We start from the raw sequence: 471,422 nt of genomic DNA, 5'->3' as shown, positions 1-471,422 counted from the left end.
TTTTTTTTCCCTAGGAAACAGACCCACACTCTCAGAAAGGGGAAGGACTGAGGGGAGGAGACTCATTTATCTGTGTTTCCTTTTCTCTCTCTGGCAGAAAGTTTAGGCAAAGATATTTTCCCTCATGAAATTTCAAAAGCAAATGTCACTCCCTCAGTTGAAAACTTTAACTGACTCTCTGTGCCTGTCCTATGTAATAAAGTCCAAATTACATGACCTAGTCCTTTACATTCTTTTCACAGTCTGATATGCCATGATTTTGCCTTCCACTCTTTTTTGGTGTGTGTGTGAAAATTTTTATTGTGGTAAAATATAATATATATATATATATATATATATATATATATATATATATATAAAACAAAAATGCTCATTTAAACAATTTTAAGTGTGCATTTCAGTGGCATTAATTGCATTCACAGTGTTGTCCATCTCTCACCACTATTGATTAATAAAACTTTTTCCATCACTCCAGAAAGAAATTCTGTAACCATTTTAAGCTATAAGTTCCATTCCCCCAGCCCCTGACCATCAATAATAATCTACTTTCTATTTCTATGAATCTGCCTATTCTAGATATTTCATATAAGTAAAATCTTATAATATTTGTCTTTTTGTGTCTGGCTCATTTCACTTAGTATCATGTTTTCAAGTCACCCATGTTGTAATAGGTATCGGTACTTCATTTCTTTTTGTGGCTGAATAATATTCTGTCATCTGTATGTACTACACTTTGTTTATTGCATTTATCTGTTGGTGGACACTGTGTTGTTTCCATCTTGGGCTATTGCGGAGAATGTTACAGTGGATATTGGTGTTGCCAGTGTGTGATTCAGTCCCTGTTTTCAATTCTTCTGTGTATACACATGGAAGCACAAATGCTGAGTCATATGGTTGACTGCAATTCTCACAGAGTACTATGCACCCAAGGAAAAGCCCCTCTTGAAAAGGGGTTATTTTAAAGTATTAAAATTCTTATATCAGATTTTCCAAACCACACAATATCTGGGTCATTAGGAGAAAGAGGAAAGGAGAAACATTGAGAAGAAGTTGAGTTAGAAGTCATACATAAACTGACATGTCAGAAATGATCAATTTGGGAAACTAAGTTTACCTGCACTACTAAATGACTCAAATATTTTAAATAGTGATTCAGAATATTAATTTTAATTATGAAGTGTCAGGTTTATTTACTTTAATTTTGTATGATTTCATCCTGTTTAATAGGAAACATCATAATGATGGTGTTTTTCAAACTGTGGGACCTAACCCCCATTAGTGAGTTATGAAATAAATTTGTTTGCTATGACTAGCATTTAAAAAAGAAAGAAAATAGAATTGAGTAGAAAATACAAAACTGCATTGCACGTAGTTAAGGGTAAACATTATTTTGTGAAACACTTGTTTCAGTTACGTGTGTGTTCTGTAAAATATTTCTTATTATGGGATGTGATCAGAAAAAAAAATAGTTTGAAGACACCGGTATAATGGAAAGTCTGGGCTTTGGAATTAGCTAGAACTTGGTTTGAATCTGGGCTCTGGGTGACTTCTGCCAGTTACGCGACTTCTCTTACAGCTCAATCCTCTCATCAAAAAAGGAGAGTAATAATATCTACTTCTGTTTTGTGTTTGCGAAAAGATCAGATTACTTAAGTAGAGTGCATAAAATGTAGCCAGTATTAACAAATATATAATTACTTCCAAATCTTCCCTCAAATAATGCTCTCTATGTAAAAATACTTCATTCACTAGAAGGAAGACAATATGTGTTATTGATGACTAGATCTGTTTATGCCATAGTCTACTCTGAAGGCACATCGCTCAGTCTGTTTCTGCAGTTTGGCTTAGGAAGGAGGCTTGAACACATAGTTCTTTCCCCTTCCTATTCTCAGATTGTACTTTTCTATACCATGCATTTTTGGCATTTTGTTATACATCTGTCATATATTTTCTAATTATTTCATAGTTCTCAGCTAGTATTACAAACTTTCAAATCTCTTCTATTGCTTAAAACAGTGCTGGATGAAGTTTTATTGAGCTTTTAAAGGTCCATAGCACACCTTTTGCAAAATATCTCTTATACAAGGGGAAGCAGATGTAATCCTGATTCCACCAGTATTTCTCACTCAATCTACTCCATGCTAAACAGGTCAGTTAGGCACTGTCATGTCTCTGGGTAGTACAAGTGGAAGGTGTGAACAGAAAAACCACTTGATGTGAGGACAGTCGAAAATGAGATCCCATTTCCCCCTCCCCACTCCTATTCCCAATCGGGGAGGAGGCATTTATAAGCCCCGAGGACCACGGCCCAGAAACCTGCCGGCGTCCTGAGCTGCAGAGGCTTTCCAGCACGCACGATCTCCCGCACTGAGAGTCCTTCTTCCCAGATGAATTCTCATAGTATCACAGACGCGCGCAGTCTCGATCGATACTGGATGGCAGACGTACTCCCACCGCCAAGTGTAGGCACGGGGCGGTGGATTTAGCCGCCCTGCCGCTCTGTCGCAGCTTCTCATCAGCTCGATACAAGCAGAGGACGTTAACCCGTTCCCCGGCTGACACCCAACCGATCGCCTCCCCGTCGCCCTTCCTCTCAGCTCCGCTACCGCAGAGCCGGGTCTTTTCCGTCAGACTCCCACCCGCGGGAGGCAGCAGGGTCCCGGGCCCGCAAGGAGGGCGCTGAGAGGTGGCCTCTCCGCCAGGCACCCCAGACGGCGCCTGGAGGCCGCTGAGGCAGGGAGTGCTGAGCTTCCTCACACTCTGCACCTTACCTTCTGGCGTCTTCGCCCGGTGGGCGGCAGGGAGGCGGCAGCTGCAGGCAGCAGCTAAGCCGGGCGCCGGGGCCCGCCCGCCGCCGCCCTCCTCCGGGCCCCCTGCGAGCCCAGCCCCGAGAAAGCCCCACCCCCCGCGCCCGCTCCCACTCCTGATTGGCTGGTCCGGGCCGAAGGCGACCCGGCGGTCCCCCGGCCCGCGTCTCAGCTATAAAGGCGGCGGACACATGCCTGCGGCGGCGAAGCTCGGGCAACAGCGGCGCTCGCCCGCTCTCAGACCCCGCGGCGCCCCCGTTACTCCTTGCCCCCGAGCGCTCCGACTCCACCATGCCTCGGGGCTTCCTGGTAAAGCGAACTAAACGGACAGGCGGCTCGTACCGAGTGCGCCTAGCAGAGCGGGTCTTCCCCCTGCTGGGGCCCCAGGGGGCGCCGCCCTTTCCCGAGGAGTCTTCCAGTGCCCCTCAGCCCGGTGCGGAGCGGGCGGGACCCCCAACTCTGGAGGAGGAAGCGGCCCGCGAACTGTCGGGGTCGTCCTGTCGGGCGGCTGGGGTGAGCCCAGGGGCGGGCGGGCGGGAAGGCGCGGAGTGGAGGGCGGATGGCCGGGAGGGTCCCGGGCCCAGCCCCAGCCCCACGAAGCCGACGGGCGCGGACCTGCGCCGGGCGTTCTTGGAGCGCTGCCTCAGCTCGCCGGTCTCCGCTGAGTCCTTCCCCGGGGGCACCGCCACCGTGGCCGCTTTCTCCTGCTCGGTGGCGCCAGCAGTAGCACCGACCTCGCGGGAGCAGTTCCTGCTGCCGCTCCGGGCACCGTTCCCGGACCCCGCGCTCCATCCGGACCCCGCGCCCCTCGCGGCCTCCCTGCACGGCCTGAAGCGGGCCACCGGCGGCGAGCGCTGCGCCAAGGCACCTCCGGCCTGCGCGTCTGGGCCCGCGGCCGCCGGGGTCAAGAAGCCAAAGGCCATGAGGAAGTTGAGCTTCGCCGATGAAGTCACCACGTCCCCTGTGCTGGGCCTGAAGATCAAGGAGGAGGAGCCCGGAGCGCCGTCCCGGGGCCTGGGGGGCAGCCGCACGCCGCTGGGGGAGTTCATCTGCCAGCTGTGCAAGGAGCAGTACGCGGACCCCTTCGCGCTGGCTCAGCACCGCTGCTCCCGCATCGTGCGCGTCGAGTACCGCTGTCCCGAGTGCGACAAGGTCTTCAGCTGCCCTGCGAACCTCGCCTCCCATCGCCGCTGGCACAAGCCGCGTCCCGCAGCGGCCAATGCCGCCACAGTCTCCTCAGCCGACGGGAAGCTGCCCCCTTCGTCGATCTCGTCCTCCCCGGATTCCGGGGCTGTTGCTGCACCTTTCCTGGCGGAGGGGAAGGAGAACAGCCGGGCAGAGAGAACTGCGGATCAGCACCCGCAGGCCGGGGACAGCTCCGGGGCGGAGCAGCACCGGGACAGCGCCCCATCACAAGGTCTCCAGGTGTTGTCCCGCCCCGAGCCTTCGCCGCCTCAGGTCCCTTATACGGCGGGGGTGTTGGGGCGCCGGGTGCCTGAGCCGGGCGGGGTCAGTGCTGCCGGGGGACCCGAGATCTTCGTGTGCCCATATTGCCACAAAAAGTTCCGTCGCCAAGCCTATCTGCGCAAGCACCTGGCCACTCACGAGGTGGGCTCGGCCCGCGCGCTTGCCCCGGGCTTTGGCTCCGAACGCGCCGCTGCACTCGCCTTCGCTTGCCCGCTGTGCGGGGCGCGCTTCCCGTCGGCGGACATCAGGGACAAGCACCGGCTGTGGCATGCGGTCCGCGAGGAGCTGCTCCTGCCCGCTCTGGCCGGGGCGCCCCCTGAAGCACCGGGCCCAGGAGGGGCGTCCGACGGGAGTGCTCAGCAAATTTTCTCGTGCAAGCACTGCCCGTCCACTTTTTTTAGCTCCCCGGGCCTGACCCGGCACATCAATAAGTGTCACCCCTCAGAAAGTCGGCAGGTACTGCTGCTGCAGATGCCACTGCGGCCGGGCTGTTGAGGGCGAAAGACGAAGAGGATCGTGAGGGTGGCCTTGGAGCAAACAGCTCATGGGAATTTCTGTGGGGCTTTCTTCAACTTGCAAGGTTACCCTTTTTCCTTCCTTTATTTTCTCTCCTAAAACTCCCAGTAGTCAACGTGCCGCCAGGGGAGCGGGCAGCGAAATGTAAAATCCCTCTCTAGAGCAGGTATGTATATGGTATAAACGTTCTCGGTCAAGAATGATCAGCTTTAAATCCTTCTCACTTTCCCCACGAAAATAGGATTCCCCCTGCTCCCACCAAACTCTGGAGACCCCAAAGAATCCTATATGACTTGTAATTCCTATGGAAAGTCGCAGTGAATGCGTGCATGTCTCTGTCTACAAAGGATTCTAGCTACCAAAAGTGGTAGTTTTTTTCTCTCTTCTTCCTCTTGTCATCGCAGGCGCCTGTGTAGTTTCTGTCTCAATAGGGTCAGATATCTTGCATTGTATATTCTGTGAATTAAAAGTTATGTGATTGGTGCCAAACTTACGTCGGGTGGGTGGGAAATACAAGACCTGTGTCTGTGGGCAGGAAATGTTAAGATGTTTGCGCGCTTTTGGGTGATATGAGAAATCTCCTTGTAAACTTTCCTTTTCTCAATTATTAAGTCCACTCTTAAGCTAGTGTTTGGAGGTGGGGAATAGCATCTCTTTACTGGAAGGAGTTGAGACACCCCCCAAATTCTCACCTCTAGCTCTCGTGTGCAGTATTCAGGAAGATACTTTAAATCTTTCTTTAAATAGCTTTTGGGAAACATAGAGCTCATTTCCTGAAGTTTGACTGTTTTAGTAAGGTTTCATCCAAATTAACGCTTCTGTTGTAATCATAATGTGTATTATATATGACACTATGTTCAGCTTAAGGAAGATGTTAATACTTCTAATCCGCTATGGAAATGAATGGCAATTCATTCAATATTTTCTTTTCAGCTGCTACCTGGTTTTGAATTTTTTTGTATTACCATAGTTAGCATACATTCTGTACCTATGCCCTAATAGCCAGTTTGGGACACTGGCTGAATATTGCTTGACAGATAGCCCATATTTGTAAGATGCTTACCACCAAATAAATGTACATAGCTGGTGCTTTGTTGTGTTCTGTGTTTGTCTTAAGAATCCCATTGAACACAGCCTATTTTCAAAAGCCACACTTATCTCCCCAAAGCCAGTATCCTGCTTTATAATCTTAGTGACCCATTTAGACAGAAGAAATTATATTTTGTAAATGAATGTAATGGTGCAGAAATAAAATGGGAAACTTTCCTTATATAGTATATATACTATGAAGTATGGCTGCATAGACTGAGCTCCAAAAGGCAAAGAATATGTACTATTCTTTAAATATTAAAGATACTTTACCACTCAAAAATGTCAACAGAAAATATATTTTAAATATTTTCTTCTTTTTCAAAAAGCTAGTGAATAGTTTATCTGAACATGAATAAAATGTTAACTGTGCTAATCAACTTCCGTATTTTTAAGTTGGTATTTTCACTCCATTTTGTTACATATCACCAAACCATTAGCTGTTTATTTTTTTAACAATGAAAGCACTATAGAAATGCGTAAATAGTTACTTTATCTTTTCTGCAATTCTTCACCTTGGTTGTGGGAAACTGTCTATATTGTTTAATCTTGTTCCCAGGGACTCTCTATCCATGTTTATCCTTTATATAAGCTTTCACGGGACTTTTTAAGTTTATTTTCTACATAGTTTCATAGGAATTTGTTTTTATTTATAAGGCGATCCAAAATTTAAGTGCACAGGAACTCTGAAAGCCTGCTATAGAAACTGTCTGTAAAAAGTTTTGTTCCTGAATGTATATTACCAAAAAAAGTAAAATTTAACAGGTCAAAGAAGCATGAGGGTGAGATAAATTGATGCTTTAACCAAGTGCATTGGGGGAAGTTTCTGGTGAGCCCTTATGAAGGTGAAAATTTTCCTGTAGTTTTAATGACTGTGGCAGGATCTCTGAGAAATAAGGTGGGGTATATCCTGAGAAGGGAATTAAAATTCATTTTTCATGATGAGCTAAGATAACCTAGGTTTATGCTTTATATCTCTCCATTAATCATACAGCCCTGCTTAAGTCTGAAAAAATATAAAAGACAAAATACAAAAAGACAAATCAACACTCATGGACACGAAATGATAAGAATACTTTTATTGTATTATTAAATACCATCTTTTTTCCACTGTTACAAATTTGTAGATACTACATGAATGATGATACATAATTTATATTTTATAGTTTGCCAGTATGATGTATTTACACATGCAGTTAGTACCAATGTCATGCTACATTTCCTTAGGAGATGCCCGTTCAAAACAAAAGGTGAGCAAAATGTGAGCAGCTTATCTACTGTAGGAAAATACTTCTGGAGGGTGGAATGTATACCAACCCGCACGTGCAAGTTCAGTATTAACAATATTAGATTAATTTAGACTCCTGGGTCATGTTCCCTTTTCTTTGACAATAATACACATAATTTAAGCCACACACTTATGTCAGAAAAGTTTTCTCCTTCTTTTCTTTTTTCCTACCCGCCCCACCCCATTCCTCCCTTTTTGGTACTTAAGAAAGAACACAGATATACCAGGATCCAGCAGCCAATAAGGGGCCACAATCTCAAAACAGAAATGGCATTTAAAACAGTGATACCATTTAAAAAGCAAAACATTAGAAAAATATTTGGAAGCTAAACATGAATCAAAGTTCAGCACAGTGATTTTTCTGGTTTTTAGATATGTCATGGCATCACCTGCACAGCCAAGAAATGAGACATTGCTTTGGGAAGAAAAAGTTAATGCTAAAATTATTTCAGCTGGAACTTGAGATACTAAAAGACCATTTATTTTAAGTGGTTTATTTTGATAACATAAATAATCCATACACATCCTGTGTATTAACAGATCTGCAACTATTGCTACAACTTTACAAATGCTTAAATTTAAAGATGTACATTTATTTAAAAAATTATATATTTACTGAGCCATGAAGTTGTAATGGGGCACGATAAATAAAATAATGAGACTATCTGTCCAATTATATTTCGTCTCAAAGTTAATTACGAAATTAAAAGTCAAACTACTTAGACATAATTATCTAGGGAAGGTAAAGGGTGTAGAATAAAACTCCCCACCCCCCCCGCCCCCCATACGGCAGCAGCTTGGAGTGTGGGGGGAAAACCAATCGAATAAACAACCTAAATCTAAAATACTAAGTTACAAGTTATTTAAATCCAGTGTTTTCTAAAATAAATGTTCAGGAAGGAACATGCATGTTGTTATGGCAAACACGAAGCCTGAAAGGGTTAACGCTATGTTCATGCTAAGGTGGCTACTGCTGAACACTGCTGGGCTGCTGTCTCCTTAGGATTTATTGGCTGAGCCAGAGGAACGACGCAGCTTCATGGACATGCGGCTTTTGCTAGTTCGAGGAGACATTGGTGAGGCCAGGTCAGCCCCGTCTACCTGCGTTGCTGTGGGAGTTTCACTGGGTAGAATCTCTGGGTAGGAGCCTGTGGGAAACAGCAAGAGCATTAGTGCAAGTCATCCAGCCACTCATCCTGTAAGAAATAACTTTTCTGCTACAGATCTGCAGCATGGATCCCAACCCTTAGTGAGGTCTTTTGAGAGGAAAGAGCAAGCCCCAAACTTGCTTGTTACGACAGTGATCTGGTGGCTCATGTCATCATATTAGCAAGAAAGCACCAATCATTATTTCCAGAGCCAGAACCAACCAGAGAGCTCCCCAGAAAAAGCAATGGGAAGCAAAATCTTTGGGACAGAAAGGACAGGGATCCAAAGCACGATTAGCATGCACGTTAAGGGCTTAAGAAGCAGGTGAGAAGGACCAATTCCTATCTCTAGGGTACAGGGTATAACCAAGAAAAGGGCCTTCATTGCTCAAACTTGAAAACAAAACAGCACCAAACGTTTCCAAAGAGGAACTTAGCAGTATGAGACCATTATACGTGCTAGGTAGTTAAATACGCTTTTAAGAAGGAGCCAGATAAATTCCCTGGAGAAGGAGGAGGACAAGAGCTCTCGTCTGAAAGTCAGTCAAAAAAGACAAACCGATCTCTCAAAGTGTCTCAACTTAGAATTGACAAGCAATGCTTTTGTTTTCTTAAACTTTCGCAGTTACACTCTCCAGTCATAGCAAGTAGATAACCAGTAGAATTAGTAAGATATAAAAATTTGAAAGAAACAAAACAAGTTGAAATTGGAAAATTCTTCATATCATTTATTTACAGAGTAGTTCTTCACCTCTGTACTTTACTTCTGAGTTATGATTCTCTAATTCACAGCAATACTACAGAACTTTGCACACTGTAGGCTCTCAAATATTTCATGAATAAGAAATTACATTAAAAATTAAAAACCGTTCAAAAAAACAAAAAGTCTGAAAATATAACAGAATAACAAAATTTTTAAAATTCTGTATATTTTGAGGCATTTTAATCCAGATTTCCTTGGTCTTATATACATAAGAATTATCTTTACGAGTGTCACAAACAAAGACATGTCACACAGGTTGCAGGCTTAAACTTACACAGCTCCTAACTCTGTAGGGAAACTTTTGGCATATTTGTTAGCCAGTGTAGCACCACACTGACACTTTGAGCTTGGGAATACTTATACAACTATTTCCATATAATGAAACATTTGGCTTAAACTGAAGTTATGAATATTTATAAGGAAACATAAAACTGTTCAATAAGGGGTACAGATCCTACTGAGATGTCTTAGGAAATTAAGAATGTATCTCTGTAGAACACTTAAAAGTTTTTAAGGCCAAATATAATACTTAAGAACAAACATATATTGTCAAGGAAAAAACATTTTATCACTAATCCTAATCCAGGTAAATTGCCCTCCTTTTCAAAGTAACTTCTCCAACATTCTCTTTTCTAATTGAAATGAGGTTGACCTTCAAAATACAAGAAGGACATATATTTCTGTCCACCTTTACTCTTCCTGAAGATCTGAGTTGGTTCATACTGGTCCCATACTGGAAAACCTAGAGGAGAATATGAATCCACGGACCTTTTTAGGGAAGCACTGCAGATGGATGGCAGAAGGAAGGTGAAGAGCAGTAGCTCATGCTTTGCTGGTAATGCATACTATTCCCGGCCAATCATGAGAGGCCTTCCCATGGCTGTTTACCTTGAGATGGCCAATGTTTTCTAGTGGAGGTTTTGGGAGGAAGAGAACTATCACTGCATTTCTTTCTTTGTTGTGAATGAAGAAATGGAGTAGCGAGCAGAAGTGAGAAAACAAAAGAGAAGATAGATAACAGATATGAGCGACAAAGTGCAGAATTTTACAGGTGTTAACAGAGGAGCAGAGAAGACAGTAATCAGGTTTTTATTATGAAATACGATTGGGCATGCAATGCATTAGGGTGATGAGGTTTCACAATGGACAAATGCTTTGTAAATTCAAATGTTATACTTACCCACTAACAAAACAAGTTCAAACAGGAGAAAAGAAAAGAAAAAAAAGTCTATGAGAGATTCTTTAAACATCTACCTTTTAAAGTGTTCACTGTACTGGTGGCATCACTCAGTCATAAAATCTCTAGGGCTGTACTGTCCAACATGGTAGCCACAGCCACATCACAGTTAATTAAATTAAAATTAAATACTATAATAAATGCAAAAAATTTATAAATAAATGCAAAAAATAAAATTAAATAAAAATTAAAAATTTGGCTCCTTGGTGCACTAGCCACATTTAAATTGTTTAGCAGTCACATGTGGTTAGTGGCAACCATACTGGACAGTGCAGATATAGAACATTTCCATCATCATAGAAAGTTTTATTACAGAACACTGCTTTAGAGTACGCCAAATTCAAAGAATATTTTCCTCAAAAACAGCAATTCCTCTATGTCTCCCTTACTGCCTTCAAGGTGAAACCCCCTTTCAGTCAACTGAGTCAAATCAGGCTTTTTAGTGTGTGTGGTATACAGCACCGCCTCATGTTTCAGCAAATGATGTTTGTGATAAATACTCAGCATACCCAACCTCTATGAATAATTTATGGTGGATAGATCTCAATTTTAGATTTAAAGAATAATGTGATACTTACACTTCATTTCACATCCTATTCTGCCTAAGTATTGATTTATATCACCTGAGTCATAAAGAATATTGATTTATTTATTTCTATTGATAATATATCCTCTCAAGTATAAAGTTTAAAAAGTATGGGCTCCTATGTTTTACATACAGTATCTATTAATAGCATTTTTACAGTACTCACACAGACTGTTGTCTGTATCTTGATGGAATAATAAATTGATTCATATATTGTACATTGATTACAATGAGCTATTATTACAAATAACATGATGAATATGACTTTGAGGATCTATAAAGATTGTAAAAGGGAACTCAATGCATTGTTATTTATTGTGGCTTTGATTATACTGGTTGCTGACAGGTATGACCACTTTAAAACTGCTAAAGTTACTGGACCTACTAAATATAGCCTTTAAAAATATGGTGACTTTGAAAGCAATTCTAATTAACATTGAACTAAGAGGCAGCATCATCTTAGAAAGAGCATGGGTTAGACAGACCCATGACAAGTTTGTCATGTTACTAGATGCTGGATATTGGGCAAACTAACCTGAGACAGTTTTCTTATTTGTAAAACAGAGACAATACTAGTTATTTTGCAAAGTTGTGGGGAATGAATGCCTACATATGCAAAGATCCTGGCACATAGCAGGTATACAATAAGTGTAGCTATATAATAAAACTACAATAAGAGCAAACATTAATAGACTTTAGATCAAAAAAGATGAGGATTAGAAAAGAAGGGATAGAAACTAGAAATATTTTTGAAGAAAATGACCACTTACAAAACATCAATTGTTAAAATGCGGAGAACACAACGTAACTGTTTAGTTTGGGGGAAAATAAAGAATATCCACTTTTATGTTAATATTCCTATAAAACATAACCTTACATTAAAGGACAGATTACCCAAATAATCTTACTGCTTTAATATTGTTAAAGGAGTTGATAAGTGATTAAGATTAGTGTGGATGCACCACTGAATGTCATAAAGTAACACACAATTTAAAATAAGATAGTACAGAAACACAGGCAAACATGAGGTTTCAAGATATTCAAGAACTACCATTATTGCAGACTTAGAACATATCAGTCTAAGCTTGTCATATTTTATCTCCTTACAAATGGGAAAACTGGGTTTAGGATAGATTAATTCATTTGAGTTCATGCAGATAAGAAATAGCAGAGCTAGAATTTAAATCCAGATCAGTCTGATTCCAAAGCCCATAGTTCTCCCACGGCAACCTTAAAACGATACTAAAAATAAATAAATAATAAAAAAATGATTTTTCAATGGGTGGAAAAGTAGAGCCTTCAAAATAAAAATTTTTAACAATTTCTAATTTGCAAATATGACAGGTTACTGGGCAATTTCTCTCCTCTCTCAATATCAAGAAGGGACTGAAAATATTTAGACTAAAGGAGTTAATTATAATACTTCGAGTACTCTGAAGTCAGACTCTGACTTTACCAGGTGACTGCTGGTAAGGTTTTTTGTTTTTGTCTCATAGAATTGCCATGAAAATTCAGTGAGAGAATGCATGTACAGTACTTAGCACACTGCCTGGCACTCAGTAATCGCTCAATTATTATTTTCATTACACAAATTTTACATCTGAATGAATGCTCTATATGAAAACTGAGCCTAGTAATTACTGTTATAAAAGGTTAATGGACTTTATTTAAGATTAATATTATTTGCTTCTTGGTCAACAACATACAAGCCAAATTTCTAAGTTTAAAATACTGAGAACACATTTGGCTGCTTATAATTTCAGGCTAACCTAGTGATAAATAAATATGATTATTTATTTTTAAAAACATTTGATTTTAAAAACACAGTAAACAAACTTATAGCTTATATGTTGAAGGAAACATTTTCTACTGGCACTTACAAATAATATTTAGGATATATATAAAATAACTATCTTCTGAAGAGCTACAATCTTTTCTTCCAGATCATTTCAAAGCCTGGGAAAAGGAGAAAAGTTTAATGGCTAAATTTTGATGATTCATTCCATTCAAAGATTCAAAGAGATGGGCCTGACAATCATAATACTATCTCATCTACATGTGGCATACAGATTTTGTGAATTAACAGCAAAACTGAGGTTAGAATTAAGGAAGATTAGACACTACTCTAGGTCTTCAAAATCACTCTGTTAGATTATCTCTTATTTTGATGGCATAGAAATATTTGAATCTTATTACTAATTTTTAGAAGATTAACTTAGGAACCTATACGTTTTCTAAAGGTAATTATACAAAGTGGTATGTATGTATACGTATATTTATGTATGTATACAGAGGACCCTTGAATGTAGGGGCTAGGGGCGCCAACCCTCTATATAATGTGCCTATAACTTATAGTCAGCCCTCCATACATGCAGTTCCTCCCTATAGGTGGTTCTGGTTCCTCTGTATCTATGGTTCCGCATCCACGGATTCAACCAATCTCAAATTGTGTAGTACTGTAATGTATACTGTTGAAAAAAAAATGCATGTTTAAGTAGACCTGTGCAGTTCAAACCCATGTTGTTCAAGGGTCAACTGTACATGTATATGCATATGTGTGTATATATATGTATATGTATATACATGTGCATATATAGAGGGAGTCAAATACCAATCACCCCTTTAATTTTTAAAGTATTGATACTAAAATCTCTAACTTAATTTGTAGAGGAAACAAATCCAAAGAGAGGTACGTACTAGCTCAACTAATAGAGTATTAGCAGTAATTCTAGATATGCTACATAATAGGCATTGAAAAATACTTATGGCTGATGATAGTAAAAAGACATAATACTGGAAAAAAACTGGGTGTATTTTATATATATATATATTTTTGTTGTTGTTGTTGTTGTTGCTATACATACATTTTCTCTGTTGCGGGCAGCACACACATTTGTGCTGGTCCTGAAGGCTCGCTGCGCTGTTCAGGGTGTCACCACCCCTTACTGTTGGCCGCTCTTAAGTGTGGTGTGCATAGACCAGGCTTCCTCCTCAACAGCTGTCTTTTCCCTTTTTCCAAAATTGCTGTGTCTGGCTCTGCACATTCCTTTTCCTCCTCTTCCCCCTTTTTTTTTTTTTAAATTAATTTTTATTGGAGTATAGTTGCTTTACAATGTTGTGTACGTTTCTACTGTACAGCAAAATGCATCAGCTATGCATGTACATATATCCCCCTATTTTTTGGATTTCCTTCCCATTTAGGTCACCACAGTGCATTAAGTAGAGTTCCCTGTGCTGTACAGTATACGTTCTCATTAGTTATCTATTTTATACATAGCATCAATAGTTTATATATGTCAATCCCAATCTCCCAATTCCTTCCACCCCGCCCCTTTCCCCCTTGGTATCCACACATTTGTTCTATGTGTGTATTTTTAATAAGAAAGATAACTTAATATTTACTGTGCACTTGTAGTAAAACAGGATCCTGTTTCTTCTTGTTGGCATTCTAGATTTTTCTTTTATTTAAAAAAAAAAAAGATTTGGAGGGGGAGGAAAAAAAACAACTTGATTTGAAAAGACAATGTGACATTAGGGAAAAATATCTAGATTTTGTACTGCCAATATAATCTGGCCAAGAAGAGGAGTAATTTCATTTTAAAGTTTAGAGTCGGAGGAGTGGTGTTCATGAATGTTAAAAAAGAAGGTCACAGTAAAACTTTTGATATTTTCCACACACCTGCCTGACAAAGATAAAGGGATTTTTTTTCCTGTAATTTTTTTTTTAAATAAAGGACATGAAAAATCTAATAATGTTTTAATGTAGTTATGGAAGATCAACAAAGTGTGACATCACGATATCTCCCTCAGTGACCTTAGGGATAAAAATAATTTCCCTTAAGTATCAGTCTACTGCCACAGACAGAGTCCATTTTGAGAAAATACAGTTATGAAATTTATGGATCAACTATGATATACCAAAAATGTTTTTCGTATCTATTTAAATACTAAAAATTATCTAGAAAAATCCCCATTGGAGTTCAATGTCATCACAGTTGATACATTACTGTTAACCAGGAAGTAGGTTTTAAATAAGCTTGAGCCAAGTTAAGTTTTAAGCCAAATTTAAAACAGTATTTTTCCGCTACTCCACTGAATAGTATTATATTATAGGTTTGGTTAGAAAGAATAGATTATATCCGTTATATGATTATTGTACTGGTATTCCTTTAAAATGTAATTTCAATTTATTGCATTAGTATTGATTAGTATTAGTTTATATGGATGGGGTATGCATGGGATATCTAAAGTTGATTCTCAATTGCGGTTGATTCTCGATTACAAGTTAAAAGGAAATGGGGGAAGAACAAAGAGTGTTTTGTTTGACACTTTGTCTTACCTTCAGATAAACAGAACTGATATTTAATGTTCTAAATCTCAATGGGGCAAATCAATTTTATCATCATGTTAAAAAGTAATAATGAACCTAAAAATCCTCACACTATTATGTAATTTTTGCAAACCATAAGTCAGGTCCATATGGCTATTACACGGCCTATTTCATGTCTTCTCTCTCAACTCTGACTTACAACTTTAAAGGGACTTCTACATTTATGGGTTGGTTTGTGACAGGAAAATCAAAATCTGAGATGACTGGGAATAAAAAATCATTCTTCAGATATCATAATGTTTTTGCTACTGTAAAGGAGTAAATATTTCCTTTTTATATTATTGTGCTGAATTGAAAACCACTGATAAAAATTTTTATCTTTTGTAACTATTAAAGTCTGCAAAAAACCCATAAAAATGTATTAAGTAATACTGGAAAAGTTATTTACAGTGTTTAAAAACACCTTTTAAAAAATTCAAGTGCATGTTTCTAACAGTTCCTAAAGGCAAAGACAATTTAAAAAAATTAACCAAAGAGCCTTGACTTGGCTGCTGTATCATTCTTTACCTAATGTCTCAGAAAGTGAGAATACTACTTACTTCCCATGTTATACATCTGGCCAAATGTGCAGGATAACATGCAACATATAAGAAGAACATTAAGAAGAGGAATATGAAGGACTCCAGCTAGTAAACAGCTACAACATGAAAACTGACAGCCTTTATAAATTTAAGGGGAAAAGTTAGTCTGAACGTGGCCTTATTATCAATATTTTTCATTTGTGAAATTTATGGCTCAACTCTATGTATGGTACACAAAAGTGTTATTCATGTCTATTTTAATAATGTCGGATATTTTATCAGATATTCTCTATTATTTAAAAATGAAATGTCCAGGTATACTTAACTAGTTTTTATTTTGTTGTTCATTGATTTATTTTTAGTATCTTTCTCTTACCATCTTTCTTATGCCGAGCTGAGTAATTTTAGATAGTGTCAACCCAGTCTAATATAATTTTCTCTTTGCTAGGTCTTTTATATAATTAATTGAAAGGGCTCCAAGTTTTTTTGTAAAATTATTTTTATAATGGCCAATTAAACGGTGACAGGAATGGAAGCTTTAATTTCATCGACTTTGAGAATTACAGTAATTTTTTTTGCAAGCAAATTAGGCCAGTAAAGGAGTACTGTGCCTCTTAAACTACTTAATATAAAGAAAACTTATACAATATGAAGAGAATCTGAAGGCTTATTATGATGAACTTCAAGTATATTGTATTCTCTTTTCCTGCTTCCCTTGAACATCATTAAAACAGTCATCTTTGTATTGCAGGTGCCTAGTATGGTGTGAGGCACACAACAGAATAACTATTTGATGAGTTAAGATACCCAATAACAATGCAACACATTACAAAATACAAAGACACACCATTTCAGTTCAGTAGTACTACATTTTCATGCTGAGAAACAAAAAGGTCAATACAACTAGGTGTAACTAACTTCAACCAAGGGTTCTATTATTAGTTATTTTTATCCCAGAACCAGTGTTAGTGTTTCATGCAGACCTAAGTTAGTAAGTATAATTCTGGAAGAAATTTAGTGACAATTTCTGAAATGTTTAGTATGAACCAGGGCAGTGTTAAGTTTGCTTATTAACTGAGTTACAAGCTTAGTGCTTGCTAATTTTTAAAAAAGGAAATGGGGGAAGAACAAAGGGTGTTTTGTTTGACACTTTGTCTTACCTTCAGATAAACAGAACTGATATTTAATGATCTAAAGAGGGAAAATAAAATAAATGAAACAATCATAAGGAGTGCAAAGTATTACAGAATAGGAAGGCCATGAGTAATTTATTTTCTTACTGATTTCTTCAAAATTAGTTAATTGTAAAAATGCAGTACCCTCTTATAATCTTTAAATATTACAAAATAATTTACTCTGCTAAGTACTTCTAAATCTAGACCAATTATTTTAACTTTATTTGTAAAATTAGAGATGATAAGGCAATATTCTTGGCCATAAAATTTGATCCTCTGAAGTTGAGAGTGCCTGCTCAACTTGTATTTCTTTTGCAGATACTTCAGTAACGATTCCGTGAAACACAATAGTTACTGCCCATTAGCTCAGATAAAATGTAGTGTCTGTGCTTTTATGAAGACTGTTGACTTTTAAAGGAACTGTATTTAGGTAAAAGAAAGTATCAATCAAATTTACAGGCCAAATATGAAAATAATGATGAAGAATATTTATATTTCAATGACTGGAAGTTTATTCAAGCAAGTTTTCCATGATTTTAAGAGTTTTTTAGAACAAAAGGGTATTGCATTTCAAGTTCCAATAATGAACAGTAACTAATACTTGCTTTTAATCTTACCGGCATCAGATGGTAAATGATGGTAGGGAGCTGGAGAAAAAACCTGTGCTGCAAAATCTTCAAATGTCGTTGGTTCTAAATGGTGCTGGACAATCGTTTGCAGATATCGCGCTCTCTCCTCATAGCTGATTTCCTTCAGTTAAGGATGAACGTAAATGCAGCATACATTGGGAAAGAACAGATCGCATCAAAAAGGGCTACTATCACTGCTAAGCCATTACTTCTTAATAAATATAATTATTCATTAACTATTCTTGCGTATCATTAAAAGTACGGCTTTTTAAAGAGAAAAAAATGTAGCTTTTAACATAAGTTTACTCTTCAGGATACCACTATACCTGGCAGCTTAACAGGAAGACATTTATTAGAAAATAATTAATAGTAAACTGTTGGAAGAAAGAAAGGTAACAGTTTACTTGGGAAAGGATTCAACTGCTATCAGGTCAGCCTAGGGCTCATCTTATCTTGTTAATCAGCTTCGATCTGCAGATGTACTCTGAAAAGCCATGCGATAAATATTATAATGCTTAAAATACTATGTCTGAAATTCTGTTTTTCATTTGTAATAATTTATTGTGAAAAATTCCTGCATATCATCTTTTTCTAAAATCCCTGCATTTTCCCAACAATTGTTCTCATTTTGAATGGAAGACTACTGTTGCTGTAATCCTCGAACTTAACTCCAGGCAGTTAAGATAAATACACAGTTGAATCTGTATGTCAGGAAAAAATACCTAGTCAATTATAACACTGAAACAAGCAGGAATATTTGCAGAGAGTCCACAGGACTCCTACATACTGTCTAACAAAGCATCTACAGGGCACTGACACTGACAGAAAAATACTGTACTTCCCTTTCACCACATTTTCTTCTCTGATATTATTGACAAGCAACCAGTACCTTGAAGTGTTGTTGCTTTTGAACAACCCACTCCAGGCTTCCTGTTTCAGCAGGCCTGATTGTGCTGTTAGCACAGAGAGGGCGAGAAAGAGAGAGAATATTTCTGTTGCTCACGAAAGCAACTATGGAAATGGCTGTCAAAATGTAGAGCAGCAGGCAGCAACATACAATTATCAGGAAAAACTCACATGCTGACTTCATGTCGTATAGTTCCTGAACTGAGAAATCAGTTAACCTTTCTTCTACAACTTTTAAAAGTTTTCCAGCTGTACTCAGTGTGCTATGTTGATAGGCTTTACCTAAGACATTTAACTAAGTGTAAAGGATAATAAAAATTTGCTTATTGGTTCTTCTTTATTCATTGAATTTTCCCCAAAACCTATTTTAATATTTTACCCTCAAAATTCACTATTCTCTCTCTTTTTAAAATTGCAATTCAATTGTTGTAGTCCTTTAGTTCCAGAGATTGTAGACCGAGTCTACAATCAAGACCAAGAAAAAATTTTGAGAGGAAGATAATTTAAAATGTTAAATCAGTGGGAGATACCATAGCCAGTTACATTTACAAAAGATTATTGATTGAGAAAAAAAAAGAGTTAAAGGTAAGTCTATATTCATTATGCACTTGACTTAGACTGTGATGTCTTTTGCCACCTAAATGACTTGAGTAACCTCTTCTTATACTACAATTTATTTTATGTATCAAATATTGAAATAATCTTAATTTCAGTTCCTGGCAATCCATTATTTTCAATTCTGGGGTTGAACTTCAAAAGAATTTTACTCCTGAAATGGGTAGCAACAGGACAAGATGCTATATTGAAAGGATTTTATGGAAGGATCATATAGACGTTTTTGAGTGTTAACACAGAAAAGTAATATAGCACACTTTTAAAAGAGGGTATATGGTTGTAAATGAAAGGGGATGAAACTGATGGTTCAATCTAAATAATACCACATATCTCACAACTTGTTGGAAAGTACTTTTTTCATTGGGGGAGATTCACAGCTGCCGAATTTTCTGCAGTTAATAGAGTCCTTTGATTCACAGCAGTGCCCCTTGTACAAAAAATACTGGCCTTTGTGTATTACCAGAAACTAATTTTCTATTTGGCTGAAAAGGGAAAAATGGGGTTATTGCTTCTCCCTCCTACAGAGCTTTTCATTATGCCTGATGCACTCAACTTCTAAGCTCTTCTGAGAAAAAAAATAACTGAAGAGGCAAGAGGTAGAAAAATGAGCTTGTTAGCACATTAGAAGTGAAGCATCTTGGTGGGCCCTAGAAATTCCCAGTGGTGTGTTAACTTATCACTCTGTGCATGCTGGCACTGATAGTCTCCCAATTGATCACTCTCTTTTCGCACCAAAGGTGCTGCCAGGAAGCAAAGGCTGAAGGCCCACAGGAGAACAGTCTGCTATCAAAACAAGCTGTTTTTAAAAGTCTGCTTGAATGGGTAAAATGCTTCATGAAAAGTAGGGTGGAGACACCTACCTGCTTCTAAAATGCTCTACTTTCAGAGGGCCTATAAATGAAATATTTTACTTTACCTTATTATATTTAGAGTTTACACAAAAATTAGGCAGAGAGAAAGCAAATTTAATATTTCTAAAGCAAGGAGATTATTAGAGCAAGAAATGAATATCTAGAGAAGATACATTTATTTTTTATTTAAAAAAAATTTTTTAACATCTTTATTAGAGTATAATTGCTTTACATCGTTGTGTTAGTTTCTGCTGTATAACAAAGTGAATCAGCTATACATATACATATATCCCCATATCCCCTCCCTCTTGTGTCTCCCTCCCACCCTCCCTCTCCCACCCCTCTAGGTGGTCACAAAGCACCAAGCTGATCTTCCTGTGCTATGCGGCTGCTTCCCACTAGCTATCTATTTTACATTTGGTAGTGTATATATATGTCAATGCCACTCTCTCATGTCGTCCCAGCTTACCTTTCCTCCTCCCTGTGTCCTCAAGTCCATTCTCTACGTCTGCATCTTTATTCCTGTCCTGCCCCTAGGTTCTTAAGGATACATTCTGAAGTGTAATTCTATTTCACTATACAAAAGGAGATTCATAAATCTCTGAAGAAACCCTAATATATAAAGCTATAGAAACTATAATTATCTAGACATAATGTATTCATTTTGTATAAAAACACGATGTATTTAATAAAACTGCAAAAAAATCATAATTGGAGAAAATGATGCTTTCTAAAACAATTTTTTAAAGTTGAAGTATAGGTGGCAGAGTGAAGGAAAACAATCATTAATGGTTGAATTTAAATGAAAAACTGCAACGGTTATCACAAATTAGGCAGTCCACTGTCTGAAGTTTCCTTCTGGGGGACTATTTTCAGAAAATACTGTTAGCTTAGTAAATTATTATAGACTACAGTAACTCACCTTCTAAAAGCTAAATATTCTAATTTTCCAAGTGTGATGTAGTCAAATAAATAAACAACAATATGAAAGCAACCCAATATACAGTACTTACATCTTTTCCCCTTTTACTTTGGAAAACATATATTAAGGAGATATAATGAACTCTAAGTACTTCAGCAATAGTCCTGAGTCCACAAACAAGGTTTTTTGCGATTGAGATGAGGATAAAGTTCCAAACAGTGATGTTAACATCTGCAATGGTAACCATAGTCCAAAGTAGTTAACTCCTATATCTGCTTATAATATGTTAGACACTTATTCCTTAAAAGGCAGCTCTCTAGGGAAGAGTTATTAGTACCTATAAATTGAGTGGCATACGCAAACTTGATGGCTAATAACAACAGGATAGCTCAAGCTATTTTCCTACTGTGATTGTGTGTTGCCACTGGCATTGAAATTAAAAAAATTGAAATGGGTGAAATCATAAAAAGGTGATGGTAAACTTACAAATTCAGAACAAAATTTAAAGTACAAGTCTAAGTTGAATTAAGACGGTTTTTGTTGCAAATCTAAAACAACCCAAGCCAAAACTAGAATAAAAAGCCATTTGATAAAGGAGACTTTTAGCTGGTAGGAATCTTTAATACAGAACTAGCCAATCAAAAGAAATAACACACAGGTGCTGCAATCACAGCAATATAATTATCCACTAATCCTCCTTCCTTCTACTTTCCTGTAAAAATAGAAATGGGGGGAAGGAATATTACCATTCTAAAAATAAGAAAAGGGAACTAAATGATTTTTATAGTATAAATAAATAGTTTAAACCCAATCTGTACTTCATTAATATGAAGTTAATATCAGTATTCAAGTAACTACTTTTGATTTTAAACTTATCATATGAAATAATAATGGCCCCCTGTCACTGTGTCAAGACCAGCTGTTATGAAACTAGGGTTCAGTTTCAGCCCACTCCTGGAAAGAGATGCATGAATTCTCTGTGCCACAGTTTCTCTGAATGTTAAATGGGGATCCCCCCACCTGCTCCTATTTATGTCATAGGGCTGATGAAGATAAAGGATATAAATATAAAGTAACCCAAAAGTCCCCCTACATCTGTGATGAAAATAGTTATTTTGACCTTTGACTCAAGTCTTTGTAAATAGCAGGTGCTGTCTCTACTAGGACAATTTTCAATATCAGTTTAAGAAATATACCTGTGTTCATGTGCAAGAACTCTGATAATCTTTCTTGTTTATGTTATGTACAAGAGGAACTTTTGACTTATTCTGGTAAGAGAAAACTCTGATTTCTCATGAGAAAAAACACAAAATGAAGAAAAGAGACTGCAGACAGTTAATTAGAAACACTTTTTTCAACTTGACTAATGTATAGGGAGAACAGATAAAAGGTAGATTTGGTTTTTAAAGAAGCAACAACCCTTCATTCGCCAAAATAATTTTCTTAATAATACAATGTAATTTTGAACTGCTTTTGCTGTCAGACAAGGCAAAACTTTCAGTTTTGTGATCATTAATTCCATGGCACGCCCAGGAGGCTGTATAAATACTTAGGTCCAATGTAATTTGTGACTGGTCTCAAAGAAATAGAAATTTGTGTGTGTGTAAGTATATGTACATGTGTACATGTATGTATATGTTTGTATATATGTATGTTGTACATAGCAAGAATCAATATAAAGTGTAATTTTTCACAAAAAGGAGTTACGAAAATTACAGACAGACGACAAAGGCATATCATTGCTTAATTAATTTCCTCTTAAATTCAGGTTTAATGTTTTCTTTCCTAAACAAGAAAAGAAAAAGCTACCGGCTCCTTTTTAAGTAAAGGCAAAGCAGGAAGTGTCTATACCTGTGCTCAATAGCATAGCCTCAGGGATTTAGGGCCCATTCTGAAATTCCTAATTCAGTAAGCACTTGCCCACACTCATATTAATGTGGTTTCTTTGCCGTTTTAGCAGTCAGGAATTTCATCTCCCTTCTCTGTATACAAAATTCCAAAAACAGTAATTGCAGGAAGAGAAAGAGTTTTACCTATTAAAAATTTCTTGCAAGTACTACTTACGATATTTACAAAGTTTGTAAGATGGTTGGTAGTTTGAAATTGGCTATGGTGGGAGTTTTCACATCATAGAACTCAAAAAAATGCCACAAATCGAGGCCTCCTCCTGCTCTCCAGAGCCAGTTGTTAAGCATCAAGTGTGCCTCATTCCTCACGCTTGTTCTCCTAATGAACTAGTGGGAGACTAATGTCTGAGGGCGGAGGCCATGCCTTTTTATCTTTATATCTCTAGCGCCTAGCACAGGGCCTAGCAGCACTCAATGATTGTTTATAAATTGTAGAATGAATGAATAAAGTTGGTTTGGTAGTTGATTAGGAGAGCCTATTATGCAGACAGCCCCCTTCCTCTAATCTCAGTTTGGCTCCCCAGAGACAAAGCCCTTTGGGGCAAATACAGTTGGGACTCTCCTAGGATTGAATTTGGAGAGAGAGTCTGGTTCCACCCCTACCCTTAATCTTGCTGACCTTCTCCAGAAGAAGAAAAAGTGAGTAAAGCACAATGTATACATATGTAAGGTGTAACATTAAAAGAAAACTGATATCAATTTCTTAAAAAATTATAATAATTGCCTACAGAAGAAATTCTGTAAATGTTGAAAGTCATTACAACTCATTACAATTTAGCATTGAAACAAACATTTTGCCCCATTGGTTGTGATAATTTTAGTTAGAATTAGAGGACGGATACAACAATGATCTACAAACATTAATGTCAGGAAACTTAGCAAAATCAGCAAAATGTTTATTCAGCAATAAGCCTTGCCTCGAAGGAGAATATAAAGATTCGCTCAGAAAAACAAAGCTGCTGACCGGTAGAGTTCGGACTAGAACCTTGGTCATTTAACAGTCCAGTGCTCTTTCTACAGACAATCTCAATGATCTGGATTTTAGATGGGAAAAAAAAAAGTATAAAAGGGATTTTAGTCAGCTCAAGGGCGGCCAACACAATGACTACTAGCTTAAGTTCTATGATTGATTGGCAATTTTTCAAAAATGTTTTATACTAGAATATCATATGTAGTATAGTAATCAAAATCCATGGCATGATCTAAAATAAAAAACAGAGAAAATAAAAAAACCACATTTGACTTTTTAGTTCTAAAAGGCCTTGAAGTATCTTCAAACATTCTGAGGCAGTATCATTACACAGGGTCTTGAAAACATAATGAAAAATAAGAATTTTATTGAGATATAGAATATGGGTAGATATATTTTGCAAGTACATCTGCAGGATCTAATAATAATTATCAGGAGTAAAGTGGCATACTTCCCTGAAATATACAGGGCAATTAAGTATCCCATGGACTAAAAGGCACCGCTCATTTATAAAAGTAAACTATATTGCTTACTTTATAAAGAAGATCTAGTAAATTAATTAATACTCCATTTCTTTCCTACAGTAGCTAATTTCTTTAAGAAACATGCAGTCTAGTTCATATGCAGTAAAAATAAAATTCCCCTAAATAAATAGCATGAATCTTGGAATTATTTGTACTATGTTATTAGAAATTCTGAAAATCTGCAACAGGTTATGACCAATTATTGTGTATGATTTTTATGATGCTTTATATTAATGAAATTCTTTAGTAGTTGATACTATCTACACTATGAAGGAAAAGCTGTGATTTGTCAGAGTAGACAAAGCTGGGCTTTAATCCATCCTTTTAAGCATGCTGCCAAGTCTATATTGTTTTCACTGCGTCTCAATTAGGAGACAGGCAGGACACCTGGTACTTCTTTATCTAAGTCCCATGGGCTGCCAGATGACTCAAAATCCATAACAGGTGCTAAGGCACTGTGAGGATAGTCCTATTATTGAAAGCTGGAGCTGTATAAAATTTGGACCATATATAATTGCTCATAAATCAGTCAATTACTAAATGAAAACATTAAGTAAAAAGTTGATAAGCCCAATTCTAACAAACTTCATGTAAATACATTTAAAAAGATTAACCTTAAATAAATAGGATTAAAAATTTAAACCTACCTAAAGGTTCTGAAAATCCTTCCTGATTTAATAATCTAATAATCATTGGCAGTTTCTAAAAAGGACTAACATGATTATCAAATATGTGTATCTATTACACTTTCATGAAAGTTGTATGAAACAAAACATCTAAAAGAAAAACTAAGTTACCTGGATTTCAAATTTAATGAAATTAAAATTTTGTGCTCTCCTTCTTGGTAAGATCTGCTTGAAAATATTACCATTAAGTAATAATGAGACTTTCATAGTCAACAGAGAACTGCTTCAAAATTACTAGTATTACAGTAAGAGTTTAAAAAATATTGGGGGGGAGACTAGGAACAATCACTGTGTTGTTCCTCTTAGGAACAAAAATTTCAGTACATTAAGTTGAGGAAATGAATGTCTGTGTTTGGACTAAATACTAAACTTGGGTTCTGTGAGAAGACTGCAAAAAGGGAAAAAATAACTAAGTGAAATTTTACAGTGTACAATTACTTAAGTGTTATCTCTACCTAAATGTGCACTAACTTAATTAAGATTTTGTTTAAATGCTATAATTATCAGGAGTACAAAACAAGTGATTTATTATCATGGTAGTAGTTACAAAGTACAGCAAACTGTCATTTAAGACAGTGTCATAGCATCTATGATAAACAGTATATTGGCTTAAACTAATGCACTATATGCCCCCAGGGAATAATAGGCTCAGAGACTGGACTTTAACATTAAAATCTACCCATTAATCTTGACTTAACTACAATCTATTCTGCAGTAAAAGGAAGAATGGGCATTCAATGAATTACTGTTTTTGAAATATTGCACTGGTGCCCATTTACTAAAATAATTTAAGGGGACATGAAGAGATGCAATACTAGTAAATCTTACAGACTGTTACTAATTTTATAAAACATGCATTTGATTTTCCCTCAGTTTAGCAAGAACACCCCATTTTTTAAAATCTATAGATTAAAAAATTTTTCTTAAAATATTTCTCCCTGATCCTTTGAAAGGACATGTTGCATAAATTACAATACTGCAGTATAATTTAGTCAACTTAAGTTCTGCTGAAAAAAAGAATCATCTATGGAAATATACTGTGGGGTCAGGATCCTGGGGGCTGAAAAAGCTTTAATTTTTTTTAAGTTGTAGATCATTGTTTCTTTGCATCAGAATCTCCAACTGCTTGATTAGACTGACCAGAAGAAATTGGAAAGGCCCAGAGTAGTGTTTATACAAATATCACAGCATACAATGCCTCACATAACAAAGAAACAACACTCACATTTAAAAAAGATATCCAAAATAGAATTCAAGGAGAGAAAGACAATTATGAGTGACTGAAATAGGCATTACCTATTGATTTAAATGATAAATCCAGTATTTAACCTTAAGATTTGCTTAGTGGATTATTTTAGCATTTGCGATTGTTATGCATAAAATTAATTTACATTTCTATATTAATATTGCTTATATGTATTCAGACGATATTTGGGAATTCTAAAAAACACAGCGTAAGCCAAATCTGTCTCTAACCTTATCTGATATATAAAATGTGCTGGTTTTAATCCACTTTCCCTTATTTTAAATTTCTATCAAGATTACAAAACATTACTTTCATTTCATTTAAAGGTAAAAATATCATGAAGCAAACCGACTTTTGCTCTGCTATAATCTGGTGGGCTGAAAATAGATAATGGCATGTTAACAAGGAATTACTACAGGTGGTTGCTTAAATATATTAATTTGCTTTCTTTTTGATAGTAGGTATGTGCTAAATAAAAGTCAACACCCTTATCAAAAGAATAAGTAAATGTAGAAACATCAGTTCTACAACAGCTATTTTTGCTTCTTCTCTTTTCTGAACAGCAATTAGTAAAGCAACCCCTTCCCCTCCTCCCTAGTGCCGTCAAGCTGTTCAGAGCAGTTTGCAACTCGACAATGGTACCATTGTGAATGCTCTCTGGGCTTCCTTCCCACAGAGAGTTAAATGGGCAGTTCCTGCTGCCCATGATTGGTGTCCAGTGAAATAATACTCAAGAGCCAGGTTTTATCAGCTTCACGCCAAAGAAGTGAAGCCAGGGAACCCAAGCCTTCATATCATACTGGACCATATGCCAACCCTGATGGCCCCAAAGGTTTATCACTAAGAATCAGGATCCATCATGTCCCTTGTGAAATTTCACTTCGCATACCTTATGTGAAATGCAAAGCTTCACTAAAAACCGAACCTTCTTTGCAATTGGCATGAACAGATGGACGGTAACAGTGGTTTGGCAAGCAAAAGTTAAGATTTAAATAGGCTATATTCTAGCGTTTGAGAGGAAAAGCAGTTACAAGAAAATGGGGAGATTTGTGATCCATAGTTTAATTTTAATTCCATTATTGAGTTATTAAAAATTCAATAGCAAAATCCCGTATATTTAGTAAAAGGAAAATAATAGATTAAAAGCACTGCAATTCCTATGTTAAACAAGGTTAGAGTAATTTCAGCTTTACATCCTTCATTCTTTGCTCTCTGAAATCCCCAAATAGCATCTGAAGCTACTGCTGTTTTTCTATTTAAATAAAGACTAGAATAAAACTTACACATTATGCAGTAGGTGTAGTTAATAATAATGTGAGCATACCAGTGCACCTTCATCACTAATATCAACAACATAGCGTTTAATAGAGAGAAAAAAAAATTCCTTTTCTAGCAAAGGTCAGAAGTTAATAAAGATGGAAGTAGAGGAACTTCAAGTTTTGTTGTTTTTAGGGAACAGTCAGACAATCACCTGATAGAGTTCTCCTATTTTCTTTCTGGTACACTATGATATAACCCAACTGTCCATAGATTGGCATATATGGACCATACTGTCACACTGGATTTGAGAAAACAGGTAAAATGGTGGTACTGGCTTTCTTTTCCTTTGCTATTTTTGCTGTGAAGCCAAGGTACTATCAGAACAGGATAAAAAAACTTCATTTGTCAACAACATGTAAAAGTATAACAGTATGTAAAAACACATTTTCTGAGCTCTTGCTACATGACAGACAGGCTGCTTAGTGCTTCATGTGGATAATCTCATTTAATCCTCACAACACTACTGAGTTTGGTACTCCTTTTACAGATTAAATAAAATTAGACATAAAGACAGTGACACACTTAATAAGTGGTTCTGGACTCTGAAGCCCAGGCTGATTACCCAACAGTCAGCCTCCACATTTTTAAATATAATTAATTTATAATTAAGGACTATAATTAAGGACAGTCTATACTTACCAATACTATCTTCTGAGGAAATGATCTACAAAAGACGGTAGATACATAAAGTTATGCAGTTTCTCAATAAACTCACTTTCTTCTAACATGAAATGGCAGCAATATTGATGGGCCTCCCTAAGAGGTTTCATAATGTTCTCTCGTAATGAATGGCAAACTGCATTAGTGGAGCCAATCAATTACATTTCGTTTTGGCTCTCATACTTTTGCAACAGGTTCTTTACATTTGAGTAGTAGAACTGCAGGGATAACAAACTGTGACTAATTGAAGAATGATCATTGACTTCTGGTAATTTGTCTGATAAAGTTAAACAGAAACCCAATTCTGGCATTTACGAAAAAGTCAAATCTAAACAGATTAGAAGAAATCAAATAATATTGGTTTGGAAGGAAAGAATATTAAATCTAGGAGGAAAGTGTTTTTTAAAGATACTATTTTATTTTATAACATCCCCCAAAATGTATATTTCACAATATTATATATGTATTACATATATATATACACACACATAAAGCCTCAAAATATAAATTACAAGAATTATAACAGACATGCTGCATTCCATCTACTCAAATCTCACCCTTTGAGGCCCAGATTTTCTATACATTCTTCCCTGATTTTCTTACTCCAGAGTAATGACTTTTTCCTTGGAACTCCCACAGCATCTTATCTACAACCCTACTGTGACACATTTTACCTTGTGTTATAATTTTTAGTGTACATATAATTATCTCCCCTATTAAATTATAAGATTATTGAAGAGATTACCATCTGATTTGTCTTTGCATTTCTCTCAAAATCTTTACCATTACCATTTAAGTGATCAATCAATATTTTTGATAGAAGAAAAACAGTACAGTTGCATCTTTTGACCTGGTGGTGGTAAAACTGTAATTATTCACCATATAGTATATTTAGGATTTATACTCTTTTTTCAAATTATATTTTGCAGTAAGAAAGGTTAAGAAGAAAAACTTAAGAAAATTAGGACATGGGATGTGGTTAATTTTATGTCAACTTGGCTAGGCCATGGTACCCAGTTTTTGGTCAAACACCAGCCTAGATGTTGCTGTGAAGGTATTTTTTAGATGTGAATACCATTTAAATCAGGAGAAAAGTATATCAGATTACTCTCCATAACGTGGGTGGGTCTCATCCAGTCAGTTGAAGACCTTAGGAGAAAAGATTGAGGTCCCCAAGGAAGGCAGGAATTCTATCTCCAGATGCCTTCTGACTCAGACTGCATCAACTCTACCCCAACTCCCACAGATTTCAGACTTGCCATACCCACAACCGTGCGAGCCAATTCCTTAAAATCAGTCTCTCTCTTTATGTACTTATGTATATACACACATCCTACTGATTGTTTCTCTGAGAACCTGAATACAACATGACTATATGCTGTAACTTCTGAAAATTTCTATGTATAATAAATCTCACATTAAAAAAGAAAGAGAAATAGTACATATTTGACAGCAACATATTTAACATTTATACATAGTCAAAATGTCCCTAGGATCAAAACAAATAATTACTTTAACATTTTTATTTAAGGAAAAGTCATGATAGCTAAGATCATGAAATTAATGCTTTGGAATTATTATTCCTAATACAAAAAAGCCAAAAACAAACAACAAAAAAAACCCAAACCCCACTAACACACACATACACTCTCTTTCAACAGGTAATTAATAAATAAATGATGACTAAGATCAACCTGAAATACCCCTCAGGTCCAATGGTTACTGAGAATGTGCCTACTCCTTCTCCCCAGTGATGCATTTCAGTTCTAACTGCATGATCAAACCAACAAATTGAGCTAGAGACAAAAAAAACCCAAAAAAAAAAACCCCCAAAAAACCTAGCTGACAAAATCAGAGGTTGCAAGAAAATGCTTTTCAAGTACAAGTAATGCAAGAAATGACAAGTGAAGTAAAGGAGAGGTTTCAAAGCTTGAAAGACAGTCATCAATACTGACAGATTACTGTAATTCTGGCTGCCAGCATGATCGATTTGGGCAGCATATGACAATCAATATTGTCCTCATTTAGTGAACAACATTAGATTCACAGATACAGAAGATGTTCCTAGGATAAAATTTAAGCTGTACTTAATGATCATAAATAGCACAGTTTATGCTGTGGAATCTTCGTGGGTACTTTTACTGGGCATAAAATAACTGACACAGCAGTACAATTATCCAAATATAATTGAGTTTATTACATATTCTTTTACTCCTTCATTTCTCTTATGAGGATTAAAATAGTAACTGATGGTTTTCAAAGCCTACTTCTATCTCAGTTTTTGTTGTAATTTCTTTTGTTTTATTGATCTGTTTTAGAGCGCATGATTTTTTTTTCCTTAATGGGAGCTTATCTGAATTTGTCAAAAATATACATTTAAAATTTTATTATATTTCTGAAATATGTATTTGTTATTTAAAATGAAAAGACATTTATATTTCAATATCTCAAAAACATCTAGTTGTAATTTATTGTATAAACTTTCATTTAAAAATCAAGTAATTGGGCTTCCCTTGTGGCACAGTGGTTAAGAATCCACCTGCCAATGCAGGGGACACGGGTTCAATCCCTGGTCTGGGACGATCCCACATGCTGCGGAGCAACTAAGCCCGTGCGCCACAACTACTGAGCCTGTGCTCTAGAGCCCACGAGCCACAACCACTGAAGTCCGCGTGCCTAGAGCTCATGATCCGCAACAGGAGAGGCCACCACAATGAGAAGCCCGCGCACTGCAAGGAAGAGTAGCCCCTGCTCACTGTGACAATGTGCAGCAATGAAGACCAAAAATAAAAAAACAAAAAAAATTTTAAAAATGAATAAAATCTATCTTTAAAAAAAAAAATCAAGTTATCTATCAGTACCTATATGAAGTTATTTCCTCCAACATTTAGAATTAATATACACCTTTGTGAATCTTTGTGAAAGATGACTACATGTTCTTCAGATTAGCAAAGGCTGAGTATCTCTATTATATACTTAAATAGTATGGGAAAATAACTTGTATATAGCTTCTAAATTCAAGCTTCTAAGTCAAGAAAAATTTGTTTGATCTGTCTGATTTAATATTTTTACTCTGATAGTTCCAGAAGTGGTTTTCCTGATAGAAGTTGCTCACATCTGCTGTGTAAATAAAGTGTTCACGTTTACTGTTTTCATCTGAAATTACCTCTCTTCATCTTAGAATTTTCTCCAATGTGCTATCTATTAACATCTCAGCAAGATTAACTATTAAGAGCTTCATGAAACAGGCCTAAAAATCCAATCCAATCAATTAACCAACCAACCAAACATAAAAACCCAATTAGGCAATTTCTTGCTGTTGGGTAGAGTTGTTCCATATTGACTGTAATCTTTACACATAACAGAATTAATCACTGCACAAAATAACGTGCCTTATTTCATTTACTAGGTGCATCCAAATTCATTATCTCATTTATTCTTCACAACAATTCCAAGATGGGTATTAGCATCTTTTTTACAGATGAAGAAAGTTAGGTTTAGAGATTCTGGGACTTGACTAGGATCACAAGGCGGACCTCGGGTGGCATGGACATATATACACTACCAAATGTAAAATAGATAGCTAGTGGGAAGCAGCCACATGGCACAGGGAGATCAGCTCGGTGCTTTGTGACCACCTAGATGGGTGGGATAGGGAGGGTAGGAGGGAGACACAAGAGGGAGGAGATATGGGGATATATGTATATGTATAGCTGATTCACTTTGTTATAAAGCAAAAACTAACACACCATTGTAAAGCAATTGTACTCCAATAAAGATGTTAAAAAAAAATCAATGTTTCTAACTGCAAATCCAGCTATTATACCTCTAGTGTAACATGCAAATCTGAACTAGTCCTTAAGAGTATGAATTTAGGCGCAGGTAAAAGAAATTAAGCTATAGCCTCACTTTTAATTGGTATACTTGAACTACTTGGTAAGGTGTGCATTTTACATGTTGCTTGTATATCAGGCCAGAAATAGTTTGTGTTAGTTCAATAAATTGAGTTCCTATTGACACAAGAGGCAAATAGAGTTTTGTATTACAATCTAATCTTGCTCTCATCACTTTCCCAAAAGATTTAAGGCATTCTTTCAACTGTGTTTTAAATGAAATGATGGAGAACACTAACCTCAGGATGAACATCAAGATCAGGGGAACTGTAAAGACGCATAGGTCAGAAAGAAGTCAATCTCAGTAGAGTTGACAATGCGGACAAAATTAGTTTACAGATAATAATCTGCATATTCCTTATAAGATTAGCTACCTTTATAGAGATATTCAGGATATAATAAACTGAATCCTTACATTTCATGACAATGACCACGTCAAATCTGAGTTTTCAACTCGAAGTAAGTGAAGATGTAACCGCTACAAAAAAGAAATGCTATATAAATGACATTAAGCTTAAGCAATGTAACATGCTATGATCCACCTATAATTCCATTCCACAGTATCAGAATATGTGAGAAATTACATAGAAATCAGATTGCTTAAGTCAATTTTCATTACAAGAAGAAAACGTATGTGGTAGACTTATGATAAATCCATTTCATGTGGAATAGGACATAGGATATTTTAAAAAGCCTTCCCTGTAAAGCTTAACATCTACAGTTTATTATGTAAAAGAAAAATAATTGAAATGTTTTGAATAATGTAGAAAAAGTATATGGAAACACAAATCCATTTTAGAAAGGAATATCAGAAAACAATTTAAATTTTAAAACTGTGTGCATATTTCGCCCCAGGCAGTGTTCTAAGAATTTTACACATATTGACTCATTCAGTTCTCATAACACTACAGGCTAGATATTATTATCATTCTCATTTTATGGATAAGGAAATTGAGGCTCAGAGAGGTTAAATAACTTGCCCAAGGCTGCATAGCTGATGAAGTGGTGACCAGCATTTGAGTCCAGGTAATCTGGCTCCAGAAGCCATGTTCTTAAACACTCCATGTCCTCTCATACTTCCATGACTCTGTTTATGTCATTCCTCTGCTTGGAATGCTCTTCTTAATCTCATCTACCTGATTAATTCATTCATCCTTCAAGATTGGTTCAATCCTTACATTTCTCAGAAGTGTTTCCTGATACCACCACTCCTTGCAGCTGACTGAGACGTATCTGAAGTATTGTTATAATAATTCCAGAACATCCTGTGCATAACTCTATTACAGCACAGATACTGAAAACAATATATTTCCTCAACTAGATTGAGTACTTTCCAATGACTGTTACGGTTATCTCTGCACATCCAGATTAGCAGAACGCCTAGTACATAATGGGGCTCTAATTAATTAACCAAAAGACAAGTACTGATTAAAAGCGTATAAAAGAAAATACATCATTCAAATATCATAACTGCTTAAACACTGGGGAGGAACTCCATCATCTATATATCAATAAACAAAAACTCAAAGGTCTTAACAACACATAAGAAGTAGTTACCTTGGAAAGTAGACATATATTAGAGTAGAAACCATACTGTTAAAAAGGATACAAGTTTTGATATAATGGAATCAGCGATTTCAGAGCACGGCTTGCATTTATAGCGGTTGCTCGAACCATAATGGGTAGGACCTTTCCATTCACAATAGCACCATCAAAAAGTGGACCAAAGAAGGGAACCTGATTGAGAAATTAGAACATAATTTTATACTCGAACTGGAAAAAGGTTGTAAATAAGAAACAGTTTGCATACAAAAGTCTTTCTGCTTCCTGTTTAGTTCTTCCTTCAGTAGAAATGCTATTCAAATTCAGTTCTTTTCCATGATGGGTCATTCATACTAGGACAATAAACAAACAAAAAATGCCAGTGGTCTACAGGGTTTCCATTAAAAGAATTATATGCTTCATATAACTGACTAAATAATTTATACTACCTGCCAATTTTCAAATTTTTGTAGCCGCAATTGTATACAAAGGTCCAACACTTGGAAATAATTTACTTTTCCCCCATTGAGTAAACACAGGAAGGACACACATTCTTACAGGCAGCAAGTTAGTTTTTTATTATTTTCATGTGATGCCAGCTTTACTACCAAACCTAAAACACTTTTATTATAATTTTACTACAGAATCTAAAACACTATTTTTAATTTTATTATATGGTTTATTAGAAAAAAAATCTGTCATTTTTATCAGATGACTGACAGTTTCAAAAGTATTCTGTTTGAATATGGCTGGTACAAATGGCAGCTGAAGGCAAAGACATGAGCTGTGGATAATACAGTAATTATTTTAGGCTTTGTAGCCACATATTGTCTCTGCTGTATATTCTTCTTCGATTTTTTAAAAGAGAAAAACCCATTAAAAATGTAACAAACATTCTTGGCTTGTGGGGTGTACAAAAACAACAGTAAATGGGAACTTCCACTCTGGCACTACCTAGCCTTCTTCCATTAGAATACAGTTTCTTTCTATTTTTCCTATTTTAGTGCCTTCTGAACTAGACTTAGACAATTCACATAGCTACCAGAGTCTGTGTCTCATCTCCCCCTCCATTTCCACGTTTTGATGCCTAGTCTAATTCTTCTGAAAGAGGGAAAGAAACTCACAAACCCATATAGAACTCAAAATATATTATTAAAACATAAGATAAGGAGTTCTTACCTCTGGTTTTTTCATTATCTGGATACTGAACATGTGATTTTTCATTGGGTATATTACAATAAGGACATCACCAAATTCGGTAGGAATAATTCCTCTCCTGTAGTCTCTAGTATGCTCTGACCAAACGATGTGTACTTCATCATTTCCTAAATGTCTCAACTGGAAAACCAAGAAAATAGTTCATAGTGCTCGAGAAAAGCCCTGTGAATACAGTCATACAGCTACTGACAACATACTATAAAAAGATTAAAGGGTAAAGAAGTTTTAAAAATATTTTTAAAACTTCATTTGATCATTTTTCATAACATGCGAAACACAAGCACTCAAAAGACATTAGGAGACACTGCAGAAGACCAGATAATTTTCAACTGTCTATATAGTCAATGGCAAACAGAGAAATTAGATAAAAAAGATTCGCATACAGACCAAACACTCTTCTTAACCAGCAACTGCACCAATTTTCCACTACCAAACCTTTTAAAAATTGTTTAAAAGAGTGTTTTAAAAAGTGATGGATTTAAGACTGTTCTTTTTTTCTGAGCGCTCTCTGGAAGTGTTAATGAGAAGTGAAAGGGTCTAAAGGAGGCAACAGAAAGAGAAGGAAAAGAAGTAAATCATAAATATCTACTGAGTAAGAGAAAGTTGATTACATTTGCTTTAACAAATTTATTTCCAGCTTTTCTTTGACTATGAAACTTCGCCTACGAAATTCTTTCAAGTAGACTTTGTGAGATTTGTTAGACTCTCTAAAGATCTTATTTAAATATTTATAGTGCTTACGAAGGTGTTTTTGGCATTTAGAGAGTTAACATTATGATGATTAATATTATAAAAAGCAAAGCATACAAAAGTTGGATTTCTATTAAGTTATTAGAAAAATTAACTTAATATCCATCAGTATTGAGTTTTCTTCATGTAGATTACTGTTTAAACATGTATTTTAATATATCAATACAATTTGGTTATCTTAGTACATTTATTGATTCTGCCACTGCAAACATTTGAGCCCATTTTTGGTGCATATCTCACATGGGCTTTTCTATTACTTTCAGATAACCTGACATATATTGTAGGCAGAAAAGTGTGGAAGAGAAAATTAGGATACGTGTCGCCAATATTCTTAGTAGGGGCTAACATATAGGCAATTTCTGTTTTTGAAATATTGGATTTATTTTGGCTTAATGACCACAAGGCAGGAAAACAATTAAATGTGTGATTTAAACAAACAAAGGAATTAACCTTCCAATTAATGAAAGGTTTTCTTCTGTCACCCTTTAACCCTGGAGTTCTTAATCTGGGTTCAAGGGATCTATGAATTTTTGCAAATTTTATTTGTGTATTTTTCTGAGAAGAAAGTCTATCATATAGGACTATATATTACAAAAAAAGCCTAGAACCAGTGTTCTAATGGCTCTTAAAAGTCCCCAACACCAATCTATCTAGAAAAGCCTAGGCATTATGAATGTCATTAAGTATTTGAAAACACGAGGTAAATCCCTGAACTTTAAAATTTATATTCTTAAGTAAGAAATGCCCCCTCTTCTTTGACAGATTATAAGATAGTGGCAGCTATTACTCTAAAGACAGTGCCCAGCTAAGTCTATAGACCAGAATCTATTATTTTAGAAATATAAAGATTTTTATTTTCTTTTAAGGAGGACTTTTTTTAGGTCTAAGTGGATTAAATAATTCTTTTTGGAAACCATAAATGTGCTTATTGCTCTAAATACATGATGATAGACCTCAAACATCAAAACAATGTTTATTTTAAGTTTTAATTATCATTATTTACAACACACACACACACCCTGAATGACATAAATGCAAGACTTGGGCTTTGTGACATTTTTAAAAACCAAAAAAGATTACACAACTCAGAAAAGCCATGGCTCTATAATTTCATTTTTTAATCAAAATACTTTAAAAATATCCTTCCTATACAGCCATCCCCGTGTGTCAGCTTCCCTAATAGGTTTATGTTAACTGAATACAAAAGAAATGTGAAATAAATTTAACCAGGAGGGATGATCCAATCTAATTTTGATACATTAATGTCATATGCTGTACATGTTACAACAGCAGCCAGATCTAATACTAAGCTCCAGGCTATACTGAGATTTCCAAATGGCAGATTGTTCTAAGTGATATCAAGTATAATTGAAGTAATAAACGATAGTAAAAGCTGAGCACACTGTCAGGAAGAATTTAAGTATTTACTTTTTAAAATTAAATGAGTTAGGTTAGGAAAGACAAGACAACTGAAATAATGCAGGTCTCAATTTACAGAAAATTCCTTTTATTTATCTGCTACATTAACCCTTGAACTCTTGCCAAACCTAGCTATAATTTCTAGTGCCCACTTATCTAAAGAAATGAGAGAAAAGGGCAACTGTAGTTTTATTTTATAATGAAAGCTTGTCTTCAAATATCTACCACAGAGTATTAAAAGTCTCTTATGGAAGTTTAACAGAAAAGAGTAATATATTTTTTCCAGGATGTTGTAATGCAGATATTTGTGGCATAGAACCATGCATATAAACAAAGTCATTTAAAACATGTTCAATCATTTTAAGGAAAAAGCTTCAAGAACATCCCTTATCATTTTTATCCAAATGCTAAAAAAGCAACTATTTTATGCTGTTACGTTGAGGCATGTTTTTGTATCTTTATGTCTTTAAACCCTGCTATAAAATAATTAAACAAATTGAGAAATTGCTAATCATTGCCATGTATCTTAGAATTTTTGAAGACTACTGAAAATATGAATTTTGAGTGGTTAACAGTTAATAGAAACTTCAGAAGTGTGTTTGACATTTGACATAAATACTTTATATAGTATTTGATGTTTTAAATTATTTTATCTATTCCTTATATTTTACAGACTTAAAGGGTTGTGTCTTATGTATACTCAGCAGGGTTTTTCCATACTCTGAAAACTCTCAAAGGAGTTCCTACCTGCATGTTTTTGTACCCAGATGCGAATCGCTTCTGAAATAGAGTATAAGAATTCTGTACATGGGATAGGTCTGTTAAAATGACTGGCAACGAAAGTACTCTTCCAAATTCACTTTGACTGCTGTTGAAGTCATTTTGGAATTCAAGGTATATAACATAAGCTGCAGATTATCATTATCAATTTATGAAGATAAAATAGTTTAATGAAATTCAACACATATAAAATTGAAGTCCTCAGTACATTATAGAATATTAGCACTGGAAGAGACATTAAAGCTCTAATTTCCCACACAATACAGGAACTCCCAGTGCAATATCCCTGACAAGTAATCCTGCCTCTGCTTGAATATTTCTAGGGTTGGGAAGTTTACAGATTCACAAATTAGCCCATTCATTTTAAAAGAGCTACAATCGTTAGAACCTACTTTACAGTAAGCCAAAATCTGCCTTCCCAAAGCTAGTTCTTCCAAAATAAGACTTATACCAAACAAACCCAATCTATATTTCACATATTATCTTTTCAAATATTTGAAGATTGGTCAAATATATAACTCAACTTTTCTTTTCTAGGTTAAAAGTGTTCCTCTTTTTATACTTTACAAACTTATTCATCCTGGATTATAATAATCCTGGATTATTACCTCAGTTTATTGATGTTTCTATTAAATTGTGGTGTCTGAAATAGAATATAATATCAATATATGCTATAATACAACCAGCCCACAGTGGGACTACTTCCTTTGTTCTGTTCACTCAATTATTTTCTGCATTTTTACAACACTGGCTCAAACGGAAGCTGTAGTCAATTCAAACCCTTAAGACTTTTTCTTACGAAGTTCTTTTCAGCGGGTACAACAGACTACTAGAACTAGAGAGGATTTCTAGTATGTATCCTTAATAAACTTTAACTTACCAGGTTCCGATTATCTTAAAGCCTATCAAGGCCTTTTGTTAGCATGATTCTTCTATTCAGTATGTTGGCTCTGCCTTTTCCAGATTTGGGTTATCCTTAAATTCAAATTCTTGTGTCTTTATTTAGATTTTGGATAAAAATGTCAAATGGGACAGGTTTGTGTAAGAGTCATTACAGATGTCCTTCCTGGTTAAATGAATATCCAACATTTATTAAATACTTACTATTTCTGAGTGCTTTGTGATAATTTATTTAATTTTCAAAACAATGCTACAAGATAAGTATAATTATTATTGACCTTATTTTTACAGGTGAGGAATTGAAGCTTTGTAACTTGCCTAAGGTCACGTAACTAATAAGTGGCAGAGCCAAGATTGAAACCCAAGCAGGCTAGTTTCAGAAACCATACTTTAACCACCTCCCTCTATTGCCTCTCATTATATAATTAATTTCTCTAGATATAATTACAGAACCAGTCACGAACATACTTATTGAACTATTATTAAGACCACATTTCTTCAACTTGTCCACAACAAACGACTTAGTTAAATGCTTTATACTGTCTATGGCCTTCCCTGATGTAGTAATCCTATTAAAACAAATTAAGTTACTTTGATGTGATTTGTTATGGTGAACTCATGGTAGCTCCTAGTGATCACTACTTCATTACCTAAGTGCTCACAAACCATCTGTTTAATAATCCTATTTTGCCAGGCACTGACATGGAGCTCATGAATGTTAGTAATTTTTGTGGTTGGTGGCCTGTTCCATGTCCTTTTATGAAAATCAGATGTTTGCCTATCTATGGCAGTGTTCTTATTTTCCATAATTATCAGTAGAGATTCCAGAGTCAATTCTAGATTTCCTCAGTGAAATATCATTCATTTGGAGTTAGAGACTAGACTTCATGTAATATAACTATATCATCTGTTTTACAAAATCAACTTACCCCCTTGACGTCCTCACTTCTGTTAAAAACACCTAAAAACTTAATTATAATTACTCAGAGTCAAAACCTGAAAGTCTTCAATTTCTGATTTCCTTACAGTATCTCTAACAAGCTCTTCATTAAAAAAAAAAAAAGTATTATGTTCTGTTTTTGTACTTTCCTTCCTATTTCCTCAACTGTTGCTCTAGATCAGATGCTAGTCATCCTACACAGCTGGACTAGTTCATGAGTTCTTAAAAGGCCTTCTCTCCTCCTTCCCTCTCTCCTTCCTATCTACCTCTTTCAAACAGCAAATATTGAGAGCTGACTAAACGCACTGCACAAGCTATTAAAGATACAACGGTGAGGAAAAACAGACATATTTTCTGCTCTCACATAGCTTTAAGTCCAGTGGAGAGAGAGTAAAATAAACTAAGCAATTAATGAATAATTAACAGTAGAGATTATGCTCTAAACATACCTCTCTGAATGCAAATAACAAAGACAACTGATCTATAATGGCACTTGAAGAATGCATAGAAGTTAGTTAGGTTAGGCAGTTACTTCACGAGACAGTGGTATACATGTAGAAATTGAAACTGAGTTGATACTCACTGCCCCAAGTCCTCATTCTTTGCCCCTCACCTTCCAGACACTCACATAGCAAAACATAAACTATCATATACTCCTCAGTCATGTGAAAAAACATACTCTCATACATTTTCACAATTCACTTGCTGTCTGGATCATTCATTCTTAGTAATTAGGAAAAGCTTCTTGAAGTAATAGGCACGGCATCTAGTACAAAATACTTTAGCAGAGTGGGCACTCAATAAATATGCTATTAAAAAGATAATGTCACAGTACTTACTTAGCAAATTGTTTTCTATCATTACATAGTGCACAGCATAAAAATACAATTATCTGCAATTATGGCTTTATTTAAATATGCCACTTTGATGGTGACACGTGCTATACAAATATAAAATAGGGTAATGTGATAGTGTTACTGGATAGAGAGGGCTTCTTTAGCTAGGATGGTCTGGAAAGGTCTCTCTGAGGAACTGTCATGTGAGTCTGAGAATAGAACAATGAGGATGAAAAAGTCTGATAATGTGACGAAAGAACATTTCAAATGGAAAAAAAAGGTAAGTGCACAGCCCCTGAGATGGGAATGAGCTTGACATGATGGCAGGTTAGAATGACAGCCAGTGAGGCCAGATTGTGGTAAGTGAAAAGGAAAGTGACAGAAGATGAGATCAGAGAGGTAGGCAGGCAAGTGGCCAAATCCTGTAGGGCACTGAAGGCCATAGTAAGGAATTAGAATTTTATTCTGTATGCAATGAGAAGCCACTGCTATACCATCCAAATTAAACCATTCACAGTGCTGAGATAAATCTGCTCTGAACCATTTATACTTCCTTGTTTATCTTCATTTCTTGTCATCAGGAGTATATTTATAGAAATCGGGGTTAAAGGCAGAGTCTATTATATTAAAACAGAATTATTTTATGTAATGTGGCTAGATTTAGGAGTAAAACCATGTGTATAATTCCATAGCATTTATTAACTATTACATTAACTACACTTCTACTAAAACAATGAAAACATTTTTGTTATTATTCCTTAAGTTTGTTTTTCAATTCCTTTTCCAGACTATATTAGCATATAGTTCTTTGGAAAGTAAAGTATATTTTAATTGTATTTCTAGATAAAATAAAGAAAAATGGATTTAAATTTATAATCAGACTAAGCAGTTCGACAGAGCTCATTTATTTGCGAAACTATTGTAACCAAATTTCAAAACAAAAAACGAACTGCTGTCCAGTACACTAACAATATTTCAGAGGGAACTGACTTCTTTCCCCTCTTTTAGGGGGTCCAGGAAATGAAAGATAGGCTAGAGAGTCCAACTAAAAGTAGGTTACAATTATCTCAACTTGATCTTCATCAAACTCCTAAAAGGATGATTCAGCTACCTATGAAGCAGAGTATCAGCAAGTGGCTACAACAAGGAGACAGAGGAAATGAGACAAGCTCCTGTGAACACTTTATACCAATGCTTGCAGCACTTTTGATTTTTAGGGGTGAATAAACTCAGTTAAGTGGAAATTATTTTTAACCATTTTCTGTCAATCTTCCTCAGGTAGAGAGAATTTATAGAACAGATGGCTTGGACTGGAGTTATATCAGGATTTTTAATATGGTGGCGTAGTATTTCTAAGAGAGACTACTTTGTTAGACTGAAAGTTTGGTTAATTTGTTAAAAAAAAAGTATAGTCTATGTTGTAAAAATTCTGTCGCTACCATTTTGATCCTTGAAAAAGCCTTTCTTCACAAGAAATAAAATGCTAACACTTAAAGAGGTTCAAAGATATTTACCTCTCATTCTGAGAAAATAAAATGCTTAAAAATAATTTACAAAATCACATGATATTTTAAACATAAAGTGAAAACTAAAATTAGTTTCTATAAAACAGATATAAATGATTTTCTCCTATCAAGTTTAAAACAAAGAACCAGAGTCATACATAATTCTACCTTGCCAGAGGCACGGCTATTTCTTTAAACTGACTGTTGACTATCTAATTTAATTAGAGGTATTAAACTCCACGCTGAGGTCAACAAGCCTTACTTCCTTCAATATTACACTTCAACCAGTGCTCATTAATGTGTCTACTGAATGGATTAACACACCTAAAGATATATGTACAAAGGAAAGGGGGACAACCTAATGATATCCAATTGTTCATTTGTAACAGGACACATGTTCTAGGCCTCAACTTATTACCACTAATGTGGAATTTATTAAATTCAGGAGAAAAAATACCAATACAGAAAGTGATTTTTTTATTAAGGAAAACTGGTATAAGACAACTGGTTTCTATGATTAAGTTTAAGGATTTAACCTTTTATTGAAAAGAAATTGATACTGTAATAGAGATAAAATATAAGACTGTTACTTAGGAAAATCTTACATACTAGGACTCTGAAGAGCAGTAAGGGCAAGAATCACAGAGAATAGGGAAAAGGAAAACTCAGTATATAGAGAAATAAATGTTACTTTTTAAAAATTTCTATGAAAAGAAGGTTTAGAATAATTTATACTGAATTATGAGACTGGGTAAATTTTTCCTTTCTACTGAATTAAGTGAAATATTGCTTCAATTTAGCCCCAACCTTGATAAGAGTAGATTTTACTTAAAGTTACTTAAATTACTACTTGAGAAAATAAGAGAACTATACCTTCCAAAATGATACCACTTTATTACATATTGTTTACAATTTTGACAGGTTTTGTTTTTATCTGGTAGGTATTATACATGTGAAAGAAGTTATGTTTTGAAATTTTCTCACTATAACAAACAAATAAACCCTTTAAATTGCTCTATTTAAGTAAAAAAAAGCCTATCTAGCCAAGATAATTTTCTTCAATAAAACAGGTATAGTTACTTTGACAACTAATATAATAGCATGCTTGCATTATAAATTTTTAAAAAATTATAAACATATGCTTGCATTTTAAAAAGTTACATTATTTCTGGCATCTCAATACTAAACAATTGGAATACTATGCCATGTAATTGCCTGCAGTCCTTCTCTAATAATTTGAAAAAAACCCAAAAAACTAAATAATTGGAAAAAAATACTTGTACTATTCCACTTGGTAAATTGCTAAACAATTTTACATTTAGAATTAATTAGCTTAAAGGGGGGAAAAAAACCCACAAAATTTTCTTCTAGGGTGTTATGTCAGCAAAATGGTGGACCAAGCAAGCTCTTGTTTCTCCACAGAGACATTGAAAAAACATGATTATATACAGAAAACCCTGATTCCACAACAAAACCTGTTAGAACTAATACATGAATTCAGCAAAGTTGCACAATACAAAATTAACACACAAAAATCAGCTGCATTTTTAACAATGAACAATTCAAAAAGGAAATTATAAAAACAATTCCATTTATAATTGCATCAGAAAGAATAAAATTCTAAGGCATAAATTTAACTAAGGAGGAGAAAGGCATGTATGTTGAAAACTACAAAATATTGCTGAAAGAAATGAAAGACTACATAAATAAATGGAAAGATATCCCATGTTCATGGATTGGAAGGTTTAATATTATTAAAATGACAAAACTACTTAAAGTGATCCAAAGATTCAATGCAATCCTATCAAAATCCCAACACGGTTTTTCATAGAAATAGAAAAACCCATCTTAAAATTCATATGGAATCTCAAGAGACTCTGAATAGTAAAAGCAATCTTGAAAAAGAAGAATGAAGTTGTAGAACTCACATTACTTAATTTCAAAACTTACTACAAAGCTACAGTAATTAAAGCATTTAATTAAAGCAAAAGGACATTCAGACCAATGGAATAGAACAGGGAGCCCAGAAATAAAGCTTTGCATAGATGACCAATTGATTTTTGACAAGGATGCCAAGATCATTCAATAAAGGAATGTGTAGTCTTTTAAACAAATGGTGGTGGGACAAATGGATAGCCACGTGCAAAAGAATGAAGTCAGACTTTTATCTCATACTATACACAAAGAATAACTAAAAATGGATCCAAAACCTAAATGTAAAAGCTAAAACTATAATACTCTTAGACGAAAACATACGGGAAAATATTCACAACATTGGATTTAGCAATGATTTCTTGAACTGATACCAGAAGCAGAAGCAACAAAAGAAAACATAGATAAATTGAGCTCCATCAAAATAAAAACTTCTGTGCCTCAAAGGACACTATCAAGAGAGTGAAAAGACAACCCCAAAAATGGGAGAAAAATATTTGCTAGTCATATATCTGATAAGAGATTAACATCTAGAATATATAAAGAACTCCAACAACACAACAAGAAAATTACAAACAACCTAATTTAAAAAAATGGGTAAAAAAGCTGAACAGACATTTCTCCAAAGAAGATATACAAATGGCCAATAAGCACATGAAAAGATGCACATCATTAGTCATTAGGGAAATGCAAGTCAAAACCACAAAGCATAATACTTTGTGCCTATTAGGATAGCTAATAACAAGTGTTGGCAAGGATGTGGAAAAACTGGAACTCGTGCATTGCTGGGAGAAATGTCAAATGGCACAGTCACTGTGGAAAACAGTTTGACAGTTCCTTTAGAAAGCTCAACATATAATTTCCATATTACCCAGCAATTCAACTCATAGGTCTATACCTAAAAGAACTGAAGACAGGGATTCAAACAAATACCTGCAGGACAATGTTCATTGCAGCATTATTCACAACAGCTAAAAAGTGGAAACAACCCAGTGTCTATTGATAGATAAATGGATAGACAAAATGTATATATGTATCATGGGATACTATTCAGCCATAAAAATGATGAAATTCTGACATGCTTTAACATCAATGAAGCTTGAAAACATTATGCTAAGTGAAGTAAGACACAAAAGGACAAGTACTGTATGATTCCAACTTATATGAGGTATCCAGAACTGGAAAATTAAAAGAGAAAGAAAGAAAATTAGAGGTTACTAGGGGCTGGGTGGAGGGGTTAGTGGAGAGTTATTGTTAATGGATACAGAGTTTCTGTTTGGGAGAATAAAGTTCTGAGATTTCCAGTTTGAAGCCTGGCATGTAAGGAGATTATAAGTTATCACTCTGTCCTAACAACAAGTAAAAAGCTAAACAACTGAAAAATCAACTACAGTACTCTTCTTAGATCAGAGAATTGAGGTCATAGGGAAAACTGCTGCCCCAAAATTGGACAGACAGGCATATATGAAGAACAACAACTTAACAGAGCAGAAACCTCTGTAGGAACCAGTGCCAGAGTAGGAAAACCTGAAATGTAGTTGACAAACTGCCGGAGACTCAGTGTGAAGAAGAATGAGAGAATGAAAATGCATCAGAACCAGAGTCAGATATGGTAGGGATGTTGGAATTACAACTATGATTAATATGCTAAGGGAACTAATGGAAAAAGTTGTCAAAGTATGGATGGATGAACAGATGGATAATGTAAGCAGAGAGATGGACATTCTCAGAAAGAATCAAAAAGAAATGCTAGAGATAAAAAAAAAAATGTAAGTGAAATGAGGAAAGCCTCTGATGGGCTCATTAGTAAACTGGACATGGCTGAGGAAAGAATCTCTGAGCTTGAGGATATAACAATAGAAACTTCTAAAACTGAAAACCAAAGAGAAAAAGACCAAAAAAAAAAAACCATAACAGAGTATCCAAGAACTGTGGGACAACCACAAAAGTGTAACATTTATGTATAGAAGGAGAAGAAAGAGAGAAAGAAACAGAAGAAATATTTGAAGCAATAAGGATTGAGAATTGCCCCAAATTAATGTTAGACACCTAAAAACAGATCCAGGAAGCTCAGAGAACACTAAGCAGGATAAATGGCCCCCAAACTACAACCAGGCATATCACATGCAAACTTCAGAAAATCACAGATGAAAAAATCTTGAGAAAAGCCAGAGGGGGGAAAAACATTTTACCTATGGAGGAGCAAAGATAAGGATTACATGTGACTTCTCCTCAGAAATCATGCAAGCAAGAAGAGAGTGGAGTGAAATATTTAAGTGCTGAGAGAAAACTCTACTAATCTAGAATTCTGTACCCTGTGAAATTATCCTTCAAAAGTAAAGAAGAATAAAGACATTCTCAGACAAACAAAAATTGAGGGAATTTGCTGCCAGTAGACCCGCCTTACAAGAAATGCCTTTTCAGAGGGAAGGAAAACAATATAGGAAAGAAATTCAGATCTACATATAGAAAGGAAGAGCATCGGAGAATCAATAATTGAAGGCAAAATAAAAATTTAATTTTCTTATTCTTAATTAATCTAACACATAGCAGTTTGTTCAAGATTATAAATGGCAACAATGTATTTGATAATGTATGCTTATGTATACACATGGTTATGTATAAGTGAAATAAATGATAGCAATGACACAAGGGATAGGAGGGAAGAATTAGGCATACTGTGCTATTATAAGGTACTTGCAGTGAACCAGTATAGTATTATTTGAAAGTGGACTTAGATTAGTTGTAAATGTATAGTACAAACTCTAGGGCAAGAACTGGAAAAAAATTTAAATAGAAAAAAATATAAATGATATGCTAAGAAAGGAGAGAAGATGGAATCGTAAAATGCTCAATTATAAACACAAATGGCAGAAAAAAATGTAAAATAATCCAATTATATTAATGATCACTTTAAATGTCAATGGTCCAAATACACAGAGATTGTCAGAGCGGATCAAAAAAAACAAGCCCCAACTGTGTGGGGCTTGAAACCAACTTTACAAGAAACCAACTTTAAATATAAAGATACATATAGATTAAAAGTAAAGGGATGGAGAAAGATATACCATGATACCACTAATAAGAAAGCAGGAGTAGCTATACTAATTTTAGACAGAGCACACTTCAGAGCAAGGAAAGTTATCAGGGATAAAGAGTGGCATAATCTAATGATTAAGAGGTCAGTATTCCAAGAAGACGTAACCAATCCTTAAGGTGTATATGCCTAACAACAGAGTGCCAAAATATGTGACTCAAAAACTGATAGAACTGCAAGGAAAATAAAAGAATCCACTATTATAGTTGGAGACTTTAATACCCCTCTCAGAAAAGGAGAGATCCAAGCAGGCAGAAAATTGGTAAGGATATAGTTGAACTCAACAGCTCCATCAATCAACTGAATATAATTGACATTCATAGACTATTTCATTCAGCAATAGCAGATCACACATTCTTCCCAGACTCACATGGAACCTTCACCAGATAGACTACATCTGGGCCATAAAACACACCTTAACAAATTAAAAAAAATAGAAATCATATGATGTCTGCTCTCAGACCACGATGGAATTAAACTAGAAATCAATAACAAAAAGATAGCTGGTAAAGCCCAAAATACTTGGAAATTGAACAACACAGTTCTAAGTAACACATGGGTCAAAGAATTCTCATGAGAAAATAAAAAATATTTTGAACCAAGTGAAAATGAAAAAGTTCTGGAAATGGATACTTGTGATGGTTGTACAACACTGTAAATGTACTTTATACCAAAGAACTGTACATTTAAAAATGGTTAAAATGATAAATTTTGTTTTATATATATTTTTCCACAATAAAAAAATTTCTATACTTATAGATGAAATAAACTATTAGTGTTCAAGGTTTAATCCCTCAACATTCTCTAATAAATCCAGTACTTAAACATTTCACCATTTATGGGTATAATTTTAATTAGAACTCAACCATTTAACAATTCTTAAATGGTGTTATCTCCAAAATTAATTTTGCTATGATAATGGATTGTTAAACATCCATTTCAGACTCTTCTTAAATAATTAAGGACAGACCTTTGTGACTGTTGTGAAGGAAATAAGAAATCTTACTTACTTGAGATATTTCTACAAAGGCTGCAGGAATAAAATTTCAAGTACCTTTTAACCATCAGGTTTAATATACTGAAGTAAAAATATCCTGATATAAGTTTCATTTAAAAAAAATTTCAACAAAAAATGATATACTTTGTTCTGCTCTTATTTGCAATTGAAAATACTATTAATTTTAGACTCTTTTGAAAAGGAAATGAGGGTTTTCTTTTGCTCCGGGGTTTGAAAGTTGTATCCATGGAGCCATGAAAATGAGGATCACTGCCAAGTCCTAATGTTTAAAATAATTTATCTTTTTGCACTATACTCATAATTGCCTCTAATTTGAGTATGGCTTATTTTCATACAAATTTAAATTGAGGTGATGGAAGAAAGTGCTTAATTGAAGGTTTTTTTAAATTTTATTTTAACATCTTTATTGGAGTATAATTGCTTTACAATGGTGTGTTAGTTTCTGCTTTATAACAAAGTGAATCAGTTATACATATACATATGTTCCCATATCTCTTCCCTCTTGCGTCTCCCTCCCTCCCAACCTCCCTATCCCACCCCTCTAGGTGATCACAAAGCACCAAGCTGATCTCCCTGTGCTATGCGGCTGCTTCCCACTAGCTATCTATTTTACGTTTGGTAGTGTATATATGTCCATGCCACTCTCTCACTTTGTCACAGCTTACTCTTCCCCCTCCCCGTATCCTCAAGTCCATTCTCTAGTAGGTCTGTGTCTTTATTTCTGTCTTACCCCTAGGTTCTTCATGACCTTTTTTTTTTTTCCTTAGATTCCATATATATGTGTTAGCATACGGTATTTGTTTTTCTCTTTCTGACTTACTTCACTCTGTATGACAGACTCTAGGTCCATCCACCTCACTACAAATATCTCAATTTCATTTCTTTTTATGGCTGAGTAATATTCCATTGTATATATGTGCCACATCTTCTTTATCCATTCATCCGATGATGGACACTTAGGTTGCTTCCATGTCCTGGCTATTGTAAACAGAGCTGCAATGAACATTGTGGTACATGCCTCTTTTTGAATTATGGTTTTCTCAGGGTATATGCCCAGTAGTGGGATTGCTGGGTCGTATGGTAGTTCTATTTGTAGTTTTTTAAGGAACCTCCATACTGTTTTCCATAGTGGCTGTATCAATTGACATTCCCACCAACAGTGCAAGAGTGTTCCCTTTTCTCCACACCCTCTCCAGCATTTATTGTTTTTAGAGTTTTTGATGATGGCCATTCTGACCGGTGTGACATGATATCTCATTGTAGTTTGATTTGCATTTCTCTAATGATTAATGATGTTGAGCATTCTTTCATATGTTTGTTGGCAATCTGTATATCTTCTTTGGAGAAATGTCTATTTAGGTCTTCTGGCCATTTTTGGATTGGGTTGTTTGTTTTTTTGTTATTGAGCTGCATGAGCTGCTTGTAAATCTTGGAGATTAATCCTTTGTCAGTTGCTTCATTTGCAAATATTTTCTCCCATTCTGAGGGCTGTCTTTTCATCTTGTTTATGGTTTCCTTTGCTGTGCAAAAGCTTTTCAGTTTCATTAGGTCCCATTTGTTTATTTTTGTTTTTATTTCCATTTCTCTAGGAGGTGGGTCAAAAAGGATCTTGCTGTGATTTATGTCATAGAGTGTTCTGCCTATGTTTTCCTCTAAGAGTTTGATAGTGTCTGGCCTTACATTTAGGTCTTTAATCCATTTTGAGTTTATTTTTGTGTATGGTGTTAGGGAGTGTTCTAATTTCATTCTTTTACATGTACCTGTCCAGTTTTCCCAGCACCACTTATTGAAGAGGCTGTCTTTTCTCCACTGTATATTCTTGCCTCCTTTATCAAAGATAAGGTGACCATATGTGTGTAGGTTTATCTCTGGGCTTTCTATCCTGTTCCATTGATCTATATTTCTGTTTTTGTGCCAGTACCATTCTGTCTTGATTACTGTAGCTAATTGAAGTTTTAACGAAGTTTTACTCCAATCCAACTCTTCACCATTTTCTTGTCAGTATTCATGTCTCATTCTGTACTTCTAAAAACCACATGCCAAGATATTCTATATCAAATCTGTTACTAAATATACTTACTTTCCTACACATCAATTACCTCCACCTTTACTACACATTCCAATCTAATCAGCATCCATATATTAGTTGTTCTAACCATTACTCATTTAGTAGGCAATTTCTAACAGTATTCTAAAATGTAAACAAAAGGCATCAAGGGTACTGAATCAATCTTACAAAATATTTGAGAGGAATTCTGAAGTTCCTTTTCAAAAGAGTATAAGGATAACACTGTTTTCATAGGCTATTAATGAAGTGTGAAGAGATTCGATATCAGGCAACATGATAACAGAGTATCAAGTAAAATGATCTATGATATTAAGTTGGTTACATTCAGCAGTAGTTTTGAATAAATTGAGGAGTAGGAAGAAGAAGAGACGATAAAGAAATGTTGGACAAGGTTTCACTTTAAGAAAATGTTTCTCCCTAAAAAAATTAAACATGGATTGGACACACACAACTTTATTCTGCGGTATGTCTGTGTCACTAGAGTGATTTTTGAATGCTGGTGCTGGCTACAGCAAAATGGTGGTGTAGGTTTTAAAAGACATGGGCCATCAAAACCATTCCACTATATCTCTCATAAATATTCTAAGGCAGTAAAATCTATTTTAATGAATTAATGCTTATTTTATCTGCTATATTAGTTTTAGTTAAAATTTATGAGAGAGCACGTTATATTTTAAGTGATTTGTAATAATTTACATTTTAATTTTTTTCCTCTCCCTCAATCAATATAAACGTTATATCTCTCTGTGTGTGGGGTCTTGAATTATAATTTCACCAATCTGAACATACACAGAAGTTTTTCAATTTGTCAGATGCCCATTTTCTTGAAGGCAAATGCTTTGTTAAGACTATAACTTTCAATCATATCATTAAGGAAAACAGAGTTTACTCTGCAACAGTACTGTTTCTGAAGACACTACTGGGTGAAGAATGGAGTACTCAGAAATAGTTCTTGATCAATTAGATGACTTGCTTACATATTTTATGTATTACTAAGATTTTAACTCTGAGCACTTTTTTTCTTAGCACTTACTTTTTTGGTCAAAGAGTCATCAGAATCAGAAGGCATTCTTGTTGATACATGAAATATTACTTCAACTGTAGAGGTAGCAAAATATGGTGTGGTCAATCCAGTGCTTTTATTTCTTTGTAGTCCTCCCATGAAACCGCAATGGTTTGTAAGATTTACCTAGAAGCAATGAAAAGACACATAATATTAATTAACAAAACAAAACTAAAAACCTCACTATGGAAAAAGACTCAAATTTCTCACTTTGCAAAACACATGAGGAATGAAGTCTTCTGCATGTTATCAACTATGGCTTGACCCAGAATTATTAGTTAGAGCTATTCAATTCACACTGGTAGATTTTCTTAAGTATTTGAGGGTCCCTAATTAGCAGGAACTAATTAGCAAAGAAATCAATCCCTGTGCACTATGCATCTCTTGTTAGGTTACGAGGTGCTAAATGGTAACGGCTGTGGGAGACGCCTAGGGCAGAGAGTAGAAACCAAGTGGCAAAAATCAAGACTGGAAATGATTTAGGGATAAGTTAAAACAGTAATGTCACTTTGATAAAATGATTAATTGTGTCATATTTACTCATCGAAATTGGCTTCCTAATTATTAGTACCTATCATAGCTCAGAACAAAAATACAAAAATGTAGAACTTAACTACACTTCAAATGCATTAAAAAAACTACAAATTAATCTGTGCAAAGTCTTTTAAATCTCCTTTTTTCCTGATTATAAATATGATATATTTACTATCAGGGTCGTTGCACTGGATGATATCCCCTGGACTTGTTTGATGCACAGAAGCCAGCAACTTGTGTTCATTGTAGAAAACCAAAGAAATATTGAAAAGAAAAAACAAAATTTAAACACTGCTTGTATCACTCCATTCAGAGAAACCAGATATGCACCTGCTTGTAAAAAACAAAATATAAATATGTGAAAAAGTGGAAACCTATAAAAACAAATTTCTGCACCGTGTGAACTGAACACATCCCAACTATCAATATCAGTTACTAATGGCTGAATGTATGAATAACAAGTTAGTTTTTATGCCATTACTACAAGATTTCCTCAGTCATTTATATTTTAAATTTACTTTTTAACTCAGTAATACATTCATACAATTAAAAGTTCAAAAGATACAGCAAAATTTTTCCTTCCATATCTCTCATCTCTAGCTACTCAGTTCCACTCCAAGAAAGCAATTTAAGTATGCTTCCAAAAATGTTCTCTATATACAATTAAATTTTTAAAGGTATGTATGCACATATACACATGTATGTATGTACACATGTGCACACACAACATGGATACACAATGTTCTGCACCTTGCTTTTTTGCATTTAAAATACCTTGAAAAATACTCCTTATTAGTAAGTAAAGAGCCTTCTCATTTTTTTTTCATGGCTTCACAGAAGTCCCTTTTCTTGATGTACAATAATTTAACTAGCGCTCTACTTGATGGATATTTAGGCTTTCCCAATCTTTTGCTATCACAGTCAATGCTACGATGAATAACACTGAACACATGTCACGCTGCATTTGTGAAAGTAGATCTGTAGGACAGATAGTCAAAAGTGGAAATGTAAGTCAAAGGGCATGTGCACTTCTAATTTTGAAACCGACTACCAAATTGCTCTCCATAGATGGTACCAATAGTGCATGAGACTGCCTGTTTCCCTCATATGCTCTCAAATATATTATCAAACTTTATGACCTTTGCTAATCTGTTAGGTTAAAAAATGGTATCTTAGTATACATTTTTGTTCTGTTTTGTTTTAGTGAGAAAGTTATTTACTTTCAGGTCAATTCTCTGATTATGTAAAGGAGAAAATCTCAGTTTAGTGCTCCTTTGCTATAAATAATTCTGTAACAGTTGCAGATCTCTATTTTTTAATTAAATGTTTTATCTGGAGGTAATTATAGATTTACACAAAGTTTAAAGAAATAATAGAGATCCTATGTAACCTTTACCCAGATTCCCCAATGCAAATTCATATTATAACCAGGATACTGATATTGACATGATTCAGAGACAACATTTTCATCACCACAAGGATTCCGTGTTGCCCTGTTACATGAGCAACACTCACTTCCGTCCTACCCTACCCTCCTTTTTAACCCCTGGCAATCACTAACCTGTTCTTTACTACTAAAACTGTCATTCCAAGAATGTTATATAAGTGGAATTATATGGCATGTAACCTTTCCAAGCATTTGGAGATTTTGCCATTATCTTTCTGTTCATGATTTCAAGTTTGATCCTACTGTATACGGAGAAAACACTGTATGATTTCAATGCTTTTAAACTTGCTGAAGTTTGTTTTAATGGCCCATATATGGCCTATCTTGGTATATGTTCCATGGGCACTTGAAAATAATATGTATTATGGTATTGGTGGGTGGAGTGTTCTATAAATGGCAATTAGATCCTGTTGGTTGGTGGTGGTGTTGAGTCCTTCTATATACTTGCTGATTTTCTGTCTACTTCTCTCAGTTGTTGAGAGGGGGGTGAAATCTCCATTTATAATTGTGAATTTGTCTATTTCTTCTTTCAGTTCTATCAGCTTTGCTTCACATATTTTGCAGTTCTGTTGTTTGCTGCACACACATTTAGGATTGTTAAGTCTTCTTAGTGGACTGACCCTTTTATCACTGTTATATAATGTCCCCCCATCTCTGGTAGTTTTCTTGCTCTGAAGCCTACCTTATGTAATATTAATTCAGCCACTCTGGCGTTCCTTTGATTAAGGTTTGCACAATATAATTTTTTCTATCCATTTACTTTCTACCAGCCTATATTGTTATATTTGAAGTGAGTTTCTTTTACAAAGCACATAGGTGAGTCACGTTTTTTAATCCACTCTGCCATTTTTATTTTTTTATAATTATTTATTTATTTATTTTTGGCTATGTTGGGTCTTCGTTGCTGTGTGCGGGCTTTCTCTAGTTGCGGCGAGCGGGGGCTACTCTTCGTTGCGGTACGTGGGCTTCTCATTGCGGTGGCTTCTCCTGCTGTGGAGCACGGGCTCTAGGTGCACGGGCTTCAGTAGTTGTGGCTTGCGGGCTCCAGAGCACAGGCTCAGTAGTTGTGGCGTATGGGCTTAGTTGCTCCGTGGCATGTGGGATCTTCCTGGCCCAGGGCTCGAACCCGTGTCCCTTGCACTGGCAGGCGGATTCTTAACCACTGCGCCACTAGGGAAGCCCCACTCTGCCAATTTTTAATTGGTATATTTACATCATTCATAGTTCTTGTAATGACTGATACGTTAGAGCTTAAGCTCACCATTTTATTTTTTGTTTTCTGTTTATTTTCTTTGTTTTATTTTTCTTGCCCCCTGTGGGTTACTTGAACATATTCTAGAATTCCATTTTTATTTATCATTTTTTGAGTGTACTTTTGTTATATGTTTTTTACTGGTTGTTCTTGGTATTATACTATATGTACATACCTTATCACAGTCTACTGATGTTGTCATTTTACCAGTTTGAGTGAAATATAGAAACCCTACCTCACTTTATGTCCTTTTACCCTCCCTTGTTTGTAATATAATTGCCATGAATATTTTCATGGCATTACATTTATTTATTTATTTTTTTGCAGCATGCAGAATCTTAGTTCCCCAACCAAGGATCGAACCTGTGCCCCCGGTATTGGGAGCATGAAGTCTTAACCACTGGACTGCCAGGGAAGTCCCTGGCATTACATTTAGAAACACACCAGGTAGTAAAATAATTTTTGCATCAACCATCAAACATAATTAAGAAAACTCAAGAGGAGAAGTAAATTTAGTGTATTTACCCATATTTTTTCTTTCCATGCTCTTTCTTCCTGATGTTCCAAAGTTCCTGCTATCATTTCATTTCTGTTAACAGAACTTCTATCAGTGGTTCCTTTAGGGCACGTCTGCTGGCAACAAATTCTCTAAGTTTTCCTTCATCTGAGAATGTTGTGCTTCATTCCTTAGCTAACTACAGGATTCTGGGTTGACAGTTTTTTTCTTTTAACACTTGAAAAATATTATGTCACCTCCTCTGGCCACCACAGTTTCTGATGAGAAATTCACTATCATTCTAATTGTACCCATATAGATAGGTACAAGTTTCCTCTGGATACTTCTGAAATTTTTTTGCCTTTAGTTTTCAGAAGTTTAATTATGATGTGTCTTAGTATGGATCTCTTTCCATATATCCTATTTGGTTTTCACCAGGTTCTTCAATCTGTAGCTTTATTAGCTTTATTTCTCTTGCCAAATTTGGGAAGTTCTCAACATTATCTCTCAAAGTAGGTTTCAGACCCAACCTCTTTCTCCTCTCCTTCTGGGACTCACAATAACAGGAATGTTAGATTTTTTGTCATAGTCCCACAGGTCTGTTCATTGCTCTGTTCACCGTCTTTATGTCTATTCTCTCTCTGCTGTCCAGATTAACTTTTACTGTTCTAGGCTCCAATTTACTAATTCTTTCTGTGCCCTCATTTCCACCTGACTCTGTTGCTGGGCCAATCTACTGAGTTTTTTATTTCAGTTATTGTATTTTCAATTCTAAAATTTCCATTTATCTTGTATTTCTTTGCACAAACTTTCTATTTTTCATTTGTTTTAACTGTGTTCCTAATTGCTTGTTGAAGCATTTCTAATATAGTCACTTTAAAATCTTTGTCATCTTGGTGTTGGCATCTATTGCCTTCTTTTCATTCAGTTTGAGACCTTCCTGGTTCTTGGTATTATTTTTGGTTGAAGCCTGGACATTTTCATATTACAAGACCATGAATCTTATTTAAACCTTCTGTTTTAGTTGGCTGTTTTGCGACACAGCTCCAGAGAAGCGGGGGCTCTCAGCCTCATTACGGCCAGGTGGAGGTAGGAGTTCTGACTTCCTTTGTGGTAGCCACTGACACAGCAGTGGAGGTGGTCTCATTATCACTGGGTGATGGTGAAGGGCCTAATTCTCCACTAGACCTCCTCTGACTCCAGTGTAGAGGGGGAGGGGCACCTCATTATGCCTGGGTGGGTCCGAAATTCCATGTTCCTCATGTAGTCTCCACTGACACTGGTGTTAGACATGGATGGGGGACTTGTTACCAGTTGGCAGAGATGAAACTCTTAGCTTTCTGTTTGGTCTTTTCTGATACTATCTTACTCCAGGGTGATGTTCGGGATGCCTCATTATAGTCATTTATTTATTGACTGATTGATTGATTTTTGGCTGCGTTGGGTCTTCATTGCTGCACACGGGCTTTCTCTAGTTGCGGTGAGCGGGCTTCTCATTGCAGTGGCTTCTCTTGTTGCGGAGCATGGGCTCTAGGCGCGTGGGCTTCAGTAGTTGTGGCACGTGGGCTCAGTAGCTGTGGCTCGCAGGCTCTAGAGCACAGGCTCAGTAGTTGTGGTGCACAGGTTTAGTTGGTCCACGGCATGCGGAATCTTCCCAAACCAGGGCTCGAACCCGTGTCCCCTGCACTGGCAGGTGGATTCTTAACCACTGTGCCACCAGGGAATTCCCCTCATTATAGTCTTGTAAGGGTAGAAGTCTAGGCTTCCTAACCCACTTTTGTTGTCAGGGGTGGGGATGAGGGTCACAGTATTTTCTATGGTGTTTGGTTGGCGTAGAGCAGTTACTGTTTAAATGTTTTCTGTCTTTCCAGGTTGCTCCTTTCCTGATCCTTTGGTTAGAGTGGGCTTTTGTTGGGGTTTTTTTTGTCCTGCGCTTGTTGATATTTCTAGGTTGCTGGCTTCTTCAACTCCAAGTCCAAGATATATGAGGCAAAAAGAAAACCTGAGAACTCACCATCATGTCATTCCTTGGTCCTGAAGTCCTGTTGGTCTATCTTCTTTTCTCCACCTTTCAGAGTCTTCTTATGTTTGTTTTACATGTAATGTCCAGGGTTTTTGTTGTACTTAGTGTGAGGAATAGGGAGAGTGTATCTACTTGATCTTCCCAGAAGTGAGAGTTCCCATTGCACAACTTAGTAGACTTTAGTATATTCACAGATAAGTACAATCATCACTACAGTCAATTTTATAACATTTTCATCACTTAAAAAGAAACACTATATACCCTTTAGCTGTCACTATAATATTCCCTCATCCTTGCAACCAGACCTAAGCAACCAATAATGTGCTTTACATAGCTATATAATACCTCTTGTAGATATTTCATATAAATGGATACATGATGTTTGTGACTGGTTTCTTTCATTTACCATGTTTCTAAGGTACATCCACACTGTAGCACATGTCAGTACTTCACTCCTCTTTATGGCTAAATACCATTATGTGGATATACCGCATTATGTTTATCCATCTGAATAATGCTGCTATAAATATTCATGTAAAAGTTGTTGTGCAGACATACATTTTCATTCCCCTTGGGTATATACCTAAAAGTGGAACTTCTGGTCATATTCAATGATTTACTGTTTGATGAGCTGCCAGATCATTTTCCACAGTGGCTGCACCATTTCACATTCCTACTAGCAGTATATGAGGGTTCAGATTACTCTGAATCCTAGCCTACAGTTGTTATTACCTGACTTTTTGATTCTAGCCAACCTAATGGGTGTGAAGTGGTATCTCACTGTGATTTTGATTTCCATTTCTCTGATAATGATGTCGAACATTTTTTCATGTACTTACTGATCATCTGTGTATCTTCTTTGGAAAAATGTTTATTCCGATCCTTTGGCCATTTTTAAATTGGGTTGCCTTCTAATTATTGATTTGGATGAGTTCTTTGTATATTTTAGATACAAGTCCCTTATCACATATATGACTTGCAATTATTTTCTCCAATTCTGTGGGTTATCTTTTCACTTTGTTAGCGGTGTCCTTTGATGCACAAAAGTTTAAATTTTGATGAAGTCCAATTTATTTATTTTCCTTTGTTGCTCATGTTTTAGTGTCATATCTAAGAATACCTTTTGTTAGTTGTCTCAATAAAGCTGGAAAAAAAGAATCCACTGCCAAATTCAAGGTCATATAGATTTACCCCTATATTGTCTTCTAAGAATTTTACAATTTTAGCTCTTACATTTAGGTCTTTGATCCATTTTGAGTTAATTTTTGTATATAGTGTGAGGTAAGATTCCAACTTCATTCTTTTGCTTGCAGCTATCCAGCTACTCCAACACCATCTGTTGAAAGGACTTTCTCCACTGGATGGTCTTGGCACCCTTTTTGAAAATCAGTTGACAACAGACGTGTGGGTTTATTTCTGGAATCTCAATTCTATTTCATTAATTGATATATGTATCCTTAGTGCAAGTAACTCGCTGTTTGATGAGAGCTGCTTTGTACTAAGTTTTGAAATCAGGAAGTGTGAGTACTCCTAATTTGTTCTTTTTCAAATGTCCCTTGCTTTTACTAATACTTTTCTAGTTTGTTTTTTTAACAGGACATATATTTATAACATTTCTTTACACTTTCCAAACCACTTTCACATACATAATTTCAAATGAACTTCATATTATATATATGTTGGGTAAAAAAGCATACTGCTTTTGACAAATAAGCAAAAGGCCAAGAGAGCTCAAGTAACTCAGTGAAATAGCAGGTTAGATCAGCTATAAAAATACATATGGAATGCTAAAGGTTTATGCATTGGATACTGTGCAAGGACTGGGATTTAAAAAGAAAAACCAGGAAGATGAAAGAGCCTGCCCTCTAGGAACTTACAGTCTAGTGCAGTGGTCTTCAATAATTTTGCTCACGTACTCTCTACAAGAATATTGAGAAACTATGTATTAAATTGACAACTACGATGAAAATTGTCATCATAAGTTTAAGCTGTTACAAAAGATACAATTTCCAGTATACTGTATGTTATATCTATATACTTTAAATATATTTTCATCAAAATCTTAGAGCACAAATTTGGCTAATATATACAAAATGTCTGCTATTAATGACAAATCAATCAGCCACATCAAATTCACTTTCTGTTAGAACATGTCTGACTCATAATTTTACAATTTAAATAAACATACTAATACAAATCTCTATGACAAACACCTCACTTCTCAGTTATAATTCTAAGATAGACAGATTTGGTTCAGGAACTTCAACATGAGCTGGTTGCCGGGATGACATAAAGTACAGCACCTTTCAATATTTCCTGCTTTGCCATTAGAGACACTCTCTCTCAGGAACATGCCCTCTTGAATGAACTGTCCCTTTTTTGGTGCCAAACCTTCCAGGGCAATGTAGGATTCAGGTGAGTAACAGGTATGCCTTTCTTTTACAAAGACAAAGAACAGAAAAGGAGAGGCAAGAGACTGTAGAAGGGTTCTCAGGAATTAATTGTAGTAAAGTTGAGGATCTAGGAAACTTATCTCCTCAAAACTAACCTAGCCGACATGCCCCCTAGAATCCTTGGGATAGCCCTAGGATATTCATATCTTCGTTTGAAGATCACTAGTCCAGCGGTCGGTCACAACTGTGAGGAAAATCCAGATCTTTTAAGTCTATGAGTTTAGCACACTCTGACAATACAGTGAATGATAAAACAGTCAAAAATTTTCCAAGTCCCAACTGCCGCTGTCTTTGTAGATGAGATATAAGGCAGAAACAATATCAAACCCATTGTTATGTTGTTGAGTCTCCTAAAATAATGCTTCTAAAATAAGCTAGAAAGAAAAAGAAAACCACTCCTTCCAAATAGAAATAAAATGATATTTGTATAATTTAAAAACAATACCTCCCAACCAAGACCAGCTACAAAATCTTCATATGCTTGACTTCCTCCTGTATTGGTGAGAATGGAATGTTTGTCTTCTTGTCCTTCAGCAACATAAAATACTGCAATCTTGTGCGTCTCTCGGCTATAAAACAAAAGATTTCACCATTCACTTAATCATTAATTTATCTATTCATTCATCCAATAATTAACTTCTAAATATGTGGCAATAAAAAGATGAAAATCAATTAAACCTTATAATCTACTAAGGGAGACAAGTAAATATAAGTAAAAAATTATAAAAGTTACAAAATTGCACTCGGAACAGAAGAAAAGGATGATTACTTCTGACTGAGAAACAGAGAGAAACTTAAAGGAGAAGGTAATATTAAGCTGGGTGAAGGTAAGTAAGATTTGACAAATGAAGGAGAGAAAGTATCAGGAAAGACACACAGGTGTGAATGCACAAAGCATCTAAAGAGCTACCTGTTGTGCAATGTGGCTGAATCCCAGAGTTAAAGGGACTGTGTTTTAGAAATAAAATTAAGGAGGAGTACAGAGATGAGTGAGAAATGATCCATTTCTCCAAAGTACTTATAAGAAATGTATACACAAATATTATAAAACTGTATGGAGTAACTGACAAGTTCTTAGACATTTTAGTTTTAGTTCTCCCTAAAACTAAAAATGCTCATAAAAGCAAATTTCTTGTATGAAATTTGGCTTTCCAGGCTAACTAGAAAATAAACAATGACCCAAGCAAACAACAACTACCAACGTACTTTTGATTCAAAGACACAAAGTAGAAATTAAAAGAAATAGAGGAAGATGCTATGCAAACAGTAACCAAGAGGGCCAGCGTAGCTATATTAATATTAAACTTGTAAATAAAAATGTTATAGGTAGTTCACAGAGAGACATCCTGGGGTGGAGTGGGGGTTGGTTTGGGTAGGTGGGGTTCCTTTTTCCTTTCTGTGTATGTCATTAATCTGACAATTCTCACTCCTCCCCACTGGCCTGTCCCCATTCCTCGTATTTGTACAGTTCAAGCAATAAAGACACTCATTTCAGGAAAAAAAAAGTTATAAAAGGTAAAGATATATTTCATAATGTTAAAGGTCCTTATAACAGGAAGATATGAAAATTAAAAACATATGCACCCAACAACAGAGCTTCAAAATACATGAAGCAAAATCAGACAGAATTGAAGGCAGAAATAGCTATTTCTATAATCATAGCTGGAGACTTCAATACCTCACTTTCAATAATGGACAAACAACTAAGAGAATATCAACAAGGAAACAGAAGACTTGAATAATAGTATAAACATACCTAAACAGTAGCAGAAAAACACATTCTCCTCAAGCAAACCTGGAATATCTTTCAGGATAGACCATATGGTAGGCCACAGAACAAGCCTCAATACATTTGAAATAACTGAAACCATGCAAAGTATGTTTTCTAATCAAAATAGAATAAAATTAGAAATCAATAAAAGAAGAAAATTTACAAATATGTAGAAATGAAAAGATGTACTCCTAAATAAGTGATAAGTCAAAGAATAAATCTCAAGGGAAATTAGAAAAAAAAACTTAGAGATGAATGAAAATGAAAATATAATACAACAAAACTGATGGCATGCAGGTAAGGCAGGGCGCATTGGTAAATTTATGGATATAAATGCCTATATTAAAAAAAAGAAAAAGATCTCACATCAAAAACTAAACCTTCCACCTTAAGAAACTAGAAAAAGAAGAGCAACTAAACTCAAAGCAAGCAGAAAGAGGACAATAATAAAGACTAGTGTGGAAATAAATGAAACAGAACAGAAAAACAGGAGAAAAATTTTAAATTGGTTCTTTGAGATGTTAAAACAAAATCAACCTATAGCCAGAATGAGCAAGAAAAAAAAGACTCAATTTACTAAAATCAGGAATGAAAGGAGAGACATCACTACATACCTTATAGAAACAAAAAGGATTATTAAGGAATACTATCAACAATTGTATGCCCAAAATTAGATAATTAGATTAAATGGACAAATTCTTAGAAAGACACAAATTATTAAAACCAACTCAAGGGAAAATAGGATATCAGAATAGTTCAATAACAACTAAAGAAACTGAATTAGTAATCTGATTGAAAAGGAAGTAGTAAAACTACTTCCATTTGGAGATGAGATGATTCTGTGTATAGAAAACCCTAAGGAATCCACTAAAAAGTTATTAGAGCTAATAAATGACTTCAGAAAGGATTCAGGATATAATATCAACATACGAAAATCAACTGTATTTTTATAAACTAACATGAACAATCCAAAAACAAAATTAAGAAAGCTATTTCTTTTATAATAGCATCAAAAATAATAAAAATACTTAGGTATATATTTAACAAAAGTACACAACTTATACTCTGAAAGCTACATTGTTGAAAAAAATTGAAGATCTTAAAAAAAAAATCCCATATTCATGGACTGAAAAACTTAATATTGTTAAGATAATATTTCCCAAATTGATCTACAAATTTAATGCAAGTGCTACCAAAGTCCCAGCTCCCTTTTTTTGTAGAAATTGATAAGCTGATCCTAAAATTCACAGGAAAATGCAAAAAATCCCAAACAGCCAAAATAATCTTGAAAAAGAAGAACAAAGTCAGAGGACTCATAATTCCCAATTTTAAAACCTACTACAAAACTACAGCAGTCAATGGACTGTGGTACTACCACAGCAGAAACATATAGCTCTATATGGAATAGAATCTTGGGTCCTGAAATAAACCTTTATGTTTATCATCAATTGCTTTTTGCAACGGTACCAAGCCAATTCAATGGGGAAAAAAATAGTGTTTTCAGCAAACGGTGCTGAGGGAACTGGATATCTACAATGCAGTTGTAGATATCCAATGAAGTTGGATTCTTACCTCATACCATATACAGAAATTAAATTAAAAAGCATCATAGACCTAAAAATAAGGTCTAAAACTATGAAAGTCTCATAAAGAAGTTTACACAACTATAAAATGTCCGTGTAAAAGCTACATGAATGTTCACAGTAGCATTATTCATAACAGCCGGAAAGTGAAACTAATGCAAATGTCCATCAAGAGATGAATGGATAAACAAAATATAGGATATTCACACAATGGAATATTATTCAGGAATAAGAAGAAATGAAGTGCTGACACATCCTGCAACATGGATGAATTTTGAAAACACTGTGCTAAGAAGCCTGCCACAAAAGACCACATATGTTTGATTCCTATTATATGAAATATCCAGAATAGGCAAATCTATAGAGACAGAAAATAGATTAGTGTTGTCTAGAGATGGGGAGTAGGGGGTGATGTTTGGGGGTAATAGAGAGTGACTGGTAATGGGTATGAGGTTTCTTTTTGAAGGAAATATTCTAAAATTAGATTGCTGTGATAGTTGTCTGTGAATATACTAAAAATATGTACACACTTTAAATGAGTGAATTTTATGGTATGTGAATTACATCTCAATAAAGCTGTTAGAATTTAAGTTGGAAGTATGACCTACTATGTGTAAATTCTGATCCTGGCAGAAAGGGGACCTCTCAGTGTTCTCAATTTCCTAGGTAAAGGGCTATCAGCTAGAACTCATAAATCACAATTTATAAAATTGAGAAGAGTTGCATAGAAATGTTCACCTAATACTATATAAATCAAAAAGAGAAATACATGAGCCATACAGGAAAAATTAGAAAATAAATCTTTAAAATGCAAAAGTAAAAGTGAAATCACCTTTATATTATCTGTCCTTTTTAAAATTTGAAAAAGCAGAGTTTAGCTGCTCTTTTATATCAAATTTTAATTTTTCAGCATTCCTTCTTATTTTTCTACTTACTAACTACTTCTACTAAATGCTTGGTATATATTGATTGCCATTAGATTAGTATGTACCACAACAGTGAATGAGGTAAAAAGATTAGAAAAAATGAGATTACTGAACTTGCAGGCATAAATATTCTACAATATGTCCAGTACTGGCAAAATATTATGAGCTTACTACTGGAAAATTCAAAGTGAAATATGCTAAGTTATAAGCACTTCTGATTCCCTGTATATACATTGCAACAGAAATAATAATACAAATAATTTGGAGATTTGAAATTTAAAAATCTGATGGTTCAACAATGAGGAATAGGAATCAGTTAATCTAGTCAAAGAAAACAAAGGATCTACAAATGGTCTGGAGAGATAAGACTATAAAGAAAGTAACTTTTCATTTTCTTCCACCCTAATCCTCCAGACAAGTAATCAGGTTTGTTTCCAGGTTCTTGGCTTAAGAAGAAGCTCAAAGTTGCCTTACTGTCACATAATTAGAATGTATTTTTATCTGAACCCAATATGTTAGAAAAAGAAAGGAAACTTGTTTTCATTATTTAATTTGTTTAAAAAAGCAAAATAAATGTCATGTGTTCATGTGGTATACAATATCAAAAAGAAAACCTATGCTGTCTCAAGGAAGATGTCCTTCATATATTCCAGGTACATATGAGAATGGAAGTAGTTTAGCAGGAGCCAAGAAGTAGAAAAGCATAAGGTAATGTAAAGAAGCCATGAATAGCCAAGACTGGCTGGTATGGCCTGAGTTCTAGACTAAGGAGTCTGGTCAGGCACTGGGAAGTCACTAAGGAATAAAAAAAAATTTTACTTTAGAAAAATTATTCTCGTGGTGAATACTGTCTAGATGGTGAAGAGTTAGAAGATGAGAGAGTTGTTTTAACTCTCTCCAAAAGAAGTAATAAGGACATGAATCAAGAAGTTGGGAGCAGGAAAAGCAAAGAAGAGATAGAAGTGAGAAATAATAAGAAGAAAGAACTGACATAATGATAAATACTAAGGGCAAGGGAAAGGAAATGGTCAAGTGTGGGTGACACTGAAATGGTACTTCTAAATATAATCGAGAAGATTAGGAGGAGGATGTTACTTGGGAAAGAACTGATGACCTGCAAACAGAAGTAAGGAGGCAGGTGAAAAATTGTAATAAGCAGATACAAAATCATGACTGAGAATGAAGAGATAGGAGTACATGGACAGAAAAGAATGGGGTTGAGAAGATATGAGAGATATCCCAGTGAGAAGGAAAACTATGTTAGGGGAGAAGGCAGCAGAAAATGAGCCAGTGAAGACAAACTAGAAATAACTAGTTTAGCAGGAGCCAAGTAGAAAAATATTAGGTAATGTAAAGAAACCATAAATAGCCAAGACTGGCTGGTATGGCCTGAGTTCTAGACTAAAGAGTCTGGTCAGCCATTTGGAAGTCACTAAGGAATAAAATAAAAATTTTACTTTAGAAAGTTTTACTTTAGAACAAAGTAATTTAACATGACTTTAGAAGCCAGGGGAGAAAAACATTTTAAAGAGAGAACAGACAACAGTATTGAACTTTTAGGGGATATAATACTCAGAAGTTTTTAGGGCAGAAACTATTCTGTATTATATTGTAATGAGTATACACGTCATTATACATTTGTTAAAACTCATACAATGTACAACACCAAGAGTGAATCTAATATAAACTTCAGTTAATAATAATATATCAATATTGGCTCATCAATTTTAACAAATGTACCATACTGACACAAGATAAAAAAAATAGGGGTAACTATGTATAGGGGGAAAGAGGGTATGTAGGAATGCTCTGTATTTTGCAATTGATTATTTTGTAAATCTAAAACAGCTGTAATTTTTTTAAGTGCCTATTAAATTAATTAAATTTAATTAATTAGATAAATCAAGGAGGCTGGAGAGGATGGAGAAAACTTTAGACTTGATGGTCAGGATACTAACCTTCAAAAGGATAGTTTCAGTAGAGCAGTAGAGGTCTGAGGACACATGGTGAGCAAGACAGCAAAAGAGGTATGATTTGTGCCCCCAATGACTTTGGTACCATCTAGTACCAAAGATAAATTATTATGGGGAAGAATTAGGATATGAGAACTCAGAGACTAGTTAGAGGGTTTTAATTTTACAACTGTCTTGGAAAGAATATCTAAGAAATAATAATAATATTAATACAGTGTGATAAATACTATGACAGGAAAGTGTTATAGGGATCTGTGACAGCCCATGGAAGGATAGCCAAACACAGGGTGGAAGGAACTGGGGAGGAAGGTAAAGGGTTAGCAGTAGCTTAGGGAAAGGCTTTTCAGAAAAAAGGATGTTTAAGCTAAGACTAAAACAATGGACAGGATCTACACTCAGCAAAAAATTTAGAGCATAAGACTATTTCATTGTTAAATAATAAACAATAAAACTCAGACAGATAACATTCAATTCTAGAAGAAAAAGAACAATATAAAGCTTATAAACAAGAAATAACAGTAATTAAAGAGTTAAAAAACAGAACATAATAGAATATGATAAATGAGAAACTGTTTCTTTGAAAAGATTAAGTAGATTATTTGCATCCAAAAAAAAAAAAGCCCACTGTAATGGTGGTGCATAATTCATTTACAAATATAGCTTAAAAGTTAAAAAACGTTTTAAAAGAAACCATAATTACAATAATTTGTTATTTAATACACAATACAAAAAAGATGGAAATTGTAACACCAATAACCTAAAATGTGAGGGAAGAAGTAAAAGTATAAAGGTTCTGTATGCTGTATATAAAGCAAATATTAATAGAAAAGGAAATAAACAGCAATACAGTAATAGCTGGGGGTTTTAATATCCCACTCTCAATAATGGACAGATTATCCAGACAGAGACTCAAAAAGGAAACAGTGGATTTGAACAACACTATATACTCAAAAAGGAAACAGTGGATTTGAACAACACTATATACCTAACAGACATACACAGAACATTCTGTCCAACAGCAGCAGAATATACACTTTTCAAGTGCACACAGAACATTTTCTAGGATAGATAACGTGTTAGGATGCAAAACAAGTCTCAACAAATTCAAGAAGCTAGAAATTATATCAAGTATCTTTTCCAAACACTATGGAATTAAAGTAGAAATCAATAACAAGAGAAAAGCCAGAAAGTTCACAGACACATAGAAATTAAATGACACACTCCTGAACAACCAATGGATCAAAGAAGAAATCAAAAGGGAAATTTAAAAAATATCTTGAGACAAACAAAAATAGAAATACACACTGAAAGTATGAAATATAGCAAGTTCCAAGAGGGAAGTTTGTAATGATAAACACGTACATTAAGAAAAAGAAAGATCTCAAATAAACAGCTTAACTTTATACCTAAAGGAACTAGAAAAAGAAGAATAAACTAATCCCAAAGTTAACAGAAAAGGGGAAATAATAAAGATTAGAGCATAAATAAATAAAATAGAGAATAGGAAAACAGAAAATATGAAGCAAACCAACAGTTGGTTCTTTGAAAAGATAAACCAATTGAGAAATAAATGGTATTGGGAAAACTGGACATTCACGTGCAAAAGAATTAAACTGGACCCTTGTCTTACACCACTCACAAAAATTAACTTGAAATGGATTAAAGACTTAAATCTAAGACCTGAAACCATAAAACTCCTCAAATGAAAATAAAGGGTAAGCTCCTGGACATTGGTCTTGTCTATGATTTTATGGATATAACACCCAAAGCTCAAGCAACAAAAACAAAACAAAAACAAAAACAAAAATAAACAAGTGGGATTACATCAAACTAAAAAGCTGCACAGCAAAAGAAAGGATAAACAAAATGAAAAGGTAACCGACAGAGTGGAAGAAAATACTTGCAAATTACATTTCTGATAATATAAGAAACTCATTCAACTCAATTGCAATAAAACACTTATAATACAATTAAAAAATGGGCAAAGGACATGCATAGACATTTTTCTAAAAATGATATTCAAATGGCCAAGAGGTACATGAAAAAGTACTTAACATCACTAGTCATCAGGAAAATGGAAATGAAAAACCACACTGAAATATCACCTCATACACAGTAGAATGGCTATTATCAAAAAGACAAGCGATAAGTGTTGGAGGGGATGTGGAGAAAAGGGAACCCTCGTGCACTGTTGGTGGGAATGTAAACTGGTGCAGTCAACTCTGGAAAAAGTATGGAGGTTCCTCAAAAAATTAAAAATAGAACTACCACGTGATCTGGCAATCCCACTTCTGGGAATATATCCAAAGGAAATGAAAATACTAACTGGAAAAGATATCTGCACCCCTGTGTTCACAGCAGCATTATTTACAATAGCCAAGGTATGGAAACAATCTAAGTGCCCACAGATGGATGAATGGATTAGGAAAATGTGGTATTTACAACGGGATTCAACCATAAAAAAGAAGGAAATCCTGGCATTTGTGACAACATGGTTGAACCCTGAGGGCATTATGCTAAGAGAAATAAGTCAGACAGAGAAAGACAAATATTGCATGTTCTCACTTATATGTGAAATCTAAAAAATCTAGATTCACAGAAACTGAGATCAGATTGGGCGGAGGATGGGTAAAGGGGGTCAAAGGGTACAAATGTCCAGCTATAGGATGAAAAAGTTTGGGGGTGTAATGTACATTACAGTTACTATAGTTAACAATACTGTATTGTATATTTGAAAGTTGCTATGAATGCATTTTTACAGTTCTCACAACAAAAACTGTAGCTAAGTGAAGTGATGATGTAGTAACTAACATTGTTGTGGTAATCATTTTGCAATATATAAAAAATCATTATGTTTAAACCTTAAACTTACATGATGTTATATCTCAATTATATCTCAATACAGCTAGGGGTCAAAAAAACCTTTGAAGGGATGACATGGGAATACAGAAATTAATTATATATATTAAAAAAAAAGAAAAAGAAAAGCCCTACAAAACTGAGAAAAGGAATGTAGCAGAGAATTATGACACCATGTATGAATCTCTACTAAATATCTTTTGAAATCTCAGTGAAATTGAGTTTTGTAAAAAAAAAAAAAAAAAAAAAAAAAAGCCCTGAAATGGACCCAAGAGGTAAAAGAAAAACTGAAAAGACTAATAATGATGAAACAAATGGAAATAATTTGAAATTCTACTAATTCTTCCAAATTTTCAAATAGATAATATTCATTTTATGAAGCTGGCTGTAATGTTAATTCTGAAAACATTAGAACAGGCAAAAAATTAACTATAAAATATTCTAATAGATGAACCATGCCCTAATTAAAAATGAAATTCTAATAAATTTAACCCAACAGGAAGTCAAAGGACCCAGTAAGGTTTATCCCAAGAATGCAAGAATTATTTAATATTAGCAATCTAGTTAATATACATCAACTAGTTAAGAAAGCAAAAGCTGAATATAAAAAAATATAAAAACCTGAATAGGTGCTGAAAAGGATTCTGATAACATTTAACAACCTTTCATTATGAAATTTCCTAGAAAACAGGCTACTTTCTCAGAATGATAAAAATGATGTATTTCAAACTAACAACCAATATTTTACTTAAGTATGAAACAGAAGAGTCATTTCCATTAAAAGTAGAAAAGACAAGGATGGCCACTCCTCCTATAACTATTTAACACTGTAGTGCAAGTTTTAGTCAGTGCAATCAGACATGATGATATAAGAAAATAACGGCATAACTTTTCGAAAAGAGATGACTTGCAGAAAATGATTATATACCTAAGCAAATCCTAAGAGTGAGACAACTATAAAATGTTTAAAATCAACAAGAGAGGGACTTCCCTGGTGGCGCAGTGGTTAAGAATCTGCCTGCCGGAGATCAGCTCGGTGCTTTGTGACCACGTAGAGGGGTGGGATAGGGAGGATGTAAGGGAGATGCAAGAGGGAGGAGATATGGGGATATATGTATATGTATAGCTGATTCACTCTGTTATAAAGCAGAAACTAACACACCATTGTAATTATACTCCAATAAAGATGTTAAAAAAAGGGAAAAAAAGAAAAAAAGAAAAAAAAAGAAAAGAGAAATAAGACTTAAAATAAAATTGAAATAATAAAATTAGTATATTTAATCAAAAAAAAAAAAAAAAAGAATCTGCTTGTCAATGCAGGGGACACGGGTTCGAGCCCTGGTCCACGAAGCTCCCACATGCCATGGAGCAACTAAGCCCACGCGCCACAACTACTGAAGCCTGTGCTCCGCAACAAGAGAAGCCACCACAATGAGAAGCCCGCGCACCGCAAGGAAGAGTAGCCCCCGCTCGCCACAACTAGAGAAAGCCTGCACACAGCAACAAAGACCCAATACAGCCAAAAAAAAAAAAATAAATTTATTTAAAAAAAAAATCCACAAGAGAATTCATAAAAGTACTTGGATACAAAATATAACGGGGGGAAAGATTCTATTCAGAATAGCAACACAAAAGTAAAACACCCCTAAAGGTAATGTCTGGGTATCAGAATAAATAAAAAACACTCCATGATTGTGAAAGGGAAGAATGATGATAATAAATGTGTTTATTCTTCCCATAGGAAAGTTTTATTGCAAATCAAATCAAAATAGCAATGGGATTTTTTTTTCTGGAAAACAACAGCATAATTCTAATCAATAACATGTTTCTGGAAGAAAAAACAGGTGAGAACATGTAAGAAAAGAAGAATGTGTGTGGGTGGGGTGAGGAAGAAGACTGAGCCTATCAGATACTAAATTATAAAGCTACAATAAATTAAACAGTAACATCTCCACAAAATTGATAGACCAATCAATAGACATGAACAGATAGCTTTGCAACAGCATAATATTTGATAAAGACAATATCAAATCAATGGGAAAGATATGGATTATTTAACAAATTATAGAAATAGACTATTTTCCAACATTCAAGGTGGTTCCATTTCTCATTCCATAAATCAAAATGCATTCCAGAAGGAATAAAGAATTAAATATAAAATAATTACCACTCTAACCAAATACTTAAAAATCTAGAAGGAAATGTAACAATGTTTAATTGATTTCAAGACAGAACTCTCTAAGCACAGCAAACAATTGAAGAAATTTAAAAAAAAAGATTGAGAGATATAATTACTACAGAAAAATGGGTTGTTAAACAACCTGAAGTTGTTGAAAACTGAAAGCCAAACGACTAACTAGGAGAACTCCCACGATAAATACAAAAGTTAATCCTTAACACATACACATACGTAAAACAGCTCTTACAATGAAGAAAAATTCCTAAATAGAAAAACAGAAAAAGGACACTAAGAGAATTTAGAAATTTTTTACAAATATATGAAAAATATTAACTTCACTAGTAATTAAAAACTATAAATTAATGAGATACCATGATTTGCCCCTCAAATTATAAAGGTTAAGAAAATGTCATCAATATCTTTTGCTGGACAGGCTGAAGTTATACAGCGTTGGTAGGATTAGAAATCAGTGCTTAATGGAAAGCAATTTTATAATATATATGGCCTGAAATAAGTCCTTATGCTTTGACCTAATAATTCTATTTCTAGGAATCTATTCTAGGGCAAGAAATTAAAAACAACTCAAATGTCCAAAAATCATAGAACTTGGTGCCATAGAATTTTTTTTGAAGAATATCAAAATGGCTGAGAAAATGCTAATATAGCGTTTTCTAAAAGACATAACTTATTATACATTACTATGATTCCAGTTTTGTAAAACAAACAAAAATCATACATATGTCTATCAAAAAGAAAGACTGAAAATATATAAAGAAATGCTAACAAGTCTTATGAATAACAATAGTTTTATTTTTCTGTTTTATATTTTCTATAATAACCAAAGAAATTATATATTATTTAAAAAAATTATTCTGAGAAAAGCTGAAAACAACAAAAACCAGTTAGGAATGACAGGAAATGAATAAAAAATTATATTTTTCTATAAATTTGGTAGTAAAAGGCATGAAAGGGATGTACTATAGCTTGAAAGGATAGTAACTGAGGAAAGTTTTGTTTTGTTTTGTTTTAAAGGCAGATAACAAACATGCTTATGGTAAGAGAAGTAAGTAGAAATACAAGATAAAGAAGGGATAACTTTTTGAAGATCCTACAGCAGGCTGAGAAAGTAGGAAGCAGAAGTATAGAAAGAAAAAAAGGCTTTTCTGATGCGGAAAGCGAGCAAGAGAAGATGGCTCAATACAGAAAATTTTAAAAGACAAAGATGTAAGGCCTATTTGTTTTGATGTGGGAAAGGTCTGAATCATCTTCACTTTGCATTCCTGTAGAATAGTGATGGCAGGGTGAATGGCCTGTTACAAACTAGTTTCCCAATCTTCAGAATCACTGGATTTAATTAATGAACATATGTGACTAACCTGTGTTAAAATGTGAGTGTGTGGAGGAAGAAGAAAGGTTAAGAACTACTGTTCTAGCAGATTGTCTTTCACATAGGTCAAACCTTTGAACTGAATTCTTATGAGGTTAGAGGAGAGATGACCTTTTGACTATAATGCCGGGCTTGAGGAACAAAGAAGTGGTTTATAACAATTACTCTGAGAAGTAAAAGTGAACAAGGGATAAAAAATTTGCTAAACAGCAGAGATGGCATTGTTAAAGTAAAGGTGCATGAATATACAGTAACTCTATATCACACTGGTTTGATAATTTTCTCTAGTAATGTACTGCTGCCCAGGAGTAGAGAAAGCAGATGTTAGGAATGATTCTGATTAGAGAAATGGTTATGGAAATATATATATATATATATATATATATATATATATATATATATATATATAAACTTAAGCAGAAGAACAGTTTTGAGGGTGCAAGATAAGGCATTTTAAAAATGGTTGACAATATGTGAGTTTGCTGGACAGAAAGGTAAGCGGAATCAGAGCTGGGTGGACAAACTGACTGTGGGAACAGGAAAAGCAAAAAACTGAAGACAAAAGTATAAAACACCAGTCGAGTGTTTATTATTTATAAACAATCCAAAGATACCAAACATTTAAATGCAGCTGTACGTTTTTCTAAAAATGTTATTTCTAAGGTATATATAAATGAAAAACAGTTTCTGCTCAGAAAGTTATAATTCAACAATACAGTATTATTCACACATGAACAGAGAAATAGCTGACAGGTGCCAGAGATAAACCTGAAAATTTCCCAACAACTTACCACTGTCTTGAGTCCAAGTTCCTAAGTTCTCTAAGTAGTTTTTCATTTTTCTTCAGGAGATGAAAGCTCCTCCTAAATAGAGAGATTTATAAACATTTTCATCACGTTTGCAGTGAATGACATGACAGTCCCGGAAATACTTTCCAGTCTACTCATGCAACTCTTATACTTTTCTTGCCTTTTCATACTTCTAACACAAAGGAGAACAGACCCTAAAAAAAATGTAAAGAATATATGTCATTATTTCTACCCAGGCCCTCATATATTTCTGCTAGTGGATCATAATCTACTGGCCACTTAAATGTTTCCTTGCAGATGCTGTGAGTTTCCCAAACTCATATTCAGGAAAATGGATAAAAATACTTATAGGTTCCTTCTCAAGAGTTTCATAAAAATATGTGAGAAAATTGTTCCTCATGAGAAATAAAATATTCACAAAATCTAAATCATTACCAAATAAGGATGTGTAATCCAGATGGAATTTGTTTTTTTTCTTGTTTTACATTATATGTATTTTTTTACACTACAAAGCAGTGTGTAAATTTTACCAAATACATTATATAGGTGCTAAATTATGTATAAATTATATTCATGAAGTCAGTGCTTGCTGTGGTTAAATATAGCTTCCCATCTTTAATTTTTCTCAAGAGACAATGTATGGACCATTCTACAGCAAAAGAGAGTAGAATGAATTTATATTAGTGGCAATTACCTGTATGTGGACATACCATAAGGCAAATTGTTTTCCTGACATAACATGGCTTTCCCATAAGGCAGAGGATACGCCCTTCTAATAAATGGAAGGGTTTAAAACAAGTAAGATTATAAACACTAGGTAAGCAAGTAGAATTCCAATTCAGTGCTTCACATGCATTTGAATTACTTTAAGATTTATTCATCCAGTGATATCTGAGCTCCCCTTCTACTACAAACTGAACAAAAACAATACATTCAATAATGCTTCTTCTTCCACTTCCCTACAGCTTTTAGTGTCATCGAAATTTTAAAAATCAATTTTAAAGATAAATTTAAAAATATTTTTAATATTTAAAAATATTAATAATGCTTTACATTAGTGTACAATTTTAGTATTTTATATACATTATCTAATTTAATTCTTACCATTATGTGAGGTGGGAGTTATTTCCTCAATTTGCAGACTGTAACCCGAGGCTCAAAGTTTAAGTGACTCTAACCTGGATCTTCTGCTTTAAGTCTCATGCCTTTTCATTTAACTCCTACCTAACTTACTTCAAAACTCTGTGTGTGTATTGCAAGTTTTTAACGAGGTTTTGAAATATGCATAAGAGAAAACAAAATTAAAAAAAATGAAATCCAGATTCTTTTCTTGATTTGATGCTAAATCCTGAGTTAATTTCTCTGATATAAACAAGAAATGATCATATCGCTGTTTGTCTAAAAAAAAAGTTAGGCTTACATGACATAATAAGAAATATACATTTGGGCTGTGTCCCCAGTTCCTGACACAGAGGTCCTAAAACCCTTGTAATTTCCTGAGTGCTGGAGGTGACAGGAGAGTCTTACACAGACCTCCTAAAACCTTTGGAATTTCCTGGGTAATAAGAGCATCTTTTGTTCTAATAAGGTGACTCTTGGTGGTGTCCTGGATAACTTCAGGCTGGTGCCTCATCACCAGAAAGAGCAAGCCATGATTAGAATCTTGAAACTTTCGGCCCCACATCTGGGGAGAGAGAGGAACTGGAGACTGAGTTAATAATCAATCATGCCTACATGATAAGACCTCCATGAAAATCCCTAAATTATGGGATTTGGAGAGCCTCCAGGTTGGTGAACACATTCAATGTGCTGGGAGGGTGGCACACTGCAACTCCACAGGGACAGAAATTTCCAAACCTGGAATCCTTCCAGACTTTACCTTATGTACCTCTTCATCTGGCTGTTCATCTGTATCCTTTAACTATCCTTTGTAATAAACTGATAAATATAAGTAAATGTTTTACGAATCATTATAGTTAATTTTCAAACCCAAGAAGGGGGTTGTAGGAACCCCTGATTTACAGCCAGTTGCCCAGAAGTATGGGTGACCCAGACCTGCAATTCATGTCTAAAGTGGGGGGCAGTCTTGTTGGTCTGAGCCCTTAACTTGTCTGTGCTAACTCCAGGTATTGTTGAAACTGCTTGGTGTGAAAAACTCACACATTTGGTGTTAGAAGTGTTATAAGAAAAAACAGTTTTTCCTATTAGCTTACATGAAGGTTGGAAAAAACAAGATTTTTTTCAATTATATGAGCTATGAGTTCTAAGTCAGATAGTTATACTAGTCATTATGAAAATGTTAAAGTTAATTTATTACATTAAGTTATCTTTTTATTCCCTTGAAACCTGACTCTGACTCAGTAGACTCAAAAAAAAAAAAAAAAAGAAAATCTGCCCACCGGTCAAAGAACTAATTGGTAAGTTAAAATTTAGCGAGGGAAAGAACAGAGACTAAAATGCTGATCATAAGATGAATAAGACTAATATTTTTTTTAAAAATGAAAAGTTTCTCCTTTATTCTTACCTTTTGTCCCAGGAATTCATTCCCAATATACTAAGAAGCAATCTGCAATAATAAAATGCTGACTGAGGTTTCTGAGGTGTTGGTTCATCTTGCTCCACAGCTTTCATGTTTAAGTCATTAAAGTGTTTCTCAACAAATTCTTTTTCCTCTGTATGCTGCTTAAGGATAGCGTTAATAACATCATTTTCCTGTTTTTCAGAAATGCACACAGGCTGTGGAGCAGGAATATTAAGTGAGACTCCAGTTCTCTGTAAGCATTCAGGACTAGTTACACCTAAATACTGCAAAAGCTCGTCAAGAACATCTTCTTCATCTCTTATTGTATCCCAAGTTGGTACAGTTTCTCTAAATCTTCTTCTAAACTGGAGGGAAACCCCATCTTTAACTGTTATATCTTCTAAGCATTCATGAGCTGTAGAAGGCTCTTCTGGCTTCTCTTGGTGAGACAATGAAAGTACAAGAGATGTAGGTTCTGACAAACCACTTACAAGAGGTGGTCCATACAGGATGGCAGAATCCCATGAATATTTTCCAGAAAGATCACGTACTATAATCCTGACATTTGAATTGGCTGATGCAAGGCCAGCAGATAAACCTCCTCCAGGTATACTCTCTTCAGATCTGATCTGGATACAGGACACTAAGGTTGTATTGTTCAACACAAAGAACTGAATATTTGGACTCTCAAAGAGTTCAGGAGAAAGTTCAGTGCTTTCACTGTAATGATTGTCGTGATTTTCACACACCTGACTTGTTAACATAGCAGGACCACCACTCATTGGATAATGGCCCAAGTGATTTACCAGATGTGTAATAACAGTGCGGGCAGCTATAGAGATTAATCCTTGTTGCATTTGAGTTTTCACTAGAAATAAAAAATATAATAAGTGAGTGGGAATACTGCTGCTTCCTAGGAAGTCATATAAGAATGAAACATTAGACAACAAATGGGGATTCCATCACATTATCAAAATCACATTCAAATATTTGAGTAAATATTAATATTTTCAATTTAGAGTATGTACTACAAGAATGATAGCAAAGAAGAAGAAAACTGTTCTTTGATGAAGTTTTGTTCATTTTTATAAAAAAGCCCTTTTTGAAATTTTTGCTTATGGATTCATAATTTAAACTGAGGCTCTTAAATGTACATCATACCTTCAAAGAAGGTTCAAAAGTGTTATAAATCACTTGAAATCACTTAGCACCCAGATTAAAAAGTCAATGAAATCCAACTGATAAGTTTCTTATATTATGAGGAGATTCAGAAACATAGTTTGCAGCATGCCTTAAACGTCATTTAATTATGGCTTTTATGGATGATGTAAAAGTGTCAGAAAAAAGTGATCTTTCACTAAACTTTAGGAGTCAGGATCAATTTAAACAGTGAGTCAGTGTAGCCAGCATATGCCGAGGAAACTTTATTTTAAAGGAAAAAATATTTTATGGCCTGCTTATTTTTCTAAGGCATTAAAGAGATCAGGAGCATATCTATATGAGTAACTTAAAAAACAAACAAACAAACATAGGAAATGGTAAAAAGAGAAAACTCAAAGAATATAGTAGTAAGAGGCCTGAAGAGGCAAGGTGCCTAATGTCAGGACCTGAAGGAGGAGGAAAAAGGAGGGGAGGGTGGAAGGAAAACAAAGAATACAGAAAGAGAGTAAAGGGAGAAAGGAGGAAGTGGAGATAGACAATAACTTGTCCAAGCCCACTAGCCAAAGACTGCCAGTGTGATTCTATAGAGGGTTGATGTGGAAGCCAGTTATGTAATGAGTGGTGTCAGGAAGTGGGGACAACTGGGTTAACTTGATACTTTTTATCTAGGAGGTGGGAGGAGAGTTATCATTAGTAAAGACATACTAATCATGCATGTTAGAAGAGGACGTTCAGTTGTGTGTTTGTGTGTGTGTTGATAGTGTTCTTGTCTGTCTTATACACAAGGTTACAGAATAATCATGTCTCTGTATTGTTCTACCACAGTGATATTGTCTGAGCATTGTTTATGTTCTGAAAGTTAATCATTTGGGAATACTATGGCCTAGCTACCAGAATAAATATAGATTTGAAAATGTCCTGATGATCAAAGTATTACCTACATAAAATAAATTCCTTAATTTTGAGTGTACTTTGTGAGGAATTTCAGTAACTATATAGAATTGTGTAACCACCAACACAATCAATATACAGTAAAATTCTCACATCAAAGGAAGATAAATTTTATTTTATGTAAATTATACCTCAATAAACTCAACTTTAAAAAGTTTATAAGGGAACTAGGTTGTGCACTGCTGATATGATTACTTAAAAAGAGGCAAGAAAGAAGAACAATGTTATATTTTCGAGGCTGTAGCCCTCAAGATTCAGAACCAACACCACTGGGTACAGGCAAAGAGTCAGGAACAAATCAGTTGCTATGCCATTAATACCAATAATATCTTCTCCATTATTCCAACTCTAAAAAAGAACAGTTTTCTGTGGACTTTGGTTGATTTTGAAATGTTACTGAGTGTCAAACTTCTAATCTTCCATAATCAAGTTTTATTTTACATACATGTATATATAAACATTTTTCAGTTTACTTAAAAAGTTCCAATTACATTGAGCTGTTCTTTGATGATAGTATGGCTAGCTCTGAAAATGAGCTATTCAACACTAGATAACAACACTGAATGATTAACCTTAATTCAATCCTACATTTTCAAGACCTATTATGGTAAAGTAAAAAGATATGCCACTGAATGATGAGAAACAGAGGGGTGATTTGAATCTAGTGCCTGCTTTTGCTTCTCTGATTATAGCTTAGATTTTAATGAGTGTTCACACTGTAAGAGGCCTTGCAGATAATCTAGCCAATACTTCTCATTTTGCACTTGAGGGTTCACAGAAGTTCACTGATTACACTTAAAAAATAAATTTAGATTTCAGAAGTAGGTAGAAGCATTTTCTTTCCTAAGCTGCTTCTCTAAATTCAGGATATATATATATTTATATAAAGGTACAGAAACCTCTCAATTTGTTAATTTGGCAGTTAGGTTTATGTAGATTTTTTTTTGAATCGTAAGCTACAGAACATACATATCTTTCTTCTATGTATCTCAGATATAAAGAAAACATATGAAATTCTCTAATGTAGAAATTCAAAATGAAATTCTAAAATAACCAGCCTTGTGAGAAAATGCAAAATGAAGATATCGATGCTTCTAAGGCTTTGTGTAACTAGCATTCATTTAAAAAAGTCTATTCAAGGTTGTCTTTTCATATTGTCAGATTAAACAAACCCTACAGCATTTGCAGCAAACCCGTAATTACTGATTATTATGGCATACAAAAGCAGCAAGACATAAAAAGCTGCTGCAATTCACCACACTGTAATAGAACATGCAGAGGAAGTTAATTTTGGCAAATGCTTTAAATATGAGCTTTGCATAATGTGTATAGGTGAAACTATAATTAAGACAGAATGAATTCTTTGGAGCCTCCTTTCACTCTGACCCTGCAAATGATGACTTTTTGCTAATAAGACTACTGCCATTTGACAAAAAGCCAACTTCACTACCTTGCTTTATTCTTTAGTAAATTTAATAATTACAGCTACTCCTGCCAATAATTCTCAAATCAGACTCGTTCAATCCAATACTGAGCTTATTAGGGACACTCTATGTTTAGAAATCTTTGGCCAAAAAAGTACTTGAAGATGATGAAGCATGCCTTAGACAAGGGCACAATGATTAGCCATTTCTGCCACATTAAAAAAACCCCACAGCATGTAGTCACTACAGACCACAGAATCACCTGCTGCTAGCTCACAGCTGTTCCTAAAAGGTTCTGCATTTATCTGGTCCTTAATTCCTTTAAGAAAGTCCAAAGGGAACAACTTTAATACATTTAGAGAATAGCACCCTACAGAGTATTTGGTATCAATATAAAGCTCATCTGTTTAAAACCTTTACACCTTTCCGTCTTTTACAGTGACTGTTAATGGCACAGTAAATTTGCATGAAATACATTAAAACTTCCCTTTACATAAGTAAACTATTTCACTGTTTAAGAAATACACTATCTTGCCCTGAATCAAACTTTATCATTTTACACCTTTAAAAATGCAAAAAGCAAAGAATATTTTCATATAACTTTGTCTTTAAGTAAAATAAACACTGTATTGTACTATGCCAAATCTAAAGAAATAATTATAAGTCACCTATATCAATTATTGTCTGAATTATTTTTCCTATATTCCTATTTCACTTGTATATATGTGTTCTAGACAAATTATCAGCTATTTGTGGTCAACCCAAAACCCTAGCCCTATTTCCTTGATGTGTAACTTTATATCTTCACTTGCATTCTATGTCTTCAATCCATTACCACGGCCACATCCTAAATGTTTTAATCATTTATAACTATTCTGCCTTTAAAAATCAAACTCTTCCTTGATAGTTTACTCTTTGACCACAACCTCCTAGTCTAGTGATTTCCCAATTTTGTTTTGTAGAGCCTGGGAGAGGGCTGTTGCAGATGAATGGGAGAGAAGTCAGCAGAATCCCTGCTGCAGCTCTACTTTAGGAAGTTTTACAAAGTGGACTTCCTTGTGAAATTTATTTGAAGAGCTTCCACTGCTTCAAAATTCATTTAATAAACCACTGTCCTAACATACTGATATGCTCAGTGGTTCTCAACCTTGGCTGCATATTAATCACCTGCAAGGTTTTAAAAATCCCAGCAATCCCAGATCAATATTATCAAAATCTCTGTGGATGGGACCAGACATCACTATTGTAATATGCAGCCAAGGCTGAGAATCACTGTTCTAATTTGTTATTAACAACCACATCTACTTTCTGACTCACTGCATCACCTCTACTTTCTTCCAGCTTATCACCCATTTCCTAGCATCAGTTCAATCCTTACCAACCCTAGATTCTATAACTAAACCATATATCAATATTCTGAAAGCCATTGTTCCCCTGTATATCTGGCCAGATCCACCTTACTGAATGTTGACTGGTGCAACCAAAACTTTGCAGTTTCCGTTTTCTACTGGGCCCTCAGTAACTTCTGTCAGTCCCCTTAATTTACTTCCACCTTCTTCTTTCTGGTCGCAGAAGAAGGGCTAATATTAACACCTAATCTTTCCAGCTCACCTCTCAGGAACTTCACTCTATTAATGATCCCCTTACTACCTTCCTTCTCAGCTTATCATTGAGTTTAACTCTGTCTTTAGAACTCCTTTAATCCTGAATAATCTTTTAACTTATCTATTGTTTTATCATTTTTCTTTGCTTTTTTAAAATAAAAAAGTCAAGCTTTTTAAAAGAGCACTTTTGACACATGGCTCTACTTCCTTAACTTCTGCTTGCTCTTCAACCCACAGCCATCCACTTCTGTCTCCTACTTTTCTGCTGAAACTAAAGTAGATATATTCGTCAGTCTTTTTGTACTTGATATCTCTATCATTTAATACCATTGGCCAGTCTTTAAAAAAATCTTTCTCTTCTCTTTGTTTCTGAGAAACTACTCTCTCCTGGTTTTCCTTCCTTTCCAACTTTTTCTTCTCAGAATACACACACCCATGTAAATACATATTCCTAACAAAGACCCCTCTGCTAAGACCTAGATCTGCACGTACAATCAATTGTCCACTAGATCTCTTCATATGAATATACAACAGGCACTCTAAGCTAAACCATTTCCAATACTGCCCTCCTGATTTTCCCTCCTAATCCTCTAAACTTTCTCATATTCTTAGTCTAGCTTAGGGAAAATATAACCAATTTAACCCTTTAGCAACTCTTGCTTGGCCTATTGCAACAGCATCATGATTGGTCTCTCTGATCCTGAGTTAACCACCCTAAAATCAATCTAACATACTAGAGATCAGCAAACTTTTTCTGCAAGGGGACAGAGAGTAAATTATCTTCAGCTTTATGGGCCATGCTATCTCTGTCCCAACTACTCAACACTACTATTACTACACAAAAGCAGCCATAATGACACATAAATGAAGAGCATGGATGTGTCTCAATAAAACTTTATTTATAGAAACAGGTGGCAGGCATGGGCCATAGTTTGCTGACTCCTGTAAAATACTACTGTCAAAGTGCTCTTAATACTAATTTTATCATGTATATCAGTGGGCCCCAACCTTTCTGGCACCAGGGACCAGTTTCATGAAAGACAACTTTCCCACGGATGGGGGGTGGGGTGGGGAGGGATGGTTCAGGCGGTAATGGGAGCGATGGGGAGCAGCAGATGAAGCTTCGCTTGCTCACCCGCCGCTCACCTCCTGCTGCGCAGCCTAGTTCCTAACAGGCCGCAGACCGGTACCAGTCTGTGGCCTGGGTGTTGGGGACCCCTGATGTATATCACCTCCTTAAAACCCTTCAGTAATTGCTGGGTTCCTCTGGGCTACCCCTGTATCTTGAATGTACTTTTGTTTTTATATGTACTCATATCATAAGGTTATTTGTTTACATCTTTCCCTTATATCAGAGAGTAAACTCTCTGAATGTAACAACAATGTGGTTAAAGAACTTATCAGAATAACTTAGAAGTATAAAGGGAATGTCATCACATACAATCTTAGGAATTGTGTATCTGAAGTTGTTTCTTAAACTAAAAATGAACTTAGCTATAACATACATGTCAAGGTAAACAATTACAAAGTAAGATATATTATCCTCCAGTATTTCTACCCAGGCCTCAAATCATACCTTGGGAGAACCCAAGCAACAATACTGTCCTGAAGAGAATGCATTTTACCTTCTGTTACTGGCTGGAGTTTAGAAGATCGTTCCGAATCAGGAGAGTGCAGAGGTTCAGGCTCTTTTAGGCTTTCCAAATGCATAAAAGGATCATAATCTACAGATGCCAAATCAGAGAGGCTTAATGGAAAATACCTTGGATTGCTAAAACACTGAGATCCATAAACACACCCATGTAATACCTGAAAATACAGGGGAAAAAACATACCAAGTTTTCCTTTTAAGTGAAAAGAAAGAAAGAAAGAAAAAGGAGAAAACAAGTCAACTGCTAATACAAGTACTTGACAAAAATTTTAAATATTTAAACACTTAGCTCTTCAATCAAGGTAAAATTTAATCTAAAAAAGAAGAAAGAGCAAAATTTAACTAATGATTCTCATATTCAACAAAGACTTCTTTCAAAATTTTGCAATGAAACAACAGTGTCTTGTAAGAAGTACTTTTTAATTATCCCTAGGTACCGTAAGATAAATCTATGTTCTTAGAAAATACCTAGCTCAGGGTTTCCCTGGTGGTGCAGTGGTTAAGAATCCGCCTGCCAATGCAGGAGACACGGGTTCGAACCCTGGTCCAGGAAGATCCCACATGCCACGGAGCAACTAAGCCCGTGCGCCACAACTACTGAGCCTGCACTCTAGAGCCTGCAAGCCACAAATACTGAGCCCATGTGCCACAACTACTGAAGTCCGCACGCCTAGAGCCCGTGCTCTGCAACAAGAGAAGTCACCACAATGAGAAGCCCACACACCGCAACTAAGAGTAGCCCCTGCTCGCCGCAACTAGAGAAAGCCCAAGCACAGCAACGAAGACCCATCGGAAGACCCAACGCAGTCAAAAATAAATAAATAAATAAATAAATTTATTAAAAATAAATACCTAGCTATAAAACAATGAAAATGTAATACTAAGAAATGTTATTTCTTTAGGTTTTAAAAACCCTTGGTTACCAAATAAATAATAACGCAAAGAAGTTTACCTTATAAATACAGTTGAGGACAGATTTTTCTATTTTATCATTTTCTGCTCCTGTAGCATGGACTGGTTGGAGCAGTGTCTTTAGAGGTAAGGCCATGATCCAGTCCAGAAGGCACAGAAGTAAGGACACCACCAACTGAAACAACAACAAAAAAGATCATTATTATTGTAAACTCATAAAATAAGAGCTTAATACTTAACAGAAATTCACCAACTTATCTTTTGTTTTCCAAAATGTATTTCAGGAACTATGAACTAAGTTTCACCATTAATATTTACCTAGACCTAAATGATTTTAAGATGTATATGAACATTACTGTGGGTTTCTCCCTTATATTTTAGGGCAAGCACAATGAAACCTTAAGCATAATAAAAACAGGAACGTTAAAATTATTATTATTATTTTTAAATTAATTAATTAATTTTTGGCCATGTTGGGTCTTCATTGCTGCACATGGGCTTTCTCTAGTTGCAGTGAGCAGGGGCTACTCTTCGTTGTGGTATGCGGGCTTCTCATTGCGGTGGCTTCTCTTGTTGTGGAGCACGGGCTCTAGGCGCGTGAGCGTCAGTAGTTGTGACTCGCGGGCTCTAGAGCACAGGCTCAGTAGTTGTGGCACACGGGCTTAGTTGCTCCACGGCACGTGGGATCTTCCCACACCAGGGATCGAACCCGTGTCCCCTGCATTGGTAGGCGGATTCTTAACCACTGCGTCACCAGGAAAGCCCCCAAATTATTTTTAAACAAACATAAAAACACTGAGCTTAAAAGACAACAGACATCAATTAGCTATTCTTATGTAATGCACAAGAAATGGAACACAAATGAAAGGCTTTAGTTCATATGTATTACAATCATTTCCACATTTCTTGTCTAATTTAACACCTCACTGAACAACCTGCCAGAAAGACTATCTTAACCACTTTCTGATACTGTTACTAATTACATTAAATGAATCTTTCTACTGGACACGTTTAAACTGATGGATGTTATAAACAAAACACTGTTATCCAAAATGTAGAGTAAAACAGCAGTATCTCTGTGGTCCATTTTATTGAATAAAGAATCACAATTAGTACCATAAAAGTGTCAATCAAGTAGCAATAAGAGATCCACTGATCTTTAGAATCAAAGACCAACTCTCCAACTCAAAGAGTAATGCTGGCCTAAATCTCCCAACACACCCTCCAAAAGAACAATAAAGAACAAAAAGAACCAATAAAATATCACAAAGCCCACATCCTCAAAAACAGAACATTCAAAATTCAATTATCTGTGAGTAGAAAATACACACAGCAAATCCAACAAGCTTTTACCCATTCTCCGACTGCAAGCTTTCATGAAGAGTGAGGGTCGTTTGGGTAAGCTGTAAAAGAGAGAAAGGAACTAGGTACAAACCAAAAAACCAAGCCCAAAAAGAAGGTCTACCCTAAGTGTGAGAATAATGAAAAACATGTACTGGTAGATAAGAGTACTGAGTAGAAGGAAAGTATTTAAAAGTACTGCAGGAAAGGTAATACTTTGGGGGAGAAAAATGTTAAAAGGGAGTGGAGAGACACCTTGTGGAAAACATAATGTGAAAAGAAAAATCAAAAGAGAAATTTAGGACCTTGCAAGATTTTTACAATTTTTTAAAACTGATGGTTCTGTAATTCTTCTCCCACCTTAGTGTCATCCAATAAAAACACTATACTTTGTTAAACTGCCAGAAGAGGGAGCTCTTGAAATAGGAATCTTATAAACCACCCCAAGCCACCAACCTTGTCCACAGAAATGCAGACACAGTCTTCATCTATACAAAACTACTATAAATAGAAAACAGAAAATGAGAATCTTAAGAAATTCAGCTGATGAAAATTCCTGCCCACCAAAACCAATAATGAAGCAGAAGAAAACTATAACACAACCTTCTAATCTAAATTAAATATTGTCAAATAAGCATTTAGGTATAGGCAACAAGGAAAATCCCATCTTAAATCAGGAATTTAAAAAACTAAGAAGAAATAGACCAAAAAGGGAAGAACTGATTCAAGTCAGGAAAGAAAACTAAAAATCGATAAAATGATATTAGAAATGAAGCCCAAGTTATAAGATGCCTAAGGAAAAATAAGTTTGAAAAAAATAAAAATAAAATTTAATAAGGGGCATTGAATAAAGAGAACAAAAGTGAGACAAAGAAAAAGGTAAAAAATGTCAGAGAGAAATGACTGAAATGGAAGACAGAAAAAGAATATCCTATTCACTTAAATGTGGAGTCCCCAAAATCTACATATTGACAAGGCCTACCAGATCCAGGACAAACTGACCTGCAATAATCAACTCTAATACATATCCTGGTAAAACTTGAAAAGTAAGACCTAAAAAAAGAAATATATGTGTGTGTGTGTGTGTGTGTGTGTGTGTGTGTGTGTGTGTGTGTATCTCCTTAGAGCCTCCAGGAAAAAAGATGAAGTAACTTACAAGGACAAGAGAATAAAAATGGCATCAGATTTCTCAAAAACAGTATACAAGCAAGGCAACAAAAAAAAAAAGAAAAACCTCAAGGAAAATAAGTGTGAACCAAGGATTCCATATCTAGCCAAGCTACTTTTCAAGTATCTTGTTGTTACAGAAAAAATTTTATATATGTAAGAGCTCAGGGAATTCTGCATTCCTGAGCCCATCTTGAAGAATAAAGATGAACTTCATTTAACCAAGAAGTTGACTGAGGAACTTCAGTAAAAAGTCTAACAGTGAGTATCTGATATATTTAGTTATGGATCTAAGATTTTTAAAAAATGTAGAGATGAGTGTAGAAGAATCATTTGTTATATGACATATGCTAAATGTTACGTGCAGACATAAAGGAACTAAAAATGAAGGTGAAGAGAGAGAAGTAACATAAGCTCACTTATTAACATATAGGCAACATATGGGAGATAAAGGATACCATTAAATAATCACAAACCATATAGTATAACAGGTTAAGAAAGCAAGGGAACAAAGACATTAAAAAAAGTATACATATAAAGGTAACTACAAGAAAAAAGTACAAAGTTTCCTGAATACCAAAAGAATTTTAAGAAGAACAAAGGAAATACATCATGCAGAGAACGAAACACAGAAAATATAATATGCATAATAATCATAAAATAAAATGACAGAGGTAAGATAAAAAATACAATATATCATAAAAATGGGTTTAACTTGCCTAATAAAAGAAAAAGATTTTCAATCTGGCTCACAAAGCAAGACCCAAGTATGTGTTGTATTCAAGAGATATAGTTAAACAAAAAGATTCAGAAAGGCTAAAACTAAGATGGAAAAAGGTACACGAGGTAAATTAGAATTCAAACCAAAAAGCATTAATGTTAAAGCTATAATTCAAAATGAAGATAAAACAGTTATGAATATCTATGTATAAAATAACAGTGACTACAAAGGAAAAACTACAGTAGATGCAAGGAAATATAGAAATATTAATAGAAGACTTTAACACACCACTCTCAGTACAAGACAGGTCAAGAAGACAAAATATAGTCCACATTAACAAAAGTTGAGATCTTCAAAAATGTTTATCAATAGTAAAATGATTTTGTCACCAAAAGAGTTTGAAAACTGCTAGTATAGAAAGTTAAGAAACAGAGCCAAGTAATTATGGGATTATTCACTAAGGGGCAAAGAGGAACTTTTTAATAAAGGGAACTCAGAAATCTGGTTATCCATTTAGAAAAACAAAAAAAATTAGATCCTTATCTCAAAACACAGAAAATAAACTTCAAATGGATGAGGGGTAAAAGTGTAAACAATGAAGCTGTGTAAGTACTAGAAGAAAACATGAAAAGGTTTTCTACCTATGGCTCAAAATCTAGATACCTAATGAAGTAAAAGATTGATAAATTGACTTACATAAAAAACTCCCTAATATGTAAACATCTGAGCAAAAAATACCAAAATATGACTGAAAATGTAAAAACATATGAATGGACAATTCACAAAAATAAAGTAAAAAAATTAGGCCATTAATAAATATGAGAAGATATTCAACTTCACTTATAAAAAGAGAAAGGTAAATGAAAACTACACTGAAATACTATTGTTCCCCTATCAAATTGGCAAAAATTTAAAAATATGTCATACTCTGTGGTTAAGCTCTGGGGAAACATACTCTCACAGTGTATGCTTGTGGGAATGCCAATATTTAACATAATTACATTATCTGTTTACCTTTTGACCCAGCAATTCCACTTCTAAGAATACACCCTGAAGACACATTCCAACAATGTAAAAATATACAGACATAAAGTTAGTCACTGCAGCATTGCTTGTAACTGCAAAATTCTGAAAATAATCTCTATGTCCATACATAGAAGAATGACTGGAATAAATTATGAAATTTATAAATTATGGTGCACTCCTTCAATGGAGTACTAATACTATACAGCTACAAAAAAGAACATGGAAGACCTCTATGAATTTATTTATTGTGAATTTCCAGAATATACTGTCAAGTGAAAAACCGAAAGTACCAATGAATATCTAGACTACTATACTTTTGTGTAACAAACAAGAAGAAAAAAGAAAATACAGATGTATCTGCTCCTCTGTACAAAAATAAACAAAGGATGGATAAACCACAGACAAATAAATAAATAAAAACAACAGGGATGGGGAAAAAAATCTCTAAAACGGAATATAAACAGCAACGTGCCTGTTAACAACTGCTTCTTTGTTTCATATAGTTCTATGGGAGTTGTGAACGCAAGCCCCTTTGGCTTTCAGAGCCAGGTGATTTGGGGACCTATCCTTGGGTGGCAGGCTTAAAAGGTGGGGTGCTAGACGTATGGGCTAAACCCTTCTCTCCTCAGAGAGAAGGTGGGAATTGGGGGCTTCCTCCTGACTGTACGGAGCTCTGCTAGGGTGGGGTTTATGGCAAGAGTGTGTTGCAGCCTTTCCTACCTATTTTTGATGTGGGTATTTTCTTAGTCACTTGATGTGTAGAGGTCACTTGACTAGTTTCTGGATTTCTCTCAGAGGGAATTGCTCCATGTGTAGCTGTATCTTCCACGGGTCCAAGGGAGGAGGAAAATTCAGCAGCCTTCTATGTCACTACGTTGGTGACCCCCCTCTCTGCCTGTTCTTTAACTGCTATCTTCAAGGTGTTATACTTTGCTAACACTTCTTACTCTATGGCTTCACCTTAAGTGATCTCATATATTCCCACAGTTTAACAGAACTCATGTGTTGACAATGCCAACAAGAAATCTCAGTGTTACCACTTCTTAATCATATTGTGTTGAAATATCAAGTATGTTTTATTACATATGCTCTGCCCATTATTTACAGAACTCTGCAGCTGTAATTATGTTTCTGGACCTATTCTCAGTTATTTTCAGGCATAAACAAAACCATAACAAGTAAAAAATTATAAATGGACAGAATATCCTCCCAGGTTCCTTACAACCCTAAAATTCAAAGACTTTATCAGATAACCATGAGTAACTTGAGATATAAACTAAAATGTGATTTAGTTACACTTAAATAATGGAAAGCTATATTTCAAATTATTTTAAACACAAGATTAATTAATGTTTCCCATGTAAATAGATATACCTTCACAGTTTTAAAATATAAGTATCTTACTAGATAACCACATATTAAATATTAAAAAATTTAAATTACCCTCTTATCCAGTTCATAAGATGAAGCTTCTGTACTTGGCAAAAGATGGGTAATAGTGGCTATTAGAATCTGTAGGAAATAAAGAAAATAGCTCAAAATATGTCAAACTAATGGTGCATCCTAAAACTTAAACAATAATGCTAAAGTGATACAAAATCTACTGCTGAAAGTTTATCCAAAATATATTAACATTGTTATTTCAAAGTAATTTTTAATAGGTCAGCTTTTCAAGTACACTTAACTATCAATCATTTACAATCCTAATGTACAGAACCAAAGTTATATATGCTCTGTTAACTATAAATGGATTTCTTAAAAATTCAAGTCATGAATCAATATGTATAAACATACAAATAATATATGTTCTGATAGAAAAATGAGAAGACATAGATAAGCAAAAAGATTTATAAAAACCATCTGTAATTTATCACTCAAGACATCTACTTTGCTCAACAAATTAGGTATAGAAGGGATGTATCTCAACATAATAAACACCATATATGACAAGCCCAAAGCTAACACCATACTCAAAAGATAAAAAGTTAATATCCTTTCCTCTAAAGTCAGGAACAAGATAAGGATGCTCACAACTGCCATTTCTATTCAACACAGTACTGGAAGTCCTACCACAGCAATTAGGCAAGAAAAAGAAAAGGCAACCAAATCTGAAAGGAAGAAGTAAAATTATTTCTGTTTGTACATGACATGATCTTATATATAGAAAATCCTAAAATTCCACCAAAAAAAAAAAAAAATGTTAGAACTCATAAATGAATTCAGTAAAGCTGCAGGATGCAAAATCAACATACAAAAATCAGCTGCATTTCTATACGCCAACAATAAACTATCACATAGCTTAAGAAAGCTATCCCATTTACAACAGCATCAAAATCAATAAAATACTTAGGAATAAATTTAACCAAGGATAAGACTTATATGCTGAAAACTAGAAAACACTAGTGAATGTAGCTGAAGACACAAATAAATAGAAAGATATTCCATGTCATAGATGGGGAAGAATTAATATTGTTCAATTGTTCACACTACCACAGTGGTCTACAGATTCAATGCAACTGAATGCAAAATTCCAGTGGTGTTTTTCTCAGGAATAGAAAAAAACTATCCTAAAATTTGAATGGAACCACAAAAAAAACCCAAAGAGCCAAAGCAATCTTGAGAAAGAAGCTGGAGGTGTCACACTTCCTGATTTCAAGCTTTATTATAAAGCTACAGTAATCAAAATATGGTACTGACAGTAAGGTACTGACATAAAAACAGGCACACAGACCAGTGCATTAGAATAAAGCCTAGACATAAACCCACATGTACAGTCAAGTAATCTTTGACAAGGGTCCAAGAACACACACACAATGTTGAGAAAACTGGATATCCATGTGCAAAAGAATGAGACTGGACCCCTATTTTATACCACTCATAACAATTAACTTGAAATGGATCAAAGGCTTAATATAAAGACCTGAAACCATAAAACTCCTAGAAGAAAACATAGGAAAAGGCTCCTTAACATGGGTCTTGGTAATGATATTTTTGGAAATCATACCTAAAGCAGAAGCAATAACAAAAATATAAACAAGTGGCACTACATAAACTAAAAGCTTCTGCACAGCAAATGAAACCATCAATAAAGTGAAAAGATAACTTACAGAATGGAAAAAAATATTTGCAAACCATATATCTGATTAGGCGTTAATATCCAAAATATACAAGGAACTTATACCCCCAATAGCAAAACTAACTAACTAACTAAATTTATAAATGGGCAAAGGATCTGAATAGACATTTTTCCAAAGACATACAAGTGGCCAACAGGAACATGAAAAGGTATTCAACATCGGTAATCATCAGGAAAATGCAAATCAAAACCACAATGAAATATCACCTCACATTTGTTAGGATGGCTATTTTTAAAAAGACAAGAGAGAACAGATGTTGGCGAGGATGTGGAAAAAAGGGAACCCTTATACACTATTGGTGGGAATGTAAACTGATACAGCCATTATGGAAAACAGTATGAAGGTTCCTCAAAAATTAAAAATAGAACTACCATATAATACCACTCCTGGGTATATATCAGAAGGAAATGAAATCAGTATCTCAAAGAGATACCTGCACACCCATGTTCACTGCAGTATTATTTACAATAGCCAAGATATGGAACAGCCCACATGCCTTTCGAAAGATGAACAGATAAAGAAACTGTGGTGTACATATATACACAATGGAATATTATTCAGCCACAGAAAAGAAGAAAATCCTGCCATTCATGACAACATGAAAGAACCTGGAGTGCATTACGCTAAGTGAAATAAGCCAGACAAAGACAAATATTGTATGGTATCACTTATATGTGGAAAAGTAAAAAAAGCTGATTTTATAGAAACAGAAGAGTGGTTGCCAGGGTCTGGGGTCTAGTGAACTGAGGAGATGTAGGTCAAAGGGTACAAATTTTCAGTTATAAAAATAATAAGTTCTGGGGCTTCACTGGTGGCGCAGTGGTTGAGAATCTGCCTGCCAATGCAGGGGACACGGGTTCGGGCCCTGGTCTGGGAAGATCCCACATGCCGCGGAGCAACTAGGCCCGTGAGCCACAACTGCTGAGCCTGCGCGTCTGGAGCCTGTGCTCCGCAACAAGAGAGGCCGCGATAATGAGAGGCCCGCGCACCGCGATGAAGAGTGGCCCCCACCTGCCGCAACTAGAGAAATCCCTCGCACAGAAACGAAGATCTAACACAGCCATAAATAAATTAATTAATTAATTAAAAAAAAAAAGTTCTGAGGATTTAATGTATAGTACAGTAACTACAGTTAATCGTACAGTACTGAATATCTTAAAGTTGCTAAGAGCAGACCTTAAGCATTCTCACCATAAAAAAATGTTAACAATGTGAGGTAATGGATATGTTAATTATCTTGATCTTGGTAACCCTTCTACAATATCAAATCATTATGTTATATACTTTAATATAATACAATTATATTTATCAATTATTCCCCAATAAAGTTGGGGGAAAATAAAGAAATTTACTCTCATCTTCCCAGATATTTCAGTATATATACTTGTAAATATATGCCTTTTTTTTAAAGAAAGATTTTATAATGTGGCTTTTTAAATTAACATATATTATACACTGAACAGAATATGAATAAAATTGATACAGAGAATATGAAATAAAAGACCTTATTAAAAGAAAGCAAACATTCTTATAGTGTTATCATTTACCCTGGAAATTTCTTGATCTCATTCAATTTTTTAATGTGCATGTTAAAAATGTATAGAGGTAAATTTATTGTATTTTTATTGTATGCTGTTAAATTTTTATAAATGATTGTTTCAAGTAGAAAAATTTCTCTAAACATAATTTATACCATAAAAGGCTTTACACACTAATAGAATCTAGTATATTAGATTAATATTTAATACTAGTAATAGCACTGGGCTTCTATTCCTAACTATGTAAGTAGGTAACCATTAGTGAAATGCTCTACTATTTTAGAATTTCATCTCTTCATTCAATTAGAGGTAAAGTATAACCATTTATCCATAGGCACTGGCCACTATAATGTACAGTGAAGCAATCTGCAAAAACTCTAAGAATTACTTAGATAAGTATTAATAATATACAAACTGACGAAGAAAATAAGGGAAAGGATTTGGAGGCCTTCAAATGAACAAAAAAAATATGCTTACTTAAAGAACACCTTAACTTTCAATAGAATAATCAATCTTAAAGGGTAAAATTTTCGAGTTTTAAAATTTCAAATGTTTTAATACTAATAGACATATATATGAACATTCACATTTACATCCAGTTATCATGTCCTGCATGATAATGATGGTAGCTGCTGCCAACATTTATTAAAATTTATGTCCCATCACTTTTATGGCAAAAAGTGCTCAGCGTGTTACATATATTTTCTTATTTAGTCTTCAGAGCAACTCTGTGAGGTAGGTATTTTTACCCCAAATGTAAAGATAAAGCAAGCCAGAATTTAGAGGACTGAGTAATTTGTTGATAGTTACAAAGTTAGTAAATGGCAGAGTCAGGGGTTAGTTAAACCAGGTCTAACCTTCAAACGCAACCTCTTAACCATAATACTATATTCAACTCAACAGATTATTTACCTAAGAGATTCTACATGCAAGTCATCCTAGGCATAAAAAATAATTTTAAAAAATGCCATTGTCTTAAAGAAGCTCAGAATTTTTTAAAAAAAATATTTATTATTTGGTTGCATCGGGTCTTAGTTGCGGCACGCAGGCTCCTTAGTTGCGGCTCACAGGCTCCTTAGTTGTGGCATGTGTGCTCTTTGGTTGTAGCAGGTGGGTTACTTAGTTGCAGCCTGCAGGCTCCATAGTTGTGGCATGTGAACTCTTAGTTGCGGCACGCATGTGGGATCTAGTTCCCTGACCAGGGATCAAACCTGGGCCCCCTGCATTGGGAGCATGGAATCTTATCCACTGCACCACCAGGGAAGTCCCAAGAAGCTTAGAATTTTTACACAAATATATTTAGTGCTAAAATAGGGCCTGGCGACATGGTTGAGTGGGAAAAGTCTAGACTTGAAATTTTACAGACTTGGGTTTGAACCCTGTTTCTACCCTGTTAGCTTATGACTTTATATAGTTGCTATCTCCTCAGTTCTCTCACCTTAAATAAAGGGAGGAGAGGAGGCAGGGATAACAGTCCACCTCAAATGACTTTTTACGAATTAAATGAGGTAACATATGAAAAGGTGACTAGTATAGTGACTGATACATGGTAGTATATAGCAATATTAATTACTATCTTTCCTAAAAATGTTATAAAAATATGAAGATAAGAAAGATAAATTCTGGTTGGAGAGAACAAGTAAGGATTCTTATTTTTTGAGGAGATGGTATTTAAACCAATCATTGAAAGATGGGGGGGGGGCAGGTAGAGAAAAGTAAAACATTTTAGGTAAGAAGAAGAGAGTGAGGGGTATGTTTAGGGGATAATAGCTGACTCAGGTGCCTAGACTACAGGGTATTTCATAAAAGGAATCGGTACATGATTCTGAAAAGATGGGTTGGGTCCTCATCTGGAGGCCTCGAATTAATTCCCAGCTAAAGAGTTTGGGTCTTACTTTATAGACAAAGGAAAACCACTCAGAGATTTTGTTTGTTTGTTTGTTCTTCAGGAAAGTGACATAAGAGTCATGTCAGTGTGAATGATGACTTGGAGGGGATGACCTCAGAAGCCAGGAAACCAGTTTAGAAGGTTATTATAGTATCTCAAGAAAGAAATAATTAAGGGCTGAAAAATGTCATGTATTGTAGGAAGCATAGAACACACAGAATTAAAAAAATAAAAAATAAAAATAAACCACTTCATAAATAACTGGCTGAAGAGGAAAGGAAAGGAATGAATCAAAATAATCTCCTGATTTTGGTAACTGGAGGGATGGTATGTTTTCTAACCTAAGACAGGGAATGAAGCCTAATATACATTATAAAGACAACAGCAATGATAAATTTACATGTAGCATTTAAAACCAACCACATAATCTCTTAACATAATATAGAAAGGGACTGTCATGAACTTTGATATCTCAAAAAAGTACCCTGAGTGGCCATTATTTAGCTATACAAAATTTAAAGAAAACTATTAAATAATTTTATATCTCAAGGTATCCAAATCTAAGGATCTTTAACAAGTCATAATAAGAAATAAATGAGAAATTACTTACTTGAATAATTTTCAAGGGAGAATCAGGCTGGTAAATCTGAAGTCTAGGTACATAATGAACCAGCATGTGAAGCATGTTACAAGCTACATGGGCTACTGTTTTATTTGTAAACTGTAATAATAATAAGAAAAAAACAAAAACAAAAAAGCACTGTTATAAAAAATTTCTTCCTGATATTATTCATCTCTGCATTAGCTGCTAAAAAATTTTAAATTGTATACATGTTTATTTTTGTCATTCTATATTTGTGTTTATTAAAATATTATTAGGAAGATAAATATACACCTGCAAAATAAAAAAATCATAACACATTCCAAAGATATAATTAACTTTATTTTTTCTTTGTAACGTTTGACTGTCCTCATTAAAGTTTTACTCCATTTTCTCTTACCTAGATTTCTGGAATGGCCTCTAAACTGCTAATCTTGTTATCCCATCTTTCCCCACTGCAATCTACTTACTATACTCAATACTTCCATATTATCTTCTGAAGAACTGTTCTGATGCTGACGTTCTCTATGCTTAAAAATCTTAGGTGACTCCCCAGTGGTATAAAGTCAAACTTTTTATGCTTATCTCTCTATGACCAAATCTCACCCACTCTTGAAGCCCTGACCACATACTTCCTCTTTCCAAAGTCTTCTCTGATACCTAAGTCAAAGTGACCTCTGCTTTCTCTGAACTCAATCAGCAGTTTATATGCACCACTCATTTAGTTCTCTCAGCTTTTTATATTTTATTACTTATTTTCATCTTTTTCAGCCATCATATTATTAATCTCTTCAATCTAGTATTTATATTTCTTTTTCATTCTGGTATTCCTCACTCTGCCTAGCAAAGCACCTCAAACATAGTATATACTCAGAAATATCCGTCAAATAAGTAATATTTGTACTTTGTGTGTTTAGAGTTCTATACAGATATTATAATACAAGTCTTAGGACAAAAAATAATATCACTCATCTTTTTACAAATAAAAAATATCCATTTATTCATTCAGACTCTCCAAATAATCAGGTTATTATTTCTGAGCAAATCTTATTCTGGCCACAAAGAGGGCATTTAACTTGAATGATAAAGCCAAAAATTGAATAGCTCAAGAATTCAGGAAGTAATAAAGATCGAAGGGTAGGTTACTAAAATACTGATTAAGAAATGATGAAAAGCCCTACAAATGTTGTTAAATGACTGGTTTCCTTTTTAGAAGTCATCCATATGTATCTTAAAGACAAAGCCAAATACATAAAATTTGAGATAAAATAGGTCATCACCAAGATATCCTAAAATCAAGAGTAGAACTATTCTTAAGGAAAAAGTCGGAATCAAAGAAATAATGTAATAATAAATTAATGAAAATATCTATTAAATGTTTTATTCTGTAAGGGCACAATATATAATTAACATTTAGAGAAAAATAATCATGCATTCTATACTATCTTAATATAGTCCACTAAATATTTATTTATTTATTTACTTACCTTTAAGGAAACACAAATTACATTCAGAGCTTCCTTAATTTGAGGATGATGAGACTCATGGACTAGTTCTTCACAAATCCAAATACCTAAACTGCAAAGTGCTACACATCTGCAGAAAAGGCAACCAATAATGATATAAATAAAAGTGGATGAGCGTTTAAATGAAATGACACCACCACCACAACCAAAACACCCACAACCAACCAACCCAGAGTGAACATGCACTGTTTAGGTGAATTAATCAATTTGTTACTCTGTTAATTAATCAATTTATTACTGTTAATTAATAAATTTGTTACTTAGGAAGATAAAGTGGAGGAAAGCACATCCCCCAAACTCTAAGCCTTATTTTTTTAAATTTAATTTAATTTTTATTTTATATTGGAGTATAGTTGATTTACAGTATTGTGTTTCAGGGTATACAACAAAGTGATTCAGTTATACATATACATACATCCATTCTTTTTCAGATTCTTTTCCCATATAGGTTATTACAGAATATTGAGTAGAGTTCCCTGTTCTAAGCCTTATTTTCAACTATAATTTATTACCAAGATCATAGGTGGGGATAACACACAGGATCTTTCTAACAAACCCATATTGATAAATTGATATTGTCATAAAGCTTCCCAAACAAATATGCAACATGCTTTCAAAAAGGAAAGAGTGGGGACTTCCCTGGTGGCACAGTGGTTAAGAATCCGCCTGCCAATGCAGGGGACACAGGTTTGAGTCCTGGTTCGGGAAGATCCCACATGCCGTGGAGCAACTAAGCCCGTGTGCCACAACTACTGAACCCGCGTGCCACAACTACTGAAGCCCGAGCACCTAGAGCCCATGCTCTGCAACAAGAGAAGCCACCACAATAAGAAGCCCATGCACCACAACCAAGAGTAGCCCCTGTTCGCCACAACTAGAAAAAGCCTGCGGGCAGCAACGAAGACCCGACGCAGACAAAAATAAACAAATGTTTTTGTTTTTTTTTAAAAAAAAGGAAAGTGTAATGTTATTGACTGATAGCAGCAGTCAATAAGATATTATTTTCATATCTTTTACATTTAACATAGCTAGCTACAAATTCTTTTTAAAACAAATTGGGACCACAAATAAAATTTATACACTTTATAAAGGAATTCCAACAGAAACAGAACTTGGAGAATCTTTGTTCTGTTTCCTAATGTCTTGTGAAACTTCAGTTCCCTACTTCAACTGAGTTTCAGCTTGAAGAAAGTAATCTGATGATCAGAATCAGTAAAAATTCTATTAGTGTGTTCATGTATAAGCTTCTGATGAAGCATACAATGTTTCTAAGTATTAAAAAAAAGTCAGCTCCTTCTAGTTTCCTGATATATCTTGCATGTCCTGATACTGATATTCTTAAATTAAATTCAGTAGAATGATAAATTTCAGAACAATTCAATGCAGAAATATTTTTCTTCCTGAACATAATGGATCAGAAGTTAAGTCCCTTCTTTCAGTCTATCAGTGTTAATGCTACTAATTTACTATCAAAACTATAGAAAGTCTTCTATGTGAGGTCTACAGCTTCCTTTCTTCTCTACTGTTGTCCACCCATCAATCTTATGTAACATTTATAGATCTAAATAACCAAGTGACAGGTTTAGCAGTGGAAGGAGCTGTAATCCTAAAATAACAATAAACTGTGAAGTGAAGCAAAGTTCTCCATAGATGCAGCTAACTAAAGCCACAGTAAAAGGCACAGACTGGGAGGACAAATGCTTAAGTTTTTGTTTTTTGGTTTTTGCTTTATAAAGGTTAAGATCAGTTTTTGTGTGTGCGTGTGTGTGTACGGTTTCCTACATTCTTCAAGATGTCAAAATAATCTAGATTATTCCCAGTATGGCTCAACTTTCTGCTACTAGTCAGATTCTGGGGTATAAGCTTCTAAGCTTATATGTTAGGGCAACATGCTGATTTAAATCAACCTTTTTGATAAAAGTTTAGTAACACAGACAAAATGCCACAGTTTTCACTTCTTAATGAGATATTTAAAAACAAAAACATTTTAAAATCTTATTATTTACATTCTATTTTTTAAAAATATCCTGATCAAATATTTATAAATAATAATATATACTATTTTCTTAGATATATTACTTTCTACAATGAAAATATTTTAATTCAATTTAACAAACATTCATTGGGTAACTAGTACCATATTTCAAGGTACTACATAAGAGACAGTGACAAATATAATCTGAAGGGAAAGCAAAATCTACTTAAATACAATTAAAAGAAATCATTTTGGACACAGAAGGTGAAGATACTGAAGAAGGTGACTAGGATTTTATTTTTTTACTGAAGGGAAGGTTCATATTTAAATAATGAAAAAAAGTATTTAATCATCCAAATAATTTAAATTTGTGACTTAGAATAGCTTTTGAGTATCTGAAACAATCTGGACTGCTAAATAATTCAGTTAACTTCTAAAATAAAAACTACAAACACAGAATAGCCATGTCAAGTCTTAAGAATATCTGACTTACCGTGCAGGACCAGAGGGCTCATCTCTTGCCGAGCTTAATACAGTTTTGATTATAAGTTCCTAAAATGAAGGAGAAATAGTAGCAATGACTAAGATTTTTCATTCATTTATTTAACAAATATTTATTAAATAGCCACCACGGACCCAGGCACTGTGTCAGGCACTAGGGATACAATAGCAAAATAAAACAGACATTTTTCGTTCTCATGTACATACTTTTAGTATATTCCAATGTTATTCATAAAATTAGATAAATAAATAAAACAATGGTATGGTCTGAATGTTTGTGCCCCCCCCCCCCAAATTCGTACGTTGCAATCCTAACCCCTGAAGATGATGGTACTAGGAGGTACTTAGGCCATGAGAGTGGGGCCTTTATGAATGGGATTAATGCTCTTATAAATAAGAGAGACTCCCACAGAGTTCCCTAAGCACCTTCTACTCTGTGAGGACACAGCAAGAAGGCACTGGCTATGAACCAGGAAGAGGGCCTTCACCAGAATGTGATTATGCTAGAGCCTTGATTTTGGACTTAGCCTCCAGAACTGTGAGAAATAAATTTCTGTCACTTATAAGCTACCCAGTCTGTAGTATTTTGTTATAGCAGACAAATGATTTTTGAAATTTATCACCAAATGTATATGTTCAAAAACTTTTTTCCTGATTAGAAGAGTGATAAAATGCTCACTATAAAGATAATTAAAGCAGATTTAATAGCTCAAAGGTATGAACAAAACTGTTCACGACTTTGAGAATTATCATTTAAAAGAAAGCTTCCTCTTCTTATGTGTGAGTTTTGGGATAAGTGCTAGTTAATAGTTAATATGGTTTTTAAAAATCATTCAATTATTCACTCATTAAGGATTTATCAGCTATATAGATTGTAAGCTCCTTAGAGGAGTAACATTCTACTTATCTTTGTGAATTTAGCACCTAGCCCAATGGCTAGCAATTAATAGGTACTTGGAAGCTACCTATTGTTTAAGCCCAAGAGCTTTCTATGTAATAGTTTTATTTTGGTTTTTTAAAAAAATCACTTCAGCCATTACTGCCTATACAATGGCCAGCAAAGGACAAGGCCACTCTGATCATACAAATCACATACAGTAGGCTAGGCTAAGCCCAAAGAAACTCAAAACGGCCTAAGCAAATTGAAACTCTTACCTATCTTTGACCTTCAGGATCTTCTGAAAATAGAAGAAACCAAAGCCATTACATCCCTGAAGACCAAAGGTCAATTTGTATAGTTTTAATTAAATATCATTATAAATTTGCATCGGCCCCTACAATTTTATGTTTAAGTGAAGTTCACTTGTTTAACAAATGTTTTCGGAGTATATTCTACATGCCAAGCAATGTGTTAAGCTCTGAGGATATAGCAGTAACTAAGACCTTGTGGTACTTATTTGTCTAAAGTATAAATCAGACACTGAAAAATAATTACAAGTGTGATTAAATGCTGCACAGAGAAATACAGGTGGTATGGGAAGTATATGCAAAACTGCTGACAAAAATTTGATTTAAAACATTTCTTTCAGAGAAAGCACAAGTTTAAAAAAAAATCATCAGCATGACTTCTGAGGAGACAGAATGCCCCTCTCTCGTCCCTTCTTTATTCTCTTTTCCCTTCTAATTCTAGGGCCAATTCAGGTCAAACAGAGACCATCTGGCAATTACTATAACAAGCACAACTTCTTAGGACTGTTAAACCTGTGGGAATTTATAATACATGGGCATTCAGTTAGAGACAGGTCTTGACTTAGTGACGGAATTATTCACTACCAGGCACATTGCTGGGTCCAGAGCACTAAGTGCCTTTATCCTAACTAGGAGACCTGATCACACCACTCCCCTCTACCTTGGTCTAAGAATTACTGAGTCCAGAGGACTAAGGATGCTGATCATGTCACACCTTCCCCTTCAAACAGAGGCTGACCTCTACAGAGGCACAAAACAACTTTTCACCGATTTTTTTTACTTGAAATTTTTAAAAAGGCTTGTAAACAACAATTAGGGTATGTCTACTCCTAATTAGACACTATCTTTTTTTTTTTTTTTTTTTAAAGATTTACTATCTGGGTAAGCAATTGTATAGACAGTTCAATTTTGCACCATCTCTTACTCAAGCCTGTTAATGCTTCAGGTACATGGGATCTCCACCCCAATTCCACAGTTTCCTATAGCAGAATAGAATATTCCATTACATTGTTTGATTCATCACCTTGGAAAACTGGGAGAAGGAGACAGTCAAATATGCAGGTCGAGTGCTATCTCAATCTTAGAAGCCTTACATTAGCAGCATAGTATATGGCTCATGGGATTTCAATAAATGTTCAGTGAGTGAATGAATGAATCCTAAGATAATGACATGTGAGTGGGTTCAATAATGAGAAAATGTTTCCAAAGTAATAGTTATTAAAAAAAAAGGTTACGTTCCTAATGGACATTCCAGCCTTTGTGTCTGAGGGGTACAGCTGGCTAAAGTTCTTCAACAATTGCGTGGATTTCGAGAGGAAAATGAAGAACACAAATTTTACTGAATATACTGCTATGATTATAAAGTCATTTAAACGCTAAAAATTAGCACCTAATTTCTTACCTTAACATCTGTAAATTGAGACACAGCAATATCAGGAATGTTGGGATGGAGAGCAGGCAGTTCACAATATAAGTTGGGAAAGCAAACCAAAGATCCAAGAAGAACTTGTGCTTCCACTCTTGGTGCCTATGTATCAGATTTTAAAAATCTTTAATTATCAGAAAAATTACTGTATTACCTAACCAGATTACACAGGGAAGTCAGAGTACAAGACAAAATTCAAAAAGGAAAGGGGAACACAAAAAGATTAGGTTTTCATCTATACTTTCCACATAAACTACTGTTATTCTCAATAAATGCAATGAACAAATAGTAGAGCTTTCTTTAAGAGCAGCTAATAAGCAGAAATGTGGGTACAGCTAATGAGTATGTAGACAGGAATACAGTTTTAGCTAACAGCATAAAATTACCCTAATTTTGAGGAAAAATATAAATACTTTCATTCTAAAGGCAACTCACACATCGTAACATATTGTTCTAATGAGCAGAAGACTCATGGTCTCTAGATTATATCCGTTACTATCTAAGGATGAATAAAGTAACTAAGGATGAAAATGGTCACTATATCTTCAAGACACCGGCATTAGTCTAGATATGTTTTATGATCTTATGCACATGATAAAAACACTACCTATACTACTTACTAAAAACAAAATTAGAAATTATGCTTGGACTGCAGATGAAGGTAACTTTTCATCTTTTTTCCTTAGCTGTATTAAGCCATTTCTGAAGTATCAGCACTGAACATTTCTTTTTTCTTCTGCCTTCTTGCATGCCCACCTAACATCAACATCCACCTACTGATAAATTGCTTTGTTTACTAAAATACCTAAAAATTGATTTATATGTTTAATAACACCTAACAAGAATGCTAAAACCAATCTATTAGAAATATAAAACTTCTTCTATTTCCATAAAACAAGAACCTATCTCCAAAGGATTTCCTTGTTAATAAATGTTATAACAGAGGTGATGGAGTAGTATTCTATTACGATTTTCAACAAAACAACTCATTTCCATATTAAAAAAATAATCTAGATTTACAGATACAAGGCCAGCAGCATAATGGGGTGGGGTAAGCTCACACCCACCATCCCGATTTAAAATCAATTTTACTATAAAAATGAAACTGAAAAAAAACCCCAATATTTAATGATAGAGATTAGCTAAGGGTTTTTCTTTAAAGTTGGATAAAAAAACTGGGAATACTCATTCAGGTATGTGGGGCATAATGGGAGGCAAAACTGGAATGGAACTGTAATTAAGAAAGGCAAAACCTAATCAAATTACTTTGAAATCTGCCTGGGGGCGGGGGGATTAACAAAAGGAAGATGATATGTGTGGGATCTAAAATGAAACTCCAAAGAGCAAGATTTAGACTGCGTATCTCCAACACCGTCCAGAGGAAAAGACTGCCCAAAACCTTACAGTGGAGATGTGTCAGATTTACTTCTTGTAATGATTTGGCTTCCTAGGCAGGCTTTCTCAATAGGTGTTCCTCATAAGAACCACAGAGAACAGAAAACAACTGTTTTTTAAAATTTCCCAAGGATGTTACATAAGTAGTATCCTTCTAGATAGGAGGAAGGTTTAGTCACATAAAATGGATGCCTAAGGACATCAGGACTGTAGGAAATGTGCCGACTACTCATCTGGAATAATCAGCTAACTGAAAAGTTATAGTTTTCATAGTAAATGCATAAAAAAATGGCATTGGTTTATGCATCAGGCTCCTCTGAGTTCTATCAGCTTTTGCCAGTATCCAAGAGATTGATAATCTGTGTACTCTGGTAATACTACAATAGCCTTGTAACTTGTTTAGCATCTTTAGTTTGTCTTCCATTTAATCTATCTCCAGTTTAATACACTTATTTAACATTAGCAAAGCACAGATTTAATCATCTCTCTCCCTACTTTAAAAAATTCAACTGTTTATCTAATATAAAATATAGCATTATAATCTGATCCCTGGCATTAATAGACCCTCCAAGATATAGTCTAAAGCAGTGCTTCTCAATCTTTACTGTCCATACCAATTATTTGGGATATAGTTAAAATGTATATTCTGTTTCAGTAGGTCTGGGATGAGGTCTGAGATTCTGCATGCCAAATGTTTCTGGTGTGCAGACCACATTTTGGGTAGCTGGGATCTAAAGTACCTTTCTGTTCTTTGTGTCCACTACTCTCTAGTTAGACTAACTAGCTTGTAAACAAAATGAATTATTTGTCATTCCTAGGACACAGCTTACTCATGCCTGTTTCCCTATGCCTGGAATACCTTCCCCCTTCTCCATTTTCACTCTTAAGAATACTACTAATCTTTCACGGACCTACTCAAATATCTTTTCCATGGAACCTCCTGATATCCCTTAAAAAAAAAGATCTCTCCTCTGTCTTAATTACCAAATAATTTTATTTTGTTTAACAAACACTTAAACTGCACATACAATGTGTCAAATAATGTTCCAACCATGTTACAAATATTAACTCAAATCCCCATAAAATAACCAGATGAGGAAGGTTACCTCCATTTTATAGATGAAGAAACTTAGACACAGAGAAATCAAGTAACTTGCACAAGATCTCACAGCTAATTAAGTGGCAGAGCTGGGATTTGAACCCATGCTTTTAACCACTATGCTAAGCTCCTCCTACTGGTACCTCTTTGTTGTCCTACATTCTATAGTTGTTAATATATTTTCCTATCTTCCCAGCAGCAGACTATATGTTCCCTGAGTACAATGTGCATCTCATTTATTCTATATCCTTCTATATTCCACCCAAAGGAACACTTTGTACACAAGGGGAAACAAAAGTTTAATAACCACAAAAGGGCTTAGCACCATGTTGAACACATACTAAGTGCTGAATATATATTTACAGATTCAATTAATAAATACCTATAACCATGATGCTGTGCCAGGCCCTGAAGATACCAAGATAAGTAAGACATGATCACTGTTCTCCAGGAACTAGGGAAACAGGGTTAATGACTAGCTATAAATATGGGTTGTTCTCTTATTTGCACATTTCCTCTAGGTGACTGTATCCAGTTTCATGGCTTTCAATAGCATCTGTAAGCTAATGTCTCCCAGCTTTCCATTTTTGGTCCAGACATCTCCTTTGAGGTCCTGACTTGTACATACAGTGGCCCTTCTGACATCTCATGGGTGTCTAACAGGCAGCTTCCTATGCCCCAAACAGAACTCCTTTTCATTCACTGTTGGTCTTTTGCAGCTTATAAATGAAATAACATATGTTAAACTGCTTTGCAAGTTATAAAGCACTAGTCAAGTATGACTGATTTTTCTTTCCCAAATACTTTTAGTTTTTCTCAGTAGACGTTCAATTATTTCTCATTTATACTTTGTTCCAGGGTGATCTTTCTAAAATACAAATGTGATCATGTCACTCTGCTTAAAATCTTTCAACGGCCACTCATTCTTTCCTTAGGATGAAATCTAACCTCTTGAGTACTAGAAACAGAGTTACTGCCTTCCTCCTTAGTTCACTTCTGCCACTTATATCTGAACATGTTCCAGTTATACTAAGTTACCTGGCATTGTCTCACAGCTCCAAACTGTATGAAAAATCCTCACATGCTGTTTTAGAGTTTACTCCTAGAGCATATTTCTAGGTTACCTCACCTATATTTCTTTCTTCTCTTTTGCTATATAGCTCATTGCCCATTTTCAAAATTTTCTTCCCTCCCTGTTTGTTTCTTTAGATTTCCTCAATTTTAAATTGTTTTGCTTATCAGATTTAACCCATTTTTGTAGCTCCTGGGTCAATTTATCAAATAATTTTAGTACTTTCTTACACTTCAGAATTGTTTACTTTTTTTTTTTTTAAAGTGGGAGAGACAATCAATTCTAATTAAATTACGTATCTTCCTGAACATCAGTTTGTTATATTTTATCAACAGTGGCTCTTCCTTTGTTGCTCTGTTAGCTGAATCTTGGTTAACCACAGTTTGTTATATTGTGAAGGACAGGAAATAAAAACTTACATTGAGAAAAGCTGAAGAAGCCACTCTACCAGCTGCTACAATAAAATCCATAATAAGCATTGTGGCACCAGGCAAACCAAGTGAAAAAAATTGAGGTGAGCAGTGCTTGATGATTGTATTGACAATATCCTTAGGAATAAAGAAAAGAGGAGAAGAAAAATATCACAAATGTAATCTTGGGTATCAGCTAGTCAATATCCTTAAAAATAGACAATGTATGAAATAATGAAACAGGTAATAACTATAACTGGTTGGCTAACTGGAAAGACTAATTTTAATTCTTCCAAAGAATCCATGCTTAGTACTATATTTTGTCACGGGAAAGTAAACTGAAAACACTTTTTTTTTTAACTGACATCAATACAGCATTTTTTTTTCACCCTAGAGAGCCAGTTAGAAGGGGCTCTGCTTCGGAGGGTTAAAAATAAGGCCCATGTCATCCGTTAGACTCACCTGGAGGGATTGTTAAACCACAGACTGGTGGGTTCTACCATCAGATTACTAACTGAGTAAGTCTGGGATGGGGTCTAAGAATTTACATTTCTGACAAGTTCCTGTATGATGCTAATGCTATTTATTAGCATCATTTTATTTTAGCAACAATTTTATTTCATCTGAAAGCAGCATTCTACTTTATTATTGGTTTGCAGAATAATAAGGTCCCCACTGAAGTTTCTATTCTCTTTTCATCAACACCTTCCCACCATCCCCCCCTTCCCAAGGCAACCTGGAAAGCAACAGCAAACTTTGCTGTGTTGGACCTTCCTTCACAAGGAAGGATACTCCAAATGGTCCCCTTGCCATGTGGAACTGAAGAAGCTGAGGATAAGCCCGGGCAAAAATGTGGTCCACTGACTGCTGAGTCAAAATACATTACAGCTTAGGACACAGACACCAGAAGCAAATATTTTGAAATAAATCTGAAAGCAAAGGTTAAAAATGTTGACAACAACATACACACTTAGCTTTCTTCTCATTTCTGTTTCTTGCTTTAAAGGTTTTCTTATTCTCTGCCCGAATATTTGTTGACTTGGGAACTGATGAAAGGACAGAGATGAAAAAAAACTTTTGTCTGTGACCTTACTCTTTGACTTATGTTCATTAAAATGATAAAACCGGAAAAAAATAAATAAATAAGGCCCATGTGTTGTAAAACTTAATTGCAGAGTAGTTCCTTCTGCCACCTATTTGCTTCCATGTTGATAACTCTGATGTCTGAAGTTGCATGACCTGTTATGTGGCAACTGGAGAAATTCTCTTTTTTAGAAAAATTGAAGTCCTTTGATGATAGACATCTAGCCTCAGAAATCCAGATGCAGGCATTTTTAAGGGAATATTCTCAACTTGGTTATTCATTCATTTTGCCCTTTGGAATTTACCATGAGGATGCAGTATAGCAGGCTGTATTACTCAATCCAATTTAAATGAAAGCTCTTTATCCAGTAACTAAGAATATCACTTTATTTGAGACATGTTTATAAGGTAGAAAACTATAATTATTTCAAATTAACACAAGAAGTTTTTTCACTTTTCAGAAAGATACATTATTATCATCTTTTAATATTAATTTAATGCTCCTGAAATGAACTGCAAGTGAAATTTAACTACGTTATGATTACAAACATTTACATTACTTTGACCAGCAACTTCCTATACTTTTCAGTTTTATGGCCAGGATCAAGACCCATGAAGAAATGTTCTAGAGACATATTTATGACTATCTAATGTAATGACTATATTGATGCAAATCAATATACTTGTCACTATGGTAATACAATTTATAAAAATAAGAAAATGTGATGTGCTGACTCTTAGAGTAGGAAAAAACCTCTGACTGCTGCATGACTAGCTGAGCAAATACATAAGTCCCAAGTGCCAGTTATCAAGTAACAATTACAAAATACCTAAGAATAAGTACATTAGGACATTAAAGGAAGATGTTGTCAGCGTAAGCAAAGGATGTTTTAATCTCTTCAAAAAGTGAACAGTTCGTATAACATTAGAAGAAAGATGCACTTAATAATCAAGTCAATCTCCCAACTACAATAGCTTGTTTTGAAACTATGTTTCAGAATAAATGAGGTTATAAATGGAATAAATCTGTAAATAAATTACAATATAAGGGAATGTTTTTAATTCTACACCTTGAAAGTCAAGAGTTAAACAGAATAAAGAATCAAAGATAAACTTATAAAGCGACTTGTTAGAAAGTACATATATTTACCTGATCAATATGAAGTAATCCACAGTGCATTATATTGTAGAAGTGTGTTAGGAAATCTCTATTTGGAGAAACATCTTGTCTTCTTTTCATTGTATTACAAATAAGTTTATAGGCGTGTAATTTACCTTGTTTATATTTATCAGTTAACATGGTTGCCTACAATTGAAAGATGTTGTTTTTAATACTCAAAACCAAATACTGTTTGTTAAATACTGAAACAATTGAATATAGCAAGCAATATATTTGTTTTCATTTATTTCTATGTTGGCCCATTTTCTTTAATGAACTAAATATCAGGATTACTGAAATTATTTTTATCATTAAAATGATACAGTGTAGGTGTGAATAACTTATACACTGTTTCACTTAGGAAAATGCACCAAACACATCAAATAATACTTAAAAGAATTAGTTCTTTAGAAGTACATAGCATATTCTATAACACAAAACTGAGGTTTACATTTCATTTAAATACAATAAAAACATAATTTACTACATTCATTTTTGTTTTAGCAATAAAAATGATGCAACCTAAATAATAATTTTGCTAGGCCCACTCTCCTCTCTATATAACCCCTAATGGCTAGTTAAAAATTAAGTGCTCTACAGGGAACTATATTCAATATCCTGTGATAAACCATAACGGAAAACAACATGAAAAAGTATGTATATATATGTATAACTGAAGCGCTTTGCTTGCTGTAGAGTAGAAATTAACACAACATTATAAATCAACTATACTTCAGTAAATTTTAACAAAAGCTAAAAAACACAAAAACACACAAAAAACAAAACTAAGCGCTCTAGAAGACTACACAATAGTCTTCTCTCTCTCTACTGTTTGAGACTGACCACATACTTATTTACTAAATGAAACTTTTTAATTAATATTTTATATATTAAGCTTACCTTGAAAAGCCAAGGTGTAAGAATTCTCAGTGGAGGAATTAAAACCGGTGGAGAAGGGGAGGTCAGGTTATCAGTTGAAATGCCAAGGTTATCTCTAATCTGTAATTTTCAAATAAAATGCAACAAACTTATGAAAAGTGTTCTCTTTCCCAGTTTGTTTTACCTTAAACTTGAGATCTAGTTCCTACCACTAACTATATATTTAAACATGGTTAAGGCATCAGTTCGTAGTGCGGGGGTGGATGTTATCTAAGGCTTTTTCTGTACTTCTTAATACTTTATTTTTCTTTCCTTCTCCCTTTTCATCTTTTTCTTTTTTACCTTAGCTAGATTCTGCCAAAGTTCACAGAGGTAATCAAAAACTTGAGCATGTATTTCAGGATCCATAATAGCGTTGACATCTCCCAAAATACCCAGCATTCTTCGCCACATTACAGTAGCAACATCAGCATGCCATCCTGTGAGAGTTCCCCCTGCCATCACACTACAGCATTCAGATGGAAATTCACTGATTTCTATAGAAAAAAATAATTCACTGGTGTCAGTAATTTTTCTAGAGAATTGATCACAAAAACACATAGGAGTCAAATTAATAATCTTAAATATCTACAAAAGTGAATAAAAGAAATGTTAAGATGCATCAGTGTTATTTTTTCCTGGTAAGGTCAAAACCTCGCTAGTTCATAATTCCTTATTTTGACAATAATTACTTATACAATAGTGCATCTATCTAGATTTAACTAAGGAGAAAATGATGCAGATACCAAATGGAGAAATTTACGTTTGACATAAAGATCATATTTATAAATACATACTCCCTCTTTTACCTAATAGCTACTTCAAGTTCCATCATCAAATTAACAGAAAATCTCAGGCTGAAGGCAGATCCTGTAGGAAGTCTTCCTAAGCTTATTTCTTTGTAATTAAACCTTCCGAAGAAATATATTTCTATATTTCACAATTAAGTCAGGCCTAGCATTAAAAGGGATATCACAATGGCATGAAAAAAATAATTTAAATATAATCTAAAATTTCCATAATTACATTTCTTTTGTTTATTAATATTGGCATGATATAGACATATAGGTAACCTAGGGTCTTAGTCTCATTTCTGTCACTAATTATGTGATATTGTACAAATTATTTAATAACCTCCCTAAAGCTACAGCTCCTCATCTGTAAAATAGATGGTTTAGGTAGGTATCACTATAGATCTCCTCCAGCTTAAAAAAGAAAAAAAAAAGCCATCATTCTATGCAATGTATATAATGGAAAAGGCAAAATCATTAGAAAGTCAGTAAAAACTTTTTCCTGCTTGATAATATCTCAGTGTACTGATAATTTACAAAGTCACACACAGTATATGTACATCCTTTACTCTTAATGTTTAACTTTTTTCTCTGCATGTAAAGTGTGCAATAACTGAGTATATTATTAAAAAGTTACTGGACAGTCTTTCACAATAATAAAAACAGGTTTCTGGTGTAAATTCACTAAAATAAAAATTTAAGAAAATACTACAGGGTTAACCATCACTGTTAACCTCTCCCTATTCTACAGAACCTTAATAATATAGTGATAACTCAACTGATTGGTAACTATGAAGGATATTATTGGAACAACTGAGGATAACTGACTATAGACTAAAATTGCAATGATGTATCAATGTTAAATATCCTGAACGTGGTCCTTATATTATGGTTATGCAGGAAATGTATACTTATTCTTAGGACATACTTGCTGAAGTGTTTAGGTGTAAAGGGTCTGATACTTGCAATTCACTCTTAAATGGCTCAGAAAAAAAAAAAGGGTTGTTTTAATGCGTGTGTGTGTGTGTGTATAGGTAGAGAGAAAGATAAAGTGGTAAAATATTAACAACTGGTGAATTTATCTGAAGGATTTATGGGTATTCATTTTACTAGTCTTGCAACTTTTCCATGAGTTTGAAATTTTTTCCAAATGTTGGGGAAAAAGCTGAAAATAAAAACCAAAAAACCAAAAAACTGCAGGCCAAGAGGAGGAAAGAAAAGGTCAGAAATAATCTACAAACCAGAAAATTAGGGCTATGTAATTGCAAGGTAATTGCATATTAAGAGAATGAGTACCTTAAAAGGGGGGGCAGGGTGGGGGGCAGAAGTCACACGGTTTTAAATTTCTTCCTTTGGCCAGAGAGTAAATGTGCTGCATTACCAATGAAAACTAGTATTTTATATTATTCATTATAAATATCTTATCAACTGTGTCCTTGACCAAATTTTCTGGCATATTTGCAAAATGACTTTTTATCCTGATGCTTATTATATGATGCAGAACTTAACAAAAATAACTTTTTATTAACTTGCAGTTTCTAAGGCTTCCTAGTCACTTTTAAACATTTACTTAAATATAAAAATACTTCATTTGGACTGCCTACTTTGATTCAGCAGGTTCTTCAGATAAAATATTAAGAATAACGATGCCAAATTATGTATTTCCTGCTTTAGGAAACGGTATCATAAATGATAATATAACATACAAAAATAATGTAACCACTAATACCAGGACTATAATCAACTATAATAAAATATCAAATAACAAAAAACAGAATGCAAATATCTTTCTTAAGGGCAAGAAAAAAAATGTTATACTAATTAATTTCCCAAAGACAGAAAAGTCCAAAAGACTTATAATAATATTTACATAACATATATAAAATAATCAAATTTAAGATGCCTTATTTAAGATCTCCTGACACTAATGCCCTGAAAGAAAAAAATGGCAAAGATCTAATTTCCAAATATTGCCTAGGTCATCTGGCGTCTGCAGAACAGAGTGGTGGAGCTTCTCATCGAGCTGTAGATCCTTCTGTTCCATGTGATCTATATTCAGTGTGGAAGGAGAAGGTGTCTGTGACCTGGATCCCAGAGCTGAATGGACTGGAGAGGCACTTTCTGAACCTGTAAATATAATTTCATAAAATTACCACAAAGAATATATTCAAAACCCTCCACCTAAGATGTAATGCTTAAAAGCCCAATAAAACACAAATTGAAAACATCAAAAGATAAATCAGGTTATAAACTGGCCAAAGAGGTCAATAAGATCATAATACTGTACAAGATTTCATAGCTAGCAGTCTCATTCCATGTCTACTATGGGACTAGTGTGGAATGAGAACTGGACATACCAATTAATAGGGGCCATCAGTGAGAGCAAGAATGCCTACTTCCATTCCTGGTCCAGCTACAGAAACTCTGGTACCCACTGCTACTTTATTTCACTTACTTCAGGCTTGAGGCAATTCAAGAGAAGAGAAACTTGCCCATTGCTATATGCCATTAACATTGCTAGCCTTGACATCTTTCATTTAAAAGCATATTTTTGAGAGTCAGCTATGGTTTTGCATATATTAGCATTTAATTCCTTTTTTATTGCTGAGTACCATTTCAATGAATACTGGATGAATGAATACATTACAATTTGATTATTCATTCACTGGTTAATGGATATTTGGACTATTTTCAATTTAGCTACTGTGAATAATGCTGTTATGAACTTTCACATACAAATGTTTGAAATAAATACCTAGGAATGGTCATATGGTAAATGTATGTTTAATTTTAAAAGATACTGCCGTATTTTTGCAGAGTGGCCCTACCATTTTGCATTCCCATTATAATAATGTAATGTATGATATTTCCAGTTGCTCCACACTCTCTTTAACACTGGTATTGTGTTTTTAACTTGAGCTGATTTATTATGTGTATAGTGGTACCTTACGGATTATTTATATTCCCTGATTACTAGTAATGTTGAGTATCTTTTCATCCAAATTTTCATCTAAGTTTATGTTTAAGAACAACTACAGTAAAAGGTGTTTATTGTAAAATAAGAATTCTTCTTTGAGTAGTAACTTAAATTCTGTAATGATCAGACTGTGGATCCAACCAAACTGGCTCCTATCTTCCACTCAGCCCTCATTCTGCAATGGGCAGGCTAAAGTTCTTACTTATCCTCTGGTAGAAAAGATGTGGAAAAGAAGAATGTGAAAACATAGGATGGGTTCCTGCCTGTTGAGTATTTCACTGGCCAAATTCCACCAGTTTGATTTGGCTGAAGAAATGTGCCTAATTCAGACATGCAGACATCACTGCTCCAGTCTTTCAAGTTCCAGCCAACCACAGGATGCAAAAACCACCCTATTGGGGCTTCCCTGGTGGCACAGTGGTTGAGAATCTGCCTGACAATGCAGGGGACACGGGTTCGAGCCCTGGTCTGGGAAGATCCCACATGCCGCGGAGCAACTGGGCCCGTGAGCCACAATTACTGAGCCTGCGCGTCTGGAGCCTGTGCTCCGCAACAAGAAAGGCCGCGATACTGAGAGGCCCGCGCACCGCGATGAAGAGTGGCCCCCGCTTGCCGCAACTAGAGAAAGCCCTCGCGCAGAAATGAAGACCCAACACAGTCAAAAATAAATTAGTTAATTAATTAAAAAAAAAAAAAACACCCCATTGATATTTCATCCATCATCCATCAAAGGGGCGTCAAACTGCAGTAGGAACCAGAGTGAATCTGGATAATACAGTGGAACTCTTGAAGTATGGGCCACAGGCTGCTCAGGCTGCCTCTGGTCACTGTACTGCTCTTGGAATAATGTGACCCTGCCTTTCACGACTCAATTTCTTGGACCCCACTTGTCATATTATTGTCAGGTTTGACCACACATAAAAAGTTGCTGAAAAGCATAATTTACTGTATTAATTTACTGTAATACAGAATATTAGTATATTGACAGACCTTATTTTAGGCAGTGTGCTTTATGTTTTCAATAATAAACAGTTTACCAAAGAAATCTACAAAAATCTAGGCTAACTCTGAAAATCAATGAAAAAGGTAAAGTGCAGTACCTCAACTTTTTTTGGTTATTTATTTAAAAATTGCTGCAGGAAATGCTCTGGTGCAAACACACACAAAATTTTGCGTACGGTATTAGGAGTTCATAGAGTTCCCTGAAGCTTATCCATGTGGACTCCAGGTCAAGAAACTCTTATATTAATGTTTTTTTCCCTCCATTGTTACATAAAGATGAGTGAAAAAAATAATACTTAAATAGTAATAAGTAATACATAAAATCTATCAAATACAAGTCTGAAAAGGTTCTTTGGTGGCTTAAAAAAAATGCATTTAAGGAATACACTCCCTTGAGTATCTTTACCAGTAACCGTTGCAACTTCAGTACAAAAAGCTTGTTGATTAAGACTGCTTGTTTCCGAATCGATGTGAAGTGTGGTTAGACTAGCCACTTCTTGCTCTTCAGCACTCTGATAATGGCCAGAACCTGAATCCACATCAGCAGAGGATGCATTCCCAGTATCAGCTCCAAAGCCAAAATCTATAGGAAGAAGAAATGCTAGTGTACAGAAGTTCCAATTACAAAACAAAAATATTTACAAAAGAGACACAGCTACTTCATCAAAATAATTAAATATGAACATTCCCCCCAAATTTATTCTATTTACATACCACTCAGGCAACGGTAAATAATGTTAACACTTTGAAGTTTATAATTAGAAACAAGTTTTTAAAGATCCTCATAGCCTATTATTAACAAAAATAATGATAAAAGGACAGAGACATACAATATATCATCACTATTCTTATCCCTGTTTTCTGATAGCTGGAAATATACTTAACTGCTTTTCAAGTTTTATAATCTCTAGAAGAGAGATATATATAATAAAAATGCCACATATGTGGTAAGAGTCATTTTTCTCTCAAATCATATTTCCAGTCCAAGATCAGAGTAGTATATAATCCATGACGGCAAGAAACATAATTCTCCAATGCATCTCCCAGCTCTTCACAAAGTTGGTTCCCAAGATTTTGACTTTCTTCTTTTAAATTTTGGTACCCTTCACTGATTGCCAAGTGTAATACAGAATTACAGCAGAAAAGCTATGTGGTAGTAATATAGCACCAAATAATATCACTGATGTCATTTTAACATGAAGCAATTATTCAAGTAAGGTTCTGGGTACCAGAGCATTGAACGTAACTGTACTGAACATACTGAAGCACTGACCATAACTAGATAGTGGTCCCCAAATACGACTGCATGAAATAGTCCAACTCATAACCATGACTGCCCTTTATTCTAATACCAAGTCCACCCTTTTTCCTGTCTATGTGTCTGGTCTTAAAATATCATTTGTTCTATGAAAGAACAGTGTTTTTTGTTTTTTAAATGCCTTTAGTTGGCAAAATAAAGAGGCCTCAACTTGAAGTGATTCCCTAAAAAGTCTTTTGGAGTTTCACTGAAAATGAAATCAAAATACGTATATGGGAACCCCTAAGTAATGTTAGAGAGGAATATGATGGTTACGTAAACTGTCAGTCAGTCTCGAACAGAAAACAAATCAACAAAAACCGTACTGCTCAAACAGAAAAAAGATACTTGCTGTCAAATTTTCGGCCATCATATTGGAAAGCGCTGAAAGAATCCGAATGACTGTCTGAGCTGATGAGATCACTGCTCCCTGCACTGGCAGGAGAAGTCCATTCTGAGGGCACACCTGGGTCATCAATAGGGCGCATTGGGTTCTGCTTGTTTAGAATATCAGGGAGGTCTTTGGGAATTTCGAGGCTACCTGGACTACTTCCTCTTCTTGTCATAGTCTAAAAATTCAAGAAACATTTTACCATTAAAAAAGTTTTTTTGAATTCTCATTAAGCATCTGAAATCTTTAATTTCCAAGACAATCATCACAATAAATGTTGAAATTTAGGGCATGAAGTAGGAGGGGGGGAAACACTAACTGAAGACTCTATGTAACTGTATGGAGCTGGATCCTGAACTACTGTTGGTCTGGCTAAAGCAAAGACCCAAATACCATTTGGTGCTGGGCCCGAGACCCTGAAGCCTCAAAAGGATCCATGGAGTGAATATTAAGATAAGATAGTAGGAAGAGCAAAGTATTCAAATGGAAAAAAAAGAGGCAAATGGAAGAGGGAATTCCCTGGCGGTCCAGTGGTTAGGACCCTGCACTTCCACTGCAGGGGGCATGGGTTTGATCCCTGGTGGGGGAACTAAGGGATTCCTGAAAGCTGTGCAGTGCAGCAAAAAAAAAAAAAGAAAAGAAAAGAAAAGAGAAAAAGAAACAAATGGAAGAGATAATGGAGGGAGGGAAGAATGACAGCAAGGATGTCATTCTATGATGATTACATATAATGATTCTATAACTTTTTTCCCACTCAAGGAAAAAAACTTAAAAAAAAAAAAAAAAGGAAAATGTAATGGAGCTACAGACTTTCACTAAAGTGACAAGTTGAAATCTAAATGGAATACTGTCCTTTAAAAAAAGCAATTCCACATATATTTATCTTTCCTTAACAATTAAGTATCATTAGGACTAAAACTGCTTCTATTTTCATTTTGCCTTAATTCTAATACTCAAGATAAAGATAACTTTAAAATCTATTCCAAAGTTATCTGTAATGATTAAGTAACTGATGTTAGTATGCTATCAAAATGGTGTGAGTTGGGCCAGAAGACCTCCATGGTTATCTTTCCTGCTGAGGGCTGGCAGCAGGCATCAGAGTACTCTAAGAGCAAAGATGAAAAACAGAGAAAGAACTAGGAAGGTAGTGGCTTATACCACAGGAGCTGAGCAAACAGGTATCCCAAATTTTCACCCTGGTCAAAACTAAAAGCCTGCTTGTTTTAGGTCTTTGAATAAAAAATACTATAAAAATATAATTTAAAAATCTTAATTCAAAAAAGGGTTAAATTTGGGGTGAGGGCTAATTTGAAAAAAATTTTCCACATGTATATCATATACATATCATATACATATATATACGTATACATATATATGTACATATCTTTTAGTTTCTCTACCCTCCTCTCTAAAATCAAATAAATAAAATAACACTTACTGAGGCATTACCACTTCGAAGTCGTTCTGCTATAAACTCATCCATCAGATCAGGAACATTAGCATTGCTGCTGCCAATATCACTACTAAGAGGGGGCAGTTTTGTGCTCATGTCCTCTTTATTGACTAAAAATAAATAAATAACTATATATAGTGAAGAAAGACTTAACTACATTTCCTAAATTTAAAACAAAAACAGCCAAAAAATTACCTATGCCATATCAATTATTTGCCAAACATGCATCTACGAAGAATTTCTCTCCTTTTAGATTTAATTTTAAGAATTAGTAAATTGATATTTACTTTATTTAACTAAGCAGATGTTAGTCAATCTTCAGTATAACCTTAAACAGCAAGAAAGCTTATAGATAAGCACTAGTTGAAGTTAGGTTAATATTGCCTATAAAGAAACTGGTATATTTTTCTTTCTTCCTGCCTCTGCTTCTATTTGGAGTCTTAATAATTTATAATTCCATTTTCCCCAAAGAATATTTGCAAGAAATATATCCCTTGAATTTAAGTTTAGATATTAATAAATTAAAATTCTATGATTTTGACATAATGTTGTTTCTATTCACTACAAATTTAATTTTATGCTTTAAGAAAAAAGAGATTTATTTTCACAAAGATTTTTCTGTTTAAAAAAACCCCCCACAATAGTTATTTTGATTCTTTTACGACTACATTATGGTTTACATTAACAAGAAAGTTTTAAACTTGGGAAACTAACTTACAGAAAATGATATTTACTTATTTCACTATTATGCTGTTGAAAAGGTGATTTCTCTGCAACCAAAGGATATCAACACTGTTTATATTCCTAATGAACTACAAAGCATTTCAGGTTAAGAAAATATACTGGTCAGGAAATCACTCTGAAACACCATTATCTTTATACTACTTGGCCAGGCTTTTTTAAGCTGTCAAATACTGCCCTCAAGTGGCATTAATGGCTCAGTGCAAGATGCAGCGTTCTGTTAATCATGCTAACAAAACCATGTTAAACAAATAAAATCAAAACCTACCTTACTGCTGAAAGTTAATTTTCTATAACTGTGAAGTTATTTTAAATTTGAATCAACATAAGAGAAAACAGTTACCATCATCTTGCTTTCTGTAATCTGTCCATAGAGGTTCCATATTTAAATCATGATTGGCTATCATGAAACCTTTATGCACATCTAAAATCTCAGAAAAAAGAAAGTAACGATAAGTGTTTTAAGGATATAACTTGCATTCTATACAAATGAATGCAAAACTAAAAAACCTACAGCTTGTTTGCAAATGGTGTAAATGAAAAGTAACTGAGTCCACTTTGAGGTTTAAGAAATAATTTCCTCTTCAATGACAGTTAACTAAAAATGTTGGTGTTGGTTGTAGGACCTTGATTTCCATTATGTTATATCATGTCACAGTAATCTACCAAGAAAAAGATAAAATCAAGTAAATCAGCAGTAAAAATAAATGAACCCAATTATATAGAGCTGGGGCCCTTTTAAATGTAAACCATTGGTGGGGGGCAGGGGAGAAAGTATTCCAACTCCTCGGTAAACTTAATTTCAAGGTTCATGTAGTACACACTCAGAAAAATATCTGATTTAGATAGCCTTTGGAAGGTCATTAAATTTTCCTGTATGTCCCTCTTTCCTATCTTGTTCAGCAGCAAAGAGGTTTAACTAAATGCTTTATAAGGGAAATTAGTAATTTAAATAAACATTTTATGCTGGGAAAAATACAGCTGGGGAAAGGCGCATGCATAACCAAACAGAGAAAGCAGTGACCATCCCAAAGCTTTTTGATTGCTTATAGCTTGCTTCAGTTGCATTAAGCCAAACTGGTGCTGTCTTTCTCCTTTTGCGCTCTGCACACTGTTAGTGCTCACCTGCAGCTTTCCTTCCAAAATAGCCCATTACATGACTGTACAGATCCCTCAGTGGAGCCTCTGGTGGCATTCTGTTCTGCCTCTGTGGGGAAACATTTGCCTTCGGCTTCGAAAGAGCATGTACAACAGTTTTATAAACGCCACCCAGGGAGCCCTGCTGTAGTCCTGCCTCATGACTTGACGACTTAATAGTACTACGACTACCTCCTAACTGATTACTAGCAATTCCTTCTTTTTGTAATATGGCGGTGGGGATCTCTGTAGATTCCTTAATTGTCTTGCTACTTACTGACGCCGTGTCTAGAGGCCTGTACACACCGGGTTTCACTAGCTCGGTGACACTGTTTGAGCTGGCGTGGGGGCTGCTGATGCTGCTATTGCTGCTGCTACTAAAGCCACTGAGCTTCCGCAGCCTCATCTTCCACGGAGCCTCTTTGCTTTCCAGAGGATTATAAAACTGAACTGACTCAGTAGATGGTCTAAAAGTAACGTGAACACTATTTCGTTTTTTAGAAGCAATTTTCATGATTTTGGCTCTATGAGTTACTGTTTCAGACAAGCTCCTTTTAGTTGGAGAAAGCTTGCTAGTGCTTGTAACATGAGGCATTCTGTGGTTAACAGGTGCTTTTAGAGTAGTTTTCTTGGCATGCAAAACATGTGGGACAATGATTTTTTCATTAATTTGCATACCCTTAACCTTTTCAGCTAGTGTTATATCTATACAGGCATCTAATTCTGTGGCCGTTTGTCTATACAGATGTTTCCTCTTTTCTTTATCACAAGGGCTACCCGAACTAGGTTCCGATGACTGTTTATCACTGTTTAGTTGTTTACATTTTTCAGAAGTTTTTGTTCTCATAAAGCTGTCTAACTGGTTGGGTGCACCGTTATTCATGAAGACAGCTGAGTTTGATTCTTTTTGAAACTGTATGTTTTCAGGAGTCCCAACAAAGGAGGTGGTATTTTCTGATTTACTTTCCTGGTCTATGTGTTCTAATTTATCTAAGGATGATCCTTCATCCCTATTTGCTGCAATAATCACTTCCTGTGAAGCTGCATCTTTACCTAACTCGTTTTTACTATGACTTTCCTGGTTTTCCTTAAAATATTCTTTCAGGGAGGAAAGAAGATCATCATCTCCTTCAAGGTCAATGTACTGGATTTGTTCAAAAGCTGAATCTGCAAGTTCTACTGGATCTATTAAGTGACAAAGATGGTCATATATGCTATCACCAACTTCCAGAGAAGACTCTCTACTATGAGTATCAGTGATGTGGCTTTCAGTGGATCTAGTTATTGAAGAAGCCTCTGTGGAACTCTGCAAGCTTGGTGCATGACGGGATGAACTGTCAATTACAGGAACTGCACCTTTGGCTCGTTCAACAGTGAATGGTTCCAAGATGTCAGAAGTGCTGCTACTTCGAGGCAATGGCTGCTCCTCACTCAAAGCACCAAAAACTTCATTTCCAGTGTCTTCGCTTTGTGAAAAATGTCTGACTCTAGTTGAACGAGGAAGTATTTGAGCATCATCAATATCTGTAAAAAAGAAAAATTACAGAGTAGGAACTATACGAATATGAAAAATAAGTATTAATTTCAACCATACCCTAAGCATATGCTTAAAAATAAAAATTTTTGAGATTTTTTGTAAGCTCAATGAAAGAAAATCTACTAAAAATACAAATCTGTTTTTAAATAATGATGTGCACAAGCCAATATAGCATGTAGTATAAATGAATTAGAAAACTACCAGAATACATTTTAATATGTTAACATGCATAGAAATAGACAGTGAGGTGATGAAACATTTGGAAGTGCAGTTAAAGATAGAGCTGTGCCAATAAATCAAGCAATTCAAGCTTGCTATTCAATTTTTTGTACTTATTTAAGTTCCAAGCAGAAAAAGTAGATCTTAACACAAAAAAGCTGATCTAAATATCCCATTGCAGAATCTTATAGGGTCTTATAAATTCCTGTTTCCTTCCTTACCAGGCAAGAGGCATCACCTTTTCTTCAAATCTTGCTTATCTATTTGATCACAGATTACACATGGAAATCTCCACCCTCTTCCTAAAGTTCTCTTTGTCAGGAAACTATTTATCTGTTCTACTGAGGTATTTTACTTTATTTAATTATAGTATTAAAATCTATTCATCCTATCAAATAAAACTAATACATTGCTAAAAAAAATTAATTGTACTTTTTCATTTCTGACACAAACACCATTAATCTACTAGGAAGAAACATTCTCTGCCTATCACTGGCCCATTCCATTAAATAACCATCAAACCCTAAAAACTGTACCTATGGCTTCTTACATTTCTTTTAAAGAATTACAAATTTTAGAGTCAAAATGGACATCATAGATTATTTAACTCTCTCACCGAGGAAACTGAGGCCCAAAGAGATGAAGCCACTCTCTCAAATTTGAGAAGCAGGTTTAGTGTTCAACGTCATTACATTGTTTTTACTGCCTCAAGTGCTAAGTATATGGTAAATCCTCAAAAATATTTACGAAATTGAAAATCGCAATATGAAATACTATTTAGCTGTAGAGATATATACAAATCACACATTTTAGAAGTAAAATACCATGTCTATGAATCTATCATGACCTTTAACATTACCTAGAAATAAACAAAAAAAATTTTTCAGAAGCCAGAAAAATATAATGAAAAAAGGACACAGAGTCAAAAAGTCAGATGCTGGGTACCCATTAGGCTTGTAATGCAAAGATTATAAATTACAGAACTATAACTGATCAAAATGAGAAGATTTAGATCCAGAGTAAAGCAGTTACTTGTCCAAGATCACAGATATACTTATTGATGGTGTTAGGTCTAAAACTTTGGTTTTCTTACTCCAGACTCTGACACCAGTTTTCTCATTTATAAAACGGGGATAGTAATTAAAAATATTCTCAGGATCCATGCAATGGATGAAAAGAGGCTAGTCCTTCTGCTATTTCACTCATATCCCTTTCTCTGTATGAGGTCCAAAAGGAGCCACCTTATACTAAATTCAGATCAAGAGAAGTTTGTAATATACTAAGACTGCACTATATTCCTGAAGATATACATTTGGACTCCCAATACGGGTCAAATACAAAATATCTCCTAAAGTTGAAACAATTTCTTGTTATCATTAAGTTGAGGAGAATACAACACTTTAAAAAAATGTTGGCTTTCTTCTTCACGCACTACACTTAGAATTCTTCTAAATGAAAAAGCAAGCATTTCCTCAGAAACTTTGTATTTATGCATTATACTCCAATTATTACTGTAGCAGATAAGTAATGCATATTTGTGTATCTTGACGAATGCTAAGTATTTTGGTTTATCTCCCATAATACGTCATAAGAACCTCTGCCTAGAGATCATATTCACATACTGGTAGAAGGAAAGCATGTCTTTTATATTAAAAATTAGTAGCTGCTAATTACTAAAATATGAAGCTAGTTCCTCAGGGGGAAAAAAACCTCTTAATCTGTAATACTAACATACCACTAGAAAATTTAAATAATTTCTAAAACGAGGTATAGAAAAAAGTGCCAAAATCCCTTTTACCAAAGTTAAATTCTATTCTCGGTTAATCATAAACACTAGCTATCAGTAATAATATTTTTATAGCTCCTGAATTCACAAAATCATTTATATTACTTTATGTAGAAACTGATGCCATTTAGAAGCTCGTTTTTTCTGAATTACCTAAAGGAAATGACAATGTCCTTTATGTAATTAAAAAAAACTTTTTTTGCCTATTTGGGCTATAATGGCAATGTACCTTCAAGGTAAGTTAAGAACTATAGAATATCTATGTTTCTGATTCTATTATTAGCAGAGGCTAGTAAAAATTCTACATCTTTTTATGACTAGATGTTCAATTTGTAGGTAATTCAAAGCAGTATGCACATCATTGAAGTCATATGAAAAGACTGAAAAGCAATAAACCAAGCCCAAATAATTAACTTTAATTTTAGACCACTAAAATTTAAAACACTAAACTATATTCTACTCTTATCCTTCTAATATTGTTTCCCTGACTCTTAAATTCTGGAAATAGACAAATGACCAATATTTTTTTTATAAGAAAATTGTACAGTTTTATTTGTTTGCAAACATGTTATATAATGCCGTGTTTAAGTTAGATTCAAACTTTTCTTGTGATGTACTTTTTAAAATATTAACACAAATTATTTCAACAACAACAAAAAATCTAATTTAGAATTATGCTAGAATCTGCTGGTTTTCTAGGTGGAAATGCTGTAAAAGGTTACTATCACATATTGATGATGAGAAGAAATAAATTCCTTGATTGTGCAAAGAACCTGCTTGTTTGATTAGAGATAGAAAATTCTCCTCCTGATTAGGCAGAATTTAGGAACAGGATGGGGCATGAGACATACCATCTTCTTTCTCCTGATACTCAGAAAATAGAAGCAGAGAGATCAAAATATTTTGCTCTACAGTGCTCAATTCAAATATTGAAGTATTGTTAATAACCTTAGCAGTCTACATAATATGGCCTAGACAGACTAGAATCTAACAGCATCAAATATGGCAAACAAATGAGCAGTTTTGAGAACTAACTGGAAGAAAGTGGGTTTGTAAACTTTATTTCAGGGTGAGACACCCACAGTACTTGATTAGAAAATAATAAGAAACAGTTGCAAAAGTCAGTTGCCCACCATGCCTATGTTCTTTTACATCCCTTCTATCACGAAAGTATTATTTCTGACAGTAAAAGCTAATTTGCTTAAGAATAATTATTGAGATTTCTGACTTCTCTTTGTTTATCAGGAAAATAAAGACTGAAAGACGGGGCTACCATATGTGTAAAACTACAGTCTAGTGTAGAAGAGAGGACAGGAAAAACGTGCCTGCCCAGACACCAGCACTACCTGCAGAGCTTTAAAAAATAAACTAAGATACTCCTACAACCCACAGGATATTATATCAAAACCTGAGACAGGAACCTGGGAAGAAACATTTGTTCAACATCAGATGAGTCTAATGTTAAGAACTAAAGTCACTGACAGTGTCAGTGCCCTTGAAATAGTCCCCAGAACTTAAGAAAAACTCTCCAACGATATTCAGCTATTCAACTAGTTTAGTCTATCTATATATAGCTATACCATATAGCATCACGTTCACAACAACGTAGGTTGAATGGTCATCTAACCAAGAATACTAGAGGAGAAAAAAGGGCTGGATAAAAATAGAGTACATTGAAAACTGACAGCCACTTCTTATTAAACGTAGTATGTTAAAATAAACAAACGTAAAAGGAATTAAAAGAAGTGCCTTTTTACCCCGTAAGTATTCAAGAGTATCAAGTAAATATTTTTCTGGAAAACTCTACTTCTAACCAAAAGCTAGAGTGATTGTCTATGGGTAGTTTCATTGTCTTATTGGTGAAACAGTTATAGAAACCTCAACTCCTGAGCTTAGATGACGCATCCAGGAAATATATTATTATGAGTTCAATTAAGCCTGCTCATAGCAGGCGGAGAGAGAAAACTATGAAGAACAATTTCTTCTTTTATGTAGTTCACTTTCCTTTTTAATTTTGAATTATATACCTCCTCTTGGTTTGAGAGAAATCTGTGATCTTAGGGATGGTGAAAGGGACTTTACCTGAAATAACATTATTAATAAAAATGCACCTTCCCTCACATAAGCCTATAGTCAATTAGAAAGTAAGAGGGTACAAAGATAGGTTGTTAAAAAAAAACCCAGCAACCTCACCAAAAGTGGCAACGTCAGGGAAATACTCCTAAGAAGAGTATAGGAAAGCACCCAAGAATGCACCATAACTTTCTCTGAGCTAGCACATTTTGCATAGTAAGCACAGTTGACCCTTTAACAACACGGCTTTGAGCTGTGCAGGTCCTCTTATTTGTGGATTTTTACCAGTAAATATGTACTACAGCACAACACTACGTGCAGTTGGTTGAATCTGCCCATGTGAAACCACAAAAATGGAGGGCCCACTGTAAAGTTATACATGGATTTTGGACAACATGAAAGGTCGGCACCCCTAACCCCTGCGTTGTTCAAGGGTCAACTGGATATTCAACACAAATTTGCTTCAGTCTAAAAGACAAGGCACTGTATGATCTTAGTCATACAAAAAATTTTTTTAAAAAGAAAAAAACTGATCTATGGTGATACAAATTACAAACTCTGTGTGTGTGTGTGTGTGTGTGAGAGAGAGTGACTGACTCGAAAGTGTCACTAGGGAATTTTGGGGGTAATGGAACCATTACACTTTGTCTGGGGTGAAAGATGATGGGAGGGTGTACAATTCTCAAAACTCACTGAACTGAACCCAGGAACTATGCATTTTATTATATGTTAATTAAGCCTTATTAAAGAGCAGACCATCCCAATACTGGAGATCAAGGACTTGAGGCAGAAGTGCAAAGCTGACCAGGTTTTGAGGCTTCTTAGAAATTGGGGCTTCACAGAATGGTTGCTTTATTTGGTTTAAAAGTGAGTTGAGTTCTTAGAATTCTATATGCTATTATAATCTAATATAAATACAAAGATTTATTAGAAAACAACTTTTAGATTATGTACTTTTCTCAATTACTGATGCCCCTGGCTTAAGTTCCATTACTATAGATGATGAAGAATGCATTATTCAAGATTTACCATATAGTTAGTCAAATAATGACATTATAAATATACATTACCGCGTCACTTAACCACCTGAGAAGAAAAAATCAAACATGAACAGAAAAAAAACTGACCGTTTACAACCCAAAATATTGGTCATTGGCACAGCACTAAACTTAGCACTTCCAGAATGAACTGCAAGGATAGCATTAGAGTTCAAATAACTCAAAATGTTGATTGCTCAACCACTTTCCCAATTTCCCACACCTCCCCCAAAGAAATTAACTTTGAAGAGTTTATTTGATTAAGCAAAATTTGAAAGCAGAAGGATTAAAAAGTGAAAAAGGTGGTGCAGAAATTAGCAGAGGTGGCACTACCTGAAAGCTCATCAGAAAGGGGAGTGAGAACAATATCAGGCAAGAAGGGTTTGGAAGTATGGATCAGAACAGGAGCACTTTTAGCACTGCGTATATAGGCCGATGGCAGAGCACATTCACCAATGGATCGGCTTCTCATGGCTTTAAAAAAGGAAAAGAAAGAAGTGGGGAAGGAAAAAAGAAGTGACTATAATGAAAGGCTTGTGTCACAGAAAAAGCAGCAACAGAGAAAACTAAAAGATACAAAGGAAGGAAATCTTAAATAAAACATTTCAGCACGGCAAATACTGGCAAGCTGTAAGAAAAGAAATCAGAGAACACATACGACATTTCCAATGTAAATTTTTTGGTGTAAAGCAGGAAAATGTTTTTTTTATTATTAGCAGTTACAATGGTATAGCATTAAAAACAGCAGACACTTTAATTAGCACTATGTTCTCAAAACCAAAGGTTGAAAAGTTCATCGAATGGAAACACTGAAAAGAACCAATATTAACAGTTCCAAGAAATTTTAGGTACCATATTTGGGCATTTCTCTGAGCCACTCTGAGGCAATTCTGAGCCATTCTTCTTAATGAAGCTGAATTCCAAGAACAAATTCTTTCTTTCATACTTTTTCCTAATAAAGTTTCAAAGTCACTCATAGGTCTTTTTTAGAGAATTTTATGTAATTCATAATCTAAAGAATTAAATCTCATGGTTAGTATTTGTTCCTGGTAAAAGAATGCTTGATCAAATCAGTACCTCCTATTTATATTAAAGTTAACAGTATAATTTTAAAATTTTAAGTAAAAACACAGAAAATAGAATTTGCAATCAGCATGAAGAATCGAGTTATTGAGAAAAATAAGTTTATGCTTATTCAAATCTTAAGCATATTATGTAAAAATTTAAAAGATTAAATTTTTAAAGACAAAAAACTTAAAAACTGGAATTTTTTTTAAAAAATTGCATTTGTAGTTGTATTTGGTAATTTCTTAAAAGTAACCAGTTCACAAAATTAAAGACAAATTCTGACACACTTAGAAATAATCAAGTTTATACTTCCCAAATATTTTTTAACTTAACTTTTAGTTTAGAGATTCTTGAATAAATGAAGGTATGTATGAATGGAGAATTTAAAAGAAACAATATTGCATAATAACCAGTGTAACAGTGACACTGATAAAAAAAAATACATATATTTGAATGTTACCATCAATTCAAAATCTTAGATTTTTCTGATTATTAGAAACAGCTGGCTCCTCGATGCCTAAATCCCTTAGGCTGTCACATAAGGCCTTTGCAATCCAGCTGCAATATCCACGGAAACTTCTCCTTCTGTTCTCCCATGTTGCTGCCACACAGAATTTTATACTGTTTCTTGCAGATTTCATGCTCTTTTTACAACAACATGGCCCTGAGAGTTCATAATATATTGGTCTTCTTTTCTTCTTGACACTCCTTCATACATAAAATGTCATATCATCTGTGATGCTTTTAAGACTCTCCCACATAATTAACTTACTAGCAATACAGCAATTACCAAAACAAACAAGAATTCCTTCTTTTACAAAGCTTACAATCTATTTTTAGTGGACTGTATGTTTATATGTCAGCCTCCTAACTTTTCAATGGCAAAAACTATATCTTCTTATCTTTATAACTCTGGTGCCTGGCACATATGAGTTCAATAAATCCTTACTGAATGAGTATCTGTATTTGGGCAGCACAGCATAATCATTTGAAAAAAAAAGTTTTCATTGTGAACATATAGAGGAGAAAACCAAAAAAAGTATTAACCAAAAACTAGATGTATGTCATAGAGTTATAACTGGAAAAGGATAATTAGAGAGTCCCTAATCCCCAAATTTATTAACGTTGGCAAAATAAAGGATTCTTTAAGAGCAGCTTTCAGGTAAATTTATGTGCAGCAAAACATGGAAGGTTGGAACATATTAAGAAAAGGCAACAACATGCCTTCAGTGTATGACTTTCTGTATAATGTATTAAAGATAAGTATATTTTAAAATTGAAACCATATACAAAATGTCAGAATCTGACCCTACTCGTGATTTCCTGCTAGCTTCTTCTCCCTCTCGTGAAAGTGACCGACAATTTTATAATCCAATTTGAAATAAAAGTTACGTTGACTTCAAGGTAATCATTTCTTAAAACTTATTAGAGCAAAGACAAACACATAGGTAAAACTTGAAGTGCTGCTTATCAACACAAAAGGTAAAATGCCACCTACAGTTATAATCAGATGTGATTTTTAGAGATATTACTTTTAAAACTAAGTTGAATCAAATTTTCGATTCCACAGATGAATTACAAGTTTCTTGATTTTTTTCCCTTGGGTTAGATAATTCCTTGGAGATTACAATTCCTTCTATTCCTTCTTTCCCACCACCAACCTGAAGGAAGAGCTTGGGCATTTCCCTTGGAACTTCTCCCATTATCACAATGGTGTAAGTTAGTGTTCTGATCCTGAATGAATTCTTCAGAAGTGCACCTCTCCATCTGCTACTATACTACAGGTCTTTATGCATACCTGGAAATCTGTCAAGTGCCTCACAGCTGGGCAACCTATGCTACAGAAAATGACTTAATGAATTAGCTCCTGGGATTTTGGGGATTTACTAATCTAAAGCTTAGATCAGAGAATCTCTGTAAAGCCACTGAAACTGGTCTAACTTCAGTTAATTACCCTACAATAGTCTCTAAGTGTTCAAGTGAAAGGAAGAGTCACACGACTCTCACTTTAAATCAAAAGCTAGAAATGATTAAGTTTAGCGAGGAAGGCATGTCAAAAGCCAAGACAGGCCGAAAGCTAGACTGCTTGCTCCAAACAGCCAAGCTGTGACTGCAAAAAAGGAAAAGTTCTTGAAGGAAGTTAACAGTGAAAAGGTGAATGATAGAAAGCAAAACAGCCGTATTGCTGACATGGAGAAAGTTTTAGTTGTCTGGAAAGAAGAGCAAACCAGCCACAAGATTCTCTCAAGCCAAATCCTAATCCAGAGCCAGGTCCTAACTCTCTTCAGTTCTAGGAAGGCTGAGAGAGGTGAGGAAGCTGCAGAAGAAAAGCATGAAGCTAGCAGAGTTGGTTCATGAGATTTAAGGAAAGAAGCCATCTTCATAACATAAAAGTGCAAGTGGAAGCAGCAAGTGGTGATGTAGAAGCTGCAGCAAGCTATCCAAAAGATCTAACTAAGATCATTAATGAATGTGGCTACACAACAGATTTTCAGTGTGGATGTAACAGCCTTCTATTGGAAGAAGATGCCATCGAGGACTTCCATAACTAGAGAGGAGGAGTCAATGCCTGGCTTCAAAGCTTCAAAGCTTCAAAGCACAGGCTGGCCCTCTTGTTAGGGCATAATGCACCTGGGGACTTCAAGTTCAAGCCAATGCTCATTTACCATTCTGAAAATCCTGGGGCCCTTAAGAATTACGCTAAATCTACTCTGTGCTCTACCAGTGGAACAACAAAGCCTGGATGACAGCACATCTGTTTGCAACATGGTTTACTGAATATTTTAAGCCCCACTGTCAAGACCTACTGCTCAGAAAAGATTCCTTTCAAAGTATTATTGCTCATTGACAATGCACCTGGTCACCCAAGAGCTCTGATGGAGATGTGCAATGAGATTCACATTGTTTTCATGTCTGCTAACACAACATCCATTCTACAGCCCATGGATCAAAGAATTATTTCAACTTTCAAGTCTTATTCTTTTTATTTTTTTTTTATTTTTATTTTATTTTTATTTTTTTTAAACATCTTTATTGAAGTATAATTGCCTTACAATGGTGTGTTAGCTTCTGCTTTATAACAAAGTGAATCAGTTATACATATACAATATGTTCCCATATCTCTTCCCTCTTGCATCTCCCTCCCTCCCACCCTCCCCATCCCACCCCTCTAGGTGGTCACAAAGCACCGAGCTGATCTCCCTGTGCTATGCGGCTGCTTCCCACTAGCTATCTATTTTACATATGGTAGTGTATATATGTCCATGACACTCTCTCACCCTGTCACATCTCACCCCACCCCCTCCCCATATCCTCAAGTCCATTCTCTAGTAGGTCTGTGTCTTTATTCCCGTCTTGCCACTAGGTTCTTCATGGCTTTTTTTCCCCTTAGATTCCGTATATATGTGTTAGCATACTGTATTTGTTTTTCTCTTTCTGACTTACTTCACTCTGTATGACAGACTCTAACTCCATCCACCTCATTACAAATACCTCCATTTCATTTCTTTTTATGGCTGAGTAATATTCCATTGTATATATGTGCCACATCTTCTTTATCCATTCATCTGTCGATGGACATTTAGGTTGCTTCCATGTCCTGGCTATTGTAAATAGAGCTGCAATGAACATTTTGGTACATGACTCTTTTTGAACTATGGTTTTCTCAGGGTATATGCCCAGTAGTGGGATTGCTGGATCGTATGGTAGTTCTATTTGTAGTTTTTTAAGGAACCTCCATACTGTTCTCCATAGTGGCTGTATCAATTTACATTCCCACCAACAGTGCAAGAGAGTTCCCTTTCCTCCACACCCTCTCCAGCATTTATTGTTTCTAGATTTTTTGATGATGGCCATTCTGACCGGTGTGAGATGATATCTCATTGTAGTTTTGATTTGCATTTCTCTAATGATTAATGATGTTGAGCATTCTTTCATGTGTCTGTAGGCCATCTGTATATCTTCTTTGGAGAAATGTCTATTTAGGTCTTCTGCCCATTTTTGGATAGGGTTGTTCGTTTTTTTGTTATTGAGCTGCATGAGCTGCTTGTAAATCTTGGAGATTAATCCTTTGTCAGTTGCTTCATTTGCAAATATTTTCTCCCATTCTGAGGGTTGTCTTTTGGTCTTGTTTATGGTTTCCTTTGCTGTGCAAAAGCTTTTAAGTTTCATTAGGTCCCATTTGTTTATTTGTGTTATTTCCATTTCTCTGGGAGCTGGGTCAAAAAGAATCTTGCTGTGATGTATGTCATAGAGTGTTCTGCCTATGTTTTCCTCTAAGAGTTTGATAGTGTCTGGTCTTACACTTAGGTCTTTAATCCATTTTGAGTTTATTTTTGTGCATGGTGTCAGGGAGTGTTCTAATTTCATACTTTTACATGTATCTGTCCAGTTTTCCCAGCACCACTTATTGAAGAGGCTGTCTTTTCTCCACTGTATATGCTTGCCTCCTTTATCAAAGATAAGGTGACCATATGTGCGTGGGTTTATCTCTGGGCTTTCTATCCTGTTCCATTGATCTATATTTCTGTTTTTGTGCCAGTACCAAACTGTCTTGATTACTGTAGCTTTGTAATATAGTCTGAAGTCAGGGAGCCTGATTCCCCCAGCTCCATTTTTCGTTCTCAAGATTGCTTTGGCTATTCGGGGTCTTTTGTGTTTCCATGCAAATTGTGAAATTTTTTGTTCTAGTTCTGTGAAAAATGCCAGTGGTAGTTTGATAGGGATTGCATTGAATCTGTAGATTGCTTTGGGTAGTAGAGTCATTTTCACAATGTTGATTCTTCCAATGCAGGAACATGGTATATCTTTCCATCTATTTGTATCATCTTTAATTTCTTTTATCAGTGTCTTATAATTTTCTGCATACAGGTCTTTTGTCTCCTTAGGTAGGTTTATTCCTAGATATTTTATTCTTTTTGTTGCAATGTTAAACGGGAGTGTTTTCTTAATTTCACTTTCAGATTTTTCGTCATTAGTGTATAGAAATGCAAGAGATTTCTGTGCATTAATTTTGTATCCTGCTACTTTACCAAATTCATTGATTAGCTCTAGGAGTTTTCTGGTAGCATCTTTAGGATTCTCTATGTATAGTATCATGTCATCTGCAAACAGTGACAGCTTTACTTCTTCTTTTCCGATTTGGATTCCTTTTATTTCTTTGTCTTCTCTGATTGCTGTGGCTAACACTTCCAAAACTATGTTGAATAATAGTGGTGAGAGTGGGCAACCTTGTTTTGTTCCTGATCTTAGTGGAAATGGTTTCAGTTTTTCACCATTGAGGACAATGTTGGCTGTGGGTTTGTCATATATGGCCTTTATTATGTTGAGGAAAGTTCCCTCTATGCCTACTTTCTGGATGGTTTTTATCATAAATGGGTGTTGAATTTTGTCGAAAGCTTTCTCTGCATCTATGGAGATGATCATATGGTTTTTCTCCTTCAATTTGTTAATATGGTGTATCACGCTGATTGATTTGCGTATGTTGAAGAATCCTTGCATTCCTGGGATAAACCCCACTTGATCATGGTGTATGATCCTTTTAATGTGCTGTTGGATTCTGTTTGCGAGTATTTTGTTGAGGATTTTTGCATCTATGTTCATCAGTGATATTGGCCTGTAGTTTTCTTTCTTTGTGACATCTTTGTCTGGTTTTGGTATCAGGGTGATGGTGGCCTCGTAGAATGAGTTTGGGAGTGTTCCTCCCTCTGCAATATTTTGGAAGAGTTTGAGAAGGATAGGTGTTAGCTCTTCTCTAAATGTTTGATAGAATTCACCTGTGAAGCCATCTGGTCCTGGGCTTTTATTTGTTGGAAGGTTTTTAATCACAGTTTCAATTTCAGTGCTTGTGATTGGTCTGTTCATATTTTCTATTTCTTCCTGGTTCAGTCTCGGCAGTTTGTGCATTTCTAAGAATCTGTCCATTTCTTCCAGGTTGTCCATTTTATTGGCGTAGAGTTGCTTGTAGTAATCTCTCATGATCTTTTGTATTTCTGCAGTGTCAGTGGTTACTTCTCCTTTTTCATTTCTAATTCTATTGATTTGAGTCTTCTCCCTTTTTCTCTTGATGAGTCTGGCTAATGGTTTATCAATTTTGTTTATCTTCTCAAAGAACCAGCTTTTAGTTTTATTGATTTTTGCTATTGTTTCCTTCATTTCTTTTTCATTTATTTCTGACCTGATCTTTATGATTTCTTTCCTTCTGCTAGCTTTGGGGTTTTTTTGTTCTTCTTTCTCTAATTGCTTTAGGTGCAAGGTTAGGTTGTTTATTCGAGATGTTTCCTGTTTCTTGAGGTAGGCTTGTATTGCTATAAACTTCCCTCTTAGCACTGCTTTTGCTGCGTCCCATAGGTTTTGGGTCGTCGTATCTCCATTGTCATTTGTTTCTAGGTATTTTTTGATTTCCCCTTTGATTTCTTCAGTGATCACTTCGTTATTAAGTAGTGTATTGTGTAGCATCCATGTGTTTGTATTTTTTACAGATCTTTTCCTGTAATTGATATCTAGTCTCATAGCATTGTGGTCGGAAAAGATACTTGATACGATTTAAATTTTCTTAAATTTACCAAGGCTTGATTTGTGACCCAAGATAAGATCTATCCTGGAGAATGTTCCATGTGCACTTGAGAAAAATGTGTAGTCTGTTGTTTTTGGGTGGAATGTCCTATAAATATCAATTAAGTCCATCTTGTTTAATGTATCATTTAAAGCTTGTGTTTCCTTATTTATTTTCATTTTGGATGATCTGTCCATTGGTGAAAGTGGGGTGTTAAAGTCCCCTACTATGATTGTGTTGCTGTCGATTTCCCCTTTTATGGCTATTAGTATTTGCCTTATGTATTGAGGTGCTCCTATGTTGGGTGCATAAATATTTACAATTGTTATACCTTCCTCTTGGATCGATCCCTTGATCATTATATAGTGTCCTTCTTTGTCTCTTATAATATTCTTTATTTTAAAGTCTATTTTGTCTGATATGAGAATTGCTACTCCAGCTTTCTTTTGATTTCCATTTGCATGGAATATCTTTTTCCATCCCCTCACTTTCAGTCTGTATGTGTCTCTAGGTCTGAAGTGGGTCTCTTGTAGACAACAGCATATATATGGGTCTTGTTTTTGTATCCATTCAGCCAGTCTGTGTCTTTTGGTGGGAGCATTTAATCCATTTACATTCAAGGTAGTTATCGATATGTATGTTCCTAGTCCCATTTTCTTAAATGTTTTGGGTTTGTTATTGTAGGTGTTTTCCTTCTCTTGTGTTTCTTGCCTAGAGAAGCTCCTTTAGCATTTGTTGTAAAGCTGGTTTGGTGGTGCTGAACTCTCTCAGCTTTTGCTTGTCTGTAAAGGTTTTAATTTCTCCATCACATCTGAATGAGATCCTTGCTGGGTAGAGTAACCTTGGTTGTAGGTTTTTCTCCTTCATCACTTTAAGTATATCCTTCCACTCCCTTCTGGCTTGCAGAGTTTCTGCTGAAAGATCAGATGTTAACCTTATGGGGATTCCCTTGTGTGTTATTTGTTGTTTTTCCCTTGCTGCTTTTAATATGTTTTCTTTATATTTAATTTTTGACAGTTTGATTAATATGTGTCTTGGCGTGTTTCTCCTTGGGTTTATCCTGTGTGGGACTCTCTGTGCTTCCTGGACTTGATTAACTATTTCCTTTCCCATATTAGGGAAGTTTTCAACTATAATCTCTTCAAATATTTTCTCAGTCCCTTTCTTTTTCTCTTCTTCTTCTGGGACCCCTATAATTCGAATGTTGGTGCGTTTAATGTTGTCCCAGAGGTCTCTGAGACTGTCCTCGTTCTTTTCATTCTTTTTTCTTTATCCTGCTCTGCAGTAGTTATTTCCACCATTTTATCTTCCAGGTCACTTATCCTTTCTTCTGCCTCAGTTATTCTGCTATTGATCCCATCTAGAGTATTGTTAATTTCATTTATTGTGTTTTTCATCGTTGCTTGGTTCCTCTTTAGTTCTTCTACGTTCTTGTTAAATGTTTCTTGCATTTTGTCTATTCTATTTCCAAGATTTTGGATCATCCTTACTATCATTATTCTGAATTCTTCTTCAGGTAGACTACCTATTTCCTCTTCATTTGTTAGGTCTGGTGTGTTTTGACCCTGCTCCTTCATCTGCTGTGTGTTTTTCTGTCGTCTCATTTTGCTTATCTTACTGTGTTTGGGGTCTCCTTTTCACAGGCTGCAGGTTCGTAGTTCCCGTTGTTTTTGGTATCTGTCCCCAGTGGGTAAGGTTGGTTCAGTGGGTTGTGTAGGCTTCCTGGTGGAGGGGACTATTGCCTGTGTTCTGGTGGATGAGGTTGAATCTTGTCTTTCTGGTGGGCATGTCCACGTCTGGTGGTGTGTTTTGGGGTGTCTGTGGCCTTATGATTTTAGGCAGCCTCCCTGCTAATGGATGGGGCTGTGTTCCTGTCTTGCTAGTTGTTTGGCATAGGGTGTCCAGCCCTGTAGCTTGCTGGTCGTTGAGTGAAGCTGGGTCTTGATGTTGAGATGGAGATCTCTGAGAGATTTTTGCCGTTTGGTATTACGTGGAGCTGGTAGGTCTCTTGTGGACCAGTGTCCTGAAGTTGGCTCTCCCACCTCAGAGGCACAGCCCTGATGCCTGGCTGGAGCACCAAGAGCCTTTCATCCACACAGCTCAGAATATAAGGGAGAAAAAAATAGAAAGATAAAAAGAGGATAAAATAAAATAAAATAAAGCTATTATAATAAAAAATAAGAAAAAAAATTATTAAGAGTAAATGTATTCAAAAAAAATTTTTTTTTAATTTTTAAAAATAGATTTATTAATTTTTTATAGTAAAAAATAAGAAAAAGATTTTTAAGAAAAAAATTTATTAAGAAAAAAATTTTAATTTTTTTAAAATAAAAAATATGAAAAAACTTATTAAAATTTTTTTTAATTTCTAAAAATAGAAAATACGGAAAAAATTATTAAGAAAGCATATATTTGGAAAAAGAAATTTTTTTAAGTAAAAAAAAAAAAAAAAAAAAAAAAAAATGGACGGACCTAACCCTAGGACTGATGGTGAAAGCAAAGCTATACAGACAAAATCTCACCCAGAAGCATACACATATACACTCACAAAAAAAGGAAAAGGGGAAATTAATATATCCTGCTCCTAAAGTCCACCTTTTGAATTTGGGATGATTCGTTGTCTATTCAGGTATTCAACAGATGCAGGCACATCAAGTTGTTTGTGGAGCTTTAATCTGCTGCTTCTGAGGCTGCTGGGGGAGATTTCCCTTTCTCTTCTTTGTTCGTACAGCTCCCAGCGTTCAGCTTTGGATTTGGACCCGCCTCTGCATGTACGTTGCCTGAGGGCGTCCGTTCCCCGCCCAGACAGAACGGGGTTAAAGGAGCAGCTGCTTCGGGGGCTCTGGCTCACTCAGGCTGGGGGAGGGAGCGGTACGGAGGAGGCGGGGCGAGCCTGCGGCATCAGAGGCGTCGTGACGTTGCAGCAGCCTGAGGCGCGCCGTGTGTTCTCCCGGGGAAGTTGTCCCCGTCCCCGGATCACGGGAGTCTGGCAGTGGCGAGCTGCACCGGCTCCCGGGAGGGGCGGTGTGGAGAGCGACCTGGGCTCACACACAGGCTTCTTGGTGGCGGCAGCAGCAGCCTTAGCGTTTCCTACCAGTCTCTGGGGTCCGCGCTGATGGCCGCGGCTCGCGCCCATCTCTGGGGTCCGCGCCCATCTCTGGGGTCCGCGCTGTTAGCCGCGGGTCACGCCCGCCTCTGGAGTTTGTCTAGGCGGCGCTCTGAATCCCCTCTCCTTGCGCGCCGCGAAACAAAGAGGCAAGAAAAAGTCTCTTGCCTCTTCGGCGGCTGCAGACCTCCTCTCCGGCTCCCTCCCGGCTCGCCGCGGCACGCCAACTCCTTCAGGCTGTGTTCACGCCGCCAACCCCAGTCCTCTCCCTGCGATCCGACCGAAGCCCGCACCTCAGCTCCCAGCCCCGCCTGCCCCAGCGGGTGAGCAGACAAGCCTCTCAGGCTGGTGAGCGCTGCTCGGCGCTGAGCCTCTGTGCGGGAATCTCTCCGTTTTTCCCTCTGCGCCCCTGTTGCTGTGGGATCCGCGCTGATAGCCGCGTGGCTCGCACCCGTCTCTGGATTTCGTTTAGGCAGCGCTCTGAATCCCCTCTCCTTGCGCGCCGCGAAACAAAGAGGCAAGAAAAAGTCTCTTGCCTCTTCGGCAGCTGCAGACTTTTTCCCGGACTCCCTCCCGGCTAGCACCAAAGCCCGAGCCTCAGCTCCCAGCCCCCGCCCGCCCCGGCGAGTGAGCAGACAAGCCTCTCGGGCTGGTGAGTGCTGGTTGGCGCCGAGCCTCTGTGCGGGAGTCTCTCTGCTTTGCCCTCCGCACCCCTGTGGCTGCGCTCTCCTCCGCGGCTCCGAAGCTTCCCCCCTCTGCCACCCGCAGTCTCTGCCCACAAAGGGGCTTCCTAGTGCCTGGAAACCTTTCCTCCTTCACGGCTCCCTCCCACTGGCGCAGGTCCCGTCCCTATTCTTTTGTCTCTGTTATTTCTTTTTTCTTTTACCCTACCCAAGTACGTGGGGAGTTTCTTGCCTTTTGGGAGGTCTGACGTTTTCTGCCAGCGTTCAGTGGGTGTTCTGTAGGAGCAGTTCCACGTGTAGATGTATTTCTACTGTATCTGTGGGAAGGAAGGTGATCTCCGCGTCTTACTCTTCCGCCATCTTGCCCCCTCCAAGTCTTATTCTTTAAGATACATTTCGTAAGGCTATAGCTGCTATAGATGGTGACTGCTCTGATGAATCTGGGCAAAGTATCGATACACTGAAAACCTTCTGGAAACAAGAAAACCATTCTAGATGCCATTAAGAACAATGTGATTCATGGGAAGAGGTCAAAATGTCAACATTAACAGGAGTTTGGAAGAAGTTAATTCCGATCCTCATGGATGACTTTAGTGGAGGAAGTAACTGCAAATGTGGTAGAAAGCACAACAGAACTAGCCTGAGGATGGGACTGAGATAAAACTCAGTCTCAAGATAAAACTTTGAAAAGGAGTTTCTTCTTATGAGTGAGCAAAGAAAGTGGTTTCTTGAGGTGGAATCTACTCCTGGTGAAGATGCTGTGAAGACTGTTGAAATGAGAACAAAGGATTTAGAATATTATGTAAGTTTAGTGGATAAAGCTGTGGCAGGGTTTGAGGGGACTGACTCCAATTCTGAAAGAAATTCTAGTGAGTAAAATGCGATAAAACATCATCGCATACTACAGAGAAATCGTTTGTGTAAGGAAGAGTCAACCAATGCTGCAAACTCCCTTAATGGTCTTACTTTAAGAAACTGTCACAGCCACCCCAACCTTCAGCAACCACCACCCTGATCAGTCAGCAGCCACCAGCAAAAAGACTATGAAGTGCTGAAGATTCAGACTCATGGTTACCATTTTTGGGCAATATTTTAAATTAAGGTATGTAACATTGTTTCTTTAGACATAATGCTACTGAACACTTAACAGACTGCAGTGTAGTGTAAACATAACCTTTATATGCACTGGGAAAACAAAAAATTCGTGTGACCCGCTTTATAGGGATATTTGCTTTATTGTGGTGGTCTGGAACCAAACCTGCACTATCTCCTGAGGTCTGCCTGTACACTTTAATTTTTAAAAAGCAGTTCCAGGTTTACGGGAAAATTGAGTGGCAAGTACAAAGAGTTCCAATATATCCCCTTCTTCTCCCACCGCCACCTCGAGTTTCCCCAAGTACTGACATCTTTCATTGGTATGGTACATTTTCTACAACTGATGAGCTAATACTGATACAGTGTCATTAACAAAATCCACAGTTTACATTAGGGATCACTCTTTGTGTTGTACATTCTATGGGCTTTTGACAAACGTATAACATGTATACACCATTACGGTATCATACAGAATACTTTCACTGCTCTAAAAACCCACTGTGCTCCACCTATTCGTCCCTTCTTGTTGCCCTGCTCCCCACCTCCACCTCTGGCAATCAGTAATCTTTTTATTGTCTCTTTAGTTTTCCCTTTTCCAGAATATCATATAGTTGGAATCATAGTGTATGTAACCTTTTCCGATTGGCTTCTTTCACTTAGCAATATGCATCCGGAGCTCCTCCATATTTTTTCCATGGCCTGATAGCTCACTTCTTATTTTCAAAGAATAATATTCCACTGTGTGGATGTACCACTGTTTGTTAATTCATTCACCTATTTAAGAATATCTTGGTTGATTCCAAGCTCTGGCATAAATTCCAAGTTTACGAATAAAGCTGCTTCAAATATTTGAGTGCCAATGTTTGTGTGGACATACGTTTTCAACTTACCTGGGTAAATGCCAAGGATTTGATTCTATGGTAAGAGTATGTTTAGTTTTCTAGGAAACTACCAAACTGTCTTCCAAAGTGGCTGTACCATTCCCACGAGCAATGAGAGTTACTGTTGCTCCATATCCTTGTCAGCATTTCATGTTGTCAGTGTTCTGGATTTCAGCCATTCTAATAGATATGTAGTGGTATCTCATTGTTTTAAGGGCAATTTAATTCCAAATCCTATAGATTAAACCTACAGACATATCTGCATGTAAGCACAAAGTATAGAAATATACATAACTATATTCTGTACCATTTTTAACAGCACAAAATTGGAAATAAACTAAAAGTCCATCTTCAGGATACAGGTTAAATTATGGTACTGACATGTAATGAAATCTGATGCAAGGAGTTCAACATTTTCTAGTATTAGTATTTTCCAACTTTATGCAGCTACCTTTCTAAACAAAATTTGTAATGCTTTAACTTTTTTTTTTAACATCTTTATTGGAGTATAATTGCTTTACAATGGTGTGTTAGTTTCTGCTTTATAACAAAGTGGATCAGCTATACATATACATATATCCCCATATCTCTCCCCACTTGCATCTCCCTCCGTCCCACCCTCCCTATCCCACCCCTCTAGGTGGTCACAAAGCACCGAGCTGATCTCCCTGTGCTATGCAGCTGCTTCCCACTAGCTATCGGTTTTACATTTGGTAGTGTATATACGCCCATGCCACTCTCTCTCTTTGTCCCAGCTTATCCTTCCCCCTCCGTGTCCTCAAGTCCATTCTCTAGTAGGTCAGCATGTTTATTCCTGTCCTACCCCTAGTTTCTTCATGACCATTTTTTTTTTTTAGATTCCATACGTATGTGTTAGCATACGGTATTTGTTTTTCTCTTTCTGACTTACTTCACTCTGTATGACAGACTCTAGGTCCATCCACCTCACTACAAATAACTCAATTTCGTTTCTTCTTATGGCTGAGTAATATTCCATTGTATATATGTGCCACATCTTCTTTATCCATTCATCTGTCGATGGACACTTAGGTTGCTTCCATGTCCTGGCTATTGTAAATAGAGCTGCAATGAACATTGTGGTACATGACTTTTTGAATTATGGTTTTCTCAGGGTATATGCCCAGTAGTGGGATTGCTGGGTCGTATGGCAGTTCTATTTTCAGTTTTTTAAGGAACCTCCATACTGTTCTCCACAGTGGCTGTATCAATTTACATTCCCACCAACAGTGCAAGAGGGTTCCCTTTTCTCCACACCCTCTCCAGAATTTATTGTTTGTAGATTTTTTGATGATGGCCATTCTGATCGGTGTGAGATGATATCTCATTGTAGTTTTGATTTGCATTTCTCTAATGATTAATGATGTTGAGCATTCTTTCATGTGTTTGTTGGCAATCTGTATGTCTTCTTTGGAGAAATGTCTATTTAGGTCTTCTGCCCATTTTTGGATCGGGTTGTTTTTTTGATAGTGAGATGTATGAGCTGCTTGTAAATTTTGGAGATTAATCCTTTGTCAGTTGCTTCATTTGCAAATATTTTCTCCCATTCTGAGGGTTGTCTTTTCGTCTTGTTTATGGTTTCCTTTGCTGTGGTAATGCTTTAACTTTTTATTTGATAGGTTAGTCCAATGAGCAAGCCAGGCAAGACTGTTTTAACATAGGTATCAGAAAGTAATCATAGTCAGCTATACTTTTAAGATGAGTATTTTACTCACACATGCTTTTATAAAGATTAGAAATACGCCAACATGTTAGCAATGATTTCTTCTCATTAGACACCTAATATGCTTTTGCGCTTCCTTAAACTTTACTTTCCACACTAAGCATAAATTACTTCCATAATCAGAAAAAAATATATATATGGAACTTTTTAAAAAGATTCTAGTTTTAAGTAAAATTTTAAAATTAAAAGAACAATTCCTTCTTAACCAATATAGAAATATTTTCTATAAATGTGACATTAACATAAAATGAAGAAAGGCATTTCAGATGTAATCAACATCTTCCCAAGAATTTCAAAATGTAATTCTATACCAAAATTAAATTATATTAATTTTTATCCATCAATATCCTTTTTCCTTGTATAATCTCTCATTCTTCTGGCTTGACATATACAATCAATATATTCTATGGTTATTTTATAGGCAGAAGACAATTGTGAAAATATTATTTTGAACAATTTTAAACATTTTTAATTCTTCTAAAATTTTTAATTTCCCTATTCTCTTTCTACTTTTGTTTCTTCCTTTAGAACTGTAATTCTCAACACTTCAGAACCCATCATTTCATAGAAGACATATCCTACAACAATGCTTTTCAATTTTTTAAAAATAGTAGTGTTTTTCACTGATTACCATCAAATATAGATATATTCCCACAGAAAATTCTCCTTCCACAGAATCACAGATTGCAAAGCCTGAAGTAACGTCAAGCAATTTTGTTTCAGGCATGTGAGATATTATCATACCCACTATACAGATGAAGTAAATAAAGCCTAGAAAGTTCAGCAAATTATTCAAGGTTATCTAACTATTTAGTGATGAAAGAGTGAAAAAAAAGATCAGGACAAAGTCCTTGTTTTTCCTTGCAGCACTCTTTCTACTACAATGAAGACCAAGTTATAAATCTCTGAGAGGAAAAGGAATAAGATGGTAACTAGGTCCACAGTATGCTGAGTGATCCTACATCCAGAAATTCTTCCCATCATAGAAATTTCTTCCATGCTTGTTAAAGGCAGCAAGGAACCTAACAATATACTCCACCTTGGCCTCAGCTGTCTACAAGTAGAGAGCATGAATTCCTCACTGGAAGTTTGTGAAGCCAATATAATTGTATAATTGTAGCACTGAAAATAAGCTACCTAATTTTCCATGTTTATGAGTATATTCACTTAGTAGAAACTATATCAATTAATACATGAGTTCTGTTAAGTGAATCAGAGTCCTACTTCTTCAATTCTGTAAAGTAATGGTTTAAAATTATTGATATCAACAGTAAAATAAACTACATAAAAACAATAATGTAAGATACATCTTAATAGCATAAAGCGATAACACAGCATGTCATCGGACTCCAAGTATTACTGAAAAAAATGTTTTCCTACAGAAATTTTTCATTTAACAACAAAAGCCAATGGATAAGAAAACGGTGTATTTATATACATTGTTACTAAGGACTATAAACGTATTGCCCCATACAATTCTCATGATTTTAAAGAGTACATACCAACAGTTTTTTGCCGTACTATACTCCTCGCCTTTTCCGTTCCTGGGGAACCAGTGGTTGTTGCACTTCTCTGTCTCATTGGGGCTTGGCCAGGCTGATCACGACTCCATCCTCTAGAAAATGACTTGTCAACTGAAACTTTCTGAAATTCATGTCCCACTCCTAGAAATGCAGATTTTCAATCTCAGTGTACTGTCACCATATCAATAATCTCTTCGAATTATGTGTGCCACTTTGCCTCAGACTCTTAGGTTTACTCATAAAGTAACTAGATAAAATGCTTGCGTACTATAAGGTTTTTCTGAACTTCATTTTCATGTTCCAAAACGGAGGCAGATTTTTAAAAATACAACATCAACAATAAACGATTATAAATCCTCTGCCACCCACTTGCTTCATATAGAAGTGAAACATTTGGACAGGCAAAAAAAGGACAGAAAACGAGCTAACCAAAATCCATCCTGTGGTGGAAGTTACTCTATCTCTACCTGCCAATAATAGCCACTTGGAAAATAAACAGTCCAGGAAAAAGTAGTTTGGTAACACACTCAGCACTCTGGAATATTGTTAAGTATGAAATGTGACTCAGATGTAATCTCTAGATAGCAACTAATTATTAAGAGTGAAAAATACTAGCAAACCCAGAATTATAAGGACATGTTTTTATGATATAATTACTATGTTACTGTCCCTCTCCAGCTTTTTAACATTAGGCAGGTATACAATCCACATTCAGGAAATGTTTGCTTTTGTTAAAACTAAGAAAATGCTTTTAAAAGAATTTCTCACACAATTCTTTTTAAATAGAGTAACATGAAATCACCTTCTATGTTTCAATAAAAAATTGTGTATGATAAAAAGGAAGAGTGTTTTATAAATCTCCATTTTGGTTAATTCTTAAAAATATAATATTTAAGATTCTGAATTATTTATGTAACTTTAGCTAGATATGTACAGAACAACATACAGAATACTTTATTTCTTATCAAAATTACTGTTGAATTTAAGGCTCTTCAAGAACAATTACAAGGTACCTACATGCTTCACTGTTGAAAATTTTTAACCTTCAGGGTAAATTAAGAGAATAATTAAGAGAAAATACAACTTTTATCTTCACACCTCTCCCTGGCTTGATTTTCCCAGACCAAATTATTTAAACAAATTTATATGGAGCACCTTTGTGAACAACTCTTACCTTTCCCTTTGTGCTTTTTTTGTTTCTGTTCACTCAGCTTATCCAATGGTAAATCACTGAGATCCAAACTATATAAATTTCTAGCTAAAACTTTAGTTAGTGTCTCCATAGTCAGTGACCATTCAGTGGCTAACTCTTCCCAATAGGTCAACGATGACAATACTGAGAGTAAGTCATCCCAAAGTTCTCGGGAGATGTACACATTTAGATTTGCTTTAATCCAGGCAACTATAAGAGTCTATAAAGACAAATAATCAGAAATAACAATGAAATATATTCAAAATCAATTATTAAAAAATTACACCAAAACAAGCAGAACTTTAAATCATATAATATCCATGATATCCTTTCTTGGTACATAATACTTATAAAAGTAATTCAAGCACTCATTAGTACCTACTATAAATTTCAACAACTGCCAATTCCCAACATTCTGGCATTAGGACAAGTTACCAAAACTGAAAAGAAATCTCCCTAAAGTTTAACTACCCTTCATGCTGCATTATGTTAATGTTAAATAAATGTTGTTTAAAAAGAGATAGAAGTCTCCACACTATTATGTGTTGAAATTATTGAGTAGTTAGTAGTTATTGAACTAAAACAACAAAACCTACATTCTCAAATTAAAGATGGGAATCACTAACTATACAATTTGAATATTCTAAAAAAAAAAAAAGTTACTAGAGATATATTTAACTTACTGAAATGTGTTTTTGAAAACTTATACGTAAACTGAAGGATAAAATTAAATTTCATTTTAAAGACACCAGAGGAATTAAAGGTGTTCTGTAACAAATCCAATCACAGAATAAAAAACTTATTCATAAAAGGGCAGAAATTACTGACCAGGCTGTACCCCTGAGACTTTGTGGATTTCTACCAAAGATATAATCCTCCTACTGAAGAAATAAGTCACAAAATAAAAGTTTTTCAAAAGTTTAACTCAACCAATTTTACTAAGGAATTCACATAAATTTATACATTAAATATAAAGATAAAAATGAGCAGAGTTTATGAAATTAAACAGTAATAACTAGTGGCCCTCCATTCTATTTTTAAACATTCAGAGTACAAAAAAGTTATTCCATGTAGCAAGCTAAAATTTTACCTTCCAATAGTGCCCACCATTGGGTTAGTTCTAACAGTGGCGGTGGGGGTGGAGAACTCATGAAGTCAAGAGGAGATTAGATAATAAATGTAGCTGGTTTCAAAGACTTATTCACTACCATCACAGAATTTTAGGTGAACTAGCATATCTGGGGAAAAAATAATCATTTGAATGGCTACACTAATGGCCAAGAATGAGAGCTGAGAGAGCTTTTATCCTTGACATTAAGAACCATTTTATCCATGTATTTGTATTTAATGTGTCATCTTTAAAAAATACTACTTTGCTTTCTATTTTCCAAATAATCCATGATACATTTAAAGTCAGTACTCTATCCTTAGGTTGGGAAACACAACATATAATTCCTACCACTGATACTTCAAATGAAGATGTGAAGAGATTAAAGTCTTCCAGAATAGCATGGTAAGAAAGAATCGTGATTTACTTCTTTTTCTTTACTACAGAACGACTTAAAGTCTTGTTTTTCTAACAAACCCAGAGACCTGGAAACTCATAATGCAAACAATCAAGCCATTATCATGAAGCCTTCTGGCAGCTTTTTGCAATCATACATAAGTGTACCACACAAGAGATAAATATAATCAGCTTGTTTTAACACTTTTTTCACAGACCTGATTGATATTTCCTCTACTCTATTAGGTTGTGAGTTTGTATGTATGGCAAATAGTCTATTTAGGTAAGCAACTTTTATTTGGCTCTACAAAAAATTATTTAATATGAAATGCTTTCTGATTTAAAGCTTTCTTCCCAGGTAGTAAGTTCAGGGCTCAATAAGTCTTAAGAAAAAATACATATCTATCCACCTATTTATCTATCTATTTATTTATTTTTATTGCCTGGAAAAGTGGTCCTGCAAGTCGACCTGCCAAAGTCATGTTTTTTTTCCCCTGGAACTGTAGAAAAGCTTGTGATGGCATCTTCAGTACAGACTCCGTGACTCTGAGCAACACAAGCAGCATCTGTTCCCTTAAAGTAAAAAAATTAATTAATGTTTCCTTTTTGCACATGTTTGCTTTTGGTTAATGAATAACTTTCAAATTAATATTTGTTATAAAAATGTTATTATCTTTCAATAACTCAAATACCAAATATCTTTCAAAATTTTAGAATTCTTTAAATATTAAAATATAAAATTCCATTTTATAAATCTATACCAGCCATTTTTAAGCCATTTCTCAGCCACAATACCCCTCACCAAATAAAAATGTATACAACAGCTGATGAATTGGGAGTGAGAATATGGAGACTGCTCCCATTCCTCCACCCCACAAATCAAATAGTGACCTTAGGGAGCTGTCTGAAGAACACTCATCTGTCTAAACAATACAATTCTACCTTGATACCTGTCCATCTCATCCATCTTTACAATATGGAGAACAACTGCATATCTAGAATTGTACCAGGTTCAATTTCAAAAATTACATGATATTTTAAGACTAACAGATCACAATGAGCCTGACAAGTAATTAAGAACCATCACTCTATTGCTTCTTTCCATCCTTTTTCGTTTGGCCATCTTTCAATTCTTTATCCTCTTTGTGAACTGCAAGTCAAGCCAACCCTATTATATTATCCTTATCTTGTCTCTTACTCTTAGATGCTTAATATTAAGACCATAAAACTACCTTATTTGCACCTGATAATTCAAAAACTGATGCAACCACATCCAAAAAAATAAAAGTCTGACAAGGGGATTTCAGTTGGGTGTATAGTCAGACTAACAACCCAAGTCTATCAAGCCTCCTCCTCTCTGGCTTATTTGCAGGCCCATTCTAGGCATAGCAATATGTGGGACAGTCCATGTGAGAAATGCGACAGAGGCAGCAAGAAATCCCAGATCTAATATCATGGTTTTTCTGGGAAGTAAGGGCAGAATTAAAAGTATCACTCAATGAAAAATATCCTGAATTTATTAACCAAACAAACGTATGCATTCAACTCATAAAAATCAGAGGTAACACGTTTGTAACCTTAGGCTTCTAGCTAGCTTCACTATATGAAATGAAAAGCCATTTAAAGTCAACCACATATTCAATAAAGAATAGGTTTTCCAAATAAATCTTTCTGATTTGTGGTCAAACCATAATTCACTCATATATTATTAGATAACTTTTTACTTTGTAATACAATAATGATTTTAATTCATAAAGTCTTATAAATTCGATGTAAATATGTGAGAAATCTTTCATAAATGCTATGACTTCATGGGAACTTATAAAATTTTTAAAAATTCTAAAATTGTGTTCCACATAGCAAGTCTCTCACTTTAACCTGGACCAACAGCATTGATTCAAAGCATATAAAAAGAAAAAATGGGGAAGGACTAACAAAAGAATGGTCAGTAGGACCACAGTTCAAATTTATGCTATGTGAACAATGATAAATTACTTAATCTCTTTGTGCCTAAGAATCACCATGTAAAATTATCTACCTCATAGGGTGCTACAAGGATTAAGAAAGAAAATAGATGTAAAAAGATTAAAAAGATACCTGACACAGAAAAAGTGCTCCAAATCAGTTAATAACTACTTCTAGATGTAACTATATCAATATTACGTTAATCAAAAGTTTTTTCAAAATAAAACCATTTTCCCATATGTAACAAAACACAAAGTAGGCATATTCTTTGACTAAGTACTCCCAGTTTTTCAGAATGACTCAAAAGAGGAAAATTGTATACATACAAGGATGTTCATTATCCTCCCCTCCTCCAACAACAAAATAAGTAACTACATATCCAGCAACAGGTGATTAGTTAAGAAAATTATGGTACATACATATGGCATAATACTATGTGACTGTGTGTGTGGTTTGGTGAACCAGATGTTCACCAAAGGGCAAACAATAATTACCTCTAGAGAGTGAGCTATTAGGCAACTTCTATTTTCTTTTTAAAACTTTTCTTTGTTTGAATTTTACAATGAACATGTATCATTTTTACAGAAACCGAAGAACTGCTCTTCTCATCTCTCTAAAAGGCCTCTTTTTTCATTCAATTAAACAAATATTTATAGAGTATGAATAATATATGATACTATGTTAAGAAATGTAGGAAATATAAAAACAAGACAACCAGTATATATACCTTTTAGGGCGTCTCAATTCAGTGAGGTAAATGGACATTTTACAAGTAATTTAGGAACTAAGACAATTTTGACAAGATCTACAACAGAGGTACAAATACAGAATGAAAGGAAGTGAGCTGAAAAAATAAGGCTATGTGGAAAAAGGAAGGTAGAATCTAAGGACAGTTATGGTAACAATAGGAAAAGATGACAGGAATCAGACACTCTAAAGAAAAGTTCAGACTGTGCTCGAGAGACAGCAATTTGATAAAGCTGGGAGGTAGTATCTCATTCTGCAGGGTGGAGTTTAGGCTTGAGAAAGGACTGGAAAAGTACTCAGGAGCCTGACTGTACACAGTCTTGAATGCCAGGTTGAGGAATCAGGCATTCATACATTCAATCATTTACTTATTCATTCATTCACACATATAAATTCATTTATTCATACATGCATGCCAGTATTCATTCCTGGGGGTGGCGGGCAGTGGGGGAGGCCATCACATGCCCACTTTAGAAAGATAAACAAAGGCATCTTGTGGCAGTTTGATCAAAGATGCTTGAGATAAAGTGAAGGAGACCACTGTGTCATCATGATTATTACATAAAATATTATATTTATTCACTCATTCATTCAATAATAGAAGCCTGTACAATATTGTTACAAGCCCTCTTCACAGGCACTATTCCTCTAGAATTTACTATGCTCATATACACAATAAAAAAAAAAAAAGATAAGTATTTTTTACCAAGTCTTTTTGTCCATTGATACTTGCACAACCATGAACCGATAAATGTTAAGAATTCGTTTACACATATCTGTGTGCTCATCCAGAAGATTTTTTATCTCATTTGCAGGTTCAAGAAGAAATATGTTTGAGGAGTTTATAATAAACACCTAAGATAAAAGAAATCATTAGTGATTCGTTACAGAATTTCAATGGGAAATTTCTTATTCAAAGGGAAAACAACTCAAGATGCTGATAACTAGGTGATCTACAACAAACTTAAAAGCATTAGACTGCAGGTTAATTCTAACCCTGCTTCTACCACCAGCTTGATATTGGAAATTTAAGCTCATTAAATCTATTTTTATGTTTATCTAGACAAATATAAAATTACAAGTAGGCACCCGAAAAAAATAAGCCAAGTGAAAAACAGCATATTTTAAAAGTGAGGGCGCTTTAATATAACAACCTGATTGTTGTCATAAAATGAAAAGAACAATAAAAATTAAAAATCGTTTAGGATAAAAGATGATACCTCAATCAAGATGGACTTTCTGAATGAGGTGTTCAAAACCATCTATTCTCTTTTTTCATGTTTATTGACTATGTGTGCATATCTGTTTTGGTAATAATAGACTGCATGAACAGACTGCATATTATAGTACTACTAATCAGGGCCCATCAATATGTATCTTTAATTAAATTCATTATAATCAAATCATTAATTGTATTTTGTTACTGAGGAGAAAGTTGTTATAATGGTGACAGGTATGCGCAAAGGTTTTCAAAGACACTTTGGAGGAACAGAACATTACGTCTATTGCGAATCTAGGACATTTACATTTTCTACACCCATAATTCTGATTTGAATCCCCTGGATGAACTCCATGGCAAAATACAGTTGTAAAATCATGTAAGAAAAGGACATTAAGCTAACTTTAAAATCGGGAAAAGAGCTGACTCTGTACGTCTAGCAACACTGACTAAGAAAAGCAAAAAAGAGGCACAAATAACATTAGAAATAAAATACGGACATACCTACATAGCCAGTAGAGAATTTTAAAATGATAGTTCAGTGAATAACTTTATGTCAATAAAATTGAAAATTTAATAAAATGGATTAGTTTTTAGATAAAACATAAATAGCCAAAACTGACTCAAGAAGAAATACAAAAGACGTATACATCAATACCATAAAAGAAAGTGAACTGGTAATCAAAGTATCCCTGATCCATCCCTAAACACCAGGCCTACACTGCTTTACAGGCAGAGTTTTGCCCAGCCTTCCCAGTAGATGATCCCTATTTTACACAAGCTGTTTCAGAGACAAATAAACTACCCAATTTATTTTTATAAGACTATAATCCAGTTATCAAAAACAGACAAGGATTACATAAGAAAAGTAAGGAAGAGACCAATAACACTTATGAACATATAGACAAAAATCTTCAAAAAACAGTAGCAATTCAAATTGATCAAAATATAATACTTTATGACCAAGTAGTTATTTACTCCAGAAATGTAAGGATGCCTTGACATTGGAAAAGTCTATTAATATACTATATCCTATCAACAGATTAAAATGGAAAAAAGTACGATCATCACAATGCATAAAGAAAAAGCATTTAGCACTTATTCATTATTTTTTTTAAATTTAGCAAACTAAGAAAAAAGGTAAAATTCCTTAATCTGAAAAAGAATATTTATCAAGAACTACAGCAAATGTTATAACAGCAATTGAACCTGAAAAGTTCTGCCTGAACCTGAGACATTTGGAAGTAGTGCCAAAAGCCAAGAACAAGACAAGGGTACTCAATATCACCTCATTGTCCCGGGAAACCCAGTAAGCAAAGGTGGCAGGGAGCAGAGAATGGATATAAATATGGGTGACTTAAAAAAGAAAAAGCAAAGCTCAACCATGTAGCAACATGGAAGAAAACCATTCCAAAGAAAAGGAAAAGCAAGTTTAAAGGACCGGTGAGAGCTGGCCTAGCATATCTGAGGAACAGCAAGAAGTACAGAGTGAAGTGAGGAAGGGGAAAAGCAGTGGGAGAGACGTTGAGAAACAGCCAGAGCATGTGAAGCAGAGCTTCTCACACTGCCAGTGGTGAGGGAACAGGTTTTCCCACCAATCTTACAGAACAATCCTATTATAAAATACAATTTAAAAAATGAATAGGTAAAAGGAAATGAAAAAAAGACTTTTCATCAGAATCAAGAGACATTAAATGACTTAGTTTCTAAACTCTCACTCTCAATTTTGTAAATACCTTGTGGACCAGCACTAGTCTGTGGGCCACACTCTGAGGAGCAATGATGTAAAGGCCTGATAGACCATTGGGAAGAACTTTGTTTTTATGCTTAGTGATCAGGAAAAGCCACCAGAGGGTTCAGAGCAGAAAAATAACATGATCTGACTTACATTTTACAGGATCCCTCTGGCTACTGTGTTGAGAATATACCAGGATGATGGATGGGCAAGACCAGAAGCAAGAATACTAATTAGAAATTTACTGCAATAATCCAGATGAAAGATTACTGAGGCTTGAACACAAGACGTAGTGAGTGCTGAATAGCAGTCAGATTCTGCATACATTCTGAAAGTTGACAGGATTTGTCGTCAAATTAGATATAAGATATAAAAGAAATATAGGAAATTAGATGGCCTGAGCAACTGAAAAACAGCTGCCATCAAATGAAGCAAGGAAAGCTGCAGGAAGAGCATGTTTGTTGAACAAGGTGAGAAGCCAAGTTTTAGACATGTCAAGTTTGAGATATCTATTAGATCTTCAAGTGAAGATGACAACTTGGCATTTGAATATTTGAGTTCAGGACTCATAGAGTTCAGATAAGAAGTCTCAGACTAGAGATAAAATGTAGAAGTTGCAGTATATAGATGACATTTAAAGCCATAGGAATGGATGAGATCAACAAGAGAGTAAGTTCACATAGAAAAGAGATCTGAGAGCTGATTCCTGGGCACTTCAACATGAAAAGTTGAGAGATATATTGAAAAATCAGTAAAAAAAAAAAAAGTCTGAGAAGAGGCCAGTGAGTTAGGAGAAACACAGGAGGGTATGCTACTCTGAAGGCCAGATGAAGAAGGGTTTCAACAGCGAGGGAATGATATACTCTGTAAAATACTCCAGACAACTCTAGTAAAATTAGGATTGAAAAACATCCATTCGATTTAACAATGGGGAGGTCACATGTGGCCTTGACAAAAATAGTATGGTTTAAAAAAATGAATGAATATAATGAACTAAAAATCAATAACACAAAGACAAACAATCCAAAAGAATAATGGAAAAAGCATATTAACAGGCAATTCATACATGAGAAAAGATGCTCAATTTCAGTAGTGATGAAGGAAAAGCAAATTGAAACAGGGAAACACAAACTAAAAAAAAAATGAGACAACATTTCACACACACAGGAGCAGCAAAAATTAAAATCTGACTATACAAGTAATGAGGAAGATATAAGGAAATGAGAACTTACAAGCACTACTGGAGGGAATGTAAATTATTATAACCATGCTGGAGAACAATTTGGCAAATAACAGTAAAGTAAAGCTGATAATGTACAAATGCTCCAACCCAGTAATTCCACCTCTATGTATATATATCCTAGGGAAATTCTCCCACATGTGCCCCAAAATACATATATAGCATGTTTAATGTAGCATTATCTGGAATACTGAGAAACTGGAAACAAAAAACCATCAACAGAAAAATGAATAAATAAAATATGAAATAATCATAAATTGTAATACCACAAAGTAGTTTAAAATGAATTAACTATGGCTATGTATCAACAACAAATCTCAAAAACATAATGGTTAATGCAAAAAGTTGCAGATGACAGTATACCATGACACAATTTATATAAATTTTAAAATTGTCTAGAAAAAAAAATGTAATGTTTATCAATATACATTATGAAGTGAAATGAAAGTTAAGGGAAAAACAAAATTAATATGGCATAATGATAAGTAATAAATGTGGGTGGTGAGTTCATTATATTTAAAAAATTACTGAAATACTGAATTTTATATTTTAAATATTTAATGATTTTTATTTTATTTTTAAAAAACAAACAACAAGTGATCTACCTGCAAAACTGCTTGGGCACCAGCTCGTATGTTTTGTTCTATGGCTTCTTCAGAAGCATTATGAAGAACATCTTGGTAGGTGCCATTTTTTGCCCAAGTGGAATTTCGAACATGATCAGCAATACTGGTCCCATTTTCCTGAAGCAAAATATCAAGTTTTTAATATTTCATCAATTAAGAATGCTGTGACAAGTCAGTAAGCTGAAGAAGTAAACTGGAAACTACTGGGTCCCTCTGCTAAACATCTTCTCAAAATAGAAGATACCCTATTTGACTACAAAAACAACGTATAGGTGCACTGTAAAAAAGGTTCTCACTGACAAAAATACAAAGTAAAAAAAATCATCCATAAGGACCAGCCAGAAATTGTATTATTTCAGATATAGACATTTTTCTATCTATCTAATGTATAAACCTCCCTTCTGTACATTTACACACTCAAGAATGGGATCATATTATTTACAGCTTTGTAAAAGATAAATTCTGTTGTAAAGTAAATAAATGCCAGAATCCAAATGACTTTAATAAAACAATAGAAAATAGCTTCTATTTATCCTACTTAAGAGTAGTAAAATTCCTATTATCCGAAGACAGATAAATACTGCTACTTCAAACCACTAACACTGCAGCTTTCTGCTTGAGTTTGGCTGTCAAAGTCCTGCTGACTACGGAGCTCCCTCAGTCAAACAGAAATTTCACTCAGAGTTGATCCCTTTTTTAAAGTTTCTCTCTAGTTTCTTTCTGCTTTTGGTCACTCACCAGTATCTTCAAATACTTTTTTTTAATACATATTTTGCTTAGAGCTTACAATTTTAATATATGGGAGGTTCAGTCTAATATAAACTATTGTTTCATTACCAGAAGCAGTACTGGAACTCAGTGCTGTCCGAGTAGCCAATACAATATGCCACGGTCTGATCTATAGCTTTCTCTCAAGCTCCATACTTCTATGATCAGGTATCTTCTGAACAGTTCTTCCTGAATGACCCACAAGCACCTCAACTTTAAGATACTTAAAAGTAAATTTACATAACCATGCCCTCCCCTTCCTACCAACTCCTATAGCCTCCTTGGCCGCCGTCACCACCACCGCACTCGCACTTATTTTCTCTCCTATTCATGTGCGAATGGCAACTACCCTGGTTGCAATAAAAAGAAACTTGGGACACCTTTTCGTTCTTCATACCCAATTAATCATCAAAATACTGGTTTCACCACCAAAGGAGCTCATTTATCTGTCTTCTCCCTTATATTCCCATTGTAACTGCCACTGTCCTTTATCAGGTACTTATTATCTCACTTCTGATACTTCCTAACTAGTGTCCTTGCCTCCAGACTGACCTCCAATCTATCTTCCACTCTGAGCTTGGTATGAGCCTTCTGAAATATGTAACTATTAATGCCATTTTTCTATTCATAATCTTTCCAGTGTCTAGAATGTAATCAAAGTCCACTACAACGGCACACAAGTTACTAAACAGAGCCTAGTTCTTGTCTATCTCACATTTCTTACCACTCTCAACCACCTACTCTTAGCTACAGCCAAATAAAAGTCTTCTCAGTGTCTCTTACGTCTTTGTAGAAGTTATTCACACTGTGTGGCTCCTTTCCCACTTGTTACCTGCTCTTTGTATTATACTACTTCCTCACTGAAGCCTTTCTTAGGCAGAATTAGGTATTCCCTCTTTCACGCTGTAGGATCGTAGCAATAATACTGTTTTATAATACTTAAATTTGCATGCTTGTCTTCTTGCTAAATCATTGTTACATACAGATAGAAATGATGTCTTTTCATATTTCTATCTCTAACACTTGTTCTCAAAATGGGCATCACATATTTTAGATAGCACTCAAACTTGTCAGTGTTTTGTTGTCACAGAATTGAGAATATCACTGGGATTTAATGGGATAAGCCAGGTAATGCTAAACATACAACAAGGCACATGACAGTCTGCACATACACAAACTGTCCTGTACTCTGCATGTCTTTCAGATGTGTCACAGACACTTTGTGAATAAAAAATCCATTAATAATTAATTATCTGAATCTGTAACAACTCCATTTTATAATTAACACCAAATTTTAAATGATTTATATACATATATATTGAATTTACCAGAAATACAAATCAATGAAAGATTACAACTTTTGTTTTTTGGTTCACGTCATTAGCAAGAAATCACATCTCTAATAGCAACACTGGTGAAGTATTTAAGGAGCCAATAGAACACAACTATGCAATACACCTACATCACCCTGCATTTGTAGCTTCCTTCCTTCTGGCTTTCCTCCCTCCTTTCTACTCCTTGTTTTTTTTACTATGTATGTAGGTAGATTTATTATCTATCATTTTTATTTAAGGATACTAAATGACAGAGGGTAGGCTCGGTATTGAGCTATAAATTCATAACAAAAAACTAGAGGAGAACAAGTTATTTAGACTGATAGGTTTATTTTCTAGCTTGATGCAAAAACTGCATGTTTTTGCTGGTACATAACAAATACAACTGTGAATATTCTTTCATAATTTATATAATTTTATTTACTTCAATTATATTTCTTAGTTTCATTTTTTTCCCTCTAGAACTAGGGGAGGATGCCATATATACATATATACTTATATATGTATGATAGATATATACATATATATATCATATATACATGTATATATGTATGATATATACATATATATCATATATACATATTCATACATATATAAATATTGAGTCATTGAATCCCTATAGAATGTTGCCTATTCACTTATATGTTAATATCCTGAAAAAAATCCACTGATGAAGTTAAATTAACCACCAAGGTGATTACCAAGTCACTCCTATCTGGATTTAGTAAGATATATGTCAATATCAGAGTGTAACTTTTTGGTGAGAACCTGACCAATGGCAAGTGTAAAACACAAACCAGAATACTCTGAATTCTTTCTTGGGAATTTTTGCACTAGAGCTGACTGCAGAATAAAAAACAACTTGACGTGTTAAGTAAGCTGGTCTGTGAAAAGAAGTACTGCAGTTTACTCACAGAGGGGAAAGAATGAGATAAGAGACAGCACGAGTGGAATTTGGGTCCCTGGTTCCATTTACTCCTGAAGTCTAAATGAATAAGACAGGCAAGGGGGGATTGCACTTTGGTAATCACTCTAAGATGCACTGGGGGATCTTAGCTCCCCAACCAGGGATCGAACCCAGGCCTAGCAGTGAAAGCACCGAGTCCTAACCACTGGACAGAAAGGGAATTCCCACCACACTTTTAAATATTATACCTTTTATAATAGCATCTAACTTTGATCCAGGCAATGACTTAAAGAATCAGAATACAACCTCTTTTAAAGTTGTCACATCAAAGAGCTTTGGGATAGGGTACTGAGGTAACTGTTACATTAACTAAATTGCAAAATATAACTGACCCTTGAACAACACTGGGTTTAGGGCACCAACCCTCCGAGCAGTCAAAAATCTGCGTACGACTTATAGTTGGCTCTCAGTATCCAAGGTTCCTCTGTGTCTGAAAGATTCAACCAACTATGGATCATGCAGTACTGTAGTACTTATTCAATATTATTGAAAAAATCCTTGTATAAGTGGACCCACACAGTACAAACCCATGTTGCTCAAGGATCAACTGTATACTCAAAGGTATCTTTACCTTCCCATTTATCCCGTATTATCTCACTCTGTGAAAATCTAATCTATTAAACATACTAAAATACGTAAGTCTTACTTTACCTCTTCTCTCTTTTCTCCTTCTTCCATTGAAATATCATGGTCTGTGACATTGTCAATGCATGGTAAGTCTGAAGAGGAGATCACAATTTCTTCAGGCTCTTGCATGAACAAAGGCTTTTCCTCTTGCTGGATCCATTCTTGATATACTTTTACCACTTTTCTCATAGCTGCTGCTTCACAAATTGGTAATAAAAATGCCTAGTGGAAAAAAAAAACGAGAGACTATAGATAATGATACCTTTTACTTTGCCACAAACCACTAACACATACATTTCTATCTTGTTATAAAATGTGAGATATAAATGATTTTTAAAGAGTTAAAGTCAACCAATTCATGGTCAGAAAAAAACCTTTTGTCTCCAAATAATTTGTAAATACATTAAGATAGCAATACTTTTGGTAGGGAGACACTGATTTCCAGCACAAGGAGCAAAGATTTGTTTCAACTGTACTATCTCAGAATGAACATATTCCTTGTAACTATGCTCCTAAAAGCTTAATGTAAATACACCTTTTCATAATAAATCACATTTTTGTAACTTATATTATTAGGTTTTTAAAAATTAACATTAAAATGAATTTTGATAAAAAGATTTTAATCAAAAAACAAAAATTATGACTCTGAGGAGTAATAAAAATACCATGTAATGAGGCAACTTAGCTTTTCTAAGAGTATTTTTTAAAAAGTTACATCTTTCTTCTTTCATTTTACATATATAAAGTTATACAAGTTAAATAATAAGGCAAAAAATACTTAGAAAGTTAAAAGAATATCTTACAGTTATTCTTTCCTTAGGTACTTTCAGGTTCCCTTAAGTTTTAAAAAAGTATGTATCTTCCTCATCACAAAAACATTGTCACATGAAAAAAAAAACTTTTTTATACAATTCATACTTGCATAAATAAAGCAATAAAATACTCTTAATCTCACTATCCAAAGTCCTTCCGTTATGCACATTTGTGTTTATGTGTTAACATTTTCACTTCACTTTTTTACAAATAGAATTTGACTTTTCTTTATTTTTACAACCACTACCTATTAATTTCAACTGTAAAAATCACAAGACCTTTACCTAAAACCTGCCACTTTCTACTCTAGAATTATCAGTAGGTGTATTTAATAATAATCATGGGGTTAAATGACTTTATCTGATTGAAACTAGCCAAGAAAATCAGGTTCCTGAGATAACGATGAAAAGTTAATGTGTAATATCAACGTATTTAATGTTCTTTGGTAATCCTTTTATTTATTTGCTATTATTGATTCCCTAGCAAACTACTGCGTTGGTCAAAAGGTTCCTTCAGTTTTTTCCATAAGATGGCTCTAGCAGCACTTAGTTGTCTTTAACTTCATTCGAAACAATTTCGTTAGACTGCATGTGATAGCTGTCATATCAGCGTGCATTTTAAAAAAGACATCAAAATTGGTAATTTTTGTGTAGCCATTTTAGTATTGAAGATAGAAGAAAAAAGCAACATTTTCAGCATATTATGCTTTATTATTTCAAGAAAGGTAAAAACTTAACTGAAATGCAAAAAAAGATTTCTGTGGTGTATGGAGAAGGTGCTGTGACCTATCAAACATGTCAAAAATAGTTTGTGAAGTTCGCACTGGCGATTTCTCGCTGGACGATGCTCCAGGGTCGGGTAGACCAGCTGAAGTTGAGAGCGATCAAATCGAGACATTAATTGAGAACAATCAACATTATACCATGCAGGAGATAGCCAATATACTCAAAATATCCAAATCAAGCACTGAAAATCATTTGCATCATCTTAGTTACGTTCATCACTTTGATGTTTGGGTTCCACGTAAGTTAAGCGAAAATACCTTCTTGACCATATTTCTGCATGCAATTCTCTACTGAAACATAACGAAAATGTTCCATTTTTAAAACAAATTGTGATGGGCGAAGAAAAGTGGATACTATACAATAATGTGGAACGGAAGAGATCGTGGGGCAAGCGAAATGAACCACCACCAACCACACCAAAGGCCGGTCTTCATCCAAAGAAGGTGATGTTGTGTATATTGGGATTGGAAGGGAGTCCTCTATTATGAGCTCCTTCCGGAAAACCAAACGATTAATTCCAACAAGTACGGCTCCCAATTAGACCAACTGAAGGCAGCACTTGCTGAAAAGTGTCCAGAATTAGTCAACAGAAAGCGAATAATCTTCCATCAGGATAACGCAAGACTGCATATTTCTTTGATGACCAGGCAAAAACTGTTAAAGCTTGGCCGGGAAGTTCTCATTCATCTGCCGTATTCATCAGAAATTGCACCTTCAGATTTCCATTTATTTTGGTCTTCACAAAATTCTCTTAATGGAAAAAATTTCTATTTCCTGGAAGACTGTAAAAGGCACCTGGAACAGTTCTTTGTTCAAAAAGATAAAACGTTTTGGTAAGATGGAATTATGAAGTTGCCTGGAAAATGGCAGAAAGTAGTGGAACAAAAGGGTGAAGACATTGTTCAATAAAGTTCTTGGTGAAAATGGAAAATGTCTTTTATTTTTACTTAAAAACTGAAGGCACTTTTTGGCCAACCCAATACATTACTTGCTACTTTCCTCCATCTAACAAACCCATTCCAAATTCTCATTCTTATGTTCCAGCAGCTTAATGGTCAATGGCATAATTTTGATCATCATTGCCTGCTCTAAGACTATTTTACAACTGAAGCAACAGCTCGGCCTTCCTTAAAGATTTTTTTTAAAAAACCAAAAAAAAAAAAAAACCCCTTAAATAATCTCCAAAAGGTTCTATTCTCAGATACTGAAAAATTAACTTAAAAAAAAATTAGCATGGGAATTCGCTTTATTTTCTGCTCATTTTTGCTATGAACTGAAAACTGCTCTAAAAAAAAGTTTACTAATTTTAAAAATATTAGATCCAGAGCTAAGATCTTCATTATTGCCTAAATTATCACACTATACCCCAAATGGCCGGATGAATCTACTAAAGACTAGAGTGTATATATATGACATTTGTCCTTACAGACCCCTACACTGATTTTGCTGACACCCTAAATAAGGATCTTGAGGAAAGACTGATGTTAGCCATGGCTAAAAATCTGATGCATATAAACTAGAGGGCCATTTTATACATTTACAATGAGAAATGGTTGTCTCAGACCAGAAAATTCAAATCCATATTGGCACCTTATCTTTCTACAAAGAACTACTCACAATCAGACATAAGTATTAATTGATAATAAGGGAAACTGTCATCATAGGCAAGAATATTTGAATCAACGTGCTCAGCAAATTTTCTCTCTGTAGGTAGACCTGCATGAGGTCACCTCCAGTTTTATGGTTCTATGACCATAAAACTACATCATAACCAGACAACTACATGGAGGAAGAATCAAAACAATACGAGATGGAAAAAATCAAATATCTGATGGTATCAGCTTAAGATAACCTGGTACATACAGTTTTCTAATAATTGGCTTTGCCAATGGGGTCTGATTTACTGGTAGCTAAGCCTCTCTTCTTCACTGAAAAAACACTAACAAAACATGTTGGTCTCTGATTATTCTTTTAATGTGCTTCCATTATTAATCAACCCAGATTGTGACAGACACATTCTTTAAAATTTAATCAAATACAGTGAGCATTTAGCAGACCTGGGAATTTTTTGTCTCCTTAAAGCAGTGGTTTGCATTTTGGTCTCAGAACCCCTAATCTGCTATATGTTAACACATTTTCCAAATTAAAAGAAGAGTGGCATTATTTTACATTTTTACAAATCTCCTTAATGTTTAGCTTAATATAGAAGACAGTTGGATTCTCTTATCTGCTTGCTTCTACATTAAATCTGATACAATATCACATGTCAGGTATCCTCTGGAAAACTTCACAGTACACTTGTGAAACAATAAGAATGAAAAAGGTTTTGACCTTACGAACCTCAAAAGATCCTGGAGATTTCTCATGAGCCCCAGATTATACTTTGCCACCCACTGACTTCGGAAAAAAAATTATGCGTATGTATGTATGTTTATATTTTTTTAATTTACATACATATAAAATAAATCTGTGGTGCTTTTAAAGGTTAAACTCTTGATGTGTTATATTTACCTCATATCAAAGTACTTGGGGCTCCTCACTGTAGCCTCCAAGTACTAACAACATAAAGCACAATAAATGGGTTTCCCTATGAAATAGAGGGTTAATGTCTGGAGTCCATTTATGCCTATTCTATTGGATATGGATAACAATTTTATCAAATATAAAAACAATTTTATCAAATAATTTGGGCATTCATGTTTTACAATTGTATCTTTGTTTTAAAGACATGTAACAATATAAATACCTTCATCTGAGATAGAACTCACAATCATTAAACTGGCCCTGAAAAAAAACATTATCAGCTATATAACAAATCAGCTCAGGACAGCTTCTAGAAATACATGTTAGCCCTCAGCTAGGACTGACAAAGTGCCCAGCACTCAACAGTTACTGAGCTTGATTCATTCACCAAATATTTATTAGGTGCCTAACTCACTGCCATGCACTATGGCTACAATGATGAATGAGAAAGAGAAGTATTCATGGAGGGTAATATGAAAGATCAAAATTAAACACACATTCAAAAAAATAATTATAAAACTCAGGAGAGGTACTATGAAGAAGAGTACAGCTTTCAAAAACATCGTTAAAAAAGAGGTACTTACTGTGTGTGTGTGTGTGTGTGTGCGTGCACATGTGTGGGCAGGTGCTTCTACCTGCCTGTGGGTGGGTGGGTGAATGGGTGAGGGTGGTCATGGAAGACTTTTCTAGTGTAGTCACATTTAAGCTATGACCTAAAGGTTGAGTAGCCAGGCGAGAAGGGGAGGCAGGAAGGATAGAGAGGAAAGAGGGGAAGGTTGAAGGACAAAAGTTCAGATAGGGAAACAGTAAGTGTAACGGCTATGAGGATGAAATTATTTGAAAGATGAAAAGTAAAGACATTTCTTCTATAGGTAAAAACTATTTACCTATAAAGGACTTGTGCTCTAGCTGGGATTGCTAAGGGCAAGATCATTCTATGCCCATATACCTGATAATTAACGGAATATTTCTGCCTATACTATAATACATTGTGGAACATATGAGCCTTCAAAATCACGAAAAACTATTACACAGATTCTCAATTTTGCAAATTTATCATCAGTATTAAGCAGGTAAAAATAGCTTTCCTAATACAATCTAATCTTCAAAATTGATTTCTTTTCAAAACATGAATGATTCATTGGAGTCACCATCCTAAAATCTATTTTTCCTTAAGTTTTACCTTAAAAATCACTTTAAAAAAAATAGCTGTTACAATAAAAATAACATCTCAGAGAACTTCAGTTCCCAGCAATATCATAAAAAAGATATCCTGGAATCTACCTGCACAGAACACCTAAAAATTATCACAAAAAAATGTAATATACATATTAAAAAGAATGGCTCAGCTTGTGAGGATATTCTGAGTCTAGAACAAAATGGAAGTATTAATCTAGAGAGGCGAAATAATCAATGCAGCTGCTGGGTGCTGCCCTGGACAGCCTCCAGAGCTTTGGTTTAAAAGGCCAACTGTATGGAGGGGAGAGGCAGATCAGAGTCCTACGTATAAAGCTGATAACAATGAAGGCTATATCCTCAATACAAAGGTGAGCTAGGAGGGAAGAAAAAAACTTGACTCCAGAGAAGAGTCAGTGAGGAAACTTGTCTGTTGACTTGGGGTAAGGAAATATGAGAGAAGTGTAATTTAAAGTAAACCAAGGTTGACAGGACCCCTGAACACCTGAGAGAAGCAAGTGCAAATCCTCTCTGGAGAAACACATCCTTCAACCCAGGTTTCAAAGTAATTTCCACAAAATTCCAAAGAAATGTAAGCTCTTAACACAAAAATCCAAAACAAATGAGGGCGAGTAAACAGAAACAACAAGGCCAGAACTGCAAAAACTTAAGTTACTGGAATTACTGGAATAAGGAATATTAAATAAGTATTTTAATACATTTTAATTTAGAAGAAAATGAAAATATGAACAAAGAATAAGCCACTGCAAAAAATGACTAGACAGGTATTAAAAAAACAACCAAATACAACTTTTAGAAATTAAAATATAAAGAGCATCATAAAAAACACAATAGGGGAATTCTGTTTCCAAGAGTGTCATGGACCAGGTAACCTGACCAACCTTACAACTAAAAATACAAAAATACTACATTTTTAAAAAAACTTTAACCTTCTTAAATGCACTGGTGAGCCATAAAATAGGAAGAAATATTTGAAAATAAAAACCTACATAAAGTCCAAACTCAAGAGAGGTCTTAGGTGTAGCAATAAAGCTGACTTTCACTTTGAATGAAACCAATTACTTTTATGGAACTACTGGGGTAAGGAAGAAGAACAATAGGAAACCTCCAAACAAATTCGGGGTTCCAAAGAACTATATATCATCAGTGTGATGCTGAATTAGAAATAAACCCACCTCACTAAAAGTCTGCAAGGAAAACTGCCCATATTTAGATGCAAAGTAGATAACAGAAACCTTGTCATAAACACTCACCAAAAGCTAGCCTTAATACAGGTTTATACTATACATTCATATTATCTGGCTGGCTTAAACTTCAAACCAAGAATTCAGTTTAATGTGAAGTTGGAAGTGTTTCCTTGCATCTATGTGAAGCAAATGCAATTCCTCTCTGGAGCAATCAACCTTTAATAAACCAAATCAAGAAACAGTCATAAGCAGCAAAAGCTCAGAATCAAGGTTCTGAATTTCTGAAATCACAAAATAGTGCAAGAAATATTACAAGATATTGCAAGAGAATATAGCATCATGAGAAGGAGCGTTCAGAAACAAAATATGGCAGAATCAGACCTATAAAGACCTCAGGAATATTAGGGTGATCAATCAATATAAAATAACTAAGTTTCATATTAATACATAAAATATAAGTAATGAACTAGAGACCATAAAATTGACCAAGCAGACTGGCCAACTTCCAGAAACAGCTGTAATTAGAAAGAAAGTATCCGGAATGTAGCACAGAGAGACAAAGTGATGGAAAATATATATGAAGGTCAGCAGACGTATGAAGTGGGAAAGGTCTAACACACATCTTGAAAGGCAAGAAAAAAATGGGACAGAGGCAATGTTTAAAGAGAGAATGGCTGGAAAATTTCCAGAATTGTCAAATTATACTAATCCATAATTACAGTATCCCCAAAGTATCCCCTGAAGAATAAATAAAAGGAAATCTAGACCTGGACATACCACAGTAAAATACAAAATGCCAAACGCTAAAAAAAGGTACAAAAAGAGCCAGAGAAAAGATAACTGCACTAAAAGTTCAACTGTTGATTGACATCTCAACAGCAACAATGTAAAACAGAAAAGTGGGAAAGCATCTGAGTGCCCTAAATGTACTAGATGAAAATAACTGTCAATCTAGAATTTTATGTCCAGGGGAAAAAGTATTTCAAGAATGTGAGCAAAATAAAGACATTTTCAGAGCAAAAACTTGTAAGTGTTTGCAAGCAACGGACATCCAAAAGTAAATTCTAAATGATGAACTTCAAGCAGAGTGGGTTGGCCAAAAAGTGCCTTCGGTTTTTAAAGTAAAACTAAAAGACACATTTTCCATTTTCACCAAGAACTTTATTGAATAACGTATTCATCCTTTTGTTCCGCTACCTTCTGCCATTTTTCAGGCAACTTCATAATTGAAGTTGCCTGAAAAACTTATCTTTTTCCCAAAACTTTTTATCTTTTTGAGCAAAGAACTGTTCCAGGTGCCTTTTACAGGCTCCAGGGAATTGAAATTTTTTCCATTAAGAGAATTTTGTAAAGACCAAAATAAATGGAAATCTGAAAGTGCAGTGTCTGGTGAATACGGCAGATGAATCAGAACTTCCCAGCAAAGCTGTAATGGTTTTTTCCTGGTCATCAAAGAAACATGTGGTCTTGCATTATCCTGATGGAACATAATGTATTTTCTATTTACTAATTTTGGAGGCTTTTCGTCGAGGGCTGCTTTCAGTTGGTCTAACGGGGAGCAGTACTTGTTGGAATTAATCGTTTGGTTTTCTGGAAGGAGCTCATAATAGAGGACTCCCTTCCAACCCCAATATATACAACATCACCTTCTGGATGAAGACGGGCCTTTGGTGTGGTTGGTGGTGGTTCATTTCGCTTGCCCCATGATCTCTTCCGTTCCACGTTGTTGTACAGTATCTGCTTTTCATCCCCCGTCACAATTTGTTTTAAAAATGGAATGTTTTCATTACATTTAAGTAGAGAATCACATGCGGAAATACAGTCAAGGTTTTTTTTGGCTTAACTTATGTGGAACCCAAACACCAAAGCAATGAACATAACCAAGCAGGTGCAAATGATTTTCAATGCCTGATTTGGATATTTTGAGTATACTGGCTATCTCCTGCATGGTATATATAACATTGATTGTTCTCAATTAATGTCTTGATTTGATTGCTATCAACTTCAACTGGTCTACCCGACCCTGGAGCATCGTCCAGTGAGAAATATCTAGAACGAAACTTTGCACACCACTTTTTTAAAAAAATATTTATTTATTTATTTGGCTGCACCAGGTCTTAGCTGTGGTGTGTGGGGTCTTGGTTGCGGTATGTGGGATCTAGTTCCCCGACAAGGGATCGAACCCAGGCTCCCTGCATTGGGAGCGTGGAGTCTTAACCACTGGACCACCAGGGAAGTCCCCGCAAACCACTTTTGACTTGTTTGATAGGTCACAGCACCTTCTTCAAACACCGCAGAAATCTTTTTTTTGCATTTCAGTTGCGTTTTTACCTTTCTTGAAATAGTAAAGCATAATATGCTGAAAATGTTGATGTTTTCTTCTATCTTCAATATTAAAATGGCTACACAAAAATTCACCGATTTTGATAAGTCTTTTTTTAAATGCACACTGGTATGACAATTGTCACATACAATCTAACAAAACTGTTTCAAATGAAGTTAAAAACAACTAAGTGCTGCTAGAGCCATCTTACGGAAAAAACCAAACGAACCTTTTGGCCAACGGAATAAATGGAAGATCTGAAAAGGGAGAAATCATAATCAAAAGAAGTGATGAATATAACTAAATGTAAATCAATATTGAATGCACAGAATAATAATATTACTGAGTTAAAATACAAACATGCAAAATAGAAATGAATTATTTGGTAACAACAATGTATAAGTTAGGGGGAGAAATTAGAGTAATAATGTTCTACGATCCTTGTATTGATTAGGAACAGGGTAAAAAAACACTAACTTTGTATTTGGAAAGTGAAGTATGTATGCTAAAATTTATATAGTAATCACTAAAGGAAAAGGAATAGAGTAAAACTTTCAAACCAAGTGATGGGGAGGAGGAGGATACAGAATGAAAAAACATCAATTAAAAACAAAGCAAAAAATAAGGGAATTATGAAAAAAATACAGACATAAGAAAAATAAAAAGAACAAAATAAGATAGTATCAATAAATCCAAACATATCAGTAATTATAATAAATATTCGTTAAAAGACAAAGATTTTTAAAAATCCAACCATATTTACAAGAGACATATAAAGTGTAATGACATAAAAGGGCTGAAAATAAAAGGATTTTTAAAAAATATACATGAGGCTAATTATAATAAAAAGAAAGTGGTATAAATGCACTACAAGTAGATAAAGTAAGACTACTACAAGTAGACTTTAAGCAAAAATAATTGCTACAGATGAAAAGGGTCATAAATAAAAGGCTTAACTCACCAAGAAGATATAAAATTATAAATATGTATGTACTTAATTACAAAGCTTCAAAATACATAAAGGAAAATTTATGGAACTACAAAGAAAAAAATAGACAAATCACCATCAGAATATAAGATTTTAACACACCCTTCTCCATAACTGTGAGGTCAAGCTAACCAAAAATCTTAAGTAAAAATATAGAAAAGCTGACTAACGCAATAATAAGCTTGATCTAACAGACTTTAATAATCATGAATTCCACAGAAAAGAATACATTCTCTTCTAACACACAGGACATTTACGGAGGCTGACTACATAGTGATTATACAGACTATATTCTCTGACCAAAAGAATCACATTAGAAATCTGTAAGAAAAAAGAAAACTAGAAAAATCTTATATGTTTGGGAGACAGACACTGCTAAATAACTCATAAATCAAAGAAAATATTAACATGAAAATTAGAAAATTTTTAGAAGTGAATAATAACAAAAATGCTATACATGGATGTTTGTAGACTGTAGCTAAAACAGCATTAAGAGGTAAATTAATAGCCTCAAAAATGCTTATATGAGAAAAATGTGAGGCTAATTAATTAGCTAGGAAAAGAACCATCAAATAAAATCAAGAAAAGCAGAAATAACAAGGAGCAAAAATTAATAAAAGAGAAAACACACATAAAACACAGAAGATCAACAAAGCCAAAAGCTCATTCTTTGCAAAGACTAATAAAACTGACAAATCTCTGGTAAGAATCATCAAGAAAAAAAGCAAACAAGGAACAAATACTAACAGGAATGACAAGGGGAAACATGAATATAAATGCCCCAGAGATTAAAAAGATTATAAGAGAATGTATTTAAAAACAAACGTAATGAACAAATTCCTAGAAAAACGAACACACTCAAGCTGACTCAAGAACTAGAAAACCTGAATAGTTCTTTAAGCTTTAAATTTTCCCACAAATATTCCAACCGTATTTGTCAAATATCTTTCCTTTCACATTTGTCATATATTCTGTCAAAACAAACCTTAAACTTGGCAACTAAGAATCACTGCCAAATCTGGACAAAATGCTACAGCAAGTTTTTTTCTTTAACTTAGATTGACAAAGCTAATGCTGCTTCATGCTTTCTTTTACATATCAATAAACGTGTAGGAGATGAGGATCTGCTTTGCCTGGAGAGCTCCCTGGCATGTGAAGGCAGTGTGGCACAGGATAAAGAGCACTGACATGGGAACCAGGATCTGGAAGTCTTAGTCCTGGATCTACCACTTACTTGCTGTGAGACTTGAATGATCCCCTTCAGCTACAAAACTCAATGATGTTTACCTGCAAAAGTTAAGTACCTTTGCTATTAAGAGCAAATGATTGGTTTTCATAAGGTTTATTTTCCCATAAAATTTCTATGTAATTGAGAATGTGCACTTAGGAATTTCTAGCTATCTTTACGTGAAATAGCTTTTATTTGTTTTCCTTCCCTCTCTTTCTTTATTTTATTCCCCAAATAATATCTGCCTTAAGCAAATTTAATTTCGGAATGTCTTAAAGGACAAAACTGAGCCTCCAAGGGGAGGATAAAGACAATGAAAACATCGCTTCTTATATTCATAAACCACTTTTTATTGATGTTAGAGTGAAAGATAACATAATTTTACTATAATTTATTAATCAAATGGTAGGAAGAAAAGTTTCAAACCATAAAGTGAGTCACTAAGAAAATTATTCTGATAACAGAAGGAATATTGGAGGGGAGGGGATAATTATTAAGCTAAAGTTACCATAAACTAAAAATATAAATAATTGAAAATATTAAAGAATTAGATGTAATAAACCAAAAAACTAAATATGAACTTTAAAAAACATCTCCATGAAGAATAAATTTTAAATAGCTTAAAGTCAGTATATTCAATATTAAAAGCAAAAGTCTATATTACAAATTAAAAATACTGAGAGGTATTTTACCTGACGAAATATCTCTGTGACAAAGTTTACATTACTTCTTTTAGAAGAAAAAACTCTGCGAACTATTTCAATGTCTGTGAGATGTTCTTCATCAATACTACAGAGACTAGAAGAGCTAGGTTCTCGCTCCGTGAGAGTGCTTGTGTTGGAATGAGACTGCTCGGGTTCTGTAGTTCTATCTGTTTTATCGGCATTATCATTTTTGTTTTCTTCTCTGGATACCAAACTAGCAGCTGCTCTCTAAAATAAAAACAAAAAGGGGAGAATATCATAACCATTTAAATCAATATTTTGTCTTCAAATTGCAAATACTGACAAAATCCAAAGCATTCCATAAGTAACTTACAGCATTGTTTAGAATCTATGCACAGAGTTTCATTTAGAATCTGTTCTAAATAGTTAAATGGCAATGAAATAACTTAATATCTAAGTGATATAGTGATACTCACTAATCATCTATTCAATTAAGTTTATTTTTCAGTATGTTTGCAGAACAAACAAGTTACTAATTAAACTGGGTAAAAGAATAATGCCAAATGGAGTCAGCTCAGCTCATCAATAATAAATAAATACCTTAATTCTGGAATATTTATTCAGTAAGTTTTAATGTGTAAATTCATCTCTATTTTACCTTAGACAAAAATTATACAAAGGAGGACTTCCCTGGTGGGAAAAAACTTAACAAAGGAGGACTTCCCTGGTGGCGCAGTGGTTAAGAATCTGCCCTGCCAATGCAGGGGACACGGGTTTGATCCCTGGTCCAGGAAGATCCCACATGCCACAGAGCAACTAAGCCCATGAGCCACAACTACTGACCCTGCGCCCTAGAGCCCACGCACCACAACTACTGAGCCTGCATGCCACAACTACTGAAGCCTGCATGCCTAGAGCCTGTGCTCCACAACAAGAGAAGCCACTGCAATAAGAAGCCCACGCACTGCAATAAAGAGTAGCCCCCGCTCTCTGCGACTACAGAAAGCCTGTGAGCAGCAATGAAGACCCAACACAGCCATAAATAAATAAATAAATAAATAAATAAATAAATAAATAAATAAATTTATTTTTAAAAAAATAGAAAAATTATGACAGAAAAAGTAGAAATGAAGCTAAAATAAAATACATATTAGAAAACTCTACATTCTAATAACAATTTTCACCATGACTGAAGATGATGGCTAAGCCTAGAGAAAAAGTTAAAGGCTTAAGGCAGTAATAAAGAAATTACTACCATGATATGATAGGAGTAGCACTATTCTGTGGTATGATAAATTACTTTCTGGTACATTATTCAATATTTGGTCTCAATTTTGTCACCTATAAAATAAAAGAGTTTAAGTAAGTATGTAGATGATCTCAAATATGCTTCCCAATTTTAAAAAATCTCTAATTTTTAGTTTACTGAGCTCTGGCATCAGATAAAATAGTTCTGCTTGAGAGTTTCTACACTTAAAAATTCTTTGTAGAGAACCTAGAACAACATTTTGAGGAAAACACATCACATAATCTGCTACAGATAAATAAAAGGCCAGGGGGAATATAAGTCAAATTTTCTGAACACTAATGAACACACTTTATACCTCCACTTAATTTTTAAAGGATTTAAGAAGTTGTATAAAAAGCACACACATATAAAATATTTTTAAAACTAAATGAGGAAATCCGAGAAAAGGAAAACAAAAATAGTTTAAAAAACTGCAAAAAAAACAAAAAACAAAAAACAAAAAAACACTGCAATATAGACAATTTCAGGAAAAAACACACATTGAGAGAGGAGAGGAAAGTGAAAAAGAAGTGTGAAAAAGAGGGAAATGGTTTAAATAAAATAACAGAATTTTAAATATTAGTCCGTCCATAATACAGCTGTGTAACTTTACATTGCATTTCTAGAGTCAGTGTCCTTCGTGAAAAGAGGTGACATGAGATGGAGACAGGACTTTAAAACAGCACTCTGCGAACACCTAGAAATCTAAAATGAACTACGAAGGTCATCTGATTGCAAATTGTTTCAACTGCAAGAATTTGCACAATTCAGAATATTTTTATTTGTACAATTCAGGATGTTTTTAGTACTGTACAATTAACATAAAATATAGAAATAAGCTGAGACTTGTATGTGACTGAAATTATCTTCTATACCTTACAGGTTTTATTTTTTTATTAAGGAAACTATTGGTTCTATAATAATTGTTAAAATTCGGATTTATAAAATACATTTATACAAAGAAAATATCATTGTTATTTGTTTTAAATGTGTTCTACAACTAAGGCAACTGAAATCAGTGGACAAATCCCTAAAGCCATGTCTAACTTTAAGAAGCTTACTCTAGGGCTTCCCTGGTGGTGCAGTGGTTGAGAATCCGCCTGCCAGTGCAGGGGACACGGGTTCAATCTCTGGTCCAGGAAGATCCCACAAGCTGCGGAGCAACTAAGCCCATGCACCACAACTACTGAGCCTGTTCTCTAGAGCCCGTAAGCCACAACTACTGAGCCTGCGTGCTGCAACTACTGAAGCCCTCGCGCCTGGAGCCTGTGCTCCGCAACAAGAGAAGCCATCGCAATGAGAAGCCTGCGCACCGCAACAAAGAGTAGCCCCCCGCTCACCGCAACTACAGAAAGCCCGTGCACAGCAATGAACACCCAACACAGACAAAAATAAATAAATTTATTAAAAAAAAAAGCTTACTCTATGTGTGTATTACCTGAATATTCTTTGGCAAGACTTCACCTTCCATCCCAGGAATATGAGGTCCTGTACGTGGCTTTGGCTCCAGCCAGAATGAAACCAGCCAACGAATGACAATAACACGAGCCTTAATGAAAGGCTCCTTTGTACAATAGATTGCTTCATTGGTTTCAGCATCCTTCTTTATCATGACATAATGTGGCTTTGGTCTCATCTGTGGGATATCTATGCAAAATAAAACGAAAACCAAAATAAGAAAGAAATTATGCTTGGATAAATCTATTTTTTAAATATTTGAGAAAACATTGTGATAATGTTCTGGTTTAAGAAACAGAATTAGTACATTTTAAAATAATTTGCTAGATATTAGCATGGGATCTAGAAGACTGAACCATATACAGCTGATATATGGAAACATGTCTTTTTGCAAAATATCACTAAAAAATCATTAAAAGTACAAAGAAACTTCCAGAGCCATTTAAAATTAATGAGACCTTACTTCAATTAACCTAAGTCTGAAACACATATTTTGACATCATACAAAGTATGAGAATTTTTACAGCAAAATTATTTTTAAAGCAAATATTGTTCCCAATGGTAAAGGTTTGCTACTCTAATTTAAATCATTTCTACTAGCCCTAATGGCTTTGCCTAAGCTTGTTAGCTGCCTAATCTTGGCAGAGCTTAAAACAGAAACATCTTTGTGCAAAAAGGACACTTCCACATACAGGCTGTCAATGCCTTCTATACATGGCAGAGGTCTACTTCTAACCCAGGGCTGTCCTTGAGGCTATAGCTTCAAGATTCCAACAGACACTTTGGCACAGTCACTAAATACTGGACAAGATATGATCAGAATATACAACAATGTAATTATTCATACAGAATTTGCAAAAGACATAGAAATTGAACCCAGAGGGACCTTTGAAAATATTTATAACATGGTTAAAAGATCATACCAAACATTAGAATTAAGTTTAATTTATAATCATAAATATTTCTGGTAGGCTAACTTCTCCAGTAGGTGATATCCAGAGAATAAGTTTTTTAAAAATCTCTTCACTCTCAATGAAAACTTTCTACTAATAAAACTGCACTTTCAGTATGAATCACAGTATAATATCTCCAATTAATCAATATAAATTAAATGTTATCAGTTTTCTGCAGGTAACAAATGCTAACCTTACACTGAGGAATGTTTTATTCTTATGTGTAATATTTTAGAAAATTCCAAAGAATACCTACCAAGTACAGGATGATATAAACTGTTCTCTTTACAGATGTTTGGAAAAATATAAGGCAAGTAATATTTCTTAAAATGTGAAAACAAAAATGAAAATCCTCTTTCTTGGTTTTCTTTGTTCTTCCATTCTAAACTTTTTACCTAAAATTAAACAAACAATTAGAATCATTCCAAGAGAAAGAAATTATTAGCTGTTATAAACAAGCTTGTAAAAGGTTACTTAAGCAATAAATTAAACTGTTACACTGCAAAGATATATAGCTAAATATATATGTGTATGTACATATATATATGCACATATAAAAAGTGGTCTAGTGCCATGCAAATGCATTATACAGTTGACCCTTGAATAACTCAGGGGTTGGGGTGCTGACCCTGCGTGTGCACTTGAAAATCCATGTGTAACTTTACAGTCGGCCCTCCATATCTGCAGATTCAACCAACAGTGGATTGTGTAGTACCGTAGATCATATTTACTGAAAAAAAATCTGTGTATAAGTGGACCTATATTGTTCAAAGGTCAAGGATACATGTTATCTTTCAAAAATCTTGTAAGTTAAAATGTGCTCTGGAAAACTGTCAAAGTTGACTTAAAACTCGGCTCTACTACTGACAAAGCTGCTAATGTTCTTTCCTCTTTCCCACTTCCTGAATAATTCAGCCTAAAAGTCATACAAAATAGGCATATGTGAGAGGAAGGAAGAGAAGGTATGAAATAGTGGCAGTCAAGTGCAGGTGATCAGAGCCTGACCATAGGAGGCATTCATGAATGGGGTATAACAGAGGCAGTAGCCCAAGCGGGACCCAGAGCCTGAGAGGGGTGAGGACAGTATCCAGAAGTGTAGAGGGGAGTAAACAAGAGGGGGCAGAGTTGTAAAATACAGGGTGTGAAAATTCCAGTAGGGTGAGGAAGATATGTAAGTAGGGGGATAGTAAAGGCCCAGAGTGTACCACAGTGAGCTACTACTACACACTAACTTTAGAATGGCTAAAATTACAGACTGACCATACCAACTGTTGGTGAGGATATGAAGCAACTTTAAGTCTCATACATTGCTGGTGGAATACAAAAAGCTACAACCATTTGGAAAAATATTTGGCAGTGTCTTAAAAAGTCAAAATATGCCTACCATACAACCCAGCCATTCCACTACTAGGTATTTACCCAAGGGAAAAGAAAGTTTATATTCACACAAAGACTTGTTTACCAATATTCATACCAGTTTTATTTGTAATAGCCAAAAACTGGAAACAACTCACATTACCATCAACAGGTGACTGGATAACAAATCATAGTACATCCATACAATGAAAAGCTACTCAGCAATAAAAGGGACCAAACTATTGATACATACAATAATATGATTTTTAAAATAATTATGCTGAAAAATAGAGAAGCCAAACCAAAAAAAAAAAAAGGAGGTACCATACGATTCCATTTATCAGAAAATGCAAACGATAGTGAAAGCAATCAGATTAAAGTTGCCTGGGGATGGGATGATGGGGGGTGGGGCAGGTAGAGAAGGGTGGATTACAAAGGGATCTGAGAACATTTAGGGGTGTTAGATATGTTCATTATCTTGACTGTAGTGATGGTTTCATGGTTGTATACATGTAATAAGATTTATCAAATTGTACTTTTCAAACATTACAGTTTACTGTATGTCAAATATATCTCAATAAACCAGTAAAACAAGTTTAAAAATCCACATGAAGTACAAAAGTTTTTTTTTTAAAGAAAAACTGGTAATAATCACAGTAACAATAACTACCCACCACTGAATACTTACTATATGTCATGCACTTGTTTATTCTAAGTACTATGCACTAATTACTTAAGCCCCAAACACCAAAATGGGATCAGTATTATTTTTTATCTCTACTTTAAGCACAGAGAGGTTAAGTAATTTGCCAAAAGTCACACTATCAGTAAGATGTAGAGTCAGTATTCAAACCCTGGCAATCTCGTTCAGGATCCAAATTGACTTCATAATGTTTGTTTCTGAGGCACAAGGAACTTTTGTGTTTGGAACAGTTACAAGAAATGTGTATATGCTAAAAGTGTTTTCATCAATAAGGATATTCACATTTCATATATAGAGATGAATAGGTTACCTTACGAAATACATGCACCTAAGGACTTCCCTGGTGGTCCAATGGTAAAGAATCTGCCTTACAGTGCAGGGGACGTGGGTTCGAAACCTGGTCAGGGAACTAAGATCCCACATGCTGCAGGGCAACTAAGCCTGCCTGCCACAACTACTGACTTGCACGCCTCAACTAGAGAGCCCACGAGCTGCAAACTACAGAGCCCACACGCCCTGGAGCCTGTGCACCACAACTAGGGAGAGAAATAAAAACCCTCACGCTGCAACTAGAGAGAAGCCCGTGCACCGCAACGAAACATCCCGCACGCCTCAACGAAGATCCCTTGTGCCACAACTAAGACCTAATGCAGCCAATAAATAAATAAATAAATAAATTTATTTATTTACTTAAAAAAAAAAAAAGTAAAAATTTGTTACTTCTCCTTCAGTAAAATAAGCAAATATCTACTACTGTGACAGAATAATGGTAAGGGGGGGAAAATGAATTACCCACAGGATAGTAAGGAGGGTGATATAAAAGAAGACGACACATACCTGAATTACTATATATTTTAAAAGTGCTTCAAGAAAATAGCTTGTTAGATCTTCTTGTCCTTTATCTCCTGATTGTGGGGGGACAAGCGGAGTGATTTCTTCTATAGTGACTTGAGCTATCCAAAGACAAAAGAAGAGTTTAGTATAATTACAAAACAAATTTAACAATATGATAATATGGCCCAAATAAAACTTAACTACAAAACAGAAAAGCAAAGAATACTGCTTGAAAACATTCTGATGATTTAAATTTGAAATAAATCTGAAGTCATCCTGATAGCCCATCACAAAAACCATAAACTTTAATAATCAACTGTTTCATGAACCCTTGATCGAGGAAATGTGACACAGGGATGGACAGATATTGAGGGATTAAGAGTGAATAATGTCTCACCTGAAAAAGAACTGCTCATGATATTTTAAAATTCAGATTGAGTGTCCACTACAAAATTCCATAAATATGATGAGAAACATTAATAATAATGTGCTTATTCATCAATTAAAGAACAATCTGATTACTCTAGGTAATGACCATGCTTACTCTTTAAGGTAGCCCGTTTATTCAAAGGATGAAACACTATTTCCCTCTCAAAAAGAAAGAGAAGTTAGCATCTTAGTTTCTTGACTATGAAAGTCCACTTGTAAAATAAGAAACTTTCACATTTTTCAACTTTTCACATATTCAAAAACATTGATTATAACAAAAGCAAATTCAAGAAAATCAACCCACAACTAGCTACATTTTCTTAAATACTTCCCAGGCAACACAATCAGTACCTGGTTTAGCACAGGCAGGTCCCTAAACCTACTTCTCAGTAAATAGCAGCCAAGTAATTAAGCCCAAAGAGATGGATTTTTTTTAGTCCTCTTTGCACAAAGTAAAACATACTTGTACTTCAATGTACATCCAAATTAACTCAAGGATACAAGCTGATACATGAAAATTCAAAATTAAAGATAAATATAAATGTAAAATGGCCTGTATTAAACATGTTTCTAATACTTTGATATCTGGGGTCTTGCAGGCCCTAGTGAGAAAGCCCCTCCCAGAGCTAGCTAATTCCTAGAGAAAACTATGGGCCAGAGAGTTTGCCTTTCATATGCAAACCAAACAACCTGGAGCCCATATCTCTACCACTTCCTCTGCTGGGCTCTCACACTCAGGGTTACTTACTAGTTCCCTAACCTAATGACCCCCAGGGCTAAGTACCAGACAACAAGAGACAACCCCTATGCCCCAGAGCCTGCTAAAATTATCCAAACTAGCCAGTCTTCAACTTGCTCACCCTGCTTCACACATTCCCGCCTGCAGAAACCACAAAAGGGCTCTTGCCCATGATACCCACCCCTACCCTCAAGCCCCCGCCACGCCCAACTAACCCTGGTGCTTCCCTGTGTGGCCACCCTCCCGGGTGTGGCACACCCCCTCCTACTGGGAACATGAGTAACAAACTATCTTTTTAATGGCAATCATCTCCTGATCTGTTGGTCTCATTATACCTGGATGATAAAACCTACATGTTATTTTTTAAATTTTTATTTATTTACTTTTTTACTGAAGTATAATTGACATACAACATTATACAAGTTTCAGGCATATGACATAATGATTCAACATTTGTATGCACTGCAAAATGATCACCCCAATCTGTGACCATACAAAATTACAAAAATAATTGTTTCTTGTGATAAGAACTTCTAATATTTATTTTCTTAGCAACTTTCAAAGTTGCAAAATATTATCGACTACAGTCCCCATGCTGTACATTACATCCCTATGACTTATTTACTTTATGACTAGAAGTTTGTATCTCTTGATCCCCTTCACCCATTTTGCCCAACCTCAACCCCTATGCCCCACCCCTCTGGCAACCACCAATCCCTTCTCTGTATCTGTGAGTTTGGTTTTATAAAACCTACATTTAAAAACATGGCCTTGGATTATCCAGTTAAAAATGTACAGGGACTTCCCTGGTGGCACAGTGGTTAAGAATTCACCTGCCAATGCAGGGGACATGGGTTTGAGCCCTGGTCCGGGAAGATCCCACATGCCGTGGAGCAACTAAGCCCATGCGCCGCAACTACTGAGCCTGTGCTCTAGAGCCCGCAAGCCACAAATACTGAGTCTGTGTGCCACAACTACTGAAGCCTGCGTGCCTAGAGCCCATGCTCCCCAAAAAGAGAAGCCACCGCACTGCAATGAAGAGTAGCCCCCGCTCGACACAACTAGAGAAAAGCCCACGCGCAGCAACAAAGACCCAACGCAGACAAAAATAAATAAATTAATAATTTTTTTAAAAAAGGTATGGACATTTAAAAATATCTATTAACAAACTACACAGAAATTTTTAAATTAATGATGGAAAAGATCGTATGAATCTTACTTTCTTGAAGGTTGAGTGGAGGATTAATGAGATTATCTAAAGTTCGAGGTCCATATTCAGATTGTGGTGCTGAAAATCCAGGGATTAAGCATGAAAACATCCAAAGCTGTTCTTTGCTACAGTTATTCTGAAGAGCTTGCAACCATAATAAGAAAAGACGAACACCTTCCCGCCTAATCTAAAATGAAAAAAATGGAAAACAGTATTTTTATTTAAAATGGAAATACTTTCCTCCTTTCAGGCCAGAATTCTCTAGAAGATGATTACCGAATGATACTCTGCAAAGGAGAGGAAGAAAAGGAAGGAAGGAGGGAGATGGAGAGAGAATTATAACCATGACAATTTACTGAACCCTCATTATTTATAAATCTAAATTTATGGATTTTGAACAAAATAACTTGGTCTCTAACTATTTAAAGCCATCAGGTAATCTATTTGCTATATGCTATAATTTCCATTTGTAAAAAGTCAAAATCATTTCCTTATTTACTTCCCTCCTTCCCATAATCACCACTCTAATCCAAGAAGCAAGGACAGAGGGCAATGACTATTCCTTGCTATAATGAGTTTGGTAAAAGGAGGAATGGTCATGGGGATCCTGATACACTGCTAAGTCAATGCTCTTGACCTTAAAAAGATTATCAGTCTGAAATTATCTCATTTACTTAATTTGCTTCCAAAGGGCAAAGCAGGAATTCTGGCCTATTACTGTATTTTTAAGCAACTAGAACAATGCCCCATACACAGAAAATACGTATTTAAATCAAGGGCATGCTCTTCCAGGAAGAGAAGAGGAGAAAATAGAGGAAACTTCAAATCTCCCAGTAAAACACAAAGTTCTTCAGTAACCTAACCTCACTGGTAGCTTTGCAAACAGCCACTGCCAAAGCTATTCAACTGCTGCCACCCTCACAGTTTAGTTAGAAACAGGACAAAGATGTAGGAAAGCTTATCCCTTTGTACTGCTATACCCAAGCCTTGACACCAAAAGTACCTACTATATGAGACTTTTATCCAACCTATACCAAGATGCTTTTGGACTGGGTAGCTTTTCTTACCACAGCACAATGAGATAATGAAAAGGGAAAAAAAAAAGAAAAACAAAACCATTTTTTAATAGATGCCCTACTTCCCTCTACATCTAACAATACCTATGATAAAATGAAGAATAATTTGTTGAAAGGCTAAATAGTTTTTGTCTTCTGGGGACCACAAAGCAAAGTACAGTCGTCCCTCGGTATCTAGGGAGGGTTTGGCTTCCAGGACCTCCCCCACCATGGATACCAAAATCAGCAGACCCTCAAAGTCCCTTACATGGAACTGGCACGGATGGCATGGATGTGGAACCCATGGATATGGAGAGGTGACTGTATTTCTGCTGAATGAGTCCATGCAGTGGTAAAACTACAAAAGTTTTTCAATAGCCTGGTCAGCCTGATGCATACTGAGTATGTTGCTGTTTTTTAAGTGAATTCACTTCAATTAAGGGAACTGAAGATTATTCAAAATTATTTAGGAAAAAGTTGATGTAGGCAGTATAGCAATTTGACTGAATGCTTTACTCAGTTTTTAAAAAGCCATAGAAAAGAAATATAATTACATTATACCTTCAAGGAGTTTCCTGTGTGTAGTAGTTTCTTTAAAATCAATCCTGAAAAGAAAACATGATTTTAAACATTCATATCTTATTTGTTTCTAAATGTCAGAGTTCTCGGTCAGACTTGAAAGCACTTTAAAAACAAGTCCTTGGCAACCTCCAAATTATTCTTGGTGACCTTAACATCCCTCTGGCCATAATCTTGGGACAGAAGGGCATATAAAAAGTCACCTTTTTTAACACATGGTTTATTTCAATTAAACATTATTTATCCTATCAAAACAAACCCTAAACCCAAAATTGCATGTAATACAACAATCTACATGTATCTTTTACTTAGACTAAGAATATAATTAAATACTTTCACCATCACTAATACAAATAAAAACCACTGTAGAAAATTTCCATTTAGTTAACCACATGAACATCTATAACTCTAGTTATTTCTTAGCAAATATTTCCATTGTACTAATTTTCCTTTTCAAAATACTCAAAACGATCTTTAATAGTCCTTTTTCTTTTGAATTACACAATATTTCAAATCTACAATAAAATAATGAAATAACATTCACAGACATCCAGATGTCCACCATTTGGTCTGAACAAATCTAAACACAGTCCCATGTTTCCTATAATTTCAAAATTTCACTTATTTACATTATCTATAATGTTTCATGTAACAGTACAAGTATCATTGAAGCCACCTGTGAACCCATCCTGAGTCATTTTCCTCCTTCCTTCCCCATAGGAAACCATTATCCAGATTTTGGTATTAATTATTTCCAAAAATATTTTATGTTATTACTACTTATTTATAAATCCATAAAATATTTGGAATTAGTTTCTATGTTTAAAACTTACACCAGTAACAAAATTTCCTCCATAGCTATTTGTTCTAATCTTGCATTTTTATTCTTTCTAGTAACATCAGGATTATATATATAACATATATTTATATGTATGAAATACATACATAATATATATATTTACATATATAGAAGCATATGAGATTGTGATAACACATTGTTGGCAACACAAAACGCTGGCAGATGCTCTAATATTTGCCAGTCTGAATGTCACATATCTCAGTAATGTCATTTGATGTTTCCTAATGACACTGAACATTTTTTCATTTGGCTGTTCAAGTTTCTGCAAATTGCCTGTCATAACCTTTGTATATTTTTAAACTGGGTTATTTTGTTTTGTTTTGTTTAATATAAGAGTTCCTTACACATATTGGCTACTAATTCTATGTCAGGTCTATGAATTGGAAATGTATTCTTGACTGGGATGGTAGTATCGTCTGACGTACAAAATTTTTAAATTTCAATATAGTCAATTCACGAATGTTTTTCTTTATGTGTACTTACTGTGTCTAAAGAAATACTTCCCTACCTTAAAGTTATGAAGATAAACCAAAGAGTCTCATCAAAAAGTTTTAAAGTGTTCTTTTTCACATTTAAGTCCTGAAATCCATCAGAAATTTATTTCTGTGTGTGGCAATAACAGAATTTCCCCTCCCCAAATAGGTAACCAATTGTAGTACCTTTTCAGATTTTATAATGAAATGAAATGCTGTCTCAATCATATTTCAAGTTTCCATATACCAGCCTAGGTTTTTGGCTGGTCTTAATGTCCTTTTCCATTAGTCTACTTGTCCATCTCTGTCATACCAATGATACCGTCTTAATTATTAATATTATAACTTTATAATATATCTTGTTATTGGTTATAGTAATATTCAACAACACCATCTTCTCTCTCCCATTTGTTATATTTCCAAGTTGCTTTGGCTTTGATTTTCCATATAAATTTTAGGATAAACTTGTTGGGCTACATTAAAAAGTCACTACAGGAATTCTGGATGAGAACTGTTATCTTTATACCATCAAGCCTATCATCCGTGAATAATGTACAAGATTCCATTTTTTCGAGTTCTTTCTTGTTCTTCAATAATTACTTCATTGTCATAAATTAATCTAATATTTAAAATGACTATGGAATACGCATTCTCAAGCATACTGGAACATTCTCTAGGAGAGACTATATTCTGGGCCATGAAATGTCTCAAAATTTTTTTTAAAGATTATGATCATATAAAGCGTATTTTCTGGCCACAAAGGAATTAAGTTAGAAATCACAACAGAAAGAAATCTGTGATACCATCAAATATTTGAAAATTTAAAAAACAAAAACACTCTTAAGTTATGGATCAAAGAGATCAAAAGGGAGATCAAAAAAATATTTTCAACTGAATAAAAATGAAAACACAACATACTAAAACTTATGGGATAAGCTAAAAGCAAAGCTTACAGGGAAGTCTGCTGCCTTGGATGCCTATATCAGAAAAGAAGAAAGGTATTAAATTAATATTCTAGACTTCCACCTTAAGAAAATACATATAGACAAGCAAATTAAACCCAAAGCAAGCAAGATTTTTAAAAATATAAAAGATTAGAATGGAAATCAATGAAATAGGAAGCAGAAAAAGACTAGAGAAAATCAACAATACCAAAGTTAGTTCTTTGAAATGACCAACATTAATGACAAATGCTGAGCTAGACAAGTCAATAAAATAAAAGAGACACAAATTACCAAATTCAGAAATGAAAGAGGGGACATCACTACTGACCCTATAGGAATGAAAAGGGTTATTATAAAAGAGTAACTTGAACAACTTTACACCAACAAATTAGGCAGCGTTAATGAAACAGACAAATTCCTAGAAAGATACAAATTATCCAAACTGACTCAAAAAGGAATATAGGGCTTCCCTGGTGGCGCAGTGGTTGAGAGTCCGCCTGCCAGTGCAGGGGACATGGGTTCGAGCCCTGGTCTGGGAAGATCCCACATGCCGCGGAGCAACTAGGCCTGTGAGCCACAACTACTGAGCCTGCGCTCTAGAGCCCGCGAGCCGCGGCTGCTGAGCCCACGTGCCACAACTACTGAAGCCCACGAACCTAGAGCCCGTGCTCCACAACGGGGGAAGCCGCCACAGTGAGAAGCCCATGCACCGCAAAGAAGAGTGGCCCCCGCTCGCCGCAACTGGAGAAAGCCCGTGCACAGCAGCGAGGACCCAACGCAGCCAAAAATAAATAAATAAATAGATAAATAAATAAAATTAAAAAAACAAAGAAAGGAATATAAAGTAACAATTACAAATCTCCTCACAAAGAAAAGCCCAACTCTAAATGGCTTTACTTGTGAATTCGACCAAATATTTTAAAAGGATGTAGTATCAATTGTTCACAAACTCAGAAAATAAACGAGGGAACACTTCCCAATCTATGTACATGGCTATTATTATCTTAATAAAGTCAGACAAAGACCTCACAAAAGAACACTACAGTGTTAAATATCCCTCATAAACATAGAGGCAAAAATCTTTAATAAATTATTAGCAAACTAAAATTAGCAATATAATAAAAAGACTATATAGAAATGGTAACCAATTGGGATTTATCTCAGGGATGCAAAGTTGGTTTAACATATGAAAAGCAATTCGTGAAATACACAATATTAACAGAATAAATGACAAAACCACTAATAATGCTGCCTATGATCATGTCAATAGAAGAAAAAGCATCTGACAAAATACAATGCCCATGCATGATTAAAAACTCTCATCAAAACAGGATAGAAGAGAACTTCAACTTGATAAACAGTATCTATAAAAATAGCTAACATCGCCAGGGAAGAATGATCTTCAGGAAGCACTGAAGAAGAAGACAAAGGGTTTGAGAATTACACAGGATGAAACTTAAATACTTATTTATATGTGAAATAGGATTCTGCATTGAATCTAGATTCTGCCAGGACATATGCGTGGTCCTGAGGAATCACTTAACTTCCCTGAGCCTCAGTTTCCTCAAATATAGAGTAAGTGAAAATAAAATTTAAAAAAAAAAAAAATAGCTAACATCATACATAATGGTGAAAGACTGAATGCTTTCTCCTTTACATCAGGAATAATATAAGGATGTCTAGTTTTACCACTTTTATTCACTAGTGTACTAGAGGAACAATAAACAAAAAAGAAATAAGAAATTAAAGGTACCAGATTAAAAATTTTAAAGTAAAACTATATTTGCAGTTGACATGATCCTATACGTAGAAAATCAAAAGGAATCTACAATAAAACAAATAAAATAAACAAGTTATAATAAACTAGAAACAATACAAATGTCCATTAATTGCTGAGTAAATAAACAAAATATGGTATAGCCATACAACAGAATAGTATACGATAAAAAGGAATGCTTATATATGCTATAATATGGAAAAAAAAATATGTTAAGTGAAAGAGGCCAGATGTAAACTATTACAAATTGTATGATTTCATTTACATGAAATGTCCAAAAAAGACAAATTTATTGAAGACAGAAAGCAGATTGGTGGTGGCAAAGGCAACTGACTGTAAATGGGCTCAAAGAACTATTTTAGGGTAATGGCAATGTTCTAAAACAAGACTGTGGTGACTCTAAATATTTACTAAAAATTAATAAATTATTTATTTAAATGAGTGATTTTTATCTAAGTAAATTATACCTCAAAAAAGCTACTTTTAAAAAATCAACTAGAGTCACTGATTTATTTTTCTATATATACAAGACAAAAAAGAAAGGAAACAGAGTTTTAGGATTCTCTGGGTGACAAAGAAAAGTGACCAATTATGTATTGTCTCAAGTTGGACATTTACTAGAATATTATTAATCATGACAACCAGATAGCCCAAAGGTTGTTTAGAAATCGAAGACTACATTCCTCAGGAAATAGAATAAACTTTAGAAGTTCAGCTGTCTCAAAAAAGTTTCTTCCCAGATAACCTTCAAGGACATTTTAATGATTATGAAATAAAAAATAGGATTTCACTATTCTATTGAGCACCTTATCATGTGATTATTAGCAATTCACATATCTTCTTTGGTGTGATAACTATGCAAATATTTTCCCTATTTAAAAAATTGACTTGTCTTATTACTGAGTTGCCAGAGTTCTTTATATATTAAGGGTACATTATTTTTAGTCTTGAGCTTTATCTAAAAAGTTTATTCTAAAAGGCTTTATTATTTAGAATTCTGTGGTTTTTTAGCCCTTGCATCAATATCCATCCTATATGTCCAGAGTTCCTTTTGTTTCCAGAACTGCTAATTGGGATGACTTACAGTTTCAAAGCCTCAGAAATTTCATTTGCTATAACTAACAATTGTAGGTTCTAAATAAATATATGACTCTTTTTTAAGAGAAAAAAATACAATTTTTACAAATGAATACAAGGCCTATAACATTCTACTTCAACAATGTAGATGTGGTGGCCATCTGTATATTCACCACAAGAGAAGGGTCATAAGAATCACTAGCAATCAGCCCTGTCATCATTAAGACACTGAACCAAAGCCAGAAATTGCCTATCTACAGATTCCTTTTTCAACCAAGGGGGGAAAAAATGTCCTATAATGAGAGCTCAAGAGTCCTGTGGTGATGCTATGATTGTTACAGAAACAGACTCCAAGCCAGCAAGCACCTTGGCTTAGCTCCTGGTAAGAGAAAGTCTATGACCTCCTGCCTACTTGGTCTTTCACAATAATCCACAGCAGCGTTGCTTATTTTTTCTTTCCCCGTTTTCTTTTCAGCTTCATTTCATGATCTGGGAAGCTCTACTTCGTCTCTTCAAGCAGTTAGCTTAACTCCAGTTCCCTCCTTTTTTATTAATACACTGCTTGCTTTCAAACCTGGAACCCATGGCTTTCGCTCTATGTGGCACTTTGTTACCTTCTCTTCCATTTTTGATTACAGAATGTTTATTCTGATGCTGAGTCTGCTTTTATTTTTTTGGCTTTATAGTTTCATCATCATTGCTAACATATTCAGAGTAAATGAACAGGTGGATTAAAGAAATTTAATATGCCATTTTTATTAGAAATCCTTCATGTATGTTTTTATCTTATATTCCCAATAAGTCTAGTTCTGTATTCTTTATTTTGTTTTTACTAAAGCATAAACTATGAACTCATTTCAAATAATGACCAACCCATTAAAGAGTATTTTCATATATTATCATTTATTTCAAGTATGAAATACATATTTAAATTACTTACCAATACTATGAAACTGCCATCGCTGATGAATTCTTTCTGGAAGAAGTTGTAAAATTTTCTAAAAATCAATATGAATAAAACAAAGAAAAGTATGAAAAGCAAGTAACACGTCCTCATCTTGAGCAATGTGAAAAATTAAACAAAGAGCTTACACAAAGCCTTTAAGAGTTTCTTACATAAAAGACAGCATTACAAATACAAAATAGTCTTTGAGCTAATCTGATGGTACTGGCACTACTTCAGCGCTGGCATACTGATTAGTATTTGAAAACTCCAGAAAACAACAAGCTATATTAACAAAGACTTGGAACAGGAAATTAATGAAATTTATCTTTTACTATGATGTGAAAAGTAAGTATACTTCTCTTTAGTGAATAAATACTAACTTTAATATATATATATATATTTTTAACATCTTTATTAGAGTATAATTGCTTTACAATGGTGTGTTAGTTTCTGCTTTATAACAAAGTGAATCAGCTATATATATACATATATCCCCATATCGCCTCCCTCTTGCATCTCCCTCCCACCCTCCCTATCCCACCCATCTAGGTGGTCACAAAGCACCGAGCTGATCTCCCTGTGCTATGTGGTTGCTTCCCACTAGCTATCTATTTTACAGTTGGTAGTATATTTTTAAATGCTCATTTACTATTCTTAGAACTTCTGCATTGTGGATAGTACTGATATGTTTTAAATTCTTTTAGATATTAATATTAGTGACGTTTTCTCTCCAAGCAGTTCTTTTTTTTTTTTAATAAATTTATTTATTTATTTTTGACTGCATTGGGTCTTCGTTGCTGCACACAGGCTTTCTCTAGTTGTGGCGAGTGGGGTCTACCCTTTGTTGTGGTGCGCGGGCTTCTCATTGTGGTGGCTTCTCTTGTTGCAGAGCACAGGCTCTAGGTGCACAGGCTTCAGTAGTTGTGGCACACGGGCTCAGTAGTTGTGGCTCGCAGGCTCTAGAGCACAGGCTCAGAAGTTGTGGCACACGGGCTTAGTTGCTCTGCGGCATGTGGGATCTTCCCAGACCAGGGCTTGAACCCGTGTCCCCCGCATTGGCAGGCAGATTCTTAACCACTGCACCACCAGGGAAGCCCGGTCTCCAAGCAGTTCTTTCTCTTACTTTGATAAATCTTACAGGGAAAATATTTTGCTTCCACAAAAATCCTATCAAATACTTACACTAAATTAATTCATGTGAACCCAAAGATACTTATATGTTATGATGGCTACGGGTATGAGAACAAAATTTTAAGATTCAGGAGCCCTATAGTTAAGCTAACATATATAGGCTTTCACAAGTTGGGAATAAACACTTTTTACATATAATACTTTCAAAATTTTGTCTATATTTTCCTTTATATATTGCACCTGTGTGGATTATTCTAGTTCAACAGCTGCCTTATTATGCTGCTGAACTACGTTCTCAACACTCATCTGCTTGCTGAATGACATTTGTGTGCGTTTGTTATCATTGCTGCTCTATTATAATTATTTAGAATCACCATTAATTGAATGTTCATAAGGACCAAACACTAGACACTTTATGTAATGATACCTCATTAATCCTCACAACCATCCTAAAAGGAGTGTTCATTGATCTCATTTGACAAATAAAGAAATGGGTTAAGTAATGTGCTTAGGTTAGAAAAGGAAAAACAGAGATTCCAACTTCCATATGCCTATTTCCAAAACTTGTGCTTTTATACTATTCTGTTCAAAGAACAGTATGCATGTTTTTATACTTCTCTATCTTCCTTTTGATGTAATCTTCTTTAGTCCCTCTCATATAAGAGGATGATGAAGAAATTATAAAGTTCTTCACAGATAGATGCTATTCCCACATGAGATACATAAACTTCTTCACCTCTGCCCTCCTATTTCTCTCATACTTAGCCAACAACTGTATAATTATATTTATGGTGGTGTGGAAAGAGATAAAATTATAGAAAATTAAAAAGACAAGTTTGTGAACTACTCGAAAGTACTCCTAAATTATCACTATTATAGTTTAGATTAATCCCATATAAAATGTAAATTTAAATATATTCATCTTTTTTATTCAGTCATATAAAGATGAAAGAAATCATGTATACTCTTAACTACACAGAAGAAAGCAGAATATAAATCCTATGTCATACTGACATTACATACTGATGCTTTTTATTCCAGAAAAAGGAAATCATTTTATTTATAATTTTTTTTAAAATCATCATTAGTCTCTAAAGGTGGAGGTCAGATATTATTGTCCCCATTATAAGTAGAAAAACATCAGCACACAGGTTAAATATTTTTTCCAAAAGATGAAAACCCTATATCTAACATCTCTTTTCCTAATGAAATTCAGTGACTGATTACAAACATTTGTGTTCAAAGAGTAACAAATGACCAGTATATATTACATACAGGAAAATAAGTATTATTTTTTAACAGAAGGAATATTCTGAAAGAGCTTCTATTAACTAGTCAATCATTTCAGTTTCCTGAATATAGGGCAAGCATGAATGTCCGAAGGAACACTTTCCAGGAATTATCATCTTGCTTTCTCTGTGCATACTTTTACTCTTTCTCAAAATATTCATGTTTTAATATTTCCCTTGTAAACAGTTCATGCAAACACTTGGGGAGGTAAATATAAGCAAATTCCTCAGGGTTAATGACTAATGAAAATTAACTGCAGAACAGGTACCAACACCGGTTACTTCTGTCTGGAACTCTTTAAAAAAAAAAAAAACTCTTTTTTTCAGCTGTGACTAACTCAGCAACTAAGAGAGGGATCAAATTCTTCAATTCTTCTAAACCATACTAAAATAGTCAACATACAAAATAGTGAATTATCTTTAATTAGCAGTAGATAGAATAGTTCAATCTTTAGAAACTGATTTCTAAATTCTTTACTATGCTTTTCAAGATACAAGGTCTAATCCTGACTTTCTCCAGTTCTCTAAAATTCTCAATAAAGATCAGAATACTCCTATCACTATTTGATTTGAAAGACAGAATGAAGAGCATGGGGTTATTTGAAAAGCATGTGTGTCCCTCATTTTTATCATTGTGCCAAAAATGAAACAAATTTTAGCAGAGTATCAAATGTTGTTGTTTCCTTCTGTTTATTTAGCAATAAAAATTTGTCCCACCCCAATCCAAAGTAAATGTAGTAGAACAACAATTTATAAAATATTTAAAACTATTTTATACAAGTTTTCAACGAAAAGCAGTTAAAGCAGAAACTATAAACTCCTTAGGTATGTAACAGTTCCATGAATTTACCCTCTCAAGTAAGAATGTTTTGGTTTTTTTGTTTTTTTTAAATTCTCCATTTGTGTAAATCTCCCACAAATTAAAATTTTCTTGTTTGCAGACACAGTGAATATTGTACCAACTGTGGTATCAAATGCATAAAAACATAATTTTATCTGTACCTAAAAATAATATGTGTACCTCAGAAAATAATTAAGAATTAAGTCAGGTATATTTTTAGGTTAAAAAGTGCAACTCAGTTTTTGAAAAGCATGGTAGATTCACAGTGTTTTTTAAATATTCAATATATTCCTTGTACGTTCCAAAAATTAATTTTGGAAAAAAAGTTACATTGGCAGGTACTTACCTCAAAAATAAAAAGTATAGCATCCAATTCCTCCCTTTGAGACTTGTGACCTAAAACATTTTTATAAAAAAAATTTTAAACATTATCATTTTGTCCTCAATGTCAACAACCACTTAAAAAGCTTAAAATATTTCAAGCACTGAAGTTTTTTTTCTCAGTGATTCTTTAATAAAATGTTTAAAGTGTATTCTGTTCAATGTATAGACAATATCATAGCATCTCTCTCTACTCTTTTTAGACTGTTAAATTCAGATTCTACATATTTATGTCTAAAAACAAATCATAATATATTGTGGAGAACTCTAAATGAACTCTAAAAATGAATTTATGAAAATGACTGCTCAAACCTGACATATGCCCCTAGGGCAGAGCAAAGGTGAGAAAACAAGTAAACCTGACCAGAGAAAAAGGAAATCTAAGCCTTTTCAAAATAATAAGGATATTACTACTAACCCATAGTGTGAGAGGGGTGTCTACAAGCTGTCTAACAAAAAGAAGTGAAATAATACTAAAATCCCAATGTCCAAGAGTATATTTTTAAGTGAATGTTTATGACAATTATTTGAAACATCAACATAAGCCAAGACTGATTTTAACATCTTACCTTTCTGTTTAAGACTAGCTTCAATAGTAACAAAATTCTCAAAAAACACATAATATATATGTGAAAAATGTTGGTCAAAAAACTGTTTTAGATCGATGGACTCTGCATTCTCTGAAAAATAAATGAAAACAGTTTTTAGTGATTACTATTTATATCACGTTCAGCAAATATTTATTGTGGCATGTTTCCTTCAAAAATGTCAAAGAACTGCTCTTAAAATTCTATTAAAATATTTAAGAGATGTGTTTATACATTTATATCCTTGTTCTCACAACTTTAGCTTTTAAAGATTTTAGTTTTAATTTTAAAAACTGGTCAAATCAGGTTATCATAATCTTTGTTTACTAAAAGAAAACAATGCCTCAGAAAGTTTTATCCAAAATCATTAAAAAAGAAGTTCTATTTTCAATTCACAGCTATGCTCTCCTAACTTTTCCCCAAGACAGTTAAAAATCAGTATTTCTAAGAGTAATAATACATGTCTAAAATACATTTACTTTAAATATCTAACAATAGGCTTTGCAAATAGGCACTTAAGTATTACAAAACTCAGGTAATACTCTTCTATAAGAACTGTCAGTATAGTCCAAGGCAGAGAAACTGAACATTTAACTGTATGCAGAGCAGAAAGTGTTGGGTACTAACACAAAATTACTTTCAAAACTCAATGAGGGGTGAAGGTGGGGAAAGAAGAAACGCCTGACAGAGAATGTATTATCTGAAAAGACCTCTAAGAACAGGAAGGACTTTGGACATAAAGTGGTGGGTTTGAATGAGAAAGACATTCTCGGCATAAACAAAGACATGAAGTGAGGAAAGTAGGATAGGATGCAGAAAAATAATTCATTTTGGCTAGCTCTGAGCATTTTGATAAAAATAAAATAGAAAAAGCATCCTTGATATGTCAAAAAATATCATAAGTGCAAACTAAGGAAATGGGATTTATTATTTAAAGCAAGATATCTGTGTCGTAGGTGTATATGTACTTATGTATTTTATTGTTTGGTTTATTTTCAGGGGGTGAGAAAGTTGGGGAAAAGGGGAGGAATTAAGAACTTTTACTTTATATACTTCCTACTATTCAAATTCCTTTACAAAAAGCACATGTCTTTTATAATAAACAAATTTGAAAAAGGCAACTGGAAAAACAAAGATTTTTTTGAACCTGGGAGTAAAATGAAGAATAAACTAATAACTGCTGATAAACTCAAGTTAAAGGTAAACATCAATTAATTTCTTGGAATGCTCTAAGGCTGAATGGAAGATTTCATAATAAAGTTAACTAGTAACAACACACAGACAGCACTTTAAACTCTGGTGTATTATCTTACCCTATGAATATTCATAAATCTTTAATGACATCTCATCTACGGAATTTTCCAAGACCGTTTCCCTTTTGTTTTGCCCTCCCCAAGGAAGGAATGGATGCCCTCTCCTCTCTATTCCCCTGTGTTCTCTACATTTCTCTCTCATGGAAATAATTATGTCTCAAGTGTTTCCTTGTCTTTCTTCCAGGACTAGTCTATAGTTTCTTTAGGATAGAAAGTGTGTCTACCTTAGTATTTCCAAAACCTAAATAAGCACAGGGCTGAGCACATATGTACTCAAATGTGTCTTATTATTAATCAAATAAATTATTTTAATGTTATTGTATTCATTTTGTAGCTTGGAAACTTTTTATCTTAATTTTATTTTTATTTAGACTGCATAACCTACTGACAGGCAAAATAGCACTGCTTCATCTTGACTGGAATTAGAACACCCAGATTCCATTCCTACCTGTAACACTATCTGTGTACATTTTCACAGAACTAGGGGAAAAAATAATAGTAATGGCTAACACAAACAATGTTTTCTATATGCCAGACACTCTTCTAAGCCCTTTACAGAAATTAATTCCTAAAGTCCTCAGAACAACACTATGAAATAAGTACTACTATTATCCCTAACTCTAAAGATGAGAAAACAGGTATACAGAGTTTAAGTAATTCAGTTAGTAAGAAACAGAGTCATGGATTTAAACCCCACACAGCCTGGATTTAGTGCCCATGCTCTTAACCTCTATGTTATTCAGTTTCCAGTGTAATATTGATACATCTATAAGAAAAATAAGAAAAGAACACTAGTAGTTTATCTGTTATCTGCCTGTAAGAAGATAAGAATAATTGTCATTGAATACTAGTTAAACATATTTTAGAGACTACCAAAATAAAACACATACACTGAGATAAACAGGAAAAGTATTCTGTTTTCCCCACTGAGTAGTTTGAAGTAACAAAGAACTATGAAATGAGAATGAAATAGACTACTATAATTACCACTAAATTTCCTGAAATTAATGTTTCAAACAAAACTAATGTCCCAGGGGAAAGAAGAAAATGAGAACAATAACAAAGCAAAACAAAAAAATCAAAACAAAAAAAAAGCAAACATGAATCAACTCAAGATTTTGCAACATAAATTTAGGAGCCAAGATAGTCTCTCTCAATTTCCTTCCCATACAGCATGTTACACAAAGCCTGGAAACTACATACTTGCTAATAAAAAAATACTGCATCAAAATTAGGTCAATTTGTTTTTTACTCTGTATCTATTTGTAATGAACTAGTTAGCAAATAAAAACTCTTATATTTTTGCTCACCAATTCACAAAATTTACATAGTGGGGGAAAACAGGAAGAAACACAAAAAAGGTGGATATAAGAGAATAAGAAGGTTTCACTTATTTAAAAAGAAGTCTCTCTAAAAAACAGTAACACAGAAGGAAAATATAAAAGGAAGGAAATCCACAAAGAAAGAGATTATGGAAAAACTTCTACCCAATACCTTTCCCCCAAAAATGCCCCATAACCCATTATGTTTTCTCTTTTTGTGAATGCCTCCATTACCTTTAGTCAGCATGGCTCCTAATTATGTCACATTAGTTAGTACAACTGTCCCTCGGTATCAGCAGGTGATGGTTCCAGGAACCCATCAGATGCCAAAATCCGAGGATGCTCAAGTCCCTTATATACAATGACATAGTATTTGCATATAATCTATGCACATCCTCCCACACACTCTAGATTACTTATAATACCGGACACAATGTAAATGCTATGTAAATAGTTGCCTGGGTGCAGCAAATTCAAGTTTTGCTTTCTGGAATTCTCCAGAATTTTTTTTCCTGAGTATTTTTGATCCAAAGTAGGTTGAATCTGAGGATGTGGACCCACCCTTCCAAAATGGAGTGCCAACTGTATCATTCTCTTACAGATACTGGATGCTCTTTGGGAGCAGAAAGCATGCCTTAGCCTCTTTTATCTTTCAAATTTTTTCAAAATTTTAATCTGAGGAAGTGCTTTGCATAGTGCTAAACTGATGGTTGGCACTTAAAAAAAGTTTAAGCATTCAAAAACTTCCATTTTTAGAAATACTTCTGTTTGATTTGCAATGTTCATGAATTAGTATTTCCTTAAAGAAATCAAATAAACATTTCAACCACAAATTAAGATTGAAGTTTCTGAGATTTTAAAAAAACTGATTCAGGCTTAGGAATGCTTTGAAGACCTTTGCGAATACTAACTTTAAGTAGCAAAATAGTTCTAGACTTCATTTAGTTTTCACAAATAAAATTTCAGTTGTCTCTAGGATCTTTTTATGAATAAGCTTCAAGAACCTAATTAATATATTTACTTCCTACTACATCTTTTGAAGACATCTAAGCTCTATAACAAATCTATAATTAAAAATTACAAAATTCAGAAGGCCAGTTTACCTGACCTTAAATTTCAGATACCTGTACTAAATACTTCCCTAGAAAAGTTATCACATAACCCACGCTAGAAGACCAAAAATTCAACAAATTTTATAATACCATCATTCTTCTTCCTCATCTATAAAAAAAAAAAAGCCACCATTTAGAACTTTTCCTCAAATGATGGCATTATAATACACTAATCTGTGAAGTGTATCACAAGTAACCTGCTCCTAATAATAAAGTACTGAACAATGCAAATTATTGCCTTAAAATAATCAATAATAATGAGGACTGATCCAACAATACAGTGAGTAACACAAAAACCCCTCTAATTGCAGAGACACAGAAATGCTGGATAAAAATAAATAATACAAGCTCAAAAAAAAAAAAAAAAGTAAGAGGAGAAGGAGTAGAAGTGAAGAAAAGAGAGTAAGTAGGAAAGGAGGAAGTGGAATGGAGGAAGAGGTGCCATGAGGGAGAGGAGGATGGTGAGAATGTGGTATAGAGAAAGGCAGGGAGGGGTTGAAGGGGAAATATGGAGGAAAGGAGATAGGAAGGAAGTAAGGATGAGGAGAAGGGAGAATGCATAAGGGAAAAGAAACACAAAAATGTAGTATTAAAATATAAGCAATATGGAGTCAAGCACAAATAAGGGGGGAAGCAGAAAAGTAAGAGGAAAACAGAAAGAAGGTGCAAGAGAGAAGAAGGGGGTAAAACCACACAAATAGGCTGGAAAATTATAAACAATACATTATCAAGTTCTAAGAAAAGAGGAGCGTATATGAGAAGGGAGAAGAAATTGAGAAAAGGGAGGAAGAGAAGGGAGGACAAAAGGAGGAAACAGAGAAACAGTAAGTTGGAAGACAGACTGATGCTATTACTCAGAATGTAGCACAGAAAAATAATAAGATGGAAACAGACTGCCTGAGAAGTTCCAAGAACAAAGATAAAATGTAAGCAATATTCAAAGAAATAAGGTCTGAGTACTATCTAAAATTGGTGAAATATGTAAATAAATCTTCAGACTGAAAAAGCATAGTGATTCCCAAGCAGGATGAACACAAATCCACACACAGTCACATCCTAACTCCACAAACAAAATGGAAATACTAAAACCAAGAAAAGTTACCTACATAGAAATATCAAAACTAACAACAGACTTCTCATCAGCCCAATAGAGGCAAGAAGACAATGCAATTTTATATCGAAAGAACTAAGGGAAAATAATAATCATCCTAAAATTCTAATTCAGCTAAACTACTGTTCAATAAGATGAACATGAAAATAAAGAAAAGGCATTTTCTAACATACTTAGAGTTTAACACTTAAAAACCCTCACTCAAAGAATTACAAAAGATAGATTTCTGAATGCATAGACGTAAAGTCACATGCGAGAGTGAGAAGCAAGAAGCAAAGATGAGCTAAGAAACCGGAAAATGTGTGGGTAAATCTCAATGAGCACTGACTGTTAACAAAAGTACTAATGCAAAAGGTTACTAACAAGGAGGAAGTAAAATAATGGGCAATAATGTGAAAGATGAAACAAATGCTGGAGAATTTTAAGATCTTATTTAACAGGACAGTAGAAACAGTGATGAACTCTAGACTTCAATATTAGTATGCTACTGAAGTTTTTGAGTTACCAATAAGAGAATAACAACAATGCATAACTTCTAATCATTAGAAGGGAAAAAGAATATAGAAAAGCTTATCAATCTAACAGACATGAGTAAAGAAAAGCACCCCAAAAAAGTGAATGAGGTGACAGAAATAAATATAAATATACAAGTAACTACAAAAAAGTTAATGGATTAAATACCACAGTTAAGAGAGAGCTGTAATCATACTGGATTTAAAAATACACACAGAAGTCAAGCTACAAAGTATTTACTAAGAAAAGTATTTTTAACCCAAATACTAACCAAAAATACCAACAGTAATCACGCAAGAGACAAAAAGTAAACATTAAGGCAAGAATTACTACAATTAAAGAGGTCAATGTATTTTGACAAAAGGCTCTATTTACCAGGAAGCTTTAATTTCAATTTTGCATGAAGAGTTATAAAAAGCAAAAGCTGACAGATTTCTAAGGAAAAGCAAACCCGTTTATAGTGTGGTAGCTTTTAACACATCTGTCTCATATTTAACAGAAGTAAGTAGTTAAGTATACACAAGATTTGAACAACAAAAGGAGCACTTTACCTGTAACACTCAAAATTCAAGAGAGTATAAATCTTCTTCTCACGTAAAAGTAAGGTATTTATAAAAACTGAACTACTGGGGACGTCCCTGGTGGTACAGTGGGTTAAGACTCTGCACTCCCAAAGCAGGGAGCCCGGGTTCAATCCCTGGTCAGGAAACTAGATCCTGCACGCCGCAACCAATACCCTACGTGGCACAACTAAAAAAGCCCGCATGCCACAACTAAAAAGAGCCCACATGCAGCAAGGAAGATCCCGCACGCGGAAACAAAGATCCTGAATGCTGCAACTCAGACCCGGCACAGCCAAATAAAAAAGTAAAAAAATAAATAACATAAATATTAAAAACAAAAAAAGTTTAAAAACTGAACTAGTAAGGACACAAACTAAATAGAAAAAGAACCAAGAATAACTTAGCACATACCATGCTCTCTGACCAAAATGAACTAAAATTAAGAATTAATAGGGGCTTCCCTGGTGGCGCAGTGGTTGAGAATCTGCCTGCCAATGCAGGGGACACGGGTTCGAGCCCTGGTCTGGGAAGATCCCACATGCCGCGGAGCAACTGGGCCCGTAAGCCACAACTACTGAGCCTGCGCATCTGGAGCCTGTGCTCCGCAACAAGAGAGGCCACGATAGTGAGAGGCCCGCGCACCACGATGAAGAGTGGCCCCCGCTTGCCACAACTAGAGAAAGCCCTCGCACAGAAATGAAGATCCAACACAGCCAAAATAAATTAATTAATTAAAAAAAAAAAGAGTTAATAACTACGGACTTCCCTGGTGGCACAGTGGTTAAGAATCCGCCTGCCAGAGGAGGAGCTTCAATATGGCGGAAGAGTAAAACGCAGAGATCACCTTCCTCCCCACAAATACATCTACACGAGGAACAACTCCTACAGAACACCTACTGAACACTCGCAGAAGACCTCAGACTTCCCAAAAGGCAAGAAACTCCCCAACTACCTGGGTAGGGCAAGAGAAAAAGAAAAAACAGAGACAAAAGAATAGGGACGGGACCTGCACCAGTGGGAGGGAGCTGTGAAGGAGGAAAGGTTTCCACACACTAGGAAGCCCCTTCGCGGGCAGAGACTGCAGGTGGCGGAGGGGGAAAGCTTTGGAGCCATGGAGGAGAGCGCAGCTACAGGGATTCAGAGGGCAAAGCGGAGAGATTCCTGCACAGAGGATCCAGCCGACCAGCACTCAGCAGCCGGAGAGGCTTGTCTGCTCACCCGCCGGGGCGGGCAGGGGCTGGGAGCTGAGGCTCGGGTTTCGGTCGTATCCCAGGGAGAGGACTGGGGCTGGCTGCATGAACACAGCCTGAAGGGGGCTAGTGCGCCACAGCTAGCCAGGAGGGAGTCCGGGAAAAAGTCTGGAGCTGCCGAAGAGGCAAGACACTTTTTCTTGCCCCTTTGTTTCCTGGTGCGTGAGGAGGGGATTAAGAGCACAGCTTAAAGGAGCTCCAGGGACAGGCGCGAGGTGCGGCTATCAGCGCGGACCCCAGAGACAGGTATGAGACGCTAAGGTTGCTGCTGCAGCCACCAAGAAGACTGTGTGTGAGCACAGGTCACTATCGACACCTCCCCTGCAGGGAGCCTGTGCAGCCCACCACTGCCAGGGTCCCGTGATCCAGAGACAACTTCCCCGGGAGAACGCACTGCGCGCCTCAGGCTGGTGCAACGTCACGCCGGCCTCTGCCGCCGCAGGCTCGCCCCGCATTCCATACCCCTCCCTCCCCCCGGCCTGAGTGAGCCAAAGCCCCCGAATCAGCTGCTCCTTTAACTCCGTTCTGTCTGAGTGAAGAACAGATGCCCTCAGGCGACCTACGTGCACAGGCGGGGCCAACTCCAAAGCTGAACGCCAGGAGCTGTGCGAACAGAGAAGAGAAAGGGAAATCTCTCCCAGCAGCCTCAGGAGCAGCGGATTAAATCTCCACAATCAACTTGATGTACCCTGCATCTGTGGAATACCTGAATAGACAACGAATCATCCCAAATTGAGGAGGTGGACTTTGGGAGCAACGATATATATATTTTTTTCCCTTTTTCTCTTTTTGTGACTGTGTGTGTGTATCCTTCTGTGTGTGATTTTGTCTGTATAGCGTTGCTTTTACCATTTGTCCTAGGGTTCTGTCTGTCCGTTGTTGGTTTTTTTTTTTATTTTTAAGTATAGTTTCTAGTGCTTGTTATCATTGGTGGATTTGGTTTTTGGTTTGGTCACTCTCTTCTTTCTTTCCTTTTTTTTAAAATTTTTATTACTTAAAAACAATTTTTTAAATAATTATTTCTTATTTTTTATTTTAATAATTTTTATTTTATTTTATTTTCTTCTTTCTTTCTTTCCTTCTTTTCTCCCTTTTATTCTAAGCCATGTGGATGAAAGGCTCTTGGTGCTCCAGCCAGGCGTCAGGGCTGTGCCTCTGAGGTGGGAGAGCCAACTTCAGGACACTGGTCCACAAGAGACCTCCCAGCTCCACGTAATGTCAAACGGCGAAAATCTCCCAGAGATCTCCATCTCAATGCCAAGACACAGCTCCATTCAACGACTACCAAGGTACAGTGCTGGATACCCTATGCCAAACAACTAGCAAGACAGGAACACAACCCTACCCATTAGCAGAGAGGCTGCCTAAAATAATAATAAGGCCACAGACACTTCAAAACACACCACCAGAGGTGGACATGCCCACCAGAAAGAAAAGATCCAGTCTCATCCACCAGAACACAGGCACTAGTCCCCTCCACCAGGAAGCCTACAAAACTCACTGAACCAACCTTAGCCACTAGGGACAGACACCAAAAACAACAGGAACTACGAACCTGCAGCCTGTGAAAAGGAGACCCCAAGCACAGTAAGTTAAGCAAAATGAGAAAACAGAGAAACACACAGCAGATGAAGGAGCAAGGTAAAAACCCACCAGACCTAACAGATGAAGAGGAAATAGGCAGTCTACCTGAAGAAGAATTCAGACTAATGATAGTCAACATGATCCAAAATCTTGGAAATAGAATGGAGAAAATACAAGAAACGTTTAACAGGGAACTAGAAGAACTAAAGAGCAAACAAACAATGGTGAACAACACAATAAATGAAAATAAAGATTCTCTAGAAGGAATCAATAGCAGAAAAACTGAGGCAGAAGAATTGGTAAGTGACCTGGAAGATAAAATAGTCGAAATAACTACTACAGAGCAGAATAAAGAAAAAAGAATGAAAAGAATTGAGAACAGTCTCAGAGACCTCTGGGACAACATTAAACGCACCAACATTCGAATTATAGGGGTCCCAGAAGAAGAAGAGAAAAAGAAAGGGACTGAGAAAATATTTGAAGAGATTATAGTTGAAAACTTCCCTAATATGGGAAAGGAAATAGTTAATCAAGTCCAGGCAGCACAGAGTCCCACACAGGATAAATCCAAGGAGAAACATGCCAAGACACATATTAATCAAACTATCAAAAATTAAATACAAAGAAAAAATATTAAAAGAAGCAAGAGAAAAACAGCAAATAACATACAAGGGAATCCCCATAAGGTTAACAGCTGATCTTTCAGCAGAAACTCTGCAAGCCAGAAGGGAGTGGCAGGACATATTTAAACTGATGAAGGGGAAAAGCCTACAACCAAGATTACTCTACCCAGCAAGGATCTCATGCAGATTTGATGGAGAAATTAAAACCTTTACAGACGAACAAAAGCTAAGGGAATTCAGCACCACAAAACCACCTTTACAACAAATGCTAAAGGAACTTCTCTAGGCAGGAAACACCAGAGAAGGAAAAGACCTACAATAAAAAACCCAAAACAATTAAGAAAATAGCAATAGGAACATATATATCAATAATTACCTTAAATGTAAATGGATTAAATGCTCCAACCAAAAGACATAGACTGGCTGAATGGATATAAAAACAAGACCTGTATATATGCTGTCTACAAGAGACCCACTTCAGACCTAGGGACACATACAGACTGAAAGTGAGGGGATGGAAAAAAGATACTCCATGAAAATGGAAATCAAAAGAAAGGTGGAGTAGCAATTCTCGTATCAGACAAAATAGACCTTAAAACAAAGACTATTACAAGAGACAAAGAAGGACACAACATAATGATCAAGAGATCAATCCAAGAAGATAAAACAATTGTAAATATTTATGAACCCAACAAAGGAGCACCTCAATACATAAGGCAAATACTAACAGCCATAAAAGGGGAAATCGACAGTAACACAATCATAGTAGGGGACTTTAACACCCCACTTTCACCAATGCACAGATCATCCAAAATGAAAATAAATAAACACAAGCTTTAAATGATACATTAAACAAGATGGACTTAATGACTTAATTGATATTTATAGGACATTCCATCCAAAAACAACAGAAAACACTTTCCTCTCAAGTGCTCATGGAACATTCTCCAGGATAGATCATATCTTGGGTCACAAATCAAGCCTTGGTAAATTTAAGAAAATTGAAATCGTATCAAGTATTTTTTCCGACCACAACGCTATGAGACTAGGTATCAATTACAGGAAAAAATCTGTAAAAAATACAAACACATGGAGACTAAACAATACACTACTTAATAACCAAGAGATCACTGAAGAAATCAAAGAGGAAATCAAAAAATACCTAGACAAATGACAATGAAAGCATGACGACCCAAAACCTATGGGATGCAGCAAGAGCAGTTCTAAGAGGGAAGTTTATAGCAGTACAATCCTACCTCAAGAAACAAGAAACATCTCAAATAAACAACCTAACATTACACCTAAAGCAATTAGAGAAAGAAGACCAAAAAAACCCCAACGTTAGCAGAATGAAAGAAATCATAAAGATCAGATCAGAAATAAATGAAAAAGGAATGAAGGAAACAATAACAAAGATCAATAACACTAAAAGCTGGTTCTTTGAGAAGATAAACAAAATTGATAAACCATTAGCTATACTCATCAAGAAATAAAGGGAGAAGACTCAAATCAATAGGATTAGAAATGAAAAAGGAGAAGTAACAACTGACACTGCAGAAATACAAAGGATAATAAGAGATTACTACAAGCAGCTATATGCCAATAAAATGGACAACCTGGAAGAAAGCAAACTCTTAGAAATGCACAACCTTCCGAGACTGAACCAGGAAGAAACAGAAAATATGAACAGACCAATCACAAGCACTGAAATTGAAACTGTGATTTAAAATCTTCCAACAAACAAAAGCCCAGGACCAGATGGCTTCACAAGAGAATTCCATCAAACATTTAGAGAAGAGCTAACACCTATCCTTCTCAAACTCTTCCAAAATATAGTAGACGGAGGAAATCTCCCAAACTCATTCTACGACACCACTATCACCCTGATACCAAAACCAGACAAAGATGTCACAAAAAAAGAAAACTACAGACCAGTATCACTGATGAACATAGATGCAAAAATCCTCAACAAAATACTACCAAACAGAATCCAACAGCACATTAAAAGGATCATACACCATGATCAAGTGGGGTTTATCCCAGGAATGCAAGGATTCTTCAATATACGCAAATCAATCAATGTGATATACCATATTAAGAAGCTGAAGGATAAAAACCATATGATCATCTCAATAGATGCAGAGAAAGCTTTCGACAAAATTCAATACCCATTTATGATAAAAACCCTGCAGAAAGTAGACATAGAGGTAACTTACCTCAACATAATAAAGGCCATATATGACAAACCCACAGCCAACCTCATCCTCAATGGTGAAAAACTGAAACCATTTCCACTAAGATCAGGAACAAGACAAGGTTGCCCACTCTCACCACTATTATTCAACATAGTTTTGGAAGTTTTAGCCACAGCAATCAGAGAAGAAAAAGAAATAAAAGGAATCCAAATCGGAAAAGAAGAAGTAAAGCTGTCACTGCTTGCAGATGACATGATACTATACATAGAGAATCCTAAAGATGTTACCAGAAAACTACTAGAGCTAATCAATGAATTTGGTAAAGTAACAGGATACAAAATTAATGCACAGAAATCTCTTGCATTCCTATACACTAATGATCAAAAATCTGAAAGAGAAATTAAGGAAACACTCCCATTTACCACTGCAACAGAAAGAATAAAATACCTAGGAATAAACCTAGCTAAGGAGACAAAAGACCTGTATGCAGAAAACTATAAGACATTGATGAAAAAAATTAAAGATGATACAAACAGATGGAGAGATATACTGTGTTCTTGGATTGGAGGAATCAACATTTTGAAAATGACTATACTACCCAAAGCAGTCTACAGATTCAATGCAATCCCTATCAAACTACCAATGGCATTTTTCAAGAACCAGAACAAAAAATTTCACAATTTGCATGGAAACACAGAACACCCCGAATAGCCAAAGCAATCCTGAGAAAGAAAAATGGAGCTGGAGGAATCAGGCTCCCAGACTTCAGACTATACTACAAAGCTACAGTAAGCCAGACAGTATGGTATTGCCACAAAAACAGAAATATAGATCAATGGAAAAGGATAGAAAGTCCAGAGATAAACCCATGCACATATGGTCACCTTATCTTTGATAAAGCAGGTGAGAATATACAATGGAGAAAAGACAGCCTCTTCAATAAGTGGTGCTGGGAAAACTGGACAGCTACATGTAAAAGAATGAAATTAGAACACTCCCTAACACCATACACAAAAATAAACTCAAAATGAATTAAAGACCTAAATGTAAGGCCAGACACTATCAAAGTCTTAGAGGAAAACATAGGAAGAACACTCTTTGACATAAATCACAGCAAGATCCTTTTTGACCCACTCCTAGAGAAATGGAAATGAAAACAAAAAATAAACAAATGGGACCTAATGAAACTTAAAAGCTTTTGCACAGCAAAGGAAAACATAAACAAGACGAAGAAACAACCCTCAGAATGGGAGAAAATATTTGCAAATGAAGCAAGTGACAAAGGATTAATCTCTAAAATATACAAGCAGCTCATGCAGCTCAATATCAAAAAAACAAATGACCCACTCCAAAAATGGGCAGAAGACCTAAACAGACATTTCTCCAAAGAAGATATACCGATTGCCAACAAACACATAAAAGGATGCTCAACATCACTGATCAGTAGAGAAATGCAAATCAAAACTACAGTGAGGTGTCACCTCACACCACTCAGAACAGCCATCGTCCAAAAGTCTACAAACAATAAATTCTGGAAAAGGTGTGGCGAAAAGGGAACCCTCCTGCACTGTTGGTGGGAATGTAAATTGATACAACCGCTATGGAGAATAGTATGGAGGTTCCTTAAAAAACTAAAAATAGAACTACCATACGACCCAGCAATCCCACTAGTGGGCATATACCTTCAGAAAACCATAATTCAAAAAGACTCATGTACCACAATATTCACTGCAGCACTATTTACAATAGTCAGAACATGGAAGCAACCTAAGTGTCCATGACAGATGAATGGATAAAGATGTGGCACATGTATACAATGGAATATTAGCCATAAAAATAAACGAAATTGAGTTATTTGTAGTGAGGTGGATGGACCTAGAGTCTGTCATACAGAGTGGAGTAAGTCAGAAAGAGAAAAATAAATACCGTATGCTAACACATATATATGGAATCTAAAAAGAAAAAAAAATGGTTCTAAGAACTTCGGGGCAGGACAAGAATAAAGACACAGACATAGAGAATGGACTTGGGGACACGGGGAGGGGGAAGGGTAAGCTGTGAGGAAGTGAGAGGTTGGCATGGACATATATACACTAACAAATGTAAAACAGATAGCTAGTGGGAAGCATCCACATAGTACACGGAGATCAGCTCGGTGCTTTGTGACCACCTAAAGGGGTGGGATAGGGACGGTGGGAGGGAGATGCAAGAGGCAGGGGATACAGGGATATATGTATACGTACAGCTGATTCCCTTTGTTATACAGCAGAAACTAACACACCATTGTAAAGCAATTATACTCCAATAAAGATGTTAAAAAAAAAAAAGAAAAAGGTAGAGGAAACAGATGAAATTAATTTGAATGTATTATATTTAATCAATATATCAAAAATATTATTTCAATATATAATAAAAATACAAATTATTAGTGACATAAAAAACCTATAAACATAAAGTAAAATAAAAATTATTCTCTTGCCTTCAAAGATTCGACATAGGCATGGAGGAAATGAGATAGAGTGAAAAAGGGAATCTATAAAGATACAATGTCTGATTTAAGAGCAACGTCAATTCTGTTTTATCAAACATACTATAAGCATAGAGACATAAAGATAAGGCAAAGGCAAACAGTTATAATCACTTATGTTTACTTAATAGTTTACATTTGCATAGATAGCACTTTTACAGTTACACAAACATGATCTGACTCATTCTCCACGAATATATTTTTGAAATAGGTTTATTATCTCCACCTTCTGAGGAAATTAAGCCTGAGAGAAGTTAGGTAACAAGTCCAGGTCACACAAAGCTATTAAACAGTTCCAAATCAGCTTTTCTGAGCCCTCAATCAACACCACCATATTAGCTACACTTCAGGTGGTACGCCAAAGCATAATATAACCTTGTGACCAATTTTAATCAAATTCATTCTGAAAGAACAGTATTTTTAAAGAATTACTTGAAAGCTACACAGTCCTGTAGAGGCTGAGATAGATATTCTGAAGTTTTAGGACAGATAGTGAAAATTTTTAGTTTGATACTTCATGACCTCTTACCTGAATTTTATTAGTAGCCTCCTACCTAATCTCACACCATTTGAAGCCCACTTTTTATCCATCCTCCACATACTGCTACCAGAATAATTTACCAAACCTGAGTCCAACTACCGGTATCACTCATCAGCTTAAAATACTTAAGGGGTTTCCCACTGTAAACAGGATAAGCCTGGGTTCCTTCATATGATATACAAGTCCTATTTTCCTTCCCTAACATCCTAATATCTTGTCCACTACCCACTACACAGTAAGGAACTAAATAAATTATGATACATCCATACAAATGAATAGGCAGCCACTAAAAATATTCAAAAAAGAACATTTTAATAAAACTGAAAAACATTAAGTATTTATAGTTTAAAAAGCAAGTTATAAGTAGGTAATATCAGTGAGTTAGTGGAATAAGGAACTCTGAAAATCTCTTCCTCCATTAAAAACAACTAAACAAAAGCAAAAACAGTAAAAATCAACCTTTTCGGAGACCTGGAAATTAATCAAAGGCTCGCAACAATCAAGCACATTTTTTCAAGAAAAATGGATGAATCTCAGTAAGAACAGTTAGCTCTGTGGCATTTCAAACTTACTGTGTTCCCATTCCCCATCCTCATCTCCATAGCAGCATTAAAAACCAACAGCCCAGGATCACAGTGAGAAACAGCAGCCTATGGGTCACTGGAGGAGTCAGAACAGAACTGGAGTTCTTTCAAAGCTTCACTCTAAGAGAAATGTCAATATTTGACTTATCTAGCTGCTCCTTCGAAAATCCAGCTTGCAAAGCTTGTCATTATTTGAGGTAACTCAGAACTCACACACTGCAACAGCTTTTCCCCTGGAGACATTTGTGGGAAACAATCAGTGGCAATTACTTAACACCACAGCTGCCTGAGGCAGCAACCACTGATGAGGCAAACAACTAACCAAAAAAAAACTTAAAAGGAAAAATATAGGGAATGTGCTATCCACAGGGAACTTTAAAGAGCTATGACATATTAAGGGGATTATAGAAAGCCATGTGCTGAGCTGCAAGCATACTAAGGAAAGTCTGGAAAAAGATTTAAACTTTCACCTCTGTCTGATCTTGAGGTTACACAAGAAAGATGTGAAGGCTAAAAAAGTATTGTAAACTGTTTCTTGAATACTGACAGTATGTCCCAATACACACAGAGAGCCCCTTGGCAAAGACTAGGAAACTTACTGACTCCAGGCTTGTAAGGAAGTATCCGTGCAGTCATTAGCTGACCACTAAGTTGAACGAGTAAAGAATGCAGTGGTCACATAGGAGAAAGAAAATACACTGCACAGTTAGTTCAGGAAAGTCATTAAAGAATCACACAGCAACAATAACAACAGAAACAACAACAAACCCTGGGGGAGAGGGAGAAAGTGGTTACCAGAGTTGCTGTATTATTTAAAATGTCAGTTTATCAACAAAATTACAAGACACACAAAGAAACAAGAAAGTATGCCCCTGCTGCGGAGCAACTAAGCCCGTGCACCACAACTGCTGAGCCTGCGCTCTACAGCCTGTGAGCCACAACTACTGAGCCCACGTGCCACAACTACTGAAGCCACATACCTAGAGCCTGGGCTCCACAACAAAGAGAAGCCACTGCAACGAGAAGCCCATGCACCGCAACGAAGAGGAGCCCCCACTCATCACAACTAGAGAAAGCCCGCGTGCAGCAATGAAGACCCAACGCAGCCAAAAATAAATAAGTAAATATAAATGATTTTTTTTTTAAAAAAAGGAAAGTATGCCCCAGCTCTCATGTGGAGGCAGGGAAGTTTGGCCTTTGGGAATGACCACTAAGACTCACAAAGGAGACCTGGGCCTTGGGCTCCCAGAGAAAAAGAAGAAGAAGAAAAAGAAAGTAGTCAAAGAACCAGAGACTCAATACTAGGTTTTAAATAGTGACAATTATTTCACAGAGGTTTGTCCCACAAGAGCCACACCACCCTCGAAGAATGTGGTCCAAGAGCAGGCACCCAAAATGCCTCTAGTGAAGAAAAAGAACGGTCATAGCCCTGTCTGTGAGGAGCCCCTAGAACCTGAGGCCACGTTACATGCTGGACGGACTGAGCCGTCACCCAGCCCCAGGAAGCAGGCACTTGGTCCATGCAAGTCACTCAATGGGGAGAAGAGGAAGTCCATGTCCCCTGGCTTGAGGGTGAAGACCTCCCCAGACCCCAAGCAGGTCGAGGAGGTATCAGAGTTGGCAAGAAGCTCAAAAAACACAAGAAGGAGAAAAACGCCCAGGAAGCTACAGCCTTCTCAGCCAGGGACCCTTGGTTCTGAGAGGTCAGGGATGCTTTGTGCACTTTCTCAGTTGGGAAAGATGGCATCTGGGAGCAGGCAGCCTCGGGACAGAAACAGAAGTAGGGGAGCCCCAGGGAACACAACGCAAAGATGAAGCAATGTGAAGATGAAGGAGAAAAAGAAAATCCACCAGGAGGGACATACCCCTCCTGGGGCACCCTGAGCTCTCCAGGTCCGGGGTGAGCAGCCCTAGGAAAGAAGCCAGTCAAAGTTGAAGCTCCAGAATACATCCCAATAGGAGGTGGCCCCAAGGCTCCTGTGAAGAAGAAAATGAAGCCCAAGAAAAAGGCAGAGCAGGCAGACACTGAGCAGCCAGCTCTAAAGAGGAAGAAGAGGCAGGAGAGCAGAGGAGGAGGAGAACCTTGGGACGAGGAGCCCAACACGGACTTGGAGGTGGTGTTGGAAAAGAAAGGCAACATGGACAAGGCACACATAGGCCAGGTGCAGCCTGGTCCTCATCCCTCCCGTGCATCTTCCCTCCCCTAGATGCACACTCGCCTCCTGCCAAGCCACAAGATCCTGGTCCCAGAGGCATTAGGGACTCCAAAGGCCACCAGGCCAGCCTCTGCCACACCTCCAGCAGCAGGGAGCCCATGGTCTCCAACACTTCATGCCACGACTTTGGCTGAGGGGCTTTCTGGTCCTTCAGAATCCCAGGCTGAGGCTGTCCTCCTAGTAACTGCTACAGGGGGAGAAGAGGACACGTGCTCTGCCCGGCCCACGCGTGGCCACCTCCTCGCCTCCATTCAGGAGCATTTTTTTTTTGCCTTTCACAGCTTTATTTAAATATAATTGATATACAATAATCTGCACATATTTAAGGTGAACAATTTGATGAGTTTTGACATATGTATGCATCCAGGAAACCAGATAAACAATTAAGGTAATGAACATAGCCATGATTTGCAAAGTTACCTTGTGCCCCTTTGTAATCCATCCCTTCCTTCCCCATCCCCAGATAACCACTACTACTCTGTCACTATGAATTAGCTTGCATTTTCTAGAATTTGTATATAATTGGGACTACAGAGTATTTACTCTTTTTTAAACTGGCTTTTCACTTAGCATAATCATTTTGAGATTTATCTATATTGTTGCATGTATCAATAATTTGTTCCTTGTTATCAGCTGTCCAATATTTCTAGCATTGTTTTGATGTTAAAATCATTTTCATTTCTCAATTGAATTGCCTAGGCACCTTTGTAAAAAATCAACTGACTGTGACCAAAACAAAACAAAAGTATGCCTGATGTACAGGAGAAAGATCAGTCAATAGAAACTGTCCCTGAGGAAGAACAAACATTAGATCTACTAGGCAAACACTATCATCTGTTTTAAATATGTTCCACAAAATAAAGGAAACCATGTCTAAAGAACTAAAGGAAAGTGTGAGAATGGTATCTCACCAAGGAGAGGATATCAATAATGAGGCAGAAATTATGTTTTAAATAAAAGAGTTTAAAAGTACAATACAAAATAAAAAGTTCACTAAAAGCTCAAGAGCACATCTGAACTGGCAAAATAAAAAATTAGCAAACTCAAAAGATATTAGGTTAGTTGAGATTATCCAGTCTCATGAACAGAATTTAAAAATAATGAAGAAAAATGAACAGAGCCTCAGAGACTTCTAAGTCACCATCAAATGCAGCAATACACATATAACAGGAGACCCAGGAGAGAAAAGAGAGAAAGAGACAGAAAAATTTCAAGAAATAATGGCTGAAAAATTTCCAAATTTCATGAAAAACATTTACGTGGACATTTAAGAAACTCAATAAGTTAGAAGTAGAATAAACTCAGAGACCCGTATCTAAGCACATCATAACAAAACTGTCAAAAGATAACAACAAAAAGAATCTTGAGAGCACCAAGAGACAAGCAACACATCAGTTAACAAGAAAGCCTCAATAAGAAAAATATCTGATTTGTCATCAGAAAACAGGAAGGCCAGAAATCACTGAGATGACATAGTCAAAGAGCTTAAAGAAAACACCTGGCAACCAGGAATTCTATACCCAGCAAAACTGTCCTCAAAAATTAAGGCAAAATTAAGGCATCCCCAGGTACATCAAAACTGAGAGAATTTGTTGCTAGCAGGTCTGTCCTATAAAAATTACTAAAGTGAGTCCATCAAGATGAAATGAAAGGATTCTAGATAGTAACTCAAATCCACTGTAAAAAATACTTTGACCTGTAAATGAAAAAACAACATACCAAATATATGGCATCCCACTAAAACAGTGCTTAGAGGTAAATTTATAGCTTTAATAAACACCTCGATGCAGATCTCAAAATCAATAACCTAATGTTCCACTTTAAAAAACTAGAAAACAAAAAGCAAAAGCATGTGGAAGAAAGGAAATAATAAAGATTAGAATGGAGATAAGTAAAATAGAGAAAAAAAACAATACCAAGAAATCAATGAAAGCAAAATTAGTTCTTTGAAAAGATAACAACATTGACAAATCTTTGGCTAGACTATCCAATATAAAGAGAGATATGATTCAAATTACTAATCTGGAAAAGAGAACATTACTACCAACCTTACAGTAATAGAAAATATCTTAAGGGAATACTATGAGCATTTGTTGTTAGCAAGTTAGGTAACCTAAATGGAATGGACAAATTCAAAGAAAAGACATAAAATGAACTACCAAAACTGACTCAAGAAGAAATAGAAAATCTGAATAGATCTATAAAAAGTAAAAAGACGGACTGAGTAATAAAGAAAACTGACCTCAAAGAAAAGTCCAGGCCCAAATGGCTTCATAGGTGAATTCTATCAACTCTTCCAAAGAATAGAGAAGAGAACACTTTCAAACTGTATCAATGAGGCCAATATTACCCTCATTCCAAAATCAGACAAAAACATTACAAGAAAAGAAAACTACAGACCCATATTCCCTATGAATAAAGACACAAAAATCCTCAACAGAATACTAGAAAACTGAATATGGCAATATATTAAAAGAGTTATACATCATGACCAAGTGGGATTTATGCCAGAACGCAAGCTCAGTTCAACATACAGAAATCAATCAATGCAATACACCATATTAATAAAAAGATCAAAACCTACGTGATAGTCTCAACAGACACAGAAAAAGTACTTGACGATAGCCAACATCCCTTAATGATAAAGAAACTCAAAAAGTTAGGAATAAAAAGTAATGTCCTCAATCTGATAAAGGGCATCTATGAAAAACCCACACCTAACTTCATACTGACTGGTAAAAGACCAAGAGTTCTACCCTTAAAAACATGAACAAGACAACGATGTCTGCTTTTGCCACTTTTATTCAACACTGTACAGGAAGTTCTAGCCAAAGAAATTAGACACGAAAATAAATAAAAATCATATATACTATAAAGTGAGAAGCATTACATCTCTATTCACAAATGGCGTGATTTTGTATATAAAAAATTCTAAGGAATACACACACACACAAATCTATAAAAGCTAATAAACAAGTTCAGCTAGGTTGAAGAATACAAGATGAATATACAAAATCAATTGCATTTTTACCCACTACCAATGAATAATTCAAAAGTGAAATTAAGGAAACAACTTCATTTACAAAGCACAAAAAGAATAAAATACTTGGGAATAAATCTAACAAAAGAAATGTAAGATTTGTACACTGAAAACTATAAAACATCAGTGAAAGAGATTAAAGAAGATCTAAACTAACTGAAAGACATTCTATGTTCATGGATAGGAAGACACAATATTGTTAAGATAGCAATGTTCTCCTAAATATATCTAAAGATTAAATGCAACCTCTATCAAAATCCCAAGTGGCTCTTTTGCAGAAAATGAAAAGCTGATCCTAAAATTCATAGGAAAACACAGGGGACCCAGAATAATCAAAACAATCTTGAAAAAGAAGAACAGCAAAAGGTACCAGCTTCCAGTTATAAAATAAATAAGTCATGGGGAATGTACAGCATGTGTGACTACAGTTAATACTGTATTGCATATCTGAGAAGTGCTAAGAATAGATCTTAAAAGTTGTCACCACAAGAAAAGAAAAATGTTGTAATTATGTATCTGGTGACAAACATCAACTACACAAATATCAAATCATGTTGTACACCTGAAACTAAGATGATGTTATGTACCAATAATACCATAATATTTCAACTGAAAAAAAGAGAAGAAAAAGAAGAACAAAGCTGGAGAATTGACACTTTCCAGTTTCTAAGCTTACTACAAATTACAGTGATCAAGATAGGGTGGTGCTGCTATAAGGATAAACATACAGATGAGTGGAATAAAGTTGAGAGTCCAGAAATAAACTCTTACACTGATGGTCAAATGATTTTAAACAAGGGTATTAAGACAACTCAACAGGGGAAAAACAGTTTTTTCAACAAATGGTGCTGTGATGACTGAATATCCATATGCAAAAGAATGAAGCAGGATTACTACCTCATACCATATACAAAAATTAACTCAAAATGGACCAAAGCCCTAAATGTAAAAGCTAAAACTATAAAACTCTTAGAAGAAAACATGATCTTGGACTAGTCAACTGTTTCTTAGATATGACACCAAATTCACAAGAAACAATAAAAAATAAACTGGACTTCATCAAAACTCAAAATTGTTTTACCTCAAAGGGCACTGTAAAAAAAATGAAAAGACAATCTACAGAATAAGAGAAAATATTTGCAAATTGTATATCTGACAAAAGAAACAATAACCCAATTAAAAATAGGCAAAGGATTTGAACAGACATTTCTCCAAAGGAGGTATACAAATGGTTAATAAGCACACAAAAAGATACTCAACCTCATTAGCCATCAGGGAAATGCAAATCAAAATCAAAATGTGATACCACTACCCATCCACTATGATACCAGATACTATACCCAGAAAGACAGATAGTCACAAGTGTTGGGAAATTACAATACCTTCACACATTGCTGGTGGAATGTAAATTATGCAGCTACTTTGGAAATGGTTTGGCAATTCCTCAAAAAGGTAAATATGGAATTAACATATTACCCAGCAATTCAACTCCTAGAACAGTATATACCCAAGAATTGAAAACATATGACCACACAAATGTTCATATCATTATTCATAACACTGAAAAAGTGGAAACAACCCAAATGGCCATCAACTGATGAAGAGATAAATAAAATATAGTATATCTATAGTTATTATTCAGCCATAAAAAGGAATGAAATACTGTTACATGCTAAAACATGGATGAACCTTGAAAACATTGTTAAGTGAAAGAAGCCAGACACAAAAACCACATATTTTGTGATTCCATTTATATGAAACATCTAGAGTGGTCAAATACATAGAGATAGAAGTAAATTAATGGTTGCCAGGGTTAGAGAGTAAGGGGAAATGGGGAGTGACTACTAATGGGTGTAGGTTTCTGTTTTACTGATCTATCTCTTTTAGCTAGCCTAATATTCAACTCCTTGACATCCCAATTTGTGAGATCTGCCAGACCCTATCTGACTAACTAAATCTGAAAGCTAGAACTTCTTGGCTAGTCTGAAAAGAATTAATCTGAAAAGAAATAGAATTAATGGAAATCAGACTGAAAAAATATTTTTTTCCTAAATCTAGAAATTGCAAACTGTTATATCACCAATTACAGATGTTTACTTCAAGCAAACGTATTACCTTCACTTTTACAGGGCCAAAGATTAGCCAGTTCCTAGTATACAACTATTATATAAAATACTGTCTTCTTTGTTTGTTTTTTTAATTGAGTAGTCAGACAATAGGAGAGCAATCAAAATACAGTACTACTAATGTTCTGGATTCAGTTCTATACCTCCAAAATAGAAAATAGTTTCTCAATTCATATCCCTAAACTCAAAGGCATCCTTCTGAATACTGAAAATAGTTAAACATATGCATATTTTAAAATGAGTAAGGGGAAGTAAATACTATTACACTAGGAAAAGAAAATATACTTTAAAACAACAGAGATTAAAAGCAGAATGAGTTAGAATGGGAAAAGTTAATTTTAAACACTGTATAGACCATGCTTCTCAAATTATCTATAAAGGGACAGTTTTTTTTAATTTTTTTAATTCCAATTCAACATAAACCAAAGCTTTACAATAAATTACTAGAAAATAGTGAAAAGCACCTAGAATGGTCTATACTCTATTCTACGAGACAAGTCCCTAATCACACTATTGGATGTCACAGCATTATCAAATTGAGATGAGCTTCTCAACACCTCAATTTCTGCACTTAACATGTTACAGACCTGTAATAAACAGCCGGTAAACTAGCACCAGTCTGCAGGCTACATTTTGAGTAACAGTAGTACTGACTGGGAAGGAATGATGCAGAAGTTTTGATGTATAGGCTGAGTAGCCTTGACACTGGTACAGGAGGTGAGAAATCTGTTCCTGCAATGAATTCACCAATAAAACGTGATTTCAAAAAGTAGAATGATATAGTCAGAGAAGTGGCATAATCTCTACTTCCTAAATTCTCGTTAAAACCTGGTTACCAAATCTCATAAATCATCTCCCCATATTATCTCCCACATACTCAATCCTTTCTATTCACCTTGCCATTAAATCATAATTTCTAGGGTGAGGCCTGATATCTTTAGTTTTTAAAATCTTGGATGCCCACTGCCTTCAACATTCTTGCACTCATAGCTGTGCTCTTATCATTACCTTCCCCCAAACTGCTCTTCTTTTACTTCTATCTACTGAAATTCTAATCATCTTTCAAGGTACACCTCAAACGACCCAGCTTCATGAAGCTTTCTCCAAGGCCTCTCATTTATATATGATCCTCTGTCTTTAATACTCATAACATGTTTCATATTTGACATGATTCTCTTACTATACCATCAACTCCTTTATTCCTTAGCAGTTGCCCAAAACCTAGCAAAGCACTATATATAGTTAGTTATTCAAATGGTTGCTCAGATCTATTATTTTCAGATTTTTAAAGAAATAAATGGAAGCAAAGATGAATAATCATTTTTCTTAAAGACAAGTTATAAGAAATGGCATGATTACAAGAAGCAGCTTACAGTAACAACCAACTTGCCTCTAGAAGGCCCTAAGGACAACTGATGGGGAAAAAAAAAAAAAAAAAAAGACTGGGAACCTTGAAGCTACCGATTTGAAAAAATTCAGACAATGACAACAAATTTTCGGTAACACAAATACACCTTTTACTAGCTAGGCTACTTTAGTCTGGGGTGGTGAAGCAAAGAATAATTTTGCTAAGTGATGTAATTTAAAGATTTCTTTATGTTTATGCAAAATAAAATACCAACAACGAATTTCATTTCCTTTCATTCGTTCAATTCTTTGCTTTCCCAAAATATAACTTTTAAATAAGTCACTCTCTAATTTACCCATTTTTAATAGGTTAAAGACTGAAAATAAAGTACAGAATCTAGACCATCATCAAGTTATTCAGAGGTTTGTACTCTATTTTTTAAAAACAAACTTTGCTTGACTTTGAGTAGGTCATAATATCTGATTCAATTTTATCACCTTTAAGGTTCCAATTAAAATTTGAATGTTTTAAATTCTTCCATAAATTCTGTGCTTCAAATGCATTTTTTTCATGTAATCTTCCAATAATACCTGAGATGTTACTATTTTAATTTTACAGACAGGCAAAATATCTATAAAGTGTTAAGTAAATAATATAGCTGAGATCAGAACACAGATATTATGACTTCCCCCACTATATCACCCTGCTTACGAGCCATTTAATACTCAGGTTTCCATGGGGATCAATTACTACCTGCCACACTGGTCTGTTGAAAAACTTAAAGTCAGGTAACACATGTAAAATGCTTGGTCCACAACCTGTCACATATAAATGTTCAAAAACATTAACTCTTATTTCCAATATATGACAGCTGCTTCTATAAAAATGTTTTTTTTTTAAAACTTCCCAAAGATAATAAAGAGATGGAACCATTATTCATTAAGTAATTATGAGAATGCTAACAATTCCTGAGAATCATAATGTTCAACTAAAGGAACATACCTAAATTCTAAAATCAACCCCCAAATAATATTTAGATTAGTTCAAATTTTTCACTATTCTAAACAACACTGCAGTGATCCTACACACTCATCCACTTACTTCCTTACAAAAAATACTAAGAGGGACTTCCCTGATGGCACAGTGGTTAAGAATCTGCCTGCCAATGCAGGGGACACGGGTTCGAGCCCTGGTCCAGCGAGATCCCACATGCCGCGGAGCAACTAAGCCCGTGCGCCACAACTACTGAACCTGCACTCCAGAGCCCGCAAGCCACAACTACTGAGCCCAAGTGCCACAACTACTGAAGCCCGCACACCTAGAGCCCATGTTCTGCAACAAGAGAAGCCACTGCAGTGAGAAACCCGTGCACTGCAACGAAGAGTAGCCCCCGCTCACCACAACTAGAGAAAGCCCGCGCAAAGCAATGAAGACCCAACACAGCCAAAAATAAAATAAATAAATTTATAAAAAAAAAAAAAGAGAAAAAATACTAAGAAATGGAAGTGCTGGTTTCAAAGCATATACATATGTACATTTAAAATTTTGACAGTTAACAAACTGCCCTCTAATTTAGATTCAGCCAGTAATGTATGAGAGAATCTCTTTCCGTATTTCATATATTTTTAACAGTCCATAAATTAAGGAAATTAACGTCTTTAAATGTTGCAAGTGTTTCTTAGTCTGCTGTTCGTCTTTTATCTCTGTTAATGATGGGTTTTACTATTAGAAATTTAAAATGTTTTATAAAAGCAAATTTACCAATCATTTTCATGACAATTTCTAACTTTGGTGTGAGTTTTAAGAGTTGTCTTCCTTATCCCAATATTTCAAATATATTTTCTTAATTTGCCTTCCATTTTATACTGAAGAATCAAAATAATGTAGAACATATTCTGTTATAAGATATAAAGTAGTGATCTATAAATGTTTTTGTCCAAATGAATTCTTTCCTCCTAATCTTTAAACCACCATTTAATGAAGTGGTCACATGTGCTCCTTCTGCAGCAAACAGAAGTCATCCCTTTTAAATTTAACATCCTTTTTAAATGTACCTATTCTTTTTTTGGTTTTTGTTTCTGTTTTTTTTTTTTTTTGCGCCGCACTGCACAGCATGCGGGATCCTAGTTCCCCGACCAGGGATCGAACCTGCGTTCCCCTGCGTTGGAAGCACAGAGTCTTAACCACTGGCCCACCAGGGAAGTCCCTACATGTACCTATTCTTGACCATAAAAAACATGTGCAAATCTTTCTTAGAGAAAAATATAAATTTTTTTATTTACAACCTTTAAGGAAAGCCTAATAAAATAAATGGAGACCCCTTGGGATAGGAAGAATACAGCTGACCCTTGAACAAGACAGGTTTGAACTGCACAAATCCACTTATACATGAATTTTTTTCAATAGTAAATACTACAGCACTACACAATCCACAGTTGGTTGTATCTGTGGATGCAGAAGCAGGGACATGGAAGGCCGACTATAAGTTACATGCTGATTTTCAACTGTGTGGAGGGTTGGTGCCCCTAACACCCATGCTGTTCTAGGGTCAACTGTAGACATACTACAGATGTCAATCTCCTTTAAATTAAACCTATGGATTCAAGGCAATACAATTTTAAAAATCCTAACAATATTATTCACAGAATTTAACAAGCTGATTCTCAAATTCATATGGAAAAGCAAAAGGCCAAAACACTTAACAGATTTATATTAGCCTCCTGTGGCTGCTGTGACACATTAGAGCCACAAACTCAGTATTCGGTTCCATCTCCACATCTCCTTCTCCTCTGTGTCTGTCTACAAGTCAGTTTATTCTGTTAGATTGGGGGGGAGTGGGTGGTATACACTTCAAAGATGACATGTTGTTGTGCTCACCAGACAAAAGTTTTTAAAAAATTAGATTTTATATAAGGGTCATGAAGATTTCTTTCAGTAATGGTGAAGATTATCTCATAACCTCTGCCATAATGCCATAAACATTTTTCATGTAACGTCCTATTTTTTTGTTTTTCTTTGTTTTTCTGTTTCACATAGGACAGACTTTAGATTCTGAGCCAGTTTTTTTGCACAGGTCCTTCAGGTAACCCAAGGATTCTTTCTGATCAGAATACTGACTTTAAACCTTTTTTCTACCATTCTTAATTGAAAGGAAGTTACTCACAGAAGAGCAACTTTGCTCTCCTCATACCTAATATATTCATTCATGAACTACATAATATTTACTAAGCACCTTTCATATGCCAGGCACTATGCTGAGTCTAGGGATATGAAGTTGAAGAGACACACTTCTACTCTCCGGAAGGCTGTAAGATACAGGCATGCAAATAAGTAATTACACTGTAATAAATAACCAAATTACTAGAAGTAAGTAAGAAAAGTCCCTATGCCTACCAGATGATAGAGAAGACTTCACCAAAGCTCTACAGATTTTCCCCTGAGACTGAAGGAAGAGTAAAGGCTTTCAGTTATAAGTATGATTTTCTTCCCCTGCTTTTTCTTTAATACAATTGCCATCTTACATAATATACTATTAGGTGCCTTCTGATCTACTTTCTCATTGCACCAGCGGGCTTCCTAGAATAGAATTCTTATTACCACTCACATTCATGTAATACTGCTCTTACGTGAAGTATAGCTAACTCATGGTTGGTCCATAATTAATGGGTAGTGGTATTTTCTAAAAATGGATTAATGCACACATCCAAACCATATTAAGTTTTCAATTTAGAGTTCATACAAAGTCTACTTCCTTTCTATAGTAGTTATCACTCCAGACTGCAGTTTTGAAATCCAATAAGTGGGATTATTATTTTGTTGTTGATGCTTCGTTCTTTCTTCCTCCTTCCTTCCTCCCTCTTATTCTTTCTTTCTTAATAAGAAGGTTAAAAGAAATGGGTTATTAATGATGGTACAGCAAATAACATTAGCAAAAGCACAGGCATCACAGAAAGTGATGTCTCATTCAATATTACTGAAATGTAAAATACCAGAGAGGGGTAACAAGAGGTTGAAGAAGATAATGTGACTACGATAAATTTTTCTTTTTCTACCACATTGTCAAAGATGAAAGTTTCATGTCTTAGTAACCTCGAAGATGGTGGTGCCATTTACACAAATAGAAAAAAAAGAAAGAATGAAAACAATTTAGATTGTGTAGACATTTGATCTTAGAAAGAATAGATCTAACAAACATACTAATCACCTATTTTTCTATTTTCTCCAAAATCTATTTCTACTGCATGATCCTTCTAAAAGAAGACACATTAAATAATATATGAACATACATATATATACAAATTGTGACTGAATTTAGAATCCAGAAAAAACAATGTTTTAACTAAAAAAAAAAAAAAAAAAAAAAGAAAGAAAGAAAGAAAAAAGTATGCTTTCAGAATTTTCTAGGACACTGAAAACTTGTAACCCAACATGTTTCTCTTTTCACTTTGGCTGCCAGGAAATCTAAGAACCAAATTCAATGCCTTATAGCTATAATCAGCTCATCTCTGGAACCTGATAATGTTACCTTTAAGTAATGGCTCTTCGGTTGCTTGTTTTATCACTAATTGTTCTATTCCACATTTTATTCAGTCCTATAAGCCATGTAAAATTCTTTGGATGCAATAAAATCCTTAATGAAAGAAATGTTAATGCAAAAATGGCTTACAATATTTTGAAATAGCTTGTTTTACTAAGCAAATTAATCAGCAATATTGTTTATGTAAATAATCTGCTCAGTAAATCACTTCTTCATAAATACACAAAGATAAAACATTTCAATGAAGTCAAATTAATTTTTTAAATCAGTAAGAGTCAAATTAAAGAATATAAAGAGTTTATACAAATTAAAGAATGTAAAGAGTCTAATGACATGTATATAGGATAACTTGCTAACTTTGCACATCAAATCCTAAGAACATATTCAAATATCAAGTTAGTTTATTCTTATAAGCAGTTTACAGTTCACAATGACTCCTACACATTTTCAGATTTCCAGGCATATCTGTTCCAAGCTAATCTATACCACTTTCAAGTTATTTACTTAATGAACATAAACAGTACTTGTTTCTTTTATACATTACTTTTTATACCTAATGAACACTGTTTTTTATTTTTCTAAGATATTTTAATCTGATTTTCTTTCTGAAAACATTAATATATTCAGGTTGGAGAACAATTAGATATTTTTCACAGATATAGTCAATAATCAATTGATCATAAATTTCTTCTCTGAATGTAAAAAAGTAAAAAAATGGGGGCCAAGTTGCTTTGTATGAAGCCAATTTTCAGTCTCATTCATTTAAGAGAACCTCTTATTATCGGCATCTGATGTCCAGTGTCTTGAAAATTGTTGTTTATGTTTCAGCGGTTTTTTTGTTCTTTTGTTTGTCTGTTTCAAGCAGATACGAACATCAGATAAGGAAAGTCATTCCTGACATATGGCAAACAAAGGAGGTATACCTTCAGCTACTCCAGTTTAATGTCTTAAGCGTTTCCAGCCCATGGTGAGAGGAAAGGGAATCCAGGCAGAGCCAGTGGAATCCATGAGTTGAGAAAATGAGCTGATAGTGCAAGGAAACCAAGGTAATTAGAGTCCACAGGACAGAGCACCAAAGAGGAGAGAGCTGTACACAGTGAGATCCTCGAAGACTGGAGAGGGTTCTCTTTCAGTATGATCATAAATACTTGCAAGGAAACTTCCCAAGACAGGAAAAAGTACTATGCGAGAGAATATGGGAGAACAGTACCAGATGCTCACATAAGCTGGGGAACAGTGCCTGTTCCCAAGAGCGGGGCTACAAAAAAATCCCTCATACCTGTGGGCACTGAATAGAATACTCAGGAAGGTATTGCCTCACAGTAGGTAATAATTATCCCTAGATGGATCCACTCAACAAACCCTAAAAGCAAAACCTGAAATGATCAAACTGTTTTCAAGTAATTTAACTGCATCCCAGTAAAAAGCTCAAGAATTTATAGGAATACAAAAATATCCAGAAGCTAAAATTCAAATATGAGACATCCAAAGGTTACTCAGCATACAAAGAAGCAAGAAAACAACCCAGGATGAGAAGAATAATCAACTGATGGAAACTGACCCAGAATAGATAGAGATGTTAGAATGAGCAGAGAGGATATTAAGTTATTTTACTTGTATTCCATATGTTCAAGAAGCTAAGAAGATATACAGACAATATAATTTTATACACACACACACACAAAATGAACTAGATAAAAACTACATCTAAGATGAAAAATAAACTAGTGTGATTAATGGCAGATTGCATGTAGCAGAAGAGACTAGTAAATTTGAAGAGTAGAAATAGGAACTACTCAAGATAAAACACAGAAGAATATAAAAATTGAAAAGAATATCAGTTCTTTTCAGAAAGCTATGAGTCCCTCCAATATACTAATAATACTTCCTAATATATGAATCTGATATTAATATTCAATATACTAATAAATGAAATAAAAGAATAAATAAGTAAAAGTACGGAGGGGAGAAATAACTGGCGGAAAATGGCCAAAAATTTTCCAAACTTTATGAAAACTCTAAACCCACACATCTAAGAATCTTGAGGAACCCCATGGCAAGAAATATTGAGAAAACTGCACCATGGCACATCATAATCAAATTGCTCAAAACCAGTGATGAAGAGAAAATCTTAAAAGCAGCCAGAAAAAAAGAAAAAAAAAAAATATATATATATATACAGAGTAAGATAAAGATGACAGGGCCCAGGGCCCCAGCGCCCGGGCCATGGCGGTGGCAGCAGCAGCGGCAGGAGCTGCCGTCTGAGCAACGGCTGCGGACCGAGCGAACTCGCCCGGGCAGCCCGGGCCCCGGGAGAGGCGCTGCGGCGGCGGGAGCGCAGACGGCTGGAGGCTGTCTACCTCTCCTCCTCCCCGGCAGTGGAGCCCTCGTGGCGGGGTCTGTGCCCGGTCACCATGACGACGCTGGCGAATGCCCAGAATGCCAGCAAAAGGTGGGAACTGAGTCTGTATGAGCTCCACCGGACCCCTCAGATGTGCCAGAGAGGTAGAGCAAGTATTACTATCTTCATTTGAAAGACAGTAAACAGGCTGAAATTACCTTTCCCGTTCCTCAGTTCAGCATGATAGGTAAGTGCATGTAAGATTCACCTTCGGAGTTTATTAAAAATGGAATTCCCGCTGGCCCCTACCTGTAACATTGTGATACAGTAATGGGATGGGACCCTAGAATCTGCATTTTTAACATGCATCCTAGGGGATTGTTATATAGGTAGTACCAGGACTGCACTGTAAGAAATTCTGTTGACCAAGTAAGTGTTCCACAGATGGAAAACCTGTGCCATGCCCATCCCCAGGCCTATCACCAAACCTTAGATCCTCCTATTCCAAAGCTCCTACTCTAAGAATTCCCAATTTCCTCAAGTGGCCAACGTGAGGTACCCAGATTGTGACATCTCACTGTATTTCTCAAGACTCCAATTTCATGGACCACTTGTTTCTAAAACCCCTTTCCCCCAAACCCACCCACCGCCTTTCCACTCATCGACACCTCCAGGAAGCCATCATGGATGGCACAGAGACTGCAGTTTCCCCTTGGTCGCTGCATTCAGAGGTCATGTGCCCCATCTGCCTGGACACGCTGAAGAATACGATGACAACCAAGGAGTGCCTCCACCGATTCTGCTCTGATTGCACTGTCACGGCCCTGCACAGCAGGAACAAAGAGTGCCCTACCTGCCGAAAGAAGCTGGTATCCAAGCGGTCTCTGCAGCCAGACCCCAACTTCGATGCTCTGATCTCTAAGATCTACCCCAGCGGGGAGGAATATGAGGCCCACCAAGACAGGGTGCTCATCCACCTCAGCCGCCTGTACAACCAGCAGGTGCTGAGCTCCAGCACTGAGGAGGGGCTGCGCATGCAGGCCATGCACAGGGCCCAGCGTGTGAGACGGCCGATGCCTGGGTCAGATCAGACCACAACGATGAGTTGGGGGGAAGGAGAGCCGGGGGAGGGAGAGGGGAATGGAGAGGACGTGAGCTCAGACTCCGCCCCTGACTCTGCCCCAGGCCCTGCTCCCAAGCGACCCCGTAGAGGGGGCGCCGGGGGAGCAGTGTAGGGACAGGGGGAGGTGGCACTGGTGGGGTGGGTGCAAGTGCCGGTTCTGAAGACTCTGGTGACTGGGGAGGGACCCTGGGAGGGGGAACCCTGCCCCCCCCAAGCCCTCCCGGGGCTCCCAGTCCCCCAGAGCCAGGTGGAGAAATTGAGCTCGTGTTCCGGCCCCACCCCCTGCTCGTGGAGAAGGGAGAATACTGCCAGACTAGATGTGTGAAGACAACTGGGAATGCCACAGTGGACCATCTCTCCAAGTACTTGGCCCTGCGCACTGCCCTCGAACAGAGGCAGCAGCAAGAGGCAGGGGAGCCAGGAGGGCCTGGAGGGGGTGCCTCTGACGCCGGAGGACCTGATGGGGGAGGCGGGGAGGGTAGGGGTGCCGGAGGAGGTGACGGCCCTGAGGAGCCTGCCTTGCCCAGTCTGGAGGGTGTCAGTGAAAAGCAGTATACCATCTACATCGCCCCCCGGGGTGGAGCTTTCACGAAACTGAATGGCTTGCTGACCCTGGAGCACATGAATGAGAAGTTCTGGAAAGTGTCCTGACCACTGGAGCTCTGCTATGCCCTCACCAAGGATCCAAAGTGACCCCGCAAGGGGACAGCCAGAGGATGGGGACCATGGGGTGTCCCTGAGTCCTGGCCCACCACCCAGCTTCTTTGTCCCCCAGAGCCCCCGAGCCTGGCCAGCCAGCAAGAGGACACAAATGAGGATAAGTGGCTTTTATACAAAGTATCTATATCAGATTCTTCTATATTGTACAGAGTGGGGCCTGCACCCCCATCTACTGCCTCTTCTGTTGCCCCCAACCTCCCATCCATGCAAGATGTTGGGAAGGGTGAAGAGCCCTTCCCTTCATGCCCTTCTACCAACAACAACAAATTTGCTTTTTTCCTCTTTGGGGGGAAAAAAAAAAAAAAAAAAAGATGACAGCAGACTTCTTATCAGAAACAATGCAAGCAAAAAGACAGTGGAGTAAAATCGTTAAAGGACAAAGGAAAAAAGCCATCAACCAAGAATTCTAATAATAGCAAAACATCTTTCAAAAAAGAAGGAAAAATAAAGACTTTTTAACATAAACAAAAGCATAGCGAATCCATCACCAGCAGACCATCATTACAAAAGAAATGTTAAAGGAAATCCTTCCAACAAAAACAAAATGATGCTGGCTGGCTGGAAATATCTATCTCTGCAAAGGAATGAAGAGCGCTGGAAATGGTACCACATGGGTAAATATATATCTTTTTCCTCATTATTTAAAAGTATCTAAAAGATAACTGCTTGCTTAGACAAAACAAACTATTATAGGGTTTACAACATGTATCAATATAAGTAAATGTATGATCAAAAAAGTATAAAGGCTGGGAAGAGAAATGAAAGCACACTCTGTAAAGTTCTTACACAACATGAGAACTGGTAGAATATCACTTAATAGTAGGTAGACTCTGGGAAGTTGAAGATATATAAATCATACTATAAATCATATAGCAACAACTAAAATAATAAAAGATTATAGCTAATAAGACAAAGAAATTTTTTAAAAATCATAAATTTATTCAACTAACATAAAAAAAGGGAAAAAAGAAAACTAAGAAAAGATAAGCCAAATAGAGAACAGCAAGATAATAGACACAAACTTAAATCAAACTCAAACAAATCAATAATAACTTTAAATGTATGTCATCCAGATCTAAATGGCAAGTTATTGGTCTGAATCTGAAAAGAACAATTACAAGTAACAAGACTAAATCAGTAATCCAAAACCTCCTAACAAAGAAATGTCCAGAACCAGATGGCTTCACTGGTGAATTCTGCCAAACATTTAAAGAATTCATACCAATCCTTCTCAAACTCTTTTCCATATAATGGAAACAGAGGGAATACTTCCAAACTCATTTTGCAAAGCTAGCATTACCCTGATAACATAACCAGACAAAATCACTACAAAGAAAGAAAAAAAAAAGAAAAGAACATTACAGGCCAATATACCTGAAAAACATAGATCCTCAACAAAACATTGGCAAACCAAACGCAATAATATATTAAAAGGATCATAACCATGATTAAGCGGGATTTATTCCAGGCATGCGAGAATGGTTCAAACATCACAAATTAACCAATGTGATTCACAGATTCACAAAATGAAGGTTAAAAGTCATATTATCATCTCAACAGATACAGAAAAAGCATTTAAAAAAAACTCAACATCACATTCATAATAAATACTCTCAACAAACTGGGTATAGAGGGAATGTACTGCCACATAATAAAGGTCATATATGACAAGCCTACAGCTAACATCATATTCAGTGGTGAAAAGCTGAAAGAGCAAGATGCCCACTTTCATCACTCCTATTCAACACAGTATTGGAAGTCCTAGCCAGAGCAATTCGGCAAGAAGAGGCAAGAAGAAAAAATAAAAGCCACCCAAATCTGAAAGGACGAAGTATACCTGTTTCTATTTGCAGATGACATGATCTTATAATATAGAAAACCCTAAAGATTCCACTAGAAAACTATCAGAACTAATAAATGAATTCAGTACAATTACACAATACAAAATCAACATACAAAAATCAGTTGTGTGGAAATGTAAATTTGTGCAGTCACTATGAAAAATAGCATAAAGGTTCCTCAAAAAGTTAACAATAGAGAGACTTTCCTGGCGGTCCAGTGGTTAAGACTCCGCGCTTCCACTGCAGGGGGCATGGGTTCGATCCCTGGTCGGGGAACTAAGATCCCATGTCAGGCGGCATGGCCAAGAAATTAAAAAAAAAAAAATTGTTTAAAAAAAACGGGGGACTTCCCTTGTGGCGCAGTGGTTAAGAATCTGCCTGCCAATGCAGGGGACACAGGTTCAATCCATGGTCCATGAAGATCCCACATGCCGCGGAGCAACTAAGCCCACATGACACAACTACTGAGCCTGCGCTCTAGAGCCCACAAGCCACAACTAGTGAGCCCGTGCACCACAACTACTGAAGCCCACATGCCTAGAGCCTGTGCTCTGCAACGAGAAGCCACCGCAATGAGAAGCCCATGCACCACAACGAAGAGTAGCCCCCACTCGCCACAACTAGAGAAAGCCCACGTGCAGCAACGAAGACCCAACACAGCCAAAAATAAGTAAATTAATTAATTTTTAAAAAAAATTAACAATAGAACTACCACATGATCCAGCAATTCCACTTCTGGGTATATACCCAAAGGAAACGAAACCACTACTTTGAAGAGATATCTGCACTCCCATGTTCACTGCAGCATTATTTACAACAGTCAAGACATGGAAACAACCTAAGTGCCTGGCAACAGATGAATGGATAAAGAAAATGTGATATATATTCGTTTGTATGGACATGTGTATGTCCATACAAAGGAATATTACTCAGTCAAAAAAAAGAGAAGAAAATCCTGTCATTTGCTACAGCATAGGTAGACTTTGAGGGCATCATGCTAAGTGAAATAAGACAGAGAAAGACAAATATTGTATGATCTCACTTATATGTGAAATTTAAAGACAGCAAACTCATAGAAACAGAGAACAGAATGGTGGTTGACGCAGGGGGTAGGGGTGGGGAAAATGGGCAAAGAGAGTGAAAAGGTATAAATTTTTAGTTATAAGATAAATAAATTCTGGGGATGTAATGAACAGCACAGTGACAAAGAACAAAAAAGTCATCCAAACATCTCAATTCAAAGGCCGAGAGTCTTAAATTAGATTAAAAATTAAGACTCAAATATATACTGCCACCAAGAAATCCACTTTATATAAAGAAACAAATAGATTAAAAAGACAGGAAAATATATACTAGTCAATGAAAGCAGAAGTCTATATATTACTATCAAAGTAGATTCCAGAGCAAAGACTATTACCAAGGTTAAAGATATCATTTTGTAATGCTAAAGAACTCAATTTATCAAGAGGAAATAATAACCCTAAGTGTTTAGACACCTAATAACAGAGCTTCAAAATACATTAAGCAAAATCTGATAGAACTCAAAAAGAAATAGACAAACCCCCAATTACAGTCAGAAATTTCAGCCCCCCCCCAATAATTTGTAAAAACAAGGAGACAAATTCAGCAAGGATATAGGAGACCTGAACAATACTATCAAACAACTTATCCTAACTGACATTTTTCAAACACTCAACCCACCAACAGCAGAATATATACTGTTTTCAAGTGAATATGGAACATCCATCAAGTTAAAACATATTCCTGACTGTCAAATTTCGATAAATTTTAAAGAATTCAAGTCATAAAACATGTTTTCTGACTATAATGAAATCAAATTAGAAATCAATAACAGAAAGCTATCAGGATAATCCACCAATATTTGAAGCTAAAAAACACACTTGTAAATAACCTATGGATCAAAGAAGAAATCAAAAGGGAAGTTAGAATGCATTCTGGACCTAGCTGTAAATGAAAATACAAAATACCATAATTTGTGGGATGCTGTTTAGGGGAAAATTTATATCACCAAATGCCTACATTAGAAAGAAAAAAGGTCTCAAATCAATAACGTCAGTTTACACTTTAAGAACATAGAAAAAGAGCAAATTAAACTAAAACTAAGCAGAAAAAGGGAATAATAAAGACCAAAGCAGAAATCAATGAAATAAAAACAGAAAAACAGAGAAAAATCAATGAAGCCACAAACTGGTCCTTCTAGACGATCAGTAAAAGAGATAAGCCTCCAGCCAGAGTCATCAGGAAAGAAAGACAAATTAGGAATAAGAGGGGTGACATCATCACAGATTCTATAGATATCAAAGGACAATAACAGAGCATTATGAACAACTTTATACCTATAAATTTGACAACTTACATGAAATAGGAAAATCCCTTGAAAGATACAAACTACCAATGTTCTTTCAAGAAGAAACAGATAACCTGAACAGCCCTCTATTAAAATAGTTAAAAACCTTCCCTCAAAGAAAACTCCATATCTAGATGGCTTCATTGGTGAATTCAAACAAACATTTAAGGGAAAAAAATGATACCAATTTTACATGAACAATTCCAGAAAACTGAAAAGAAAGGAATGCTTCTCAATTAATACTATGAGGCTAACATTACCTGTTATAAAAAAGCAAAAACATTACAAGAAAAGTATAGACCAATATCCCTCACAAACATAATTACAAAATTACAAACATTTTAGAGTATCAAATCCAACAATATATAAAAATGACAAGATATCACAATCAACTTAGGTTTGCAGAGGACTGCAGAGTTGATTTAACACTTGAAAATCCATGATTATAATTTATCACATTAACAGAATGAAAAAAAATTTTTAAACCTGTTAACCTCAATAGAAACAGAAAAAGCATTTGACATATCTAATATCTATTCTTGATGAAAACTCTCAGCAAACTAGAAAAAGAATAAAACTTTCTCAACATGACAAAGGGCATCTATAAAAAACCTACAATTAACATCATATTGTATGGTAAAAAACTGATCACTTTACCCTTAAGATCAAGAAAAAGACAAGGATGTCCACTCTCACCACTTCTCTTCTACACTGTGCTAGAGATTCCAATAAGTTCAAGACAAGAAAAAGATATAAAGGCATCCAGGTTAAAAAGAAGCAAGACCATCTTTATTCACAGACAATGAGATCATGCATGTAAAAAAAAAAAAATCCCATGAAATCTATAAAATACTAATAGAACTATTAAGTGAGTTTAGCAAGGTTTCATGATATAAGCTCAATATATGAAAATCAACTGCATTTCCTTTTACTAGCAATCAGAAATAGTCATGAAGGGGCTTCCCTGGTGGCGCAGTGGTTAAGAGTCCGCCTGCCAGTGCAGGGGACACGGGTTCGATCCCTGGTCTGGGAAGATCCCACATGCCGCAGAGCAATTAAGCCCATGCGCCACAACTACTGAGCCTGAGTTCTAGAGCCCGCAAGCCACAACTACTGAGCCCATGCGTCTAGAGTCCATGCTCGGCAACAAGAGAGGCCACCTCAATGAGAGGCCCACGTACCGCAACAAAGAGTGGCCCCCACTCACCACAACTAGAGAAAAGCCCGTGCGCAGCAACGAAAACCCAACGCAGACAAAAATAAAATAATTTTTTTTTAAAAAATGGTTATGAAGATATCATTTACAACGGTATCAAAAGTAGAAAATATTTAGGGATAAGTGACAAAAGATGTGTAAGACCTGTAGATTAAAAAGTATAAAACGCTGCTAGAGAAATTAAAGAAGCCCTATATAAAATCAAGAAACATACCTTGTTCATGAGTCAGAGAATTCAATATTGTCAATTTTTCCCAAAGTGACCTACAAATTCATCACAATCCCGATCAAAACCCCAGCAAGAATTTGTTTGTTTATTTATTTTTAAGAAATTGACAAGCTAATCTTAAAACGCATATGGGAAGGTAAAGGATCTGGCATAGCTCCCTCCCCCCGCTCCAAGAAAACACAAACCTTTGAAAAAGAAGAACAAAGTTGGAGGGACAACACCATCTAATTTCAAGATGTATTATCAAGTTATGGTAACAACAACAAAAAAAACCACTGTGATACAGGCATCAACACAAACAAATAGATCACCAGAACAAAACAGAGTCCCAAAATAGATCCATACATATATAGACAACTGAGTTTTGGAAAAAGTACAAAGGCAATTCAGTGGAGAAAGGGCAGTCGTTTTCAACAAATGGTGCTGGAAAATTTGGATATCCATATGCAAAAAAATAAACTTCAATCCATACCTCAAACCGTATTTGCAGAGTTAACTCAGGATGGATCACAGACCTAAATATAGATCCTAAAATTTTAAAACTCTACAAGAAAACATAGGAGAAAATTTTTGTGACCTTGACTTTGGGCAAAGATTTCAGATACAACACCAAAAGCATGAACCATAAAAGAAAAACGTGACATATTGACTTAATCAAAATTAAGAATTCCTACTCCTTCTAAGAAAATAAGAGAATTAAAAGACATCCAAAGACTGGGGAAAAAAAAAATCTTTGCCAATCATGTATCTGATAAAGTACTTGTATCCAGAATATATACAGAATTTTCAAAACTAAATAAGAAAGCAAACAACTCAATTTAAAAATAGGTGAAAGATTTGAACTTGATTTCAGCAAAGAAGTTATACAATGGCAAATTAAGCACATGAAAAGAAGGTCAATGTTATTAGATATCAGGGAAACACTAATTATATCCACTACATAACTTATTATAGTGGCTGACAAGAAAAAGAAATACCATACCAAGTGGTGTTGGTGCATTTATGGAGGAACTAGAACTCTCACATACTGCTTGTAAGGATGTAAAATGGTAAAAAAACAAAAAACAGTATATCAGCTTCTAAAAAGAAACACACAACTGCCATAGGATCCATCCATGCCATTCCTAAGTATTTATTCCAAGAGAAAAGAAAGCATATGTCTATATAACAGGTACATCTCACAGCAGTTTTATATGGAATAGTCCAAAACTGAAAACCCACATGTCCATCAACATGTGAATGGGATAATCAAATTATAGCATATCCATACAATGAAATATTACTCAGCAATAAGAGCAAAGTACTATAGATATGCCACCACAAAACAAATACAGAGGAATTTCAAAGTATGCTGAGTAGAAAAACCAATCAAAAAAGAGTAAATACTGTTAATTCCATATATATATAAAATACAAACTAACGTAGAGGAGAGCAGATCAGTGGTTGCCCAGGGAAGGGGTAGGATGGCAGGCAAGTAAGGATGAGAGGAAGGGATTACAAAGGGGCAAAAGGAAACTTTGAGAGGTTACAGATATATTTATTTTCTTGATTGTCTATGTTCCTTATCTTGATTGTCATGATGGCTTCACAAGGTATATGTATGTCAAAAATATGTATATGTATAGGTATATGTATGTACTCAATTACCCCATTGTTCATAGCAGCATTATTTATAATTGCCAAGACATGGAAACAACCTAAGTGTCCATCAATGGATGAATGGATAAAGAAGATATGGTGTATAAACACAATGGAATGCTACTTAGCCATAAAAAAGAATAAAATTTTGCCATTTGTAGCAACCTGGGTGGACTTGGAGGGTATTACGCTAAGTGAAATAAGTCAGAGAAAGACAAATACTGTATGATATCACTTATATGTGGAATCTAAAAAATACAACAAAACAGTGAATATAACAAAAAAAGCAGACTCACAGATATAGAGAACTAGTAGTCACCAGTGGGGAGAGGGAAGGGGGGAGGCGCAATATAGGGGTAGGGGATTAAGAGGTACAAACTACTATGCATAAAATAAGCTAAAAGCATATGTTATACAACATGGAGAATATAGCCAATATTTTATAACTATAAATGGAGTATAACCTTTAAAAATTGTGAATCACTGTATTGTACACCTGTAACTTATATAATACTGTACATCACCTGTACTTCAATTTTTGAAAAAGCATTCAATTATATGCTTTAAATATGTGTGATTTATTTTCTGTCAATTATACCTCAATAAAGCTACTAAAAAGAATGATCCAACAATAATCAATATATTTATTAGCTAAATAAGCGCTTATCTTTTTTTTTAAGTTGAGAAGACTGAACTGTTACCTTGCCATACCAGAAAATTATCAATAACATTTAGTCAATATCCACTTTATGCCAAGAATTATGTTAGCCACTTAGTTAGATACTAAGTTACCTGCTAACTTACTATAATTTTCTTAAGGCCATTAATTGTAAAAAAAAACCGAAAAACAAAGGGGGCAGGGGGAGAGGACAACATGAAACTTTAGCAACTAGACAAGGCCTTATTTCTATTTTTTAATAATTCTAACTTCCAGTTCCTAAAAATCAAACACACAGCAATATCAATAAACACAGTAGATTTAAATCTAAATCCTCCAAGTTCTATAAATTCAGCTGCAATTGTCCTTTAGTGGGAACACATGCCAGGACAAAGGCTTACACCAGATGTTTAAGTTATGTTCTCATATATTGGGATGCACTGAATTCTATAAATACCCTGAGTGAATGGCAGTTCGATTTAAAGGTTAAAAATACAGTTTAGATGGGACCAAACAAAAATCAAAATCCTGGGTAACTGGCGATGCCCCATTATTCTGCGAACTAGTTTCCTCACAGTGTTTACTTTATGTAAAACCTGCACTTAACTTGCAAAAAGGATCTGAAGTGGCTCTCCCATCTGCAAAATGGGAGACCTCTATCTAAGACACCTTTCAGTCTTTGCCATTCTACTCTCTCCCACTCATTTTCTTAGGAACCACATTAATCATATTTCAAAGTAACTGTAACCAGTTAAAAATACAGAATATTTTATTCAATTAATTAATATGTTAGAACCAAGTGCAGGATTTGGAGGTCCATCTGTTTTTGTTCTACATTTTGACAAGGTTTACCTCAGCACCATTTACATCTGAAGCTAGAATATTGTTGTGAGGGATTATCCTGTGCGTTTCAAGATGTTTAGCAGCATACCTGCTACCCACTAGATGCCAGTAGCACCTCTCTCCAACTGTGACAACTGAAAGTGTCTCCAGACATTCTCACTGTCCCCACGGGAGCAAAACTGTCCCTGGTTGAGAATTACTGTTCTAAAATGAGTGCAGTAATCTCTCTGTATGGACCTCCTGCACTCACAGGGCAGGGAGTCTGAAAGCACAAAGTCCTCCATTTGAAGGTTCTTAAGGATATTTTAAATGTTTATGTACAGTATATGCTCCATTTAAAAATAAATAAAATAAATTTCTAAAAAGCAAAGGGGTTTTTTTTGTAAAAAAAACTGTTTTGTTTTCAAACTGAGAAAGCTAGGCACTAAAAAATATCTGATATGTATGACCTCTTAATTTAGACCACGTCTCCAGGGTGGAAAAAAACTTCTATGCCAAAGAAGTATATATGAACCATTTCTTAACCATTCCATAACTAAAGAACTGTGGCAGATAATTTAGGAAATGTCAATACTCTATTGGAACTCAACTTTATAGCTCTGCCATTACCCAGCCTACAGTTTGTCCCAAGTAGGTATCAAATTCCATTAAGTCTTCAATTTCAAACTGCCATTATCTGTGATAAATCTCCTACATCCACACATTAACTTTCCCTGTCTCAGTCTCCTAGCCAAATTTTTCTTCAACAGCTTAACTCTCAAATAGAATTTAAATAAAAAGATGATAATCTCAACTATATTTAGAAGATTTATATTTTCTTGAAAAAATCTTTTTACATTGCTAAACTGGATTTAACTGCTTTCTTACTATTCCACAGGAATAAACACAATTTACTTGTGATATAGATTTGCTGCCATCAAGGTAGAAAGAGTAAAAATCAAACTGGAGACATGAAATCTGGGTTCCAGTTCTGGCTCTGCCTCCTAGTAGCTGGATGACCACTTAACATTCCCGAACTTCAGCTTTCTCATTTGTAAAAAATGGAGGATAATAATTTAACTAACTCTAGAGTTATTGTGAGGATTAATTATAATTTATGTGAAGTCATTCTGTAAACAGTAAAGTACCATACAAATGTTAGGTATTGGTGTTGTCCTGTTGGTATGAGTAAACCATATAGTAGAGAAACATGCACCTCAAATAAAAGACTTATGTCACTGAATAAACGTCATTTTTCGAAACGAACATTCTTTAGGAAGAGAGCCTGAGATGATAAACTCTGAACTAGGATTCAAGCATCTGGGTTCTAAACTCAGTTCTGCCATTAACTCTCTGTATCAACAAAGGCAAACTAACTTTCCTCTTCACCTCAAATTTCATCTAAAAAGAGCCAAGTATTGGACCAGTTGTTCCTTAAGTATTATTACAGCCCTTACCAGCCCGAGAAATGACCAAGCGTCCAAAAAATTCCTTTAACACCATATCCACAACTCAAGAGCAGTTTGGTCGGCCAGCAAAACAGAGGGCAACAGACGGTAAGAAAATTTTAATTAAAAATAGAATTCTATATAATTCTCGAAAAGCAAAGGAAGCTATAAACTACCTTGTTTTCTATAATTAATAATAGTTGCACCTCTAAATGATAGTAATTATGAACAAGGTGCATTAACAAGGGCGGGTCTCTTTCCCACAAGCTTTTTGGGAACCACCCATTTCCCAAAGAGGTATAACTGCTTCCTCTTTGCTCTCCTTAGCCAAGAAATTTGAAAGATTAAGGCTTATATTGTCTGAGAGATTTTTTTTTTTTCATTTCACTTGGGTGGGGATGGCGGTAGTCATCTGACAAACATATCCTATAAACACCATTATCCGCAACACCAAGTCTCCCTAAAGTCTAAAAATAATCTAAGTCTTTAGAGTAATAAGTTTTTAAAAAAGAGTTCGGGTTATTAACTCAAAATGAGAAAACCCCGTGTTAGTGGGACTAGTGTTTGCCAACTGCCAAGGGTTCCCTTCCCCAAATTATCCGCCCTCCCGCGTCTCTGCAGAGGCGACGCCTCGCCCTCTACTCCCGCATCAAGCCAGGGCGGAGGGACAGTCCCCAGGGGCTCCCAGGAGAGGGAAGGCCGGACAACCCAGGCCTCCGGGCGCCACCACCCCTCGCCCCTCACCGATGACAATGCGCAGGTGCTTGAGGCGGGTCAGCGCGTCCTTCTTGGTGTCCAGCACCTTCTGGGTAGACTTCTTCACGTCTCCGTGCGGCTTCTTGGAGAACATCCTGCCTCCGCTACGGCCGACTCCGGCCCCCTCCCGGCCCGGTCCCGGCGGCGGAAAGTGGAGGGAATGGGCGGGCAGGAGACTAGCGTGAGCGGCTCATTCACTCCCCAACCTTGCGGGCCCCGGCGCGGCTGACTCCTTCCAGATCCAGGCCAGGGCCGCCACCTCCACTCGCCTCGCGCGGCGGCTGCAAAGCACCTTCGGCTCCGGCTCCAATATGGCGGCTCCCCTCTCCCAGCCCTGCACGGAGCAAAGGAGACCCGGGCGGGTCGACCGCCTTCGCCGCCGCCGCGGCCGCCGCTCGCCGCCACAGGCCGGGGCCCGGTACCCAGGACCCGGAGCCGCGGAGGTGGGGCTCTCGGCGGCAGCAGCACCACTCCTCTCTCCCTGAGGCCCCCTTAAGGTTAAAGATTCTTTAGCAGCTTAGACTCTGTAGAGGCCGACGCGGAGACTGAGCGTGGTGATGGGGTTTCACGACTTTGCCATCGGTGGCGAATGGTCCCCGTGGCAACCGCCTTCTGACGTCAAGGGTTCTTGACGTCATGCTAGCGTGAGATCACCCGGGACATTACTCTCCTTTGGTTTCCTGTGTAAGAAGGCAGAGGAGTCCGAGAAAGTCAGGGAAGATAATTCCTGCGTGCGCTGTTGTAAGCCTAGTGACTCCTAGACAAGCTCCCCGCGTAGTTTTTGTTTTTAAAGGTCCTCCGCCTGTCTCTGCTGTTTACTATGTAAATTAAGAAGTAACTTAAGAACATAACACCAAAACATCAAAGCAGATGTGCAATATATTTTAGGTGCTAATTCTGAAGGCTTTGGTTGTAACACCCCATCATTTCCTTAATTTGAGTTTTGTTTAAAGGATTTTTGTTTGTTTTGCAAAGTGATGATTTACAATTTACTGTAGTTTAGAGACTTGTAGGGTTATAGTACATCCTCTTGGTAAAAATTATCTTGCACAAATAAATGAATTCTCCAAAAAGCATGCCGTAACAAAGAAAAATTACAGGGAAAAGAAATCTGTATAACTTTAAGCGTTAATTTTCTTGATATGTAGAGTTCACAAATCCAGGAGAAAATTGCTAAGGTACAGGTAGAAAAGTTAGTAAGGACATGAAAAAAAAAAAATCACAGAAGTCTATACTCAACTAAAATGTGAAAAATGTTCACACTCACGGATAATTTTTAAAAATCAAATTAAAACAATGTTTCTTTTTACACAAATTTTAAACAGCTTTATTGAGGTATACTTGATATACAATAAACTGCACATTTTCGAATTGTACAGTTTGGTAAGTTGGACATTTGCATACACCCATGAAAACATAAGCACAATCAAAATATTGATCACGAAGGGGCCTCTTGCCCCTTTGTAATCCCTCCCTTGCATCGCCCCACCTCTGGTGCACCAGCAACCACTGATCTGCCTTTTGTCACCCGGAGTTTGCATTTTCTAGAGTTTTATAGACGTGTAAGCATACGGTATACGCTTTTTGTCTGGCTTCTTGCCCTCAATATAGTTTAATTTTTAATAATGAAATACTTCATCAGTCAAAATAGGAAAGTTTGTTTTTAAATTAGCCATCTTACTGCTGGTAAAGGCAGCAGCAGAAACTCCTATTGCTTGCTAGAAAGAAGCACTAATTACTACAAAATTTTGCATTATGTATCAAGACACTTAAAAATATTTATATAGGGGCTTCCCTGGTGGCGCACTGGTTGAGAGTCTGCCTGCCAATACAGGGGACACGGGTTCGAGCCCTGGTCTGGGAAGATCCCACATGCCGCGGAGCAACTAGGCCCGTGAGCCACAATTACTGAGCCTGCGCGTCTGGAGCCTGTGCTCTGCAACAGGAGAGGCCGCGATAGTGAGAGGCCCACGCACCGCGATGAAGAGTGGCCCCCATTTCCCGCAATTAGAGAAAGCCCTCGCACAGAAACGAAGACCCAACACAGCCATAAATAAATTAAATAAAATAAATAAATTAATTAAATTTTTTAAAAAAATGTTTATATATATTTTGATTCATTAGTTTCACGTTTAGAACCCTACTCTAAAATAGGAGAAATGGGGAAAATATTTATGTAAAAATATTAAAGCATGATTTATAACATTGAAAGATTGGAAACTGTGAATGTCCATCAGAGAGGAGATAAACATCCAGTAGGTGGAATGACATACAGCCATGAAAATTATTAATATGAAGACTTTTCAATGACATGGAAAATACTCAAGAAAATATTAAGTGAAAAAGCAATACAAAGCTGAAAATATGTTATCAAAACTGTGAAAGAAATTATGCATATAAAAGGTAGTTAGAAAAAAGATTCAAAAAATCCAGACTTGTGATTATATCTGCAAAGTGAAATCACAGGTGATTTTAAATTATTTTCTTTATATTTTGCTTAGTTTTTTTTTACTAAAATTTTTTACTATATTGCTTTCACAACTTAAAAAACAAAAGTCTTTTTAAAGAAAATTAAGAATATCTAATGTACCAATTTTAAACTCACAGAACAAATTAAGATGTATGTGTAGGAATAGAAACTCCTTGAAAACAAAGGCTTTTTAAAAAAAATTATCATATGTCCTACTATGGTATAGAATAAATATTTGTTGATTTTTAAATTATGTTTACATTACAAAATGATCTCTTTTGGTAGTATAAGAGTCATCCAACCCCATGATTCTGACTATCATTTATTTGGTAGTCAGATAGGACTACCTGTGTCCCTATCTGTAACCCAAGTCTCTTTTTGGAGCTTCCACGAGCTACTCAGATTCAGTACATACAAAACAGCACTCATCATCTTTGTCCTCCCCCCTCCCAAACCTGATCTTCCTCCTTCATCAAATATCTTTACTGATATTACCACTATCCGCTCAGTTTTTCAATCCAAAAACTACTATCATCTTTTTTTTTTTTTGGCTGTGTTGGGTCTTCGTTGCTGTGCACAGGCTTTCTGTAGTTGCGGCGAGCGGGGGCCACTCTTCTTTGCCATACGCAGGGTTCTTATTCCATGGCTTCCCTTGTTGCGGAGCATGGGCTCCAGGTGCTCAGGCTTCAGTAGTTGCAGCACGTGGGCTCAGTAGTTAAGGTGCGCGGGCTCTAGGGCGCGCAGGCTCAGTAGTTGTGGCTCGTGGGCTCTAGAGCACAGGCTCAGTAGTTGTGGTGCATGGGCTTAGTTGCTCCACAGCATGTCCCAGAAGGGGTCAAACCCGTGTCCCCTGCATTGGCAGGCGGATTCTCAACCACTGGGCCACCAGGGAAGTCCCAGAAACCAGTATCATCTTAAGGCTTCTTCTTCTCCTCTCTTGTCCAGTTACCAAGACCTGATGATTCTACTTCCTAAATATTTCTTGATTTAATCCTCTTCTCTCCATTATCACAACCTTTGTTCAGGCTCAGGGCTTCACCATTTGTAGCCACGTATGCTAGAAACGGCATTGGTTTCCTCCACCCCCACATCTTAGTAGAATTTGAGCATCCACTCTTTTTTAAGTAAATTTTAAGAGTTAAAAAAATAAAAAGCCCAATAGTCCTCTCTTCTTGCAATCAGTACTTGAATATCTGTGTTAATGAAGAAAAGATGTGGCATGGATAAATCAAGACATCATTTCTTTTTCTTTTCTTTTTTTTTTTTTTGGTATGGTTTATGGTTTACGGATACATGTTTGCTTAAGGATATATTTTATAGTTAGGAAATGCACAACACTTTGGATCAAAAAACAAAACCCATATTGAGGGACTAACTTCAAAGAAGCTATAAACATGTCCAGATTTTATACCTTGCTCCCACTTCATAGTGATTATAACCAATCCCTAAGTTTGTTAAGATGACGCAGGAAAAGCAGACCTAGACTGTTGCTCTTTCTAAACTTACTGAAGTGGAGATTAAAAAAAAAAAAAGTAATTAGCCACATTGATTGCAGTGGATATATGTTGGCTTGCTACCTTCTGATAATCATACCCAGATTTTCCTTTGGAAAGCCACCCCTCTCTTGGTCTCATTTGATCTCCTGCCACACTGCCCCCTTTAGACTTCAGTATTCTAGCACCCTGGGCAAAGCAAGTGTGTTAGGGATGGGCACATGACCAGGTCAGTCTAATAAAACTCTCTCCTACAGCTATTGGAAAAGAGAAGCTCATTTTTTTCCAGGATGAAGTCCTGGAACTGCTAGGAACCAACATGTGAAAAGAATCTGCTGGGGATAAAGCCAACACTCTGAGAACAGAGGGTATATTTAAAAGGAGAGTAAGTCTTGAATTGCTTGGGCATTTGGATCCAACTTGCCTGAAGTACCATGATCTTTTCTATTTCACAGGTCAGTGTAGTCCTTATTTTGTTTAAGCCAGTTTCAGTTGGGTTTCAGTAACTTGCAATATGAAAAGTTCCTGACTTACACATTTTAAAGATATCCTGCTAGGCTGAATATGGAGTAGAAATTTTAAAAGAAAGAAAAAAAAAAGAACTGCTTGAAAACAATACTGCAGCCCTCTTCTGAAGTCCTCCAGCAGCACTTGCTTTTTCTCTACCATGACACTCACCATATTCTATGTTATAGTCATTCTATGCTTCATCTCCCTTATATTAGGCTGTAATCTCTCTTTAAGGCAGGTTTTAAAATTTTTTCCTATGTTGCATAATTCCAGGCTCCAAGAGTTGCTTTCTCTCCCTGTTTCCCTCTCTGGGTCTTTTTCTCTCTCTGTCTCTGTCTCTCTCTTTCTCTGCTCTCTCCAGCAGTACCTGGCATGAGGTAGGCACTCAATACATAATTATGGAAAGAATGAGTAAACGCTAGGCACTCAGTATATGCTTACTGAATTTATGCAAATATAATAGAGTTGCTGTTTCTGCAGTCAATTCAGGAATAGTCCTCTGCTGGAGAGGATGGTGGAAGAAGGACAAAGAAGGGAGAAACAATGCTCAATAGGGGCAGACCAGAACGTAAGCAAAGCCAGTCTTTTACCTTTCACGTTTTGATTCACAGGGAAATGCGTTCTATGCTTTCCTTAGGGTTTGAGGTAGAATTTTTTTTAATCTTTTACGTTGATCTATTTCAACTGTGAGGGTTAAATAGCTATTAGGGTCTTAAAATATTAGAATGAGGTACATGGTTGAGACAAGAATAAAGATGCAAGGAACAGGGAAAAAGAAAAGTAGTCTTTATTAAATATTTCCATGATTTATCCATGAAAATTAACATAAGTTTTGGTTCTCAGAGACTCAAGCAGAAAGATAAACTTGGAGGCTAACATTTTGGGCAATTCATTCTGTCATAAATCTATTATCAAGAATCTTTTCACGTACTATTTATGTGTTTTTGTGGGGTTTTTTTGTCCCCACCACGTGGCATGCAGAACTTCCCCGCCTAGGGATTGAACCCATGCCCCCTGCTTTGGAAGCACAGAGTATTAACCACTGGACCACCAGGGAAGTCCTGTGTTTTCTTTCTTATATATATATATTTTTTTTTTTCTATTTGCTATATCACATCCCAGTTGTTTTGTTTTGTTTTATGCTGCAAACAACAACAAAAAGATTTTAAGAAGAGCTATATGTTTTCTGCAAAATTAATCTTGCTTTCCTTTTCTATTACTTGTATACTTTTTTTTTTCCTCTTTCCTTATTTGTACCTCATATAAACATGGCTATGCTGTTGGTTTTTCCTCTGCAAAGAAAAATTCAAGATATCCTATTACATTGGTGGAGTCACCCAAAGAATCTGCAATAGCTGGGAAAAAAATCGGTAAAATTCTGAATGGTATAAATTGAAATTGTTCCTGGAAACATTCCTCTGTAAAATAATTTCATTAAGAGTGAGTCTGCTTGTGTGCAGACCTGCTTTCCTCACCCAGATCAATAGCCCTGTCCAAAACACAATGAAATATTTGATGAGCATAGAGAAATTTAAAAATTCAGCTAAGAAGAGAGCTGTAAGACTTTTGCCAAAATTATGTTAAAAAAACCCCAATACTTTGCTTAATAGTAGCTTATTGCAATGACAACATATCCTATTTTTTTTAAGTTTACAAAATTGTATTCATTTCCCACATGCATGGCTTGTATATTTGTATCATCAAAGTTACAGAGCTTGTTTTGAGGTATGATATGGTGGGAACATATATGAATTATTCAAAGGATTTGGGTTCTAGTTCCTCTCAGCATCAGTTTTTTCACTAGTAAAGTCAGGATAAGGTATGCTCTCAGCGATTTGTGAAATTCAGGAAATAATAGTGTTTTCAGTCGTGATCTTTAGAATTAGATAGATCTAAATTGGACCTTTGATTTTAAAACTTACTTTCTCAGGGATCTCTGGCATATAGTTTAGTCTCTCTGAGCCTCATTTTCCTCATATGTAAACCACACCATTAATTGTGATAATTAGGTAAGAAATGGTATGGAAAGTTACTTCTAAAATGGCTGACACATCTTATAATGCTCCTCTCCTTTCCTTCATAGATTTTTTTTTTTAACATCTTTATTGGAGTATAATTGCTTACAATGGTGCGTTAGTTGCTGCTGTATAACAGTGAATCAGCTATACGTATACATATATCCCCATATCTCCTCCCTCTTGAGCCTCCCTCCCACCCTCCCTATCCCACTCCTCTAGGTGGTCAAAAAGCACTGAGCTGATCTCCCCGTGCGATGCAGCTGCTTCCTGCTAGCTATCGATTTTATATTTAGTAGTGTATGTATGTCAGCGCTACTCTCTCACTTCGTCCCAGCCTACCCTTCCCTCTCCCCGTGTCCTCAAGTCCATTCTCTACGTCTGCGTCGTTATTCCTGTCCTGCCCCTAGGTTCTTCAGAACCATTTTTTCTTTTTTTTTTTAGATTCCATACATATGTCTTAGCATATGGTATTTCATTTTCTCTTTCTGACTTACTTCACCCTGTATGACAGATTCTAGGTCCACCTACCTCACTGCAATTAACTTAATTCATTTCTTTTTATGGCTGAGTAATATTCCATTGTATATATGTGCCATATCTCCTTTATCCATTCATCTGTCGATGGACACTTAGGTTGGTTCCATATCCTGGCTATTGTAAATAGTGCTGCAATGAACATTGGGGTACATGACTCTTTTTGAATTATGGTTTTCTCAGGGTATATGCCCAGTAGTGGGATTGCTGGGTCATTTGGTAGCTTTGTTTTTAGTTTTTTAAGGAACCTCCATACTGTTCTCCATAGTGGCTATATCAATTTACATTCCCACCAACAGTGCGAGACAGTTCCCTTTTCTCTACACCCTCTCCAGCATTTGTTGTTCGTAGATTTTTTGATGATGGCCATTCTGACTCGTGTGAGGCGATACCTCATTGTGGTTTTGATTTGCATGTCTCTAATGATCAGTGATGCTGAGCATCCTTTCATGTGTTTGTTGGCAATCTGTATATCTTCTTTGGAGAAATGTCTATTTAGGTCTTCTGCCCATTTTTGGATTGGGTTGTTTGGTTTTTTGATATTGAGCTGCATGAGCTGCTTGTATATTTTGGAGATTAATCCTTTGTCAGTTGCTTCGTTTGCAAATACTTTCTCCCATTCTGAGGGTTGTCTTTTCATCTTGTTTGTGGTTTCCTTTGCTGTGCAAAAGCTTTTAAGTTTCGTTAGGTCCCATTTGTTTAGTTTTGTTTTTATTTCCATTTCTCTAGGAGGTAGATCAAAAGCGATCATGCTGTGATTTATGTCATAGAGTGTTCTGCCTATGTTTTCCTCTAAGAGTTTTATAGTGTCTGGCTGTACATTTAGGTCTTTAATCCATTTTGAGTTTATTTTTGTGTATGGTGTTAGGAAGTGTTCTAGTTTCATTCTTTGACATATAGCTGTCCAGTTTTCCCAGCACCATTTATTGAAGAAGCTGTATTCTCTTGCCTCCTTTATCAAAGAGAAGGTGACCATATGTGCGTCGGTTTATCTCTGGGCTTTCTATCCTGTTCCATTGATCTATATTTTTGTTTTTGTGCCAGTACCATACTGTCTTGATTACTGTAGCTTTGTAGTATAGTCTGAAGTCTGGGAGCCTGATTCCTCCAGCTCTGTTTTTCTTTCTCAAGATTGCTTTGGCTATTCGGGGTGTTTTGTGTTTCCATACAAATTGTGAAATTTTTTGTTCTAGTTCTTGAAAAATGCCATTGGTAGCTTGAATCCCTTGATAGGGATTGCATTGAATCTGTAGATTGCTTTGGGTAGTATAGTCATTTTCACAATGTTGATTCTTCCAATCCAAAGACATGGTATATTTCTCCATCTGTTTGTATCATCTTTCATTTCTTTCATCGATGTCTTATACTTTTCTGCATACAGGTCTTTTGTCTCCTTAGGTGGGTTTATTCCTAGGTAATTTATTCTTTTTGCTGCAGTGGTAAATGGGAGTGTTTCCTTAATTTCTCTTTCAGATTTTTGATCATTAGTGTATAGGAATGCAAGAGATTTCTGTGCATTAATTTTGTATCCTGCTTCTTTACGAAATTCATTGTTTAGCTCTAGGAGTTTTCTGGTAGCATCTTTAGGATTCTCTATGTATAGTATCATGTCATCTGCAAACAGTGACAGTTTTACTTCTTTTCTGATTTGGATTCCTTTTATTTCTTTTTCTTGTTTGATTGCTGTGCCTAAAACTTCCAAAACTATGTTCAATAATAGTGGAGAGAGTGGGCATCTTTGTCTTGTGCCTGCTGTTGGAGGAAATGGTTTCAGTGTTACACCATTGAGAATGATGTTGACTGTGGGTTTGTCATATATGGCCTTTATTATGTTGAGGTAAGTTCCCTCTATACCTATTTTCTGGAGAGTTTTTTATCATAAATGGGTGTTAAATTTTGTTGAAAGCTTTTTCTGCATCTATTGAGATTATCATATGGTTCTTATCCTTCAGCTTGTTAATATGGTGTTTCACATTGAATGATTTACATATATTGAAGAATCCTTGCATTCCTGGGATAAACCCCACTTGATCATGGTGTATGATCCTTTTAATGTGCTGTTGGATTCTGTTTGCTAGTATTTTGTTGAGGATTTTTGCATCTATGTTCAACAGTGATATTGGTCTGTAGGTGTCTTTTTTTTTTACATATTTGTCTGGTTTAGTATCAGGGTGATGGTGGCCTCGTGGAAAGAGTTTGGAAGTGTTCATTTCTCCCTCTGCTATATTTTGGAAGAGTTTGTGAAGGACAGGTGTTTTAGCTCTCTAAATATTTGATAGAATTCACACGTAAAGCCATCTGGTCCTGGGATTTTGTTTGTGGGAAGATTTTTAATCACAGCTTCAATTTCAGTGCTTGTGATTGGTCTGTTTATATTTTCTATGTCTTCCTGGTTCAGTGTCAGAAGGTTGTGCTTTTCTAAGAATTTGTCCATTTCTTCCAGGTTGTCCATTTTATTGGCATATAGTTGCTTGTAGTAATCCCTCATTATTCTTTGTATTTCTGCAGTGTCAGCCATTACTTCTCCTTTTTCATTTCTAATTCTGTTGATTTGAGTCTTCTCCCTTTTTATCTTGATGAGCCTGGCTAGTGCTTTATCAATTTTGTTTATCTTCTCAAAGAATCATCTTTTAGTTTTATTGATCTTTGCTATTGGTTCCTTCTTTTCTTTTTCATTTATTTCTGATCTGATATTTATGATTTCTTTCCTTCTGCTAACTTTGGGTATTTTTTGTTTTTCTTTCTCTAACTGCTTTAGGTGTAGGGTTAGGTTGTTTATTTGTGATTTTTCTTGTTTCTTGAGATAAGATTGTATTGCTATAAACTTCCCCCCCAGAACTGCTTTTGCTGCACCCCATAGGTTTTGGGTCATCATGTTTTCATTGTCATTTGTTTCTAGGTGTTTTTTGATTTATTCAGTGATCTCTTGGTTATTTAATAGTGTATAGTTTAGCCTCCATGTTTTTGTATATTTTACAATTTTTTCCTGTAATTGATATCTAGTCTCACAGCGTTGTGGTAACAAAAGATGCTTGATACGATTTCAATTTTCTTAAATTTACCAAGGCATGATTTGTGACCCAAGATGTGATCTATCTTGGAGAATGTTCCATGAGCACTTGAGAAGAAAGTGTATTCTGTTGTTTTTGGATGGAATGTCCTATAAATATCAATTAAGTCCATCTTGTGTAATGTGTCATTTAAAGCTTGTGTTTCCTTATTTATTTTCATTTTGGATGATCTGTCCATTGGTGAAAGTGGAGTGTTAAAGTCCCCTACTATGATTGTCAATTTCCCCTTTTATGGCTGTTAGTATTTGCCTTATGTATTGAGGTGCTCCTATGTTGGGTGCATAAATATTTACAATTGTTATATCTTCTTCTTGGATTGATCCCTAGATCATTATGTAGTGTCCTTCACTGTCTCTTGTAATAGTCTTCATTTTAAAGTCTATTTTGTCTGATATGAGAATTGCTACTCCAGCTTTTTTTTGATTTCCATTTGCATGGAATATCTTTGTCCATCCCCTCACTTTCAGTCTGTATGTGTCCCTAGATCTGAAGTGGGTCTCTTGTAGACAGCATATATACAGGTCTTGTTTTTGTATCCATTCAGCCAGTCTATGTCTTTTGGTTGGAGCATTTAACCCATTTACATTTAAGGTAATTATTGATATATATGTTCCTATTACCATTTTCTTAATTGTTTTGGGTTTTTTATTGTAGATCTTTTCCTTCTCTCATGTTTCCTGCCTAGAGAAGTTCCTTTAGCATTTGTTGTAAAGCTGGTTTGGTGGTGTTGAATTCTCTAAACTTTTGCTTATCTGTAAAGGTTTCAATTTCTCTGTTGAATCTGAATGAAATCCTTGCTGGGTAGAGTAATCTTGGTTGTAGGTTTTTCCCTTTCATCACTTTAAATATGTCCTGTCACTCCTTTCTGGCTTGCAGAGTTTCTGCTGAAAGTTCAGCTGTTAACCTTATGGGGGTTCCCTTGTATGTTATTTGTTGCTTTTCCCTTGCTGCTTTTAATATTTTTTCCTTGTATTTAATTTTTGATAGTTTGATTAATTTGTGTCTTGGCGTGTTTCTCCTTAGATTTATCCTGTACGGGACTCTCTGCACTTCCTGGACTTCATTGACTATTTCCTTCCCTATATTTGGGAAGTTTTCAACTATAATCTCTTCCAATATTTTCTCAGACACTTTCTTTTTCCTTTCCTCTTCTTGGACCCCTATAATTCGAATGTTGGTGTGTTTAATGTTGTCCCAGAGGTCTCTGAGACTGTCCTCAGTTCTTTTCATTCTTTTTTCTTTATTCTGCTCTGCAGTATTATTTCCACTATTTTATCTTCCAGGTCTCTTATCCGTTCTTCTGCCTCAGTTATTCTGCTATTGATTCCTTCTAGAGAATTTTTAATTTCATTTATTGTGTTGTTTATCATTGTTTGTTTGCTCTTTAGTTCTTCTAAGTCCCTGTTAAACGTTTCTTGTGTTTTCTCCACTCTTTTTCCAAGATTTTAGATATATTTATTATTATTATTCTTAATTCTTTTTCAGGTAGACTGCCTATTTCATCTTCATTTGTTTGGTGTGGTGGGTTTTTACCTTGTTCCTTCATCTGCTGCATATTGCTCTATCTTTTCATTTTGCTTAACTTACTTACTGTGTTTGGGGTCTCCTTTTCGCAGGCTGCAGGTTTGTACTTCCTGTTGTTTTTGGTGTCTGCCCCCAGTGGGCAAGGTTTGTTCAGTGGCTTGTGTAGGCTTCCTGGTGGAGGGGACTGCTGCCTGTGTTCTGGTGGGTGGGGCTGGATTTTGTCTTTCTGGTGGGCAGGGCTGTGTCCATTGGTGTGTTTTTGTGTGTGTGAACTTAGTATGATTTTAGGCAGCCTCTCTGCTAATGCGTGGGGTTGTGTTCCTGTCTTGCTAGTTGTTTGGCATGGGGCGTCCAGCACTGGAGCTTGCTGGCCGTTGGGTGGAACTGGGTCTTAGCATTGAGACACAGATCTCTGGGAGAGCTCTCGCCGACTGCTATTACATGAGGCCAGGAGGTCTCTGGTGGTCCAATGTCCTGAACTCAGCTCTCCCACCTCAGAGGCTCAGGCCTGACACCGGGCCGGAGCACCAAGACACTGTCAGTCACACAGCTGCCTTGAGTTATGTGTACTGTGTTTCGATGGTCTCAACACCACAGTGCTCTCTCAGGGCTGCCTACTTGAAGTAGCTCCCACTGTGGAAACTCCCTTCATAGAAGTTTAATGGAGCAATTTGTGTAATTGTTTAAAAATTTGCTCTCCCACTATCCTGTATCCCATCTTCTTGCAAAATACCCTGTACAAAATGCCCTCAGTAGTGCTTCCCTGGTGGTGCAGTGGTTAAGAATCCGCCTGCCAGTGCAGGGGACATGGGTTCGAGCCCTGGTCCGGGAAGATCCCACATGCCGCGGAGCAACTAAGCCCGTGTGCCACAAGTATTGAGCCTGTGTGCCACAACTACTGAAGCCTGTGCACCTAGAGCCTGTGCTCTGCAACAAGCACTGCAATGTGAAGCCCACGCACCACAATGAAGAGTAGCCCCCGCTCACCACAACTAGAGAAAGCTCGCATGCAGCAACGAAGACCCAATGCAGCCAAAAATAAATAAATAAATTTATTTAGGAAAAAAAAAAGCCCTCAATAAATATCTGTTGTATGGAAGAATGAGTGTCAGTTCCCCTCCCTTTCTCTTGCAAGGCACTCAGTAAATGTTTAGTAAATGGATGAAATAATTTTAGAAAATAAAAATTGTAACATATCATTAATAACAATTATATGGCTGGCATACCTGAGGAAAAAAGGAAACACTATTGCAAAACAAAGTGGTATTCATGTAATTTAGAGATAGCATGCCCAGCCCACTGCCTGATTTTCTCTATAAAAGTATAAGCTTTCCCCACTGGAGACATATTTATTTCGAAAAGAAAAACTCAGAAAATTCTCTTTGAAATATTGCTTGTGAAAACTAGAATTCAAACTTAAGTTTAAAATCATGAACATCTCAAGAAAAATAGGTCATCATCAATCTCCCAAATGTGAGTGTTACATTACTATTTATTATAAAGTCAGATTTATTCAAATTTAAGAGAGTTTTAAAAACTAATAGATTTTTAAAATAGACTTTATTTCTGTAGTTTAGTTTTAGGTTCACAGCGAGAGGAAGATGCAGAGATTTCCTATATGCTCTCTCCCCCCACACATGCACAGCCTCCCCCATTTAGCAACATTCCCCACAAGAGTGGTACCTTTGTTACAGTTGGTGAACCTATATTGACATATCATTTTCACCCAAAAACCATAGTTTACATTAGGGTTTGCTTTTGGTGATACCCATTTTATGGGTTTGGACAAATGTATAGTGACATGTGTCCACTATTATAGTATCATACAGAGTATTTTCATATCCCTAAATATCCTTTGTGCTCCACCTATTCATCCCTCCCTCTAACCCCTGGCAACCACTGATCTTTTTACTGAACAGACTTACTTTTTAAAACAATTTAAAATGTAGAGGAAAATTGGGCCAATAGTATGGAGAGTGCCCATTTGCCCAACTGCTGCAGTTTCCCCTGTTATTAACGTCTTATATTAGTATGGTATATTTATTACATTTAAAAAACCAGTAATGATATGTTATTATTAATTAAATTCTATAGTTTTATTTTTATCTAATGTCCTTTTTCTGTTCCATGATCTTATCCAGGATACCTTATTACATTTAGTTATTATTTCTCCTTAGGCTCCCTTTGGCTGTGATAATTTCTCATATTTTCCTTGGTTTTGATGACCTTAAGAGTTTTGAGGAATACTGGTCAGGTTTATTGAAGGATGCCCTTCTACTGAAATTTGTCAGATGTTTTTCTCATGATTAGAGTAAGGTTTTGGGTTTGGGGGAGGAAGATCACAGAGGTAAAGTACCATTTTCATCACATCATATCAATGGTACATGCTATCATCCTGACCTCCACTGTTGATGTTGACCTAGATCACCTGACCGAAGTATTGTCAGGTTTCTTTAATGTAAAGTGTTTTGTTTTGTTTTTGGCTTTTCCATACCATACTCTTTGGAGGGAAATCACTGTGTGCAGTCATTATTAGCTGATTACATTTTATTATAAAAGCTGTACATTTACTTCCAGTACTTTAGACATGGTATCTGTTTTAGTTTCATTACTTGTGAATGAGAAGGTTGAAATTCCAACTGTGTTGCAATAGTAACAGAAGAATGCTTACCAATTGAATCCTAATGAGACATGAATGGCAAGGAAATGAAGTTAGCAGTTAGAAAATTAAGAACCAAAAGAAGTGATCAAGAGAGAGACCAGCAGTTCTCAAAGCTCTTTGTCTCAGGATCAAAATTATTGAGGACCCCCAAAGAGCTTTTGCTAATTTATTACATTATTAAAAATTAAATCTGAGGAAACTACAAAATCCGGATGAAAGAAATCAGCTATATAAATAAGTGGAGAGATATTTCATGTTCATGGAATGGAGCATTCAATTTTTTAAAGATGTCAATTCTTCCCAACTTGATCTATAGAATGAACACAATACAAATCAAAATTCCAGGAAGCTATTTTGTAGGTATCAACACACTGATTCTAAAATTTATGTGGAGGGACTTCCCTGGTGGTCGAGTGGTTAAGATTCTGAGCTTCCATTGCAGGGGGCATGGGTTCAATTCCTGGTCGGGGAACTAAGATCCCACATGCCGTGCAGTGTGGCCAGATAAATAAATAATAAAAAAATTAAAGTTTATGTGGAAAGGCAAAAGATCCAGAATAGACAACACCACTGAAAAAGAATAAAGTTGCTACAACCTGATTTCAAAACTCACTATACAACTATAGTAATCAAGAGAGTGTGGTACTGGTGAAAGAATAGACACAGCAATCAATGGAACAGAATACGGAGCCCAGAAATAGACCACACAAATATAGTCAACTGGCATTTGACAAAGGAGCAAAGTCAATTCAATGGAGAAAAAATAATCTTTTCAACAAATGTGCTGAAACAAGTGACATCCACATGCAGAAAAATAAGCCTAGACACAGACCTTACACCTTTCACAAAAGTTAACTCAAAACGGAGGATACATAAAAGTAAAGTGCAAAACTGTAAAACTACTAAAAGAAAACAGAAAATCTAGGTGAGCTTTCATTTGGCGATGAGTTTTTAGGTATAGCACCAAAAGCATAACTCATGACAGAAAAAAATTGATGTTAGATTTTATTAAAATTAAAGTTTCTGCTGTGGGAAAGACACGGTTAAGAGAATCGCAAGATAAGCCATAGACTTACAGAAAATCTTTGCAAAACACATATCTGAAAAAGGACTTGTTTAAAACATGTTGGGTTGGCCAAAATTATCGTTTGTTTTTTTCTGCAAGATGGCTCTAGTAGCACTTCGTTGTCTTTAACTTCATTCGAAACAATTTTGTTAGATTGTATTGTGATAGCTGTCATATCAGTGTGCATTTTAAAAAAACTTATCAAAATTGGTGAATTTTTGTGTAGTCATTATAATATTGAAGATGGAAGAAAAAAACAACATTTCTGGCATATTATGCCTTTTGAGAAAGGTAAAAAAGCAACTGAAACACAAAAAAGATTTGTTCAGTGTATGGATAAGGTGCTGTGACTGATCGAACGTGTCAAAAGTGGTTTGTGAAGTTTCATGCTGGAGATTTCTCGCTGGATGATGCTCCAGGGTCGGTTAGAACAGTTGAAGTTGACAGTGATCAAACTGAGACATTAACTGAGAACAATCAATGTTATACCATGCAGGAGATAGCCGTTATACCCAAAATATCCAAATCAAGCGTGGAAAATCATTTGCACCAGCTTGGTTATGTTCATCACTTTGATGTTTGGGTCCCACATAAATTAAGCAAGAAAAACCTTCTTGACCGTATTTCCACATGCAATTCTCTACTGAAACATAACGAAAGCGTTCCGTTTTTAAAACAAAATGTGACGGGTGATGAAAAGTGGATACGGTACAATAATGTGGGACGGAAGAGATCGTGGGGCAAGCGAAATGAACCACCACCAACCACGCCAAAGGCCGGTCTTCATCCATAGAAGGTGATGTTGTGTATATTGGGATTGGAAGGGAGTTCTCTATTATGAGCTCCTTCCGGAAAACCAAACGATTAATTCCAACAAGTACTGCTCCCAATTAGACCAACTGAAAGCAGCCCTTGACGAAAATCCTCCAGAATTAGTCAACAAAAAATGCATAATCTTCCATCAGGATAATGCAAGACCACATGTTTCTTTGATGACCAGGCAAAAACTGTTAGAGCTTGGCTGGGAAGTTCTGATTCATCTGCTGTATCAGTTCTTTGCTCAAAAAGATAAAAAGTTTTGGGAAGATGGAATTATGAAGTTGCCTGAAAAATGGCAGAAGGTAGTGGAACAAAAGGGTGAATACGTTGTTCAATAAAGTTCTTGGTGAAAATGAAAAATGTGTCTTTTGACACATTTGACATGAAGGAAACTTTTGGCCAACCCAATACAGAGAACTCTCAAGAAAACAAGTGACCCAATTAAAAAATGGGCAAAAGACTGGAGAGACACCTTACCAAAGAAGATATACAGATGGCAAATAAGCATATGAAAAGATCCTCAATATCATTTATCATTAGGGAATTACAAATTAAAACAACAGTAAGATACTATTGCACACATATTAGAATGACCAAAAATTCAAAACAAATGCTGCATCAAATGCTGGTGGGAATGCAGAGCACAGGAACTCTTATTCATTGCTGGTGGGACTATAAAACGGTACAGCCTGTTTTGGAAGACAGATTGGCAGTTTCTTATAAAGTTAAACATATTCTTACAATATGATCCAGCAATTACACTCCAAGATATTTACCCAATTGGTTTGAAAATATGACCTCACCAAAATTTGCACACAAATATTTGTATTATCTTTATTCATAACTCCAAAAATTGGAAGAACCAAGATGTCCTTTAATAGGTGAGTGAATAAAAAAACTGTGTTACACCCATACAATGGGATACTATTCATCAACGAAAAAAAATCAAGCCATGAAAACACAGGAATGAATCTTAAGTGCTTATTACTAAGTGAAAGAAGCCAGTCTGAAAAGGCCACATACTTTATGATTTTAATTATATGACATTCTAGAAAAGGCAATATTATAGCAACAGAAAAAATCAGTGGTTGCCAGAGGCTTGGAGAAGAGGAAAGAGGGGTGAATAGGTCAAGCACTGGGGATTTTTTAGGGTGGTGAAATAATCCTATATGATATTGTAATTGTGGATACTTGACTCTATGCATTTATCAGTACTCATAGAACCTTATAGAACATAGAATGAACTGTAATATATACAAATTTAAAAAATCAGTTAGAAGGTCAGAGGATCCCAGGTAGGAACACAGAATGTGACAAAGTAACCGTATTACAATGTATGCAACAGTTTCACTGAAGAAGGTAGGGAAAACATACTCATTTGAAAATGAGAGGAATCTGTAAGACTGAAGACTAAAGAAAATGTACGTAAACACTGTACTCTAGTTGATTAAGTCTTTTTCCCATGGGGGTATGGCTTAAGAGTTTTGATACTGGTATACATGTATACTGGAATTAAATAATTATGTAAGTGGATGGCCGATGGTGGGACCCAAGCTGCTTCTTGTTGGAGTGGGAATTTTTCAGATAAGCCCAGGGAGGGTAGAATCATCCATGTGGTAGTGGATTTGAGTTGGAGACATCATTAGGAACTCATGTTTAGCTTAATATAGATACAGATAGTTACATATAGAAATATTTATAGACAGGAATATAGATGGATTAGTAAACACATTTATATTTCCTTGCTCATCAGCTGAGAGGGCTTAGAAGCAATGACACCCTAGTAGCAGCAAGCACACCTAACACCCAGATGTTGGTTTTTTAATACCATTTTCCAATTAAAAAAAAAAAAAAAAGAAACAAGGCTCTTTGGAATACTGTCTGGTTCTAGGCCTGGAGCTGATTCTAGGTCTCATATACAAGATGAGCCTGGAACATTTTGTAGTGACAGAAATAAGGAAATGCTACACACACACACATATACACACACACGCACAGATTATAGGAGTACATCAACTGAAAGAGCACCAAATGGTCAAAGTTGAGACAATGTGAACAACAAAATAAATAAAGGAGTATTAGATTATAATACAAAATATAAAATAAACATCCATGAGTCCATACTGATATAAATAATGACTGAATAAAAAATAAATGAGGGAGAAGAGACAAATCTCCCATGCAAAAAGAATTCCAAAGAATTTATGTAGATACCCAAGGAGACGGAGAATAACTCCCCACTTCTTAGGTGTGGTCTGCACTTAACGAGTTTCTTCCAAAGAGTACAGTATGGAAGGGGCAGGGGGAGTAACTTTACAGTGGAGAAAGGGTTTTTTTTTTTTTAAACTCTATTGCACTCTTATTCATTTATTTATTTATTTGGCTGCTCAGGGTCTTAGTTGTGGCACGCGGGATCTTCATTGTGGCATGCGGGATCTTTTTTCTTTTTTTTAGTCGCGGCATGCGGGATCTAGTTCCTGGACCAGGGATCAAACCCGGGCCCCCTGCATCGGGAGTGCGGAGTCTTAACCGCTGGACCACCAGGGAAGTCCCAAAAAGGGGAATATTTTAATATTTTTTCTCAGATAATTGTGGTCACTATGCTAAAACTAACCTAAACTAAAACTCAACGATTGGTACTTTCTTAAAGATTAGTTGTAATGTGGATTATGAAAGCATATCGGTAAAATTTTTGTATTCTTTACATTAAAATCTTGCACTTTAAATGGATCTTTTACCCATGCATAATTTTGTAACATTATACATTTGCCATTTGGAAAATAATTGTTCACTGATATACAGATATTCCAAATGTTAATACATTTCATTAAACAATATAAGTATTTTAAAAAGCATATACATCAGAAAATCCTTTAAGTATTAAAAAGTTGTCATGACACTATGGTGAATAAAAGTTTTCCAAATTCGTAATTATCATTTGGAAGCTTGAGTTTTATCTTTGGTAACAAATACTGTCACTTGTTTTACTAAAAGTGACAGGCTTACTTTGTTTATTTGATTTTTTGTGAAAATATTTGCCAAATAACCAAGTCTGAATAACTATAGTTTGTCAGCTCTTTCAAGTAAAAATGCCATTCCTTGAATCAAGTTGCTAGGTTAGCTCACAACTCAATTGCACAAGTGCTTTTCCTGAAGACCACCATTGTACTTCAGTATGTAGGTTTTGCCACAGAAGATATTAAAAAGATGTACTCAGTGCTTGGGATCTCATAAAGAGTAATTTTTCCTGCCTCATCAAGGACATTCGTAAGTGAAACTAGCAATGAAGAATACAATGAATATTAGTATGGTTTGGTACCACTGCCTTCATGCTATTGTGCCAACCATTTTACCTATCATTGCTTTTGCATCATCGGTTCCAATGTCGATACATTTTGTAATTTCTTTCCGTTTAATTTCACAGATTATGACTGAATTTTTAGAGAAAACAGGTAACATTCACACACAAGTCAAGAAGCATTAGAAGAACTAAGAATGTAATACACAATGCGATAAATATAATTAACACTGCTGTATGTTATGTGTGAAAGTTGAGTGTAAATTCTAAAGAGTTCTCATCGCAAGGAAAAATATATTTTTCTATTTCTTTAATTTTATACCTATATGAGATGATGGATGTTCCCTAAACTTATTGTGATCATCACTTCTTGTAAATCAAATCATTATGATGTATACCTTAAACATTTGCAGTGCTGTCAAGTATATCTCAATGAAACTGGAAGAAAAAAAAGAAGCACTGGAAGAAATTTTATGATTGGTTAAGGACAGAGAGCGCTGAAAATAATATACAGTGAGTATAGAACTTCTTGAGTGAAATATATTTTTCATGAGATTTGTTGACGCAAAGGCTGCTGACATTATTTATTAGCATAAGGAAATAAATCAAATTCAAAGAGAAGGGAGTTAAGTAAACTATGTTGTATATCCTCTTTCTCATGACCCATATTTAATCCATTATTAAGTTTTGTTGATTTTTATCTCCCACTATCTCAAATTTGTCCATTTCTTTTCTCCATACAGCCTCTACTCCTGTCCAAGCCACCATTATCTTACCTCAACATCTGATTGACTTATTCCTTTCCCTTGTTCCTATCCAGTCCATTTTCCAATAACCAGTGATTTGATCTTAAATTAATGTAATCTTACCACTAGTCTAATCTTTTTTTTCTAAAGATCTGATCTTAAATTAATGTAATCTTACCACTAGTCTAATCGTATAATCCTGTCCTATAAACTTCCTAAGGGCAACCCACTGCATTTAGGATCAAAAAATAAATAAAAATCATATATCCTTACTGTAATCTACCAGGCCCTGTGAGATGTGGCCTTTCCCTAACTTACCAACCTCACCTTGTACCCCTTTCACCCTTAAATGCTGACTGTCCGTAGTGATCTCTTAATTCCTCAAACATGAACATGAGAAAGCTCTTTTCTACATCAGGACTTTTACATATGCCGTTCCTCAGTTTATAATATTCCCCCTTCCCTTCCTTCTAGATGGGCTAATTCCAACCTATCTCTCAGGTATTAGCTGAAATATTACTACTTTGGAGAGGTCTTACCTGACACCCACTCCCACAGGTCTCTGTGTTATACTCTCATAACACCAGCAGAGAGCATACCTTAATTTGTATAGTTAACTTTTTAGTATTTATCTCTTTACTTTTCTCTAAGCTCTGTGCAAGCAGAGGCTGTATCTGTTTTGTTCATCGATGAATCTCTTGAAACCACAGTACGTGACATATATACATTCAATAAATATTATAGTTAATATAGAAGTGAATATGAGAGGGGACTTTTGACAAGAATAGATAAGAAATTATGACGGGAGATTTAAAAATATTTCATTCACTGCTTCCATTTAAAAAACACACACATTTTAAAGAAAACAAAATTAACTGTCTGTTGTAGTCAGAACTCTTTCAACCGAAAAGTAACGAATAACCAATCAAAACCGCTTCAATAAGAAGAGGAATTCAGGGACTTCCCTGGAGGTCCAGTGGTTAAGACTCCACAAAGAAAAGGAATTCATTGGTTCATGTAACTGAAAGTCTAAGGATTAACATTGAACACACGTGGATGCAGGTGCTTAAATAATGTCATCAGGAATCTTCTATTTTAGCTTTGCTTTTCCTTTCTGTTGGTTCCCATGCCTGCCTCCCTGTTTCCCCCAGTCATATATGGAGGGAGAAATGGCCCTAGTAAAGCTAGGCTCATAGGCTTAATAGAACTTTTAATTTCAAAAGATGGAAACTTCTTCCTGATAGAGACAATAAAAGTTCTGGCAATGCCCATCATGGCCTAGGTTGGTCCACATGTCCATCCCTGAACCAGGAGAACATAATATTCTGATTGGTCACCTGAACCATATGGGATGAATGGAGCAGAGGGGGCTCTCGAAGGGAAAATCAAGGAACTTTTGCTTCAAAAAGGGGTTAGATACTGAGGAGGCTAAAAGATACCCACTTTAACTATACAGAAAAATTATCTGAAGAGGAAAAATACACATTAAAAATAAAACTGCATATAAAATACTTGCCCTTGAGAAAAATCTTAAGAGAAAAGGAAAATTTCTCTACTAAAAAAAAAAAATCAGATATTGACTACAGAAAAGCACATGATAATTTGAGCTATGAGATGGTGGAATAATAATAATAATAATAATATAAATATGCTAATAGGAATGTTATCAAATTTATAGTTGAAATAATCCAAGAACTAATTTCTGCAAATAGACAATTAATACAAGGTTGGGCCCTGTACCAGTCAACAGGCTATTTCAAGCACCTTTAGATGGTTTCATTCTTAAGCAATTGAAATCATGGTCTCATATCATTGATAATAAATTGGTCTCATTTAGTTGTCAATGTAGATCTCTAAAGACCTAGATTTAGTTTGAATGATTAAAATGTTTACGCTGATTTGAATATTAGCCATTAGTCGCTGCCTCTGGTCTCCTGCGTTTGTTTTTCAAGTTACCAGCATCTGGCCTGGGTCAATCAGCAGCAAGGTTTGTGGATGTATAGCTGATGTCTCAGCTCCACCACGTGGTAGTGGTTGGAATTAAGTTTGCTTCCCTTTAGGGGTAGGATCTGCTGATTAAAAACAAGCAAGCGCAAGGAATATAATGAGTATAAATCAGAGTAAAAAAATGGGCGTATAGCTTCCTTCCTATATCTACTTTATTCCAGACAAAGAGGAAATTGAAAATTATATACACAGAAATTTTAATCTTTTCTTCCTGTTCCTTAGGATATACTCCCTGGATTCACATGCCCCACTTTGGAGACCACTGACCTAGAGAAATCCTCACACACATGCCCCAAAAGATAAATACAAGAATATTCATTGAGGCAACTGCTTTTAATAATGAAAAAATTGGAAGCAACCTAACTGTCCATTAACAGGTAAGTGAGTAAAGTTTTTAATATTCATTCAATGGAATATATGTACTCAAGGAACTACCTTAGAGCAGGTTAAAATAACTGGATTAGAGCTACCTGTATCATAATAGATACATCTCAAAAACATTGCTGAGGGACTGGTGGTCCAGTGGTTAAGACTCCGCGCTCCCAACGCAGGGGACCTGGATTCGACCCCTGGTCAGGGAACTAGATCCTGCATGCCGCAACTAAAGATCCCGTGTGCTGCAACTAAGACCCAGTGCAGCCAAATAAATAAATAAATACATATTAAAAAACTGTTGAGGAAAAAGGAAGTTGTAGCGTGATATGTAGTGTATGAGACCACTTTAAAACATGTTACACAATCCTTTCTATTATTTATGGATGCATAATATACAAAAATGGTACGTACACATGCATGGCAATCAAAAACACTGAAGTCAGAATAATGGTTACTCTGGAGAGGGAAGGAGAAAACTGGGACTGAAGAGGGGTCTGGAGCAAATGTGGTAAAATTCTAAGATTTGACAAAGCTTAGAGAGCAATACTGTGTTATATATATATAATATTCTGAATACCTTTCTATGTGTTTAAATTATCATGTAATATTAAAATATTTAATAAGACAGATTGAAAAAATGTTACCCCAAAGAAGGTATGGGAGGAAAACTAGAAAGAAAAAGCCAGAATTATTTTATCTCTACTCTGTACCAGAGCAAACCGAGTAGGAAATGGAGTGGTATAGGATTATTTACATGAATACTAAAATGACCAAGGATTATGATAGGCATACCGTGGGAGAGAATGAACCAAGAGCTAAAATCTTCAAAAAATGAGGGGGAGTGAGTCTGGGAGGTATGTACATGACAGCCACAAGTAGAGATACTATGTGGTATATGCTGATGACAAACTGGGGGTTTTTGGGGGGGGAATGATCGTCTAGAAGGAACAAGGGGGACATGGAGCATACCTACTCCATGACAAGGCTCAGTGGGAGTAGGGGTGCAAAGGAAGCAGAGTCCTAGGGGAGAGCCATGTTCCCTTTAGAACAAGAAAGTTAAGGGAACATTTCAGAGAAGAAGGTGATGATATAGTAGATTTTGCTGATGACCGTCCATGAGTTTTAGAAGGCTTTCGATAAATGAGTGCGTTATGAATGGATTAATGAAAAGTGAGATTTAAAATGTATCTAATGATTGTGTAAGCCCTACATGAAATGTAAAGTGCTACATAAATGGAAGGCATCATTCCTATCTATTAATATGCCTCAATTGAGGAAACTTCATTCTGTGTTCATGGTTTTCTTCACATTAATTTGTACTTTCTAAATTGACAATATTCTTTTCCAGCCTTATTCATTTATTTCCCCTTATGGTTCCTCTTACACTCCCTAGGCATCTTTTCTAAAATCTGTTTGGGGAAAGGAGAGAGAAATTATCCTTTTAAGCAAAACACCATCATGCAACTCTAATTGTATAATCTTCCATTATTTTGTCTGCCTTAAACATAAATATAATGATGACAGGAATTTTAGAGCTGGAAGATAACTTATTTTATTTATTTATTTATTTATTTATTTATTTATTTATGGCTGCATTGGGTCTTTGTTGCTGCACGCGGGCTTTCTTTAGTTGAGGCGAGCGGGGGTTACTCTTTGTTGCGGTGTGCGGGCTTCTCATTGTGGTGGCTTCTCTTGTTGTGGAGCACGGGCTCTAGGCGCGCCGTCTTCAGTAGTTGTGGCGCGTGGGCTCAGTAGTTGTGGCACACAGGCTTAGTTGCTCCACGGCATGTGGGATCTTCCAGGACCAAGGCTAGAACCTGTGTCCCCTGCATTGGCAGGCGGATTCTTAACCACTGCGCCACCAGGGAAACCCCGGAAGAGAACTTAAAGATAATGTTAATACGAACTTCTCATTTTACAACTGACCAGAGATTGTGTGATTTGCCAAATTGAATTGTCTGATTACTAGCAGAACCAGGGCTAGAATCTATGCCTCCTCTCCAACTTCCTCCTGTTTTTCTTTAAACAGCAGAAACAGAGAAAGCACCTGTTACAGGGGCACTGTATACTGGTAGTTGAGTGCAGGCTCTGATGTCAGACTACTCAAATTCAAATCTTAAATCTGCTATTTATTAGCTGTGTGGCCTTGGCCAAGTAACCTAACTGCTCTGAGCTTCAGTTTCCACATCTACAAAATGGAAGGCATAATTATATCTACTTCATAGAGTTGTTACAAGGATTAAATGAATTAATGTACTTAAAGCATGTAACAGTGCTTGGCACATAAAGTGACCAGAAATCTAAGCGACTGTTACTATTTAGCACATACTCTGCTAGCTGCTGATATAACAGAGATTAACAGAGGCCAGGGATTTTACCCACAGCTGTTTTTGTTTGGTCTGGAGTTTAATAAACCAAACCAAACCAAAACAACAGCAAAAAAAACAAAAATGCACTTGAGATAATGTTTACAAATCTGGTTATTTCACAGAGATCTAAATTTCCAGTTTCTCTTGAAAACTGGAAGGTCTGACATCTAGGCCAGAATTCTGATGTAGCAACGATTGGCTGGAGCTAAAAGCAGCTGCCCCGCTTTAGTCCACACCACTCACATAATGTACGTGCATGTACTCACATGCTTGCCTCTGAAATTGCATCCCAGACTAAGACAGTCCCTGTTTTCAAGGAATTCACAATCCAATAGGTGAGATGCATCTGCTAAACAATTCACAATACAGTGTGACAGAAACAAGTACAAAGTTGCAAAGTAGAAAGTATAGTAGCAGCCTGAAGGAACAGGAGTGTGTACTGAATGGTGGAGGTGCTGCTGGTGATGAATGTTGTCAAGAAAGTGGCTTTGAAAAAAAGGAGTGGAAGAGGGTTGCAGAGAGAATAGGATATGCAAAAACACTGAAATGGGAAACAATTTGTGTGTTTATCAATTGAGGAGTGCAGTTTTGGAGACTACAGTAAGAAGAGTAAGCTGACAAGTAGGCTGATACTAGATAATAAAAGCCCCATAATTTGGATTTAAGCCAAGAGATGGATAGCCCTTGAAATGTTTTCTGTCATTAAATTCCAAATCTAACTTTAATGCATTTATGCTTGGATACTCTTACCATTCTCTGTCAAATGTCTTTGGGCCTTGTGTTTGAGAAATGCTGTACAACCCACAATATTCTATGAAATCTCTTTCAATAGCAAATTGCCACTTCAGGAAGAAGCCCTGTCTTTATAATTGATAAAATACCGTTTTTAGGTTTGTCTGCAAGTAAAGTTTCCTCATCTGTAAAATGGGTATAATAATAGCACCTACCTCAGGGCTATTAAATTGAGAATTTAACTTAATATAACTCATTTAAAGAACTTACCAGGGTACCTGATATAGAGTAAAAGTGGTCAATTAGTATGTTATTATATTTAATGAGTTTTCCTTGTCTACCATCCCTACCATTGAGAAAATATAACATTTCATTAAGTCAAATATGTATTTTTCTTTGAAAACTGAAGTTAAGATTGGTCGCATTTTCAGGCTGCAAATGGTAAAAAATAATGCAAAAACATACTAGAGAAAAGTGCCAAGATAAAACTTCCTTTCCTTCCATATTATGGATTGCAAAAGTTACAAGAACAATTTAAAGACTTTTGTGCAACATAGAAAGTGCAAGTTGCCTGCAGAAATTAATTAAATAATAGTTTATTAGTGGTAATAAAAGTGCTTAGGTAAAGAGACATTTCTCCAGTTCCCGTATCCTCAAAGAGGAGGAAAAAACCTCAGGCAAAAGACCTTTTCGTCTGACAGAAACATCTTGGATGGCCTGGGAGCTAGACAATTACTTGGCGGGAAAAGAATAAATACAGACCAAATTCTCACAATCTGTTTCTGTTTAGTTTATAAACTGCGATCGACTCTGGCAGCTTTCGTGCCTTGTGGGACTTGAAGTCCAGAGGGGAGAAGTGATCAGGACTGTTGAAGCTTGGAAGCCGGCGGCCCCTGCAGGTCTGAGCAGTAAGGACTACAACTCCCGACATATACCGCGAGGCCGCGCCGTAATTACCGGCAACCAACCGGATCCGAGCAGGACAAGCCCCAGCCCCAGGCTCGGAGGACTGCCTCCACCAATGGCAGAGCTCCCACCGCAAAGCCTGTGGGTTAGGTTGTGAGGCTCCGGCGGGGGCGGGGAGGAGCCGAGGGGGTTCAGAAAAAGCTCGGCCGCCGGGTGGGTCGGGGCGTTCGGCGCGCCCTTCACTGAAGCGGCGGTGGCCGGGCTGGGCGCCGGGAGTGGGAAGCGACGGCGCGGCTGGAAAATGCCAGTCCATTCCCGAGGGGATAAGAAGGAGACGAACCATCACGATGAGATGGAGGTGGACTACGCCGAAAACGAGGGGAGCAGCTCCGAGGACGAGGACACCGAGAGCTCGTCGGTCTCCGAGGATGGAGATAGCTCAGGTACGCGACCCAGCGGGCTGGGACCCCGAGTCCTCGCGCCAGGCTAGCGACAGGCCGCTCTCCACACGCCGGGCAGCTGCGTCCTGCTGGGAGAGCGGGGAGGGGAGAGAGGGAAGGGGCGGAGACTGGCTCCCAGCTCTTCGTGGCACCCGGACTGTTCGCTGGGCGCTGCCCGGCTCCTGGCGGGTCCCGGTTGGCGGGGCGGGGCGGGGCAAGGCGCGGGCCTGGACTCGCCCAGCTCCCGTACGCTGCGCGGTCCTGCTCGCGGTCCGCCCCGCCCTTGGGACCTCCGGGTAGTGCCCGGGGCTATCCGGAGCGAGGAATGTGCCGCATCTTGTCTGGGAGACCCTGCAAATGCCTCCTCTCCTCAGACCACCGACTTCTTATTTTGCACCTTTGCAACCGTTACTTGTCAACGTGGGTGGGTTGTCGGAGCCGAGGGTAGATTTGTATTGGCTCTTGGCTGGTTTAGAATTTATTAATCTCAGCTTACAAGTCAGCGTGTCAGTCAGCACTTGATATTAGTGCTCTTTCGAGGGGCTGACGTGGGAGCTGGACCGTTTACAGCATCTCTCTGCACTTGTCAAGACTAAGAAGAGCCTAACATCAGGGGTGGTTGGGGACCTTCATATGCTTATAAATTGGCTGATTTTTGGCAACTTTGAAATTCTCCAAATCCTTTCTTTCCTGCAATCTTTTCTTACTTTGGGCTATTTTAGGTTTGTTTTTTGTTTTTTCGGATTTTTGGGGGGGGGAGGTGGGGTGAGGTAGAGGAGGGCAGGTTAACACCACAAGTGAATTTTTGCAAACTTTTAGTAATGGTTATTTTGAAAAAAATGGAATTTGTGATTACCTGGATTCTTTTCCTTTTATCCATATGATGAAGATGAGACTTATTTCTTTGTCTTGTCTTGATTTTGGCCATGTGAAGCAAGGATTGATGACAGGTTGATGACAGTCTGTCAGCACCCTGACACCCTCTTTTCAGGTTTCCCTTTCAAAGGAAACCTCCATGGAAGTATGTAATTTCAGTCAATAAATCAACCACCCCAAAATAATTATTTCTGAGTGACTTCCTTGTGCAGTACTGGGTTCTACTCATTGTGAGCTATAAATAGTTATAATCTAACTGCAATTAAAGAGCTGTCATAGGTCACCACTTGATTAAATTGCCAAACAAATGCTTAACTATAAACAATACTGTAGGAATTGAGCAGAGGAAACCTTTTCAGTATAGGGTGGTCAGCAAAGGCTAGATGAAGAAGGTGGGGTTAACTAAATTACCTCGAAGAATGGGTAGAATTTGGATTGGAGTGGTAATGTTCGGGTGTTTGTATAGAACAGCGGTCCCCAACCTTTTTGGAACCAGGGACTAGTTTCGTGGAAGATAATTTTTCCACGGACCGGGGAGTGGGGGATGGTTTAGGGATGATTCAAGCGCATTACATTTATTGTGCACTTTATTTCTATTATTATTACATTGTAATATATAATGAAATAATTATGCAACTCACCATAATGCAGAGTCACTGGGAGCCCTGAGCTTGTTTTCCTGCAACTAGATGGTCCCATCTGGGGGTGATGGGAGACAGTGACACCAGAAGTGTGTTGCTTATGTCCAGTCTACCCCGTGATCTCGTTTTGGCTTCTGTCACTGCAGAAAACCCTGCTTCATGAAGATAGGATGTTGGAAATGGAAACAGGCTTTTCAGTGCTTTTGTGGCAATTTCAGGATATTCCGCCTTGACTTTAATCCAGACCGTATGGAGATTTGAAGTTGTCTCAAACATACTTTTAAGGCCACCGTCATTTGCGATCTCAAGCAGTTGATCCTCTTCTAGCATGGACAAAGTCGATTTCACCTGGCTTATTCACAAATGGGTCGCAGATCCATTTCTTCCCAGTTTGGGGGTCTTTTGTGGTTGGGAAGTAATGCTCAACTCTTTAGAAAGCTGAGATAGGTGATCATGCACCAGCTGGGAGAAAGAAGGCCCTGGTTCAGTCTCTTTCAAAATCTCTGCTAATGTTTGAAACATGTCAGAAATCCCATTGTTCACTCGTCGCCCCCATAATTCCAGTTTGGCTCTGAATGCAGCCACTTTATCTGCCGACTTGAACACAGTTGTCGTTCTCCCCTAAAGTGACAGATTGAGTTTGTTGAGCAGGTTGAATATGTCACACAAGTAAGTAAGTTTTGCGACTCATTCTGTGTCACTGAAATGTGCTGCCATTGGTGAATGTTTTTCTAAAAGAAATCTCTGGAGCGGCTCTCGTAACTCAAAAACTCTGGCCAGTGATCTACCTTTAGAAACCCATCTCACTTCTGTGTATAAGAGAAGACGTGTGTCCATCTCCTCGCAGAGCTGAGTGAACAGACATGAGTTAAGGACATGTACTTTAATGTGGTTGATAATTTTAATCATATCCTGAAAAATGTTGTTTAGTTCAGGTGACATTTTTTGGCTAGCCAGCATTTCTCTATGGATGACACAGTGCGTAGACTCACATTCAAAAGCAACCTCTTTGACCCGAGTAGTGAAACCAGAAAGCCGTCCAGTCATGGCAGCCGCTCCGTCCATGCGTATACTGGCACAAAATGACCAATTCAGTTTTCCTGTTATGTAATCATTCAAAGACTTGAATAGTGCTGCAGCTGTGGTGTTGGTTGGCAACAAAAGTGCACATAACATACCCTCATGCACATCCTCCTGAAAAATATATCGCACAAAAACAAGCATTGTTGCCCTGTTGTCAATATTGGTAGATTCATCAACCTGGATTGTGTACCACGGTGACTCATTAATCCTCTCTAACAATTGTGCCTGATATCCTGTGCTATTTCATCAATTCATCTAGTTACGGTGCTAGCCGGAAGAGGAACACATGCCACCTTTTGAACTGCATCCTCTCCTAAAAGTTCACGACAAACGTCCTTAGCAGCAGGCAAGGTCAACTCTTCACCAATAGTAAAAGGCTTCTTAGCTTTAGCAATGCGTTTAGCCACTAAGAATGATGCTCTCAGTGCAGGCACATTTGATGAAGTGGTGGCCTTCAGTAATTGCTTCTGTTCTTTGTGTTTACGTTTTTTTCTTTTGAAAAACTCCAAAGGCTTGTCTTTTAATGCAGGGTGGTTGGTGTCCATGTGGCGAAGCAGTTTTGAAGGTTTTATGGCTTCGTTGGATAGCCGGTCGCCACATATTATACAAAGTGGGCTTGGAAAATGTAAATCATCTGTTGCAACGAACCTGTAATTTAAGTAGAACTCTTGGTATTTTTTTTAAACCCAGCTTTCTTTTTGTTGGTAGTCTTAGAGTCTTCTGCTGTCTCATCATTGGGTCTTTCCCCCTTTTCAAAGAAGCTCTCCAGCGATATTTGTTTTTACTCACTTTGGCTAAGGTTAGCTTGTGGGCATACCAAAACTGTGACTGAGACAAGTGCACAGTGCGGGAAAGAGGCACGGACGGAAGTGGTAAATAAAATAATGGGTGGGCCATGCGCGGACTAAAATAAGTGTTGGATTCTGACTTAAAGCCTGCCACAAGATGCAGCTGTACAATTGAAGTACATCAACTCACTTGCCACTATAAAGCCTGCCATCAGATGCAGCTTAATTGTCACTTGCCACTCACTGATAGGGTTTTTTTAAAAAATTTTTAAAATTTTACTTATTTTTTGGCTGTGTTGGGTCTTCGTTGCTGCACGCAGGCTTTCTCTAGTTGTGGCAAGTGGGGGCTATTCTTCATTGCAGTGCACGGGCTTCTTATTGTGGTGGCTTCTCTCTTGTTGCTGAGCACGGGCTCCAGGCGTGCGGGCTTCAGTAGTTGCAGCACTCAGGCTCAGTAGTTGTGGCATGTGGGCCCTAGAGCATGCGGGCTTCAGTAGTTGTGGCGTGCAGGCTCAGTAGTTGTGGCGCATGGGCTTAGTTGCTCTGCAGCATGTGGGATCTTCCTGGACCAGGGATAGAATCCATGTCCCCTGCATTGACAGGTGGGTTCTTAACCACTGTGCCACCAGGGAAGTCCTACTGACAGGGTTTTGATATGAGTCTGCAAGCAATTGATTTATTATGGTCTCTGTGCAAACTTATCTGCTAATGATAATCCGTATTTGCAGCTGCTCCCCAGTGCTGGCATCACCACCTCAGCTCCACCTCAGATCATCAGGCATTAGATTCTCATAAGGAGCACACAACCTAGATCCCTTGCATGTGCAGTTCACAGTAGGGTTTGTGGTCCTATGAGAATCTAATGCTGCTGCTGATCTGACAGGAGGTGGAGCTCAGGCGGTAATGCGAGTGATGGGGAGGGGTTGTAAATACAGATGAAGTTTTGCTTGCTCACCGCTCACCTCCTGCTGTGGGGACCGGTTCCTAATGTGGTACCAGTCTATGGCCCGGGGGTTGGGGACCCCTGCTATAGAAGGAGGAATATAAGAAAAAGTGCAAAGGCCAGAGCTTAAGGCTTATTCAAAAAAGTGAGAAAACCAGTTTGGTTGGGAGAAGGATTTGAGCTAGAAAAGGAAAAAATATAGATGTGAAAGATTTCAAAAAAAGCAGAAAGTGGGATTGATGACTACAATTTTAAGAGTCAAGGTAAGAAGAAAAACCCAGATACAAGGAGAATGGTGGTAGCATGAACAGAAATAGAAAAGGAAAAGATTTGAGATGAAGGTGGAAGATAGAGTATTACAGACATGTTGTTTTTGAGGTCCTGATGGTATATTTAAGTCAGAGTGCCCAACTGACAGGTAGAAATGTGGCGTTGGGACCTGCCTGGTATGGGAAGCATAATTTGGAAGTCATCTGCCTAGTCATGAAAATAGGTGAGATTTCAAAAGTGAGGAATACAGAGAAAGAACGTCTATACTATATGTGAATACATTTCCTAGATCTGTAAAACATTTTATCTTCAAGTGTTCTTTGTTTTTTTTTTTTTTTAATTTTAATTTTTATGGGAGATAGGATCTCACAAAATGACATCTATTTACTAAAATTCTGCCTCTCTAATTTTTATGTTGACCCTTGTGATTTTTCACTGTTTTTTATTCTATCCCAGAAAGTAATGAACAACTTAATTTGTGAAAAATGTAATAATAATTTGAACTACAAGTCAAATTTTTTAAGTGCAAAGAAATTATTTAAATCAATTTTGCAGTTTTGCATGTTGTGAAAGCATTTCTTTTCTACCATATGTCTTGCATGTTAAACTTCCACAGTTTTATTCTTCTCCAGCCTTGGTACTGGGCCAGTCCTAAGGCTACAGAAAAACTATCCAGAGATATTGGGGAGTGAGTCATCTTGAGGGACCACGTTTTAAATAGGCAAGGAATAAGCTATTAGGAGCCAGAAATAATTTTAATCTGTTTCAGAAAAGTTAAAAAAAAATTGTATGCTTCCTCACTATTCAAAGATAACTGAATATAATTTAACTCTTTCTCATAGTTTGACCTTTATTTGATGATGATCAATATGCACATCATTTTGAGCTTCAATTATTCTGATGTTGTCAACTGTATGTGATGTAAAAATAGAAGATATGAAATATAGGACAGAGCTGGTAACTAACAGTTGCTTTCCTTGAAAAGTTTGCTTGTTTTTCTCATTTTCCTCTTTCTCACTGACTGACAGTAATTTGGGGAGAGGGATCAATGGGAATATAAGAGTAGGAGACCAAGATATTCTGTGGTAAACATAATGAGATTAGTCTTCTTTTTTATTTGACTGGCAAATCATCTATGTGAACAGTGCTGAAAGAAGAATTCCGTAAGTGTTTTTGAGCAATATTAACCTTTAAAGGACATAAACATCTTGGTGCTTAAGTTTTCGTGATTTGGTGGAAAACAGACCAAAAGTGGGTTAATTACTTCATAGTCACAGTTTAATGTCAGCCCTTTAAAATGATTTAAAAATGAATAAAAATAAGAAGGTCTAGAGACTGTTATAGTTTTAATTCATCTGTATTTTAGGTTAAAATCTAAAGTGGAAATTATTTTTGGTAAATATGTATTTTAAGGCTGAATATAGGCCTTGCATATCTAACTTCATATTTCAGTTTTTTCTTTTTTTTTTTTACCATTTGAGTTAACATTCAGATATATTTGGAACATAAAATTAATTTTATCTTTGATATTTGCCTTTTACTAACAGAAATGGATGATGAAGACTGTGAAAGAAGAAGAATGGAATGTTTAGATGAAATGTCCAATCTTGAAAAACAGTTTACCGATCTCAAGGATCAGTAAGTAGTGACTTCAGAAGGTCATTGTCACCGAATCTCAACCTTGTCACGTGTACACTAGCATGAGAGAAATTATATTCACTCTAGACTATTTTCCTTTTCGTATTTTATGGGACCGACTGATCTGAAAAAGGCTTCGACTGTTGTTTGCCTGCTGAAGACCTCATTAACTAATCAAGGGTTTTGAGGCTGTTTTTTGGGGGGATATAATAAGATTTTTATGTGGGGTTGGTAATGAAAATGTTTTCCTGGGTTGTTGCACCCTTGATTCTAATCTGCTTCATTCATTCCTTTGTTAAATAATTGGATAAAGATAGCATTTTAAAATTGTGAGAATAAGAGAGATATTTCCCAAAGATGGCATAGTGATTTTTGTTTATATCTTAACATTGGGTAATATATACATTATGTGTTTTCACATGCATTATTTAGTTTGCTTCTCTGTAAGGTTGGGAGATAGTCTTATCTCTAATTTACACGTGAGAAGATTGATGCTCAGAGAGGTTAAGTGATTTGTTCATAGTTCTTCAGAAAGTGATAAATTAAGCCAGGCTTTCTGCCTCCTAGTGCAGAAAGTGCTATGGTGTCCCTTCCACTAAGGCACATTACTTTGGAGGAACTGTAGTGGAATAGAAAGAGCATAGGCTCTGAATCCAGGCTTTCTTGACAGATTTCAAAGGTATAATAAGAGATTCTTTATTATCTACTGTAAAGATTGAATGAGCAGTATGTAAAATTCTCAGCCATTTGCCTGGCATGTAGTGTGTGTTTATTAGATACTATTTTTTTCCCCCTCCTTATAATGCCAGAACTCTTATGTAAAGTTGGTAACGCAAGAATGGGCCCCAGTGATTTGAGAGAACAGAATAGATGCAGATGCGGATTAAAAAAAATCTTAAAGGTGAGCTTTCAGTTTGGAACTTGCTGGCAAGGTTATGGGACATGCTACATTTTAGGAATTGTAAATGGAAGTGAGAAACTTCTGAGACTATAGACACCTTAACTTATTCAGAAGCTGGCTCTTCAGTTTATGAATCCTTCGTGATTTTGCTGCTTATTCCTTTTCTCCTACTTCTTCCCTAGAGAGGCCCAAAGAAGAGATGAAAGCCCATTTAATATCTGGAATTGCCAGACTTAAATAAGACAGATTTGGTTACCATATGAATCCTGCTGGATTTATGCCATTTCTGGTCTTAACTTTCATTGGTATTAGAGATGAATATATAGATAACGTTCCATGCTAGTGCAACAAATTAATATAAGCAATCCAAAATAATCCAAGGTTTAAAATTTTGGCTTTAAAAAACATGATATTTTCTTATTCTAAAGATTTATATTATTAATTTGAAATTAAAATAGTTTGGATCCCCAAGAATCCATTATTTGGGCAACATGGAGAGTTCATTCAGTTCATTTGGGATCATTCTGGAAAAGAGGAAGCAAATTTGTATTTTTGTATTTTAGCACAAGTAATCCGTGAATGAATAATTCTTAAACAATTATTTAAGATATACCTATTGAGCTTTTAAAGTGCCTTTTATGGTTATCCAAGAAATGAAAATTGTTGTAAAGCTCTAGTATAATATATTACGTAGGAGAACTTTGCGTCTAGTGAGTAATTTTGTCTAATCTTGTTCACCTTGGGGCAGGCAATTGTCTTGATTTTTACTTTCTCATGGCTCACTATGACCACCAGCCAGTTCCCCCTACCAGCTTTATTCATTTCTGAAAGTGTTAAAAGTAGACCCATTACCACTATTTAATAGGATTCTTTCTCAAGGAATTGGAATCTAGAAATATGTTTTAGAAAAGAAAAATCTTGGCACCAGGTTTATAATTATTTTTTTGTGTTGCCCCATTGCTTGTTTTTTATTTTTATCTTGTCATACTGTGTATCTCTGTAAGCTGTCTCAAATCCTCTTTGGAAGAGGTGGGTAATATAATAAAAATAATAGTAATAGTAATAAATATCCTGCTTTGCCTGTTCTGCTACTACAGGGCACAGTAGCAGTCCTTTCCTAAGGTAGGAAATCCACAATTTGCAGTTTGTAAAGTGGTGGAAGGTGAGTTCTTCCACTTCCTTAAAAAGATAGAGGAACTTGTGCCATCCAAGTTTCCATTCATTTCAGTGTTCAACATCCAACAAACATTAATTGAGCTTCTATTCTGTGAATAGTGTTGTGGTTGCTGCTGAGGGACTCATGATCCTTGCCTTTGATGAGTTTATACCTGGATTCCAAGGCTGTAGAAATTATACTGATTTTGAGGAATCTATTCTTTTAAAAGTGAGCTAATGGAATATTGTTAATTCACATATCCTCTTCATTCAAGATGTTCACCTATTCAGGATACCTTATCAATATTTTGTATGAGTTTGATGTTTTTCAGGGACAGTCATCTCTTTTATCAGATTTTTAGCATTTTGCCTAAAGTTGTATTTATAAGTTCAAAAACTATAAGTATCATGTTGTACTTTTCTGACTTTACACATTGTATGTTGAATTTTAGAAAAATTTAACCCAGATGTGATAATGTATTATTTTGACAGTTAATTCAGATAATTTTTCCCTTTTTGTTTAAAAAAAAGAATAGTTATTGTATTAACACTCAAATTTGCTTTATTCCTTTAGAATCATTGTATAAATCTCTATGCTAATTATAATGACCAATAATAGACAATTAATATTAGTTGCCTTAATTGTGTTAGTTTATATTTTCAAGAGGAAAGAGTGGAATTTTATATGAAAGCCAGGTAGCATCATGTTTTCAATAGCCAACTGCTATTTATACTAACACCTACAAGCATAAGCAGTGGTTTCTTTTGGAAGTTACTAGATGCCATTCTTGTGATGTATATGACATATTCTTCACCTATGATGAGTAATAAATGGCCAAAAAAATGTTACAAAATAATCTTAAATTGTTTGTCTGCTTTGAAATTTTAGGATATCCTTGAAATGCCACAAAACCAGGGTTAGAAGTGCCTTTCATAAAGAACGACAATTTAAACATTTTCCTGTTAAAAAAGAGTTAGTTCTGTCCTGCAGGATTATTGCTAAAAATAAACATTGAGTTGTCTCACATACTGTCTTTGATAATCAAGCTAAAGGTATTGGGATGACAGCTGGTAAATTAGGAGTATTTGTATGTGGACTCATAAATAGAGCAACAGGGATTCCTTGCCCCACTTTTCACTTCCCCATCTGTTGAGCAACTCATATTGTTATAGCTTCTTCATTTGCAGTCTAGAAGAACTGAGTATGCCAGATCACAAGTTCTCTAGCCATTGGTTTTACCTTCATCACTCTACTTCCTCTTTGTTCTTTTAAAAATCAAGTAGGCTGAATATTGTAATACTGACTGCTTTTCAGGAAACTTGGAGAGGAGACAGGGAATTATTTATTTTTGACAGCTAGTAATGCCTGTATCTAAATTATTCAAAATGATTTTTTTTTAAACTCAGTGTCTCTTAGAATTGATTTATTCTGCAGTTAAAACAAAAACATCTAGAGTGACCAAAAGTGGTTATTTCAGTTGTATTTTTTGTATTGTAAGTTAACCATTAAAGAGTGATATATCTAAAAAATAGAAAGACATTTCTTTGTGATTATGTGCATAAAGTCAAGTAATGTAACTGCGTTCTTCTCTTCACTTGAGATCAAGGCAAAAATACATTTGGTAGGCTATTAGAATATGAATGATATTAAGAAGAGAATGTATAGAAGTGGTAAATTGTTAGCCTTTGTTGGGCTTTTAAAATTAATATCTTAATTTTTGCTTTGTTAAGACTTTATAAAGAACGATTAAGTCAGGTGGATGCAAAACTACAAGAAGTCATAGCTGGAAAAGCACCAGAATATTTGGAACCACTGGCAACTTTACAAGAAAATATGCAAATTCGTACAAAGGTAGCAGGTAGGAAAGTGAAACATCTTTTCCATATAGTAGAATATGAACTCTTCAATAGACTTAAAAGGTGTTTATCAAGTGAGCGGTTGTTGTTAATGGAAGTACAACTGTATTTACATTGACCAGAGTATTTCACTGTCAGTCAGCCCACAGTTATTTATTAAATGCCTCATGCTTTTCTCTGCTACTGTAGGGGCTTGAAAAAAGAAAAAAAGCCCTCAAATTGCTCACAGTGTTGTTGAGAGGGTACTTCCACATGTGAAACAATTAGAAACCATGATACTTTCATTAAGAGATACTGTTACTATCGCAGTTTAATTTCCTATTAAGGTTCAATTTAAGTCCTCTTAGTATTTTTCATCTGTAAGAGTGATAAGGATTTTTTATTTGTAAAAACATTTTTTAAATGTTTGATCAGGATGTTAAAGAACAGGGAATTAGCCTTCAAACCTACAATTTAGTCATGAGTTTGTTATTTTGATAAGTTTGGTGACTCATTTGTGGCTATGAGTAAATGAAGATGTACTATATTTGTGTGGTTAAATTTCAGTCTTCTGTTTGTAACTGGGATCTGGCCTCAGAATTGTGTCCTACCACGCATAACAAGGGGTATATCTATTTGAAGGTCACTTAATGATTTTTCATAGTCAAACTAAAAACTGAAATTTAATTACTGGAGATGCTGATTGTTTTCTTTTTGAGGGACACTAATTGATCCTCATGTACCTGTTATGTAATACCTAAGGCGTTGTTGATAATAGGTTCTTTTTGGACTAAATCCACCTTAAACCAAATTTTATTCTTGAGTGCTTAATATTAAGTATGTAGATGACGTGATGCTTAATCTGCTGTCTTTGCATATTGGCTTAGCACACCCTTAAAAGTAAACATGTCCTTAATTTTCCTGGACATTCTAAAAGCACTAAGTGAGACTTAGTGGATGTTTAGGAAATATTACTTCAGTCAATTATTCACTTTTCTACTAGGCAGCCTCCTTTACTTTTTGATTGTACAAAAAGTAGTGTGTGTGAATGTGTTGCTGATGGCATAGTTCCAGATATCTGTCCCTTGCCTTTTCTATACAAGAAACAGAATTACATTTCTAGGGGCAACTATGGCATAGAGTTAAGCATATACATCTAGACCTCTTTGTTTGCCATTTTTGTGATGGCATGTTTGCATGACCATGGTGCCTATTTTATGCTGTTGTCTTGGTACCTCTAAGTTAAACTCACTTGAGCATCCATTCTCTAGGTAAAGCCCTGTTAGGAGCACGCAAACCTCATATCAGTTTATAAATTTTGTTATATTAGTTTCTACATTTAATCCTCTTGGAAACTTTGGACTCTGAAAATAAATAATAGTTAAAAACTAGTGGTTTTGATGGTTATGGTATCCAGTTGTTACTTTGAGTATATATGATTAAGAAACCAGAGCTTATTGACTCTGTTTCCCTTATGAATCCCAAGAGATTGTTTTTCATAGGTGAAGAGTTTTATTTTCATTTTAATCATTCTCTATCAAACATTTAGGAGTATTCCTTAGAAAAATGGGTAAGAACTAAAAATTGCAGTGTAGTTTTTTTCTAGCACTTAAACTCTTAGTTTTCTAGTCTTCTTTGATATATATTTTAACTGAGCCTTTTATTTTTAGTTTTTAAAGGTAAAGTTAGACTCACTTGCCAATTTCTTCTTGATTCATCTTATAAAATAGTTAGGACAGAATTCGTGTAGGGAAGTGATATTGAAACTCCTTATTGCTAACATAATCAGAGTAATTGTGTTTGGTTGCAGGAATCTATAGAGAGCTCTGCTTAGAATCTGTAAAGAACAAATATGAATGTGAAATTCAAGCTTCTCGCCAGCATTGTGAGGTACTGTTATTTTGCTTAACTTTTAAGCTGATTTCAACTCTTCAACTCTTCTTATGAGTACAGCAGTTAAAATAGTAAATAAACTAAATGAAACAAAATTAAATAGTACTTTAGCTCAGCACTTGTATGTTTTTTTTTTTTTTTTAAATACAGTTGCACTGGAAGCTGTATTGGAAATAGGACACAAAGAAAGGACCATAGGAAAGAGCTAAGTGATATAATTTTAGAAGTTTTTCAACTGTTACCTTAAAAAGACTTTGTAATGATTATGTCATCTGGCATCACTGAAAATAGTATAATTAGTATAATATTCAAGGCTCAAAAGATGTATATCCAGTAGTACAGTTAGAAAGTTGGGCTATATTAATTTCTCAATTTCTAGATCTGTTTCCACATCTTAGGGCAAAATTCTCTATGGGGAAAAAATAAATTCTGTATGTTCCATTTATTTTGAATAACGTTTGAAAACATAGTGCTGATTTTGCAGATAACTTTTCATAAAACCTAGATAAGATCATAAGTATACTAGTGAAAATAAGAGGACGCGTTCTATGATGATTCTTATCTTACTTTAATGTACCATATCTTTATAAATCATTAAAATACTAAGAGTATATAGGTATAAAAATGATGGAGCTTGTTTCATTTTCTTGGTTATAATTGAGGTGAAACATCTTTTGGTGTTTACTGGCTGCTTGGATTTTCTTTCCTAAGAAGTGCCTGTTCATATCTTTTGCCTTTACTTTGGGCTTTTAGTCTTTTCCTCATTGACTGTAGAGGTTCTTTATATATTCTGGATACAAATGGATTGCTGGTTATATGCTTTGCAAATATTTTTACCCAGACAATGGAATATCTTTTCACTTTTTCTGATGACCTTATGAACAAAATTTTACATTTTAATGTAGTTGAATTTATCATCTTTCCTTTATGATAGATGCTTTTTGTGTCTTCCCCACTTTGAGGTAAAATGATGTATTTTCTTTTAAAAGTTGAAATTTTGCTTTTTAACAGTTAGATTGCTAAACTGCCTTTAATTAATTTTTATGTGTGGTTAAAGTATGGCTCTAATTTTACTTTTTTGCATATGGATAGGTAATTCTCAACTCTATTATATTCTTCATTATTTTCCACTAATCAGCAATCCCATCTCTTTTTTATAGAAAATATCCACATATGTGCTGGCTTGTTTTTAGCTTTTTTTCCTTTGTTCCATTGGTCTGTTTGGCTCTTTCTGCACCAGTATCACAGTATCATTTTTTACAACTTTCAGTCTAGTAAGTCTTAGTCACTCAATACCCTAATAATTTTATCTTGCTCTTTTCCTTCTTACAGTTGTTATTGTTAATTTTTTTTGTTTTTTAGTAAAAACTTTTAAAAAATTGCTTTTTTATTTTCTGCTGCTGCATAGAAAAGTAATTTTGTATATTGATATTATATCCAATCTTATCTACCTCTCTTAATTTTAATAATTTAATTACAGATTCTTAGATTGTCCATGTAGATAATAATGTCATTTGTGAATAATGGCAACTTTTTTCTTTTTTCTTCCTTTCTGATCTCTCTTTTTTTTTTTTTAATTTTATTTATTTTTGGCTGTGTTGGGTCTTCGTTGTTGCGCGCGGGCTTTCGCTAGTTGCGGCAAGCGGGGGCTACTCTTTGTTGTGGTGTGCGGGCTTCTCATTGTGGTGGCCTCTCTTGTTGTGGAGCACGGGCTATAGGCACGCAGGCTTCAGTAGTTGCAGCACGGTGGGCGCAGTAGTTGTGGCTCTCGAGCTCTAGAGCGCAGGGTCAGTAGTTGTGGCACACGGGCTTAGTTGCTCTGGGTCTGGGATCTTCCCGGACCAGGGATCAAACCCATGTCCCCTGCAATGGCAGGCAGATTCTTAACCACTGCGCCACCAGGGAAGTCCTCTGATCTTTTCTTATTTGTTTTACTTGTCTTAATGGCACTGATAGAACCTCTAGTACATGTTGGAATAGAAGCAGTGAAAGCCGGTCATTATTGTGTTCTTGATTTTAAGGGAATGCTTCTAATGGTTTCCCAATTAGTATGATACTTGCTGTTTGGTTTTTTTTTTTTTTTTAAGTTTTATATATTTATTTATTTATTTATTTATTTATTTATGGCTGTGTTGGGTCTTCGTTTCTGTGTGAGGGCTTTCTCTAGTTGCGGCAAGCGGGGGCCACTCTTCATCGTGGTGCGCGGGCCTCTCACTATCGTGGCCTCTCTTGTTGCGGAGCACAGGCTCCAGACGCGCAGGCTCAGTAATTGTGGCTCACGGGCCTAGTTGCTCCGCGGCATGTGGGATCTTCCCAGACCAGGGCTCGAACCCGTGTCCCCTGCATTGGCAGGCAGATTCTCAACCACTGCGCCACCAGGGAAGCCCCTTGCTGTTTGGTTTTAATAAATACTCTTTTTATCAAGTTAAGGGAACTTATTTCTTTTTTTCTAAGAATTTTCCATAAATATTGTTAGACTTTATTAAATACTTTGCGTCTGTTGAATTAGTCATATTTTTTGCACTTAAATTATTAATGTGTTTTCTAATGTTAAACTGTCCTTTGATTCCTGGAATGATTATTTTTCTTGTGCATTACCAGATTCATTTTGATGATATTTTGTTTAGAAGCTTCATTTCTATGTTAATAAGTGAGATTTAATTTTTAATTCTTATACTGTCTTTGATTCCAAGATTCATAAAATAAGTTAGGAATATTCCATATTTTTCTCTTCTATAGAAGTATATATTTAACATTACAATCTTCCGTTCCATTAGTGCTTAGTACATCTTGTCTTTATGCTGCATTTTTGAGAACAATCTCATAGTAGGGTTGCAAGAAGGTACAAAAGAACTTTTTTGGTGAACGTGAGAATGAGTTGGCAACATGATGCTCCATAACCCCTGAATACTGTAATGAATATTTCAAAGAAATGAGGGATGTTCTCTTACATAACCACACTAAAATCATCAAAATCAGGAAATGTACATTGATATTGTTACTACCATCTAATCTTCAGACTCCATTTAAGTTTTAGCAGTTTTCCCTATAGCAGTCTTTATAGCAAAGAGATCCAGTTCAGAATCACATGTTATCTTTGTCATTGCATTTAATTGTCCTGTCTTTTCAGTCTCCTTCAATGTGGAACAATACCTCAGTCTTCCCTTGGTTTTTTTAATGATCTTTACATTTTTGAAAATTTCAGGCCAGTTATATTATAGAATGTTCCTCAATTTTGAGTTGGTCTGCTGTTTCTTCATGATTAGAACCAGGTTTTGTATCTTTGGTAGGAGTATCACAGCAATGATGCTGTGTTCTTCTCATTGAATTCTAACAGGCAGTGCACAATTTTGATATGTACCATGATAGGTTATGTACACTCTGATCACTTGGTTTAAGTGATGTCTTCTAGGTTTTTCTAAGTATACTTACTTTTTCTCATTGTGATTAGTAAGTATTTAGTGGAGAAGTACTTTGAAACTGCAAATATCTCATTCCTCATAACACTTTCAATTTATTCATTTATTTATTTATATAAGTATGTGCATTGTTTCCTCACTCTTTTTTTTTTTGTCTGCTTCGTCTTTCAGTTACTGAGGGAGGTGAGCAGAATTTCTCTCTGTGATGGTGGATTTGTTAATACCTCCTTGTATTTATTTCTTTTATTTTCTTTTTGATATTAGTTTTCTTTCATTTCCTAAGAAAATTCACATACTATTCTTTTCAATATAGTAAAGTCATTCATAATTTGAAATCTGGAGGCCAAAGGTGCTAATGATGAGATGCCTCACAATGCATGTCCACTGTTTCAGGTTCCTTTGGTCAAAAAGGATTGTACAGTCCCAGAGACACTGAATGCTCATGATTCCAGAGCACCCAGTTGAAACTTATCTCCCATGGAATTTCTTTCATCTTTTTCTTTGTTTTGTTTTATTTTTTTCCTTTTTTCCTCTGTCTTCTGTCCTCCCTTCCTTCTTTCCTTCCTTCTTCCCTTCTTCCTTCCCCCCTTTCTTCCTTCCCAACCCCCAACCCTCTCTCTCTCTTTCTCTCTTTTTTAAATTGGGGTAAGAACACTTAACGTGAGATCTACCTTCTTAACAAATTTTAATGTGTAATATAGTATTGTTAGCTCTAGGCACATTGTTGTACAGCAGATCTCTAGAACTTAACCATCACAGATAACTGAAACTTTATACCCGTTGAACAGCAACTCCCTGTTTCCCCTTCCCCATAGCCCCTGGCAACCACCATTCTACTCTCTGCTTCTATGTGTTTGACTAGTTTATATATCTCATATAATTGGTATCATGCAATCTTTGTCCTTAAGTGACTGGCTTATTTCACTTAGCATAATGTCCTCAAGGTTCATCCATGTTGTAGCATATGGCAGGGTTTCCTTCTTTTTTTTAAAGAATGAATAATACTTCATTGTGTGTATATATCACATTTTCTTTATCCATTCATCCTTCAGTGTACATTTAGGTTGTTTTTCACATTTTGGTTATTGTGAATAATGCTGCAATGAACACAGGAGTGCAAATATCTTTTCAAGACCCTGATTTCAGTTCTTTTAGGTATATACTCAGAAGTAGGATTGCTGGACCATATGGTAGTTCTGTTTTTAGTGTTTTTGGGGAACCTCCATACTGTTTTTCACAGTGACCACACCATTTTACATTCCCACGAACTGTGCACAAGGGTTCCAATTTTTCCATATCCTCACGAACACTTATTGTCTTTTGTTTTTTGAATATAGGCATCCTAACAGGTATTCAGTGATATCTCATTGTCATTTTGATTTGCATTTTCTTATGATTAGTAATGTTGAGCATCTTTTCACGTACCTATCAGCCACTTGTATGTTTTTTTTGCAGAAATGTCTATGCAAATCCTTTGCCCATTCTTTAAATCGAGTTCCTTACATATTTTGGATATTAACCCGCTATTAGATACATGATTTGCAAATATTTTCTCCATTCTGTTAGGTTGCTTTTTCACTCTAGTTGTTTCTTTGCTGTGCAGAAGCTTTTTTTTTTTTTTTTTTGATATAGTCCCACTTATCTTTTTGTTTTTGTTGTCTTGTTTGTGCTTTTGGTGTCATATCCAATAAATCATTGCCAAGACCAATGTTGTAAAGCTTATCCTCCTTATTTTCTTCTAGTGGTTTTACAGTTTCAGGTCCTACATTTAAATCTTTAATCCATTTTGAGTTGATTTTTGTGTAGGATGTAAGATAAGGGTCAAGTTTTATTCTTTTGCATGTGGTTTTCCAGTTTTCCCAACACCATTTGTTGAAGATCTATCCTTTCCCCATTATGTAGTCTTGGTACCGTTATTGAAGTTCAGTTGACCATGTATGCATGGATTTATTTCACGGCTCTTTATTCTGTTCCATTTGTCTAAATGTTTATGCCAGTACCGTATTTTTTAAATTACAATAGCTTTGTAATATATTTTAAAATTAGGAAATGTGAGGCCTCCAGCTTTGTTCTTCTCTCTCAAGATTGTTTTGGGTCTTTGGGGTCCTTTGTGTTTCCATATGAATTTTAAGATTGTTTTTTCTATTTCTGTAAAAAAAAAAGTCATTGGAATTTTGATAGAGGTTACATTGAATTTGTAAATTGCTTTGGGTAGTATGGACATTTTAACAATATTAAGTCTTAATAACAATATTATATCTTAATAACAATATTAAGTCTTAATAACAATATTAAGTTTTTCAATCCATAAACATGGGCTTTCCACTTATTTGTGTTTTCTTTAATTTCTTTCATCAACATTTTACGTTGTCAGTATACAGGTCTTTCACTTTAGTTTATTCCTAAGTATTCTATTATTTTTGATACTCTTGTAAATGGGATTTTTAATTTTCCATATCTCTTTCATTCTATCAGTTTTTGCTTTATATATATATATATATAGAGAGAGAGAGAGCCTGTATTAGCAGACTCACATATTTTAGAATTTTTATATTTTTAATAAATGTAACATTTTATCCTTTTTTTTTATACCCTTCTATCTCTGTAACAGTGATTTTTGCCTTAATGTCTATTTTGTCTGATAGTTAAAACAGCTACCCTAGTTTTATTTGGCTTGGAATTTTCCTGATAAAAGGTTTTTTCACCCTTTTTTTTTTTCTTCTCACTTTTTTCTGGCCTTGTATTTTGGGTGTATTACTCGTAAATAGCATAAGCCTTGATTTAAAATAAAATCTCTTTTAACAATCTCTGTCTTTTAACTGATAAATTTAGTCTAATTATATTGATGGTGATTATTTTGATATTTAATTCCAGCCTATTTTGTGTTTTCAGTTTGTTCTGCTTTATCCTTTTTTATTCTTTCCTGATCTTTTTTGGGAGGTATGTGTGATTTATTGAGTTTTAAAATTACATCATAAAGTTATACCCTCTATTTCTATTTTAATGATTACCTCCATACCTTCCATTTCTATATTTTAATGATTACCTTAAATTTTTAGCATGCATACCTACATTAGTAGAATCTAAATATTAATAACTCTGTCCTCCTCCTTAGAACTCCTATAAAGGACCTTAGAACTCTAACTCCAGTTACTCCCTCTCAAATTATAAAGTATAGTTGTTTACTATTTTAGTTCCTTCTTGTTTTTCATACTTTAGATGAGACGTTATTTTGATCTCGTAAATTTAGTTCTTTTTAGGTTTATCCACATTTTACTAGTTTCTTGTTCACTGTTTTCGAGTTGCAACCCTTCCTTGCAGATCTGTTTTCTGCTTCTTGAAGAACATCCTAGGCATTCCTTCACTGAGAGTCTGTTAGTGGTAAGCTCAGTTTTTATTTGTTCAAAAATAGTTTTATTTGTAAAAATTGTGGAAGGACAGTTTAGGGGGTTATAACATTCCAGGATGACAGATATTTCCTGTTAACGTTTTTAGGATCTTACTTTCCATAGTCTGTGCTAGAAGGCTACAGTCATTTGTAGATAACTTTTTTCCTTCCCTTCACTGGCTGCAAAAGCTCTTCTCTTTGCTGTTCTTCAATTTCTCTACTGTGTGTCTCCATAGAGATTATTTTTCTCTCCTGACTTGGATTTGTTGTGCTTTCCGAATCTCAGAATTTGTTCTCTGTTAATTCTGGAAATTTCTCAGCTGTTAACTTTTCTGGTATTGTCTGTCTTCCATTTTCTTTCCTTCTGTCTTCTGGAACTGTGATTAGTCATCTGTAAGGCCTTATTCGGTTTTTCATATTGCAATAATTAATTCATATTTTTATTCAATAAGTCATTATCTGACATTCTTCAGAGCCTAATTCTGTTTTTTTATTTCTGCCAAACCTCACACCTTATTTCCTTATTTCATGATTCTGGAGGTTTTATTGGTAGTAATTCTGTGAGCCCTGGACAGAGGCTGTAGCTCTTCAAATAGTATTTGCTTTTATTTCTGCTGAGTTGTTTCAGCCAGGCATCCTGGTATGCCAGCAGCACATGACTGCCTTTTGGCTTTGGATTTTCTGGAAGATGCAGGGTCTATATTTGAATCCCAAAGATGTAGAAATCAGGTCCAAGATGACATATTTTCAGGGAAAACTTTTTTCCCCACTTATTGCCTAGGCTGAGACAGATTTCCCTCAGGTGAATTTCTTCAGTCGCCCTTTTCACTAAAGATAGTAACCCTTCAGGACCATGCAGGGATCCCAGTTCCCCCCAAGATCTTTCTCTTTTAACCAAATAGCCACTAAAAGTCATGCCTCTCTGTTCAATAACCAGCAAATACACTCAAGGAAACCCCAGCTTTATTTTTTTATTTTTTATCATCTTTATTGGAGTATAATTGCTTTACAATGGTGTGTTAGTTTCTGCTTTATAACAAAGTGAATCAGTTATACATATACATATGTCCCCATATCTCTTCCCTCTTGCGTCTACCTCCCTCCCACCCTCCCTATCCCACCCCTCTAGGTGGTCACAAAGCACCGAGCTAATCTCCCTGTGCTATGCGGCTGCTTTCCGCTAGCTATCTATTTTACGTTTGGTAGTGTATATATGTCCATGCCACTCTCTCACTTTTTCACAGCTTACCCTTCCCCCTCTCCATATCCTCAAGTCCATTCTCTAGTAGGTCTGTGTCTTTATTCCCATCTTACCCCTAGGTTCTTCATGACCTTTTTTTTTTTCTTAGATTCCATATATATATGTTAGCATACGGTATTTGTTTTTCTTTTTCTGACTTACTTCACTCTGTATGACAGACTCTAGGTCCATCCACCTCACTACAAATAACTCAATTTCTTTTTTTTTTTATGCCTGAGTAATATTCCATTGTATATATGTGCCACATCTTCTTTATCCATTCATCTGTTGATGGACACTTAGGTTGCTTCCATGTCCTGGCTATTGTAAATAGAGCTGCAATGAACATTTTGGTATATGACTCTTTTTGAATTATGGTTTTCTCAGGGTATATGCCCAGTAGTGGGATTGCTGGGTCATATGGCAGTTCTATTTTTAGTTTTTTAAGGAACCTCCATACTGTTCTCCATAGTGACTGTATCAATTTACATTCCCACCAACAGTGCAAGAGGGTTCCCTTTTCTCCACACCCTCTCCAGAATTTATTGTTTGTAGATTTTTTGATGATGGCCATTCTGACTAGTGTGAGATGATATCTCATTGTAGTTTTGATTTGCATTTCTCTAATGATTAATGATGTTAAGCATTCTTTCATGTGTTTGTTGGCAATCTGTATATCTTCTTTGGAGAAATGTGTATTTAGGTCTTCTGCCCATTTTTAGATTGGGTTGTTTGTTTTTTTGATATTGAGCTGCATGAGCTGCTTGTAAATTTTGGAGATTAATCCTTTGTCAGTTGCTTCATTTGCAAATATTTTCTCCCATTCTGAGGGTTGTCTTTTCATCTTGTTTATGGTTTCCTTTGCTGTGCAAAAGCTTTTAAGTTTCATTAGGTCCCATTTGTTTATTTTTGTTTTTATTTCCATTTCTCTATGACGTGGGTCAGAAAGGATCTTGCTGTGATTTATGTCATAGAGTGTTCTGCCTATGTTTTCCTCTAAGACTTTGATAGTGTCTAGCCTTACATTTAGGTCTTTAATCCATTTTGAGTTTATTTTTGTGTATGGTGTTAGGGAGTGTTCTAATTTCATACTTTTACATGTACCTGTCCAGTTTTCCCAGCACCACTTATTGAAGAGGCTGTCTTTTCTCCATTGTATATTCTTGCCTCCTTTATCAAAGATAAGGTGACCATATGTGCATGGTTTATCTCTGGGCTTTCTATCCTGTTCCATTGTTCTATATTTCTGTTTTTGTGGTAGTACCATATTCTTGATTACTGTAGCTTTGTAGTATAGTCTGAAGTCAGGGAGCCTGATTCCTCCAGCTCTGTTTTTCGTTCTCAAGATTGCTTTGGCTATTCGGGGTCTTTTGTGTTTCCATAGAAATTGTGAATTTTTTTGTTCTAGTTCTGTGAAAAATTCCGGTGTTAGTTTGATAGGGATTGCATTGAATCTGTAGATTGCTTTGGGTAGTGGAGACATTTTCACGATGTTGATTCATCTAATCCAAGAACATGGTATATCTCTCCATCTATTTGTATCATCTTTAATTTCTTTCATCAGTGTCTTATAATTTTCTGCATACAGGTATTTTGTCTCCTTAGGTAGGTTTATTCCTAGATATTTTATTCTTTTTGTTGCAATGGTAAATGGGAGTGTTTTCTTAATTTCACTTTCAGATTTTTCATCATTAGTGTATAGGGATGGAAGAGATTTCTGTGCATTAATTTTGTATCCTGCTACTTTACCAGATTCATTGATTAGCTCTAGTAGTTTTCTGGTAGCATCTTTAGGATTCTGTATGTATAGTATCATGTCATCTGCAAACAGTGACAGCTTTACTTCTTTTCTGATTTGGATTCCTTTTATTTCTTTTTCTTCTCTGATTACTGTGACTAAAACTTCCAAAACTATGTTGAATAATAGTGATGAGAGTGGGCAGCCTTGTCTTGTTCCTGATCTTAGTGGAAATGGTTTCAGTTTTTCACCATTGAGGACGATGTTGGCTGTGGGTTTGTCATATATGGCCTTTATTATGTTGCGGAAAGTTCCCTCTATGCCTACTTTCTGAGGGTTTTTATCATAAATGGGTGTTGAATTTTGTTGAAAGCTTTCTCTGCATCTATTAAGATGGTCATATGGTTTTTCTCCTTCAATTTGTTAATATGGTGTATCACATTGATTGATTTGCGTATCTTGAAGAATCCTTGCATTCCTGGGATAAACCCCACTTGATCATGGTGTATGATCCTTTTAATGTGCTGTTGGATTCTGTTTGCTAGTATTTTGTTGAGGATTTTTGCATCTATATTCATCAGTGATATTGGCCTGTAGTTTTCTTTCTTTGTGATGTTTTTGTCTGGTTTTGGTATCAGGGTGATTGTGGCCTCGTAGAATGAGTTTGGGAGTGTTCCTCCCTCTGCTATATTTTGGGAAACCCCAGCTTTAATATCAGGTTAGCATGCTGGTTTCTAGCTCCTTGTTTATATTTGGTCCTTGGGGATAGTCTCTTATTTTCTTAAGGGATTAGCTATACCTTTAAAAAAGAGTTTTGTGGTATTTTATCTAGAATGTCTGTCTAGGTGTGGTGGGAGTTTTATTTTGTTATGTTTTTTGTGGATATCTAGTCTACTATATTGCCATAAATAAAAGTCAATAAGATATCTTCAAGTAATGTTTGTTACTTAGACAATTATATTGATATTCTTTCTCTTCCATCATTTTTCAGCTTTGAAAGTCCTCCCTCCTCCATAGAGATGCTAAATATTTACCTAAATTTCTTGTGGTTTAGTTATGGCTTGCTGTTTTGTATGTTTAATATATAATTAATATTATAATTACTCTGTTTAATTATATAATTAATCTGAAAATACTCACGAGTAGTTCAAGGGCATTTTAGATAGGAAATAAAGGGTGAATGGGAACTTACATTTAGAGTGTTATGTGTTTTACATTCATTCTCTCATTTTAATACTTATAACAACTTTATAGCATAGGAATTATCTTGAGTTTTATGAATGGGTTAACTAAGGCTCAGAGAGGTTAAATAGTTTGCTTGAGGGTCACACAATTAATAAGCAGCAGAACAGGATTGAAATCCTTTGATCTTTCTAGTCATTCAGTCATTCATGCAGTTTACCATTAAATCTGAACTTGTTGTTCAGGGCTTTGTATCTGCTTGTTCCTTAGTTCTACATTTGACTCATATAGAAATAACCTGAGAGGCAAGGGAAGCAGGAAGAAGGAAGACACACTGACAGTTGTCAGAATAAAAGTTTGATTAGCAGCAGATAGAAAAGAGGGGCGGGGACCAGAGACTAGACAGGTTCACACAGGTATGCACATAGAGAGTGTGCCCAAAACCACAGAGACAATCAGGCAGCAGATGGTTTGTGTCAAATTAAGGGAGAAAATTGTATTTATAGAATACTACGATGTGCCAGGCACTAAGATGGATGGAGATGCTTTATTTAGGTTATCTCATTTAAGCCTCCCCACAGAGCTGCAAATGAGTTTTCAGATGTGACAGCAGGTGGTAGCAAGGTCTCAGCCAGGCCCTTAGGGTTCAGGGTTAGGATTCCAGTTCTTGAGAAGATTGGTGAGAGCTCTTCAGAGCTCTGATTTTTTGGTTGTCTATTCATTTAATTATTTTTTGTTTCTGATTATAACATTAATAACTGTCTATTGAGAAAACTTGAGAAATAAGTCTAAAGAAGAAAATAAAAGCAACCATAATCTACCAAGCAGAGGTAATTGCTGTTAATAAGTATGTGTGTTTGTATAATTGTTTTTCACATAGCTAATATGACTCTATGTATACTATTTTGTATCATAACTTTTTTATAAGCAGCATTTCATGAGCATTTCCTTATGGCTCTAAATACTTTGGTTTTTTTGGGGGGGGTCATTTTGTGTTTTATTTTTTATTTTGAAAAATTAAAAATTTTTCTTCTAGTTTTATTGAGATATAATTGACATATAGCACTGTGTAAGTTTAAAGTGTACAGCATAATGATTTAATTTACATACATCGTGAAATGATCATCATAATAAGTTTAATGGACATTCATCATCTCATATAGATACAAAATTAAAGAAAGAGAAAAAAATATTTTTCCTCGAGATGAGAACTCTTAGGATTTGCTCTCTTAACAGCTTTCATATATAACATACAGCAGTGTTTATTATATTAATCATGTTGTACATCACATCCCTAGTACTTGTTTATCTTATAACTGGAAGTTTGTACCTTTTGATTGTCTTCATCCAATTCCCCCTCCCTAAATACCTTTTAAAAATCAGTTTTTACTGGGTAATGTGTGTACATATTTCTGAAGGCACAGGCTTGTAATGAAAAACAGCAGTCCCTCTGCCATCTCCGTATTTTACATCCCAGCAGCAATTGTCTATCAAAATCTTTTATCTACTGCTTCTGGAGTTTACCCTCATATTTCTAAATAATATCAGTTTCAGATATTACCTTTTGGTTTCCTATTATGGAAGCTGAGGATTCCATAATAGTTCCCCTCATCTCATTCTTCTAATATTGTTGTGTCACAATTTTTGTTTTACTGTAACTATAAATATTGTTTACTGATCCAGGAGTTACACTTTGGTTAAACTTCCCTTTTTGTATTGCTGTACACTTTAAACTTACACTTTTTTTTAACCTTGGGATTAATTGCTTCATTTATTGTTTGTTAGTTTTCTCTTATTTACCATTTCTTCCCAGAGACTCCAGCAGATTTATGAAAACCCCCAATGCCATTTTCCATGTGATCAAATGCATCAGGTAATCCATGAGACCCATTTCCTTCTGGAGTCCTGCCTCCTGGGAGCAACTTCTCCACCCCTGGACACCTTGTTCACCTGTTCCTTCCTGCTACATCCTTCAGATGCTTTCTAGGCCAGCTGCATCTCTGTCTACAGGGGTATCTCTTTACCATCACCCTGGAAATTCCCTTTACATCTTTCCTGCTAGATCTTGTTTTCTTTTTTCAGTTTCATAGAGTAGCTTCTTGGGAAAAAGTGTACAGAAGTTAGTTGTTTGAGACCTCTTGTATTGGTTATCTATTGCTTTGTAATAAATTACTCCAAAATTTAGTCGCTTAAAACAATAATCAACATTTATTATTTCGCAGTCTCTATTGTCAGGAATTGGGGAGCAACTTAGCTGGGTGGTTCAGGCTCAGGGAATCACATGAAGTTGCAGTGAAGAGGTCGGCCAGGGAAGCAGTTGTCTGAAGGCTTGAGGGGGGGCTGTAGGATCTGCTTCCCAAGTGACTGACTTCCAAGGCTGGCAAGCTGTTGCTGGTTGTTGGTTGGAAGCCTTAGTCCCATGGGCCTCTCCACAGGCTGACTGAGGGCCCCCATGACCTGGTGACTGGCTTCTCCCAGAGTGAATGGGTCGCAAGAGCAAGACAGAAGTGACAGGATTTTTAATAACTTAGATTTCTGCCACATTCTGTTCATTAGAGATGAGTCACTAAGTCCTACCCACATTCAAAGGGAGAGGAATTAGACTCTACCTTTTGAAGGGAGGCATGTCAAACATTTATTGGACATGTTTTAAAACCCCTACATCTTTCATGTCCAAAAACATCTTAACTCACAATTCAGAGTGTGGAATTCTAGATGGTAAGTAATCATGTTTCCTCAGAATTTTGAAGGCATTTTTCCATTGTCTTCTAGCTTCCAGTATTGCTTATGAGAAGCCTCTTATCATTTTGATTCCTGATCCTTTGTTCATGACCTGTTTTCTTCCTGAATATCTATTTTTCTTTATCCTTGATGCTGTGGAACAGCAAGATGATGTGCCTTGGTGTGTGTCTCTTTTCATTTGTTATGGATACTCAAAGGAACCTTTAAATCAGGAAACTCATATCTTTAGTTCTGGGAAGTTTCTTATATTGTTCTTCTCCATTATTTTCTGTTTTCTCTTTTTGAAACTCTTATTGGTTGGCTGCAGGACCTCCAAGATTGATCTTTGAATTTTCTCTTATTTCATATAATTATTACATATTATATAGATCTTATATATTTTTATTGTACCTCCCTCCCTCCACCCCTCCCTCCCTTCATTTTTTTTTTTAAATTTATTTGTTTTTGGCTGCATTGGATCTTCATTGCTGTGTGTGGGCTTTCTCTAGTTGAGGCGAGTGGGGGCTACTCTTCGTTGCAGTGCACGAGCTGCTCACTGCGGTGGCTTATCTTGTTGCGGAGCACGGGCTCTAGGTGCGCAGGCTTCAGTAGTTGTGGCACGTGAGCTCAGTAGTTGTGGCACATGGGCTTAGTTGCTCCACGGCATGTGGGATCTTCCCAGACCAGGGCTTGAACCTGTGTCCCCTGCATTGGCAGGCAGACTCTCAACCACTGCGCCACCAGGGAAGTCCCTACCCCTCCCTGCCTTCATTCTTATTTTATTCTTTTTAAGAGTGTATTCAACTTTCTCATCCACTCCTTTTACTAAATATTTTATTTCTATTATGTATTTAATTTCCAAGAGCACTTATGCCCTCTGATTACTCATTTTTAAATATTTTTTCTAAGTCCTGTTCTTTCCTTATGGGTGTAATCGCTTTCCTCTATGGGTATTAAATGTAGTTGCTTTGAAATTTTTTTCTGTGTCTTGACTTATGTCTGTTTCTTTATACTTCTTTATTGTTTGTTTGTCTCTATGTCTTTCATTTTGATGCTTTTCACAAATAACTCGTCACCTTTGGCCATCATTCATATTTAAGAGTGAGTCAATACAATCTGCCTGTGTGCAGAGTTTGTCAGCTGCTGAGCTGTGGAAGTTTTCTTCTCACTGGTGAGCCTACCATGAAGAGGGCTTTCTCTCTCTAGGGCTTTTCATGTATTTTCCCCCATCCAGACCCTCCTTCATTTCTTTCTAGATTTGGAAGTATAACTCAGACTTTTCAGAATATTCCCCCTTCTCTCATATTCTTTCTTTATGAAGTGCACGCATGTGTGTAGTGTACATAATGCAGGTCCTGGGGTTCTGTCTCAGTTTAGTCACCACGTTCAGAGATTATGGCATGACATTGTGCCCCTTCCTTTGTTTGATAACTACAAGTGTGGTTTGTTGATTTATTTTGTACGTATTTTTGTTTATTTCATTATGTCTTAGGGAAGAGAGAGTTTATGATCTGGGTTCATTTGTAATCTTACTCTAGCAGTTTCTCCCTACTTTTTGAATTCTGAATTTTTGGTGTCTGCAGGGTAGTAGTATGGATGTACAATAATTTATGTAGCCAATACTCTATTATTGGATTTTACTTTGTTCCTAGTTTTAGGCATTACAAGTATTGCTGTTGTGAGCATCCTTTTCCATACAGCATTGGTCGAGGTGGTTATTTCCTTAGGATGGAATCCTCAGTGTAATTACTAGATCAAAGGATACAATCAGTAAAGTCCTCAATACTTGTTTCTAAATTACTTTCCAAATTGTTGAGTTGGTTTATATTCTCAGTATCAGTTGGCATTGTTTATTATACTTGAAAAGAATGAAACAACTTTGCCAAGTGAAAAATAATATCACATCATGCACATTTTAATTTGCAGTTGTGTTTTTCTGTCTCTCTTTTTGGCCGATTTTGGCAGTGAGTATGGATAGTATTTAGATTTTTTCTTACTGATTTATCCATGCTTGTTTAATTCCATCTTATGGTTATTAGGCCTTTGTCATGTTGTAAATATTTTTTTATTGCCTTCCTCTTACTTTTGTTTGCTTTTTAATGTGTTTTTAATTTCTGTGTGCATAGTTTAAAAAAAAATAACTTGTCCTTCTAATTTTTGTGCTTTGAAAGACTTCCTTCACCCCAACATCAAATAAAGAGTCACCATCTTTCCTTTAGTTCTTTTGAAGTTGATTTTTTTTCTTTCTTTCTTTGTTTATTTTTTGGCTGCATCAGGCCTTAGTTGCGGCACACGGGATCTTCATTGAGGCACGTGGAATCTTTTGTTGTGCTGCGCGGGCTCTTCGTTGCAGCGTACGGGCTTCTCTCTTGTTGTGGCGGGTGGGTCTTTTCTCTATAGTTGTGGTGCGTGGGTTCCAGAGTGCGTGGGCTCTGTAGTTTGCGGCAGGCGGGCTCTCTCATCGAGGCATGGGAGCTAAGTCGTTGTGGCCCGTGGGCTTAGTTGCCCCGTGGCATGTGGGATCTCAGTTCCCCGACCAGGGCTTGAACCCGCGTCCCCTGCATTAGAAGACGGATTCTTTACCCTTGGACCACCAGGGAAGTCCCTTTCCTTTAGTTCTTTTGGATTTCATTTCGTAAATTTAACTCTTTAGTCCATTAATTTTTTTGTATAACATGAGGCAAAGAACCTGAGTTTTTCTCTATATAGTTAAACTTATTTTTCTGTTGTCATTTATTGTCATCAGGTTTCCAAATGATTTGAAAAGTCACCTTTTTCATAAAATTTCCCATAACCAATGGGTCTATTTCTTGGCTTTTAAATTCTGTTCTGCTTATCATTTTATTCCAGTGCATCCCACTTTTAAAAAAAATGATTGTAGCTTTTTAATATGGTTTGCTCTCTGGTAATGCTAGTCTTTGAAAATCTCTGAGGACTCCGTTCCAGGTTGGGAACTGTGAGATGCCTAAATCAGGGAACTGCCAAAAGGGAGTTGGTTCTGAACCCAGGCTAGGGGGGAGATGAGTACAAACACGGAACCTTGGAGCCACTTTCCTGGGGCTCCCTGGCATTGCCCTGATGAGAAGGAGCATAGGTGTCAGCCTGTGAAAGGGCTCAGTGAGCAGGTTCACTAAGTATAGGTGTGGAGATTGGAGGGTTTTGGGATTTTGAAGCCAAACATGTAATTATAATTAGTAATACTTTAAAAAAGCTAAGTTATCTATTGACTATAGAAGCCTCTACAGGCACCAAAGCAAGGGAGTTTGGATGCCTCTTTCTTTTCTAGGTGTCTTTTAGCTGCTTCATTATGACTTTCCTTCTCAGGGAAAGTTGTTGAGGGGTTGGGGATAAGGGAGAGAAGATCAAAGAAATAACAGTGAGGAAAGATTCAAGGCACTTCTATTTGTATACTTTAAAATATACCTATTATATTTTTAGAGATGCCTTAAAAGCTTCAAACATTTTAGTCCCATTGTGGCTTTTTTTTAAATTGTAAAGAATGATTGGTAGATTTATTTTAGAATTTCTGCTTGGCCTAGGGCAAATTTATCAATGGAAAGCAAAGAGAATGTAGCAGTTAAACTTCCATATTCTTTTTTTTAATGTTAATTTTTATTTTTACTTAAAAGTTTTTTTAAAATTGAAATATTCTTAAAAACAAAAGCTTTATCACTCCTGCTTAGCATTCAGAGTCATCTTTGGTTGGAGAATCCGGCTCTATTTATAGCTGTCACACGATCTTGACTGTGGCCACAGCCTGCTCTCCCTTTTTCTCTGCTACATAACATTTCCCAATTCTTGTAATACAATGTAGATAAGGCTAGAATATCTGTAAGACTTTACCAAAGGCAGAGGGGTAAGTAAAAGGAAGTAAACATAGAGAGTAGCATGTAATGAGGTAATTTTTCATATGAGATCTAGTTTTAGTCTTCTTCAGCTTTGCTTTCTCTGTAGCTCCTGGATTGCTTCAACTTGACAAAAGCCATCTTTTCTCTACCACTCAGGAGAACCTTCAAGCATGTGTAGACTCTAAATTTCAAACCCCAAAGAGAGGACTTCATAACTGACACTGGGAATGCTGAAAATGGGCATGGCTTATGCCATCCACAAGAAATCATAACTAACTGCATTCCAGTGACCTCTACGAGACAGTCATATCTAGCTATATCTGGCCCAATAAGCTAATATCCTTACTAGAGATAAGCGTGTGGTGGGTGGGTGGGAATCTGTCATAGCTTTTTATATAATAAATCTATATATTATACTGATGTGCATTCTATGGCTTTTAAAATAAGGGATACAGTGGGCTAGAACTAGTAGACCTGGATTCTAGTCTGATTTACTAGTGAACAGTCTTGTCTCTTAGCAAGTGACTCAATCTTTCTATAGTTTTGTTGAAAGATTTGGATATAATTAATCTGTAATTTTAGGATTTTGACTATAATTGAATTGTTTAAAATAATTATAAAATTTAGATTTGAATTTTTCTCCTGGTGATATATTAGTCTATTTTAATATGATTCTGCGATATTAACGAGGAATTGTTCTGATGACAAAAAGTGATCCATTTTATAATGATATACTTTATAGGACAAGGTCTCCATTGTGGTACAGGTGAGACCTGCTTATATTTAAAAGGGACCATGGGAGCTTACTATGAGTTTTTTTATAAAGTAAATATTTGCCTCTTTATTTATCACATATAAATTTAGATGTTCTTAAACAATTTAATTGTATATAGTTCTCCCTATATTTAGATTCTATATTTTCTAGTGTTAGTTTATTCATATATTTGACATTTTATCATTAAAATTTTTAAGTTGAAATTAAACAAAAGCGCCATATGTTAAAATACTTTAAGAGTGAGTTATTTGGTACTCTTAGTTAAGATAGACCGATTTGTTCTTTCTACTTATGTGTGATCTGCTTTTTTTTTTTCAGAGTGAAAAGCTTTTGTTATATGATACAGTGCAGAGTGAACTAGAGGAGAAGATAAGAAGGCTTGAAGAGGACAGGCACAGCATTGATATTACCTCAGGTGAGGGGAATGCTGTGACTGTCATGTTTAAGTGACACTAAACCTTTGGTTTACTGAGGTGTCTTGCCGTATGTAGTCTCCTATACATATGTTATGTAAATGAAGTGTCCTAATGAGAGGGGAAGGGGCAAGACTGCTAAAGAATTTGATATGATTGTGATCGTTGCTTTGATTTGGACTCACACTTCAGAAAGACGTAGAAAATGGAGCACATGAAAGGGAACAAAATAGAAGTGAGACAGGAACTATAGGCATAAGATAGTATACTACAAGAGTAGTAAGAATATTATTATAACATAAGCATAGTATTGGAAGACAGCTATAGTACATGTTCTTTCCTCTAAGCCTTGAAAGATTGTCATGTGGAAGAAGGAATAAAACCCTTTTCTCTTTGGTCCCACACAAACTAGGACAAATGGATGGACTTTCCAGGGAGGCAGATTTTTGTCTCAGAAAAAGGAAATACTTACTACTAATTAGATCAGTCCAAAGTGAAATGGCTTTTTCAGAGGTACTGTGGAAAGGATTTCTACACTGGATGGAAGATTTACTGGGTTATCCTATTGTTCTCGCATATGTATTATTTTACTTGTTACAAATTCTATTTCTCTGGTATGGAGTAGGCAGAGAGGACGAGCTGAGCTCTAATGCCACTGCTGCATTACTTGTAGTTGGGTGACCATGGGTGACAGTTACTTTAGCTTTTCTAAATCAGTCTCCTCCTATAATTGAAGTAATGAGACTATCTGCCTCAGAGGTAGCTTTGAGGATTAGTCGAGACCATTCATGCGATGTATATTTAACAAAGTGCCTGACATATGTTTATCAGTTATTAGTCACTAAGTGCCAAGTTGAATTTTGCTCTAATAAAAGCAGAGGAAAATTCAAAATATATAACTGCTCATGAAATTATATATAGTCATATATATATGTAGAGTATACACACATATACAGTATATAAACACAGACACCAATGAAATTTTGCGACTATGAAATTATATAGTCTTTTTTTCCTCCTTTGATCTCCAGAAATCAGCTAATACTTAATTTTTATTTACTTGCCAGAGCTGTGGAACGATGAGCTTCAGTCAAGAAAAAAGAGGAAGGACCCTTTCAGTCCTGACAAAAAGAAGCCAGTTGTGGTTTCAGATATCCTTTTTCAAATTTTCTGGGTTTTTTTGTTTTGTTTTGTTTTAATGTACATTTTTGCATTGTGCATATCTTTGTAACTTTTGTTAGTATACATTGTCTTTATTTGCATGATCCTGTAATAAGCAAAAGATGATTTATAAAACCGATTGAAGGCAGAAGGGTATAGTTTAGATTAAGAGGAGTGGGGAAGGAGTAGAAATTTAGTCACAATCCCAACTTTGAAAATTAATATGGCTTTGTAGATCACAAGGGCTTTGATATGAAGCAGCTGTTTAGTATGTAGCATGATTGCTTAATTCTCATGTGTACTTTTTAACATTTTTAATGTCTCTGAAACTGGAGTGTCTTTAAATTAAATTAATATGTGCATTCAATCTTGGCATTCCCTTTGGTACCCTCCCCTCGCTCCTGCCTTTTTCCCCCCGCCTCAAACCAGTGATTAGGTTGATGGTGTATCTTGCTATCAGTGATAACATAGGACTAAGGGAATATGGTTATAACATCTGAAGTACTGGAACATATTTATCCTGGTACTAAGTTTTTTGAAGAATAATTTGAAGTCAGAATTCAGCATGCTGAAGGTTTTTGTCTGGAAGTCATTGTTCCATTCTCTGAGAAACAGAAGTTTGGAAGTATAATTCAAAATGTGAAATTCTTACAGCTAAATTGACCTTGACTTTTCAACGGCCGTATATAGTTTATATGCTACAAGATCTTGATATTCTTGAAGACTGGACAACAATAAGGAAGGTATGATTAAAGAGCAATGGAATACAAGTATATTTTTTATAGTCTACTTTTTAAGATTCTATGATTTTTCACTAATACATCAAAATATTATTGTAAATATGCTTTACTTTGCAACAGTCTCTCTAAGACAGTTAATACTAATACAGATAATAGTGGATTGCAAGAGTTTTAAAAATATAATTTATTTATTTATTTGTTTATATTTATTTTTGGCTGCATTGGGTGCTCGTTGCTGCGCGTGGGCTTTCCCTAGTTATAGCGAGCAGGGGGCTACTCTTTGTTGTGGTGCGCGGGCTTCTCACTGCAGTGGCTTCTCTTGTTCCGGAGCATGGGCTCTAGGCGCACAGGCTTCAGTAGTTGTGGCATGCGGGCTCAGTAGTTGTGGTGCATGGGCTTAGTTGCTCCGCGGCATGTGGGATCTTCCCGGACCAGGGCTCAAACCTGTGTCCCCTGCATTGGCAGGAGGATTCTTAACCACTGAGCCACCAGGGAAGTCCCTGCAAGAGTATTTTAAGAGATGCATGTCAGCTGTTTGACTGTTTTTTCCTGTGATAATGTAATTAATAATTTATGCAAAAGTGCAGAAAAGCGTTTATTTAGGTTACCCCAAAATAATAATAAATTACCATTCTGTGCCTAGTTCTTAGCCTGATAATGGCTCATGGAAGACCCTCAATAAATATTTGTTGAATAAACGAAAGTGAATATTTGAACCCTCATTATATGTCTTACATCCTGTCTTTAAACATTCAAGCATTATAGGATTTTCTGTGCTTGTTTGAAAGTGGAGACTTGTTTTCTTATTAAATTTTTCTATTTTCAGAAGCTTCTTAGTTGAGAATTTGAGATTATTTCGGATATTGATAACACCTCTAGGAGAAATTGTTATTCTTTTTATATATTCCTATGGTCTTAGACATTACCAATTTATTGAAGCAGCTAAAGATCGTATTTCACTGTGTTTGTCATTGAGCTTATCAGTTGTGTTGTATATATTAAATAGAAACTAAAATATACTTTGCCTATGAACTCAGACATCTTTCTCCTTCTTCTTTTTTTTTTTTTTTTAATTAAGGCAATGGCTACACTGGGTCCACACAGAGTGAAAACAGAACGTAAGTCATTTAGTCTGAGTTCAGAAATCTTCGCTATGGAGACTTTTTAAGTCAGTCCCCTATCACTGGTTTCATTTCATCAGTGAACACTATCCCCAGAATTATGAGGAATTCTTCTGGAGTCTTTGCCTCATGTAAAAGTTTCAAGATTTCTGAATGGAATGTATTTCTTCTTTTAGTGTTTCAACTACATTTCAATTGCTAATAATGGATCAGTAATTTTAAAAGTATGTACTTAGTGTTTTTTATGGGTTCAGTAGTTCTGTAGGGGAGGTTTTAGGAGTCCGTGGATGGCCTTCAGGGAGGCTGTGAATCCTCTGGAATTGTGGGCAAAATTTCTTCTGTGCCTGTGTTTTCTAGGTGAGAGATTAGAGTGCTGGCAGTGCGGTTCATCAAGAAAATTTACACACCACTAAGATTTACACATTCTGATATGCCTTAGTAAAATTTACATCAGATTATACTTTCACAATTTTTTGGAAAGTCTGAAACCACTGCCAAAGTAGTGATGGGCATTATTGTCTAGGATAACTTTCTCTGTTTCTGCCTACTTTCACTATATATGAGATTTCCTAATCCTAAGAACAATGAAGCTAGAATTTTAAATAAAACAAGTTTTAAATACGAAGAGTCATATCCCAACAGATAATCTATAAGAGATCAATTTCTATTTTATATTTAACCCAAGGATTCTTTTAAACTTTATATGATGTCAGGAAATTGTTAGCAATATTGTACTAAACTGCTTCCGCTGGGAATTAAGTGGAAGGGTAACTACCTATATTCTGAACATTTTTGAGTCATGGATTCCTTTAAGAGTCTCACTACACTGTGGAGTGGGTCTCCTCCCCGACCCCTGTTATGTTATCTTTAGCGTGTGTACTATTTGTTTTCTTCATGGCACTTAGCACAATTTGTAATTTTTTATTGATTGTTTACATGTTTACCTGTCTCCTGAGAGAATCGTAAGCTCCACAAAGGTCAGAAACATCTCTCTTCTAGTCGCAGTTCTCAGAAAACATTTGTTGAACGAATGAATGAGTGAATACTTATTGAACACCTTCTATATAGGAGGCACTATTTGAGGTTCTGGGAATACAATGGTGCAACAGATGGACCTCCTGGAACTTCCTTGGGGGGAGGCAGAATAATAATGTATATGTAAATAGATAACTAACAGATACTGACAAATTGTAATAATTGCTATGAAGGAAATATAAAGCTGTGATGAAGATTAACTGAGGAGTGGGTAGAGTGGTTGGGGAAGACCTTTCTGAGGTGGTGACATTTGAATGATGCAGAGGTGTGTATTTCATGGTATGCTTTTGACAGTGTGCTTCTATAAAGAACATTTTTTTTCTCTGCATGAGTTTATCTGGTGAATCTCAAACCATTTCTAGGATTTCAAAATGGAAGTTCTACTTGAGGACATTTGCTTTTTAGAATCAAAGTCCTGGGGAACTTTTGGAATATATATTAAACTTTGCTTTTTTGAAGTGTCAGCTGCAGGGGAGCAAATATGAAAAAATATAATTTTCAGTAGAAATATGACAATTCAGATTTTAAATCTTACTTAAAGTTGGCACTAGTAATTGATAATGTATCTGCTTCTCCTTCTTACACTTGTCTAGTTAATTGATTTATTGTATATTGTTTAGCTTTATTAAATAGCTAAATTAAAAACTTAGTGAATTATATAAAAATGTAAGAAATGAAATTCTCTTGTTTTTATTAGATTTAGGTTTGTTATCTAAGAAATATTTTTAGTGTTTTTCACATATATGCATGGGTTGGTGTTAATATTTAATGTTCTGCACTTTTCTTCTGACAATGTCTTATTAATATAACAGTTTTTGAACTGATCCCTTTAGCACCTGTGAAACTGGAAAAACACCTGCACAGTGCTAGATCTGAAGAGGGAAGATTGTATTATGATGGTGAATGGTATATACGTGGACAGACAATATGTATTGACAAAAAAGATGAATGTCCTACAAGGTAAAAAGCCTTTATCATTTCAGGGCTACTCAGTATTAGAGTTTACCACATTGTTGTCAGTAAATATTTGCTGCTTCCATAGTGCATTCATAATACATTATTAATTCCCTATGGATTCTTTTTTTCTCTTGACATATGATTTGATTAGCATGTTTACACACCAGTATTAATTTTATACACCAGAGTTACATATTAAGTTCATGGACACAAGCATTAACACAAATGGAAATGTTGGAATTATTTAGCCAGGTAAGAGATCCCATTTATTAATTCTTATAATAGATGACTTGCTATGATCCTAGTATTATGACCTTTAAACCAGACTGTTATGAATTTGACAGTATGCTGCCACAGTGTAGCTCTCTTAATCCTTAACTTTTTGGGGTATATTACAGTATTTTAGATTAAAAATTTGCTTCAATTAGAATGGGAAAGGAATTGAAAATTAACAAAAACTTAGAGTAGTGGGAATTAAAGTATAACTTGAAAACTGAAAATTGCATTTTAAAAAACTCAATCTGTCTAGGCTTAAATAAAGTTTATATAATTACTTATAGAGCCTTCTAAGTTTTATCTGGTGTGGCCTTTGGAAAATATTATTGCCCATCGTGGCTTTAATTCCTTTAGTAGTTTAGGATTTAATTCTCAGAGTATTAACCTTCTACAGTAAGAAACTATCTTTTTCTAGGCATCAGTAGTAAATAAAGTGTTTGTGTTTAGTATAGAATACTCATTTCAGGAGCAGTGTGTATAGTAACTTTTCTCATAGAAGCTCATTGAGCTAATTAATTACTAGTTATACATGATACCCATGGATTCTTTGCTTTATCTTATTGCTTTTGAGACATTTAACTACTACTACTTAGCATAAATGTGGTTAAAAAGGAGATGAAATAACATAAAAGAGGATTAAACACATATATTTTTAGAAAGATTTCTATATAAAGATTAGTAGTGTTAAAAAAAATCTGTACAAGTACCATAGATGCTTGACACTGGGAGTTAAGTTTGGTATTTGAAAGATTTCCTACCGCCAAGGCTGATATGAGTTGGAGGTGTAATACTACATAAGGAGTGGTGTTAGCTCCACTTTTTCTTCTTTTGGAGGTAGGGTGGGAATGGAGTTAGGGACAGTGTGCTTTTAATAGTTCTAGTAGTAAGTTTTACCAACTCTATTAAGAAAAGAAAGGAGATTATCTATTAAGTGTTACTGAATGTGATATTTTTGACAGCAGGCCCTGCTGATAGCATTCCGGTAAATGACAATTACATACCTGCATCTCCTCTTATAGTCCAGCTATTTTGGTTTTATAGTTTGTGCTCTAAAATGAGTGGAGAAGGCATATTGTAATTCATTCATTCATATTTTTTTTCTTTTTAGTGCTGTAATTACAACAATTAACCATGATGAAGTTTGGTTTAAGAGGCCTGATGGAAGCAAATCTAAGCTTTACATTTCACAGCTACAGAAAGGAAAATATTCAATTAAACATTCGTAATCATGATTTAAGTGTTATCTAAATCTACCTTATTAGTGTTACCAAGTATGATGTGCCATGGGAATAAAAAAAATGTATTCAGTAACTTAATATTCTCATCGAATCATGAGAGACTGTGTATTTGTAGGTAGTACTCTAAGTAGACCTCATGTTGATATGTTATTAAAAGAGACAGTGATAAAAGTTTAATCATTATCATTACATTTATTTGCCTTTTTGGCCCAGTGACCAATAGGTATATATGGTAGGGGTTTCTTACTAAACTTTTTTCTTTGGTTTTTATGTAAATCTGTCTTACCTTTAGTGAACTATGTTAGCAATGGCTACATTTATCTGCAGTTTTCTTGATTTTCAGTATCTTTGTCACTGATCATGTATTTGTAAATAAGCCCGATAAAATGTTTCCTATAAATGGTTTGTAATAGTACATTTGTGTTAAATCAGAATTGAAATTTAAACATATATACGTGAGTATGTATAGATGGCATCATCAGCTTATTTAGAACTGATGGCCTTACTTTGCAATCTTGTGTTACCCCAAATTAAGCTATTGGGTTTGAAAGCTAAAAGGAGCACTTTTGTAGACTAGCAGCTTTCCTTCTCCTTTTCCTTGATTGTATGGAGGTGACCTATTTTTACAAATTATACTTCATGTTGATTAGTAAAATTAGTGTCAAGTAATAACATGCTTCTACCTGTATTTCTTGTGAACCTTTAGAGGGCAGGTATATATGCCTGGTATTTATGATGCAGTATGTAAGTGGTGTACAGTAACTGACAGTATTGTGGTGCTTGCTGTACATGTCTGATCTTTTGAAGCAGATTTTTAGTAAGCATTTTCCAGTGGTAAAACTAGGTTCGTATCCTAATTTTATTCCTAGGGCAAAATAGACAGGGATGATCTCCTTGAATCTATTCCCAAATTAATATTTTTATCTTTGGTGTTTCTACACTAAGGCCACTTGGTGCAATTTAGAAAGTATTGGCCTCTCTTCCCCTAGTCACATTCAAAATTAACTTCTAAAACCTCAGGAACAGTACAGGGAATTGAAACCCTCAATATGGCAGCACAATTGGCTGTAGTATATATTAGGGTACAACCACATCAGGTATTCCTGGTGGTCTTGTGCACTTTAACTTCTGTTATACGGAGACTTAAGAGGATGAGGAAGAGATCTACTTATTAACACTTAGGGCAGGAATATCTGCATTTTTCCATTTGTTTTCTCACTATTTTACCTCTGCAAACATCTTCCTGTGCAGATCACTACTTCACAGTTGCCAAATGTTAAAATATTTGACTTCTGAAATTCATTATCAGCAGTTATGTACGTTGTTCTGTTTCTAATTAACCTTAGTAAATGTACATAATGTCATAATCTGATAGTATTTGACAGTACTTATGTATACAATGTTTCATAAGCATTTTTAATAATATTTGGATTTTTAAATTTAGTATATAATAAAAAGATGTGTTTGTGTGTCATTCGTAGTGTCTTGAATGACTTGTGCACTTTTATTATTTATAACCTGTCTACTTCTAAGAAGGATTTAAGACAATTTACATTAATAGATATGGAGTGTTGGGGTGTTGAACAAATGTTTCTACTTCCCTAAACCACAATTCAACCTCTATTGGGGTATATTTAGCTATTTAAGACAGCTAAGTTATATTTAATTTAAATATATGCATATATGTTCTACTTTAATAAAAATGTACTGTGTAAGTTCTGAAATTTTAAGTAGAAAGTCTTTATTTTAAAAACTGACTATGATTTAGTACATTTACTTTCAGAACTTCAATGTTTATATCATATGTAACTATTCCATAATATTGATACTGATTCAGGTAAGTGTATGCTTGTCTATGATTGAAATACTATAAAATATATTTCGTTGTTGGCAGTTTGCCATTTGACTTCTCGTCAGAAATGGTCTAGTTTAGGGGAACTGTTAGAATCTGCAAAATGTGATCTAGCAGCTGCTGGTACTTTGTTTATGATCAGACTCTGTCTTAGTATCAATATATGGACCTTTCCTGTCACAGCTTCCAGGATTTCATGTTTGGTCTATCCCTTCTCGACATTTCCCATTAAAAGAATCTAATCATCACTAATCCAATTCATCACTAATAATTATTAGCAAACACTTATGTACATTCCTCATTCTGTCCCTTCTTCTCACTGGACACTGAGTACTTTTCATTGCGAACTTCTTCACGTAAAAGTTGTTTTGATATGTGTATTGTTACTCAGAACTCAAACACCACTGACAGAACCATGTACAATCTTAAATACTTGATAATTATTTAAAAAGAAGAACAGGGACGTTGGTTATTTCTGATATTGTTTTCGGATCCAGTAAGTCCAGTACACTAAAACTGAACTAAAATGAATTGATAAGGAAAATGGTTGTAGGATGAATGAATACACTAGTTAGGATTTGTGTAGTCTCTTGCCAAGTTGGAATATAAATGATTTTAATTGCTAAATGTAAGGAAATGTAAAATATTTTTCAAAGAACACAAAAGCTCAGAATGGGGTTAGGGAAAATGTATGTTCCTTGTATTGTCTTCATGGATGAACTACAGGAAGTGTGCCTGGTATGTCAGGTGGGATTAATTGAGGCGGTTTCCCTCCTTGGTCACTGTGGCCCAGAGTCTTGCCCCTTACTTCATAGGCCCAGAAACTTAAACTTTATTCCTATGCCCTGTTATGGGCTGAATTGTGTCTCCCCCACACCCCTCCAATTCTTATTTTGAAGCCATCACACCCATTACCTCAGAATGTGACTGTATTTGGAGATGGGGCATTTAAAGAGGTGATTAAGTTAAAATGGGTGTTAGGTTGGGCCCTCATCCAGTCTGACTGATGTCCTTATAAAAGGAAATTTGGACACAGAGAAATTTGGACAGCAGATGTGTGAACACAGAGGAAAGACCATGTGAAGACAGTGAGAAGTCCACCAAACTGCAAGCCAAGGAGAGAGGCTTCAGGAGAAACTGAACCTGCCAACACCTCAATCTTGGACTTTTAACCTCCAGAACTGTGAGAAAATACATTTCTGTTGTTTAAGCCACCCAGTCTGTGGTATTTTGTTATGGCAGCTCTATCAAACTAATAACATGCCTGAGTTGACAGCTCTGGGGGAGTTAGGCCGACCCACTCACAGTGGATTGAAGTGACAGCCGAGTGTCACTTTAATAATTTTCACTGAGAAGGAGACCAGACTCCTCAAGTCAACTACTTGGCATATTTTTTCCTTCTAGGAAAATCTGCGTGAAAGCAAACTTGGAATCAAAAGATGGTTTTGTTGAAACGTGAAGGAGTCACCTGTCCTCTTGTGAGATAGCCCCTTCCTGGTATTGTGCCGGACACATTGTTACAATCTTATTTTAAAAAAAATTTTATTGAAGGATAGTTGATTTACAATGTCATGTTAATTTCTGATGTACAGCAAAGTGATTGTTATACATATATATATTCTTATTCATATTCTTTTCCATTATGGTTTATCACAGGATATTGTATATAGTTCCCTGTACTATACAGTAGGACCTTGTTGTTTATCCATTCTATATATAATAGTTTGCACCTGCTAGTCCCAAACTCTGAACCCATGCTTCTCCAGCCCCACTTCCCCCTTGGCAACCACAAGTCTGTTTTCTGTGTCTGTGAGTCTGTTTCTGGTTTGTAGATATGTTCATTTGTGTCGTATTTTAGATTTCTTTCACGTATAAGTGATATCATATGGTATCTGTCTTTCCCTCTCTGACTTACTTCGCTTAGTATATTAATCTCTAGGTCCATCCACATTGCTACAAATGGCATTATTTCATTCTTTTTTATGGTTAATATTCCATTGTATACATATACCATATCTTCTTTACCCATTCATCTGTCGATGGACATTTAGGTTGTTTCCGTGCCTTGGCTATTGTGAATAGTGCTGCTGTGAACATAGGGGTGCATGTATCTTTTTGAATTATAGTTTTGTCTGGATATATGCCCAGGAGTGGGATTGCTGGATCATGGCAACTCTATTTTAATATCTTATTTTTGATTTTATTTTTTCCTGGTGCTCTGCTGACCAGGATCTCGCTGTGCAGGCCTGGTCCACAGCCCCCCTGTAAGTTCTTTCTATATTACGTACTTTGCTACTCTGCCCAGTTTATTGGACCAGTGTGGCCCCTGGCTCATGGGCAGCCAGTGATAATAGTACTTGTAATTCGAATGCCTGCCATGTGCCAGGAACTATGTTTAGTATATAAACAGAAAGTCATTATTTAATATTTTTCATGTTCGAAACAAAATGAACATAAATGTCAGCATTCTGATATGCTTACTTTATAAATTTACCATATATTAGGAATTTCTGGGGTTTTTTTCCGCAAAGTATGCAAGGCAAAAGATTGTGGCAGAACTTATATTTTGAATGTTCTTAAACTTAGTTGATTATCTCAAGTTGCTAATCTTTCTGAAAAATGTATATATGTTATATACGTTATCTATCATCTCTTCTTTCTATCTATCTATCATCTATCTATAACTAGAAAGCAACTATAAGTCTAAAATTTCTTTGCTCTTAACTTGAAGTTAATATATTCCCTTTCAAAGACACAATTTATTAAAGAAGGTCAAGGGGAAAAGTTATGTTAACAGTCTTGAGAGTTCATTTTTCCTTTCCTTTTCCATTTTTCTGTATCTAATAGAAGTTTGAAGTGGGTGAACTTGCCAGGAGACTGTCGCATTCTCTTGAAGAGAGAAGTGCCATAATTCTAGTCCAGAAGCAGACCACATGGTAGCATTTCATCTCTGCTAGTAAAGATTATAATTTATGTTAAACTGCTTAGAAAACCAGATCCTCAGGCAGAGGCTAAATGATACCTGCTATTAGTGGGATGTTGAAAGAAATATACTTCGCTTATTATTGAGCAAATATGAAAATGTTATTGGTAATGGCAAAGATAGTAAAGTGTTTTCACTTCTTTGAAGAAAATTTATGATTTCAGTATATTATGTTTAAGTACATTTATGGGTAATTGCACTTATTAAGGAAAGCCGATTTAAAAAAAACTTCAGGCACTGTTTAAATTATTCATTGGCTACAGCAGTTTTTTTTTTAATTTATTTTTTTTTGGGGGTATAGTTGTTTTGCAATGTTGTGTTAGTTTCTACTGTACAGCGAAGTGGAGTTCCCTGTGCTATACAGCAGGTTCTTACTAGTTATCTATTTTATACATAGTAGTGTGTATATGTCCATCCCAATCTCCCAGTTCTTCCCCCCTGACTCCCCCACCACTACAGCAGTTTTTGATTTGAAGCTTACCCTCCATGGTGTTAACCTATACGTATTTTATCAATATACTTACATATGTATAAATAATAACAGTACCCACTACGTCAGGGCCAAATTGGTTTGGGCCTTTCCTACACACCCTTGAGCTGTAACCGCCCCTCATGCCCAAGGGTCTGTTGGGAGGTTTCAGGCTTCTTATAGTCAGGGGAGCCCAAGAGTTGTGTCTGCTCGTTCCCCTTCCCCTCCTGTAGAGCTCTCCTCTCCCTCCTCCTGGTGTGGCTGCTCAAGGGAGCTCTTAGCACCAGTCATGGTCATGGCCCAAGTCCACTCTCTGCAAGGCTGCCGAGGTGAAGGGAGACCAAAGAAGGAGAGGATGCTGGCCTGTCCACTGCCTGCAAGATGCCTCCTGTGTCCTCTCCTAGTTCTCTGGTCTTCCTCTTTTTCTCCCTTCACTTTGAGCTTTAAAAGATTCCATGACTTAATATTGGTTGTTTTTCTGCCAGGTAAATAAAATAGGGCAAAGCAGGACCCATTATTTACATTAAAGGAATATTATATGTACTCTTCTGTGCTTCTCTTTTTCTTTTTTTTTTAATGTCAAGAGTTTTTATTAATCACCTTTAAAAATTTTTTTAATATATATATATATATATACTTTTTCAGATTCTTTTCCATTACAGGTTATTACAAGATACTGAGTATTGTTCTCTGTGCTATACAGTAGGTCCTTGTTGTTTATTTTATACATAGTAGTGTGTATCTGTTAATCCCAAACTCCTAATTTATCCCTCTCCCCCCATTTTCCCCTTTGGTAACCATAAGTTTATTTTCTACGTCTGTGAGTCTATTTCTGTTTTGTAAATGAGTTCATTTGTATCATTTTTTTTAAGATTTCACATATAAGTGATATCATATGATATTTGTCTTTCTCTGTCTGACTTACTTCACTTAGTATGATACTCTCTGGGTCCGTCTATGTTGCTGCAAATGGCATTATTTTGTTCTTTTTCATGGCTGAGTAATATTCCATTGTATATATGTACCACATCTTCTTTATTCAGTCATCTGTTGGATATTTAGGTTGCTTCCATGTCTTGACTATTGTAAAGAGTGCTGCCTATAGCAGGTATTTTATTTCTAAAACCCAGAACTGATTTTTTCACTCCTGGCTGAACTTCAGTTCTTTTGCCCAGCACTCCAGTTCTGCTTTTTCCAGAAACTGCTTCTTTCCCAACCATGTGGTTCCAATGGGAGCATCCATCTCTCTCATGCTCTGCCATTCTTGGTCACAGTTGTTTAGATTAGGTGGGTCTGTAACTCAGGCTACCCCAGCTGGAACCCTCCCCTGGGATCTTTCAAATTATATCTGTAGAAAGAGAGTCAGTCTCCCTTTTTTAATGTAACTGGGAAGACAATTAAGCAATAGGCAATTAAGTTTCCTGCCCTTTGGAGAAAGATGACATGGAGAGCTGAAGAGATGAGAGACAGTTAGTTAGTTCTTGGCATTTAACTTCCTGCTTCCAGCTGACCCACAGTCCTCCTGCACCCAATCTTCCTCATGTTACATGAGTCTTCTAATAAATACCCTCCTAATTTTTTTTTTTTTTAGCTTACAACATTTATCATGAACACCAGGGCTTCAAATTCTATTGATTTCCATCTTAAAAAAACATAATAAACTTCTATGATTTCAGCACAAATTCAAGGAATAACACTAAAGGTATTGGTAGAATTGCAAACGTTCCTCTGAGAAAGAAAAGCAGTCCCTGACAACTGGGAACTGTCTGGCACTTGCCTTTGTGTTCTGTTGAGCATAAACAATCTCATAGAACATCAACATCAAACAAGGCCACTCTGTGCCCGCGATGAAGGGAGACGGAAAAACCAAGACCCTGCTCCCCCTCATAATCTTGTGTAAGTATAGACATAACCAAGGTCAGCCTGCCAACCACAAAAATCTGAAAGCTTCCCCTATCTTGGCTAATATGAAGAGCTGCTGCTGTTTTATCCATGATGGCTTTGGCCTTGTTTCATTCCTCCTGCCTTATAAATAAGATTTAGTAAAATGCCCAGTCATAGAAGTGTGCCCCCACTTCCTGACAGTATCCCATCCAGAGCAAAGCCCCACTTCCATGAACACAACCCCAAATCTCCCACTATAAGTCCCAATCTTCTAAGTCCTTTCTCACACCTTCTTTCTCAGACATCCACAGCTCCCCATGGTGTGTGCGCTCCCTCGTTGCAGTGAGCAAGAAACCCGACTTGTTTAACTATAGATGTGTTCCTGTTCGTCTTTGGCTGGAGGGCATTGACACATGGAACCTTTAAAACTGTTTTGCTTGAAGAGCTTTTTAAATTAGATTTAGTCTGAAGATACTTAGGTATATTCTGGACAGTGTTCTGGGAGCTCCCTGTATGTATAGTGACTGATAAAATACTGTAGGCTTTGATTTTCAATTACATTGTAGAAGAATCATGAAAGACAAGGTGAAAGGGTATTTCATGAAAGACATTTGTACTGCAGTCTAACTTAGCACTTTGCTTCCCAAACCAGAAAATAATGTTAATATTTTAACTACATTAACCAGGGACTGTCTCCTGGAAATATAAAAGCTGTACTATGATTGCATTTTGATTAAAACCTGAAGGTGGCAGTAAATTCCTACAAGACTTAGGTGCTTAGTTTGGAATTTGTATTTTTTCTTCTAATTATTCAAAATCGTATAGTGAGACTGCAGTCGCATTTAATTCTATTGCGTACTAATTAAGGGATATTCAGGAAGAAGATAAAGTTCAAAACAAGCATTATATTGTTATTACTGTTTATTGACTGAAAAGAATTCACCATGTAAAAGGCTTAGGAACATTGCAACGGATTATATGCTTTAGAGTTACTACAGAAACAGAGTGTGGAATTAAAAAAAGGAAACATTAGAACTTTTTGTACAGATTGAAGTGCTCTGAAGGGATGTGGCAGTAAATAGTTTAATTTGTCTATTAAATCAATAACCCTGTTGTAAGCTTTGTTCCCCGCTTATCCAATTTTATCCTCAACGTTCTTAAAATAGTTTTGTATGGTTGTGTTTTACCCAATAATCTACTTACAATCAATAGAATCTGTAGACTGTTATTAATCAGGAATGGCCTAGCTGATAATTTAATAAAGGATATTTATAAATAGCAAATTAATAAATATTAATTCACACTGGAAAATGAATTACTTCACTGATCTTTTATATAAAGATCTAGAACTAGATTGTTTCATAGTTCCTTCTCTTAGGGTATAAACATTGTCATTGGTACATTGAGTTATACCCAAAGTTAGGGTGATGTTTTAGTGACCTCAGTATATAGGCATACGATTATTAGAGCTTTGAAAATTGGGAAGCATAGACTTTCTATGATCTTTCTAGATTAAAGTTAAACAGGTACTGTATGTATTAGTGGGTAAATACACAAAATAGTTAATTTTTTGAGCAAGATAAATGATGATATTTTAAATATCTTCCAATACCATGCTGACACAGGAGTAATTATCAGTTTAGAAATTATTAATAAGGATGATCTGAATTTTAAGATATCATTTTATCTCTCCACTTAATTTTATTAACTCTATTTTAAACTATTCAACTCTTTTTAAGATTGTAGTATACTAATAAATGACTTTATTAACCACAGTAAATACAACTTTAATTTTCATAATTCCGTAGAATTTATTTTTATCATTTTTTATGGCCATCTCTCTTAGGCAGTCAGAAATTTTACATGAAGAATGAAAGAGGTTAGTCATGGGTGTTTATTTTTGACCAGGGAAAAATGTAAAGTTAGAAGCACAGCTTTCTGACATATACATTTATTCCTGAAATATTGATAACTGTTCATAATAATTTCCAAAATAGTCATTTTTAACTAACAATTATTCTCAATAATTATAAATGGCTAGTTCATTTCATTTTCAAGTAGCATTTAGATTTGTTTGTAATACTTGAAAACTTGTGAAGAAAAAAAATCTTTTTTGCACTTTCATTATAGAATATATCTAACTTAGTGAGATACCTGTAACCTTACCCCTCAGAGAGAGGCACTAATTGTGCTGTGTGTGTGTGTGTGTGTGTTTGTGTGTGTGTGTGTGTGTGTATTCTTTAAGGACATTATTTTTAAGGATCTATCTGTGTCAAAAAGAATGTCTTTTAACTGTAGATTCTGTATAAGTTAGAGCTATTTTAGCTTATGTGCTTGAATTCATTTTGTCAGTTGGAGAACATAATAGTAAATATAAATATAACTCCCTATATGTGATCACGAGCTTAAAATGTAGTTATGTACAAATAAAGTCTGCATTAGTAATTATTTGTAATTGTTGACTCTAGCGGTGATTAATACTGGCTGCCAGCAGAGGGCGCTTTGAGGTTTCCCTGTTAGAATTCCAAGACTGGCGGCCCAAGAGGCTAGACTGTTTGTCTTCTGTTTTCCTAAGAGTAAAGACATTACTAACATTTCTTTATTTCCTATGATTTCCTGTCTCAATTTAAAAACTCCCAGACTGTCTGGCAAGAAATAAGAAGGCCATCAACACCTAATGGAAAAGTGGAAGCCTGAGAGGGAACCAGTGCCAACGTAACCTTCTGGATGACCCAGGGCAGTGGCTTTCCTTTTGACAGGGACACATGTCCTAATACATACACGTGTATGCACACACATACCACACACACACATCTAAAACAAAAGTATCTTGAAACAACATTTACCCTTATAATGTATGAAAGAGGCATGTAAATTTTTAAATACTTAAATGAAATGTAGAAAATAACAAGGTTTTTCAAGGAACCTGACAAACTTGATTTGGAAATGTATATGGAAGAACAAAGGCCAATAGCACCCAAAAGACTTCCAAAGAGGAATAAGTTGAGATATCTTCTCACCAGATACTAGAATTTTAATAAAGATGTTGTCATTAAACAGTGAGGTATCAGCCCAGGAATAGACGATGAGATCAGTGGAAAGAAACGGAGAGTGCAGAAGCACACTCCCCCACTTGGACATCTATGGATGCTTAAAGCATGACTGAGGGAGGATTGCAGAGCCATGAAGAGAGTGCACTTTGCAATAGTGGCTGTGGAAAAGTAGTTACCCATATAGGAAAATATGGAAGTTGAACTTCTACATTAATACAAAAATTAATTTTAGATGGAAAATTCTGGAGAGATGATGACAGCAGCATGGTTTTTCAATGTCTTTTATTCTCCACATAAAAGCAGTCAGAGGAACTAGATAGCAAAACTAAAAACTCACGGACTCCATTTACGACAAAACTAAATGGAGAAGTTATCTTACGGACCCCAAACTATAGGCAGGTGAGGCCAAACCACCATCAGCCACAAAACACAAACAGCATCTGTGTAGGAGGAAGAAGGAAGCAACAGGGAAGAGGAGACCCTTAAAGTAGCCAACAGGTATTCACTGGAAAGCAACGTGGGCCACTTTGAGGAGAGCAGCTGACACTTGCCGAGGTTTTGCTCTCTCCAATCCCAAGGGCCCTGAAGGAAGACGGACTGAAGGAGCTGAAGAAGCCCCGGCCCATGAACTCTCCAAACAGACCTGACAGGAGCCCTTTTGGGTCAGGGATCCCACTGAGGAGAAACTTCTGGGAATATAATCAAAGCTGAGCAGCATGGAAACAATAGAGATGAAGGAAAGAAAAGGTTCAGACCGAAGCAGTGTGTGGTAACAAAACCAAGAAAATCTCAGAAAACAAGCCACCATATTTTTGAGCATCACACAGAAACAACTCAAGAGGGAACTCTGTAAAATTTTATATTAAGGAGTAAGACAAATGTGAAACAGTGAAGATGTGTATCATGAGTTCAGTCATTTGTCAATGATGCAAGTGACCTCTTCGATGAACTGGATAATAGTTTTCAAGTATTTTCTCATTTTTGGGGTGCTATTCAAAAACGTAATGGCTGTAGACACAATACACTTTTAAGTTTAATTTGCATTATTACCATTTCCTCCTTCACTTTCTTAAGTCTAGGCAATTGTAAAAAACAATAAAGCCCTAGTTTATAGGATTTGTCAATTTCTGTGACGTACATACTCCCACCATGGTCGATTTCAGGCTACCAAATGTGATGTCACTGAAGGCGGGGTTGAGAAGAGTTGTGCAGCCTCTCGCCATGATAGAGTAATATGGTGTTTCCACCATGCAGATGTAATCCATGTAAATAACCTTAAAAGCATAGGTAGTAATGACATGTAGTAAAATAATTAGGAGATGATGAGTTTTGTTTATTTTCTCCCTTTTCTTTCAGTATGATTTAATTGTAAGTTTATATAATTTAATTTTTAATAATGGATGTGTTTAACAACCAGCTTACAAAGTTCCTGAAAATTTAACAACTGGCTCTCCTGAGCTGATATGAGGTGACCCCAGCACTGGATAAGAGGGAGAGAGTGTGTGTAGTATGTAATGGCCTGACAAAGTAGAGTATAACTGTTTTAAGAATAGGAAGAGTATATGAATTTTTAAAATGTTTTCAATAGTTATATTGGTGGTAATATTAATATTATTATTCTGAGACTGTTGTGTGTGTAGTATGAGATAAACTGAGTAATTGTGGAATATATTAATTCTATCATCCTCTGCATTCTTGAGAACCAGAATTCTCATCTGGAAGAAAGGAGATATAATAGGAAAGAGGTTACATAAAACCTTGAGGTGGAATTGGAATTATCAATATGGATGCAACAAATATTTCACATATATTTCCTAGTTTTGTCCACTGAACAGCCTAAAAACAATGATCAACCCAGAAACAGGGTGCATCCTTTGTGCTTAGATTGTGATACAATGTATAATTCTCATTACAATTTCTCATTAAAAGAAACCAGGGCTTTTGGGAGAAATGGTCAAATCGAGGACTTGGGCAAGAAATAAACAAGAGAAGCCTAGAACATCCTATATTACCAGTGAGAAAGAAAACTATCAAATACTGCTAGAGTCATATCAAAAGGATTCAGGGGCTGGCTTTAAAGGGCTCCTAGTGGTAAAAGATGGGACAATTTGAGCTCAAATATGATAAAAATTACAATGGATCGAAGCCCATAAAAATGTTTAAATTGAAAAGCTCATAATGATTTTGTGTGTGCATGTGTGTGTTTAACCTTTGGAGAATGATAAGGAAACAATTCATTATCTTGTAGACTGGTGAATAAAGAGAAAGACACCAACATTTACCTTGCCTTTCCTAGATGAACTGCACTACTTGGTAACAACAGAGTAGATTATTATAAAGGTAATCTAACAAATAAATGAAAATAAAGTAATAGAATTTGAATATTGCCATTTGGCAATTTCTAATGAATGGCTATAAGCGTTAAACATCATTGGCTGCTAAGATCACAAAATAAAGAGATAATCAGAAATTACATGCCTCTTATAGTCTTGAACCTGAGTCTGATCCAGTTTCTGGATGCAACTGACAATTTGCAGAAATTCAGAGAACAGAAGAAAATTTTGGATTGTACCAAGAATATGCAATCAGCAAAATCCAGTCTGTGGGAGACTCTCCAGCCAAATGGCCCAGTTTCTTCAACTGAAGAAGTGTAAGTAAATGAAAGGGATAGAGGGAGAACTTATAGAATAAGACATACTTAAAAGGCATATAATTTTATTAAAACTAGGCAAGAATAACTGATAGTGTGTTGACAAAACTATATTTAAAAAGCAAAGAAGTGATTATTATAAAAGCTAAATGGTCGTTATTCATGTGGGATGAAGAAGAGTGGTGACTGGGATGGGACATGTGGAAGAAACTTCTGGAGCTGCTGGAAAGATTCTACTTCTCGACCAAGGTATGTTTGCCTTATAATAATTTCTTGAGTTGTATATGTGTATTGTATGCTTTTTCTGTCTTCACATTTTACTTTACAATAAAAAGATTTTAAATGATTAATTCCAGATGGATTTTTGACTTGTGCCAACGTGTTCATGGATCTCACCTGTGAACCAGGCCTTGATTTTTTTCCCCCTGTCAATCAATTGTAGGGAACCTCTACTGGGCCACAGATGTGAGCTGAAGGAGAGGTGTCGGTTCACAGAGGCAGGTGAGTGGAGGACTGGGCAACGTGTATGGGTTACTTATCTGTGCCCTCTCCATCTGCTCAGTCCTCCCTGACCCCCAACTTATGTACACCTGTATGCAACTCGTGATGAACAGCTCTGGTCACATAGTCCCTTGATGTCTCATGGTCAGGTACTCAGTCTCTGCTAAGGGCCAGTAGCAAGTCAGAAGCTGCTTTACAAATGATGTCTAACTCTGCTGTTTTTTCTGAACCCTGGTGGTCTGCAGCCCAGCTCTCCTCTGTGAGACTTGCCAGAGACTGCAGATCATCCTTATCTACCACAGACACCTGTAGCTCACAAGATTTGATGGATCCTAACCTATGTGGCAGGACTGCTTGGAGCACAGCCTACATCTGCCGCAGACCCCTGTCTTACTCTGGGTGCCATTCAAAACTGGCAGTGTTTGGAGTCATCTGACCAATGGGTTGGATTCCCAAATATGCACACTGTCTCCAAAATCTGTAGAGGACTACTGTTTGGTGTACATTTTCCTTAGCAGTAGGTGGTACAAGGTGCAGTAAATTGTTCTTTCCTTGGATGGTATTGCTTCAGCAGGACCCAGGCCACCCAGTCTTACTCAGTATAGCTTCGTTTATGGGGCAGGTCCTTGAATCATTGTGTGGTCTTCTTCCACTTTCTGATGCATATTTTTCTTATCACAGCATTTATTTATCTAAAGTTTGTTTTTTAACAGGCTTCATTTTTAAAATTTTTAACTTTTTATTTCTAGCTGGGTTGAGTCTTCATTGCTGCGTGTGGGCTTTCTCTAGTTGTGGCGAGCAGGGGCTACTCTTTGTTGCGGTGCGTGGGCTTCGCATTGCGGTGGCTTCTCTTGTTGCGGAGCACGGGCTCTAGGTGTGCGGGCTTCAGCAGCTGTGCCGCTCGGACTCAGTAGTTGTGGCTCGTGGGCTCTAGAGCGCAGGCCCAGTAGTTGTGGTGCATTGGCTTAGTTGCCTCGCAGCATGTGGGATCTTCCCAGACCAGGGATTAAACCCATGTCCCCTGCATTAGCAGGTGGATTCTTAACCACTGCACCACCAGGGAAGTCCTATCACAGCATTTAGGTTACTTGTCCTCCATCCCTCCCACCCTATCCCCCAGCCCTCCAAGTAGTTTAACAAAATGTCATTAATATAACTGACCAGCATAATATTATTCCATGGAATGCCCAGACAATAAAAGTCCCTTTGGACTATATTGTAACAGAGAGCAGGAGAATTAATGTAACCCCGGGACAAGACGATGAATGCATATGGATGTCTGTTGCAAATGAATGTGACTCGATTCTGATCTTTTTTCCTCACAAGGATTTAAAAGACTGCATTTGCCAGATTAATAGCTGGATACCATATGCCAGAGTTTGTCAATCTGTTCCATTAAACATAGCACATCAAAATCATAGCACAGCAACTGTGATTGGGGCTATCACCTGGTTAAGTTTATAGCAGTGCAGTGTTCTGCCCTGATCTGTATGAATTTTGCTGGGCCCGGATCTGCACATTAAAAAGAGATGTGATGAGGACTACCATCCTGCTTCCTTTGCATTTTTAAGAATGTCACTACTCTGACATTCACCCCAGGATATAATATTCTTCTTATTTACTAATAATTTACTGATAAATTACTCTGAAGCTTAATTTTCAAGTCATATGTATACTCTATTAGTGTTACTATGAACAAAATCAATATCAGACGTTAACCACCAATAAGCATCTAAAATTTCTTCAATACTGCAATAATTTAATGAGATTTTGTAAAACTAAAGCTATAGTTTAAATTTATTGGTTGATTTGCTATAAATAATTGAACAAACCATATTCCACAGTTTTAGAAAAAAAATTTTTTGGCACTGTGAACAATTCTCTCTTTTGCCACATATTTTGATGTAACTGTGTATTAGTCAGGGTTCTCCAGAGAACCAGAACCAATAGGATTTATATAGGAAGAGATTTATTATGAGGAATTGGCTCATGCAACTATGGGAGCTGAAAAGTCCCATGATCTGTTGTCTGCAAACTGAAGACCCAGGAAGGCCGGTGGTGTAATTCCAGTCCAAGACCAAAGTCCTGAGAACCAGGGGAACGGACGATGTAAATCCTAGTCCAAGGACAGGAGAAGACGGATGTCTCAGGTCAGCAGGCAGGCAGGAAGTAAAAAGGGTGGAATTCCTTCTTCCTTTGCCTTTTTGTTCTATTCAAGCCCTAAAGGGATTGGATGATGCCCACCCACATTGGGGAGGTCCATCTGCTTTTCTGAGTCTATGGATTCAAATGCCAATTTCACTTGGACACGGCCTCACAGACACACCCAGAAATTATGTCTACTCTGGGCACCCCTTGGCCCAGTCAATAATATTTGAATTGTTTCCAAGTGACTTTTTAAATTTGGAAGTTTTTAAGCTTTCATTTGTAAGTCTATTATTAGAAAATGAGATCTGTTAGTTTATTTGGGTTTTGCACAGTTGTTAAAATCATATTTTTTAAAACATTTATTACTAGGTCTTGCACATAATTTTTTCTTTTTTAAAATAAAGTAGTTTAAATAAAGTCTAAGATTACTTTTTACAGTGAATGTTATTCTTAATATGATTACTATTTAAATCTCCACATCCAGCACTTGGACTTGAATACACTGCTATAATTTTTTTACTTTATCATTTTTTTCTTTTAACAATAAAACCATTCATTTAAGAAAAAATGTGTACTAATTGATAGCTCAGATTCCCTTAGCTAAACTTATTTGTGTCCCAACCTGAGGCTTACTCAAGACCAAGAATCTGTGGACTCCCTAGTGTATGATTCTTAGACTCTGGATTATTTTTGACTGTCCACCCAAATTACCAGCTCTTGGACCCTTAACTTGTTTCTGATCTTCACCATTCCTCACACAATCACACGTGGCAACTTTGTGAAATGTAAATGTCTTCTTGCCAGACTTGGACCTAGAACCCTATTCAACACTCTCAAGGCCTATATTTATGCATGGAAATTTTGACTTTCCACATCCAAGTGACCATAAAACCCTGTCAATTTTGTGTCCTAGAAATTTCTACAACCTATTCCCTCAGCATTAGACAAGGCTGCTTCAGTTGCAAATTACAGAAACACAATTCAAGCTAGCTTTGCCAAAAAGAGAATTTATTCTTCTTCATTACTACAGAAGTCCAGGGGTTGAGTCAATTAGACCCATGTATTCAAACAACGTCACCAGGAACCAGCCTCTCGCCATCACTCAGCTCTGTTCCTTCTGTGCAGCCTTCACTCTTTGGCAAGCAGAGTTTTTTTATGGTGGGAAGGACATTCCTCGGCAGCTCCGGGCTCACACAGGCTTACAGACGTGATCTCTGGGTAAGGAAACTGGGGGACTGGAGTGCAGGGGTGGGAGGAGACTTTATCAGGATTTGAACTTTCACCTTGTCCTACTGATTAAATAACTGCACCAATACATCATTACAAATTGTACAAAGTAGAAATTCAAGCCATAGAGATATTAATCAAGTAGAAAATAACTGGGTTAATTAGGCAGTAGGTGAGAAGGGTATGGACAGCAGTAACAAATACTGTTGGGGGGGGTGGAGTCAAGATGGTGGAGTGGGAGGATGTGGAGTTTGCATCTTCCCACAACTAGGGCACCTACCAGATGCTGGTGGGGGACCTCGACACCCAAGGGGATGGGAGGAACACCCAAGCAACCAGGTAGGACGTTGGGGGGGGGGCAAGGTGGGAGAAGTGGAGGTGGGATGGGACTGGCACCCTGAGGGGTGGCTAGGGGAGGGGAGGGGATCCCATGCCTGGAGAGACCCTTAGGGGTTTGGAGGATCAGTGGGGAATGTGGCTGGTGTTTCTCCTGCCTGCTTGGGCCCCGGAAAACCTGCTGGGGTCCTGGACTGGGTTCTCTGCCCTCCAGGGCCCCTCTGGTGGCATGGGTCCTGGGGTTGTGGAGGGGGGCGGGGAAGAAGAAGAGAGGAGAACAGGGAGGGCCCCTCCAGGATTGGAGGATGGGAGGGGAAATGCCACTAGTGTTTCCCCCACCCACTTGGGCCCCAGGGAGCCTGCTGGGATCCTGGGCCTGGACCTCCGCCCTCCGAGGCCCCCTGCACCACTGTGTGGGTCCTAGGTAGGGGTGTGGGAGGGAGGGAGGGGGGAAAGGAGAGTAGAGGCGAATGGGGAACCTGCTGGGGTCCTCAGCCTGATTGTCCCTGCTCCGAAGCTGGAGGCACTCTGTGGCCCCTCTGGCCACGCTGAGCCTAAGCCCTGCCCCCCACCCCCAGGACCTTTTCCAGCTGCATGGGTCCTAAGCACAGGCCCCACCCGCACCTAAGCCCTGCCCTCACAGCCAAGGCCTTTTCATTTCTTTTTCCTCTTTTTTGCTATTGTGGTTCTGTTTTACCTTCTGGTTGTTGTTTCATTTATATTTTATTTTTTCTAACATATCTGTTAGTTTTCTAATCTTATTTTATTTTTTACTCTTGGTTATTGTTCTGCTCCTTTCTTTTTGTTTTTTGTCTTTTTTGCAGCCCTGTGTGGCTTGCAGGACCTTGGTTCATGGGCTGGGGGTCAGGCCTGAGCTTCTGTGGTGGGAGCACCAAGTCTGAACCACTGGACTAACAGAGAACCTCAGATCCCAGGAAATATTAATCAGAGTGAGATCTCCCAGAGTACCTCATCTTGGCACAAAGGCCTGGCTCTACCCAACAGCCTACAAACTCCAGTGCTGGAAGCCTCAGGCCAAACAACCAGTAAGACAGGAACACAATCCCACACATCAAAAAAAAAAAAAAAAAGAGATGACAAAAAAATATGTTACAGTTGAAGGAGCAAGGTAAAACCTGTAAGACCAAATAAAAGAAGAGGAAATAGGCAACCTACCTGAAAAAGTATTCAGAGTAATGATAATAAAGATGATCCAAAATCTCAGAAAGAGCATGGAGGCACGGATCGAGAAAATACAAGAAATGTTTAGTAAAGACCTAGACGAACTAAAGAATAAACAAACAGAGATGAACAACGCAATAACTGAAATGAAAAATACACTAGAAGCAATCAGTAGCAGAATAACCGAGGCAGAAGAACAAATAAGTGAGCTGGAAGATAGAATGGTGGAAATAACTGTAGAGGAGCAGAATAAAGAAAAAAAAATGAAAAGAATTGAGGGCAGTCTCAGAGACCTCTGGGACAACACTAAACACACCAACATTCAAATTATAGGAGTCTTAGAAGAAAAAGAGAAAAAGAAAGGGTCTGAGAAAATATCCGAAGAGACTGTAGTCAAAACCTTCCCTAACATGGGAAAGGAAATAGCTACCCAAGTCCAGGAAGCACTGAGAGTCCCATACAAGATAAACCCTAGGAGAAACACACCACGACACATATTAATCAAACTAACAAAAATTAAATTTAAAGAAAAAGTATTAAAAGCAGCAAGGGAAAAGCAAAAAATTACATACAAGGGAATCCCCATAAGGTTATCAGCTGATTTTGCAGCAGAAACTCTGCAGGCCAGAAGGGAGTGGTAGGACATATTTAAAGTGAAGAAAGGGAAAAACCTACAAGCAAGATTACTCTACCCAGCAAGGATCTCATTCAGATTCGAAGGAGAAATCAAAAGCTTTACAGACAAGCAAAAGTTAAGAGAATTCAGCACCACCAAACCAGCTTTACAGCAAATGCTAAAGGAACTTTTCTAGGCAGGAAACACAAGAGAAGAAGAAGACCACAAAAACAAACCTAAAATAATTAAGAAAATGGTAATAGTAACATACATATCGATAATTACCTTAATTGTAAATGGATTAAATGCCCCAACCAAAAGACACAGACTGGCTGAATGGATAAAAAAATAAGACCTGTATATATGCTGTCTCCAAGAGACCCACTTCAGACCTAGGGACGCATACAGACTGAAAGTGAGGGGATGGACAAAGATATTCCATACCAATGGAAATCAAAAGCTGGAGTAGCAATACTCATATCAGATAAAATAGACTTTAAAAAGAAGACTGTTATAAGAGATAAGGAAGGACAGTACATAATGATCAAGGAATCAATCCAAGAAGAAGATATAACAATTGTAAATATTTATGCACCCAACATAGGAGCACCTCAATACATAAGGCAAATGCTAACAACCATAAAAGGGGAAATTGACAGTAATACAATAATAGTGGGGGACTTTAACACGCCACTTACACCAATGGACAGATCATCCAAACAGAAAATAAATAAGGAAACACAAGCTTTAAATGGCACAGTAGACCAGATAGATTTAATTGCTATTTACAGGACATTCCACCCGAAAGTGGCAGAATACAATTTCTTCTCAAGTGCACATGGAACATTCTCCAAGATAGATCACATCTTGGGTCACAAATGAAGCCTTGAAAAATTTAAGAAAATTGAAATCATATCAAGCATGTTTTCTGACCACAACGCTATGAGATTAGAAATCAGTTACGGGGAAAAAACTGTAAAAAACACAAACACATGGAGGCTAAACATTGTGCTACTAAATAACCAAGAGATCACTGAAGAAATCAAAGAGGAAATAAAAAAATACCTAGAAACAAATGACAATGAAAATAGGATGGCCCAAAACCTATGGGATGCAGCAAAAGCAGTTCTAAGAGGGAAGTTTATAGCAATACAATCCTACCTCAAGAAACAAGAAAAATCTCAAATAAACAATCTAACCTTACACCTAAAGCAACTAGAGGAAGAACAAAGAAAACCCAAAGTCAGTAGAAGGAAAGAAATCATAAAGATCAGAGCAGAAATAAATGAAATAGAAACGAAGAAAACAATAGCAAAGATCAATAAAACTAAAAGTTGGCTCTTTGAGAAGATATACAAAATTGATAAACCTTTAGCCAGACTCATCCAGAAAAAAAGGGAGTAGACGCAAGTCAAAATTAGAAATGAAAAAGGAGAAATTACAACTGACCCTGTGGAAATACAAAAGATTATAAGAGACTACTACAAGCAACTATATGCCAATAAAATGGACAACCTCGAAGAAATGGACAAATTCTTGGAAAGGTACAACTTTCCAAGACTGAATCAAGAAGAATTAGAAAATATAAACAGACCTATCACAAGTAATGAAATTGCAACTGTGATTAAAAATCTTCCAGCAAACAAAAGTCCAGGACCAGATGGCTTCACAGGTGGATTCTACCAAACATTTAGAGAAGAGCTAACACCTATACTTCTCAAACTCTTCCAAAAAATTGCAGAGAGAGAAACACTCCCAAATTCGTTCTACGAGGCCACCACCACCCTGATACCAAAACCAGACAAAGATATCACAAAAAAAGAAAATTACAGGCCAATATCACTGAAGAACATAGACACAAAAATCCTCAAGAAAATACTAGCAAATAGAATCCAACAACACATTAAAAGGATCATATACCATGATCAAGTGGGATTTGTCCCAGGAATGCAAGGATTCTTCAATATACACAAATCAATCAATGTGATACAACATATTAACAAATTAAGGAATAAAAACCATATGATCATCTCAATAGATACAGAAAAATCTTTTGACAAAATTCAACACCCACTTATGATAAAAACTCTCCAGAAAATGGGCATAGAGGGAACCTACCTCAACATAATAAAGGCCATATATGACAAACCCACAGCAAACATCATTCTCAAAGGTGAAAAACTGAAAGCATTTCCACTAAGATCAGGAACAAGACAAGGATGTCCACTCTCACCACTCTTATTCAACATAGTTTTGGAAGTCCTAGCCACAGCAACCAGAGAAGAAAAAGAAATAAAAGGAATACAAATTGGAAAAGGAGAAATAAAACTGTCACTGTTTGCAGATATGATACTTTACATAGAAAATCCTAAAGATGCCACCAGAAAACTACTAGAGCTAATCAATGAATTTGGTAAAGTGGCAGGATACAAAATTAATGCACAGAAATCTCTTGCCTTCCTATACACTAACAAGGAAAAATCTGAAACAGAAATTAAGAAAACAATCCCATTTACCATCACAACAAAAAGAATAAAATACCTAGTAATAAACCTACCTAAGGAGGCAAAAGACCTGTACTCAGAAAACCACAAAACACTGATGAAAGAAATCAAAGATGACATAAACAGATGGAGAAATATACCATGTTCTTGGACTGGAAGAATCAATGTTGTAAAATGACTATACTACCCAGAGCAATCTACAGATCCAATGCAATCCCTATCAAATTACCAATGGCATTCTGCACAGAATTAGAACAAAAAATTTTACAATTTGTATTGAGACACAAAAGACCCCGAATAGCCAAAGCAATCTTGAGAAAGAAAAACGGAGCTGGAGGAATCAGGCTCCCTGACTTCAAACTATACTACAAAGCTACAGCAATCAAGACAGTATGGTACTGGCACAAAACCAAATATAGATCAATGGAACAGAATAGAAAGCCCAGAGATAAACCCACGCACATACGGTCACCTTATTTTTGATAAAGGAGGCAAGAACATACAATGGAGAAAAGACAGCCCCTTCAATAAGTGGTGCTGGGAAAACTGGACAGCTACATGTAAATGAATGAAATTAGAACACTCCCTAACACCATACACAAAAATAAACTCAAAATGGATTAAAGATCTAAATATAAGACCGGACACTATAGAATTCTTAGAGGAAAACATAGGAAGAAACACTCTTTGACATAAACCACAGCAAGATCTTTCTGACCCACCTCCTAGAGTAATGAAAATAAAAACAAAAATAAACAAATGGGGCCTAAATAAACTTAAAAGCTTTTTCACAGCAAAGGAAACCATAAACAAGATAAAAAGCCAACCCACAGAATGGGAGAAAATATTTGCAAATGAAGCAACAGACAAAGGATTAATCTCCAAAATAAACAGGTTGTGGAGCTCAATATCAAAAAAATCCCAAACAACCCAATCACAAATGCGTGGAAAACCTAAACAGACATCTCTCTAAGGATGCTCAACATCACTAATTATTCGAGAAATTCAAATCAAAACTACAATGAGATATCACCTCACACAGGTCAGAATGGGCATCATCAAAAAATCTACAAACAATAAATGCTGGAGATGGTGTGGAGAAAAGGGAACCTTCTTGCACTGTTGGTGGGAATGTAAATTGATACAGCCACTATGGAGAACAGTATGGAGGTTCCTTAAAAAACCAAAAATAGAACTACCATGTGACCCAGCAATCCCACTACTGGGCATATACCCTGAGCAAACCGTAATTCAAAAAGAGACATGTACCACAATGTTCATTGCAGCTCTATTTACAATAGCCAGGACATGGAAAAAACCTAAATGTCCAATGACAGGTGAATGGATAAAGAAGATGTGGTACATATATACAATGGAATATTACTCAGCCATAAAAAGGGGCGAAATTGGGTCATTTGTAGAGATGTGGATGGGTCTAGAATCTGTCACACAGAATGAAGTAAGCCAGAAAGAGAAAAACAAATATTGAATATTAACACATATATGTAGAATCTAGAAAAATGGTACAGATTAATCTATTTGCAGGGCAGGAATAGAGATACAGATGTAGAGAATGGACATGTGGACACAGTGGGGGAAGGAGAGGGTGAGACGAGTTGGGAGATTAGGATTGACGTATATACACTACCATGAGTAAAATAGATAGCTAGTGGGAACATGCTATAAAGCACAGGAAGCTCAGCTCGGTGCTCTGTGATGACCTAGATGGGTGGGATGGGAGTGGGTGGGAGGGAGGTTCCAAGAGGGAGGGGATATATGTATACATATAGCTGACTCACTTCACTGTACAGCAGAAACTGACACAACATTGTAAAGCAATTATACTGCAATAAAAAAAATTAATAGGGGACAAGCAGGCAAAGAACTGAAGAGTGATTGCACAGCATAGAGGTCAGTGATGGATTTGGCAAGGGAAATTTGTTGGGACTAATGGCCAGAATGCGGTAAATTGTGAAACGGAAGGGAGATGAGGAAATGAAGGGGAGCAGAAAGGGAGGACCTCGTAGGAGGTGAGACGTGGAAGGCTGAGGAGAAGGAGCCAGTACAGAGAGGCAGTTTGAAGATACAGGACAGAGTAAGGTACCTGAGAAGTCATAAGAGGTAGGTCACTCCTTCCTCTGAAGCAGGAGGGAAGAAAAGATTCATCCATGGATAGGATTGTGTTATTATCCTGGTGGCAGGAATTTGAGGGGGTCCTTCTGACGGCTTTTGTAATGGAAGTCTGTCTCAGATTGCCTGCTGAGGGACTCTGCAGGGCTGTGGGGAGAGGGGTATGTGGGGAGCAGAATTCAGAAGCCTGAGAAGAATAGAGAAGATTTTATCTATGTTATAGAGATGTAAAGAACAGAAATGTAACACAACTAGGAAAACAGAATTCTGTACTTTCTTTTCAGTGCTGAGAGCCCATGTGAGGTTGATGACCATAAAACTATAATAGATTCCATCTACTTGACTTTTCTCCAGCAAAGCTCAGAGGACAATTGGAGGAGTCAGAGAGTTGGATCGCCCAGGGTTAGAAGGACAACAGGACAATGGGATCTAAGGCTGTGCTTCTTTTTGGCCGCACCACACGGCTTGTTGGATTTCAGTTTCCCAACCCGGGCCCTCGGCAGTGAGAGCTTGGAGTCCTAACCACTGGGCAGCCAGGCAACCCCCCAAAGCTGTGCTCTTAATATGTTGTCTATTCGGCCTTCTTTGACAACATTTTCTGTTTCTTCCGTGGATGTGGATCTGATTAAATGATGCCTGCCATTTTTATTTTCTTAGAAAAGTCTGCATTTCATACATACTTTTAAAGTTTTAACATACAGTTGTGGGTAGTATTTTGTTAAGAAAAAACCCTTCCATATCTATGGTTAGAGCCCCCATTTCATTTCTGCCTTCCTGTATATATTTCTTCCTTTTTCTTGTTTAGCTAGAGGTTGGTTTGTTTTCCTTTTTCCTCCTCAGGGAAGCTGTTCTTAGATTTATTTTTCAATTGCACTGGTTTTAAGCCCCCTTTAGGGTTGTTCACACCTGGCTCTGTTTCCTGCATTAGACAGTAGGCTGTGAGTGGAGAGAGACATATTCCCCCATCCTCAGACCCCCAGGAACCCTTGACTCCCGATGTCTTCCACAACCCCAGGATTCAGTTCATTTTGGTAAGATTGACTTCAATCATCATGTGTGATAATTTGCTTCAGACTCTAAAAGAAACTAGGAATTTTATTAAATCTGACCCAGTGTTTTTAGTTTAGGACTTATCAGTATGGGTTTTTGCACTCCCAACAAGTCAATGGAAAATTTTTACACATTCTATATTATGGGTTAAAAGGCTCTAGGCAAACAATTATACATACAATAGAATGGATAAACAATGAGGTCCTACTGTATAGCACAGGGAACTATATTCAATATCCTGTGGCAAATCATAATGGAAAAGAATATGAAAAAGAATGTATATATATACACACATATATATATACATATATATGTACAGAAGAAATGTACAGAAGAAATTAACACAACATTGTAAATCAACTATACTTCAATAAAATTTAAAAGAAAAAAGGCTCTACTTACCTGGGTGGCGGAGGGCATGCAGGAAAAAGAGGAGAAGTCAGAAAACACTATTTTATGATTTCTGAAATTAGAATTTAGAGCCGATGTTTGAATTGTTATCCAGCTAGCAACTTGGTGGCTTTGGGTATAGCTTCATCGCACAGTACTAAGTGGTATGAATACAATAAAATTGAAGAGGTTAATTTTCTTTCTGCAAGAATGTTTTGGTAGAGTGTTAGTGAGTGGGTGAGATAATGGGCATTTGGGCTTCTTGTATGCTGCATGGGCAGGTGAATATCATTACGGCCTGCATGATGGACTATTTGGTAATATCAAAAGCCTTAAATATGCACATACCCTTTGTCCCAGAAATACTGCTGCTAAGAATGTATCCTAGTACAATAAAGGGCCAAGATATATGCAAGTACATAGATATTTATTGCATCAATGTTTAGAATAGAAAAATGGAAACAATGTAAAATTTGAATAATAGTAATTCATATAGATTTTGATAGAGCTATACAGTCACTGGCGAATTATGCAGGTATTTTATAAAAACATGAAGGTGTATTTGTATGTGTGTGTTTGTATATAATTGACACCTAAAAATCTGGACAGGGGTTTTAGTTAAGGTAGCAGCAGGACACAGATGGCACACTGAATTTGAGTAATTTGAGCAGAGTTCAATATAGGGGTTATTTACAAAGTGTAGACAGAACATAGAGAAGCAATGAACAATAGTACAGAACCTGTAACTGATAAGGGTGTGGAGGGTGAGATGTTCTTACCACCTCCAGGCCTGCCTGAAGGAGCCAGAGGAAGGGGATATTCGGTGGAGATGGCCTTTTGACAGGATTTGTGAATTTTCCTGTAGGGATGTAGTCTTCCCATAGCAACTTGACAGTGTGGTTGCTGGAAAATGAATATCTTGGCCTCTCTTTCCTTCCTCCCTCTACTCTCTTACTAGTGTCCTTCATTCATTGAACTCAACCAGAAGTCCGACTGCAAAGGGGTCCTTTGATGCAGTCCATGTAGATCAACCTATACAGCACAGAGCAGGGTGGGCAGGATTGAGAATGGATCCAGAGGGGCAATCAGAAAATACCCAGATCAACAGGTGTACAGCAACATGTTAACAGAAGTTATCCTGGACAGTGGGATTATGGGTTCATATTCTTGTCTTTTTCTTCTAAATTTTTGAAGATGAACACATATGACATGTGAGTTTTTAAAAGTTTAAAAAGTTGTGTGTGTTTTTTGTGTAAATAGTTTACCTTAAATTACCTGAAAATTATGAACTTCCTTTGCCAAACTTCAGTTTTATATCTACACAGCTGAATACCCTCTCTTAACCCTTAAACCTTATTTACTTAAAAAATATCCATAGGGTTTCTTTAGTTGCAAAACAAGGAGTTTGCCTAATTCCAGCAGATGTTAACATTTGGGGGGTAGGGTGGGGAATTGGCTTTATTTGGGAATACTTACTGTCTTTTGATGAAATTTTTGGGATCATTGTGACATTTAAAGCCATTACATATAAAAGCAGTCTGAGGTGACTTCCCAGGTGGTGCAGTGGTTAAGAATCTGCCTGCCAATGCAGGGGACATGGGTTGGAGCCCTGGTCCGGGAAGATCCCACATGCCACGGAGCAACTAAGCCCACGTGCCACAACTACTGAGCCTGTGCTCTAGAGCCTGCGAGCCACAACTACTGAGCCCACGCGCCACAGTTACTGAAGTCTGCATGCCTAGAGACCGTGCTCTGCAACAAAAGAAGCCACCGCAACGTGAAGCTCGCACACCGCAACGAAGAGTAGCCCCTGTTCGGCGCAACTAGGGAAGCCCATGCGCAGCAACGAAGAGCCAACGCAGCCAAAAATAAATAATAAATAAATAAATAAATAAATTTATTAGGAAAAAGAAAGCAGTCTGAGTTTCTCAGAAGAAAGGAGCTTTAAAAGCCCAGTATAATTCTTTAAGCCTGATAGACTATAGAATTTAGTTGATTAGTAGGTAGCATTATTCTTTTTTTTTAACATCATTATTGGAGTATAATTGCTTTACAATTGTGTGTTAGTTTCTGCTTTATATCAAAGTGAATCAGTTATACATATACATATATCCCCAAATCTCCTCCCTCTTGCGTCTCCCTCCCACCCTCCCTATCCTACCGCTGTAGATGGACACAAAGCACAGAGCTGATCTCCCTGTGCTATGCGGCTGCTTCCCACTAGCTATCTATTTTACATTTAGTAGTGTGTATATGTCCATGCCACTCTCTCACTTCGTCCCAGCTTACCCTTCCCACTCCTTGTGTCCTCAAGTCCATTCTCTACGTCTGCATCTTTATTCCTGTCCTGCCCCTAGGTTCTTCAGAACCTTTTTTTTTTTTTTTTAGATTCCATATATATGTATTAGCATCCATTATTTGTTTTTCTCTTTCTGACTTCACTCTGTATGACAGACTCTAGGTCCATCCACCTCACTACAAATAACTCAATTTCATTCCTTTTATGGCTGAGTAATATTCCATTGTATATATGTGCCACATCTTCTTTATCCATGCATCTGTCGATGGACACTTAGGTTGTTTCCATGTCCTGGTTATTGTAAATAGAGCTGCAATGAACATTGTGGTACATGACTCTTTTTGAATTATGGTTTTCTCAGGATATATGCTCAATAGTGGGATTGCTGGGTCGTATGGTAGTTCTATTTTTAGTTTTTTAAGGAACCTCCATACTGTTCTCCATAGTGGCTGTATCAATTGACATTCCCACCAACAGCGCAAGAGGGTTCCTTTTCTACACACCCTCTCCAGCATTTATTGTTCATAGATTTTTTGATGATGGCCATTCTGACTGGTGTGAGGTGATACCTCATTGTAGTTTTGATTTGCATTTCTCTAATGATTAGTGATGTTGAGCATCCTTTCGTGTGTTTGTTGGCAATCTGTATATCTTCTTTGGAGAAATGTCTATTTAGGTCTTCTGCCCATTTTTCGATTGGGTTGTTTGTTTTTTGATATTGAGCTGCATGAGCTGCTTGTATATTTTGGAGATTAATCCTTTGTCAGTTGCTTCATTTGCAAATATTTTCTCCCATTCTGAGGGTTTTCTTTTCATCTTGTTTATGTTTTCCTTTGCTGTGCAAAAGCTTTTAAGTTTCATTAGGTCCCATTTGTTTATTTTTGTTTTTATTTCCATTTCTCTAGGAGTGGGTCAAAAACGATCTTGCTCTGATTTATGTCAAAGAGTGTTCTGCCTATGTTTTCCTCTAAGAGTTTGATAGTGTCTGGCCATACATTTAGGTCTTTAATCCGTTTTGAGTTTATTTTTGTGTATGGTGTTAGGGAGTGTTCTAATTTCATTCTTTTACATGTAGCTGTCCAGTTTTCCCAGTACCACTTATTGAAGAGGTTGTCTTTTCTCCATTGCATATTCTTGCCTCCTTTATCAAAAATAGGGTGAGCATATGTGTGTGGGTTTATCTCTGGGCTTTCTATCCTGTTGCATTGATCAATATTTCTGTTTTTGTGCCAGTACCATACTGCCATGGTTACTGTAGCTTTGTAGTATAGTTTGAAGTCAGGGAGCCTGATTCCTCCAGCTCCGTTTTTCTTTCTCAAGATTGCTTTGGCTATTTGGGGTCTTTGGTGTTTCTGTACAAATTGTGAAATTTTTTATTCTAGTTCTGTGAAAAATGCCATTGGTAGTTTGATAGGGATTGCATTGAATCTGTAGATTGCTTTGGGTAGTAGAGTCATTTTCACAATGTTGACTCTTCCAGTCCACAAGCATGGTATATCTCTCCATCTGTTTGTATCATCTTTAATTTCTTTCATCAGTGTCTTATAGTTTTCTGCATACAGGTCTTTTTTCTCCTTAGGTAGGTTTATTCCTAAGTATTTTATTCTTTTTGTTGCAATGGTAAATGGGAGTGTTTCCTTAATTTCTCTTTCAGATTTTTCATCATTAGTGTATAGGAATGCAAGAGATTTCTGGGCTTTCCTGGTGGCACAGTGGTTAAGAATGCGCCTGCCAATGTGGGGGACATGGGTTCGAGCCCTGGTCCGGGAAGATCCCACATGCCTTGGAGCAACTGGGCCCATGCACCACAACTACTGAGCCTGTGCTCTTGAGCCCGTGAGCCACAACTACTGAAACTGTGTGCCACAACTACTGAAGCCTATGCGCCTAGAGCCGGTGCTCCACAACAGGAGAGACCACTGCAATGTGAAGCCCGTGCACCGCAATGAAAAGTAGACCCCGCTTGCCACAACTAGAGGAAGCCCGCATGCAGAAACAACCCAACACAGCCAAAAATAAATAAATTAAATTAAAAAAATTTTTGTATCCTGCAACTTTACCAAATGCATTGATTAGCTCTAGTAGTTTTCTAGTAGCATCTTTAGGATCCTCTATGTATAGTATCATGTCATCTGCAAACAGTGACAGCTTTACTTCTTCTTTTCTGATTTGGATTCCTTTTATTTATTTTTCTTCTCTGATTGCTGTGGTTAAAACTTCCAAAACTATGTTGAATAATAGTGGTGAGAGTGGGCAACCTTGTCTTGTTCCTGATCTTAGGGGAAATGGTTTCAGTTTTTCACCATTGAGAACGATGTTTGCTGTGGGTTTGTCATATATGGCCTTTATTATGTTGAGGTAAGTTCCCTCTATGCCTACTTTGTGGAGGGTTTTTATCATAAATGGTGTTGAATTTTGTCAAAAGCTTTTTCTGCATCTATTGAGATGATCATATGGTTTTTCTCTTTCAATTTGTTATATGGTTTATCACATTGATTGATTTATGTATATTGAAGAATGCTTGCATTCCTGGGATAAACCCCCCTTTATCACGGTGTATGATCCTTTTAATGTGCTGTTGGATTCTGTTTGGTAGTATTTTGTTGAGGATTTTTGCATCTATGTTCATCAGTGATATTGGCCTGTAGTTTTCTTTCTTTGTGACATCTTTGTCTGCTTTTGGTATCAGGGTGAAGGTGGTCTTGTAGAATGAGTTTGGGAGTGTTCCTCCCTCTGCTATATTTTGGAAGAGTATGAGAAGGATAGGTGTTAGCTCTTCTCTAAATGTTTAATAGAATTTGCCTGTGAAGTCATCTGGTCCTGGGCTTTTGTTTGTTGGAATAATTTTAATCACAGTCTCAATTTCAGTGCTTGTGATTGGTCTGTTCATATTTTCTATTTCTTCCTGGTTCAGTCTTGGAAGATTGTGCTTTTCTAAGAATGTGTCCATTTCTACCAGGTTGTCCCTTTTATTGGCATATAATTGCTTGTAGTAATCTCTCTTGATCCTTTGTATTTCTGCAGTGTCATCTGTTACTTCTTTTTCATTTCTAATTCTATTGATTTGAGTCTTCTCCCTTTTTTTCTTGATGAGTCTGGCTAATGGTTTATTAATTTTGTTAACCTTCTCAAAGAACCATCTTTTAGTTTTATTGATCTTTGCTATTGTTTCCTTCCTTTCTTTTGCATTTATTTCTGATCTGATCTTTATGATTTCTTTCATTCTGCTAACTGTGGGTTTTTTTTGTTCTTCTTTCTCTAATTGCTTTAGGTGTAAGTTTAGGTTGTTTATTTTAGCTGTTTCTTGTTTCTTGAGGTAGGATTGTATTGCTAAAAACTTCCCTCTTAGAACTGTAAAGGATTATTCTTGAAATGAATTTAATAGACCAGATTAGGATAAAATAGCCTACTTTATGTCCTTCAGTGGTACATATAGAAACATTTATATTATTGATTTTTGAGCACTGCTCCCCCCATGGAGGAGCCTTCATGTATACTTCTTTTTCTTTCTTTATTTTGAGGTCTTAGGACTTTGATCATAATGTATAATCATTCTAAAAATGTTGTTGCTATCACCTGCATTTAACTAAGATAGGAGTAATTTTTCTTAAGGTAAACTTTCAATAGAAAATTTTGTATAAGTAACACAATCATACATTGTTCAATTTTCTCTTCCTCTTTTTCTAAGCTATTGCTTTTTGCTTTAACAGCACACAAACATTTTTAAAATTGCATTTTCTATTAATGTCTTATCTGGGGGAAAAATGGGAATATGGGTATGGTATGTAACAATGCTATCTATCAAACCAGTGATAAAAAGAAAATCTTAAAGGCAGCCAGAAAAGAAAAAGGATATTATACTAGTTTCCTATAGCTGATGTAACAAATTACCTCAAGCTAAGAGACTTAAAACAACCCAAATTTGCTATCTTACAGTACTGTGGTCAGCAGTCTGACATGAGTCTCACTGGGCTAAAATCAAGTTATCAACAAGGCTGCCTTCCTTTCTAGAAGTTCTAAGAAAGAATGCTTCCTTGTGTCTTCTAGCTTCTAGAGGTCACCCACATTTCTTGGCTCGTGGCCTCTTCCACCATCTTCAAAACCAGCAAATAGCATCTCTTTGATTCTGCTTCCACAATTATGTTTCTTTTTCTTACTCTCTTCTACTTCTCTCTTTCACTTTTAGAGACCCTTGTGATTAAATTGGATCCATCCAGATAATCTAGGGTAATCTCCCTATTATACTGTCTGCAACCTTAATTACCCTTTGATGTAATATAACGTATTCATAGGTTCCAGGAATTAGAACATGAACATGTCTGGGAGTCATTATTAGGCCTAGCATAGTCTATATCCTGGACCCTAAGTATACATGGGTCCCATGACTATATATGTCCCACATGTAAAATACATTCACCTCATCCCAAGAGCTCCAATTATGTCATCAACACAAAATAAAAAAATTCATCTAAATCTCATTAGCCCAAAAATCCCAATCTCATCCATCATCTAAATCAGTGATTTTTCTGCCTACCACATACCTGTTACATACAGAGGCATAAAGATAAGTAGATTAATATAAATAAATGACAGTAGATTTCTCATCTGAAACAACACAAGTGAGAAAACAGTCAAGCAACCTCTTTCAAGTACTGAGGGAAAAATCTGTTAATCTAGAATTCTATACCCATCAAAAAATATATGTATTTTACTCAATCTAAAAGAAGGCAGAAAAAGAGAAGAAAAAAGAGCAGATAGGATATACAGAAAACATATTAATATGATAGACTTTAAACTAACTATACCAATGATGGCATGAAATGTAAATGGTTTGAACACCCTAATTAGAAGGCACAGATTACCAGATTGGAATAAAAAAGCAAAACTCAATTATATGCTGCTTATAAGAAACACAATTTAAATATAAAGACACAAATAGGTTAAAAAGTAACAAATGGGAAAAGGTATTCCATGCTAATACTAACCATATAAAAGCTGGAGTGGTTATTAATAGCAAACAAAGTTTTCAGAACAATCACTATCAACAGGGATGAAGAATGCGATTTTGTAATGATGAGTCAATTCATCAGGAGGACACAACAATCCAAAACATTTTTGCACCTAACAAAAATTCAAAATACACAAACATCAAAGAGTACAGAAATCCACAATTACAGTCAGAAATTTAAAAATCTTTCTCTCAATAATTGATAGACTACTAGACAGAAAATAAGCAAGGATATAAAAGACTTGAACAATAAATACCATTAACAAACTAGAACTAATTGACATTTTAAGAAAACTATCCAACAACCACAGAATGCACATTCTTTTCACATGCACAGAGAACATTTAACAAGATTGATCATATCTTGGGGCACAGAACATGTCTCAGTAAGTTTAAAGGTATTCACATCATCAAAACACATTTTCTCTGGTCACTATGGAATTAAATTAGAAATCAATAAAAAAAAGATTGCTGAAAATTCCCAAATATTTGGAAACTAAAGAACACACTTCTAAATTCTAAATAGCCCATGGGACAAAGAAAAAATCAAAAGAAAAATTACAAAGTATTTTGAACTGAATTAAAAAGAAAACAACACATCAAAACTTATAGGATATTGCTACTAAAGCAGTACTTAGTGGGACATTTATCGCGCTAAAGTGCATATATTAGAAAAGAAGAAAAGTTTCAAATAAATTATTTCAGCTTCCATCTTAGGAAACTAGAAAAAGAAGAGCAGATGATACCTACTGTAAACAGGAGAAAAGAAATAATAAAGAGAAGTGTAGAAATCAATGAAATTAAAAAACAGGAACAATGAAGTCAATGAAATACAAATCCGGAAATACAGACATTAAAAGATACTCAACATCATTATTCATTAAAGAAATGAAAATTTAAAACCTTAATGAATACCACCAAACAATTTAGAATGGTAAAACGAAAAAGTCTGATCATATCAAAAATTGATAATGATGTGGAGGATTTCTTACACACAAAATGGGAATGTAAATCAGTTGTTAGTTTCTGAAAATGTTAAACATACTCTTACCATAAGACCTGGTCATTTTGCTCCTAGAGAAAGGAAGGCTTATCTCTATACAGAAACTTGTACATCACAGGGATGTTCTTAGCAGCTTTATCTATAACAGCCAAAACCGAAAATAACCTAGATATCCCTCAACAGGTGAATAAAGAAATTGTGTTATATCTATGCAGTGGAATACTACTCGGAAATAAAAAGGAATGATACATACAACAACACAGGTGAACCTCAAAATAATTATGCTGAGTGAAAGAAGCAAGACACCAATAGCAGCACTGAACGTAAAATTCTAGGAAATGCAAATTAATTAAAGTGATGCAATGCAGGTCCATGGTTGCCTAGAGGAGGGGGAGAGAGTGCTGGGGAGGGACAGGAGACAGGAATACAAACAGGAATGATGAAAGATTGTGGTGGTGATTGCATAGCTATAAACATATGTTAAAACTTGCCAAATTGTACACTTATGTATAATCTGTTTATTGCATGTCAATTCTACCTCAATAAAATTTTTTAAAGATGCTATATTCATTCTTCATTGTTTAGCTAGTAATGGGTTGTGATTGTGCTGAAAAATTCTATATACAAAAAAATACATTTTTATAACCTTTATTTTGTCTTAGTCTACCAGAAAAATACATATTTACTATGCATGACTAAATCCTTACACTGATGTCTTCAGGTTCTTCTGGTTATCTGAAGCTTGCTCTCTTCTAGATATTTTTCTCTCCTTTCCCCCACCCTTGTCTCTCTCTCTCTCTCTCTCCTCTCTTTAGTATTTGGTTTGGCTAAATTCTTAGAATATATCTTTGAGCTAAATTTTATATGTAAAATGTTACTTTGGGAGACACAAAAGTTCATGAAGCCATTCTTTTTCAATGATTCCTTTTAGGAATCAGTGTTACTGCATACTATGTACATACTGCAGTGTTACTATGCAATTACCTTCTGATTATTATCCATGGAGTGTTAGTCGAGTGTTAGTCAAGTGTTCTAGACCAACAACAAATTTCAAAATCTTTTTTCTTTCAATGTTATATAAATAATAGTGATAAACACTTTCCAGTGTTCACTTTGACAGAATGTGAAGACATCTGAAATTGGCTCGTTATCTTCTGAATTGTCTCCTTTCACATCCTCGGCAGGCAGCAGGCATGTCCCAGAAATCTAAAAAGCAAGCACATCGACATGGTATCTGAGCTGGTTAGGTTCCTGGCAATCCCATGAAATTTTCATTCAAACACAAAGGGGGCTTTCAGAGAGAGGAAACTGCATATTTGTTTTCTGTGAAATAATTTGTTTTCTTTGGAGCAAATAACATGACATTTTTCAAAGCTCAGGATGCGAAACACATTTCTGAACAGTAAGTGTTTGGGATTTCTGGAAATTCTGGATAGCAGAGATTCCTTGTGAAATTTCTCTTTGAAGCAGATTGAAAATTTGGGAGTTTTTTCCCCCCTGGTTCTACTCTTGGGTTAAAGACTAATCCAGAGATAGAGTCTTCACTTAAAGATTATTCCACAACTTTCTTAAATAGTGCTTTTCAGTCCTAAATGAGTAAAATCTACCTCTTTATAATGTGTTTTACATCCATTCTCAACTGGTCTCCCTCAATTGCTGGTTGTCTCTAATTTCAGCTAAACTATATGGTACTCGACATAGACTCTAAAATAATTGTATTGATCATTTTTGTTGCATTTCAAAAATGCAAGTATTAAGGAGGTCTCTAAAGGTGAAACAGGGTAGTGGATACATAGACATCAATGGACATTACCAGTCTTTTTCTTTCCCTTTAGTCAATTATGTATATTTATGGCTCAAAATGAGCAGACATGGCTGATGTTTCTAGTTAGAGCCAGTTAAAGTAGGCGGTTTGTCACTTTCTAAGGTAGCTTTTAAATGTCTCTGTATTTCAGCCCTGACTGCAATGCCTTTGGCTCAGCTGACACCTTTTAATTTGTTTGGTTTTCATTTTTTTCCAAAATTGTAATTCAGGTTATATAAGTTAAGATTTTGCAAAATACTCATTAAATTATTTTATCCTTTAAAAACAATACAAATATGAGTAACAAGCTAGCCCATATATATATATACACACACATACATATACATATTTAAACAATTGTTTTGATAGAAGGCTACAAAAATGCTAGATAAATTTTATCAATTATATTCTGTACCATATTTTTCAAGTCATAAAATGACATATATATAATATATTGGGTTGGCCAAAAAGTTCGTTTGGGTTTTTCCCGAACGAACTTTTTGGCCAACCCAGTAAATGCCCTATTGGTGTTAATATGAGCTAATTAACAGTTTTCATGTGTGAGTTGTGGTATAGGACTCAATGCTTGGTAATCTGATATTTATATATTGTGTTTTACTTTTGCTCTTGGCTAGAATGATCCAGATAATTGAAATATTTGTGGCTTTTTCTTTTAAAGGTCAAAATATTAAAAAAAATTTACTTTAGGAATTATTAGAGTTCAGTTCTACAGATAAGAGAAAAAGGATCAAACTGATAATAAACTAAAGTTTAATAAAAAGTTAAATTATATTTAAGGTGTATGTATATCTTTTAAATATTTTTGACTCTTAGTCTGGGATCTTATACTTTTCACCTGGAGTCTTGAAATATCCTTTCAAGGTCCCAAATCAATTGACTTCAAAAATCAATAGATCATCAAGATTATCCTGAGTGGGCCTGGCTTAATCAGGTGAAACCTTTAAAAGCTGGTCTGGGCCCTCCCTGAGGTGAGAAACTCTCTTGCTGTCTTTGAATAAATAAAGCTGTCACAAAATAAGTGGTCACATGGAGAAGCCCACGTGGCAAAGAACTTTGAGTGACTCCTAAGGAGCTGAGGGTGGCCTTCAGGAAGAAACTAAAACCCTCAGTTCTATACTGCAAGGAAGTGAATTCTGCTGACAATATGAGGGAGCTTGGAAGTGGAGATTTCCCCAGTTGAGCCTCTGATGACCCAGCTGACACTTGGATTGCAAATTGGTGAGGAATGAAAGCAGAGAACTCAGCTCAGCTCAGCTTTGGTCCTACAGAAACTGTGAGGGGTGTTGTATTTAGCTGCTGTGAGGGGTGTTGTATTTAGCTGCTAAGTCTGTGGTAACTTGTGGTAACACAGCAATAGAAACCTCATACAGTCTCCTTATCGCTAATCTCTTCTAATTTTTCTTTCACCCTTGAGCTAGCATGGTTTTTCTGATTGAAAATTTTCTTTTTTTGAATTTTATTTATTTTATTATACACCAGGTTCTTATTAGTTATCCATTTTATACATAGTAGTGTATACATGCCAATCCCAATCTCCCAATTCATCCCACCACCACCACCACCACCCCTGCCACTTTCCCCCCTTGGTGTCCATACGTTTTTTCTCTACATCTGTGTCTCTATTTCTGCCCTGCAAACCGGTTCATCTGTACCGTTTTTCTAGGTTCCACATATACGCGGTAATACACAATATTTGTTTTTCTCTTTCTGACTTACTTCACTCTGTATAACAGTCTCTAGATCCATCCACGTCTCAACAAATGACCCAATTTCGTTCCTTTTTGTGGCTGAGTAATATTCCATTGTATATATGTACCACATCTTCTTTATCCATTCATCTGTCGATGGGCATTTAGGTTGCTTCCATGACCTGGCTATGGTAAATAGTGCTGCAATGAACATTGGGGTACATATATCTTTTTGAATTATGGTTTTCTCTGGGTATATGCCCAGTAGTGGGATTGCTGGGTCATATGGTAATTCTATTTTTAGTTTTTTAAGGAACCTCCATACTGTTATCCATAGTTGCTCTATCAATTGACATTCCCACCAACAGTGCAAGAGGGTTCCCTTTTCTCCACACCCCCTCCAGCATTTGTTGTTTGTAGATTTTCTGATGATGCCCATACTAACTGGTGTGAGGTATTGTAGTTTTGATTTGCATTTATCTAATAATTAGTGATGTTGAGCAGCTTTTCATGTGCTTCTTGGCCATCTGTATGTCTTCTTTGGAGAAATGTCTATTTAGGTCTTCTGCCCACGTTTTGATTGGCTTGTTTGTTTTTTTAATATTGAGCTGCATGAGCTGTTTATATATTTTGGAGATTAATCCTTTGTCCGTTGATTTGTCTGCAAATATTTTCTCCCATTCTTTTCGTCTTGTTCGTAGTTTGCTTTGCTTTGCAAAAGCTTTGAAGTTTCATTAGGTCCCATTTGTTTATTTTTGTTTTTATTTCCATTACTCTATGAGGTGGATCAAAAAAGATCTTGCTGTGATTTATGTCAAAGAGTGTTCTTCCTATGTTTTCTTCTAAGAGTTTTATAGTGTCCGGTCTTATATTTAGGTCTCTAATCCATTTTGAGTTTATTTTTGTTTATGGTCTTAGGGAGTGTTCTAATTTCATTCTGTTACATGTAGCTGTCCAGTTTTCCCAGCACCACTTATTGAAGAGACTGTCTTTTCTCCGTTGTATATCCTTGCCTCCTTTGTCATAGATTAGTTGACCATAGGTGTGTGGGTTTATCGCTGGGCTTTCTATCCTGTTCCATTCATCTATATTTCTGTTTTTGTGCCATTACCATACTGTCTTGATTACTGTAGCTTTGTAGTATAGTCTGAAGTTAGGGAGTCTGATTCCTCCAGCTCCATTTTTTTCCCATGGGGGGCAGGGGGTGGTGGTGGTGCGATGAATTGGGAGATTGGGATTGACATGTATACACTGATGTGTATAAAATGGATGACTAATAAGAACCTGCTGTATAAAACAATAAATAAATAAAAGTCAAAAAAATAATTTTTACCACATGCTTTGAGTTTCATACTCTCATTGTAAGTAACATGAAATCATATTGTGTATATCTAACTATTTGAATTAAAAACAATACCAGATGTTTCTGTTGTCATTGTATGAGAAATTCACTAATGTATTTATCATTCTCAGTATAATAAAATTCTACAAAGAACACTGTGCTCATCCAAAGAGATGTTAGAAGTGAAAAGTACATCTTATATATCTTTCCTGCCAATATCATAATTATACTGTTTCTATCTCAAAGAACCAAATATTATCTGTATTAAATCTAGATGTACCATTGTTTACAGATCCTTGCATGTTTAAAGGCAGCTGCCAAAAATACTCTCAATGGGTAATCTTTAACTCATTCTAGAAACCCTGTTCAATTCTTTTCAAATGAAACTGCAATCTAGTTAAAACTAAGTATCCCTTTAGAAACAGAATAGAAGAGTGAAGAAGATTAAGAAAGAAAATGGTCTAAAATGTGACTCATTCCTCTGGTTTGAGGTTTTAAAGAGACATGCAAGGAAGAGCGGAATATAGATTTTGATTTCATGGTGAGTAAAAAATTACCTTAGTAGTAAAGTGGATACCATTTTGCATGAAATACTGTAATTTCTTGAAAGAGTAATCTAAAAACTTATTTGGATCATTGTTAGCAAAGTTGACACCAAATTACTTGAAAACATATCTCCTAATGTTTCCCCAAACTTTTCATAGATCTCTAATGGTAAAATAAGGAAAATATTTTGATATTAGAAGGTATTTCCTCTGCATTGTAATGAAACTCCCAATTATCACAATTCACTATTTTAGCAAGATTTATATTACTGTAGATGAACTTTTAGTCCTCTTTTCTTTCATATACCATGTACCAAAATTAATTGCAGTACTCTGAAATATAAATTGTGGTGAATGAGTACTTGGAATTGATTTTTTCTTGTAAAATATTTTAAAAGTTAGAAGTAGCCTTAAATGGTTGGGCCAGTTTTAGATGTACTTGACTTTTAGAAGAAACTAAAATACTTTGTTTCACAATCTATTATAACTTTTCTTTGTCACAGTTTCTCCTGTTGTAAAGTGGGAATACAGTTTGTTGCTATCATAATCAGAAGCGATAGGAAGGATATTTGAAAAATATGATTCTTATAAACTCTTAACTAAAATGACTTAGGGAAATACTGTTGGAGCCATTATTTCATGCCAGGAAATTTTCAGATTAGAAAATTCATGTGTAGAATTGGCAATTATATATTTATTTGACTACATAGTGACATTTGATTATAGTGCTGCTGTCAGCAATATTTTCTGGTACCATAATAGTTACCACCAAATATTTAAAAATCTAACTGTTAACAAGTAATGATGTGATAGGTTTGTGTTTCTAGCACTTATTGTACTCATATGAAAAACAAAATGAGAACAAAAGCAATTTCTTCTGGGGTACTTATTAATTTAGAAGAAGTCTTTTATGAACAAAACATGCAATGTTTCAACTTTGTAACTCATAACAACATTTGCATTTTCAGAGGTATAAATTGTCAGTCATGATGAAACCACTGAATTCTAATATGGGGAAAAGGTAAACATCATTGCCATAGAACTCCCATACATAGTATGGGGTGTATGATGTGCTGGGGTTTGGACATAGGACAGACCATGGCTTTTTCCCTGGTTTTTCCCTCTTGCTGTGTGGAATAAGCAAGTGACTCAGTGTCCCTCAGTCTTGGGTGTATCATTTTTAAAATGGTGATAAAAAGCATTTATTTCCCAAGGTTGCTGTGAGGGTTAAATAAACCCTTGTAGAACATACTGCTTGGTACCGGGTAAGCACTGAATAACTATTACTATTATTACTATTACAAGTGTAGTACTTTACATTTTTTACACTTTATACTTTAAACACTTTACAAAGTATTTTCACATACAGTCTCTCATTTGAGATAATTAGCTCCTGGATGACAGCACAGCTTTTATCACAGAACTATGTACAAGTATTTAATAAGCATGATTGCTACTGGATTTGTTCAGATGAAAAAGCAGCAGATTACATTCCCCTTGCTTTGATGTAAGATCACAATGTGTGAAAAGTACTAGTTTTTTACTTAAATTGTACCTGACTTCAAACCATTTAAAGGCATAATTTCGTTCATTCACCCTTGTCAAGCTTTATCCCACAAAACTACCTTTTATCACCTTTATGGATGGGGAAGAGAAATGCGAACTAGCTTCCCTAAGGTCAGAGGGCAATCAGCTCTATAACCGAACTTCACTTGATGATGAAATGCTTGGAATATGCTATCTTCTGGTCTGGCTCTTGATGAATTCTGAAATTTTCAAATCTAGTTGAGAAGCGTTTGAATGCACAGAAGTGAAAAGCAGGCTAAGAGAGTGATGGTGTCAAGCCTTTGGTAGGGGCCCTGCCATCCAGTCTTGGCCGTTTCTGCCTTTAATCTTCTCAGTGATCAGCAAGTGTTAAATCCATTTTTAAAAGTACCCTGTAACCTCCAACCTTAAGAAGATGAGGAATGGTTTGGGGAGCAGTTAAAAGCCCCATTATATGTTGAGAATTTTTTTTTTTTTTTACGAGAGTTGCTGAAAGCACACATTTCACCCAAAGGTTGAGAGGTTTGTTTTTTTTTTTCCTCTCTTGATCTGGATGGAGTTAGGTTCTTGCCAGAAGGAAGCAGGGTGGTATTGATAGTAGTCTCGGAATGGCCTAGGAGGACACCCTCCTTTAAGGAATGTTTCTAGGGGCAGATCACAGTTGCTGCCATTCTTTTACACCCAAACATGCGAGTGACAGTGGAGGCCAATTTGAATATTCAGCAAAGATGTCTGGGTTGCAACTGTGCTAATTGACAAATTTCAGTTTTTTCCTGGGGACAAAAAAAATGTTCTAAGAGCCTTGTGGGAAAAGGGGACAGACGTGGAGCTACTATTATTTCATTCCAATTTATGCACATTGCTATTTATGAATGGTTTTCTTTCAATTAGGTGTTTAATTTAAAACAGAACTTGTGACTCAACCCCCGAAGCGCAAACTTGGAACATTAACCGTTTGCAGGGGGTGTAGAATTCAAAAAGTCTTTCAATAACAAGGCTGTAATTGATTGTATAGGACATAAAAGAATTCTTTATTATTTTACAGAATAATTATGAAAACATGAAAACAGCTTTCACTGCTAAGTAAAACCTAACTTTCATTTTTCAGAATTACAATTTTTGTTGTAAAGATTTTTAACTCAATGAACATATTTCTTTTAAAGTTATGAGTAAGGTAAGTTAGAAGGGGGTCTTTCATTTGGTGGTTTAACCAGAGAACTTATTTTGAAAAGGCAAAAATAAAAGTAGTTTTAAATTTCTTGTTCCTTTGCAGATAGTTTCCAAACCTGAAGGCATGACTTAGGACAAAAGAGTAGCATTGACATATATACACTACCAAATGTAAAATAGATAGCGGGGAGCAGCCGCATAGCACAGGGAGGTCAGCCCGGTGCTTTGTGACCACCTAGCGGGGTGGGATAGGGAGGGTGGGAGGGAGGCTCAAGAGGGAGGGGATATGGGGATGTATGTATGTATATGGCTGATTCACTTTGTTGTGCAACAGAGGCTAGCGCAGTATTGTGAAGCAGTTATACTCCAATAAAGATATATTAAAAAAAAAAAAGTAAATGGAAAGGGACATTAAGTAATTAATGGTCATAGGAAAGAGAAATTACTATAACCCCAAGACTCTAACACCCCCGTTTTTTTTGAAAATGTCATCATTTGTTTTATTTTAGATAAAAGTTAAAAATGAATATCCTTTTTTTTTTTAAATTGGGGTATAGTTGCTTTACAATGTTGTGTTAGTTTCTGCTGTAGAACAAAGTGAATCAGCTATACGTATACATATATCCCCTCCCTCTTGGACCACCTTCCCCCCATTTTTTTTAACACCCTTGAAGAAAAAAAAGTGCATGGCAAATAATGCTTTATGGGTATACTTGACAGTTTTCTCCCCAGATAAAAATTAAAACCAGTGTTTCATGGAGTCATTCTGAGATAATCTTTGAAATAGCAAAAAGGAACTGGTCTGTTTTATACTTTGGGGGGAAAATGTTCACACTTTAGAATAGCATTCTGTGATTACTTTTAATGGGAAAATAAAATATAGGTGACTTCTCCAGGAATCAATATCCTCTTTTCGCCATTCTTGGTGTTTTGCAGGCTGATTAATTTGCAGAGGTTGAGTGTGATTGCTGCCGAAGCAGAAAGCATTATAGATTCTCTGTTATTCTTCAAGCCACTTGGCTGAGGTCTATGGCTCTATCTCTATGTATTTATCTACCTTTCCACATGGTGCTTAGCGCGGGCGCTCTGGGCCTGGCCTAAACATATTGTGAAAGTGTATTGTGCTGAACTCTCAAGTCTCTTGCTGTGAATAGGTGACTACACACCCCCACCTACACAGCCCCACCCCCAAGAGAGCTGTTCTGTGAGGTAAAGGTAAATGAACCAGACAGAAACAGGCACTTAGAAAACAGCATTGTGTGTATATGAAGGGTGTATCCAGCTAAATTTTGAAAGCAAAAAGGGGAGGCACTGAAGGTCATAAAATTTATATAAGTCATCTAGCAATTAAAGAAATAATGACTGAAAGAAAACTTGCTCAACATCTAATGTGTGGTATTCTTAAATGGTTGAATGGAAGAATTCAGTATTTCCAATCTTTCACACCCATGATATACTGTCTTGGTTATGGTTGTTGGTTATTAATCAATCCTGGGTAAATATTTTTTTCAGTTTCTAATGAACAGTTAATTGAATGAGCTATATCATAATCTTCTCTAAACCACCTCTTTTCAAATGTTTGAGGTAGAAATAAAGCATAAAGTGTTGGCGTTTTTGGTTCTGTCTAGCTAGAAATGTTTTTGATAGATCAATTCTTTAATCAAATATTTCTCTATATTTGAAAGATTTCAGCATTAGATAGTGGAATTATTGTAAGTTCTCTGACTAAGCGTAGGTATACTTGAAGTTGCACAAATGTGTGTGTTGGAAGGAACTAGGTAACGTTTGTATAGCTCCGGAGGTTAGCTTGGTTTAAATACAAACTGAGTCATATTATTATATAAAAGCCTTTCAATGTATCTGATCTATGTTTTAGTCATTTGATGATAATTTATTGTACAGCTTGTTAGAGTGACTGTCAAAAACACATTAAAAATACAAATGACATAAAGTCGTGCCCTTTAGAAGGATAACTCATTTATAAGCTAAATATATTTCTATAAAATAACCTGAAATCTTTCCCAGAAGCAAATCTAGAATCATACTCGTGAATAAACACCATTATTGCCACTGCAAACAGCTACTTAAGAAATCTGCTCCCAATTAACCTTATAGACAAATGAAAAACCGCCTTCTAAAAACGGACACATTTATTTCTGTAAATATGTAAATTCCTCAGCATTTGTACAATGTTGAAATAAACTGTTTTCAATCTGTATTTATAGATCAGAGTTGGGAGCAATTTCTCTATCCTTTACAAACAGCCTTGACTGCCTACTCTGAGTTCAAAACTGCCTTAAATGTGTAATTTTTTGTATACAAAAGGCATTCTAAAATTGTATTACGCAGTTATTGTGCTAAAAGAATGACCCTTACCATGCTTTGTTTACTGAATGTCAAATTTTCATTTGTATTACAGCTGTGTACCACAGCAGTTTCGGTTTTGTATGAAGGGCAACTAATGCACAAAACAGTCAAACCACAGAGCAGTAATTAGTCTGGAAAAGATCAAAGTGTGCTCTTCTAAATCCAGCCAATTTGCTCTGGGTGTGCAAAACCAATAGTCTTTCTTTTGCTAAGGTCTCTTATTAATTTTTGCTTTCGTTTGCTGCAGAGCAGCTGCTTTACTGTCAATCCAACATCCTGCTTAAAAAAAAAATCCATTTTGATGCCACAAATGCAATTTCAATGGGTTTAGGAATAATAACCAGCTTTTTTTCCCACCCCACTTCTAGGAGATAGAAACTTGAAAGTTTTCAGCATCTGTAAAGTGAAAGAAAGCAACAGAAGGCATAGCACTGTTTGGATTTGTTGCTCTAGGAAAAGCTGAAGAAGAGTGATCTGTAAATATTTCTGCTTTTAGTGCTTTTAACCAGCTCTGTTCTTATCGCTGTATGTCTGCTGCTCTCCTCTCCTTTTAATATGAGTTCTTTTTATCCTTATGGTCACATTGTGGTTCTTCATGGAAATATTGAATGATCCAAATTATTAATTAAATTGATTATGGCAGAAAAAATTTAATGAATAGTTTACACCTTTCTGGATGAAAACACTAAAATCAGTAGTATCACTTGCTATTTTCTTGATGTAATTATTATTACTTTTGACTGAGTATGGAAGTGGTAGTTGAGGATAATAAATAAACTTTATCACAGGAGGTGGTGAATAAAACTTGTGAAGGAGAAAAGAGTACAATACCATCACTTAAAAAATGAACTATGATCTTGTAGAATACACTTTAAGTGTAGCGTATGCATTTCTCCCCTTCTCCATTTCTGTCATTTTGCCTATCAATGCTCTCTCTGGCAGAAAGTAGAGAGAGAAAAAAGCTGGTGAGCTTATTGATTCCTATTAATATGGCAGTTTTTCTGTAATTGTTACCTTGAACTCTGCTCAAATATTTTTCTTATATATATTTTTCTTAGTAAATTTCTTTACCCAAGCAATGGATAATAACATGTATTTTCCTGTCTTCACAACAAACCATTTACATTTGATTCTGAGTTATAATCCACTCCAAATATGTGCCAAATATTTGTTTTACTGTCAATATCACTAGCTTACTAGACACTAAAATACAGCCAAGAAAAGCAAAAAGTGTAATGATACACAGAATTTGCATAATGAAAAGAAGCACATGCAGTCATTTACAATAATTGATTCATAAACAAATGCATAATGTCCATGAAACGACCAAATAGGTTTATTCTGGAAATGTTTTCAACTGAACAGGAATTTAGTGCTTTTGAAAAGTAACAAAATGACCATATAGTTAAGATATCTCAACAGGTACAAATCAGGCACTAAATACTAACGATGACATACTAAATTAACTTCAGCTTCAGAGCTCTTCATCCTTTTATAATATTATTTGGTGTCTTATTATAATTTGTGGTTACCTCTATAGCCCTTATGATACATTCCATTCTTTTTCACTCATCATTTTTGGAGGGACCAACTCTGAAGATGATGGTGTGATAGGAATACATCTTTGTTAGAAATGAATTAAATATATTTAACCTACATTTACAGCTGCTATTAGATAAAGTCTTGAGGTTCAAATAATACCTCATTAGTTACCTTTCCCGAGAATCTTGTAGGACCTTACCTGAATCTCTCTTATAAGACAAGTTGAAACATGGCATTTAGCAGGTAAAATGGCCTCATGGAAAGTATACACAATCTCATTTAGAAAATTATGAAAATCTGGACTGAGATTTTTTTTTGTTGAGGTATGATTGGTACACAACATTGTATTAGTTTCAGATGTACAACATAATGATTCGATATTTGTATATATTGTGAAATGATCAACACAATATGTCTATTTAACATCTGTCACCATATATAATTACAGAATTTTTTTTCTTGTGATGAGAATTTTTAAGACATACTCTCTTAGCAACTTTCACATATGCAGTACAATATGGACTGAGATTTTTAAAAAAGCTATTGGGGAGGGACTTACATGGTGGCGCAGTGGTTAAGAATCCGCCTGCCAGTGCAGGGCATACCGGTTCGAGCCCTGTTCCGGGAAGAACCCACAACAACAACAAAATAAAATAAACTAGTAGCCTTGCAGATACCGATGATGTTAGGATACCATGAACCAATCAACTCAGTAATGGGTGCCTGAGAGCCAGGAGAGGCAAAATGAAATGACAAAATTTTCAGTTAACAGAAGGTAGCAAGTGATGAAATAAAGTTGGAGACTCTGGCAGATGGGCTTGATAGTGATCACCATCCAAGGAGAGCTAAGCACAGGAGAAAGTCTTGTTCTTATCCAAAGACTCAATGGCAAAAACACAGTATAAGAGAAATGACTTAACAGTACCACATGTAAAAGATTTAAGAGTTCAGTTAATTTTAAGCTCAGTATGATGTAACTGACCCTTCTCCTCCCCCAAATAAAGAAAAACAATCATTTTTAGGCTGTATTAATCAAGTAATAAAGTGTAATCTTATAAGCTGACTCTTAACTCTGTAAGCCCAGCCTTCTGAGATCAATACTTATCTCTCATAGCATTTCAGATTCAGCAGGTATATTAGCTTTCTCTCTTAAATCTGCTGTTCTCCTGGTATTTCCTGTCTGGAAGGTCCTGTCTCGGTAAGTACTTTACTACCAATGGAGTTATTTATGCCCTAAACTAAGGAGTCCAGTTGTCCTTATTTCAGGTCTTTCCCTGATCCTTACATACATTTGGTTTTCCATGTTTTTTTTTTCATGTTAGCCATTGTTCATCCCTCTCCGTTGCTATTGTGTTGTTTTAGGCCTAACTACTCTACTCAACTGTCAAATAGTTTCCTAGCTTGTCTGTCTCCAAACTTGCATAGCTATCTACACATTTCTAGAGTATGCATTCTAAAACTCAAATCTGATTTTGTTATTTTCCAACTCTAAACCCTTCAATAGGTTTTCATTCAGTCTTCCTGTTATCTATGTGCCCTATCCATAAGAATATTTAGAGCATGCATATCCAATATAAATGTAAATGTATATACATATAAATATTTATTTATTTTGTACAGATAAAACATACACAAAACAAATTTAAAAGCAATGAGGTACAATAAGAATTTAACTCATTCAAAATATCAATCATTAATAGAACATCTAATCTATTTTTGTGATGTATTTAAATAGGCTTCATTACTTTTTAAAAACTTGACTTAACATTGTTTTGATATAGTGATTCATAGTTCAGTTTATTTTGATACTTTCTTTTGATTGCTGCAGTGGCTATACACAGGATACTTCAAAAACAAATAGAAGTGCATCATTGGCTATAATTAAAACACAGTTTTTATTTTTCAATCTCATCCAACAATTATCCAATCTTTTTTTCTGAAATTCAGGTAATACATTTCCATCTTCCATAATTTCAATCAGTTGTTCTTGTGAACTAACTAAAAGGCATTACATTTTAATATTTTTTTTAACAGAAAGAGCCCCACTGAAACCCTTTATTTACAAAATTTGATAACGTTAGAAAATCATCTTTGTGCTTTTAAGTGTGCAGGTGTGAGAACGACACTTTCACATTTTTTTTTGGTGATGAAATTGCATAATAATGGAAACAGTGCCATTTCAAATATGCTCTGTCCATGCCTGTTTCTTTTGAAAAACAGTTGCTTTCTCACTCATGGTTAAACTCTCATCTTTATTCTGAAAGGACAGATTAAGTCTATTTATTAAAGAATTTTTCTGCAGCAGTTTTAGGTTTATAACAAAATTGAGAGGAAGGTATAGAGAGTCCCCATATACCCTCTACACGTGCTGCCTTCATTATCAACATCATTCTCCAGATGGTACACTTTTTACCAAAAACGAACCTACACTGATAAGTCATCATCCCCCAAAGTCCATAGTTTACTTTAGGGTTCCCTCTTGATGCTGTACAGTCTATGGGTTTTGACAAATGTATAATAATATATATCCATCATTCTAATATCATACAGAGTATTTTCACTGCTCTAAAAATCCTCTTTGTTCTGCCTATTAATCTCTCTCCCATCTTCCACCCCGGGCAACCACTGATCTTTTTATTGTCTCCATAGTTTTATCTTTTCCAGAATGTCATATAGTTGGAATCATACAGTATGTAGCTTTTTCAGTTTGGCTTCTTTCACTTTGTAATATGCATTTAAGTTTCCTCCGTATCTTTTCATGGCTTGATAGCTCATTTCTTTTTAGCAATGAATAATATTCCATTGTCTGGATGTACCACCGTGTATTGGTGAATGGATATTCACCTACTGAATGACATTCTGGTTGTTCCAAGTTTTGACAATTATGAATAAAGCTGATGTAAATATCCCTGTGCAGATTTTTGTGTGGACATAATTTTTCAACTCCTTTGGGTAAATACCAAGGAGCGTGATTGCTGGGTTGTATGGTAAGAGGATGTTTAGTTTTATAAGAAACCACTAAACTGTCTTCCAAAGTGGCTGTACCATTTTGCCTTCCCACCAGCAATGAATGAGAGTTCCTATTACCCCCACATTCTCGCCAGCATTTGGTGTTGTCAGTGTTTCAAATTTTGGCCATTCTAATAGGTGTATAGTGTTATCTTATTGTTGTTTTAATTTGCATTTTGTGAAGACATATGATGGGGAACATCTTTTCATATGCTCATTTTCCATCTATGTATCTTCTTTGATGAGGTGTGTGTTCAGATCTTTTGCCTATTTTTCAATCGAGTTGTTTGTTTTCTTCTTGGTGAGTTTTAAAAGTTCTTTGTATATTTTGGATAACAGTCCTTTGTCAGATGGTGTCTTTGGTAAGTATTTTCTCCCAATCTGTGGTTTGTGTTCTAATTCTCTTGATGTTGTTTTTTTGCAGAGCAGAAGTTTCAAATTTTAAAGAAGTCCAGCTTATCAGTTATTTCTTTCATGGATCATGTCTCTGGTGTTGTATCTGAAAAGGCATCACCATACCCAAGGTCATCTAGGTTTTCTCTTGTTATCTTCTAGGAGTTTTATAGTTTTGTGCTTTACATTTAGGTCTATGATCTATTTTGAGTTAATTTTTTTTCTTTTTCCCTCCCTTCCACCCTGCCTTGAGTTAATTTTTGTGAAAGGTATAGGTCTGTGTCTAGGTTACTCTTTTTTTTTTTTTTTTAGGTTACTCTTTTTGCATTCAGATGTCCAGTTGTTACAGCACAATTGGTTTAAAAGATTGTCTTTACTCCATTGTGTTGCCTTTGCTCCTTTGTCAAAGATCAGTTGCCTATATTTATGTGGGTCTATTTCTGGGTTCTCTGTTGTTCACTGATCTATTTGTTTATTCTTTTGCCAGTACCACACTGTCTTGATTACTGTAGTTTTATAGCAAGTCTTGAAGTCGAGTATCATCAGTCCTTCAACTCTGTTCCTCTCCTTCAATATTGTGTTGGCTATTCTGTGTCTTTTGCCTCTCCATAAAAACTTTAGAATTAGTTTGTCAATATCCATGAAATAACTTGCTGGGATTTTGATTGGTGTTTATTTACTTAAAAAAATCTTCTAGGTAGTATGCTAATGACAATCTATTCTCATCATAGAAAAGGTAAGCAAATTTTGGACATTTGTCTATTTGTAAAAGAAAAATATGCAACTCATTTTATATATGAAAGTTCTTTGCTATGAGATAACAAATTTCTGTAATACCGCAGATTTGCATGATATTTTTTCACCTCATTAAAAGGTGATTTAAAAACATTATAAAGATATGGACTACATTTTAAAGGCTTTGTTTTTGTAAAATTAATGCCATCAGCAAAATGTTCATCTGGAGTCACCATTTTTGCACCCAAATTTTCCTTTAATGATGCAGGTAATGAATTTTACTATGGTGCTAACATTTTCCCTTTATCTTAGGATATCTTTTTTTTCTTTTAGTCAAGTTTGTATTTATATTCAGTATTTCCTTAACATAGTGTTTTTAAAGGATGTCAATGCTAATGAGAATATATGCTCTCCATTACATTTCACTTTATTGGCTTGCAAAAAAGTTCTTCTGGTAAATATTAAGAGCAGAAACATATTAGAAATATCTATAGTTTATCCAACTGTTTAGCAAATTTTCTAGTACTTATTTCTTCAAATATTTGGCTCTGTTTATCTATCTATCTATCTAATGCATTTTAATTAGTCACTGTCTTAGGTTGGGTTCCCAAAGAAGTTGATCTTGAGGCAAGAATTTGAGTGTTGGCAACCTATTTGGGAGGAGGAGATCCCAGGAAGCATGAATAAGGAATGACAGAAGTGAGAAAAGAAAGGAGGGAATGATCCAATAAAGGAGGTGTTATCAAGCAAGTTCCTGCTGTGGGAAACTGGGGTTCACTCCCATGGAGAGCTCAGGAGCCAGTACAGAATTTTTCTGAGTTGTTCCACTTGAAGCACAGTAAATACTCTCTGACTCTTGTCTGTCATCGGCTAGACATTAATCATCCAGTACTTCTGGCCTACCTATTTGCAGATCTAGAGAGAGCCCTCAGGTACAGGGATACAGGTGTTACTGTAAAATGTAGTCCACAGGAGTAGGGACAACGTGTGCCTAAGTTGTGTGGGCGGGGTCACTGCCTCATTTGCTGCTGTCTCCATAGGCCTTCAGAATGCTTTCGACCATGTTTCCTAAGGCAGAAAGAAAAGAAGTATTTTTAACCAAAGTTATTACTATTGAGTAAAAACTCTGCAAAAGAGGCTTATAAACTTTATCGAGTTTAGTAAAATTTTGTAAAGTCTTCATATTCTACATGTAAATCCATATCTTAAACAGTTTTTTCATATATATATATATATATATATATATATATATATATATAGTCAATGACTTAACAGATCTGAATGTATTATTAGTATTTTTACCTGACAAAGAGATTATACAAGGAGTAGAAGGATCATTTCTCCCTCTTTCTTAGCTCTTATTTTGCTTATCCTATTAGAGTTTTTAGTTTGGGGTTTCTTTGATGAGATCTTTTAAAAGTCACCTTTCTATTTTATGAGGGTTATTTACTTTAAAGTAGCTAATATATGCAGCATTTTTAATAAAAAGATGGTCATGGCCAACTGTCCAGGTCTCCACATTGTGGGATTCCCATCTTTCCTTCAAGATGCTTTGCTTACACGTCACTGTATGTGACAGGTGACAGTTTGACGTTTAAACCTATTGAGGGTGCCGGTGTCAATATGAATGAAATATTAGTAAAGCTTAATATTTGACTAGTTCTTGAGGTAAAAATCAAATAAAATGGAAGTTCTCATATTTTATCCCAGAGGATCATCTGGTGCATCCTTTTTGGTATCTGCACCCCAGTTTGGAGATCACTAGACCAGAGGACAATGTTCAGATGCCTTAGCATGGCATACACAGTCCTCTACCATTTGACCCTCACCTACTACTCCAACCTGAGCTCTTGCCTTGTCATGCTTCATACCCAGCATTTCAATTATAATGAACTTTTTGGAGTTCCCTGACTTTATCATGTTGAGTCTTATGTCAGAGCTTTTGCTTATACTATTGCTTCTTCCCAGAATGCTCTTTCTCTTTGGATTCCCTGGTAACATCTCTTCTATGAAACTTTTCCTGGCCCTTTCCCACTCTCCAGGGAGCACTGAAAACATACTTTTTTGGAACACAACTGTATTCTCAACCTTAGCCCTCATCCCTTCTGGTGAACATATTTGCTAACATTCTTGGCTTTTCCTATAGACAATTGTCTCCCTGAAATCAGAGATATCTAATTTATGTTTGTATCTCGAGCACATAGCCCCAAACAGGCACATAATCATGCTTGTTGAATTAACCTCTGAAGGTGATGGTCCTATTATATACACTGTATTCGTCAGTCAGCCTAGAGGATTGTGTGTAGCTCTGGGTGCCTCTGGAAGAAGGCCTTGGAAAACTGATATGTACTCAGAGGAAAAGAATTTCAAACAATGTCATGAGAACAATTCTAGCCTGGGACCAATGTATAGAATAACAGGGAAGAGGGATTTGGTTTTAACATAAGGAAGAATTATCTAACAATTTGAGCTGCTTGAACATGGGATGAATGGCTTTGGGACACGGTGAGTTTCTTGTTATTGGAGGTGTTGAAATAAAGCCTGAATGGATAGCCTCCTTGAGCAGGCTGAACAAGGGCTTAAAGCATCTGGAGTGATCATAGTGAGTGGAGGAGAATTTAGATAATCTTTGGATTGTAAACAATCAAGCTGAGATTTTAAATCATTTGATATGTCTAGTGGTAGGTCTAAACTTTAGTAGATACTGCTTCAAAAAAAAACGCACAGCGAGGCTATTTTAAGTAAACAATTTCTCTGTTATTCAGAATGTCTGGATCTAGATGATACAACAGTAATGCAGCTTTGCCTCTCTTGAGTCAGGCTAAGCAAGGTTCTGAGCATGTACTGATGTTGTTATTTTTCTTTGTGAATATAACGAGACATCTAATCTCCTTCCTCTTTTCATCTTAGAAGTAGGGCACCTTCACTCCATCCAAACATGGATTTAAAATTTACAGTCTAAGAGTCCATAACAAAGAGATAGTGCCTCTTCAGTACTGGAGAAGAGGCAGTTATCTTATCTATATATTTAGGGCTGCCTGGGACAGAATTTTAAAATAAAATATTGAGTCAGTTAAACTTAATTCAGGAAATAAATAGTATATTATAGGCATAACACTGTAGACAGTAGAAAATAATCTATAACACCCTTAAATGGCATGAATCTTATAATATAGAGACTGAGGGATTAGCAGATGTAAACTATTATATATAGGATGGATAAGCAACAAGGTCCTACTGTATAGCACAGGGAACTATATTCAATATCCTGTGATAAACCATAATGGAAAAGAATGTGAAAAAGAATGCATATATATGTATAACTGAATCACTGTGCTGTACAATAGAAAGTAACACAACACTGGAAATCAGCTATACTTCAATAAAATAAATTTAAAAAAAAATAAAAGAAAACAAGTCTCAGTGAAGTTAAAGGGACATGGCTAAAAGTTGTACAATGTATTGGTTTCAGAACCTAGACCACAACCCATCACATCTAATTCCACTTCCATGGTTTCTCCATTTTACTACACTGCCTTAAAAGTTTAAGATGTGGTCCCTACCATGAAGGACTTTTGTAATCTCATAAAGGCATAAGACATATTCATAAAACAACTAGAGAATAACAAAAGTAAAATCAAGTGCAATACATGTGTTTCAGCTAAAGAGTAGTTTGGAAGGTCAACAAGGTGAGAAATCACAGGCTAGAGGATATGGACATTTTTATTAAGAGCAATTTTGAAAATAGTTCTGAAAGATAATTAGGCTTACAAATTTTTTCTTTGGTTCCCAAAGTGCATGTTGGCTTTGTCCACATTCATCAGGGCCTTTCCCTCTCTTTTATTTCTTTTTAGTTTTACTACTACTCATACTGGCCAATAGGATGCACGCATCTAATTGCAGCAAATTCTTATACATTCCAAGTGACCCCCACAAAACAGGTTGCCGTGGTAACCAAACAAAAAGGGACTGGAAAACAGAAGCAAAGTATTTACTTAATGTCTGATGGGCTTTCTGCACGATTTTCATGAGACCTGTTGCTGGCTTTCTTTTAGGTTTGGATGCCAGTCTCCGCTTAATTTTTAAGCCGTTAAAAGATTAAAAACTTTATTTGGCCTTTTTATATAGAAAATTGTACTGAGCAGTGAAGTCACAAATATTGATTTTATAAGTATATAAATCTTATTTAGAAATGTTGATTTATTACACAGAATTAACCCAGGAGCTTGCAACTCTTGCCAATGGAATTAAAGGGAACAGAAGGCTCATTAGATGATGGTAAAGTCTTTTAAGAATGCTACAAGAAACGGAGGTGACAGTAGATTTGAAATAATTTTGTTAAAGACCCTCCCATTTATTTTGCCACATCAATAATAAAGGTGTTCACTAACCAGTTGGGATAGAGACTTCCTTGCTAATTATTTTATGTACAAAGTCTTTAATAGACTACATAATTAGTACAGTCTACTGTGTTCTAGCTAGTTTTAATCCTTTGGTGAAGGAAGATTTTGGCAATGAAACAGAAAGTCATTTAGGCTCATAAAATGTCTAACATTTTCTGAATTGGGGAATAGGACCCACTCTCGTCATTCCTAATATTGTCTTGGTACCTCTTTGAAGTACAGAAACATTAGAACTTCAAAGGCAGTCCAGAAAGATGGCATCTGCAGCTTATGGCCAGCTCTGGAAGTGTAGACAAATATACAGCATGTCACTAGGTGGTAGTTTTGCTAGGGATGTTGGCATAATTGACTCTTCTTTATTTAGAGAGACAATTAAAATCTACATACAATAAATTGCTTTATCTGACACTTGCTTTTAGAAATCACACTCTTTGTATCTTGCAAAAAAGTGATTTTACAACATAAATGGCATTAGTAGGAGTAGAAGACAAAGCTGGATGTTTGTTTGGAAACTTCGTCAACGGGAAGGAAAAAGGTTATTTTATAGAGGAATAGATCTTCTATGGAATGTTGCTGGTCTGTGATGTAGACCCACCCACTTGCATATTTGGAATTTGCTGTATTGAACTAAAATACCTACTTTGCATCTTTCTAGGCTAGTTCTCTTAATTTAGCAGCTGAGCGTGGGATTCTTGGAGGAAGATTTTCTTTCAATGAAGGGATTTGCCTCTTAGGAGTAGAGTCAACACAAGGCCAAGCTAATTCTGCTCTAGGGTCACAAGGAAAAAAAGGTAAAAAAAGAAATACAGTTTTTTCCCATATAAAGACCACTTGTTTGTAACAACAACAATAACAATAACAAAACACTCAGAAGAATGTTCGTTATGTAACTGTATTAACACCTTAAATCTGATCTAGGCTATTTTTGTACTTTGGGATGAATATCTAATCCCTCTGACTTCTGAATTGGGCTGTTTATGTGAAGGATGGTAATGCATGCAGCCTTCACCAGTATCAACAACATCTGGCTACCATGTAGCCATAGAGGAAGAATTAGAGCCAATGTGAAGTCTAATTCCTATTTGGAATGTTTCTGTATTGCAACCTCAATTCAGTCATTCTTTGGAAAGGAGGTGGCAGGTTTGAGTGAATTTTTAGAGTTAAGGTCCAATAAGAACAATCGTCACTGAGCTCCAGCCTAAAGGTTAATAATGGAAGCAGATTTTGCTCTGAGGAGGTGGTTTGGTAGATACATTCCCATGTTAAAGTCCCTGCATATGATATCTAGTACATGCAAGAAAAGGCCAGGCTTTAACATCAAAAGAATGTTGTAAAGAGTTCTTTACTGAAGTTAGGGAGATTGGGAGAGTAACTACGTCCTTTGTCTATCTCCAGTGAAAAATGTAGACTCGTGGAAAAAAAGAAAGGATTTATGCTAAATTTTTTCTGACTTGTCCTGCAGCAACATTTAAATACTTGGTTTTCTAACTTATGAAATGAGTGATATTGACTTTTCCTCACTTAACCAGAATTCATTCACTGTTCCATTTCTGTCCAGTGAGCAAAACACTAACCGTTGTTCCTGGGTGTAGCCTTAATTAATAGTCTCAATTATGTGAAACATTTATTTAGAGTCTTCAATAAGTGGCCTAAGGATAATTAAAAAAATTGTTCTCCCCCAAAACAACAACTTGCCCCTCTCCCCACCCCGCCTCCCCCACCCCGCAGCCTTTCCTTGAGAGCGTAAAGGGTCTAGTGGAACGACCTCAGCTGCTTTCCATTTGTTAACCCGAGTCTGGTAAGCCTTGTCAATAATTCCCTTAAGTGTCCAAAGGAATCCCTCTCTTTGGCTTCCTCTCTCCCACAGGGCCCATTATCTCTATTAGCCTGCCTTAGAGAAAGAAAAGACATCCGAGACATGGTCTAACTTCTCTGAAGTCAAGGATGCCTTCAAAAGCAAAGTTTGGGCAGTTGGGGGAGGGGAAGCAGAGGAGGGGACAACGGGGAGGAGGGAAGGAATTGTCAGCAAAGGGACAGCTGGGGATTGGCCCATTCTCTTTTTTTTTTTTGAGTAGTAAACATTTATTTTGAGGACTTTCTGGTGTGACCATGTAGTTAAAATAAAATCACATTACATATCATGAATCAACTTGGCCTCTGTAGGTTCTTACTAGTGCTAGCTGATCTCATACCTTTAAATTTAAAAAAAATTAACTGCACTGCTCACTCACGTATGCGATAGAAAAATTCATGAAAATCACCATTATTGTAGTAGTGTCTTTTCTGTCTGTCGCTATGCATATTTTAAGTTACTGAATGCTTTTTGAAAAGAGGTAGTTTCATTTTGACCACCTGCAGTAAGTTAGGCATTACTTCACAGTTCAGAGAGTAGCAGTCTCTCCTTGGAGAGTTCTTGCCTATCACAAAGAAAAGCTGTGCCCTTTATTGGCTAAAGCAGCAGTGTTCAAAACCAGTTGGTAAATTTGGGATTGACTGGATAAAGGTTCAATACTATTAAAGGATTAATACTATATTGTGAGCCATGATGCTTTTCCAATATGCAATCATCTTTTGCTTATCATCAGCTGGTATTCCATGTTGTGCGGTGGCTGCAAAGAGAGTTACAACAGATTTAGAAACATACCAACGAGACATTCATAGATGGTAAGAACCCCAGGAAAAGCCAATGAATGATTAAGTCGCTCCCAAATCCTCAATAAAGTGGCTCAAGATGACAGACTGATACCAATCACTTGTATTTATTTCAGGACATAATATACTATTTTGACCCATGGACGATACTAAACTATAATCCTGTTAAGTATCTATAGGATATTTTATTTTTGTAAAGATAAGTCCTTAAAAAAAAAAAGACAGATTAATAACATATCAAAATTAGATTAAAAACATAGGTCATTGCTTTCATTCTCTGTCCTAGTGTTAAAGATGTTACAAAGACACACAGACTATCACCCGGCTGGTCTCTTTTGGGGAAGCTATATTCAAGTTGACAAAAAGTACCCCTACATTTACAGACACAGCTGTTGTCAAAGGGGTCTTTCTCTGATTTTAGCAAAGAAAAACAGTCCAAATTGTATTCTTTATACTAGGTGATTTAACTAGTATATACCATGTTTGGCACATGGTATTATTTTTCTCCTACTGGAACAAGTTCTTGTTTTCTCAAAGCCTTTCCCCAACTTTTCTAAAATTAAGCTTAAATATCATTTATTTCAAGCCTTCAAAGTAAAATGCTATCCTCGTATATACATGCACCAGGTTGGTATATTCATATCTATCCTTTCCAATTGCAGGCTAAGCAAAGACATGCATTTAGAGCTGTATTAATGTATTAAAGCAAAAGACAACCCAACTTAATATCAAGAGAAATTGTGACCTTCCATGTAGTGCTTGACAGAGAAACACTGATTTTGACACATTGTCTTATTTTATTCAAATAGCAGTCTGCTCACACATGGTCCAAGAACACCCAAATAACAAAGCAATGATTGGTCTTCAAACATTATAGCCAATGATGCCACGATTGCCTATGATCTCGCCAACATAAAACCACATCCACACCTCAGTGGCCACCAAACCATTCAGTAGAGCTTCCTTAACTGTGAGCTGTTTGAAGCTACCAGTTTGAGCACTATTGATAATTTTTTTCAAGCTCTGAATAGCTGTAGGGATCTCAGCAGGGGTTGGAGGAACCAGCTCAACCTTGGCATAGTGCCAAAATGTGGCCAATCGAAGCTTCGAGTAAGTCAGCAGTTCTGACCAGCACCGGGGCCTTCTCCGCGAGGTTACGGACAAACTGGGCCATGGTTCTAGGACGGAAAGCCCGTCGCCCCGACTCTGTGGAGCCTCTTTAGAGGCAGTGAAGAAAGTAAAATCCAGAGGCATCTTTTTAAAAATGCTGTAAAGGTTCTGACTTAAGCTGATCTACGTAAGGAATAAAGATGAGAGAAATAATGCCAGCCAACTGGCCAGGTATGAACCCAACCCAATTTTCACTTACATTTGTTATTTTGTAAAGGGACTATCACATCCTCTATTAGGTAATATACCAGAGGAACCAAAATGGGAAAGCTATGGCATCACATGGTTGTGGTCCTAGACCAAGATCTAAATAGGTACTCTCAAAGGCTATCCCAATTGAAGGAGTGTGGGCTCTATGGACATCCGTTCTGACAAGAAGCCATAGATTTTTAAAAATATTTCAGTCTACACCTTAAATAGCTTTGGGTTAAGTGTGATTAAGAAGGAGGGAAATTTTGAAGAGAGAAGGCAGGAAATTTTCTCTTAGTGGACTAATTTGTATTTCATTCCTAAAACTCAGCCAGTTGCTTCTCTTACTAACATGTCATGCAAATATTTTGTTTTCTTAGGGAATTCAGGACAAAATTCCACTTTTGAGGAAGAGAAGATTGAGGATTAAGTAACTTTACTATTCAAAAAAATAGCTTTTTCACAGTATAAAAATAATCCATGTCCATTATAAAAAATTAGGGAAAAGATGTGATGGTGAGATATCCTATTCATTTTTTAGGAGTGGAAAAATGGTTTTGAGGGAGCTGAAGAACTGAAGTAGTTTTTATATATGTTTGACTCCTAGTGAGGGGCCAAACAGAATGTTGGGCCTTCCTGGAGGATTGAGGTTGACTTGATCATGACCTGGCTCAGCAGACTGTCATAAGTATTTAAGGATTAGGAATCTGGGAGGCAGTGGTGTTACCATTATTAGGTCCACCTGGCCCACGGGCACCAGATTAAAAGCTGAGATGCTGAGGTTTACAGCTGAGAAGGAGTTTATTGACAAGGCAGCCAAGCGAGGAGACTGGAAAACAAGGCTGAGATCTGCCTGCTGGAAGGTGGAGGGGGGGCTGGGATATTTATGGGATGAGCAGGGTGGTCTTAGGCGTGGTAAAAGGTGAGGTAATTGGCGTTCTGCACAGGTGCATCCGGGTTACGTGTTTCTGCGTAGTCAAAACGGAGGCGCTGAGCGTGATTGGAGGGTGGAGTTTCCTGGTCCTCTGACGTCACCAGGCCAGTCGGAGGACGCCTGCACAGGCCCAGTTTTAGCGTCGGTGGTTCCAACCTGCCCCAGCCGGGCTGCACTGGACAAGAGCTGACTCCAAGTTTCTGTATACCAACTGAGCTGTGTGAAGATAAGAAGGTATGCAATTAAAGAGAAAAAAAAGAAAGAAAAGCAACTTAACTAAAGCGAGCTTAATCCATGAAGGCAGTTTATAAGCAAAGAGGTTTTAACAAGCTGTTCCCATATCGGCTGTTCTGTAAGACAAGCTCAAGAATTTCTATAGCTATCAGTTTCTGTTAACTCTATTGGGCACCGTTACAGTGGTACTGGTTCATCTTGGTGTCAAGTTTGAGTGATAGTGGGACTATAATTTTGGACTATTCTTCTGGTTAATGTGTGGGGATACTGTATATTTGTGAATAATTCAGAAATCCGGGAGTTTTCAAGTGAATTTTAAAAAATTATGAAAATCCTGACTTGTTGGTTCCCTTTATGTTTCTTCTCAGACATATCTAGTTACAAGGAAAAATTGGGAGCTACTCCAACTTTTTTTCCTCTCTTATCAATTTGCCCTGATTAGGGGAGGAAGGGCTGCAGAATTGGTTTGGTCATCATACCTTCAAAATTTAGTTGCAATTCAGGATGTTCTGAGAATTAGCACCATGGGACCATAATGTAGCATCTGTTTTGCATAATCAGAATATTCCTTTGCTGAGCTGAAATGCCCTTTTAGTGCTTTGGGGGTGATCCCTGAGCAATGCTTTATTTGCTTCTGTACATCTATGAGAAAATAAAAGGCCTTTAAGAAAGCTTCTCAAACGAAGGTGTAAACCTCAGAACAATTGGAAACAAACAGTACCCATTTCCTCTCCCACCCAGAATGTCTTCTGTGAGCTTGCCCCAGAACCAGAAAGGGAAGGAGGCCTAACTACACTTTTATCTGGAGGTTGGAAGCTGGAGAGAGGATTGAATTGCCAGTGAACTTTGCGCTGTGATTTCATATTGAAGTGGCTGCATCTGTGCCACCTGTTGATGGCATGATTGGAGCATTAGTCCTGGCTCAGCCTCAGCACCATTGATAACTCTGCTTAACATCACCCCGGGGGAGGCTTTATTGGAAGCCCAGTCACTTTGCCTCGGCAATGGTGTACATTGGTGCCCCATTCAACCCTTTTTTCTGACATTAGCACATTTGAATGGGCCACCAGTGAAGCCATTCAGCGAGAACATACAACCAGGGATTCTGGGTGGCCTAGGGCTGAGCTGAGAATTCTCGTTAATGGACTGTGAGACTTAGCCTATTGAGGTACATGAACTCGGTGACCAAAGAAAAGTGAGACAAAGATGTCCCTCACAGGAACATGTAGGTCAGAAGTGGACAAAGGCAGACATGGACCAGTCACAGCTGTTTGATTACTGAGCTGAAAAGGGAACACGGATCCCTGTGGGGGGCCCGCACGACTGATTTGACAGAAATCTCAGAAATGCCCGCACACTCTGAGAGGAAGGCATTTACCAAGATTACAGGCGGTGTGTGAAGTTATTTTAAAAATGTTTTTTCCTTCCACTTGTCTTTGTGGTAATTTCCTATTTGGCGGTACTTAGAAAAGGCCCCCAATAACTAGAATGAAAAGAAAGGGTCGTGAAATTGAACTGGAAAAAACATGCTTAAAAATGAAAGGTGATGGTGGGCAGCGTTGCCCACGTCGCTGGTGCTCTGAGTTATTTTCAGGCTCTGAAGGGACCAGAAAATGTGCTTTGGGAACCAGAACTTGTGCATGTTTAGGATTATAATTTTAATACATGAGTATAATTTCAAGACCTTTTTACTCCAAGATATAGGATAAAAAAATACAGGTTTTCGAAACTTTGCAAAAAGATAAAGGTTAAAGAATCATTTTGGATCTATCAACATTGTTAATTATAATAATAGCATGCTTAATTCTGATTAACCCTGCACTGTAGCTTCTCTCTGTGATACGTTTCTGTGGGAGAGACATTGGTCCCTTACTCTTAGATATGTGATCTATGTAAATGTCTAGAGAGCTAATACTCAGATGCACATGAAATTTGAAAAGTGTTCTGTAATTTTTCAAAATGCCATTTTAATAACTATATGAACACTTAATTCCAAACCAACTTTATTTATTAAAACTTGATTAAAAATTTTACAACTTTTTGAGATAGCAATATATTTTAAAATATTCAGAATTTTGGTTTTATGAGATTTGGGGAACCCAAAAATACCTGTAATCTTGTTCCATAAAAGGAACTGAGAAGAGAGTGTTTTTGTTTTGTTTTGTTTAATCCTATCATAAGTAACGCAGCTATTTTTATGGGGAAAGTATTCAATATTAAAAAGTGTGACTGAAGGAAAAGGAAGAGTCACATCTTGAGAAGAGTCATATCCATTTATACTGAAACAGAATTTTATGAGAGAGGGGACTTTGGGGTCCATTTAGTCTATTGTATCCATAGTATGATTGAGACCTACAGAGGTTTAGTAGTTTGCCAAAGACCCATGTAGTACCTGGACTTAAAAGCAGCACTTTATCTCATTATGGGAATTGTTCCTTAGGACAGTAATAAATCTTTCTTTGTTAAGGACTAGAATCCTTAAATTTAGGAGATGTTTTACCTCATGTTGAGTTTACTAAAGGTAAAATTCATTTACATGCCATCTATCTATCTGTCTGTCTATCTATACTATGTTGGTTATGATATTCCATTACATGTTTCCCAAACTTTTTAAAGCTCTAGAAAAAGATAACAAGAACAATATAAAAACCTGACTCCCCCCCCAAAAAACTTTAGAAACAGTCTAGTTTTGCCTTTTTTTTTTTTTAGCATTTCTAAAATCAATTCCTTTTCTTTCCACCTTCCTCTTAAGAAGTCTTTAACTTCTTTTTTAAGTATATCCTGTCTAGTCTACTTCTACTGTTTCTCCTTTAGGCTACTTCAAAATGTGTGGTAAAATAATGTTATCTATCTGTGTTATTCAGAACAACTTGCCTCTGGAAACTCTTCAATTTGAGTCCTCAGTTGCTTTGTAGAGAGGGGTCCAGAATATGCCGCCCCCAAATATGCATATTTATGCATAAATATGCATAAATAATCTTTGGCATAAAGATTATTTTGAGGCAATTGAGAAAGTCACAGAAAAAGTTCTCTACCATCCCCCTTTCTGCCTAAAAACAGGGCATAAATCTCCCTTTGTAAGGGTGACAAAAATTTCCGTTTGAAGAGGTGTCCCCTCTCCTATGCCAGGAAGACCTGGGAAACAGCACTGAGATGGGTCTTCACAATAAACCTTATTAAACAGCCACCTTCCCACAACTTACCACTCTTAGCAGCCCCAACCCCCTTTTCTGTGTCTAGTCACTCCTCCACAATTTATCATTCTTTGTTAAAATGATAGATAAAGACCCCTCCCCTGAGGATACTTCTTTAAGTTTTCACTTTTCTGTGAAGCCCCCATGCATGTAAAATATTAACATCAATAAAGTTTGTATACCTTTTCTCCTGTTACCTGTATTTTTTTTCTGTTTAATTCACAGGCCCCTATGTTCAGAATCTGAAAGGATGGAGGAAAAGCTTTTTCTTCCCGTACACTAGGTAATCACTAAATTTTCTCTCCTTCTCCAATCAAGCCTGTCATATTGCTTTTTCTCCTCCAGTTTCCCACTCTTTAGTGCATTGTTCTTCCATGTTGTCTTTCCTAACATCGTTTTTCTCTCATTTGCATCATTCTTTTCACTTAAAAATTTAAAGTCTCAAATGCCTTTCTGTTAGTTAGAAATGTCCTGGCAATGAATGGAAATGGTCCCATTATCACATCGCCGTTATTATTATTTTTGGAGGGCATGTCTTAGGGTTAAAAGAAATGGGAATTTGTTTGTAAAATTTGAAGCTATCTTTTCTACAAGTAATTAAGTCTTTGGGTTCTATTTTAAAGGATGATGATTTTAAATATCTAAATTTTGTTTGAAGATACTGTCAAAGCATAAATCAGTTGACTACTGTCTGTGGAAATATCAAAGCTTTCTGGTATATAAATTAATGGGAATAGGGGTTAATTTGGGTTTCCATATCTTTATTTTTTCACACAAGAAACTGCTGGGTTTGGATTTATTACAATATGAATAGTATAATAATAATTTCCATTTAACCAATGATACTATGTATGAAGAACAGTGTTAAGCATTTGACATGAATTCTTGAATGCATTGAATCCTCATAACAATCCTATAAAGTAAGCACTTTATTATCCCTGTCTGACAGACAAGGAAACTTGAGCTTTGAGAGGGTAAGTGACTTGCCCATGGTTACCTGGCTATTCAGTGGGGCACTGGATAGTTTTTGGAAGTGGTCTAGACCTGGTTCCTTTGAAGAAACAAGAGCATCATTATCATTAGTAATTGTATCTTATTATGTACTGTGAGTGTCCTTTCCTTTTATACTTTATTAATGACACAAGGTGTTTTCCCAGCAGTTCAAGGTCTGTAAGAGCACAGCCAAGGGCAGGGAAATGGTACTTGGATGAGTCAGATTACCAGGGTTGTAGCTAAGACCCATAGCCACAGGGGCCATCGTGGCTGGAGGATTGTGGGAAGGGGCGTACTCAGCATTCCAACCAATGCCTGGGTACAGTTTTATTTGACTTTGTTCTTCAACATGGGCAGCTGGCTAGATGAATGTGCTAACATGCTCTTATTCTCGTATTCTGATACTTGCTGATTCTGATTTCTGGTCCCACACCTCTCCATTTCTTTTATCATTCAAGTGGTCTGCTTTCTGATTCAGTTTCTCTAGGAAACAAATGAAAATATTTTCTGAATTGTGAAAGTCCAAATTATCAAATAATGTATTGTTACGGTTACATTTCTGCTGTTTGGATGACTATTCTGCTATGAAACCTCACCCAAACTTCTGGTTTAGGAAAAGTCACCTTTACAGTTTTCATCAACTGAAAAAAGAGCAGCATTAGGTGTAATTATAAATTTTGATAAAGTGAAGCACAAATATGTCACATTTCATGTTAACAACAGATGGGGGTCAGGACACACTACCCCCAAATATGGTATTTTGGCATGTAGAATATTTTAAGCTGAAGGAATTTGATAAACAGCATGTGCAAGAAGGACTTTCTGACCTTCCCCTGAAGCAGATATAAAACCCTCATGTGAGAGATGCCCTCACTATACCCGGAGGAAAAGAGCCTCCTTATCTCTGAAGACAAAGGGACACAGAGAAAATTCTGAATGAACAGGCATTGCTAAGTTTCCCTGTTTACTCCACTTACTTCATGCCCTTTGTCCTCTCATATTTTCTCATGAATTTCTACTCTAAATGAAACCTAATGTAAAAATGCTCAGGTTTAACCATTTCTTTGGGTCTTCCTTATGAAGGTTCCCACGACACGTGAAAAGCATATTAAATAAACTTGTATGCTTTTCTCTTGTTAATCTGTCTTTGGTTACAGGGGTCCAGTCAAGAACTTAGAAGGGTAGAGGGGAAAGATGGTTTTCCTCCCCTATACAGCCTACATGAAAGTCTTACGAATTGTCTGAAATTGGCTTCTACCCTCTCTCAAGAGATAGAAGGACAAGCACTGCTCATAGAAGGCTGACAAGTCAAAATACAAACCCACCTACACCTGACACTCCAGCTTACTCCAAAGGGGGTAGAAAGTTGGCAGCAACGGCTGGTGCCATTTCACTAAGGAGAAACACAAAACAGACACTTTTACAATCACCTTGGGAATTTAAAAAAATCTGCAGGCTAGGGTCCTACCCAGACCAACTAAATAAAAATATTTTGGGGTGGAGTCCAGGCATCAGATTTTTTAAAAAGCTCCCTGGGTGATTCCAATGTGCGACCAGGGTTGAGAAGGACTGGTCTATCACAGCATACGGATGAAATATTAACCACGTGTAACATTGTACAAGGTCCTTTGGGAGATAGAGAAATTAGAGTTAAGACATGGTCCTTGCCTTTTAATTTGGTTCACAACATTCTTGCCACAAAAATGGTTACTAATAATGTAATGCAGTCACTTGTTGTTAGTAAGTGATGTCATAGTTTCAGTGGAGAGAGCTTACCAGAGAGCAGGAAGCATGTAATGGTGACTAAAGAACTTCCAATTCCTATCCTCATCCTGCCAAGTAATAATAGTCGCTGCCTCCTGTGTGCCAGATAGTTTATCTACCTCATTTAATCTTCTTGACTGTTTATCAGTTAGATATTATTCTTATTTTACCGCAGAAAGCTAAAGCTTGGTGATACTGTTACTTGTGGAAGTTCTGAGAAGTAGGCTTTGAACATAGGTCTGTTGAGGACCAGTGTGCATGCTCTCTAATCATTAAGTTGTGCTGTTTGGTCTTGGTAGGTACGTGGTCAGTAGCAGTTAGGGTGAGCTGCGTGCCATAAAATGTTTAACATTTTATACATTTACATTTCTTATTTTGTAAACTGCATATTTTGAAAAATTCCAAACCACAGAAAAGTTGAAAGAATAGTACACTGAATGCTGTATACCCTTTATCTACATTAATCAACTGTTAACATTTTACTAATATACATTCTTTATTTTGCTATTTACATACGTATATATGTATCGTTGTCGCTGAACCATTTGAAATGCAGACATCACGACAGTTCGCCCATGAATACCTCAGTAAGAATTGTCAAAGAATAAGGACAGTCTCCTATATAACAACTATACTAGTCACACCTAAGAAAATTAACACTAATTCCATTTTGTCATCTAATATACAGTCCCATTTTAAAATTTCCTCAATTACACCCAATAGGTCTATTTAGCTGTTTTGTTGACCCAAGATCTAATCAAGGTTTATTAATTTTATTTGGTGGTAATATTTAGAGGCTTTTACTCTAGAAGTGGTCTCTTCTTTTCATGATACTGACTTTATTTTGAAGATGTAGGTAATTGCCTTGCCAGTGTTTCCCTTTCTGGGTTTTATTTGATTGTTTTCTCATGATTAGATTCAGGTTAAATATTCTTAGCAAGGATACTGGATAGCGGATGTATATTTCTTATTGGATCCATCAAGAGGTGCATGTCAGGTTGTCCCACTATTGGTGATGCTAAGTTTGATCACCTGGTTAAGGTGATGATGTCATGCCTAAATTTCCCATTGTAAAGTTAACCTGTGTGGTGATATTTTAAAACCAATAGTTTTTTACCCATTGGTTTTAGCATCCATTGATGATTTTTACATTGTGGGTTGAAAATAGTGATTTTCGAATTCTATCATTTTCTTGACATTCATTAGTTGGTGTGTTAGTTGCCTCAGGCTGCCATAACAAAACACCGCAGACCGGGTGGCTTAGACAACAGAAATGTATTTTTGCACAGTTCTGGAGGCTAGAAGCCCAAGACCAAAGTGTTGTCAGGGTTTGTTTCTGGTGAATCCTCTCTTCCAGGCTTGTAGGCAGCTGCCTTCTCATGGTGTCCTCCCTGGCCTCTTCTCTGTGGCTTGGAGAGGGAGAGAACCCTTTGGTGTCTTTTCCTCTTCTTGTAAGGACACTAGTCTTATAGGATTAAAGCTCTAACCTTATGACCTCATTTAACCTTAATTACCTCCCTCTAGGTCCCATCTCCAAATTCAGTCACTTTGGGATTAGGGCTTCAACATATGGACTTTAGGGCTTCAACATATGGACTTTAGGTGGGACACAATTCAATCCATAACAGCTGGTGTTCTTCTGTAAAGTTGAGCTTTCCTCTTCTTTCCCCCACTTCCTTTCCTCTTCTTTCTTCTCCACCCCTGCCACCTTTTCTCCTTCTTCTGAGTTTTACTATAGACTCATGGATTTATTTTTCATTGAATGTATTATGACCTATTTCTGTCACTATTCATGTTGATGGTCAAATTGTCCAAGATGTGGCAGTGGGAGCTCCTTCAAACCAGCTCCAGTATTCTTTCGATATGACTCTATCATTGTTTAAGCACTTCCTTCCTTTCTTGAACAAGATGTTCTAGTCTACCTTGTGTTTTCCCTATCCCAGCCATTTCTGGAATCAGTCATTTCTCCAAGGAAACCTGGTTCCTTTTGGTGGGAGATGGTATTTAGAAACACTATCTTTGAGCTTGTTATTGCTAGCTATGATTACCTTGTGAATCTGTTATTTTTAATAGATTTCTCCATGTTATAGCTATAAAAACTGTACCAATGAAGACTTTATTGAATTAGAGATTAACCCTTCAAGAGTACAATCAGGCATTTAGTAAGCATTTGAAAAGCTTTTGAGTGGCTTGGAATGTAACATGTACCTAGTAAATATTGATAAATGAATGAATAAATGGCCTTGATTATGGGGTTTGCTTGGTCTGCTAGGAGGAGAATTTGCCCAGGCTGTAGTGAGTGGGGGAGATTGGGGTCAGTCCTTATATGTGTATTTATGTATGTATTTTATCTACATTTTCAGTCTGTAGCTCTCTCTCCTGTTAATGAGAAAAATCCAGATTCCCACCTCCAGACCTTCTATAAACTCTTATGGCTGTTTTCCCAGGAAGTGATTCCATGGAGCCTTTAACTTCTCATTTGTGGTTCTCAGTGCATCCCTTCAGACTTCTAGGGGGATGAGATAACTTATCCTGAAAAGAATACTTGAAAAAGAAATATTTTTCCTGGTTTTACAAAACAGCTAGCTAAGGAATATAATTTCTTCACAGATGAAGAGAATCCAGTTAAAACGAAGCTAGCAATACAGATTTCAGAGCTCTTGAGATTCTCATATATTTAATATCTATTCTGACGAACAAGGATTCAGTCACAACCACTCTTTGAGGATCTATTTACTGTCAAAGTGTAATTGGATTTTGATATAGCAGTTCATTTTGGTGGGGGGTGGGGAAGGGAAGGTGATTACAAAATAACAAACAAAATGTAAGCGATGGTACCTTTGATTTTTTTTTTTCCTCCTCCTGGATCTTTACAGATACTGGGAATAAACCCCTTATCCCCGACAGTGGTCTTAGAAAACAAGGCATACACTTCAACTACTTCTGCTGTGAATAATCCATTGAAGCCAAACAGTATTATACTAGATTCATCAGTGTTCACACAAAGGTCATATCCTTACATATCTCTTTGAATTTGTGGAACGCATATGGTGTACCACTTCTATAGAAGAAATATTTTCATTTTAGAATTCAACTTTTGTAACCTTTGGCAACATGTAGTATCAATGGCTCTTTGTTGTTCAAAAAAAAAGTAAAACTGTAAGCTATCCCCAAGGATGTGCAGGGCGTTGCTATAGCAACAAAATCTGCCTCCCAGCACCACAAGAGAAGCTATGAATAAAAGATGGTGCTCTAAGGACAACAGAATAGAAGAGGCTGTTTCGATCCTTCTAATACCTGAAATTTGCTGTTATTTTGTTAAATGCAAAATAAAACTCTTGGGAAAAGGCCCAGTTCACTAGAGGGATGAATTTCTATATTGTACTTCAGATGTCATGGGGAAAAATACACACTTTCTGAATAGAGTCAGCCCATGGTAGGAAGACCAGGGAAGGACCAAAATATTTGATTTATGGGTTTTATTTGTGGTTTAGTTTTTTTAATTTGGATGAAAGAATTCAAAGACAAACACGTTACTCAGACATACAGAAAATGGGACTATTTTAAATTTGACCCAACATAGTCTTCTGGTTCTATATTTAAATATAAGCACACTTTACATAAAATATAGGGCAAAACAAAGTGCTGTAATTTCAGCTTGCATTGTCTATTCTGTATCCAGTTATTTTCATGTGTACCCACTTTGGTCATTGAGTTCCAGTTCCTAGTGGCTTCACCATAGCTGCCTATCTACCTACCAACCTAGCTATGTTTTATGATACTGGCTATTTTAGGACCCAAATCTTAGGGTGATGGCTAAAGGTTTCAGATGACGCAGAAAAGAGTGAACTTTGAATCTCTCTCTCTACACACACACACACACACACACACACACACACACACACACACACACACACACACCACATACATATGTATATATGTATATCTTTTCACATCTATCTTTATATCATACTTAGTTTTTAAGAAACTTTTTTTTATTGTGTGTGAAGTTATTGGTGGGTGAACTGTTATTCTGAAAAGAGGTAAAGAACTCACCCCTCTGTAAGTGCTTATTTTCAATATGTTAAGAGCTAAATTAAACTATTGCCAGAGGTATGACTATCAGAGCAAAGGGATAGCTATGGACTAAATTCTGTCCCCCCAACCCGCAAATTCATATCTTGAAGCCCTAACCCTGAATGTGACTCTATTTGGAGACAAGGCCTTTATGGAAGTGGTTAAGGTTAAATGAAGTCATAATGGTAGGACCTTGATCCAATAGGATTAGTGTCCTTGTAAGAAGAGAAAGAGAGACCAGAGCTTTCTATCTCTCTGTACATGCACTGAGGAAAGGCTGTGTGATCACACAGTGAGAAAGCAGCCCTCTAAAAGTCAGGAAGAGAGGCCTCACCAGGAACTGACCATGTTGGCACCCTGATATCAGACTTCCCATCTCTAGAACTGTGACAAAATAAGTGTAAGCTACTTAGTCTATGGCATTTTGTTATGGAAGCCCAAGCTGACTGATACAGGTTTTAAAACGTTTGGTATGATTACTTAATTTTCTTTCAGAGTCAAAGTTTAAGGGGGAACAGGTATGCACATGATGCTCAAAGTTTTTCTAGGACTGGTTTTTTGATACTGTCACCTTGGCAACTTTACACAATTGAGGATATGAAGGTTTCTAATACAGTTATTAACTGTGTGTTTAAAAAACACTATTTTGGCTATGAAACCTAGAAAATAAGACTTTTTGTTTTAGTTACAATAATTTTCCCACTGATTTTATGAATAGATACAATTGTAGAAGCTTAACAAAAAGGTAGCATTTTGTTTTTCAACTCTATCTTAATTTAGGTATGGATAGACTACATTTGGGAAGGATGGGTTAATAGACTCTATATCAGTACTAATCTTATGAGAGTAAATTCTGGATAACCATTGTCAAAATTTCAGAGATCTTTTTTCTTGTTCAGTGTTTTCTTCTCCTTGGATCTCCCCATAATTCAAAAGCTCCAGGAATTTTTTTTTTTTTTTTTTTGATTAGCAAGGAGTCTATTCGATTGAGCTGGTTATATGACTTGGTTGTTTCTCCTCATCTTAAAACTAAGCAGTGCGCTAAAATGTTAATAATGGGTGGTGAGAACACAGATGATTTTTTTTTTCTCCTTACTTTCCCACTTATTTTCTAAATTATGTATATTAAGCACTGATTACTTTCATCATGGAAAATAACAAAGTTGAAAAATACTAGGTGTTAGAAGAACTTGTAAAAATCCTGTCATCTTTCAAGAAGAATTTTAGGTGGTTTACAATAAAAGACATTTATACAATAAAGCTAAACAAACTGGGAATTAGACATCTAAAAGCACGAAAAGAAGAAGGAAGTAAATACTCTAGCCATGAGATTTAGTATAGTTACGGTAACTGAACATTAAATTTAGCTCTGAGCTTCCTTACAGCCAAGAGAAAAATAGTGGATTAGAAAATTCTCATTATCTGATCAAAAGAAAGTATACCAGCTAAGTATACTTCGTAAAAGAACATTTTTTTCCTTGTTAAACTCCTAAAAGGAACGTTTCATAGTATGTTCTATTTGTATAAAACATAAAAAGAATAATTTTATATGCTTGTAAATATAGAGAAAATGTCTGGAAGATACAGGAAACTATTGATGGTAATATAAAGTTGTCAGACACTTTTGCTGCCTAGCACACTTTCCCCTTATTTTGATAACAGTGCCCCTCTTCCTTAAGGGAACTGCTCCTCTTCTATTTCAGTCATGAGTTTCTGGGTACTACCAACCGCGGTACTCCCTTGACCCAAACCAAGCTAATCAGAGCATGTCCCTGGGATTTTTCTAAGGGAGAAAAAAAAAAATCCCTTTTCCTGTTGGATGACTGTGATGCAAAGCTATGTTCCCCCAGTCACCCGAAGCCCTGTTCTCCACCACTCGAGAAAACTAAGAGAACAACTCTAACATCCATGCAGAAGCAGAGACTAGAAGTTCACACACCAGGTTCATTCCCTGGGGCCCTTGGTACCACCCTGGTTTCAGCAGTGGTTGCTTTGATTCCTTGCCCTACCCTAGTGGCCTTCAGTTCCTCTCCTGCATTTAACTTCCTTCAAACTACAGGTCTGTCACTTGCAATGAAAAGAATCTTGACTACTTGAGCTGGAATTGTGTGGGCAGAAAAAGAAGGCTATGGGAGCCTTTATATTGCTTGAAAAAAATTTTTTTGAACAATAAGCACATATTATATTTATAATAAAAATGCTAATAGAAATAAAAACAGGAAAAATGTTATCAAGAAAAAATTCACATAAGGGACATTATACAATACAGAGGACAATACCTCCAGAAAAGCAAACGCACTGGGCCTTTATTCATGTGTATTTCTTATGTTGAGCTTTGCTGCAGTCTGAGAATAACACTGAAGTGGTACTTGGTGAAGGAACTAAGCTAATGTGGTGCTCTCCATTAATACTAGAATAGCCTGTAAAAAAGCATTCTACACTCCTAAGCTGAGGAGTGGACAGAGAACAAATCTGAGGCTGTCAGCCTATCAACCTAAGGGCCTTTGACTATTCCAGGTGAACTTCTGTGATGAGAAGTTAAGTGTGCATATACCGTCGAAGACGCAGTGATATGCTTTGGATTGTAGAGGAGCAGATGGCAGGGGTGACATTATTTTATGAAAGATGAAGATAATGCTCAATTGTGTTTTTACCTAAATGAAAGGTCACCTCACTTGCAAATGGAGGTGGGTCACAGAGGTCCCTGAAGGTGAGGCCAAATTTTCTTCAAGAGGCAACTTCAGATCTGCCCGAATCCTTGTAAGTACTTTACTGAGCTCTTAGGGTAGCTTAAGATGGATGCAGCACGTCACAGGGGAAAGAGACTTGAACTAGTTTACACTTGCCCGGTATGACTCACTGACACGTACAACCTTAGCAACATCCGAGTTCTGGGTTCCCCTCGAGCAGCTGTAGATACAGAGATCCACCTGCTCTTTGGACTAATCTGTCTGGAAGTACTTCAAAGTCAATATGTCTGAAATTGAACTCAGTATATATTCCTGAAAACTTGTCTGTATTTCTTTATTACCTCTCTAGTTTTAGGGTACCTCTATCTATCTAGTCACCCAAGCCGGTAATGTGGTAGCCATTCTAGACTTTTCCCTGTCTCTCACTACCAACATACAATTGCCCCTCTCTTAGGTATTTATAGATTTTGTCTTCTCTCCATCTCCACAACCTCTGTTTTTGGTTCTGTGCTAATTATTTCTCATAGGATTGATTGATTAATTAATTAATTCGACTAGTATTTATTGAGCATCTGTCACATGTCAAGCACGTGCTAGGCTCTGAGGATTCAGTGGTGAGCAAAACCAACAGTTCCTGCTCTCATGAAGCTTATAGTCTAGGGAGTTACTGCAATATATCTCAACTGGTGTCCGTGCCTTACGCGCTCAGTCCATGAGCTTGAGCTCTTTTCTAAAATTCAAATGCAAAAATGCAAATCCGATTTAAATTAATGGCTTTCAGGATAAAGTACACGCTCCTCAGCTTGGCACACAAGTCATTCATGACCTGGCTCCTGCCTCTGTCTTCAGGATCATTGTTTCACTATCATAGCACAAGAGTGACTAAAGAGCGACCCATCTTCCAAAGCCACTGCTGAAAATTAGTCTCCTTATTTATACCAGACATCGTAGAAGGGTAAAATCATGAGGCAATCTGTATTATTAAAAAGATATGGGGGCTTCCCTGGTGGTGCAGTGGTTGAGAATCCGCCTGCCAATGCAGGGGACACGGGTTCGAGCCCTGGTCTGGGAAGATCCCACATGCCGCGGAGCAACTAGGCCCGTGAGCCACAACTACTGAGCCTGCGCGTCTGGAGCCTGTGCTCCGCAACAAGAGAGGCCGCGATAGTGAGAGGCCCGCGCACTGCGATGAAGAGTGGCCCCCGCTCGCCGCAACTAGAGAAAGCCCTCGCACAGAAACGAAGACCCAACACAGCCAAATAAATAAATAATAAATAAATAAATTTATTAAAAAAAAAATTATAAAAAGATATGGAAAGAAAATATATTTCTTCCTCTCTCCATTTTAAAATTTTGTATTCAGTTCCTTGGCTTAGAAAATAATGGATTCAGGTACTTGATTTGGAAGTTCCTTTGTCCTTTTGTTAAGCACGCTCTTACAAATAAAAGAGGATTTGCAGATAAATTATTAGAACAAACAAGAGATTTCATCAATGTTATTGGGTACAGGTTCAATATACAAAAAAATTAGAAAATATAAGAAGCGATGTCATTTGTAAGAGCAACAAAAACTTCAGGGTACTGACAACATACTTGGCAAAAGATGTGTAAGACCTTAATTATGAAACTTTACTAAAGGTATAAAATAGAATTAAATAAATGGAGATATGAACAAGATTATGAATGAGAAGACTCAATATTGATGTCATTTCTCTCCAAATTAATCCATAAAGTCAATTTATTCTCATAAAAATTCCAAGTTTTTTTAAATCTTGAAATTTGACAAGTTGAAACCAAAATTCATATGGAATTATAAAGTGCCAAGAAGAGCCAAAATAATTCAAAGAATAAATTGGGGTAGGTATACTCTGTTGGATAATAAGATTTAATGGGAAGTAATAGCAATTGAAGCAGTGTGATATTGGCACAGGACAGGCAGTTAGACCACATATATCAATACATGTGTGATATTGTGTGTAACAGAGATGGTAGCATAAATCAATAAGGAAAGTATAGATCTTTTTATAAATGATACTGAGACAATTGGCTATCTGTATGGGAAAAGAATTGGATTTTTATTTCACATCACATGCAGAATTAAATTCCTAAAGAGAATTAAAGATCTAGAGAGAAAATAAAACTTTAAAACATGAGAATATCTTTAATCTACAGGCTAAGAAAGAATTTCTTACATTAAAAGCACGTCAGGTAGGAAAATGAATATATTAACCATATTAAAATTTGTATGCAAAAGGCATTATAAAGTTAAGTTAGCCATTTTGAGTAAATATCTGCAATACATTATCTGACACTGAACTCATTGTTACTGAAAAATGTGCCTGAATTTGTTTATTTCCTGTCTGGATGAAGAACATCACTATATACCTAGTATCCCAAGCTTATAACTAGTATATGGAATAAATTAAGGGACAAGTCAATATGAAATATAAAAACAACTTCACAAAAAAGGGCAAACGATACAAAAAGCCAAATCATAGAAGAAACCCTCATAGTTAATATATGAAAGACATTTCAGCTTCACCAATGATAAAGTAAATGCAATTAAAACAATAAGGTACTGTTCATGCACATCAGACTGGCAAATTTTTACAAAAATTTTACAAAATGCTGGTAGTACTAAGAATTGGCAAGAATGTGGTGAAAGAGGACCTGTCATATGATGGAAGCAATTTGGTAAGACCTGATAAAGTGGAAGATGTACAGCCTTTAGCGATTCCCTGGTGGAGCAGTGGTTAAGAATCCGCCTGCCAATGCAGGGGACATGGGTTCGAACCCTGGTCCGGGAAGACCCCACATGCCATGGAGCAACTAAGCCCATGCGCCACAACTACTGAGCCTGCGCTCTAGAGCCTGTGAGCCACAACTGTGAGCCCACGTGCCACAACTACTGAAGCCCACCCGCCTAGGGCCCGTGCTCCGCAACAAGAGAAGCCACTGCAATGAGAAGCCCGCGCACCTCACAAAGAGTAGTCCCCGCTCGCCGCGACTAGAGAAAGCCCCACAGAGAAATGAAGAACCAAAGCAGCCAAAAATAAATAAATATATTTTTAAAATAACCTCTCACATATGTATAAGAATTTTATTGTTGCATTGTTGTAACAGCAAAAATTGGTAACATCTGAAACTTCTTGAGAAAGTAATATGTAAAAAGAAATTTATACATTCCTTTCTCAAGAAAGTTTGGACTGGGTAAATGCATGTCTTAGTCTGTTTGGCTGTTGTAACAAAACACCACAGACTGTATAAGGGTATATTGTATAAGACTACTATAAGAGTAGCTTATAGACAACAGAAATTTATTTCTCACTGCTCTGGAAGCTGGAATCCCAAGATCAAGGCGTCAGCATGGTCACCTTTTGGTGTGGGCCCTCTTCCTGGTTCATAGCTGGCACCTTCTCCCTTTGACCTCATGTTGTGAAAGGGGCTAGGGATCTCTCTGGAACCTCTTTTATAGGACACTAGTAATTCCATTCATGAGAGCTCCACCCTTGTGACCTAAGCACCTCCTACAGGCCCCACCTTCCAATACCATCACCTTGGACATTAGGGTTTCAAAATATAAAATTTAGAGGGATACAAACATTCAGACCATAAAATGCATTATTGTATATTCACATATTTAATGTAATTACTGATAGTTGGGTTATGTATACACTGTTTTATTTATTTTGTATTTGTTTCATGTTCTTTGTTCCTTTTTTTCTCCTTTTTTGACTTTCATGAATAAAATATTTTAAATTATTTTATTTCCCCCCTTATTATCATTAGTTTCCCCCTCTTAATGCTATTCTTTTAGTGGTTATTCTTGAGATTACAACAGATATCCTTGACTAAATAGATCTGTTAAAAATTAGTACTCTTACCTCTCCCCAGTCAATACAAGGTCTGTAGAATACTTTATCCTATTTAACCCCTTTGCCTTTTGTGCTATTGTTATCATTTATTTTATCTCTACATATAATTTTAAACCTACACTATAATTTTATAAAGTCAATAATCATTTGAATTTAACCACATATTTACCTTCTCTTGCTCTTCATTCTGTCCTATATTTCTGTGCTTACATCTGGAATCTTTGTACTTTTGCCTGAAGAACTCACTTGAATATTTTATTTTTAGTGTGGGTTTTTTGGCAATAAGTTTTCAGTTTTTATTTGCCTGAAAATATCTTTGTTATAATTTCTAATTTGAAAGATAATTTTGTTTGGTGTGTAATGCCAAATTGGAAGTTATTTTCTTTCTGCACTTTAATGGTATCATTCCATTTTCTTTGCTTTCTTTTTTTTTCTCTTGACAAGTCTTATTATTTTTTCTTTAAAGGAAATGTGTCTGTCTTCTCTGGCTGCTTTTAAGATGTTCTCTTTGACTTTAGCTTTAAACAGCTTTGCCTGATGCATGTAAGTGTGATTTTCTTGATATTTATCCTGCTTGTATTTAGAGAGTTTCTCTAATCTATGGCTTGAGATCTTTTGTCAGTTTTTGAAAATTCTCTTCCAGTTTCTGAATCATTGTTTCTTACCTCTTCTCTGAAACTTCAGTTGTAGAGATGTTAGCAATTTTACCACATCCTACATATCTCTTGTGCTCTTTTTGTACTTTTCTTTTTTTTCCTCCGTGTTCTAGTCTTGATGTTTTCTATTAACCTAGCTTTCAGTTTCCTAATTTCTTCTTCTTCTGTACCTAATATGCCTTTAACTCTGTTTACTGAGTCCTTATTTTCAGCTATTGTATTTTACAGATTCCATTACCATGATGAAAGTCTCCATCTTGTCATATATATTGCTGAAATTTTTAATTAAAATTATTTTAAAGTCTATGTCTGATAGCTCCAATATCTGGATCGCCTTTTGGTCTATTGTCTATTTTCTGGGTTTTTTTTTTTTTCCCACTTTGGTTTTGGTCATTTTTTCTATATCCTGGCATGCTAAATAGTTTAAAATAATGAATGTAGACATTGTATAATAAAAATTGTAAAGGATCTGGATAATGTGATCCTATTCCAGATAGGAGTTAGTTTTTTTAATGGTAGAGTAGTCATGTTGATCCAATCAGGGAGGAAGCTGATTCAAGGCTGAATTTAAGCCTCTGTGATGGCTGGTCTATGTCTGTTTTGCTTTACTGCAAAGGCGTAGACTTTGGGGAGTCTGAACTGAAAGCCTGAGTTATTTGTCAGATCATCTCTTCCTTCATGGGCCTTGGATTTCAATTTTTATCTCTCCAGTACCAAAAGACAGCCAACAGCTTAGCTCATTTGTGATTCGGGAATTAACAAATCGCTCAAGGGGAAAATGGTAGAGAATCTTCAGTTCACTTCTCTGTGATTCCCTTTTCTCCTGGATCCTGGTTCTTCTAATTCCTGGCTGTCCTAAATGTCAATTTTTATCTTTCTATCCCTGTAAGATTGACAAAAATCTCTGAGCCACTGTTTTCTTCTTGACTGCTTAACGCTGAGCCTTTTGGGAATTGGTAAATGACTTGAAAGAAAAGGTGATAGGAGGTGTCATGGTCAGTCCAATGCATCTCCCTTCTCTCAAGGATTAGCCCTTAAGTTCTCGAAGTCTTGATTGCTGTCCAGTGCCTTAGAAAATGACTTTTTTTTTGGTAGCTTATTGAGATTTTCTAGTTATTCCCAGCATGAGGGTTGGTCTTATCAAGCTACTCTACCAGAAATTCCTAATCTCGTTTTTCAATTGCTCTTTTCTGTTACTGATGACTTATATCTGTTTTAAAATGACACTTTGATTCATTATAGTAGCTGAACTCTAATTGATTCATTACTGATAATGTCTACATTAGCAGAGTAAAACTTATCAAAATGAGTAATACTGCTAGAATTTAGTATGGTCAAAGAACTATGCCTGATTCGTGTGGTTAGAGTTTTAAATCACACTAGAATTATTTGTATTACTCCATTTCTCTGAAGAAAGGATGAAACTATTTTGGAAAAAATATTTATAGAATTCGTAATGTCATTGAAACTCAGCAATGAGGAAGATTAACTTGTAAAATGTTTCTCCATTACCTTCATTAACTTTTTTGCTCTGGGAATTATTAAAAATTCCCTAATTTTTATTGCTCCACTGGCTAAGAGCAGTTTCTTTATGGCCTGAATTTACTGAATCAAGAAAACCTTATCTAGGAGTCAGGTCAGACTTTACCTATACTAAATACTCTCTGTTCAATAACTCTATAATCTCACCAGTGTGAATTTTATAAAAATTGAGAGGCAATGTGACTTAGTGGAAAAGAACATAGACTAGGAGTTCAGATACCCAGTTTCTAGTCTTGCTCTGCTAGTGATTATTTGATTTGGATCATACAGACTTCTCTGGACCTCTGTTTCCTTATCTGTAAAATAAAGCAGTTAAAGTAGCCAGTGGCTGTGGCAGATTTTATTTTCCGAAGATGGCTTCACAAATCACTCTATCCGATCTCACATGTTCTTACAGTGTAACTGAAATTCTGCTTGTTGAGAGGTGAGGTCTATGTTGTCCTCTCCCCACCACCCACTTTAATCTGGGCAGGAACTTTTAACTATTCCAAACAATAGGGTATGGTAGAACTGATACTATGTTACTTCTGAGGCTAGATCATATAAAAGATACAGCTTCCGCTTGACTCTTTCTCTTTTGGGATACTTGCTCTTGGAACTCAACAACCCAGCTGCGAGGAAGCCCAAATCAGCCCTTGTAGAGAGACCAGATGGAGAGAGATCCACATGCAGAGAAACTGTTTTTCCTGTTTCAGCTTTACCCTGTAGCCTGCCTTCAGAGTTAATGGGTATCTCCAGTTCTTGGGTCTTCTGTAGAATGGACTGACTTCTTGTTGGCTTTCCTTACCCTAGGCACTTAGTTGCTTTCCCTGGTCCTCTGAGTTAGTGGTCATCCATCCTTCTGTTTTTCAGATTCCAAAATTTTGTTTTTATCTCTCATTTGCTATTGTCTTCTCTCCTGTGTTCTTTATCCTTGGGGCTTCATGTCTTTTTATTCCTCTTATTTTGTTTAATAGTGTTGAGAATGAAGTAGAGATAAATGCTTATATTCCACCCTCCATGTTTAATTGGAAGTGTCCTCTTTCCCTTTCTAAATTTTATATTACAAGTCCATTTTCTTCTTTGACCTTCTGCATAATCTTTGAGCGTTCCGACTATAACAACTACTTAAACTTCCTGCAGGGTCAGGTATTTGCTATGATGTTTCTAGTTAAATACACTGTTGGGTGCTTTGTTTTAGTAGTCCATGGAGAAAAGAGTGGGAATTCAAAGATAATCTCCCACACATATATTATCAGTTGACTTACTTTTACTTTAAAATAATTAATAGACTTTGTGGGGTTTTAGTTTGTGTGTGTTTTTGTTTGCTTGGTTTTGGTTTTTGGGTTTTTTTTTGGTCACTCCACACGGCATGCAGGATCCTAGTTCCCTGACCAGGGATCGAACCCATGCCCTCTGCAGTGGAAGTGTGGAGTCTTAACCACTGGACTGCCAGGGAAGTCCCATAGACTTTGTTTCTTTAAGTAGTTTTAGGTTTACAGAAAAACTGAATGGAAAGATCAGATAGATTTTTTTTTTTTTATAAAGGTACAAAGGTAATGCAGTGGAGAAAGGATATCCTTTTCAACCAACAGCACTGGAACAGTTGGATACTTGTATACAAACAAACAGAACCCAAAAAACCCTTCTATCTATACTTGTACCATAAACAAATATGAATTCAAAATGGATCATAGACCTAAATATAAAACCTAACCTATAAAATGTATAGAAGAAAACAGGTATGACCTTGGGTTAAACAAAGATTTCTTAGATACAACACCAAAAATAAAAATTGATAAGTTGGTCTTCATCAAAATTAAGAACTTCTGCTCTTCAAGAGTCACTGAGAATGAAAAGACAAGCCACGGACTGGGAGAAAATATTTGCAAACCACATGTCTGATGACGGACTTGTATTCAGAATATACTAAGAGCTCTCAAAACACAACAATAAAAAAACAAAGAACTCAGTTTTTAAAAGTAGGTAAAATATTTAAACACACTTCATCGAAGAAGATATATTTTGACAAAGAAGCATATGAAAAAATCCTCACCATCTTTAGTTTTTAGGGAAGTGCAAATAAAAACTACAATGAATACTCCCACATATTTATTAGAATGCAAAACATTAAAAGGGTTGACCACACTAAGTGTTGGTGAGGATATGGAGCAAGTGGAACGCTCATACATTGCTGGTGGGAATGTAAAATGATATAAACATTTTGGGAAAGCAGTCAAACATACCCTTACCCTATGTCACAGTCTTTCCACTCTGACGTATTTACTTAAAGTGAAAGCATATGTCCATATAAAAATGTGTACACAAATGTTCGTAGCAGCTTTGTTTGCAATAATCATAAGCATTGGCAAACAATCCAAATGTCTGCTGGCAGGTGAATGGATGAACTGTTGCACAGGCAAACAATGGAATACTACTTAGCAGTAAACAGAAGTTAACTATTGTTACATGAGCAACATATGGCAACCATTTTTAGTTTTTTTGAGGAACCTCCATACTGTTTTCCATCTGCATTTCCAACAACAGTGTAGGAGGGTTCCCTTTTCTCCGCACCCTCTCCAGCATTTGTTGTTTGTAGATTTTTTAATAATGGTCATTCTGACCAGTATGAGGTGATACCTCATTGTAGTTTTGATTTGCATTTCTCTCATAATTAGTGATGTTGAGCATCTTTTCATGTGCCTGTTGGCCACCTTTATGTCTTCTTTGGAGAAATGTCTATTTAGGTCTTCTGCCCATTTTTCAATGGGTTGTTTGTTTTTTTGTTGTTGAGTTGTATGAGCTGTATGTATATTTTGGAAGTAAAGCCCTTGTCAGTTGTATCATTTGCAAATGTTTTCTCCCATTCTGTAAGTTGTCTTTTCATTTGGTTTATGGTTTACTTTGCTGTACAAAAACTTGTAAGTTTGATTAGGTCCCATTTGTTTATTTTTGCTTTTATTTCTATTGCCTTGGGAGACTGACCTAAGAAAACATTGGTAAGATTTATGTCAGAGAATGTTTTGCCTATGTTCTCTTCTAGGAGTTTTATGGTGTAATGTCTTATATTTAAGTCTTTAAGCCATTTTGAGTTTAGTTTTTGTGTATGGTGTGAAAGTGTGTTGTAACTTGATTGTAACTTGATTTACATGCAGCTGTCCAACTTTCCCAGTGTCACTTGCTGAAGAGACTTTCTTCCATTGTATATCCTTGCTTCCTTTGTTGAAGATTAATTGATTGTAGGTGTGTGGGTTTATTTCTGGGCTATTACATGAGCAACATGAATAAATCTGAAAATCATTAGGCTGAATTAAAGAAGCCAGACTAATAAAAGTACATACTGTATGATTTCATTCATATAAAATTCTAGAATATGTAAGCTAATCTGTAATGATAATGGTTGCCTGAGAATAAGGTGTGGCAGGAGTAGGAAGGAGAGATTATAATGGGGCAGGAGGAAACAAGAGCGATCCCCTAAAAGGGATGATGGCTATGTTTGTTACCTTGATTGTGGGTGATGGTTTCACTTGTGCATACATATGTTAAGGCTTACCAAATTGTACACTTTAACCATATGCATTTCTTTTAATGTTAATTATACCTCAATAAAACTGTCAAAAAAGGGCAACCATTTATGTCTTGTATATCTTTGAGTATTTTGTATTAAAATTTTTATTTATTTATTTTATTTTTACAGGTTATACTCCATTTATAGTTATAAAATATTGGCTATATTCCATGTGTTTACTATATATCCTTGTAGTTTATTTATTTTGTTTTATTTTTATTTATTTTTTAATATACTTTATTTTTTCAAGCAGTTTTAGGTTCACAGGAAAATTGAGTAGAAAGTACAGAGATTTTCCCATATACTCACTGACAGACCCCACGCACATACACAGTCTCCCTTACCAGAGTGGTAATTTTTTTTTTTAAAGATTTATTTAAATATTTATTTTATCTATTTTTGGCTGCGTCGGGTCTTAGTTGCAGCACACAGGATCTTCGCTGAGGCATGCAGGATCTATTGTTGTGGCGCGCAGGCTTCTCTCTAGTTGTGGCGCACGGGCTCCAGGGCGTGTGGGCTCTGTAGTTGTGGCGCGCGGGCTCTCTAGGTAAGCAAACTCAGTGGTTGTGGCACGCGGGCTTAGTTTCTCCATGGCATGTGGGATCCTAGTTCCCTGACCAGGGATTGAACCTGTGTCCCCTGCATTGTAAGGCGGATTCTTCACCACTGGACCACCACTGGTCCCTGTAGCTTATTTTATACATAATGGTTTATACCTCTTAATCCTCTACCCCAGTATTGCCCCTCCCCCTTCCCTCTCCCCACTGGTAACCACTAGTTTGTTCTCAATATCTGTGAGTCTGTTTCTTTTTTGTTATATTCACTAGTTTGTTATATTTTTAGATTCCTCATATAAATGCTATCACAGTATTTGTCTTTCTCTGTTTGCCTTATTTCACTTAGCATAATACTCTCCAAGTCCATCCATGCTGTTGCAAATGGCAAAATTTCATTCTTTTTACGGCTGAGTAGTATTCCATTTTATATATACACCACATCTTCTTTATCCGTTCATTTGTTGATGGACACTTAGGTTGCTCCCATATCTTGGCAATTGTAAATAATGCTGCTATGAACATTGGGGTGCATGTATCTTTTCAAATTAATGTTTTTGGTTTTTTTTTGAATATATACCTAGGAGTGGAATTGCTGGGTCATGTGGTAGTTCTGTTTTCAGTTTTTTGAGAAACCTCCATACTGTTTTCCACAGTGGCTGCACCAGTTTCCATTCCCACCAGGAGTGTATGAGGGTTCCCTTTTAGTGGTTTTGAGGGAAAAAAAAAAAACCCAAATTAAATGAGAAATGCTGTCTCTGAAGAGTTAAAAGTTGTCATTAGAAAACGCTCCACTAACTTGAAGTGTTTCTTGCCCCTTCTCATTTGGAAATATAAAATGATGACTAAAAACTACTCAATATGCATGCCAAATTGAAGTTGATTAACCTCTGACCTTTACACATCATTTAATGAGGCAGCATGCACGCTGGCATGAAGAAGGCTCTGTCAAAATGCTGAGTTTGAGAGAATTCCTTTTCTGGAGCTCTTTGTTTTGCTCCCGGCCCACCTAATTTGACTCTTGTCGTGCTCCATATGAGGGTGGGGGCTTTATGTGCATCTGAGCCAGTCACAGTTGTTGGCAGAAGCAGCGTGGTGGGGAATGGTAGTATCGTGGGTTCTCATGTATAAAAAGATGCATGTGATCAACAGAAAATAAAATTTCCTTTTGTCTCTGGTGAGTCCAATTTAGCAATTATTACGGTATTTGAGGAAAATGTCAGTGTAGTCATTTTGTTTAGATCATTTTGTGTCTTGATGAGCTAAGAAAAGAGGACGAATGCCGAGATGGGCGGTGTGTGATAGAGAGCCGACTGAATTTTCTGTGCTGTACACAAAGACTGAAAGCAAATTGCCCACAGATTGAAATAATTTCCTTGGGGTCACACATGTCAACAACATCTTTCAGAATTGGTTTTCTTTTTAAAACTGGGAATTTCTTTCATGATGTTGTCCAGCTATGAGAACGAGCCTCGCATGAAACACATTTAGAGCTTTTGGAGGACAACTCGAAGCTCATGATGATGTCATCCTTTTATATTATTTATTTCCATCACCATTATCATCATGATCATCACTGTCATCATTAAATATTTATTGATTGTCATGTGCAGAGATTTTTTAAAAAACCCACAAACTATACATTTAAAACAATGTGAAAATTAAGGACTCCCTTTATATAGTTTTATATAATCATGCGACAGGTCTATATACGATAAAATATTGTCGTTCTCACATAAGCAATGGGAACAGTGGCTCATGACTGTTAGTGTGAGGTTAAAGAAAATCCTTCTAGAATCTTCCTATCTTTATTATTTAAAGTTGCCTAAGGGACTAGAAAGGATCTTCAAATGGAGGCCATAATTTGGGCCTTAGTTTCATAGGAACTACTTGCTGTCTGGGAGAGGCCATGATGTAAGGTGACCTTTTCTTATTCATTCATATGATTGAGATAAAAAAAATATAAACTTAGAGGGAAAAGACCACTCTGTCATCTGTCTCATATCTTTTAGCCTGGATGCATTCACTTCTGGCATGCATGCATTCAATAATACTTATCGAGCAGCTACTATCTAGGAATAGATATAGATAATAAGCAGTTGCTTTGGAGAACATGACAGCACAGAGGTGGGATCTAGGTATTATAAGAGGCATAGAGGAGGCTCCTTTGCTTCATCTTGGGGGTGCTGGTGGTGCTCAGAAAAGGTTTTCTTGAGGAAGCAATACCTCAACTATGATCTAAAAGTTGAGTAAGACTTAACAAGGCAGAGGGAATAAGGAGGTAGAGAAAGGTCGCAGCAGAGGCCAGCAACATGAACTCTCAGAGGAGAGAGAGGGTGAGCTGGGCACTTTTCCAGAACTGCATGGGGTACAGAATGAGTGGAGGAGTGGTGAGGCATGCAGCTCGGGAGGTAAGCAAGCGCCAGAGCAAGGCCTAGTACACAAGGTCACTGGACTAGCACACAGAGTAGTATAAGCAGGGAATTCACTTGTTGAGAATTTTACTTTAGAAAGGACCTAATATGTTTGATGAGAAGAAAAATAATTAGATTTGAAAGCAGATTATTACAAAATGCTACAGTGAAAATTTGTTAAATATATGAATGTTAGTAAATGTACTATAATTTAGACCCTTCTAGATATATGTTCCAGATAGTTTTTATTCTGTTTCATTGTAATATGCCTTGTGAAGTAAACTCATAGTCACATATGAATATACTATTTAGAATTTAAAACCACAGGTAGTAGTCTACTTCCCCTGGAGGTGAGGGAGACAGAAGCCTCTCCCATTTCACTAAACTGGGGAAAAGCCTCCATGCGTCAAACACATTTGTAGCGTTCTCACAAACCCAGGCTCCAGGAAAGCCAACTAAAAGGGAAATAGAAACAAGGGCAGAATCCTGTAATATCTACTCATCTTGTGAGTTGGGTTTGTATTAATTAGGGAATTAATCAGGAAAACTCAGTGCATTTGGGAGATGGAAATTAGGGCTAGAAGTATCTGTATTTTGAGGTCAAGTTTTCCACATAACTCTGGAAAACAAAGCTATAGCCAATGCCTGAAGTAGTTACTTCATGGATTCAGCAAACATTTGTGAGTACAAACCATGTGCCAAGCAAGGTGCCAGAAGGTTGAGTGAGTCAGGCAGATAGATATAGGCCCTATCCTCGTGGAGCAAACGGTCAGTCTGACCAACTAGAAAGTGGGATGCAGGGGTGGTAGAATGTTCTCACAGTCAGTGCGAAACTTCCCAGTGCCTGGGGCAGTAGTGTGCTTGAGTAGAGAAAGGTGGTTTGGATACCTCACTCTAGTTCTGAAGAATCCCTGGAAATTCTCAAATCTATTTTTATGTTCAATGAGCTTCTAACTCTTACTTGATCATCAGCACTTTATTCTTTTGTGATCTGGCTTCTTGTATCAATTGTAGTTTTTGAATATATATTTCTTCTCCTGCAAGCTAGGCGTTTTGCTGCACAACCTTTCCATTGGGGTGGTAGGAGGGTTGACTCAGAAGTATTAGACCACCGGAGGATCAAGGAAGAGGCTGGGAGGTGGAGTTTAAATGAACTCTTTTTAGAGAGGCTGTGAAGCTTGGACATCCTGGGTACTTGGTGATTCCTGGCAGTGGTCAAGCCTCAGACTCTGTTAAACAGCACAGTTTTTGTTCCCTGAATAAAAGTACTTTTCAATTACTATTATTATTATTTTTGCTTTGCAAAATTGTTGTAGATTAAACCAAATGACAGGCTCTGTGGTTCTTAATATTTTCCTTAAATCACATCTTATTGGCCATGCCAAGTCGCAGGATTGTTTTGCAGAGTAGGCTTTTTAATTAATTAGATAGGTATTAAGTGGGGCCTATACCGGGTTTAACACACTAAGGCCTGTGTGGACCTGTATCTTAAAAGCACTTTATGCATCTTTGATGGGAATAGAATCATCACAGGTGGCGAAATGTCATAGAGGTGACTTGTTTTAATTTCTTTGATTTTATCCGGTAATGAGATTCGTTTGAGGGTAGATCTAGATATGGCAAGGCAAAAATGTAGCTCTGCAGTGTCATGAATGTGTTATGTTTCCTTTCTTATTACTGGAAGAAAAAAATCTTCTCTCTTCTAGCACACTGCCAAGGAATTTGCCCCCTTAGCTTCTGGGACTCTCTGATGGAAAGTCATAATCAGCAAAATGGTATGTGTGTTAAGTTACTTGATACACTATAAGGAAAAAAAGTATTTCGCTAAAGTTGGCTTCTGTAAGCTGCATGTCTGAACAGCTAATCTTTTTCATAGAGAGGAAACTGTATTTTGTATGATTATGGACCCTAACAATTCAAATCCATTTGCTCCCTCTTGTTTCTGCGTGATTCGTGGACATGGATGTTTTCCTTTAAGGCTGTGCTGCGGGTGTGCACAGGGGAGATGGCCTTAAATGCCTCTAAGACTTCATTAGCGGAACATTACAGACACACGGGAAATCCCCTTGAGGTAGGGTTCACTATTTTGCTGCCACACCTGATATACTTCAGACATGGTTTCTCCGCTTTAGAGAGAAACTGGCATAGAAGGTGGCTGTGTGCATCAGCAGAGACCTCTGAACATTTGCATAGAGATGTAGGCACAGTGTGACAAATGGACCCTGTTTGATTGAAAATATTGTCACTTTGTTTCCTATTTTACAAAACCCCCAAAAAGTGATTTAGTGGACAGAGCCTAGGGGGTCCACAAAGCATAAGGATAAATGACCCTTATCTGACAGTACCATAATTACAGAGTGTTTAATAATCCTTCGTGACTCTATATGCCAAAGCTCTTGTATGCGCTTAGAAATTATGATCTCAGAAACCCCAGCACAATCAGTTGTTTCTTTATTGCATCACTGGGCAGTGAGCTGTGGAAAACAGTTCTGCAGCTCAGGCTTTGGGTTGGAAAGAGCAGAGTCTAAGGCATGGACTTACCACTCACTAGCTGTGAGATCCTGGACAAGTCCTTTTTTGCTTTTCTTTGACTTCTCTGTGCTTTTGTTTCCTCATCTGTGACACGGGGATAACAAGAGGACCCATCGTAGAGGGCAGGTGTGAGGATTAAATGGAACAGTCTAGATAAAGCACTTAGAATGGGGCCTGGCACACAGGGCTGCTCCTGTCGGCCTCTTACCTGCCTCCCTGGCTCCGGGAAAGAAGACCTTCTTTGTAAATGTGCTTGTCGTGCCCTTTCAATAAGGAATTTGTTTGCTTGAAGACAAAAGCTGTGGCAGATATTAGCTCATGTTCTCAGAGCCAGGGGGCCCAAGCAGCAGCAGGGTGTGATGGAGAATGCCTTGGCGGGGCTCAGAAGACACAGCCTCTGGTTCAGGGTTAGAAGCTAACGGTGTGACTTTAGATTCCCTGCACTTAGTTCCTCACCTATCCAGTGCATAGGAACCTGGAAGTATTTGTCTAGATTAAGGAATGAATCTGTAAAATGAAGTGATTGGATGGAACGATCGAATCCAAATCCTCTTTCAGGGCTCCCATTCCTAATGGAGAAAGTTCCTCAATGACTGGGCATCTGCTCTAACTCTGCCATGTGGACTTTTTTTTTAATGTTTTTTTTTATTGTGGTAAAAGTCACATAATATAAAACATAGTATTTTAATCACATTTAACTGTACAGTTCAGTGGCACTAAGTACATTCACACTGTTGTGCAACTCTCACCATCATCCATCTCCCAAATTTTTCACCTTCCTAAACTGAGACTCTGTCCCCATTAAACACCAACTCCCCATTCCCCCTCCCCACTCCCCACCCGCCCCAGCCCCTGGCATCTACCAATGTATTTTCTGACTCTGAATTTGTGCCACTTCCAATTGGTTTGATTGACATGGGCACCAGTTTGGGGTGATGTTGTGCTTATGGGAATGGCAGTGGCTTAAGAAAGTAGCTACAGAGGGATAGATAGATGGTTTTGTCAGAAGATGCTATGAAAAGAACTTTGATAGACAATCAGCCCTATACTTCCATCTCCCCCAAACCATGGGCCTGTTTTATATTCTTATTATTCTCTTTAGCTAGGAATAAGTCCTCTCAAACTTTGCTTTATATGTTTATTCGGATTATTCGGTAATTCCTTTCTTTTCTTCTTCAAGATTGCCTTGATGTTTTAGCCCAATTTCATGAATGATTTTTCAAATGAGGGTAAGTGCAGGGGGACGGGGAGAGTAACATGATTTAACCTTATCATGGACTCATATCTATCTGAGCCCTTGATGTTTTCAGGGATGATCAGACTACTTTCTTTCTACCCTTTTGAGGTTGGGCATAAGAGCAATTCGTGAGAAGTTGCCCTTATGCTCATGTGTAATTTGAGATCTGTTTCTCCCACATCCATCATACTAGTGTGTGTGAGGTTACCAGGATCATCCATAGACCCTGAGCTCCCTTGTCCTTCTAGTGAAAATCAACAAGAACAATTCACTTAATGAAGTAGGGTTGAGAGAAGAAAAAGGAACCAGAATGGTGAGAAATGAACTTCGGGCTGGGTCTGGTGATGTCAGCATTTTAAGGAAATAAAGTTGTTATTTAGATATATATAAACTAACATTTAAAGAAAGACTTATCAGGGACTGTATAAGCCCTTTAAATGCATCACCTCACTTAATTGTCAAAATACCCCACGAGGTAAGTGCTATATTTATCCTCATCTTACGGAAGAAGAAAATGAGGCACAGAGAGATTGAGTAATTAGCCCAAGGTCACACAGTAGATGGTAAAACTGGGATTTAAATTCAGAAGGTCTTGCTCCAGATCCTGTGCCTTAGTACAGATAAAACTTACATATATGGCATAGTCTCATTGCCCTCAGCTCAGGCAACATGGAACCAGGTCTTGCAGGAGCCCTGCATCTTGAACAATACCCCAAATTATACAGGAGTATATGGACCTCCACCAGAGCCAAAATAGACCCAGCAAGGACAAGGCTACTTCTGAACCTGGAGTACCCTAGATTGTCACCCTATATTTCTGTTAGGGACATACTTGCCTTCCCAGGGGCATCACTGCAGTGATTCAAGCCAGCAGCCTCACTCTTCTACTTCTCAACCAACTGCTTTCAGCTCCTGTTGAAAGGAAACATCACCATCCCATGCACTTTAACTCCAGTGTAGGTGGAATGTCCACCCACATTCCAATAATTGTCTTGGTTTTAGGGAGAACTTCAAACTCAAATATATCTGCTCTCTGTCCCCCTTAGAAAATACCATAATCAATAAAAATAATGCCTAGATTCCCCACTCTTGTCAGCCTCCAAGTATGGCCCTATGACAAGTACTTGCCAGTGGAATGTGAGTAGGTGGGGGCCACTTCCGAGTCTGGGTCTTAAGACACTGGGCATGTGCTCTTGCACATCCTCTTTCCCTTCCTGAGAGCTAGAATACGACAGCACCTGTGACCCAGCTTTGATCAAGCAGGCATGGACAACACGCTGGAGTCTTCCTATTCAGGACGTGGTCCACAGTCTGTCAGCCAGGCATCATCTGGGAGCTTGTTGGAAATGCAGACTCGCAGGCCATAACCCAGACTGGAAACCGGAATCTACATTTTTAACAGGGGCCCCAGCAGATTCACACACACATTAAAATCTGGTAAACCAACAACACAGAAATATCCTGGTTCTCTGAGTGATCACCTGGACCGTGGCTGCCCTGATAACTGGTCCTCTCATCTCAGGACTGTTATGTGATAAAGAATAAGCATCTGTTGCAGTGGCTTAGCCTTCATCCTAAGTAATGCAGTGTTTTTATACTGATTTTAATGTTGAGGAAACAGATTTAGAAAGTGTATCATCAGGTGTGGCACATATATACAATGGAATATTACTCAGCCGTAAAAAGAAATGAAATTGAGTTATTTGTAGTGAGGTAGATAGACCTAGATTCTGTCATACAGAGTGAAGTAAGTCAGAAAGAGAAAAACAAATACCGTATGCTAACGCATAAATAAGAGTCTAAAAAAAAAAAAAAAGGTTCTGATGAACCTAGGGGCAGGACAGGAATAAAGATGACACGGGGAGAGGGAAGGGTAGGCTGGGACGAAGTGAGAGAGTGGCATTGACGTATATACACTACCAAATGTAAAATACATAGCTAGTGGGAAGCAGCCACATAGCACGGAGAGATCAGCTCAGCGCTTTGTGACATCCTAGAGGGGTGGGATAGGGAGGGTGGGAGGGAGACGCAAGAGGGAGGGGATATGGGGATATATGTATACGTATAGCTGATTCACTTTGTTATACAGCAGAAACTAACAACATTGTAAAGCAATTATCCTCCCATAAAGATGTTAAAAAAAAACAAAAAAAGAAAGTGTATCATCAGGGCCCTCACAGGAGATAGGATTCAACTTGGATGTTTGGAATAAAGAGATTTTAATCACAGGGGTTGTGGGCAGGGTTAAGGATAGAGGGCTACTGTGGGGTCCTCTTTCAAGAAGCTTGGCAGTAAAGGGAAGGGAACCAACTGGTAGCTAGAAGTTATAGTTTGGGAATCAAGCCTGTGGGCTGTGGGGAAGGAACTAGTGAAAGAGAAGAGATTGAGGTTAAAGGAGATGATTGATGGGGCCCTGAAGGAGGCAGGGGGCCAGAATAAAAGCAGGGCGTGATGGGAGAGGGATGGTTACTTCCCTGAGATGGGAGGGAAGGAGGGACACGTGTGTGGATGTAGTCAGTCTGTGATGTGTGTGTGTGACTAGGCTTGAGGAAGCTCGTGCCTTCTCTGCAGAGCAGGAGATGAGGTCTCGTGCAGAGAGAGAAGGGGGCATTCCTTGCACAAGTTAAGGAGATCTTGTACGAATCAGGTGAGGGAAGATGGGGAACACATGTGGGGGAAGGCTGTGTCTAGTTTGAAAATCTCTCCTGCTGCACGTCCTCTGCTTTGTTCCTGGGCACAAAGTGGTTCAATTGGAGAACCACTCTGGTCCAGTAGGAAATTATGCTTCTGATGAAGGGTCTCTGTTAGGTACAATTTGGTAGAGAATTTCCTCAGAGTAGAACCTGGACCGTGGCAGCATATCCTGAACTATCACGTAACATTTGAGGCACTAAAATTTCATTGTTGTTTCTTTGTCCATCAGCAGAAGCTGCGCCCTGGACCCAGGTCTTGAGCCCAGGTGCTCACCTGGTTGCTTGGAGAGAATGAGGCAATGTATTTATAATAGAGCAGCTGCTTCAGTCTCACTCATTTGAGCCCCTGTTCAGAATTCATATGTGGGAAAATTGTTTGGAAGGTGCTACAACCAGAGTTGGCGGCCAACAGTTCTGTGTATTATGTGCCAGATGGCCTGGAGAGATGAAGACTTGCCTCAGGGGACTCAAGTTGCCCACCACCTACTCTGCAGAATCTGGTCGGGGATGCTTGGGCCTGGGGGATGTTGCCATTTTGTAATCATCTCCATGTTAGCCTGCTTTGCTGGCCAAACCACCAGGCCAGCTGGTGGCTTCTCTTTGGCAGTGGTTTTAAGAAAAGGATTTCTTTTATAAAGACAATGGATTTTTTCATCTATGTTTGAATGGATTTGGGCTCTCTCTTCCACTGCTAAATTGTTTGTCCAATTTAAAAAAAAAAAAAAGAAAGTGAACAAGGACACAATTCTCAATCTCTCTGTAACTTCTGATTCTAAGTCTACAGGGTAAAAGGGCTCTGCTTTGTACCTGCTGGATATAACCATTTCTGAATAATTTTTTATGTTGAAATATCATGTTGTAAATAGGGAGGGGATGATTTTAGAAGCATTGGTTAATGTTTTCACAAGTTTCATATCAGGAAAGATTTATACCGGTGTAAAATAATATAAGACAAAGCACAAATTACTAAGCATCTAGTCATATAATGTTTTTTGGCATGAGTGCAGTAAATAATTTTATATAAATTCTTGGCCTTTTTTAAAATTCCAGGAACAAAATAATTGGGTCCTTTTGGGGGAATTATCTTGTTCTGAAAGCTGCTTCTTTTTAACAGAAAAGACAAACTTGATTATCTAATTGTTTATAAAATAGAAAAAAGTGAATTAAAACTTAGTAATGGGATAATCCACTGCTTTAGGCTTTCCCTGCATTTCTGGCTAAATAGTGTGTTTATTTTGCTTATGAAAACTTAAATTTATTTGCTAGTTATAGGCAGACATATCCAAAAATAAGCATGCATGAAAAAGGTTCATAGATGTTGTTAAATGGAAAAAGCGAGTTATAATATGTATAGTATGACTCCCAAAGCTATAAAAAAAAGTAGTATAGGCATACACAAATACAGAGATATTTGTATGTATGTAAATAATTGGAAGGAATTCTGAGTTTTAATTTCATTTTTTTATTGACTCTTTTTTTGCATTTACTGTTTTCCTAAATGGAGTTACTTCTCGTGTGTGGGCAGATGAGAGTAGACTCTTAAGGAACATGAGGCTTCTCAGATGAGGGTGAGGGCTGAAGCCTCCTGATGAAGTTGAAGTGCTGAGAGATGTCACGGTATCTCCAGGGTGGGCATAATGCTGCAAAATTGGAAGCCTGAAATAACTGAACGCTATTGCTTCCCTAAAAATAAAATGTATATTCTGTACATTTATTTATTCTCAATTGTTTTATTGTCAGCATTCTATATTTGAGGTTTGGATAAAATTTCACTTAATCAGAAAACAATTATTAAAAATAAAGGGCATTTCGAAGTGATGAATACAAACAGCAATTTGTTAACCTGTGGAAAATGTGCTTGATTTGAAGTCAAACAAATCACATTCACTGCATTAACAGGTATTCTAATGAGATGGTGGTTTAGGAAAGAAAAATGGAAAACGCCCAGGGAAGAATGACCATACAGCACATATTGTCACCGTGTATCTTTGGCTCATCTTATACCCGTCACAAACATGCATGTTTCGGGGTGTGTTTAATTATTATAGAAGAGATGCCAAGGGCTGAACAGATTCATAAATAACAGATTATTATAGCAAAGACATTTTATTGCAGCCTAGGAGCCAACATTGTCTGATTTCTGAAGACTTAAAACACACCTACAATTTAGAGTAGGCCTCGGGGCTTCCATGGTGGCACAGTGGTTAAGAATCTGCCTGCCAATGCAGGGGACACAGGTTCGAGCCCTGGTCCGGGAAGATCCCACCTGTCGCAGAGCAGCTAAGCCCGTGCGCCACAACTACTGAACCTGCGCTCTAGAGCCTGCGAGCCACAACTCTGAAGCCCACGTGCCACAGCTACTGAAGCCTGTGCGCCTAGAGCCCGTGCTCCACAGCAAGAGAGGCCACCGCAGTGAGAAGCACGCCAACCGCAACGAAGAGTAGCCCCCGCTCACCGCAACTAGAGAAAGCCCGCGCGCAGCAACGAAGACCCAATGCAGCCAAAAATAAATAATAAATAAATGAAATAAATCTATTAAAGTAGGCCTCAGGGAAGCCTGTGGTGAGACATCCAGCCCAAGGCAATTTATTGGCAGAATTAAATTCTGGCTAATTTCCTTAGTGCCTGTGTGGCCAGCGCTCTCATTAACTGCGCTAGTTACCAATGGAAAATACATCTTTCAGTGCAGGGCACTTTGCTGAAGTGGAGCCAGCCTCCTGCAAAGTGCCTGGAAGACTGGTTTGGAGTACTCTGAAGTGGTTTGGGGGTCCCCAGAGACTCCCCGGCATGGTACAGTGACTCCTGTTAGGGGCTCCTTTGGCCTCAGTGGAAGGTTCTGAAGTGAGACTGTGTTAACGCCAGGCCCCGTTGCTAAGACAGCTTCTGTGTGTCATTGTGTGGAGGAGGGAGTTCAGCTCTACAACTCACCTCCCATCGCGGCGAGAGGGATGTGAAAGGGAGAGCAGAGGACCCGGAGGACGATATGAAGTGAAGGAAGTGCAAAGGCTGGAGATGAGTTTGGAGAAGAAGCATGGGCACGGGCACTTTCAGGGCAGAAGAGGCTGGAGTCAGGGGTAATGGCGAGCCGGAGAGCACGCAGTTGAGTTCAGGCATCTTAGGAGAGTGTAAGGAAGTGAGAGGAACGGGAGATGAGGTAGAGATGCGAGGTTTGCCGCAGTGAGCTGACGGAAGGGCAGACCGGGGTGGGATGGGGTGGGGTAACATCGAAATACCTGTGGATTTACAGAGGTGAGTGGTTACCCACACACACTGGATTTTAGAACCTTCTCTGCGGTGACTTCCACATTTTTACTCAACAAAGCCCCATTGTGCTCTTGTGTTTTCTCTTTGCCAGTGTAATGGACAGAGGGGGTGTGCATTTCATAACTGGCACTCAAGTAATGACTACGTTTATCTGTGATCTCTAAATTGGCCAACAGCTTAATGCAATGGGACAGGACGGAGAGTAGGGGTGCAGGAAGATGACTTTGGTCAGACTGGAGAACTTGTCTGTCACAGAGGTGTGGGTATCGCACCCCTGGTAAAGGACATGGCAGGAATGCTTTGGGTTGATTCTGGAACAGTTCACATTTTCCTTTCAAGGAAGGGGAGACTAGTTTGAGTATCACTTCAGGCACTGGGGTGATGTCATCCTTGGAAGTGGGGAACTCTGAGATGAAAGTACGGGGCGAATTGAGACCAGGGGTGTCTTTAGAGTCAACGAAAGAGACTGTGATTAGAATCCTGAGAGCACAACTGAAGTCATAAGGATAAAGAGAAGAAAAAAAGGAAAGGTCAAAGAGTCTCCTAAGGATTGTGGTACAGCTCTATGAAATTGAACAAGTTAGAGTAGACGTCTTATTGGCAGATGTCTGGAAGAACCAACTAGAATAATTTACTTCGTATGCCTAAGAAAAACAGCTGCAGAAAATCAATAAAGGGGCTAATGAGGAATCAGGATAGAATAGGAAGGCATTTTCAAAGGATCTTTCAAGCCCATGAGGCATTAGAGGAAGCTATTACTTCTATTATGACAAATCTGGTGTTTTAGAAGGAGAAATTCCACCCTGAGTGAATAGAGCTACAGATATATAGTATATAGTATACTATAATATAGTATACTATATACTATAGTATATCGTAGAGTGAGCCACAGGCAGCAGATCTGTAAAATTTCAGTGACTCTGTATGATTTTCTTACTTGCATATGCTCTGTAGTTAAAGAGAAGGGGCTCATATTCTCACTCACTTTTTTTTTTTTATGATGCTTTAGTCTTGGTAATACTTTTTGTGTTAAAATGACATTTTTTAAAGATACAAGCATTCTTGCTCGCCTAATGAACCTCCCTAGCTTGTAGGAATGAAAAGGCAACCTTATGGCTATAGTTTAGAGAGTATAAATGACAGTTTGGGCAAAGTATTCTTAGAATTCTTTCAGTAGTGTCTAATTCACAGACTTAAAAATAATAGGTGATTTTCTAAGAGAAGTTCCAATATATACTTCTGTATATAATTGATTGCATTCTTCTATGCATATTTCTTTCTATTTTTTTTTCCTTAAACGTTCTTGTTGGAGTATAATTGCTTAACAATGGTGTGTTAGTTTCTGCTTTATAACAAAGTGAATCTGTTATACATATACAGGTATCCCCATATCTCTTCCCTCTTGCGTCTCCCTCCCTTCCACCCTCCCTATCCCACCCCTCTAGGTGGTCACAAAGCACCGAGCTGATCTCCCTGTGCTATGTGACTGCTTCCCACTAGCTATCTATTTTACGTTTGGTAGTGTATATATGTCCATGCCACTCTCTCACTTCGTCCCAGCTTACCCTTCCCCCTCCCTGTGTCCTCAAGTCCATTCTCTAGTAGGTCTGTGTCTTTATTCCCGTCTTGCCCCTAGGTTCTTCATGACCATTTTTTTTTTTTACATTTCATATATATGTGTTAGCATACGGTATTTGTTTTTCTCTTTCTGACTTACTTCACTCTATATGACAGACTCTAGGTCCATCCACCTCACTACAAATAACTGAATTTCGTTTCTTTGTATGGCTGAATAATATTCCATTTTATATATGTGCCACATCTTCTTTATCCATTCATCTGTCAGTGGACACTTAGGTTGCTTCCATGTCCTGGCTATTGTAAATAGAGCTGCAATGAACATTGTGGTACATGACTCTTTTTGAATTATGGTTTTCTTAGGGTATATGCCCAGTAGTGAGATTGCTGGGTCGTATGGTAGTTCTATTTTTAGTTTTATAAGGCACCTCCATACTGTTCTCCATAGTGGCTATATCAATTTACATTCCCACCAACAGTGCAAGAGGGTTCCTTTTCTCCATACCCTCTCCGGCATTTATTGTTTGTAGATTTTTTGATGATGACCATTCTGACTGGTGTGAGATGATATCTCATTGTAGTTTTGATTTGCATTTCTCTAATGATTAGTGATGTTGAGCATCCTTTCATGTGTTTGTTGGCAATCTGTATATCTTCTTTGGAGAAATGTCTATTTAGGTCTCCTGCCCATTTTTGGATTGTGTTGTTTTTTTTTTGATATTGAGCTGCATGAGCTGCTTGTAAATTTTAGGGATTAATCCTTTGCCAGTTGCTTCATTTGCAAATATTTTCTCCCATTCTGAGGGTTGTCTTTTCATCTTGTGTATGGTTTCCTTTGCTGTGCAAAAGCTTTTAAGTTTCATTAGGTCCCATTTGTCTATTATTGTTTTTATTTCCATTTCTCTAGGAGGTGGGTCAAAAAGGATCTTGCTGTGATCTGTATCATAGAGTGTTCTGCCTATGTTTTCCTCTAAGAGTTTTATAGTGTCTGGCCTTACATTTAGGTCTTTAATCCATTTTGAGTTTATTTTTGTGTATGGTGTTAGGCAGTGTTCTAATTTCATTCTTTTACATGTAGCTGTCCAGTTTTCCCAGTACCACTTATTGAAGAGGTTGTCTTTTCTCCATTGCATATTCTTGCCTCCTTTATCAAAAATAGGGTGAGCATATGTGTGTGGGTTTATCTCTGGGCTTTCTATCCTGTTGCATTGATCAATATTTCTGTTTTTGTGCCAGTACCATACTGTCATGGTTACTGTAGCTTTGTAGTATAGTTTGAAGTCAGGGAGCCTGATTCCTCCAGCTCCGTTTTTCTTTCTCAAGATTGCTTTGGCTATTCGGGGTCTTTTGTGTTTCCGTACAAATTGTGCAATTCTTTGTTCTAGTTCTGTGAAAAATGCCAGTGGTAGTTTGATAGGGATTGCATTGAACCTGTAGATTGCTTTGGGTAGTAGAGTCATTTTCACAATGTTGATTCTTCCAATCCAAGAACATGGTATATCTCTCCATCTGTTTGTATCATCTTTAATTTCTTTCATCAGTGTCTTATAATTTTCTGTGTACCGGTCTTTTGTCTCCTTAGCTAGGTTTATTCCTAGGTATTTTATTCTTTCTGTTGCAATGGTAAATGGGAGTGTTTTCTTAATTTCATTTTCAGATTTTTCATCATTAGTGTATAGGAATGCAAGAGATTTCTGTGCATTAATTTTGTATGCTGCTACTTTACCAAATTCATTGATTAGCTCTAGTAGTTTTCTGGTAGCATCTTTAGGATTCTCTATGTATAGTATCATGTCATCTGCAAGCAGTGACAGCTTTACTTCTTCTTTTCCAATTTGGATTCCTTTTATTTCTTTTTCTTCTCTGATTGCTGTGGCTAAAACTTCCAAAACTGTGTTGAATAATAGTGGTGAGAGTGGGCAACCTTGTCTTGTTCCTGATCTTAGTGGAAATGGTGTCAGTTTTTCACCATTGAGGATGAGGTTGGCTGTGGGTTTGTCATATATGGCCTTTATTATGTTGAGGTAAGTTACCTCTATGTCTACTTTCTGGAGGGTTTTTATCATAAATGGGTGTTGAATTTTGTCAAAAGCTTTTCCTGCATCTATTGAGATGATCATATGGTTTTTCTCCTTCAATTTGTTAATATGTTGTATCACATTGATTGATTTGCGTATATTGAAGAATCCTTGCATTCCTGGGATAAACCCCACTTGATCATGGTGTATGATCCTTTTAATGTGCTGTTGGATTCTGTTTGCTAGTATTTTGTTGAGGATTTTTGCATCTATGTTCATCAGTGATACTGATCTGTAGTTTTCTTTTTTTGTGACATCTTTGTCTGGTTTTGGTATCAGGGTGATAGTGGTGTCGTAGAATGAGTTTGGGAGATTTCCTCCGTCTACTATATTTTGGAAGAGTTTGAGAAGGATAGGTGTTAGCTCTTCTCTAAATGTTTGATAGAATTCGCTTCTGAAGCCATCTGGTCCTGGGCTTTTGTTTGTTGGAAGATTTTTAATCACAGTTTCAATTTCAGTGTTTGTGATTGGTCTGTTCATATTTTCTATTTCTTCCTCTTCAGTCTCGGAAGGTTGTGCATTTCTAAGAGTTTGTCCAGTTCTTCTAGGTTGTCCATTTTATTGGCATATAGCTGCTTGTAGTAATCTCTCATGTTCCTTTGTATTTCCGCAGTGTCAGTTGTTACTTCCCTTTTTTCATCTCTAATTCTATTGATTTGAGTCTTCTCCCTTTTTTTCTTGATGAGTCTGGCTAATGGTTTATCAATTTTGTTTATCTTCTCAAAGAAGCAGCTTTTAGTTTTATTGATCTTTCCTTTTGTTTCCTTCATTTCTTTTTCATTTATTTCTGATCTGATCTTTATGATTTCTTTCTTTCTGCTAACTTTGGGGTTTTTTGTTCTTCTTTCTCTAATTGCATTAGGTGTAAGGTTAGGTTGTTTATTTGAGATGTTTCTTGTTTCTTAAGGTAGGATTGTATTGCTATAAAGTTCCCTTGTAGAACTGCTTTTGCTGCATCGCATAGGTTTTTGGTCATTGTGTTTTCACTGTCATTTGTTTCTAGGTATTTTTGGTTTCCTCTTTGATTTCTTCAGTGTTCTCTTGGTTATTAAGTAGTGTATTGTTTACCCTCCATGTGTTTGTATTTTTTACAGATTTTTTCCTGTAATTGATATCTAGTCTCATAGCATTGTGGTCAGAAAAGATACTTGATATGATTTCAATTTTCTTAAATTTACCAAGGCTTGACTTGTGACCCAATATATGATCTATCCTGGAGAATAGTCCATGAGCACTTGAGAAGAAAGTGTATACTGTTGTTTTTGGATGGAATGTCCTATAAATATCAATTAAGTCCATCTTGTTTAATGTATCATTTAAAGCTTGTGTTTCCTTATTTATTTTCATTTTGGATGATCTGTCCGTTGGTGAAAGTGGGGTGTTAAAGTCCCCTACTATGATTGTGTTACTGTCGATTTCCCCTTTTATGGCTGTTAGTATTTGCCTTATGTTTTGAGGTGCTCCTATGTTGGGTGCATAAATATTTACAATTGTTATATCTTCTTCTTGAATCAATCCCTTGATCATTATATAGTGTCCTTCTTTGTCTCTTGTAATAGTCTTTTTTTAAAATTCTGTTTTGTCTGATATGAGAATTGCTACTCCAACTTTCTTTTGATTTCCATTTGCATGGAATATCTTTTTCCATCCCCTCACTTTCAGTCTGTATGTGTCCCTAGGTATGAAATGGGTCTCTTGTAGACAGCATACATACAGGTCTTGTTTTTGTATCCATTCAGCCAGTCCATGTCTTTTGGTTGGAGCATTTAATCTGTTTACATTTAAGGTAATTATCAATATGTATATTCCTATTACCAGTTTCTTAATTGTTTTGGGTTTGTTATTGTAGGTCTTTTCCTTCCCTTGTGTTTCCTGCCTAAAGAAGTTCCTTTAACATTTGTTGTAAAGCTGGTTTGATTGTGCTGAATTCTCTTAGCTTTTTCTTGTCTGTAAAGGTTTTAATTTCTCCATCGAATCTGAATGCGGTCCTTGCTGGATAGGGTAATCTTTGTTGTAGGTTTTTCCCTTTCATCACTTTAAATATGTCCTGCCACTCCCTTCTGGCTTGCAGAGTTTCTGCTGAAAGATCAGCTGTTAACCTTATTGGGATTCCCTTGTATGTTATTTGTTGTTTTTCCCTTGCTGCTTTTAATATTTTTTCTTTGTATTTAATTTTTGATAGTTTGATTAATATTTGTCTTGGAGTGTTTCTCCTTGGATTTATCCTGTATGGGACTCTCTGTGCTTCCTGGAGTTGATTAACTAGTTCCTTACCCATATTAGGGAAGTTTTCAACTATAATCTCTTCAGATATTTTCTCAGTCCCTTTCTTTTTCTCTTCTTTTTCTGGGACCCCTATAATTCGAATGTTGGTGCGTTTAATGTTGTCCCAGAGGTCTCGGAGACTGTGCTTAATTCTTTTCATTCTTTTGTCTTTATTCTGCTCTGCAGTAGTTATTTCCACTATTTTATCTTCCAGGTCACTTATCCGTTCTTCTGCCTCAGTTATTCTGCTATTGATCCCTTTTAGAGAATTTTTATTTTCATTTATTGTGTTGTTCACCATTGTTTGTTTGCTCTTTAGTTCTTCTGGGTCCTTGTTAAATGTTTCTTGCATTTTCTCCATTCTATTTCTAAGATTTTGGATCATCTTTACTATCATTATTCTGAATTCTTTTTCAGGTAGACTGCCTATTTCCTCCTCATTTGTTAGGTCTGGTGGGTTTTTACCTTGCTCCTTCATCTGCTGTGTGTTTCTTTGTCTTCTCATTTTGCTTAACTTACTGTGTTTGGGGTCTCCTTTTTGCAGGCTGCAGGTTCATAATTCCCGTTGTTTTTGGTGTCTGCCCCCAGTGGCTAAGGTTAGTTCAGTGGGTTGTGTAGGCTTCCTGGTGGAGGAGAGTAGTGCCTGTTTTCTGGTGGATGAGGCTGGATCTTGTCTTTCTGGTGGTCAGATCCACGTCTGGTGGGGTGTTTTGGGGGTGTCTGTGACCTTATGATGATTTTAGGCAGCCTCTGTGCTAATGGGTGGGATTGTGTTCCCGTCTTACTAGTTGTTTGGCATAGGATGTCCAGCACTATAGCTTGCTGGTCGTTGAGTGGAGCTGGGTCTTGGTGTTGAGATGGAGATCTCTGGGAGATTTTCGCCGTTTGATATTACATGGAGCTGGGAGGTCTCTGCTTTACCAGTGTCCTGAACTTGGCTCTCCCATCTCAGAGGCACAGCCCTGATGCCTGGCTGGAGCACCAAGAGCCTGTCATCCACACAGCTATTTATCTTGTATTGGGCTGTAAATTCACAGAGCTTGTTGATATTTCATCTGAGGCAGGATAAATGTTTCCTCTACTTTGTCGGCTTCGCCAGTTTTCCTGGGATGCTGTCTGCAGGCTCCAGAGTGAGTGGGGTGTACCAGAGAGTCTCACTTGGTCACCGGAAACTGTAGGCGAGGAAAATAATTTTCCCTCTACCCGTTATAGAGAGTGCCCAGCTGAGGCCCCTTTCCTCGAGGGCCCCTCCTAGATGGATGAGCTTTTCTCGGTTAAAAGTTCTCCCCTGTGGCCATGATAACTCAAGATCATCCTTGGTCAGGTTACCTGCTGTGCAGCCTTAAAATAAAATTTTATTCACCCGAGGCCTCACATGGGCCCAGCCCAGTTTCAGTGAGACCTAGTCCGAGGCTGTACCCGGCTGGTGCTTCTGTATTTCTTTTTTATGTTATTATGAAAACAACTTTACTGTACCATAAGGTTAAAGTTATTAATATCTCTTGCTTTCTAGTTTCTATAGCTATAGGGCAATACTGACATCTTATTTTTAGGATATACTTTTAAATAAAATTTGAAAATTCTAGATACCGGAACATCTGAGTTTTTTTGGCCCTGCCACATGGCATATGGGATCTTAATTCCCCAACCAGGGATGGAACCCACGCCCCCTGCAGTAGAAACTCAGAGTCTTAACCACTGGACCACCAGGGAAGTCCCTAGGTTTGTTTTGTGTGTGTGTGTGTGTGTGTGTGTTTGTTTTTTGCTTCTAGTATCTGAATCCCTTTCCTATGTTACTGGAGGTTTCTAAAAGTTAAAAATGATTGATACTTAATTTCCCAGCTTTCCACGCAGCTATGATATAGACTTGTGACTGAGACGTGGCCAGTCAGATGCATCTACCATGGACTTCAAATTGGTAGAGAATAACAGAGAAGCAGGAAGATTGGGGAGTCTTTTTCAGCAGCAGGAATAGTGACAGCAACCGTCACTTCACAGGGGCAGCAGGGACAGCAGTGCCAAGGGTGGTAGGGCATTGACTGCTTGGTAGTGTGTCACTGGTGAGTTCTGTGCTACAAGTTTGTTGAGCAGTGGTTCTGGCTGCTTGGTTTTCCTTGTTCCTGCTCATTTTCTCATCTTAGTCTTCTAGTGTTTGCTGTGACTTTGTGAGCTACCCAAAGTCCTTCCAATAAATCTCACTTTTACCTAAATCAGGTATTCATTGTCTGTTTCTTACTGTTGCATTTTACATTTGTAGGTTTACCACACTGAACTGAGGAACCCAGGTTTTTCTTTCAGACCTGTGACTAGATAACAGGGTGACCAACAGTCCTGGTTTGCCCAGGACTGAGGGGGTTCCTGGGACACATAACTTGTGGGCGGGTCCCTGTGTTGAGCAGGTCTACCCTACTCAGCAGCCAGGTGGCCTTAGACATGTTTCAAACTTGTTGTATCTGTTTCTTGGTCTGTAAAATAGAGGCACACCTGTTATTATGAAATTCAAATCAGTTGATATGAAAGTGCTTTTTGCAACATATAATTGGCCGAACAAAAGCAAGGTGGCATTATTGTTGAGTCGTTCTAGACCAGGGTCCTCAGTGTGACCCCTTAGCCAGTGCCAAAGTGTGGTTCCCGGACCATCTGTATGAGAAGAACCTGTTAAAATACACAGTAAATGTTCAAATATATCTTAAAAATGCAGATTACTGGCTCCACTCCAGACCTACTGATCAAACATTTCTGGGAGTGAACTCCCAGTAATCTGAGTTTTAAAAAGTTTAAACTGAAAAAAAAAAAAAAAAAGGTTAAAGTAGAACTTTAAAAAGTTTTCAGATGATTCTAATCCACACTAAAATTGGAAGATGCCACCTCAGGAGAAGAAAGAGCGTGTAGACTACCCTCCTTCCCCTTCTTACTGCCCTGAGTCTGCCCTGAGTTCTCTGTTCTGGAGACCACATTTTACATCCTTGCTACTCAAAGTGTGGACTACGGACCAGCAACATTGGCATCACCCGGGCACTTGTTAGAACTGTAAACTCTGAGGCCCCATCCCAGTCCTACTGAATCAGCATCTGCAATTTAACAAGATCTCCAGGGGATTGGCATGCACTTTAAAGTCTGTGAAACACTGATCTGAGTTAAGTTAGTGTCAAAGAGCAGGGGAAGAATTTACCTGTCAGGTGTAAGGTGTTGGGCCCAGTAGGTAACCCTCTCCTTTTCCCCAAGCTCTCAACCAACTGAGACCTAGGGATCAGATAGATGGGAATCAGGATGCCAACTTTTTTACTGAGAAAAGCTGTGTTGGGGCTCATGACTTAGGTGGAGTCAAGTTTGCTTATTAACTTGTTCCTGTATTGAATATAACCTCCCAAATGTCAGGCCTCCCCCAGCAGCTCTGCCCAGCTAAGCTCCCCCATGGCGGGGGCAGCAGACTAGCACACACCCTCCTTGCAGGCAGACAGTGCCAAAGGAGAGAAGGGATCCAGCCGGGACTGCCGAGTGTCCACTTCAAAGCCCTCCGGCCGGTTCCCACACCTCCTTGCTGGGAGGAAAGCCACCTTGCTCCACCTGGTGCTCCTTCTAACATCAGGATGTAAAAAGCGACCCAGAGAGCTTTTGTCCCTTGGGAGACCATGAGTCACGTTGAGCAGTCTGGCCAGGTGGCTTCAGAGTCACTGTGACACAGGGTCTTGGATGCCACCTTGTGGAGTCCGGGCAGGCAGCCCCTCTCCCCTCCTCAGCTGCCTTCTTCTTCTGTCTCCACATTACATGCTGGTTTTGCACAGCTGCCAAGGCTGGGGAACCCCATGTAAACCCAGGTGGCGGCTACATCTGCAGATAAACTTCTGGAGGCGGGAGCCAGTTAGTGAGCTGTATGCACATTTTTGAGAAGAGAGGGCTGCATTTCACCTCTTGCTAAGATCAGGTCACCTTGGAATCTTCCTTTAGTCCATGAAGCTGCTTTTCTTCCATGTGTAGGTGTCTCACCTCCACTACACGAAAATGGCTCTGAATTCAGACTGATGGCTTAATGTCTAACAGTGTGTTAGTGATATGCAAAACTAGGCATTGAACCCCAGTGTGTCTAGCATGGTCTAATCGTTTAATTGACCATAATGATTTTATTATCTGGGTTTTAAAACGGGACAATTGGCAATTTTTTTCAGAGTGCTTCCAGGTTGATTACATATGGAAAGGGGAGGAGGTATGTAATATCTATACACCCAGTAACTGCTTTTTCAGATTACATTCATTCCTCTTTATTTTATTTGAAAGTGTAGGGAGTTCAGTATAGTTCAAGGAAAGCATCGTGGTAAACAGCCAGCTTAAATGTGAGCAGCGTAAAGAGCAGCAGCTTGCGGAAATATTGCTATAGATACTAAGACTGTACCCTGCCTCGGTACAGACCACACATAATTGAATCATGTTCAATAGAACGCCATTACAAAACCGAACTGATTTGCAATGCTAATGTGGGGAAGACAGCTGTCACAGGGAATTAAATATGATCATTCAGAGCTTGAATAAATGAGGTGTCCATTATCTTCTGGCTGTGTTGCAGGCTGCTTGAAGAACACAAATAAATGATACTGTTGCAGTAACCAGCCCATGGTTTTGTTTTTTACTCATAGAAATATGAGAGCGATGGGGGGGCGGGGTCAGGGAGAAAGAGAGACAGAAAAGAAGCTTGGCAGTTAAATACAGGTAAGTGGGCAAAGAGTTTATTTCCCCCTTCCCTGTCAGAAACTATGGATGCAAGGACATAATCAAAATTCTATTTTTGATGCCTGAAATAGATTTTAATTCTATTAAAGATTTTTATCAAGATTCATCCCTTCTCCTTTAAGACTCAAATCACAGCCAACTCACAAAGGAAGCTGAATGTGAAAGGGTAGAGTGGGGAGTAAACAAAGCTAATCCTTTTGTCCCTTCCCCAAGGCCTTCCTTCTCATCCAAATAGGATAATAAAGATAACAGAGAACTTCTTCACAGATAATCAATCTGCCAATGAGCATAAAAGGTACTTGGATCAGTGCTAGTTTAAAAAATGCCATTAATTATCCAATGAACAGAAAGGAAGGCTTCCTTTGATTGGATCTGAGCAAGCTATCTACAAATGAGTTTTCTTATGTTAATAACATGGAGATACTAAACTGTCATCTTTTTGACACATTAAAAAAGTTAGAAACAGTCATTAAAAAAAGCACTTTTAAGACCATTTCCAGATAGAATATCTAATGCAGGTAATTCTAGAACATGGGTTATTACTCTGAAATTACATGACACTGGTTGAGAGAGAAAATCCAGCGTCCAGTGAGCAGTGGCTGGAGAGACCAGTTGGGCTTTCCTTATGGCAGACAGCTACTGGTGCAAACTGACACCTCAGAGGTCTGGGAAAAAGAGTCCAGTTCTTGGTTTTTGGTCTTCTCTGTAAACTATCAGTGAAGTTAGCAGTCAAAAAAAAAAAAAAAAAAAAAAGTAGTAAAAGAGAAATTAAAAAGATTGTATATGTTTGTATCTGTTTTTGTATAGTCTAAGAAACTTAGCATTGGCTATTCTGTGTCTTGTGGTATATGAATTGTTTATGCAGCATATAAACTCAATTCAAGAAGGTATTCTATTTTTAGCTTCTTCTCAGTGCCTTAGTGCCGTTGCTCTGTTAATTCTGACAGGTTGGTTTTGAGCATTTGGGAAATATTTTAGAAATGGAATATGGATACTTAACTGGACTTCTAAGCATTTGTAGTGTGGCAGAGCTGTAAATCAGGATTATTGCTCCAAACTCACAATCTAAGACCTTTCCCACCAGGGCTTGTATATTTTGGGGTGGTTAAAAATCTATTCCTTTTGACAAGGGCCAACTGTATGGCACAGGGAACTCTGCTCAATGTTATGTGACAGCCTGGATGGGACGGGAGTCTGGGGGACAATGGATACATGTATATGTATGGCTGAGTTGCTTTGCTGTGCACCTGAAACTATCACAACATTGTTAATAGGCTATACTCCAATATAAAATAAAAAGTTTAAAAAAATCATCTTTATTCTATTAAAAAAAATCTATTCCTTTTGAGAGAAGACCGCTGGTGGGCTATTTACTGTGATGGACAAAGGAAAAGAACATTGACCTTAAGATTCTAAAAGAATTCTCTAGAACCTTGGCTTGGAAGGAACTTTATGGAGTCACAACATCTTAGTGCCTATGCTGGGAAATCTCCTAACCTACTGAATACAGAAGTCATCCTGTGTTCAGGGTTTCTTACTTATTAGAAGCCTGAATAATTTAGAAGGGGACTAAGCAGGTGTTCCGGCTGGATCCTTAAACTCAAATATCATACATGTTTATAGTAAAACAATTTCAAACAATACAGAAATGTATGCTGTAGTAAGTGAAAGTCCCACCTAATTCCAGCCTTCCAGAGATAATAACTATAGTCTCGTGCATATCACTTCAACATTTTTTCCTGTGTATACACAAATCATTTTTTCCCCCCTAAGTTGGATGAATGGTGTAATTCCACATGTTTTATTCACTTAGTTGTATGTCACAGGCGTCTTTTCATATCTGTACATACAGATCTTCGTAATTAAAAAAAATAACTGAATAATATTCTGTTGTGCATAATCATATTTATTACAGTTTAACCCAGGGGATGACAAACTATGACCTGCAGGCCAAATCCTGACCCCTCTCCCACCTGTTCGTGTTTTACTGGAACATAGCCATCCTCATTTGTTTGTGTACTGTCTGTCTGTGGCTGCTTTACCACTACGAAGGCAGAATTGAGTGGCTGCAACAGAGACTGTATTGCCTGCAAATCTGAAAGTATTTACTATACAGGCCTTTACAGAAAAGGTTTACCAACTTGTGATTTAACCAATCATCTATTCGTTGGATGTGGTAGATTGTTTCTCATTTTGCGCCATGAAAAATAATGCTGTAATGAATGTATTTGTAAGTCCATCTTTGTGTCTTCACTCACTATTTCTTTAGGATGAATTCTAAGAAGTGGGACTGCTGAGTGATGCCCTAACTTTTATAGACAATTGAGTTCTAGTTAACAAATTCCTATCCTAAGTGGTGCCCTGTAAAAGCCAATTCTTAGTGGCATAGATTTTACAGTCAGGCAGACCTGAACGCACATTTTGGTTCTGCAGTTAGTAGCTGAGTGATTGCATAGGTTCTTTGAGTGCAAACAACAGAAATCAATTCCAGTTAATTGAAGCAAAGAGATTTATTGGATGTTGTACAGTAAGGCCGCGGCTGCTCAAGCCTTGCCCATTTCAGGAAAGATCTGTCTTCAGAAGATCTGTCTTCTGGCTCCTGGGAGATAACCTCTGAGTCCTTGGACTATCCTGCCTGAAAAGAGTATTTTTGTATTTCTGAGGCCTTGGGTTATACTGTATCAGTTTAACCAGATAGTTAATGCCAACAATGTGACTTATAGTGAATACCATTTTTGTTTGCCTGAAGATCTGGGCTGCATTGTATTAGTTTGACCCTCTGGGGGCCTGGAGACTGAGTAGCTATTGTCATTCACACAGGTGCTGCATGCCTATGTGACTGACCCTTGTATCACAAGAGTGGGCCAAAATGTTCCTCCGGTTTTTAAGTAAAAATAAAAGACACAGTTTTCATTTTCACTAAGAACTTTATTGAATAATGTATTCACCATTTTGTTCCACTACCTTCTGCCATTTTTCAGGCAACTTCATAATTCCATCTTCCCAAAACTTTTTATCTTTTTGAGCAAAAAACTGTTCCAGGTGCCTTTTACAGTATTCCAGGGAATTGAATTTTTTTCCTTTAAGAGAATTTTGTAAAGACTGAAATAAATGGAAATCTGAAGGTGCAACGTCTGGTGAATACAGCAGATGAATCAGAACTTCCCAGCCAAGCTGTAACAGATTTTGCCTGGTCATCAAAGAAATATGCGGTCTTCCATTATCCTGATGGAAGATTATGCATTTTCTGTTGACTAATTCTGGAGGATTTTCGTCAAGGGCTGCTTTCAGTTGTTCTAATTGGGAGCAGTACTTGTTGGAATTAATCGTTTGGTTTTCCGGAAGGAGCTCATAATAGAGGACTGCTTTCCAATCCCAGCATAGACACAACATCACCTTCTTTGGATGAAGACCGACCTTTTGTGTGGTTGTTGGTGGTTCATTTCGCTTGCCTCACGATCTCTTCTGTTCCACGTTATTGTACAGTATCCACTTTTCATCGCCCATCACAATTTGTTTTAAAAATGGAATGTTTTCGTTGTGTTTAAGTAGAGAATCGCATGTGGAAATATGGTCAAGAAGGTTTTTTTCACTTAACTTATATGGAACCCAAACATCAAAGCGATGAACATAACCAAGCTGGTGCAAATGATTTTCCACGCTTGATTTGTATATTTTGAGGGTGTTGGCTATCTCCCACATGGTAAAACGTTGACTGTTCTCAATTAATGTCTCTATTTGTTGGCTATCAACTTCAACTGGTCTACCTGACCGTGGAGCATTGCCCAGTGAGAAATCTCTAGCACGAAACTTCAGAAACCACTTTTGACATGTTCAATCAGTCACAGCACCTTCTCCATACACTGAACAAATGTTTTTTTGCATTTCAGTTGTGTTTTTACCTTTCTTGAAATAACAAAGCATAATATGCCAAAAATGTTGCTTTTTTCTTCCATCTTCAGTATTAAAATGACTACACAAAAATTCACCAATTTTGATAACTTTTTCTTAAATGCACGCTGATATGACAGCTGTCACATACAATCTAACAAAATTGTTTTGAATGAAGTTAAAGACAACTAAGTGCTACTAGAGCCATCTTATGGAAAAAACCAAATGAACTTTTCAGCCAACCCAATAAAAACCCCAGACACTGAGGCTTCCCTTGGTGACCTTCCCTGGTTGGTACTGTCACATGTACTGCTGGGAGAATTAAGCACTCTCCATGCAACTCCCCTGGGAAAAAATAACTAGGAGCGTGCTCCTGCTTTGTCCTGGACTCCACCCCAGGTGTCTTTTTCCCTTGCTGATTTTAATCTGTATCCTTTTGCTGTAATAAACCATAACCATGAGTATAACAGATTTTCTGAGTTCTGTGAGTTCTTCTAGCAAATCTTCAAAACTGAAGGTGGTCTTGGGGACCCCTGACTTAGATACATGTAGTGAGTAGCTCATGTGTATGTCATGTGTGTAATGAGAAGGCTAGAGAATGAGGCTTAGCATCATGACAGAACCTGCACAAAAAGCATGGTTCACTATACTTCTTGTCAGGCCAGGACTACTGGAATGATCAGGGTCTACTATTTTTGTGTTTTGGGCACCCTACTGATGAGTAGTGTTCCAGGAGAATTCCAGCTTAGGGCATGTGCTGCCCATCCCGTCTTGCTGTGCTGATGGTGGGAGGATGGATCTGAGTGTGTAAAGCTCTAGGACTTTGACTGCTCTTGTGGGAAAACAGTGCACACATCTCAGTCAGCAAACACTCATCATCTATCATCTACTGCTCTGGGCCCTGGGGGTATGTTGAAGAACAGGAAAGGTAATTCTTCAAAACGGTATTGATGTGTATTTACAAAGGAGTAAAGGATGCTGGGTAGCCAAAAAATAGCAACTGTCCACTTCAGTGTTTAAATGACTCAATCTTTCTAAGTTTCAGTTTCCTGTAAAATGGGGCTAAGAATGATTGTCTAGACTGTTGTATAGATTCTATGAGATGATCTTTATGCTTGGCACACAGAAAACACTCAATAAATGGTGTTTATTGTTGTGTCTAAGAATGAGAGTTCTGAATTCTGAAGTCAAACTGCCAGGGTTCAAATTCTAGCTGCTTGTTAGCTCTTGATCTTATGTAAGTTATTGAACTTCTCTGAGTCGGAATGTCTTCACATATGTGCAACCTGGCAGTTGCACGGGTCTTGCACTTGGTTTAGTGCTCTGCTACTGCTGCTGCCTTGAAATTATTAATGATTTTTGAAGAAGGAGCCCTGCATTTTCGTTTTGCACAGGGCCCTGCAAATTATCTAGCTCTTCCTGTCTCTGAGCTTCAATGTCCTCATGCAAAATGGAGATAATAATATAGACCACATTATTTTTCAACAGTCTCGTTTTTAACTCTTGGTTTAAAAGTTTTTATCCTTTTTCATTTGTCTCCTTTTCAGATATAATATTATCACACTGTGCTCATATGGGTCCATTTCATTTATTTTATAGAAAGAAAGCCAACTCCATTTCCTATGGGAAAGTGATATCTTAGTAAGTCAAAGCATACACAGTCTCACGGTTCACAGTGAATACTCAAACACTGAATGTTTCAACATCTTTCACAGACGACCCAGTGTTTATTTATATAAGGAAATTGTTGCATTTAAAACTGAAGATATAATAAAATGTAGAACAATTCATAAACTTGTATAATAGAAATATAGTCGGCCCTTAAAGATTGGTGCTTTGATGCAGAGCAGGGTATGAAAGCAAACTCCAGTCCTGTTAAATGCCCTCTTAGAAATAATTCTTGCAATTTAGATGCCTGCAGTCTAGGGCAGAGAGAAGTAAAGAACTATGTCCCACTATACAGGAAAAAGTAAATTTCAATGAAAGATTGAAAAGGAATAAACCATTTCTGAGTGTTACTAGCACAATAGCATAGTTGTCTTTTTTTTTTTTTAACATCTTTATGGGAGTATATTGATTTACAGTGTTGTGTTAGTTTCTGCTGTATAATAAAATGAATTAGCTATATGTATACATATATCCCCATATCCCCTCCCTCTTGTGTCTCCCTCCCACTCTCCCTATCCCACCCCTCTAGGTGGTCACAAAACACTGAGCAGATCTTCCTGTGCGATGCAGCTGCTTCCCACTAGCTATCGATTTTACATTTGGTAGTGTACATATGTCCATGCCACTCTCTCACTTCGTCCCAGCTTACCGTTCCACCTCCCCACGTCCTTAAGTCCATTCTCTACGTCTGTGTCTTTATTCCTGTCCTGCCCCTAGGTTCATCAGAACCATTTTTTCTTTTTTAGATTCCATATATATGTGTTAGCATATGGTATTTGTTTTTCGCTTTCTGACTTCACTCTGTATGACAGACTCTAGGTCCATCCACCTCACACAAATAACTCAATTTTGTTTCTTTTTATGGCTGAGTAATATTCCGTTGTATATATGTGCCACATCTTCTTTATCCATTCATCTGTCGATGGACACTTAGGTTGCTTCCATGTCCTGGCTATTGTAAATAGAGCTGCAATGAACACTGTGGTACATGACTCATTTTGAATTATGGTTTTCTCAGGGTATATGCCCAGTAGTGGGATTGCTGGGTCATATGGTAGCTCTATTTTTAGTTTTTTAAGGAACCTCCATACTGTTCTCCATAGTGGCTGTATCAATTTACATTCCCACCAACAGTGCAAGAGGGTTCCCTTTTCTCCACACCCTCTCCAGCATTTATTGTTTGTAGATTTTTGATGATGGCCATTCTGACTGGTGTGAGGTGATACCTCATTGTAGTTTTGATTTATATTTCTCTAATGATTACTGATGTTGAGCATCCTTTCATGTGTTTGTTGGCAATCTGTATATCTTCTTTGGAGAAATGTCTATTTAGGTCTTCTGCCCATTTTTGTATTGGGTTGTTTGTTTTTTTGATATTGAGCTGCATGAGCTGCTTGTATATTTTGGAGATTAATCCTTTGTCAGTTGCTTCATTTGCAAATATTTTCTCCCATTCTGAGGGTTTTCTTTTCATCTTGTTTATGGTTTCCTTTGCTGTGCAAAAGCTTTTAAGTTTCATTAGGTCCCATTTGTTTATTTTTGTTTTTATTTCCATTTCTCTAGGTGGGTCAAAAAGGATCTTGCTGTGATTTATGTCATAGAGTGTTCTGCCTATGTTTTCCTCTAAGAGCTTCATAGTGTCTGGCCTTACATTTAGGTCTTTAATCCATTTTGAGTTTATTTTTGTGTATGGTGTTAGGGAGTGTTCTAATTTCATTCTTTTACATGTAGCTGTCCAGTTTTCCCAGTACCACTTATTGAAGAGGCTGTCTTTTCTCCATTGCATATTCTTGCCTCCTTTGTCATAGATTAGGTGCCCATAGGTGGGTGGGTTTATCTCTGGGCTTTCTATCCTGTTCCATTGATCTACATTTTTGTTTTTGTTGCAGTACCATGCTGTCTTGATTACTGTAGCTTTGTAGTATAGTGTGAAGATAGGGAGCCTGATTCCTCCAGCTCTGTTTTTCTTTCTCAAGATTGTTTTGGCTATTTGAGATCTTTTGTGTTTCCATACAAATTGTGAAATATTTTGTTCTAGTTCTTTGACAAATGCCATTGATTGTTTGACAGGGATTGCATGGAATCTATAGAATGCTTTAGGTAGTATAGTCATTTTCACAATGTTGACTCTTCCAATCCAAGAACATGGTATAACTCTCCATGTATTTGTATCATCTTTAATTTCTTTCATCAGTGTCTTCTAGTTTTCTGCATACAGGCCTTTTGTCTCCTTAGGTAGGTTTATTCCTAGGTATTTTATTCCTTTTGTTGCTATGGTATATCAGAGTGTTTCCTTAATTTCTCTTTCAGATGTTTCATCATTAATGTATAGGAATGTAAGAGTTTCTGTGTGTTAATTTTGTATCCTGCTACTTTACCAAATGCATTGATTAGCTCTAGTAGTTTTCTGGTAACATCTTTAGGATTCTCTATGTATAGTTTCATGTCAGCTGCATACAGTGACAGCTTTACTTCTTCTTTTCCAATTTGGATTCCTTTTATTTCTTTTTCTTCTCTGATTGCTGTGGCTAACACTTCCAAAACTATGTTGAATAATAGTGGTGAGAGTGGGCATCCTTGTCTTGTTCCTGATCTTAGAGGAAATGGTTTCAGTTTTTCACCATTGACAATGATGTTGGCTGTGGGTTTGTCATATATGGCCTGTATTATGTTGAGGTAAGTTCCCTCTATGCCTACTTTCTGCAGGGCTTTTATCATAAATGGGTGTTGAATTTTGTCAAAAGCTTTCTCTGCATCTATTGAGATGATCATATGGTTTTTATCCTTCAGTTTGTTATTATGATGTATCACATTGATTTGAATATATTGAAGAATCCTTGTATTCCTGGGATAAACCCCACTTGATCATGGTATATGATCCTTTTAATGTGCAGTTGGATTCTGTTTGCTAGTATTTTGTTGAGGATTTTTGCATCTATGTTCATCAGTGATATTGGTCTGTAGTTTTCTTTTTTTGTGACATCTTTGTCTGGCTTTGGTATCAGGGTGATGGTGGTCTCCTAGAATGAGTTTGGGAGTGTTCCTCCCTCTACTATATTTTGGAAGAGTTTGAGAAGGATAGGTGTTAGCTCTTCTCTAAATGTTTGATAGAATTTGCCTATGAAGCCATCTGGTCCTGGGCTTTTGTTTGTTGGAAGATTTTAATCACAGTTTCAGTTTCAGTGTTTGTGATTTGTCTGTTCATTTTTTTAATTTCTTCCTCTTCAGTCTTGGAAGGTTGTGCTTTTCTAAGAGCTTGTCTATTTCTTCCATGTTGTCCATTTTATTGGCATATAGTTGCTTGTAGTAATCCCTCATGATTCTTTGTATTTCTGCAGTGTCAGTTGTTACCTCTCCTTTTTGATTTCTAATTCTATTTATTTTAGTCTTTTCCCTTTTTTTTTGGGTGAGTCTGGCTAGTCATTTATCAATTTTGTTTATCTTCTCAAAGAACCAGCTTTTAGTTTTATTGATCTTTGCTATCGTTTCCTTCATTTCTTTCTCATTTCTTTCTGATCTGATCTTTATGATTTCTTTCCTTCTGCTAACTTTAGGTTTCTTTTATTCTTCTTTCTCTAATTTCTTTAGGTGTAAGGTTAGGTTGTTTATTTGAGATTCTTCTTGTTTCTTAAGGTAGGATTGTATTGCTCTAAACTTCCCTTTTAGAACTGATTTTGCTGCATTCCATAGGTTTTGGGCCGTCTTGTTTTCATTTGTCATTTGTTTCTAGGTATTTTTTGATTTCCTCTTTGATTTCTTCAGTGATCTCTTTCGTTATTTAGCAGCGTATGGTTTAGCCTACATGTGTTTGTATTTATTACAGTTTTTTTTCCTGTAATGATATCTAGTCTCATAATGTTGTGGTCAGAAAAGATACTTGATATGATTTCAATTTTCTTAAGTTTTCCAAGGCTGGATTTGTGACCCAAGATGTGATCTATCCTGGAGAATGTTCCATGAGCACTTGAGTAGATAGTGTATCCTGTTGTTTTTGGATGGAATGTCCTATATATATCAATTAAGTCCATCTTGTTTAATGTGTCCTTTGAAGCTTGTGTTTCCTTATTTATTTTCATTTTGGATGATCTGTGCATTTGTGAAAGTGGGGTGTCAAAGTCGCCTACTATGATTGTGTTACTGTCAATTTCCCCTTTTATGGCTGTTAGCATTTGCCTTATGTATTGAGGTGCTCCTATGTTGGGCGCATAAATATTTACAATTGTTATATCTTCTTCTTGGATTAATCCCTTGATCCTTCTGTAGTGTCCTTCTTTGTCTCCTGTAGTAGTGTTTATTTTGAAGTCTATTTTGTCTGATATGAGAATTGCTACTCTAGCTTTCTTTTGATTTCCATTTGCATGGAATATGTTTTCCATCCCCTGGCTTTCAGTCTGTATGTGTCCTTACGTCTGAAGTGGGCCTCTTGTAGACAGCATGTATATGGGTCTTGCTTTTGTGTCCATTCAGCCAGCTGTGTCTTTTGGTTGCAGCATTGAATCCATTTACATTTAAGGTAATTATTGATATGTATGTTCTTATGACCATTTTCTTAATTGTTTTGGGTTTGTTATTGTAGGTCTTTTCCTTCTCTTGTGTTTCCTGCCTAGAGAAGTTCCTTGAGCATTTGTTGTAAAGCTGGTTCGGCAGTGCTGAATTCTCTTAGCTTTTGCTTGTCTGTAAAGGTTTTAATTTCTCTGTTGAATCTGAATGAGATCCTTGCTTGGTAGAGTAATCTTGGTTGTAGGTTTTTCCCTTTCATCACTTAAAATATGTCCTGCCACTCCCTTTTGGCTTGCAGAATTTCTGCTGAAAGATCAGCTGTTAACCTTATTGGGATTCCCTTGTATGTTATATTTTGCTTTTCCCTTGCTGCTTTTAATATTTTTTCATTGTATTTAATTTTTGATAGTTTGATTAATATGTGTCTTGCTGTGTTTCTCCTTGAATTTATCCTGTATGGACTCTCTGTGCTTCCTTGACTATTTCCTTTCCCATGTTAGGGAAGTTTTCAACTATAATCTCTTCAAACATTTTCTCAGACCCTTTCTTTTTCTCTTCTTCTTCTGGGACCCCTATAATTTAAATGTTGGTGAGTTTAATGTTATCCCAGAGGTCTCTGAGAGTGTCCTCAATTCTTTTCATTCTTACTTTCTTTATTCTGCTCTGCAGTAGTTATTTCCACTCTTTTTTGTTCGAGGTCACTTATCTGTTCTTCTGCCTCAGTTATTCTGCTATTGATTCCTTCTAGGGAATTTTAAATTTCATTTATTGTGTTGTTCATCATCGTTCATTTACTCTTTCGTTCTTCTAGGTCCTTGTTAAACATTTCTTGCATTTTCTCATTCTATTTCCATGATTTTGGATTATCTTTACACTCATTACTCTGAATTCTTTTTCAGGTAGATTGCCTCTTTCCTCTTCACTTGTTTGGTTGGGTGGGTTTTTACCATGCTCTTTCATCTGCTGTGTGTTTCTCTATCTTCTCATTTTGCTTCACTTACTGTGTTTGGGGTCTCCTTTTCTCAGGCTGCAGGTTTGTAGTTCCCGTTATTTTTGTTGTCTGCCTCCAGTGGCTAATGTTGGTCCACTGGGTTGTGTAGGCTTCCTGGTGGAGGGGACTGGTGCCTGTGTTCTGGTGGGTGAGGCTGGATCTTGTTTTTCTGGTGAGCAGGACCACGTCTGGTGGTGTGTTTTAGGGTGTCTGTGACCTTATTATGATTTTAGGCAGCCTCTCTGCTAATGGGTGGGATTGTTTTCCTGTCTTGCTAGTTGGTTGGCATGGGGCGTCCAGCACTGGAGCTTGCTGGCCGTTGGGTGGAGCTGGGTATTATCATTGAGATGGAGATCTCTGGGAGACCTCTCGCTGATTGATATTATGTGGGGCCGGGCAGTCTCTGGTGGTCCAAAGTCCTGAACTCAGCTCTCCCACCTCAGAGGCTCAGGCCTGACACCAGGCTGGAGCACAAAAACCCTGTTAGCCACACGGCTCAGAAGAAAAGGGAGAAGAAAAGGGAGAAAAAAGGAAAGAAAATAAATAATTAAATAAAATAATTAAAATTAAAAAATTTTTTAAATTTTTAAAATAAAAAATAGAAAAGTAACAACAAAAAAGGAGAGCAACCAAACCAATAAATAAATCCACCAATGATAACAAGCACTAAAAACTGTACTAAGATAAACATAAAAATCAGAAACAAGTTAGTTGCAGACAGCAAACCCCAAGTCTACAGTTGCTCCCAAAGTCCACCAACTCAATTTTGGGTTGATTCGTTGTCTATTCAGGTATTCCACAGATGCAGGGTACCTCAAGTTGATTGTGGGGATTTAATCCACTGCTCCTGTGGCTGCATGGAGAGATTTCCCTTTCTCTTCTTTGTTTGCATGGCTCCTGGGGTTCAGCTTTGGTTTTGGCCCCACCTCTGCATGTAGGTCACCCTCAGGCTTCTGTTCCTGCCCAGATAGGACAGGTTTAAAACAGCACCTGATTAAGGGGCTCTGGCTCACTCATGCCAGGGGGAGGGAGGGGTATGGTAGTCATAACTGGAATACAAGGTGTGCCTGTGGCAGCAGAGGACGGCATGATGTTGCAACAGCCCGAGGCGCGCTGTGTGTTCTCCTGGGGAAGTTGTCCCTTGATCACAGGACCCTGGCAGTGGCGGGCTACACAGGCTCCCGGGAGGGGAGGTGTGGATAGTGACCTGTGCTTGCACACAGGCTTCTTGGTGGCTGCAGCAGCAGCCTTAGTGTTTCATGCCTGTCTCTGGTATCCACGCTGATAACTGTGGCTCAGGCCTGTCAGCTCGTTTAGGCAGTGCTCTGAATCCCCTCTCCTCATGCACCCTGAAACAATGATCTCTTGCTTCTTAGGCAAGTCCAGACTTTTTTCCGGACTCCCTCCTGGCCAGCTGTGGCGCACTAGCCCCCTTCAGGCTGTGTTCACGCAGCCAACCCCAGTCCTCTTCCTGGGATCTGACCTCCGAAGCCCAAGCCTTAGCTCCCAGCCCCCGCCCGCCCCAGCGGGTGAGCAGACAAGCCTCTCGGGCTGGTGAGTGCTGGTCGGCACCGATCCTCTGTGTGGGAATCTCTCCACTTTGCCCTCTGCACCCCTGTTGCTGCACTCTCCTCCATGGCTCTGAAGCTTTCCCTCCTCCACCCCCTGTTCCGCCAGTGAAGGGGCTTCCTAGTGTGTGGAAAGTTTTCCTCCTTCACAGCCCAGAGGTGTGGGTCCCGTCCCTATTCTTTTGTCTCTGTTTTTTCTTTTTTTCTTTTGCCTTACCCAGGTACGTGGGGAGTTTCTTGCCTTTTGGGAAGTCTGAGGTCTTCTGCCAGCGTTCAGTAGGTGTTCTGTAGGAGTTGTTCCACATGTAGATATATTTTTGATGTATTTGTGTGGAGGAAGGTGATCTCCACGTCTTACCCCTCCGCCATCTTGAAGGTCCACCCATAGTTGTCTTTTTAAACAGAGTACTTGTGTTTAATTTTCACCCATCAGCAGGTAGGAAGACAATGGAAAAAAATGAAAATAGCTTCACAGTATCAACAGAGGCCTATTGAGGCAATAATAGGTCTGACATAGGCATATGTTCAAATCCTAGCAATGTAAAAATTTTCATATTTGGATTTCTATCTTCAACACTAGAAAATTAAGTGTTGGGTGTGAAATCCAGTACCGTTTGGAGTCCCAAACAAATGTCTCTAAAAGCTTAGAGGCATCTAAACATGCCACTAAGTGGAGTTTGTGTGTGTGTGTGTGTGTGTGTGTGTGTGTGTGTTTGTGTTTGTGTGTGTGTGTGTGTGTGAAGGTAAGGAAGTGCTTGAGAATGCCTCAGGATGAGAGGAAAGCACACTTCAGGTTTGCTTCTCTTGGTGGCCTTGTGAAGGCCTATATGCAAATTGACCAGTAGTTTGCAATTTGGCAAACAGGGTCTATTTCAGTTCGGAGAGAAGCTGTATTCAAAACTTAGAAAAAAACTTTAAGAAACTCATTAAAAAATTACCAGTGGAAGCATAGTTTGTAAAAAGTAAGAACACCCGAGTTGAGTTAAAAAATGAAATGACTAAAATTCATTGAATGAAAATGTATTCCTCCTAACTTCATGACTATATGATTAGAAATGAAAAAAGGGAAAGAGAACATGTACAGTCACATAAGCAGGCTCTGCATTACAGTGAGTGAGGGGGGCAGTCAGCCTGAAAATGGTGGACCCTTCTTCAATGAAGAGCTTTTAATTTTGAAATTAATAGAATGTCTGCTTTATTTTGCACCAAATTTAAGCTCACAATGTTCCCTCCACTTGAACTTGAACAAATAAGAGGAAAATGAGCAGTTGGCATGGGGTCCAGGGATGGGATTGTGAGAAGAGCATGTGGTTTTAAAAGTCATTGTTCATGAGTTCATGTAGTAGGCTGAAAGCTTCTCTTACAACCTCGAAGGTCAACGGTGTAATAATGCTCTTTATTATCATAATTATTATAAATAGTTACGTTTCACCACTTTGACCGTGGCACTTTGTAAAATTACTTCTGAAAATAGTTCTTCTTCTGTGTCCCCACTCCCACTGTGCCCCCCTGCCCCTTGCCAGAGTGGCAGAAGGGAATTACTGGTGTTGAATCATGAAGGGAACCGGGAGGATGCAATAGAGGATGGGGCACAGGCCACACACAGTGCCCGTATCGAGGAAGGGGGTGAGCGAAGAGTAAGAAAATATCAATGGTTTCATTTCCTGCCATGGGAAAGTGATTGGATTTCAACTTGGAGGGTTTAGGGTTGAATCCGGGATTCAACTGAACTGCTTGTGGAATGTGAGTGACACATCCTTTTTGTGTGCTCACGTGAGGTATATATGTGTTAGATTTTTTTTTCAAGGGCCCCAGAAATAACAACATAACTTAAATCCATTCCATGGAGTTGGTCAGAGTGTTAGGAAGAAGTCCAGCTGCATTCTACAGCATATATGGGGACTTCGGCTGGTAGAATAGTCTAGATTTTAGATTTAGCAACTTTTGTACTTTTTATTAAGTTCAAGAGAGGGATGAAGGGGCTGATGGTAGGAGTGAGAAGCCTTGGCAAAACAACTTCTTACAACATTCCCGGAGAAGGAAATGCTAAAAACCTTATAGCTGGCAGAGTTTTGGGGAAATCATAGACTTGAGGATGAAATCTAAAAATGGAATGCCTCCTATGGTATGGAATGTGGAAAATTTTCAAGAGGGATTTTATATTTTTCATGTTAATGAAATATTCTTGCAAAAGAATGTAACTTTTGCTGTAATGTAATTAGGCAAATAGGTTGCTAACTTGAAGGCATAATTCATTCCAGGCATTTGTTAAATTCTAGCCATGATAGAATTTTTCCTACCTGGTTTTGGCATTGGATGAGCAGAGATATTTTATACTCAGTGTTTCAAACCTGATGGTGTCATCCACATGTGAGCTAAGACATACTATCATAGTTGGCTAGTTTATAAAGTGTTACATACAAGAACAATCTCCCAGACCTAGAGGTTTAGGTGTTTGAAAGACACTCAATGACACTTACAATCAAAATGAAAAAATCTTTTCCTTCTAACTGTTGCTCATTGATTGATTCTCACCAATACCCAGCCTTTTCTTTTTACCTTGTCCCTATCCTTAATAGACTGGGTAATATATTGACTTTTGAAGGACAAAGACGCAGGGCATTCCAAGCAGATCAAAAAGCACCAGCCAAGGCACATAGGCATGAGAGGTGTCGGGGATGGTCGAGTTACCCAGAGTGTCTGGAGGTGTGATGTGATATTTTAGTGGGGAGTAAGGGGTGGAGGCGAGGTTAGAAAGAGAACATTGTAAGATAGAAGCAAAAGATAGATTGAGGTCAAATTGCAAGGGCTATTGAAGGTCTGTAATCTGTGATTTCGAAAAATGAGTCTGGTGGCAATGTGGAAGCGGCATTAAAGAGTATGAAGTACAGTAAGGTCAGAAAACCAATTATGTTGTTGCCTGATGTAAGAGGATGAGGCCAACTCTGCCCGTGTCAGTAGGAAGGGGGGAAGGGATGAGAAAGTTATTTCCTAGGTAGAGTTGAAAGGATTTGGTGCAAGACGGATGAGATGCTGAAGGGGAAAGGATGAGTCAAAGGGGACCCAAACCCAGGTGGCTGGGAAGATGACTTCATGGTTTATCACTGAAATGGGGAACTTGGGAGCAGGACTGTGCTGGGGTCGGGGGTCTTGGGGTGGATGTATTAGTTTCCTAGTGCTGATAGAATACAACAAAGTGGGTGGCTTGACCAAATTATGTGTTACAGTGCTGGAGGCCAGAAGTCCAGGATCAAGGTTTCACAGTGTTGGTTCCTTCTGAAGCCTCTAGGCCTGTTCCAGGACTCTCTTCTAGCTTTTGGAAGTTCCTTGGCTTATGGCATCATTACTCCAGTCTTCACATGGCATTGTTCATGTGTGCATATCTGTGTCCAAATTTCCCCTTTTTATAAGGGCACCGGTGATATTGGACTAGGGGCCTGTGCTACTGCAGTATGACCTCACCTTAACTAATTACATTTGCAATGACCCTATTTCTGGCATAACATCTGTGAATAATGTCAAATTCAGGGTACCGGGGGTTTGGACTTCAACATATGAATTTTCAGGGGAACACAATTCAATTCACAAAAGTAGAGTAGGTGAGGTGATAATGACAAGCTTTAGGTTCCTGTGGACCCAATGTCAGCAGGCTGGTGGAAACAGAGATATGAGCTGACCACAGAGATTTAGTCATCACTACATATAGGGATCACTCATGTACTAGAGAATTTTCTGTGGAGTGTTTTATAGCTGCGGGAGTGAAAGCATTTGCCTGGAGAAGAAGAGAAAGAGGAGGAACATCATTTCTCTGAGTATCCCCTTATGAGTCAGGCTTTCTGTCCAGTGTGTAGACAGCTGCTCTCATTTCATCCTCACGGCGGACCCAGTGAGGGAAGAGTTGAGTGGAAACTGACGCCCATGGTCACACAACAGGAGGATGGCAAAGCTGAGATTTGCTCCCAGGTTTATTTGATGTCACTAAAAGATGCTGCCTGCTCCTGGGGAGAGAGTCTTAGGACGAGGAAAGGGCTGGGGAGAAAACCCTGGAGGAGCTCAGAGGAAAGGGTAAGGGCAGCAGGGGGAGCCAGTGAAGGGGAATAGAGCAAATGAGAGCTAGGAAAGAAATCCATTGGGAATCCAAACTCGAGTTTGAAGGAGTGGGGGAGAGGCATGGTGTTGACTATTTTAGACAAGCTAAGGACCTAGAAGTGTCTCTTTGGTTTAGTGCCCTCTCTGCTCTTTGAACGTCCATTTGATTAAGAAGTGAAATTAGAACAAATTTTCGTCCACAGTGATTACAGGCAACAGATTCACTGTAAAATAAAAAAGAGAATTACTGTCAATTTTATTCCAAGTTCACCACAGTCAATGTGCTGTTGGGGGAGAAACACCAATTCTGATAAATTGCTCTCTCCATGTATATACATTTACTTTACGATGGCTTTGGAGGCTAATTTTATTCTGAAATTCTGAGCCTTGGGACCTGGCACCAAAGTTGGGGGTGAGTACACCCTTTCCTGTGTCTGTGTATGTGCCACTGTTTTGGTTGTTGAGAAATGCTTTAATTTGTAAAAGTGTGGTTATACCAGCTAGTGGAGGAATCTAATAAGGACATTTTAGAGGCTACGTGGAGGCATTTTAGGACATGTGAGGCTATTAGGTGATAAATAAGCCCTTTCTGGCTTGTTGCCCATACCTGCTTTATATTCACTTCAAAGAAGAAAATTTTCATTAAAAACAAAGCAGTTAAAATGTCAAGGTGCCCATTCTCTCTTTTCAGGCTCTCCTTTTTACATTACAAAATAAGTGGATTGAGTGATGCATAAACTGCTGCTAAATAAAGGCTTTTCTTGGCATTCCTTGGAGAAATCAAATCCAAGACCATCGGTGAAAGGTGATTGTACTATATCCACTACACAGACTATTTCTTCTAATTATCAGCATGAATGTAATTACTTACAAGCATCTCAGGCTCCTATGATCATGTCCCTCAGAGCATTTCATCTTTAATGATTTTTCTTGATAGAAAGCCAGTTGGAAGCATTTGTTGCATAACATTGCTCAACCAGAAAGAAAAATACGTACTTCTCAGAAGAAAGATCTGTGTGCTTTCTTCTCAATGGTACTTATATTCTGCCAGAATTTGATTAGGAGCTATCTTGGCACAAAGATTGCTAATGACTGAGTCAAAGAACTTATACAGATTAAACAATTTCTTGGAAAAAAAATACAATGTAATATGACATTCCTTTTCCGAGAATCTTGAAGTTCAGAAATGTAACCACTTAAGGTGAATTGTTAAATCCTCTAACTTCTGATGACAGAGAGTACAACAGGGACAGGTTCCTGAGGGAGTCTATAGATTCTTAAGTGAGATGGTTTTAAGGGAAGACATTTCTGGTCTGGTGGTGAGACTGAAGTGTAAGCTCATATAATAAATTAGGATTTTTAAAGCTATAAGTGACATTAGAGCTTACCTATTCCCCCTCCTTCAAGAAATGAACAAACTGCCCAGATAAATTACAGTCCAAGTGCTTAGGAGCTTGCCCCTTGTCACAGTCTGTTGGTGTCACAACTAGTTGCTGGGCCTCAAATTCCTTCCCAGTATTCTTTCCATTGTCCCTTCTCTCTCTAGGATTAAAAAGAAATGACAAAAGACTTCATTTATCTGACGTTGTTGACAAACACATTTAAACGTCTTATATGTTAGTTTTCCGGGTAACTAAAGTTCATCCCTTAAGCATCACTTAAAAGTGTTTAATGGAACTGGTCATTTTTTTTTTTTTAATTTTATTTATTTTATTTTTGCCTGTGTTAGGTCTTCGTTGCTGCTCATGGGCTTTCTCTAGTTGTGGCGAGTCTCTAGTTGTGGTGAGTGGGGGCTACTCTTTGTTGCAGTGCGCGGGCTTCTGGTTGCAAGGGCTTCTCATTGCAATGTCTTCTCTTGTTGCAGAGCACGGGCTCTAGGCTTGCAGGCTTCAGTAGTTGTGGCATGTGGGCTCAGTAGTTGTGGCTTGCAGGCTCTAGAGCACAGGCTCAGTAGTTGTGGTGCACAGGCCTAGCTGCTCCACGGCATGTGGGATCTTCCCGGACCAGGGCTCAAACCTGTGACCCCAGCATTGGCAGGCGGATTCTTAACCACTGCACCACCAGGGAAGCCCCTGGAACTGGTCATTTTAAGGAACACGCTGAACACAACTTAGCTTTTTCTTGAGGAAGTGGTTGTCATCATTATAAACATTAATTATTTTACCATGATTGAATCAAACCCACGGTTGCCCTCTGGAGTAACTGAGGACCATTGCTGTTGTAGTTGTGTAGTATAGTATAGTATAGTAATTGAAAGGATTGCTGCTGTATGGTGGTGATTCAGTTGCATCCGCTGACCCTTATATCCATGTCTCTTGTCCTCATGTCACCGTCTAGTACACACGTCTCCCTCCACTTGCCAACATGTTCTCCTAGGCTGCTGGTGCTCCTTGTAGCTGGAGGTGACTGGAAGCCTCTCCTGAAGAACAAAATGCAAGATTTTGTGATCATCATATGGTTAAAGATTTTAGCTTTCTTTTTGCCTGAAAACTGAGTCCAAGAAAATTAAACACTATTCATAATGTCTATAACCTTGTGCATTCTTTGGAGCTGTTGTCTGGTGATTTAAGAAAACTAATTTGACGTTTTCACCAAAGACCATCTTAGTAGAAGAATTTAATTGTTGAAAACAAGGCGTTTATACAAGGGTCCCTTGTTTCTCGAAGTAACTTCTGATTTCTGGCTCAGTGTCTCTGCTTCTTTCCTGCTTCCAGATTGTCTCCTGATCTGGAGGGAAGTTTTGGGCTTAGCTGGTGTTTGCTTTTTTTCTTTTCCAGTTTTATTGAGAAATAATTGACATACATCACTGTATAAGTTTAAGGTGTACAGCACAATGGTTTGATTTACATATATTGTGAAATGATTATAGTCAGTGGTTCTTAAGCTTCAGCATAAACCAGGTTCACCTGGAGGTCTTGTTAGACCAGATGGCTGAGGCCCACTCCTAGAGTCAGATAAGGTAGGTCTGGGTTGGGCCCCGCGATTCTGCAGTATTGACAAATTATAGGAGATGCTGCTTCTGGTCTGGGAACCACACTTTGACAGCCACTGAGGAAATCATCATTCTCCATTATTCTCCAGAAAGAGAGAATCAAGAAGATTTGAGACTCTCTGGGACAGTGTCCAGAGCTGCCTCTGTGTGTGTGTGGGGTCTGCCATGTTGAGACTCTGGTCAATGGCTTCTAATATCAGAGAATAGAATCAGCTTTCCTACCTGTTGGTTTGGGAATACTAAAAACACACTTTTGCTGGTGTCTTCAGTAGCAAATGGGCTTTATTCTTCCTTTCCTCTTCCAGAACATGTATTATTTAATTGGAGTTTTTGCACATACCCCTCTGGAATTTCTTGAGTAATTTTCAAAATCAAAGCGTGATAAACCCCTCACATTCACTTTTATATCCTCGTTCATGGAGAACTTGAGTACGTAGCTCACAGATCTCATTTCAACTCCAGCAATGTTAATCTCGGTTGGTCTATGTGTCTCTCTTCTGCCTCGCTTGCATGTGTGTGTAAATATGTATGTGCGTACACATAGATACAGGCCACATGCACACACAGACTCTGCATAGGAATTTAGGCTGATACCATCCAATGACATCATCCTTGGGAACTTTAACATACACATTATTGACTCTGCCAACCCTCTGAGTTCAGCACATCATATGGAAGCACTGCCCCCAACGCTTTTGTCCACAATGAGGGTTCTTGACTGGACAGTGGCACTTGTCTCTCCATCTCCCTACTCCCAACCTGCCCCCTAACTTCCCCTCACTTTTTTGTTTACTCATGGTGAGGCTTCCCTAGGACATTGTGTGGCAAAATAGAAAGGACATGGTCTTTGGCGTTAGAGGCACACAGGTTTAAATCCTTTCCAGCTGTGTAAATTTGGATCTTTACATCTGTTGTGTGGGGCTACATTACAGGGTTGTTGAGAGGGTTAAATTAGATAATGTATGTAAAGCACTTAGCGCATCTGCACATAGCGGATGATTAGCTACTGAGAAATCATTACTCTCTGGATACTTTAGCCACTCACAAAGTTAGTCACACCTGAGTCTTACCTGTCACTCAGATTTGTACTGCTGCTAAGGCCTTCAATCTGAAGTCCCTCTCTAGAGCCACCATATATCATGGGGAGGCAGGATGGCATGGGGATGCTAGAATCACAACAATGAGGAGAGAGAAGAGGATGGCAGAGTTCCAAGCCACTGAGAGCTAGTCACTACATCTCGTCCCATTGTAAAACCAAAGGATTAGTATAGACAATCTCTAAGGCTCCAAAGCCCCTAGGATTGTAGTATTCTGTTCTTCTGTTGCTCTTCAATCCCAACCAAGTCTCTTCATTGCTGTCACCGTGACCTTTAGTTCCTCTGTATTTTCACAGCTCACTAGCTCTCTTCTTGGCAAATTTGCCTTCCATCACTCTTTTGCTTAAGTCTTATCTCCTCTATGTTTCTACCTTAAATCCTATGTTCCAGCCAAACTGAACCATCCACCATTTCCTGGTTTGTTATTTTTTCATAGCGTACACTTCTTTCTAATCTAATATGTTATTTATTTTGTTTTTCTTCTGTGTCCCTTACTAGAATATAAGCTCCTTGAAAGCAGAAACTTTTGTTCGTTGCCCTACCCCTGCACTTAGACTAGTGCGTGGCCATAAAAAGTGTTTAATAAATATTTGCTGAGTGAATTCTCTGCCTTCCCTTTATGCTTCTTTACACATTGGCTCCTTAGGGTCACCCCAGCTTCTGATTACTTATGACAAGAGGAGGAAGTAAATCAGAAACTTGATGGCATTGTCCTCAGGACTAGGCTTTGATCCTCCTGGTGTGGAGTCTGGCTGACTCTGCACCCCTCCCTTGGCAGTGACCTGCCTACTATACAGGGGTGCTCTCCAGCTGTTGGTGCTGGTCTGTGCTTGACCCTGGATGGGAAGTGATGGATTGCTGGCCACCTTACTGAGGCTCTGTCCCACCAACACCCTGTCTGTTTCTTCCCATTGGACTTATGGCTGAGATGCCTCAGGCCCTAGCACACTCCTGTTATAACAACATTAAATTAAGTTCTCTTCAGGGCAGACCAGCTGGTTGCAGTAATGGAAAGGCTAGGGAGGTGGAAATCAGAAGGCAAGTGTCCCAGTTCCAACTGCATGTCTGACACTTCAAATCAGTTACTTCAAAAATACTTTTGAAGAGCCTATAATGTACAGATGGGGTATATAGTAAGTCTAAAGATGGTTTCTGTTCCCTAAGAGGTTCTAATCTAGTTGGAAAGACAAAATGCACACACATCCTTTCATTTTATCTCCAAAATATTTCTCAGATGTGCTGACTTCTTCCCATCCCCACAATCCACACCCTAGTTCTCTCCATAGCCACACTCCACCCAACTTCGTCCCCCTTTGCCTGAATGACCACAACTTCCCACCTGTTCCCACCATCTCTAATCTTGCCCCTTCTGACTATTCTCTCACAGGATAACTACCTTTTAAAAATCTAATATCTGAATCAGACCATCAAGCTCTCCTACTGCTTTTTGCTGGACATCTTACCTTGACTTATTTGGACCTGCTTGGTCTTCCCACCTCTGCTTTCTCATCTCGTGATCCTCTCCCCTTACCAGCCGTAAAAGAACTTCTTCTGAGCCCTCAGACCTGAGACATCTTTCCCACTTTGGGACCTGTGCACATGCCATTGGTCTGCCTGGAATTCTCTGTGTCCCCACCATCCACAAGGCTCTGGTCTTCACATGGCCGGCTCCTTCTTATCTCTGAAGTCTCAGCTAAAAAGGGATTTTATTACAGTCTTCTCTGAATCAAATTCCCTGGTCATCCCAATGCAGGGCATTATATGTTTCCTTCAAAGACCTTATCACAGATTACAGTGATTACTTATTTATTTAATTGTTTGTCTCCATCACTGGACTGTAAGTTCCCTGAAGTCAGGGATGGTGCCTTCTTCAGTGTTCTGTCCTTGTAACCTCAATACCTGCCCAGCACAGTACCAGATATACCGCAAGCCTTCAATAAACATTTTAACATGAAACACATAATGGCTAGTAGCTGAGCATGCTACCCCATAGGATGGTGCTATAACTCTGTATAAACTGGTGAATCAGTGAAAGATTTTATTAATGGTACTTATAGTAATTGTGCTCTGTGCCAGTTATCTTCAGGATACTTTTACACAATTAAAAACATTAAAAGATTATTAGAAATGTTAAAATTATGCAAAATCCTAAAATCAGTTTAAGTTGTATATTCTGCCATATTGGATATATTTAGGTTTATCAGGTAGGTGGTATATATCAAGAACTCATTTTCATAATGTATTATCACACTTGCTTCATTTAAAATCCATACTGAAACTGTGGTCTCCTTGTCCTGAGAAACATCTTTAAAAAGACAATTGCACTTTGAGGGAGATGACCCTCCTTTCCTAAGGGCCCTGCACAGAGCCATTTTGTTGGATCCTTTTCAGACAACCTGGGAGCTGAGGGTGGCTCTATTATAAATCCTTCTCTGTTAAGCATTGGATTGTAGCCGTCTTGTTGGGTGGCTACAAAGGGCATCTTTCTCTGTTGTGTCAGCTAACAAAAGACAGTGATTCTAAAACATACCCTGTGGACTGCTTAATAAAGTAACTGCCTTATGTGGTTGTAAGTCATTTTACAAACATGCTATATATAGTACTGAGCACAGTGTACCTTTCTGAAAGAGCAGCTGCCTCTCTTTTCATCTGACCCGATACCGATTCACCATCCTTGCTGGATTCAATGGCTTGCTTAGTGGCATTGGAACATGGGCTCGATGCCTGTTGGCAGCTCCTGCTGTCTGGGTGCCTTTCAGTTTCATCCCTTTGATTGTAGAGCAGTTTTGTGTTATTGATAAATTACAGGTATGGTACTCAGAGGGAGGAAAGGGGCAGCTCAGAGTGAATGGCGGTGCCCTTGGGTATGACGCTCACTTGGACTCATCCATTAGACAATGCTATGTAGTGGAAGGTGTGTTTATGGGATTAGTTATTAATCACAAAACAGGATAGGAGTTACTTGACTGCTAATTATAACACTGGATGAGCACAGAAAAATCATCATAATAGACAATATCATCCCTGTAGGACCCTTCACATGAAATCGGTCCAGCCAGACAAATAGTTATTTACATAACATGGAATCTTAAAAAAACAGATCCTAAAAAACTAGCAACAATCACATAAGCAAAATGTGTGTATAGAAGCTAATAAAAATTAGTACCTTAAAAAAAAAATCACTGCAAGCTATGTTTTCTGTAATTATACCAAACCCTAGAGTTTTAACCACGTAATAGTAATTTTTTCGTGTTTTTGCCGTTATTGTCATTTTCATTTACTTAACTATGTCTAACTTGAACAAACAATGTTAAGTGGGGAAACAGATGCAATTAAATAGCCTGTAATTATGTTTTTAGTCAACTGCTACCATCCCAGACTCCTCCTGCTCCTCGGACCAGAAAAGAAGTGACCTAACTGATTTTACCAACTGCTTTGCCAGGCCCTGATGCAGAATAGATGGCCTTATTAAGCAATCAAAAAATCAGCCATTACAGAGGAATGGTAATCAACAGTGTTTATACAGCTCACACACTAGCCCCACAATACACAATCAGGACCATGAATTCTGCTAATTGGGTACCTTCTGCGTCCAGAGGTGCCTGCAAAGGGAAACAAAAGGGACTTGAAAATTAGTGTTTGTAGCAATTAGTTTCTGTCTAAAGGCTTAACTCAGTTCAGGGAAACCATGATTCAAACAGGGATTATTATAGCAACTCTGGTATTTAAATATCTTCTTGCCATTATTTGAGGTAGGATTTAGCTTGGCAAAAGTAATGTAGATTCGTCCTCTTTTTTTATTTACTTAAAGTGATTTTCGTTTTGAACTTTTCCAAACTCAAAACCATTAAGCCATTTGCTGCTTTGTGGTTTTTTAAAATTTATTTTTTTAAAACTTATGATCTTGCTCAAGACCAGTTGAAAAGACTGTTAAATACATGTATTGTTGAGGAGCTCTGCTCAGAGGAATAATACAGTTGAGTTTGTTGTGCCATTATTTCTCTCAGAATGATTCGTAGTTTAGTGGGAAAACATAGGGTATAATTCTTGGTGGAGGAAAAAAAGGACAGCAAGTGTTTTACTTATAAATGTATGTACAAATTTGCATTCTAAGTGATAGCGCTAAAATGGTCCAGAAGGAGGACGTAGGTTCTCTGTGTATTTTATCTGAGTAAACTAGCAGGGCATTTCCAAATGGGCTCGGCTGAAAGCCAATGGATTTTATAAAATTCATTACAGAAAGCCTTTTGCCCTCTTCTTCCCTTTTAGTCTTCAGCATTTCTGAATAATCAGATAGACAAATCTCTGCGCTTTGCTTCTGTCATGACTCCCTGCTGTAGATGCTCAAAGGGCAAATTAATAGTAGCACAATTCAAGGGACCTCTTCACCTCCCATGGAAAGCATCAGCTGCAGGTTCTTGCTTTCCTGAAGCTCTCCACATGGTGACAGAAGGATCATAAAAACAGCAACAACAGAAAGATTAGTAAGAGGAAAGGAAAGCCTTATGATTCAGAAGAAGACCAAAGAAATAATAGATGTTTCATTTTCTGTGATTTAAAGGCTACATGAGCAAATGACAGTTTGTCTTCTTAAATTTATTAGTAAGCTGCTCTCTTGAATTACTTGAATGGTTAATCAATGTGTCAATAAGTATAGTAAAGTTTTTATTATTAACACCAAATTTGACATTATTAAGACAGAAATTATAGAAAGGGTATTGGTACTTTGAAGACAATCAGAATGATAAGTGTGATCGTTTTAGAGACACTGTAGCCACATTTTACTCCTGACTGATTACATTACATATTGATATTAGTGAGCATTAGTATGTAGTGCAATCAGTCAGAAGATGAGTGAAATGTGAACTAATGAGAGCTAATTGTATCATATAATAGCAAGGACACAGAATTCTATCAATTAAATTAGTTTGAGATAAAACAAATATGAATATAATAATGTTTATAATAATGAGACAATTAGAGCTAATGAAATCAATGTTAATAGAGACAAAGATCCCTATTCCATTTCTGCCCTTCTCCTGATTTCTTCAAACTTTGGGTTGTGTTATATTCACTGGAATATTTTCAACCATTGATGCTATGTCTGTGCGTGTTGAAGATGTAGGGATGAAGAATATAAATCTTCACAATCTGCATGTTTTGGTTTTTTCTGACCGCACCGCATGGCTTGCGGCATCTTAGTTCCCCGACCAGGGATGGAACCCGTGCCCTTTGCAGTGGAAGCGCGGAGCCCTAACCATTGAACCGCCAGGGAATTCCCAACATGTTTCTTGATCTTATACTTTCAGAAGACTCCTCTTGGCCTGGCATACTTTGGCCAAGGTAGTCATCTCTGATGAAGAAATCATGTCTTGTTCCACATACTTGCTTCATATACTGTCTTTTCTTGATCTGGGATAGAAATTAGCACTTCTTGGTGTAAACGTTGATCTTATATTCTCCACATATTGGAGTTGCCTCTTCAGGTCTAGTGCCTTCCCATTGTGTAATTCAATTGGATTCTGCTTATTAGTTGCTTCCCTGGTGTCCTTAAGGATTTGACATTCATTCCATTTAATTCCCTGATTCAAAGAGTTACAACTGGGATGGCAAAGCCAGATTCTTAGATACTTGGTTAGTAATGTACTCTCCAGGAGAAATTATGCCCATTATCTCTCAGGAGATGGTTTTGGAGATGCAACTTAAGGCTGGTAAATTATTGACATCAATGAAATAATTAGGACCTTTATTGTGTTGCAATTTATCTTTGAACCTAATAGTCCATATTGCTGAGCACCTTATAAGGCAGTGGGTATGGGAATTAAAGAAGATGATGCAGCAATATATTTCTGATCAGTTGAGAAACTCATCCATTTAACTATGCAAATAAAGGATTAAGAAAAAAAGTATTTTCTGTGGTACTTGCCTATTATAGATATTGCATTGGTAATTAATGGGAAAATTGAAAAAGTTTAGTAACTTCTTGATTATCTATTTGGATGTGACTGTGGTTGTTGTACTGCTATTTGTCCTTAATTTAGGCTGGAGTTAGTGTTAGTGAATGATATTTGACCATTAAACTAAGTAGAACTTTGTTCTGTGAAAGTTTCAACCAACTTTCTCATTTGGCACTGTGTTATCATGTATATTATGGGTGTTTTTGCTTTTGCTTTTGTATTTCATTAAAAAGACATCAGAACGGGCTGTGAGTTAATGTTTCACTTGTAAAAGGTTATGGATTACGCTCAGCTGGTTTCTCAGGCCGGCACAGGGTTCATGATTAGAAGAATGAAAACAAACATGAATTGAAAATGTCACTAACCTTTACTGGGCCCTGAGAATCCTGGAGCCTGCGTGACAGGAGGCTTTCCTGTTTTCAACAGTATAAAGAAGATTGAAACAAAACAGCACGGATCTTGGCTATTTACATCTTTTAATGAATGCTCTTCACGTTTGGGTTCCTTTGTCTGTCTCCCAGATTTCAAGGGTTTAGCTGTAAAAAGTGCGGATGTTATCACATATTCTTATAAACCATGGAGCAGACATCTGTCTAGGATGGTTTTTCTTCCAAATTATGCTCAGTATAAAGGGCATATATACAGCTGTGCATGTATATATAGCCAATTATTCATTCTCAGTGTTCACCAGCACTGAGTTGGAAAGTATTTTCAGATATACTGTAAGTAAAGCTGTGTGTTTAAGTGGGGCATGGTGGAGGGATATTTAAGATGAGATCTAGTATCTTGCGTGTGATCGGCCCACTAGGTTTGAATCTGATTCTGCTGTCTTTAGAAACCTTTTGTGATCGATAAATATATTCACACCCTAGGTCGCAGAACCTCATCAGAACAGAGGAAAGTAAAACTAACTTAAATACTCCATGTATATAAGCTGTAGAGAATCTAGAGATTAAACTGTGATCCAGTGCAGGAGAGAACACATCTGACCAGCGCTAATTTTTTTGAACTTTAAATTTCTATTAGGATTCACTGTCTTTGTTTCCTTACAGTGATTTGGACTTGGTTGTTCTTGACCTAAATATGAATAACATTGCAGCACCTGAAACATATTAGTCTGTTTCTTTCCCCCTTAATTTTTCTCCCTGCTACTGTCTGATCTGGCACAACTTGTGACAAATCGTGCTGTACTTTTCACTGATTTAATGGGTAGTTTGAGAAAATACTCTATGAAGATCACTAAGGAAATCTCAAAATAAAACATATTCCTTCATCTGGACTATAAATATGTGGCGGATGAAGAATTTTAGGCTTTTAACAATGCGTTTACTTGTTCTTGAATTAAAATGAGTTCTATAGACTCATGCGTAGTCCAAAATTATTTTAAATACTAGTATTTCACAGTGCAACTCTGACTTATATGGATTTGATGACATTTCTCTTGGGGCAGAGTTTAAGTATTTGAGAAACACAAACCTGTGCCTTTTTATTCTCACTTTATCTAATTATATATTGTCTTTTTAATACAGATTTTGGTTTGCATTTTGAAAGAAGATCAAAGTAATCTTTTGGCCAGAAAGTGTTTTCACTTAAAAATATGAAGCCTTAGTAAAATTATATCTTCATTTAAAAATAGCCTTAGTAAAATTACATCTAATTAATAATAATATAATAAAGCAAAACTTATGCCCAAATGTATAAGCAACTTTATTTTTAAGCATAAAGTTAGGAAAATTACTTGGTGGAAAGAACGTTACTAACAGTGGCATTATTTTTTACTCAAAAGTGACAATTTTATTATTGCTGCAATTTAAAAGACTTATTCATGCATATAACATTCTTTTATTTCACAACAGTAAAGTGAGATTTTTAAACTTGAAATCATGTTTCCTATTTGGAAAAATGTATGATTTTTTTCAGGTAAAGCAAATCACTCAGATTTCAGTTTGAAGGACTGTGGATTGGTAACTTGGCTCCAATTTTAACCTTGATGATTTATGTAATTTGGAAGGTCACACAAACTCTCTTTATTCAAAATTCCTTTATATGGAATTATTTAGTTTCTGCTGCATCAGTCAGAATAGGCTAGGTTATGCTGCAGTAACAAATAACCCCTACATCTCAGTAGCTTAAAATAACAAAGGTTTAGTTCTCATTCACATATTCATCAAGAATGAGTTGGGAGTTGTGTTGCATCATTGCTGTCATTGTCTAATGCTATAACCTATGTTGATGGAGTAGCCTCTATCTGGAGCATTGCCCATTGTGAAGGCAGAGGAAAAAGAGAACACGAGGAAGCACACACTAGCTCTTAAATCTTCCACTAACACCATTGGCTAAAGCAGGCCAATCTAGCTTCAAGCAGAAGAGAAGTAGAATTCTACAACTTAATGGAAGAAGAAAAAAGACGTTGCTACCTGTTAATAGCCTTAAGACCACCATACACTCTCCTCACCCACTACCCCACATTTATTTACTTATAAATGTTATTACATGATAAAGTAATACACTGGAAAAAAGTCACTAAAATTAGAAAAAAAAAAACCACTCAGAGTCCTATCACCCTAACATATAAATTATTTTATTTGTTCAAGTTTACTTAAACACCTTGTCAGTATACAAAATCTTTATATAGTTGTATTGATTTTTTTATGTTTGTATTAGTTAGACAAATTTACCAGTGATTCTCTAAATGCTAGTGAGCTCATAATGGAGGTTTGTTTTAATCTTACATTGCAATGGGTTTCTAACCTGTCTGTGATTATAGTATCTTCGTTATAATTTTGAGTTATGAAATTAATATAAAAGAGAAGTTGGGGGCAAGTGCATAAGATAATAACTTACATGTGGAGTACTTGAACTATTTTATAGAAGATTCCATAGTACAATAGTTAAAAGTATTTTTTAATGTGTATGTGAGCTAAGAAAGACCCAGATAATTTTAAAAGGAATCCAGTGTGAGCCTGTTTTTCTAAAATTTTAGTCAAATTTATTATATTTCAGTTAAGTTATATTGTTTTTAATATAAGAACCTTATATTTAGGTGCTTTTATTTGGAAGGGAATTACAGAGCTTGATTTACACAGGGCTATGCAAAGGCTGGATTTTGTGAGGAGGTGAGCCAATGAATGAAAGGACACATAGGAAGAATTTTATTGGTAATACTTCCAATTTAAAGCTTTAATTTTCAAATGGTCATGAGGAGATACACTGGCTGATCTTCTTTAGTATTAACGTTTATAATATTATTACATATTATAATGTTATTGTAATGTAATATTATTACATAATATATTATGCTAAAAACCTTGATTTTGTTATGAATAAGACATTTATTTGTGATAGGGAGAGTAAAACTCTTATCTCTTATTGGGGTCTTACCAGTAGCAGTGCCGTTTTTTTCTTTTAATCTCCTTCTGGAGAAGTTGTTTAGAGTAACATTAATCATGGGTCGGTTTGGACGGTTCAAGCAATATTGTACTCTAATAAATTTTATGTCATGTATATTTTATCACAAATTTTGTTTTCATTGTCAAGGTTACCAATGACCTCTATGTTGCCAAATCCAGCAATCAGTTCTTAATTTTCACCATTCTGGGTCCTACAGCATCATTTGACACAGATAATGTTCCCCTTTTCCTGAAATATGGTCTTTACTGGGCTTCTGGTGCTTCACAGTGTCTTGGTTTTGTTGTTTCTTTTTTTCCCTGTCTCACTGGCTATGCCTTCCCAGTCCTCTTCGTTGTATCCTCCTCATCTTACTGATTCCGAATGTTTGAGTTGGCCTCTTCTCTGTCTGTCTAAACGTGCTCTTCAGGTGATCTCATCCAGTCTTATGACTTTAAATATCATCTATATGCAGATGACCTACATTTATATCTCTAGCCCCTGCCTTTCCCCTGACATCCAGACTCATGTAGATATTTTGTAATGACATCTCTGTTTAGATGTCAATAAGCATGTCAAATGTAACATCCAAACAAAGCTTCATACTTTTTCCTCTTACTCCTGCTTTCCACCCATTGTTCACCATTGCACTAAATGGCAAAACCCTTTACTGGGTTTCACATGACAAAAAGCCTTGGGATCATTCTTGATTCTCCTCTTCTTTTGTACCCTGTATGTAATCCATTAACAAATCCTGCTGGCAGTTCTATCAATACCTTCAAAGTAAACCCCCAAACTGACCACTTGTGATCATCTTCTGGTACCCCTGTCTGAGCCGCCGCCATTTTTCTCCTGGATGATTCCAATAGTCTCTCCACTGGTCTCCCTGCTTTTACTCTTGCCACTGCAGGTATCCCCATTCTTTTGAAAGTTCACTTTATGCCACTTTGCTTTTACGAAAGACCTACATTAGTACCTGTTTTGGCTAACTGAAAGAAATCCGCAGAGGATTTTCACTTACACCAAAAGAGGCAAAAATAGAAAATAGCGTTCAGCGTTTGTTTTGCAGTGAGTTGTTACAGAGGCAGTGCACACCCTGGCAGTGAGAGGGGCACCGCCAAGCCCCTTCCTGGGGAACTACACTCAGCATCTCAGCATCAGGCCACTATAGATTTGAACTGTGTCTGTGAGCATCTGTGCTTTATTTCGATTTAGTTTGTGCATCCGTTAGTAAGATGTGCCCTAAGGTAATTGCTTCTTCACTTTACACCATTTTGGCTTATGAAAGATTTCAAAGGAACACTCTGCTTTCAGATATCAAGGAAATCCTGTGAATCCGTTCCTCAAGACTATTCTCTAACGAGGAGCCCTAGTTCTTTAAAAATCTAAATCTGTTCGTGGCAAATTCTCTGATTCTTCCAATCTTGCTTAGAGAAATCTTCAGGAATAAAGATTTTGATTCTCTTAGCAGAATATAGACATTCTTTTGTCAGGCAGAGTTTGATCAAGTTTGTTGTGTGACTTTTAGCCCATATATTATGATTCTCTGTGTTGGAATATAATCCAGAATTTATAGAGAATGAACATTTTACTGATAAACAGTTTCTTACTCTCCTTTCCTTGGGTCACCCATTTCTCTTAAGTGGCTTAGTCATGTAGTGATGATGATAAAGCTGCTAAAAAAATCATGCCTACTTCTGTTTTCTTTCATTATTTTCAACACAGAGCCAAGATTAGAATGGGAGCAAGGAGACATTTGTATCAACTTTGGACTTCATGGTGTCAAGGTAAAGAGTGGATTAATACACGTGTCTTTCTTTGCCTGTGATTCTTTAAGCTTTTATTATTGTTCTCTGTTAGGTCCTTTTGAGTCCTCACTGTTTTGGTTAAGACAGATTTGTATCATGTCCCATCATTTACTTCCTTTTTCTATCCAGGTTACTGAGTGTGTGTCTGGATCATGATCTTTCATTTCTCTTACCTTCTGAGGACCTTACACATCTAAGAGATGAGGTGGCAACGTCTGAACTATGGCCATTGAAAATGAACTTCTTATGTTATTTCCTGGGTTGTCATTTAAGGCTGTTCTCTGCAGCATACTTTCTGGAATTTGATTCCAGTTTGTTTTAAGAGTGCCATAAAATTGGATATCTATCCTATGGATAGAGAAAATAGCTCTTTCAGAGCATGCTGGGACAAGTCAGTTAACCACCCAGCCATGCATGGTACCTTAATAGTGTGGGCGGAGAATTGAGTTACTTTTGACTCCTTCTCTCAGGAATTTGCCCAGATAGCCTAATAAGTTAGTTACTAGGTTAGTGCACAGTATATTAAATCTTGTATGAGAGCCAAAGACTACACTTTTTTGATACCTAACAGAGTAGCTTCAGAGCAAATCCAATTATATTTTCCCAAATTAGTGCTCACATTTCAGCTGTTTGACAGGAGAGTAATGTCTCCTGATTTGCCCAGGTTGTGTTCCAGAGAGAAGGTCTTTTTCTTTACAGACTGTAAACTGGATTTCCTAAATCACAAAAAGCACTGACCTAGATTTTCTTTGAGCTCTTTTGACCTTGGGGATGAACTTTAGTGATGTGGGAGCAGAGTGTGACAGCATTTGCAGAGGGAAAGGCAGAGCTGGCTGCTCTCAAATTGGCTTCTCAGTGTCCCAGTGTCTTAGTCTGACTCACGAGCTGCCTGCTGCCGTTCTGAAGCTTCCAGCATCTTTAAATGGTACTAATTATTTGGATATTGCTTGATCCCTTTAGGTCTTGGAAAAAAGAAAAGAAATGATTTTACTGGTGTTGAGGGTGGCTAAATATACACTACTGGAAAGTGACGTTTTCTATTTTCTCAGTCTCGGCAAGCCATTAATGAGCAAGCTTTCCCATACACTTTCCCCCAAATTTGACCTGGTGGGACCATGTCTGGCTCCGACTAAGGAGTTTGTGTTTTGCCTGATATTCTGGGAAAAGGGAAAAAATATTCCAGTAAGGAATCCAAATATAGTACATAGTTGTTTAGATTGGCCCTAGGGGTGTGCTAACTGTAACTCTAAACTTAGACATATCTTAGAATGATATGGCACTTGGTTGGTGATTTTGTGATGCCTGTGCATTTTTGTGCCTTTCTTGGCCTTGTTGCCTAGGCCAGTACATATGAGACTAAGTCTAGTTTTTTGTGCTTCCATTATTTTGTATATGTGAAAATTGACTCACAGTTTTACTTTGAATATTATGAGGAATTCCCCTTGCTATTCTTACTTGAAAAGGCCTGGCTAAACTACACAACTGACGTAGAATGACTCTGTTATTGTTATTAAAGTGGTAAGCAATGATCTGTAAGCCTATGCAAAGACGTGTTAGGATGAACTGCTTTCCCCTTTGTTGATTAATAGGTATAAATTGAACTTGACAGTAGAGGGGCCCTTTCCTTTTTGTGGCCTGTAGGAATGCAAGGGCTTCTGGGGCACTCCACTGGTAGGGTTATCTCAAGCTCCAAGTTCATTTCCTCTGATACTCGAATGACAGTTCAGTGCAGATAACTAGAATCACAAAACTGTTTTGAAAGAATGAACTGGTAAGAGAACTGATGGAGTAGCCTCTTTTAGTTCTAAGAGCCCTACATAACTCCAAGTTTAGCAAGACTTGGATTCAACCTCTGGCCTCTAGTAACAGGAAATGAAAATTGGGATCATGTCAAGAGATCCATGTTGGGTCATAAGGAAGAGGTTTGACTTCTCAGCAAGAGAACGTAGGCTCTCTATTATTTTTTTATAAAGTTATTGATATACAATGTTTTCCCCTTGAACGTATATCTCTATATCTTTGTCACCAATGGGAATTCTAGTTTTAATGTTGTTTCCTTTCATTCATTCACAGATTTTTACTGAACAACCTCTGTGTACCAGTCAGTGGGCTAGTTGCTGGTTATATAGCTGCAAATGATCTCTGCACTTGTGGGGGGCTTACAGTCTAGTGGGAAAATATACAATAAACAATTACGCCAATAATTATTTGACTCCCATTTTAAGAAGTTCTGCTTTCTGTGTTGGTTTAGACTTTTTTTTTTTTTTTAGTGTTTTTTTTCTCTAGTTTTTTCAGTTATTTAATAAGACACAAATTTTCTTTTGAATATAAAAAGAAAACCTGTTCTATTCAAGTAGAGTTTATACATTCAAATTTGGCTTTTGAGAAAATTCAACTAGAGTCTGACTCCGTACTTACATGCTGTTGGAAGTAAATGTTAGAGGTTTAGTAATATAATAAAACTTGACAATTATTTAGTATTCCTTTCTATAAACTGAAAATACTCTTAATTATTAATATTTATTGAGGGATTTATTTGTGCGTGTCACTGTGCTCAGGAAGGCACACTGTAGGGGAGGCATACTCTATCTGAAAAATGCTTCATATATAATAAGTGACATAAAACATGTAAAAAATCGCCATAGTATAGGATAGTCTGTGCTAAATGTCTTAAGAATGAAAAAAAAGAACAATAAGCAATCAGAAGAATGAGAGGTTTCCATGTGATTACACGAGTGATCAAGGAGGCTTTATGAAAGGGGTTATATTTCAATTAGTCTGGAAGGATGGGTAGATTTAATTTAAAAAATCCAATCATAACAGCTTCTTTAAAATTGTTTTGGACATGTATAAAATCATAAAGAAGGAAATAAAGAGAAAAGCACAGCCAACCCCCTGCCAGGAGGACTAGGGGGAAGGAGGACGTGCCTTTTGAGGGAAGGCACAGCTTGAGGGGTAATGACACTCCTTTCCCCTTTTCTCCCCTGTCCCCAGCAGTGATGTTCACGGCTCGGTCCAGTTGTCCTCCATCCCAATAGAACTGGCAGTTCTGGAATGGCTCCCTGCCTCACTAAGCTGGGGAGTGGTGATCTGTTTTGTTTGATTGTTGGCAAGCCACTAGGGATAACTGAGAGGGAGGAAGAATGGTACAGCTGAGAGGAGGGCTGTAGATTGGGCTGGGGGCATCCTGCATTTCCACCACACGGTGCAACAAGGATTTGAGAGTGTCCCTTGGATCACCTGGGCACGGCGGAAGGTGCCTAGGCTTAAGCTGTTTTGCTGGTTCCCAACCACTCAAGGGTGCTGTTAGCTGAGCAAGGGGGCCCTGGGGACAAAAGGCTGTGGATGGACTGCAGAGGATTTCAAAGTCAGACTTGAGACAGATCTCTCACATCAAGACCCCTAAAGAGCCACCAGCAGACCCCACAAGACAGCTGGTATTGGAATCCACCAACAGAGATAGAGCTGTGATCCAGTGAGGGTTAGACAAAGACAGTGACAACCAACACACACAGGAGAGGTGGTCATTTTCCTCTTCCCCTCCTTGCAAGACTCAGCCAGAGAAACATCTGAAAGTACAGGCTATGAGAGCGTGGAGCACAGTTCTTCCCCACGCCAGGCTTCAGGAGCCAAGTCTAGCACACACTAGAGAGGAAGGGACAGAAAGGGGCGGGGAAAGGTATGAGGCAGGAGGAAGGTCTTCACATGAAAATGAGAACAAAGTTTTATAATGAACAGGAGTCTTGAGCACCAGAATAAGAGTGCTTTAGTAATTAAAAGTGAGTGAACTGGCCATAAATATCGTTAGATGAGTGCAACACCCAGGAAAACAAGGTGTGTGACAGAGCACATCACAAAAGAATATGGAGCCGGGGAAGGATCTGGAGGGAGGAGGAAGAGTGAGGAAAGGAAGGAGAGGTGGGGAGAGCAGAAATGAGGTTGCATATAGGTTGTTAGTTGTAGGACCAGGTGAGGTTTGTGAGCACTAACCCTGCTGTTCTCTGTACTCTTTTGTGTGGTTGAAGAGCTCTAAGTAAAAAAGTTAAACATATTGGCCTTAAAATACTTTTTAAAAAACCTGTTTTTTAGAATACTTTATTGTTTGGATATGTTTGATCCATTTTAATTTTCCCTGTTTTATTTTATTTTTAATTTTTAAAGCATCATGTTTTTCTTTTAACATTCTTCTTTATAGCTACCTTTGCTTTATTTCCACCTTTAATGATTTATGCTTTTACATTTTAAAATCTGTAACTTTTTAATATATTAGCACAGTCTTATCCTTGTCTTCTACATTTCTGAGTTACTTGTTTTGTATTCTTGATATTTTAAAATATTTTCTAATTTTAACTTATTTCAAACCTTTATTCTTTTTACTCTCTCTCTCTCTCTTTCTCTCTCTCCCTCTCTCCCTCCCCTCCTGCCCCAGCAATGCCTTACCTCCACCACTCTCTTTATAGAGTTTTCCAAAAATTCTTTAGGTTTAAAGTACTTCCTAAAAACCCTGCCAGTCTTATTGTACAGATAGTACATTTGATTTGCTAAGCATTGTTTCTTACGTAAGTGGTCTCTCCATGTTTTCTGAAATACACAGTCCTGCCCCACTACCTTTGCAGTGTATGTCAGTGTACGGTAGTGGGTTGGTGTGTCTTGGACTCAAATATCTGGCCTGATTCTGGCTTTTGTGAAACCCGCTTTGGAACATTATTGCTATTCTGACTATTGACAGTTCTTTATTATTTTAATAGTAGAAGTATAGAAATGAGCTTTTGAAATTATTATTATTGTACTTTGAAATAAGTGTTTGTGCTTATATGGTTATACTTAATATTTTCTTCAAGCCATTCTGAAAGACCTGCCTTAGGAGACTGAAAATTCTCTCTTGCATTTTTTCACACTGCTTGCTTCTTTCTAACTTCTTGCTGTCTCCATCGTGAAGAAGTGGCTCTGTGCTCTTCGAAACCTTCTTTGAAGCAAGGATAACTTTCCTGTTTTCAAAATTTTCTTTAAGGGTCATAGAAGACAAATAGTGTCTAAACCTTCAACAAAATAAGTAATTGGGTATAAAACATATGTAAAGAAAATGAGACTTGCCTTGAACCTGTCTCCACAGGGGGCAAACTGGGTTCTTAAAAAGTTGCTGAAGACCTATCTATCATGGTAGACTTTAAATAAAATTTTAAATCGGTCTCCTACAAAAAAACTGAATATTATGCATGTGTGCATGTGTGTAAGGGTTTGATCTATTTATAGGATTTATTCAGTTCACTAAGAGTGGTTCAGTTTCTCAGGGACAGAGTCACGTTAACCAAACTCTTGAAAGTTGTATAGGTAGAATATTTTATTAATCTGCACTAAGCAATATAAGGGATGGGACACTATCCCTGTAGAACTACCTCAAAAGGTTTAGAGTCAGAAGGTGACCTGATGAGCTTGGAATCAGGTCAAGGGGAGTTAATTATAAACTCCTTATGTTTAAGGCATCAGGATGTTAGCTTATGAGAGCCTGAAGAAACTATGGCCATAATAAGGACATTCCTCTCCTAGGACTGATCAGGTCCCTAAGTGAGGCCATACTTTTCCTTGGACAAATGTGTGGATAAACATTCATTTCCGTAAATTCCATCCCAACCGATCTTCCTCTAACCAACAAATTCTCTCTTTAAGGATGTTATACCATTGATTAGCCTAAAGTCAGGTTCTAACTTTTTTCTATTTCTGGTTCAGGAAATGTTTCGTCTCGATGAAATATATTAGGTATATCTGATTCTTTTTAAAATTTATTTATTTATTTTATTTATGGCTGTGTTGGGTCTTCATTTCTCTGCGAGGGCTTTCTCTAGTTGTGGCAAGCGGGGGCCACTCTTCGTCGCGGTGCGCGGGCCTCTCACTATTGCGGCCTCTCTTGTTGCGGAGCACAGGCTCCAGATGCGCAGGCTCAGTAGTTGTGGCTCACGGGCCCAGTCGCTCCGCGGCTTGTGGGATCTTCCCAGACCAGGGCTCGAACCCGCGTCCCCTGCATTAGCAGGCAGATTCTCAACCACTGCGCCACCAGGGAAGCCCCCTATCTGATTCTTAGGTACTGATTTTTAGCTAATTTTCAAGAATCTTAATTATCACCTAAAGTATAGCATGCAGTGTAAGAAGATTATTACACTATGCTTTGCAATAATATATAAAACAACATACCTTATTTTATTTGATCCAAAATGCTAGATGGAAAATTATGTAAAAACTCATATATATACATACACATTTCTTTGCCCATTGAGATAAGTGCTTTTAAACTTCCTTGATTTGGGATGTTTTACAGTCTGTTTTTGACAAGTTTAGTTGAGGAAAAGACCCCACAAGCCACTTGTTGTTGAGAGCATTAACAGGTAATTATACACTGGGCTAATGTTCAAATAAGACTTGATGTATAAGTTGTAACACTCTGCAGTATGACAAAGGCTCTAGCACATTTTGACATCATTTAATGACCTCCACTGATTATTTCATCACTTAAAATGGCAAGGTAATTCACAAATAATTGATTGGATGTTTTCTAATTATATAATAAGAAAAAAGTACCATTTGTATTTTAGAAGTTGAAGGTAAGGGGGTTTAAGATTATAAAAATAATATTAAATTACAACTATGATACAACTCCACTAACAGAGACTCATTTCACATGACAAAGGATACTGGGGCTCTCCCTGTAGAGTGTTGTTCTCACACCCCCGCAATGCAAACATCTGCAACTGAATTGCAGTCAGCTCTAATGGTATAGCATCTGAAAATGTAAAAACCCTTCTAGCTACAGTGATTTTAATTAATGCAAAAATTATTGTAGAGCTTAGTTCAAAACCTGTACATCAGAGATGGCCAATGAAAATTTGTTGATGGATTAGACAGATCATTGCATTTCATCTGTGCAGTGTCAAACGGCCCACATAGTTTGAAAATACAGTATTAAATTATAAGAACAACTAGTTCCATAGGAGGCGAAAAATGTATATCTGAACATTCCATGTCTCTGTGGGAAAACCATTACGTAGAAAGATTAACTTTTAGATATTATGTTCCTTTGGTGAAGGAAATATCTTGCCCCATGCCATTTTTCTATTGTATTTCATTAATATGTAATCAAAGTTATTGAGTGTTCACTCATTGAAACGTGTGGTCACTGCCAGCACTTTTATTTATTTTTTTATTGTATAAAAGATTTTTTAAATAATTAAGAAAATAACCATTGTATTTATGAAAATTTAAGAAGTGCTAAATTACACACTTTAATCAAACTTTTAATTTGGGGGTATGTTCATCTCACCTCCCCTTTTTGGCTTTTTTTATAATTAAAATTTAACATTTGCATTCTTCATCATTAATGGTCTGCCTCTAGATTAGAGTAGTGGATTGGGCCTTGAAAAAGGAAGGCCTCAGTGGGTGCCCAAGGTTTGGAAACCTCCTTGCTTTTATTGTGTCCATTGTTGACCACCAAGTATGTGCCATTACTTGTCACTAGCCCTTCTAGCTTGAAAAGCATTGGCTATTTTCTTGGTTCCTAAACTTTGGTTGTTGCTATGGGGGTGTGATCTATGACCTCAAAATTAGGGGTCACACCTGTCTGGCACGCACCAGGAGCTCCCACACCTGTGTAACTCTCCTCACTAGCAGCTCCTGCTGGCCATTTCCTATTCCTTCCAGTAAGTGATGGGCGGTTATATTGTAAGCATTTTCTGTATCACTGAATAATGATGATAAAGTCATGGAGCCAAACCTAGGTCTCTTTTTTCAAAAGGGCAGTCCAGAAAGGAATTTCAGATTGATTTACATCTCTCTCAGACAGGGTGCATGTCCTTAGAGACCAGCAAATCCTGCTAAATAAAGCCTGGTGTTTGCTCCTCTTTCTAAAAGAAGTTTTCGCTTGTGATGAGAACTGTTAGAATTTACTCTCTTGACAGCTTTCATTTATAATCTACAGCAGTGTTCGTTATCTCTTTTCACATGGTACATTGCATCCCTAGTATTTATTTATCTTATAACTGGAAGTTTGTACCTTTTGACCCCCTTCATCTAATTACCCGCCCTGCTAGCCACAAATCTGATCTACAACACTGTGCTAGTTCCTGGTACACAACATAGTGATTTGACATTTCTACACATTTTAAAACGATCTCCATGATAAGTCTAGTTGTCTCAGGTGAGTAATTTTTATCTTATTTCTTATCACATCTACTCAGGTTTCAAAATGGTTGCTGCTGTTGTTTTTAAACAGATGCATACTATGTCAGAAGAGCATTCTTTTCTTAATGTTTTCTCCTGTGGTTGGCATTTAAAACGCTTTTACTTTTGTAGAAAGTGCTATAGTGAGTATATTTGTGCTTATGGGTTTTTTTCTTTTGTTGAATCAAACAAGATAATATATGTAAAGTATCAGGCACAGTAAATAGTTTTATTTTATTTCCTAGAATAAATTTCTTATTTATTATTAAAATGTATAAACAATTTACTGGCTCTTTATTTGTGGGGTCATACTGCTTTCCAAAAGGTCTAAACAACCATTTTGGCCACATTTAAAAACATTTTGCCAATCTAAACAGCGTCAGTGCCTCAGGTTTGTTATGAATACCAGCAAGAGTGAGCTTTGCTCCTTTATATGTATTTACCCTCTTTCTATCAATTGTCTGTTTATACCCTTGGCCTTGATATTTTTCTTGAAAATAGCAATGCTACTGTCACTTATATTATTTTCTTTTTTATTAGACAAAATAAAACAATTTTTCATATTTGAATGTCAGTTTTACGTTTGTGACTTCTATACTTCAAGGATAAGAAAGTTAACATTTCTCCATTGGTCTGACAAATTTTTCAAGAATTTGATTTTCTATGTTAATCTCTCTAATTTATCTGAAGTTAATTTTCTTAAATGATGTATAGTGCAGATCCATGTTTTTAACTTATTCTTGATTTAATCATCCCTAAACTATTTGTTAGATAATCCTTCTTGCTCTCTATTTAATAATGTTATTTTATGATATACTCATGTTTAAGCTGTATAGTTGGTATAGTTTTGATCTCTTCATTCTGTTATATTGATCAGAATGTGCACATTTACTCTTGTTTTAATTCTTTTTGCTTTCTAATTAGCTACTACAGAGGTTGGTTATGTGCCTTTCTTATTCTGTTGTCCATTCAAACAAAGGCTGGACAAATTGTTCATGGTTAGTGCCATAATGCACTACTGTGTTGAATTGTTATAATAATAGAGTTGTTTGGATTTTTGTTTCTAACCAGACCTAGTGATAAATGTAACTATTATATTTAATTTCAAGAATCTCACATGGCAGTTTTTTGAGGTGTTCTTAAATACCAAACTATCTCTAATCTTAAAAAGTCTCAATTTCCCTAGAGCTTATGGTTTGAACTATACAAAATTTCAGACGCCACTGTGGCTTTCTGGTATTTGCAATCTAATGGCCCTTTTGTACTTTTAAAGAATTCCAGATTGTCACTCCCCCCCATATGGATATTTTAGAGATAACCATGTGTGTGTGTTTAAAAATTTTGCTCAGAAAAGAGGTTTATGTATTTTGTTCCCAGTTTTAGATATTTAGATATTTAGTGATGTCTTTAGTAAAAGGTAGAGAACTGAGCACATACTTTACCTCTGCTCTTTTCCAAGATGCCACTAAAATTACAGAACAAAGAATAAATTCATAATTGTACTGGGAAACACAAAAAGTAACATAGTGTCCAGTGTGGATGAATGTAGGGAAGTGTTTGCTTTCATACACAGTGAGAGTTTAATTGCCTTAGTCAGTTTTTGGAAGGCACATTTGGCTGAAGATACCAAAATAAAAATGTACATATCCTTTGAGCTAGCAATGACACTGCTAGGAATATATACTCCAAAAATATTTAAACATATGCCCAAAGATGTATCTGTTGGGATATTCAGCAACCTGGATGTCAAAAGAAAAATCAATAAATTAATGCATACATGTGTATATCCATTTAGATATTATTTGTATGATTATATTTATAAACATTACATATACATAGCAGTGTGTATGGCATTAGAATGCTTTGAAACCTTTACATCTTATTTCTGAGCAGTGGCTACCATGAGAGCATAGTGGGATTTAGTTGAAGGGTTGTGAGGGAATAAGATAAACTTTTACTTTTTTACTGTATACTTCTGCGTTGTTTGAAAATTATCAAATGAGTATCAAAGATTGAATGATGTGCATGAGGTTTCCTAGCTAGTGTTTCACCTAGATTTTGTTTTTCCATGAATTCACTTTCGCTGAATGATCTCTCACATTTCTCTTTGCTTCTTCTGATTATAGATGATTCTATCTCATGATTTTTCTGTCAATTTAAAAAATTAGTATAACTACAGTTTTACAAGTAAATGGTTTGGATGACATTTCTCTCTTGATATTATGGTTTCTGAAAGAGTGTAGACTGTTAAACACATAGTATGATTTATTTGTTCTGTATTCTCTTGTGAGAAAATGTTGAGCTTGAAACTAGGTTCAGTTTTTAAATAGCACAGTTGTTGTTTTAATATTTAAGTGTCTGCAGTACCCTTGCTGCATTATCATATGTAGAATAGGCATGTTGTGCCTTCATTATTTCTACAGTACAAACTGAAAAACCACACAGAATGGAGAACCAAAGGACGAGCAGGCATATTTTATTTATTATGATAATCCTCCTCAAGTCCCTTCTTCCTGCTTTTGATCTAGGTGAAAGCAAGCTGGGAACCTAATTAAACCAGTGCTGAGTGAGACCACGAGATATGATGCCAAAAAAAAAAAAAAAAGAAAAGATTCTGACCAACCAGATTTTGAAGCTGAAGTTAATTGAGAGCAATATACAAATAATCCCTGCAAATGGTGACATTTAAAAATGCATTTTGATATTCTGGAGCAGTTATGTAAATCACCAAGAGTGAGACTCCAGGGGAAATGGAAAACGTGCAGCCTCACGTTTTAATACCTTTTGGTGATGGTGTTATTTGACTTAATGTTTGCCAGGGGACTGGGTATTTGGAGGTAATCTGATGACAGAAATGTTATAGCCCCATGAGATGTGGAGCCATAGAGGAGGGAGCTGCCAAGAGGGAGACCTGTAGGTAAAGGTCAATGATAACAATACCAATAAGGACACCAGGGACATTCTCTGGTTCTGTGAAGGTTCTGACCCTGCCTACAATGTAAGAAGCAGAAACTAACAAGATGCTAAGGAATCAGGTTTAAAAAAGGGCATGGCCTCAGTGCTCAGGAAGGTTCACACCTGGGATGGGCTCTGGGAACAAGGATGACAAAAACTAGAACCATGAAGCTACATCATTTATGTAACAAGTTACATATGGCTTTCAAGGAATTTTAGTTCATGGATTTCAATAGGACTAGTAAACGGCATGTGGTAATTGCTGTTATTATATAGCTGGCAAAACAAAGGCAGAAGATATTTCTAAGATCATACAGTTGGCCAGTGGTGGAATTAGGGAACTGACTTCAGGCATTCTCATTCTTAGTTCTGTAAAGTATCTGCCGATCTGGGGGGGAAACAACTTCTGGCACAGCTGCTCTAGAAGCAGTTCTGATTACACGTGATATAATTCCCTCATGAATATCTCTGAGCTCCCCTCCCCAAATATGCTGGTCTCCCCATCCTTCCCTCTTCCTTCCATCTTTTTCCTCTTTCTTTTTTGTCATTGGCATCGGCTGACTCCTCATTAAGACCTTATAACTTTTTTCTCCTTCCTGATGTTTTTAAAACATGTATTTAAAAAAGTAGTTTTTGTATATATATCCAGAGACCACTCTAGAAATCATTAACTCTCTTGTATGCTGTCAGTTCTATCCTTGTTCAGTATTGCTTTTTTGAGTGGGGGGAGGGGGAACTGTGATGAGCTATTTTATGTAGTTCAGAATTGGATTTCTAGAGTCACCGAGACTTAGGAAACTGAAAATGTGCTCCACATTCTGCCTATCAACAAAGCCTAATCAAGAATGCATTCTTTGCCAGCAACATTCTAAAGAGACATGATTCCAAGCTGTGGCTTGGAAATAAACTCCTTTTATTGCATTTCAATTTATAGTGTTCTTTGCTTCCATTTTGCACAAATATTCAGGGAATTTTCCCATTTAGAAGAACCTGATGCACAAATTAAGATATTTTGAGTAATGCTGTTCATGATATGCCCGGAGATTATTATGAATTGATATATGATACTATTCTGAATTTCTGACAACAATCTACTGAGAATGTGCTCCTACATACACATCTCACAGGAAGATTAATTGTTTTTGGATTACAACATTAATTTAATGGGACTGGTTTATTATTCAGACCTCAATTTGCAAACTTGTGTTTGTTTGTTTGTTTTAGGCTTTTCTTGATTTTTCTCCTCACAAGCTCTCTTACAGGATATGGGTAGTAGAATTGCTCAAAGTTAATTTTAGACCCTAAGATAACTGTAGGTTATCTGACTAATTTGTAATAGCAGAATTCAGTAATGTTTAAGAGCAGGATAAATAATTTAAAAAATACTTATGGGGATGGAACTCTTACTCAGTTTAAACAGTTCAAAAGTTTGGAAACTAGTATTTGCAAATTTATCCTGTGGATCTGCTTGCTGGAATAATGTTTCTAACTGAACAGAGGAAAAAAAATAAGTGGAGGAAATGTTTAAATTCACAGAGCCAGGAGAAATAAAATAAATCTCAAATACTCACATTAAATTAACCTTGGATTTATCTTGCTAACATGGCAAGTCATTATATACTTAACACAATTGAGATATAAGGTTTTGATGAGCAGACCATTTCTTGAGACAGTATTTTCACAGTACATGAAATGTAAGAGCTTAGGGTAACACCAAATTAACCCTGAGGGAGACAGTCATTGAAATGCTCATGATTTTATCTGGGAAGCTCAGCAGAGTAAAGCTGAAGAATCTAATATATAGACAAACAAGCTCCCAAGCTGTGAACAGATGTGTTCTCAAAGTCTATTTAAAAGTCAGTAGTTTCTAATTCAGAAGATTTTCCCACAATACTAATAGTGAATTCTCAATAATGTTAGCTTTGCGCTAGGCTCTAAGTGCTTTATGTAAATTATCTCATTTCATTCTTTCAAAAATCCTCTGACTTAGGTTAAAATTAACCTAATTTTGTAGAATCTGAGGCACAGAGAGATTAAATTGTCTGAGGTCACACAGCTGGATCCAGGAGTTTGATCCAGAACCTGTACTCCTAATCATGTCACACAGGGAGGTGATGGTATTAATGGTGATTAAGTTCTGTTCTGATAGTGTATTACTACATAGCCATGAACCCCTACCAAAACCCGATTTTACCTGGCTCACAATCTCGTGGTTCAGGAATTCAGGAAGGGCTCCTCTGGGCAGCTCACATTTGCTCCACGTGGTGGCAGCTGAGGTAGCCAGAGTGAGGCCAGGGGATTCACTTTCAACATGGCTCACTTAGGTGGCTGGCAACTTGGTATTTGTGTCAGCTGGGAGTGTGACTGGGGCTTTTGGTCAGGGTTCTTGGTTCTTCTCCACGAGGGGTTTCCTTGGTTTCCTTCTAGGATAGTGGCTGTACTGCAGGAATGAGTGTTCTAAGAGACTGCCAGTTCCTTTTGGTCTGGGCCTGGAAAACTAGCACAGCATCATTTCTGCTCTATTCTATTGGTCAAAAATTGTGACCGCCCAGATTCAAGGAGGAGGGGTCTACCTCTTGATAGAAAAAGTGGCAAAGAATTTGCAGCCATCTTTAATCTACCATAGGCATCAAGAATAGACCATGGGACTTCCCTGGTGGCACAGTGGTTAGGAATCCGCCTGCCAATGCAGCGGACACGGGTTCGAGCCCTGGTCCGGGAAGATCCCACATGCCACAGAGCAACTAAGCCCGTGCGCCACAACTACTGAGCCTGCGCTCTAGAGCCCGCAAGCCACAACTACTGAGTCCACATGCCACAACTACTGAAGCCCGCGTGCCTAAAGCCCGTGCTCCACAACAAGAGAAGCCACCGCAATGAGAAGCCCACGCATCGCAACAAAGAGTAACCCCCGCTCACCGCAACTAGAGAAAGCCCGTGTGTAGCAACGAAGACCCAATGCAGCCAAAAATGAATTAATAAATAAAATTAAAAAAAAAAAAAAAGAATAGACCATGGAAGCCTATTTATTTAACATGCGACCTAGATTAATGTTTCTCAGACTTAGCCTTTAACCTCTCTTCCTCTAACAGGTTAGTTTAAGTCTTACTTTTTAAAAATATAAATTTTCTTTCAACTCTTAAGGTTTATGATTCTTTGAGAGAAGGGTGCATTATTTTTAAATGTAAAATACTTGGAGCATAGTTGGGATTCTATATATGCTTATCATTTATTAATTTTCTTTTTAATACTTGAAGGCAACTATAAGATTTAACAAACAATTAAGAGTTAACAACTCAGAGGAACAAAATGGATTGTTTGAAAGTGCAATATTCTACTTTATCTTTTACAGCATAAATACTTCATTTCCCAAGATGCATAGTTATATTTTTCTGGTCTGTCACCAAACTCATGGCCTGTGAGTGCTTTTGGAGCAGGGGCTATGTCTAATTCATCTCTTATACGGACGGTATCCTCAGAATAAATACAATATCCTGGGAAATAGTAGGTACTCAGTAAATATTTGGGAAATGAAACTTAACAGACAGCAAAACAATTTGAATGTATCTAAGATAAAACATCAGAAACTCTAATTTCTCTTATTGAGAATCTAATGTGTTGACTCCTAATGAGGTAAAAATGCATGTGGTGATATGACAGTTTAGTAAATGTGTTTGTCATTTTAAATGTTTGTGTACATTTGCAAACCAGGGACACATATCATTCTATTTCTGATAAAGAAATGCAACCTGTGTAAAGAAGTTAATATTAATGAACAATTGTGTATCTACCAAGTTAATATTAATGCACAATTGTGTATCTATCTCTTTATCTCTACCTCAAGAGGTAAGACCTCTTTGTATTTCTAGTGAAAATATATTTTAATATAATTGCATGCCATTAGGCATTTTCTATTTAGTTAAAATTAATACTAATATCAGGCACTTAGACTGAAGCATCACCTACTCATTTTGATTTTGAGTTTCCCTCTTCATTTGGTCTTCCTTTTTTTTTTTTTTTCTTTTCGGAAATGATAAAGGATAAACAAGACTGTACCACTTAGTTTGAACATCGGCTTTCTCAGTGCCAGGCATAAGTTTGGGTTTCTTTCTGCAACCCAGGGCCAGTGGAACCGCTACTGTTAAGCCACCCCATAACACAGTTGGGATCTCCGGAATTCTGGTTTGAGAGTTCTGAGATTATTCACTCTTGCTCTAAGTTCAGAATGCAGCTTATGCACCTATAGAGAAGAAGGATTATAGAAGCTGTTTTCTTTGGGGGTAGATTCAAATATTTGGTAAAACAAATAGCTCCATGAAGATAATTCAAGAAAAAGATGGGTAGGCCATACTAATAATCCACTAAGAAAAGATGTGTTCTTAATCTTTGTATTAATCAGGGTTCTCCTGAGAAACAGAACCAATAGGATATATTTGTATATAGATAAATAGAAAGAGATTTATTATGAGGAATTGGCTTACATGATTATGAAGGCTGAGAGTTCCCATGATCTACCCTCTATAATCTGGAGGCCTAGGAAATCTGGTGGTGTAGTTTCAGTCCAAACCCAAAGACCTGAGAACCAGGGGAGCCAATGGTGTAAGTCCCAGTCTGAGTCTGAAGCCTGAGCACTGGGGGCTGAGGGTGTACAGTCGTGGTCCAAGTTTGAAGGTCTGAGAAGCAGGAGTGTTGATGTTGGCAGGCAGGAGAAAATGGCTGTTGCAACTCAAGCAGAGAGCAAATTCATGCTTCCTTTGTCTTTTTGTTCTATTCAGGCCCTCAGTGGATTGGATGATGTCCACTTGCAGTGGTGTGGGCAGTCTTCTTTACTCAGTCAAACGATTCAAATGCTAATCTCTTCCAGAAACATCCTCACAGATGCTTCCAGAAATTATGTTTTACCAGCTATCTGGGCATCCCTTAGCCCAGTCAAGTTGACACATAAAATTAACCATCATAATTTTCAATTAAAACCTTCTTATCTGAATAGCTAATCTTCAGGACAGTGGCTCTCACATTTCTTGATTGTGAATCATCCAAATTCATTATTTCTCTTCCTTTTAAAAATTTTTCCATGTAAATTATGTGCTCCAATACCTGTCTTGCCCTGGGTAGCAATTATGATTTAGCAAAGCAGTGTGTATAAAGGGAGTGCAAAAGGAGACTCTCACATAAACTCATTTGGCTACTTATTTTGTGTTCTAGTAACAGCTCCATAGACTATAAAATTAGCATTACTGGGTAAAATTAAGCATGGATATTTATTGCCTGCAGATTATATTAATGATTGTGATCTTTTCAATGACTATCTGAGCAGTAAAGAATTAACTGTTTATAGGTATGAAGACCTATGTGTAAGAGGTGCTAACAATGAGAGACATGGGATGATGAGATAGAAAAGATTTTTAAAAAGTAGGAATTATTAAATCTCATAAAAATTTATGGAAGGTAGTCCAAAAATCAGTAAAGATCAGGTACTTGATGATGATGATTACACATAAAGGTAATAATAATAAAAACCAAAACCCACATTCTGGAGCACACTTTTGGAAGTGAGAATAAAATCAGGTGGAGGAATTCAGAAAGGTGACTAGTTCAAGTAAACTTCTCTTTTACATACTTTTCCAATTCCAATCAAAACCCTCTAGTACTGAAATGCGAACTGATGAACTAGGGCATTAAAAAAAAATCTCACTTCCAACTTCATCAAGGCCAATGGCAAATGACTTATCTCAGAGAAATGAAGAGGACCTTCATCCCAGCAGTTTCAATGGGGGTGGGTTGTGTTTCATAAGCGCACACACACAAAATTATGAAAATAAGCATGTGTGAGGTTTAATAGCTAATTTTCCAAGTTGATTATCTTGGCCAGTTCGTTGGGATGCTCTTCTTAGCTAATTTAATTTGTTTCATCCTTTTTATTGTCTCGCTTAAATAGCAATTAGGGGAGATAGCACTCCATTTCACCTTCTACTTGCCCCTTTGCTAAATCATGATTTCACCCTGTGCCGGATAGTTATGGGTGTGTGAAGAGAAGGCACCAGTGAAAGGCAGAGTGGGTGAACATACTTGACTCAAGCCTGAGTAATCCAGGGAAGAGTTGCCAATGGTCAAAGAGTGTATGTGTGTGTGTGTGTGTGTGTATAGTGAATACCATAGAGCAACTCATTTATTCATATATTCAGAAATGTGACACATTCCTACTTGGAAATTCAGATTCATCCATATGATACCAATGAGCATGCTGCAGCTATTTAAAAGTCACTTTTCAACCTGGGTAAAATATCAGAACCCTTGTATTTTGTACTTCCTGTTTTTTAATTGTTTTTTTTAATATTAATTAATTTATTTATTTTGCCTGTGTTGGGTCTTCGTTTCTATGCGAGGGCTTTCTCTAGTTGCGGCAAGTGGGGGCCACTCTTCATCGCGGTGCGCAGGCCTCTCACTATCGCGACCTCTCTTGTTGCAGAGCACAGGCTCCAGACGCGCAGGGTCAGTAATTGTGGCTCATGGGCCCAGCCGCTCCTTGGCATGTGGGATCTTCCCAGACCAGGGCTCGAACCCGTGTCCCCTGCATTGGCAGGCAGATTCTCAACCACTGTGCCACCAGGGAAGCCCTGTACTTCCTGTTTTAAAACTATGTATTGTATATGCAACAAACAGCTGTTAAATGCAGTAACATTTTTTAGTATATTGTCATTAAAAAGAGTTTATGAAGTGCTTGTTTATGTACCCCTATCTTAGGCAAGTCCAAAGGGGGCTTCCTGGATATTAGTTAGTTGTTAGTTCCTCCACTAACAGATTTTGTACTCTGCTTTTGAAATGCTATATATTCTGATGAAAACAGTATGCAGGGCCTCACTCAACATGTGTTGAATTTGTGCCTTTTTTCTCAGACAGCTTTACTTGGGTGTGAAAAGGCAAACAAATATGAAATTGAATGTGATAAACAAATTGCTTAGCTGTACTGGAGACTTTTTAGTGTAGATTGGTCAGTGAGGTTAGGTTAGAAGATTCCTTCAAGTGGCAAAATATTGGTGAGAGAGAGCAACTGACATGGCCTGGGTGTCAACCAGTGGGGTTCTCAACAGACAGGTGACTCTTGCCGCTTTGCAGAATCCACAAAGAGCCACAGTAATAGTTGCGCATATTTCCATCCTGTCCATTAGTCCTTAGGTTCATACAGTCCAAAGAAATGAGGGAAAATGTGTAAACACCAGCTTCACTGGGACTTAGATTATTAAAGAGAAAGCAGAAATTTATACATCTGCAAAATAGTATTTGCTCTCAGGTATCTACTTCTAAATCATGATAGAACTCTACAAGCCTTTAGCATTACTAATTTTCTTTGTTTACCTTTCATTTTCTTGAATTCGTGAAAGTAGAATGTTTCCCTCCAAATTGTGATATGACAATGAAACAGAAAAAGTCTCACTCCCCTAGGAAGGCAAATGAAACGCAGAAATACAACTGAAAAATCTGTCTTCAACTCAGCAGTTTTTGCCTCATTGTAACAGTTGTCCAGAAAGAACAAATTGTCTTAATAGCAGAGGGACTGTCGCATGATTCTCTAGTTATTCCTGTAACTAGATTTTATTATCCTTTTAAGGTGTTTGTATACTGGGTAAAGGGCCTTAGTGTGTGTCTGAAACATTGGAGGTGCTCAGTATTTATTGATTGAATAAGTGAACAAATGCATAAGTGAGGAATCTGAAAGGCCATTGGAAGCATCAAGATGGCAAGCCTTCCTTCCCTGGCTTTGTGGTGTGTTGACATTGGGAAAATGAGCAGCCTTCACTTTAATCGGGGAGGTAGCGTCTTCAGTGGAAATTCTAGCATACAGGCGGAGAGAGCATTCTGGGAAAAGGTTGAGGGTTTAGGGGAGTTTATTTACTTTGAAGTTGGAATGAAGGCACTGGAGAAGGGATTATCCAGGAGTGCAGCCATGAGAAGATGATTTGCTCAGGAAGAAATATAGAACTAAATCAGGAAAGGAGTGTGGGAGAGGGGCAGTGATTTGACAGAGGGGGTTTATACTTTGGCAGTTTAGGAAGACCTGGATGAAATGTAAGTGGGATAAAATGGCCTCAAGCTTCCATTGTGAAATTGTTTCCATCCTGCAGTGTATCAGGATGTGTGTGATCTTGTCATATGCTTTCTGTCCTATAAACTCCCAGAAATGCATGTCCTCCATGGAGCCTGGCACATAGTAGGTGTTTAGCACAAGTTTATTGATAGCATGAGTTGATTAAGACGTATAGTGGCAGGAAATGCAGGATATAGGCTTGAAATGAAAAGACTGTCTTTGCTTCTAATTACTAGGCCTGACTTGTGTTGCAAAATTACTTTTGGCAAATTCGTTCTGATAACTTGCAGCACTTCCCTATGGAAGATGGATTTGAACTGTTCTAAAGAACCTCAAAGTGCAGAACTAAGGACACGAGGTAGAAGTGAGAGGGAAGCAGATTTCAGCAGAGAATTTTCTAATGACTGAGGTTATTCGGAATTTAAGAAGTGCTGCCTTAAAAGTGTAGAGAGCTTCTTAACTCAGAAAGTATGCAGATAAAAACTGAATGACTGTGTCTCAGGGATGTTTTAGAGAGGGTCCATGCATTGGGAAAGAGCTTGGTTCTTTCTACTACTAAAGGTTTAGAATTATTTTTGTGTGTGGTATTGTGTGATAGTCCAGTACGATAAAATAAAAGCAATATATTTAGGAAAGGATACTTAGATACTATTTCTGAAAAGGGAAATAGAGAAAAAAATTGCATCCATATTATCATTATATCATTTGCCAGTATATGTAGTGCAGAAAACTATTTAAACTTAAGAAACTATTTAAGATGTGCTATGCAGAATGTAGGAACCAACCTGAATTAAGCAGGAAGAGATTGAAGAGGATTCGAGTCATTGGGAAAGCCTTCATGAAGCGGTTGGTTGTTTAACTGGGCCTCAGGAAAAGGTTGGAATGAGGACCTGTGAAGGGGGACGTCCCTCTGGTGAGGGCTGAGGCTTGAGGACCAGCCGGAGGAGGTTGCCAGAGCCTGGCCTGTGGTGGGTACGGGGAGGAAGCTGAGTGATTGGGCTCATCATTTCCTCTGTGTGCGCTACATAATGATCAACGGATCAATCCAAGAAGAGATATAAAAATTATAAATATATGTGCACCCAACATAGGAGCACCTCAATACATAAGGCAACTGCTAACAGCTATAAAAGAGGAAATTGACAGTAACACAATAATAACGGGGGACTTTAACACCTCACTTACACCAACGGACAGATCATCCAAACACAAAATTAATAAGGAAACACAAGCTTTAAATGACACAATAGACCAGATAGATTTAATTGATATTTATAGGACATTCCATCCAAAAACAGCTGATTACACTTTCTTCTCAAGTGCACGCAGAACATTCTCCAGGATTAGATCACATCTTGGGTCACAAATCAAGCCTCAGTAAATTTAAGAAAACTGAAATCTTGTCAAGCATCTTTTCTGACCACAACGCTATGAGATTAGAAATCAATTGCAGGGAAAAGAAACGTAAAAAACTCAAACGCATGGAGGTGAAACAATACATTACTAAATAACCAAGAGATCACTGAAGAAATCAAAGAGGAAATCAAAAAATACCTGGAAACAAATGACAATGAAAACACGACAATCCGAAACCTATGGGATGCAGCATAAGCAGTTCTAAGAGGGAATTTTATTCCAATACAATCCTACCTCAAGAAACAACAAACATCTCAAATAAACAGTTGAACCTTACACCTAAAAGAACTAGAGAAAGAAGAACAAACAAAACCCAAAGTTAGTAGAAGGAAAGAAATCATAAAGATCAGAGCAGAAATAAATGAAATAGAAACAAAGAAAACAATAGCAAAGATCAATAAAACTAAAAGCTGGTTCTTTGAGAAGATAAAAAAAATTGATAAATCATTAGCCAGATTCATCAAGAAAAAGAGGGAGAGGATTCAAATCATTAAAATTAGAAATGAAAAAGGAGAAGTTACAACAGACACCGCAGAAATGCAAAGCATCCTAAGAGACTACTACAAGCAACTCTATGCCAATAAAATGGGCAACCTGGAAGAAATGGACAAATTCTTAGAGAGGTATAACCTTCCAAGACTGAACCAGGAAGAAAGAGAAAATATGAACAGACCAATCACAAGTAATGAAATTGAAACTGTGATTAAAAATCTTCCAACAGACAAAAGCCAGGGACCAGATGTCTTTACAGGTGAATTCTATCAAACATTTAGAGAAGAGCTAACACCCATCCTTCTCAAACTCTTCCAAAAAATTGCAGAGGAAGGAGCACTCCCAAACTCATTTTATGAGGCCACCATCACCCTGATATCAAAACCAGACAAAAAAGAAAATTACAGACCAATATCACTGATGAACATAGATGCAAAAATCCTCAACAAAATACTAGCAAACAGAATCCAACAACACATTAAAAGGATCATACACCATGATCAAGTGGGATTTATCCCAGGGATGCAAGGATTCTTCCATATATGCAAATCAATCAATGTGATACACCACATTAACAAACTGAAGAAGGAAAACCATATGATCATCTCAATAGATGCAGAAAAAGCTTTTGACAAAATTCAACACCCATTTATGATAAAAACTCTCCAGAAAGTGGGCATAGAGGGAACCTACCTCAACGTAATAAAGGCCATATATGACAAACCAACAGCAAACATCATTCTCAATGGTGAAAAACTGAAAGCATTTCCTCTAAGATCAGGAACAAGACAAGGATGTCCACTCTCACCACTATTATTCAACAGTTTTGGAAGTCCTAGCCACAGCAATCAGAGAAGAAAGAAATAAAAGGAATACAAATCGGAAAAGAAGAAGTAAAACTGTCACTGTTTGCAGATGACATGATACTATACATAGAGAATCCTAAAGATGCCACCAGAAAACTACTGGAGCTAATCAATGAATTTGGTAAAGTTGCAGGATACAAAATTAATGCACAGAAATCTCTTGCATTCCTATACACTAATGAAAAATCTGAAAGAGAAATTAAGGAAACACTCCCATTTACCACTGCAACATAAAGAATAAAATACCTAGGAATAAACCTACCTAGGGAGACAAAAGACCTGTATGCAGAAAACTATAAGACACTGATGAAAGAAATTAAAGATGATACAGAGAGATGGAGAGATATACCATGTTCTTGGATTGGAAGAATTAATATTGTGAAAATGACTCTACTACCCAAAGCAATCTACAGATTCAATGCAATCCCTATCAAATTACCAATGGCATTTTTTTCAGAACTAGGACAAAAAATCTTAAAATTTGTATGGAGACACAAAAGACCCCAAACAGCCAAAGCAGTCTTGAGGGAAAAAAATGGAGCTGGAGGCATCATGCTCCCAGACTTCAGACTATACTACAAAGCTACAGTAATCAAGACAATATGGTACTGGCACAAAAACAGAAATATAGATCAATGGAACAGGATAGAAAGCCCAGAGATAAACCAACACACCTATGGTCAACTAATCTATGACAAAGGAGCCAAGGATATACAATGGAGAAAAGTCTCTTCAATAAGTGGTGCTGGGAAAACTGGACAGCTACATGTAAAAGAATGAAATTAGAACACTGCCTAACACCATACACAAAAATAAACTCAAAATGGATTAGAGACCTAAATGTAAGACAGGACACTATAAAACTCTTAGAAGAAAACATAGGAAGAGCACTCTTTGACATAAGTCACAGCAAGATCTTTTTTGATCCACCTCCTAGAGTAATGGAAATAAAAACAAAAATAAACAAATGGGACCTAATGAAACTTAAAAGTTTTTGCACAACAAAGGAAACTACAAACAAGACGAAAAGACAGCCCTCAGAATGGGAGAAAATATTTGCAAATGAATCAACGGACAAATCTCCAAAATATATAAACAGCTCATGAAGCTCAATATTAAAAAAACAAACAACCCATTCCAAAAATGGGCAGAAAACCTAAATAGACATTTCCCCAGATAAGACATACAGATGGCCAAGAAGCACATGAAAAGCTGCTCAACATCACTAATTATTAGAGAAATGCAAATCAAAACTACAATGAGGTATCACCTCACACCAGTTAGAATGGGCATCATCAGAAAATCTACAAACAACAAATGCTGGAGAGGGTGTGGAGGAAAGGGAACCCTCTTGCACTGTTGGTGGGAATGTAAATCGATAGAGCCATTATGGAGAACAGTATGGAGGTTCCTTAAAAAACTAAGAATAGAACTACCATACGACCCAGCAATCCCACTACTGGGCATATACCCAGAGAAATCCATAATTCAAAAAGACACATGCACCCCAATATTCATTGCAGCACTATTTACAATGGCCAGGACATGGAAGCAACCTAAATGCCCAATGACAGATGAATGGATAAAGAAGATGTGGTACATATATACAATGGAATATTACTCAGCCATAAAAAGGAACGAAATTGGGTCATTTGTAGAGACGTGGATGGATCTAGAGACTGTCATACGGAGTGAAGTAAGTCAGAAAGAGAAAAACAAATATCATATATTAACGCATATATGAGGAACCTAGAAAAATGGTACAGGTGAACTGGTTTGCAGGGCAGAAATTGAGACACAGATGCAGAGAACAAACATATGGCACCAAGGGGGGAAAGTGGCGGGCGGGGGGGTGTGGTGGTGGTGGTGGGATGAATTGGGAGATTGGGATTGACGTGTATACACTAATATGTATAAAATGGATAACTAATAAGAACCTGCTGTGTACAAAAATAAACAAAATGAAGTTCAAAAAATGAATAAATAAATAAAAATAAAGAACAATTGCATATTTCAAAAAAAAGACTCCTGCTTCTTTGAGGATAAAAGAAAATTATGGGCTGCTTAAATACCTTGTTGTTGTGTTGCTTTAGGGAAAAACAATTAGATAGTCTTGCCATGTGCAGAGTAGATGGAATGGAGGTTTTTCATTCCATTAACACTCATTCCATGAGTCATTCTAAATTCTTGAAAGTGTGCCAATGAACCCCAGTTAATGTACCACAACTGCCACTGGTAGCATTTTGCCTCTGCAAGTAATCAGCAATACTGTAATCACTTATTTCACAAAGAAATTGAGATTGCATTGTTTATTTTATTTTATTTTTTTTACTATTTTGTTTTAATATTGTTATCATTCCTTTTTATGATAAGGCATGTTGGTCTCTGTCCTAAAGAATTGAGGGCCTTCCTTGGTGGCAAAGTGGTTAAGAATCTGCCTGCCAATGCCAGGGACACAGGTTCAAGCCCTGGTCTGGGAAGATCCCACATGCCACAGAGCCAACTAACCCCGTGTGCCACAACTACTGAGCCTGTGCTCTAGAGCCCGTGTGCCACAACTACTGAAGCTTGCGCGCCTAGAGCCCATGCTCCATAACAAGAGAAGCCACCGCAATGAGAAGCCCACGCACCACAACAAAGAGTGGCCCCACTCACCACAACTAGAGAAAGCCCCCGCACAGCAACGAAGACCCAATGCAGCCAAAAATAAATAAATAATAAATAAATTTTAAAAATTAAAAAAAAAAAAGATTCGAGAAAGAGGAGACTTTAGAGTTCCCCAACTGAATGTGCAAATACTGATATTGAAAATAGTATTGTTGCTTTTTTGAATTGACAGTGGTAATCTAGAAGTGTTCTAAAGAGGTTGTATTAATTGCATATATACATATTTGAGTATTCGAGATTTTTATCAGACTTAAGATGGCTTCCAACAAAAGGTCTATAAAAATAATAAGATTCCTTCCAGTCCTATGACCCCATGAAATCTAAGAGTAATTTACATCCAGAATAATTTACACTGGGAAAATGAGGTTGACCAGAGGATTCCTGAGGTTTACTGCTTGCCGCCTAATATAAGGCAAAGCTGATGAAAAAGAAGGGGAAATATCAAATACAAAGGTCTTTCAATCAAAACAATCTAATAGCCCAGTGATTAAAATCTATCACACAAATTTGGTATGAAACGTCTGCCTATTAGAGAAATCCATTACAGCACTTGATCTAATAGAATATCAATGTAATGCTGAATTTGTTCTGTAAAGAAATAGGCTGGCTGTACCAAGCCATATTTAAGGATTACTCCATAATTTATTTGGGTTGGGAAAAACTTATTTGAGTCAATGGACTTTAGTCAGCTGTCTGAGATCCATATTTAACTGGTTTACAAAAAAGTGGTATTTAATGGAACGATCTCAGGGTAGCTGACATAACTGAAAAAAGAGTAGGACAACCACATCACAAGGAGGGCAGGGAGGAATGCAGGGAGGCCAGGAATCCTTGAAAAAGAAACTCCAACGTTCCAGGACTTCACCTGTCTCTTTTGGTTTCCACTTCTCTTGGTACTGGTTATTTATCTATTTATTTATTTGGTTGTGCTAGGTCTTAGTTGTGGCAGGCAGGCTCCTTAGTTGTGGCTCACTGGCTCCTTAGTTGCAGTTTGCCAGCTCCTTAGTTGTGGCAGGTGGGCTTCTTAGTTGCGACAGGTGGGCTCTTTAGTTGTGGCTTGCCAGCTCCTTAGTTGCAGCATGTGGGCTCCTTAGTTGTGGCTCCTGGGCACCTTAGTTGTGGCTTTCCGGATCCTTGGTTGTGGCACCTGGGCTCCTTAGTTGTGGCATGCATGTGGGATCTAGTTTCCTGACCAGGGATCGAACCCAGGCCCCCTGCATTGGGAGCATGGAGTCTTAACCACTGCGCCACCAGGGAAGTCCCTCTTGGTGCTGGTTTTATTTTCTTCCACTACATACCAGCTTTCTCCACTTGGCAGTTAATGGAGCTGTTGACACCTTGCTTAGGAGGTTCCCATTTTACAGCTTCTTCCATCAGGGAGACAAAACTGACTCTTCTTCCCAGATCCACTTCAAAAAATACTGGGGAAGAACTGTAATTTGCTGTTTCAGGTGGTTGCTCAGCCTTGGTCCAATCAGCTGTGACAAGGAGGGCGGGATGATGTAAGAACAGGTCAGCTCCCATCATAACCACATGGTTAGAGCTGGAGGAGAGCAATAATTTCCAAAATAAGGGAGGGAATGCATTTGCCAGAAGATGGAGGTAAATGGCTGGGTGAGGGCTCCTAATATGATGGTCATCTTATCCTTGTTTGTTTAATACTCTTTGTGCCCACTTCTGGTTTTAAATCCAAGGTAGGGAATTCTGTGCTAGATGTTCTATAGTCATCATCACGTAAGCTGCAGGGACCTTGCATTCTCTACATCTTAGAAAATAAAATTGCCTGAGTGTTTCCTGGGTTCCACACTTGGCTAGATGGTGGGGCTATTTTGCTTCTGTAATTGATTAGCTTGAATTGCAAAAGGAAAGGGAAAAGATAGGCTAACAGGTGGTATTTGCAATAGGTGCAGAAGAGGATTTGAGAGTCTCCTAGTACAAGGCTTCTTTCTACTCCTCCTCCCTCCACTCTGCTCCTACCAGCCAAGGAACCTGTGTGGTCCTCACAAGTAGACTGCAAACCTCCCAGCAGGCAGGAACAATAGCATGTGTGTCTTTAAATCCTGGGAAGCTCTACATACAGTCCTTACACAGGGCAAAAGTGTAACAAATATCTGTGGATTTGATGTTTGAACCAAGTTTAATCTGTATACAAAAGTCAGAGGTGTAGTTGGAGCTATATGGTGATTTGTAAATATCCTCAAATGTGAGCAGTTTACATCTAATATGCATATTGCTATTGTGTCCAAATGAAAAGAACAGGGCAGAATCCTATCTGTAATTCTGTTTGTCAACTACATAATGTATTTTAAAGAAGAATATTATATATCTATAGCAATTTTAATTATTCACCAGTAACGAATAAATCTGAGTCCCTGCTTAAGATCTTAAGTCCCATGCAAGATTTGTACGATTCAAGCATATTATCTCTTACAGGCAGACACTAATGAGTCCTATGAAGGTAAAAGACTCTAGAAATAGAAGCAGAATCCAAACAAATGTGTTTATTAGTCTCACTTGTCTTCTGAGGATAGATAAGTTGAATCTTGAGCTGGACACATGTCCCGATTTGAAGTTTATTAAAACATAGAGATTATATTTTAACAGAAATCTTGACAATAAATAGATTGTTACCATTTGTTGTAGAAGAGAATGTGTTCCTGTTGCTTACTGTGAAGATTCTCAAAGATACGTTGCAGTTTTTCCTAAATGGAAATTTTAAAATTATTTTCTCATGATTTTACAAGTAACATTCTCATTGTAGAAAATTTAAACAATTCAGAAATGAATATTAATGTAAACAATTTAAATTCAGCATAATTCTATTCCCTAGAAATAATAACTATTAACAATTTGATATATATTTATTCATTTTGCTTAGCAAAACTGTGTAGCAATTAGTATATGACAAGCACTTACCTAAACACTTTGTAATTGTTCCTCATTTAATCCTCATGACAACCCTATGAGATAGGTATTATTTCCCTATTTACAGAGGAGGGAAAGGAGTCTCAGAGGCATTAGTAACTTGCAAAAAGATACCTAGCTATAAGTGGCAGAGTCCAGATTCAAACACAGTCTGACTCCAGAGTCCATGCTCATAATTATATATCAGGCCTTTCTATACCCTTCCGGATAGCTGTTTATGCATATAATAAAAATATATGCAATGTGTTTCCAAGGTCATTCATCTCCTGCAGTCAACCTTTTCTTTAATACCTACTTAAAATGGCTCAAGATTCCATTCCACATGAAGCGGGAAGTCCAGTGTGCCCCTCCTCAGTGTTTCTGTGACTTCCCGGAGGTATTCATGCTCCAGGACGTGGTCTTCTGAATCCTACTCCTTTGCAGCATCCTGTCTATGCATTTGCTTTCCTCTGTCTTCGTCTCTGGTCACCGCCCTCTTTCTCCTTTCCCCCAAAGTACCGCTAACATAAACAAGACAGTTATGTGTAGAGAACTTTTCCTGAAAACTTGGGGGTAAAAGAGAGAATTATGAATTAGAAAAAAAATTAACACAAGGCTTACAATGATTGTTCTCAAAGCCCGAGGGAAAATTGAAATGTGAAAAATTTCAAAGTAACCCCTCTTTGGGCGCACTCCAACTCCTGATAGTACCGTCTGGTCTTGTGAACTACATACTTTCTTTCAGATGCTTTTGCTTGATTACTTTCTTCTCTCTCTGAAATCCTTGCCCCCTTATTATCCAGGCTGTCACCCCCAAACACCAGATCGTTCTTCCCTTATAATGCAGAACGATTTAGTTCTACTTCTAAATTTATCTTTCCTTTTCATGCCCAGCAAACTCTATTTTGCACAGCAAAAATATTTTATGGTGGAAACTTGTTGTTTTCCCAGCAGTTCTCAGTGGTGCTGGTGACTGGGATGGGGGGAATTTCATCCTCCAGAATACTTCCTTGTGTGACAACAAAGAAGTACCCAGCTCCAAATGTCAATAGTGCTGAGGCTGAGAAACCCTGGTGTACAAAAGTGTCTACCTTCCTTTTGGGGATTGTTTTCCTTCACTTGGATGATGCAGTTTTGGTGGCACCGTGGTACCTATTCTCTGACTAATGTCGAGTCCCTTGCCAGGCTGAATCTTATTTTGGAGCCCTAACTCCATGGCCATATGACCAGGAATGGACATTTGGATCAATCTGGACCAATCCTTGCCTAGGAATGTATCCTACAGATGCACTCCTGCATGTGTGCACGGGGATTGACCAGGATGTTCATGCAGCATTGTTTACAATAACAAAGGTCTGTAAACATCCAAGTGTTCAGCAGTAGGTTACTGATTAAAGTATGGTCAAGTCATACAAAAAAAATGCCATATGATAGTTTGTACTGGGTTAACCAAGTAAAGCTAGATCTATATTTCCCAGAATCCCCTTTCCTTAAGATTCTGAGTTAGAATTGGCCACAAGAGGCGTTGGTAGGAGACTTGGAGGTGGCAATGAACAGCACCATTAGTCTCTTACGGTCCTGGGGGCAAGATATGGTGACAGACAGGCTCAGCGGTGCCTGTGGCTTCCAACCAGCCCTCATTCTTTGCTCCATGTTCAGCTTTTCCTCCTGACTGGTGCTTTGCTGCAGACCCTCAGAGGGAACAGCTTACCATGTCCTTTTCCCCCAGTTCCCTTTGTGGTCCTGCTTTGGCAGTGGGACCTGCCTAGCTTCTTAGATTGACTGGTTGGTGACCCCTCTGCATTGTGAAGTCCCTCTTTCAGATCTTTACTTCCCCAGCTCCTCCCACACTCGTATAAGGTCTGATTCCTCTAATACATCTCTAATACCGTAACTCTAAATGGTCTTGCTTCCGTGATCGAACACTGACTGACACACTATATAACCTTTAAAAGCAACGAGGCAGCGCTATATACTGACATGAATTGATCTCCCAGATATATTAAGTGAAAAGGACAAGGTGCTAAACTGATGAAAAATATTACAGATAAACCTAGAGTCCTCTTTGACCAATAACTCTAATTCTGGTTCTCATTTCTTTTCCCTAGAGGTAAATACTGTTATTAGCTCCAAATCAATTCTTTATGGTCTGGGGAAAAGTTCTCAGCAAATTATAACTCATATAGGATTATTTTGTTGACATGTAAGTAACATACAATAAAACACAGATTTTCAGTGCTCACATTGATGAATTTTGATAACTGTATACATCCAAACAAGGTATAGAACATTTATAACCCCCTTCCCTTGTGCTCTTTTCTAGTCAGTTATTCTACCCGCTTTGCAACCACTATCTCATTTCTGTCTCTATAGATTGGTTTTACCTGTATTTGGCTTTCATATAATTTGAATTACATAGTATGTATTCGTTTGAGTCTGGCTTCTTTTAATTAGCATAATGTTTTTGAGATTTGTCCATGTTGTTTTGTGTATCAGTAGTTCATTCTTTTTATTTTATTTTATTTTTTTAATTTTGGCTGTGTTGGGTATTCGTTTCTGTGCGAGGGCTTTCTCTAGTTGCGGCAAGCGGGGGCCAATCTTCATCGCGGTGCGCGGGCCTTTCACTATCGCGGCCTCTCTTGTTGCGGAGCACAGGCTCCAGATGCGCAGGCTCAGTAGTTGTGGCTCACGGGCCCAGTCGCTCCGCGGCATGTGGGATCTTCCCAGACCAGGATTCGAACCCGTGTCCCCTGCATTGGCAGGCAGATTCTCAACCACTGCGCCACCAGGGAAGCCCAGTAGTTCATTCTTTAATGGTTGAGTACTATTTCATTGTATGTATATGCTACAACTTGTTTATCTACTTTCCTGTTGATGGACGTTTGGGTCATTTCCAGTTTGGGCCTGTATAACTTCTTATAGGGTTTTAAATGTAACTGAAAAAAGATTGCTGAGGCCATTATTATTGGTATTTTAAAAATTATGCAAAATTCAACCTTAATTTTTCCAGAGAACTTTACTTCCTTCTACAAAGAATCATAAATGAGGTAAGAAGTTATGATTTCTATATTTTCCCAGAGCCTTGCATAATTCTGGGCAAGAAGATAGATGAGTTTATTTTTACTTTATAGATGAAAGAATCATGTTAATTTTTTTTTTAACATCTTTATTGGAGTATAATTGCTTTACAATGGTGTGTTAGTTTCTGCTTTATAACAAAGTGAATCAGCTCTACATATACATATATCCCCATATCTCCTCCCTCTTGTGTCTCCCTCCCACACTCCCTCTCATGTTAAGTTTTTAAAGGACTTCCAGAGTCATAGAGGGAGTCACTCAGTGAATCCATGAGCAGAAGCCAGGCATGGTGACTCCAGAGTGCCAGCTAGAAGACCATAATATATTTATCCAGACCCATGGTCCTCTGAAAAGTGTAGAATGCTGGATCCCAGGCAGCAGATCATAAAGACAAGTCTTGAATGCAGTTTTTAAAAGTATGGAAAGAACAATAAGACAGTTCTAAGCTTGCACCAGAACATAATTTTTCTGTGACATGGTGATGAAAATCTTTCCTAGAATTATGACAGCTGAACTAAAAGTTTCTAGATAATCAAAGCATAGTAATAAACCTAGAGCCAAAGTTGGCAACCCCCCGCCCCCGTTTTCTTTCCTGTGGTTGGATTTAAATGGAATTTTTACTTTTAACTAAAACTAGATCATTAAGACCATTGGAACTCTGTGACTTAGAATGTTTGGTGTTTGTTGGGAATTTGAAATAAAAAGGTTTTTGCTCTTCCGTAAACTTTAAAGATAAATGGATTGTTTTCCTTATAACATCTAGTGTTAATTAAGTGGCGCTGATGCAATTAATAGCATCAAGAACATAATTATGTTTCTTATAATGATGTAATTACATAATTGTTTTAATAGGTTAAGTGATCTGCCTAATCTTTTATCTGTTTTTTGCATCGGCTTTATCTTGATTTCTTCTTTGTGAGATACTTTTAGTGCTTTAAAAATTTGATATATACTTTTGTTAAGTTCATTTGCTAATGAAAAAGTATACTTTTCAATAACTGGAGATTTTCATAAAGATCATAAAAGATATAATATTAAAAGATGTGCTCTTATGATAGCTGTTGTTAAATCAAATGTGTTGATGAATTTTGAATTTGACTGTTAAATGTCCATGCTAATGAGGGGCTTAGAAAACAATACGAAGCATTTGCTCAATCTATTTTTAAGGAAGTCTCAATTAATATACCTGTTTCTTTTAAATCTCCTAAAAGAAGGCATTTCATTGCAATATGATCTGGGCTCAAAGTTTAAGATCTGCAATAATTTATTATGCTTTTAGAGTCTAGTCTTGAACAATTTAATATCATTGTGACAGGTATGTATTTACCATTGAAGTAGGAATCATTATTTGCTGACACTTTATGATTTTTCTTCAAGTAGTCCTATTAGATATGATAGGAATAAATCAACTTAATTTCATAATGATGGTCGTACTTTATTCTCCCCACAGAGGCAGCAAAGCAGCGTTGTTCCTTGTTACATATCTTAGCTTTTTTCCCCCCAATGCTGTTTTTTAGTTTGTGACTCATTGGTAAAAATATGAATGGATCCTAATTTAAAACACACTCAGAATATTCTTTAAAGGAGCTACATTTGAGTAGGTCAGTGCTCTTGAAGGATTGCTTTCACCCAAATGCAGTATCTGCTTGGTGTTTTTGTGCCACAGAATAATAGATTTAATGCATTTTCAGTGTTGTTATTCACCTGTAAGGCCTTTGCCTTTATTTTCTGTTCTTTCTGCAAATTAACTGACCAGCACAAGGTCAGAACCAGATTTGGAGCTTTGAATCTGACAGCCATGAGGGTAATTTATTCCCTGAGCCAAGCCAGGCTTCTCTTTTAGTGAAGGAATCAGTTGAGGGCTCAGCTTTCCCTCTTCAAGATAACGGTTCTCTGAGGCAGTAAGTCACATCCCTTGGAAGGGGGTGGAGGAGGGCAAAATGGATAAAGGGGAGTCAACTGTAGGGTGACAGATGGAAACAAAACTTTCAGTGCTGAGCACACTGTAGTGTATACAGAAGTCGAAATATACTATTGTACCCATGAAATTATGTAATGTTATAAACCAATGTTACCTCAAAAAATGTTCATCTTTATTATTGTTTCATGTATCCTAACAGTGCAGACTGATAGCATCTTTGTGAGGGAGGTCTACTGAAATCAGGCTGCTCTATAAAGCCAGGCATCTAATTTTATAGAGCCAGGCTCTCTCCATATTAACCATGTAGTTATAGAGGGACTGAAAGTCACAGATGGCAATGCATGTGTGAAAAGAACACACAAGTTCTGAGATTTGGCTGAATGAGAAAGTGCTCTGTCCAGTGTCATGATGTCTTCTCTGACCCCACCTGGATTCCTCCAGCACTCACAGTCTAAATCAGCACATATTTCAGGACTTATACAGAGTACCATCTGGTAACATCACTTACTACTGGGCTATTCATCTTGTCTCCTTCAGTAAATATTGACCTGTTTGTAAGTGGGGAGCAAGTCATGTTGTTAGTATCCCTCAGTGGCTGCTTTAACACTGGCTGCAGAAACTTTTCCTAAGGATTTGGTGTGTAATCATAGACATATCCTTTCTTGCCCAGCGATACCTACTGTGTGATTTATGCAGCATCACAGCATGGTTATTAAGAGCTTGGGTTCTAGAATCAGACTGCATTGGTTCTTCTGATTGTTACCTGTGGGATCTGAGACAAATTCCTTAACCTCTTTGGGCCTCATCTGTAAATGAGAGATGAGTTTCCTCATCTGTAAATGAGAATAATAATGGCTACTACCTTGTAGGGTTGATAAGAGCTTTAGATGAGTTAACATATGTGAACCACAGAAAACAGTGCCTGGAGAAGAAGAAGGGTTCACTATTGCTATTTTCAAGAAATACCTAAGCCTCTAGGGTCTTGACCTTTACATTGGTCATAATGTATGAGTTTGGGAAACCTGAAGATTCTCTTCACAGCTGGCCTGGGACCTCTGTGAGCAATTTTGGGTCATAATGGAGTGATATGGTTCTGGAAAGTTCCCAATTGGTCAGATGAATATAAATGATAAATGGAGTTGAGCTATGACTACAACCCTTTGTTTGGAAGAATTTTGGCTCAAGATTAAGGTGAAGTAAATTTGACTCAGCAGTCATGGCAACAGGTTGGCACTATGTACTCAAAGTTCTGTTATTTCAGCAAGAAATAATTAAAGGAAATCCATCAGAGGATCCCAAAGATCAATAAAATCTTGGATTTAAAATCTCTTTTAGCCAAGTTCTTTTAAAGTCGTTGTAGGCTCCTTAGTTGAAATCCAGTCACCTCCAGTTTTGGTTAAATAATCACGTGGTTCTGAACTACAAACGGTAATGGAGAATGTGGTGGCTTGTCTCCAAAGATGGCCCCCATGAAGTCTGCTTTCCAGTACTCACACTTGTTCAGTCTTCTCCCCAGGCCTCTAGAATGGCTGTGAGACTTGCTTTTGACCCATAGAATGGAGTGGATGGGACACTACGAGTCTAGGTCATAAGAAGGCTCAGAGTTTTCACCTGTCCTCCTGGAATGCCATCTCTAAAGGAAGCCAGACAAGAACTCCAACTGTCCAGAGACAGCCATGTTGGAAAGCAGTGGTGTACCGAGACAGTGGGAGTGGTCCACCTAGAGTATAGAAAAAAGAGGGCGCATTGTCTGTTGAGAATTTAGAAACAATATTAAAACCAACAAAAAGTCAGTCTGCTTTTTATTATTACCATGCACGGGCAATTCTGAAAAATTGTCAGTGATAAAATATTCCTTCCCATGAGTGGCTCACTCCCACTTTCTCTCTCACCCATCCTATCGCTACAAGCCAGTGCTGTGAAGCCAAGCTAGCTGTGTGGAAAGAGAGAAGTTGGGTCAGCCTCCAGCTCTCCAGCCATCCAAGCCCAAGCACCAGGCACATGAGAAAAGAAGCCATTGTGGATGTCCAGCCCAGTCTGGCTTTCAGAAGACTCCAGCCCCTTGCTGTCATCTGACTGAAATTGCATGAAAGATCAAAAGCCACAACCATCAGGTTGAACCTAGTCAAACCATGGAACTCTAAGAGAGTTGTTTTTGGCTACTAAATTTTGGATTGGTTTGTTATGCAGCAATTGATAATACAGAACAGAGAAGATACATGTAAGAAGGAAAAATCTTCTCAGAGAGGCTCTTTTTTTTTTCTTTCTCCTTCTAAGGATAAAATAGAGCCCAAGTATCCTTTGCTGTGTAGCATATTGAGAGATCAGCATATCTTGATATTAACAGAGGCCAAAAATATTGATTTCACCACTAGATGGAAATTATATCCATGTAAATGTTGCTAAGCAACAACAGATCAAAACCCCATAAAGGAGTGACCATAAAATACAAAACATTTGGTCAGCCTAATAAGCTCCTGCTGCACTTCTTTTTTGAAAACCTGGTTAAAGGAAGAAGGGATGTCCACAGAGTGTGTGGGGAGAAAGGTCTCTAGGGACTTGAAAAGGACATCATTACTATTTGCCTGAAATGATGAGCAAAATCATGAGTGAAATGAAGTGCCAACACATGACCTTTTTTAAAAAATGGTCATTGTTAGTGATTTAAAAGCATGATAATCTTTAGGAATAAATAGTAGCAGTACTGGGAACTTTGTAAGGGTTAAAATCTTTTCCCTTGAAATACCTCAAAGCTTTAAAAATCTATTAAAACACCCAAACTAATATGCAATAATGCCTTTCTGAGCTTTACAAGCATATTCTTAGATGATGAGCAAATTCAGTGTATTTTTTGGGAGGGACAATCAAAAGGTCAGTGGAGGCTATAAACTTTTCCTTTGGTTGATCAGAGAGGCAGGCTGAGAAAGTGAATCTTACTGAGGGCTTTGGGAATAGCCTAGTAACAGGTGCACAGGGAAACATTCATAGTCAGAATAAAGTCTCTGCCCCTTAACCGTTCTTTACCAGCAGTTATTTTCATTATTTCCTCTGGGTGACCTTTCATCCCTCCATGTTTTCTGATAATTAGGTTTTCAAAATTAAAAACATAGGAAAAAGAAAGGAAAGCTCAATAGAAGACAAATAGGAATTGAATGTATGTATTTTCAATATATTTTAGCAAAACCTGCGTGTACCCCCAAACACATAAGTACATTATTAAGGAACCCACAAATATCCAGAGTCTTTGCTGAGACATGGGCAGTGGGCAGGTAACCCTGCCCAGTGAGTAAGAAACGTGCTCTCTGCCTGCCAGCATTGCCGTAGGGAGTGCGCTCTCAGTCGCGCGCGGCTAGAGCAGACCCACCAAATCCCACGTAAGTGGTCAGAGCACAAATGAGGCTGTCGGTGGGTAGTCCTACCCTATTCATGAGCTTTTTCAGAACAATTTTCATTACTTTTTTTAAATACTGTTTTTGGCAAACACTTGATACTTGAAATAAAAAATGCATGAGTCACCTACTGGGATAGGCACAGTGTGTGGTTCATTGAATTTAGCTAAATTGTGAGTCATCCATCAATAGTCCTCTTGGTGAACATACTTGTAATAATTTCACATGTTACAAACAAAAATAGGTATGATTTTCAAGATTCTTGAAGCTATTCCCCTTGGGGATTTTTTGGATTGTGTTTAGCGGTTTTTGTTTTGCTAGGTGGCGAGAAAATCGTCAGCCTTGTTTACAGATGGATCCAAGTCTCGTCTGTGTCATGTTGTAAAAGAACTTTGATTTGGGAGGCTTGGGGCAGAATATGGAACTGGAGTCATGAGCTGGGGGAAATAAGAAAACTTAATGATTAATATTTGTCCTTGTCAGATCATTGGCTTTTAAGATTAATTTCGGCATCTGATAAATGATTGGCTCCACTCTCAGAAGAAAAATCTCAGAGCTGCAAGAATATATACACGTGCCCCTTTTTCTCACTGAAGAGGGAGAGCAGAGCAGGGTGGTTACGAGTATCTGTGCACTACTGCCCTCTATCGGATGGCACTAGCGTTTCTCCGTACCTGTGCCCAAATTGGGTGTGTGCTCTTGGTCGGGTGGCAGGTGACCCAGGCAAATAAGTAGTGTTGAACTAAGGCTGATTTTTTTTAAATAGTTGGCCTGTATAAGCTAAAAGAGATCTGCCTCTGGCCAGATCAGTAAGAGTTTAGGGTTTCTGTCCTGAATGTCCTTGCTTCCGTTCTGGTGTCTACCCAGTGAGAGACTGGCATCTGCTGTTGAATGGCATGACAGATGTTGTCATTAAACTTCTTTGCCTTTTCAAGAAGTGAAAATAATCATAAAAAAAGTGTTCTTTTTTTCTGTTTTTGATAAGTGCAATAAAGCCATTAAAAGGGCTTTTGCTTTTGGCTACGACCAGAGGTGAAAGTTTTTTTATAAAAAGTGAAAAGTGGACATAAGATGAGAAGTTATGGTTCTTTGCAAAGGAGGCTTGAAGTGCCCATGTCAGTAAGATGTGTGCAGGAGTCTCAGGAAACTGGTTGGGAAGTTTGCTCTGTTTTGGCCCTCCTTCACTTTCCGCAGGGTAGCAGGACTAAGTGTCCAGGCAGGAGCCTTGGGGTCATGTCCTGCTGCTACTGGCTGAGTACCTTGGGAAAGTTGTGTGGCTTCTGAAACCTCATTTTTCTCATGTGTAAAATGAGACCTTTGGAATAGACGATTTCTTAGGGCCATTTCATTTCTGAGATGCAGTAAATGATCTTTTTCTCCCTAGATGATAATGTAAGCACAAAGAATAACTATTTTAATATCATACACACACACTTGAACAAATCACTTTCCTTTCAAAAAGCAAACACAGTGTGTTCACTGTGATAATTTAACACCAGGTTATGTGGTGGTGGAAACAGCTTTGGCCTCTGCGATTCTCTAGTTGGCTCATGCACCAGCTGCGTGGACAAACATCCTTGCCCCTCGGCCAAGTTGGAGTCTCTAGGGCCAGCAGATGGCGCAGTTGCACAGGCCACACATTTTCCAGGCTCCCAAGGTAAATGGTACTGATTAGCATCCGGAAATAATAACTACTGTTTGAACAAATTGCGGTAGTTCCCAGGTTACTAAAACCATGGCACTGTGTGAGCTGGCACATTTGCTAATATTTAAAATGGTTAGGAAGGTTGTTAATCTGTAGAACACTTTCCAGTCTACAGCATCTTTGACATGAGCATCAAAAAGCCTTTAATAAATTGGCTTTTTTTTTTTTCTGGTAGAAAAATTAGGTCAGAGCATAAGTTGGCTAAGATCACAGCAGAGCTAGTCCAAATAATTCAGACCATACACCTTAGTGATCTTTTAAAATTGTTCTTATCCTTCCTTTAACACCCACTTCTCTTGGTTGTGGAGGGGAGTGTGTGTGTGGGTGTGTGTGTGTGGTGGGTTGGTTGTATTGGCTAGGGATGTGGGAGGAGGAATTGCACCTTGGGGTGTTGCTGCCTGCCACAGTCATTGTAACTCCTCACCTCCTCAACTTATATGTGGAAGACTCTTGTGGTGATAATAGCTGGCATTTATTGATTACTTGCTTTAAGCCAGGGATTATCTGAGCAGTTCTCATATATTAATCATTTAATCCTTCCAACAACCTCATAAGGGAAGCAGAGTGGGTAACCTTCCTACAGGAACAAATCTGTACTTTCTAGGCTCTGAATTAAAGTGATAAGGACAACAAACTATTTTTTGGTGGTAACCACTTTTGACCACAAATATTTTCTAGCTAATAGATCACGGACTGATTTTTAGTTTTTAAGTTACGAGAACTTTATGGGAGCTTTGGTTATATCATGTCAGCCTTGGTGATACCAGCTTGTGGGGCTATTGCTGGTTTACAAGAGTTCCTTCTCCAACCTCATGCTTAGAAGGAATGGTTCACCAGAAATGGGAAGGAAGATGTGAATGAAATGAGGAAGTTTGTCTGGCAATTTAATCACTCAAGTGATAAATATCTTCCAAGTGCTCACTTTATACATTAGCCACCAAGCAGCACTAGGGATGTGTAATAAATAAAAAACACTTATTTGTTACAAAAGCATACAGAGTGCTAATGTATGCCGGGTACAAGCATTAGTTCATGTAATCCTCGCCACAACTATGCTGAGCCCCATTTTACAGATGAGGAAACCAAGGCTAAGAGAGTTTAAGTGACACAGCTAGTAAGTGGCAGAGTTAGAATTCAAACCAGCTCCTGGCTTCTGGTCTACGCTGATAACCACTAGGCTACCTCTAGTGGGAGGA

The 471,422-nt window shown here is 36.6% G+C and overlaps 3 protein-coding genes and 3 pseudogenes across 16 annotated transcripts; 4 read left to right on the top strand and 2 right to left on the bottom strand.

Moving 5' to 3' along the window:
- Nucleotides 1-3,083: 3,083 nt before the first annotated feature.
- INSM2 (INSM transcriptional repressor 2) lies at nt 3,084-6,839 on the top strand. Its single transcript, XM_082384127.1, has one exon. It carries the CDS (start codon nt 3,099-3,101, stop codon nt 4,767-4,769), a length of 1,671 nt encoding a protein of 556 aa, XP_082240253.1. The 5' UTR covers nt 3,084-3,098; the 3' UTR covers nt 4,770-6,839.
- Nucleotides 6,840-6,943: 104 nt separating this feature from the next.
- Nucleotides 6,944-234,568, bottom strand: RALGAPA1 (Ral GTPase activating protein catalytic subunit alpha 1). Of its 10 annotated transcripts, XR_014242301.1 has the most exons (43): nt 231,558-234,566; nt 187,887-187,997; nt 187,283-187,332; nt 183,670-183,727; nt 177,582-177,625; nt 175,975-176,152; nt 173,591-173,706; nt 170,951-171,089; nt 169,722-169,930; nt 167,023-167,262; nt 155,311-155,508; nt 151,570-151,707; nt 147,477-147,625; nt 144,502-144,631; nt 142,537-142,774; nt 141,342-141,503; nt 125,046-125,186; nt 118,049-119,584; nt 116,168-116,292; nt 114,691-114,907; nt 113,448-113,624; nt 111,037-111,189; nt 108,575-108,768; nt 108,254-108,352; nt 107,345-107,500; nt 105,121-105,249; nt 101,112-101,237; nt 98,514-98,572; nt 96,007-96,115; nt 94,529-94,639; nt 88,799-88,867; nt 83,141-83,275; nt 82,163-82,346; nt 75,401-76,265; nt 72,859-72,930; nt 59,835-59,958; nt 51,155-51,310; nt 34,838-34,996; nt 33,726-33,853; nt 17,605-17,729; nt 16,973-17,003; nt 9,967-10,031; nt 8,236-8,315 (listed from the first exon to the last, which is right to left on the bottom strand). XR_014242301.1 is itself a non-coding variant. In XM_082384017.1 (42 exons), the coding sequence occupies exons 1-42, from the start codon at nt 231,661-231,663 to the stop codon at nt 8,167-8,169; spliced, it is 6,477 nt and encodes a 2,158-aa protein (XP_082240143.1). In that variant the 5' UTR covers nt 231,664-234,562; the 3' UTR covers nt 6,944-8,166. The 10 variants fall into 10 exon arrangements, 9 of the variants coding, with proteins under 9 accessions (XP_082240143.1, XP_082240136.1, XP_082240144.1 ...); XM_082384017.1 differs by lacking the exons at nt 9,967-10,031; nt 16,973-17,003 and adding an exon at nt 117,267-117,347 and having other exon boundaries at nt 6,944-8,315; nt 119,417-119,584; nt 231,558-234,562; XM_082384012.1 differs by lacking the exon at nt 9,967-10,031 and having other exon boundaries at nt 8,197-8,315.
- LOC309625067 (lysine-rich nucleolar protein 1 pseudogene) lies at nt 204,301-205,349 on the top strand (annotated as a pseudogene). The gene has a single exon. The product of its transcript is annotated as a lysine-rich nucleolar protein 1 pseudogene (transcript).
- LOC309625120 (E3 ubiquitin-protein ligase RING1-like) lies at nt 205,561-231,529 on the top strand (annotated as a pseudogene). The gene is made up of 2 exons: nt 205,561-218,901; nt 219,425-231,529. The product of its transcript is annotated as an E3 ubiquitin-protein ligase RING1-like (transcript).
- A 13,557-nt stretch (nt 234,569-248,125) lies between the features above and the next one.
- BRMS1L (BRMS1 like transcriptional repressor) lies at nt 248,126-297,355 on the top strand. Of its 2 annotated transcripts, none has more exons than XM_082384180.1 (10): nt 248,126-258,612; nt 264,758-264,848; nt 268,636-268,763; nt 270,551-270,630; nt 289,263-289,359; nt 290,425-290,508; nt 291,197-291,261; nt 292,337-292,376; nt 294,227-294,374; nt 295,756-297,355. In XM_082384180.1, exons 1-10 carry the CDS (start codon nt 258,471-258,473, stop codon nt 295,871-295,873), a joined length of 993 nt encoding a protein of 330 aa, XP_082240306.1. In that variant the 5' UTR covers nt 248,126-258,470; the 3' UTR covers nt 295,874-297,355. The 2 variants fall into 2 exon arrangements, with proteins under 2 accessions (XP_082240306.1, XP_082240307.1); XM_082384181.1 differs by having other exon boundaries at nt 254,351-258,612; nt 294,248-294,374.
- A 55,111-nt stretch (nt 297,356-352,466) lies between these two features.
- LOC309625116 (ATP synthase subunit g, mitochondrial pseudogene) lies at nt 352,467-353,594 on the bottom strand (annotated as a pseudogene). Its single transcript has one exon. The product of its transcript is annotated as an ATP synthase subunit g, mitochondrial pseudogene (transcript).
- Between the last annotated feature and the right edge of the window lie 117,828 nt (nt 353,595-471,422).

Source organism: Balaenoptera borealis (genome assembly GCF_965194805.1).
Source record: "Balaenoptera borealis genome assembly, chromosome: 3".
Lineage (NCBI taxonomy): Eukaryota > Metazoa > Chordata > Mammalia > Artiodactyla > Balaenopteridae > Balaenoptera > Balaenoptera borealis.
This window is presented reverse-complemented; position numbering and strand designations above follow the sequence as displayed.

What these genes read in the sequence shown, in the direction of transcription:
- BRMS1L (XM_082384180.1), top strand. Translation starts at nt 258,471, where the DNA reads ATGCCAGTCCATTCCCGAGGGGATAAGAAGGAGACGAACCATCACGAT. An exon ending in CGAGGATGGAGATAGCTCAG is followed by an intron (nt 258,613 to 264,757) that starts GTACGCGACCCA and finishes TTTTACTAACAG; the next exon opens with AAATGGATGATGAAGACTGT. An exon ending in TTTACCGATCTCAAGGATCA is followed by an intron (nt 264,849 to 268,635) that starts GTAAGTAGTGAC and finishes TGCTTTGTTAAG; the next exon opens with ACTTTATAAAGAACGATTAA.
- RALGAPA1 (XM_082384010.1), bottom strand. Translation starts at nt 231,663, where the DNA reads ATGTTCTCCAAGAAGCCGCACGGAGACGTGAAGAAGTCTACCCAGAAG. An exon ending in TTTATATCATCCTGTACTTG is followed by an intron (nt 169,931 to 170,950) that starts GTAGGTATTCTT and finishes TATTTTGCATAG; the next exon opens with ATATCCCACAGATGAGACCA. An exon ending in ACTCCAGCCAGTAACAGAAG is followed by an intron (nt 76,266 to 82,162) that starts GTAAAATGCATT and finishes TTTTATTTCTAG; the next exon opens with TGAAAACTCAAATGCAACAA.
- INSM2 (XM_082384127.1), top strand. Translation starts at nt 3,099, where the DNA reads ATGCCTCGGGGCTTCCTGGTAAAGCGAACTAAACGGACAGGCGGCTCG.